Source organism: Rhyacophila brunnea, unplaced genomic scaffold, assembly GCF_057557595.1.
Source record: "Rhyacophila brunnea isolate RB1 unplaced genomic scaffold, BYU_Rbru_1.0 scaffold_12, whole genome shotgun sequence".
Lineage (NCBI taxonomy): Eukaryota > Metazoa > Arthropoda > Insecta > Trichoptera > Rhyacophilidae > Rhyacophila > Rhyacophila brunnea.
The window spans coordinates 37,460,681-38,037,396 of NW_028232774.1; the positions used below are offsets into that span (position 1 = coordinate 37,460,681).

Here is a 576,716-nt window from a genome sequence, read left to right on the forward strand (position 1 = left end):
GCGGATGATTACGTGATCCTAAAAGTGCCGCAAAAGTAACTATTTATGGGATTGACATATTTTACAATAATTGGGTGAACGATACAAATCTATAGCAATGCTTTGGCAAAATATAAAATAATAATATGTAGGTAATTATTCTCGCGAGCCCAATAATAAAATACTATCTTTTCGCAGCCTAACCTTTCACTTTTATTTGACAGTTGAAAACTAAACTGCGTTATCGGCGCGAGACATCAGTGCGCATGCTCACTTACTCAACTCGTATGGGGGACTATGGTCACGAGTGCCCTTTGGTATGGGCAATATTGTCGACACAGATTATGACTAATTCAGGTAGTGATAAGTTTCGACATGCCTTATTTCGATAACCTACGTCACTTTCGCGAATGACTACGATGTTTCACACGACTCGCAAGTTCTAACATAAGGCCCCAGTGAGCTGATTTTATAAATGGAAAATATTTTCGTCATTACTAAGTTTAAGTAGCTATTTCTATATATCGTCACCGTTTTAGCAAAACCATCTATGTGTCACTTTTATCAAAAATGACTTTTAAATACCAAGTCATTCCTTATTTTTTTCTCTATAGGCCAGTAAAATGATCTATGTGTTGGGTAAACTCGCTCCGAAGTTATTTCAAAAAATAAAAAACAGCTATGTGTAAGGTTCAAAAACCACGGTTCACAAAAACAACTATGTGTATATTATAGTAACATATAGATGGTATTTTGATATCGAGAGTGTAATGTTTTTTTACAGTTTGGCTACACATAGTTTGTTTCTATGTTATATGCTATGCATTATGGTCTTGCACGACGGTTTGAAAGATGCTTTCTCAAAAAGAGAGACAGGAAATATTCAATAATTTCTGGAAGATGCCTACATGGTCAATAGGGTATAGGCGAGAATTAATTTAAAAGTTGGATAAACAACTACAAACGTCTCGATGACAGTGGCCAATTGAAAGCAACAATGACAGGTAATAAGAATCTGACTGAAGATAAATAATTGGTAGTGCAACCAAAAATCAAAACGGAGAGATTTGTGGAAAAATGTTACATTATGGTTGGATCTAATTCCAAAGTTCCCAGCCATTATTGCAGAGAAAATACCTCCAGGGTGTATGTGGAATCGTGTTTCCGATCCAAAATACAAATGCATGATGAATATAAAAAATGGTCTCTGGAAAATGGTCATTCAGCAGCAGAATATACTCCAGTATATTTACCACCAAAAAATTAGTATCCACCAACCACGTAAATATCAGTGTGCCATCACTGCCATCTGCTGTAGTTATAAAATGAAGAATGTTTCAGAAATGGAATACAATAGCCACATTATTAAAAAAAAAAAAAGATGCAAGAAGACCAAAAATTAAATGAAGGAGAGTACCAGAAGTATTACTGGACGGTTAGTAATCACAATGGATCTCCAAAGTGTGCTGCTATGTCCAAAAAACAGGCACAAATGTATTATAAACAAAAGCTGCAACTACACAATTTCACCATATACATTCTTCATAATGTATCTTCTAATGAATTTGTCTCATCTCATCGAAAGCAGGACAATACAATGAAATAATTCTAAAATCGGATGGGTGTGGATATCGAAACCGAAATAAATTATTCGCTACTGCTCTAAGTTATATCTTTAGAGAGAAAAAACATCGAGATTCAACAGCTTTTTCTTGAAAGAGGCCACACCATGATGGAGGCCGATAGTGCACATGCCACCTTGGAAAAGTATTTTAAGCCTCCAATATATTCACCGTCTGATTATATAGCACGTATGCGGCTAGCAAGACCAAAACAACCTTATAAAATTAATGTCATTGATTTTTAATTTTTAAGAATTATGGATAAGATTAAATCTGGATTAAGTTTGATACCAGATGGAAATCTCCCACAGGAGACTACCTCAAAGGGCGGACCGAACCATCATATTTCCCAAAATACCACAGCCTACGTCCACTCTTCGCGGTGATCGCAACCCTCGGCCGAGCGGAACCCGTCTCCTTGAAATTCAAATTCGTCAAATTCCCGCCAAAACAGACGCGGTCTATCAAAAACGGCCGCTCGCGCCGCCACTAGTCAATCCGTCGGTAAAACAGGGAGCTTCCCGACCGACGGATAAAACAGGACGCCGCGAATCTGGCAGTTGGATCTGGATGGGCGCGAAAGCTCTCTCTTGCCTGATACGTCGACCAGCCAGCATCTCTCTTACATCAACCGCCGAACCAACAGCATCAACCGCAAAATCTCTTCTCGCCTTCGCTCGCCTCGGACGCGAAGCCAAGCCAGCATTCCGGACAGCCCGCCAAAAAGACCACATCTGACATCGGCAGCACGCCAAGCCGCAAGCCCCGACCCTACCTCCCATCGGACAGCGAGCATCGCCTCGGATGCGAAGCCCCAGCAGTCAAGCCCGCGACACCACGTTGCAGCCCGCCAATTACCAACCGACCGCCAACGACGACAATAACCTGTATCGTATCTGTAACGACTACCCTGCAATACGATGAAATAAACCAGCCTTGACTCAATACCCCGTGCGTTTCTGTCCCCCACCCCCGCTTTGACCTTGACGTTATCACGGCCTGCCATCTCCGCTTCAGAGCGCGCAGAAGGCCGGTGATAAGTTGATCGCCGTCAACGTGGGGCTTGTGGGCAGGATTGTGTCCACCGGAGCCAGCATCGACCCTGAGATACGCCAGCAGAGTGAGTACAACTGTGAACTTCCTCAAGCAGTGACATTTGCGAGTACTCACCCTACCGGGGGAGAAACACACGGCCGGTATTTACAATGTCAAATTGACCTTGTTTCGCGCGTGCAATCGCAACATCGAGACACGCGGCGATACGTTCCTCGCAGCGGAAATGACACGAGATCGCGCGGAACGTACTCCCGCAAGTTAATTCGATGTGGAAAGCATAGCCAGACACTGCTGGGGGGCCGCGCAAAAAACCGCGTGGTCCCGAAACCTGGAATTCAGCACACCAGTGGCGCCTGACAGAAGCAACAGCCGGATAGCAAATCAGCATGGACATCGGCTCCATCGCAAGACGTGACAGCAGCATCGTTATGTTCCTCCGACCAGCGGTATCATCCGTCGACCCTGGCCCACGGAGGAATACGTAAGATGTCATGGCCAACGGCGTCGCGACGCTACACGGAGATGCCCCGGCTACCGACGCCGACGCTCTTCGTGACCGACGTCACCCAGCACAGCGAGGTGCCAGCCAACGGCGCTCGTACCTCAAACCCAGGCGAAACATCTGCCACCAGCGCGGATGTCTCGCCTAGCATAACCACTAGCCTTATCAAGCCTAGCGAGTCTTAACGCACTGGAAGACGACACTCCTCGCAAAGACCCAAGGTCAAGCTTCAGTACCAAACCCCATAACCAGCCGCTTACCATTTGGCACCGGCATTATCACGGAGTGCCCCGGCGCGACGCCCGGCACCTTCGTGATATACCTTACGGCAGACCGAGGTTGGTCGCCTGGTCTCTGGTTGCCCAACCGGCGGTGACCAGCAGATACATCAGACACCGCCTCAATCGCCGACGGCCCAAGGCTACATCGGATCTGCAACCTGAGGGACCAAGAAGACTGAAGCGGAAGCCAAGATTCCAGGGACACAGCAAGACCCCCAGCATTAATCGACAAACATCCGACGCCAGCGACGATGTCACGCCCGCCTTAAAACTACGACACCTATGGCCAAACCGCTTCGACGCCTTGGACGTGCGAGAAGACGACGCTCAAGAACTCAAGGTCCCACTTCCAACACCAGACCCCATCACCAGACGTCTATTCTTGGAACCGGCGCTATCACGGAGTGTCCCTGACTGACATGTCTGACACCTCCGCGAAAACCTCACGAGGAAGCTGAGATTGGTGCCCTGGTCTCTAGTCACACAATGGCGGCGACTAGCAGGCGCAACAGGTCCCACCTCACTCTTCGACGGCCCAAGGATGCGATGAGCTGGTCGATTCGAGGGAACCACCATGTGGAAGTGGAAACCTCAGCAGTTTTGACACGAAAGAGCCTCAAGCACGCCAAGACCATCGGACGCGTCAAAGCCGCACAGAGGTGAACCGGCCCCCAAGGACAAGCGACGGTAGGCTGATGGAAAAGACGACGGTTCGGTCGTTTCCCGGAGAGGTCGTTTGATACCAGATGGAAATCTCCCACAGGAGACTACCTCAAAGGGCGGACCGAACCATCATATTTCCCAAAATACCACAGCCTACGTCCACTCTTCGCGGTGATCGCAACCCTCGGCCGAGCGGAACCCGTCTCCTTGAAATTCAAATTCGTCAAATTCCCGCCAAAACAGACGCGGTCTATCAAAAACGGCCGCTCGCGCCGCCACTAGTCAATCCGTCGGTAAAACAGGGAGCTTCCCGACCGACGGATAAAACAGGACGCCGCGAATCTGGCAGTTGGATCTGGATGGGCGCGAAAGCTCTCTCTTGCCTGATACGTCGACCAGCCAGCATCTCTCTTACATCAACCGCCGAACCAACAGCATCAACCGCAAAATCTCTTCTCGCCTTCGCTCGCCTCGGACGCGAAGCCAAGCCAGCATTCCGGACAGCCCGCCAAAAAGACCACATCTGACATCGGCAGCACGCCAAGCCGCAAGCCCCGACCCTACCTCCCATCGGACAGCGAGCATCGCCTCGGATGCGAAGCCCCAGCAGTCAAGCCCGCGACACCACGTTGCAGCCCGCCAATTACCAACCGACCGCCAACGACGACAATAACCTGTATCGTATCTGTAACGACTACCCTGCAATACGATGAAATAAACCAGCCATGACCAAATACCCCGTGCGTTTCTGTCCCCCACCCCCGCTTTGACCTTGACGTTATCACGGCCTGCCATCTCCGCTTCAGAGCGCGCAGAAGGCCGGTGATAAGTTCAATCAGACCAGGAAAACGAATCGGAGATCCTGTTGTATATGATATTAAAATGTTACAGTATCTACCAGATGGAACAATCTTTTACAAACTCAACTTTATCAGTGCAACCGTTTGACTGCCTTTGTAATATATATAATGAATCATTGCCAATATCGCAGTCGAAATACATACATCTTCAGGAATTAAAAAGTGTAATAGAGAAAGATCACCACTATTTCTACGATAACCTAACATTTAAACCTGCTAATAGAAAGTAAACGAACTTATAAATATAATACGAGTATCATCTCACTATTGCATTAATAATTAATAAAATGATATTGCAATTATTTATCACTAACGCACTATGTATATTTCAACTATTATTTATGTAACAGTTTTTCATGAGTTTATTATTATTCACATTTTGATGAATAAATTAAACTATGTGTATTTACAAAACGGTCAAAACAACTTATGTGACATCACAAACTGTATTTTTATTATTTTTGTATTAAAAATAAAAGATTTTTGTAAACAAAATAATAATCTTCGACCATTTTCTGATTATAATAAAGCATTTTTCATAATTTTAATGTTTAAATGTAACATTATTTTTTTATTCAGTTTTATCCTTCTCCTGCACAATTTGAGAAAGTGCACATAGATGGTTTTGCTAAAACGGTGACGATATACAAAATGATTCTCCTCGATTTGGCGCCCTTCGAGTAACTGCCGCCCCCAAGCGACGATCAATCTGCCTACCCCCACGGGACGTCACTGGATTTTCAACTGTCTGTTGAATGTTGAATAAGAAATCGAAAGTTTCAACATATTTTTTTTAAGTTGAACCAATTGTTGTTATCAAGGTGGCTTCAAGTGAAATAAACCAGTTTGACATGATGTTGATAGGTCGTCGCTGTAAGCTTGGTTTGTCGAATAGACCAAATGACAAATCTTCAGGAGACGAAAACAAATATCAATATCCTATATTTAAATACATGGAGGTATTTAAATTGTTGGTTTTACAGCATATGAATGCTGTTTTCATTACAAAGCAATTTAAAGAAAAGTATGGTTCTGGTCCATTTAGATACAAAAAATCATTTTGCATTGAAAGGTCGATTTCGACAAAAACGGATATTCGACAAACCAATCTATAACGACGAGTTGTTATCACCTTGGTTACTCTAGTACCTCAACTTTGTTCAATTCAACTTCGAAGTTGATCGATTTTGTTGAAATATGGTTCTGACTTATCAATCGACTTTCAACTGTCATTCAACATACAGTTGAACGACCAAAAACAACATGAGAACACAGCATTATACCCCGTTTACACGAGCATGGACTTACTGCTGACAGTACGTATTATCGCACGCGACAGCAGTGCGATATCTGTGTCTGTGCAGTAGAACAATAGTGGTGAACCTACCAGAAAAAAACAAGCTACACCGCGCAAAGACTCATTTTGACGTTTAATGATTTTCACAACCTGTCAAATAGCACTATACAACGATAACATCGCGTCTCGCTCACTCTTGTAGAATGAGATTGGCGAGACAGTCAGCACTTTTACGTGTAAACAGTTATTATCGCAATAGCTTAAAATACTCACTATTGGTGCAAATAAATCCATGCACGTGTATAGGCACTATCAAACATCATGAACTACCGGCAGTAAATTTAATTTGAATTCACATGAGTGACATATCTAATTATTGACCAAATCGATATGGTGCAAGTCTGCTATATTACACATTATTTCTTTCGAAATTATTAATGAAAAAACTCAATAGATGTCAGCAGAAAAATCACCAAGCAAGTTCGTCCAATAAATTTTATCTTTGACACTTACCAAATAACGAAAATAGAGGTAAAAACTTACTATCACCTGTAGATGACACTAGCGATCTATACGGTTATCACTTTCATGTCTAAATGACGTTCACAGGAAAAAGGTTAAGGGACAAAAAAATGTTTTAATATATTTGGAAAATTGTAAAGACTTTATTTACTCCCGAACCTCCTAATTATTATTAAGAGCCAGGCCACACCGGGCGATTCTGGTCTCGAGACCAGTCACCGAGACCAGATCGATGTATGCTTGCTTGCGCTACTACTGCGCGACCAGATGTGGCATGGTCCATATAACTGCATACATCGGTCTGGTCTCGGCGACCGGTCTCGAGACCAGAGTCTCCCGGTGTGGCCCGGCTCTAAGGGTGAATATTGACAGTTTCACAACTCAAATCTTCATTATTGTACCTAATTTCAATAGCCATATAAATTCGTAATGTGTTAAAAATACTTTTAATGTCCTTTGTTACCTACCTAACATTTTTTATTTTATCCATAAAAATAATAAATAATTTCAGTAAGTTTCAAAAAACTCTCCTCAAAAATTTCAAATGGAAGTTAGAATAGTTCTGTAATCAGCTGTCGAATTTTTCTAGATACCTTTCGATTCAATATATTATGTAAGTACCTACTTTTCTTTCGATACAATGCCAGTGTTGATATTTTGTCTCAATACAATACCAATACCAAATTTTAATACTTTGATATGACATCGCTATGCATGGCTGCATGCTGTTATATTATATATATGGCAGGTGTGTCAAAGATAACATTGTCAATATTATGTTACTATCGTTAAATCAATATGTATGTCAATAACCATTCCCTTTTATTTCTGATATTATTAACATAAATAAAACACTTTTATTATGACATTAATTAGTTTGTTTAAGAACTTACCGAAATTCTTTTTTTTTACAACAAACGTTATTACAACAAATACTTTATTAAATCTAGGATTTATGAATGTTATCTCAACTTAACTAATTATGAATCCTATGCGTAGTTGACAATAATTGGGAAAATAATAAACAACATGGCTGTGTCGATTTTGGCGAGTGACAATATATTTAATTTAATTTATGTACACTGGTAAATAAAAGTATGAAACACAACACATTAATAAATATAATTCAGATAGGCTATACCCCAATAGTACACTGCATTTTGAAGTGGGGTTTTAGGGATTTGAATGTGTGTCCTACGAAAATGAAACACATTATAAATGTGCAATAGTGTGTGTTGCGTCCTACAAATACACCAATATTGAATGAGCTTCAGTGCATAAACCGAGAGTAGTTGTCAGAACGAAGGAATGACGTATTCTTAACATATTCACTGCTGACCAGTTAATTACCACAACTCAGTCACTGCTAAAGACACGCCTGGCATCAAGCAATTAGCATGATAATTAAATGTGGTAATTAACTGGTCAGCAGTGAAAGTATATGTATCTAATGGCAACACGCCTGGCGTGTCTTTAGCAGTGAAGTCTTTAGCAGTTCGTTGTTTTTTGACCTTCTATGGTTACTTAACCCAATGTTTACGGGCCGCACAAAATTGTGTTTTTGCTAATTGCTTTTCAAATGCAAATTAACACGTTAATTACAAAATTAATTAAAAGGGCCCGTAAGCATTGGGTTAAAGCAATGTATTAAAGTCATTACTAATAAAAAGCGTGCGCAATAAAGATGCAGATAATCACGACTTCAACGTGTTTGAGTTTATCCCATATTCTTCCACACTCGAGATTGGTTGCCGGTTACTCCACACCCGTTAGGTATTTCACCTGATACCTACTCATGTTAAAATATTCTTTTAATTAATTGAACCTCAAAGAAGAGCAACATTTTTCTGTCGATACACCTATTCATTTTTTAGTGTTACAATAATCTTTTGACTAGAGAGAACTATTTCTTTCCATAAGGAAAATCTACCATTTGACAGTTGTCGATCTTTTGTTTATGAGAATGATACAATCTTTAATAGTATTTATAGATAATATCAATAACAACTCGAAAGATAAACATGAAATAAAACATAAAAAGATATTCAATGATACTGAGGAGTTCCGAACTGTTTTTAAAGGGAAGGAAAAAGTGTATTTTGGAGAAAGTGTACACAGAAAAATCTATTTCAAAAAATTAAAATTTATTTTAACAGAGTATGATAATAATTAATAAATAATATGTCTGGACCTACCAAAGATGTTGAAGAAAATCTTCTATATAAATCTAAACATATGAAGTGGAGCAAAAAAGGACCTCAGTGGGTCTGGTCTATTCTATACTTATCGACCGCTAAAGTGATAAATATTATCAAACTTATGAATCTTGATTATATGATTTCTCGATTCATAAAATTACAATATGTTGGTTGTAATTGTTCAATCAATGCTATATTTTAACAGCAGCAAGAGAGGTTCTGTTAAAATATACTTGATTTTATGAATCTTGATTATATGATTTCTTGATTCATAAAATCAAGTAAACACTATAGGTAACAGTGGCGAAGGCGCTCCATAGTAGGCGATTATTTGAAGCCCACCGGCCACCTTCTAAGAAAAATAGATGAAAATAAATAGAAAAAGTATTGAAATTTAAATAAATAAAATGTGCGGGAACCGATTGAATATATCGTCAGAATAATTAATTAATATTTAAAAAATAAAAATGAGAGCCAGCATCTATCGTCAGAATTTAGAATAAATAAAAAATAAGTGTCAAGTGCCTATAGCGAGCATTGAAAGAAATATCGATTATTTCGAGATGATTTTGCCGTGCATTTTGTATGAAATTTTTAACTCATAATTTCAAGATGTCTACAGTCGTGCATACAAATCGGTAAGTATAACCTTCGGTAAGTAAGCCTTCAAATTGCAGGTTCATTTTGAAGAGGGCGTCGCACTTCTAATATGACATTTATTTGCTAGTTTGCAGGGCGTATGAAAGGACAATCCGTCACGATGAATAGATAAGCAGCCAATAATAAAACACTTCGATATTCTTATTTTGTTGACAAATCCTGTAAAATTATTTGTAACTGCACACGAGTAAGAAAATAATAATATACCTAGTAATAATAAATATACAATTATTTTGATAGTGAAAAATGAATTATTATATTTTGTTGAGTAAGGCAAATGTATATTGATCAATGAAAGGACCTCGTGTGAAGCCATGTACTTCAGCCACTAGTGGATGTAGGCTGCGGATATCCGACAAAAATAGTGCACACTTTGTCAGTTATACTTATTTGTGCTCATTGACTTTATTGATTAGTTTTAAAATTCAATTAAACCCTGCTTAACCACCAAACTAATAGATAAAAAATATTCTTCAAACTATAAAATATCTAGAATTGTGTACCTACATACAGTCGAGCTAGGTTATTATGATCACGAATATAGCGAGATCTCAGATGTAACGAGGAAACATTCGTTAACATTTTAGTTTATGATGTTCTCCATACATTTATTCACTTTGGTAAATGTGTCGCCGAGGTGGACATGAGATTTTACAACTTTATTTTTAGACCAAACCAAACCTAACCTACCCCAACCTAATATTACCTCATATAGGTAATCTTAGTTTGTGATAATGGTGTATCAAAATGTAGGAAAATTTCAAATTTTCAATTAACGATTATTGGATCGAAAAGCCGATGCGCCGACAGAAAAAGAGGAGTCCAATCTCTTTGTATTTATTATAATTGTCTACATGGAATAAACTGTTTTCGTAAAAAAAATAAATACATAAAAGCTTCCACCTCTGCAGCACAAATACCTTCACTTTTATAATGAGCTCATTACCAGATATACGGAGCTAAAATAAAAATAAATAAAGCAATAAATTCCAACCGGACAGGATGCCGCCGGGTTCGGATTTAGTGTTCAATAATGAATGAATAGTGTTAAATAATTGTAGAATAATGACTTATTGATAATCTGAAACCTGATTCAACAACTTTGATAGGGAAACCACAGAATGTACCTACCATCTGGTCGAAGAAATGTTTCTTTAATATCTGTGCTGTCTATAGTATTTTTCAAGATATCCATACCATGTGGAACATTATGGACCCCACAATAAATTTATAGTTGTTCAATCAAATCATCCCCTATTATTTTTTTTACTATAGAGGTTTTATATTTGTGGTATTAGTCTTACCAGATACGGAAAATGTAAAAAAACTTTTTTTTCGGTAATAATTTCTAATTTTGACAAAAAACTTTGTTTTAAAAAGCATGATAAGTTATTAGACATCACACGGTGCCTGTTATAACCATAAATAAAATTAGATAGGTAGGTACCTACTGATACTGAAATTTAATAATAGTTGGCAGATTATAAAGAAAAGTAACGTACATATTATTTACTGATAAATAATATGTGTCAACCTTCAGCTCATACTAACAAAATAATAATTTAATAGATGTTTTATAAATTATTTTAATATTAATTAGCTAGGTAGGTACCTACTCTGTTGAAGAATGATTTGTAATTTTTTTGATAGAGATTTTACAATAATTAATAGATCTACTTATAGGTACATTTAATATGAAAATTTGAAAATTAAAATAAAATATAATATTTCATTAGGTCCGCCTGCTTTTTGTTCGGATTGTTACTTTTGACATAATTTATTAGGTAGGTAGGTACTAAATTATACCTACTGTGTAATATAGATCAACGATTAATACATTAAAATAGAACATAGCACTTCACTGTTGTATCAAACATTACATTATCGTACCTAGTCAAGATAAATACATATTACAGTGGATTTAATATGAACAAGAGGAATAATTTTATTTCTGTAATTGTATGCATTCTCTGTGAACATAATAATAATACCTTTGTTGTCTAAAGTGTAGATAATCTAGATAGTTAATATTTTTTGTTAACCACATTGATATGAAATAGGCATATTGTAGTAAAATAAGATTGTGGAGGGAAATATTCTAAGCCTGGCTACATTACACGCGCATACAGTGTAGCCAACTGTATGATTACTAAAGTATTTGTACTATAATTATTTCAAACCGCATACCTACTACTTTGATAGGAGGTACAGACCTTCTGAAGACTGATCTGAAGAATGGAATGGGGGCCATCGTCGAAAACTACCCAATCAAAACTCGCAACTGGACAGAATCCGACATTCGACTGACGTTTTCAAAATGGCGTCCGTATGGTAGTTCGTAGATCCATTTTGGACCATTCTTTAGATAAGTTTATAGGTAGGACTGTTAAGTAAATAATAGTACAGACCTACAAAATTATTTAATGAATGAATGGGTGAGCCACTGTCGAAAACTATCCAATCAAGTCAATTATCCATTTTTGACCGTTCTTTAGATAAGTTTGTAGGTCTGTACGGTAAAATTACGGTAATAATTTTGAAAATCGGAAAAGTAATATTATGATAAAAAAATAAGGTTTGCATGAGAAAAAACTTTGGATCCGAATCTCAAAGAAATATTACCTTTTTATTGGGAGCCTGTAAAATATAAATATAAAACTGATACCAGACTGTAAAAGTAATTTTCAATTAGCACAATATTAGAAAAAAAAACTCTCATAGGTACAGTCCTACAAACTTATCTAATAAACGGTCAAAAATGGAACTACGAACTACCTTTACTACCTATGGACGCCATTTTGAAAACGTCATCCGAATGTCAGATTCTGTCAAGTTACGAGTCTTGATTGGGTAGTTTTCGACAATGACTCCCCCATCCATTCTATAGATAAGTTTGTATGTACTTTTTTTGAGAGGATTTGTTTGATTGGCAGCTCAGAAGACTTAAAAAATAGCTCTCTAACAAAGAGATTAAAAACTTGATCTATATGAAAAAGGTTTATTACTACAAACGATTTTCATTCCATAATTTTGGTGCAAAGTACCATATTATACGTTAATAAGTAATTATAAGTATTAAGTAAGAGACGATAAATTTAAATGAAAAAAAAATCATGAAGTTCGATCGATTCTTTTTGTAATTTGTTGATTTGAATTCGGAATAAAATTCATTTTAAAAATGTCATATTTTTTTACTTTCACCTTTAAATTCGTGGCGAAAAATTTTCGATTTCCTCGATATTAAACAAAAGAGTTACGAACGCGTACTATAACTTTTGCCGAAGTACTATCTTCTCGAATCACGTACTATAATTGGGTGGTAAAAAGGTGGCAACACTGTAAATATAGAATGAAATAACAAGGAGAAAAAGACAGCAATAGTTTTAGTTTTCAAGCTGACAGTCGGTGCTTGATGGCCGCGTCGGTTGAAATCTCGCGACTCGAAACATCTTACGCCACTTCGGTTATTTGGAATGTCAAATGAAAAGACATTCTTCGACTGACAGCTTTCAATAATAACAGCCGTGTAATAATGCTACCCGTGAAGAGATCAAAGCACACACTCCTGCCATCATGACTACCCTCATCTACACATTATACGGTTTCGCCGTATTCTTCTTCACTACATGGGTCTGCCTGTGGATCATCCATCTGATAGCGATCTTCTACTCGCGATGGAAGCTGCACAGGAGTGTGGGATGCCTGTCGGCGGAGACGCCCCTTCCCGGGGTGTCTATACTGAAACCGCTCTTAGGAGAAGACCCGAACTTGTCTTCGAACCTGGAGACTTTCTTCACGATGAAATACCCGCTGTACGAGCTGTTATTCTGCGTCGAGGACGACAAGGACCCGGCTATAATAACAGTGAACAGTTTATTAAAGAAATATCCGGAGGTCAGTGCGAAATTGTTAATCGGCGGCTCTCGCGTAGGGGTGAACCCGAAAATCAACAACATGCAACCGGGATTCGCGGCCGCCGTCTACGAGTTGGTGTTGATCAGCGATTCCGGCATCAGAATGCGCGAAGACACTCTCCTAGACATGGTGGCGCATATGACGGAAGGCGTGGGTCTGGTGCATCAGATGCCTTTCACCTGCGACCGTCCCGGCTTCGCGGCGACCTTTGAAAAGGTGTACTTCGGCACGGTCCAAGCTCGGATGTACATGGCGGCCGATTTCCTGCGCATCAACTGTCATGTCGGCATGTCGTCGCTCGTGAACAGGGAGGCGCTGAAAGAGATCGGAGGCATGGCGGCGTTCGGGGACTATTTAGCGGAGGACTTTTTCTTAGCGAAAGCTTTGACCGACAGAGGATGGCGGTTGAGAGTTTCGTCGCAGCCCGCTTGGCAAAATGCCGGGCACTGTTCGGTGTCTTCGTTTAGGGCCCGGTTGTCACGTTGGGCCCAATTGAGAGTGGCAATGTTGCCTCTGATGATAATCTTAGAGCCGTTGAGTGAGTGTTTTGTTTTGGGAGTGGCCGCAGCGTGGGCTTGCCAGTTACTCCTCGGGTGGGAACCTCTGGCTGTGTATCTGTTGCATATATTAGCGTGGTTTCTTAGTGATTGGCTGTTGTTGTGCACCGCCCAGCAGGGCCCGCTGCCCTTCAGCAAGTTCCACTTTGCGGTGGCGTGGGTACTCCGGGAGGTGGCGGGGCCTTCGCTGTTTGTTCTGGCGCTGCTGAGGCCGCACGTGCGGTGGAGAGCACGCAACTACCGCCTCTCCTGGGGCGGCCTGGCTCACGAAATTAAGGCCAAAGCCAAATACTAACTTGACTCTCTCCCGTTCGTATTCGTTGCTACTTTCTAGATTTGTGAAAGTGAAACCTCATTAATAAAATACCTATATCCAAAAGAATCCCAACGTACAACTGTTAAAATCACCATAAATGCATAATAATAATCTTTAGTTTTAAGTAAGCGCCACGGAATCTGGTAAGTCTTAACTCCAATGCTGTCACAAAACTTACCGTATTTACATCTGAAGATAGACTCCAAAGATGTTGAAAGAAAAAACCTTCTTCTAGAGAGATAGGGCCTAAACATTTAAAATGAGACAAAAAAGGACCTTTAATTTTCATACAAACTTAGATACGGGAGAATAGATACCCTATATTGTTTGGCATACAAAAATGAAATTTTATAGGGTAACCATATAGCCACATAAGGTTCCATCCGAAAGAAGATTTAACGTCTTTGACTGTCAGATTTTATGTCGTTCATTTTTTACAGTTTTAATTAAGTACATCTTGTTTTATTTTAATACATTACATTTTACTTCAATGAAACCTAAAAGCAAACCGTGGAAGGCATCCAGAGTGAAGAATTGATATCAAGCTTGTTCAAAATCAGTACTTAGTGTTGAACAGATTATAGTCGTTTGTAGTGTGGTTTTGAAACAATCAATATTTTCAACAAAAATGAACTGTAGATTTTACACACGTCAAAGGAAAGATATTTCTTGCTGATTTAACATCTATTATTTCCAACTCATACATAATATTTTTTTTACCATGATAAAGTTTCTTACCATAAGTATGTTAGCTATTGTTAAAAAAGTGACAGATTAGTTACAGAATTCTGTCGAAAGAATACAGGGTTATGTAGGTATTTTATACATTTTTATTGTTTTAAGTAGATATTTTTAAACAACATCACATTCATTTTCAACGTGGTACGTGAGACATTTTGAAAATAATGTGGACGTATTTAAACCAATACAAAGAGTTGTCAACAAATCAATTGAAATTGAATATCAATCAGGCGCTAGTCACACAGTAGTTTTATAGGTATACAAACATATTATTGAGGTATTATTTATATGCACACTCAATATGATAGTGTGATTTTATTCTAATAGTTAGGTATATGCCTTTACAATTGATGTAAGTAAGTACCTATTTATTTTGAATGTTTTTCCTCCTTTAAACATAAAGAAATATCAATATTTTCCTTGGAATAAATAATAACAATACCTCATTTATAGCATGTTGAAAACAGATAGTATGAACATGGAATTTATAATTAATTACATATTATTCAACTTTGAAGTCTAAGCTTTATTTTTTTCTTCAATTCTATAATATACCCACTATCTATTGGCTTTATTATCAGTATTAACTTTTAATAAGGATAGGTATAAAACGGTCTGGTATTTTTGAAGTTCTATCAATGTTACTCTATTGCTCTAGTCAAGGCTCTAGTTGTTGTTATTGGTATGTTTTTTTATTGTTTGAAATACTCATTGAAATTGGAATTAAAGAGACTATAATTATTATTATATTTAATTTCTAAACTGTGAAAATACTTAATTACCACCAGATAATCTTATTTATTACACTCTGAGATTCTTTCTAAACGTTTTTCTTGCATACATATCATGTCTATTTATCATTAATATTGTGTAGTTGGTTGGATCAAAGTTCCAAAAACTGTGACACATCTGTTGTTCAGCATGTGACTGTATGACTTTATATATTTTGATGACAACACGTTTTGATTTTAAATTACTAATCATTTTCTTAAATTGACTTAAAAGGAAGTAAAACTTTCAGTAAAAAAAAAACACCTCATTGTGGTTCTTTTAATTCAAACTTTTATTAGAATGTTTATTATTTTAATTTATAGAAATACATACTTAATTCATATACAGACAAGATATTTGACGAATATAATATATCTAAGTAATTATACCTGTGTTGGATGCCGCATTCCAACGTATATCTTTGGTATCCTATATTTTCAGGTTCAATCATGATCTAAGACCTAAAATAAATATCTATACAAAGTATGTTTGTTTGATCCTTCCAATTTTGAATTTTTACCATAAATTAAGATAAAGCAGAAATATTTTGGATTTGATTTTAATTTGGTGTTCTTTGCTTCTGACTTTTACTGCTGTCAGAATTATTTTCATTTTGACATAGTGTATCAATAGGTATATTTACAATTATTTTGATAGTGAAAAAATAATTATTATATTTTGTTGAGCGAGGTAAATGTATATCGATCAATGAAACGGCCTCGTGTGAAGCCATGTGCTTCAGCTACTAGTGGATGTAGGCTATGGAGATATGACAAAAATAAAGCACACTTTGACAGTCATACTTATTTGTTTTCATTGACGGTATTAGTTAGTTTTTAAATTCAATTAAACCTTGCCTAAACCATCAAACTAATAAATAATAGATAAAAATATTCTTCCATCTATAAAATATCTAGAATTGTGTATATAAGTATTATATAATTTTAGATATTTTATCTATTAAGGTTTGATTAGGCGGAGTTTAATTGAATTTTAAAAACTAAACAACGCCATCTGCAATTTGTATTCCTAGTTCAATGAAAACAAATAAGTGACGTATGACTGACTGACACTAATAGCCGGTTTACACAGTACGTATATCACGGCCATAACAAGAAAATGCACATGTAAACACATTTTATCGTGCAAGTTGCAAGATTGCATGCATGGATCAAAAAGTTCAGCAGCTTCTGAATTTTCACGCAATAGTTGGAACTTGCATAACGATGGTGACGAACCTGTCGGAAATAATACGAACTACACCGCGCAAAGCATTTTTACGTTTACACCAATTTTCACAACCTGTCAAATAGCACTGTACAATGACCACATCGCGTCTCTTTTACGCTTGAAGAATGAGATTTATTGTGATAATTTAAAATACACACTACTTATTGGTGCCAGTAAATTCATGCACGTGTACAGGCGCTTTTATAAGTGTTTCACTATTTTTGTCAGATTTTGTTTTCGCCACCGGTAGGTATTATAATATACAAGTTGGATTTGCGTCGTAGAAGGTATTATCTTCAACATCTTTGGTTTGAATGTTTTAATTTTTGCTTTGTTTCAATGCTCGCGGACGAAATGTAGCGACACACCGCTGTATAGAAGTTTAATATTGCTCGACACGCCGTTGTTTAAAATTAATTAATGAGGTTTCACTTAGTTAAATGAAAATATATTAATTTAAAATATTGTGTACGTCAATTTTTTTTCTTTTTAATTTCGTATAGTTCCAATTATACAAATTGTATATTGTAAAAAGTGTATTTTATTGAAACGGGTGGAATGTTGGTGGTGAAGTAATTTAGGTAATAATATAATATATTGTTTTGGTCGACACAGGCCGGAGAAAATATATTATAAATAGTTATGTAAATTAGTTATTAATATTACGGATATATTTAACTATAATGATTATTGTGTGTGTCCTCGAATTTAATTTTATCAATTTTCAGATTTGTTAAAGTAGGCTTTTAAGGTTTTTACTTTTTATCTTGTTTAAATGTTCGCCATATGTTTTAAGTGAAATGCTTTTTTTTCACCTGCTATATTGTTGAAGTATGTACATACATAATCAGATTTTTAACTTCCGCAGTAGATAAAGATATTCACTGGAAGAATATTTTTTTTTTACTGGAACATTAATACCTTTCACTTCCAGAAACATAGTAATGTAAAAAAGAATGCAATAAATCTTGCATAATATTAATTAATAAGATCTTTGAGCGATTATTGTCATGTCCTGCCACTGTTTTACAGTGCGGTGTCGTGAATTATAAGTTAATCAATCTCTCATAGTGTTTTGCATTTTGCGAGCATTAAACACAATATTGCCATCAGGGGAGGCTCCCCGCACATTAGGATGGCTAAACAATTTTGACAGGCAGTGTCACACGTTGCGTTAACGTCACAATATGCACCGTACCCGTGCGTTCCTCCATCACCGGATTAACGTGTGTGTAATTATGTGGCCAGATTTCCTCATGTCAAAATTGTTCTTGAATATTAAACCTGCGACTTCCCACGATTTGTTGTTGCGTCTGCCCGTCACAATATGCGCCTGCACTAAGCGATCGGCTTGCTTTAGCATGGGGAATCGTGCAATGAAGTCCTCTATTTCAAGCCATTTTTAGTTTTTAAATAGATTATTAAGTAATGCTAGAAAATAATGCTCCAGTAAGCTTTAAACTATTAGAAAGGTTTTATTCTTTTGCTAAATAAAGTGTTCTAAATATATTTTTTGAGATTAAAAATTTGATTATTTACAATTTTTTTTTTTAATAATTTCCGTGTACATCCGAGACAATATCGCAGTGTGAATAATAAATATACAAGAATATCATAATATAATATTCCTTTAAATTATTGAACATTTCCCAACGTCCACATACGTAGATAGTTAATTATTTTTTTTATGCGGTATAGAGTGATGTAATTTTTTTTTCATTGATGCGCTCGATTTTTTAAAAGCCTTATCTTCTACAAATATAAATGAATTAGTAATAAATATTTAATATTTTGTAATTGTTGATGCTTGCAAACCTGAACTTTGTTTTTTTAAACACTCAACTGGAGCTAGTTCCAATCACCTTTTGTTCTTAATGTAGTCAATGCTGTTTTGAATAATATATATACTTATATATAAATATTTTTAAAGTAATTAAAAATTCTCAACATTGGGGTAAATACGTGATAAATTTTTTTATGTAGATAATTATTTGACGGCTACTCATACAGGAATTAAAAAAATTGCTCTACTTACATGATTATTTATAATTCCAATAAATTATAAAAAAAAATTGCTAGAATGCTCTCAACAAACATTCACATGTGTTTATTTTAAACTGCATAATTAAATTTTTGTATATTGTGTTTTGATGATCAAGCGTGTACTTGCATCATCTATCTATTATATAGTACCGTACATATTCGAATAATTGTTATTTTCTATACAAAAATATTTCTATGAAAGTGAAAAAAATTGTTTTCACAGTAAGTAGTTTGGTTTTAACATTTTTTTCTTATGATGAGCCACATCTGTTCACAGCAAGCGGCAATATCAATAAATTACCTCTGCAGCGTGTTATTTTTTTATTCGCTCTATTATTGTGATGTGTAAGAATTACCGGTCAGCAGTGCAACACGACAATTTCAAACTGTTGGTATTAAAAATCAGGCCTTTATGCCGCCATTTATGTTCCGTTTCTGCCTTTAGTCTTAAGGATAATGTTACGAATAAGGCATCGATATGCAGCTAATTTTTTTAGGAAACGCACTGAAGTTTGTACCTAAGCATCTTGATCAGTATTGCGCTCTCAAAATCATGTCTACTTTTACTTTTTTGGTTGGTATTTTCATAAATTTTGACAGTAATTTTCTTAAGACACTCAAGTTTTTTTCATAATTGGTCAGTTTAATGAATTGGCTTCTTATAATCAGTAGTCGGCAGTCAATCTCTGAAATTTAAAAGGGTTCAAATGATTACTGATTTAATGAGAAATTTTCCATTAAAATAATGAGACAAAAAAACAGTATGTTTATTATGGGTAAGTAATTTAAAATACTGTCTGTTTATTTTTAAATACTTACCAAAATTGTATTAAAACACCTATCAAATTAGTAAAAGCCATGTTTTTCTTCATGTCATGGTATTGGCCACACTCTTTTAACGTGTGCAATCGTCATAATGTACGAAGCTGTAAGCTTTGTTTCGCTAAAATATTGATGAAAAGATGTCAATTTATATTTCCATTTCTATGTAATTAAAAATCTGTTGTTTGCATAGAAAAAGAAAACCCAGTGGTGAAGCATAATATTTATTATCTTTATTATATTTGAGATGAATGTGTTTAAAGAACGTCATGTGTCTCATACTTTTTATCGAAGAGAATTGAATTTATCATGACTTTAACGATGCATAATACCGATATATTGTATTAATTACTCTTGCAAATACGGCACTGATTTTTTTATATTCCTTGCCCGACAGATTTCTAATAATAAGTAATTTTCATAATGATTTAAAAAAAATAGTTTTTTCTCTTACATTAATTCAATGAAGGAATTCATAAAGGGGGTCCAAATTCCTAAGTCATGTTACCGATTATAAACATACTTACCGATTGTTAATTTTACTGCAAAACGACTATTTTTAAATAAACGTACAGGAATATTATACAATATGCTTAGCTTTTATGAAATCTCATTATAATAGTGATACAGTCCAATAATTATTATATTTCTGAAAAAAAAAACATTATTTCATTACCTACTTCAATTATTGTGATTTTAAAAAGTAAATTATGTTTAATACTTACCACTTTTGCATAATATTTAATTACTTTTCAATGACAGGTCAAAAAATACATAATAAAATATTTAATTCTTTTGAAACAACAGTTCTGTATGTGATCAATAATTATTATAATTAATTAATGTTTTCATACTTCTTTCACCTAAATTTTATGTAATTATATGGTCTGTGGGTGGTTCAAAATTGTACCCCGTTTACACGTGTATTGATTTACTGCTGACAATATGTATTATCATGGCCATAACAAAAAAATGCATGAGTAAACACGTATTATCATGCAAATTGCAAGATTGCATTCATGGCTCAAAAAAGTTCAGAAGCTTTTAAATTTTCACACGACAATTGGACTGTGGGATATCTGCGCCTGCGCAGTTGACGATAGTGACGAAACCTACTTTTAAAAAAAACGAACTACACCGCGCAGAGATTCATTTCGAGGATAACCAATTTTCACGTCTTGACAAATAGTACCATGCAGTGACAACATCGCGTCTTGGTTACTCTTGTAGAATGAGATTGCCGAGACAGTTATTATCGCGATAATTTAAAATACACACTTGGTGCAAGTAAATACATGCACGTGTACAAGTGCAATTAGTCGTTAATATTCTCATTGCTACAAGATGTCATTGTATTAAAATTGTATTAATCTGTAATATCGCAGAAGGAATGTTATATTTTAAAGTAATTCATTTCCTTGTCAGCAAAAAAAAAAAAATGTTGCCACTCAATATCACAGCCAAAAACATAACAATGACTATTGAATTATTGTATTAGTATATATTTTTATTTTTTATAAAACTACAACGAATATTGTTTAATTTTCATTGTATTTAAATATTGCTGAATAGTATTATTAAATGAAAGAATCATTTTGCTGATGTATTTTTTTTTGTATTGTTTCTGTGACATCTTGTTTTAATGAAAATGCTAACACTAAGCAATGAGTATTGTATAGTTATTTTATTTTATTTAAATTCAATCAATATTAAAGATATTTATAACTTTTAAAATGGGCCACAGTGTTTTATTTGTTAATATATTTTAAAGTATGAAACTATAATAAGTTGGTTAGGTGCCTGCAAACTAAAGGTGAATGACTTTGTCCTGACGGTTATGAAAATAAATAAATACATCTTTATCTTTGGTTAATAATGAAAGTATTTAATTTTATTTACTGTCAATAATACATACAAATACTGACACTTTGTTTGCAGGTAACTTTTTTTTTACCTACATTTAAAAAAGAAATGTGATGAAAATGATAAGAATCCTATTAAGCGAATAGCATTATAATAATTATTATCTACCATAATATAAAATACTCAATATAATATTTTTTATTTGTTTAAAAATAATTCTTAAATTCATACAATATATTTAATAACTTGTGTATTACATTATTAAAATTATTTTTTGTTTGTATAAACGCTTATCTATGGAAAGGATTTGTTTCTCGAGTGGTTTGAACCGGCTGACATTATGTGTCAATATTTAATTGCTACTTATCTACTACCATTTTTTAAATCCATATTTACAACTCAATTTCTAATATAATTGAGTTAGTTTTCTGAATTTTTCCTATTTTTTTTATACTACTCGTGGTTCTGGCATAATATAGCGTTGTTACAGTGTATCGACAGTCTTTTATGTACACAGCTTTCAATAAACTAACTTCTATAAAACTTAATTGATTTATTGGACTTCCTGTGGGTCTATTCCATACACAAAGCGGCTATCCATGCTAGTTTATCATATTTATTTTGAAATTACCTAACATGAATAATGAATAATAATTCAAAATACTAATAAATTAGATTTGGCGCTTTCCATTATTGAATTTATAGATATAGTGCTTATTTAAAATATTCTGCGGAATGATGAAAGCCGTCTAAACTGTCAAAACTGTCTATCTCGCTTTAAAAGTTATCACAGCCAAGAGAGGGGCTATTAAAACATAACACTTTTTGACAGTTTAGACGGTTAACTCATAACAATTGAATACGTGTATTAATTAAGGCGCTAAGTACCAAGAAAATAAAAACTGACATTTGTATAGAAAAATGTCTACATACCAACGCCAATAATGTCATCTATGGTCTAAGTGCCTCAAGCAAGTCAAAAAAATACAGCAAAATATTTAAATCTGGCGACGTTGTAAGTCAGTTGGCGTGTTTTATTTATAATGGTGTAAGTACCACTGCAGTGGTCAACGGCATTCAATATAAAATGGCTGACAACAGTGTGTTGATACTCGCGAGTTCTTAATTCCTAAAATTATGGAAGCTGCCGGGATTGCTTCACACTGTAAAAACACATTTTTCAAAAGGTCTGTTTCATGCAATTTTACTGCACTGACTCAGTATTTTGTAACCACAGGCAATACTGCTTTTTGGTACTTAGAGCCTTAATTAATACATGTATTCAATTAACTGCCTCAATACATAAATAAATAAACTACCCTCGATTGCCACCGATGACAGCCTTGTGTATAGACTAGCCCCACTGATATTAAAACTTTTGTTAATATTGATTACCTAGATCAGTACCTAATTAAATCCCCTCCTTACACATTATATTCATAGGTTATGGTTTGATTTAATTCTGTTCTGTCTGTTTTATAAACCCATTTGTTTGCGATTAGTCAAATATTAGTTACTTTACAGTGGCTAAGGTTAGAGTAGACTGTGGAATCCAACAAAAATAATGCACATTCATTTATTTTTATTGAACTAAAAATACAAATTACAGATAATGTTAGTTTTTAAAGGTCAATTAAACCCTGCCTAAACGACTTCATAATAGATTAAAAATCTATAAAACATCTAAAATTTTGTATGATGTAATACCATAATTTTAGATATTGTATAGGCTTAAGCGTTGGCCGTGTGTCCCAGGTTCGAATCCTGGGTCTGGCAAGTAGGTACACATTGTTTTTCAATTTGTATATGAGCCAGAGTATGGACCTAATAGGTTGAGCAATTTCATTATGAATTATTTTGGTATAGTTTAATTAGTTTAAAGTATTATGACCCTTTTTAACAGTCCCAGTGAAATCTCTTATATTATGTTATTTAATATTTTGTATTTTGTGTCTTACTAATATTGTTAAAAACAACATCTTGTAAATAGGAATTAGTATATTGTTTTGTTACTATCATTACACAACTTTGAATTATATTATAGAAATAAAAACAATATATTTTAATTATAAAGAAGCTTAGTTGTAATTAATTACACATAGACTTTAACTTTCTTTTGAGCTGCGATTAATGTTTGTTTTCAAAAATGAATAATTAATCACAAGAGTTGCTACAAAAAAAGGAATAATTAACATATACATAGCTTCTTTATGTTAAATTTATAGTCTTGTTTGTAAAATTTTGTCCTGCTTACAAATTATAAAATCTAAAAATAGTAAATTTATACCTGGGTGTTGACATTAAGTCATGGTAAAGGTGCAAAAATAACTGCCGGACTCCTTGGCAGATTTTATTTTTAAATTCATTCAGTATAACATGAATACGTGTATTAATTAAGGCGCTAAGTACCAAAATAATAAAAACTGACATTTTTATAGAAAAATGTTCTACATACCAACACCAATAACTTCAACTATGGTCTAAGTGCCTCAAGCAAGTCAAAAAAATACAGCAAAATATTTAAACCTGTCGACGTTGTAAGTCCGTTGGCGTGTTTTATTTATAATGGTGTAAATAGCACTGCAGTGGTCAACGGCATTAAATATAAAATGGCTGACGATGGTGTGTTGACACTTGTGAGTTCTTAATACCTAAAATTATAGCAGCTGCCGTGATTGCTTCACACTCTAAAACCACATTTTTCAAAAGGTCTGCTTCATGAAATATTACTGCAATGACTCGGTATTTTGTATCTACAGGCAATACTACTTTTTGGTACTTAGAGCCTTAATTAATACACGTATTCACATGTTGTTGCAAACGCATGGCAGATGGTTTTGGTCTACGCTAGGCACTGTACAAATATTCTGTTATCTCTTTAAACAGTACTCTGCTCTACATTTTTGTGTAATCTAGTAAACAAAGAATTACTATATTCTATATTTGGAAACAGATATATTATCGAACAGGCCAGGTGAATAAAAACTAGTATTTACTCTCACTTTCATTCATTCATTTTTTTCAATTAAATACTTACAAATATTAGTTTACTTAAAAAATACTAGTTGAAGTAAATAATATAGCTTTCTATTCACTAAGCCTATTATTTATTATAATATAACAGTCTAGTGAATAGAAATATATAATATATTTGCTTCGAATATATATATTTTTTAAATCTTTGTAAAAAAACGTTATTAAGTATCTACTTGTTTTTTTTTATTCACATGGCCTAATTAAATATGTTGTGAACTATTAATTTTCATTCCAGTTTTACATTTAAAACATATATAGTTAATTATGCAGAGATAAACAACCATTCCCTGTGTATGTCGGAGAAATAATACTAGATAGTACTAAGCTTGTACAGTTTATCTTATCATAATACATTTGAATTTTTACTTGACCCCTGTATAATGTCTAGACTCTAGACCCGTTCGTGAATTTTTTATAATAAGTATAATAGCCATTTTCAATTGTACAAAAATATAACTCGGTAGTTCTGGAGCTATTAGAAAAGAAAGGCAATAATGTTACTATTGATCCACCAGTATAAGTTGTCTGCCAAGTGAGGGCGCCACATGCTAACATTTGACATACAATGTAATACTTTTTACAACGTTTTTCTTAGGTCGTATTCTTATTTGTCCGATGGTTGTTTGTCCGGTACAAATCTTGCAATCGATTTTTAACTAACTTCCCGACTAGCTAGACATTTGAAACTTTTGGAATATATCAGAACACGATGCCAATCACTTTTAGCCATCTTTAAGTAGAATTGAATTCATTTTTAGTTAATTCTGTTCAGTATGAAAAGTTATTTCGATACGATTATTGGTTGCTATTAAATAATATATACGTGTGTTACTATGGAAATCAATATGAAATGACATTTATTTTCATTATTCAGTATTTCTATCAAGTACAATTTTTTTTGATCGTTTAAGTTAGTCAAGTCAAGTTTATATGATTCAACAGAAAATTTAAAAACGTTGTATATAAAAAGTTCTTTTTATCATGTAATTATTATACTGTGATGAGCTTAGTTCTAAATTCGAACACCGGACAATTTATGATGATCTATACATGGTACTTTGTTGTCTTTTTTTCTAATAGCTTTATTTATATCTACTGAATTCATCATCATAATATTATACATTTTTTTTTAGTTAAATGAATAATAGTTAAATGAGTAATAAAAGAATATTTGCTGCAACTATTGTTCAAGAAATAATAAATTTGCTATGGACAATTTTTTATTATTTTCGTTAAGAGACAGCTGGTCTGAACTAGGTACAATATAGTTAAGGTTCAAAAAAGGGTCGTCAAAATGTATCAAATCATCAAGTAAGTGAATAAAAAAAAGAGATAGAATGGCTCTTTTACGAATGAACAAAATAATAAAAAATACTTTAAATATTATTATTATCTTCATTTGATAAGCTGAATAATGAGGTACTATTTTAAAAAATTGTATGAATAACCAGTCATGTTGGGATGAATTATTATTTTAATTTGATCACAATGCAATCTGACCACAGAACTGATGTCATCCTTCATTGTAAAAATAACAACAAAAATACATCAATTTGCATGTTACTTATGATATGGAAATAAAAAAAAAACATAGAACATAAATTACCAGTTTTTTTGTTTTATTTATATGTTTATTCCTCCAATTTTAGTGGATTCACATTTCAAAACGATTTAAGTAATAATTTTTGAAACCTGCCATGTCCGTTTTTCAAATGTTTCGTACCTGTTTAAGGTTTATTGGCAGTTTTATTAAAAATTGACTGCTTAATCGGCAAACCAGCCATCTGCACTTTTGACTAAAATTGAAATTTTGTTATATACGAGAGTGGGTCAATAAGTCCTTAGAAAAGCCGACAGGTGGCGCGACTAGTACTGCAAGCGGTTTGTTTTCATGCAGCGGCACTACCGATTCAGTATGCTGCGAAGTTTCAATCAGATTGGTCGGGTTGTTGTGTGTTTCTCGTACATTTAAAAAAAAATTTGCTTGTGGAAAATGGAAAAATGGAAAATGGAGAAAATTGAGTTTAGAGTTGTTATTAAACATTTTAATATAAAAGGGTTAACAGCAAAGGAAATAAAAAATGAGTTGGATTTAGTTCACGGCATATCTGCTCCTTCACTTGCAACTATTTATAACTGGTTAAATGAATTTAAACGTGGTCGTACATCAACAAAGGATGAACCACGCTCAGGACGTCCTGTAGAGGTGACTACACCAGAAATGATCAATAAAATCCACGATATGGTGTTAAGTGACCGAAGATTAAAGTTGAGTGAGATAATTGAGGTTACAGGGATCTCAAAAGGTAGCGTCATTTCTATTTTACATGACAAATTGGGCATGAAAAATATTTCTGCAAGATGGGTGCCGCGTTTGCTCACAGTCGACAATAAACGCAGTAGGGTGGTGGCCTCTAAAGCCCTGTTGTCGCTCATGAAACGCAATCCGGATGAATTTTTTCGTCGCTTTGTGACTGTAGATGAAACATGGATACACCACTATACTCCCGAGACGAAAGAACAGTCAAAGCAGTGGATTGCGAAGGCAAACCATGTCCAAAGAAGGCGAAAACCGTAAAATCAGCTGGTAAGGTTATGGCTACTGTATTTTGGGATGCACGTGAAATTATTTTCGTTGACTATTTGGAAAAAGGAAAAACAATAACAGGGGATTATTATGCATCTTTATTGGACCAGCTAAAAAACAAAATTGAAGAAAAACGGCCTCATTTAAACAGGAAAAAAATCCTCTTTCATCAGGACAATGCCCGTGTTCACACATGTTTACGATCAATGGCTAAAATTGAAGAATTGAAGTTCGAATTGGTCGACCACCCACCGTATTCGCCAGATTTAGCCCCCAGTGACTTTTTCCTTTTCCCAAACTTAAAAAAATGGCTAAGTGGACAACGTTTTTTTTCAAATGAAGAAGTCATCGATCGGACAAATGCTTATTTTGAGGACCTTCCGAAAACTTATTTTTCTGACGGTTTAAAAAAAATTGAGAAACGTCTAACCAAGTGTATTGAGCTCCAAGGAAATTATGTTGAGAAATAAAAAAAAAATACAAAAATAAAACCTGTTTTAATGCTTTTTTCTAAGGAATTATTGACCCACCCTCGTACCTAGCATGTTTTCTATGCTGACACAACATTTCAAACTCCTAAACCTATGAATAAATGCGTTATCGTTCTTCACACAAAACACCCAACTGCAGGTGCCAAATTTCCAATATTTTAAATGGAACAACTCCGCTTTTTTATATAAAATTTCTTTATAATATAAAAGTGAAGCTAAAATAGTGTATTAATTCATAGTGCAGCTCAGTTGTAAAACAAATAATTTTCCAAGTGTATTTTTTTGGAATTGTAAAATTCCACTCGATAGTTAAATTCATGGCCCCCACAAGGGGGGTCTGGCAGGGCTCTAGCCTGGGGCCCGGGCTTAAGGAGGGCCCGGCGTAGCGGATCGACCAGTCAAGTGAGATTGCACTAATAGTAAAAAATGTCACTGCAAGCATACTAACATTTAAAAATATGTACTAGTGTGATGCAATTTTTGATTGTTGTTTGTCGATATTCGACAAGTTCACAATTCAAGTGCGTGTATAAAAAATACAAAAAATCGCAATAAAATAATCTAAGTTTTACCTTGAACACTATTTGTATTACACAACTGTATATATAAATATATATCGTCACACCGACTTTAACCTTAGCGATAGGTAGGTGGCCCGCCGAAGATTCTAGCCTGGGGGCCCGCTTCAAGATGTGGGGGCCATGGTTAAATTATTATGTTTTTTATCTTGAATAATCTGCCCAAATGGAGTTGGTTGGTTTACAGTTAAGTAGTCGAAATGTAAACAGCATGGACATTTAGTTGTAATACCTAAAACTGCTTTGCTGAACTAAAAGCGATCATCAAAGGCACTCAAACCGAGTGAGTCAACAACTACGCCAACCTTGGCAAAAATGTCAATTATTGATGGTATGTATGCTAAGATTGCTCGCAGAACCAAACTAGCATGGAGTGCATTTGGGCGCCTGAATAGTACGAGGGTGGGTCAATAATTCCTTAGAAAAAAGCATTAAAACAGTTTTTATTTTTGTATTTTTTTTTATTTCTCAACATAATCTCCTTGGAGCTCAATACACTTGGTTAGACGTTTCTCAATTTTTTTTAAACCGTCAGAAAAATAAGTTTTCGGAAGGTCCTCAAAATAAGCATTTGTCCGATCGATGACTTCTTCATTTGAAAAAAAAACGTTGTCCACTTAGCCATTTTTTTTTGTTTGGGAAAAGGAAAAAGTCACTGGGGGCTAAATCTGGCGAATACGGTGGGTGGTCGACCAATCCGAACTTCAATTCTTCATTTTTAGCCATTGATCGTAAACATGTGTGAACACGGGCATTGTCCTGATGAAAGAGGATTTTTTTCCTGTTTAAATGAGGCCGTTTTTCTTCAATTTTGTTTTTTAGCTGGTCCAATAAAGATGCATAATAATCCCCTGTTATTGTTTTTCCTTTTTCCAAATAGTCAACGAAAATAATTTCACGTGCATCCCAAAATACAGTAGCCATAACCTTACCAGCTGATTTCACGGTTTTCGCCTTCTTTGGACATGGTTTGCCTTCGCAATCCACTGCTTTGACTGTTCTTTCGTCTCGGGTGTATAGTGGTGTATCCATGTTTCATCTACAGTCACAAAGCGACGAAAAAATTCATCCGGATTGCGTTGCATGAGCGACAACAGGGCTTTAGAGGCCACCACCCTATTGCGTTTATTGTCGACTGTGAGCAAACGCGGCACCCATCTTGCAGAATTTTTTTTCATGCCCAATTTGTCATGTAAAATAGAAATGACGCTACCTTTTGAGATCCCTGTAACCTCAATTATCTCACTCAACTTTAATCTTCGGTCACTTAACACCATATCGTGGATTTTATTGATCATTTCTGGTGTAGTCACCTCTACAGGACGTCCTGAGCGTGGTTCATCCTTTGTTGATGTACGACCACGTTTAAATTCATTTAACCAGTTATAAATAGTTGCAAGTGAAGGAGCAGATATGCCGTGAACTAAATCCAACTCATTTTTTTATTTCCTTTGCTGTTAACCCTTTTATATTAAAATGTTTAATAACAGCTCTAAACTCAATTTTCTCCATTTTTCCATTTTCCACAAGTAAATTTTTTTTTAAATGTACGAGAAACACACAACAACCCGACCAATCTGATTGAAACTTCGCAGCATACTGAATCGGTAGTGCCGCTGCATGAAAACAAACCGCTTACAGTACTAGTCGCGCCACCTGTCGGCTTTTCTAAGGACTTATTGACCCACCCTCGTATCTTCAAAGGTGACCTTCCATTGTGTCTTGGGCTTAAAGTGTTCAACCAATGTGTGTTACCAATGCTCACATGCATAATATATTATATTATGTCAATTATACAGACTTCCCCTTAAGTTACAGAAGATCTGTGGAACAGCAGCTGATACGCAATATCCGCGGAAGGATCAATAACATGGAAATTATACCAAACATAATCTTTTCGCACAGATACTAACAAGCCATAGGGCACCGAGAGCCTATGTAAACAGATTCAAGTTTAGGGATGATGATTGCTGCCCATGTGACGGCTACACGTCTCAAATAGTGTGGCATGTCATTAACGAATGCCCAATATTAGAAAAGCAGCGATGGTCTCTCAGAGCTCCGTGAACATAATCACGAAGCATAAATCACAAAACCTCACGAAATATTCAACAGCACAAGAACAACACTACACGAAAAAATATCTAATTCTGGACATTTAAAAAAAAATGGTAATAACTAATAACTACAGACTTAACCTCTCAAGAAATGCAAAATATATGTACCTACCTAACCAACTCTATGTCACAGAGGTGGCGAACCTATGGCACGCGAATGTTTTCTTTTGAAGTGAAAAAATATGCCTATAAGAATAATAAAATGACAGATCGCATAGTATTGAAAATAGCAGGTAAATACTCTTCTAGAATAAGCATTACGTTTAATGTAAGTAAATATATAATTGCCTAGGTCGGTCCTTAGGTTTTATGCGTCAACTATAATATTATCGCACTAACCTCATCAGGCGGTGGGAGAAGCCGCGCCGCGAACCTCTGATTTTGATCGATTTACAATGCTTGAGACCACTGTAGCGAGAGAACGCCTCATCTGATCGAAGCAATTCTGGTGTAATTTTATGCGTAAAGAACCAAACTAAGTAATATAGCAACAAACAATTTCATTTCTACCCACAAAAATAGCTGTACCAAATATGAAACAAAACTTGGTGGAGCTTGTAGTAGTAATTTTCTGGCAGACAGTTTCAAAATTGGTGGACCGAAATGTATCGCGTAATTAAAAAAGTATTGAAGCTATTATGACATTGTATGCTATGTTCTATGAGTGATGTCTATAACATCATCATTTTTAATAGAATTCTTAAAAACAATTTGTTTCTCCATGGAAAACTGCTCGGCACGTCAGATAGTCGAAAAATAATATTTGGGAAATTTTGGCAGGTGTATGTAAAAAGGATCGCCAACCCTGTAATAGCAGAACCACCTTGTACGGAAATGATAGGGCATGGTTTGTAATAAATTAATTTAAAAAAAAGTTTGTTGAAGTTATACTAGAGCTAGACTAAACTGCCGGTTTTGATGCTGGATAAGTAGATCACATCCTATTTGAAGTTGGACATGCTTGCTATAAAATCAGTAAACTTTCTTTTCAGAGCCATTTCGACCTACTGATTTAATTAATTTATAATATTAACTTCTTTTTATAGGTGTATGTATGGCAAACGTATGATGAAATCAATATTTTTAATCTGTCATTTCGTCTCGTTTCTAAAATTAGTGTCGCTAAGTAAGTGACCGTAAATAATATGAAACCTTATAAAGTTTTGGTTGGGCAGGTATCATATTATTTTCAAGTAGGCGCTCTTAGGTTCTTCGTAGAAAAGGCCCGTCTTAAGGGCCCACGTGCGCCATGTAGGTCAAAATGGAGTTTTTATGGTATTTTCAGAGCATAACCCTAGACATTCCTTAATCGTTGTAGATAATCGATTTATATAATTTTGAAGCCTTATTAATTATTATCCTTTATATTTATGACTGCATAAAGTATTTTTATTACATAAAATAGTATTCTTACCTCTCGATCTAATGTTGTAGAATATATTAATATTTCAGTACATCCATGTGCGGTGGTGTTAAGATTTTTTAAATTTATTAGTTTTTAAACGCATTTAAAAAACCATTAGTAAAATTAATGTTAACATTATATGGTGATATATTTACGATAAAAAATTATATTTATAATCTCTGTGAACCCAAATTTGACAAGAATTAGGCATTTTATTATTCAAAAAATGGGCACGATTAACACATTTGAAGATAATTCTAATGAAACCGATTATAAGCTATGTCTTTGACCATTTAAATGTGATGAACATCCTACGAATAATGATTGCTTTATAATAATTATTGACCTAAGAATAAGGAAGTATTTTTTTGAAATACGCCATTTATATTGGCATTTCCCAGCGGTTAAGCTACAACATACGGCCGTAGGCATAAATTGACAAACGATACCTAAATGAAGTAGGGAGTAAGATCATGTTAATGCGCGTGTTTTAACATGTACCGTTAAAAAAAACGATTTTCTTTTCGGTTAGAAACTTTAGAAGTAAACTTTTTAGAAGGTACCTACTCTAGGTTGAATCAATGTTATTTTACTACTAATATTAATCGCAATTCAATCGATAAAATGATAGTTGAATCATATAAACTGTTTATTGTTCACACATATAAGATAACGTACTAGGTATTAGAAAAAAAAGTTTTTGTTATCTCATGGCCAGCTGTGTAATTTTCTGTTGCGCCAATGGCGTGCAGAGTTCTGTGCATACATTGCGTAGGGTCAATGGTACGTCGTCAATTAATACAAGCTTTCTTTCATGGGACCAGAAATGCAAAAAAAAGTCTCGTGCAAATAAACATTTGCATACTTAGTAATTTGTCATTGGGTACTGTAAATACTTCATAAATATATATTTTCCAAGAATTTGACTGCGCGTTATAAATTAATGTTTTGTGTTGTCAGCTGCTTTGGAAGTAATGTATAGTGAAGTGATTGTCTACTGCGCTACTGATTCTCATTGATAATATCATTTATGACTGTTTGGTTGTCATTATTCTTGGTACCGGTTCCTATCTTCACCGGGCGCCGTATTATATATCAGATAGTTCTTCCTATTATTTGCTGAATGTAGACCAGTGGTTCTCACGTGAAATTCAACTGTGACCGCAGAATTGACATTGACAGTTCTATGGAAACGTCTGATGGCCGCACCAAATTTCACTTTTGTTTTGATTGAAAGAAGTATTTAAGTACTAAAAAAATAGATCAATTTATTTATAGACAAGTCCATTTATTTTAATAATACATATTTTGAACATTTTAGTAGGTACATAGTATCTATTAATTTAAAAATAATGCAAATGGAAATTCCTCAATACTCATTTTTTCCAATGTGAGCCGCATAAGTTTACATCTGTCAACTGGCTTCGATATTTGTTTTATATTGAAGTGCATTACGCTCATATTCACAGTATACAGTAGTAGGAAAAATCGACAATATAAATAAAGCAATTATTGCCAATTCTTTGAATTGACTTGATTCTTGGTCAACGTATAACTTCGACCAAAATTTTTCATCCGTGGTATTATTAAAAGGGTTTTTACTCTCATTTTTACTCATTTCTAATAACGCATATTTAACGTTAGCCCAGTTAATTAAGAGCATACTTCAGCGAAACGGCAAATAATTTTCAACTATAGGTGCGACGAAATTTCGGACACGCTGGCAATCGGACAGCGAAAGTCGAGCTGTGAACACGTCTATTTGTTTTGTGATGGCAACGGGGGAATTAATTCTTAAATCGTGTAAAGATGACTAAAAAACGTTACCCATTTACTTGAAAAAGAAAACATGTCAATGAATATAGTATTATTATTATTATTACAACAATTTGTCATATATATTATATATATATTATAAAATATATGACAAATTAAGTTTTGTTCTGCACGCGTCGTTTGCACAATTTTTCGCGTCGCGTAGTCACGATCGTTTTAGATCATGCCCCAGCTGAAGTATAGCCTTAAATTAAATACTAAAAATTATATTGGTTGCCGCAGCAAAATCCTCCGGTGGCTGGTGATGTAGACTGTAGAGCAGGGGTTCACAAACTTCAATAATTAAAAAATATCCGTGACACCACGAATAAATATAAAAAATTGAGTTGTGTCTGAAATGTCCGTACTTTCATCCAGTGCAATTGAATATCTTCAGAAATATCTTCAATGCGGCGGGTCACGGTCATGTTAGACATAGACCAGGCTCCCACAGACTTTTCGTATACATACTATGCGGAATGCATTCTGACAATTGATATAGGCTCTAGGGGTCACAAAGATATATAATATCGATGTTGCCAGGAAATATTAGTGGGTTATTTTTTATTGACGTAACAAGTAAGTTCTTCAATAAAAGTACGACCGAAGCACAGATCGATTGGAAATGAGATAATTTTTACCATGCCATCTGCACAGTTGTAGGACGGTTCGTCACCTTTGGAAAAATTAAAATAGTCGGTAGTACAATGTGTTGAAAATTATCGATTCATGGGGTCATTCTTGGATTCGATTGCCTAATCTAGTATAGTATGTGTATATAATCACTCAATTTGTTTTTTTATACCACATCTATAAATATGACATTAGTTTTAGTAAAATGGTTAACCCAGAAATTAGCTCAATAAAAAAATTCACCACTAATATTTCCTTGCAACATCGATATTATATTATATCTTTGTGACCCCAAGAATCTATATCAATATTGTCAGAATGCGTTCCGCATATTATGTATACGAAAAGTTTATGGGAGCCTGGTCTAACAAGTTTATTTCATTGAAAGCAGACTTATTAACAGGAGAAACCAAATCCACTACTTTCATTAACAGTTCCTTAAAAAAATCGCGCGCGGTAAAAGGTTTACTAGCTTTAGCAATTTCATAAGCAACCACATAATAATCTAGCTGAAACTGATACTTCATTTTGGTGAAATTTTTTTTGAACACTGATTTTTTTTGAGCATTTAATGATTTTTCTAAGACTCAAATTGTTTTTCTCGGTTGTTTCCAATTATTAAACTATTATAACTGACGTGGTTTGTATCACAGTGTCTAATCCTCAGTACACGATGACTAATAAAATAAGTCGATAGGTCCCCAACAAATTTGCAACCAATTTGAGGCTAAAAATGAAAGGGGATGGCATTCTAATAGGGTTTCCATGGAAATAAGCCGAACCGAATGGTTTATGACGGTCTCACCTTACGCCGAAACGGTTTATTGCCGTAATAAAACTTGTCGAGTGTTCACCCACTTAGCTTCGGATTTGTATATACGGGCGCCGCCGTGTTCCATTATGCTCTATTCAAATAACGGTGTTTGTACATGCGCGCTTATTTGAAACAAGTATTCCTTATATTAAAACAGAAAAATATTTTTTCTCTATGGTCAGTTTTTGATGTCTATGGGCACTTAACTGTCAAATAAATGACAATTTCTCACATTTTGCCGCTAGATATCCCTAGTGGTCCATATATTTTGAACTCGCTATTACATTTTATTTACTTTCATATTATTTATTTTATTTTTCGATTAATACTACATTATGGCCGGATAATCCGAATGCCGAATAAACGTTATTGAATAAATAATCATTACAATATAAACAAATGAAAGTAAATGGTTATCGTGATAGTATACCTACCTACCATATAATTATTATGCATAAATCGATTCCAGCATAATCATGTGAATTGAGTTGTTCAAAATATTATATTACTTGTATTTATTTGATTTCATGAATCTGCGTCTGATGTGTATTTACTAACGAGACTCTTAAATTTGAAAGCGTCGCCTCTTTTACGAAATTTGCGGCATTGTAGATTAGCTTTATCTACGAAAGCAAAGTTTACTACCTATAAATAAAGCATTCATGATTGAATAAAATAAGCACCAATTATAGAATCAATTGTAAAATAGATAGTACCATTAGACAATAATCAAAATAATACACTGAATCATAATGAAATACGGAAGAAAACAAGAACCTATGACATTTATCAACAAACGCGGGCTGTCAGTTGCGATCTGTCAAAAATGGACTCTGCCGAATTTAGCAATCGGTTTCGCTAAACTTATGGTAGAGGGGCATTAGGTGTTCGGGTTCGGCGAGATGCTTATGTACTAAATTTGGATGAACGCAATTATACGGGCGTATTATATATCTGGCGTAAAATCGCATTCGAAAATTTTGGATGAACACCCTATGTCTGCTTAAGGGGGGCTCTTTACCTAGGGGCGTCTTTACGTAACATCGGCCGTGTCCGGAAAATTGTACATAATATGCAGTTCGCCGTATCACAAATCAACCCCTTGTCTATAAATCATATATTATTGAATTTCAAAGTTGATACTATTAATAGTATGTCATCAGGTTAAAAGTATGCCATAGAGATAATTTTCGTTTATTAGCAGACCGTTGGAGCGGAGCTCGGAGCAGTGGAGCAATGGAGTTTTACCCGGACCAACGAAAATTTGTAGTGCTCTACTGATCCGAATGTTTTTTTTTAATATTAAATTTTCGTCATAAAATCCAATGAAAATAATATATTATATAATTTGACACTTTGCAACACTGAAATTATTTGAAATACCGCAGCAATGGTGAGTGATAAATAAGCTCACTTTTTTGACAGAGGAGGCGGTAATGAAAGGCGATTTACTGTCGTAAATTCTGTTGTTGTTAAAAAAAGGCGAATAATAAACCTTATTTCAAAACTGCTTATTTTTTAACATTTTTATAGATAACATAATATAATATATTACAACTTTGACTTTTTACCCGGAGCGGAGCAGCTCAAAAAAGGTTCCGCTCCAAGCCTCTGTTTATTAGTATATACGTTAACAATCATTTCCTGGTACCTATGTACTGAGAAAAACAGTGAGTCGGGGAAAATGTTCAGTTCAAGAGCACTTAAGTATAAGCTGGACACATTTCTCCTTGGATGACATCATAAATAACACTCATAACAGTCATAATAGTAATAATTGGCTTTTTTGTGTGGTTATTAGATATTTTAATGAATAACAATAAAACAATCAGAGTCATTCGCGCTCCAGGTTGTAAGTTTTCTCTGTCAACAGTCACGTGAAAATCGTCTCGGAGCAAAAGCACGGAGCAGTGTAGCAATGGAGTTTTACCCGGAGCACCGATAATTTGTAGTGCCCCACTGCCTCGGGTGTTTTTTTATTATTATTAAATTTTAGTCCTAAAATCCAATGAAAATATTATATTTGACACTTAGCAACACTGAAATTATTTGAATTAATTCTAAATGACAAGAGGCAGCTAATGAAAAACGTTTTTCTGTCGGAAATTTTGTTTTATTTTAAAACAACTTATTTTTTAAATATTTTAACATTTTATGCATATAATACCCATTATAACTTTCTATCCGGAGTAGAAAAGACCCTGGAGAGGAGCTGGAGCAAGCATTAGATCCTGGAGCGGAGCAACTCAAAAAGGGTCCGCTCCATAGAGGTATTAAATAAAAAGAGGGGCAAGGAATCGGCTTTCTCATACAACTGAATGAAGCCGTACGATAGCGATAAGCAGGGATAGCTACGCGATGAAAAAAAATCAGGGCATCATGGAGGATTTACTTTGGTCATTATAACGTACCCATATAATATAATGTTAACGTGGAAATTTTACCGCAAATTGATTACCAGCTTCCCTCACCATACTTTTCCCCCATACTTGCCTGCTTCACCATACTTTCATATATAGCCTGCCGCCCCTAGGTCCGCTCCAACCCTCCGGTTTTATCAATGACAGGTGACAACACTAGCACAACATTGGGTTGTAATACCGATGATGGTATTGACATTATTTACATATTTTCACTCGGTAACGTAATACAGAGTGGAAAAAAAACTTTGCACGTTGCAGATTTTATCTTACCATGACTTCAATCACTTCTTATGTAGGTATTACCTACTTGTCAACAAACTCAAGGCCACTTTTGTATATCTACTTAACTACTTTACTGTTAGAAACAATAATTATAACTTTATAACAACACAATCACATATGCAACAAAGTTTCTCGATTATACAACACACTTTTTAATAATAATTTTATAATTATACTTTTGTGTCATTAAAATACTGTTGCGTGGATTTCTCGATTACGCAGGTAATTACAATTTTATAATTTCATTTTAAAGAAAATACATATGCCTCAAGTCAAGAAATATTGTACTTAATTATGTCGTGGTTTTTGCTATTTTTTTAAAATCGTTTTCTTGACGTTTTTGTTAACTTTTAGTTTTAGCTACCTAATACATACTATTATATATATGATGTAGATCAGTGTTATTCAACCTTTTAACACCCGCGGCCCGGTGAACATATGAGAAATAATAACCATTATAGATAGAATTTTATTTATTAAATCTTATGTTTTAAAATTACAACTTTTGGTTAGTGCCACATCTACTGCTCCTTTTTTGTAAGCAAATTTGATATACGTGGTTGCAGAATTGTTTCTAAGAGACGAAGCGCTGCATTAACATCCATTCGATTTCTCTGTTTGGGTTTTATTACTGACATACCTAGATGAAAAAATCTTTTCACATAAATAGGAAGTCGAAAAAATTACAAATAATCTGATCTTTATAATTCAGATATGGGTGTTCTTTATCAAGGGATATCCAAAATTGAGACAATGATTGCATTTTATGTCTGGACACCAGAGTGACATCAGAAGATGGCTCGATCAGCTTTTCTTTCTCACGAGGATCAAGTGCGCATGATTTAATATCTTACAAAAAGCGATTATTAATCCAGAGGTAAGGGGTCCGCCTTTACGTACCTATATCTTAATTTTCAGAGAAATATTTATTAAAGTTTTCAGCTAACGATTTTAAATATTTGTAAGTATATAATGTTGAATATGACTTTCTGGTTAATATCAGCAGCATTCAAAAATTCTCCCAGAATTTCATCTAGTGCGAATTCCCCGAATCGTGTCGCGATATAGTTGGTTGATAGCATAGAGATATTAAATAAAAAGAGGGGCAAGGAATCGGCGTTCTCATACATCTGATTGAAGCAGGCCATCAATAGCCGACAACTTACGAGAAATAGCGACGCGATAATAAAAATGCAGGGTATCACGAAGAATTTACTTTTGTCATTATAACATACCCATATAATATAATGTTAACGTGGAAATTTTGCCATTATTACCAGCCTGTCTCACCACACCTTTTCACAAGGCTCGAAATGGACCGGAGCGCTCCGGAGCACCGTTCCGGCTCGTGGAATCGGTAAAATTATCGCCCTTTCTCGTGGAAAAAATAATTTCTGTCTGAGGTGGATAGGCCATAGTATAACAACAACACCTATTTAATTACTTTTATAAAATACACGTAAAATTTGATAATATAATATATTTGTAAATATCTTCAGAAAATAGTCGAGCGCTCCGGTTCGTAAAATTTTCCATTTCGAGCGCTGCCTTTTCACCATACTTGCATGCTTCACCATACTTTCATATAACCTGCCGCCCCTAGATTGATAGCATGGTGAAAGCTTTTGCGGACCGGTAATAAATTCTTGCGGACCGGCACCGGTCCGTGAATCACCGGTTGAAGAACACTGATGTAGATAATTGTCATTATCATTAAATGTTCAAATAGGTACATGCATGATAGCAAAAATAATAACATTATATCACAACAGTGATTATTTATAATATATAATCATATTTTGTTACATTCTAAAATCTTATAAATTACTCGTTGACTAAAAAAATAAGGGAACTCAGAAACAATGGGAACTGAAATACCTTACGGGTGTGGAGTAACAGGCAACCGATCTCGACTGTGGAAGAATATTGGATACACTTAAGACGATACGTCAGTGAAACGGCAAATAATTTTCAACTATAGACGCGACGAAATTTTGGACTCGCTGGCATACGGAGAGAGAACGTCGAGCTGGGGACACGTCAAATTGTTTCGTGATGGCGACGGGGGTATTAATCTTAAATCGTGTAAAGATGACTAAAAACGTTACCCATTTACTTGAAAAAGAAAACATGTCAATGAATATATTATTATTGTTACTAATAGAACAATAAACAGAACATTAATGGACGCATGTTGGATTTATATGACAAATTATATTTCTTTCGGTACGCGTCATTTGCACAATCCGCGCATCGCCTAGCCACGATCTTTTTAGACCATGCCTCAACTGAGGTATAGCCTTAAACACCAGCGTTGCCAATTTAGCGTTTTTATTGTCAGATCTGGCCTTTTTCGATATGCATCTACCTTCCAAAAAATGCTTCTAGCTTGTGGCGTTTTTACAAGCATTTTTTGATGCCTACAACAGCATTAAATGTGCTATAAATAAGCTAGATTTTTAGTTTATTTATTCATATATTTAATGAAGGTAGATCGGTAATCGCAATAAAAAAATAGGAACATTTTTTGCGTTTTAGTGATACAATGGTATCAAATATTATAATTTAATGTGTGCTTAGGCATGAGGCAATCGATTGACGACTATCGGGGATTCCAATCACTGGTATTACCTACCTAATTATTACTTATCGTAGGTTGTTAGATTAATTAATTATTTTTTGTCAATTTTGAAATGAATTTCTGGGAAAATGTGATGTGATTTTAACACGTAGGTATATTGCCACAAAAGTGCCACAGCTGGTCTGGGTGGCAACATTTAAGTACCACGGTACTGTTCGGTTATGAGGAATACAGCGGAAAACACATTTTTAAAATACCCGATATACTGGATTGTTTGTTAGGTTAACCTAACCAAACCTAACCTAACCCAACATATCCTAACCTAAACTAACCCAAACTAACAGATAATCCAGTAGATCGGGTATTTTAAAAATGTGTTTTCCGCTGTATTCCTCATAACCTAACAGTACCAGACCACTGCTTTAAAGCTTATACTTGATTATCTAGATTGGATTATTAATAGAAAAAAATAGTAAGTATGTGAATAGCTCAATTTCAGTAAACGTATATTAAAATGCCCATTATTAATTCTTAATAAAGTTTTTAAATGAGTAACTTCTAGATAATCCCAAACATAGAAAGATAAGAAATAACATTATTGATAGTATCTTCAATAATTAACACTCGTAATTCAGGTTTAACTATATATAAGCTATTTATTATCATATAAATTACATGACAGTTTGATTTTTTTAATAACGTATTTGATTGATAAACTAAAAATAACCACTTAATTCAATGATAATTGATAACACAGTGAACAACTTGATAATATTATGTATTTATGACTTCTGGTAAAAATATGTACTAATACAAGTCATATCTAATGTATTGAGCATACCATAGTACCTATAGTCCAAGGCCAGAGCGCACCGGAGCGCAGTTCCGGTTCGTTAAATCCCCAAGTTTATCCCTCCGTCTCGTGGACAAAATAATTTGATCGTCTTATTTTTTTGGCCATATAACACAACATCAAACATATTTTTATATAATATACATAAAATTAGATAAATATATGTCGATGTGAGGGTCGATGGTGTTTGTAGATGAAAGACGATCGTGGTTGTGATGATGGAGCAGTGAGAGTTTATTTATAGTTACATAAGTAAAAGGGTACAATCGGTACAATCATATAAATAAACCGACAGTACATAGACTGAAATAGTAACGAGCCAGGTACTTCGATTCGAGTGACCTTTTCGATGAAATATTATTCGATATTTATACACTCAAAATAATATCTAAACATTATAATTCAGTAAATAGCCATTATTAATCAAGGCAGCTACTTACTGTCATTTGTGTCAATAGACATGCGAATAGCTGACTATTAATTGTATAAAATATAGATATCGCGGAAATAACAAAAAAATAATATTTACCTACTGATTTTACTATAATTCGACACTACGGAAATGGGTAAAGAATTGAAAATTGAGGTACAATATTTAATTTCGCTGATCAATAAACTGCTGACAGTTTCCATTGAGTTGTGAAAATGTAAAAAAAACGTACATATTCAATTGAAATATAATAATATGCTTTTATTATGATTTTGAAGGTGATTAACAGTTTACGTAAAAGTCGTTTACAAATAATAATTAACCACAAGGAAGCCCGATAATTTCAGTTAATCTATCTCTACCCGTAATGTACCTATATGCAGCCGTGATTTGTGCATGACCGCCTTCCATGATACACGTGTCAGAATAAAAAGATTTTAGTGTCATACTTCATTGTCTCGAAACGAATCTGCACGGGACTGATGTAGCAAAAATGCACCTTGGTGCTTAATACTTTGGACGCTGAAGACGCACATGCGCGTAATGACCAGGCGGCCGATCGATGTAATTAACGTGCATTTTAAAGGTGCTAATTAAAAATCATTATATAGTCAGCAGCGAATGAGTTAAAGAAAGAGTTTAGAAAATAAAAAAATAATCTTGACTTGCTCAGCCGTCATTTATCTTTAGTGACGTAAAGTGTCCTCTGTACTTTGAAAACGTGTGTGCGCGCGCACACCTACCAAAATATGTCCGCACACATGTTTTCATCCCCCGCACAGCACTCACACAAAAATATTGTAAAAGAAAGTTCAACAAGGGATCACCATATCCGTCCCGTTCTATTGCATGGCAAAGTATACGAAAAAAAGATACGTATTTTAGTGTTTAGCAATGACCGCCTATGTGCGGGGTCATCTTCATTTCCTTTGACATGTTTCAACTTGCAAGTACAGTCTCATAGTAGTCCTTATTGTGAAACATCACAGTTCTTACAATATTTTTTAAACGGTAAAAGTGTTCGTGCCAAAAAGCAGTGTTTTTTACATAGCATGTTTATAATACTTATAATACAAAACTAATAATCAATTTTTGTAATAAATAACTACAGGTGTGTTTAATGTACGTAACAAACAATAATTCAAGTGAACAATACAATTGCTTGCACAGTTACATAATATATAGTACAATTATTATACTTATTAATTATTATAGAAAACTTGTCCGCTAAAGATGTCAAAAAGGAGTGGATGTGATATTTCAAATTCGATCATTAAGAAGAAATCCTGCGATACACTTAAATTGGAATGGCTCTCTGTCAAGATATTCAAAATCATGTATACAGAATATATTCCCGAGTATTATGAGTTCGAACTTTGACTTAAATTTTAAACTTTGTCATTAAAAGAGAAATTGTATGTGTATGTTTGTGGGGGGGGGGGGGGGTTCGGGATTATTTGCCTCTTCTGTCAAAAAAGTGAGGTTATTTATCACTCGGTAGTGTCGCCATATTTTAAATAATTCCAGAGCGCAGTGGAGCACTACAAATTTTCGGTGCTCCGGCTCTGTTCCTGCTCCGGGTAAAATCCCATTGCTCCAGTGCTCCGTGCTCCTGCTCCGAGCTCTGGTCCAACGCTCTGCTTCAAAGTGAGGCATAATTCCCTGCATGGGTGGGAAAATGAGTATTCCGTTCGCTACATTTCAAAATCAGCCAAGTCCACCTTAAGGTATTTTTGATTTTTTTGTGAATTGCTGAAGAACTACTGCTTTCTAACATTTCTGCATTATCAAAATATGGAATTTATTAATTTTAAATATTCTATACTCGAAATAATATAAACTTTCACCCTTGTGACTGTTTATTTGAGAAAACAAAAAGCTGTTTTTCTCCTATTCATCTATTATGGACATGGCTGATTTTGAAATCTAGCGACACTCAGCTTTATGATGGACGATGGTGAATGATAAGTGCTTTTGTTTAATTTGTAACGCAAATATAACACAATGACAATGTGAGAGTGTCCTAGATCACTGCCAGTTTTGATACTGGATAGTACGTAGATCACAGCCTACTTGAAGTTGGAAATACATGTAATAAGTAATGCATTTTACTTGTAGATTTAAGGTAAGGATTATTACGAGTCTAGCATATTTTATTTACGATTACATTATTTATGTACTATTGTCATTAAATATGTCATTACTTATATCATTAAATAATAATACTCATGTGAATTAAATGTTATTACTTATTACACTTATTACGTTTAGTTAAAATTAGAGCCCGGCTTTTATGGTATGAATCAAGGTTTTAATAATAGGTTCTTAATTTGATTCCTATTTCGATACTTTGGCGGTATCATGATGTTTCCAAAATATCCACGCATTAAAAGGTTGTGCGCTCATGTTTTAGACTGCTTTAGATTGTCTACCAATGTCTTTACTATGTTAACCCATTCTACTTATCTACCTAACCTCAAAAAATCAACGTATATAATAATATTGTGTGCAAAAATCACTATTTTTTTTAAGAATATCTGCAGAATATTGATGTTTGGATAACTTTTATAATAAATAGGCTTTTACAATTCTGAGTAACCAGGAAAATACGTGGGTAGTGGGCAGGACTCGAAATGGAACGGAACGCACCGGAGTGCCGTTCCGGCTCGTGAAATTTGTAAAGTTATCGCTCCGTCTCGTGGAAAAAATATGTTGACCGTCTGAGCTAGATAAGCCATAGAATAGAAAATCTAACACACTTATTTTCATAAAATACACATACGATTTGATGACTATGTAAATATCTTCAGAAAATTTGTCGAGTGCTCCGGTTCGTAAACTTTTCCATTTCGAGCGCTGGTAGTGGGTTGTCTTCTGGTTGAGGTTGTAACAAGTTTTAAATATGGAGTGTGGAGAAATATGGAATATATTTTAACACTAGTTAAAAAATATGTTAGTAGAAACTCAGCACCTTTTGTGTTTCATGCAATTTATGGTTTAAAACGGTTCATGGCGACTGGCTTTTACAATAATTCTATCATATTAATCTGTTCTGTGTATGTCACATTATTTAAATGCGTATATCTAATTTTTCTATACACAATGCTGCTATCGGCGGTTATCGAGGATAGTTTATCATATTTATGTATTGAGGCGGTTAATTGTTACAATAAATTAACCATCTGAGATGTGAGAGTGTTTCCCAAACTTGTTATACCCGCATACCGGTGAAAAAAGAAGAAAATGTATAGCGGACCGCTAACAAATAAATAGAAAATATTATTTATAATATTGTATACCTATTTTATTTATTTGTTTTAAATATAAAAATATTACATGGAATTTCTATTGTTAATTGAAATAATCAGAATCAATATTTTTTTAAAATAGCGCAATATCTGCTGCTTGATCTTTGCTGGAATAGTTGATAGCCGTGGCTTTAGTATTGTTTCAGACAGATGAAACATTGCACTGACATCCATTCAATTGAGGGCTCTGGAAACAAAAACGGCAGTGTCCAATTTCGCGATATGTTGGTGAGTCATTAAAAATGTCTCACGTCTTACTTCTTCTTATTGTGCCATCCCCTAGCGGAGGTCGGCCACCATCAAGGCGATCTTATCTTTGTCGTCTGCTACCCGGAACAGTTCAATGGAGCTGTACTCGTACCAATCACGAAGGTTCTTAAGCCACGAAATGCGTCGCCGTCCTCTGCTACGCTTCCCATTGATCTTTCCTTGAATGACAAGTTGGGGAATGCTGAATTTTTGTCCTCTCATAATGAGGCTGAGGTACTGTAGTTTCCTGGTTTTGATACTGCGTAGAACTTCTCGGTCCTTCTCCATTCGATTGAGAATTTTAACATTTTGTCACCCGGTTAGTCCAAGGAATTTTGAGGATGCGTCTATACAGCCACATCTCGAAAGCTTCAAGTCTCCGTGACATCTCTTGGTTTAGCGTCCATACTTCCATACCATAGAAAAGAATTGAGAGAACAATATAACAAAGTATCATACGCAGTCTCAGTCTCTCTCTCTCTCTCACGTCTTACACATATAAAAAATTAAGTGGGTTAATCATAAAACGCAACGTTTTGACGTATAGACAATGCATTAGACATCTAATTCATCTCGCGCGGCACGAACACGACGTGCGTCTTAGCCCTTAGATAACCATCTTCGATCCTAATAGGATCATATGGCCCCGATAGAGTAGAGGTTGTAGGTATTAACGGTCCACATGCTCAGCGTACGTCCAAATGGAGCTTTTATGCTATTTTCAAAGCATGATCGTGGACATTCCTTAAACGTTGTAGATAATCTATTTACATAATTTTGAAGCTTTATTATCCTTTATATTTATTTTAAACATTTGATGACTGCATAAAGTATTTTTATTACATAAAATAGTATTCTTTTAAACCTCTCACTCTAATGTTTTAGAATATTGTCTAGAATATTGTGCCCCTTGGGTAACATTGGATGAGGGCATTTGTCCAGCGAACGGCATTTGTCCAAACGAATGGGTTAGGAAGTAGACAGGAGTACGCGATGTAATAGACGTTGCCAAACAGCTGAAATGGAGATGGGCGGGGCACATTGCTCGCCGAAAGGACGGCCGCTGGACAAATTAATAAATGTGTATCTGAAAACAATAAAAAGATTTTTTTTTAAAAGTAAAAGATAAACTTAGTACAATTGTAAAAAAATGTGAATTTGTTGTAGGGTCCCATCTTATTATTACATTATATTTTATGGTTATATTTATTATTAAAATTTAGTTTATTAAGTTTTCAATTTTTTAACGTTTAGCTTCTTGACTAAGTAATTCTATTATATTATTCTAATTTATATTTATTTTAGGTATGGTCCCAAAAAGTTCAATGTGGACTATTGATGGCGGATATTAACAGTCTACCCAGTGACGTCCCGTGGGGTAGGCAGATTGAGCGTCGCTTAGGGGCGGCAGTCACTCGAAGGGCGGCAAATCGTGGAGAATCATTTGGTATAATATATAGAAATAGGCACCTAAACTTAGCAATAACGAAAATATCTTTCCACTAAAAAAATCAGCTCAGTGGTTGGCAACAAAATGTATTAATTAACATACAAGGTTTAACAGTAAAGTTGCCAGGTGTATCTTTTAAGGACCTCAGACTCTGGTGATTTGTGTAAGTGTCTAACTTAGTTCTATTATATTTATGCGCTTTTTATCTAAATTTAATTTTGTATGTTTTAGTTGTATTATTTTGTTAGTAATGTATACATACAACACATTTTTTAGTTATTGGAGTCATGGTAAAAAAATACTGCATAAAAATGGGGCGGAATTTTGGCGCTGCCTAGGGGCGGCACTTTGTCTAGGGACGTCACTGAGTCTACCTCCACCCTTCGCTACTGCAGTGAGTCCTAACAAAGATCGAAAAACAATATGTATATTGCCCAAATAATTTCATAGTAGGTATTTAGAGATGTTGTTGGTTTCTGACGGTGTATTTTCATTTTTTATGGTCGGAATAACAAACCAATCAGTTCTATTTGTGGCAACACTTCTAGGTATCGTGATTAGAAAATTCTCATACACATTTAGATATTTAATACAAGTCAAGATAACCTTTAAGTAAACGCTCACTATCGAGTTTTCTCACTGATATGTAGCTATATAGTATAATATACATAATAGTTATAACATGACGGTGGCAAAAATGTCATTTAATTAGTGAACCGGACCGGATTCCAGTGGCGTGTTATGACATATGACACGCTATCATGATGTGAACGGATCGCAAGAGATGAATTAAAAAAATTATCAAGTTTGTATAGAGTGTTATATTACTTGTTTTATTTATTTTTAATGACTTGTCTGTGGTTTTGAAGCTACGGATGCGTTGTAATTAAATCATGATGATATTCAGGGTCGATTCAAGGGTTAGTTGGGCCCAAACAGGTCACGTGCGTGACAATAAAAATAACACAAAAAGATCGAACAAAATTTTTCCGCCAAAACACACACAAAAAAAAAAATTTAAATAATAAAATGTAAGTATCACTTTTCAACACTTTTACCCGGTTACATGTAAATTTTATGTAAAAAATTTCACTCTGGCACAGTTCGCCATGAGCTTTTTTATCCGAAAGAGAAAATCGTATACTATACAGTCTCTAATTTTATTAGATTCAATATGAACATTAATTCAATTTTTATAGCTGATTTTGGCAAAATGCATGAATTCAAGAATGAAAACCTAACATAATCTAACCTAACAAATAATCCAGTATATCGGCTATTTTCAAAATTTGTTTGCTGCTAGCTTCCTGTAAAGTGTAAACCGACAAAACTTAAAAATTAAGACATGAATTTTATGTCTGTACTATACGACCCAAGGACGGTCTTTAATATACGGGCATATATTTCCGATACAATATTTCACGGTTAAGTGTGATACGGCGAACTGCTTACGTATAAGTTTCCGGATACGCCTTTACCCACTGTGGCCCATGAAAAATTAGAAAATGTATAAATTGGCTTTTCTTTCAAATAGGTTGTGCTTGTGCACCACTGATCTAGATTATTTTTATCATTAAAATATATCTAGTTTGATAAATTCTTTAGAACAATTTTTGGAAAATTTATAGTTTTGTTTCTAATTATAAAAAAATGTAAAATTTTCTAGACAATATAAATGAATATGACTTAATATTATATATTACAACGTCTTTCTTAGCCCGTATACTTATTTGTCTTTTTTGGTGGTTTGGTGGTTCATTGTCCGGTACAAATCTTGCAATCGATTTTTAACTAATTTTCCGACTAGCTAGACATTTGAAACTTCTAGAATATATCAGAACACGATGCCAATGCATTTTTTAAATACTTTTTGCCATCTTTAAGTAGAATTGAATTCATTTTCAGTTAATTCTGTTTTGTATGATAAGTTATTTCGACACCATTATTGGGGTCTGGGGTCCTAGCATCTAAATTATTAATATATACGTGCGTTACTATGGAAATCAATATGACATGTCAAGTACAATTTTTTTTGATTGTTTAAGCTAGTCGAGTCAAGTTTATATGGTTCAACAGAAAATTTAAAAACGTTGTATTATAAAAACTTCTTTTTATCTTGTAATTATATTAGGTTAGGTTAGTTTAGCGTAGGTTAGGTTAGGTTTTCATTCTTGAAATCATGAGTTTTGCCAAAATCGGCTATGAAAATTGGCGCGGTTCCCGCCTGGATTCCTGTAAACCGATTTGTACCTAAAACACTTACAAACTACAGAAATACAAGGGAAAGACAGTTGAAAATAGGTAAAGTATGTAATTAAATTAGAAATACAGAACAACGCGTAATTTTTTCATATTTATACTATAGGTATACTATACGGTCATCTCTTTCCGATAAGAGAGCTCACAGTGAACTGTGATACGGTGAAATGTAATTCGTACAATTTACATATAACCATATATAGGTAATAGCCTGCCTCCACCCATCGCCACTGATGCATCGTAACTATAATAATAATTATTATATAGGTAATAGTGTTTATCATATTGTTAAGGCTATACTTCAGCTGAGGCATGGTCTAAAAAGATGTGATTAGGTGATGCGCGAATTGTGCAAATGACGCGAGCCGAACGAAATATAATTTGTCATAAAAATTCAACATGCGTCCTTTTAATGTTATGTTTATTATTATATTCTTAATAATAATAGTATATTCATTGACTTGTTTTCTTTTTCAAGTAAGTACATGCGGAACGTTTTTTAGTTATCTTTATACGATTTAAGAATATATTCCTACGACGACATCACAAAACAAATTGATGTGCGATCAGGTCGACTATCGCTCTCCGACTGGCAACGCGGCCGAAATTACGTCCCACATACTGTTGAAAATTATTTGCCGTTTCACTTATGTACGCTCTTAATATAAACGATGCTCATTATACGTTTAAATTTACGTGGAAACATGACTACAGAGGACCTAGATTCGATTCCCAGCGGGACTGAACCTGGTGCGTTATCAAAATGTTAATATTTAATAAACTTCTAGAACAAACTGTGTCAGATAATATTTATTATTACAAACACCACGGCCGTTCGGAGAAAGTTCGTATGACGTATACATTATTTTATTCTGTTTGTTTGTTGAGGCATAGTATTCACGTGTGTTTTGTGGTTTAGGTCATGTCATATGGTATGTGTTAATGACCTAAACTAGATCTAACTATATTGTTTTTACGTTTATACCTAATGTAAAAGCTAGTTAAAAAAACAGCAGGTATCTTTATATTAGAAGGAATGATGCAATTAGACCTGTTTAGCATATTTAGGCATATTATAATATTTACCGCAACGAGAAGTACAATATCTTAAAATGTGATTAATAAGTAATATAATATAGGGTAAGTATCTTCAAAAGCGACCTCCTATTTGTGGCGAAGGGTGGAGATAGGCTGTTAAGATCCGCTATGAATAGTGCACACTAAACTTTGTCAGACTTAAGTATTTATTTTCATTGAAATAAGACTACAATTTACAGATGGTGTTGGTTAGTTTTTAACATTCAATTAAACCCTGCGAAAATTAAACCATATGTAATAGATAATAGTATATCTATAAAATATCTATAATATTATGCCATTAAATCATAGATAATTTTGGATATTTTATAGATAGAATAATATTTTTTTTATCTATTATAGTTTGGTTTAGGCAGGGCTTGATGAATTAAAAAAAATCAACTAAGTACATGTGTAATATGACTAATATGTATTTCTAATTCAACGAATACAAATAAGTATGAACGAAAAAGTATGCACATTTTTGTCGGATTGCCCAAAATATACCAAGATTATTATGGTTTGGTTTAGGCAAAGTTTAATCGATTTTTAACTGTAACTACAACTGTTAAATATAAACATTAATTTTACCGCGTACACCATTTTGAAAACGCTACTGTAGAGCGCCACACTGCCTTTATCAATAGGTAGAGGGGCCCGTCAAAAATCCTAGCCTGGGGGCCCGCTTCAGGATGTGGGGGCCATGGATGTACTGTATAATATGACAGGGGTTTAGCTAAATTCATATAATATTAATACTATCGACCGAAGGTACGTGATGGAATTTGAATTTAAATTCAAATGGATTTAAGTTTTGTACTATTCCATTTGAAGAGTTTTTTGCAACACGGAAAACCACATACTTTATCACAAATAACGTTTTTACACCTATTGAATGTATTATTATTGATTATTATCTAATGATCTATTATTAGGGTTTTGGCGATTTATTCATATATTGATTGTATTATTGGTGATAAGGTAAGGGTTTTTGACAAACAATTCAACTATTCATAATTAAAATTTGTTTGTTATATTTTTTATTGTGATCCTTTTTTAATAGGTAGGCGATAAATTGTTTACCTACTTTATTATAAGAATGTGTTAAATTAGTTAGAATTAAATGTATTCGTTGTCAGTGTGTATTTACCATTGGTGAGTGCGCATAGTGCCTGAAGATACCGAAGGGCGAAACCCCGGTCGCAAAAAACGACTCAAATGGGATAGTATAAAACTTAAATCCATTAGAATTTAAATTCAAATAGATGTGATGCATACAGATTTTCTGATATATGATAAAGCTTTCGGAGTCATCACCTCATTATCGAATGGTTTTTAGCCAATTAGATATTATAAATTGTGTTTGCCCAAACTGAAGGTGGGAAATTTACGATTTCCATTTATAAGAACGTCTTCATGAGCGCAGTGAAAAATCAAACTTCATTGCGTCCCCTTAGAACAGAACTAGCCTAACTGATTTTTTGTAAAAATAGTTTTATTGAACTAAAAAAATCCTTTTTTGATTCTCTATATGGAGTCAGAACAAGCGTATCTGAATTATGAACATAAAAAAGTTATCAGCTTAGATCATTCCAAGGTTAACTTCAATCTTAAAAAAATTTTGGAACATAATTAACCTATCTGACATTATCTGACGAAATATGTAACAGAATAATATTATACTTTTAATTTTTTTTTCCACATAAACAATGCTTTTAACTACAGTTACTTACAGTTTTCCATTTAATAACAAAAAAAGTTTAAAAGTGCTCTCCTGTAAAATGTCAAAAAATCAGTTAGGCTTGTTCTGTTCTAAGGGGACGATTGGTTTTACATGACATCGATATTCTACACAATATAAGGGAATGGGGCAACTGGACTCCGGACAATTGGATGCTGCGCTGTCGTAGACACGTATACAGAACGTAGACGAGGTATTTTAATTTAATCAGTTTCTATCTACTACTTAGTAGTTTTAATTCATTTTACTCTTAACATAATGTATTCTTTATTGCGGATTGAGAATTACCATGCCTAAGGCTTTATATAAAATAAAAAAAAACTCTTTTTTCGTTGGAACTTAAATATATGCACGGTTAAATCATTATTTACGTCTGCATATTTACATTCTCACCAACTATTAAATCATAATATAATCATTTAAATATAAATAATAATATTAAATATTTTTTTTCAGTACCTATAAGTACCTAACGTCTATTTATTTTAGAATTCCATGGCTTCCAGTTGTCCCGGCGCCAAATCATCCTAGACCCCAATATAACCCTTAACAATTTATTGCTCGTTGTAAGATACATACGATATTTTAATAGTTTGTTGAATAGAAAGATATTATACTATTACCAATAAGAATTAAGCATAGATAATAATAATATAATGCATGTTATCTACTTGTCTTGCCTGCCTACACACTTTTGGCGTAGGTATTCCGTTCACAGTGCAAGGTCGACGTGGTCACTTCAGTAGAATGCCGTTCTAGCGACATTTTTAATATTATGTAGGTATTAATTTAAATGCAATATATACTGATTGTGACATCATTTTTACTAACCATGTCCAAGGAAGCGTAAACTTGTTTAGTGGGAAGATGCACACAGAACAAATGAATATTATAATTATTAGTTTGAATGTTTGTTTATGCCGAAATAGTGCCACATACTAATACTTGTACTAATAATATTAAGTAAATAAATAGTAATAATAATACATTTCATAGATTATTGTTCAATATATTGATTGGAGTTTTTCAACCATTTAACACCCGCGGCCTGGTGAACATAGGATACATATTTCGCGGACCGGTATTAACCAGAAACAATAACCATTATAGATAGAATTTTATTTATTAAATCTTATGTTTTAAAATTACAGCTTTTAGTTAGTGCCACATCTGCTGCTGCTTCTTTGTAAGCAACTGTAGCTGCAGAAAAATAAGCGATAAAATAGCTATTATATCAAATTACTCTGCAGTAATATATTCCCAGCGAATCCATTTCCAGTAAATAACTTAGCTAGACCAGCAAGTCGATTGGCGAAATTAGAGATGGTATATTTTTATATCATATCACAGCACATTATACCATTACGGTGTATTAGCCGAATAATCAGTTTTCATAGTATCATATTTTCTTACAACTGTAATAATAACAAATAATATTTCATTTCGCTACTCAATTTAAAATGCTGATTCTATAATAAGTCTAATATGATTATGTACCAGAATTTTATGTTAATTTGTTACTTTTTATTGTATAAATAACGAAGAATAATTTATCTAGATGTCACTCGAATCCAAGTACCTAGCTCGTAACTATCATGTATAATATACTATTGTACCGATACGCTGCTAATAAATCTCACCCTGCTACATCGTAGACTTCATTATCATCATCCTCTACCTACACATCGAACACCACACTAGTGACCCAACACAACTATTGATATACGTGGTTGCAGAATTGTTTCTGACAGACAAAACACTGCATAATATCCGTATATATAAACCTATAGCAGTTGTCAGAACGAAGGAATAACGTATTATTGACGCGTGTTTAAGTTTATCCCATATTCTTCTACACTCGAGATCGGTTGCCAGTTACTCCACACCCGTTGGGTATTTCAGTTGCTATTAATTCTGTGTTCCCTGGTTGCGAATCAATTGAAAGGGGTTAGTAGAAATGGGTTTGAGTCAATGATGTTCGTAGGTAGACTGAGAATGCTTGAATAAAATATTTTTTAGTCTCAAATTGTATGAAAAATATTATTGTACCTACTTAGTACCCACCTACCTGTTTTATTATTTATATTTTGCTAATATAAACAGACGAATGGTACAAAATTCTCTAAAAAAATTATACACAAACCATTTACTGAGGATTAATGCCATTAAACATACTTTTAAACAGCGGTGTTTTAAGTATGTAGAGGTCTGAGGCTCTAATAGGTTTAGAGCTCTTATCAAAAAAATGCCGTGTGATAAACCTTTTACAGTATCTGTAAAATTTGATTTTTGATTACTATTTTGTAAATTAAGATGTCTTCCAACAAAGCGGTCTGGTTCATGAAAAATCGCTATTACCCTTAAAAGTTATCATATTTGTAGTTGTTCCTTCATTTGCCCTTTATAATGTACCGCTCCCAAGTAACGCATGACCTACATATCTCTACAGGACTTCACTGATCTGAGTGTTAAACATTGAAATATTGTTTTTTTATTAAATCTATTCTATCTACGCTCATAGAACATAGAACAAATAATAAATAAGTTATAATGGTTTGAAAAAAGGTTTAAATGAAAGTCTACTACGTAAACGCCAGTTAAATTAATATATAACATAAGTTGTCGTTTTGATACAAGATGTCAATGAAAATGTACGTTTGTTTGCAGAGAAGGAAAGTGTATTTTTTTTTAATTCCTATGAATAATATTTCACCCATTTCTACAAAAAATCCTCCTGTAGGTACACGTATTACAAAATAATATAATTCTTAATTAGATTGGTAGCATCAATTATTAAACTATTCTGTTTTTGAAAATGTGGCGATGACGTATTCCGCTGTTGGATCGTGTGCTGGTTGAAATAATTACAATACCTCGCCAATATCTATTTACGTTTACAACTATGCACCGAAGTAAAAGTATTATGCGCATACCTACTACCTAGCAGTATTTTTTTATCGCCCCCGGTCATGAACGCCACTGGATTAAAATAGAATTCGACAAGAATATAAAAAAAAATATGACGTCATCAACGACAAATTAATGATTAGACTTCCGTTATAGTTGAATGATAGTATAGTCATATAATAAATATAATACTATCACAAATATGCGACAGTCTCTTGATTTAATAATTAATGTAAGCATACAAGGTACCTACGCAAGTTGAATTCAACATTTTTTATAGCGCCTGTAAAACAATGGCAACCACATAGCCACAAAACGTCAGTTTAGGTACCTACTCTCAAACGTAATGCCAAGATCGTTTACAAATGATATTTTTAATATCTCTGTTCAATATTCACAGGAATCGGGACTCGGCGGCGTGCCTTGTTCAGGATACTAGGTAGAACGGGTTCCATTACTCGAGAGTTCTAGCGGAGAACGGTATTTATTTTAAGATCAATGATACAAACAAACAGTTATTCAATATATATGGAGGGCATATAATGCGGAGAGCCCTATATCATTGGCAAGGCGGAATAACAATTGGTGGCCAGAAAATAAACAACTTAGGATTCGCAGATGATACCACACTAATCGCTGCTAATGAAAGAGAAGTCACAGAGCTGTTACACCGGGTAGAGGAAGAGAGTCGCAAATACGGCCTCCTTATTAATAGGAATAGGACCAAGTTAATGGTGGTTGATCGGGCCAACCTTCTACCAACACCAAGTACACTCCAAAACCTCGAAACAGTCGACGAGTTTGTATATCTGGGATCGACCATCAGTGGAAAGGGCGGATGCGAAGCGGAAATAAGAAGGCGCACACAGATTGCAAAAAATGCGATGACACGCCTTACCACTATATGGAAGGATCGGGGAATTTAGATTGCCACAAAAATGATATTTGTCTCGACAATATGTCTGAGAAGAATTCTGCAGTTTTTTTGACATATTGTCAGGCGCGGACCGGACAACCTGGAGAGACTGGTAGTTTTAGGTAGCCTCCAGGGAAGGCGAAGCAGAGGAAGAGCGTCTGCGCGATGGAGCGACCAAGTGAAAGAGCTGACTGGGGCACCATCCAATCTGCCCTGAGAGAAGCGTAAGATCGAGAAGGATGGAAAGTCTTGGTCGCTCAAAGGATGGCGAAATTTAAATGTGGTCACGATCTACAGCCATGAGTGCACGACCAAGAAGAAGAAGATACAAATAACGTAGGTAGGTACAGAGTTATATACCAATATTGAATGAGAGTCAGTGCATAAGCCGAGAGCAATTGGCAGAACGAAGGACAAGCTTAGAATGACGTATTCTTGACATGTGTTATCCAAGTTTATCCAATATTCTTCCACACTCGAGGTAGGTTGCCTGTTACTTCACACCCGATAGGTATTTAAGTTCCCATAATTTTTGAGTTCTCTGGTATTAGAGGACCACTGGCTACCCGAAACTATATAGTCACGTTATATTCATATATTGTAATGAGTCTCAACGGGTGCTTACGTACAAAACATTAAAATTCATACTTATTAGAAATTTGCAAATCAGTTAATTCATATGGCTGTCAAAATGGTTATGGATTGTTTTTGCAGGGTGCCCAAAATATAGGTATCACTATAAATATTGGACTGCTACTTAACACTGTCTAGCCGAAATCCTATCTCGAGTACTTAGATAACGCATTAGCAAAATCTTATCAGTTATCAGTAATTTCATTATCATAGGTCAGTGGTGATGAACAAATAATAAATAAAATAATAATTACAAGATAAAAAGAACTTTTTATATACTTACGTTTTTTAAATTTTCTGTTGAATCATATAATAAACTTGACTTGACTAGCTTAACCGATCAAAAAGATTTGTACTTGATAGAAATAATATTGAAATGTGATTTTGACATGTCATATTGATTTCCATAGTAACGCACGTATATATTAATAATTTAGTTGCTAGGACCCCAGCCCCTAGCAACCAATAATGGTGTCGAAATAGCTTTTCATACAAAACAGAATTAACTGCAAATGAATTCAATGCTACTTAAAGATGGCTAAAAGTATTGAAAAATGCATTGGCATCGTGTTCTGATATATTTTAAAAGTTTTAAATGTCTAGCTAATCGGGAAATTAGTTAAAAATCGATTGTAAGATTTGTACCGGACAAATAAGAATACGGCCTAAGAAAAACGTTGTAAAATAGCAAGCAAATACTCTTAAAGAATAAGCATTATACTTATACGTTTAATGTAAATATATAATTGCATAGGTCGGTCCTTAGGCCTTATGCGTCACAATATATAAGATTATCGCACTAACCTCATCAGGCGGCAGGGGTGCCCCGCTGCGAACCTCTGATTTTGATCGATTAACAATACTTGAGACCACTGTAGCGAGAGAATGTCTCGTCTGATCGGAGAAATTCTGGTGTCAATTTGTGCGTAACACTAATTAATACAATAATAAACAATTTCATTTATATCCACAAAAATGGCTGCACCAAATAAGAAGCAAAAACTTGGTGAAGCTAGTAGTCGTAATTCCGGCAGACAGTTTCAAAATAGGTGGACCGAAATGTACGGCGTAATTGAAAAAAGTGATAAAGTTATATGTGTGCTATGTTCTGTGAGTGGTATCTAGAACATAAACATTTTTTCATAGAATTTTTAAAAACTATTTTTCCTCATAACTACTCAGCCCGTCAGAGAGTCAAAAAATAATATTTGGGAAATTTTGGCATGCGTACGTAAAAAGGTTCGCCAGCACTGTCATTGGTTATCTCGTAGTAAAAAAAACCATGACCTATAAAATAACAATCTCACAATATTTTGGTATTTACTGTAAATAAACAACGAAAAATAGACATAATGATTATCGCAAACACCATCCGTTATTACAGAATTATAATTGTCTGACAGATATTACGATGTCGCTGTAATAATCTATTACTAAATTGTAAATTTTAAATCAACTAATGAGTGCCGGATGCCGGCCATTGTCTAGTTTTGGCAAATAAAATAATACTCCTCTCCTTATGATAATAGGTATCTTTCTCATTATTTTTTGTTTACAATCTTTGGACATACAAGCGTGACCATAATACATTCTGTTTTGGAAGGGACACTTAGACCCGCCGCACACTACGGCGGTTAGACGCAACCACAAATCGAAGGATGTGGCAGTCTACGTGAACATTTCAGGGAAGGGTCAGTAGATGAGTCTTATATTCTGAGACGATCCTAATTTCAACCACATAGTTACCTAAGGTGATTAAGTGAAGTAAGTAAGACTCCTTTAGCATAGTGGTCTATGTGCGTGGGCGCGATACGCGAGAGATGCAGGTTCGATTCCTGCAGTGTCTTACTTTTTTCAAAAAGATTTTTTATTGGTTTTAATATATACGTATTATGTAGTAGGTACTGATATTATTGGCCCAATGGGAGGAGATACAATATGTCCGTCTAGTCGGCATTGAAGTTAATGACCCCACCAAACCACACCCGCCCCGCACAACACCCGGTCTTAATCGGGCGTGTCGCGGGACCCTACGTTTGGTGTGAAGCATAATTTTTTTAATGACTAGGAATGTCGCAGGAGAAGCTATCCAAAATTGACGTTGCCATGCACTTATGCACCAATGTGCTTTAACTGCATTTATATGACTTTAAGTAAAGAGTACCCATGGGAGAGATGAGCAGAGAATGAGTCTAGCCAGCAGTCAATTTGTAATATATTCCTACATACTATACGACATATTATGTCGTTGGCAAATTATGTTATTTTTGTAGAATGTCTTTAAATAATCGCCTAGTATGGAGTGTTAGAGCTTGTCCAGATGACGCGTGTCTCGCTGCGATACGCCGTGAGTGCATGTGGACAGCTCAATGAGATCATCTTTACCTAAACCGCGCGCGAGAAGTGACACGCGGCGATTACAATATGGACGGCTCAATGAAGTCACATGTACCTGTAATGCGCGCGAGTTTTAACGCGCGATTTAAATCGCGCCATCTGGACAAGGCCTTAGTGGCTTAGTCACTTAGAGTGGTATTTGTCATTTATTATATATTAATATGTCATATATTAATGATTTATGAGTGATGTGACCTTATATTATAGATAAATATAGATAGAGCTATTGCGAGTGTTTGTCCTTCAAAACATGACGAATTTTTTCATGCGCTTGCCTCGCCCCCTTCACGCTTCCTCCGTGACCCTTTCCTGGGTTATTCGAAAATATGTGTGACAGTGTGCGTGTCGTAGTGCTGCCAGATATCGAATATTTATTCCAATGTTACAATTTCACAAGCGATGTTTTTATAAATTATATTATGGCAACACTGGCGTGTTGGCTATGCACTTGGTAAAACATTACTCACTAAATCGGCTCATGCGGAGGGCTTGCTCGTATTCTTGTTTGTCTTGTGGTTGTTTGTCCAGTACAAATCTTGCAATCGATTTTTAACTAACTTCCCGACGAGCTGGACATTTGAAACTTTTAGAATATATCAGATCACGATGCCAATGCATTCTTTTAAACCATCTTTAAGCAGAATTGAATTCATTTTCAGTTAATTCTGTTTTGTATAGAAAGTTATTTCAGAAAAATCCGTAAAAAGTAAAAGACTATTATGGTTGCTAAGGGGGCGGTCATAGCAACTAAATAATTATTAATATATACGAGCGTTACTATGGAAATCAAAATGAAATGTCAAAATGATATTTCAGTATTCTATAAGTATTTGTTTGTTCGTTTGTTTTTATCAAGTATAAGTTTGAGCATATTGCGCATAATAATTCAACAGAAAATTTAAAAACGTTATATATAAAAAGTTCTCTTTATCTTGTAATTATTATTATTTATTTTCGCCTACCTACCAGAGTTGCCAGATAATTATTTTACCAAATCGGGATGTTTAGGAGTAAAAAATGGGACATCCTAAAAAATGCATAATTCAATATTTATCACGTTTATTTCTATAATATCAATCAAAAATGACACAACATAACCTACAAAACCCTTTAAAAATCAAAATAATATTGGCTGAAGATTTTTCTTTTTGATGCTTAAAACTCATTTAATGCTGACAACGCGACTAGCGCGTTTTGCGTTACCTGGCCATTATATATAATTAACAGGTCAGCAGTGAGTGTGTATTAGTAAAATTGAGCACATTATCATGTTGAATTGAACAAGTAGTTCCAATTTTTTCAACTCAAAAGTACACCTGTTTCTTGCATCTCACCATTTTAAATTCATCTGAGAAAATACCCGTTCGGTATAGAAATTAGATGTTGGTATGCTTAAAATAAACGATATTAGCTTGAATAATTGAGTACGTGGATACATCAAAAGTATACCAGCGATATTATACACTTCTTTCTATTCTTAAGGTGAAGCCTTTACTGAGCCGTTTTTAAAGAGGCACCTAGCGGAAAAATACGAAGCTTGCAATTTGAGTTTTTTTTTTTAATTTACAATTTAAACTGTATTAATTCATAAATATGTATGTGAAAATATTAAAAAGAAAAATATTTTTTATTTTAAGTCAAATATAAACTTACAATTGTAAAAAATGTAATAAAATGTGAATTTGTTGAATCGGACCGCATCTTATTATTACATATATTTTATGGTCATATTTATTATTAAAATTTAGTTTATTAAGTTTTCTAAGCATCGCTTACGAGATTTTTGACTAATTCATAGTTTTAATATTTTTTATATCTATTTTAAAAACATCGATTTTTATACAAAATATAAATGTGTATATCCTTTTTATTTATATTTGATTCATGCAAGCTTCGTATTTTTCCGCTAGGTGCCTCTTTAAAAAAGGCTCAGTAAAGACTTCACCTTAATGTCCTGCGGTTGATCATATGAATTCTTAACTATTTATTATCCATCAAAAAATGATAAACAATTAATGGATTTAAGGTGAAAATGATTTTAGTGTTTATACACACCAGCCTTAAAACAACAAAAAAATAAAAATTTAATACTTAATTTCAAATATATGATATTGCTGAAAGAATTTTATTGATGAGTATCGGATATTTAAACAACACATTACAATTTCCAGTCACAGTTGACTTATTTTATTGTAATTTTTCAATTTATTTGGTTGGTGGTATTCACAAGACAATCTTCAACTCTATGACTGGAAGGACGGTCAACATGGTGATGTTATTGTATATTAAATAACACTATTTGAATTAAAAAAAATAGGTATATAATGTTTTGAATTACATACTGTTTGCCACTGGTAAAAAAATGTAATGCCAAAATATATTTTTAGTGTAGGTATTAACCATACCTACTTATTAACTGTATCAACTTATTACTATATTAACCATACCTACTTAAAATTTGCGTTCAATATAATATTGTCTATTAAATTAATTGTTGTTTAATTTAATAAAACTCATTTTTTTATAAGTAACATAAATTTATATATTGTGCATTATTTATTATTTTTATTTTTATTTAATTTTGACTCATATTTTGGTTGTATTCGTTTTTGTATCCGATCTTACTTCAATTGATATATTGTTTTATTTTATTATTTCTTATATATTTTTTATTGTAAATTTTGACTAATCATAAATGTTTGTTGATATTAATGTTATTGTTAGTGTTGATTGTTTCATATTTTGTGTTTTTTTAATATTTAAAAATAATTTGTGTAGTGCCCCTGATGTAGCATGAAATATTAATGTCCAACCTCATTAATTTTAAATTAATTTGTTATTGGGAAGGTATTATTGGACGGATAATCTGTGTACCTATTGTTATATTATTTCTGTCGCTGGATTTTTTTTTGATAAATATTGTTTTAAAAAAATGTATTCAGTTGAAAATGTCCCTCTGAGGCGGACGAAACCGGTCCTAATTTATTGATTAAAAGTGGAATAAGTACTATAAAAAAATGCGTTTATTAAATTAAACAACAATACAATGCAGTTCCACCATGAATTGAAACTTAACAAAATAAAAGAAATTAAATTAATTGAAAGAGATTAAGCTTTCGACACCACACGTTTTGGTCACAGGAAAATATGGTCACACGCAAAATAAAACTAATTAGTCCCTCCAGTTTTCATAATACAGACAAAAAACCTACAGGTACTTATTTTGGTCCATTGTTCAAGCGTTCGGCTATAAGTTCCGCAAGGTTGCATCATCGAAATTATAAAATGCTATTACATTATATTACTAGTATTATGACAGAAATAACGACATGCATTTACCTGGACGGTGATAATCGAGACAGCACCTCCTGTATCGTATTGAGCAACACTCTTGTCAATTAAAAATTCTATCGGGTGGCACATTGGACCTGTCATGGACAAACGATACAATGTTATGGTTAAAAAACGATATCATATTCGATAATTTCATAGTAAAAACACAATAATATGTAGAATATTTCAATCTCACCAATGCATATTATATTCCACCTACGTGAGGATGAGATAGGTGGACGTTGTTGTATAAATTCTTAAAATAGGGTCCACTTAGCTCATTCGGTGTGCTACCATGCTTTATAATTTATAACTTATATTTTTTATATTCTTTTTTCTAACTTTTGTACCTTTTACTTTACTTTTCATACTGTTTTTGTGATAGGTACTGCATATTATATTTATTTGTTCTTTACACTGTTTCTTTGTTTTTAAATGTGATGTTGTGAACGTCTTAAATTTATAATTTGTAATGTTCACAATATGTAAAAAAATAAATAAATTTAAATTTGAATTACTTAACATAATATTTTGCATACCTACATAAGTAAATTTGATTTACATATAAAGGAACGTAAGTATCCATGCACTCGGCCACTGGGCCGCCCCTGGAGGAGATGGGTAGACAGCATCATGAAGGACGCAAGCACTGAGGAATTTTCCGAAAAGAATTTTCCATGTTAATCTAGAGAATTAGAGAAATTGTTACTAGGCAAAAATAACAAAGGCAAGTTGAATCGGATAAAGAAAGTTGCCTGAAAACAAATAAATACAGATATTTCTCGAGAATTTTTGAAATTATCGAGAAATTGATAATGCAATCTCGAATTCTCGAGAAAAAAATCACGAATTTGATAAAAATGTCGACAAATCATAAGCTCTAATGCTAGCTAATATAAATTTATTGAAAGTTTCAGTACCTACCGATTTAATATACTCGTATATACAAGATGAATGCAGCAAAAATCACCTGGGAAGATCTCTATCTAGCCTCCTTTCTTCATCTTTTTAATGTTTAATGTTGTTCAGAGTTGGACCATAAATCAAAAGATTGACGCAAGATTTAAGTCTGTTGAGACGTGATGCTGGATGCGCATTTTATGGTTTCCATGGATGGCATACAATATAAAATGTATCCCAATTGTGCAATATTGAATGTTCAAAAGACAAGACAGCGCGTCGCGGACGATACAAATAATGGCCTTTATAGTAATAATAAATTACGACCGTAACACTACGTGCACATGACAACCACTTGTCGGTGTGACGTTTTCAGTAGTTGATGCTTCTCACCACACAAATAGTTAGGTATAGGTGTAGGCTCAAAGTAAAATAAAGTAAAAAAAAGTAAAATAAAAATACGAAATTATGGGTACGGCTTAGATGGGGTATGGGCAATGTGCCGGGGAATGTGTGGGGGTCCGCGTAGCAAGTGGGGTAAAAGCGGAAATTAATATATTATGATATAAGTGTGTAAAACAATAAAAAAAATATGATATTACGGATTTATTCTCGAAATGGACCAACCCATTTCGTTTTTCATCCCATCTTTATTTTGTGTGATAAAAGCAAACGGGCGTCTCTCCGAAATATGTTTCTTTGGTATTCAACAGTACTTTCGCCACATATATAATATAATATATTTTATTAAAAGTTGATTTATTTAATTTCTATTTTGATGGGGCTCGAAATCAGTCAGTACACGGGGCTTCTGCGTACCTCGAACCGCCACTGTACCAAGCCAAGTATAATTGAAAACAATTTTCCAGTTTCTTAAGACATTGAGTTATCCCAACACTGCGTTTTCCTCAATTAAAATATTTCTAAACCAGAGCTTTCAATCAGGTAATGAGTAAATATTTACTCTATTCTGACATTCGCGCAATTATTTCGCGGAAAACGAGGAATTTGAATGCATATTACTTTTTGGAAAACCTTTGTTAGGTTAACCCAGTGCAGTGGTGGCGAACCTATGGCACGCGTTTGAAGATAAAAAATACCTATAATAATAATACATGACATATCGCATTGTATAAAAAATAGCAGGCAAATACCATTCAAGATTAAGCATTTCGTTTAATTTAAATATATAATTTCATAGGTCGCTCCTTAGATTTTATGCGTCACATATAATATTATCGCACTACCCTCATCAGGCGGCGGGGAATGCCGATTGATTTACAATGCTTGAAACCACTGCAGCGAGAGAATGCCTCATCTGGTCGGAGCAATTCTGGTGTCAATTTGTGCGTAAATAACCAACAAACAGCTTCATTTATACCCACAAAAAATAGCTGCACCAAATAAGAAACAAAAACTTGGTGAAGCTATAGATCTACCATCATAAATTGGCATTTCAGTGAGGGCGCTAGTATGACATTGAGAATTTTACCATAACTAACAAAAAAATGGTAATTTATAATTTTTTATTGGTAGTAGATTTCTGTACAAATATTATGCAATCCATAATTCGAGAAACATGTTGTAAAATTAAATGGCATTTATAACAAATTTATCCTCGATAGACAATTTTAGTTTCAAATTCGACCGGCTGCCAACTTACGATGGTAGATCTTTAGTAGTAGTAATTCTGGCAGACAGTTTCAAAATTGGTGTACCGAAATGTATGGCGTAATTGAAAAAAGTGATAAAGTTATGTGTGCTATGTTCTGTGAGTGGTATCATCGTTTTTTCAATAGAATTTTTAAAAACTATTTTCACTCATAACTACTCGGCACGTCAGACAATTGAAAAATAATGTTTGGAAAATTTTGGCACGGGTTCGTAAAAAGATGTTGCATTTTTTTATGTTTTTATAATATCATTCTATTTGACTGTGTCCATTCACTGAAGCCTTGATTCAGTCTATTTGACAAGTGTCTGCAATCTTGTCAACTCGAGACAACTGGTTGCCTAGCAAGTTGCCTACACTCTAGAGCAGCGGTTCTCAAACTTTTTAAAATTTCCTGCGTGGCGGTCTCTTTAAAAATTGTTCAATGGCTCGCGGACCCCTTTAATAAAAAAATGAAAAATTTAAAAAGAATTGGGGGCACCAAATACTTTGCACAAGGGTGCCACATACCTACGGCGCGGCACTGCTAGGCTGTTATGAACATTTTTTTTACAAACAATTATGTATTCAGAAAATATTACATGCTATGTAGTCATTAAATTTAAATAACAATTTTAATGGGATGGATGCATCTGCTTTGCCTGAACCAGTTCCTCTATGTTTGGCGTTCTTTTGGCCAGTGCAACTTTCATGTCATTTGTCGCGTATAATCTATTTCGACATTTTGTCTGATGGTAAGTAGTGTAGAAAAAGACGTCTCACACTCATAGGTGGTTGCGAATGGAATACGCACTCTTGGAGCCATCTTTCCAACATCAGGATATAACTGTGCCATTTCACTACAATACGTTTTACGGAAAACATGTTTTACACCGCCACCATTTATCAAATCAATAAATTGTTCCTGAATAATCCTGTGATAAATCCAAATCCAAAACCCAAGAAATGGTACACGCTATGATTATAAAAATATAAATAGTATATACATGCGTTCGTTTTTCGCGGTCCTAACGAAACCGCTTCGTGGTCTCCTAGGAAAGCGCGGACCCCAGTTTGAGAACCGCTGCTCTAGAGTAACCAAACTGATAACAACTCGCATCGGCACGTCAAACCTTTCTTGACACCATCTTGATTACGAGTCGGTTCAACTGAAGTCGATACATTTCAATTTCGTATTCAACATTCAACCGCCAGTTGAATGATCAATATTTCCATGTGAGAATGCGAAATCACAGTGGTGAAAAAAAAATTAAGATTGTTTGTCAGTTTTGTAGTCTTTCCGCGTATACCCAAATGCACTTTACCATGCCACTTCACGTTGCTATTAATTTTTGAATTTCTCTCAAATTAACGGTTAAATTTTACATGCTTTCGTTGGTATGTACATTAGTTGAACACAATAAACTATAGGCATAATATCCTATTTATTAATATTCCATTATCAGCATGGGGCCCAATTCTTGCGCGCACTCAGAATGCCGATAAATTCGCTTCTGTTCGGAAACGTAAGCCCGCGTTCAGACGGGACACACAAGTGTCGCTTGTATATAATATAGGAACCCTTTGTATTATGTTTATGAACGCCCATGAAATTTAATGTTTATGAACGCCACTAATGAGTCAACGAGAACATAAAACTGGCTGCGGTAATAAAAACAAGCGTATCGGCGGCTTGAGAATGTAGCGGCCGACGGAAAAGTGTACCGGACACGCGTTGACTCATTAGCTTTGGGCGTTCAGAAACATAATACAAAGGTCCCTTTATTCGAATACAAAGGGCTCCTATGTTATAACGAGCGCGACACCGGTGTCGCGCTTGTATATACTAAGGAGGCCTTTGTATTCAAACAAAGAGCCTTTATATTATGTTTATGAACGCCTATGAGATTTAATGTTTATGAACGCCGCTAATGAGTCAACGAGAACATAAAACTGGCTGCGATAATAAAAACAAGTGTATCGGTGGCTTGAGAATGTAGCGGCCGACGGAAAAGTGTACCGGACACGCGTTGACTCATTAGCTCTGGGCGTTCAGAAACATAATACAAAGGTCCCTTTATTCGAATACAAAGGGCTCCTATGTTATAACGAGCGCGACACCGGTGTCGCGCTTGTATATACTAAGGAGGCCTTTGTATTCAAACGAAGAGCCTTTATATTATGTTTATGAACGCCCATGAGATTTAATGTTTATGAACGCCGCTAATCAGTCAACGAGAACATAAAACTGGCTGCGGTAATAAAAACAAGTGTATCGGCGGCTTGAGAATGTAGCGGCCAACGGAAAAGTGTACCGTACACGCGTTGACTCATTAGCTCTGGGCGTTCAGAAACATAATACAAAGATCCCTTTATTCGAATACAAAGGGCTCCTATGTTATAACGAGCGCGACACTGGTGTCCCGTCTGAAACGGGCCTAACTCACAGTAAACACGAGGAATTGCATTAAAAAAATAACTCAGTCATCTTGGGAAGCACAGGCATACACCATGCGTATGTCTGCTTTAAGTCAATGGTTTCTATGTCTCAGAATATACGGTTACAGTGGCTAAAAGCAAGTAAATGTTGCAATAAATTATCAATTAGAGAGTATAACCAACAGGATGTCTGCGGTTAACGCCAGTAGATAAAATCTACCCACACAATAGTATCAATACCTTCAATCTACAAAGATAAGTACTAGTGGCTGAGAAAGAAAGGAGCAGGAAAAAATCTCAGATATCTATGAACATTAAACAGAAATCTAAAAGATCGAGTTTATGCAGAGTTTTCTAAAGATGACAATAGAAACAGACTGTTTACCAAAAGAACGTCGCATTAAAAATATAATGTGACCAGAGAGATTGAAGTCCAATTTCTTTGAATGAGACCTTTGATAGAGCCAACAGAATCAACAACTACTTACAGAGTATGGACTGCCTGATATTTGAAAGGCCTTGAATAGACTAGAACATGGCCCCCACATCCTGAAGCGGGCCCTCAAGATAGGATCTTGGGCGGGCCTCCTACCTATCTTTAATGTTAAAGGTAGTGTGACGCACTACATTAACGTTTTTCAAATTGTGTTTCAGATCAAATTAAGGGTATTTAGTGTATCATTCAAAATTGAATTACGATACATAGCTTGTTCACTGCCAAATGAAACACGTTATATGGGTGGCTAGTAATGCGGTATCTGCGTAAAGCGCGGTGGTACACGCGCCATCTGGACAAGGCGTTAGTGTAAGTCCTGAGTGGCAGCGTTGAGACTCAAACTCAAACGTATAACCGTGTGTGAAAAATTTCGTAGACAATGTCTTTTTTTGGTTATACATTTATACGTTTGAGTTGCGCACAACGCTCAACGCTGCGCCGAACGCTTGCACTGAGGCCTCACACATAGTCTTCCGACGCGACATCGCCGCTCCAAATTTGTCAACGATGGGTGATTGAATCATCTTTCGATTTTCGACTCTATTGACCAAAAAAAAAAAATACCAGAATAACCTAGACCCAAATATTGATTTTCACGTGTATTCAGATTTTTTACGTAACAATATGGACGTGCTAAAATAAGATGCAGACTTATCAAAGAGATTTTTTAAAGTGTTTTTATTAAAAAAAATATATTATCGTGTTTAGCGCTTGTTTGTACGTGGGAGATATTTATTTTATCGATACGATATCAAAGCAGTCGGGATGCATGAGTAAACTGCACGGCGGCCGTTCGCATTCCATTTATATGAATTTAAATGAAAATTATTATCTTGTTAGTAGTGTTCACTTTCCATTTTTAGACATACTGCCTAAATTGTTTTGAGTATCACTCGAACAGGAGCGGCGCTAAGTATTTTATGGCCCATACGCCTATAATGATATACTATTAATAAGTGGCGAAGGGTGGATATAGACTGTTAATATCTGATATAAATAGTGCACGCTAAACTTTATCAGTCATAGGTATTTGTTTTTATTGAACTAAGACTACAATTTACAGATGGTGTTGGTTAGTTTTTAAAAATCAATTAAACCCTGCCTAAGCCAAACGCCAGCGCTCGAAATGGACCGGAACGCACCGGAGCGGTGCTTCTGTTCATGAAATCACCTAGTTCATCGCTCCGTCTCGTGGAAAAATTAAATATTGCGTTCATGTTCGTGAATTATGAAAAAGTAATAAAATTAATTTACGTTATGTATACTTTTATACTTTTTTTAAAAATTTTTATACGAAACTTGTCGGAACTTAGTAAAAACATAATATTTATGACGTGACGTAAGCCTTGATATTCGTCTGAGACGACTACAATATAATACCTTAATAACTCATTTAGTGCTTACACCGCGACTTGCGCGTTTGGAGTCGTTGGCCATTAGATATAATTAACGTGTTATTTAAATGTGGTAATTAAAAGGTTAGCAGTGATTGTATGCCACAATTTTAAAGACATTTACTCAACTTAACTGTCTGAACTTAGCGGGTATGTTCCTATATTTCTATATAATACACATTAATATTAAATAAATATGTAAATATTTTCGGAAAATTATCGAGCGCTCCGGTTCGTAAAACCTTCCATTTCGAACGCTGGCCAAACCGTAATAGTTTTATTTGTTACGGACGTTATGGACGATCCGACCAAATAGTGCACACTTCTATATTCATACTTATTTGTTTTCGTTGAATTAACAATACATATTAAACATCGTGTTGGTTATTTTTTTTAATTTATGCCCTGCCTTACCAAACCATAATAGATCAAAAATATTATTCTATCTATAATATATCCTAAATTATGTATGATTTAATGGTATAATTTTAGATATTTTCTAGATAAATTGATCATTTTTTGACTATTGCCTATTGAGGGTTGGTTTTCGCAGGGCTTAATTGAATTTTAAAAACTAACCAACATCATCTGTAAATAAATTGTAGTATTAGATCAATGAAAACAAATACGTATGACTGATATATAGATTTTCGTTTTTACGAGAAATGGATGGTAGTCACTTGCTCAACCTATTACTCCATGACTCCAAACACAAATTGAAAAAACAATATGTGTACTTGTCAGATCCAGGATTGGAACCTGGGACCCGCCGACATTATAAGCCGACGTTTAAGTTGCTCGGCTTTTTTTTAGAATTAATAATAACCATGTCCTTGCTTTTTTGTACAAGGTGGTTGTGAGTAATTTAGAACAATCACAAACACCCAGGCTTTGAGAAAAACACATAAATATTGTGTCCTCACCGGGAATCGAACCCGGAACTCTCGGGCGGAAGGCCAGCGCCTTACCCGCTGCACCACGAGAGCCGTGGGCATTGATAATTTTATTTGTTCAATTAAGTACATACTTAGGTAAATACTTATAAAAAAAACATTAAATAAAAATATGTGTATTTTTATTTTTATACCCTAAGCACAAATTATTTTTCAAGTGTGCCGTGAGCACCAAAAGGTTGAGAAACACTGAATGGAGAATAACAAAATAATTATTGTGTTTGATTATTTTCGTTTGAATACGCCACTGTTTGAAGTATTGTTCAAACGTGAGGCTAAATTCTTGAATCTAATTTGAGTCTCAAGATAGAAACCGGAAATGACAATATGGCTTAACACTCTGCAGATAGAACACGATGTGTTTCCCCAAAGCCTATAATTTATTAATTTTATTATAAAAAAAACTTTCAGAATATTATAATAAACCATTGAATGATTAGAAAATTTGAATTCAATTAAATATTCATACTTGTAAATTAGTAAATGGCATTGTTTGATGCTTTCACGGTTGTTTTTTATCGCAGTAGATTTTTGGGTTTTTACCGTGTGTTCTTCTTCCTTCTTTACTCGACGTTTCGGGCTCGTTGCAGAGGCCATTATCATTTACACGATGTCAGCAATTGCCGAGCACTCGATGGATACAGGACACAAATTTGACTTTGAAAACAAAATATTGGGTCGGAATAAAGCATATTTCGCAGGATTGGTAAAGGAGGCCATTGAATTCCATAGAAACCCTGAAAATATTAATAGGGATGATGGATTACGGTTAAAAACGTCATGGCTTCCGCCACTATCAGCAAAATCCAATATTCGAGCCGGTATCTCTGGTCGTAACACATTACTCTTAGCAAAGTTTGCTCTTAGCTAATCGGATTCCTTTTGACATTCATAGAGCAACGTTTACATTCATATACCTACACTACATTTTCATCATAAAACATATCACCTCTTGATAATGGCCTCTGCAACGAGCCCGAAACGTTGAGTAAAGAATGAAGAAGGACACACGGTGGAAACCCAAAAATCTACTACGATAGTAAATGGCACTCGCAATGGATGGGTCTAGGGTCGCCGGTGTGAATATCGCGTATGGTAAATTACCATGTTAATCCGTTTTATTTAAATTTATAACCATCCTACGTCTATGTAAAACACCATCCTACGTCTCCACGGGTTGGGAGCCTGTGTTATAATACAATGAATGAATTATACTGCTTTTTATAGTAATTCTATTTGTTAGTAACTAACTACCTAACTAAAACCACAATAAGACAAAACAAAATGTAGTTACCTAATAAATCTGTGTTTACACAATATAGTAAACACTGTCTGGTAAGTGTCTTAAAATAATTAATTTGAAATGCAAATATTCTAAATTCCGTTTTACCTCAATTTGTTTTATCTTGCTGTGGTTTTAGTTGCAATTTTAAAGATATTAAGTGTATGTTTATGTTTTTCTTGCTATATATACTAAAGCAGCCAACAAAATTCCTCGACGATAAAACAGCATTCTCTGTTTTGCCAGTGGTGCTACATTTAATTTTGTCTGGGGTCCCTATTATTATTTTTAATACTATTCGATAAACGCTACACTTCAGTCAATAAGTCGCAATATTTTGAGGTTATATTCGTGAAAAAACAAGGAAAAGAAGCAATCGTGTATTTTCATTATACGCGAATAAAATTTACAATACAAATGTATTTATTTATTTGCATAGAAACCATAGAAACGATACCACATATAATATAATTTATTCAATGAAGTACCTATCGCTCAAGTATCTCAATTGGAACATTGGTAAAGCACATTAGCCGGAATCCGATGGATACTCGGATCGATGGGTTCTTGCCCTGCTGGCTAGATACAAATCTTAAAAATATATGTTTCTATAATGTTTGAGACTTTCACAGTTGTTTTTTTATCGTAATAGATTTTTGGGTGTCCACCGTGTGTACTTCCTCCTTCTTTCCTCGACGTTTCGGGCTCGTTGCAGAGGCCATTATCAAGAGACGTTTGCATACATATACCTACACTATACTTCATCATAAAACATATCATCTCTTGATAATGGCCTCTGCAACGAGCCCGAAACGTCGAGGAAAGAAAGAGGAAGTACACACGGTGGAAACCCAAAAATCTATTACGATAAAAAAAAACAACTGTGAAAGTCTCAAACATTATAGAAACATATATATTTGGAAGATTTGTATCTAGCCAGCTGGGCAAGAACCCATCGATCCGAGTATCCATCGGATTCCGGCTAATGTTTCTGATGTTTTCGAAATTATGGATGTTACATCTATTGTAGGTATTATTGGTGTACGCATAAAACGTCATGTGTGTATGGATATATACAAAAGCTAAAGTGTCCTACTTAGGGAATCCAATTCCGAGACAAAATTCTGATCCCGGGATTTCGGGATTACAATTTGACAATCCCGGGATCCCGGGACCAGTCCCGGGATTGGCATTTTTTCCATTGTTAATATAAAATTTTTATATTTACACATAACATTGATAAAATCGGTCAAAAATAAATCTAGGATAATTTATAATATTTAAGACATTTATTGTTAATATTGTATATCTACGTTCAATCTTGAAAATACATAAGTTTAATGGAGTAAATAATATTAAATATATATTATATATATATATATATAAATAATAATGTGAATTTAATACGAGATGGCTGTTTCTGATAGTAAAGACTTAATGAATGGATTAGCGAGATTTAAAATAGTAAAGCAAATAATCATGGTGTACTTATGGCCTTTCTGCTTCATAAATCTAATTAGTCAGCCAAATATGAAACTGCCGTAAAACGTATGAGATCATGGTGGAATTACTTCGTTAAAAGTGTGTTTTTTGCCAATCTTTCTCTCATTGAATCGGCAATTTACACATGGGTATAAATCAAACTTCATTCAAACTCAGTTTATTTTTAATGTGGTTATTTTTTATTAAAAGGATTTTTTCTGTTATATTTTCGCTTTTATTTTATGTTCCATAAAAATTGATAAAAAAATCAATCCCGAAATCCCGGGATTATGTTTATCAATCCCGGGATTCATAGGTATCGAAAATAGCTCCCGGGATCCCGGGATTGGAATCCCTAGCCCTACTGCATTCGGAACATTACATTGCTATAATCTACGTTCTACATAATATGGATACATATTATATTATATTGTCATGTATGAAACCAATAATTAATGAGTAAAATCTTTTTAATTGAACATACTATTTAAATTAGTTTACAATAAACCTACTATCATTAATTTACCCGAGACAATTAAATCAATTTGACAATACAATTGATTAGATAGGTATGTACTATCAAACATTTTATTTATTTTAAATTTTTTTAAATTTAGAATATCCACCATTTTGTTATAAACCGCATGGTCCCACGTAACATGATTTGAGAAACGCTACTTCAAACTGATAAGAAAACCGACAGATAACGATAGGGAAATCTGGTTTTATATTATTTTTTGTGGCTACTGTAATTTTATTAATAAGTGCGAGTTGGGTCAAACTTCTGAAAGCTGAAATTCCGAATGCCAAAATCCCGAAAGCCGGAATTCCGAAAAATAAAATGTGATTTATCCTCTTCTAATACAGAAAATGCATTTAAGTACACAAGCAACCAGACTCGTCTAACAGTCACTAAAGATGCCGGAAGGTGAAACTCGGCTCGTCAAAACAAAATCATGCGAAGTAGTAAAAGACTCTCATCAATAAGTATTTAAATTCAAATTCAAACAAGTCAATATTATTAATTTTGGTACAGTTCGGTTATGAGGAATACAGCGGAAAACACATTTTGAAAATACCCGATATACCTACTGGATTATTTGTTAGTTTGGGTTAGTTTAGGTTGGGTTAGGTTAGGTTAGGTTAGGTTAACCTAACAAATAATCCAGTATATCGGCTATTTTCAAATTGTGTTTTCCGCTGTATTCCTCATAACCGAACTGTACCTTAATTTTATATACCTCTATGCATGCTGTTTCGTTGTATTTAATCTATGTTTGTGTAACAACTATAGATTTGGCGTTATTTAGTTTATAAAGCTCAAATTACATCGGCAGATTCCCAGGCCGACCGTCTGCCACGATCACCCCAGATCGTGAAAAGTCATTTTTGAGGCATTCCATGGAGTAGTGTCCTAATTGGCATGAATCCTATTTTTTTGGCTACGATTCACTCGAAGATTACCTGGAACATACGAAAATATCCACATTAACCTTGAGTTTCCAAGAATGACACTGTGTTTGACGTTTGACATAACAACACAAATTTGACGTTTACGTAATGAAGGTTGACTTCATCATTCATCATTTTAACATACAGTAAGTGATATGTTTTACCAGTGGCGAAGGGTGGAGGTAGGCTGTTAAGATCCAACATAAATAGTGCATATTAAACTTTGTCAGTCGTACGTATTTGTTTTTATTGAACTAAAACTACAATAATTTACAGAGATGGAGTTGGTTAATTTAAAAAAAATCAATTATACCCTGTCCAACCAAACCATAAAAGTTTTGGTATGCTTTGGGCGATCCGAAAAAATTGTGCACACTTTTTCATTTATACTAACTTATTTGTTTTCGTTGAATTAAGAATACATCATGTTGTTTGTCAGTTTTTTTTAATTCAATAAGCCATGCTTAAACCATGCCATAATATATTTACCTAAATATTATTCTATCTATAAAATATCCAAAAATATGTATGATTTAATTGCATAATTCTAGATATTTTATACTTAGATAGACTAGTATTTTTTGACTATTATCTATAATGGCTTAATTTTTGCATGGTTTAATTGAATTTAAAAACACCAGCTGTAAATAAAATTGTAGTCCTTAGTTCAATGAAAACAAATATTATGTACAATCGACAAAGCTTAGTATACACAATTTATATCGGAGCTTAACAGCCTACCTCCACCCTTCGCCAATGTAGTAATATGTACAAACAAAAATAATATCCTAGTAAATACAATCAGCATCTCGTTAGTTGTCAATGTCATTAGTTTTCATTGTTTAGTGTTGCCACCAAGATATTTTTACCATAGATATTTTTTGCTTTACTTACGTTCACACTTTCGCAACTGAGCGTTTGGACCAATCAAATCAAGCATCAACAAGATCGAGTTAGTAACTGAATCGTACTGTGTAATTACTATTTAAAGTCGACGATTGCTCACGACTAGGGATTCCAATCCCGGGATCCCGAGCTATTTTCGATACCGATAAATCCCGGGATTGATTAACATAATCCCGAAACTTTCGGGATTGATTTTTTTCATCAACTTTTATGGAAAATAAAATAAAAACGAAAATATAACAGAAAAAATACTTTTAATAACAAATAACTACATTAGAAATAAACTGAGTTTGAATGAAGTTTGATTTATACCCATGTGTAAGTTGCCGATTCATTTTATTTTTTCACATTAATTAATAAAAATGAGAAAGATTGGAAAAAATAATGCTTCGCACTTTTAACAAAGTAATTCCACCATGATCTCATACGTTTTACGGCACTTTCATATTTGGCTGACTAATTAGGTTTATAAAGCGAAAGGCCATAAGTACACCATGGTTTGCTTTACTATTTAAAATCTCGCTAACCCATTAATTAAGTCTTTACTATCAGAAACAGCAATCTCATATTAAATTCACATTATTATTTATATTACAATATTATTTACTCCATTAAACTTATGTATTTCCAAGATTGAACGTATACAATATTAACAATAAATGTCTTAAATGTTATAAATTATACTAGATTTATTTTTGACTGATTTTATCAACGTTATTTGTAAATATGAAAATTTTATATTAACAATGGAAAAAAATGCCAATCCTGGGATTGTCAAATTGTAGTCCCGAAATCCCGGGATCAGAATTTCGGCTCGGGATTGGATTCCCTACTCACGACGTTGAATCTGGTTGGGTCTGCGGGACTGACTGTAATAGACCAACGCGCTGTAAAAGCCCTGTGAAGTGTAAGGGCACGAATCCTGATGTTAATTATCTATTCACTTATTGTAGCATTTAAAAAAATCTGATGATTCACACGAGGAGTGGGCACTGTCTACCAAGAATGGGTGCACTATCAAGTTCTGTCATACGCGTACATGTTTTATTTGTTATTATCATAGGTACAACACAGATTAAAACAGATTACACTAAATAATTATGTTGAAGGTTCAAACGGTATTTTTTAAAACCCATTTTTGGGAGAGTTCAAAAATTCTTCGTATTATTATGATGATATTGTATTCAGTGATTGCAAACTTTGTATTAGTTAAGTTTTTAGTATTATACTTATTAACAAATCGTGGCGGATATATTTATTTAATAAATACGATTGCAACCTGATACAATTACTTAAATAATTATTATGAAAGTAAATGCTCGACAGCTAAAATCGAGCTATCTTCATCATTGTCAGCCGGGGTCGATCCACTACTGGATGAAGGTCTACACTAGCTCCCTCCACTCTTCGCCGTCCCTAGTGCTTTGCTGCCACACACATCCACCGAAATTTAAAAGGTGATGGATTTTAGGGCATCTTTGTGGGCTTTACGCCTTATGCCCAACATGAAGATCATAGCTTAAGCGTCGATGACATTGAGCTACTTTACAAGCTTCACTTGACTTTGGATATTCCTAGGTTGTGGGACTCCCTGCATTACGCGCTGATCCTCTTCATCTCTGGGTCTTATTAATCTGTAGTATAGGTTTGGCAGAATTTACGTGTGCGATTTTAATCCGGATCTTGAGGAGATCCGGGTGAGGTTTTTTTGTCCTCTACAGATACAAGTGACTGCTATTCGGTGAGTTTAACAGCGGGCAAGTCAGCTAGTGCGATTATGATGATGATACACAAAACTTTCCACTCGCGCAGAAGCTAACAAGCTAGCGAGTTGAAACCGTCATTTTTGGTACTATTTGACAGGACGTATTGAGTAGTTCGTTTTTTACCGGCAGGTTCGCCACTGTCGCTCTACTGCGCAGACACAGATCGCCCAAACGCCAGTGTGTCGCGTGTAAAGTAGCCCGGCTTTCAACTTTTATCGGTAGATTGTTTACAATCTGCTTGTTACCTAGTTCGATGATGACACTGGGCGAGTTTACAAACACTCAAGCAGATTGTAAATTCGCTGGCTTGTAGCTTGTAAAGTAGCTCAATGTCATCGACGCATTTGTATTTTACTTCATTGTTATATTTTCAGGTGAGAAACATTTCAAATGCGGTCTGTGCAGTCGATGTTTTAGTGGACCACTGTATAACGGCATTTGTCCAGCGGTTGTCCACTCTCTGAGCGACATGTCCAGCCCATTGCGATTGCATCTGCTTAGCAACCGCATCACTTCGCGCACTCTTGTCTGCTTCCGTATCCATTGGTTTCTTTTGTAATCTTTACGCGTTATGCCCAATATGAACCTTTCCATACCACGTTGTGGTAGTCGTAATTTTTTGATTTCTCTTACATTAAGGCTCGTTTCACACAAGACTCCTGTGTGGCGCCGCATTTAGATTCTGAATTTACACATAACTGAATGGGCGCGTTCAGACGGGGACACACGAGTGTCGCCTTCATTTATAATGTAAATCCGGAATCTCGCCACGTCGGTGGCGCCACACAGGTGTCCCGTGTGAAACGGGTCTAAGAGGGCTCGTACATCAGAACAGGCCGCATGCGTCTTACGACGAATTCGTCGATGTGACGTCATCGTAAACCAAGAAACAAACGTTATCAAATGGAGCTTCGCAGATTGGCCGGTGCAACTGCGACGCGAGACGATCCGCAGATGCAACATGTCGCATTTGTTACAGCCTGCATGTTGGATCTAAAAAAAGTCGACTCCGCGCAAGCGCACAATTGGCGGATCGGTCATTTCTCTCCAGACTGTCGCCGAGTTTGCACAATGCGTTGTCTAGCTAGAGTATAATTTTGACGTTTCGGGGTACGCACGAATGCGGCAGCGGCGAACGTTGAATGTCGATGCCGCTAGGCAGATGTGCGAGGTTGTAGCAAGCAACATTCGTCGGCGGTCTCATAAAATTTGCTTTATGGCCGTCAGGCACACAAGGCGAGTTGTGATGTGCGAGCCGGCTAAGAGTCCATGTATCACGTGTACACGTGAGCGTTGATAGCACACATTGATTGACACAATAGGAGGTCACGTTTAAAGATACTAATCAAAGGCCCAAATTCACATGCCAGTTTGGTTGTGCCAGCGATCTCGTCATACATACTACCGTCAATTTACAAGCATATGATATTATGTTAATTAATATAAAAATATTATTTGTACTAAATCGTAAAATTGTATCTTTTATTCAACTGAAAACTATCTTAAGAGCGTACATAAGTGAAACGGCAAATAATTTTCAACACTATGTCGTAGAACGAAATTTCGGCCGCGTTGCCATTTGGAGAGAGTTAGTCGACCTGTTCGCGTGTCAATTTCTTTTGTACTGGAATCGGATGAATATATTCTTAAATCGTGTAAAGATGACTTAAAAACGTTCCGCATGTATTTGAAAACGAAAAAATGTCAATGAATATACTATTATTATTACGAATATAATAATAAACATAACATAAAAAGGGCGCATGTTGAATTTTTATGACAAATTATATTTCGTTCGGTTCGCGTAACTTGCACCCGCGACCCGCAATCCGCGCATCGCCTAGTCACGATCTTTTTAGACCATGCCTTAAAGATGGATTCATGTATACTTTCATAATATTTTGCTTTATCCTGATCAGGTGACAAAGCTGATTGATCAAGTCTTCACTATACCTTGTGAGAGACAAAAAACTGCGATGCGCGGATAGTCTTCCCGGCCAAAAGGATACAATTCATATGATCAGACCCATACGAAGCGTGTCCGGAAACTTGTACGTATGCAGTTCGCCATATCACAGTTCACCGTGAAATGTTGTATCGGAAATATACGGCCGTATATTAAACACCGTCCAACCTCGTTGGGTCGTGTAGTACTGACTAATTTGTCATATTATATTCATGTCTGAAAAAAACACGGTTCTTGTCGGTTTACACTTTACAGGAAGCCAGCAGCAAACAAATTTTGAGAATAACCGATATACTGGATTATTTGTTTGGGTAGGTTAGGTTAGGTTTTCATTCCTGAGTTCATGAATTATACCAAAATCAGCTATGAAAATTGAATTAATGTTCATATTGAATCAAATAAAATTGGAGACCGTATAATATACGGCAGTGGCGAAGGGTGGAAGTAGGCTGTTAAGATCCGCCATATATAATGTACACTAAACTTTGTCAGTCATATGTGGATATTATTTTCATTGACCTAAGACTACAATTTACAAATGGTGTTGGTTAATTTTTTTCAATTAAACCCTGCGAAACCAAGTCATAATAGATAATAGTCAAAAAATACTCTATCTAAAATTATGCCATTAAACCATACATAATTTTGGATATTTTATAGATAGAAAAATAACGTAGATAGAATAATATATTTTATCTATTATAGTTTGGTTTAGGCAGGGCTTAATAAAAAAATTAACCAACAATATGTGCAATATGTATTCTTAATCCAACGAAAACAATATGAATGTAAAATTGTGCACAATTTTGTCGTATCATCCAAAGTAAATACCAAAACTATTATGGTTTGGATTAGACAGGGCTTAATTGGTATTTAAAAACTAACCAACATCATTTGTAAATTGTAGCCTTAGTTCAATAAAAACAAATGCGTTTGACTAACAAAGTTTGATCTTAACAGCCTACCTCAACCCTTCGTTACTGGTATACGGTCATCTCTTCCCGATAAGAAAGGTCACAGCGAACTGTGCCACGGTGAAATGTTTTACGTCCAATTTACATGTAACCCACATGAAGTGGATGGGTTACGAAGTCCCCGTTGTAGTTCAGAGGCTGCGTTCACTAGTGAAATACCTAAGTCAATTGGAATTGGTCGGCCTACGAGCCCTAGCTTGAATTCTACCACTCTAAATAATCTAACTTCAAAACAATATTATCAGTTACAATGTGTGTTTTTCACTGATAATGTTTCCATGTATCCATGTTTGCACTCTAAACACTTAAAACTAATCTAAGCACACTTACCACGGCATATTACTATTTGCTAAAGTTATTATCGGGTCGCAATGCAAAGAGACCATCATTCATTTGGTGTTGTCGTTGGTGATTTTCTTACCTTAAAAGTTAAAAGCAATACTCACGTGTAAAAGTAAATTATCTTTGTTGACTCCTAAAATGTATTTGTTGTGTCACAATTAGGGATTCCAATCCCGGGATCCCGAGCTATTTTCGATACCAATGAATCCCGGGATTGATAAACATAATCCCAAAACTTTCGAGATCGATTTTTTTTATCAATTTTTATAAAAAATAAAATAAAAACGAAAATATAACAGAAAAAATACTTTTAATAACAAATAACTACATCAGAAATAAACTGAGTTTGAATGAAGTTTAATTTATGTCCGTGTGTAAGTTGCCGATTCATTTTATTTTTTCACATAAATTAATAAAAATGAGAAAGATTGGAAAAAAAACAATGCTTCGCACTATTGAAAAAGTAATTCCACCATGATCTCGTACGTTTTACGGCACTTTCATATTTGCCTGAGTAATTAGATTTATGAAGCGGAAAGGCCAAAGTACACCATGATTTGCTTTACTATCAGTACTCATATTAAATTCACATTATTATTTATATTTCAATATTATTTACTCCATTAAACTTATGTATTTTCAAGATTGAACTATACAATATTAACAATAAATGTTTTAAATATTATAAATTATACTAGATTTATTTTTGACCGACTTTATCAATGTTATTTGTAAATATAAAAATGTTATATTAACAATGGAAAAAAATGCCAATCCTGGGATTGTCAAATTGTAATCCCGAAATCCCGGGATCAGAATTTTGGCTCGGGATTGGATTCCCTAGTCACAATCTTTGATAAGTTAGATTTACGAGAGTCGGGCACTTTAGTATAAGTCTTAAATATTATTTTAAGTTAACCTGTTTGATAGCACGGCTAATCATCATCTTTAACCGAGGTGGATCCACTTCTAGATGTTTGGTTACTTAGGAGTTATATTGTCAAATTAAATATTGAAAAATTGTCAAATTGAACGATTAAAAAAATAATGATTTGAAAAATCATAGAATCGTCTTGGCTGCATCAATTTATTTATTAATAACTCATTTAGTGCTAACACCGCGACTGGCGCGTTTGGAGCAGTTGGCCATTAGATGTAATTAACGTGTTATTTAAATGTGGTAATTAAAAGGTCAGCAGTGATTGTGTTAATTAGTACGCGGACGATTTGTCGCAATGGTCTCGAAACCCGGACTAAGGCCTTGTCTAGATGGCGCGATTTGACTCGCGCGTAAAAACTCGCGCGCATTCCAGGTACACGTGAACGCATTGAGCCATCCACATGCAGTTGCGACCTATCACCTCTCGCACACGGCCGAGGTACAGGTGACTTTGTTGAGCCGTATACATGCACTCGCGGCGTATCGAGGCGAGGCACGCGTCATCTGGACAAGTTCTAAATATAACACACGTCGCATTTTTAGAATCAATCAGACTAATTCTGTAGTAAGATGGCAAAACATGATATGTACGTTTTTTTGTGCAAATTGAGCTAGACTCGAGTCAGTGAGATCTATACGACATCAAAGCAATTATTGTTATGTTAAATAAAAATCAAAGGCGATTACGTATTTATTACATATCTATAAGGAAGGAAATAATCATAATGAATTTTAATTAAACACAAATTTTATTTTACTGATTCCACTTCTTATTAAATATCAACTCAGTTGAAAATGTCCTTCTGACGCTGACGAAGCTGGTTCAGTTATTTAATAACAATTGACAGTTAAAAGGAAATTATCATGTTCGCTTTGAAGCTTCCATATCATGTTTTCATAATATGTATATAGGTTATATTAACAGATTTTTTTTTTATAAAGAATGGTATTTACAATCCACCTTATCGTCCTAATCTATTAGGTGCTGGCATTGGATTAAATACACATCGAAAAAGCAACATGCATTATTGTCCTCGGCTTCTTAGACGGCCTTTTTGTCAACTAGGCTAATGTGGGTGTTGGTGGATAAGTAGGTACTTATTATAAGTATACTATAATTTTGTTATTAAGTACGTAAATTTTTGAATTATTACTGATTGCTCCCGAAACTCTTTATTTTTATGACAGTTATTATTATAACATAGTTACCTATCTACTTACCTACATTATTCGCATTATGAAATTAACCAGAGACAAAAATAACAATAAACAGATAAATTTAATAGACAAATAAGAAAAACCACGTATAAAGTCCAAGGCGCTATGGCGCAAGTCATAAGGCGTAACAATGTTTTCTATTTTGACGAGATTATCGTGAAACTCGATATCTGGCTAAGTTTTATTTGACAACAGTACATAGTTAGTTTGCTGTTTTTTTTTTTTTACTTCTTATGCAATTTTAACTACAATAGGTATTGCAAAGTATTTAAACAGAAAATCAAAGTAGGTATTACATATTATAATTTATTGTATGTAATATATTTTACGTAGAATTCGTCTATGAAATCGGTCACATAATATGGCAGTGGTTTTAAAACCTTTTCATCTCGCGTCGACCTTTGTGTCTAATGATTTGTTCAGAGCATCTTAAAAATACAAATAGTGGAGGATGAGTCTGATGTTTAACCGTGTCCGGAAAAATTTGTACGTATGCAGTTCGGCGTATCACACTTTACCGTGAAATGTTAAATCGGAAATATATGGTTGTATGTTGAAGACCGTCCAACCTCTTTGGGTCGTATAGTACTGGGATAAAATTCATGTCGAAATAAAACACGGTTCTTGTCGGTTTACAGGAAGCCAGCGTCAAACAGATTTTGAAAATAGCCTATATGCTTGATTATTTGTTAGGTTAGGTTAGGTTAGGTTTTCATTCTTGAATTTTGCCAAAATCAGAGATGAACGTATAGTTTACGGTCATCTCTTTCTGATAAGAAAGCTCACGGCGAACTGTGCTACGATGAAATGTAATACGTACAATTTACATGCAACCGTGTTTTATACACAGTTTCTCAAATCTTGGAAACAACTTAGATACCGAAGTGATATACCTACCCAAGCAAAATGACTGAAAATGCTGCCCCACATTCTTTATGTAAATAGTCTTAATTTGTATGTAAATTCATTACGTACATAATACTACTGCATTATTGTGGTATTTTCAATGTACATATTATGCAAAGTGTGTTCAAATGTGGTGTTCGGGCCGAATGGTTCGTATTTCTGAGACAGAGTACAAGAAGAACCCGTCAATCATCCAGGGACTACAGATAAAGTAACGGCTCTCGACAATATGTTTGAGGTGTATTCTGCAGTTGAACATATTTTTCGGCGCGGACCGGATATCCTGGAGAGACTGGTGGCTTTGGGTAGCCTCCAGGGAAGGCGAAGCAGAGGAAAAGCATCGGCGCGTTGGAGCTGGAGTGGCTGACTAGGGGCAGCCTTCACTCTGCCCTGAGAAAAGTAGAGGATCGAGAGGGGTGGAAAGTCTTGGTCGCTCGATAGATGACAGAATTTCAAGGTGGTCACGATCCTCAACCATGGGGGAATGACCAAGAAGAAGAAACACATACCTACATAGATCATTAGCTCTGCAGGCAAAAATTTGACTCCGTACAATCCACTCTCAAAAGTTAACTAAAAAAATATATTAACGGCCCACATGCCCAACGTGGGTCAAAATGGAGATTTTATGGTATTTTCAAAGCATTAGCATGAACATTCCTTAAACGTTGTAGATAATCTATTTATATAATTTTGAAGCCTTATTATCCTTTATATTTATTTTAAACATTTTTGATGACCGCATAAAGTATTTTTATTACATAAAATAGTATTCTTTTAAACCTCTCGATCTAATGTTTTAGAATATAGTAATTTTTCAGTATATCCATGTGCGGTGGTGCCGTACCGGTGCGGTTTTTAGATTTATTAATTTTATAACGCATTTATAAAACCATTAGTAAAATTTAATTTGACATTATTATAGTGAAATATTTACGATAAAAAATTATATTTATAATCCCTGTGATCCCAAATTTGACAAGAATTAGGCATTTTATTATTCAAAAAATGGGCACGATTAACATATTTGAAGATAATTCTAACAATATTGATTATAAGCTATGTCTGAACATTCAAATGTGATAAAACATCCTACGAATAATGATTGTTTTATAATAATTATTGACCTAATAATAAGGTAGTATTTTTCTAAAATACGCCATTTCTATTGGCAGTTTCCAGTGGTTAGGTTACAACATACTTCCGTAGCCATAGATCGCGCATCATATTATGGAATTATTTAAATTTTAAAACATATTGAGGCGCCCCTGGTGTTGGTCTTGGCGCACAGTTTGAGTACTACTGCTATGTGTGTAGGATAGCCAGGCGGAAATGCATTGTATTATACTTTTTTTTTTAAATTTAATAACACGCAAATTCTTATAATACTTATTCCACTTTTATTGAATGCTATCCCATAGGTACCTACTCTTAACAGTCATGTAAATTCAGTCAAAGCACATTTGATTGGATGGCGAACTTGGTCTTGGGTAGCTGCTCCTGAGGCATTCCTAGTCATAAAAAAATGATGTTTCACAAACAAACGTCGTTTCCCGTGATACGCCTGATTAAGACCAGGTGTCGTGCTGGGCGGGCGTGATTTGGTGGGGCCATTAACTTCAATGATGGTTGCATAGTGCAAATAATATAAAATCAAAAATATTTTTTTTTCCTTCTTTATTAAAAAATCATATTATTAAAAAATATCAATAGATTCTGAAGTTTCCGCAACATTCAAAGTTGACGATTAGGATTAGGTCAATAGACTTAGATAGATTGCGATAGACACACACGTCCATACTTTAAAGAATTCTCATTGTTCTCATTCTCATTTACATGTTTTAAACATAAATTGTTACCAATGGTTACGTAAATGTGGGATTTTTTTTCTTTTATTTTGTTAACTGTCAATTCATGGTGGAACTGCATTGTATTGTTGTTTTTAATTTAATAAAACGCAATTTTTTTTGTAGTACTTATTCCACTTTTAATCAATAGATTAGGACCGGTTTCGTCCCCCTCAGAGGGACATATTCAACTACTTTCATCTGTGGCGGACGAAACCGGTCCTAATCTATTGATTAAAAGTGGAATAAGTACTACAAAAAAATTGCGTTTTATTAAAAAAAAATTTCCGACCATGTCCGATCTTGATAGGATCATATGGGCCTCCACAGAGTGGAGGTTTTGTATTGACAGATTTTGTTTTTTACGAGAAATGGATGTCAGCCACTTGCTCAACCTATTAGGTCCATACCCTGACACACAAATTGAAAAACAATATGTGTACTTGCCAGACCCAGGATTAGAACCTGGGACCCACGGCTTTACAGTCCAACGTTTATGCCGCGCGGCCACCGTGGGCGTTTATTAATTTAAATGTGGGATATTTAAGGGGCCTGACCACCTTTTTGGGACAGTTGGATAAATTTAGAAAAAAAACTGCACAACCTGGTTAACGTAGATAATATGGGGTGCCATGGGGTGTTATAAAATTAGTATAAATTTTTAACAGTTAACTATTTTGCAGCTAACAATTTAAAATAACTAAGCTTAATAACTAACTATTGACTGCATCAAAGCTCGTTTTGATATAAAAATATTAAAAAAAAATCAAGTTAGGTATACACATTTAAAAAAAAAAAAAACGATATTCTTGTAATTACATTTTAAAAGTCGTTTTGTCAATTCTAAAGGAATTGTAGTAAACACAGCTTTACTTAGCTTAGCATACTTTAATTGTATGTTTTGTTGTCAAAACAAAACAACGTAGCGGAAACGATCGTCAGCATTTCCTCAATCATAATCTAGATTCTAGAATCAGGATCAATAAGGTTTATTATAATTTGTTAATTGTGACAATGTCACTTGTAATGTATGAACTGCATTTGTATAAATAGCAAGGACAATCCAAAAATCCTCACTCTACTCGAGTCCGTCACTCGGCTCACTACTTACATCGAGTCCGGTCACTCGACACAGTCAACCGTCATTCCACTCGGGTCCAGTCTATCGGTACATCTTCAGTCAATTCAATAATATAGTCAAACTCATCAGTACATCATTACTCTGTCATCGTTATCATTGTATTTATTTATACTTGTATCGATAAATAAACTCTCTCCTCGAAACTTCAAGCAACTACGATCTTATCTCTCTACACACCTCATCATAACCAACGACTTATTAAACTACGTTAAAAAATATTCATAAAATATGTACTACCTTCCAAAAAATAATTTTATATATTCAACTAAAATAATATAACGTTATTAGATGCGTATTGATTATTTCAAATGAAAATTATTGCTAAAATATATTACGCATTCAATTGCGGTTTTTTGCTAAAAACATTACGATCACCCTTAAGGTACTTGGTATGTAAAATTTGTTTAAAATAATTTCTTTGGTTAAATCCGCTCTTGTGTGAAAATAATTTTAACCAATTCAAAGATCTTTATGAAGCTAAAATTCGTTTCTAAAATGTTATGTTTGTATGCATATGAAATGAGATTGATCAATATTAAAGTCGAAATAATTATCTCATGGACTAGAATGTAAGAATCCAATTTTAGACACAAGTGATATGACCTCAGAAGCAAGAAAAAAGAATTTTTATGGTGATGGACGGTGATAAAACTGAACAAGTTTATGTATAAACTTAGGGCCATCTCCATCCAAATTCTTGTTTATTGAACTCCCCACCATATGCCTTTGCACTACGTGTTTTTGATTATATCATTTTACTATAGTGTGGATATACCATCAATTTATGAGGATTAGTAGTTAGTCATTGAATATCATTGAAATATTCATTGAAAAATTTGTGAAGTTGTGGGATTGGAATTCGCGAGGGGTAAATACGGTGCCACCGGCTAACTAAGGCTCGTCCAGATGGCGTGATTTAACTCGCGCGCACTTCAGGTACACGCAACCTCATTGAGCCGTCCATATGCAGTCGCCGCGCGCCTCTGCTCGCGCGCAGTCGATGCATTTATAGGTGACTTTATTGGACTGTTCGAGCGGCGGCGTATCGGGGCGAGATACGCGCCTTATGGACAAGGCCAAAACCACATCATCTTCAACCTGGTCGCCGCACAGGAGGCCAATTTTCTTACATAAAAAATGCGGCATCTTATTATGGACGTGGGGATCTCTTTACCTAGTTTTTGTATAGTCGTATCGTTTTAAATTAGTTTTTGTATACTAAATATTTATTAACTGGAATCATTATTTTTGTTTGTTCACCGTGCTCCTCTCTCCCACGGGAGTATTCTTATTAGAAAGTCTCTGTAAAATCAGCACACCTGAGTGTGTGGTGACCACAGTTTTAGCTATCTGCTATTGAGACATTCCCTTGCCTAAAAACTGCTGATGCTACACATTCTTACAAATTCCATAAACGGCCTCGTGATACGTTCAGTTAGGGCTATACCTCAGTTGAGGTATGGTCTAAAAAGATCGTGGCTAGGCGATGCGCGGATTGCGGGTCGCGGGTGCAAATGACGCATGCCGAACGAAATATAATTTGTCATATATATCCAACATGCGTCCATTGAATATTCTGTTCATTGTTCTAAAATTTAAAATTTCTTTCTTAACTTTCTTTTTTAAGCACTACGGTGCATGGTTGCAGCATCAGTCCCGTGCGGCTCCGTCTCGGGACGGAATGAGCACTTAAAATCACTTCTTTCAGACACGTTTAAAGCGTCATAGAAAGCGGCCGAAAACGTATTTTATTTAAGGCTATACCTCAGTTGAGGCATGGTCTAAGAAGATCGTGGCTAGGCGATGCGTGGATTTCGGGTCGCGGGTGCAAATGACGCATACTGAACGAAATATAATTTGTCATATAAATCCAACATGCGTCCATTTAATGTTCTATTAGTAACAATAATAATATATTCATCGACATGTTTTCTTTTTCAAGTAAATGGGTAACGCTTTAGTCATCTTTACACGATTTAAGAATTAATACCCCCGTCGCCATCACGAAACAAATTGACACCTCGACGTTCACTCTCCGAATGCCAGCGAGTCCAAAATTTCGTCGCGCCTATAGTTGAAAACTATTTGCCGTTTCACTGATGTATCGTCTTAAGCGATAGTGCCCATAGAACGCGTCGAGCGGGCAAAGTCGGTGAATGAAGCGTTTATTCATAACCATAATCACACGTCTCTTGCCGCGCATTACCCTTCACCTATGTAATAAGCGGCCCAAGCAGCACAAAATAATTATTATTACAGCGTCTCTCATAACAAAGCAATAAAAATATTATATTATTTCGGGGCTTGTAATTAATATTTACGACGACATTATTCAACCAGCGAAATATAGGACATGCAGTAAAATTAAACAATCAGTTTTCTGTTATTAAATAATGACTTCTCGCCCGTCGATCGACGACGCCGTCCAGAGCGTGATTTTGCTCGCTGTGTTCAATGAATAGACTCCATTGTATTTTCTTTCATTCGTATCGCCGAGAAGCGGTGATTCGCGAAAAAACGATGATTCATGCGGCGGGCGCGTATAATGCGTCGTCAAATCCAGTGGGCGCTGGCGTATTTGATTACGTTGTATTTTCGTTGATTTACGCGCCACTTGTGAAATTTTGCGCGAGAGCCACACTTGCTGCGTTAAGTGGGTTTTACGCCTAAGACCGAGTATTGTGCGGGGGGGTTGGTTTGGAAGGTCTATATTTGTATTGTATTCACTTGTTTCTAGAGTAAAGTGCTGACCCCCGTTTCACACGCAGCGAATATTATCGCACGACTTTAAATCACGTGATAATATTCACTGCATGTGTAACAGGGGTGAGGGAGATATATTATTTTATTTCCGAATTGTAATGATTTCAAAAATATATTATACCATGGTCTAAATAAAAAGACCCGTATAATTTTGATTCTGTTTAGCTAATGAAATAGATTATAAATATAAATTATAGTCCCCTACTGAAATTCCAGAGCCACTTGAAAAACATATTCTTGTCTACGGGCGTATATGGCTTTCATCAAAATACCGAACAGTTTTGTCTATGCATCGACAGCGTATGAGGTCATATTATTAAACTCTTATAGAAACGTTAGGGGTGAACATTTTGACATGCTATAAATGATAACTAATTCTGAACGTTATCGCCATTTCTAAAAAAAACATACGAAGCCGACAATTATTTTCTTTGTTGCTTTAAATATAAAAGAATAAAAAACCAAATTTCAATTGTTTATATAGCAGAACAATTATTTTCCAACGAATTGATTATTATCAGCAATATTATTTACATTTATTTACATTTGATAACATAAAACACAATGATTTAATGTCATAATCTGTGTAAATAGCTAAACGTTACTTATAAAAAGCTTTTTGTTTAATAAAAAGTTAAAACAATTATCGAGAACCCTTTAGAGATATTTTTCAAGTGACATAATATTATGTCCAAAACAAGTAAGAATTTATTATATATTATTTATCTATTTTTCTTTTAGTTTAATAACATCATATAAATAAACTTACATTATTTATTATAATAGTATGTATTAATATTATATTCGACTGACAGTAAATAAAGCTAAATATATTATTGATAAGTTTATAAGAATATAAATATATATCTTCCGTATTTATACATATATGTATAAAGGAAATTCAATTTTCTATACCATGTCGACTACTTCCTTACTTAAACTGGCATTATAGATCATTTATGTCTATAGCCAACTGCCAAATGTCCTCCATATGTGTATATATAATATGTGTCGCCACGTATTATTACGTATTTTTGACTTTTTTGTGAATTGATGAAGAACTACTGCTTTCTGACATTTCTGCATTATCAAAATGTAGAATTTATTAATTTTAAATATTCCATACTTGAAATAATATTAACTTTCACCCTTGTGACTGCGTATTTGAGAAAACGAAAAGCTGTTTTTCTCCTATTCATCTATTATGGACTTGGCTGATTTTGAAATCTAGCGACACAATATATATACATCAGTGGCAATGGGTGACTTTTGGAAAGAGGTAGGTTGTGGAGATCACATACTTATGGGAAGTAGGAAGATAATAATATGGTCAATGATACACTAAATCGACGAAATTTTAATAGCTTACTGACGGTATAAAATTGAGCGATGAGTTTAAATTATGTATTTTCCTAAGCATTCATACACAAAAATCGACAAAAATCATTAGATAAAAATTAAAACTAACAGCATCGATAGGGCGTACCGTACGTGGCCATGTTTGAAAGCTTTCGACTTCAAGCCGATCTGTCACTCGAATCGTCGAGTCATGTCGGGCAATGCAATTGTTCTTAGACGATTTGAAAACACATGAGAAAAAAATTCTACTAGAAAAAAAATCGACTCGATCTCGCATCCTTTGGATTCCGGCCAATGTGCTTTACCTATTGAGCTAACCTTATGACCCATTTGCATCCTAATTACGACGAAATTAAATAATAGTATGTACAGGTAGAGTTGGGTATTTCCCGAGAAAGTCTCAATCTCGAGATTCGGGATTTCCCGAAATTATGAAATTTTGAATTCTCGAGATAGAAAAGAATTCTCGAGAATTCTCGAGATATAAGGAGATTTAAAAAAAACCTGTAAAAATCATAAAATCGGTGTAAAAACAGACGAATTCCAAAAAAATATGATTTTTTTTATTTATGTAGGAAGACAAATAAAATAGAAGTAGGAAAACAAAAATAATTCAAAACATTACTTATTAAATTAGAATTTCAAAAAACACAGACTGTCAATCGCTGCGTCTGACAATGCGTACCCTTTTGAGACACAAAATTCCCTGATGTTGCAAAAATTGCGCTCATTTTGAGTCGACGTTGGCTTAATTATTGTGTTAATTGCCCCGATCAGTCTTTGAACGTTTTGTATTATTATTATTATTATTATTATTATAGAAAATCGTTTTTTTCAATTAATATTTAAAAATAAAGAAATCCCGAATCCCGAGAAAAGATTCTCGAGATCCGGGATTTCCCGAAATGTTAAAAATTTCAATTCTCGAGAGTTCCCGAAACCCAACTCTATGAACAGGTGAGGCTCTTATCAAATTGCGTTAATATTGGCTATTTGTACTTTGAATCAAGGTACTTATAAAATGTACTTACCTTGATTCAAAGCTGAAGTCAGGATCTCTCTGAGTTTAGTCTCAACGTATTTGCGGTTGCTAATAGTTTAATATTTATATTTATATTAATACTTATATATATATTTTTTTTATTTAACGAATAATTCATAAGATTTGAATATGAACACCTCAAAATCATACAGTTATGTACCTACTTACTAGAAAACAGTATTTGAAAAAAATACAACGCCAGGCGAGATACGAACCATTGGATTTTATATTATTCGTTGAATAAAAAAAAATACTTTAATACATTGTTCTGTTAAGCTCACGACTCGAGTAAACGATTCAAATTGTAATTTCACGATTGAATTAAGTCTGCAAGTTTGCTTGTATAATTGTTAGTATATGTACACAGAAAACTTAACAATAATTTACGGCCAGAGAACTCAGAAATAATGGGAACTGAAATACCTAACGGGTAAGCGAGTAGCAGGTTACCGATCTCGAGTAAGAAAGAATCCGGGAAAAAGTTAAACATGTGTCAAGAATACGTCGAATACTAACAACTACTGTTCTCTGTTTATGCATTGACGCTCATTTAATATTGGTGTAAGTATTACACACACTATTGCACGTGCATAATGCGTGTGTTAAATGAATGTGGTATTTTTTCCCTGGTTGTTCTGTTTTGTCCGGTTAGGTACCGTATTGAATATAACCTATCGGAATTCTATTTATTATCTGTGTTTACGGCACGGCTATAGTTTTAAAATGTAAAAAAAGAAAATTGAAAAATATTGTTGTTGAAATAATTTGTGGCACACGAATGAAAAACAATTTGCCATTAATGGCAAAGTGTGGTCCGGTCAGTCAGCCCTGCCGGGAAATATTCCGGCGGGAATTCCCAGGATTTATTGTGCGTTCGAGTGCCATGATCGGTGATTGATAGTTTCCTCTTCGCATCTATGGAGTCATTCCATTTCTTTTCCATCTCAATATAAAATGCTTATTGTATTAGACCCGAATCGTATCATCGCTAAGTATTACATTCATAATCTACTTAGTCCACATTGACCGGGAATGGGATCGTTTGTATTGTTACATAACTCGTTTATTGATTGTTACAGAGTACAGCGCATCTATTCTATACACAATACTGCTTTCGGCCGCTATCTAGGGTAGGAAAGTATACAAGTATTAGCACTTATTGTAACAATTACAATAAGTGCTATGTTTTAACAGCACCTTTCTTGGCTGTGATAAATTTTAAAGTAAGTGAGACAGTTTTGACTGTTCAGACGGCTAATTTATTGTAATTGGTACAAAAATTGTTAATATTTCGATACATTCCTACCCTATTTAGCTGCAGTAAAGGACGAAAGAAGTCTTTTGGATAGAATAGATTCGCAGATGTTGGTTTTAAAATACATACATAATATAATATCATAGAAATACTATAATATACAAAGCAGAAGCGAAGTGTAGAGGTAGGCTGTTAAGATCCGCCATAAATAGTGCACATTAAACTTTGTTAGTCATACGTATTTGTTTTTACTGAACTAAGATTACAATTTACAGATGGTGTTGGTTAGTTTTCAACCTTTCTACTGTCGGTAGGTGTATGTATGGCGGTACCTTGCACGCCGCGAATTTTATTGCAAAAAAAAAAAAAAAATAATTCAAATCAAATCAAAAATTTCAAGTGGTAAAAAAGAATTCTGTTTCAATTATGAGTATGTGACGATATTCCCAATATATGTCGTTGTGTGTTCAACATAAAAAATTAAAAAAAAAAAGTTAAAATAATTGATTTACATTAGTAAAATCCCATTTAAAGCAGGACGTCCAAAGACGTCATTTTTGTATGAGCGGTGTTCCGTTCACGGAAAAGATCGCGTCTTAAGACGTCATTGGCAACCAACCGGTTAACCGGTCAATTAAACCCTGTGTGTAAATTAAACTGTCGCGATAATAACAACTGTTAACTCATAATACTGCAGAATGTCTTGCCAATCTCATTATTCAAGCGTAATCGAGACGCATTGTTGTCATTGTTTGGTGCTAATTTGTTTTTCCCACCACCACCCGTCACGTATATACAGCCGTGGATAGTTTGATAAGTTTAAAATTTATTGGTAAACGTCAAAAATGGTCAGCGCGGTGCGGTGTACTTGGTTTTATTCCTGGCAGGTTCGCCATTATCGGTCTGCGCATATGTCATTCAAGCATGACCCCACATCTTGAAGCGGGCCCCCATGTCGGGGTCTTTGGCGGCCCCCCTACCTTTCGCTAGGGTTAGAGGCAGTGGGACTTTTTACAGAATCGTTTTCTAAATGTTGTTTCAGATAAACTTAAAGGTATTCCGTGTATTTTTAGCGATTTTTTTATATTGTTGAATAAATCCATTTGAATCATGGAGTTGTCGAATATCGACACACAATAATCAAAAAATGCTTCATACAACTAGATATTTGAAAATTTTAAAACTCTTACAAATAAAATAGCGCCGCGGGCGACTTTTTTCTGCATTAGGGCAAATTTGTGTTGTGTGTTTATCTCAATTATTAGGTCAACCCACCACGCCGGGCCCTTAGGCTAGAGCCCTGTCAGCCCCCCCTTTGTGGGGGCTATGCATTCAAGTTCCAACTATCGCGTGAAAATTCAGAAGCTTCTGAATTTTCTTGATCTATGCATGCAGTACGTGTTTACACATGTTTTTCTTAGGTCGTATTCTTATTTGTCCGGTACAAATCTTGCAATCGATTTTTAACTAACTTTCCGACTAGCTACACATTTGAAACTTTTAGAATATATCAGAACACGGTGCCAATGCATTCTTTTAATACTTTTAGCCACCTTTAAGTAGAATTGAATTCATTTTTAATTAATTCTGTTTTGTATGAACAGTTATTTCGATACCATTATTGGTTGCTAGGGGGTCATAGAAACTAAATTATTAAATAATATATACGTGCATTACTATGGAAATCAATATGAAATGACATTTCATTATTCAGTATTTCTATCAAGTACAATTTTTTTTTGATCGTTTAAGCTAGTCAAGTCAAGTTTATATGATTCAACAGAAAATTTAAAAACGTTGTATGTAAAAAGTTCTTTTTATCTTGTAATTATTTTTGTTATGGCTACGATAATACGTACTGTCAGCAGTAAATCCATGCACGTGTAAACGAGGTGTGATGTGCGTTTGATAACTATCTGAACAGTCTATAATTGAATCATTTAGATCGCGATCCTTAGCCATGTAGTCACGATGAAGACGAAACACACAACAGGAAGGTAGGTAGTCTAAAAAAACTATGTAAAAAATAAATTCGTATTAAGGATGTATTTAATATATATTTATATCGTATGTTAAGTATTATATACGGGTGTCAATTCATTTTAATATAAAACTCTCCCTCGGCTAATTTAATGGATACTTTATTGCTTATTGGCTTGTTCAGCAGTTACACGTATACGCTCATAATAATATAAAAATGAAAATAGGGGTTGATCATTTTATAATAAATTACTGATATCACCGATATAGTTGATTATATCATAACATAAAATAATTATTTATAAGCTTCTTATTGTATACAGTGACGTCTCGTGAAGGTAGGCAGGTCATACGTTGCATAAGGACGGCGAACGAAGGAATGGATTCTAATATGATAACTTTTGAGAGCAGCAACGGTTTTCTATGAATTAGAAGTGGACGATGCGGTCCATTTATCAGTAGCGAAGGGTGTAGATAGGCTGTTAAGATCCGCCATAAATAGTGCACATTAAACTTTGTTAGTTATACGTACACATTTGTTTTTATTGAACCAAGACTACAATTTACAGATGGTGTTGGTCAGTTTTTAAAAATAAATTATACCCTACCTAAACCAAACCATACATAGTCTTGGTATATTTTGGGCGATACGACAAAATTGTGCACATTTTTCCATTCATACTTATTTGTTTTCGTTGGATTAAGAATACATAGTACACATTATTGTTCGTTCATTTTTTAAATTCATTAAGCCCTGCCTAAATCATACTATAATAGATAAAAAATATTATTCTATCTATAAAATATTCAAAGTTATGTATGATTTAATAATTGCATAATTTTAGATATTTTATAGATAGATGAGTATTTTTTGACTATTATCTATTATGGCTTGGTTTTCGCAGCGTTTAACTGAATTTTGAAAACTAACCAACACCATCTGTAAAGTATAGTCTTATTTCAATGGAAACAAATACGTATGGCTGATAAAATTAAAGTGTGCACTATGTATGGCGGGTCCAGCCTACCTCCACCCTTCGCCACTTCCCTACATTAGTAAGCATCGACATCTTAGTTTAAAAAATTATTGAAGCATATAAAATTCTGAAATGCCGGTTTAGTGCACTGGAAAACTTTTTAGAAGGTTGCCTCCAAGCCTGCCAGCACAACAGACCCCAATGGACCTAAAGCCACCACTGTTTGAGAGTACATTTAGTGGAAATTCTGTAATTTTTAGTAGATAGTTTGTATTTATAAATTTGTGTAATATGTAATTTTTTTTGGTATATTTTGTCTGTGTGAGATAACCGAAAATAAATAATTAAAAAGGTAAGTAGGTAGGGTTGGTGTCTACAATTTGAAACAAAAAATGAAAAGGGATGTCATTCCAAGTCTGCATAAGGGCGGCACTGATTGTGTAGCATCCCAATTACTACAATTATATCAATTAATTACAATTTATGGCCCTGTTCTGGTAACACAGCATTAATGTTTAATGTGAACTGGGAACTGAAATACCTAACAGGCGTGGAGTAACATGCAACCTATCTCGACTAAGGAAGAATGTGGAATAAACTAAAACACGTGTCAAGAAAACGTAATTCTAAACTTGCCCTTCGTTCTGCCAACTGCTCTCGGTTTATGCACTGATGCTCATTAAATATTGGTGTACTTGAAAGTTGCAACACACACTGTTGCACGTCCATAATGTGTGTTTTATTTTCGTAGGACACTCACACATTCAAAACCTGCGTCAAAATGTAGTGTATTGGGGTATACTGGTATACCCTGGTATAACCCACTGACTTTCTCTTGGGTATGCTTACATACTGTAGTTTAAATGCTGGAAGATATCAATATTTGGCCATGTATTTTTTTCGACTTATACGTGGTGTAAATGAGAACTCTGCCATTGTGTCACTGATAAATATATTAGAAATCGGGGGAGAAATAACCTGCCATTGGTGATGCCAATTGGGAGGGAAATAACTTTGTTCAACCAAATCGCTTCGGGTGTTGATATAGTTCACCTACGTGGGGATGAGTATTTATAGGTGGGCGTTGTTTTACAAATTCTTAAATTAGGGCCCACTTAGCTCATTCGGTGTGCTTCCACGATTTATATTTTTTATATTTTTATAATTTTTGTACCTTTTTTATTACTACCTATATTTGTTTCTTCTTTACACTGTTTAATACTATTTCTTTGTTTTTAAATGTCATGTTGTGAACGTCTTAGATTAATAATTTGTAAAGTTTACCGTATGTAAAAAAAAAATACATTTGAATAGCATATCTGAATTCTATTTATTAATCTGTTCTGTGGATCTGTTTATTAACTTTTCTTTTAAATCCATAACCAGTTTTAATAAGTAAATTAAACGTTTAAAAATGCGTAAAAAGATATAGAATATAAATGCCAATCCATATTTGAATAATTTCAAATAATATGTTTCATAAAATGAAAATTGTTGAAATAAATATACGAATCTAGTTATATAATAGTGCAAAATAATAGTATATGTCGTATAATATATGTAAATTTTTTCAAGTATGGAAAACCAAGCAGTTGGCTCGGCGTTAGATAAAATCCAATCTGGTATATCTGGGTATTCAAAGAAAACCCTTTTTATCATAAAGAACGAGTTCACAACCGGCGGCCCGCGGACTCGGGTTAAACTATTGTTATGAATATTAATATTTTATATTATGCAAAAATATTATATTATGACTATTTTAATAAACAAACCGGAAAAATGGTGGTTGGCCGGGCCAACCTTCTACCAACACCAAGTACACTCCAAAACCTCGAAACAGTCGACGAGTTTGTATATCTTGGATCGACCATCAGTGGAAAGGACGGATTGCAAAAAATGCGATGACACGCCTTACCACTATATGTAAGGATCGGGGAATTTCGATTAACACATAAATGATGCAAACATTAGGGTTCTCGATATTTCTATACGGAGTCGAGTCGTGGACCCTGAAGGCAATTGATGCCTTTGAGATGTGGTGTTGGCGCCGAATGCTTCGCATTTCTTGGACGGAGCACAGGACGAACCAGTCAATCATCCAGAGACTGAATATAACGGAACAGCTCTCGACGATAATATGTCTGAGAAGAATTCTGCAGTTTTTTGGACATATTGTCAGGCGCGGACCGGATAACCTGGAGAGACTGATAGTTTTGGGTAGCCTCCAGGGAAGGCGAAGCAGAGGAAGAGCGTCCACGCGATGGAGCGACCAAGTGAAAGAGCTGACTGGGGGCAACATCCATTCTGCCCTGAGAGAAGCGGAAGATCGAGAAGGATGAAAAGTCTTGGTCGCTCAAAGGATGGCGAAATTTAAATGTGGTCACGATCCTCAGCCATGAGTGCACGACCAAAAAGAAGTAGAATAAACAAATCTAAAGATGTCGTCGTCATTTTATTTAAAAAAAAAATGTGTTAAAATTACATAAAATACACCATTAATTCATCTATAACATCTTTTAAAAGGTGTGTATGTATTGTCGCAATCGAAATATAATCAATCAAGAAAATACTTAAATGATTAGTATTGACAGTTAAAAAAATCTGGTGACATAACTATTCCTGTACTTTTAACACTCAATAACTATTATATATTAGTGTAATATTAAATACACTATAGTGTAAATATTAAATATTAGTGTAAGATTTTCGTTTTTATAAGTGAGCCTGCAAGCCTGTCAGTTCCTCGGTACTCCACTACTTAAATCTTCAATTGATGTATAATATACATATTGACCACTTCCTGATGAGGTTTCTTATTAAAGTTTCTGGTACTGTTTGGTTAAAGCGGATACAGCGGAAAACGCATTTTGAAAATAGCTGATAAACTGGATTATTTGTTAGTTTGGGTTAGTTTGGGTTAGGTTAGGTTGGGTTAGGTTAGGTTAGGTTTGGTTAGGTTTGGTTAGGTTAACCTAACAAATAATCCAGTTTATCGGCTATTTTCAAAATGCGTTTTCCGCTGTATCCGCTTTAACCGAACAGTACCAAGTTTTTTTATGTTCTAAATCCAAACTCACAATTAAATAATGACAAGATAAAAAGAACTTTTTATATACAACGTTTTTAAATTTTCTGTTCAATTATTATGCTCAAACTTGTACTTGATACGAAGTAAATAAAAAACAAACAAATTTAATACAGAATACTGAAATGCCATTTTGATTTCCATAGTAACGCACGTATATATTAATAATTAAGTTGCTAGGACCACCCAATTAGAAACCAATAATAGTGGATTGGATTATGGATTTCTTCCCAAATAACTTTTCATACAAAACAGAATTAACTGTTAATGAATTCAATTCTGCTTAAGGATGGCTAAAAGTATAAAAGAATGCATTGGCATCGTGTTATGATATATTCTAAAAGTTTCAAATGTGTAGCTAGTCGGAAAGTTAGTAAAAAATCGATTGCAAAATTTGTACCGGATAAACAACCACCGGACAAATAAGAATACGAGCTAATAAAAACGTTGTAAAAAAAAACCAATACACAAGTGTGATTCCAATCCACAACTGCTTTAGATGCGTATATTCGGTTAGCATGGATTAAGTTATCTAGATTTATACAAATTCAGTTGAATAACATTATAAAACTCAACAAATTAAACTTCTGTAAAAATAAAATTACTACGAACATAATTATATTAATTTATAAATAACACCTCAATGCAAAAACAGAGTTAGTGCTAGTAACGCTAACGGTGTCCATGGTTATAACTTATAACCCCCATAACTGTGTGGAATACAAAAAAAATATTACCCTATTTGTTATTATGGTATGTGTGCTTGTGATAATCTCTCTTTTCTTCTGTACATATAAAATCACATATTTAAAATAGAAGCTTACATTGCAACGAATAGAATCAGTTTAGAGAGACATTAATTCAGATAGATTTACTAAAATGGATAATATTCGCATTTGGTTGTAATTGAAAAAAACTAGGTAAGTACCTAATAAGCTAAGTAATTTTTATTATGATGGGTTTTCTATGTCAAGACAACAACTTATAGTTAAGGTGAAGCCTTTACTGAGCCGTTTTTTAAGAGGCACCTAGCGGAAAAATACGAAGCTTGCAATTTAAGATTTTTTTTTGGTAATTTACAATTTAAACTATATCAATTAATAAATATGTATCTGAAAACATTAAAAAGAAAAATATTTTTTATTTTAAGTCAAAGATAAACTTACAATTGTAAAAAATGTAATAAAATGTGAATTTGTTGAATCGGACTGCACCCTATTATTACATATATTTTATGGTCATATTTATTATTAAAATTTAGTTTATTAAGTTTTCTAAGCATCACATAAAAGATTTTTGACTAATTCATGGTTTTAATATTTTTTATATCTATTTTAAAAAACATCGATTTTTTTACAAAATTTAATGTGTATAACTTGAAATCATTTTTATTTATATCAAATCAAGCTTCAATATTGGGACCATACATAAATAAAATTTGATATAAATAAAAATGGCAAGCTTTGTATTTTTCCGCTAGGTTCTCTGCTGGCGTGCCTCTCCCCCTTAATATTGAATACTGAATGATGTACAATATAATATATTCGTTTGTATCAAGGACTATCAGTGTTTAAAAAAAAAAAAGTAGTAATAGTTTTTTTTCCTTTTCGTTAATATTTTGGTAGACAACGATTGGCAACCCCTGCGGTCTACGAAAAATAGTGACAGTATGTCCAGTAATCTTATTTATAGGCCCACCATTTTTCGGGTGAATAGCTTCATCTGATGTTTTTCATATTATTACGCATATTTTCATATACCTACGTATTTTAAAGTATAATAATATATTTTTATATAATGTGTCTATACCGATATACATTATTACCATTATTACATAACATTAAGTTAGACTTTAGAGTGTAGATCACAGGTTCTCAAACTTATTTCGACCACCGCCCACTTTGAGATTTAAAAAAAATCAAGTGCCCCCCATATTTTTAATTCATATTTTTACATTACCACCTGTTGCGTATCTTAATTTTTTTAACATGCATTATTATATGGATAGGATAGATAGGGTGAGATCAAAGAATGTTTCATTGAGAAGAAATAAAACTCATACTTAGTCATATTTAGAAGTATTTTTATTAACATTAAAAAAAGGCCTTGAATTTAAAACTTATCTAATGTGAAGTATGAAATTGATGCATTTCGACGAGTTTGTTAATATCAGGCTGGAATTCAATTAAAAACAGCCGTAAGTCGCCTCGTTCAGTAACTAGCAGCCGATTTCTCTTTTTAGTTTCAACGTTGCTTCAGCACTAAATCCACGTTCACACAAATACGGCGATGGGTATGCTATCAGAAATCGTTGAACAACCGACCATAACCCAGGGTATAGTTGAGAGATTTACTTCTGCAGCCAAAATTCTGGGTAGCCATTCTTGAATTTAATTTTTAATTCTTCGTTTGTTGTCAGTTCTATAAGTTCTTCTATTCCAGGATTTTTATAGATAGAAATTGTCTGCCGTCGCCCCTCTAGATTTTCTTAACGCCCCCTAATTTGTTTTGAGCCTTCTACTGTCCCTCTGAAAGCCTTTAGCGCCCACAAAGGGGCGTTATCGCTCAGTTTGAGAAAGACTGGTGTAGATGTATAAACCAAGTGCTTTTTTTGTTTTTCTAATTGAGTATGAATAGAAATTTATATACTTACGATAATCAGTGTAATTTGAGATTATTCCATTGCAGCTTTTGATAGAGTAGGTAATAACTTAAAATCATCAGCGTTTAACACTTAGTTATTGCTCTTGTATGGCAATATTTCTAATTTAGAATATTTAAGAAATTAGAACACGAAATTTAATTTTAAATCATTTATATTTTTTTTATTTTATTGGAACGTTTTTTTTATTTGTGTATCTCAAATATAATATTATGTGAACATAAAAATTGTCTCATTTCTAAATTGTTTTGGCGGCAATGTCTGGACGGTTTTGGTTCGGGCGGCTTTGTCGGGACCCCAGTGTGAATAGGTTTCGTGAAACAACTTTTTCTAAAACCTTCATTATTTATAGTAATTTATATAAAAGAGAGATCCAGAAACTTAGAGTAGCACAACGTGGTATGGAGAGGTGCATGCTGGGCATAACGCGAACGGACAACAAGTGGAATGAGTGGATGAGGAAGCGGACAAGGGTTTGCGATGTAATAGAGTTTATTAAAAGCCTTAAATGGAGATGGGCTGTACACGTAGCTCGAAGAAGAGACAATCGTTGGACAAATCTAGTCATCCAGTGGTATCCAAGAAGTACACAACGTCCGCGAGGTAGACCTAGAGGCCATTGGATCGATGAAATGATAAAGTTCTGCGGAAGTTCGTGGCAACGCAATGCACAGGACCGAGAGAAGTGGAAGCAGCTTGAAGAGGCCTTCATCCAGCAGTGGATAGATTCAGGCTGATGATGATGAATACCTATATTGCAATATTTTTCTAGACATTTTTATATCAAAACTACTTACCTAAACAAGATAATATTTTTCTTGCATTATTATCGGAAATATAGTCATAATCATTCGAAATTGCCTTAGCCTGTAAATTAGCCTGTCCAGTAATAACGAATTAACAGATGAAGTTATAACAAAAAAATATTGACCTTCGTTTAATATTATTGCTTTGTACCATATCTCCCATGAACACCAACAGAATTGTATTGTTTTAAAAAACCTTTTTTTATCAATTATTTCAATAATTGAAGTAGGTAGTTCCGGAATAACTTCATGAGAACAATAGAGATTTCTATCATTTTACTGCACAAGGGCTCCCATTTAAAATGTTTTATACCTACTTACTTAATTATTTGACAGTAATTAAAAACTAACTTTAATTACATTATTTTTATGTTTTTTTTTTTTTTTTATTGTGACACCGGAAGTCACTAAGACCAGGCCTGTGGCTAACAATGGTAACCATAATTAGAGTTGGGTTTCGGGAATTCCTATCCCTTGAGAATTTGAGATTTTTTTGAATTTCCATCTTGAGAATTGAAATTTTTAACATTTCGGGAAATCCCGGATCTCGAGAATCATTTCTCGGGATTCGGAATTTCTTTATTATCAAATATTAATTGAAAAACGATTTTCTATATGAAAAAAAATGGACAGAAAACACAAAACGTTCAAAGATTGATCGGGGCATTTAACACAATTAAGCCAACGTCGACTCAAAATGAGCGCAGTTTAAACATCAGCGAATTTTGTGTCTCAAAAGCGTACGCGATTGTCAGACGCAGCGATTGACACTCTGTGTTTTTTGAAATTCTATTGTAATAAGTAATGTTTTTAATTATTTTCTTTTCCTACTTCTATTTTGTTTGTCTTCTTATATAAATAAGAAAATCGTATTTTTTTGGAATTTATCTGTTTTTACACCGATTTTATGATTTTTACAGGTTTTTTTTTAAAGTTTCCCGAAATTTCAAGAATTCTCGAGAATTCTTTTCTGGAAATCCCCAATCTCGAGAATTCAAAATTTTATCATTTCGGGAAATCCGAATCTCGAGATTGAGATTTTCTCGGGAAATACCCAACTCTAACCATAATACAACAGTATTATTTATCAGGATCTCTCTAATCCAGAGACCCGCAACCCGTCGCCGCGCCTTTGCTAGTGTTGCCAATTCTCGTCAACAACATTATTATTCCTGACAAGACAAGAAAAGAATAATGCTAGATTTCTTTTATATCAGGGGTAAGCAACCTGGTCCCTAACGCACACTCGTGGGCGTTCCAGTTTTCATAGTGGGCGGTAGGGTAATACTTCCGAAAGAGGAGACCTTCGTTTGTTCCTCACAAAAATTGAGGCAGATATCCAGTATTTAGTTTCGCACCATCAGCCTCAGGGATCTCATTAATTATTATTTAATTAATTAAATGTAATTTCATCATACTTCATGCTTCTATGTATGCAACGTATAAATAAAAAGAATGATTTTACTACAGTAAGTTGTTTTATACAGATTTATTCTGCCAAACTTAGCGAAAGTCTGACATAAAGTATTTGGTAGGTGTAAAGTTACTTCCCAACTTTATAAATCACCATTACTGTGGAACCAGTGGGCGATTAGAACATTTTACAACTAACAGAGAGAGAAAAGTGGGCTTTAGGTATAAAAAGACTGATCATATTAAATTCTGTACATTTTAATAAAAAGCCGTATTTTACAACGTTTTTCTTAGCTCGTATTCTTATTTGTCCGGTGGTTATTTGTCCGGTACAAATCTTGCAATCGATTTTAACTAACTTCCCGACTAGCTAGACATTTGAAACTTTTAGAATATATCAGAACACGATGCCAATGCATTTTTAATACTTTTAGCCATCTTTAAGTAGAATTGAATTCATTTTCAGTTAATTCTGTTTTGTATGAAAAGTTATTTCAGAAGAAATCCGTAATCCAATCCACTATTATTGGTTGCTAGGGGTCTGGGGTACTAGCGACTAAATTATTAATATATGCGTGCGTTACAATGGAAATCAAAGTGACATTTCAGTATTATTTCTATCAAGTACATTTTTTTTGATCGTTTAAGCTAGCAAGTCAAGTTTATATGATTCAACAGAAAATTTAAAAACGTTGTAAGTACATAAAAAGTTCTTTTTATCTTGTAAATATTTTATATTCTTCTTATAAATATTATTATACTGATAGGTAGTCGCCTGCGGTGCAATTTTGTTGGGTAATTATACCTATGTATTTGGAAATTGTGCTTTATCGATATTATATAATATTTTTGTCCTGACAATATTTAAATGTTGATTTGTATCCCTCATATTCAAATTCAAACTTATTTATTTTACATGTAGTGAACGTGCCAAATTATAAATTCAAACCGGTCACGACATGACGTAAAAAAATAAGTGTTAACAATATTGAAATAAAAACATTAATATGAGTAAATAATAAAAATAAATGGAAGCACACCGGGTGAAATCGGTTGATGGACCCTATCTTAAATATTAAAAAAACAACGTCCATCTAAACTCACCTCACGTAAGTGAAATATGTCAATATCCGAAGCGATTTGATTGGACATAGTTATTGCCATCTTAATATTTAGTACTAGGTTAGTTCTGCACCTTGGGAGCACAAACAATGGAAGCTCCCGATTTCTAAGATAATTATTATTAGATACACACCCATTCTACCACTACCACTACCACACATACTAACAAGAACGGCAGAGTTTCCATGGAAAAGGTTGCCGATTATAATATAATCATTATTGATGTAAGTTATTCGGTTACTGAAAACAGTACGCAGTCAGTTATCTATATAAAACTCCCGTTGACATCAATGGATTACTAGTAAATAGAATGACGTACATAGGGATTGCAATACCGGTATTTCAAAACCGGTATTCCAGTATTTATCAATACCGAAATACCGGTTTTAAAAATCCAAAATACCGGAATTTTTGGTATTAAGAAAGCACACTCGTTTACGTTTTGAAAAATGAATTATAAGTTATGTGCTGCTTAACGTTAAAAAATAATAAAACGGATTTTATCAAATATATTTATATACTTAAGTAATTGTCGCGATGAATTACCATAATACTATTTAAAAATAGAAAACATCCGTGACAAAAATGTTCAATTATTCTATAATAATTATTACAAGCGTTGAATTTAAGAAGCTTTTCCTGCAGCCAAACTTATTTGCACTTGATGGATGAGCTTTAGTTAAAATGATCAATATATTATTTGCAAAAAATCACTAGTTCTACAATTATGATCAATACATATTTTTAAATGTCAAAATAATAAATGTATGTAGGTTTTTGGTATAAATAATATTTGAAAAAGATTTTAATAGCTATATTTATTGATACGCACTTACTTCTGGTTTTTTAATGTTTAAGAAATGCCGGTATTCAATAAGGAATACCGAAAAACCGGTATTGACATTTTCATTCGGTATTGCAATCCCTAGACGTACATCCTCTGATAATATTATATTTTTAAAATTTAATTCCAGAATGATTACATACTATGTGTTATGGTTTACATTTTTATTAATATATTGATACATATCTATGTATAGCCAGTCTGATAACAGATGTACTAATTTTGGTATTTTAAATTTTATACGGCAACATTTTTATAGTTTTTTTTCAAATTATTACTTACATTCTGTATAGCTGATAGGTCATTAGAGTTTAAAATATTGGCGCGTGTAGATTTGATGGACTCAGTAAAACAACATTATAAATGTGTCTATAACTGATTTGCGATTTTTTTTTATCATACATGGGTATTTTTTTTATAAAAGAATACAAATTAACATACTAACTTAACACAAACATACTTAAATAATATGTAGACAGATTAATATAGTATTTTTTGTTAAATCACCTACCTACCTCTATTAATAATACGAGAGCTTAGTGTTAAACAACACTATCTACAAAAGTGCAACTTTACAGGAGAGCCAAAAATCGTTATTTTAGATTCTTGTAACTCAACAAGGGAAATGTTTATTTAAAACCTAATGTTAATATTTTAAAATTTATTGTGTATTGTACATTTATCTTGCTTATGATGATGTTAAAATTGATAGGGATAGTTTTTAAAAAATATGAAAACAAGGGTAACTTATGTAGTTAGCGTTAAACTTTACTGACAATTTAATATGAAATTAGAAAAGATTGACATAACGTTGTTTGACTATCATGTAGCCGTAAATGTAAAATAACGTTATCTTAAAAAAAAAAAAAAAAAACACTTTTTGTAGATAACGTTGTCTGACTTTAAGCACTCGAATATTGAAAATATTTTTGCTCTCCTCGTCATATTTCAGTTCCAACAACTCTTTTTGATAAATTATATCGTCCTCATCCAAATGTATGGTGAAAGGATTTATTATCCAATTATATGTCTTCAAATTTAAAATGTCTTTGAATCTTATTTTCATATCAATTTTAAATTCGCTGATATGGCAACTAAATCTTTCGATTTCTTCTGGTGTTATTTATTTTCTTTTATAGATAATAATTCGGGAAAATGATAAAATTCTCTCTTCAGAAGGTTACGATATAGAAGATCAAGTTTTTGGATAAATAAAGACATAGTATTTTTACAACTAATAAGTGTTTTAGTGGCACCTTGAAGCTGCAGGTTAATTTCATTAAATCGTTTGAAAATATCTGCCAAATAAAAAGTATCATGCTTAACTATTTTCAATTGTTGGTAGATATCTACCTCGTGATTTTTCTCTAAAAACTGCATGATACTGACATATTATATGTAGTATTATATGACTCATATAATGCTACAAAGTGAGACAGGCATGCACCTTTAGAGAGACAACGAACTCCTGTGTGTAAAAGTAGCCTGATAAATTGCTCATCATTGTCCTCGCACAAAACAGCTGCACATCTGTGACCATTATCTTACCACTAAGTAATCATTTCAGCCTGCGTTCGGTTCCCTGGACGAAATTCTAAAAAATTGCAATTAGGCACGTATTACTTTCTAAATGCAGCATTGAAAAAAATTAATCCGATCACAATGTGTTTATTTCATGGGTGAAGCTATGCCGAAAAACAAAAATTGTGAAGCAAAATTTTGGGGTAAAAGCAAAAATCACCCACCGCCCACTAGTGAGCGGTACGAACCGTGCTAAAGTCTAAAGAAGCGTTTTCTTAATGTTATTTCAGGTAAAATTAAGGTTATTCGGTGTACTTTTAGCGATTATTATGTATTGTTGAATAAATTCACTTGATTTTTGTCAAATACCAACATACAATAATTAAAAATTGTATTACAGAACGAGATATTTTAAAATGTTAATACTCTTCAAGTAAAGTAGCGCCACAGGCGACTTTTTTCCCACTAGAGCAAATTTGTGATGAATGTTTATTTCAATTATCAAGTCGACCCGTCACGCCGGGCTCCTTAAGATCCCGGGCTTCCAAGCTAGAGCCCTGTCAGCCCCCCTTTGTAGGGGCCATGACAATAACACTGTAGGATTGAAAGACTTTTGGACGAGACCAAGGTTTATACGACTAGGGAAACTATTGTATTATATAGAAAAAAAATGTGTAGGTACGTCATATGTCTCGTTGGGAAATTCAGGAGTGTTAATCTGTCGGGATTTTCAGATGAGGTTCGTTTTTCGTGGTTGTATTTTAGAAAAAATGTTTCACGATGTTTGATAATATGTTTGAAATCGAAAAAGTTTGTTGTTGTGTAATTGGGAGATTTTGGTGTCTACTGATGTATGCATATTTAAAAATGGATACAGCCATTATTCCGTAACGAAAACAACACTGACCAATTAAAATAACTTTAGGTCAACGCCGGTATTCAGTAATTGACCTATGTCCACATCAGTGATGTTCCCAGTCTATATCCACACCTTATAGCACTTTATTCACTTAACAAGTTATGAAATTTAATATCATCATCCAGATAATAATATCTTGTCGCACGGTTTAGAGCAGTAGCGTCCCATGTCAACATTCTGCCCTTAGAATGTTGATAAATCGATTGATTTTAATTTTTGTTTGGCATTATTGTAGATTTCCAACTTTACAGGAGAGCGATTTAAAAAAAGAATTTTGTAGTTTCGTCCAAAGATTTGAATAAAAGTTTCTTCTGGCCCACTCATTAAATTTACTACTAGTCAAAATTACAGGTGAGAACTCATACATAAAATACCAATGAGTTCTCAAAGCTCTGTCAGCTGGAATGAAGCTTTTAAAAAAATATTCTTTTAACCATGGACTACTCAGTTTCAAAAGTTTTTTAAAATATATTTTGTCGTGAAAATAAAATTAAGGTACCTAGGTTATGACAGTTTATTTCCACAGCAATGTTGCTGGCCACAGGCTATTAATTCTGGTATAAGATTAAAAAGGAAAGAAATAACATATTTTTGGAAAATTATTTTGCCGACAATGGCAGCGTTTCCAGTGAACTTGGAGTCGCATGCAGGTCAAGACTGCACTCTGTGAGGACCACGTGTAGTTTATTTAACGCGTGCGTATTGCCTGTGCTCCTGTATGACTGTGAGACTAACTAAACTTATAGGTGTCGGCTTTTGAGCTTTGAAAATCGAAGCCGAATCTTAGGGATACATTGGTGCAACCGCGTTATATACATTAGAGTTCGTGAGCGGAAACGGTGGCTCTCGGTGATTGAGGTGAAGAGACGCCTCACGTGGCTGGGACATGTGTTCCGGATGCTGCCAGAGAATGCGACACTCCGTACCATTGTGACACAATCTCGAGGGTTCTGTCGCCATGGCCGGCCTTCCATCACTCTGCAGCGGTACTAGAAAAGCGATCTACGCGCTGCAGGTCTCGCATGGTGGCGGGCGCGAGATTTGGTAATGGACTGGGGGAAGTGGCGCGACCTTGTACTTACCCTATGTCCCAATACTGAAGCGGGACAGCGTGAAGTAAGTAAGTAAATACTAAAAAGTACTTTCGTATAATAAACACAAATCAATACTTATATGCTTAGTTTTAATCATAATTTACAGAAACAATTTATAAATTAACATAATATAATAATATTATTTTATGATGTAGGTCAGATATTTTATAACAATAAATAAGGTGAATTTCTAAAACAACATTAATTATAATTTATTTCGCAGAAATAACTTTTTATATAGGTACAACGTTTTTAAATTTTCTGTTGAATCATATAAATTTGACTTAAACGCTTAAACGATCAAACGATAGAAATACTGAATAATGAAATGTCATTTCATATTGATTTCCATAGTAACGCACGTATATATTAATAATTTAGTTGCTTTGACCCCCTAGCAACCAATAATGGTATCGAAATAACTTTTCATACAGAACCGAATTAACTGAAAATAAATTAAATTCTATTTAAAGTAGCTAACCACCGGACAAATAAGAATACGAGCTAAGAAAAACGTTGTAAAATATGATAAACTACCGTTAATAGCCGCCGATAGCCGTCTTATGTATAGAATAGAGTAATAGACCTACTATTTGTATAGATTCATATCTATGTATTTATCCTATATATTGTACAGCCCGAAGATGCCGAAAATCAAAATCTTGGTCACAGTAATCAATCTTTATGGAAGTGTATAAATGCAGAAGAAATATATATATATATATATATATAACAACATATTAATTGAATACTTGTTTTTTTATATTTGTGTATATATGTAATTAATACACGTTCTGATTTTAGTTATGTCTAATTAGCTTCAATACTGCAATAGACGTAGGTACGTATCTAAAAATCGTATTGTGGATTCATATTTTTAAATATAGAATTTTTGTTTTTTTTTATAAAACCTTATCTGGCATATTTTTGTATGACTTTTGACAACACTGATAGGGGATACCCCAAGAGGATGTATGTGAATGGCATTCTGCGATTTGCCACATATGCGTGTGTGGAATTCGGCAGTTTGGTAGACTAATTGTTATTTTCGACTAGTTATCTCTGTTTCCCGGGTCATATCACATACATACCTACATTTCATTTTCGCGCGAAATTGTCACGCAAGTTTAAAGGAAAGTAGAATATTTCGTCACCGTTTTAGCAAAACCATCTATGTGTCACTTTTATCAAAAATGACTTTTAAATACCAAGTCATTCCTTATTTTTTTCTCTATAGGCTAGTAAAATGATCTATGTGTTGGGTAAACTCGCTCCGAAGTTATTTCAAAAAATAAAAAAACAGCTATGTGTAAGGTTCAAAAACCACGGTTCACAAAAACAACTATGTGTATATTATAGTAACATATAGATGGTATTTTGATATCGAGAGTGTAATGTTTTTTTACAGTTTGGCTACACATAGTTTGTTTCTATGTTATATGCTATGCATTATGGTCTTGCACGACGGTTTGAAAGATGCTTTCTCAAAAAGAAAGACAGGAAATATTCAATAATTTCTGGAAGATGCCTACATGGTCAATAGGGTATAGGCGAGAATTAGTTTAAAAGTTGGATAAACAACTACAAACGTCTCGATGACAGTGGCCAATTGAAAGCAACAATGACAGGTAATAAGAATCTGACTGAAGATAAATAATTGGTAGTGCAACCAAAAATCAAAACGGAGAGATTTGTGGAAAAATGTTACATTATGGTTGGATCTAATTCCAAAGTTCCCAGCCAGTATTGCAGAGAAAATACCTCCAGGGTGTATGTGGAATCGTGTTTCCGATCCAAAATACAAATGCATGATGAATATAAAAAATGGTCTCTGGAAAATGGTCATAAAGCAGCAGAATATACTCCAGTATATTTACCACCAAAAAATCAGTATCCACCAACCACGTAAAGATCAGTGTGCCATCACTGCCATCTGCTGTAGTTATAAAATGAAGAATGTTTCAGAAATGAAATACAATAGCCACATTATTAAAAAAAAAAAAAATGCTAGAAGACCAAAAATGAAATGAAGGAGAGTACCAGAAGTATTACTGGACGGTTAGTAATCACAATGGATCTCCAAAGTGTGCTGCTATGTCCAAAACACAGGCACAAATGTATTATAAACAAAAGCTGCAAATACACAATTTCACCATATACATTCTTCATAATGTATCTTCTAATGAATTTGTCTCATCTCATCGAAAGCAGGACAATACAATGAAATAATTCTAATATCGGATGGGTGTGGATATCAAAACCGAAATAAATTATTCGCTACTGCTCTAAGTTATATCTTTAGAGAGAAAAAACATCGAGATTCAACAGCTTTTTCTGGAAAAAGGCCACACCATGATAGAGGCCGATAGTGCACATGCCACCTAAGAAAAGTATTTTAAGCCTCCAATATATTCACCATCTGATTATATAGCACGTATGCAGCTAGCAAGACCAAAACAACCTTATAAAATTAATGTCATTGATTTTAAATTTTTAAGAATTATGGATAAGATTAAATCTGGATTAAGTTCAATCAGACCAGGAAAACGAATCGGAGATCCTGTTGTATATGATATTAAAATGTTACAGTATCTACCAGATGGAACAATCTTTTACAAACTCAACTTTATCAGTGCAACCGTTTGACTGCCTTTGTAATATATATAATGAATCATTGCCAACATCGCAGTCGAAATACATACATCTTCAGGAATTAAAAAGTGTAATAGAGAAAGATCACCACTATTTCTACGATAACCTAACATTTAAACCTGCTAATAGAAAGTAAACGAACTTATAAATATAATATCATCTCACTATTGCATTAATAATTAATAAAATGATATTGCAATTTATCACTAACGCACTATGTATATTTCAACTATTATTTATGTAACAGTTTTTCATGAATTTATTATTATTCACATTTTGATGAATAAATTAAACTATGTGTATTTACAAAACGGTCAAAACAACTTATGTGACATAACAAACTGTATTTTTATTATTTTTGTATTAAAAATAAAAGATTTTTGTAAATAAAATAATAATCTTAGACCATTTTCTGATTATAATAAAGCATTCTTCATAATTTTAATGTTTAAATGTAACATTATTTTTTTATTCAGTTTTATCCTTCTCCTGCACAATTTGAGAAAGTGCACATAGATGGTTTTGCTAAAACGGTGACGATTTTAACATGTATATGTTTTACCGCTCGCCGTGACATTGACATTAAAATAAAATTCTGTGCACAAAATTCAAATGTAACGCAGAATGTTACTAGAGGAGCGGCTGACGGTTATCGTCCGATCACCGAAGTTAAGCGACATTTCCCGCGGATTGTACTTGGATGGGTGACCGCTTTTGTAATATGCAAAATAAGATTTTGACATTTTAATAATATGTTGATATAATTCATCAAGACCTGCTTAGACTAAGCAATAATTGACGATAAAAATATTCTTCTATCTATAAAATATCTAAAATTATGTATGGTTTATTTATGACATAATTTTAGATATTTATGACATAAAAATAACGCGCTCGGGTGGGTTCGAACCTCCAACCCTTCGGTTAGCAGCTGAATGCCCTGCCTTTACACCATAAATATTAACTGCGAACGTTCGAATTTTTTCGAGAGCCGTTTAGGAGAAACAATCGCTCTCAGACATATACATGCTCCAATGTACTTCCGTGTAGCGGAGGTACTCAGCATTATGTTACTGATGCATTTATATAATTTACAGTTAATTTCTTTGATTCAAGCATTTTGAATCTATTATGTAGGAAGTTACTGTCTCAATTAATTGTATGCCCCTTCGGTTGCCGTCTGGTAATGTTTAATAACTGGATACCCTCGCTGAACGCCACTGGTTAAAAGATGTTGGCAGTGTTACCACATAATTATAGTCATCTCTATAATAATAAGTAATGTCAGTTTTATAGTAGGTAGTCAAAGCCAACGCAAAGGAAAATTTGCTTAAGCCGGTGCATTTTGTAAGAACTCAGTAGGTAGTAGTCAGGGAACACAAAATTAATGAGAACTGGCCTTCTTACTGGGTGTGGTATAACAAGCTATGGATGTTGAGTGTGGAAAAATAAGGGATAAACTTAAACACGTGTTTAAGAATATGTTATTTTCAATAGTTACGTCTCTCTGATAATAATATGTATTAAAGTTTGTCACGTAAATGTAACGTGCATTTAATATTGAGGGCAGTCGGCACGCTTTGTTATACTACGGGCGGCGGTAGCGAAGGGTGGAGGTATACTTTTAAGATCTGCCATAAATGGTGCAAATTAAACTTTGTTAGTCATATGAATTTGTTTTTATTGAACTAAGACTGCAATTTACATATGGTGTTGGTTAGTTTTTAAAATTCAATTAAACCCTGCCTAACCGAGCCATAATACTTTCGGTATATTTTGTACGATACGACAAAATTGTGCCCACTTTTTCATTCATACTTATTTGTTTTCGTTGGATTAAGAATACAAAATAACATTTTTAAATTCATTAACCCCTGCCTAAACCAAACTATTATAGATAAAAAATATTATTTTATTTATTAAATATCCTAAGTTATTTATGATTTAATTGCATAATTTTAGATATTTTATAGATGGGTATTTTTTGACTATTGCATATGACTGACAAAATTTAGTGTGCACTATTTATGGCGGATCTCAACAGTCTACCTCCAGCCTTCTCCACTTAGTCGACATGACCGGCATAAAGTACCCACCCTGATTTAAAATCATGTGATCGCTTTTACATTTATATTTATCAATCTATTCTATACTAATAGTTTAGACCAGTGTTTCTCAACATTTTTATACCTACGGACTACTGAATACAAGAGAAACGTTTTGCGAACCGCTAACACAGAAATACAAAATATTATTTATATAGTAACGTACAATGTCGTTCGATCACGGTTGATTTCGTCACGTAAAACCATTTATCTCTTTTATGAACAAAAACACAATGCATTTAACACAACATTTTTGGCAGGAGCACGGGTTTTGAAGATTTTTTTTGGAATTTTTAGCGCAGGCAATTGGACGCAAAAAATTTGCGGACCACCAGAAAATGTTTGCGGCCACCGGTTGAGAAATTTTCCACCTCGACATCTCGTGTCCCTGTCAACATTTGACCATTTGAGCTAAGTGCTAGATATGTATATAATAAAAAAATCCAACGAACTAATTTTTATATTTGTAGGTATTTACTTAGTTTTTGAGAAAATCTCCGAGCGCTGTCTAAAATAAATAATAAGATAGATAGATACCTAACAAATTTGCGTGTCCGGAAATTTGTACATATTCAGTTCGCCGTATCACACTTCACCGTGAAATATTGTATCGGAAATATATGGTCGTATATTAAAGACCGTTCAACTTCTTTGGATCGTGTTGTACTGAGATAAAATTCAAATGCCTTTCGACAAGGCATGCTTACTTTTCACTCTCTTGAATCTCGTCGGTCTCTTCTTCTCTTGAAACACTTTTGCTTGTTAGCGCGAGGGATGGTTTCCAATCCTGGTGTCCTAATAAATTTGAATTAACATGCGCCTGCCAATTACCTACGTGGTCGCAGCCATGATTTATTCTGGATTGGAACCGTTTCCTCGTGTCAAGCCTATCAGGCACCATTAGCGAGGGGTGCAAGATTAGTAAAGACATAGACATTTTCAGTGATGTACTTTGCATTTTGTTTTTGAAACTTTATTTTTCTGTGTTAAATTGTACTTACCTAAGTATGATTTGATTTAATTTGTTTTTCTGTTATTATTATTATTATTATTATATTCTATATTGTATTATTTGTTATAATGTCAATCTCATGTTGTGTACGTTTTGAATTTCGATTTGTTATGTCCACAATGTTTTGTATTCTTAAGGTGACGCATCAGTGAAACGCCAAATAATTGTCAACTGTACGCGCGACGAAATTTTGTACTTGCTTCGCATTCATTGAGAGAACGTGGAGTCAGACACACGTCACTTTGCTGCGTGATGGCGACGAGCCAATTAATTCTAAAATCGTGTAAAGATGACTAAAAACTTTACCCATTTACTTTAAAAAGAAAACATGTCAATGAATATATTATTATTGTTACTAATAAAATAATAAACAGAACATAAAATAAACGTATGTTGGATTTATATGAGAAATAATATTTCGTTTGACAGGCGTCATTTTCACCCGCGACCCGCAATCCGCACATCGCCTAGCAACGATCTTTTTAGACCGTGCCTCAACTAATGCATGGCCTTAAATAAATAAATAAATATCTAAATAAAACACGGTTCTTGTCGGCTTACAGGAAGCCAGCGACAAACAAATTTTGAGAATAGCCGATACACTGGATTATTTGTTAGGTTAAGTTAGGTTACGTTAGGATCTAATAAAACTGGAACATTATTGTCTGAAATGCTCCACGATCGATGCCTATTTTTTTCATCCCGGTGCTATATGACCATAATATTATATTATACGGTCATCTCTTTCCAATAAGAAAGCTCACGGCGAACTGTGCTACGGTGAAATGTAATACGTACAATTTACATGTAACCACAAATATGTAACTAAAAATGAATGAGGGTGAATGATTGGTAAAATAAATTGGTTCCTAACCCAATTCCAATTCCCAATAGGTACTCATTTATCCTCATATTCTCATATAATCATAGCTGGTATTTATCCTTTCTATTTTGCATGACAATGCTTTCGTAATGGTAAATATGTAACAATATCATTGCTGTGTTCGGAAAATCCAGAGTTATGTCGGTTAGTTACATATTATGTCGTTGGTATGCGTAATACATTACAAATAATTTATGTCTACAGCATGACATAAAATGTGATAACTTTAAAATGGCGTCACCATGATAAGTCATGATTGTAACTGCAGGATGAAGGCTTCCGATAGATTTTTGGGATTCTTTGACATCAACCGGCATTTAACATTATAACACATAAGGCAAAATAATGGTTACAATCATGTAAATTGTAAGTACGTAAAACATTTCACTGTGGCACAGTTCGCCGTGAGCTTTCTTATCGAAAAGAGGTGACCGTATACTATACAGTATACGGTCTCCAATTTTATTAGATTCAATATGAACATTAATTCAATTTTTATAGCTGATTTTGGCAAAATTCATGAATTCAAGAATGAAAACCTAACCTAAGAAATAATCCAGTAGGTATATCTGTTATTTTCAAAATTTGTTTGCTGCTGGCTTCCTGTAAACTGTAAAGTGTAAACCGACAAGAACCGTGTTTTATTTAGACATGAATTTTATATGTCAGTACTATACGACCCAAAGAGGTTGGACGGTCTTTAATATACGGTCATATATTTCCGATACAACATTTATTTTCACGATGTCATATGGCGAACTGCATACGTTCAAATTTCCGGACACGCTACAATGTTGAATAATACATGTATTACGTACTACCGACATCTATGTACTATAACACATACCGTCACGCCAACGGACATGTTTGTTATAATATTATTTGTAATTTTATCCGATAACCAAACCTAAAGTCTTGTTTAGTATTTATAAATTATTAAAAACTATTATACTGGATGGAAAAAAATCTGAATATTCTGCCTAAATCTTCGTAGCTATATTTAAATTATATTAAACAATATATAATATTATGAATCGTAGAAAATACTATGTAAAGTATTATCAATAAAATTTTATACAAAAATAATAAAATTGTATTAATGTATAGGATTCAAACCGTTTTAAAAAGAGCTATAGGCTTCCAACTACAGATGGTATCATTGAAATTGGAAATTTACAAATAAATAATTTATTATTATAATAATATTACCTAACAAATATTTTTGATTTTACCACACAAATAAAACTATCGAAATAAAAGCATTTAGGTATCTACTATAATTTTTCTGATACTATAATAATAATTATTATATTATTGGATTCATATTGTAACATATTCATGTCTACGTGATGACTGATGAATATTGTTAAAAAATGGAGACGGCCATTTTGCGAAAAATATAAATTTCTCGCGTGTCAAAAAGTATAAATCTCCAGGAATATTCAATAAACAAATAAAAAGTCCCCGAAAAAAATGATACTCCACACTTGCAAGTACTTCTATCAATTTAAATCGAGTTTGGATAGTTCACATCGTATGAGTTTACTCGCTTTAATTGAAACGATATCCCACAAGACCACGCGTCGCTACTTCCGATGAAATATGAGATATTATCACACTTGCTTGTTTGTCAGTACATTTGCACGTGTTTTCCATCTGTGGCGGAATAAAAAAAATCATCATCATCATATGCGCTACGATTCAATTTGGGCCTTGGCCACCTGCAAGAAACGTCTTCACTCTCCTCTGTTTGGAGCAAGTTTTCTTCACCGCTTAGCCTCAGAGATACTGCGTCCCTTTCTACATCCTTCAACCATCTCTCGATTCCTTATACACACACAAATGACTATAGATACATACACAAAAAATAGCAATTTTAGCAACACGCGCTCGCAGGTTATCGACACTTAGTTAAGCAACAAACTAAGTTTTGGCGGCGACACCATAGCGAATCATCTCACAGATCTGTAAACCTTTTATCTTACTCTATCGCGTGTCGCAGAGATTATAAGGGTGCCGAATACTTTCTCACTCGCACTTATGCATCGTTTTTGTTCAGGCCTTGCTCGATTCTGTGTTTCCTCTTCTGCTCTGTTTAAGAGGAGCTTCTTTGGTGGTTGGGATTTTCATCCTTGAGACATGGCCTGCCTGAGAGATAAACAACCACACGTTACACCAAAATTATTATATTAATAGTTTTGAGTGATTATTTGATAACGCATTTGCACTTATTATAGTTTCTAAAAAGTTTTCGCCACGCAGTTGCATTTTCATCGCGACACACTGATTGGGAAATACTGGCTTAGACTAGGATTCATATACATTTTTAAATATAATAAAGTAAATTCACTACAGAGCGTTCTTTAGTGCTGTAATTTTGAAAGATTTTTTTAAAAGTTGAATAATAAATAAGTTTTACCTACGTATTCATGAGTAGTAGGGATTGCAATACCGAATGAATATATCAGTACCAGTATTTTGGTATTTCTTATTGAATACCGGCATTCGTCAAAACATATAGAAAAAAAGAAGTATCTTTTAATAAATATAACTATTAAAGTCTATTTTAAACACTATTGTATGGCAACCTAAAGTACCTACCTACCTACATTTATTATGTCGACCTTTATAAATATGTATAGACTATAGATCATAATATTTTAATACTGATAATTTTTACATAAATACTATAAGTCCAGGTACAGGAAAATATCTACGAAATTCAATGTTTGTTGGATGCACGAGTACTACCAACGTTGGATCAATAAATAGGTAGTAAAGTTATAGTATAACTGGAATGAATGTTTTCCGACAATGAATATTTGAGTGGTTTTGGTTTAAAATTATAAACTTCTGTTGGTTTTAGTCAATATATTTGCGTTTTGACAGCGTAAAACTTATTCAGTATATTTAATCTATACTATAATTTGAAGAATATACTCGTATTTGGATGTGGCTACCGTCGCGTCGGTTTTTCTTTATACAAATCCACACGCGCAGTTGGATTTCGACAAAATTTGGAGGGTAGACGGAAGCCGACGATCCGGAGTGCGTGGTCGGGGTCTCGAATTTCCCGGAGACAGTTTTACGGTTTTTGCGGAAAAAGGCCGCCGCGTACAGGGCCCTGAAACGCGGAAGTTATTGCTGAAACCCCCATATTTATTGTAGTAAATTTCGCTAGAATGTGTATATTTAAAAAATATTGACGTTTATTTCAGCTCGATCGGAGGTCAAATGGCAAAGTTAGATGCAAATAATTGTGTTATTAGAATCGCTAATCGGGAGCCAACCGAACCGGCGCGGCGCAGGCGACGCAGTGCTGCCAAATTTGCTAATGAATCCAATTCAAAAAGGCTCAGCGAGATTCACCCATGGTGCAATTTTTAGCTCTGAAAGATTGCATATAGATAATCTGATGATTTTGCATAAACATTTCCATCGTATTTCCGTGTTTTTTTTAAATTCAATACTTTGCACTCTACGAATTAAATTTAGAATTTTTAATTTACAAATATTTGTAGAGGTTTTATATTTTAACTCTACAAATGTCAAGTTTTTGTCTATGGTCATTGATCGACCATAGACAATAATAATGAAATGAGTCAACATCCGTCTTCCAACAGTGCAGTCAATCATGCGAGCAACTCCGCATGAAGTTTCGATACCATATTCAAAATCATAAATGTAACTTTCAGTAACAAAGTATAAAAACAATGTGACAGTCTTATTTTAGTGCCGTGCAGCGCTCGAAATGGAAAATTTTACGAACCGGAGCGCTCGATGATTTTACGAAAATATTAACATAGTTATCTAAATTTATGAGTATTTTATAAAAATAAGTGTTAGGTTTTTTTTGTTTTATGGCCGATCTAGCTCGGACGGTCAAATTATTTTCCCACGAGATTTTATTAATCGGAACGGCGATCCGGTGCGTTCCGACCCATTTCGAGCCCTGGTGCCGTGTAAATCTTAAATGTTTTTATGACAATATAAAACAATCCATATCAATTCTGTGTCTCATTTCAATTGCGCCCCCGAACATTATATATTATTACACACACGAACCTTCAACATGCAAATAATAGATGTTGGATCTTACAACCTACAACTCCAGATCCAATGTCTATATATTAAACCATTCCACTCCCGGGCAACAGCGGGTGATGCTGCTAGTATACAATACGTAATGAAAAATAATATTTAATTCATTTTTGAAAAACATAAACGTGTATGATTTCTTAATACCGAAAATACCGGTATTTTGGATTTTTGAAACCGGTATTTCGGTATTGATAAGTAATTTAATACCGGTATTACAATCCCTAATGACTAGGTATATCGCAGCTAGGCGTACCAATGTCATAGATTACTAAGTACCCAAGTGTCCCCTTTTATGAAGTGCATAGAAAGTTATTGTACTACCAATGAAAGCTTGAGTGAGATTTTAATATGCGGTTTGGATTGAAAGTACTTATTGTATACATATTCTGTCCATAAGAAAAGTGTACGTGAATCAAAAGTTTCTCGGAGCAGAATAAGTAATGACATACAATAAAAACATAATTAGCAGGAAAGTTGATAATTTTACATTAAATTTGATACATTTTAATGTAGGTGACCGAAATTTAAGTAAAACACAAAGAGTACCTGTAAGTTTAGTGAAATATTCCACTTGCGTGAGCAAGTTTAGTTAGACGTAGTTTTATAAATTCTTAAGATATGGTTTGTTCACAGCATAATATTTTGTAGTTTTTATGCGTGTCCGGAAACTTGTACGTATGCAGTTCGCCGTATCACCCTTTACCGTGAAATGTTCTATCGAAAATATTTGGCCATATATTAAAGACTGTACAACCTCTTTCGGTCGTATAGTACTGAAATAAAATTCATGTCTAAATAAAACACGGTTCTTGTCGGTTTATACTTTACAGGAAGCGAGCAGCAAACAAATTTTGAAAATAGCCGATATACTGGATTATTTGTTAGGTTAGGTAAGGTTTTCATTATTGAATTCATGAATTTTGTCAAAATCATCTATGGAAATTGAAATAATGTTCATATTGAATCTAATAAAATTGGAGACCGTATAAAATCCGGTCATCTCTTTCCGATAAGAAAGCTCACGGCGAACTGTGCCACGGTGAAATGTTTGAAGTACAACTTATGTGTAACCGTTTTTATGATGTTGTGTAATATATTTTTCTTGTGACTTTTTGAGTTAACTTGCATTCAGACAACTTAGAGTTGCATGGAGGCTAACATTGTAGTCTGCAAATAATAGTAAAATCGATGTCACTAATTTTAGATATGAGTCGCCTGGAGTCATAACTCACATTTTGCAATTTTGTCAATTTTACAACGTTTTTCTTAGGTCGTATTCTTATTTGCCGGTGGTTGTTTGTCCGGTACAAATCTTGCAATCGATTTTTAACTAACTTCCCGACTAGCTATACATTTGAAACTTTTAGAATATATCAGAACACGATGCCAATGCATCCATCTTCAAGTAGAATTGAATTCATTTTTAGTTAATTCTTGATACCATTATTGGTTGCTAGGGGGTCCTAGCAACTAAATTATTAAATAATATATACGTGCGTTAGTATGAAGATCAATATGAAATGACATTTCATTATTCAGTATTTCTATCAGGTAGGTACAATTTTTTTTGATCGTTTAAACTAGTGAAGTCAAGTTTATATGATTCAACAGAAAATTTAAAAACGTTGTATATAAAAAGTTCTTTTTATCTTGTAATTATTTTTGAGTTAAATATAACAAGTGATTCTAAAGGCATTACGTAATATATAATATATATAAAAAAATAGTTGACTAATCAAAAATCACTTTAAACAGTTTAATTAAACTTTAAACCATGTGAAAATCGTTGACAAAGTTGACTGTTGGTGTCATAACTCACATTTTTCAATTAATAATGTGACTTCTGCCATCAAAGTCTTTCTAACCACCCAGGGAGCTCGATTTCTCATATTGTGTTGTGTGCTGGAGCTTTAGGAGTATTGTATATATTTAAAAAAAATGTAAATCGACTCACTCAGTCATTAATATTCAAGAGAGTTCAATACTTTTCTTCTAATTACAAAAAAGAGTGCTCTGGTGTTTTCTGCGATTATTTCAAAACTCGATTTTTGGAATATGTGAGTTATGACTCTATGTAACTCATACGCACTGGTGCGACCACGTTACAAACACTGAGTTTGTGAACTGACACGTCGATCCTTGGTGATTGGTATGATCACGGAGAGGTGGTGCATGTAACTCAGTGGCGAAGGGTGACTTTTGGAAAGAGGCAGGCTGTGGAGATCCGAGAAAAAGAGCATACTTATCAAGTATACTTACGGGAAATAAGAAGATAATACGATTACACTCGCGTTTGAACTGACAATAATGACTGCATGATAACATGATATAAATTGTTGTTTTTATTTAATAAAACGCAATTTTTTATAGTACTTATTCCACTTTTAATTAGTATATTTGGACCGGTTTCGTCCGCCTCAGTGGGACATTTTCAACTGAATACATTTTTTTTTTAAAACAATATTTATCAAACAAAATTCAACGCGATAGAAATAATATAACAATAGGTACATAATAATTATCCGTCCAATAATACTAGTAGAAGGTATTATTGGACGGATAATTATTATGTACCTATTGTTATATTATTTCTATCGCGTTGAATTTTGTTTGATAAATATTGTTTTAAAAAAAAATGTATTCAGTTGAAAATGTCCCACTGAGGCGGACGAAACCGGTCCAAATATACTAATTAAAAGTGGAATAAGTACTATAAAAAATTGCGTTTTATTAAATAAAAACAACAATACAATGCAGTTCCACCATGAATTGACAGTTAACAAAATAAAAGAAATTAATGATATAAATTATTTTTGTCTATGACTGAACTAAGTAACTTAAATAATAATCACGAGACACAATTATTTTTAATTTTTAAAAACAATTTATAAATATATCTGATTGAACCCAATAGAAATATTTTTTTTAAATCATCTTATTTATTTATTATTTGCTTAAGGGCGGACGTGTTCAGCGTGGGTCAAAATGAAGCTTTTATTCTATTTTCAAAGCATGATCCTGGTCATTCCTTAAACGCTATTATCTTTTATATCTTTTATATTTATTTTAAACATTTGATGACTGCATAAGTATTTTTATTACATAAAATATTATTCTTTTAAACCTCTCGCTCTAATGTTTTAGAATATAGTCATATTTCAGTACATAAATGTGTAGTGGTGTTAAGATTTTTTATATTTATTAATTTTTAAACGCATTTATAAAAAAAACCATCAGTATAATTTATGTCGACATTATTATAGTGAAATATTTACGATAAAAAATTATATTGATAATCTCTGTGATCCCAAATTTGACAAGAATTAGGCATTTTATTATTCAAAAAATGGGCAAGATTAACACATTTGAAGATAATTCTAAAGATACTGATTATAAGCAATCTTGCCTATTTTTTGAATAATAAAATGCTTTTATCTTCTTCTTAAAAACGTTGTATATAAAAAATTCTTTTCATCTTGTAATTATTTGATTCTAAACTTAACTTAACTAAACGGTATTCTAAATTACACATTTCTTTATTTATTTTAATTTTAATTAAATATTTGAATTGATTTTTTTTAAATAATCGCCTAGTATGGAGCCTTTGGCACTGACGTAACTGGAACATGCAGGCGCGCACAGAAAGGAGAGGGGGGAGGCTACAGAAGCGATATAACTAAATGCTCATGACAAGATGTGGGACGTGGCGATTGAGCGAGAGAAATGACGTGAACTTGTGCTTACCTTATGCCAGGGGTCGGCAAACCGCGGCTCACGAGCCACATGCGGCTCTTTGCCAAATTCCCTATTCACATTTTTTACAAAAATGTATGATTGTTGTCGTTTTAAATCCGCCCATTGCAAAAGTCGACAAATTAAATTGTTCTCCACTCTACACGAGCACTTTTGAAATATTTTTTTTATGGATTTAACAAGCAAAAAGCTATGTAGCTCCAAATTTGTAGGTCTTGCCACCAAAATTGAGGATTTGGAGAGAGAAAAATGTAATTTAATTTCACAACACAACGGAGCGCTCTAAAAGATCTACATAATAAGGTAGATACTACGATGAACAATATAAATAGCATTTAGAGAAGCCAAATAACCGATGAGAATTTGGAGTCACGCCTAAAATTGAAAACTACAATTTACATACCAAACATACAGATACTCTCCAAAGAAATGCAAGGAAGGTCATTGTTCACAATAGTTTTAAGGAATGCGTGAAAATTTTATGTAACTCATTTTCTGTAAAAATTATATTTATAATATCAACAATAAAAAAACTTATATTTGCGTTAGTTTTATTCGCAAAATATTCTTCACTTGATAATTAATAAACAATAACATTCACTGAAATAAATCATATTTATAAAAATATATGTATGGCTCTCGAAAAAAAAATTTACCGTTGTGATACTCATAATTGGCTCTTTTGGTCCAAGAGTTTGCCGACTCCTGCCCTATGCTCCCATGCTGGAGCCTGATAAAGTAAAGTAAATAAGAAAATAGTGTAACAGATACGGTTAGTGATTGTACGTATCCGCAAATCCTTCGTCGATAATTATAGGAATTCTAATTATACTGCGGACATTTTAGTATTATCCAATTATTTCGAAATTCAATGCAATGTTTTACGACTATGTTTTATGGAAGGAAACAATGGGAGTCGTAAAAATGTTGTTTGGACTCCATTAATGGCCTGGAAAGTTGGATCGCAGACTCTCAATAGAGATGCAGTTTTCACTTGTGACATTAATGATGCGGCTTGGCCTTATCTTCAGCGCGCTCACCAAGTGATAATAAACCTTCTTACAGTAAAATCATAGTAGCGCTTAATTTGAGAACAATGTTGGTCTAATTAACCTCAATAAATCGCAGTAAAATATAATAATTCCACACACTTGAGAATTACAATAGTTACCGATAGTCCTAAATTAATCATCATCAGCCGGAGTCCATCCACTGCTAAATAAAGGCATCCCGTAGCAGTGGCGAAGAGTGAAGGTAGGTTATTAAGATTCGACCTAAATACTCCACACTACATTTTGTCAGTCATACGTATATGTTTTCATTTAAATAAGGCTACAATTTACAGATAGTAATAGTTAGTTTTTAAAATTAAATTAAACCTGTGAAAACCAAGCCATAATAGATAGTAGTCAAAAAATACTCGTCAATCTATAAAATATCTAAAATTGTGCAATTAAATCATGCATAACTTTGAATATTTTATAGATAGAATACTACGAGTATTTTTATCTATTATAGTTTGGTTTAGGCAGGGTTTAATGAATTTAAAAAAAATTAACCAACACTATGTGTAATATTATGTATTCTTAATCCAACGAAAAGTATGAATGAAAAAAATGTACACAGTTTTGTCATATTGCCCAAAATTATTATCGTTTGGTTTAGGCAGGGATTAATTGATTTTTAAAAACTAACCAAAAACATTTGTAAATTCGAGAGCTTAATGTCAAACAACACTATCTACAAAAGTGCAACTTTACAGGAGAGCCAAAAATCGTTATTTTAGATTCTTGTAACTCAACAAGGGAAATGGGAAAACAAGGGAAAACCTAATGTTGATATTTTATAATTTATTATGTATTGTACATTAAATTTATCTTGCTTATGATGATGTTAAAATTTATAGGAATAGTTTTTAAAGATATGAAAATAAGGGTAACTTATGTAGTTAATGTTAAACTTTACTGACGATTTAAGAAGAAATTAGAAAAGATTGACATAACGTTGTTTGACTTTCATGTAGCCGGAAATGTAAAATAACATTATCTCAAAAAAAAAAAAACACTTTTTTGTAGATAACGTTGTCTGACTTTAAACACACAAATTGTAGTCATCGTTAAATAAAAAAAAGTATGACTAACAAAGTTTAATATGCAATATTTATGATGTATCTTAACAGCCTACCTCTACCCTTCGCTACTGACTCATAGCTCATTTAACTTATCTCGATCCCTAGTTATTCACTGACACGTTGTCATAGCACGGTTTAACCAGGGTGCTATAATTATTATCCAAAATAAGTGATAACCGATTTTATCTTATGAAAATACTTTATTGGATTCAATTAATTGACAATTGTAAAATCAGGTATTTAACATAACTTATCGGCATGACGTCTACTACAAAAGTCTCCCTACATTGGCTACATGCTCAATATATTGGTCGAATACTCCAAAGGGATTTATTATACTTGCGATATCTTCCCCCAGGCAGGGGCCACAGTGAAAATACCTAAATCCCTTATTAAAATAATCCCTAAAAAATAAAAAAAACTAAAATAAAACTAAAATAAAAAAATCCCTTAAAAACATTATAAATCATGGATTTTATGATGTGAACATTACAATTCATGATACTACGTTCTACACAACATTTTAATTCTAGAGAGATTTCTTATTTGTTGCTTTAAAAACATTCCTTATACAAAAAGGCAAACAATACATCATAATAATAATTATGAAAATATAGCTAGTTCTTAAATTCACACAATAAATTTTAACTTATTCTATTAATACATATTCTAAGGGTATCTCTTATTTAGTTAAGTATATAAAATTATTACTTAAAATACAATTTAACAATAGATCCACCGAACTTCATGGTTTCGACAAACCAGAGGGTTTTAGGGCGTTTATGCATTATGCATAGCGTCGTGGGTCCCAGGTTCGAATCCTGGGTCTGGCAAGTACACATATCGTTTTTCAATTTGTGCATGAGTCAGAGTATGGACCCAATAGGTTGAGCAAGTGGCTGACATCCATTTCTCGCAAAAATAAAATCTGTTAATACAAACATCCACTCTGTGGAGGCCCATATCGTCCTATTAGGATCGGACATGACCGAAAGAAAAGAATGCATTATTATCATTATTATTAACACTAACTACAACAGGCCATGCGCCCTAATGACATTAGTATAGAGAAAACTGGAGTAATACAGTAATATAAGTGAACCAATGGCATAAACACTCAGGTTTCGAGAAAATCACCTAAATGTGTCGTGATCTCACTGGGATCGAACCCGGAGCCCTCGGGTGAGAAACCGATGCATTAACAACGCGATTGACCTTATATTATTATTTTTATTTATTTAATAACGACTGTTGTTTTACATAGTTGCCGGCAGATAAGGTACGTGTCCATCTGATTCATCAGCACGCATTTTAACTGAGATTAGAATGGCAGATATTTAATGGAAATGCATCTCTTTATCGAGTTGACTAACGGTTAAATTTAAAATTAATGCATTTTAATTCAACACATATTCCTTATGAATTCATATTTTTATTATATAGTTATTGAGTTTAACCAATGACATTATGGACGAAGCATCTGGAAAAAAAAATGACACTCACTTTTTTGTCGGGTCTAATAATAATCTGTTTTAACTCCATTACAATAAAGGTGATATTGCTTTAAATTCCCGATGCTTTTTGTCGGGTCTGCCGAATGGCTCGGTTCGAACGGGTTCGCTCAAATTAACATTGACACTAGAAACACTGATCTAACGCCATTACAATAAAGGTGATATTGCTATAAATGCCCGATGCGTGATATCGCATAATGGAAATTGCGTGACGTCTACCTATACATGTGCGAATGTCGTTATAGGCGAATTTACTTGCTAGCTACTGTATTGAGTGCGTTGTCCATTAATGTCATTGAGATTAACAATAAAAATTACTTGGTAATAATTAATAACACGTAAAGGCACATTTTATATTGTATGAAGCAGTGGCGATGGGTGGAGGTAGGCTACTATGATCCTTCATAAATAGTGCTACTCTCAAACGGTGGTGGTTTTAGGTACGTGGAGGTGTGTGATGTTGACAGGTTTGGAGGCACCCTATGAGATACACCGCCATAATAACATGTATTACAATGCAACAATATTAATGTTATCATAATTATTAATTGAAATTTCGAATTTTTTTTAAATGATTGTCTATATTTTTCTACTCTCTGTCGAGACCGCATTGTCTGCTTCATGGAAAACTGGCACTGTTCTCTTCTTGTAATATTTGTATTTATTTCTTCTTGTATGTGCCATCCATGCCCCCCACATCCTGAAGCGGGAGCTCAGGCTAGGTTCTTTGGCGGGCCCCCAACATATGCTAAAGTTAAAGGTAGTGTGACGCACTTGATACATTATCATTATCCAAATCGTATTTTAGGTCAAATTAAGGGTACCTATTCAGTGTATTGCTGGCGATTTGTTGTATTATTAATACATCTGCTTTAAGACGGTACTTCAGTGAAACGGCAAATAATTTTCAATTATAGGTGCGATGAAATTTTGGATTCGCTGGCAATCGGGGATCGAACGTCGAGCTGTGAACACGTCAATTTGTATCGGTATTAATTCTTAAAACGTGTAAAGATTACTAAAAAACGTTACCCATTTACTTGAAAAAGAAAACATGTCAATGAATATATTATTATTGTTACTAATAGAACAATAAACAGAACATTAAATGGACGCATGTTGGATTTATATGACAAATTATATTTCGGTCGGCACGCGTCATTTGCACAATCTACGCATCGCCTAGCCACGATCTTTTTAGACCATGCCTCAACTGAGGTATAGCCTTAACAATCATGGAGTTGTCGAGTATCGACAAAAATTACATTGCACAATCAAATAACATCAACAAAAAATGTTAATGGACATGAAAGAAAATAGCGCCGCACCACAGGCGAGTTTTTTTTTTACTATGAAAGCAAATTTGTGATGTGTTTATCTCAATTATCTGGTCAACCCGCCACGCCGGACCCTCCATAGCCCGGGACTCCAGGATAGAGCCCTGTCAGCTCCCCCCCCCTCTTGTGGGGGCCATGGTGCCACCCTTATGCTACGCATAAGCTGTTTACTCCGATGTGACGTCACTGCTTGGATATAATATACATTATAATGAAATAAAATCTTAGACAGAGAAATTTGCATGTGCGGCTTCTGTGTTATTGATTGTCAGCATTTCTTTTAAGCACGTCCAAGCACGTGCGAGCGCGTAACTGCACGTGCCGACACGCGCCGGAACGTGTTCAATTGACTGGCGCTCGGCATTGAAAGAATAAAAATACATACGTACGGAGGTACTGTTTAAATAATATAATTAACCTAATGAGTATGTGTGTGCAATGCGAAATTGTGTACCTACTGCAACTATCATAAGAAGACGTTAAGTAAGGGATGTAGATTAATATAATATTATTATGAGGTTTACTTTACTAGGAACATTCTTCGCCAATAATTCTTCGGGACAGTTCTTCGCGGCAATAACTCTTCGCAACATATTTTGATAAAATATATTTTTGATAAATGAGTACATTTAATCTATATAATATCTTTACATAAAAGTTTATAAAAAAAGTTCTGCGGTATATTATATAAAATGACAATATAATTATCTAATGATAAAACAAAGTCCACATGAATTTATTAAACATAATATTTTGTATCCAATATAGGTAGTAATCGAGTAATATTTCAAATGTTATTAACCTTTCCGTTTCGATGTTAATAAATTCCATTCGTTCCGGTGATGTCACATTGGGTTTCCGTATTAGATTTACAATATTATAGTAGGTAACTTAAGGGAAATACCCTTAGACTATAAATACATCTAGACGATACCCATTCCATTGCTAAATGAAGCTGCGTGCCGTGTGTTTGGTTTGTGGGCGAGCGAACGCATTCGTATACAAATGTTTGAGACCATAGACCATTTCGCTAGTGCTCGCCCAAAGTGCTCGCACTAGATGCTCAGAATTAAAATATAATTTTCTATGCCCAGAATGGCAGAGTTCTTATTTATACCTCGTATAAGTTGAAAAAAATACGTAGCTAAATAAAGATTTCTTCTAAATTGCAGACTGAAGTATATAAGCATGCCTAAGCGAAAGTCAGTTGGATAAAGCCACGGATAGTATCCATACAACCTCAAGTAAAGGAGTCTCAAGAATTTCTTCTAAACCCTGACCCACTCTCAAGTCCGCTTTGAACTAAAGATCTATGTGTTTTGTTCATAATGAAATGTGACGCTCTGTTTGCAATGTGTATTTATAATAATTTGACAGGTAAATGATCGATTTTTCAAAATAATAACATTTTAATAAGGTGTAATGTTGATGATTATAGGAAAAGGTGAAATATGAAGATGACGAAGTGCATAGTAACTCAAATATTGGGTAACCTAATTTGACCTTACAGTAACGGGGGTGTTAAGACGCCATTATCTGACTGTTGGATAGAATCTGGATTGAATACAAAACGAGATTATGCAATTTTTAATCGCTGAGCCCCTTTCAACAAAAGCATAATTTATTTACTTATTTAAAACAGACACATTGTGCACATAACAAATTATTAATTCAAGACGTTCACAACATGACATTTAGAATAAAAAGGTACAGGTTAATCAACTTAGTAAATAAAAAAAAACAAAGCAAAAAATAATTTCATAGGAAAAGAAATAAAATTAAAAAAAAAAACAAAAATAATTCACGAAAAATAAAAATAGAACAATAAAATAGAATTTAAAAAACGAAATATTCGAATAATGCATCGCTAAAATGTCTACATAGATCTAGGGAGTGCGTTGACCAGCCGCAGAGCCCTCGCTATTAGTGCCTGGTGTTATATTATTGTAGTTATACCAATACAGTTACATAGTAAAACAGAATGAAGCTGTATTTATGTAACAAATTTTAAATATAGTTTATAATGAAGGAATGGAATGTACGTCAAATAGCTCTGGATAAAAGTAAAATCCGTGATAATTAGGCAATCTAATCCCGAGCCAAAATTCTGATCCCGGGATTTCGGGATTACTATTTGACAATCCCGGGATTAGAATTTTTTTCCATTGTTAATATAAAATTTTTATATTTACAAATCACATTGATAAAATCGGTCAAAAATATATCTAGTATAATTTATACTATTTAAGACATTTATTGTAAATATTGTATACGTTCAATCTTGGAAATACATAAATTTTAATGTAGTAAATAATATTGTAATATAAATAATAATGTGAATTTAATATGAGACTGTTGTTTCTGATAGTAAAGACTTAATGAATGGGTTAGCGAGATTTAAAATAGTAAAGCAAATCATGGTGTACTTATGGCCTTTCCGCTTCATAAATCTAATTAGTCAGCCAAATATGAAACTGCTGTAAAACGTAATTGAGGCGCCGAGCGCCAAAGGAGCTCAAGCGCCATTTAAAAAAGTGCTACAAAATGGCCGACAAGTTTTCAGTGATTTTATTTTTTTAATTTTAAACTTGAATGTTGACATGGACAATTATTTTCTAAACAAGGCAAATTAAAAAAATCAAAGTATTATTTTCAATAATATTTAATGAAAAAAATCTATTGGATTCAAAAAAAATGGTGTTTGAGTCCCTTTGGCATATAGAAAAATGAAAAAAGGTGGCACTTGATACTTTTTTTTGTTGCATAAGCTTCTATGGCATTAACATTTACAAAGTCAAATAATGGCATAAATTTAAAAAAATTAATCATTTAAAAAAAATATAATGTAAGGGTTTGGATAGCAATAAAAAAACATTTTGGTATAAACAAATTTTATTATGCCAAAACTGAAAAAATGGTCAAATTTGTTATGATTGTTACATGAGTTTGTTTGGCATAAAATTTGCCTTATAAACATATAACACGTTTTTGCCATTACAGCAATGATTTTAAAGCCTTTGGATTGTTTTTTTAATAATAACCGTCTATATACCCAATATTATTAATAGTACTAAATCGTTACTCCAAACTGGCCAAAATAACAAAATCATTATTCAAATTTAACAGCAACATCATTATTTGTCAAGGATTCGGGTGATATTTTGAATACTTTTTTTAGTGTATATCGATCGTAATTAGATATAAAATAAGATGAAATTAGAAATAAGAGTTATTTTCCTTCATGGAAGTATAAGTTTTGTGGAAATAATTACTAAAATGACGTTAATAACCATACGTCAAAAGTAATCTAAAATATTTTAAACAACAGCGTATGTGAAAGAAAAACGAATACAACATGTTAAACTTACTGTGATTTTCCTCGTTTACAGGTTTAACACATATCGAAACTATTTTTCTAATCCTTCTTGAGCTCATTTTTAGTTTTTTTCTGTGTTGAGAACGTATATTCAATTAGACAAATCTGACAGCTGTTTTGGTCTCGCGCTCTCCATAGAATATTGGCGGATAAGCTTCTGTGGCGTGCCGACATAACGACCAAAACAATTATGCCACAGAAAATAAATCTCTATTGTAAAATATCTATAATTATTTCAGCGATAAGACTTTGTGGCATGATACATATCGATTTATAGAAAAAACCTACATTCAAATGTCAAAAATCGTAAAGTTGGCGCTTCAGCTCCTTTGGCACTCGGCGCCTCGTATGAGATCATGGAATTACTTTGTTAATAGTGAGAAGCATTATTTTTCCCCAATGTTTCTTATTATTATTAATTTATGTGAAAAAATAAAATGAATCGGCAACTTACACATGGGTATAAATCAAACTCAGTTTATTTCTAATGTAGTTATTTGTTATTAAAAGTATTTTTTCTGTTATATTTTCATATTTATTTTATTTTCCATAAAAATTTATAAAAAAATCAATCCCGAAAGTTTCGGGATTATGTTTATCAATTCCGGGATTCATAGGTATCGAAAATAGCTCGGGATCCCGGGATTGGAATCCCTAGTGATGATGTCAATAAAAATTAAATTATTAAAAAAAAATTGGTATAGTACTATGCATACAAAATTTCATTTGCTATTAGGAGTTATCTGTCATTTGATCAAAGTACAATGTGACATACATATTTTGTAGTATAGTAATTAAATATATTGACTATGGCATACTCAAGTGAAATATTAGAAAAAATGTTTTTATTGATGTGTTGCCGAGAACGTTTCATATATTGTACAAAAACAAACGATATTAACTGCATTGCAGATCGGAAACGACAGTAATTATGTCTATGTTAGGAGTAAATGTGCATGTTTACCGGTAATTTTGCTAATTACCGGGTCAAAACGGTAAAAGTAAATAGGGCATCTTGTCGCATTAACCGGTAATTTTACACGCTTTATTCATCGCAGGTGATTAAAAATATATTATTATTATACAACCAACGATAATTTTAATAAACTATTTCTTTTATTCGACGAATAAGATACGAGATTTCAGAATGTAACATTCTATATACTGAATATACACAATTTGAAACCATCCCATGCATATTTTTTTCCCCTACCATGGACATGTCCGATCCTCATAGGATCATATGGGCCTCCACAGAGTAGAGGATTGTATTAACAGATTTTGTTTTTTACGAGAAATGGATGTCAGCCACTTGCTCAACCTATTAGGTCCATACCCTGACTCACACACAAATTGAAAAACAATATGTGTACTTGCCAGACCCAGGATTTGAGCCTGGGACCCACGGCGTCATAATCCAACGCTTAAGCCGCGCGGCCACCGTGGGTGTTATTGGTATATACACACTAGAAAAGAAATGTATAATGAAAATATGGAGATAAAACTATATATGATTTAATGGCATAATTTTAAATATTTTATAGATAGACAACTATTTGTTGACTAGTATCTAATAATAGCTTGGTTTGCACAGGGTTTAATTAATTTTAAAAATAATTAACCAATACTATCTGCACAGTATAATTATTGTGGTTTTAGTTCAATGAAAACAAATATTTATGACTGACAAAGTTTAATGTGTACTATTTATGCCGGATCTTCACACCCTACCTCCAACCTTCGCCAGTGCTACATAGGTACATACATCTTTAATAGGTAAAGGTAAAATATGGTAGAGATGCTGATGTTTATAAATACTGAGTAATTTAACTACTAGGACTTTTTTCTTCGAATGATCTTTCAATAAATTTATATTATTATGAAGTGTTATTAGATGTGTATGTGCTCCACTGGTAATTCCACCTAATCCATTATTAGTTTAGTGCCCTTTTTATACTTAGCAATTTCTTAAGTTTTATCCCGTAAGAAGTAAAACCAAATACTTACAATATTATTGCTCACTTTTTTGTTAAAAAAAATATTTATCCATTATTGTATAAGCTACTCTTTAGTAGATTAACATAAATAATTACAAGATAAAAAGATCTTTTTATATACAACATTTTTAAATTTTCTGTTGAATCATATAAACTTGACTTGACTAGCTTAAACGATCAAAAAAATTTGTATTTGATAGAAATAATACTGAAATGTCATTTTGACACTCATATTGATTTCCATAGTAACGCACGTATATATTAATAATTTAGTTGCTACTGTTGCTAGGATCCCAGACAGAATAATAGTGGATTGAATTACGGATTTCTTCCGAAATAACTTTTAATACAAAACTGAATTAACTGCAAATGAATTCAATTCTACTTAAAGATGGCTAAAAGTATTAAAAATGCATTGGCATCGTGTTCTGATATACAGGCGGACCTCGACTTACGAACGTTCGACTTTCGCACAATTCGCTATTTCGCACATTTCAAAAAAATCGTTTTTTTAAAACGTCGCGCTGGCCGTGGGGTTAAGATATCCCCTTCTCGCTCGCTCACAAGCAAGTGCATTTCTTGCGTCAGTTGCATCCTGCTCGCACCCGTCACTTTGCTTGTGAGCTAGCTAGGATAGCTGATATAGTCTTGCGCAGGAGCGCGTGCGGGCGTGTCATGTTGTGCGTTTTGCTAATTTTCTTCATTTGAAATATTTCACCCTAAAAATTTATAAACATGAGTGAGAAACGGTAAAACTGCAGTGTACGAACAAAAAGAAATCAAGGACTTATAAACTTCACATGACGTTCTAATTGCGGTGAATCTTTTGCTTCAATCGGACGTTCGTATGATACAAACAGGTCTGCTACGATATGTTCAATTTTGAAAAATAAAATTAAGGAATACGTTCAAAATTGTGGAAATACATTATCTTTAAAGGTTGTTTCCAAAAGACACGGCAAAGTTATGGATGAAATGGAAAAATATTTTGTCATCATGGATCGACGACCAACATCAAAAAGATGTCCCTCTGAATATTTCAATTATTCAAGCGAAGGCTCTTAGTTTGTACAAAGATTGGAAGGCTAGAAAAAGAATATTCTAACACGATTTTTCAAGCAAGTAACGGTTGGTTTATATTAAATTCACTGGAGAATCGGTTGATGCGGATAAATATGCTGCAAAAGAATTTATTTCCTCATTATCCAAAATTATTGAAGATGGAGAATATTCCTCTAGCCAAATATTTAATGTAGATGACACAGGTTTATTTTGGAAAAAATGCCTAGTCGTACATTCTTATCTAAGGAAGAATCACTTGCCCCTGGGCATAAACCTTCTAAAAACCGATTGACATTGCTTCTTGGTGGAAACTTGGCTGGTGATTTAAAATTGATGCCAATGTTAATTTACCAACCAGAAAATCCCAGAGCATTGAAAAAGAAGGCTAAAGAATTGCTTCCAGTAATCAAATAAAAAAGCCTGGGTTTACTGCGTTAATATTAAAAGATTGGTTCACTTTACATTTCGTGCCAGCAGTTAAGCAATATTGTAGATTTACTATTTAAAATATTTTATTTAAAATAAGAAAAAGAAGAGTGGCAAACAGTTAACTCTTGATAACTTTTTAAGGGAAACACCCGCAAACCCCACTTAAACATGTCTCTTAAACATCTTATATTTACTTGATAAATATATATTTCAAAATACACAGTTTAATTTTTTTTACTACCCTCTACTTTCGAACATTCAACATTCGCACACCTATTCAGGAACCAATTATGTGCGAAAGTCGAGGTCCTCCTGTATTCTAAAAGTTTTAAATGTCTAGCTAGTTGGGAAGTTAGTTAAAAATCGATTGCAAGATTTGTACCGGACAAATAAGAATATGACCTAAGAAGAACGTTGTAAAAATTAGGCATATGAAAGTCTATTACAATATAATAATGATGTCAACTATTTCATTTCTTGTATATATATTTTTTTTAATATTCAGAGGGGGGGGGCGCAATTATTTTGGGTTGGTTCCCGGGTGACGACTGTCAATATCAATAGTAACGAACAGCTTTGTTTAAATATCAAATGAACAAAAAAGAAAAATAAAGTCAAGAACAACTTTACTGTTCCCGTTTCTGGTTTGCGAATTCGTTTGCCTACAATTATACCCCGTTTACACGTGGATTGATCTGCTGTTGACAATAAGTATCTATTATCGCGGCCATAAAAAAAAATGTATGGGTAAACATGTAGGTATTATCCTGCAGTTGTGAGCTTGCATGCATGAATCAAAAAAGTTTGGAAGCTTGAATTTTCATCTGACAGTAGGATTTCTTCGATCTGCGCCTTCGAAGTAGAACGATAGTGGCGAACCTACCGGCAAAAAATCGAACTACGAACAAATTTTCAGGTTGACCGATTTTCACTTCCTGTCAAATAGTACGAAATAGTACCGTAAAATGACAACATCGCGTCTCGCTCACTCTTAAATATTGAGATTGGAGAGACAGTCAGCACTTTTACGTGAACACAGTTATTGTAATATTTTAAAATACTCACAATTGCTGCCAGTAAATCCATGCACGTGTACAAGCGCTATTAGGGTCGAGAATACCGGATTCAAAACGAGATCTATACCACCTGGAAAATACGACTGCTGTCCGAAAAAAATGTCTTTAGGAACATACGGTTGTTTTTTCTCCTAGCTGACGGTGTTTAATAATTGAAGACCTGAGAGTGAAAACAGGATAAAAACCAAAAAGTCTAAAAACGGTTTTTCGGCGATTTCATATTAAAAAAAAAAATACTAATCGATAAGTTTGAGAACGAGATATACGATGCCGAGATGTTGATCCCCAAAATGAATGAAAAATATTGTTGATACTCTCACATATTTTGTAACATTTTTACTTATAAGTAATAAAAAAATATTTATGAAAATAAATAAGCCAAAAAACGGAATTAATATTCATTTACTTAGTATTTAAAAATAAAATAATATTGAAAACAGGGTAAAAACCAAACACAATTTAATTGATAAAAACATATGTATCTGCAAATTTTGATTATAACATGTTCAAAACCAATTTAGCTATCATGTTACATTCACTTTTTGAATGATAGGATCACACATATTTTTTAAATCAGTTTATAGGCTCTCCTGTAAAATTCACTATTTTGTCTTTGTCCAGTTTTCATTCTCAGGTCTTCAATTATATTAGCCACTGATTTGGTTCTGTTTTGATAATCCAAGTGTTGCCGTAAACTGACAGTGGGTGAAGGATGAAAGTCGATTCTTAGAAACGATCGTAGCTTACAGAGCGATTGCGTTGACTTTAACCCTTTAATTAACCAAAACATAAATACTTTTTTGTAAAAAAGAGTAAGTACATAATATTAAAATTATACGTCAACGCTTTTTATAAAGCATTGGCGAAAAGGCACTTTTGGAAGTTATGCTTAGATTATACTTATAGGACTATAGAAGATAATAATAGTATCATATTACTAAAGATGAATAGTTGCACACTGATGTCAACGCAGAATAATTTGGTCGAATAAAGAACATAAATAACGTCAGTGAGTATTTAAAAATTAATTAAACCATGAACCATAAGAGTTAAAATTTCAATTTAATTTTTTAAATTTCAGTAAATACCACGACTTACGCGAACTTGGAGTTACGTGGTTCTTGATTTTTTTGTGGTGAAAAAAGATATAAATGTTCTGTAAACATCTATCCAATATAAATGATGTGTTCGTGCAGATTTCCACACCTGAAAAGTATTGGTAGCTATCAAATTAAATGTAATTTGGACAGTTTACGTCGTATAAATTCACACGCTTTAACCAAAACAATATTCCACGACACTTCTACTAAATAAACACTAAAAAAACACCCAAATATGGTTACACATGTTGGTTTGTCAATAATTTGTACACGAATTTCATACTCAGTGAAATATTACTATTTGTATCAAAATATTGTAAATTTTCTTGCAAAAATGTTCGTATAATACGTTACTAACTAACCTAAGTCCCTAAATCATATTGTTATGAAGGAATTGCAACTTAAAAAGCCTCTAAAATCAGGCATAATGCTAATTTATTTGTACTTTAGGTATATATCGGATGGCCTTGAATTTATTTTTATAGCATACACATATATATATATATATATATATATATATATATATATATATATATAGACAATCCGTTTAAATCAGGGAACTCAGAAATAATGGGAACTGAAATACAAAACGGGTAAGGCGACAGCAGGTAACCGACTCGAGTGAGGAAGAATCCGTGTTAAACTTACACACCTGTCAAGAATACGTTTTACGTCAAATACTGAAAACTGCTCACGGTTTATGCATTTACACTCATTTAATATTGGTGTATTACACACACTATTGCACGTGCATAATGCGTGCTTCATTTTCATAGGACACTCACACATTCAAAACCCTGCATCAAAATGCGGCGTATTGAATATAGCCTATCGGTATTCTATTTATTATCTGTTCTGTGGTTTAAATACATAAAACTATCGACTTACCAACTTTTGGCAGCAACTTCACGATAGTATTTTAGTGTGCACTATGTATAATAAATATTCCGTCTGAGCCAGGAAGCTGACGGCTGAATCGATCAAGCTAATATAAAATAGAGAATTTTGATCATCAATTAACGTTAACCATGGTTTAATTGTACCTACTATCCCAAAAGGGTTAATATTGAACAAAACCGACCAAGTACATACAAATCCACTTCATACTTGCGTCCATCTCATACATTATCACGACAATGTGGGTACTTAGATACATCTATCTTGTAGAGAAATTTCCATTTTTTATTACGTTTCGTTCGCTAACCAGTTGTTGTCTACGGTACCATCATACCTCCATTATTCAATTCTTTCATGTCCAGTTGAAGATATGTCTTTGTGGACAGCGGTTGACATTAAGTTGTCGCGTGGTTCGATGCGGGGGTAAAAAGTGTACCTACCTACATACATGATTTATCTCGGAGGCAGTGATTGACAACTGTTGGTATGCGGGCGATTGGGATGACGAAAAACGTCGAACCATTTTGATAAAAACTTGGATATTATTTGTAATAAATTAGATAAATCAACAATATTATCTGAAAAAATATAATATAACCAATAGAATTAGAGAATTAGAAGACACAACAGGAATCGAACCTGCGTCTCTCAGAATTCACGCCTACGCGCATTGACCACACTGCTATAGGTATCTTATCTAATTGCTTCAAATTTTAACTAATGGCTCTTACAATAATATACTCTCTGAAGTGCTTTTTAAATTGAGTTAGTATTGGCAATCGGCTTTTGTATTTTAAATCAAAGTAGGTATTAATTACCTCTATAATTACTAACCATCGTCACGGTTCACTCCAAGATTTTTGTTGTAACGTACTTGAACTTGCTAGTAATTGAATTAATTAAAGTGTGTCACTCGTGTATTGCTGAGTGGTATGATTGCTACAATCGTATTCGTTCCTTCATTTGCCGCCCCTAAGCAACGTATGGCAAGTAATCTCGGCTCCTCGAAAATCAAATATGTATTTATTGATTCTTGAATCTCAAGAGTCAAAGAATATCGATAAATCAGAAGGCGTATCATCATTAAAATATTATGTAACAATTATATAATTTGAAAATTATTATTATACTAAGAATTGAAAAAAGATGGTTAATTAAAATATTATTAGCAAGTTCAAGTAAGTTACAACAAAAATCTTGTAGTGATCCGTGACGTCGGTTAGTAATTAAGGTAGGTAATTAATACCTACTTAAAGAACTAAAGCCGATCGCCAATAGTCACTTAATTTAGAAAGCGCTTCAGAGAGTATTGTAAGGACCATAGTTAAAATTCGTCGCAATTAGATAAGATCCCTATAGCATTGTGGTCGATGCTCGTGGGCGCGAATTCCAAGAGACGCAGGTTCGATTCCTGCTGGGTGTCGTATTTTTTCAAAATTTTTTTTTTTTATTGGTTATATTATTATATTTCTCAGAAGTGTTTTCAAATTATGTATGTTCAATAAAAAGAATGTTGCATTCTTAAAAAAAAATAGTTAATTAAATGTCGTCACTGTTCTTGCAGAAGACACTAATTCGAAAAAATGACATATTGAGTTAGTTATACCAAAATGTTCCTTATTTCAAACTTTACCGTCTGGAAACCTTCTTAATAAATAAACAGTCTTTATTTTAAAGTCATCCTTATAAACTCACATGATAGACGATTTCAGACATTTTAACAACTTCAAAGTCAAATTACTCAAAACTAGTATTCTCCAGTTAGTGTGTTCTGCCAGAACAGAGACGATGTTATGTGTTTACGTAAGAAAAATGCAAAGGTGTCGTATCTCTGATATTAAGCCGTAAGTACTTATAATGTTTTTAATTATTTAATCAGTAGCATTGCTGCTGCATTTTTGCCATTGCAAACATCAAGTGTCAAAGACATCTTGTACGACATTTTACTGCAATCAACGCGCCTTACTATTTATTAATTGTGTCATTATATTATTTTTATAATACATCATCAGCTACATAGCTGCTGGAATACCACGCAACCTTATTGGGTTAATGGAGCTACTATTTACTACCATCGCAATGTTTTATAGTGCGTATATCCGACGCCGGTGAAATGTTATACCATAACTAATTAATTCGAGATGTAGAGATCATTAGATAAGGTTGCGAGTTTGATGGATATCGAACAGGCAAAACGGAGTAAACCTCAAATTTTCTGAAAATTACTTGTTTTGATTAAATACAATATTCTAATGGATTCAAGCTGTGTACTATTCCATTTAAGTCGTTGTTTGCGACCCGATTTTCGCCTTTCGGCATCTTCAGGCGCCGTGTACACTCAGCAAAGGAAAACAAACACTGACAACGAACACTCTTAACCTTAGCTTATATAATAAATCAATACAATAAAGTAGGTAAAAACTCCATTACCAACCTGTCAAGTCAAAGGTCATAAAAACAAATTATGAATAGTTGAAGTGTTAGTAAAAAACCTAATTAGTAAAAACCCTATCTTATTAACACAATGCTTACGGGCCCTTTTAATTAATTTTGTAATTAACGTGTTAATTTGCATTTGAAAAGTAATTAGCAAAAACACAATTTTGTGCGGCCCGTAAGCATACTCGATAGCATATTATAATAAATCGTCAAAACCCAGCTCCAGCGCCCCCTATGGGGTGGTATCGCTCACTTTGGGAAACTCTCATCTATATGGTTAATATAATTATATTATTTATTCATATAAATTTACTTAGTGTAAGTATTAGTATTGATGTAAGTTCCATCGATCATATAATTAGAATACTACATCATTAAATCTTGTATTTTTTTCGACCATGTCCGATCCTCATAGTATCATATGGGCCCCACAGAGTGGAGGTTTGTATTAACAGATTTTATTTTTACGAGAAATTGATGTCAGCCACTTGCTCAACCTATTAGGTCCATACTCTGACTCATACACAAATTGAAAAACAATATGTGTACTTGCCAGACCCAGGATTCGATCCTGGGACCCTCGACACTATAGACCGGCGCTTAAGCCACGCGGCTATCGTGGGTGTTCTTGTATAATGTTCATTTATTAAAAAAAGTATTACAAAATCTGCGCTATAAAATATCCGTTAAGCCGGTTTAATTACAAGTAGAATTTGACTAAAACATAATAAAAACATATTTTTTTAGTGCACGAAAATGGCATTGTATCTTTATATACAACTACACCTGAGCTCTTCGAGTTTCGACGGAGTTCGTTCAAAACGAGGACCTCGCGTTTCGAGACAATGTCAAGGGCTGGACTTGTTACAGCGCTGCTGCAGCGGGATGTTCGTCCAAGCACCAATTTGAGAGGTCAAGTGGGCGAGACAGAAGGACCGAGTCTCGTTCTCGAAATGTTCTGAAATTTTTGTTTAAAAAGTAGGTGCCTAGTTAGTTAATAATACAACACATATTACACTGTAGATGTGTTACTTATATACTTTTAAAAAACTTTATAAACTAAAAAAAATCCCGTGGGGGATTTGAACTTACAAGTCACAACTTACATTTTTCAATATCCGGGTGAGTGGTCTTATCAACTAAGATATTGATCTGTCATGATTCATGCGAATTATTGCTAATAACTGTCGCTAACAAAGAATTTGAACTCTAAATAGAAGAAGTATGTACGCATTTTGTATTAAGAATTTTTAGGACAGTTCGATTTTTTAATACAATGATTTCATATAGTATAGTTGTATTGGCAACAAGTTCATTATTTTTTGTTTTCTATTGGCAGCTCCGAAAAAGATAATTAAAATGGCGGCTCGAATTCTGAATTTAAAACTATGTACACATTTACGTGATTATAATATTATCTTATATTGTATTACTTTTAGCTACATACATACAATTGACGACGAAGTATCTTTCCACAGCTGATGTTTATAGCTAAATTTTATATTTAAATATCTGCTTTGATATGACAACTAATTTTATGAATTTATATAGATATATGCTAATTTTAGCAATATCTGTATTTAGAAAAATGTACTTATGTAACTAATTCAGTGAACCTGAAATTATATTTGAATGTCAAAGTAGAAATGTGAAGTAATGAATCTGCAATGCGAAGTCACTTATGGCTAACTTTATCAATTTTTTTGCTTTATACATTTAGGCTCAAACTAAGAAGATTTTTTTCAACATAATTTTCATTACTTATCTATTTTTTTTTTGAATTATTAATAACCATGTCCTTGCTTTTTCGTACAAGGTGGCTGTTAATAATTTTGAACAATCACAAACACCCAGGCTTTGAGAAAAACACATAAATATTGTGTACGTTACTTATAGTCATAATATTTGCAATCCAAATATTTTTTAATTCTAATGGATTCAAGCTCTGTACTATTCCATTTAAGTCGTTTTTTGCGAGCTGGAGTTGCGTTGCGTTGTCAGTGTGTGTTTATCTTTGGTGAGTGTACACGGCGCCTGAAGATGCCAAAAGGCGAAACCCGGGTCGCAAAAAACGACTTAAATGGAATAGTACAGCGCTTGAATCCATTAGAATTTAAATTCAAATTCCATCAAGTATCTTCATTCGATAGTATTAATATTTCAAATATTGTTAATTTAATCTGGACAATTATAATCGAAATTCTCTTATTATTTTCGTTAAATTCGTTGGCTTAGCTTAGCGATTGACGGTACATACCTTGGTACGGTATAGCGTGCTATGCATTTCAATGAAATTTACATGTGTTTTAAATGAGACAATTTATTTTCACCCAACTTAATCTATTGGGTCGAATGCTTATTTTTTTACTAAGTTACCTTACTATAGTATTACTGGTTATAAAACAACAAAATTAATACAAAATACATAATATAACATGTTAACATCAAATACATATTATAATTTATACTTGCAGGCTACATTCTCTAAGAAGCACTTAGAAATCTTCGCAGGTGTGCGCACAACAACTGACAAAAGTTTCATCGCAATCGGATTAATGTTATAGGAATGCATACGAATAGAAGACGAAGATTGTTTTCTAATTCAGAAACCTTCGCGAGTGTGGGCATAATAACTGACGAAAGTTTCATTGCAATCGAATGAATGGTATAGGAACCATACGAATAAAAGAAGATAGAACGAAGAAGAAAAAGAAGAATATGGTTGTACTAATTCAAAAACCTTCGCGGGCGTGGGCATAATAATTATTGACGAAAGTTTCATTGCAATCGGATGAATGGTATAGAAACTAAATGAATAAATGAAGATAGAATGAAGAAGAAGGAAAAGAAGATAGTTGTACTAATTCAGAAACCTTTGCGGGTGTTACCACAACAATTGACGAAGGTTTTATCAGTCAAAGATAAACTTACAATTGTAAAAAAATGTGAATTTGTTACATATTTAATTCCCCAGTTGCGTTATTATTACATTATATTTTATTGTCATATTTAATATGTAAATACTGAGTACCTCTGCTATATGGAAGTACATATATGTGTCTTCAATAACTCTTTGACATATACATGTTCCAATGTACTTCCGTGTAGCGGAGGTACTCAGCATCAGGCTACTGATGCATTTATTTATCTCTAAGGTTTTTTCTAAATGTTTGAATATTTTTGTTGATGTGAATTTTGATTAACGCGATGTGCGATTTACTCATTTAGTGCTGACACCGCGACTGGCGCGTTTGCGTTACCTGGCCATTAGATATAATTAACATAATATTTAAATGAGGTGATTAAAAATTAATTATTAATTAGTGATTGTGTAAATTATCACCATAGGAAAAGTTCGTGTTCGGAAAATTGTACGTGTGCAGTTCGCCGTAACACACTTCACTGTGAAATGTTGCATCGGAAATATATGGTGGTGTATTAAAGATCATCCAACCTCTTTCGGTTGTAAGGTACTGAGATAAAATTCATGTCTAGATAAAACACGGTTCTTATCAGTGTACACTTTACAGGAAGCCAGCGGCAAACAATTTTTGAAAATAGCCGATATACTTGAATATCTGATAGGTTAGGTTGGGTCAAATTAGGTTAAGTAAAATTTGTATATTATTGTCTGCAATGCTCCACGAACAACGGATAATTTTTTCATCTCGGTGCAATAGAGATGACCGTATAGTATGCGGTCAACTCTTTCCGATAAGAAAGCTCACGGCGAACTGTGCTATGCTGAAATGCAATACGTACAACTTACATGTAACCTGAAAAGTTGTAGTGAGAATTTAATGTCAGTGGTATTATCGGAAAGCGTAAATGAAGTTAGTATAAAATTAGCAAAATACATCATAAACAAAGAATCCAAGTTAGGTTTGACGTAAGTTTAACTATATGGTATGATCAATGATCGTTAAAAGTATTCACATATAATATGGCAATTTTATGCCCTATACCCAGTTATAGACAGTTTATTGACGACAGTCATTATTGTCGGAATTTAGTACCGTTTAATTTATGACTAAGGATTCCAATCCCGGGATCCCGAACTAATTTCGATACCTATGAATCCCGGGATTGGTAAACATAATCTCGAAACTTTTGAGATTGATTTTTTTATTAATTTTTATGGAAAATAAAATATGACATACAAAATACGTTTAATAACAAATAACTACATTAGAAATAAACTGAGTTTGAATGAAGTTTGATTTATTACCCATGTGTAAGTTACCAATTCATTTTATTTTTTCACATAAATTAATAAAAATGAGAAAGATTGGAAAAAAAAACAATGCTCGCACTTTTAACAAAGTAATTCCACCAAGATCTCATACGTTTTACGGCAGTTTCATATGTGGCTGACTAATTAGATTTATGAAGAGGAAAGGCCATCACCATGATTTGCTTTACTTTTTAAAATCTCGCTAACCCATTCATTAAGTCTTTACTATCATAAACAGCAATCTCATATCGTCTCTGTTCTGGCAGAACACACTAACTGGAGAATACTAGTTTTGAGTAATTTGAATTTGAAGTTGTTAAAATGTTTGAAATGGTCTATCATGTGAGTTTATTAAGTAATCGTAAAAAGGATGACTTTAAAATAAAGACTGTTTATTTATTAAGAAGGTTTCCAGACGGTAAAGTTTGAAATAAGGAACATTTTGGTATAACTAACTCAATATATAATTTTTTCGAATTAGTGTTTTCTGCCAGAACAGTGACGATATAATATATGTAAACAATAAACTCAATATTGCTTTTACGAAATTTCATAAATGAAAATCTTTTCGATTTGTAAATAGTTTAACATACATTAAAAATTCCACATAATATGTACGATGAAGGTAACTTGAGAATTTGAGAAATAGAATAAATAAATCAAGAAACATTTAGTTAGGCGTTTCAGCCATTTACACCTAAGCTGTCTTCTTTTTATAGAAAGTAAACCATTGCGCACTACCAGAAAATGCTATTCTGGAGATTACTTAAGGCATAATATTCAACGGCCCACATGCTCGTCGTAGGTCAAAATTGAGTTTTTATTGTATTTTCAAACCATGAACCTTGAGACTCCTTAAGCGTTGTAGATAATCTATTTATATAATTTTGAAGCCTTATTATCTTTTATAGTTATTTTAAACATTTGATGACTGCATAAAGTATTTTTGTTACATAAAATAGTAGTCTTTTAAACCTCTCGCTCTAATGTTTTAGAATATAGTCATATTTCATGTAAATACTCCCTACTTCAATTATAGTTTGTCAATTTATGGCTACGGCCGTATGTTGTAGCTTAACCATTGAGGAATGACAAAAGAAATGGCGTATTTCAAAAAAACACTACCTTATTCTTAGGTCAATAATTATTATAAAGCAATCATTATTCATAAGATGTTTATTACACTTGAATGGTCAAAGACATAGCTTATAATAAGTATCTTTAGGATCATCTTCAAATGTGTTAATCTTGCCGATTTTTTAAATAATAAAATGCCTAATTCTTGTAAAATTTGGGATCACAGAGATTATCAATATAATTTTTTATCGTGAATATTTTACAAAAATTATCTCGTCATAAATTATACGAATGGTTTTATAAATGCGTTTAAAAATTAATACATGTAAAAATTTTAACACCACTACACAGTTATGTACCGAAATATGACTATATTCTAAAACATTAGAGCGAGAGGTTTAAAAGAATACTATTTTATGTAACAAAAATACTTTATGCAGTCATTAAATGTTTAAAATAAATATGAGGGATAATAAGGCTTCAAAATTATATAAATAGATTATCTACAACGTTTAAGGAGTGTACAGGATCATGATTTGAAAATACAATAAAAACTCAATTTTGACCTACGACGAGCATGTCCCCCCTTTATTTGTTATCTTTTCATAAATAAATAAAACTGTTTTACTTTCACGTTATTATTTATATTGCAATAGGTATTATTTACATCATTAAACCTATGTATTTCTAAGATTGAACGTATACAATATTAACAATAAAGATGTCTTAAATAGTATAAATTATACTAGATTTATTTTGACCGATTTTATCAATGTTATTTGTATATATAAAATTTTTATATTAACTATGGAAAAAATCCCAATCCCGGGACCAGTCCCGGGATACCGGAATTGTCAAATTGTAATCCCGAAATCCCGCGATCAAATTTTTGGCTCGGGATTGGATTCCCTATTTATGACAAGTTATCGTATTAAATAATAGATAGGTATATTATTTAATTTCCGGAAGCCGGTCATGTGAAACAAATTGTTTTAAGTTAAGTATTATACGAGGGTGGGTCAATAATTCCTTAGAAAAAAGCATTAAAACAGTTTTTATTTTTGTATTTTTTTTTTATTTCTCAAAATAATCTCCTTGGAGCTCAATACACTTGGTTAGACGTTTCTCAATATTTTTTAAACCGTCAGAAAAATAAGTTTTCGGAAGGTCCTCAAAATAAGCATTTGTCCGATCGATGACTTCTTCATTTGAAAAAAAACGTTGTCCACTTAGCCATTTTTTTAAGTTTGGGAAAAGGAAAAAGTCACTGGGGGCTAAATCTGGCGAATACGGTGGGTGGTCGACCAATTCGAACTTCAATTCTTCAATTTTAGCCATTGATCGTAAACATGTGTGAACACGGGCATTGTCCTGATGAAAGAGGATTTTTTTTCCTGTTTAAATGAGGCCGTTTTTCTTCAATTTTGTTTTTTAGCTGGTCCAATAAAGATGCATAATAATCCCCTGTTATTGTTTTTCCTTTTTCCAAATAGTCAACGAAAATAATTTCACGTGCATCCCAAAATACAGTAGACATAACCTTACCAGCTGATTTTACGGTTTTCGCCTTCTTTGGACATGGTTTGCCTTCGCAATCCACTGCTTTGACTGTTCTTTCGTCTCGGGAGTATAGTGGTGTATCCATGTTTCATCTACAGTCACAAAGCGACGAAAAAAATTATCCGGATTGCGTTGCATGAGCGACAACAGGGCTTTAGAGGCCACCACCCTATTGCGTTTATTGTCGACTGTGAGCAAACGCGGCACCCATCTTGCAGAAATATTTTTCATGCCCAATTTGTCATGTAAAATAGAAATGACGCTACCTTTTGAGATCCCTGTAACCTCAATTATCTCACTCAACTTTAATCTTCGGTCACTTAACACCATATCGTGGATTTTATTGATCATTTCTGGTGTAGTCACCTCTACAGGACGTCCTGAGCGTGGTTCATCCTTTGTTGATGTACGACCACGTTTAAATTCATTTAACCAGTTATAAATAGTTGCAAGTGAAGGAGCAGATATGCCGTGAACTAAATCCAACTCATTTTTTATTTCCTTTGCTGTTAACCCTTTTATATTAAAATGTTTAATAACAGCTCTAAACTCAATTTTCTCCATTTTCCATTTTTCCATTTTCCACAAGCAAATTTTTTTTTTAAATGTACGAGAAACACACAACAACCCGACCAATCTGATTGAAACTTCGCAGCACACTGAATCGGTAGTGCCGCTGCATGAAAACAAACCGCTTACAGTACTAGTCGCGCCACCTGTCGGCTTTTCTAAGGACTTATTGACCCACCCTCGTATTATAATGTTAGAAAATGATTCTGTTTGGTGTTGCAACATCCTGATGTATTATAAGTATGAATACTAACGTATACCTACATATTTAGTACTAATAAAGAAAATGGTCATCATCATAAACTGGGGTAGATTCACTACCGGATGAAGTCCTTTTCTAGCTTCCTTCACTATTGAACATATTATATAATTTTAAAATCACTTCTGAGAAAATATATTATAACCAATAGAAAAAAAAATGGTTACATAGTGGTTTTTTAATTTTGTGTAGTATTAATTAATGTCTGTTTAGACTAATGTGAGGTTACTGCCAAAAGTTGGTAAGTCTGGAAATCATATTATAGAGTAATTACAATTTGAAGTTTGACATGCCCTCTAAAATCAGGTATAATTTTAATTTCTTTGTGCTTTATGTTCATGTTCTATATATCGGATAACCTTGATTATATAATCCGTTGTTAACTCTAAATACCTAAATTAGTGACTTACCAACTTTTGGCAGCAATCCTGAAAGAATTTCTTTTAGCTTAAAATGTCCCTCAGAGGCGGACGAAACTGGTCCAGGTTTATTTAATAAAAGTGGAATCAATGCGATAAAATTTGCATTATATTTAAACTAATAAATAAATGCATTTACAATATGAATGTATAATTAAAAACAATACAAGATTTTTTAAAATCTACAATATACTTCTCTTATTTTATTATTTGTGTCTGAAAACATAAAATGGTGCTGAACATATTATATTTTCTCACATAATTAGTAGTTTTCTATCCTATTAAAATAGTTAATTTGTTACTTACTGGACAAATATCTATATTCGCAGTAAAGTAGTGACAAGACTCCATAGCTCGGGGTTCACAATATATTGTTTTTCAATCTCGTGTTTCGAAACAAAGCAAAGATTTAATTTGTCGAGCGTATGTCTAGAAACCATTCTTCGTAAAATAAAATCTGTTTATATACCCTCTGTGCGAGCATAGGTCAGCGGTGGTGAACCTATGGTACTCGCGGAAATTCTACTGGTACGTGATAGAATTGTAGAATTTTAAAGAGACCCGATGGCACCAAAACCGACACGGAATTTGTACCAATATTTTTTTTTTTGAAAAAAAGGTGATTAAGAGAAAGGTGAAAAAGATTATTTTTTGAAGGAAAGTTGCTAAAAATAGTTCTCGTCTTGATTTTTGAATGCAAATCGACCGTGTTTAGGAAAAAGAGCGTAACCCACACAGATAAAATTTTACAGGAGCGGCAAAAAACGTTTTTTGAATGATTTTGGTTCAATATTAATATAAAAAATACGCACAGACATTGGGTGCATGATGATTGATAATTTGGTGTAATATCTTTTTGATCTACTAATAATTAAAGAAGTTATTACAGAAAATCATTAAAATTGCGGGTAAATGCTTTTTCCCTTAAATTAAAACTTAATAAAGCTCAATTAAAACCTGAATTTAGATAATAAATCGGCATTTGTGGCTTAATTCCTTTTTACAGAACGTGTATTTGGTTGTATACATTGTTAATATTAAATAAAAGCACTTTTCGAAAAATCGAAGGTTACGCCATTTTTTCTAAACACAGTCGAAATTTTGTTAAGTAGTAAGACGGACAAAAATTGAGAAGCTTTAAAAATCCCTTAAAGACCCGGGTTTCGATTATCAGCATCTTCAGGCACTATACGCACTCAGTAATGGCAAATGTACACTGTCAACGAATACAGTTGACCATCGCTTATAAAATACATCAATACAATAAAATTATGTAAAATCCTTATTATCTACTATGTAATGGAACAAGTATAGGCTTTTTAATATCAATCTTTTCAGAAATATTTATATTTTTTTTAGTCTTGTATATACGTGGTGAGCTTTGAATGAATTTTTTTGAATACATTTCTATTCTTATATGATGCAAAATTATATAGATGCTCCCGGCCCCTTACAAGGGACACAGAAAGATAGTGGTTGTTGGATCTGGAGGCCTGCACGCCGCTGGTCGCGCCCTAGTTTTTGGATATAGCGTCGATACGAATCTTCAGAGATTTCCACCGTGCCACCATCCCAAACCGCCAATAGCTGCAGCTCCTCGCGATGGTATAAATATAAGTGCATCACCCGCGAAGCGTCAGTACGGGCTGATTAGCCGTTCGGTTAGCAACCAATCTCTCCTCCAAACCGGTCACGAAAAAACAACAAAAATAAATAAACTAATATATCGTATAACACGAAAATTAAAAGAATCTATCTTCTCGGTCTCGTTTGTATCAGGGCGCCAGAAGCTGTGCTGGATAAACGACGTACCTCAGCGGGCACGGTGTAAATGACCTGAACGCAGCTAACTGGTCAACCTGTGAAAATAAATCGGAAACAAATGATATAAACGAATTGACATTCATTGCATATTATTTTACCTTCTCGTTTTATGCTACCCTGATACTTTTCTGCTGTGTTTCTGGGAAATAGTCTATGAGGAAAATTAAAAAATATATACCCGGTCAGTTTATTATTTCCTGATACACGTGTGTATAACGATTTTTTTGGATTGAACTATTTTTTTAGTTTTGTTTTTTTATTGTTACGAAGAGCAGCCTGTGGTTTGAATCCAGCCTAAGAATTCACAGAAGATTATCAAGTAAGTTTTTATTATTTTTATAAAAAGCGATAAACAATTAATTTTAAATGTTAAAACACTGATATTGAAATAGTATAAATGCGCATAAATGGAAGACAGAATAAAGCTTTCTCTATCAAAAGTAATTGTATTTGAAGAAAATTAAAGATTTATTTTTTGAGATATTCATTACATATTTCACAATATTTTAGAAATTGCAAAGATTTTCATATACTAAAAATAAATTATGAATACAAACCGTTTTGAGTGAACCATTAAATAATATTATAAATTTCCAAGGGGCAAAAAGTTGGTACCTACATATTAATTTAATAAAAGTTTTAAATGAAGTACCATTGCGCTGTGTTAGCTTGTAAAATACTAAAACTTTAAAGCTCATTATAATATAACGTTTGCCAAAAAGTCGTTTGATAATATCATTATCTACAAATACACAATACAAAGACAATTTTTTTACTTAGAGTATTTAAAAGTTTTTTTCTTACCTTACAAGCACCAACATAATAGAGATAATATTGTTATACTGTTTTATGAGGCTACGACTTTAGCCATTCGCCCAAACCATTGAATCATTGCACTGAATTAAACATATTGATATATTGAAAAAATATAAAATAAATTTTTCTCTAAAATTATTACATTTTTATTATCTATCGATAATAAAATAATCCATATTTATTGGTAATTTTTCCACTTAAGATTAAAAATTATACACAAAAATAAAATAAAACCATATAAAGTTACCTATTTATATAGAAAAAATAGGTAGGTATATAATAATATCTAGATTTTGTAAGTACTATAATGTTATTTTAAATTTAGTGATAGCATAGTGGCAGAGAGCTTGTGTCTCAAGCTGTATGTCCGGGTTTGATCTCCGCGTTTATCAAAACATACACGTTATTTTTCAACGTGTTTTTGTTCATAAAATGACTAATAAAATAATAATTAATATCAATTAGGTACATGTTTATTATGATAAAATCCAGTTTGCGAATGCAAATAATATGCTCCGGTTAGGGTCGAAAACGGTAAATAACCTTGTTTAAACGTTTAAATATTATGGTCCGAGCTTTGCACTATTAAATTGAATTTTAAGTAATATAATATATAACACACTTTTAACAGATTTTTTTTCTTTTGGTCTCGTATCCATTTTCGGAAGTTGGTAATGATTTTTACCATCTTTTCCATGAAATTGGGTAAATTTTGGTAATACGATTTTGTGGTTTGAATCAGTTACCTATAATATGCAGGTACTTATCTCGATTATTAGTCGACGTCGGGATATCTATAAATTTTAGTTTTAAAGTAGGTTCTTGCACTTGCTAATATTTTTTTAAAATTCAAAATTGTATTGTATCTGAGGTGTTTTCAAATTAAGTACGTATATTCAATAAAGAATGTTATTTTCTTAAATCTTGTGAATTATTCTTTGAATGAAAAAATACTGTTTTTTTACAGCATAATAATTTGACGAGTTCATTTATCTACGCAAAATCATGTGAAAATTTACTCACATTTTTCTAGCTACCTCAGATGAGTTTATTATCCGCAGACATATTAACAACAACCTTAGAGGGTAATTATACGTTTTTAAAGAATTTCAAATTATGTATATTGTTCAGTATATGTTAATCTGGAAAACTAAGACTATACTAGATGCCCGAAACAACTCCCTATTGGAGCAGCAAATAATGTAGTGTGGTGTGAGATTTGCTATATGCTAGTGAAAAATTAAATTGGTTTTGTGGTAACTAGAATAATAATAATATATGCTTAGGTATATATTAAAAAAATATATTTATAAATTCGTTAATAACGTTTAGCTTGCCCACTTCATACGAAATTTTGTTAAATAGTAATTCTTAGATAGCCAAAAAAAAACTGAATACAATTTTAAGTCATTAAAAAAATCTAAATGCATTAAAAAAATCTCAGCCCATTCATGTTGGTCCGATATATTTTAAAATGTATAGAAATCAATAACGTATTTAAAAAAATGACACATTTTGACATTAAAAAATAAATTGTCATATACAAGTATTTTGTATGCAAGTGACAATATATGAAAAGGTCCAGTGGTTTCCAAACTTTGTGTTACTACGCCTCCATTTAAAAAAATCCAAGATTAGCGACCCCCACTCCCTTTATTCCATTAAATAATACAGACACATTTATTTATACGTCTACAAATGTACTAATACAAAAAATTAAAAAAAAACTTAATTAAGAAAATAAACAAGGTTTTACTATATATCCATTTTTACATTTATTTGTTTTTCATGCGATTGATGTGCTTATTTATTAGCACAAAGTGCTCTTTTTCTACTAAATGGGCCTGCATTGATTTATTCACCCAATTTTAACCAAAGAGACAATTTTAGCAATAAAGTTATCGTTCCTAAACAAATTTGTCTCTTCAATATGATTTGACTATATTATATAATTTTTTCATGAGTTAGCTAGCGCACTTCACAATAGTACCTATATAGAAGTGAGGTATAATAAAATTATATCTTCAGACAGGTTTGCAAACAACCTTTTATAGGACTGTTTTTTACTTGTGCACTTGCAAACTGCAAACCTGTGGGTACATTTGTGTCAAACTTTTCGCGTCTTCCAGTTTGGAAATCGTTAATATAGGATGTTCGTTTGTTTTTTTTTCTTGTATAAAATTAATGGATATTAGAATAATGCGTTTTGAATTTGGAATGATTAGATATAATTATAATATACCGGGAAATATCCATGATGGTTATCGAAAAGTCTAGTAGTCTTAACCTAGATATTATATGTCTAGTTTTTGATAGTTAAGTGGTTAACTATGTAAAAATGCAGTAGAGTAATAAGATTGTCTGTGAACCCGTATCGTTGGAATATTAAATTTTAAAATCTCGTGACAGTTTCTGTGATTGATTTTAAGATTACGGCCGGAGAGTGCAACCGCCGTATTCAGTTGAGAGACATTTCGAAATCTGATTAACATTCCTCACGTATTATTATTAGTTTGAACTTGATTTCATTAAACTACTTTCGACCTTCAAAAGACGCCATGAAAATTCCTTTATAGATATTAATAATGAGTACTGCAGAATGAAATGCGATTATGATTTGATCTCAATACTCGATACTTTTTTTTATTTTTTAAATAATTTAATTATCTAGAAAGGCAGTTTGGCTATATTTTTCGCTTTGGAAAGTATTATTTATTTGTGTATTTATTTAGAAAAGAGCATTACAGCATTACAGCGATTGGCCAATGCGCCATAATATATAATTAATATAAAATTATAAAAATGACTTCATTACAAAATACTACAAGAAAATAGAAAATACAGTATATGCTTATGTAGATATTGGAGTAAAATGATAAAAACAATTATAAATTTAACACATCCACAAACATGATATAATAAATAAAAAAACAAATCAACCTTAATGGTGCCATCAAATCAGTTAATCGCACGATACACAGCATCATGAAACATCACATCTATTCTGCGACGAGATATCATGAAGACCTTAGTATAATACTATAAGGAAAGAAAAGGAGAGCAGTGGAGTAGGAACAAGACCCTACTAAATTAGGCCGCGGTACGAAACTGTGAATTTCGATCGTAATACTAGTTATTGCTTAGACTTTATATTTATAAAAAAACTTTTATATAAAATCCGTTAATTAATAATAACTGATGCCCACAATGGCTGACTGACTTACGCGTTGGCTTATAATATCGTGGGTGCCAGATTTGAATCCGGGATCTGGCAAATACACTTTTTTTCAGTTTGTGTTTGGAGTAGGAGTATGGATGGAGGATCAACAGGTTGAACAAGTGGCTAACATCCATTTATCGTAAAAAAATCAGTTAATATAAGCCTCCATTATGCGGAGATCCATATGATCTTATTATAATCGGAATAAATAATATGAACGAAATATGCTTTCAAAAATTTTCACTCACTGAGAACAGATTACCGTATTGCATTCGAAGCTAAGCAATACCTAGCACTACCATCAAAACTCGCAATTTAATGCTGCGGTCTGATTATAGACAGTTAATAAAAATAAGATTTTCTTTGCTAGTGGTTCAATATCATTTCAAAAATTCGTCAAACGATTACTTTCTGACTCTTTCTACAAGGCATGATCACTTTTCGCTCCCTTAAATCTTTTAAATCACTTCTGCCCTTGAGATTTTTTCGCCAGCTATCAATCACGAGAGATGGTTTCCAATCCTGGCAATATAAAAAAATACATTAATTATATGCACCTATTAATTACATACGTGGTCGCAGACAACCTATTCTGGGTGAGAACTGTTTACTCGTGTTAAGCCTATCAGGGACCATTAGCGAGGGGTGCAAGACTAATCAATGCGCTCCCCAAAAGACAGACATTTTCAGTGATGTGCTATGTATTTTGTTTTTGAAACTTTATTTTACTCTATAAAATTGTTTATGTTTTATTTTAATTTTTTCTCCTTCTCTCTTGTGAGGGTGATGTTTTTGTTTTGATGTAAATCTCATGTTTTGAATTTTGATTTTTATGTTCACAATGTTTTGTTTTCTTAAGTAAACATATAAATATCCAAGGCATTGGTTGTCTGATACGATCGATCCAGGATTGGTAGACTTACTACGATTTAGTCGCCAAACTTTAAAAAAGAAATAAGTTTGTTGAATATGATAGTAATATCAGTAAATTTATCAAAGTCTGTATGAAATTATTGCAATATTGACATATTTTAACATTTCAAAATCTGACCGACAATACCGCACAATAAAAATGTGTTTCCTTTTTTTAAATTTCGAATTAAAAAATCAACGGTTAATATTATTGTCTCCTGTAAAAAGTCGTTTTTAGATTTATGAGGCCAAGACAGACCGAGGAAGGATGTGATTACAAGCAGTCAATATTACAATACAATTTAAATGATAATAACTCCACTTAATATTAAGAATAGCATTGGATGTTATATCGTACAATGGCGAGAAAGTGTCAAGAGTTTTTACACGGAATACTTCAGTGGACGCATTGAAGAAAAAATGCACTCAATAAAATGTGACCATTTGCAAATAAATAAAATCGATTATACTACTCCCGATAAAAAACCTCTGATGGAAAATTCTAATTATACATACAATGCAGTCTAAAAAGCAGCACTTTTAACGATTTACGGTACGCACCCAAGATTTAAAAAAATATAGTTAAGAACTTACTTTATTCTCAAGTTCGATTATGAATCATCTTCCTTCTTTCTTTTTAAATAACAGTATAATTATATTAATACTATCGACCGAGGTACTTGATGGATTTAAGTTTTGTATTATTCCATTTGAGTAATTTTTTGCAACCCGGGTTTCCCCTTTCAGCATCTTCAGGCAATATGTGCACTCACCTAAACGTCGCTATAGATTGGTTTGTTGAATATCCGTTTTTGTCGAAATCGATCTTTTAATGCATAATGATTTTTTGTATCTAAATGGACCAGAACCATCATTTTCTTTAAATTACATTGTAATGAATACATCATTCATATGCTGTAAAAACAATAATTTAAATACTTCCATGTATTTAAATATATGATAATGCAATTTATTTTTCGTCTCCTGAACATTTGACATTTGGTCTATTCGACAAACCAATCCTACAGCGAAAAAAAGGTAAATACACACTGACAACGAATCCAATTAATTCTAACTTATTACAATATAAATTATTACAATAAAGTAGCTAAAAACTAATTATGAATAGTTTAAGTGTTTGTAAAAAAAACCCTATCACTAATAATACAATCAATAGGCGTCTACATTGTCAAAACCCTAATAATAGACTATTAATTAATTTCATAAAACGCAATTTTTTTTACTGCTTATTCCATTTTTATTATTTAATAAATCTGGGCCGGTTTAGTCCGCCTCTGCCACATCTGGAATAAGTACTAAAAAAAATTGTGTTTTATTAAATTAATCAAAAATACAATGCATTTCCACCATTACTATTGACAGTTATCACAATAAAAGAAACTAATAATAGATCATCAAATAATAATCAATAATATTACTATATACAAGATGTGTAAAATCGTCAATACTGGGAAAACACTGATAGCGTATTGGGAATGTAATGGAGTTAACTAATGAGATAATATCAATAATATCAGTCTTTAAAAAGTTATATTAGATAAACAAATATTCTTACACGCTACTTTTTTTTTTAATATAACAAATCAACAAAGTATAATTACTACATTTTCATCTATAATAAATATCTACTTTGAATTAAACATAAGAATTCAACTAAATTAATAAGGTAAATACTAGTCACCCGATACTGTTCCATATAAAAGAAAATATGGCGTGGAAAAAACTATTTGTATAGTGAAAATAAAATATGTTTAATATTAATTTTAATTTTAATAAATTTTAACAAACAAAAAACTAAACCAATATTCATAAACCATATTCAATAAACAATTCACAAGATTTGAGAATGTAACATTATTTTATTCAACATTCATAAATTGAAAACACCTCATATATAATATATATATATATACACCTACTAGAAAATAATTACAAGATAATAAGAACTTTTTATATAATATAACGTTTTCAAATTCTGTTGAACCATATAAACTTGACTTGACTAGCTTAAACGACCAAAAAAATTGTACTTGATATGTCATATTGATTTCCATAGTAACGCACGTATATATTAATAATTTAGTTGCTATTACCTTAGGCTAACAACCGATAATGGTGTTGAAATAACTTTTCATACAAAACAGAATTAACTGAAAATGAATTCAATTCTACTGAAAGTTGGCTGAAAATATTAAAAAATGCATTGGCATCGTGTTCTGATATATCATAAAAGTTTCAAATGTCTAGCTAGTCGGGAAGTTGGTTAAAAATCGATTGCAAGATTTGTACCGGACAAAGAACTACCGGAAAAATAAGAATAGGTACGAGCTAAGAAAAACGTTGTAAAATACGTCCGATGGGATATGAACTCATATCCACTGGATTCGCGCCAATGAATTGAGCGAATTTATGTCCTAATTACGGTATCATATTAAAAAAAAAGTACTGACAATTTTAGTATAAGTTTTAAAATTATGTATGTTCAATAAAAGAATGCAAGTAGGTACGTTATAACTAAAATTTGGAGAGATTCTGATGCTGATTTGTAGTTAAATGTACTGTATTGGGATATAGCCTATCGGAATTATATTTATTAATTTGTTCTGTGTATATATCTGAGGTATTTTCGAATTATGTATGTTAAATAACAAAATACTTCATTATTCACTAACATAATTAAACTTTACCTAGTTATTTTTAAATAATATCATGTTTTTCCATTAAGAAATAACAGTAAAAAAAATATATCGAGAGAAACTATATTTATACCATCGAAAATACAGATATGGCAAATGTACTCTGTGTGTTTCTAGGTAACGAATAATTATTTGATTTAAGCTATCATTAAATCTGTCTTCTGAAATAACGTAAATCGATATATTTTATGACCTAACATTGATTAAGAATACAGTTAATCTGCTCAAACATTTTGTCTGAAAAATGATAGATTATTGTATAGCGAATCCAATGTGCAGTCATAAAGTTTTAATACCACAGTAGTTAAACTAACCAAGTAATAAAGGTAGAGTGCCCAATTATTAGGTACGCTTTGTATTGAATTTATCTTGAATCGATGGATTCAGGGCTCGGAATGTGCAATTATATAGATCGATTAACATTTATCTTTTCCGGGAAATTTAACAGTACCCTACTGAACCGGAGTAGCTTGGACTAAAAACAATATGAAGAAGTGGGGATACTCCGATGATGACCGATGGCTGCGGAATATGCGAGGAACTGCACTGTCGATGTTTAAAGCCAATGACGTGGCTATCGATTGTGAGTTTAATTTAACGAATTTGGTCTGCTTTATAAGATCTTTATATGAACGATATAGAATTCTTTTTTTATTAATTACTATTTAATATTGTCCTTATGAGCAGTTAATATTCTTCACCAGCTATTCCTGGGGTAAACTGAACAGATTGCTGAAACTAATGAAAACCCCATCGTATTCTTCGTTTAATTTGTTCTATATGACGGTGTTATTCATCTTTAAGTCATCCTCTCTCTAAATCCCATGGCCAAAGAATTTAAGAGTTTGTTACATAAAGCTTATCGAAAACTAATCTGACACCATATTTCATGAGCATTATTTTTGAACCACTGATTTTAAAGTGGACGTTTCCGCTGCATAGATACAGAAAGACCCATATCTGTATGTACGAGATGGGTTTATAGTCAACATTATGTCTTTCTATATGAAATTAATTTATATTAAAATCTGCCTTCTATATTTTTTCTTTCTGACGATTAAACCTGTGTCTCGGCATATTCCAGCATCTACCTCCATACATATTTGTCCAAAGCCGTCCCGTCAAAGTCCTTTCCTCCAGTTTAGGGTGTTCAAGATATTTAAATCTAACTTGATACTCTGTCTCCATCCCGTATGAGGTTAACAAGGTTTTTGTGTGCCTTTCGGCTACCTAAATATCAGTTTTTTTGCCATGCATGACTCGTCCAGTATGTGTACATGGCCCAGTCATCTTTAGTGTACGATATGTGTAGTCTCGTATAAAGCGTTCATCTTGTTAATGTATCTCCGTCGCACTTACTATGTGTTATTGATGGGTCCGAAGAAATCCGCTCAAATGAGCACTATTTTCATGTTTTTTGTCATGCACCAGGTTTTCGATCCACACACGATAACTGATCTTGTTAGTGTCTTGCTTTAATTTTAATTTCTAGTCTACTATCACAGACAATGAAGAATCTCAAGTATCTACACAAAATGGTTGATCCTCTCAAAAGCACCGTAGTGAACCCTGACAGTATCACAAGGTCTGTCCAGCTTTTTTAATACAACCGTATATTTGGTTTTCTCCGTTTTACGCATTTTAAGGGCGGACGCGCTCAGTGTGGGTCAAAATGGAGTTTTTTTTCTATTTTTCAAAGAATGATCATGGACATACCTTAAACGTTGTAGATAATCTATTTATATAATTTTGAAGCCTTATTATCCCATATATTTATTTTAAACATTTAATGACTGCAAAAAGTATTTTTATTATTTAAAATAGTATTCTTTTAAACCTCTCGCTCTAATGTTTTAGAATATAGTCATATTTCAGTACATAAATGTGCAGTGGTGTTAAGATTTTTTACATTTATTAATTTTTAAACGCATTTATAAAACCATCAGTATAATTTATATCGACATTATTATAGTGAAATATTTACGATAAAAAGTTATATTGATAATCTCTGTGATCCCAAATTTGACAAGAATTAGGCATTTTATTATTCAAAAAATGGGCAAGATTTACACATTTGAAGATAATTCTAAATATATTAATTATAAGCTATGTCTTTGACCATTCAAGTGTGATAAACATCCTATATATAATGATTGCTTTATAATAATTATTGACCTAAGAATAAGGTAGTGTTTTTTTGAAATACGCCATTTCTTTTGGCATTCCCCAGTGGTTAAGCTACAACATACGGCCGTAGCCATAAATTGACAAACTATAATTATTGATTTAGGGAGTAAAATGATGTTAACGCGCGTGTTTGAACATATACCTAACCGATTTTTTTTAAACGGTCCCCCCTTAATATATTTTATACGTGTCTCGTTCTCTACTCCACATTTACATAATTTCTCCCATGCATTACAAATGGACACATTGATAAATCAAGACAATTAATAAGGTAATTTATTCAATATCTTCCAATTTATTTTCGTGCAATTGCCATTTTTAAGAAAAAAATTCGATATTTTACAATGATAATAGTCTAATACTATTATTTATCATCGTCAAGTATATTAAGGTAACTTATTTTACTTTGTATAATATAACAGCTATGTCATAAAGTGATTCATTTTCTATTATTAAATCCAAGAAGCATAAAGCGGGAATAAAATAATATGGAAAATTTAATGCATTTCATAATTCAAATTTATGATCTCTTTTGAAGTGAAAATTATTGAGAAGACTATAGTCAGATAGTCAGAGTAGAATATTATACTACTCAAATACAATTGATATCTTAAGGCATATAGCCATTTTCTGCAAATAATATATTTCTGGACTCAGAGGAAAAGTGTCGTATTTCCAGATACTAATATGTTTAATATAACATTATTAATATACCTTCTCGCTAAAAAATACAGTCATTCGCGCATTTTTAAAGAGTTCAACTTTCCGACTTATGGGTAGGTACATGGTGAAAAAGAGACTTCTGCCATCTGTGGTAATATTGATCTAAGTGTTACTAAAAATTATTCTCATATTTCTTATGAATCGGGAGCACCAGTTGTTGTTTTTTCTCCTAAAGTGTAGAACTAACCTGCCATTGGTAATGTCAATTAGGAGGGTAATAACTGTTCAATCAAATCGCTTTGGATATTGATATATTTCACTTAAGTGAGGGTGAGTTTAGGTATATGTAAGTTTTTTTAAGATAGTCAACCAAGTTCACCCGGTGTGCTTGTTAAATTATTTTTACTTCTCATGTTATTGTCTGTTTTTTTATTTATTTAAATATTGTTATCGCTTATTTTTTATGTCATGCCGTGAACGCCTTTAATTTTGTTATTTGTCATAATGTCAAATAAATACATTTGAATTTTAACATGACTAGATATTGAAATATTCCACTCGAGTGAGATGAGTTTATGTGGAGGTTAATAAATTATTCTAGAGACACGGTACACTTAGTACTTATTTGTACTTACTTCTCACGATTTTTTACGTAAAACATTTTTAAAAATCACAAAAACAAACAATGTAGTTTTGTACTTATTTTCGTTATTTTTCATTCCATGTTGTGAACGTATTGAATTTATAATTAATAATGTTTGCACCATGTAAATAGATAAAATTTAACATACATAATTTTGAAAAACACTTTCTGAGAAAATATATTATAACCAATAGAAAAAATCTTTTTGAAAAAAGTAAGCCACCCCGGCAGGGAATCGAACCATGCATCTCCTGGGTTTACGCCCCGTCCGTCGCATTTACGTCTATGCTACGCAGTGACATACTAATTGCGACAAATTTTAACTATTGGCCTTTTTTAATACTTACTCATCAGCGTTCAAGCAATTATTCGTTGAATAAAAGAAATAGTTAATTATTAATTATTAGCAAGTTCAAGTAAGTTACATCATAAAAAAAATTGGTAAAAAAAATATGAAAATAACTATTAATTTAATAATAAATATTATAAAATTATGTATGTACAATAATCAGAATGGTACATTCTTAAATATTGTGAATTATTCGTTGAATAAAAGAAATAGTTAATTACAAATAAAATTTAATTTTAATATTTGTATTTACTATGGACATGGCAATCAGTAGAATACCTTTGTTCAGACCTGGGGAAAAAGACTATAAATCAATATAATCAGATACGACGCTTTACTTCTGGGTTCCTGGTTTAGCATACCATCTTACTCAAATAATGAATCTTTTTTCACTTGTATGTACACTTAGATTTCGATAAAATCTGGAATAATAATGCAATATCCCAAATTTTCCGGGAATGGGACGACTGGCCTCCGGACAATTGGACGCCGCACTGTCGTAGACACGTATACAGAACGTAGACGAGGTATTTTAATCAGTTTCTATCTACTACTCAGTAGTTTGAATTCATTTTACTCTTAAAATAATGTATTCTTTATTGCGGATTGAGAATTACCATGCCTAAGGCTTTATACAAAAGAAAAAACTCTTTTTTCGTTGGAACTTAAACATGTGCTCGATTAAATCATTGTTTACGTCTGCATATTTACATTCTCACCAACTATTAAATCGTAATATAATCATTTAAATATAAATAATAATATTGAATATTTATTTTTATTTTTTAAGTACCTAACGTCTATTTATTTTCGAATTCCGTGGCGTCCAGTTGTCCGGTGCCAAATCGTCCTAGAGCCAATTTTCCAGTAACAAGTTTTTATGAAATGGAATTAAAAGTGTAAATTTGTTGCTTGTCTTATAGTTTATTTTGAACAAATAGGCAGAAGTTTTGTTACATTCATTAATACATGTATTCATGGGAAAAAAGTAGATAATATATATTTAAAATTTAACTGGCACCTCTTATAGAATATTCATACTGTAAATCCAATCCACGGTCTTAAACTATTTATTTATATAACAATGTTCATCGGAAAGTTGAGATAAATAAATGCACTGCAAAAAAAATCATAAATGATCTTATTAATGTAGATGTTATCCTGTTTAATAGTCATCTGTTTCGACTGTTTTAATTCGGTTGATAACTGGTATACAAAAATAAAATATTAAAATATATAAATAAAAAAATATATGAGGACTACGCCACTGTTGTGAACGAGAAAGTAAACTTATTACCACGTTTTTCTTAGCTTGTATTCTTGTTTGTCCGGTACAGATTTTTTCTTGTGCAGTACAAATTTTTTAACTAACTTCCCGATATATTTATCTATCAGAACACGACGTCAATGCATTTTTTGAATACTTTTGGCCATCTTTAAGCAGAATTGAATTAATTTTCAGTTAATCGTTAAAAGTAATATTTACTACTCACAATTATTGGTTGCTAAGGGGGTCCTAGCAACTAAATTATTAATATATACGTGCGTTATTATGGAAATCAATATGAAATGTCAAAATGACATTTCTGTATTCTATAATATTTATTCAGTATTTCTATCAAGTACAATAAAAAGTTTTTATTAATACATCGAATTGTCAAGTTTATATGATTCAACAGAAAATTTAAAAACGTGGTATATAAAAAGATCTTTTTATCTTGTAATTATTTTAACATTTAATATCTCCTATATATTATTATCCTAAGAGATTTTGGAAAACGCACTAATGGCTCATTTAAGCGACATTTTATTGTTATTTTTACATCTTCACTTCGAAATGTGCGCTACCGATTCATCTACCGTTTGAATTGACCACATTTCAGAAATTTTCAATGATTTTACAGGTACGTGACGTTTATATCCGATATTTTCTTACATACCGTATACGATTCGCCATATTTCATTTAACGTACAGCAGAATGACGTCTTCGTCGCTTAAGACCTTCTAATCCTTTATTTGACAAACGGATTCGATTATTTTTATTCAAATATCGTAATGTAGGCATTGGCGCACTTTTTTCCGGTGAAAAAAATATAATCTTCTTACAATTCACTACGTAAATAAAAATCTGACAGGCGCGTCCTCCACTGTCCGCAATATCATAGATAACGTGATATTCCAAATTTGATTTTTTTAAATACTTCTTTGTGGCTGTTCACACACTATTTTTTTTATTGAATAATTACCTAGGCTACTAATTTCCATAGATCAGATAGTCATATTAAACTAACAAAGTTGCCATTGCAAACAATGAAAGAAATTAATACGAATTGTTATAGTCATCAAAATGTGTGATATTGTATAATATCTACCTATTTTTATCGTCCCTATCATCATCAATCTTGACCTATCCACTGCTGGATGAAGGCCTCCTCAGCCTTATTCTACTCCTTACTTACACATAAATTGTTATATTTATCAAAATCAGTGATATTATATTAGTATCTACCTATCTATATATAATGCCATTATTATGACGAGCCCCAATAAATCCACTGCTGGATGAAGGCCTCTCTACGTTGATTGTATTCTTGACAGTATTGAATTTCTATATTTATTAAAAATGCTAATGTTATTTATCTACATATTCATATCGTCATCATCATCATCAATCCACTGCTGGATGAAGGGTTCCGCAACGTGATCCTACTACTATCGGTTGAACGAATTTATGATAGTATACCTATTTCTATCCATCTTATCATCATCGACTTGAACCAATCCACTGCTGGATAATGGCCTCCCTAGCCCGAATCTACTCCTTTCTGTCATATGAATTGCTGTATTTATCAACATCGGTGATACTATATTTATCTACATATTCATATTGTCGTCATCATTATCATTAACCAGGATCAATCTTCTGCTTAATAAAGACCTCCATATACTGATTCTACTCCTTTTTGTCATATGAATTTCTGTTTTTATCAAAATCGGTTATATTATATTTATCTACATATTCATATCGTCATCATCATCATCACATCGACCTGAACCAATACACGGCTTAATAAAGACCTCCCTAGCCTGATTTTACTCCGTTATGTCATATGAATTCCTGTATTTATACAAATCGGTGATATTATATATTTTATCTGCATATTCATATCATTATCATCATCATCATCATCAACCAGGATTAATCCACTGCTTAATAAAGACCTCCCTAGCCTGATTCTACTCCTTTCTGTCATATGAATTTCTGTATTTATCAAAATCGGTGATATTATATTTATCTACATATTCATATCGTCATTATCATCATCATCATCATCGACCTGAACCAATCCACTGCTTATTAAAGACCTCCTTAGCCTGATTCTACTCCTTTCTGTCATATGAATTGCTGTATTTATCAAAATCGGTGATATTATATTTATCTACATATTCATATCGTCATCATCATCATCATCATCATCATCATCATCGACCTGAACCAATCCACTGCTGAATAAAGACCTCACTAGCCTGATTCTACTCCTTTTTGTCATATGAATTTCTGTATTTATCAAAATCGGTGATATTATATTTATTTACATATTCATATCGTCATCATCATCATCATCGACCTGAACCAATCCACTGCTTAATAAAGACCTCCTTAGCCTGATTCTTCTCCTTTCTGTGATATGAATTTCTGTATTTATCAAAATCGGTGATATTACATTTATCTACATATTCATATCGTCATCATCATCAACCAGGATCAATCCACTGCTGGATGAAAGGTTCCGCAACCTGATTCTACTACTATATTATACCTATTTCTATCGTCTTTATCATCATTGACTTGAACCCATCTTCTGCTGGATAATGGCCTCCCAAGCCTGATTCTACTCCTTTCTGTCATTTGAATTGCTGTATTTATCAAAATCGGTGATATTATATTATATCTATTTATATTTTCATTATCATTATGAGCCTGAATCAATCAATCGGCCTAGCAGCCTGAAATGGTGTCAGACGATATTGAGAAGGCCAGACTCCAGAATAGACTACGCACATGACTCCAAATTTGTATTGGCAGTGACGACATGCAGATCGTAAAACTGACAAATCAGCTAAATTTTCAATTATCTGACGTGAATGAAAATCCATCCCGAAGGGAAAACTATGGCGCCGTCTATACACGCTTTACAATTTTTATATTAAAATCCAACACCAAGTCACTATGACGAAAAGCTGTCTGCAAGACCTAGCGAGACAGACTGGCGAGAGCCAGCTGGCTCAGCTAGTACAATATAATTTACTTAATCTATCATGATTGTTCAAGATTGGAGAGTTTCCAAATCTCTAACATCAGTTATGGTCAACGGTTCTATAGATCGTGTCAGGAAGCTTGTACGTATGCAGTTCGCCATATCACACTTCACCGTAAAATATTGTATAGGAAATATTTATGACCGTATATTAAAGACCGTTCAACTTCTTTGGATCGTATAGTACTGACATAAAATTCATGTCTAAATAAAACACGGTTTTTGTCGGCTTACAAGAAGCTAGCAGCAAACAAAATTTGAAAATAGCCGATATACTGGATTATTTGTTAGGTTAGGTTTTTATTCTTGAATTCATGAATCAGCTTTGAAAATTGAATTAGTGTTCACATTGAATCTAATAAAATTGGAGACCGTATATTATACGGTCATCTCTTTCCGTTAAAAAAGCTCACGGCGAACAGCTGTACCACGGTGAAATGCTTTACGTATAATTTACATGTAACCGTTAATAATGAAGAAATATGTGAGTGTTCGCAGAAGAGTAGATAAAAGACAATTGATTTAGCAGCCTTCGTAAATGGTTCATTGTCCACGGATTTGATAATCCCATATGACTTGTCTATGTTAAGGCGATGTAGGTACTGTTAAGATTCAAATATATTATGATCACGTTATGTGCTATCACGTGCTACCACAGTAAGCTGCCGCTACAGAAAGAGACTGTGTAATGTCGTTTTTCTTGGTATTTAAAATGTTATCAGACTGATGCTCCCATCCCGTAGTAGGCGAAAATTGAATAAGTGTTCATATTGAATCTAATAAAATTGGAGATCGTTAAGTATACGGTCACTTCTTTCCGATAAGAAAGTTCATGGCGAACTGTGCTACGGTGAAATATTATACGTACAATTTATAAGTAATCTCTAAAGATCGGTTAATAAACTAAAATTGAGATCGCAAGGAGCGCATTTCTCAAAGTGAGACGCCTCCTTAGCAATCGAGATCTTAACCTAGGTCTGAGACTGCGTATGGTACGTTGTTATGTGCTCTCAATTCTTTTCTATGGTAAGACGCATCCTCAAAATTCCTTGGACTGACCGGGTGACAAATGTTGAAGTTCTCAATCGAATGGGGAAGGACCGAGAAGTTCTACATAGTATCAAAACCAGGAAACTACAGTACCTCGGCCACATTATGAGAGGACAAAAATACACCATTCCCCAACTTGTCATTCAAGGAAAGATCAATGGGAAGCGTAGCAGAGGACGGCGCCGCATTTCGTGGCTCAAGAACCTCCGTGATTGGTACGAGTGCAGCTCCACTGAACTGTTCCGGGTAGCAGACGACAAAGATAAGATCGCCTTGATGGTGGCCGACCTCCGCTAGGGGATGGCACAATAAGAAGAAGAAAGATCGGTTGGTCCATAGGCCGAAACAGCTAACTTTTAAAACCATTATAAAAGAATTTTGAAAAACAATTCACCTCTGGTTTAGTTTCATTGCAATGTCTGTCAGTAATAAACGTCATGACAGTTGAGTGATATTTTCAAAAATCCATTAAATGCAGCCTGTAATAATTTTAATGAACGTAATATTTTTATTGCTAAGCTTCGCGTGTACATAAACGTGTTACCCGGCCAAATCGTTAACCCCATAAGCTCGTTTTCAACTCTATACAAATTGACTTAGGTTACATACTATTAATTTTCTTCACTGAACTCAATAAATATGTTTTAATTATGAATTTAGACTTGTAAATTCAAATATTAGTCGCTGGAAATACTACTATGCATGTTTACTTGGGTAACCAGACAAAGTAGAACCCTTTACTTGAGTGGTTAACAACACAACACATGTAGTTTTATGATAATGTTAGTTTCAGTGAAAATCAAACGCATGAAAAAAAGTGCCATGCTGTGATTTCTGCTGTGGAGATGGTTTTCCTCACATTTTCTATATTCTATCAACTTAAGATTTTCTAACTAACTAACTAACTAATTCAATCTGACTGAATCAGGGGGCTGACAGGGCTGTAGCCTAGGGGCCCGGGCTCAGGGGGGCCCAGCGTGGCGAGTCGACCAGATAAATGAGATAAACACACATATTAAATTTGCTCTAATGGTAAAAAAGTCGCCTGCGGAACTATTTTACCTCGTTAAAAATTCACTAAAAATACAATGAATTTTATTTGACTTCAACCACCATTTTAAAAACACCACTGTAGTGCGACAGACTGCCTTTAACCTAAGCGATGGGTAGGGGGGCCGCCAAAAATCCTGGCCTGAGGGCCCGCTTCAGGATGTGGGGCCCATGATTGTAATATACTGTGATGTTTTAGCTGTGATAACTTTGCAATATTTTCTGAAGATTCCAAAATCTTCCAAAAAAACTTCCTAAATTTGTATCTATCAGTTTGTGGGCAGTATAATAATTATGACGTGAAGTTTTATTTATAAATATTTCCTGTAACAGTCGAAGGTCACATATTATTTTGGAGAGGAAAGGGTTTAGGGCTGTGCTCTCTTTGTTTCTGGTTTAATCGTCAAACGCGAACCGGATTTTCCGGTCTGAACGAAATTTATCGGTTCCACCGTGACGCAGCGGGAGATAAAATCCGCTTTTCTGCCATTTTATCGGTCGTTTCCATAAACTCATACACATATCGATTCATATACCATTATTAATTCATATCACTCGATAACCGTGATAGATGTTATTTATATATCCACCATTTCCGCTGCATTTTTTTTATAAATTTAATGCGACCAACTGCAATATACATACTTATATAGTATGGTCATGTTCATAGCCCCCACAAGGGGGGGGAGAGGGCTGACAGGGCTCTAGCCTGGGGGCCCGGGCTCAGTAGGGGCCCGGCAAGGCGAGTTGACCAGATAAGTGAGATAAACACACATAACAAATATTCTTTAATAGTAAAAAAAAATGCCTGCGGTACTATTTTCCTTCAGTAATATTTTTATTTAAAATTATGTGGTAGTGCGATACAATTTTTAATTGTGTATCAATACTCGACAACTAAATAATTCAAATGGATGTATTAAAACATACAAAAAATCACTAAATTACACATTAATTTTACCGTGTTCACCATTTGGAAAACGCTGTCTTTATCCTTAGCGATAGGTAGGGGGGCCCGCTTCAGGATGTAGGGGCCATGGTCATGTTACAGTATTACAATACTCACAACTATCTCTAATGATATCAGATATATCTATCGCGTCGATTGCACCGTAGGCCCAAATGTAAAAAGCGTGTAAATTTTTAGTTATGCTATAATATGATTACACTGAGATTTTGAAGAACAAGTAATAACCACTCCTATTTTTATTTCGTTAACTTTAAAATTAACCACAAGGTATCTTGCGTGACCTTATAGTCGAAGGAGTGAGAGAAAGAGAAGTTACGAATCATCGCGCTTTTTGTCATACATCAGTGGACCACAGATTCACTCACCTGAAAAAAATGTACCACGCGTAAAAAAATCAATTCAGATGAATACTGAACCTACCATAAGTATCTACCGGTGAAATACAAAACTTGAAAAAAAATATTGTTATAAATAATAAATACGTTGGTTTTTAAATGAAAAATATTTTTTTATTAAAGTCATAGATAAACTTACAATTTTAACAAAAAGTTAGAAAATGTCATTTCAAGGATTCTATCTTTTTTTTTTTTGACCATGTTCGATCCTAATAGGATCATAATTGTAGGCAAAACATTTCACCATGGCACAGTTTGCTGTGAGCTTTCTTATCGGAATAAGATGACCATAATATATACTATACGGTCTCCAATTATATTAGATTCAATATGAACTTTAATTCAATTTTCATAGCTGATTTTAGCAAAATTCTTGAATTCAAGAATGAAAACATAACCTAACCTAACCTAAAAAATAATGCAGTATATCGACTATTTTCAAGATTTGTTTGCTGCTGGCTTCCTGTAAAATGTAAACCGTGTTTTATTGACGGTTGGATGATCTTTATTATACGGCCATATATTTCCGATACAACATTTCACGGTTAAGTGTGATACGGCGAACTGCATACGTATAAGTTTCCGGACACGCTCCACAGACTGAAGGTTTGTGATTTTTGTTTTTACGAGAAATGAATGTTAGCCATTAACCTATTAGGTCCATACGCTGACTCCAAACACAAATTGAAAAACAATATGTGTATATTCCAGACCCAGGATTCGAACCTACTTGCTATTATTTTATGATCATGTTTATTATTAAAATTTAATTTGTTAAATTTTCTCTAATATTTATAAAAGATTTTCAAGTTATTTATAGTTTTTATAAAGAAAAATGAAAATTTGTATAACTGGAATTCTCATTTAAATTACAATCACTCACACTTCACCATGTTGGATCCTAAGATGATGAAATTATGGGCCTTCACAGAGTGGAGGTTGTATTAACAGATTTTTGTTACGAGAAATGGATGTTAGCCACTAGCTCAACCTATAAGGTCCATACTCTGACTCTTACACAAATTGAAAAACAATATGTGTACTTTTGACAGACGCAGGATTCGAACCTGAGACCCACGACATTATAGACCGATGCTAGTCGCTACTCAAATTACAAGGTTTGTATTTTCCGTTAAGTGCCTCTAAAAGTAACAAAAATACGAAATTTTCTATCATCGTTTTACGATATCGTCATAATATGAATAAAACTATAAATATAACATTTCACAGTGATATATTATACTTATTATTATTAAGTACTATATTATTAACTTTACTGAGTAGAATTAATTCATGTTACTGCCGTGGTTTAGACTACAATTTCTTTATACTAATGCTTAATATAGGCAATAAGCTTGTGAAATTAACCATATAAATATCAATCCGAGTGAGCTTAGACAAATAATCACGGAGAGATAGCGAGGATTGCAGTGCAGGCGTGAGCTGATGATCTCGATAAGAAGGGGTGCAGTGTTAATCGGAATTTTAGATATACCACGAACTACTGCGAAGAACAGCGATAAATCGACCAGGGTCAGTTCAAGGTTAACTTATACTTATAATATATTTTCTTATAAGTGTTTTCAAAATTATGTATGTTCAATAATTGAATCAGTTTTGTAACCAATATATTAATCGAAATTGAACAGGAATATAGTTTTAAACCCTATTATTGACCAAAAAAAGTTTCCAGTGCGTTATTTCGATGTTTACAAAATAACAGAGCAAAGAAAGTTTGAGAATGGGTCTATTGTTTGGACCCGCATCAGTTGAAGTACGCTGGTGGAGACGGCTTAAAAGTCGTTATAACTAAATATTTGGCGAGAGCCAGGCGACGGTTAGTAATTAAGGTAATTAATGATTCCTTGATTTAAAACACAAAAAGTGATGGCCAAAAATAATTACAAGATAAAAAGAACTTTTAATATATAACTTTTTTAAATTTTCTGTTGAATTATTATGCTTAATATGCTCAAACTTGTACTTGATATGTAGTAAATAAAAAACAAACAAATAATATAGAATACTGAAATATCATTTTGACATTTCATTTTAATTTCATAGTAACGCACGTATATCGTCGGTGTTTTGTAAAAAGGGCGAATTAACCAAAATGCTACTTTACAGGAGGAGGATTTTTAACTTTTGACATTTATTTGTTTTTTACCTGTAGATGATTATAAATATCTAACAAGTTTATAATAAAGCTTAGAAAGAATAGTCATTATAATAGGTATTATTATATAATATTTTGCCTAATATGTCACATTTGCTTTTTATTTTGTAATTTTAATTAATTTAATTTTAGTCGATTATCGTTTGTAAGTACTTTCCTGTAGAGATAAAAATTCGCCGTTTTTACACAACAAAGCTAGTGGGGTACATATTGTATTTTCATTAAAATCTCGATTTCGCCAAAATGGTTGATTCGCCCTTTTTACAAAACACCGACGATATATTAATAATTTAGTTGCTAGCACCACCCCCTTAGCAACCAATAATAGTCTTTTACTTTTTACGAATTTTTCTGAAATAACTTTCCATACAAAACAGAATTAACTGAAAATGAATTCAATTCTGCTTAAAGATGGCTAAAAGTATTAAAAGAATGCATTGGCATTGTGTTATGATATATTCTAAAAGTATCAAATATCTAGCTAGTCGGGAAGTTAGTTAAAATCAATTGCAAGAATTGTACAATAATAATAATAGATTGTACTGGACAAACAAGAATACGAGCTAGTAAAAACGTTGTAATAATAACAAAATTTGATAAGCATTTCATGTAGACCTACTAGTATAATATAGATATACTAGTAGAAATATCTCGAGAATTCTATAAAAAATACATATTGTTGAATTCGAAAGTTATAGAATCACGAGAAATGAAAATAAGTCTAGATATCTCAAGCTCTAGCTAGACTACCTACATCAAGTTAAATCCCACTAAATTTTATAAATAATGTTCATATAATATATTTTGAGGCACAAATGATCCCCAATACTCTCCTGTGCAGAGCAGTATGCGTTATAAGACAGTGGTCGAAGTGGAAGATCGTGTAGGAGCAATGCGGAGATGGCGTCGCAATTCGAAACGACCTTCCCCGACTAATAAATATTGCCCGTAACAGAAATACCTCGCCTAAGTCGTTGACTTAACCGGGGTACAATCATTGGATTAGCAAAACATGATTATGTTAGTTAGCTAGGTACGTTAACATCATCATAATCAACTAACGTCTATCCACACTTGGGTGAAGGATTCCTCTACTGTTCTAGGTCTTTAGCTTTTATGCTGAGCTTAAATATATAGCTGTCGAACAAGCGAATTATATTATACTTATACTACGAAATAGAGTAATTTAATAGGTTACGTGTAAATTGTACGTAAAACATTTCACTGTAGCACAGTTCGTGTGCTTTCTTATCGGAAAGAGATGACAATATTATTAGATTAAATAGTGTATATGCGTCAGATGATGTATTTTACCATTTATTGAATGGTAACATGTAAGTTGTACGTATGCAGTTCATCGTGGGTCACTTATTCGTGCGGCGCAGTACGTGAAACATGATTTCGTATAACATTTTATCAAATGACGAGTTCTTCGTTGAACATTTCACCGTGGAATACATTTGTACGTATCTTACAAAATGTAAGATACGTAAGACATATGTAAGTATACATATGTAAGAATGCGGTAGTTTGCAAATAGTACTGTTCCAATTTGATTAACCCTAACCTAACCTAACCTAGTAAAGACATCTCCACATGTTGTAGGATACGTACAAATATACTCCACGGTGAAATGTTCAACGAAGAACTCGTCATTTGATTAAATGTTACACGAACTCATGTTTCACGTACTAAGGCGCACGAATAAGTGTCCTGCGGTGAACTGTTTACGTAAAAATTTCCGGATACGTTATTGAATGGGGGAAATGGCCTTGTATTTATATCGTAGCAAATATAGAAAGAAAAATGTTTAGATATATATGTATTGAAAGTTATTTCTCTAAAATTATGAGACAATTGCAGACTCCAATGTAAAGGTTACTGAATATATTATATCACTAAATAATGTAAAATAACAATTAAAATAAGTTTATTATAATGCATGCGTTGATACGTCAATAAAAAATAAAAAGTGCTATATAACGAAGGTACTAAAATATGGTTTACTTTAAAAACGGCGATGTTTATAATAATACTCCTTTATTGTATTTTATAGCAGGCGTAACTTCGAAAAGAGATCCATAGATGGCACTGCCGATTGACTGGACATCGCAAACCTTATGTAGAGGAATTAAAATTTAACTCCATGTTACTCACAGCCAGGCAGTTTAGTCTGATTAGCTCTGATCTTTTTGATCACACAGGATCTTGATACTAAGCACCTTACACTATCGAGATTCGTTTCTGGTGATAAGTGTGGTATCTAATTTTCAAATGTGATACCTATCTGACCTGAACTAATCCTTTGGCAAGTTCATCTGGTTATTTGGTCGAGCGAGTCATCTGATCTTGTTAATCTATCTTCGTGTACCGTTTGATGTATTTTCTGTTATTGTTGATTAATCTTTGTGAACTCAAAATAAATACTAAAACCGTTTCTATTTTATAACTAAAACATACTATAACTGGCGACCAACGTGGGCCCAAAGTGTTTCTAAGATAAAAATAAATTTTTATATATAACGTTTTTAAATTTTCTGTTGAATTATTATATTTAATATGCTCAAACTTGTATTTGATATGAAGTAAATAAAAAACAAACAAACAAACAAATAGGTATAAAATACTGAAATGACATTTTGATTTCCATAGTAATGCACGTATGTATTAATAATTTAGTTGCTAGTACCACCCACTTAGCAACCAATAATAGTGGATTGGATTACAGATTTCTTCCGAAATAACTTTTCATACAAAACAGAATTAACTAAAAATTAATTCAATTCTACTTGAAGATGGCTTAAAGTATTAAAAGAATGCATAGGCATTGTGTTCTGATATATAGCTTATTCTTATCTATTATCTTAGCTATTATTATCCTAGCTAGCTAGTCGGAAAGTTAGTTAAAAATCGATTGCAAGATTTGTACCGGACAAACAACCACCGGAACAATAAGAATACGAGCTAATAAAAACGTTGTAATATATATTAAATAAGAACCATCCCATAATTTTAATATTTTATGTGATCATGAAATGTTGATTTTTGTGATTATAAAATATAGAAAAACGAACCATGTACAATTTTTCTCTAAAGTTTAGTTCAGGGTTAGTTTTCAAAGACGCCCAAGATTCTTTAATTTTGACCTTATACGGCACGTGGACTCTTAATCGACAAGTAGAGCATATTTTTAAACCATGAAGCCGTCCACGCACTGCTTCCCTGAATTACACCACTACTGTTAGTGACCTCTGTTTGAAGAACAATAGAACTTGGATTTTGTTGCAATGATTTCAAATCTGAATCACACCGAGTGGGCGGGTGAAGCGGACGAGCAAGTGCAACTGGGAGGGCGGTGCATGCACTTTGCAAATAACTGCACTTATCCTGCACTCGTGCACTAATAAGGCAATGCGCGCTTATGGCTGGGTTATGCACTTATTTGGGAGGAATTCGATATGGGTTTAGCAGGGTATAATTTCTTGTTTGTAATAAAGAATGTGTATATTATAGGTGTTAAGTTAAAAGGGTGTAATTTAGATTGTTTAGAATGTAGAATAGGTTAAAAAATTGGAGAGCAATAGACATATAAGGCCATCTATAGTCCGAAACCGTATGCGGTTTAGAACCGTGTGCCATACTAAACTTATGATTTCTGTTCATGAAAATATATTTTCACTAAGTTTCTAAGTGTATGATATAAACATAAACTAATACGATCAGATGTTTATAATATACTTTGTGAAAGTGTATTACCGTAAACAGAAATCATAAATTTGGTATGGCATACGGTACAAAACCAAATGCGGTTTAAGTCTATGGATGGCCTGTTAAATTCAAATTCAAATTTCTCTAGTGTAATGTTAGTATTTTGTCACTCCTGTCCACTTGGTTTAGCACTATCAATAATAGTATCGAATTTAGAAAGGAAAAAGAGCGGAACCCTCAGTTTTTTCGAAATAGATTTTATTGCATAATAATGACTAAATACACGTTGTGTCTAAAGGATGTAAGCTGAAAATGCCGATTTATTATCTAAATTTAGCTAAAAATTAAAAAAATGAACGAAGTGACTTGGGAAAAACGACTTCTGTTGGTTTTTTTAATTAACTCATTTAGTGCTGACAACGCGACTGGCGCGTTTTCATTACCTGACCATTAGATATAATCAACATGATATTTAAATGTGGTAATTAAATATTAATTAACAGGTCAGCGGTGATTCTGTTTATCAGATTTGGCATTTAAAAACAAAATTATTAATTATCATGCACTTCAAGGTTATATCTATTTTGTATTTTAACTTTGACCGAAAACCATAACAAACACGTTTTTGTGTCTCCTGTAAAATTGGATTTGTGTGGATTACGCCATTTTTCCTTTCCACGGTCGATGTGGTAAGAGGCATGAGAAAAGGTAGGTACTTGGAAATGGACATGAAAATAATATAATATAAAATATAATATATTAAAAAACAAACAGTCATTAATATCTATATCAAATAAACATGTATCAATTTAAAGAAAAAACAGAATTAATAATATATAGTATTTATTCAACTTACATCGGTTTCATCCACTTCAATTAGGGATTGCAATTCCGACTGAAAATACCATGTGATTATTTTTTTCGAATTCCACTAAAACTGAATAATTCGCGTAGTAAACAACAATTTTAATATGAGTGAAAATAATTTATAATAATAATTTCTATTCTGTACAGGCCCATTTTATGGTCTAATTAAAAAAAAGAGATAATTTTTTACCATATATTATGAAGTGTATACTTAGATTAAAACAACCAACCAAATAAATATCTTGTCTGTGTCATTTTATTTCACCTTTTCGAATTAAATCACTTAGATTTCATAATTTATTCTTTATTGCATTTCTCAGTTCTTCTTATTTAACTCTCACATCTATACGTCCGATCAATATATGAACCCTGTGTATTTGCATGACAATCAAACGCTGTAGCAACGTGGCCACGAATCCCGATAATCCCCGTAAAATTATTATGCAGCCGCAATGCAGATCGGCGAATGTGCAAAGAAGTGAGCGCCTGCGATGTCGCGGTGCTGGGTTCGATTCCGGAGGCGGGGACCGGTTTAGAGGTCCCCCCCCTCCCTCCTGGTGACCTCCCGCCGTCCTCCGCGCCCTCTGGCAGGAGCGCCCTGCCAAGGCAGCGTCCTGAAAGTTTGGATTGTGTATCATTGCAATAGTTGCTTTAAAATAATACAATGTATTATTATTATTGTTATGTGTTGCAATCAGGAATGCATGGAAATCCTGCGCGTAGCCGGGGAACATAATATACAGCTAGATTTCAACACTTACTTATAATAAACTATTTTTTTTATTCTACGAATAAGACACAAGGTTTCAGAATGTAACATTCTACATACTGAAGTTAGATGTTTTCAAATTATGTATATACGTACTTATAACTTGAATATTTTAAAATTTCAAACGCCCAATGCCTAATATCTCATAGTTTTTTTCTCTACATCTACACCTACATAGTGATAATCATATAATATAATATATATTTATATATGATATATCAGGGTTTACCAAACTTTTTCTGCAATGGAACATTTCGCAAATCCGGAAATTTTAACGGAACACTTAGTTTATTTTGTAGGTTATTTATTAGCGCAGCTAACCGTTCTGCCAATTTTGGCAACTGTCGTTAAACTGACAAAAATTGTCAGCCGGTCAGTTAAAAACAATATACCCCATCTTTTTCATGCGCACGGTGTGAAAAAAGATGGTCCTCCGTCTGTACCTAGATCATGGTCCCCACATCCCGAAGCGGGCCCCCTACTTATCGCTAAGGTTAAAGGCAATGTGACGATCTACAGTTGCACAATCTAAACGGTGTTCGAGGTGAAATTAAGGGTATTTTTAGCGATTTTTTGTATTTTTAATACACTCACTTTTATGTTGATATGCACAATTACATCGACAATAAACAAAAATTGTAAGTATGGCAAAACTACCTATTATTAAATGTTAGCACGTCTGAAGTGACAGCGACATTTTTTACTATTAGTGCATATTTGTGATGTGTATTTATCTCACTTGGCTGGTCGATCTCTCACGCCCCTCCCCCCGTAAGCCCAGGCCCCAAGCTGGAGGCCTGTCAGCCCCCCTTGTGGGAGCTATGACCTATCTAGATACTTGATGTCATAAACATCAGTGGAGATTGATCATCACTCGTCTTTCAATATGAAGTAGATTCTTTAATTATTTTAGTTTTACTTATTTTACTTCTACTTAGTAGAAGATCATTAAATGTGTTGCAGTATATAAAACCTTTCCAAATGGTCGCGGAACATCTATTCAGGTTTAGTGGAACACTGGTGTTCCGCGGAACATAGTTTGGGAAACCCTCTGATTTATAATGATAATCATATAATAAATAATAATAGTGATTGATAATAATTGTTAAAGGGTTGTACCCTGCGAGAACAAAATTAATCGCAACTGACTTATCCTACCTGGTGTGGTATAACAAGTTCCTAACAAGATTGTCTCAAGTATGGAGAAATGTGGGATAAACTTCAACACGTGTTAAAGACTATTATGTATTTTTAAATAGTTATGTTTGAATCATAATATGCATTAAAGTTTGTCACGTAAATGAATAGCGCATTTTTTTAGGACAGTGTTTGAGTTATCCCATCTACATCCGTTATGTATATGCAGCCACCTTACATGACGATATAAACGTATCAAAATGAAAAAAATTTAGTGCCACACTTCCCTGTCCTGAATGAAGCTGCACTGGACTGATGTAGCAACCATGCACTTTAATAAAAAAGAATCATGATACTCTACTGTCATTTTTCTTTAGTGAGTTGAAGTGTCCTTTGTAACCGTGTGTTAAAACTCTGCTAAAGCAATATAGCGAACCCTGCTTCTTTTTTTTCACACTGATCTATTCTGTAGTTGCACTGGTTCACAAAAAAATATATCAGATTATAATTCCTGGTTTTATAACCGTTCATTTGTTTATTTTATGATTGCGGCTGTTATCTAGAAACATACCTATGTCATTCATTAATTTGTCGGTTGTCTTATAAATTAGAATGTTTTTCAAGTATAACGTTAATAGGACTTATTGAAAACAATGGAATGTTGACCAAACATAATATTAGATATAATATTTTTGAAAAAAATAAGACACCCCACCTCGCAGGAATCAAACCTGCATCTTTCGGGTTTCGCGCCCATGCACATAGACCACTATGCTAAAGGAGCCATACTTCATTGCGACAAATTTTAGCTAATGGCTCTTAAAACTCTCTGAAGCGCTTTCCAAATCGAGCTACTATTGGCGATCAGCTTTCGTATTTTAAATCAATTTCTTTAATTACTAACCGACGTCACGGATCATTCCAAGATTTTTCGTTGTAACTTACTTGAGCTTGCTAATAATTTTTAATTAACTATTTTCTTTATTCAACGAATAATACACAAGATTTAAGAATGTAACATTCTAATTATTGAACAGAAGTGTTTTCAAAATTATGGATGTTCAATAATTAGAATGTTACATTCTTAAATCTTGTGAATTATTTGTTGAATAAAAAAAATAGTTAATTAAAATAATATTATTTATTTGCAGTGTTATTCCTTAGAAAGTTGACGCAGTACTGTTATAATTTGGTTACACAATAGTTGTCCCTTTTTCATCGGATCGGTCTGAAACCTACACTAATAAATTCATCATGGGCGGTTTCCATAAAAGAACCTGTAAAAAATGAGCGACGCAATCTAGTTTTTAAGATAATGGAACTAAAGTATTGCATTGTGTTTTTTTGCATACATATCGAAGGGTGGGTAGAAGCTCTGAGATAAATAAATAATTATTTTAAAATCCTAGGCTTCTCCAAGAACTTGTTCCATATCTGTCTATCTGGATACCATATAGCCATCGTAGTCTGGGCTTTCACGTCGACCCACAACCGTCCGGTCTAATATCCGGGATACCCATCAGCTGTTGGGCACCTGAATCTATCATTATACCTACTCAATAAAAATCACAACTCTTGCAGAGCATGTTCTGAAACCGGGTATATAGTAATCAACCATCAGTTAAAAGTTGAATTGTAAATATTATAATGGAGTTCCGCTAAGTAAACGGCAGTTCAGTAAGTACAATTATTAATTAATAAGATATCACGTTTGAGATAGCGCCCAAGCGATGCTCTCGGTAAAAAAATGTAATGCTCACAATAGTGCTCTATAAAAATTTAATTTGGCTCACATAGCAAGCAGACAATGCATTTAATTAAAATTTATTGGTTGTGAATCTAATGACCCAGGGTTCGAATCTCAGCTTTGTATTTTTTTTTGATAATTATTTTTTTAGTCTGTCTATGACTTCAATTTTCTAGTACAGCACGAGATATTCCATTGTAGAGTTCTTTGACTTCGAATGTTATAATATATAATTTATCATCGTAGCAATCGTTGGCGGCTCTCCTGGTGCAGTGCGTAAGGCGCTGGCCTTCAATAATAGCCCGTTACTACTGCTAGATGAATACATCCGTCTATATGCATTTGATATCAGCCGAGTTTCCTTCTGGCAGTGGCCAGGGGTGGAGGTAGGCTGTTAAGATTCGAGATACAAGTGTACACTATATGTACTTTGTCAGTCATACTTATTTGTTTTCATTGAACTAAGAATACAATTTGCAGATCATGGTAGTTAGTTTTTAAAATTCTGTTAAACTCTGTCTAAACAAAACCATACTAGTTTAGGTATGATATGGGCGATCCGACAAAAATAAAGCATAGTTTTTCAGTCAAACTTATTTGTTTTCATTGAATTAAGAATACATATTACATTTGGTGTTTTTAAAATTCATTAAACCTCGCCAAACTATAATCGATAAAAAATATTCTTATATCTACAAAATATCTAAAATGATGTATGATTTAATGGCATAATTCTAAATATTCAATGGATAAATGAATGTTTTTTTCCGAATCCTAGGTCTGACAAGTACACGTTATATTGTTTTTCAATTTGTGTATGAGTCAGAGAATGGACCTAATAGGTTGAGCAAGTGGCTGACATCCATTTCTCGTAAAAACAATATTTGCCAATACAAACCTCCACTCTGTGGAGGCCCATAATATGATCCTATTAGGATCGGACATGGTCGAAAAAAATAATATTTGGATCCTAATAGCCTACATCTATCTTTCGCTTATGCCTTCTGGGTGAGACTGTAATACGGTTTAATTCTTGTGAAGAAAATGGGGAAAACATGTTAAAGAATATGTGATTTTGAATAGTTACGTCTGTACGTACATGCATTAAAGTTTGTCATGTAAACGAAAAGCTCATTCAATATAGGTAACATTTGAAGAAACCTGGCGCAATTTGTGTTCATTGAGTTTTAAGACCTGCCAGTTCTAATGTAATAAACCGTATCTGGCTTCAAAGTATCGGTCCACTGCGACAGGATTAAACATATATATATTAATAATCTGTTATGTGGTATCAACAGTATGTTACTAATGACAGCTAGTGACGGAATTTCAGAACAGGCAATTAAATACAGTTTACCTGTGTTTATATCTAAAAGTTAAGTTAAGTGTTTTTATCTAAAACCAAGTAGATAAAAAATATATTAAAATATCGAAAAATGAACGCCCATTTTAGTTTTGTTTTTATGATTATTTTTATCATTAAATTGCAATTTTCGATAGAAGATATTTGAAACGTCTATGGGAGAATTTAAAAAAAATAATAGTTTTAATATATTTTTATTTTATATAAAAAAACATCGCCATTTCTGTAAAAAAAACGTTCAACTTGAAATTATTTGTTTTTTATTGTATTTTATTACGGCCATTTAACAAGGCGATTCACAGAATTTTTTCTTTATAAAAATATATATTATGTAATATACATATTTTAACACTATAACGGGCTACGAACATCGTTGCAGTAGCGAAGGGTTGATGTAGGCTGTTAAGATCCGCCATAAATAATGCGCTTTAAACTTTGTTAGTCATACGTATTTGTTTTTATTAAACTAAAACTGAAATTTACAGATGGTATTGGTTAGTTTTTAAAAACCAATTGAACCCTGTAAAAACCAAACCATAATAGTTTTTGTATACTTTGGGCGATACGAAAAAAATGTGCAGACTTTCTCATTCATACTTATTTGTTTTCGTTGGATTAAGAATAATATTACACATATTGTTGGTTCATTCATTTAAATTCATTAAGCCCTGTCTAAACCAAACTATAATAGATTCAAAATATTATTATATCTATAAAATATCCAAAGTTGTGTATGGTTTAATAACATAATTTTGGATATTTTGTGGATAAACGAATAGAACGATATTTTGACAATTATTTACTTAGCTTGGATTAGAGGTTCTAAACTTCGTCGTCTTAGTCCAATGAAAACAAATACGTTTGACTGACAAACTTTAGTATGCACTATTTATATCGGATCAACTCAACCTTTTGCCACGGTTACATGTAAGTTTTACGTATGCAGATCATGGTGGGACACTTATTCGTGCGCCGCAGTACGTGAAACATGAGTTCGTATAACATTTTATCAAATGACGAGTTCTTCGTTGAACATTTCACCGTGGAATACATTTGTACGTATCTTACAAAATGCGGCGATAGTTAGCAAATAGTACTGTTCCAATTAGATTAACCCTAACCCAAATTAACCTAGTAAAGACATCTCATAAAATTCGCCACATGTTGCAGCATACGTACAAATATACTCCACGGTGAAATTTTCAACGAAGAACTCGTCATTTGATTAAATGTTACACGAACTCATGTTTCACGTCCTGCGGTGAACTGTTTAGGTACAAATTTCCGGATACGCTTCGCCACTAGTATGTATGAATGTGTAGTATTGTTTTTTTTAATATTTCAGTTAACTCGATAATCGGTTCACCTTTCCTAAATAAAATATATTATATTAAAAACATACCAACATGTAAAAAACCACAAGGTAAGAACTCGTCCAATCATGATTGAGTAGGTTAACTATATTATATTGATGAATACAATTCCAAATTTCCCATATTAAATGACAAAAGACTTTCAAAATTCGATAACCCGACAACTGACTGTCTCCGGTGACTACTCTCTATTGTCAATTTTATTATATTCCATTTTACACCGTATTACACGGTGGAGTGAATCGTGCGTAGTCTGATCTCGATATCAGCGATTGTGTTACTAATTGACGGACGACGATGTGTAAGCAAGACGCAAAAATGAAGTCGCAGTGAATGGAGATTGTTTTCATACCATTGTTGCGCGGACGAATCAATTTTTGTTGAAAACAGGCTTGAAACACGATCTTTCAAACAGTCGGGAGATGTATGTTTAATTTTACTTCGGCTACTTTCGCGAAACATTCGCAAATTAAACGTTTATTTTTATAAACTATAAAATAATTACAGTCATTTTCTTTTTATCATGAATAAAGCAATTATCTATTATCAAACAATATTATTGTATTCGACCATGGCTTTTAGGTTTTTAAAATTCATTAAACCACGTCAAACTATAATCGATAAAAAATATTCTTATATCTACAAAATATCTAAAATGATGTATGATTTAACGGCATAATTCTAAATATTTAATGGATAAATGATTATTTTTTGTCTATTATCTACTATGGCTTGGATTAGGCAGGGTTATACATTCGACTTACAAAGTTTAGCGTGCACTATTTACTTGGTATGCACACACCCACGATGGCCGCGGCTTAAGCGTTGGCCTATTGCGTCGTGGGTCTCAGGTCCGAATCCTGGGTCTGGTAAGTACACATATTGTTTTTCAATTTGTGTGTGAGTCAGGGTATGGACCTAATAGGTTGAGCAAGTGGCTGACATCCATTTCTCGTAAAAACAAAAAAATCTGTTAACACAAACCTCTACCCTGTGGAGGCCCTTATGATCCTATTAGGATCGGACATGGTCGAAAAAAAAATTCTTTCAATAATCTTACTGTAATAAATCTTTTAATCTACTTATACAATATTTTAATTACCATATTCATCCATTTTCGTTCCTAAAAAAGCATCGCTGAAAAAAACAATAGTTTTACATACATTTTTTTTAATCTATGACCCACGTAGGAACTGCAACACAGGTATTTCAAAACCGGTATCCCAGTATTTTTAGATACCGAAATACCGGTTTTAAAAATCAGACAATACCGATATATTGACAGTGGAAACAAAATGTATTAATTAACATAAAAAGAGAACTGGCGTGTTACGCGATGTTTGGTTTACTTCTGTGACTCTTCGTCATCTAAAGTGACCAGCAATGGCACATACTATATAAAATTAATATTTTAAAAAGATTTTTAACATTCATTATATTTATTGGTAGATACTTCTGTGTTTCCAATTAGTTTATGAATACCGGTATTCAATAGGAAAAACCAAAATACCGGTATTACAATCCCTAGACCCACGGCTATAGAGATGGGTGCTCTACTAAATGTGTTACCCAGGGTGTAGTTTTAACATTAATTAGCTATTATGTCAACCGTTCTACAACAATCCTAATCCTCCGTAATGACAATGTTTGGACCTAGAGAATTAAAATATTAATAACTATGAGCGTTTGTCATGAAAACTACGCGATTGATAAACAGCGCCATGTATTGTGAGCATTTTAAAGTGGTTTCAGTATAATTATATAGTATCTAAATGCATTTCCACGATTATATTAACTCATTAGTGGCACAGGTGACACTTGATATTAATTTTATTATGTCAGCTAGATCATTCAAATGACGAACAATTAAATCAGTGTACTTATTTCAACTGACGAACGTTTATAAACCAAATTATTATTTTAAAATAAGAATTAGGCAAAGTAAACTGTACTACAATAATTGCTTGTTTTGCAATTGGGTCTGGCACTAAAGAGAATAATATAAACAACAATGGATATATTTTAAAACCGGGAAAATGTATGTAGGTATATTGTTAGGTTACATGTAAATTGTACGTAAAACATTTCATCGTAGCAAAGTTCCCTTGAGCTTTTTATCGAAAAGAGATGATCGTATACTATACGGTCTCCAATTTTATTAGATTCAATATAAACATTAATTTAATTTTCGTAGCCGATTTTGGCAAAATTTATGAGTTCAAGAATGAAAACCTAACGTAACCTAACAAATAATCCGTATATCGGTTATTTTCAAAATTTATTTTCCGATGGCTTCCTGTAAACCGACAAGAGCCGTGTTTTATTTATACATGAATACATGAATTATATCTCAGTACTATATGACCCAAAGAGGTTGGACAGTCTCTAATATACGACCATATATTTCCGATACAATATTTCATGGTGAAGTGTGATACGGTGAACTGCATACGTACAAATTTCCGGACACGATGTTGTTAACCATCAATGATTGATTTAAAATTGTCGATTGCATACATTGTGTTATGCCATATTAACATACCCATCACTATAAACTATTTCTTTACCAGTAGTTTTCAAACTATGATACGTATAGTAACGGGAATATCAATAATAAATTTAAAGTGGTACTCGTAAAATTATATTGCTTATAGATTTTATTGACACAAGAAAAATATCTCTTGCATCGGAATTTCGAACTTAAATTTTCAATTCAAGCATATCAGAAGACATAAGCAAGCTGTCAAATCTAATGCTGTGAAGAAAATTTTCGATTGCCAGCTTAGAAGACAACAAAATAAATCTCCCACCATTGATAGTGAAAGGGAAATTTTCGGTTGGAAGATTAGGATAAAGCTTTTTTTTTGTCAAAAGTAGTAAACATAAGAAATACATAATAAGTTAATTTCGTCGTGATAATAAATTGGTACAACATTACGATCAATACCGTAGTATGTTTTAAAAATGGAATGGATGCTTTATTTAAATATTATTTTATTTTACCACGTTTTTATTAGCTTATTTTCTTGTTATTCCAGTACTAATTTTCTCTTGTGTGTCCAGTACATTTTTTTTGGTTTGTCCAAGATTTGTATTGCACGATTGAAGATTTTTAACTAACTTCCCGACTAGTTAGAATACGTCGACAATGCATTCTTTTAATACTTTTACATATTTTTAAGCAGAATTGAATTCATTTTCAGTTAACTCTGTTTTGTATGGAAAGTTATTATTGTTGGTTGCTAAGGGGGTCCTAGCAACTAAATTATTAATATATACGTGCGTTACTATGGAAATCAATATGAAATGTCAAAATGACATTACAGTATTCTATATTCATTCAGTATTTCTATCAAGTACAATAAAAAGTTTTTATTAATACATAGAATTGTCAAGTTTATATGATTCAACAGAAAATTTTAAAACGTGGTATATAAAAAGTTCATTTTATCTTGTAATTATTAATATTACAGTAGACAATGCGAATGGAAATCGTTGTCGATTTGAATATTGAGACAAAGAGTTGGTTTCTTTCTAGCATCGTTTCCAGTCACGCATCCGTACTGCATCCAAATGCAATTATCGCCAAACTATGTGCGCGAAATCTTTCGCGAGGTTCGTGCTTGTATAACGGGCTTCCGTGACTCCGTGAGAAACAGTCAAGCTGTTTTAATCTCAAAAACGTTTGCCTACCAAATGGAGATATTTTTAAGTTGTAATCAAATATACACAATTATCAATATGGATAAAAATATCTTCTTTTCGTCGTGCAAATATTTATTTGAAAGATGATTTGGCTCTAAGCTAGCCTTTTCCAAGGATTGACACCACTTTTCTAAGTTGCTGATTCCTCTTCTTTCCAAATATTAGTGGCGAAGAGTGGAGGTAGACGCCCACGGTGGCCGCGCGGCTTAAGCGTTGGACTATCACGCCGTGGGTCCCAGGTTTGAATCCTGGGTCTGGCAAGTACACATATTGTTTTTCAATTTGTGTGCGAGTCAGGGTATGGACCTAATAGGTTGAGCAAGTGGCTGACATCTATTTCTCGTAAAAAAAAAAACAAAACCTGTTAATACAAACTTCTACTCTGTAGAGGCCCATATGATCGTATTAGGATCGGACATGGTCGAGAGTGGAGGCAGACTATTAAGATTCGACATAAATGGTGCACACTAAAACTTTGACATTGAAGTTAATGGCCCCACCACACCACAACCACCCCGCACCACACCCGGTCTTAATCAGGCTACGTTTGGTGTGAAGCATCATTTTTTTATGACTGGGAATATCTCAGGAGCACTTACCAAAGACTGAGGTCGCCATGCACTCAAATATGCTTTGACTGAATTTACATGACTTTAAGTTTATGTATCCATGGGAGAGATGAGCACGTAGAGACAATATTAAAAATTGTAGTAAGTAACAAATTAAAGCTAATACAAAACTGCCGAAGATTCTAAGTGAAGAGATCTTCACGTTGGCAGTATGACGCCGCAAATTTTTTAAATGCAATAAAATTGGCCTTTGCGAGCCTATAACTTTGAAATACTACAATGTGTTGATGGTGTTTGTTAGTTTTTAAAATTCAATTAAACCCTGCCTAATCCAAGCCATAGTAGATAAGAGTCAAAAAATATTCGTTTTTTTATAAAATATTTTAAATTATGCCATTAAACTATATATAATATTATATATTTCATAGATAGAAGAATATTTTTTATTGGTTATGGTTTGGTTAGGCAGGACTTAATGAATTAAAAAAAAAACTAATCAATACCTGTAATATGTATTCTTAATCCAACGAAAATAAATACGTATGAATGAAAAAGTGTGCACAATTTTGTCATATCGCCCAAAATATACCAAAACTATATGGTTTGGTTTAGGCTGGTTTTAATTGATTTTTAAAAATAAACCAATACCATCTGTAAAATTGTAGTCTTGGTTAAATAAAAACAAATACGTATGACTAACAAAGTTTATTGAATATTATTTATGGCGGATCTTAACAGAAAATGATCCAACAATATAATATGTAATATGTATTTTTAATCCAACGAAAACAAATACGCATGAATGAAAAAGTGTGCAAAATTTTGTCGTATTGCCTAAAATATACCAAAACTATTATGGTTTGGTTTGGGCAGGTTTTAATTGATTTAAAAAAAATAACCAATACCATCTCTAAATTGTAGTCCTTGGTTCAATAAAAACAAATACGTATGACTAACAAAGTTTAATGTACACTATTTATGGCGGATCTTACCAGCCTACCTCCACCCTTAGCAACTGAGTCGGTGCGATAAATATGTTTGACATATTTTTTAGATCCACTAATTAATTCGTTTTCTTTTCATACTTAGAGGAGTAAGGATGATAATTTTATATTGAAAAACGTGTCATTGGCGTATTATAAATTAGAGAGCTTTTTCCATAAACTTTCACAATAACTTCCGTAAATTCTCTTCTCGTTGTATGCCCATACCATTTCATGCATCAATAAGTATTTAATGTACATTCGTACATGTGGAATTTTAATGTGAATTTGAATACACATATTAATGTTTTTACATAGAACTTGCAACTTACGATCGAAATGACCTGAATTCAATACATATTATCCGATCATTTATTGCTATCATTACGTTTATTTTAGATTTCCTGTTACTGTGAATCTAAAAACATCTTTTCTAAGTATCAAATGTCTTTATATCTAGAGAGATCTTTATTTAGCTACGTATTTTTTTTGACTTATACGAAGAATAAATGAGACCAATTCTCTAAAACTCGATGCATGGCAGAGTTTTGTCACGAATGTCATCTGTAAGGGACCATGGCATTACGTTTGAGAGTAAAATGACATTTATTAGCCACATAGTGACCATTTGTAAAAATATTTAATGATTTATTGATTTGATATTAATTATTGATATCATTACAGCATTGATTGATTGTAATGAAATAAATGGGATTTTAATAAATTATTTTTATAGTATTTTTCATAAAAGACAATAATTCTAGTTACTACTAAATATTATAATATCATTGTAATTGTTAAAAACAAAGCCGATGATTTAGTACTTAATCCACATAATGTATTAATGATCATTGCCATGGCCCCAACAAGGAGCGGGCTGATAGGGCTCTAGCCTGAGGGCCCGGCAAGGCGAATCGACCAGATAAGTGAAATAAACACGTCAAAAATTTGCTTTAATAGTAAAAAAAGTCGCCTGCGGCGCTATTTTCCTTCCGATGATATTGCTATTTAAATTAGTGTGATTGTACGATACAATTTTTAATTGTATATTAATACCTGACAACTGCATAATTCAAACGGATGTATTAAAACATACAAAAAAACACAAAATATACACCGCGTACACCATTTGGAAAACACTACTGTAGAGCGTCACACTGCCTTTATCCTTCGCGATAGGTAGGGGGGCCGCCAAAGATCCTAGCCTGGGGGCCCGCTTCAGGATGTGGGGCCATGATCATTGCAGCAGAAGAAACTGATCGTAGTTGATACTATAATATTATGAAGCGAATTTTAAGTCCATAATTGAACATTTGAATAGATTAGAAGCAAAAAAAGGTTTTCCTTTGTTTTTAAAATGCATATTAGCCACTCTTTATAATCTACAAATAAAGACAAATAAACATTTTTATTTTTAATTTAAACAGCGAATTAAGTTTCTCGGTATATTCTATTAATACACGATAATAAAACTTATAACATATCTAAAATTACCCCAAAACCACCTTAAGAGCGTACTTCAGTGAAACGGCAAAAAAATTTTAACAGAAGGTGCGACGAAATTTCTCAGAATTGACAGTCGAGGTGTTTGCACGTCGATTTGTTTTGTCCTGGCGTCGGATAAAAATATTCTTAAATCGTGTAAAGATGACTAAAAAAACTTCACGTATGTAAGTAAAAAAGGAAACATGTCAATGAATATACCATTACTATTACTAATATTACAATAAACATAACATTAAATGGACGCATGTTGGATTTTTATGACAAATTATATTTCGTTCGGCACGCGTCATTTGCACAATCTGCGCATCGCCTAGCCACGATCTTTTAAACCATGCCTTAACTAAAGTATAGACTTAAAGCAATAGTGGGGTAAGTATAAAATACTAGTTTCAAGATTAGTGAACTTTAAGTGTTTGTTTCATACAAATTAAACCGTTAAATTTAATATGTTTATATAATTTTTTTCTACAGTTTATAATAGATAATGGTAAGATTTTTTGTATAACATCATTAACAGTATGTTATTTTAGTTATCCCAATATTGATTTGAAATTACAGAACATTATTTGGTACTGTTCGGTTATCAGGAATACAGCGGAAAACACATTTTGAAAATAGCCGATAAACTGGATTATTTGTTAGGCCTAACCAAACCTAACCTAAAATAACCCAAACTAACAAATAATCCAGTATATCGGGTATTTTCAAAATGTATTTTCCGCTGTATTCCTAATAATCGAACAGTACCGAACATTTTTCAATAAATGCAATATTGGTATTTTTCTTTAAATGTGGTATTACAATTTTAGAGTTTTAAATTTCAAACTTTAGAAAATCTCAGTGATTCATTGTTTAAGTATAGCTTTTACTAATCGATTGGCATACATATCTCAAAATCGACTTTTTCACTTGATCTCACTGTTGCTTTCGGGTAATGATATTAGAATGTAATATAGGTGATGCTTTTTTGCTTTTAATTTACTCATTTGTTGTAAACGATGTTTATATGTTTTAAGTGTTTATAGTTAATTAACATTAGTTCCCTTTTCCATTGTATTGTATAATCAAAATATAAAACTATCTCTATTTTTATTAGAGATAAGCCCTTTATTATAATGACAATCAGAATAATAACTGGAGCAAATACGTTAAGACTAAAATCTGAAGATATTCCTGACGCAGGCTAGTAATCAAGATACATAAGTAGCTATTATTCACACCCCGATTCAAACTACTATAGTCACTCGCCAATATTAGCAAAATCTGTAAATCGCTTCATTTGTATGACTATTAGTTTTTTTTAAGCCATGCACTTGCTTTTTCGTACAAAGTGGTTGTTATTAATTTTGAACAATCATAAATACCCAGGTTTTGAGAAAAACACATAAATATATATTGTGTCTTCACCGGCATCGATTCCAGAGCTCTCGGATGAAAGGCCAGCACCTTACGCACTGCACCACGAGAGCCGCGTTATGACTATTAGTTGATTTCATCGTATACAATGAAAATTTGAAACTAACAGCCTCATGTGTGATATTATAATATTATCTGTACATACCTTGTTATCATATTACTATAGTTTGGTTTATTTTATTATATAGAGTTCAGTGACAATCGTTTGACATGGTTATAAAAATTCCATAAAGAATACGGCACAAAGAAAAAGAAGAAAACATTTGACAAAATGTCATTATGGTTTTGCCAAAATGTTATATAGAGCCGGAGTGGTTATTGTTATTATCCGAATAATAATAAAAAAAATATTATCATTGTTACTGCAGACAGACGAGCTGCTAACTCGTACAGAATCCCACACAATAAGACACATTAAAAACAACCCATTTATAAACCGTTTTAAAGTAAAACGGTGTAAGTTTCATGGCCTATTGTTACGGGAACAATTTTCATATAAAATTCGTATGATACGTTGCCGAATAACATTTCACTTGAACGTACTCGGGAAACAGAATGGTTTACGGTAAATATTTTTGAGAAGGCAACACCAAAAGAAAACAATGACTGCGATGTCAGTAACTCTTTTGAGACTGGCCGAGTTTAAACTGGTGTGATATTATAATATGATCGCTGTAGGTATTATCATTTTTTTGAACAACGTACCTACGCATTTCATTTGTTTATAGGTACCATTTTTTTCGATTGTGACACAATTTCATAAATAAACTAACATAACTAAGGGAATCGCATTCTAAAAATTGAGTTCATGTCATTTTGATATCGAATAGAACGTTTTAATAGTTTAAATTTTCAAACTATTCAGCAGAAAACATCAAAATTAAGTCTATACTTCAGTTGAGGCATGGTCTAAAAAGATCGTGGCTAGGCGATTGTGCAAATGATGCGTGCCGTACGAAATATAATTTGTCATAAAAATCCAACATGCGTCCATTTAATGTTATGTTTATTGTTATATTACTAATAATAATAGTATATTCATTGACATGTTTACTTTTTAAAGTACATACGTAAAGTTTTTTAGTCATCTTTACACGATTTAAGAATATTTTCATCCGACGCCATGAAAAAATAAATCAACGTGCGGACACCTCGACTATCCGTCTCCGATTGGTGACTAGTGAGAAATTTCGTCGCACCTACTGTTGAAAATTATTTGCCGTTTCACTGAAGTACGCTCTTAAGTACACAGCTGTAGCGTGCAGTGCTTTTTGCTTGCGAATAGTCTTAGAAAATGCATATATATATATATTAAGTCTAGGCGCGTAACCATTAGTTGGCCATTATATATAATTAGAATTAGTGACGTCCCGTGGGGGTAGGCAGATTGAGTGTCGCTTGGGGGCGGCAGTTACTCGAAGGGCGGCAAATCGAAAAGAAATATCTACCTAAACTTAGTAATAACGAAAATATCTTTCCATTAAAAATTCAGCCTACTGGTTGGAAACACAATGTATTAATTAACATAAAAGGTTTAACAGGACTGTAATTTTTTTGTTGGGTTTGCGATGTCTAGTTTACTTCCGTTTCCCTTCGGCGTCCTTGGTGACCATAAACGACACGAGCAGATTTTCGAATAATTACAGTCTATATTTTCAATTTTGTTAGTAACGTATCCATACAACACATTTCTTAGATATTGGAGTCATGAAAGGATGATAAAAATACTGGACAAGAATGAGGCGGCATTCTGTCTAGGGACGTCACTGATTAGCATGATATTTAAATGTGGTAATTAATTAGTAATTATCTTGTCAGCAGTGAATGTGATATTATTAACTAATTTTCAAATTACGTATATTGGTAGATCCGTACACCACGGGAGCGTAAAATGAAATGATAAATTTGTGGGCCTTTGTTAATTCACAGTATTAATACGTGGACAAGAAACTCTTGTTCGGCAATACTTTTTTGTAAAATTATAGTCAAATTAATATGACCACTATAAAGAATATACAATATATCTAAAAGAGTTATTTTACCACTGCAGTTTTAATGTAACTACATTTTTTATGTAGGTTAAAAACAATGGTGCGACGAAACATATTTTTTATTACTCCAAATTATACGTGATTTATGTGATATACTGCCAAACGTCTGCTGCGAAGAAAATCTTTTATATTAAAATGAATTTTCTCATCAAAATTACGAGTGTTGATTTATTGTTGTTATAACAGATGGTATACAACACAAATAATAGTGAATATGTATGCCATGTATTATTACGAGGAAATTTTTATACTAATTTTATTTCATTTATACTATAATTTTCTCATCGTTACTACGTTTATCAGCTGAGCTTAATCTGTGATGGAAAATCTTGATACAATGCATTTTCTTATTAACAATTAATTGCTGGTATTAGCTGCGATCCCATTTCATATATATATAGGCCGGGTCTATTTTACAACGTTTTTATTAGGTCGTATTCTTGTTTGTCCGGTGGTTGTTTGTCCAGTACAAATCTTGGAATCGACTTTTAACTAACTTCCCGACTAGCTAGACATTTGAAACTTTTAGCATACATCAGAACACGATGCCAATGCATTCTTTTAATACCATCTTTAGACAGCATTGAATTCATTTTCAGTTAATTCTGTTTTGTACGGAAAATTATTTCAGAAAAATCCGTAAAAAGTAAAAGACTATTATTGGTTGCTAAGCGGGGGGTCTTAGCAACTAAATTATTAATATATATGTACGTTACTATGGAAATCAAAATTAAATTTCAATATGACATTTCAGTATTCAATATCAATTGTTTGTTTGTTTTTTTATTTACTTCATATCAAGTACAAGTTTGAGCATATTGAGCATAACAATTCAACAGAAAATTTAAAAACGTTGTATATAAAAAGTTCTTTTTATCTCGTAATTATTTAAATACGAAATATACACAATTTAAACGACGTTCGTTCGTTTTAAGCGTATATAAGTTTTGATCAAATTGAGATGCATGTCACGTCACTGTCATTCTGTCTTTGCGACAAATTTAGTCTATGGTTTTGTCATTTTGCAGAATATTTTGAACGTTAACCACCTCTCTAAATTTAATTATAGAGAGTGCCAACTCTAATGTATTAGTATTTTGAATTATTATTAATTATTCATGCCAATTTCAATTAACTTTAACAGTTTCTACGTGTGCGTACGATAAAATTACTTGCGATATTATATCCATGGATAATATTTTGAACAGAACCCAACCTGCAGACCATAGATAATAGAGAGTATTATTACAGAAAATACATAATACCAACCACTAAAAACAAAACTCGTGATATTGACATGATTCGAAAAGGTGTAGATATGTGTAATATGATAAAAATGTTCAAAACGTCATGCAGGTGTCGATGCAGTTACGTTCATTTGTCAATATCAGTACACATTTTAAATATTGTTAAAATATGGTTTGATATTAATAAAAATAGTATTTAGATATAAGGTTTGTCTTGACAATGTCCGTTTAAGCAGACTACATCCGTTCTGGTCACCAGTAAAGTACTGTAAATTAAAAACATATTTATGTTTATTGACACGTACTAACAACACAGTAGTTTGAATAATCTTTGGAACACTTTTGAATTTGGGTTCTTTAAGTAATCCCCTGCTGATGAAAGACTTACTATCGAGCTGATTTGATTAATATCGATATTTTTATCCCATAATCAAAGTAATCCAGCTACCTGTGTTGGAACAATTATTATCTTACCATACCATTTTGGAGTGGATTTCCACTCGCCATCGACTTTCAAATGTGGGTTTGTGGAACAGCCGAACGAGTGTTGTAGGTCGGTACCATAAACTCGAAGACTGATGCAGCCTGCAGGTAAGGCCAGTACCTATTTAACGACGGTACTAAACTTGAACGGTACGAGTACCTATGATACCTGCAGGTTACAGATCAGCCTGACAACTGCGATGCTGCTTCATTGATAATTTCTTCTCACTTGACTTTGACTCGGTACTATTCAGAACGCATTTTAACTGGAATATTTTTTTATTGATTAACACAAGATTTAACGTGCTAATAAAAAAACGTTAAACGGTCTGATGTTAAAGGGTCAGTGGTTATATTTATCATTACAATGCTGTTTATTAAATTTGTTTTAATGTACCTATAGAATATTTTTTGATTTGAAATATAACGCAGATTTATAGGTTAAATTTAATTATTAAAAAAAACATTTAACCTTCTAAAAAATAAAAATATCACACTATGATTTCATTATTTACTTAGTCAAATACTATCACAACTTGAAATTAGTTAAATTTATAGTAGTAATGTGCGTGATGGTTATCTCAAAATATCCCAACAGTTTAATTAACAGTCAGTCAAATCTAATGTGATTTTATTGAAATAAACACTATTTATCAATAGATTATTACAATGTATATTTGTTTAATATTATATATATAATATATTTGTAACGTATGAGAGAAATGCTATTATGTAAACATCTAGGAGAGGACAAGACAGGGAGAAGACGTATTAAAAGAGGTAAGGTGAGAGAAAACATTCGCGTAAAATATAAATTCTAAATTTGAAAAATAAACTGACACGCAAATAAAGCAATCGTTTATTTCATCGGATCATGAATGAAAAGAGATGATAGGTTGCTTTCATAATTGTCATATTGCTACATTTTCTAGTTTTATTATATTAACCTACGCCTGGAAACCACTGAGTCTACAAGATTCTAATGAACTAGGTATGTAGCAACGACATGAAAGCACGGAAGACAATGGGATCATTTTATAGACACTTTCACCCAGCAATGGATTGATTTAGCAGGATGATGATATTATGTTGGTCAAACCACCCGCAGTGTTCCAGTCGATAATATTAGCCTCTACAACTCCTGGGTTTGAATGCTGTCATCTGGTCACGATTAATTTCACATGTTGTTTCAGTGTCATATTTAAATTACATTTCACCCTCTCTTACGTTTAAAATGAAGGTTGAGCAAATAGCTTATAACTATTTCGCTAAAAAAGTTGTTTGATTATTTCCACAAGTGGTAAAATGTCAACTCAGTAAATGTAATTTACATAAGTTTACATAAAAATCCATCATATATTATATAGAATATTAATGATCATTATGACATATAAAAAACTGATTTTTTCGCATAGCAAGTTATGCTCATTGAGTAATAATTACTATATCAACGCATCTATTCTATACACAAGGCTGCTATCGGCCACTATTGGCGGCTATCGAGGGTAGTTTTTCATATTTAAATATTGAGGTATTATTTGCTGTTACAATAAGTTAGCCGTCTAAAATGTCAAAACTGTCTATCTCGCTCTAAAATTTAACACAGCCAAGAGAGGTGCTGTTAAAACACAGCACTTATCGTAACAATTATAATACCTCAATACATACATATTATAAACTACTCTCGACAGCCGCCGATAGCAGCCTTGTGTATAGAATAAATGCTCAGAGGTTTTACTTGAGCATTCTCAAGGCCCGTAACTTTTGGTGCCAGCACCCCAATAGGTTGTGAAAGAGCATTACAAATTCATTTATCAAGATTCGAGATTCAACTTTACTGAATATTTCTCGTTCAAAACCTTTAATTACATAGAACGCTTTAACTCGTTTAGTACTGACACCGCGACTGGCGCGTTTGCATTATTTGACCATTAGATATAATTAGCATGCTATTTAAATGTGGTAATTAATTAGTCATTATATGGTCAGCAGTAGTGAAAGTGATTTTTACCATCCAAATCCTATGTTCATATTGTGCGACGTGTTGGACATTTTTGTTACAAAGGTATAACATTTTTTCATTCAATATGTAATTGAAAATTACTTTGATCAAGGAGTACTTACCTAATTCTTTTAAGCTTCAAGGTGGCTGGTCATTGAATGCCTATTCTCAAATGCGGTTGCACTATGCGCATTTTATTTGTTTTAGGATGCACTCAATGCGACATTGACAGACAGCTGTTGCTTTCACCATTCATCTGAGATGCATACTAATCTCGCTTTACCTGCATAAGTGGAACACCAAAGTGTTTAAGTATTTAAATGTTTACCTACTTACTCGGATTAAAATAGTAAGTATTACATTTTTACCACAGAGGATAAAAACATCACTGTTAACCGATCGTATATTTACTCACATAAGAGCCATGGATATATTCACAAATTGAGTGAATTAAAATTTATCATACTTAAGTATATTATAATATACATAGTATGTAATTTAAATTGTCTAATCCATTGAAAAGTAGATTTTAAATTACGTAATTCAAAAGTTAAAACAAATGAATATGTCAGTGGAAAATTGTCGCTGTTGAAAGTCAGTAGGCTGCGATTGATAACAAAAAGAAAATCTTAATGTAAATTTACATTATGTATAACAATTACATTATGTATAACAATTACATAATGTATAACAATTATATTATGTATAACAAAAATATCATGTTATGAACGCCTAGAATTTTGATTTGTTATATCCATATTTTTTTTGTTTTCTTAAATAAATAAATATTAATACTATCGAACGAAGATACTTGATGGAATTTGAATTTAATTTCTAGTAGATTTAAGTTTTGTGCTATTCCATTTAAGTCATATTTCCGACTCGGGTTTCGCCTTTCGACACCTTCAGGCACTGTGTACACTTACCAAAAGGCAAATATATACTGACAACGAATACAATTAGCTCTAAGCGATGGCGCACACAGAACGCGTCGAGCGGGCGAAGTCTGCGTATGCAGTGTTTATTCATAACCATAATCACACGTCTCGTGCCGCGCATTACCCTTCACCTATGTAATAAGCTGCCCAACTGCACAAAACAGTTATTTTTAAAGCGTCTCTCATAACAAAGCAATAAAAATATTATATTATTTCGGGGCTTGTAATAAATATTTACCACGGCATTATTCAACCAGCGATAAACTTGACACGCAATAAAATTAAACAATGATTCTCTGTTATTAAATAATTGCTTTTCGCCCGTCGATCGACGAGGCCTCAAGCAGCGTAATTTTGGTAGCCGTGTTGAATGAATGGACTCCATTGTATTTTCTTTCATTCGTATCGCCGAGAAGCGGTGATTCGCGAAAAAACGATGATTCATGCGGCGGGCGCCTATAATGCGTCGTGAAATCCAGTGGGCGCTGGCGTATTTGATTACGTTGTATTTTCGTTGATTTACGCGCCACTTGTAGAAATTTTGCGCGAGCGCCGCACTCGCTGCGTCAATGGGCTTTATGCCTAACTTTTATAACAAATCAATACAATAAAGCGGTAAAACTTTATCACATACCTATTAAGACAATAAAAAAATATATAACAAACAAATTATGAATAGTTGAAGTGTTTGTAAAAAAACCCCCTATCTTATCTATAATAATACACTTGATAAGCATATTATTATAAATCATCTAAACCTAATAATAGATCATTAGTAATTATAAACAATAAAAATACTACACTCAAGAGGTGTGAGATCGTCCATTCTGGGAACAATGGTAACGTATTAAATAATATTCTTACCTACTTTTTTTAAAAATTTTTAGAATATTATTTTTTAAATATAAAAAAGATGCCGAAAGGCAAAACCCGTGTCGCAAAAAATGACTCATATGGAATAGTACAAAAATGAAATCCATTAGAAATAAATAAATATTAAGCTATTATACCTATGCAGTTCGGCTCGTGCCAACATCCACACGTTGTATATCGAACAGGGTTAACCAGAGCCAATAATAAAGTTCTATCAAATAGCAGTGGTGGATTTAAATCAAACCGTTACCTATCTAATTGATTTGAAAAAAAAAACGTATCAGTATAATTCTTCATCCTATATACGAGTAAGTAGGTGTTACTATCGGTAGTTTATAGTAAGACAATATCGCAGACATATTATTATTATATCAGCATGACGTCTTCCGGCGCAGTTAGCGTTTTTTTTTTGTTTTGTAGTTAAGTGCTCCATGAATCTTTTTTCCATTTGTTTACGGATTATTTCGTGAAATGAACAAGTTCATGATGCGAAATACCTGTCCAAATTAAATAATATTACTTACTTGCAGATATAGATAAATAGAAAATGAATACAAATGAACGTGGGATAGGACTCGGAATTAACCGTTTGTTCGCATAACAGACTATACTAAGTTATGGTGCCGCTAGTGATATTTTAAACCCTCTGATTCTCAATGTGTTAATATTTAATAATGTTTAATAGTAAACTTCCAAAAGCTGTTAATTAATACTTAATACTATTAATACGTCTTGATGAAAAGTTGAGATCCGTTTCTACCTGACAAGTTACATTTTTAGGAGCGTACATTAGTGAAACGGCAAATAATTTTCAACTGTATGTAGAGCAGTGTTGCCATCTTTTTCTATACTGATTATAGTACAAAGGCGTAAAAGTTGTAGTATTTCTGAAAAATATATAGTACGGGAACATTTTTCGTCTTGAATCTTATATAGTATTTTGGTATATTTGGTGTAAAATTATAGTATTTTACATTTTTCGGGGAATTCAAATTATAGTATTGTACTATAATTATAGTACGGTTGGCATCACTGAGTAAAACGAAATTACGGCCGCGTTGTCATTCTGAGAGCGATAGTCGAGGCGTCTGCACGTCGATTCGTTTTTTCATGGCGTCGGATGAAAATATTCGGTACTGTTCGGTTATCAGGAATACAGCGAAAAACACAATGAAAATACCCGATATACTGGACTATTTGTTAGTTTGGGTTGGTTAGGTTAGGTTAGGTTGGGTTAGGTTAGGTTAGGTTAGATTAGGTTTGGTTAGGTTAACCTAACAAATAATCCAGTTTATCGGCTATTTTCAAAATGTATTTTCCGCTGTATTCCTGATAACCGAACAGTACCAAATATTCTTAAATCGTATAAAGATGACTAAAAAACTTTACGTCTGTACTTAAAAAAGAAAACATGTCAATGAATATACTATTAATATTACGAATATAATAATAAACATAACATAAAAAGGACGTATGTTGAACTTTTATGACAAACTATATTTCGTTCGGCTTCCGTCATTTGCAACCGCGACCCGCATTCCGCGCATCGCCTAGTCACGATCTTTTTAGACCATGCATGAGCTGAGGTATAGCCTTAAGTATTTTTCTTAGTAAAATAGTTATGAAACGTATAAAATTAAAAAAGCGGAAAATCGAGAAAGATGGAAAGTCTTGGTCGCTCAAAGGATGGCGAAATTCAAATGTGGTCACGATCCTCAGCCATGAGTGCACGACCAAGAAGATGAGAAAATTAAATACTACATAATAAGTCAGTGGCGATGGTGGAAGTAGGCTGTTAAGATCCGACATAAATAGTGCACACTACCCTTTGTCAGTTAAACGTAATTGTTTTTATTGAAATTTAATAATACCACAATATATAGATAGTGTTTTTTAGTTTTTAAAATTCAGTTCAACCTTACCTAATCCAAGCCATAGTAGATCATAGTAAAACATATTCGTTTATCTATAAAATTATGCCATTAAAACATACATAACTTCAGATATTTTATAAATAAAGGAATGTGTTTATTGATTATGGTTTGGTTTAGGCAGGGCTTAGTAAATTAAAAAAAACTAACCAGCACCGTCTGTAATATGCATTCTTATCTCAACGAAAACAAATAAGTAAAACTGAAAAAAGTGTGTACTATTCTTGACGGATCATTCATAGCATACCTAAACTACTTTGGTTTGTTTTAGGCAGGGTTTAATTGAATTTTAAAAACTAATCCACACCATCTGCAAATTATATTCTTAGTTTAATGAAAATAAATAAGAGTGACTGATTTTGAGTGAACGTTTCTTCTTCTTATTGTGCCATCGTCGTCTGCTACCCGGAACAGTTCAGTGGAGCTGCACTCGTACCAATCACGGAGGTTCTTAAGCCACGAAATGCGGCGCCGTCCTCTGCTACGCTTCCCATTGATCTTTCCTTGAATGACAAGTTGGGGAATGCTGTATTTTTGTCCTCTCATAGTGTGGCCGAGGTACTGTAGTTTCCTTGTTTTGATACTACGTATAACTTCTCGGTCATTCCCCATTCGATTGAGAACTTCAACATTTGTCACCCGGTCCAATCCAAGGAATTTTGAGGATGCGCCTATACAGCCACATCTCGAAAGCTTCAAGTCTCCGTGACATCTCTTGGTTTAGCGTCCATACTTCCATACCATAGATAATTTTTGGTGTACACTATTTATGTTGAATCTTAACAGCCTACCTCCACCCTTCGCCACTGTGATAAGGGTAGTTATTATAAATTTAAGTTTAAAAAAAAAATAATATCGGTTACTCTGGTAAGAATTCGTTTTAATGACTTATATTCGACTGACTATTACGTAACCGGTTACTCAATAGTTGAGAACCACTTCTTGTTCCAGTCCATTGAGTATTCCGAGTATTAAATCGTAACCTGCCACTGTCTTCATATTATTATTATTCAAATGGCTCGCGAACTCTGCGTTTGCCATTTCTTCGTTTACTTTGCGATGTTTTTTTTTCTTTTACTGTATTATGCATTTTAATAGAATAACCGCTACGAAGTTTCGATTTCCGGCTAAGTCCAACTGCTTTAAAATGGGATTTGGATAATTGGAATGTTTGATGTAAAGATAATAGGCAGTTCTGAGAATTGCAAATATTATATATTATTACAAGAAATGAAAATGTAAATATTATTTAATTCTACAGGTTTTTTTAAAAAAGGGGTTTTTGTCGATATGGATTTTAAAAACTAACCAACACCATCTGCAAATTATAGTCTTAGTTCAATGAAAACAAATACGTATGACTGACATGGTTTAGTGTGCACTATTTGGGCTATAGTGGCGAAGGGTGGAGGTAGGCTGTCAAGATACGCTATAAACTGTGCACACTAAACCATGTCAGTCATACGTATTTGTTTTCATTGAACTAAGACTATAATTTACAGATGGTCTTGGTTAGTTTTTAAAATCCGATTGAATTCTGCGAACACCAACCATAATTAGATAATAGTCAAAAAAATACTCGTCTATCTATAAAATGTCTAAAATTATGTTATTATGTTATATGTTAAATTATATCATTTTAGATATTTTATAAATATATATAATAATATCTTTATCTATAATAGTTTGGTTTAGGTAGGGCTTAATGAATTAAAATAAATAAACAACAACATATTGTGTTATATGTATTTCTAATTCAACGAAAACAAATAAGTATGAATGAAAAAGTGTGAAAAATTTTGTCGGATCGCCTGGACTATAATTAAAATAGGGAGAAAAATTATGATAACGCGCGTGTTTGAACATGTACCTAACCCGAATTTTTTTTTTTTTTTAAACGGTACATGTTCAAACACGCGCGTCAATATCATTTTACTCCCTACTTCAATTATAGTTTGTCAATTTACGGCTACGGCAGTATGTTGTAGCTTAACCACTGGGGAATGACAAAAGAAATGGCGTATTTCAAAAAAAACACTACCTTATTCTTAGGTCAATAATTATTATAAAGCAATCATTATTTATAAAATGTTTATCACACTTGAATGATCAAAGAGATAGTTTATAATAAGTATCTTTAGAATCATCTTCAAATGTGTTAATCTTGCCGATTTTTTGAATAATAAAATGCCTAATTCTTAATAATAAATCGCCCTATATTAATATATTACATTATACTATTTGTTTTGATTTATAATATTGCGCATTAAAGCATACACACGCATACACAGTATGGTTGCTAGCCACTTGCTCAGCCTAAATTAGGTCCATACGCTGACTCGAAACAGAAATTAAAAAACAGTATGTGTATTTGCAGATCTAGGATTTGAACCTGGGATTACCATTCGGTCATCGCAGCTTAATAATAAAATTAAATGTAAATAATTACAAAATAAAAATAACTATTTATATACCACGTTTTTAAATTTTCTGTTGAATCATATAAACTTGACAATTTTATTATATGTATTAATAAATACTTTTTTTTTGTACTTGATAGAAATACTTAATAAATATTGAATATTGAAATGTCATTTTGACATTTCATATTGATTTCCATAGTAATGCACGTATATACTAATAATTTAGTTGCTAGGACCCCAGACCCTTAGCAACCAATAATGGTGTCGAAATAACTCTTCGTACAAAACAGAATTAACTGAAAATGAATTCAATTCTGCTTAAAGATGGCTAAAAGTATAAAAAGAATGCATTGTAATCGTGTTCTGATATATTCTAAAAGTTTCAAATGTCTATCAGTCGGGAAGTTAGTTAAAAATCGATTGCAAGATTTGTATTGGACAAACAAGAAAACAATTGTACTGGACAAACAAGAATACGTGTTAAAATAAGACGTAAAAATATAGACGTTTCCATCTGCCTTTGGTAAATAACATTGTCTATTGAAGTAAATTTTCTGTGAAATCCACCATATTCATAGATAGAAGAAGGTTTTATTTGATATCTCTGGTTCAAATACCGCCCGTAAAATAAAATAACCTGTTACCTGTAGGTTGGTAGTCGACATCCGCTGAGTAATGTCTTCATTCAAACGCCTGTCAGACATTCGCGGAGTTTCTTCTGTAGGCAAATCGCAGTATGTAAAGTCAACAGTGCCGGAAGTGAGAACGAGTCTCGTGTCTCTCTGACCTATTTTGCATGTGACGCTTAGATACTTAGCATATCTTTATATACACCAGAGGTTGGAAACTTGGCGTTTAAAAGAAATATCTGTCGCGCCTTCTTTGGGAATAGAATATAATTATCAGCAAAAATTCACACCAAAAGAATTTGACCAACTGCTGCTCATCTAAAGACAATGTTTTAGAAGTTTCATAAAAATCTTATGACTGAATATCATGAACATGGCCCCCACATCCTGAAGCGGGTCCCTAGGCTAGGATCTTTGATCCCCCCTATCTATTGCTAATCTTAAAGGCAGTGACGCAAAATTAAGGATATTCAGTGTATTTTTAGCATTTTTTTGTATTTTTTAATGGCTTCAAATGTTTCCGTATAGCCAGGTAGATAAATGTTAATTTTTATGTCTACTTATTGGCAAAATTCTCTTCAAAAACCTTCTAATGATACTCAGTCCAGTAATGCATCAATAGATCACTCCAATATTATTTTTTTTGTGAAACCAGCTATAAATTTCGTCAAGAAAAACTATCAGATTTGTCAATTAAATCAAGGAATCTACTAACAATAATTACATATTGCTAGAAAAAAATACCAGATGGCAGTGCCACATGTCAACATTATTAGATTTAGCGTGGTTCTGTAACATTAATTATTTCGATTTAAATCACATTTAGACTTAATTACATAACTGCCATTCCTTTCCGTTAATGTATCACAAATTAATTGTAGTGACGTTTTATACTTTCTACATACTGCACTGTAAGTGTCTGTCAAAATATTATGAGAGTATTATATCCCGTTTTATTTAAATTTCACGACCCTTTTTTTGTGTCAGTTTAGTTTTCAAATTTAGAATTTGCGTTTATGTGTATCGTTTCCTTTACCTCTATCCATTCAATGTTTTATTTCATTCTCACTTTCTTCTACACATATGCTTTCTCTCATGCTTACATATAGATTAAGACAAATATATATATATAAGATAATGTCGTCAGAAATAATCAAAATTATGGTGTTTTTTAATTAAAATGTTTATGATTCACAAGATAATCTTTAGTCCGTCAATCGTTTAGTCCAAAAGTTTTATATATATATTTCAGTATATTTCTTAGAAAATTTTCACTGTGCCCTTTTTGGCAATAAGGTTGACGACATCTGCTCTATGCTGTCCCGTTAGTGTTGGTAATAATAACTTCACATCGTAAATTTAGATGAAAGACTCCATATTTTAAAATATTTTCAACTTGAGAATTTATGCGTCTTAGTACAAAAGCAACGTCTTTAGTATATGCAAATAAACAAATGAATGTCATTGTTTTGTTTCACTATACGTGTAACACGTATACAGTGACAAACGATATAATATTATCGCTTTTTATGGCATTCAAAGATATTATTTTTCTTGTCGCTACAATCCTATGTGGGCCCTGGACTCCACTAGCGTCTGCCGAAAGCTGTTTCCTTCCGATCTTTAAATCAAACATGACGTTACCCCTTCATTTTATACAAGTTCGTCAACCAAGTCTCAACAGGTCTCAGAAAACAAAAAGAGTTATAAATTTTAATACCTCTCCGTCTTAATTAAGCCATTCTGTATACGACTTTATTAATATTTCCCTTAATTTAATTATAGTTATCGTTCACGGAAAATTTATCGATATTGATAACTGAGCATAGGTGAAAAACTAAGTTATATATTAAGTTCAAGTATTTTTTATACTTTCCAAAGAAAAAAAATAGTTTTTTTCACGGTTGATGCATTACTTAGATATGGACTATAGCGTCGTGGGTCCCAGGTTCGAATCCTGGGTCTGGCAAGTACACATATTGTTTTTCAATTTGTGTATGTGTCAGAGTATGGAACAAATATGTTGAGAAAGTAGCTGACATCCATTTCTCGTAAAAACAAAATCTGTTAATACAAAACTCCACGTTGTGGACGCCCATATGATCTTATTAGGATCGGACAGGGTCGAAAAAAACATCATAAATCTACCGGTACAACATACAATTAATTAAATTGGTAATAAACTTAGATAAATATACTTAGAATTCTGAAGAGGAGAATCCAATTGATATTATCAAATATTATTTGTGGTAAAAATGGTTATTACACAATCATTGTTTTGTAATGCCATTTTTTTCAACCATGTCTGATCTTAATAAGATCACATGGGCCTCCACAGATTGGATTAGCGAAGGTTTGTATTAACAGATTTTGATTTTCCGAGAAATGGATGTCAGCCACTTGCTCAACCCATACACAAATTGAAAAACAATATGTGTACCTGTCAGACCCAGGATTCGAGCCTGGGACCCACGACGCTATAGGCCAACACTTAAGCTACGCGGCCATCGTGGGCCATAGTGATTATTAATTTTACAATATAATAACGCAGTGACCATTTTTTTAAATATGAATCTGTCCTCGCGTGCAATTTTATCATTTACACTAGATTCTAGACTAGAATTTGGTGCATAGGAACATTGAAATGATGTATGTACTCATCACTGATATAATAAAGTTGAACAATTTATTTATTTTGTCGAAAAATGTAACATTGAAATATTATAGTTATTAATTGTGTAAAAAGTACAGTTGAAGGCGTCTTTTGATGTATTTGTGATCCCGTGAATCGGACTTCGGTCGACAGGCCGTAATCTCGATTACATGCCTCTCTGCAACAAAGGAACTTACTTATTTTCCCGTTCAAACAAAATCGAGTCAAAAACCCAACAGACGAAGATGCGAACCAGCCACTTTCAACACGAAACAATAAATATGATATAAGTACATATTATTACTTTTTATTTAAACGAATAAAGGTAAAATTTGAGAACACCAACTTTACTTATGAGTAAATCGCTATTCAAAAGTAATGCTGTTTTTAAGTAGGTTCTTGGAAACCAATTTCTAAAACCAGTATATATATTGTACATTATTTATTATTTTAATTTTTATTTAATTTTGACTCATATTTTGGTTGTATTTGTTTTTTATTCGATCTCACTTCAATTGATAATATTGTTTTATTTTATTTTTTATAAAATTTTTATTGTAAATTTTGACTAATCATAATTATTTGTTGATATTAATGGTATTGTAAGTGTAGATTGTTTCATATTTTGTGGTTTGCTAATATTTTAAATAATTTGTTTAATGCCCCTAACGTAGTATGAAATATTAATGTTAGTTTTAAATTAGTCTGTTATTGGGAAGGTATTATTGGACGGATAATTATTATGTACCTATTGTTATATTATTTCTATCGCTTTGAATTTTGTTTGATAAATATTGTTTTAAAAAAAATGTAGTCAGTTGAAAATGTCCCACTGAGGCGGACGAAACCGGTCCTAATATATTAATTAAAGTGGAATAAGTACTATAAAAAAATTTGCGTTTTATTAAATAAAAACAACAATACAATGCAGTTCCACCATGAATTGAGAGTTAACAAAATAAAATAAATTAATATCAGTTGAACTAAAGCAAGACGATTCCTTATTGCCTATACTTTTTAAAACTTGCTCTAGAGAAAACTGTCTCAAAGTAAAAAACGAAGCCACCTTTAATGGATCCCGCTAAGTATTAGTCTATGTGTTACGCCGAATGTGCGAAATTGACTATTACATGAAATGGGCAAAATTTTTCTAAAATCATGAAAAATGCAAGCCCGTTACCTTATTCATGGATTAGGCAAAATATCTGCCGTGAATTCGGCAGTAATTTTTCTGTCTAGTTTATGCATTGGGCAAATTAGATAGTAGCGCTACGGTGGTGTTTTTTGCAACTAAACCAAATGTGTCAAATTCTCATGCATTGGTCAAAATAGGTGGTCGCGCTCCGGTGGTGTTTTTTGCAACTAATCAAACTAACCAAATGTGTCAAATGTCATTGATTATATAAAAATATACCAATCAATAACTACAATGACGATCATATCCATTTACTATGCCCAAAAAAATCTAGAACTAAAATATGATAATGGAAGAATTTTATTAAAAGGTATTTTCGCAATTTGATTCGTGCTTGGGTATCAATCGTGCAATGGTCGATTGTTTGTTTGTGATAGTATGATTTGATAGTTTGTTGACACTTCTTGTTAGCTAACCTCAAATGGACATTCAGTTGAATTCAGAATAACAAAACCTAACCTAACCTAACCTAATAATAATACTATTATATTATGTCCAATTATAACTTCCGTATTAAATTTAATTTTTTTACTGTCATGTTGACAGTTTAAGAATTCCATACCCTGGAAAATTCACGCACTTGGCAGATAATTTACCTGATTCATGAATAAGGCAACGGGCTTGACAATTGCATGAATTAGCCAAAATTTTGCCCGTTTCATGTAATAGTCAATTTCGCACATTCGGCATAACATAATATGCAACTATCTGGCGGTCAATTTTTGACTGGCCACGGTGGATTTGCTGCCAAGCTTTTTGAGCTTGGACTTGTCACCCGACCGACATGTCCATATGGCTGAGTACTACAGGATGCAAACCACATCCCCTGAGATTGTCTGAGAAAGTGCTCCGAAAGGGAAAAGATGCTCAAGTCAGTTCAACCAGCCAACGAGGTTTGAAAACTGTGACCCAGCACTTTTTTATTTATCACTATTTTCACTATTCATCTCACCTTGCGATACTATTAATTTATTTACCATACAGTATTTACCACAACATAACTGGCTTGGTTAGTATTTAAATAATATGCGTCTTGCGATATTACGAGTGCCTATTACGTCTTGATTGATTTGAGAAGATTTTTTTCTTTGATACTTTGAACATGCCTGGCTGAAAGGAAGATGTTCGATTGTTGTATAGATAGCATTATTTATTTATCGAATCGTCTCAGATCTCATCGCTCGGCTCGATCTAATTCAACTTTTTCCCGTTAGGGGCGGTCGTATCTAATTCTCCATAGACGCTTTTTTAATGCTTTTTTTCTCTCACTTTACTGGGTCACACAGACAGACAGAGGGACACTCAGGGGTACATAAACTATTACTGTCACTGAAATATCTGGACCCTGCATGAAACTAGGGAATTGAACTTTGGGAGAATTGGCGATAATACATACGATTTGACAAATAATTGAGGTTTTACGGAAGATAAAAAACTGCTTTATGAAGATTTATTAATCTCTGAATATAATAATTTATTTAAATTACATGTTGTACAGGGCTCGTCATTATCGAGTATTTGTAATAGCTCCGATGTTATTTGAAGGTTTTACTGTATATTATATTTCATTGAGAGTTTTGTGGATTCGGGGTAAAAGTGATCAAGTCAGTTTGGCTGCAGCTGAGATAATCGGTATTGAAATAAATCACAATTTTCAAAATACTCTAATTATTTATATATAATTATGTTTTCGATAATGTGTTGTATTCAATGTTTTGAATAAGCAATTTTATTTTACTTACCGTTGAAAATGATTTTTTCAACTTAAGTTATTTCTACACATTAAAAATCGATTTATTTTGCTTACACGTGACAAAATAAATATGATACACAAAAAATAGCATAATTCTTTACACACGTTGTCATTTAAATCTTAATTTCGTAAAAATGCGACTTAAGAACTTTTAACCTGCAACCACAGAATTATTAAACAATAGTAATAAAAAAATAAAACAAAATAAGTGACAAAAGATATCAAATTAAATGATATAAGTACATATCTATTCTTTAGTAATCCAATAAACTAATAATCATAAAACTATTGATATACTAGGTTTCAACAAGTTTATAAAATACTTCCTTTACTCCCCTGGATACCTGAAGAGTACCTAAAACAGCAACCGCTTATCTCTTTGGATTACTATGCGTATTCCCTGTTTTAGATACTCAGTTGAATGGCATTCACCTATTTTACTGTCAAATTAACATATTACGAGTTAAATCAGAGGTTAAGATTTTTTTTAATCTTGAGGGATTTACTAAACTATGCCATGTTTTTTTATAAAGTAACATCTGAGGTTTTGTCAGCTTAATGTCAATAACTAATAACCAGTTGTTAAAATGTGGAGCGTGAGCTATGAACCAAAGATTTAGAAGAAAACCTTCTCCATATAGATTATAGATGATATCTAAACATATTATGAAAATTAAACCAAAGAAAATATTACTGAGGTTGTTTTGAAATCCAGATTTTATTTGAAGTTAACTTAATACTATTATCACCCGCATATGTATAAAGACCGTAAGTGTTTCAATACAATTTTAAATTCACTCATTTGGTCAGTTCCATAAATTATATTATGCATATTAAATTTACATTTTTTTTTTGCCAAAATAAACTCTAAAACTTATTGGTATAAACTGATGGTTTTGTTTTTATTAATGTGAATTAAGCTTGACTTGTACCGGAATCAAAACGTTCACATAATAATTCAAATTTATGTGCCATTTTTAGGTCTATTTGTAAACGACTTATTGTATCACTTATTTATCGTGCATAAATATATTGGCATCCAAATACTCCAAACAAAATAGTCATAATTATGAACACTCACGTTTATAAATTTCTGAGAGCAACGTTCACATTCATGCACGTACCGTATTATATCTTAAGAGTGGTACTTTGCAGTGACTTCAAGAAAGAAAGAGTTAAGTACTTCTACACAGTGATAGATAAAAAACAAAATGAAATACTAAATAACCGCGAAAATCTCAATCAATATTTATTTTGTTTTTTTAGATTAATTTATTTAAATAAATCTAGCATAAATAACTACGTACTTTACATGTTATTAATAAATTTAAGCCCGGTCGCACATACAAAATCGTCTCGACTGCGACATGGTCACAAATCAAATCGACCAGCAATGTCTGATCAATGGTAACTCTCTTCCGCACACACAGCCAAGACCATGCCGGGACATACGTTAAAGTTCCCACCACCACCCGTCATATATGCACAGGCGTGGATATGCACGGCCGCTTTCCATGACGCTTTAAACGTATCTGAAAGAAGTGATTTTAAGTGCTCATTCCATCACGCGACTGAGCCGCATGGGACTAATGCTGCAACCATGCACCGTAGTGCTTAAAGAAGAATGTTAAGAAAGAATCCCGTGATGTCACGCGACTAGCCGAAACAAATGATTTACATACAATGAAAAACATTCTATTTACCGCGTAGAGTTAATTTTTTTACAAGCAGATGTTTTTTTCTTCAAAAAATTCCGCACCGCCGTTATGTGCAGCAGTAGATTAAATTACATACTCGTATTATGTATGTTTTATGAATGACAAAAAAATCACATTCGACGTGTTGCAGTCAAAACGAATTTTTATGTGCGACTGGAATAAGTTGACACCTACCAGTGGCGTGCGGTCACATTTGATACCGGGGATCATCTTTATTATAAATGATTATATTTGTCAAAACAACACGTGCATTCTTATTTATTATATTATGAGAATATCATATTTTCTTTACGTAGACGTAGATAGGTATTAGTCTATTACAAAAAAACTATTTCTCAATCAATAATATATTTCGAATTTGTATAAAATTATACTACATAACATCACATTAACCAATTAAGCTACGGGCCTCCTACTTAATTACGATAATTTAAACTAGTAGGTCTTACATGAAATGCTTATCAAATTGCGTTGTTATACATAATATTAGAATAGCGGATGATGAAATCACGCTATCCAGTTGCTAGCCACGCGCATATAACTTTTAATATAATATTTATTTAATAAAGTCACACATATTTTTTATATATATATTTATGGTTATAATATGTAACCCTTTTGTCACGCCAGACATTCCAATTTTGAAATACAGTATGAATGATAGAAGGTTTTCAAAACAAAATGAATGCAGATTTACACCAGCATACGGAGTGAGCAAGCTAAATTTTATTAACTGATTTACAAGACAGTTAATAATAGTGATACTTATCGCGGGTTCATTATTTATAATCTATCATACTGGCAGGTAATATTTTTCTCGTTCCCGCCAATATACTTTCTAGCACGGCGGTATTCATGATACTCTGTCATGTTATGTTTCATGATGCTGTGTATCGTGCGATTATTGAATTTGATAGCACCCAGCGGCGCGTTTCTTTGACGCAGATGGTGCATTTGATTCGTCAGAAGATTTAAAAGAGGGCCTCGAAACATAATTAAATTGTACCAGATTCTTAAAAAAATGTGTATAAAACAATACTCAAAGCACGAGAAAATTCCCGCAACTGAAATAAAGAAAACCTATTACATGGCCATTCAAATAATATATAGGTACAATTATTGTATACAAAAAAGAAACCATTATAGTATAATTATATTATTTACTCTGACATTAGGGAATTGATACATTGCTATTTTTACTAGATACGTTGGTAGTTAGAATTTTTTTATGTTTTTTATTTTAATTTAATCATTATATTGGGCCTCAAAATCAATCAGTACCTCGGGACTCTAAGTCTCTAAACCCGCCACTGCTCATAAAGGTTGATTTTTTTTAAAATATAATGTTTGTGAACAAGTTGAATAGTTTAAATTTATGTCTTTTTTTGGTTATTATAAGTAATTGAGTCTTTTTTATTCATTTCATGACTATTTATAATTTTGTATTACACTTTATTACGTATTATGGTGCATTGGACAATAATTTTAATGCTGTAATACTCTTTGTCTAATAAATAGATACATTCCTCATAGGATCACATGGGCCTCCACAGAGTAGAGGATTGTATTAACAGATTTTGTTTTTTATGAGAAATTGCCACTTGCTCAACCTATTAGGTCCATACCCTGACTGACACACAGATTAAAAAACAATATGTCTACTTGCCAGACCCAGGATTTGAACCTGGGAAAAACGCTTAAGCCGCGCGGCCACCATGGCACCGGAATATTCCACTTTTATATAATATTAAATTCACTACCAATTAGAAAGTCTCACACCACATATTATTTGCTCCTAATAATTACTCCTTTTAATATTTATTAAAATTGAAAACTTTATAGTTGGTAACATCTGGATGGCTTTTAAGTCATCAACACACTAATTGCGAACAGTGACAGAATAACTTTTTTTCTACCACACACGCATCACAAAAATAATCAGTGCTGTTTTATTTAATTAAAATCTCTTCTTGCGGAGTCATCGGTTATTAATAATTAGATTTTTTACACTACTAAGGTGTAAGTACTTATTAAATTTTAATCTAGATTCATTAAATCAATAAGAGAGTCCATCTAACCATTAGTTGGGAAAAAAATACTTTCTAAGAAGTGGTCGGTTTATGTTTTGATCGAAATTTAAAACTAGTTATAGTACATGGTCTGTTTTGAGCTAGAAACGTTTGTTAGGGATTATCTGTTTATTAATACATTTTCCCTACATAACTCAAATGGATTAAGGTCAATGATATTACATTTTTTTTAAATACAGATTACCATTTTATGAAAGTGTACATAGATAATTAGTAATTCATATTTATTTATTGTACACATTGAATATGGCAACAAGTAATATTTAAATAAAAAACAGGACAATAATATTTCAAATAAAGTTAGCACATGTAAGTACACCGAACGAACTAAGTATCAGTGGCGAAGGGTGGAGGTAGGCTGTAAAGATCTGACATAAATAGTGCACATTAAACTTTGTCAGTCATTCGTATTTGTTTTTATTGAACTAAGATTACACTTTACACAGGGTATTAGGCCACGATGGCGGCGTGGCTTAAGCGCCGCTCAATAGTGTCGAGGGTCCCAGGTTCGAATCCTGGGTCTGGCAAGTACACATATTGTTTTTCAATTTGTGTACGAGTCAGAGTATGGACCTAATAGGTTGAGTAAGTGGCTGACATCCATTTATCGTACAAACAAAATCTGTCAATACAAATCTCCACTCTGTGGACGCCCATATGATCCTATTAGGATCGGCCATGGACGAAAGAAATTAGTTAGTTTTTAAAAATCTATAATTAAACCTTGCCTAAACCAAACCCAAATAGTTTTGGTATGTTATGGGCGATTCGACAAAATAGTGCGTACCTTTTCATTCATACTTATTTGTTTCTAAATTCAATAAGCCCTGCCTAAACTAAACCATAGTAGATAACAAATATTATACTATCTATAAAATATCTAAAATTATGTATGGTTTAATGGTATAATTTTAGATATTTTATAGATGGACGATTATTTTTTTGACTATTATCTATTCGCAGTGTTACTAATTAACACCATCTGTAAATTGTTGACTTAGTTCAATGAAAACCAATACGTATGACAAAGTTTATTGTGGACTATTTATGTCGGATCTTAATAGTTTACCTCTATCCTTCGCCACTGCGAAGTAGACACGATTTTTAAGGGTTATAAAACAACGTCCACTTAATTGCACCTTCACTCAAATAGAACATATCAATATCCGAAACGATTTGATTGAACACAGCTATGGCCCTCCCAATTATTGGCATTACCAAAACCATGTTATTTCTGTCCTTTGGAAAATATAGTAATGGATGCCCTCAATTCCTAAGATATTATCAAGGATGCACAGGTAAATACAACAAATAATGACAGAGTTTCAATTTACACCTTTGTCCCTTAAAAGAACTAGCAATGGACGCTCCATATCTCTAGAATAGTTATCAGGGACGCACATGTTAATAATACTAAGAATAGCAGTTTCCATTTACACATGTGTAGCTAAATAATATAGATGTCTTCTAAAGTCAATATCTACGGGTAGTTTCCATACAGCCTAAAGTAAAGGAGTCTCAAAAATTCTTCTGAACCCTTGAAGGCATCATCAATTTCTCTGCCGATTCATGTATCAGCAATAAACAGTTTAGAACAACCTCAAAAACAAAATAAAATAATACCTTTTTAACAACCTTATTTTCCTGGTAGATGATCTACATAAGGAAAATGGTCAACAAAAATATTCCAGTCGAAAACAAAACCTGTTCAAACGGATAAGTATTTCACATAGTTAGGTTAATGTTGATGTGTCAATATTTATGAAAAAAATTAATGGCATTGAATTAAATTTATTATATTATATCATCTCATATTTTTTTGTATTCCACAAACAATAATTTTGGTGAATAATTTCTTGCCGACTTTCATTTTGTATTTATATATGATTAAGGGTCAAATTTGCGTGATTTTTCAGAAGATACTTATGAGGTTATAACAATAGCATGATATAAAAGATATTTTATAGTCTAACTAAAGGTATCTTTAAAAAATATTTATAATGCGGTCACTTTGGCTAGAGACAGTTGGAGAGAGTAATTGGGGGAAGCCAGGACTTGTTCTAATGATGACAATGCATTCAGTTTATTTAATAAATAATGCTGCAGGCACAACATTTCGTATCATTAATGGCTAATCCTATTCCGCTTAATCATTGAAATTCAATCACACGTACATCTTGTTTTCTATTTTCTATGACATAGAAATGTGTCAAATCGATTTCGATCACTTTTTAAATTTAAATGTTTGTTTTAGAGAAATCATTTCTCTTTTCAATGATACTCTTTTTTGCAGCTAAATAAATTATCTCATTTGTTTTAATTCAATTTAATATGGTTGGAATTCAGTGGTTGCAAAATATTTCATTTTAGTTTAATGATATTATAATAAAATCTATTTGTGTACATATTGTATTAGTGATGAACTGAGATGTAGCCTCAAATAAAAATAATTACAAGATAAAAAGAACTTTTTATATAAGTTTTTAAATTTTCTGTTGAATTATTATGCTCAATATGCTCAAACCTATACTTGATATGAAGTAAATAAAAAACAAACAAACAAACAACTATAGAATACTGAAATGTCATTTTGACATTTCATTTTGATTTCCATAGTAACGCACGTTTATATTAATAATTTAGTAGCTAGGACCACCCCCTTAGCAATCAATAATAGTTTTATTTACTTTTTACGGATTTTTCTGAAATAAATTTACATACAAAACAGAATAAACTGAAAATGAATTCAATTCTGCTTAAAGATGGCTAAAAGTATTAAAAGAATGCATTGGCATCGTGTTCTGATATATTCTAAAAGTTTCAAATATCTAGCTAGTCGGGAAGCTAGTTAAAAATCGATTGGAAGATTTGTACTGGACAAACAACCACCGGACAAACAAGAATACGAGCTAATAAAAACGTTGTAAAAATGAGCACGTAAGTGGTCGATGCTACGAAGAAAATAAAGACAATCTAATACCGAGCAGCATTTTTCTATATAAATAATAAATAATTATCAAAAAATATGTTAATAATATTTAATGTAATCTAATAATTGTAGTATCTAAAAAAATAAAAGTAAGTAAATTACCATATTCTTTACAAATCGGATCACTTAGGTCTTATTTGGAGGTTATATTATAGACTCTTTATGAAAACTAGTATTGGCTTTTTGCCACAAAAGAAGATAATATACATAAGGGGATGATGATAAGGACGACGGTAGGTGAGATTATAATGACAAGATTCAGACAGGATACGTGTGACAATGAAATTTACCCTGTTTATTTCTTAATTTATTTTATAGTGTTAACTGTCAATTCGTGGTGGAACTGCATTGTATTATTTGAATAATTATTTGGTTAATTATATTAACTTAATTATTTAGCGAGGGGTGCAAGATTACTGATTAGTAAATGCGGTCCCTATAGCTATACATAGACATTTTCAATGATGTACTTTGCATTTTGTTTTGTATAAAATTGTAAGTATATTGTTCTATATTCTCTTCCTCTCTCTTGTGAAGGTAATATTTGACTTATAATGTAAATCTCATGTTGTATACGTCTTGAATTAAGATTTGTTATGTCCACAATGTTTTGTATTCTTAAATAAATACATAAATACAAAACAATTTTATAGTACTTTATTAATTAATTATTAATTTCTCCCACATAAAAATGTATGATATTAAAAAGTTACACCTGAATACTATGCGACTCAAATTTCGCAGATAAGAAAATTATACAGTATTATAGTAAACCGTGGATACGAACCCGTAGTCCCTAGCTGTGTATTTATGCATAGATGGCCGCTTTACCAACTAAACTGACATGGGTTCCTGACTGACTTTTTTATAGGATTCTATAACTATCAATAATATAATTGTTTTTTTCCCGCTATAACCGTAGTCTATAGACTACATTGTTTCAAAGTTACTTCCTAGGTAAAGTGGTTATGTAACAGCGGTATAGTGGAAAATTGAGGTGCTGGTAGAGGAATGAGGGCCTATATGCAACCGTTGTCGAATGACACCCGATTAACAATTTATCACGAATGGGTAAAGCGGTAAGATGGCAGTGAAGGAATGGTAAGTTGAGGAGCAGGTATAGAGACGCATACCTATATCGAACCGTTGTCCATCGCGCAGATTCATTTGAGCTCTCAGTCGAGTGTGATACTGACATACGTGTCTAAAGTGACCTACTGGATATTCATAGATGTGTAATTCAGTGAAATGGTAAAGGCGTACGCGCCTAGATTCAATGGTTATTTATCACATTCATTTGAAAAAAAATCAAATCGAATCAATTTATTTAATTATATTATTATCATCATCATCAGTCGGGGTCAATCCACTGCTGGATGAAGGCCTCCCCAAGCTTTTTCCAACTCTCTCGGTTCTGTGTCATTCGCTGCCATGTATTTCCGCTGAACTTTACCAGTTCATCAATCCAGCGGCTTTTAGGGCGACCCTGTGGCCGTTTCGTGCCCTTTGGATACCACTGGATGACGGCATTTGTCCAGCGGCCGTCCTTTCGGCGAGCAATGTGCCCCGTCTATCTCCATTTCAGCTGTTTGGCAACGTCTATTGCATCGCGTACTCCTGTCTGCTTTCTAACCTAATCGTTTCTCTTACGGTCCTTTCACGTGATGCCCAACATAACCTTTCCATGCCTCACTGTGCGACTCTTAGCCTTTGGACATCTCTCGTGTTGAGATATATTATTATAACTGTCTTATATATATAGCTATCGCTAGTTTTAAATGCAATCATGTCATATTATAATAACAAAACATTCAAATATTCAAAACCTGTTCGATAAAAATAATTAAAATCAGTATTTTAGTAGTACTATTCAAACTGTATAATAAATACTAGAATTTTTATCACCGGAAGTGTTAATTTACGACATCTATATATAATATAATATTATCCTACATACTATTGTCATTTTGTCGTTAAAATTTCCAGATGAATAAAAACTTAACATATTAAAGACCGATAAAAGAAAAATAATTATAACCCGTTTTTTCGGGCGGTATAAATTTCAATTTGTCTGACTCACGCGGGTCTCATGCCAAAAAAAAAACGTTACGGCAAATTTAATAATCGTATAAATTCTTTGGAATGGTATTATAATGAATCAATAAATACGGTTAGGTACAGTTACAAACTGAGGTCCGAATATAATATTGCCAGTCAGGGCTGTCAATTGTTTATGTCAAATGATTCCAGTAGTTTTTTTTTCAAGAGGACAGATAGATGGGCCAGAACCAATGACATTATTAATGGACGACGCACTCAATACAGTAGCTAGCAAGTAAATTCGCGCATTCGCATGTATAGGTAGACGTCACGCAATTTCCATTATGCGATATCACGCATCGGGAATTTATAGCAATATGACCTTTATTGTAATGGCGTTAGAGCAGTGTTTCTAATGTCAACGTTCATTTGAGCGAACCCGTTCGACCCGAACCATTCGGCAGACCCAACAAAAAGCATCAGGAATTTATAGCAATATCACCTTTATTGTAATGGCGTTAGAACAGATTATGCCATTCGGCAGACCCGACAATAAAGTGAGTGTCGTTTTCTTTTCCAGATGATTCGTCCATATTAATGGCCAGAACATAAAATGGTAGGATTCTCTCATAATAAGAACATAGCCACATCCACAGATATTGACAACACAAACACGCCCTCCAAACTAAACCCGCCCCGCACTACACTCAGTCTTAATTGAGCGTATCACGAGGCACTACGTTTGATTGTAGCATCTGTACAGTTGTTTACGCCTGGTAATGTGTCAAGAGTAGTTACCCGAGACTGAAGTCACCACGCTCTCGTGTGAGCTTTGACTGAGTTTACAGAAAGACATAATTTAATAAAAAAAACCATGGGCGAGAAAGGCACGGAGACTTAACAGAAATAAATGAATTAATGATGTATATATAAAAAAAAAAACAAAGCTAAATCAATACGGACAAACAAAACTATGCGAAGAGATATTCACGTCTACAATAAGACGCCGCAAATTTTTAAATGCAATGTTATTGGCCTTTGTGGCGATCAGGTCGGATGGCTCGATAGGTCCAACAGCTGGTTGGACCGACTTAAGCATTTCTGCCCTCTCGGAGTACATTCTCGGATATTCCCAGAGGATGTGGTTTGCAACCTGTAGTTCGCTACCACATGGACACGTTGGCCTGGTAACAAGTCCAAGCTCGTGGAGCTCGGCAGCGAATCCACAGAAGATGACATCATCGAAAGATGTTGACAGGTGACACTGCGACCTGATATTTTTCTGGTAATAATATAAATTCGTTCGTGACGTTTCATTCATAGACATCAATACCATTGTAATACAAAGCATTATATCTTGAGAAAAGCCTCTGTAATGAGTCCGAAACGTCGAGAAAACAAAGAAAAAAATTTGCTAATACAACCTCCACTTCTTAGAATCAGATATTATAAAAAAAAATATGCTGACACCCAATTTTACTCGTAATTCTGTAGTCTTAATGAACATATTGTCAATTGTGTGGTTGACATATTTGATATTTAAAGGTAGAGATTTTTTATTTAAGATGAATATGACAAAGTATTTATTTAATTTAGTTGCCGATTACCTTGATTTTTATCAAATATATTTGCATTAAACTATATTCATTGTACTATAAAAAAGTGGCACATTCGCTCAAAAACTGTGGTTCAAAATATATTCTCAACGAAAAACTAAATAAATTCACATCGGGATGATGGCCAACCCTAATTCTACCACTTCGAAAAACCTGTCCCACCATATCATATGCAGGTCTTTCGTTTATTGGCGCGGCACTCGATGTGTTAAGCGATCTGCAACCATGTTAATGTGTCAACTGTATTCTCAGCTGTAACTGTACTTTCATAATCTTGGAAAATGTACAATAGCGCTGTATGACCCCTCATGCAAATTTGCGAAGAAAGTTCCACACTTACGGCTTTAGCTGTTGCTATAAGAAGTTGTTTTCTTTATTGAATGAATAGAAATATTGAAAACATATTATTTATTTTGTTAAAATTTTTTAGTGTTTATTTAACATGAATATGTCAATTTGAAGTGGAATGGCGATAAATATTACTGAAGTTAAATATATATACGTATACATCAACGTCAATATGGCGTATGAATGATTTTATAGATAATTAGTTTTATAAATGTACAGATTTGTTATTAAAGAATTCAGGGTTAATAAATATTTAGAATATATTTATAAAAGTCCATAGATAAATTATAAATTACGTTTATCTCAAAGACTTATTTATTAATTAATTAATTTATTTATTTATTAAAAAAAGACACATTTTTTAAATATAAATAACTATGTCCTTACTTTTTTGTATAAGGTTGTTGGGAGAGTTAGTTGTATTGATGTGTAGTTAAATATGTTCCTCCATTTATACCTCTAATTTTCTTTATAGTCAGAATTAAATATTTTGTGTAGTGGTCTTGTGTTGTTTCATTGTTTAGTATTTATTTTCGTAAGGTTTTTGGAGGTAAATTTCATGGTTATGCTACATAGAGTCGCGATAGAGCATTGCTCCCTTTCTAGTATAGGGCAGTCGTTGATGACATGCCAAACAGTTTGAGATGTGTAGCCGTCACATGGACAACAGTCATCGTCCCTCAATTTAAATCTTTTAAGATGGGCTCGCACTGCTCCGTGGCCTGTTAGTATCTGTGTGAGTTCGTGTGATATTTTTGATAGCAGAGTTTATGTTTGGAATAAATTTCTGCATTTCACGTTTCACACGACATTTAGAATAAAAAAGTACAGGTAAATCAACTTAGTAAAGAAAAAAAACAAAGCAAAAAATAATGTCATAGGAAAAGAAATAAAATAAAAAACAACAATAATTCAAAAAAAAAAAAAAAAATAGAATTTTAAAAACAAAATACATAATGGATCGCTAAAAATGTCACATCTCTTGGGAGTGCATTGACCAGCCGATCAGCACTCGCTATTGGTGCCTGGTGAGCCACTTATTTTTGAATATACGATATACTGAAACTTAGGTACAGATAAAAAATAGTAAGTCCGCGGTTATGTTAATGTAGGTAGATATGACAAATTATTTTACGTCGAATTTAATATTAAAAATATATTATCACAACAATATATTTGCATAATATTTCTTAAGATGTGAAGCCAATAATATAACTCAACAACGAACTAAAGATACCATTTGTGTAGTGAAAACGTGAAATGGCGCCATTACTCGAGTATATGCATGATGTTTGCTATTCGGGGTTTTTTTACCGTCTCCCATAGATCATTACTTAGAGTAAGTCATCTACACCTTTCCCTTAGCTGACACGCTTGTTGGCTTTAGTCCATTCGGTTTTGTCACATTTTTCTTAAATATTCTAGAAATTACTACAAGTACATTTTTGTATAGTAGCTTAGATGTTTACACATAAAAATATATACAATTTTACATTTATTTGAAATTTAAATTAAATATATGATAGGTAGTTAATAATATTAATTTTATATTAGAGACAAGGTTGTATCAAACCTATCAAACGACTATTTAATTCCCACTTTACCAGTTTGTGTTTCAGAGCAAAAAACATTTGTCTCTGAAATGTCTCCTTTAGAATTTAGTATTTACTGTCAATTAGTAGATTTTTCTTTTTACCAGTTCCTAAATAACGTGGAAGCCATAAAGAGGTGTAATGAAAAAAAGGCTTTTGTAGCGGCGTGACTAGATGGCACTGCCCATTGACTGAATGCCACAAGTGCTATGTAGACGGATTAGGATTTAACTATATGTTAACTCCGTAATTTTTATCTCTCACAGTTTTACAGTCAATCAGCTTCGCTCTGAACAATTTAATCATACAGGTTCTCTACTTTAAAACTAAGCACCTTATACTATCGAGATTCATTTTTAGTGATAAGTAGTGTGGTTTCTGGTTGTCAAATTTGATACCTACCTGAACTAATTCTTTGGCAAGTTCATCTAGTTATTTGGTCGAGCGAGTCATCTTATCTTGTTAATCTGTTTTCGTGTACAGTTTGAAGTATTCTCTGTTATTGTTGATTAATCTCTGTGAACTCTGAATAAATACTAAAACCGAAAGTGATTCTATTTTTAAATAAAAAAATACTTTACTTCATATTTCGGTAAATCCCGCATCTCATGTTTTTGAAAGCCAATCAAGTTTGGTAATATTTCTTTTTTCATTGACCTTACAATCCTCCATCTATATTTCTTGCCTTTCTAAGGGGCACAGTTTTTTTTTCAAGAAATGGATGTTAGCCACTTGCTTAACCTACTAGATCCAACAAATCGGATCAAATACACACTAAAACACGACATCCAAGCTTTTTTATAGCTACTTTTTTATAACTATATCGACTATAGAAAGAACTAGGGCGTAACCCTCACTTGTTTAAAAATATGTTTTATATCATAATAACGTTGTACATCGGCTAAATACACGCTGTGTCTAAAGGATGTAAGCTGCAAATGGCGATTTATTATCTAAATTTAGCTAGCAATTAAAAAAAGAAGGGTGTAAGTAACGTGGGATAAACGACTTAACTATCATTTTCGTTGTTTTTTTATAAATATATATAATATAATATATATAAAAACAAATTATTAATTATCATGCACTTTAACGCATTCGCTGCTGAGTAGATAATAAGTTTTTAATTAGCACCTTTAAAATGCACGTTAATTACATCGATCGGCCGCCTGGTCATGAAGCGCATGTGCGTCTTCAGCGTCCAAAGTATTAAGGTTATGTCTATTTTGTATTTTTACTTTGACTGAAAACCATAACAAAAACGTTTTTGTACCTCCTGTAAAATTTGATTCCTGTGGATTACGCCTTTTTTAATTTCCACAGTCGATATGCAAAGAATAAGGACTATAATTGTACATATTTCATAAAGACACTATTATAATACTAAAATAATTAGGTATTTTTTTCTTCAAATAGTAATAACAGATTATTTTAGAACAAAGTTTTATATAAAATCTATTGAAAATCGTTAAGTAGAATTTACAATTCCATATTTAAGTTTGAAGTTAATTTAACTTACCTATTTATCACTTAAATAATTTATAATTATGAAAGCTCACTCGAACAGACCGCGAAAACTTACGATCTCGTCGGAGCTTTTCTCGTCCTAAATAACAATCTCGGCTTCCACGGTATCAAGGCCACGTGATCAATGCGCTACGTTGTTGGCCTTGTGAGTCATTAACATTATGCTTCGCTAACCGCCGTATCGTACTTGGCTTAATGGCTAGTGCAACCGCATTCGTAATCATAGAGATTAAGGTTCATTTCACCACGATACCTTCCTTTCACAGAGACTGCATTTATCTATAGATGCAGCAGTGGCGTAAGCAATATTATGCGATTGCGGGGAATCTTGTTAATTTATAAAATTTATAGAAAATACCTTATAGACGTAATTCGCTCGTTTTTTCGCTGTTTCAATAAAGCGTATATCGTCCATGCGTGATTGAAATGAAATGGTACATATAAGTTATTTTGGTACAGTTCGGTTATGAGGAATACAGCGGAAAACACATTGTGAAAATACCCGATATACTGGATTATTTGTTAGTTTGGGTTAGTTTAGTTTAGGTTGGGTTAGGTTAGGTTAGGTTAGGTTAGGTTTGGTTAGGTTAGGTTAGGTTTGGTTAGGTTAACATAACAAATAATCCAGTATATCGGGTATTATCAAAATGTGTTTTCCGCTGTATTCCTCATAACCGAACTGTAGTTATTTTTTATTCCTTAAAAATGTAATGATAGTCCCTTTAATATAATTTTATAATTAAAAATTGATTGCACATGTAACTTTTATAAATATACGGCAAGCTGTCTAAGCTATTTTTAGATTTGTCCTGAAATTATCATAGAAATTAATGAGAAATACAATGTGTATTAATGTTGTAAATGAAACATGAAACATTAGTTATATTTATGGCATCGAATTGCATTGATTTATTACGAACGAATCATTTTTTATTACAAACAAACAGTTACATATTATATTAAATTGAGAAGTATATTATAGAGAAACAATAATAATAATGTCAGAGTAAAACAAAATAAGTGGCAGAATTACTAAAATGAAACGATATAAGTATATATAAACCAATAAACTAATAATTATACAATTGATATAATTAGTATCCCAAGTGTATAAAATACCTCATCCAGTCTCTTGGATTCTTCAAGAGTAACTAAAACAGCGACTGCATTACCTCTTTGGATTTCTATGCTTATCCGCTGTCTTAGATACTCAGTTGAATGGCACTCACCTGTTTTATTAGTCAAGCGATGACTAATCTCAGGCACCGTCTTCAAAGCAGAGTTTCTCCATAGTCGAAACGTCTTTAAACTCATGGGTCAGACGAATTTGACTAATCTCGATTTTATGCAGATTAATAATATTACAAGTATTGCAATTCATTTAAATTATATATATATCATTATTCGTCCGGCGTTCGAACTAAGCTATTCGCTGTATAAAGAGTATTGAATGATATGTTAAATGTTAGCATGTGGCGCCCTCAATCAACTGACAACTTACACTGGTAGATCTGTAGTACATACTTCAATAAAAATGGTTTTTTATTTCATTATTTATACATAATATATTGTATAATATTATATACAATTTATAATACAAATGATTGAGTAATACTTAATAATAATGAATAATAAACAAATATAATTTAAATTATATTTTACGTAGATAATAATTATTTTTCTTTATGTTCTGTTCCTGATGTGTATAATATAAATAACGGATATAACGCAAAAATCTTAACGGATATACGAGAAACAACAATCAATTCTTTATGGTTGATTTAAATAAATAGTTTTTTTTTATTTAATTAAATTTAATGATAATATATTGTTATTTTTATTATGATAGAATTCTTGATAAAATTACCATATAAAAAATAACAATAAAAAACTCATAAATCAGTAATAAAGTAATTTAAAAACGTTCGAATTACGAATTTGCAAACCTCGTAAATACAAAGAATCTTTGCCAATTTCTATAGAGAGTTCATTTTAATTTATTTTATTAATATTTACAATTAAACCTAGCCAGGTTTACTTAGTCCTGATAAAGGGTATTTTTGGATTTACAAGATTTATAAGATAATAATAATAATAAGGTTTTTATATAGTTTCATAATAATATGGTTTGGTTTAAGTGACTTTGAAATTACCCAAATGCAAAACTTAGGTTGCTAAATCTAATAAATCACCGCTCGAAACGGATCGGAACGCACCGGAGCAAAGCTCCTGTTTATGAAAGCCTCCAGATTATCGCTGCGTCTCATGGAAAATTAAATATTGCATTCTAGTTCGTGAATAAATTGTTAAAAAGTAATAAAATTAATTTACTTTATATGTATTATAGATATATATTACATGTTTATACGAAACGAAAATATTTATAACGTGACGTAAACCTCGATTTTTGTCTGCAGTGCCGACAACATTATACCTTAAAATCGTATGCCACAAGTATAAAGACAATTACATAATTTAACCATCTGAACTTGGCAGGTATATATCCATAGAATACATATAACTAATATGTAATATTTTCGGAAAATTATCCACGCTCCTGTTCGTAAAATCTTCCATTTAAAACACTGCAATTGGGTAGTTCACAATAATTACGGATCAAGTCCATCAAAATGGATCCTGAGATATTTGTAACTAAATTTAAAACTACTTTTACTCCGTAAAACTCAGGAATCTTTTCACTGTATATATAAATAAACCAATTGATATACTTATAAAACTATTGATATACTAGGTCTCCCGAAATATTATATAAAATACCTCATCCCTCTCCTGTATACCTGAAGAGTATCTAAAACAGCGACTGCATTACCTCTTTGGATTTATATGCTTATTCGCTGTTTTAGATACTCAGTTGAATGGCACTCACCTGTTTTATCAGTCAAGCGATGACATCTTCAAAGTAGAGTGGATCAACTCCATCAAAATGGAACCTGAGATATTTGGACCTAAAGTTAAAACTCCTTTTGTAAAATTCAGGAATGTTTTCACTTTATATACTTACCATATTTTGAAAGTACATGGATCAATTTAAATAGATAGTCGAAAAATAAAATATATTCAGGCTTTACTAATATTAGAAAATGAATGTTAGCAAATACCTCTTTATACTGCTGAAGGAACTGTCGAAATGGACATGATTCACATTCAATTTGATGTCTTATCAATACTAGTATTGCCATTTATGCGGAAAATTGTAGAGACGACTGTGGTAATCGGTTTTATCTAGCCAATGAAACACGAATTTTATAAAAATTGGACTTGATCCATAATTATTGTGAACCACCCAATTAATACTTATAGATAGTACTTACAAATCGTTCTTCACCTAGAATTAAATAAATAAATTCAATTCAAGTACAATCAGCCAATATTCTAAACACTTTAAACTAGTTTTGAAGTAGATACATACTTACCAAGACCACTCTAATATTGTTTGCAATATTTATCATGTATTCTTTTTAACTTGGTATTTCCACGTAACTATGCATGCACGCCACTGCGCCATTGCCACGTGGGAAGTGTGCTATGGCTTTCTATTTCCCTCAAAGGGCTCACGACAGCGACGAATCGTGACTCGGACGGGCAGAAGGCAGGGAGACAAGCGAGTTATCCGGGTTACTGGGTCCGCACGGATACGAGCGTCTCGGATAATGGACGTCTCGCGTGAGAATCGAATACTTTAGCAGATTTGGCCCAAGTGACTTCTAGCGGTTTGACCTATGTATTAGTAGTACCTTAGATACGATTAAGATTTTAGATGATTTTATCTAGTTACATCTGACTTAGTTTAATTGTATAGTTTGAAACGTGGAAAAAAACATGAAGCCAACAGAATGCTGTATTTTGAAAACGTTACAAGTCACTATTGTATTTTAATCAAAATAGTGAAAACCTGCTTATAAAAATAAATAGTGATAAGTTTTATGTAAAATATATTATTTTATAGTAAGTGATCTGTTGTTTTCAAAAAACTACACAAAAAATACATTACATATCTGTATTTTAGGTAAATGAAGATTTTTGCAACTTATGTCACTCTTTTTTAAAATGTGACATGTAACGTTTTCGAAATACAGCATTCAATAAACTAAATTTGACAAAAACGAGCAAGGGAAGTAGGTATCTATTAAATTTCTCAAATTTGAACATATGTAGATAATTTAAAACACCAGATACCTATATTATACCATTTAGAAAAAATCTTTGAAAGAAATACGACGCCCAAACCTGCATTCATTGGATTCATGCTTTATCATTTGAGCCACGTTCGTATTATATAATTACGACGAAATTAACTACGTGGAGGCCGCTATGATCTTCTTAGGATGTAACATGGTAAAATATCAAAATTACATCTTGGAGCACTCACCATAACTTGTTGCCAAAATTAAACGCTTCTAGTTGGTAGGTATATTATATCAGAAGTGTTTTCAAATTATATGTTTCAATAAAGAATGTTACGTTCGCAAAACTTATGAATTATTTGTTGAATAAAACAATGATTTATTATTACATTAAGTCTCATATTTTTAATTGGTATGTTTTTGTGATGTTCCAAAATGATATGTTTCCAATGAAGAATGCTACCAGGGAACAGACAAATAATAGGAAGTACGTTACCTTCTGGGTATTATTGTAAGAAAATACTATTCTTATGGGCCCACATGCTCAGCGTAGGTCAAAATAGAGCTTTTATGGTATTTTCAAAGAATAACCCTGGACATTCCTTAAACGTTGTAGATAATATATTTATATAATTATGAAGCCTTATTATCCTTTATATTTATTTAAAAAATTTGATGAATGCCTAAAGTATTTTTATTACATAAACTAGTATTCTTTTAAACCTCTCGTTCTAACGTTTTATAATATAGTCATATTTCAGTACATCCATGTGCAGTGGTGTTATAAAGCAAATATTATTCGTAGGATGTTTATCACATTTGAATGTTCAAAGACATCGCTTATAATAAGTATCTTCAAATGTGTTAATCGTGCCCATTTTTTACTAATAAAATGCCTAATTCTTGTCAAATTTGGGATCAAAAAGATTATAAAATGTAATTCTTTATCGTAAATATGTCACTATATAATGTTAACATTAATTTTACTAATACTATAACTTTTCATTAATTTTATTAAAATTAATAAATCTAGAAAATCTTAACACCACTCCACATGGATGTACTGAAATATGACTATATTCTAAAACATTAGAGCGAGAGGTTTAAAAAAATACTATTTTATGTAATAAAAATACTTAATGCAGTCATTAAATGTTTAAAATAAATATAAAGAGGATAATAAGGCTTCAAAATTATATAAATAAATTATCTACAACGTTTAAGGAATGTCCAGGGCTACGCTGTGAAAATACCATAAAAGCTCCATTTTGACCAACGCTGAGCATGTGGGCCGTTCAGTGTGAAGAAATGTGAATTAAACATAGACAAGTGTTAAAGAAAATGATATTTAATATTAACGTCTGTCATTGATGTTTGTCACGTAAAGACAATTCGTATTCAATTTTGGTTAATACTTGGTTCCATTCCGGGGACTCTTGTGCTTAATCATTCCCCATCATTAAGTCATAAACTAAAACTGTCACTTTCACATTTCTGTCTTAATAATCTGTCATGTGAATTCTTCATTCTTAAATCGTGTATATTAAATGAATAAAAAATAATTTAATTGATTCAATAAAAAGAAAATAAATAATTAAATTGTGAATTGGTTTCATATCTTGCACTTCCATCTTGCCTCATTTTTCACCATTTTTTGTTAATTGAAAAATTACTTACAAATCACTTTTGCCATGAGCAATAATCTGACTTTTACATACCTACTCTAATGCAAAGCTTCTCAATCAGTGTGCCTCAAGATATTATTGATGTCAGTCAAATTGAAACATCTTGTGAATGATGCACAATTGCTTGCATTTGGCGGGTTGGCAATAATTATTATTATTATAACAATTATTTCCTTACTAAGAATTACAAGCAGTCCTTCCAAACATCGACCCAAACAGAAAAAAAGCATTTTTGAATTATTTTACTCTTTGATTGTAAAATAAATTAATACTATTGAGTAATACATATTACTTTTTCTTATTACTTCAATTTTAACTGGATCATATTATGGGCCTCCGCAGAGAAGAGAGTTTTTTTTACGAGAAATGGATGTTAGCCACTTGCTTATCTCATTTAGTGCTGACACCGCGATTGGCGCATTTGCGTTAACTGGCCATTAGATATAATTAACATGATATTTAAATGTGGTAATTAAAAATTAATTAACAGGTCAGCACTGATTGTGTTAACCTATTAGGTCCATACTCCGACTACAAACACAAATTGAAAAATAATATGTGTATTTGTCAGACTTAGGATTAAACTGACGCTTAAGCCGCTCGGCCATCGTTCATATTAGTGTTACGGAAAATAATACTGAAACGTAGATGAGTTCCAATCGCATGATTTTTGTTAACTCTTGAATGAAATAAATTATTTGTTATATTTTGTATTAAGTTATCCCTATTCATTTTCGTGTCAATAGTCAATACAATGAATAATTAACAAGATTTAAGAATGTACCATTCTAATTATTGAGCATACATAATTCTGAAAACACTCTCAAATTATAGCCAATAGAATTTTTTTTCGAAAAAAGTAAGACACTTGGGAGGAATCGAATCAGCGTCTCTTGGGTTTCGCGCCCTGTGCATTACCACTATGCTACGATTGCCATACTTGATTGCGCTAAACTTTAACTATTGGCTTTTAATACCTGCTCATAAGCGCTCTCCAAATTTAGATACGGTAGGCGATCGATTTTTATATTCTAAATTAAAGTATTTATTACTTTAATAAATTTAGGTTGGAAACACTGTTATAATAACATAATAATAGCACTGCGCCTTATGAAGAATAAGTTCATATTATAGGCGTATGTATCATTTCAAACTTCGGTACGTTAATAAGAAAATTGACCATTAAATTAACTTTCCCGTAAATTCATATCAAACCTGGTACAAATTTAATGTCCATATTGCGTGTGGAAGAGCCAGGTATCTACTACTTACCTTGTTAATCAATTTAGACAAAAACCACTTGAAAGTAAAATCTTCTCAAAAAAACTTCTTGTGAATAAGTGGTTTGCGAGAAAATGCTCCAATCTTTTTTTCTAGATAAATAGCGTTCACACAAAATTACTTAGTAATATTCTAGTGTCAAATTTTTTCGTTCTAATATATCTCGAATCATATTTTTTTTTTATGAAGAGGTATTTTAATGAGACTTTGTTTTTAGCAATCATCTCAACACCTTTCTATAACGAACAGATTAGCAGAAAAGTATGAATAGAACTGACATATTCATGTTTAAATTTATACAATTTTATATATTATAAATATACACAATATATAATTTCGAGGGTATACTGACAGAGCGCATTATTTCAGTTTTTGATGTTTTTCTGTTTTAAATGCCAAAATGTATACAACTTTACGCTCTACGTCCTGGTAAAACGCACAAAGGCATAGGATATAATGGTGAGAAAATAGAAACATTATTAAATCATATTGTTATTTTTTTATTCTGATATAAAGCATGATAACCTAATGCGTTCTGCGTATTCAAAATACAGGACTTGTAACATGTCGTATATTGTGTTTGCCATAAAGGTTAGTCTTTATAATGTAGAAAAAATGCTTTTAAATCATAAAAAAATCTACGTGGGAGAACGCTTTGAAAAAAAAAGTAAAGTCCTTTTTGCGATTATCTCAGAACTTGTTTTAATGAGTTAATGCTTTCTGTCAGTATACCCTCAATTTATTGTACTTTAGAGCTGAAAGTCTGGAAGTCACATATTCAATATTTTGCAGGAAAGCAGTTTTAACACAGTTAATATAATCTAGTTAAAATACTCATTCGCGTTCGGTCTAAAACTCCGTAAGTTGGACTTCCGCACTTTTGTAACTAATCTTTTTGCTATAGCTTTAAGCAAAAATGACTTAAATCAGACATTCACTCTATTAGCTCTATAGTAAAATAATTGGACTACCGTTGTTTTAGAAGTCAGTACTTTGAAAACCATGTGCCAAAATTTTCAGCATTAAGAGCACGTAGAACACACATTTAAATCTGCATACTTAGCCAAAAATGATAAAATGTGACTTTAGTACTTTTAGCTCTAAGGTACAGTAAAATATCGCGGGGTTACTGCCAAAAGTTTGTATGTCTCAAAAACTTGTTATGGATTTATGGCTATTTTAAAGTTTGACATATTATTCTATATAATCAGCCTTAGCCTAAACCTAATTGAATTCGTATCCGGAAATTTGTACGTAAACAGTTCACCGCAGGACACTTATTCGTGCGTCGCAGTACATGAAACATGAGTTCGTGTAACATTTAATCAATGACGAGTTCTTCGTTGAATAATTCACCGTAGAGTATATTTGTACGTATGCTACAGTATGTGGCGAATTTTACGAGATGTCTTTACTAGGTTAGGTTAGGTTAGGGTTATTTTAATTGGAACAGTACTATTTGCAGACTATCGCCGCATTTTGTAAGATACGTACAAATGTATTTCACGGTGAAATGTTCAACGAAGAACTCATCATTTGATAAAATGTTATACGAACTCATGTTTCACGTACTGCGGCGCACAAATAAGTGTCCCACGATGAACTGCATACGTACAACTTACATATTGTAACCAATTAAATGAGGTCTGTTTTTTTTTTTTTTTTTAAATAATTTTGAGTATATTCTATTATTTGAGTATGCTAAATAATCCACATTATCTAAGAATTATGGAGAAAAGGTTATTTATTAAGAAACAGTCATACTTACTTACCAATCTTTGACAGACAAGGTTTTACATTTTTGTTGTACATTCCTATTGATATGAATGATGGAAATCATGGAATGTCTTATTGCTGCAGTCCCATTGTCAATGTATTTTTAGAATAATCTTTCTAATGATCAATGTCTTTATATTTGATTGTATATAGTAGTGATAACAGAAATAGTTTCGCATTCGTTGCGAACGGTCTTGTATATGGTTGTTGATTTTCGTTGCTATGGTTTTCTACTCTTATGTTTTCCGCCTGTCGCCGCCTGTGTTGCCATTTCTGCTACCACATATTTATTTCACTAAAAGTTAAATCAGCCATGTTATAATGATTCGATTTATCCACTACAAAGGAACTAGTAATTTGTGTCTTTGAGAGATTCATTAAATTAAATATTAAGATAAGTATTAAAATTCTAATTCTAATGGATTTAAGTTTTGTACTATTCTATTTGAGTTGTTTTTTGTGACCCGGGTTTCGCCTTTCGGCATCTTCAGACACTATGTACACTCTCCAAAAGGCAAATAAACACTGACAACGAATACAATATACTTATATTACAAATCAATATAATGAAGTAGGTACAAACTTTATCACCTACCTATTAAGTCAAGTACCACAATAAAAAAATATATCACAAACAAATTACGAATAGTTGAACGACGCAAATGGAATAGTACAAAACTTAAATCCATTAGAATTTAAATTCAAATTCCATCAGATACCTTCGGTCGATAGTATTAATATTAAGATTACAATTTATTCAAATAGTATGTATTACATGAAAATCCTTTGTAAGTATAGTTACTAGTATAACTTTTGGCCCAACATTATTTGCATTAAAATGCTATATTTTGAATACTATACCATAATTAGCCTTTCACACCTTTTGCTATACTTACAGACATTGGCTAAAGGTTCAACAACTGAACCTAAAGATATTGATATGTGAGTTGCTTAGAGTCAAAACGAAATTTGATATACTCGCAAAAAACCACCAGAGCACTGTTTTTTTGTAAAAGTGTTTAACTCCCTTGAATATTAATGAGTGAGTGAGTCGATTTACATATTTAAAAAATATGTATAACTATAAAATACTTCAAAGTCACAGCATACTGTGAGAAATAGAGCTCTCTGATTGGTTAGAAGGGCCTTTATGACAGAACTCACATTATTCATTGAGAAATGTTGAGCTATGATACCAACGGTCAACTTTGTCAATTTTCACATAGTTTAAAGTGACTTTTGATACCGAACTATTTTTATTTATATATACTAATGCCTTTTTGGCACATGTAACTAAAAATGAAAAAAATGCAAAATGTGAATTATGACTCTAGGCGATGCATGTATCAACTTACAAGCTTTTCCCTGACCACATATTGAAACATCAGCTATTATAAACTTTTATCAATAATAGCATTAACTTGAAAAAGTAACCTCTCGTGGTCGGATCAGATCCAATTTTTTTCAGACATAGATATTTTACCTGAATACACATAATTGGTTATTAACTCAAAATATCTAAAATGTTTTACCAATTTTGTCACCAACCCCACAATCAGTGACGTCCCTAGACAATATGCCGCCATTGGGCAGCGCCAAAATGCCGCCCCATTTTTTATCATCCGTGCGCGTGTCATTTCTGGTCACCAATGACATCAAAGGGCAACGGAAGTAGACTAGACATCGCGAACCCGATAAAATAATTACAGTACTGTTAAATCTTTTATGTTAATTAATACATTTTGTTTCCAACCGGTGAGCTGATTTTTTTGATAGAAATACTTACCTGTATATAATATAATTATAATACTCGTATTCTCCTCGATTTGCCACTCTTCGAGTAACTGCCGCCCCCAAGCGAAGCTCAATCTGCCTACCCCCACGGGACGTCATTGCCCACAATATACAGGTTCATAAGATTCTTCAAAAAATATTCTTCTTTTTGGGTTACATCTGTTATCGGACGATATTTTATTCTACCAGGGTCTCACTTAAATTGAATTACCCAAGCGAAATAGCATTGCGTAGAGAAGAGATGCTATTTGCTTGGTTAATCGTCGCGAAATTATAAATACAGGTTATGGTGAAGATATTTTTATTGCTAATTTTTAATGCTACTGCCCATCCAAACGAGTTTTCATCCTTGTTTGTGTATTGAGCTCAATTGAAATATAGTAATTATCGCCTCAACTAAGTACATGGTTGCCTATTTACATTTCCTTTTTCTAGCGTGTATTTAAAACTGCTTTTTACCGGATGTAGCAAAAACAATTAACTCATTATAAGCTGTTATTGGCTCTGTTTTATTTAACGGAGAAATTGTCGGCGACTCTCTCTACCAACAGGCATCCGCAAATCATAAGTGTCGTTCTCTATTTGTCTTTTGTGTTCACTATATGGTCATTAAATACAATTAATTATTTATATAATAACAGCGGTTGATCTCAGAGTAAATGAGGTGTTAATTAAGATAAACCTTTGACCGGTATTTTAATCTGAATGTCTTTATAATTACCTTATAATATAATATTATTTGTCTTGAATAATCTGTAATGCATGATTGAAATGCACGTTAATGAAAATTATAAATTTGAAAAATCAACTGACGCGAAAATAAAAGAACAGTTCATTTTTATCGGGTCGTGAAAGGTAACAAACGACAGGATACTCTCATAATAGTTTGACAGATGCTTAAATTGAAACGATATTACTATTAATTTGTGATAATTCTGTTGCAGAATATTGACAGGTGGCACTGCTATCCGGTAATTTTTCTAGTTAAACCAATATCATAGTAATATATTCTATAATATATCGATATATTATTGGTAGTCAGTTAGTTAGTTGCAGTCCTCGTGGTCCACATTTGGCGCTACACATTCGAATAAATTGAAGATGCTGTGTATCGGGTGGTTGACCCATTGGTGCACTCTTTGTTTACTTATTAGAATTAAAATTCAAATTTTATCAATTAATTACCCTCGGTCAATAGAATTAATATTATAATATTTTTTTGTATACATTTTATATTAACCAGCGAGTCTATTCTATACACAAAACGGCTATCGGCGGCTATTGACGGTAATTTTGTCATATTTATGTATTGTGGTATTATAATTGTTACAATAAGTTAGCCGTCTAAACTGTCTATCTCGCTATAAAAGTTAACACAGCCAAAAGAGGGCCTGTTAAAATAAAGCACTTTCTGACAGTTCAGAAGGTTAACTTATTGTAACAATTAACCTCTCAATACATACATTTATGATAAACTACTGTCTATAGCCGCCTTGTGTATAGTGTGTCTTTAATTACCGTTATTCATTTTTGATCTTTTATTTACCACCCTATACTTTTATAATATATATTATTTTGTATATGTACCTGCCCCTATTGTTAACGAATAAAAAATATTAATTTGTATTTTTTTCTTTTGTTTCAGGCTGTGAGAATTGAACTAGGAATCTGAAAATTTATGTGAAAAGTTTTAATTTTGTGCTCAAAGTGATTGTGAAAAATAAATTTAATAACTGTTTCTGAAAAGGAAAAACATATTATATAGAAAATGTTGAAGATGAAAGGAGACGTCATGCTGCTGTTTACGGCAACTGTTTTTCTGTGCACATTATCGGGTAAGTTATATTAAATATGAATTGTTAATTTATTGTATTATTTGTAGACATTGAAATTTGACTCTTTATCACAATGATTATATTGTGTGAAATATAACATTATCATTTTAATTATATTTTGTATTTGGTATTTGTTTTGATATCAAAAGTATTATGACTCTTTTAATACCACTTTTTTCTCTTATTTCGAGCTTTGGCCTCGTCTAGTCAGTGATACGAGCTTTCAATGCGCGCAAAATTCATTCATAATATTTACATTCATAATTACAATCACGTTTATTGTATTTATACTTGAAACCAATCATTAAGTTATCATTGACAAAATTATCAGATACGGTCAATGTCCTGCTAGAATAATGACTCATTTTTGGTCCTTAGCTTTTCTTTTAATATTAAATTAGAAATCATTTACCGATAGGCCGATGAAATTTTATTACCTGCCATATTATAGTCCAGTGGCTATTTAAACGTAAAACTGACGTTGCAGTGTTTTTCTAATGTTTGTCGATATTCTTAAAATAACTCTCATCTGCTTGCTAATTCGTTATTTTTATTGTCTGTCCGCATGACATCCATTATGCACCTTCTTGTCATATTGGGTTACTCTTAGATCAGGGGAGGGCAAACTGCGGCCCGCCGGGTATGTTTTTGCGGCCCGCCATCATTAATTGTACTTCTGATAACGAATAACTTTTTTATATATTTTTAAAAAATATTGATAATAGATTAAAATTTGTTTAGCAATAGTAACCGATCAATTTTAAATAGATATTGATAATACACCGCCAGAGCTACAACTTGAGATAATTGATCTGCAGTGTGACACTGATTTAAGAGAATTGCATCGTCGTGAAGAAATCTCCAAATTTTACAATACCCTTAATTCAGACAAATTCGACCAACTTAAAGATTATGCAAGAAAAATGTTCGTTATTTTTGGATCAACCTATGTAATTATGTGAACAAAAATTTTCGATCATGAACCTCAATAAAAATTCTTTACGATCAAATATCTCCAATGCCCATTTACAAGCAGTTTTGAGAATATCAACTACAAAATTAACACCTGAATTTAAAAGAATGTACAATAGTTTCTTTCTTCTCATTATTTTTTTTGTAATGTTTATTTTTCGTGATAATAAATAGTGTATATCTAAAAATGGTATTTTACTTGCGGCCCGCGGCTCATTTTGAATTCTTGAATTTGGCCCTCCATCCAAAAAGTTTGCCCCCCCCCTGTCTTAGATGAAGGACGATTATATTGAATATATTTTTATGGTTTCAATCATTACTATTATCAAGATATATCAACGTGTATAACATAACATAATTTTATTAATTAAGAAAATAAAGTAAGCCTTCATTTGAATATATTATATTTAGCATGTATACGTATTTAATTGATATAAAAATCAGATTAATAAAATGCTTTTTTTTTAAATGAATCTTAAACTATACATCTTTCAATATATTGGCAATTCCTTTATATTCTTTATCAATTGTAGAAATACTATAATATATGAGTAAAGTTATGAAATTACTAAAAGGTGAATCTGACTGATTTTGAGATCACCACGATAAAAAATACAATCAACAACAGAAATCACAACTTTAATCACAACAATTATTATTGAATATAACAGTAATACATTAAGATATTGGTGGTTTACTTTTTTGTGTTCAGGTAAGTACTTGTGCGTGTTTGAGTGGCTATATTATGTGCCCGTTTGATGATAGTTGAAGGAACTTCATTATACAATGTCATATACTCAATTTTTGAGAAATACGCATATTATTTTGAAAACTTTTAGTATAATTTAGCAATTTATTGATTAGTTTGAACTATTTTGAGGCCCATTTTAATTTTTCTGTAGAATCAATTACGTCAAAGAAAATTGCCCCTAATTTTATATTAGGTTATATTCTTTTTATCACTACAACAGGCCTAGACGCCCAAAGATAGTAAGTACTGTATTTAATAACAGAAGTAAAACAATCATAGATACCCAGGATTTGAGAAAATCACATACATATATTGTGTCTTCACCAGGAATCCAACCCGGAGCACCCGGATGAAAGCCCAGCGAGAAATAAAATAATATTTATTTATAATAAAAATAATTATTAGAGAATTTGCTACATGTTATGTGTTATTTGTTTATAAATCGTCATTTCAAATGTAAGTTTGAATAGTTCTGCATTCAGCTGTCGAAATTTTAAACGATATTAATTATTAATGTAGACATTAAATAATTTCGAAGAAATTTATGACTTCACAAAAAATAAAACTATGATACTAATCATTTAGCAGTTGAGTGAGTAATATTTGAATTTGTCCAGTTATTTTATCAGTTCTCTGTGATAGCTATAACTGATTATAACATCGTTAGGCTAAAATGATTGAAGAAAACCTGTCACATATTTTAGTGTAGCACTTAAAAATTATTATCTTTTGAATGTTGTCTAATAAGTGCACTGATAGCTGTTATTTTAATAGGTAAATACTTAAATAGTTTCGCCACCATCCTTTGAATATGCTGTCTATTTTAAAAGTCAATATAGAAAACTCAACTAGTTATTATATAGATGTATATATTAAATTTTATACATTTAAGCTTATCGTCGACTATGAATGTTCGAGACAATCTTTAGTCAGACTTGTTTTTGTCGTAAAAAAAATTGAGCTAAGTCAAATCTCCATTTGTTTTCATGGTTTCCGGACTGGATATAATACAGACTGTCTACCTACAGTATTGACCTACTATTTTCGACATGCGACAAATATTTTACAATTTGACTAGCTAAGTACGGAAAAATTAGATTTTAACTATTTTTGGGCATGTTTAAATACCTATAAAGCGTTAGATTACATTAAATTTGTGAATAAATCATATTATTAACCTTACTTGCAAGTAGCGTTCAATTACATTAAATTTGTGAATACATCATATTATTAAAATACTCACCTGCAAGTCGTATATATGTAATGGTATTATTGTAATTCAACAGAAGAACTTAGGTTTCCTCAGAGTTTTTGAAACACTATTTCTCTATTGACCTATGATAAATTTCCATTATTTTTTTTGTCGAACATAAATCAAAAAATCGCGTATAAAACAAACTTGCGTATGGAATGCGCATTCTAAACTTTATTGACTTAATTTAAAATTTGTTATTAATAGTGATAAGTATATGATAATAATATTCCATTTATAGTAAGTAATATTATACGTGGACACACCCACAGTGATGGCCTCGAAGGTTAAACGTCGGCCTATAGCGTCGTGGGTCCCAGGTTCAAATCCTGGGTCTGGCAAGTACACATATTATTTTTCAATTTATGTATGAGTCAGAATATATGCCTAATAGATTAAGCAAGTGGCTGACATCCATTTCTTGTATGAACAAAATCTGTTAACACAAGCCTCCACCCTGTGGAGGCCCATATGATCTTATTAGGATCGGACATGGTAGAAAAAAATGTTATATTAAATCAAAAATAATAAAAAAAATCACTACCAAATCTCACACCACAATACATTTGCTCCCATAGGGAGCAGTACCTGATAGATAGTATTTATATATATATAGTTATTTCTATATAGTTAATAATTCCTTTAACAAAAATCATTCAACGCAAAACAATTAGTTATGTAGGTACTTTATATAAAATAAGTACACACTTGCTAAATTAATTAATAATAATATGTAGATGTGTACATGTTTCCGTTTAATTAAAATACACCGTTTTTATGTAGTGTGTACCTACTCATAGAGATGTATTTCAACAAAAATGAGAAGTAGGCAAATATGTTGAAATCCTCCTTCTACCTACAGAGATGGAACCTAAATGTATGAAATTTAAACTATGGTTTATTAAGTTAGCAATAATTTACTTTGCAGGTTATTCGCCAATTTTCAGGGTGTATAAAAAGACAATCCATCCCAATGAATAGATGAATAGCCAGTACTATTATTTAGTTGAAAAATTCTGTAAAAGATGACGTGTAAAATCATTTATAATTGCATTTATAAACCACCTAAAAAAACTGCCACCATATTAGGTGAATAAAACATCGGAATGTAAACTGAGCGATGTTATTATTTGTGGTGTTTACCAACTTAAACATGCTTCGTGTATTTGCTAAATAATTTCAAATGTCAATAACAGAAATAACTTGTAAGGGGTTTTCTATTGATAGTTAAAATTATTTGTAAAAGTATATATCAAATTAAAAATTGAAATAAATATAAGCCATTTTTTAAATAGGTATATAATTCCGAGCGTCAAACTTACAAAACAAACCGTTATAAAGCTTTAACCGACAAGCTTATCACAAAATACATTAGTAATAAATAACATATTGTTATTTTTCGTGCTATACATTTTATAATTTACGATAGTGGTGTTCTCGGTACTGGCTCACCAGAACCGGTTGATATAACAGAAAATTAGATCGACAGTTACTAACGTGGTAAAAGAAGGGTCATGCTTTATGGCATCTTACTTGTTTAACAAAGCCTAAATATTATAAGAATTACATTCGGTGTGCATGATCATGCTATGTTTTCTACCAATTTGTTATCACTAGATGGCTAAAATTGTCCAGAAGTTGTCTCTTCTTCAAGAAATGTGCAAGAAATTTGTGGATTTATATTTTACAAAAGATTCCTTATAAAACGCACATATTGCTAAATACATACCTACACATACATTTAATATTATGTTATGTTTAGGTAAAATATACTTCACTACAGTTGATACCATATAGCTCCGTTCATTTATATATGTTACGCCGAATGTGCGAAATTGACTACTACATGAAATGGGCTAAATTTTGCCTAAGTCATGTAATAGTCAAGCCCGTTGCCTTATTCATGAATAAGGTAAATTATCTGCCAAGTGCGTGAATTCGTCAGGGTATGGAATTCTTAAACTGTCAACATGACAGTAGAAAAAGTAAACTTAATACGGATGGTTTTATTAGGTATAATTGGACATAATATAATATTATTATTATTAGGTTAGGTTAGGTTAGGTTTTGTTATTCTGAATTTAACTTAATGTCCATTTTGAGGTTAGCTAACAAGTGTCAACAAACTATCAAATCATACTATCACAAACAAACAATCGACCATTGCACGATTGGTCGAATCAAATCGCGAAAATACCTTATATATTTTATCTAGATTTTTTCTGGGCATAGTAAATGGATATGAACGTCATTGTAGTTCTTGATTGGTATATTTGGTACATTTGTATACATGTATTCCGGATGCCGCCAAAGAGTGCGGCACTTCATACCCTTGTGGCACAGCCTCAAGGGTTCCGTCGCCGTGGCCGGCCCTCCCTCACCCTGCAGCGATGCTACAAAAGCGACCTACGTGCTGCAGGTCTGACATGGCGGGAGGCACAGGAGTTGGCGATGGACCGAGGGAAGTGGCGCCAACTTGTGCTTGCCCTATGCCCCAATGTTGGGACGTGACAGGGTGAAAGAAGAAGATATTTGGTACTGTTCAGTTATACAGTTATGACATTTGACACATTTGGTTAGGTTAGGTTAGGTTAGGTAACACCACCGTAGCGCTACTATCTAATTTGCCCAATGCATGAACTAGGCAGAAAAATTACTGCCTAGATATTTTGCCTAATTCATGAATAAGGTAACGGGCTTGCATTTTTCATGATTTCGGCAAAATTTTGCCCATTTCATGTAATAGTCAATTTCGCACATTCGGCGTAACATATATACTACATATTTCTTGATACGGCGAAGCAGTTGCTACAAAAATCGAATGACAGCACTCACGAATTATACCATAGAAGATAGCGTAACTTTTTTTATACTCATTACGATTGGGCGTCGACCCATGTCTCTAAACTAGTGACTAGTTACTAGTTGGCGACTAATAGTTCGTTAGCAACTAACTAGTTGGCATCTAGATAACGAACTACTAATTGCGTACCATCTAAAACAATAACAATTGCCAGATTACTTACTAAAATGCCTCAGGGCACAAATTTAAATGGACTAAAGTCGTGACTGTTCTGCCTTACTTATTTTGAGACGAAATTGCTTTGATATATTATATACGAGAATTTTATTGAACTATAGCATTATAATAAGAATGCGTAAATGCATGTTATTATGATATGATTTATTTTAATGATGAGAAAATGTATTTTATTAATTCTACAGTTTTCAGCTGGGGTAATTGGTAAAGACGAAAATGAGTATTGAAATTTTATAGTTTCTCACGATAGCGCCAAAGTCTCGATACAATTGTCTCAAGAGTATTTTCAACGATATTCTTCTTCTTATTGTGCCATCCGCTAGCGGAGGTCGGCCACCATCAAGGCGATCGTAGATTTATCATCTGCTACCCGGAACAGTTCAGTCGACCTGCACTCGTACCAATCACGGAGATTTTTAAGCCACGAAATGCAGCGCCGTCCTGTGCTACGCTTACCATTGATATTTTCTTGAATGACAAGTTGGAGAATGCTTTACTTCTGTCCTCTCATAATGTGGCCGAGGTACTGTAGTACGATATTAAATGGATGAAAAAATTCTAACGTAAATATTTTATAGGGTAGGAGGTTTCGTATACCCTGCACCCTTAAGAAATGTTTGATCTATATTTGCACAATATTTTTATTATACTTCTTGAAAATCAGATTTAATTACATGAGTGCTGTGGGTGGGTGAGGTTTACTTGCAAACAAGAACTTCTTGTCTAAGTTTTAATATTGTAAATCCCTCTAATGCAGCTAATCACACTTTCACGTTTTCAAATGAGCCCCCAAATTTATCATTTCAACGTACGGATCGTACGTACAGTACGGATCTGTCAATTTACATAATTTGAAGCTTTTTATAATGAAAATATGTCTAAAACGACCAGTGGGTCTATTCTATGCTTATCGACCGCTAAAGTGATAAAGTGAAAAATATTATCAAACTTAGGGTAGGTTTGTATCAAAATATTAGCACTTATTGTAACAATTACACGAAGCCGGTTTTTATTGTTGCAATAAGTGCTATATTTTAACAGCACCTATCTTGCTGCTGTTAAAATATCGCACTTATTGCAACAATAAAAACCGGCTTCGTGTAATTGTTACAATAAGTGCTAATATTTTGATACAAACCTACCCTAAGTTTGATACTATTTATCAATTTAGTGTTCGAAAAGTATAGAATAGACCCACAGGAGTGATATTTAAATTATTATTAGTAAGTACTTTTAGCTTATTCCGAAGAATAAAAGTGGTAGCACCTAAAAGAGGAGCCGATACATTATTTAAACACGCCTCTAGCACGCGTTGCCGCCATGACAGGTACGTCACTAGAAGTCTTCTACATGCGATTACAGCGACTTCCTGTTATCGCTAATTTATTGTTGTTGGACAATATAAGCTGACACGTTACTGCCCAGCCATCGCAGGCGCTAATAAGATTGTCCAACAACTAAATCGATTGGTGTCTTTTAAAATATAAATTCCTATTTTGCCATTACTTAATTAGATCTCAGTTATTATCTTTATTGGCCATTAGCAATATTCTACATACATGTCGTTTCCTTTTTACACAGTGCCCGAAGTATTATAATTTCCTGCCTTTTATACTGATAATTAGAATGTCTTCCTGTTGACATGTGTATTTTTGTTGAAGATTTTTTTTACTGTTTATTACTATACCGCACTACTTATAATCTGAATCTATGTAATAGAAGTACCAATACCCACATGTATCAATTACAATGTCGATATCAGGATTATTTGTTAATAACGTCCCACGATTTTATATGTTGTGAGCCCTCATCATATTCGTTAAAAATGATCGATTTGAATATTATAATCTCCTCACGGAATTTGTTATTCAAGTCTTATTTATATTTTGTTGATCCTCTTCGTTACATAATATAAAGGTTCAACTACATTATTATTCACGTCGCGTACTGTCACAGCGACAAATTTAGTTTATGATTTCGTCATTCTTCAGAATATTTTGAACGTTCACTACCTCTATAAATTCAACGATGAAGAGTGCCAACTCTAATGTGTATTTTGAATTATTATTCATGCTAATTTCAATTAATTTTGACAGTTAATACGTATGCCTACGTTACAATTGCTTGCGAAATTGCATCCATAGATAATATTTTGAACAGAACTCAACCTGCAGACCATAGATAATAGACAAAATTCTTATAGAAAATACAAAGTGCCAACCACTAAAAACAAAAAACACGCGATTTGAACGTGAGTCAAAAATGTGTAGGCATGTAGAAAATGATAAAAGACCGTTTATTGAGTCATGCGGGTGTCGATGCAGCGCGGTACGCATGAGGTTACCACATTGTTATTTTGATGATTTCGCCCGTTTCTGCTTACTGACAATACTCGTTTAAATTTTCAAAATTTGCTTCGGCATAGGAGCATCAGTCTGACTAATTAACATTTTAAATTCCAAGAAAAACGACATTACACATTTTTCCCGTAGCGGCAGCTTAATGTGACAGCACGTGACAGCACATAACGTGATCATAAAATATTTTAACCTTAATTGTCATTATGTCAGACCTGCTACCTTCCATTTGGATATGACGTCATAGTATATGCATGAAACAACAAAAATGTTATTTTGTTAATCTTTGGGTTTGCGGCTTGACTCACCGTTGATGTCTTTTTGACTACGTATTCTCGCTACGTTGTCGTAGCGGTTTTATAAATCATTTTGCAAAGGATTCGGTATTAACGCTTCATTCACTTTGTAATCATTTCTTATTATTAAGTTTAAAAACATAATAATATATAACATACATTTAAGGTGCCTATTTACTAATGATCGGTTATGGCGGTTAGATGGAAATTTGGCACAAAACAACAGTGCTCTTTATTAAACTAGGTATCTGTACTGTTTTGTGTGAACATTATTTATTGTGTAAATATAAAATACTATAAGTACATTTTTTTGACCATGTCCATTTATATTATTGATTGCTCAACCTATTAGGTCTGTAGCAATCATACCACTCAGCATTAAATGAGTGACACATATTAATATGTATGTTTTGTTGTCAAAACAAAACAATAAAGCGATAATAATCTCCAGCATTTCCTCAATCATAACTAGATCAGTAGGGTCTGTTATGATTAATATAATAATATGTACTCCATTAGTATAAATTGGAAAGACAATGCATGAATCCTCATTCACTCATCGAGTCCGTCACGTGTCCTTCACTCGACATAGTCAACCGTTATTCCACTCGAATCAAGTCTCTCAATTCATTAATATAACCAACTTTTTGATCATATCGATCCCACCAGTATATCATTCTTTACCCGCGATTATAATCTCACGCTGTTATCTGTATTGTATTAGTATTATTGTAGTATTTGTATTCTTGTATCGATCAATAAACTCCCCTCTCCAAAAATACACGCAACAACGACCTTCTATCTCATCAATTTTCATCTACCGCCAAAGTGGTAACCCCGACGTGATACACCGACTCCAAATACATATTGAAAAACAATATGTTTATTTTTCAGATAAGCGTAACCGTATATAACCATATTATATTATAATAATGTGACTAATTCTATTTTTTATCTTATATTAAAAAATACTATGTTTATTACTTCTATGCGGTTGTTTTACGAGGAATTGTTAGCCATACTTATATATCTAAATATACATTGTTACATTGGAAAAAAAGTCATTTGCTTGACGCTGGATTCAAATCCAGTAGTTTTTAGTATAGTTTAGAGCTGAACATTAGTAATTGCTAATTAGTATTCGTTGTGAATATTAATATTTTTAAGTTTTGGCAAAATGTGTTAAGATTTAAAATATTGTAACAATACAATATTTTTAATAAACAATAACAATACTATAAATATGACAAAAAAAATAATATTAATCGTGGTTTTCCTTCCGGCTGTGTCTCTATTTTTGTGTATAATTTATTTGATGTATGAATTATGTTGATATCAAAAAAATAATAATTAATTGAAGCAGTTCGCCATGGGTGAAGTGAAACAAAGTAATCGAATAAACAAATGAAATTTATAACATCCTATCAAAATAATGGATGTCATTCGACTATTGATTATTAATTGACTCTTTTGAATTCAGAGCTGGTAATTTATTAATCTCACAGGCGTAAAAACTAGTTTTTGCCTTTAACTGGCAACTATTAAAAATTATATCTGTAAGTTTATTTAGTAAATAAATATTCAACTATTAAGCTGTTTTATAAGATTAAACGACAATTAAAAAATAAGTGTAGATATTTCTGAGAAAATGCATAACCAATGGAAAAAATTCTTTTTGAAAAAAAATACGATACCCAGCAGGAATTGAACCAGCGTCTCTTAGGATTCGCGCCCACGCACGTCAACCATAATGCTATTGGCATCCTATCTAATTGCGAAAATTTTTAACTAATGGCTCTTACAATACTCTGAAGCGCTTTAACCTAATAGTAACTCAAATAGGTGCACATTAACTTGTTTGTTATTACACGGCAAATAACATGGTGTTATATTATATCCATGGCCCTCACAACGGGTGGACTGACAGGGCTCTAGCCTGGGGGCCCTGGCTTAAGAGGGGCCCGGCGTAGTAGGTCAACCAGTCGAGTGAAATAAACACAGATTAAAAATTTACTCAAATAGTAAAAAAGTCGCTCAAAGTATTTCAGTTAAAGAGTATTAACATAACATATATTATATAGTTGTGTGATGCAATTTGATATGATATTATGCTGATTGATATAATTAAATGATAATTCACGAATAGAATTTTAATTTATAATTATGGTTAGTGTGTTGCTTCCTGTCTAATAAAAGTGGCTATATTTTATCCAATATGGCGAAGGGTCACAAAATTGTCACGATCGGTGCTCCATAATAAATACAATAATTCTAATGAATTTATTTAAAAATACAAAAATGGTTAAAAATACACGGAATACTCTTAATTTTACCGTGGAATACCATTTTGAGAACACTACTGTAGAACATCACACTACCTTTAACCTTAGTGATTGTAGGGGGGTCCGCCAAATATCCTGGTCCTGGGGCCCGCTTTAGGATGTGGGACCATGATTATATTATATCGTTAAGGCTTAACATGAATCTTTCCACTTAATAATTAAGCAAGTATCCTCGCTGACTGAGTATCCTTATAACTTCTACACAGGAACGAGATCTCTAGACAACAGCTGTCAATTTTTTTATTTCCGCTTCGCCACTGTCTATGCCCCAAACATGACCATATAAATGACGTGACAGTTGTAGAGTTGGGTAAAACCTCTACCCCGTCCCAGCATCCAAGTTATTCCGTCAAATTTACAGTCCACTGAACAGCGCATATTAAATGCGTCGTTAAAAAATCTGTAACTTATTTATCTGTGATTAGGAAATCGTTTTTATGCACTATCTTAGAGAGGAATTATAAGTACATTTTCTTAAAGTACGCATGGCGAATGTGTAAATCTATTTTTTTTGTCCAGTACGTAGCTAATCGTTTAGTTAAATTTCATTAAAAAAACACATAAGTAAAAACGTGTTAGATACGCCTGGTTGCTTTTGTTAATTTTCCTTTGATAACATCATTAACAAAGATAAATACATAGCACGCCTAATAATTTAATAATATTTAATTAGTAACCACGTTAATATATTATTATTTTTTTTTGTATTTCAAACATACACATTATATGCCTCCATAATATGACGTAAATATCAGATATATTATATTTTCAATTATATTTTATTAACGATGTTTTAATGACATTATAATTGCGATCTTGTTATTTTTGCTAAGTAAATAAACTCACAACTAACACGAGTTAATTGTACATAATTGTTTAATTCGAAGTATTTTAAAAGCAAAAACAACAACATATGAGTTGTTCTTAAATTGATTCATCTCTATCCATGATCACTTTATCAACAGTAAATTGTTGAAAAAAAATGTTCTTTTTCTTCGTCGGGATCTCATGACTGAGGCTGGTGACCTAGATGATTATGCCGTCGGCTAATCTTCTCTACGATTTGGCGCCACAACTCTTGGTATCCAGATACTAATATCAGAAAGAAAACTGTGGCACTTTGGCATTTTGTCGGTATATTATGTGAAGGCAGCTCCTTTTCATAACCTCCAATCTTACCTGACTTAAGGGGAAACGTGCGCCGTGTAGGTCAAAATAGAGATTTTATGGTATTTTCAAAGTGTGATCCTGGACATTCCTTAAACGTTCTAGATAATCTATTTATATAATTTTGAAGCCATATTATCCTTTATATTTATTTTAAACATTTGATTTTTCGTTTAAAAAAAAAATCTTTTTCGGTTAGGTACATGTTCAAACACGCGCGTTAACATGATCTTACTCCCTACTCTAGTTATAGTTTGTCAATTTATGGCTACAGACGTATGTTGTAGCTTAACCACTGGGAAATGCGCCACATTTCAAAAGCATCTACCTCACCTGAATTTTTATATAATATACATATATGGGTAGTTCACAATAATTATGGATCAAGTCCATCAAAATGGATCCTGAGATATTCGGACACAAAGTTAAAACTCCTTTTGTAAAATTCAGGAATGTTTTCACTGCATATGCTTACCATGTTTTGATAGTAGATAGATCGATTTAAATAAATAGTCGATTATGTATGTTCAGGCTTTATTATTATTAGCAAATTAATGTTAGCAAATACCTCTGTATATTGCTGAAGGAACTGTCAAAATGGACATGATTCACACTCAATTTGATATCTTACCAAAACTAGTATTGTCATTTATGCGGAAAATTGTAGAGTTACGATTGTGATATTAACACACAATATATAAATCTGTTATCTATCTTATCTAGCCACTGAATCTATTTTTATGAAAATTGGACTTGATCCATAATTATTATGAGCCACCCATATATTACTAGGATTTATAAAATAGCTTCAGTTTACAAAAGCTATATTATACATTCAGATTCTTCCTATTTGAGCATTTTGCAACGTTTTTCTTAGTTAGTATTCTTATTTGTCCGGTACAACTCTTGCAATCGATTTTTAACTAACTTCCCGACTAGCTAGACATTTAAAACTTTTAGAATATATCAAAACACGATGCCAATGCATTTTATTTATACTATTAGCCATCTCTAAGTAGAATTGAATTCATTTTCAGTTAATTCAGTTTTGTATGAAAAGTTATTTCGACACCATTATTGGTTGTTAGGGGTCTGGGGTTCTAGCAACTAAATTATTAATATATACGTGCGTTACTATGGACATCAATATGACATGTCAAATACAATTTTTTTTGATCGTTTAAGCTAGTCAAGCCAAGTTTATATAATTCAACAGAAAATTTAAAAACGTTGTATATAAAAAGTTCTTTTTATCTTGTAATTATTTATTAGTGAGAAGAATGCAATTGATAAAAAATCGTAAAAAGTTATTTTTATCTAGTATTAAAAAAATGCATTGGCATCGTGTTCTGATATATTCTAAAAGTTACAAATGTCTAGCTAGTCGGGAAGTTAGTTAAAAATCAATTGCAAGATTTCTACCGGACAAAGAACCACCGGAAAAATAAGAATACGAGATAAGAAAAACGTTGTAAAATAGACTGAATTCTAGATGTAAGTCCGACAAATATTTTTTTTAATATTTGAGTGGTTCACAAACATAGTGAACCAAGACCATTCAGGTTATTTTTTTATTAAATTAGGTTCAAACATAATATTTGAGTATTTATAATTCTGTAAGGGTATTCAAGACGTTCACAACATGACATTTAGAATAATAATAAGTAAATTAACTAGAGAAAAAACAAGGTAGAGAAAAAAAAAACAAAGCAAAAAATATTTTTATAGATGTAATATTAGATAAATTTTCCCCTTTTTAAATCTTCTGGCAAACCGATTACCTTATGTGCATTAAAAAAAATTGCACTCACGAGAAAAATCGTCTTGGAGGGTGCTTGGATGCGTCCACTAGTATACTCATTAATATCAGAACTTCACATAACAAGAAGAATTCTAGCGCACTGTCTTATTTTTGCAGTAAGTAAGTAATACGTATAAATTGCATTTCTTAAATAAAACGGTGAAATTCAAAAGAACTGTTTGTTTAATATAAACGTCACGCTTCCGGACTTGAACCTGACTTGTGAGTCACCGAACCGTCTATTTTATTAGCTATGCGATTTGAATACGTCTGTGTAGTAATATTCGCTGCGAACGACAGCAAATTAACAGTAATTCCTGTGATTAGGGGCGTTGCCTATTTTGATTGCTAGTTTCGGAAGCAACACCTCGTAGAGATTTGATAATGAGTTAGGCATTTAATTTATTACACCTGTAAGGTGCTTGCACTTTAATACAAGCTAGTACAACATTTAATACGTGTACCGAATTATTTTATTTACGATTCTCGTTGGAAAGACATTGTATTAAATAAAACAAAACACAACATACTTTTAATTAACTGTTGTTCACAAGATTATTAATAATTTACAAGATTTGAACACACATAGTTTTGAAAACACTTCTGAGAAAATATTTATTATAACCAATAGAAAAAAGTAAGACACCCCGCAGGAATCGAACCTGCATCTCTCGGGTGTTTTATTTATAAAAAAAAAATATTAGCAAGTTTAAGTAAGTTACAACAAAAAGTCTTGGAGTCCGTGACGTCTGTTAGCAATTAAAGTAATTTCTGTTATTTTGTTAACTGTCAATTCGTGGTGGAACTGCATTGTATTGTTGTTTTAATTTAATAAAACGCATTTTTTTGTAGTACCTATTCCACTTTTAATCAATAAATTAAATTAAATCAGTTGAAAATGTCCTTCTGAGGTGGACAAAAACGGTCCTAATTTATTGATTAAAAGTGGACTAAGTACGATAAAAAATTACGTTTTATTAAATTAAAACAACAATTAAAGTAATACCTACTTTGATTTAAAATACAAAAACTGATTATAATAGGAGCTCAATTTGGAAATCGCTTCAGAGAGTATTAAAAGCTATTGGTTATAATTTATTATGAATTCTTTAGCATAGTGGTATATGTGCATGGGCGCGATACCCGAGAGATGCAGGTTCGAATCCTTTTTCTTAGAGTTACTTTTTTCAAAAATATTTTTTCTTTTGGTTATAATATGTTTTCTCAGTAGTGTTTTCAAAATTATATATTATACACAATATATTATTATTGTAGTACGTATTCCATCTAATTCAATAACAATTAAAACAAGGTTCACCCGCTTCAGTGGGACATTTTCAACTAATACAAAATATACAACATTGCAGCTATTTATACTAACAATTTTTTTATCTTTGAAATTGTGTTATAAATACTGTATAATATTGTGTTTTATGTTATTAAATGTTTCTACTTAGGTACTGATGTATTAAATGAACGAATTTTAATAATAAGTCATTATTATTATTATTGTGCCTAAATTGTACCTTCAAAAGTGACCTCCAATTGTGTCTTAAGCGCAAAGTTTTCAAACAATGTGTCAATAAATCAAATAACTACAAGATACAAAGAACTTTTTATATAAAACGTTTTAAAATTTTCTGTTGAATCATATAAACTTGACTTGACTAGCTTAAACGATCAAAAAAATTTGTACTTGATAGAAATATTGAATAAACATAGAATACTGAAATGTCATTTTGACATTTCATATTGATTTCCATAGTAACGCACGTATATATTAATAACTTAGTTGCTAAGACCCCTAGCAACCAATAATAGTGTTTTACTTTTTACGGATTTCTTCCGAAATAACTTTTCATACAAAACAGAATTAACTGAAAATGAATTCAATTCTTCTTAAAGATGGCTAAAAGTATTAAAAGAATGCATTGGAATCGTGTTCTGATATATTATAAAAGTTTCAAATGTCTAGCTAGTCGGAAAGTTAGTTAAAAATCGATTGCAACATTTTTACTGGATAAACAACCACCGGGCAAACAAGAATACGAGCTAAGAAAACGTGGTAAACTATGGGCAGCGTTGTGTGACAAGGAAATGTGCACATTAGGCATAACGCGGAAAGACCACAATACAAACCAATAGATAAGGAGCAAACAAGGTGATGTAATAGTAATAGTAGAAACCTTCACAATAATACAAATGTTTTAAGTAAGTAAGTACATTCCACGTATACAACAGAACAAATAATTGTATTATAAAAACAACAAGCCTAACAGGCCTTTTTGTGTACTTATGTAACAATTCATTTTGGCGCGTTGGATTCGTCCTGTGGTTCCGAGGACTGACCATCCAACTCTTGTGATAACATAATTTTCTAGATTGAGTTCGAATTATTATCTATTACTTTTTTTTAAAAATATCCAAGTATCTATTTTAGTACCTGTTGTCCTTTTTCGTATAATATCTATTATAAAAAGGTAAAATATAATAATTTTGTTCTGTAAATTATTGAATACGAACAAAATTCTAATTTAATTACTGTAAATATAACTGTTCTAGGACTTGTTTTCAGTTATCTAACACAGCCTTCAAAAAACACCCTTCGCCAATGCATATAATATATAATTCGTAAGAACGATTTCAATAAACGTACATACATCTGACAATATTAATGAAGATGAAATATCGCTATTAAACTAATAGTTAAAATGAATATATTAAACCCATTCCATTAATTTATAATACCAATTCTCTTATAATAAAAAAAAATAACAGCTAATCCACCTGTCAGATAAAAAATAAAGAAGATCATTAGTAATATAATTTGAAAAATGCCTCGTGCTATATCATAATAACTAATTTCATTGTAATAAAAAAGGTGGACTGATTTTTCGAAGCAATGAAGTGAGATTGGATTATAGAGTATTTACTAGTGCAGAAATGAGGTCAGTGAATTAGAATTTACTTTGCCTTTCTGAATAGTGCTCATTGCTTTGTTTTTAAATAACATTCTGTTGTTTTTCTTATAAATCTTTTTTTGGATTAAGTACAATAGTATTGTCTTCATTAACGTTTATTGAAATACGTTTTCTTGCATCTGGTCTAATTAAAACCATTTTACAGTCGTGTAAATAATAAAACTAAAAAATCGACTCTCTAAAATATTTTTTTGAGAATGTTTTCGCAATTCTTTGGATATACAGGTGGAAAAGAAGACAATAATTTTAAATGTTATTAGTCAGAGGAAACGTTGAGAGTTCACGTGAAAGAAGGGGATCGCCTATTTAATGGTCTAACTATTTTTCTATAATCTAAGGGTCTAACTAAATGATGGATTCTATGAGCCTTTCCAGTAGTGAAGGGTGGAAGTAAGCTATTGAGATTCGGCATAAATAGTGCACACTACATTTTGTCAGTCATACTTATTTATTTTCGATGAAATATGAATACATATTACAGGTGGTATTGATTAGTTTATTAAATTTCATTAAGCCCCAAAATCGATTCCAAATATTATTCTATTTACGAAATATCTAAAACTAGGTATATTTTATAGATAAACAATTTGACTATTATCTATTATGGCTTAGTTTACGCAGGGTTTAATAGAAATATTAAAACCAATTAACACTATCTGCAAGTTGTAGTCTTAGTTCATTGAAAACAAATACGTATGGCTGAAAAAGTTCAGAATGCAGAGAATGCAAAGTTCAAATGTTGCACCTTAACAGCCCATTTCTACCATTCACCACTGGTAGAATGATGAAGAGATTGCTGGAAAAATATGACTAGACATTTCGAAAGAGTTGTGGTTCTTGGCAGTCAGAAATAATAAATGAAATAATAGAATTTATAATTTAATTAACACTAAATAATATTAATAATTTATTTATAAACGCGTTTAAATCGAATATGAATATTTAGGTTTGAAATTTATATGTTTCACAACTAATTTAAAGACGTGCTACCTATATTGTTATCATAAATTTAATGATCTTAAAAAAATCAAAACATCAAAATAAATCATCAAATAAAATTTCAATATTTATATATGTTCTTATTTGATTATTGTGAATTTATTATTGATTGTTCGATATTTATTCTGAGATGATATGTAGATACGAGGGGTGTATTTTCAAAGCGAACTTATTTTTTTAATTTTTTTATTTTATTTTATATTTTAATTTATTTTTTAAATTTTTGGCAAACGTCAGAAAGCTTTTAACGGTCTTGATGTTTCATAATATGTATTTAGTATTGAAATAAGTTTTAATCAACACCGAGTTAGATTGAATGCTATTTGGTTCTTCTATTTATACAAAAAAATATTTGTTCAAAATTGTATTCTTAAAATTGTGCACAATTTTTCATTCGTACTTATTTGTTTTCGTTGGATTTAGTATACATATTACACATATTGTTGGTTCATTTTTTTTAAATTCATTAAGCCCTGCCTAAACCAAACTATAATAATGTATAGAAAGTATTATTCTATCTATAAAATATTCAAAGTTATGTATGATTTAACTGCATCATTTTAGATATTTTATAGATAAACGAGTATTTTTTGACTATTGTTTATTATGGCTTGATTTTGCGGGGTTTGATTGAATTTTAAAAACTAACCAACATCATCTGTAAATTGTAGTCTTATTTCAATGAAAAAAAATACGCATGACTGACAAAGTTTAGCATGCACTATTTATGGCGTATCTTAATAGCCTACCCCCACTCTGTGCCCACGGTGGCCGCGCGGCTTAAGCGTTGGACTATCACGCCGTGGGTTCCAGGTTCGAATCCTGAGTCTGGCAAGTACACATATTGTTTCTCAATTTGTGTGTGAGTCAGGGTATGGACCTAATAGGTTGAGCGAGTGGCTGACATCCATATCTTGTCAAAAAAAAACAAAATCTGTTAATACAAACCTCTACTCTGTAGAGGCCCATATGATTCTATCAGGATCGGACATGGTCGGAACTCTGTGCCACTGCTACCAAGTTTAAAGTTAAGGAAACGTTAATAATTAGTTATCATATAATTCCCTCTAGTTTTAGTCCAAATGCCTCGGTTAATCTTACATAGATATATCACAATATAACATTGGCTATCATAATAAATCATCTGTAAATCAAATCGAGCAGCTGTCGCAACAAGTAATGAAAATCAATTAATTGCCCATTACGTTTCCGATCACCATTTTTTGATTCGATTATTATTTATCGATTGGTGGGGTGTTCAGTAGCGGCACTAGATGGTAACATGCTGTACGCCGAATTTAGCACCGCTTTTATCGCGATATCGATCTGGAACAGCGCTTTTTCATTCGGTTGCGATTAATTACGTTATTTTTTGCCAAGTGCCGCCATCTGATATCGGGTCTCTGATGCTTTAACGCATTGAGAATCTGTATAATTTGCAATTACCTAGTTGATCATTGAATCGAATTAAATTATTTGGAAGCATTTTAAATTTCGAACGAGAAACACCCCAGCGCATCTATTCTATACACAAGGCTTATGTATTGGTTACATGTAAGTTTTACGTGTGCAATTCATCGTAGGACACTTATTCGTGCGCCGCAGTATGTGAAACAAGAGTTGGTGTTCGTTTATCAAATGACGAGTTCTTCGTTGAAAATTTCACCATGGAATACATTTGTACGTATCTTAGAAAACGCGGCGATAGTTTGCAAATAGTACTATTATAATTAGATTAGCCCTAACCTTACCTAGTAAAGACATCTCACGAAATTCGCCACATGTTGTAGCATACGTACAAATATACTTAACGAAAAACTCATGTTACACGAACTCATGTTTCACGTACTGCGGCGCACGAATAAGTGTCCTGCAGTGAACTGTTTACGTACAAATTTCCGGATACGTTATTTATTATGGTGGCGCTTTTAGCAAGTGGACTGTAATTTTTGAAGGTGATGCTGGATGGTGGATTCCGGGTATAGGGGGGGGGGGATGATGTACACACGAATACCAGGCACCTTAGATGTCGTCGCTCTAGGATTAGTTTGTCCAAAGCGACAATATGTGAAATGTTCAGGAGACGAAAAACAAAGTTCATTTAAATGCAGGAAGATCATTCATATTACAGAAGTAGTCAGTAAAGCTAGACAACACTAATATTAGAAAAGGATATAAGGATCCATTGACCAATCACACAGTAGAGGGGGTGGTAACCGTATAATAATTCTTGACGCCGATTGGTCCCGCACATTGGACAAACTAATACCGATTGATTGTTTGGTACCATGGTTTCTTGGATATTTTTTGAAAAAATATCTCTGTTACTAATGAAAAATATAATATTTTTTTTTAATGATTTCGATGCGTTTTCACACAAGAAAATGAACTGCATTAAAAAGTAAATTTTGCCAAAAATTGAGCTTCACCAAACTAATCCTAGAGCGACGATGTGGTGATGACTGGCGCGCACTGTAGCTAGTTCGGTGTTCACGCACTCACACTGGTAAACTGACGGTGCACTTTTGATGGATAATATATTATGAATGATGATGATGTGTCGTATGAATGATGAAGACGCGTCAAACTGTATCAGGTTTAGTGTTATTGGCGGCTATCGAGGGTAATTTATCATATCTATGTATTGAGGTATTATAGTTGTTACAATAAGTTAATTGTCTAAGCTGTCAAAACTTACTATCTCGCTGTAAAAATTAACACATCCAAGAGAGGTAGGTGCTGTTAAAATAGGTTACAATGTGTAAATTGTACGTAAAACATTTCACCGTGGCACAGTTCGCCGTGAGCTTTTTTATCGGAAAGAGATGACCGTATAATATACGGTCTCCAATTTTATTAGATTCGATATGAAGATTAATTCAATTTTCATAGCTAATTTTGGCAAAATTTATGAATTCAAGAATGAAAAACTAACCTAACCAAATGTCATCTCCCGTCATTTACGAAAGTGGTGAGATGCTGTCATTTTGTTTTTTTGTATGGTTTTTCGTCTGGATTCGGGATTTGGAGGTGGACAAATAACACACCGGAATTGTGGTGGAAACGACGAGATTTATTGACGTTAATATATACTGATGGTTACATTTTTATATTTTCTTTTATGCATAGCGCGAGTAAACAATGTTTACTCTTGGCAGTCTGCCGCGTTCTGTCCGCCATTTTATGTTTCGCTTTCAACGGAAAGCGCTTTCAAAAACGGCGACAATGGCGACGTTGCAGATATTTTTAAATGGCCGCAATTTACAGCATTGCCGGCTTTATTATTATTTATTTTCGTAATCAACCCTTACTATTTGTAGGCTTGATGCCGATTTGGGCTTCTCCAGATTCACAGAGACATCCCCAAATGGGGACCATTTGGGAGTGTAACACTAACCTAACAAATAATGAAGTATACCGGCTATTTTCCAAATTTGTTTGCTGCTGGCTTCTTGTAAAGTGTAAACCGACAAGAACCGTGTTTTATTTAGACGTGAATTTTATGTCAGTACTATACGACCAAAAGAGGTTGGACGGTCTTTAATGTACGGCCATATATTTCCGATACAGCATTTTACGGTGAAGTGTTATACGACGAACTGCAGATGTATAAGTTTCCGGAAACGGTAAAAACATAGTACTTTTTGATAGTTCAGACGGTTAACTTATTTTAACTATTAACCAACTCAATACATAAATAAGATAAACTATCATTGATAGCAGGCTTGTCTATAGAATAAATGCGCAGATAGCGTATTTAGAATTTCAACCCAAAATGTTGAGAAAATAAGAAGAAAAAACAACTGTAAAAATCTAAAAATTAAAATACAATAACAAACAATTACCTACTGTGAAAGTTTCAAATTAGTCATAACTTTTCTCAGAAATTTAACATTCTATATAAAAAAAAATGTAGCCTGCGCCGTAATATTGTCGACATTTAATTGACATAACAAAAATAATATATTCGCCCAATGTACCATGATTAGGATTTCTTATGTTTATTGTAAGGGGTGGGGGGGGTTCGATTATCAACATTATAGCCCTCAGTATCTACCAAAATAATTAGACATCACTGATTCACTTGGTAGATAGGACCGTTATGTCGAAAAAAATATCGGTATAACAATATGATGCTTGTACGCGAGGAATTTATTTATGGCAACAACCCAAAATATCAATAAAAATCGCAAAAGAAAGTATTGATACTTTTTTGACGGTCCTAATGGTAGATAATTTAATAAAAATTATATTTATGTGTGCATTTTTAAAATTATATTTGGAAATAAATGGCTACCCCTTGATTTTTTCGAATTTTTTTAAAATTCGAACATGAAAATTAGATTAAGAATTTCTGTCAACTATCATTACAATATATTATTGCCAGTATATTTAATTAGGTTTTATTTAGATAGCTTCACTATTTTATATCATTATTTATCGCCTTTTTAACCGAAATTAACAAATTATTTTAATGCTGCAAGTGTTAAGGCTCCACGGTGCAGTGGCAAAAACTCAAAAGATCAACCTTTTGTAAAGTGCGGCCTAAAAAACGTGCCTTGGAGCAGTACAAGCGTTGGGAACAGTACCGGCCAAAAAGACAGGCTTAATATTGGTACGATTTTTTATTCGTTTTATTAATTCACTTTCAACTGAGTTCAGATTGGACCGTTTGAAAATATTCAACGCAGGGTTCGCGCCAAAAAGAATTTAGACAAGATAATTTACGACTGTTTCAAATAGTATTTTTTATTAATCATAAAACACGTATAAATACATAACATTTTTAATATAATATTTAGTGGTAAGATAAGGAAAATATAAAATTTATTAATTTATTTAAATTTAAGTAAATAATGTAATTAATGACAGCACACACACACATATCGCATTTAGTCGCCTGAATAGTATCTTTAAAAGTTAATGTAACCTAACCTAACCTTCACTCACGCATGCATGTTAAACATAGACTCGTAATGTTAGAGATATCGAGAAGTTGCGTAATGTGAGATAGAAAGGAAAATACGTAAAGCTCACGAAAGAAACCAATGGATAAGGAAGCAGACGTACGCGATGTGATAGAGGTCGCTAATCAGATCAAACAGAAATGAGCTGGACACATCGATCGGCGAGTGTACAACCGCTGGAAAGATACCGTCATAGAGTAGTATCCAATGGTTCTAAATGCTGACAGGGAAACCCTAAAACCGGCTGGATATACGAACTCATAAAATTCGTGACAGTAAATAACTAGAGACCGAAAAGAGTGGAGGGAGCTAGGATAAGCCTTCGTCAATTAGTGGATGGACTCCGTTTGATAATGATGATGATGAAATGAATAATGTTGATAATTTTCATACACATTTTATTTTTACAATGTTATGGATGATACGTTAGGTATCTATGCATTCTAATTTACAGATTTAGACGTTGACCCTATGGACACACACTAATTTTTCTTTGAATTTAGAAGCTTTTACAAGTGTTTATGTACTATGAAAGCTTTTGATTACATGTATCATAAAATTTAACATGTTTGTGACATCTTGACGATCCCTGCATTAAACGGTTTCAGTTCGCCATTTAAATTTTTATTACAGCTGCCGCAGATGCCATTTTTTTCTCCTTCGATCAGTTTAGTTTTTTCATTACGTGTGAATTTCTGTAATTAATTCGGCGCCGTGCTCTTAATGCAAAGATAAAATCGAATACTCGATAACGATTTGAATTTATTTACCTCCATTGATTTCTGTAAGCCTGGTATGTTAGCAGCTACGCTTATATTATGTGCATACTATATTAATTGTTCTTAGGGTGAAGCCTTTACTGAGCCGTTTTTTAAGAGGCGCCTAGCGGAAAAATACGAAGCTTGCAATTTTAGATTTTTTTTTGATAATTTACAATTTTAACTGTATTAATTAATAAATATGTATCTGAAAACATTAAAAAGAAAAACATTTTTTATTTTAAGTAAAAGATAAACTTACAATTGTAAAAAATGTAATAAAATGTGAATTTGTTGAATCGGATCGTATCTTATTATTACATATATTTTATAGTCATATTTATTATTAAAATTTAGTTTATTAAGCTTTCTAAGCATCGCCTAAGAGATTCTTTTGACTAATTCATAGTTTTAATATTTTTTTATATCTATTTTAAAAAACATCGATTTTTATAAAAAAATATAAATGTGTATAACTTGAATCCTTTTTATTTTGTAAAATTTTTTAAATTTGTTTTTTTAATAATAAAGAATGTAACATCCTTTAACCTTATGTATATTCAGTATTGAATAAAAAAGACTACTATATTCCCTGTAAAGTGTCAGAAGTTGGGGAAACGGCCGCAAAATAACGTTAAAAAACGAAAAAGAAAAGCACAAAACTTAAATCAATTATCACAGAAGCTTTTGTTTTTATTTTTATTAAACATTATATTATAATATAAATATAATCGAATATTGTATATAAATTTCTCCTCAGATAGAAAAAAGCTTTTCAATAACCAGGTAATAAAATTTAAAAAATATGCTTATATTTCAGACTTGTGGGGATTTAATTACTAATATGTATTATGATGTAGACTCATATATATTATAAAATGTTAACCCATTAAGATTTCAATTAATAATTACCGGTACTAAATCCAATCATTTGACTTCAGTATACAGTTAAGTTGAAGTGATTAAATACCCGAGCATATTTATAATCCCAGGAGCCGTTTCCAATGAAAGGGTCAAAAGTTCATATCCCACCAACATGAATAAATCACGAGCTCGAGAATATCTGACCAATTAAGATATAATGTTCGATACTCTGAAAAAAGGAAAAAAAACATTTTATACATCTGTAGTTACAATCGACGTGTCTATTTTATTGGTGGTGTTTGGACTTAAACTTTTCACTTGGTGTAAGAAAGAGTATTTATTATATACTTACGGCTTCCGTTGTTGCAGCTAATTTGTTAGAAACAAAAAATGTTGAATAATGAACACTTTGAATGATTTGGATTGATGTATTTTTTTATTTTTTGTTTGGAGTTAAAGTTAGCTTAAAAAATTAAAGCTTTTATTGAATCATATTAATTAATATATACGTACATACAATGCAAATTATTTAGTCGTAGAATTAATATAGTACCACCTTATTAGTTTTATATAATTTTATAATCGAAGAGCTGAAAAGAAAGTCGAAAGGGTCGAAGTGCCAAAATATTCTATAACAAGTATTTACTTGAATAAAATCTGTATGCCAAGCTTAATAATATTCTGAAGGGTCTAAGTTCTTAATTCTACCATTTTTGTCACACAAACACATTGAAATATGGCTGGGGTATATGTACCCCTACATACCTCTCTTCATAGAACGTTTCAATATTGTCCATGTTTAAATATTTTATTCTTCTTTTATTTATTTTATCTTTATAATTATGTAAGTTTTCATATTATATGCATGGTTTTATTCTTTTTTTTTGTTATATCTCAGTTTCACATTTTTATCACTTAGACCCGATAGACTTTCAACCCTTCAATTGAATATAATATAAATTTATGTGATACCGTATAATAATATGCGAATTAAAACTGAGTTTTTCCGTGTAGAGGTATTATTATTTTTTTAAAACCACATCCCGAGTGGATAGTGCTCGCTTCAAACAAACTCCTAAGTAGTCCTCGACCTTTTCTTCCCGTTCTCCAGAAATTGATTACGAACCATATAACAGATTAATACATAGAATTTCGATAGGCCATACCCCAAATATACTACATTTTGATTCAGGGTTTTGAATGTGTGAGTATCCTACGAAAATTAACCACACACTATAGACGCGCAATAGTGTAAAAAAATGGTATGAACCGAGAGCGGTTGTCAAAACGAAGAACAAGTGTATTCTTAATACGTGTTTAAGTTTATCCCATATTCTTCCACACTCGAGCTCGGTTGCCTGTTACTCCACACCCGTTAGGTATTTCAGTTTTCATTATTTCTGAGTTCCCTGCTACGAACATTAGCAAGTCTTTTTGAATATCATAAGCCACCGAAGTCGTGGTTTTACTGCAACTCCATATTTCTTATAATGTATTGAATTCATCCATGCTTCATCAGTCCAAAGACGTTAGGCTTTCCAATGAGTTTATAAAGCTCATGATTAAAGCAATATCGCTGTAATGTGCATTCCTCTCAAACCGATCCAAAGATTTTGTCAAAATATTTTTAGTTTGATTTTTTTGTAACTTCTGAGATTCATGTCAATCTCTCTGAATTTTAATATAAAACTTTTGTGAGGCGTTCTAGGTTTTACAGTTATTTTTTGTAAACTTACGCATAGATATAAAATATATTTTTCCGACCATGTACGATCCTAATAAGATCATATTGGCTTCCACAGAGTGAAGGTTTGTACTAACAGATTATGTTTTTACGAGAAATGGATGTCAACCACTTGTTCAACCTAATAGGTCCACACTCTGACTCAAATACAAATTTAAAAAATAAAATGTGCATTTGCCAGACACAGGATTCGAACCCGGGACCCACGACGCTATATGCCAACGCTTAAGCCGCGCTTACCAAGTGCAAAATGTTATTTTTATTAAAAAGTACAACTCAAAAATAATGTCATTATAATACTTTATATAATACATATTTTTTACTAGCTGTATCAGTCATAATTTCATTAGAAAAATTCTTTACGCATTTCATTAAGCTGTAGCGGTGCCCAGATGTCTGTCGTCCAGTTATCATCATCAGGGGCGCGACAACCCGGTGTGGGTCTTGGCCTCCTCCAACAGCTCCTTCCACCTGTCCCTATCCAGTGTGGCCGCTTTCCAATTTGGTACCCCTAGAACAGGTAGTCATTGGCAGCTCCATCCAACCAGCGAATCTTTGGCTTGCCTCTTCTTCTACACCCGATTGGATTGCCGGTTCATTGTCATTCATATGGTGCACATGACCTAGCCATCGCAGTCTCCCAATCTTAATTGATTGAACTGCGCTGCAATCTTCGTATAGCCCGTAGAGTTCAACATTATATCTTCTCCTCTAATTGGTGCCGTCCCTGATCGGTCCATATATACAGCGGAGAATTTTTCTTGGAAAAATGTTCAGGGCTCGTTCATTTCGCAGAGTTAATGTCCAGGTTTCCGATGCGTAGATGAGAATTGGCTTTACAAGTGTCTTGTAAAGAATGCTTTTAGTTCGGCGAGATAGTATGCGGGACGTAAAATGTCTTAAAGCCTCAATTACATTGAGCTTCTTTACGAGCTGTTTATTGGCAAATTTACAATCTGCCTGTAAAGTCGCCCAGTGTAATCATCGAATAAGCTAGTAAGCAGGTTGTAAACACTCTACCGAGAAAAATTGAAAGCCGGTCAACTTTACATGCCACACGCCGGCGTGTGGGTCTACTGCGTCTGCGCATTAGAGCGCAGTACCAACCTCCCGGTAAAAAAAAGAACTACGTTCTGTCAAAATAGTCACTGGTTTGTGGCTTCTCAGCGAATGGAAAGTTTTGTGTGTAATCATCAAATCGCAGTAGCTGAATCGCCCGCTTTTAAATTCGCCAATAAACAGTTCGTAAAGAAGCTCAATGTAATTGAGGCTTAACAGGCCAAAGTATCACTTATTCGCAGACATGATTCTCTTGTTGATTTTTTCTGGAATGTCGAGTTACAAGAGAACCAATGTATATGTAAGTATTTATATAGGTAAACTGTCGACCGTATCAAACTTGTATGCACCGATATCTAGCTTTGGTGCATCTTCTCGTGGTGTGACATAGACAGGCATGTATTTAGTTTTTGCCTCGTTTATTTGTAAGCCCCTGTCGTCCAGTTGGCGTCTTTTTAATCAGAGGCACTGAATTATCCTATTCCATTTATAAAGATATATCATATAATACATATACTGAGTGTTAATGTTGAAGTAAAACGTTGGTCTTGCATGCTCTACAATGGTACGATATATGAACAATAAGTGTTCAAATTATACGTCAGTAATTATAAAGTTTCCGGATCTAGTGAAGAAGGCTGAATGCCAGTGATAAAAATAGTTCAACCAAGATGATAGTCTTCGCTTTTACTTTGAAGATAATTATCGTTAGGCGCGTAGTATCTGTTGTAAAATGGATTTATATATTAGATAGTATTGATCTACGTTTTTCTGATTGCATTACTTGTTTATTCTCCCAATTAACTAGAACTAATCTACCTTTGATGGCAATTTGGAAAGCTAAATTGCTTCAGATATCGATATATTATACCATCTATCTGAGCATGAATTATATAAGGAGAAGTAATAGGTATTAAAAACAATAATTAGTAACAACCTTATAGGAAATGCTATTAAAAACATATTACTAAAAATACTGTGTACACGATACAACCAAACAAAGTAAATATAAAATATTTTATTTCGTAACTATATAGGTACTACTAGCATTAACCTGTAGTTATTATATAAATTAGTAAAATAGGTTAATTTGGACTCTTAGATAAAATTAGTCTTATACAAATTTTGAAGGCAGTTCTATTTTCAAATCAAACGATTCTACGCGTGGTTGCATTGGTAACAAGTTAATTATTTTTCTTCTTCTATTGGCAGCCCCGAAAATAAATAATGGTTTACGTTCTGTTGTCTAAATTCTGTTGCTTTGTTTACATAACCTATGTATGCATTGCTCGGTATTTTATGTGATTATTTATTTTAAAAATAGTGATTAAGGTATTGTCTTAGCTTACCTATATAAAATTAAACTAAGCGTTTCTTTCCACAGTTATTTATAGCTCATTTGTGTATTATAAAATTGCTTTGATATGACAATATTTAATATGCGTGAATTTTAATTATACACTGTTCTATTCAATTATATTTAAATCCCAATTTAAGGTTTATTTTGACAATATCTGCATATATAATTATCATTATCAGCAGCCTGATTCCACTTGCCTCGGTCCTGTGCGTTGCGTTGCCACGTACTTCCACAGAACTTAATCATTTCATCGAACCTGTAGACTCTAGGTCTACCTTGCGGTTGTACCTCTTGGGTACCACTGGATGACTAGATTTTTCCAGCGATTGTCCCTTCTTCGAGTTATGTGTCCAGTTCATTTCCAGCCCATTCCAGCATATATAATAATGTACGTAAATAACTCATTGAGTGAATTTGAAATTAGAGTGAAATGTCATAGTTAAAGTGTGAAGTTCTCTTTAAATGAACCTGAAATTCAACAGTTGTAGCTAGTTAACTTAATTAGCCGATCAGTGGTCAGTTTTATTGCTTCAATTTTATCCATTCAGGCTCAATCTCTGAATAATACGATTTTTTAAAACTTCTTTGGTCTCAACTCACATGGTATTTTATATACTTACTTCTAATTTGTATAATTATTTTATTAATCTAAATTAATATTTTAAACGTCCACAATATGTTTATTTTTTTATATTAAATATGTATTTGTCATCTACAACATTAATTGGATAAAAAAATATGTATATTAAAATGAATAAACTTACGATAACTATCGATTTTATTGTTATGGCGAAAGTAAATTACTCAAAACACTATCCGGATGAGTAAACAAAATAAGACAATTTGTCTCACCTGACTGTTGACCTGCTGGCCTTGATTAGTTTTAACACCTGTCCGTGATGAATTATTTCAGGTAATATATAATGTTATTACGTACAAGTTTATAAATTACTTTAATAATTAAGTGGAAGTAGCGTGAACTTCTTTATACGGTCCTTAGATAATTAACTATGAAAGTAAGCAGATGGTATTTTAATTAGTAATAATTTGAATCACAATAGTAGTGACGTTCTGACACAAAATGCCACCCTTAAGCTGATTTAGAATGCCATCCCCTTACATTTTTAGTTTAAAATTATCTGCAAATTCGTTAGATACCTACTTACGTATAGTATTAATTATTTTTTGCTTAAATAAGAAGAATTTTAAATTGCTATAGATACCTACATATAGACCATCTACTGAGAATGGAATAATGACTCAATAATGATCTATGTGACATTTTGGCAGTTTTGAACTAAATATACAACAATGATCTACATCAAATTGCATCTGTTTTGGCCTATTTATTTTTTTGATCTAGCAACATTAAGTCAATTGTTTTTGATCTGTTATGTTGGCTTCCTCACAATAATGATAGATGCATCTGTCAAAATGGAGGATGACACGAGAGTTTTTGTTAACTTGCGGATGCAAAAAGACTTCACAGAGAAAAATTCACATGGAAAATTGGAAGAGGAATAAAAATATGTGATGATGTGCAATTCAGGAGAGGACTTTTAATTATTAACAGTTTCTTCTCAACGAAATAGTTTTATTTGATTATCTCAAAATGCCCAAAATGTAACATAATTATATTAATTTAATATTATTGAGGAGAAGGCTTCAATTAGAGCTTTTCCATGAAACCTACTCTAAAAAACAGTGTTGGTTTTAGGTTCATGGTATGTCGCCATAAAAATAACTGAATTTTTAGTTTTAAGACTTGTTAAATTAATACATTGGACTGTTTTCAATTAATTAGAGATACGTTCTTTTAGCAATATTGTGAATATCTGCTGAAAACTATTTATTATTATATATTAACATAAATTCTAAATGCTTTAAGTTTTGTACTATTCAACTAAAGTCATTTTTTAACGACAAATTAATACCATATAGCAACATTATTATGGTTTTGTTTAGACAGAGTTTAATTGATTTTTAAAAAAACTTACCAATACTATCAACAATTTGTATTATTAGTTTAATAAAAACAAATACGTATGACCGAGAAAGTTTTGTGTGCACTATTTATATCGAATCTTAACAGCTTACCTCCACCCTTCGCGACTGGTGCACGAAGATGCAGAAAGGTAACATCTGTATTGCAAAAAAATGACTGTAGTGAAATAGTACAAAACTTAAATGAATTAGAATTATTGTTAATATTTAATAACCATTTTTTTTTAGAAGGTAGGGTTGAAGGCTATTCTTCTTCAGCTGGGGCACGGTCTAAAACGATCGTGACTACGCGACGCGAAGATTGTGCAAATGACGCATGCAGGAAAAAACATAATTTGTCATAAAAAGTCAACATGCGTCCATTTAATGTTATGTTTCTTGTTCTATTACTAATAAACTAAACTAACTTTTTAAAGTAAATGGGTAACGTTTTTTAGTCATCTTTACATGATTTAAGAATTAATTCTCCAGTTGCCATCACAAAACAAATTGACGTGTTCACAGCTCGACATTCGCTCTCCGATTTCCAGCCAGTCCAAAATTTTGTCGTACCTATAGTTGAAAAGTATTTGCCGTTTCACTGAAGTACTGTCTTAAAATATATTCGACTGTATATGGATTTTTTGTCACTGTTGTATTTAGTACATATTTGTGTGACTCATAAAATGGTGAAAGCTTAAGATAAATAAAATGATTGAAGACGTTTCTTGGTAGCGACAAAAGCTCGCGTTAAGCTTTTATTATTATCATTAATACTGATGAAACCATGCGATAATTAAGTTTTGTAATGATAATACTACGGGAAGGTTTAAGTGATTAGTGCAAATCGCTTCGATAATCAATCTGGAAGATTAATGATACGTGGTAATGAATTCCGACAGATAATACAGGAAGTGGATGAAAGCTCAATAGCTGATGAGTGAGAAATATTAAATTATTATTTCATGAAGGAAGTCATAGTTCTTCTCACGATACGAAATACCTATTATAGGTAGGTGAATTTTTGTAATTACATATTTAATATATAAAATAAAACTATCATAATTTGTAGGTAACTAATTCTATTACAAAAATTTCACTCTATCACACACCAGTATGTAGCAGGGGGAAGCATAAGGTCATGTAACTTTCCTTGGTCCATCGTCACGTCTCGCGCTACCCGCCACGTGAAATCAATAACGCGTAAATCGATTTATAGCATCACTGCAGGGTGAGAGAGGGTAGGCCATGGCGACGGTATCGAGATACATAAATCACGGGATTCTTGGATTGCAATCTTAAGCCAAGAAGATTGTTGAGTGCATTTGATTAATATAGTTAAATCACATTACAAAGGCGACTTTGAGACTTGGAAGGCGCGATTCACTGATTGATTTTGATGCCCCCTATGATAAATAAAATAAAAACTATACTTACCTAAATTCAAATTACGAACGCACATAGTAAAAATAGCAATGCATCTTTCCTTTAGTGACAGGGTGACACAATATAATAATATTAGTGGTTTATTTTTTGTGTACAATAACGTATTTTTAAGCAGGGATTTTGTTCAATTTAATTTATTTTCTAAACATATTGCAGACATTATAAATTATAAGTTTAAGACGTTCACAACATAACATGTAACATTATTATAAAGAAGAAAAAAAAGTAATAAAAGCGATAAAAATGAAAATATAAAAAGCGAACATAAACATAGGAAAACAGTGAAAATACAATTATTATACATCTATAGAAGTTCTAAAAAGTACACCGAGTTTGCTAAGGAGAATCTATTCTAAAAAATTATATAATAGCATCCACCTAAACTCACCCTCACTCAAGTAGAATATATCAATACTGGTTTTGGAAATTTGGTTAGCAAACATAGTTATGGCCCTCCCAATTGGCATTACCATTGGCAGGTTGGTTTTGTACCTTGGGAGAATAAACAACTGATGCTCTCTATTTCTAAAATAGTTATCATGGACACAGGCAGGTTAACACTGTTATGCTTTGATTATTATTTTATACACAATTTTTATAATGCATCTTTTGGTATAATTTAATAATGTGTTACTGGTTTGAACCGTTTCAAGGCCTCTTTTTAAATCATCTGACAAATCGGTCCTGTCATTTGCGTCAAGTGCGAACGGCGATCCACAGTTGTTTTGGTGGTTTGGTGAACATGCATTGTAGCAAACACATGCGAATCGCCCATATTATGATACTTAATTGTACTGTCGAACAAGAACCTCTTGTTTGCGTGGTAAAACTGTTAATTAACAATTGCATTTCCGTTTTAAAATGAGGAACGCCCCCAAATTTATCATTTCAATTTACGCTTCCGGTATACGGATCTGACAATTTACGTAATTTGAAGCTTTTTATAATAAAAATATATCTAAAATGGTCAGGACTAATATTAGAATTATTATTAGTAAACTTTTGGCATCTTGCGAAGAAAAAAAGTAGTTGCATCTAAAAGGAGAGCCGATACATTACTAGAAATATTCTACATGCGATTACAGTGACTTCCTGTTATAGCCGATTTATTGTTATCGGACAATAAAATGATTTACTCATACCTTCGATGAGATTACTATTTCAATGAATACTATGTTTCACATTATTCGTTATTTTTAGAATATCTGAATTGGTAACTATTTTTGATTTTAAATATTTACAAATATGCTCAATTTTATCGGCATTAAAACATCGTTTTGTTTCTTTTTGATTAAATAATTAATTACTCATAAAATACAACAATGTTAAAAGTTTTTACGGCCGCTAAACGTTCGGAACGGTATCTATCTGTATTTGTTTATATTTAAAAAAAAAAAATGAAACGGTATTTTTTATCAATGGATGTCTCTATAAAATGTTGCCAGTTAATTAAGTTTTAGTGTAGCATAATTGAAATGGAATTCACAACTTTATTACTGGCAATTAATTAGTTGTTGTCCGTCCCACATCGAGTTTGTAACACGCTCTTAGAAATAAAATGGGGTTACCATATTTTCTGTCACACGGGATTCAATTATTTTATTTAGGGAGTTGGAGAAATAGCAGTGTCAAAGACAGTATGTATACTAGATAAATATTTAAAATCTACATTAAAAAAGACATTTCAAAGGTAAATATTATCAACTGAACCATCTGTCTTGAAGTGTTGAACTTAAGATTCATATATACATACATAGATATACTGTATTTAAGTATATATAATATTATACTAGCAAATGCAAACAAAGTCAGTTTAATCAGTTTGGACTCGCGTGAAGTTAGCTGCATAAAAGCAAAATAAAACCTCTTAACTGCATACCGATTTATATCAATGGGTCGATATATAGACAGCCCTTATTGCCTTACGCGATATGTCAAAACCGTTCTAATTTTTTTTAAAACGATGTACGCGTAAAATGTATGCAAAAAGTTATACTTGTAAGACATTTGGGTAGTTTTAACGCCCACTATGGTCGAGCGGATTAAGCGTCGACTTGTAATGTCGTGGGTCTCAGGTTCGAACCCTGGGTCTGGCTATTACACATGTTGTTTTTCAATTTGTATTTGGAGTCAGAGTATGGACCTAATAGGTTGAGCAAGTGGCTAACATGAATTTCTCGTAATAAATAAAAATAACCTCCACTCTGTGGAGGCCCATTACTTTTAACAGATTTTTGTTTTCACGAGAAATGAGTTTTAGCTACATACTCAACTGAGGTTCAAACACATATTACAAAAACAACAACCCGGTATTTGGACCGGGACTCACGGCATTATAAGCTGACACGTTACCGCTCCGTTAACGTGGGCGTTTTATAAAATACCACAATGAAAAATATTCATAAGCATAAAATATGTGGAATAGTAATAAACAAATAATTTGAAAATGAAACCTTGTTTACAGACTGTTAAAAACAGATAAAAAAACGTCTTTCGTTATATGTTTGAGGCGCATTCTACAGTTTTTTTGAGTTATTGTGGTCCGGATAACCTGGAGAGATTGCTGGCTTTGGGTAGCTTCCAGAGAAGGCGAAGCAGAGGAAGATCGTTGGCGCGCTGGTGCTACCAGCCTTCACTCTACCCTGAGAAAATCAGAGAATCGAGACGGGTGGAAAGTATTAAGATAGTCAAAAGATGACAGAATTTCAAAGTGGTTACAATCTTTGGCCATGCGAGAACGACTAAGAAGAGAAAACGTCTGTAGAATTTACAATCGCAACTTTAAACTCGATTTATTTACTCAATATGGACACAAATGCACTTGTATCAGCAGTAGGATAATAATTAATAATTACAAGATAAAAAGAACTTTTTATATACCACGTTTTGAAATTTTCTGTTGAATCATATAAACTTGACAATTCTACCTATTAATAATTACTTTTTATTGTACTTGATAGAAATACTGAATAAATATCATAGAATACTGAAATGTCATTTTGACATTTTATATCGATTGCCATAGTAACGCACGTATATATTAATAATTTAGTTGCTAGGACCCCCTTGGCAACCAATAATAGTGTTTTACGTTTTAGGTTTTTTTCCGAAATAACTTTACATACAAAACAGAATTAACTGAATTCAATTCTGCTTAAAGATGGCTAAAAGTATTAAAAAATGCATTGTCGTCGTGTTCTGATATACTAAAAGTTTCAAATATCTAGAGTCGGGAAGTTACTTAAAAATCGATTGCAAGATTTGGACAAACAAGAAAAAAATTGTACTGGACAAACAAGAATACGAGCTAATAAAAACGTGGTAAAAATGGTCACCCTAATATGACACTTACGACAAGGAAGTGGGCTCAACGCATTAATTGCCATAGATGTGCGCATAATCAACTCCGTTGGCCACTTTAATTGCCATTAATGCCATCGTGGCAAGTTTATGGCCCGCCCGCCCGATTAGCACCTTGCCACTGCGTTTAACAACACGGAGATTTGTTGTTTTTTTCGTCATTATAAATTTTATCGATGATTCGTTTGTTGTATTAGTTGATTAAGCCTTTGAAACATCCGTTACAATTTTTCGCTGGTGGTCTTGTGGGATAAACTTCCTTCTCAAACAACGTTGGTTAAGTTTATTATATATTTTAAAAGGAAATCACAAAAGGATTAATTATTATCTTTAGTAATGAATTTGTCGAAATATCTTCTTTTTCAACCATATCCTTTTAGCTGTAGTACCTAGATTCTTATACTAACAAATTTATGTTCGAAAATACAATTAATTTTCACTAAGAATTGACAGGTAAAACCACAAAAGAAAAAAATATATTATACTCTGATTTGGTCATTATTGTGAAAATAAAATTTAAACTTTACTTGAACATATATAATTTTGAAAAACACTTTCTGAGAGAATATATTTTAATATAACCAATAGAAAAAATCTTTTTTGGAAAAAAGTAAGCCAACCCAACGGAGAATCGAACCCGGTATCTCCCAGGTTTACGCCCTATCCGTTGCATTAGCACTATGCTACGAGGTAACATACTAATTGCGACAAATTTTAACTATTGGTCAATTTTAATACCTACTCATCAGTGCTCTTCCAAATCTATGGACACCATACGGCGCCTTCAAGAATCCCTGTCAAGAAGCCAGTCTTCTTGCTTCGTTCCAGGTCAAACCAGCATCGCGTAGCTCCACCGAATACAATCTATAGATATTATTTAGCGGCTTTCCAGGACACCGGCATCCGGTCGGCTTGAAAAACAGGCAAGCCAGGTTGAGGTTCTCTTCTGGCATCCGTACCACGTGGCCGAGCCAGGTCCAACGTCGCCTCTTCAATCTTAGCGTAATGAGAGGCTGCTTAGTGCGTTCTCTTATCTCCTCGTTGCCCCTAAAGTCATACCACCGCACACCCAGTATCCGTCGCAAACATGTGTTTTCGAAGCTCAGTATACGGTTGCTCTGAGTCTTCATAAGGTGCCATGATTCGCTACCGTAAAGCAGCACCATCAGAATACAAGCGTCGAATAGGCGGCATTTGGTTTTGACTGAGTATAATCGTGAGTCCCAGACACTCCACATCGAGTTGAATATAATATAAATTTAATATATTATGCTAATATATAAATCAATGATTCTGAAAAGATTTATCTCGTTAATTGATAATATAGCAATCGCTGATGATGATGTTATTAAACCATCATGAGTTATAGGTATCAACAATATTACCTGTCCGTTTCACATCACAATATTTTAATATTTATGTTTCAAAAGATGATTCTTGTATTTCGATTATCCACGGCTGATTAAACATTGTAAAAAGTCGATTAGCTATCGAAACGCAACCAGAGATTGGATCTCTGAATTATGAGTTACAGAGAGGCATTTTTAAATCTAGACCATATTGTATAACAAAAAAAAACATAGACACTGTAAGGAAACCTGATAACTGTCTGTTTCTCGTGTTTTTTTTTAAGGATTATGTATTTGTATGTTAAAGTTATTATGTATTGGATAATATTTTATTATTTGATGAAAATTAACCATTGAAAATATGATAATAAGGTCTAACCAATCATTAGTTTAGTTCTAGTCAATATCGTTAAAATTATACAACAAACTCCAGGTGCGGTCAAAGATAAAGAATTTGGGATGTATTTTGAAGCTATCTTTTATTACCTCAGAATAAAATTGAAGTCAACTGTAACCTATAATAAAAAGTTTTTAATATCAAATGGGCCTCCACAGAGTGAAGTTTTATATTAACAGATTTTTGTTTTTACGATAAATGGATATCAGTCACTTACCATACTCTGAATCCAAATACAAATTAAAAAAAAAACAATATGTAATTTGCCAGATACATGATTTGAATCCAGGATCCACGACATAAGCTGACACTTAAACCCATGGCCCCCACATCCTGAAGTGGGCCCCCAGTCTAGGATCTTTGGCGGGCCCCCCTACCTATCTCTAAGGATAAAGGCAGTGTGACACTCTACAGTACCTAGCGTTTTCCAAATGGTGTACGCAGTACTACAGTACCTAGTGTTTTTTTGTATATTTTAATACTTTCATCCATTTTAATTATTATGGAGTTGTCGAGTATCCATACACAATTAAACATTGTACAGAAACTGTGTAAAAATATTGTTGAAGGATAATAGCGCCTTTTTAGCCGACTTTTTTACTATTCGAGCAAATTTATGATAAATGTGTTTATCTCACTTATTTGGTAAACTCGCCACGCCGGGCCCCACCTGAGCCTGGGCCCCCAGGCTAAAGCCCTCTCAGCCCCCCCCCCTTGTCGGTGCCATGCTTAAACCACTCGGTCATAGTTTACCGAATTTATCGAGTATCTTTTACAATATAATGGATTATAATTTAAATAAATAAATAACAAACATTCTGAAAATATAATAATTTGAAAAAAAGTAAAAACTACGGACATCTATTAGTACACACAATATAGCTTGGCACTGTCTTCGTGAACACGAATATCAGTGTTCGACACGTAAAAAATTGGATACTGTATCATTTTAAAGCACTGATAGTTTTTTTTTAATAATATTTATAATATAGGTGCTCTCACTGTGAACGAGAGATACAACATTCGTTTTAGCAAGTGACATACTATACAAATTTGACTATAATGTACCAAAATACGGCTTAATTTGCAAGTTAAAAACATCGTTGTATATAATAATTACTCTATTATGAATTAATATATTTGAACAAGAATAGAGAAGGCGTCATAGTGACATATGGATATTTTCTAAAAAGAATGCAGATCGCTCATATTTATCTTCTAAAGATACCGATAAAATGTTATTTCTCAACTTTTGGTTATACTTAACTTGTTTTGAATACCTTCATAATAGTACTGCCAAAAGTTGGTAAGTCGATAATTTAGGTATTTAGAGTTAACAACGGATTATTTGTCTATATATAAGTATATATGTTAGAAAAAATTTCAAGGTCATCCGATATAATATAGAAAATGCACATAAAGCATAAATAAATTAGCATTATGTCTGATTTGTGAGGGCATGTCAAACTTCAAATTGCAATTAGTCCAAAACATGATTTCCAGACTTACTTACTTTTGTATAATATCATTTTCTCGTTTCTTATCTGATTTTTCATTCACTTATATATGATTAACTACATTATTTAAAATTGATATTGCTATAAATATAGTCTAAATGCATTTAATGAATATTTATTTCGATCGATGAAGAACGAAAGCAGTGGCCATATACTAATATTATATTGACGGCCTCCAGAAAAACCAAAAAACGAGATTTTAGAGGGTATGTCAAACTTCAAATAATTGCAATTAGTCCAAAACGTGATATCCTGACTTACCAACTTTAGGCAGTACCCCACGAAATGCTGATTTTAAATTTGTTTACCTTTTTATCTATCTGATTTTAGATACAGTAGATACATTTGTATAACACCATAATACAACGCACATATTGCCGACGCCCTTAATCCAGCTCTGTCGATGTCTTCTGTCCGGTCGACCGCTGTTTTATTTATTATACTCATGATGATATTTCTTCACTGCAGTCGTAAAATTTAAGTCATATGAAGACCAATGTTTGTTGATTGGGCAGAACAGTCGAAGACAACAATATGTATGCATTTATTTTTACAGGTAAAAAAGACGACGCATAATTTTGGTCCATTACAACATGTTAAGACAGTTTTACTAATTACGTACCTATATATTATATTATAATAGTAAAGCGTCAATTACATCGAGCTGCTTTACGAGCTGTTTGTTGGCGAATTTAAAAGCGGGCGATTCAGATACTGCGATTTGATGATTACACACAAAACTTTCCATTCGCTGAGAAGCCATAAGCCAGCGACTATTTTGACAGAACGTAGTTCGTTTTTTTACCGGGAGGTTGCTACTGCGCTCTACTGCGCAGACGCAGTAGGCCCACACGCCGGCGTGTAGCGTGTAAAGTTGGCCGGCTTTCAACTTTTCTCGGTAGAGTGTTTACAATCTGCTTGTTAGCTTGTTCGATGATTACACTGGGCGACTTTACAGGCAGATTATAAATTCGCCAACAAACAGCTCGTAAAGAAGCTCAATGTTGCTTTAGACTCGATATTAGTCCAATGAGCGAAATCCATAGCAGACCCTACACAGTATTACTATATAGCAGTGGCGAAGGGTGAAAGTAGGCTGTTAAGATCCGCCATAAATAGTGCAAATTAGACTTTGTCTGTCATATGTATTTGTTTTCATTAAAATAATACTACAATTTACAGAGCGTGTTGGTTAGTTTTTAAAATTCAATTAATCCCTGCGAATACTAAATCATCATAGAAAATAGTCAAGAAATACTTGTAACTCTATAAAATATCTAAAATTATGCAATTAAATTATACATAACATTGGATAATTTATAGATAGAATAATAATTTTTATCTATTATAGTTTGGTTAGGCAGGACATAATGAATTTAAAAAGTATGCAAAATTTTGTCGTATTGCCCAAAATATACCAAAAACTATTACGGTTTGGCTTAGGCAGGGTTTAATTGATTTTTAAAAACTAACCAACATACCCCGTAAATTGTACTCTTAGGTCAATAAAAACAAATACATATGACTAATAAAGTGTAATGTGCACTATTTATGGCAAATCTTAACAGCCTACCTCCACCCTTCGCTACTTCTATATAGTATTATACTATAAATATTACTATATAGTTAGTATTACTGACAGTATTCATAACAATGGCATCCATATTTTATCGATCTTACACGATAAGTGTTACTATCAGTATCTACTGATACTTATATTTGAAAAATATCAATTTTACCTTGTTTTTACTAAATATAAATTATGAGATTATAACTGTATACCTACATGTTTTAAAGCAAGAGTGGGCAAAATCTTTATTATTGATAAGCGTAAACATATATAATGTAACTGAAAGTATTCCTTGAATAGAATACAAATAATACAATGCTTGCCTTCTTACTCCAATATACTTGTTGGTAATTGTGGATTGTTTTGAGGATCGTAAATAAGCAACGTAGTTTTAATATACGATTATCTTTATTTAAATTAATCTGCATGAATATTATTAAGAAAGATCACATTTTATATGCGCGTGTGCTCTAAATAACCGATGACAACTATCACGCCACACACAGGTGCGGCATAAGAGGGGAAAGAAGAATCTGTCTCCCTCTTACAAACAATAGTCGATATCTAGTTTCGGCGGAGCGAGCGCTAGATGTCGACACGTACTTCTTTATTCTATTATATTTTTCTATTAGACGGTTATATCTCAACAATACTATAAGCAAGGTATTTGTTTTAAAAATAATGCAATATACATACTTGCCTACTTAGAATTTTTAATAACACTACCATACAATGTGTAATTCAGACCATTTGTGCAGAAATTTTGCTTAGAAAATAGGATGACCAATAAACTAATAGTTAAATAATTACAAGATAAAAAGAACTTTTTATATACCATGTTTTTAAATTTTCTGTTAGATCATAATATAAACTTGACAATTCTATGTATTAATAATTTATGACAAATACGGCAATTGTCAAAAAATCATTTTTTTTTGCTATTTTGCAACAAACAAAGAAATATACAATACTGAAATGTCATTTTGATTTCCATAGTAACGCACGTATATATTAATAATTTAGTTGCTACGATCACCCCCTTAGCAATCAATAATAGTTGATTGGATTACGGATTTCTTCCGAAATAACTTTTCATACAAAACAGAATGAACTGAAAATGAATTCAATTCTACTTAAAGATGGCTAAAAGTATTTAAAGAATGCATTCGCATCATGTTCTGATACATTCTAAAAGTTTCAAATGTCTAGCTAACCGGGAATTTAGTTAAAGATCGATTGCAAGATTTGTAATGGATAAACAACCACCGGACAAACAAGAATACAAGCTAAGAAAAACGTGGTAAAATACCTATCGGCTAAATTATATATAGCCTTGAACAATTTGATATAATAACTATAAATTTTTTAAAACTTATATTTTTCTAATATTCTAATAAATGTGTTAAAACATCGCCCCATCCAAATCCTCATAATAATTAATGTTGTTTATTAGTTCACGGATACAGATTATTGATTCTGCCTGCACATAATTTGTGTAACAGCAGGCAGGTACTTGGTGTAGGTACGCGAGCAGTTTTTACAGCGTAGATGCGCATGCATTTTTGTGCAGTGGTAGTGAATGCGGGGTGCAATGACACTGCGCTCATTAACTTGTTGGGCCAACGGTATACAAAATCATTACTGCGTAATCAACAATATAAAGAATACGTACGTTATTAAAAACAATGACAATGATTATTATTGTGACGATTCTTTGGTAATTTTTAGATGACGTTATTTTCAGTTTATGTCACATTTTTCATCATTCAGCGACACGCATGGTCTGTGTTAGTGGTATTCTTGGATTAGTATCTTGAGGGAACTCTTTTCAGACATTCAACCTGAGCAAATACCTTAAGTTTTTTTTACAAATTGTCACCTTATTTGCGGGCAGTGGCGAATTTAAGAACGTGGAGACCGATACAAAGAGAAGAAGAAAGAGGAGAAGGCTCCTAGGTTAAAATATAAAATAAAAATCGTAAATTATAAATAAAAAATAATTATTATCGAAGATATCATTAATGACACATAATAATATCAGTTCTATATTTATGTATAAGCTATGTTTGAGTAGTTTATGTCATAAGCCCTTATGATGCAAGTATCGGGGATTTTGTTATGCTTTGATTAATATTTTATTTAATTATTTATTTATTTATTTAAGACAACAAAACATTGTGGACAAAACAAATTTAAATTAGAGACGTAAACAACATGAGATTTACGTTGTAACAAATATTACCCTCACAAGAGAGAACAAGGAGAATATATAAAATAATTATAATAAGTACAATTTTATACAGAAAAATAAAATTTTGAAAACAAAAAACATCCAACTTTTACAGAAAATTAAATGTAAAATACAAAGCACGTCACCGAAATTGTCTACGTCTTCGTTGAGCGCATTGATTAGTCTTGCACCCCTCCTCGACTTTGATATCAAATGTTTAGCAAACTGAGAATCTGTTTTACCGTTCCTGAAAAACCGGAGGTGTTCTTCGAAACGAGTTTTTATTGGCCTGCCAGATTGACCAATGTAGCAAAGACTACATGTGCTACATGTGGCTAAACATTTGATATCAAATTCGCATAAAATCAGTAATAATATAACACCAGAATGTTTGCATATATGTAATAAAGGTCTAAAATTAAATTTACTCGAACAGTTGGAAATTAATCGCGAATTATCCAAAAGTAATCACATAATTAATGAAAATTTGATAATGTATTCGTCGCCACTATTAAATATAATTTAAACACACGATTAAGACAATTATACTAATAATATTTTAATTGATTAATAATGTCAATAAATAACCAAAGTACTGAAACACTGTAATTTTGATGAATTTTGTTAATTTTGATATCCATAAAAAAAAACCCACTTAGGGTTTTCAAAGTATTAATAATATTACAATTAATAATAAGTGTACGAATTCATAAAATTGCTGGAACGAATAAGAAAATGTATTCTGTCTCTATTTATACACGTATAGTATTTAAGCAAAGGCAAACGGTCTATCTGAATAGTCTTGATAATGGTGTTACAACGGAAATAGCTATCGACAAACCTTTTAAAAACCTGTAGAATTTAATATTAAATATATTTTCATTTCTTGTAAAATGGAATTCTACCAAGTAAATGCTAACTCAATTAACTAATATTTTAGATTTTTAAAACCGGCATTTCGGTATCAATGAGTAGCAAGTTCCCGGTTTTCAGAATACCCGTATTGCAAACTCTAATCTGCATGCATGTGTTGTAAAACATACTATTCATTTATCAAGATTAATTAATCAATGTTAATTTAAATCAAAACAAAACTACATATTAATAATATAATAATTATAATTCTAAAGATTTACATTATGATTGTATTAATACACCAAAACATGCCATGTTAGCATGCTACTTAAATCATACATCTAGAAATAATACTCTACTTATATTAAAACATACTTCTCAGTGTAACAACAATCTTTCTTATACAAATTATCTCAAATGTGGATGAATTCTCATCTTTTATTTTAACTGATGCGTAAATAAATGCACGCCTGGTGAATCCGTTTTAAGTTACATGATTTAATTAATCACACCCTATATACCAAATTCTTTGAACAAGCACGACATTTGAACCGGCAGCTGTGCTCACATACTGGAAAATTTATTGATGCTCGTCTTCCTGGTCACGAAGTAATGTTATCTTCTTCTTCCTAATTTTATAATTTTTAATTTTGATCACTGAGCTTGAAGAGGAATAAACTTAACTCACTTACTCATACTTTCATGCCTAGACAATTCTATACATAAATAAACAAATACTGTTAAAAACTATTTAAACATTGTATATTTAAATGTATTTTTGTAATATATTTTTTTATGTCCGGACGAAGATAAAGAACATGTGTAAAATTACAGATATATAAGCAATTAAAAATAAGCAGTATTTATTGATCGTATCGACAGTTGTTGTCATAAATTATTTTTAAATTTATTAATAATGACCTAACCTAACCATAGCAAAAAGATAGTCATATTTCTTATAGTGTGCTATGTGACTGCAGCCTTAGGAGAATATATATATTTAAATAAGTACACGATTAAAAGAACTTTTTATATACCACGTTTTTAAATTTTCTGTTGAATCATATAAACTTGACAATTCTAAATTGTATTAATAATTTAGGACAAATAAGGCAATTGTCAACAAATCATTGTTTTGCTATTTTGCAACAAACAAACAAATATAGAATACTGAAATGTCATTTTGATTTCCATAGTAACGCACGTTTATATTAATAATTTAGTTTCTAGGACCACCCCCTTAGCAACCAATAATAGTGGATTGGATTACGAATTTCTTCCGAAATAACTTTTCATACATAACAGAATTAACTGAAAATGAATTAAGATGGCTAAAAGTATTAAAAGAATGCATTGGCATCGTGTTCTGATATATTCTAAAAGTTTCAAATGTCTAGCTAGTCGGGAAGTTAGTTAAAAATCGATTGCAAGATTTTTACTGGATAAACAGCCACCGGACAAATAAGAATACGAGCTAAGAAAAACGTGGTAGAAAATGTAAATCGACTCACTCACTCATTAATATTCAAGGGAATTCAATATGTCTCTTCTAATAAAAAAACAGTACTCGGGTGTTTTTTTGCAATTATCTCGACTTTGATTTTTGGAATACGTGAGTTATGATTCTAGGTAACTCAATTATTAAACACTAATGCTCGATAGTGTATATACGCGTGCATGGATTAATTTTATTGTACCAATAGTGTGTAAATTGAACTACGGCGATAATAACTGTTTATACGCAAAAGTGTTAACTGTCTCGCCAATCTCATTCTTCAAGCGTAAGAGAGACGCGTTGTTGAAATCGTATGGTGCTATTTGACTGGTTGTGAAAATTGGTAAACGTAGTTCATATTTTTTCCGGCAGGTTCGCCACTAACGTTTTACTGTTCATGCGCATACATTATGCAAGTTGCGTGATTATTTATTATACGTGAAATTCGTGCAGTCTATATTTGCATTTTATTGTTATGATTGCGACATATGTACTGCCACCAGTAAATCCATGCACGTGTGGATGGATAAACAGGTGGCGCCCCTGCCGTTGTCAAATGATAACGTTTTGTAATTATACATTAAACTATTAAGTATATTGAGTACCAATTATCTACGCAAACACCAACAGAAAATAAAAAAAATAAAAAACCAGAACTCTATTCTATACACCAAAACTACTATAGACCGCTATCTGCAGCTATCGAGGGTAGTCTACTGTCTACCTCGTTCTAAAATTTAACACAGCCAAGAGAGATGCTGTTAAAACATATTACTTATTGTAACAATTACAACTAACTTATTGTAATTGTTACAATAAGTGCTAATACTTCGATACTAAATATGAAAAGCTACCCTTGATAGCGGCCTATAGCAGTCTTGTGTATAGAATAAATGCGCTGGACGAATTTAGGGATAGTGTAGAGTTGGGTTTAAAGATATAATACGTCAAAAACTGGAGGAAGGTCACTTTGGATAGACCTGGATAGAATCAAATACTAGAAAAGGCGGCTTATTGTAATTGTAACAGTAAGTGCTATTTTTTTCCAACCATGTCCGATCCTAATATGATCGTATGGGCCTCCACAGAGTAGAGGTTTGTATTAACAGATTTTGTTTTTTACGAGAAATGGATGTCAGCCACTTGCTTAACTTATTAGGTCCATACCCTGACTCACGAACCTGGGACCCACGGCGTGATAGTCCAACGCCGCATATAAAAAATGAAAAACTACCCTCGACCGATAGCGGCCTAAATAGCAGTCTTGTGTATAGAATAGATGCGCAGGTTACACATTTAATATATCATAATATTATTATATTACTTTTTGGCCTTCAGATTCGAAAGGATTAAATTCATCGTGTGCTTTTAACCTCGCAAATATTGTTAACTTTGTATTGTTACAGAGACCCTTTCGTGAGATATCATATAGACCTGTTGATTCTGATTGATGACGCGTTAAGATTTATTCAAACATAACTAGTTTCCAATCTTGAAATTGATTAAATCCTTCGAGTCGCTTTTTATTTGCAACAAGTGAATTTTATCTGCCGCTGCATTGTTATTAATTGTTGCAATCGCCGGCTGCATCTCAAAGGAGCATGACGAGTCAAATCGGGCACAATAAATCGCTGCGTTTCGCATTCATGATCGCAAAAAGAAGAAGAAATGCAGCATGACGGGTTATTACAGTCAGAGAAAGAGACGCAGAGTTATAATTTCTTAAGGCCACATTAGCCAGAATCACCAAATATCGGAACACTTTGAGCTCGACCTGCATAAACCAAGTGCATTAATACATAACAGATTACGTGTCCGGAAACTTGTACGTATGCAGTTCACCGTATCACACTTCACCGTGAAATTTTGTATCGGAAGTATATGGCCGTATATTAAAGACCATCCAACCTCTTTGGGTCGTACAGTACTGACATAAAATTCAGGTCTAAATAAAAGACGGTTCTTGTCGGTTTACACTTTACAGGAAGCCAGCAGCAAATACATTTTGAAAATAGCCGATATACTGGATTATTTGTTAGGTTAGGTTAGGTTAACTTTTCATACTTGAGTTCGTGAATTTTGCCAAAACCATCTATGAAAATTGAATTAATTGTTCATATTGAATCCAATAAAGTTGGAGTTGGTATACGGTTATCTCGTTCCGATAAGAAAGCTCACGGCGAACTGTGCCACGGTGAAATGTTTTACCTACAATTTACATGTAACTAACAGATTAATAAGATATAAATGCGAAAGCCATCGCCATGGGCCAAGGTTTTGAAGCAGGCTGCATTATGATGGCCAGACCGTAAAACTTAAGTAAAACAAAGTGCGCTGGCTGCCCTCAAATATAAAATGCTCGTTATGTTTACGCCATAAACTTTATTACTTATTATTATGATACATACGTAACTATCGAAAGTAATATATTTTTTAGCACGTGTTAAAGTTTATCCCATATTTTTCCACACTTCAGATCCATAGCCCGTTATAATACCACACCCGGTAGGGTAAGACAGTTTCTATTAACTATAATATATTACTTGGTCTCAACAATAGCGGAGTCGCTTACGACGACCCTTATCTTCTTCATTTGCACCACATAATAACTGCGAAAATCAGTCGCCGTAGACCAAGTATATGAAGCCAATTTTGGTTTTATATCATAATGACGATCAGACAATAAAACGCACGAAATACAAAGCCCGCTAAGCTACCTCAAATATTCCCAATATTGAATGCGCGTTTCGTTTACGTGAAAAACTTTAATGTATATAATTATAATTATATTTAATTAATAATTATTAATTTAATTAATAATTATTATAATTATTGAGCCAATGAGAAGTCGAGTGAGCCAACCGACATTTTTGAAAAAAAATGAGTTAGGTGCGTTATGGTCTACATGTCATAAACTATAATAAAAATGAAGTGAGCTAAGTAAATATAAACTAAAGTAGTGTTTCATTGTTAAAATAAAAATATTCATTGAGCTATCGTATTATATTGTCAAATGGTGAAGTGAGCCAAGTCATTAGCTCACTTCACCGTTGTCACCAACTGGTTAACGTGTTGTTATCCTATAGAAGTGAACAAGGCATGCGGAACATGTTGCTATGGTAACATGGTTGTTAGCTGTGTTCACTTCTATGCATTCATGCAAGTTTCCCACGTAATGGTGAACATGACTAACTTATTTAAAAGTGAGCCAAGTACTTATTAGCATGTTGAGGGGAACACGACTAACATAGGCTAAAGTGAGCCAAGTGACATTAATACGTAAAGGTGAAGTAAATTTACCCCTTTTATTATCTTATTACAATCAATATTATTCATAAATACTTTTTTTCTATTTGTTTATGTAATAAACTTATATTTAATATAAAAAAAATGAATACAGCTCCATACAAAAAATATGTAAAAAGTTCATTAAATTATAAAACCTTCAATAAGAAAGTTTCATTTTTTGTCACTTGGCCTACTTCACTTCTTGAGGGCTCAATTTAGAAAATAAAATGTTCTTTAATCCCATATTTTTTCACACTCGATAATTGTATATTCTTACAGCCACACTCAGAAAGTAACTCTCATCCCCAATTTGTGATTCCTGACTTTTACACTGTCCATTAAATGCCTTACGTTGAAAAAAACAGATGCATCATGACCTGCGTGACGTGTTATTACGTCAAGGGAACGAGATTGATCATATCAGCAGTAATTTTGAGAGGTCTCGCGAAGGGCGGTCCTTAAGGCCTTAAGGATTTTCGACTTCTGATAACAAACAATGCAAAAGGCCGCGGGTTGAAGGACCCCTTTTGGTCGTGTCTTAAAAAAGTGGACCTAGTTCTTAAACTTTTCATGAATAAATAAAAATTCCGTATGTAATAAAATTGATATTACCCATTTATATATATATATATATATATGGATAATATACGTGGTATTAGAAAATTAACAAAAACACTTTGGTGGCGCTTTTAGCAGTGGACTGTATAATTTGAAGGTGATGGTAGATAATAGATTGCGGATCTAGGAGGGGGGGGGGGGTTACACAGTATGCCAGATACTGACCTTTGATGTTGATAGGGTTGGCGCGTACTGGAACTGGTTCGGTGTTCACGCACTCACGCACTGGTAAACGGACGATACACTCTTGGATGAATGATATATTATGAAGTTGATGAATGATGATGATAAGTTGTATGATTGACGGATGCGACGTTCACTCAAACCGTAACAGACTTACAACTTGCTCACGTCCACTTTCCGGATAGCTGACTCTTGAAGCAGTATATGTATAATAATTGAATTTAATCAATAAACTGTGATTTAGCGATAACAGGCCAACACGCACCAGATGTTTTGAAATAACTGAATGTTCTTCGCAATTACGATCGATTCATGACCCGTAATTGCTCATCGTCTGGTCTTGCGACAACAATAAAAAAGGGGATTTGAGTAGGTGAGGACTAAAGATGACTGCAACCACAATTTGGCTTAATTACACTTCATTCAATATTATGTCATTTACTATATTTATTTTTTGTTCTAAATATTTCCATAATTTTGTTTTTACTCCAAGACCGAATTCGTCCTTAAAATAAGACATTAAATACAAATGAAAATATGTGGATATAGTATAGTACCTACTGATTTCGCAATAAGATAATATTATTTATTTTTAGGCTTTATTCATGTTATATTAGTAAACTTAACACTCACCTCACAATTAGTGGGCATCGGGTTAAAATGCATCAAATTTGCATTTTTTTATTAAATGTGTATTTAGTACCAGCTACCTAATGAACGCGTATTGCATATGCGATTTTAGAACAAACATTCATTGTAAAGATGAGGCAAATGACTTTGAAGAAATTCTGTTCTAGAAGATGGAGCTTAAAAATATACATGAACGTAAAGCTATAAAAGAATTACCAAGACTAAACATACTAACTATACTATACATTTGAAATTATATTATCTTCTCATGCATTTCATCAGTAGGTACCTACCTTAGATTCAAACAGATAGTTACTAAATAAAATTATGCAAATATTGACAAAATAAGCTATGCCACTTATAGTGACATCTATCGACACAAAATATAACTAAAGCTCTTAGTCGATATCAAACCTTTCAATCAAGCAGTTAATGAATAATCTCTTAATTGAATAATCGTTTTTTGCATATTATGTTTATCCGCAATAGATATAAAACTACCAAAACAATAAAGCCATACTGTTATATAATACGAGGGTGGGTCAATAAGTCCTTAGAAAAGCCGACAGGTGGCGCGACTAGTACTGTAAGCGGTTTGTTTTCATGCAGCGGCACTACCGATTCAGTATGCTGCGAAGTTTCAATCATATTGGTCGGGTTGTTGTGTGTTTCTCGTACATTTAAAAAAAAATTGCTTGTGGAAAATGGAAAAATGGAAAATGGAGAAAATTGAGTTTAGAGCTGTTATTAAACATTTTAATATAAAAGGGTTAACAGCAAAGGAAATAAAAAAATTAGTTGGATTTAGTTCACGGCATATCTGCTCCTTCACTTGCAACTATTTATAACTGGTTAAATGAATTTAAACGTGGTCGTACATCAACAAAAGATGAACCACGCTCAGGACGTCCTGTAGAGGTGACTACACCAGAAATGATCAATAAAATCCACGATATGGTGTTAAGTGACCGAAGATTAAAATTGAGTGAGATAATTGAGGTTACAGGGATCTCAAAAGGTAGCGTCATTTCTATTTTACATGACAAATTGGGCATGAAAAAAATTTCTGCAAGATGGGTGCCGCGTTTGCTCACAGTCGACAATAAACGCAATAGGGTGGTGGCCTCTAAAGCCCTGTTGTCGCTCATGCAACGCAATCCGGATGATTTTTTTCGTCGCTTTGTGACTGTAGATGAAACATGGATACACCACTATACTCCCGAGACGAAAGAACAGTCAAAGCAGTGGATTGCGAAAGGCGAACCATGTCCAAAGAAGGCGAAAACCGTAAAATCAGCTGGTAAGGTTATGGCTACTGTATTTTGGGATGCACGTGGAATTATTTTCGTTGACTATTTGGAAAAAGGAAAAACAATAACAGGGGATTATTATGCATCTTTATTGGACCAGCTAAAAAACAAAATTGAAGAAAAATGGCCTCATTTAAACAGGAAAAAAATCCTCTTTCATCAGGACAATGCCCGTGTTCACACATGTTTACGATCAATGGCTAAAATTGAAGAATTGAAGTTCGAATTGGTCGACCACCCACCGTATTCGCCAGATTTAGCCCCCAGTGACTTTTTCATTTTCCCAAACTTAAAAAAATGGCTAAGTGGACAACGTTTTTTTTCAAATGAAGAAGTCATCGATCGGACAAATGCTTATTTTGAGGACCTTCCGAAAACTTATTTTTCTGACGGTTTAAAAAAAATTGAGAAACGTCTAACCAAGTGTATTGAGCTCCAAGGAGATTATGTTGAGAAATAAAAAAAAATACAAAAATAAAAACTGTTTTAATGCTTTTTTCTAAGGAATTATTGACCCACCCTCGTATTAAAATAGACATGAAATAATAAACAACCATGAAAACGGTTCTGTGTTTATTAATCAGTTTTATTATGTGTCCATATCAAAAAATTAAACTAAGTAATTGGACGGAACACCAAATCAAAATATATTTTAAATATCGAACAACTAGAAATTGTGATCCCCACGGAGAGTGATGAACAACTATAATATTATAGTTGCATTTGATACAAATAGATTTAAATAATATGTAATATACAATGTATAACATACTGCTATAAATTCTGTGAAAAAACAGAATGCATCGAATTTGACATATTAATGTATAGGCAGCAAAATACATAATTTTCCAATAAACACCGACAACATCAGCCTTACTGTAAGAAATGTTTAACATAATAATAATATATAACATTATATTTCAAAGTAACTGCCAAAAATGCAAAATATATATATTTCTATGGCTACCAACTTAACTACACTAATAACTATGAAATAATTATTGTTTTTCTTTTCTTTACTAAGTTGATTTACCTGTACTTTTTATTCTAAATCGTCACTGTAGGATTGGTTTGACGAATATACCAAATGTCAAATGTTCAGGAGACCAAAAACAAATTTATTCATTATCCTATATTTAAATACATGGAGGTATTTAAATTGTTGTTTTTACAGCATATGAATGCTCAAAATGCTGTATTCATTACAATGCAATTTAAAGAAAAAGATGGTTCTGGTCCATTTAGATACAAAAAATCATTCTGCATTAAAAGGTCGATTTCGACGAAAATGGATATTAGACAAACCAATCCTATAGCGACGAAATGTCATGCTGTGAACGTCTTGAATTAACAATTTTTTTATGTACTTAATGTGTCTTTTTTGAATAAATAAATAAATGAGCAATTAAAAATAATTCTGAATACTGTATGAAATAAGCAAAGTTTGGAAACCTTTCTCCGATGCCGGTAAAATTTCTCAACAAAATATTTATAACATTATGCAAAGCGGCCCTTCGTCATTAATTTGGTAAAGATGCAAGAGGAAAAAGTACGTAATAATATCTCGGGTCTCATATATTGAGAGATTATGTACATGCGACCACTTTAAAAGTTTTTTGGCGTGTGGTTTTTCGCTTGGTCGGTTCTCTTCATAACATTAACCATAGCCACACCGCATTAACTTTTAAACAACAACCCAAATAAAGATTAATACGTATAATATTATAATATTTTCATCTACTTCCAATACCGCTACAGCCCAAATCGAGTCTCGATCTACTCAATTAATCTCTTCCTCCATTCATCTTAACTTCTAACAGTTTCTAGCCAGCGATGTTTCCATAATATCATTCTGGGTCACCTCACCATTTAAAGATTACGAGTAGCGTAACGTAGCATGGAAAGATGCATGTTGGGCATAACGCACAAATATCATAAAATAAACCAATGTATAAGGAAGCAGACAAGAGTTAAGTACACTATGTGATATAGATCGTTAAGTAGGTGAAATAGCAATTGGCTGGACATGTCGCTCGGCGGGTGCACCACCGTTGGACCAATGCCGTCATACAGTAGTACCCAAGGGGACTACCTAAAACCCACTGGATAGACAAACTCGTACATTTTGGTGGGTGTACAAGGCAGAAAAGAACTAGGTACTGAGAAAAGTGGAGAGAGCTATGGGGAGGCCTTCGTCCAATAGTGGATCGACCCCGGCTGATGATGATGATTCTGGTCCTAAATTGGGAAAAAATGTGAGTTTGCTTAGCCTTGGATTCAAACCCGATACCCATGACTCAATAAGCTTAATAACTACAATATATTACATAATAATTAAATACATTTATTGGACTACAACACCTGATGGGTTACGGGCTCCTTCAAAAATTGTTCCCAATCCTGGACGATTCAATGCCGACACTCTTCAGTTGATTTGGTCGAGAATTCATATTCATTCTATTACCCTGAAGAGATGCATACATAGCCCGCCTTTTTGGTAACTCCAGCGCAGTCTCGGAATTTTCTTATGCCACGTGATCCTTTAACCCTCATACAATATGTACACCTCAATATATCTAGACCTCCAAATTATGACATCTTGAACAACTCCAAAGATTCTCTTAAAATCTCCCATTTCAAAAATACGTTAATGTAATATGATGTACGAGTATATTTAAATTAAAACTTTCAATACACTAATCTTCTTGTCCTCATTATCATGTTCCATCTTTCCTCCTCTGATTTTAGTCTTATGACAAATCTTAATATTATTTTTGCATCTACGGCCTTTCACCCTCTCTAGAAACGATTTATATCCTGGAAATAATTAAATCACTTTGTGTAAATTATTTAAAATTGAAAGCTTCTTAGGGTGTCCGAAATGCACAAAATGACAAGTTGCGTTAAATCGAAAAACCATCAAAATCAACATACACTACATCAGTGGCTTCCAAACTTTATGTTACTACGCCTCCCTTTAAAAAAAATCTAATCTTGGCGCCTCCCCCCCTTTATTGCATTAAATAATACAGACACCTTTTAAATAGTCAGCAATGTAGTCATACAAAAATGGAAAAAAAAAATATAAAAATAAACAAGGTTTTACTACTTACATTATTTTCATTTTTAAATTAATTTGTTTTTCATGCGATGAATCACACACAACAGCAGAATCAATTTCAATAGTAGTCAATCCTAATTCATCATCGTTCATTGACAAATTGATTCTATCATGGGCCCCACATCCTGAAGCGGGCCCCCAGGCCAGGATGTTTGGCGGGTCCACCTACCTATCGCTGAGGTTAAGGGCAGTGTGGTGCTCTAAAGCAGTGCTCCGCAACCTTTTCCCACCCACGGCACACCAAAGGTCATCCCAGAATTCCGCGGCACACCACACGTAAAACAATTTATACACCAAAACATGGACACCACATCCTGAAGGGGGACCCCAGGCCAAGATTTTTGGCATGCCCCCTACCTATAGCTAAGGTTGAAGTCGGGTAAGGAATAATTATTTGTCGAGTATTGACATAATAATAATAAATTGTCTCCTACAATAAGATGTTTTAAAATATGAATATTAGCGTAGTAAAATAGTTCCGCAGGCGACTTGACTGAACTGCGATAGTTTTGCCGGAAATCCGAGGATATTTTTTATTGACCGAAATCCAGAAAATAACCAATGGAACATCGGCGAAGTTCAGTTTTAGCGTCCCGTCATTTACCAATTCAACAAATTCTTCTCGAATTTATAGGAAAAGCGCTTCTATAGAATTTTCGGCATTGATTGCTTGTTTTCAATGGTGGTCTGGTACTTCCTTTGGAACATTTGTAGAGATCTTTGTCTTAACTCCTTCTGCCAAAGTTCGGATTTATTTTTGAATTCTGCTAGTATATCAGAGCACGTCAATATATTTTCATTCTGACCTTGCATTGTTTTATTAAGTTCATGCAGGTGCTCAAATATATTACCAGACATGTACGCAAATTTGGCTATTGAATCGCGGCACACCGGTTACGGAGCACTGCTCTAAAGTAGTGTTTCCTAAATTATACACGGGAGTTATCATTTAAGTACCTATAGCAATCATCATATAGGTACCATATAAAATTACAACGCACAACTATATATTTCAATTTTTAATAGTCCTGAAAGAAATCAGCGCAGGCGACTTTTTTTTTTTTAACTATTAGAGTAAATTTGTGATGTCTGTTATGCCCAAGGCTCTTTATAAACTATGCATTTGCAAACCTGTGGCTACATTTGTGTTAAACTTTTCGCGCCTCCCAGTTTGGAAATCGCTGCATTACATATAATAATTACTAGTTAATCAAAGTTTTTTGATTTTTGTTTCCTGAAAACTTCGTCGTGAATAACATGTCACATGTCACAAGTTCTTTTTGCATGTTCTTATATGCACTATGTTTGCCTACACGTTTTGGTTGCATAATATAACGGTTTATGATATAAATACATTTCCAACCCCTACGGTGACATACCAAATAATTTTAGAACGTAACTCCCCTGACGCCCTTTTAACCTAGCATCCTCTATATTTATTGAACTAATGTTTATGAAGAAGGACTTGATAAACAAAACAATTCATTGATTTCGATGAACATTGATTTGGGTGAACAAAAAATTGTATAAATAAAATTTAAACAGCATTATAATCAATCAGTAAAATCGTATTTCTTTGACGCAAAATTAAAAACATATCATTCATTTATTACATTATATGATCAAAATTCACAGAAGGATCATTTTAATTTAAAACTTGGGTATTATTATATATCATTGTATTTTTTTTATCTTCCTAAGAATTTTAAGTCATGCTTCGTTTTTTTTTTGTTATTTACATTTAACTGATGTCGATATGCAATAAAAAAAAAAGTGTGTGAAAATTGTTTTTCAATTCTGGAGTTATGATGATTTATATAAAGTGTTACAGTTCAAGGGTTTTGGAGGAATGTGCAGGGTGACACAAAAGTTGCCATAACTCACTTTCACAATATGATTTAATATGTTTCCTTAAGCATATATTATTGTACTTGAAAAGTCACTATATTTTTAAATTCTGATGAATTTAAGTTTTGTACTATTCCATTTGAATAGTTTTTGACGACCCAGGTTTCGCCTTTTGGCATATTCAGGCACTCTGTACACTTACCAAAATACAAATATACACTGACCACAAATAGTACAAACTCTAACTTAATTAACCAATCAATAAAATAAAGTATGTCAAAACTCCATTACTTACATATCAAGTCAAGGGCCACAATAAAAAATAACAAACAAATTATGAATAGTTGAAGTGTTAGTAAAAAACACCTATCTTAATAATAATAATACACTCAATAAGCATATTATAATAATCGTCAAAATCTAATAATAAATCATTAGTACTTATAAACAATAAAACTACTACACTCAAGAGGTGTAAAATCGTCCATTCTAGGAACAATGGTAACGTTCTGGAAATTAATGGAGTTAACTAATGAAATACTATATCTATGATATCAGTCTTTAAAAGATATTAGTTAAACAATTAATATTCAATAATATTGTTACATGATACCTACTTTTTTATTTTTATAATATTATTTTTTAATTATAACAAATCGACAAATAAACTCACCTAATATATATATATATGTATATAGACACACTATATACACACACTTCCTTGTCACACAACGCTGCCCATATTTTACCACGTTTTTCTTAGCTCGTATTCTTATTTGTCCGGTGGTTGTTTATCCAGTACAAATCTTGCAATCGATTTTTAGCTAACTTCCCAACTAGCTAGACATTTGAAACTTTTAGAATATATCAGAATACGATGCCAATGCATTATTTTAATATTTTTAGCCATCTTTAGATCTTTTCTAGTTCTTATTCATCTAGAATTAAATTCATTTTCAGTTAATTCTGTTTTGTATGAAAAGTTATTTCGGAAGAAATCCGTAATCCAATCCCCTATTCTTGGTTGCTAAGGGGGTGGTCCTAGCATTGACATTGACAGCAAGACATTTCAGTATTCTATATTTGTTTGTTTTTGTATTTGTTGTTTGTTAGTTTGTTGCAAAATAGCTTCTGTTAATAGTTAATAAAATAAGTTCTTTTTATCTTGTAATTATTATTTGTATATTACATATCGTGTGTTACATGACGTTCTCAATGAGTTAAAATGATCTCCAGAAAGATCTTGGAGACATTTAAACTCTACATGAAAGTATGCAGTCTCTGGATTCTCACGATCCAGAGAACACTCTGAGGTCATTGCAACATGATATAGAGACGGCAGCAAGTCTTCCGGCATTAAAAACAATAATGCAATAATATAAAAACATATACGTTTAAAACTAATATAAAATTATAAAATATTTTTGGCATATAAAAGAGATTTTTAGATGAATGCAAAAAATCTCTGACCCTTTTCCGTATATTTGGAAAAATAACCTCAGTTATTAGTCTTATACAATGACATTATTAATAGACAACACGCGCAATACAGTAGATAGCAAGTAAATTCGCGCATAGCGACATTCGCACATGTATAGGTAGACGTCACGAGATCACGCATCGGGAATTTATAGCAATATCACCTTTATTGTAATGGCGTTACAACAGTGTTTCTAGTGTCAATCTTCATTTGAGCGTACCCGTTCGAACCGAACCATTCGGCAGACCCGACAAAAAGCATCAGGAATTTATAGCAATATCACCTTTATTGTAATGGCGTCAGAACAGATTATGCCATTCGGCAGACCCGACAAAAAAGTGAGTGTCATTTTTGTTCCAGATGCTTCGTCCATATTAATGTCATTGGTCTTATAGGAATTGCATCTTTAGCGCAGTTATTGTAGTTTTTTTTAATCATTTTCAAAAGACACTCGTTTTATTCAAGACCATCAAAAAAACCGAGCGAATAGCATGATATAGAAAAAGAAATGGGATGGTTTCCAACAAAATGGAAAGATACACAATTATATAGCGTATCCAAATTGTTAAAATTTAAAACAAAATAATTAATATTATATTCGAGCTACGTTTCAGTCATTACGTGAAATTTATGGTAAAAATAATCGAACTACAGAGTTTACTATGTTTAATTTAAGTCAAATGGTAATTTAAAGCAAATTCTCCGTGATGGCCCTGCTTTTTTTTTATCGCGTCGCTATTTCTCGTAAGTTGTCGGCTATTATTGGCCTGCTTCATTCAGTTGTATGAGAAAGCCGATTCCTTGCCCCTCTTTTTATTTAATACCTCTATGGTGCAGACTGTCTCACCAATCTCATTCTTCAAGCGTAAGCGAGACGCGTTGTTGGCAATATATGGTACCTACTATTTGATTGCTTATTTATTTATTTATTTATTTAATAAAAGACACATTGAGCACATAACAAAATATTAATTGAAGACGTTGACAACATGGTATTTAAAATATAACATAGGTACAGGTAAACCAACTTAGTAAAGAAAAAAACAAAGCAAAAAATAATTTCACAGCAAAAGAAATAAAATTAAAAAAAAAACAAATTAAACAGTAAAAAAGAATTTTAAAAACAAAATACATAATGCATCGCTAAAAATGTTGACATCTCTAGGGAGTGCATACCAGCCCACACTATTGGTGCCTGGTGAGCTTGAAAATGAGGAACAGCTTTCACCCAAAATTGGTGAATAATTGAAAAAAATGATTACATTTGAACGCATATAAAATAAAGTTAACATAAGAACTTAAACCAAATGATCATCTGGTGCTTCAAAATTTTGCTGGTTGGGATTTATAGCTACTTGAAACAGACCCATTATTTTATGAAAAAATCTTCAGCGATGAAGCTCATTTTTGGTTAAATGGCTTCGTAAATAAGCACAAATATCGCATTTGAAGTATCTTTACATCCACAAAAATTAACAGTTTGGTGTGATTTATGGCCTGGAGGTGTGATTGAACCTTATTTCTTTGAAAACTAAAGTGGCAATGCAGTTACTGCCAATTTAGAACGCTACAGAAATATGATTAGTATACTTCTTTTGGGGCGTTTCGTAGAGAGTGATATTGAGAGCTGCGTGCGCACACCGTTACGAAAGTGCCCGACAGTATGAAGTTAGCTGCGAATCAGTCAGTTGTATACAAACGCAAGTTGATAGTAAAATTGTTCCGTTGTCTAGGCAACAAATTTATTATTGTCGGCTATTTGAAATTCCTTACGTAAACAAACGATTAAACGTCAGAGTGTCAGTTGTTACTTTAAAAACAAAAACAACGAGAAATGATTATATAATTTAGTTATATAAGTTAAAGTGTATACAAATAAACTAACGGCAATCCAATAAGCGACCCTTTTTTGAGTGTGTAATTTAACAAGATAATTAAGAGCTAGTCGAAAAATCTAGGTTATCACTTTTGTTTTGTTACGCCAAAGAAGTATAACTTCTAACGCGCGTACACCGATTTTTTTCTGGCATGAATTAGATTACTTTGATCTGGATGATATGTGGTTCTAACAAGATAGTGCAACATGCCATACAGTTCGTGACACAATCAACTTATTGAGAAAAGAGTTAAATACATATATATAGGTATTATATATCTCTTATTTAATATACAATTCTTTACATTGCTACTGATAAAAATACAGCAAAGAACGATTTGTAAAACGTAAAAATAAAATGAAACTTATCAATGTGTTTTTTCATTGCAACTTGCATGAATAATGTTAAGAGTGGGTGTACAAATTCTCGAGTCATTCTGTAATAATTCTATTTGGCAGGCATCTAAAGGAGAGCAACAAACTCGAAAAATCGAAATAATATGACTGTCCTTTGCGGTTGACCGATCAGTTTGCTTGCCTCTTTGCTAACCTGCCCATACAAATAGTATACTGACAGTAATGAAAATCGATTATAATTATATACGATTTTACAAATCATTGATAATTATTGTAGATATCATGCAGTGGCCTTGTCAATCATACGTATTTGTTTTCATTGAACTAAGACTACAAATTGATGTTAGTTTTTTTTTAAATTTAATTAAACCCTACGTAAACTAAGCCATGATAGATAATAGTAAAAAAATATTGTTCTATCTATAAAATATTTAAAATTATTCAATTAAATCATACATAATTTTGGATTTTATAGATAGAAGAATATTTTTATCGATGTGGTTTGGTGAGGCAGGGCAAAAACAAATAAGTATGATTAAAAAAGTGTACAATATTTTTATCGGGTCGCTCATAACATATAATATAATCTATTATGGTTTTACTTAGGCTAAGTTTAAAATTAAAAAAAACTAACCAGCACCATCTGCAAACTGTATTATTAGTTTAATGAAAACAAATAAGTACATATTTTATGACTGACAAAGTTTAGTGTGTACTATTCATATCAAATCTTAACAGCATACCTCTCGCTACTGATGGTACATAATATAATATGACTTCTTAGGTATTTGTAAACATTAGTATCTCTGCCGTATCTTACTTTTACATAATTATAATATTATGTACCTATTTAAATATTTTTGCTATAAAATAGGAATATTTTAAAGAGATTTTATATCTATATTAAATTTATTGGTAGATAATTCTATTTTTATCCATATATTTCACAGATACCGGTATTTTCTTTTGTGATACGCTTGATTGAAACCGGGTGTAGTGCGGAGCAAATGTGGTTTGGTGAAGCCATTATCTTCAATGATCAATTTATATTGATATTAAGTTTTCATAGTTTTACCATGGCACGTCAACTAAAAAATATTTTATTAATTTATACAAAAAAGTAACTTAATTTATGTCACCGTGCTATTGAATCTTTTAGACATGCGAGATAAATCAAACATTGTATGCCTCAGATGGTTACACAAACTAATGAGTCGCACATGCCTTGCGTGTTGTAGAATGCCAAGAGGAGTGGTTGCCATTCCGTTCATTAAATCGTCTCATCTCGGGGGCGGTCCGAACTTGAAAACATCCCCTGTATACGCGCCTAAGTCTTAATATATCACACGTATAGAATGAAAGTGAAAATATAACGTAAGAAAAAAAATCGAACACTGTATTTGCCTGAAGCGTCGTCAATTTGAAATATTTAAATAAAATCATATATTTTATACTTAAATATAAACTTATTTATAATTTACTAACTTATAAAGACCGGTAGAGACAAAGAGGTTAAGAGTATTGGCAACAATTTGAAATCATTTAATTTGCATTCACGAGGTAGTTAGTGGCGCTTCTGTGAAAGTCTTGGCAATAAAACCATGTTCTGCTTAGGCGTGTCTGAAATAAATTTTATTTGTCGTTTATAAAAAGGTTATCACTTAAAACTAAGGACTACAGAAAAAGAAAATTCATACAGAGAATAGAATTAATTTAATCACTAGACTTGGTAAACTGTTTTAAGCTTGTCTTTCAATTATTATAAAACATCCATCTGCATATATGAAGGCTTTTGCTCACATCTTTGATAAAATCATCTGTTAAAATTTTGTGTTCATTTATATTATCATCTGACGTACTTCCCAGGGTATTTTCGGATGTTACTGTTTTAACAATTATTTGTAATTTTTCAGTTAGAATCCGGCTTAAAAGTGGGTCGATTGTTTGAGCCCTGCATCAGTTGAAATACGACCTAATGATGGAGCGAGTTTAAACAAATTTTTGAAACTCCTTTACTCGAGTTTGTATAGATAATATCCTTGACTTTATCTTACTTTACTTACATACTATTGTTTAAATGATAGGATATATTTATATTTGGTCACGTATTCTTTTAGGTGTAAATGAGAACTCTTCCATTCTTAATAGTATTGACCTGTCCCCCTTTGATAACTATTTTTAAAAATCAGCAACATGAGTTGTTTGTTCACTCAAGGTACATAACTAACATGCTACTGGAGATGCAAATTGGGGGAGGGGGGGATAACTCTGTTCAACGAAATCGTTTTGGATTTGGATATATTCCACCTACATGAGGATGAGTACAGGTGGGCGTGAATTTGAATTTGAAATACTCCGCAAAAAAATCTTTAATATTCTAAGCTCTAAACAAAGACAATATCTCATTCAATCAAGAATTATTACAAACTATAATTAGTCGACAAAAGAGACACGGGGGTCCCAAAAAAACTTATTAAACAACATTAAATTGTCAATTTTGTTTCAAGAAACTACTTGGAACTATTAGAAAAAAAACGAACAGTAGAACCCTTATTTTTAGCCATTTTTTCTAATTTGTCGCTTTCTCTTTGAAATAATAAAAAAAAATATTTTCCCCATTGTATTTAGATAGATATTTATCGATTAAAATATGTTTATAGCTTTAATTTGATATTCAATTTATATGCCTCTGTTAATAAACTACATATTTTATTTATTAAACGAATAATTCACAAGTTTTAAAATTGCCAAACCTTTTATTGAACATAGATGAGTTGAAAACACCCCATAAAATTACCTATTAGAAAAAATCTTTCAAAAATTTTACACCTTTAAATCTTGTGAATTATTCGTTGAATTAAATAAAATAGTTTATTAAATCATTAGAAAGTGCAAGTATGTTATTACTAAGATTTGGAAAGATGAAGATTTGAGAGACAGACGTCCTCATGAAATCAGAATAGGTTATTATTATTAGTACCTTGATTCAAACTACAAAAGCTGGTAGTCAATATTAGCGAAATTTGAGAATAGCTTCAGTTGCTTGACTTGTTTATTTATTTCGTCGAAATTAAGTAGGGTGCAGTAAAGTATATTGGCTGAAATCCAATTGGTCTTGTCCGGCATCATATATTTTTTTATAGCTTCATGTAAATTGTACGTAATACATTTCACCGTGGCACAGGTCGCCGTGAGATTTCTACCAGAAAGAGATAACCATATACTATACGGTATCCAATTTTATTAGATTCAATATGAAAATTAATTCAAATTTCATGGCTGATTTTGACAAAATTCATGAATTCAAGAATTAAAACCTAACCTAAGCTAACAAATAATCCAGTATATCGCCTATTTTCAAAAATTGTTTGCTTCTGGCTTCCTGTAAAATGTAAACCGACAAGAACCGTGTTTTATTTAGACATGAATTTTATATCAGTAATATATGACCCAGAGGTTTGACCCATTCGCTGCGGACCTTTTAATTAATGTTTAATTACCACATTTATTAATATGCTAATTATATCTAATGGGCAACTCAACAGTTGCGTTGGACGCAGCAAATGGGTTAATATACTACCATAGTATATTTCTGATACAACATTTCACGGTAAAGTTATGATACGGCGAACTGCATACGTACAAGTATCCAGACACGATTTTATATTCAAGATTTTTGTATGTTTATGATATTTTTTCAAATTATGTCATTTCAAATCATAAATCAAATTATTTTATTCTATCATAAATATTTTTTTGCATTTAATGTTATAAAATATAAATTTTGTCACATCAGTGGTTTTAACAGGTCAACGACGATACTATGCAGTGCATTTGCTAAGAACTTCACAACGCTCGATTAACATTGGTCTCTGCCGCGTCCTTGAGGGTCATTGTACTTTAAAATGCAGCGTCATATATTATACTCAATATATAAGTAGGTGTGTACCTAGTTCGAGAGGTACGTGAATGTTTCATACGTGCCTCTATTCGTAATGCTATATATCGTTCCCACAGAGACAAATTATCGTAAGTAACTCTAGACATAAATTATCGGACAGTATTGTATACGTCAATATTGACTCGCGTGTTGCAAGTTAACCAACACTCGAAATGAAAAAAATTACGAACCGGAGCGATCGACAATTTCCCGAAAATATTAACATAGTATACTTATGTAATTTTATAAATATAATAATATAAAAATGAGTGAGTTAAATTTTTTCATTATAATATACCTACCTAGCTTGGTTACATGTAAATTGTAGGTAAAACATTTCACCGTGGCACAGTTCACCGTGAGCTTTCTTATCCGAAAGAGATGACCATATACTATGCGGTCTCCAATTTTATTAGATTCAATATGAACATTAATTCAATTGTCATAGCTGATTTTGGCGAAATTCATGAATTTTTTTAATGAAAACCTAACCTAACCTAACAAATAATCCAGTATATCGGCTATTTTCAAAATTTAAAATTTATTTGCTGCTGGCTTCCTGTAAACTGACAAGAATCGTGTTTTGTTTACACATGGATTTTATGTCACTACTATACGACCCAAAGAGATTGGACGGTCTTTAATATACGACCATAATATATTTCCGATACCACATTTCACGGTGAAGTGTGAAACGGTGAACTGCATACGTACAAGTTTCCGGACACGACCTAGCTCAGATAGTAAATAGAATTTCAGTACCTATTTAAATTTGTAGCATGTAAATTTTGTTGGCACCGCTGGTAAAAGATGAGGTTTGCGATACGTTATAAATATTATTTTTTTTTGTCTAGAGTCCAACAAGTTTCATATTAAATTTTAAAAATATATAAATTGAATATGTAATTACTAAATTGTATTGCTATTTATTAAATTTAAAGATTAAGTAAAACCATAATTTATTCACAAACCGGGATGCAATATTTATTTTTTCGATAATCACAAGATTTTTTACGAACCGTAGTAGCTGTTTTCCGGTACGTTCCGGTCCGTTTCGAGCCTTGAAGTTAACCAACAAATTGGCAAACCCTATCTGTATATAGTATATTCGGAATTTTTTTTATTGATCTTCGCAATTAAAATAAATATTTTCTATGTGTTTTATGATGGAAAATGCCTGTTTGAAAAAAAAACTTTTTCAATTTTCCGATAGATCGTCGATGAAAAATCATGTGCTATTTTTTATATTAAATATAAATATTTTTTTTCTCTAATAATTTTAACACATAGCTATGTATTGGATACGAAATATTATTTAAATCGATTCGAGTTTTGTTATTATGACTGCACTAAAGGTTTATTTGATATAAATAAAAGGAATGTCAAGTTATACACATTTTTTAAATTAAAATAAATCTTTAAAATTATGAATTATTAAAAAAGTCTTCCTAGTAGACTCTTGAGTCAAGAGCGTTCGAAAGTACTTATGAAACTACAATATGAACTTTTTCAAGGTACGCATATTATATAATAGATTAAAAAAATATAAACTATATATATTTAACAATCCTTTAAATGTTTATAGATACATTTTGATTACTTATTTAAAATGAAAAGTATTAAATTGGAGTTTTTAGTAGAAGCATTACTATCACTCTTAAGTATTTGAAAATAGTATTTGTTTGAAACTTATAAGTAAACAAATTGGCGAACATTAAAATTCTATTGACGTTCAAGCAATTCACACTGCCTGTCTATTGATTTATCATCACTGCATTCCGATTTCCCCAAACGAGTGTATTTAGTCTCCGATTTAACATTTTGGTTTCGTTTCCATGAGTTTTGAATAAACTCTCTCCGTTTATAGAAGTGGGCAACACTGTACAACCAGAATACAAGATTATGTGAAACAATACAATTTAAAAAGTAGCCTCGAAGAAATGTTCTAAATTTAAACAAATTTCTCGTCCAGAACAAAAGAATATAATCGAAAACCATAAACAAATATGATTCTGTTCCACTGTTTAAAAAAATGTTTTTGCAAAGCTTCTTTAAAAACAATATAGATAATTAATTTTTAATAATAATGTAAAAATCATGATAATAAAGATTGCCAGAAATATTATATTCAATGAGTTATCTTCCATTCCCTTAATATCAGTACTATTAATAAAATTGGACTGTATAAATTATTGTTTGTTTGGTTATAACTAAAAAACTACTGGATCAATATTAATAATACTTGAACAGCTTATAGATTATAATATTGTTGTTATAAATTTTATCGTTTTTAGGTGATCCAAGCACTAAATCCTCATACAAATATCTTAAAAAAACTAACCTTTTTTGTTATGTAATGATGTTATCAATATGAAACATTCACCGATAGATTCTTTACTGTCGGTTCTTAGATAGAAATGCAAAAAGTGGGCGTCGTTGATTTACTTTTTGAGATACGGGAAACACAGAATTAATGGGAACTGAAATACCTTACGGGTGTGGAGTAACAAGCAATCAATCTCTAGTGTGGAAGAATATGGGATAAACTTAAAGACGTGTAAAAAATAGGTCATTCTAAACTTGTCTTTCGTTCTAACAACTAGTCTCAGTTTATGCGTTGACGCTCAGTCAATAGTGGTGTGTTTGAAGGTTACAACACACACTATTGCACGTCTATAATGTGTGTTTCATTTCCGTAGGATACTCAACATTCAAAAACTTTCTATGATGTTATTTTCTGGGGTATAGATTTCTGAACTATATTTATTAATCTGTTCTGTATACCCGTCATTATTTAAATAACCAAACTTACTGGAAAATAATATTACAAAATAAGTTTTGACTGGACTGCTGCGCCGGTTTTCTTGATACTACCAAAATAAATAAAACAAATGACCGACGAAATGATTTAATTGTAAAAAAAACCACGTTTTATTCTTCCAATGAAAATGTTGATTTAAAGTTATGATGTATATTATAACTACCATTTTAGAGAAACACCTCCCAATTTTAGAATGTCTACAAATAATATTTCATCAGAAAAATGTCATCATGTCATGGACCAATAGGTACCCCGAAGATGGGTGAACATAATATTATTATGTAATTGATGTCAATATGAACGACCACGAATTAAGTTTTCTGCAGTGATTTTGGTAATAATAAATTCAGGGAGGATGTTGAACAATTTAACTCTTACATAATTTTATCAGACAACTGTGTCAATTAATTCACCACGTGACATTCAACTAGGACACGTGTCACTGTCAAGGTCATTCGGTACTACGTGATGACAGAGATATTATGTTACTTTACACGATATAGCATGAATTGTACTCATTCAATTTTAAATTGATACTGTATTGCTCCGAAACAGCTGCCATAATTTAAAAAAAATATACGTCATGATTTGGAATAGAAAATGAATTTTACGGAATGAGACTTAAACCAGCAAGCGGTGAGTTTTTTTCCAAGTAAGCTACCGATACAATTCCCAATCATGTCACAAATTCTTCATTACTGTGTTTTTGACGTTTACTTTAAATTCTGTTCATATCGGTGACCATCATTTGCATTATTAAATCTTGTGTATTAAGAAAATAATTAATTAAAAAATATCAGAAACTTCTAGTGCTTACATTAAAACTAAAATTTGGATAGATCCTGATATTATTTATTAATCAATGACAGTATTGTTAATATGTAAATTGATTACGGGACCCTGTAATAGAGCCTTAAATGATTTATTTTTAAATGAATCGTATTCTTTGTATTATATTTATTCAATTGACATTTTTTTGTTTTTCATAATATTCCAAATTTAAAATTCCTTGAAACATTTAATATTTCGGAATTTTTATCACGGTTCTTTTTTTGATTGGCTCTCAATTATATGTGCAAATTGGTCACCACACAAATAGGTTCGTTTACAGATGATTAATGTTGGCCACTTATTGCTAATCATAACATCCAATGCATGCTACGCACATACGTGTACATTGAAAAATGACGAATGAATTTGCCAAATCTGTGATTTGAACCTGAGACTCATGAATCTCGTCAATCGCGGACGCTTCCGAGATTACAATCACCATCGTCAATGAGATTGCTCTTGAAGCGGTTGCCTTGTATTACACAGAGACACGTGCATCAGAACACTGTATACTTTATAATGGTCTTATTATGCTAAACCTAATGCAGCGTTGATTTAAATCCACTGCACATTGCACGGAAGGAAATGCATCCTACATATGTCAGTCTTCGTTGACCTATATATTTAGTTTAACTGAACACTATCAAACACGTCTAGACATTCACATGGGTGCTTAAATTATGATATAACAGGAAACTGATTATTACATGGTTTGGTTTACCAATCTTATATTAACTTAACTTGTACTAAACAATAATATCCGTTACATATTCGTTTAAATACCCTTTTCATTAATTTACACTCTTGGTGTGTTAGTGAGACATAGTATACAAACCCTGATGTTATAACCATCATCATCATTACCAGAATAGAAGCACGGGGTGAGTTCTGACTTCATCCGACAACTTTTTCCCACCTATCTTTATGAAGAGTGATTGCTTTCTAGTTCGGAGTTCCTCGAGTATACCACAGTCAACAAATTGTTGGTATGGCTCTTCTTCTGCACCATATTAAATTTCTCGACAAGCATGCTGGTGCATTATCCTCCATATACTAAACGTGACTTAACGAATATGCGGATACTTATGCGGATACACAGGGCGCTTAACGTCAGTGGACAGCAGAGCCAGTCCAAAAACAAAAAAAAATCTTTCCTAACTTTCTTCTTTAAGCACTACGGTGCATGGTTGCAGCATCAGTCCCGTGCGACTCCGTCTTGGGACGGAACGAGCACTTAAAATCACTTCTTTCAGATACGTTTAAAGCGTCATGGAAGATGGCCGTGCATATCCACGGCTGTACATATATGACGGGTGGTGGTGGGAACTTTAACGTAGTACGTACGTAACGTAGAGCTTAGTATTGTATCATCTCAACCATGTTTTGCGTTATATGAACAGTTGGAGGCTGCAACATATAATACAGAGTCATCAAATATGAAATCTTGACAAATACAGAGTGGGTTGTAAATGCCATACCCATATTATATCATATTATTATTATGTCAATATATCGACTATGTATGATGCTGAACAAAGGTAAATTTCTATCTACGACGATGACATATCATTTCTTTTTAATCATGATTGAACTTATTGGGTCATTGTTATTAATATTAATTATGAATTTAAGCATCAAAACTGTTCACTAAATGATTTTTAGTCCCAAAGTTGTGATCATGTCTCGAAAAAGACGATATAAGTAATATATAATAATATGTAGTGTAACCTCCTCTGTACGGTTACCTCCCACGAAGCATGATTTAAATTTGAGAAGTTGGTATATTTAAATGATAATAAAAAAGTAATTGACATCCCACACGATGCACTTTTCACACAGACAGTTTAATGCACGGAAAATTGGTATATGAAGTAATGCCTGTTTTTATTGCCCCCGAAAACAATGCGAGGGCTTAGTGTCAAACAACACTATCTACAAAAGTGAAACTTTACAGGAGAGCCAAAAATCGTTATTTTAGATTCTTGTAACTCAACATGGGAAATGTTTATTTAAAACCTAATGTTAATATTTTATAATTTATTGTGTATTGTACATTTATCTTGCTTATAACGATGTTAAAATTTATAGGGATAGTTTTAAAAAAATATAAAAACAAGGGTAACTTATGTAATAAGCGTTAAACTTTACTGACGATTTAATAAGAAATTAGAAAAGATTGACATAACGTTGTTTGACTATCATGTAGCCGTAAATGTAAAATAATGTTATCTCAAAAAAAGAAAAAACACTTTTTTGTAGATAACGTTGTCTGACTTTAAGCACTCGAATTGCAGTATTAATTAACATATCACATTATTATTTTGTCAAACATATGTTATTGTTATTATCGTCTATCTGAGGGTCAGATAAAGTAAGATTTTTGATCGTTTTCTTTGGTAATTTTACTTTTTTGACTGTCTGTACGGACATTTTGTGAAACTTTATCTATGTAATATAAATTTAAAAAAAATAAACCTTCGTAAAATATTCTAATAATTAAATTAATATTAGTTGATATCTCTTATTGATACAGTGGCGAAGGGTGAAGGTGGGCTGTTAAGATCCGCCATCGACATTGCACAGTAAACTATGTCAGTCATACGTATTTGTTTTCATTTCGATTCAATTAAACGTTGCAAAAACCAAGCCATAATAGATAATAGTCAAAAAATACTCATATATCTATAAAATATCTAAAATTATGTAATTTAATCATACATAGCTTTGGATATTTTATAGATAGAATAATATTTTTTATCTATTATATTTTGGCTTAGACAGGGTTTACTGAATTGTTTAAAAAATGAACCGAAAATATGTGTAATATTATGCATTCTTAATACAACGAAAACAAATAAGTAATATAAATAAAAAACGTGTGCACAATTTTGTCGTATCGCCAAAAATATACCAAAACCATTATGGTTTGGTTAGGCAGGGTTTAATTGATTTTTAAAAACTAACCAACACCATTTGTCAATAATTGTAGTCTTAGTTCAATAAAAACAAATACGTATGACTAACAAAATTTAATAACCACTGTTTATGGAGGATATTAACAGCCTACCTCAACCCTTCACTACTGCATATCATAATATGTCAAACACGAGTTACTGTAGTTGTCATCTATCCGAGGCTCAGATAAAGAAAGATTTTTGATCGTTTTCATTGTTAATTTTACTTTTTTGATTGATTGTGAAACTCCATATAATAATATGTAATATGAATTTGAAAAAAATAAACTATTGTGTTTTGACAAATTAATATTTTAATAATTAAATTAATATTAGTTGAGATCTCTTATTGATATGCTGGTGTCAGTACCTATCTAGGTATATTGTTTCACTTATTGAGTTTAAATTTAAATTACAGGTCGATTATAAATTTTACGTGCAAGTACGACATTATCAAGTTTCCGCTGTAGATAGATACATGAATAAATAAGCTAGTCTTTTATCTATGTCAAAGTATTAACTCAGAAGAGATGTGCATACGAAACGTTTGTATAATATATAACTGCTTGGGTATATTATGTCTACTATCGTCATTCGTCTCCGATGTAGAGCGTCCCCAATAGGCAGGAATCGAAGTGGAAGTGTGCCATCGCATCGTTTGACCGGTCTGTCTGTCACTTTATCTACTGCCTACCTGTATAATAAATACGTCTATGTACTCTTATATATTTTACATTCTGACTTTAGCACACATCTGTTGACAGTGGCGTGACGGTGATTTTTTACCACGTTTTTCTTAGCTCGTATTCTTGTTTGTCCGGTGGTTGTTTATCCAGTACAAATCTTGAAATCGATTTTTAACTAAATTCCCGACTAACTAGACATTTAAAACTTTTAGGATATATCAGAACACGGTACCAATGCATTCTTTTATAACTTTTAGCCATCTTTAAGTATAATTGAATTCATTTTCAGTTAATTCTGTTTTGTATGAAAAGTTATTTCGGAAGAAATCCGTAATCCAATCCACTATTATTGGTTGCTAAGGAGGTAGTCCCAGCAACTAAATTATTAATATATACGTGCGTTACTATGGAAATAAAAATGATATTTCAGTATTCTATATTTGTTTGTTTGTTTGTTGCAAAATAGCAAAAAAATGATTTGTTGACAATTGTCTTGTTTGTCCTAAATTATTAATACATAGAATTGTCAAGTTATGATTCAACAGATAATTTAAAAACGTGGTATATAAAAAGTTATTTTTATCTTGTAATTTTTGTTTATTAGAACCGAAAGAATGTTGTCAAATCACGTGTTATAAAAGTATTGAAATTCGTTTCGACTGAAACACATCGAAATTTTCGGTGTGATTATGTTGTTATTCAACAAAATACATGTAACTTAAGATATGATACTTATATATATATATATTATGTGTAATTGATGAATGAACGTCAATAATAATTGCTGAATCGTCATTCGTCAATGACGTTTTAATTTTTAACAGGAGACCTTTTGACGTTTGGACTAGTCGCGTCTAGGGAATCGGGATCCCGGGATCCCGAGCTATTTTTGATACCTATGAATCCCGGGATTGATAAACATAATCCCGGGATTTCGGGATTGATTTTTTTATCAATTTTTATGGAAAATATAACAGAAAAAATACTTTTAATACAAAATAACTACATTACAAATAAACTGAGTTTGAATGAAGTTTGATGTGTAGGTTGCCGATTCATTTTATTTTTTCACATAGATTATTAAAAATAAGAAAGATTTGTAAAAAAACAATGCTTCGCACTTTTAACAAAGTAATTCCACCATGATATCATACGTTTTACGGCAGTTTCATATTTGGCTGACTAATTAGATTTATGAAGCGGAAAAGCCATAAGTACGCCATGATTATTTGCTTTACTATTTGAAATCTCGCTGATCTATTCATTATGTCTTTACTATCAGAAAAAGCAATCTCATATTAAATTCACATTATTATTTATATTACAATATTATTTACTCCATTAAACTTGTGTATTTCCAAGATTTAACGTATACAATATTAACAATAAATGTCTTAAATAGTATAAATTATACTAGATTTATTTTTGACCGATTTTATCAATGTTATTTGTAAATATAAAAATTTTATATTAACAATGGAAAAAAATCCCAATCCCGGGATTGTCAAATTGTAATCCCGAAATCCCGGGATCATAATTTTGGCTCGGGATTGTATTCCCTAGTCGCGTCTGTATGCGCGAGTGTAAATGCAATATTGTTCCAAATTTTGATTTGCGATTATGTTAGTGTCGAGTTGAATATTATTGTGCATTGACTCTAAGCAAAGAATGTGTAGAAATTATAATATACACAGTTTTTTTTTTAAATATGAATAAGTAGTTGTTTATTCGTCTGACCTAACCTAATGAGTATTAGCACTGGATCAAACACACGAAACATACATAAAAAATATTTTACCAATGAGAGATTTGAGTTATTGTTCAAATTGTATACTAAGGATGCACTTACTTGTGTCGACAGACGTTTCTATCGAATATAGATAGATTGCCCTAATAGTATCTGAATAGAAATGATCTTGGTAAATTAGGCTTCATACATATATAATTACCATGTTTTTATTAGCTCGTATTCTTGTTTATCCCGTACAGATTTTTTCTTGTTTGTCCAAGATTTTTAACTAACTTCCCGACTAGTTAGACATTTGAAACTTTTAAAATATATCAGAGCACGACGGGAATGATTTTTTTATTACTTCTGGCTATCTTTAAGCAGAATTGAATTCATTTTCAGTTAATTCTATTTTGTATGTTTCGGAAAAAAATTGTTAAAAGTAATATTTACTACTCACTATTATTGGTTGCTATGTGGGTCCTAGCAACTAAATTATTAAAATATACGTGCGTTACTATGGAAATCAATATGAAATGTCAAAATGACATTTTAGTATTCTATATGTATAAATAACAGAAAATTTAAAAACGTGGTTGGTATATAAAAAAATATTTTTATCTTGCGATTATTTTTAAATTAATGCATGAATGAAAAATCGCAAAAATCAAAAGTTAATAATTTATTGTTAGTTAAATTATCTTTAAAATAGGCAAAATTTGCCAATTTTCCCAGCCCACGAAAAGTTCAAGTCCTGCCACTGTCACCTCAGGTGACCGGTCCATCGAACTGCCACTCCGCGCACTCTTCAATGGAAGCCTAGCACACATCTGTCACCATGGTACATAATATCCATTATCATTCTCCAGCGCTGACTTTAGAATAGACAGGGGTAGTAGATGGCACCATGTCTTACTAAATTGCCGTCGAGTTACTATTTGTCAAGCTGCTTGTCTATGTCAGGGAATTTCAAGTAATGAAAGAAATAATTGAATTGTATAATATAATATAATAAAATTCAATTAGAATGAATATGTACCTAACCTAACCTAACCTAACTTAACCTAGCCTAATCTAACAAATAATTCAATATATCGACTATTTACAAAATTTGTTTGCCGCTGGTTTAATGTAAACCGACAAGAACCGTGTTTCATTTTAGACATGAAATTTATCTCAGTAGGTAGGTACTATACAATCCAAAGAGGTGGGACGGTCTTTAAACACATTCACTGCGTCCAACGCAACTGGTGCATTACCTATCAGGTGGTAATTATATATAATCAGCATGTTATTTAAATGTGGTAATTAAATATTACTTAAAAGGTCTGCAGTGAATGGGTTAATGTACGACCATATAATTTGCGATACAAAATTTTACGGTGAAGTGTGATACGGCGAACTGCATACGTACAATTTTTAGGGCACGGTTGTTAGTACATGTGAGGATTTTTCACCAATATTTGTGAATGAAAAAATAAATAAGTACTTGAAAATGTTTTCTGACGAACGAAACTGGTAAGGAGTAAGTAATACAGGTTGTGTAAATGGTACACTGTAGTTACCAGAAATATATTTATAATAACTGTCATAATGTGGGCTTATTATTTCTTAATATTAGGTATACTATAATATTAGGAAAAATATGACATGTATTTAAAGAAAAGGCATTTAAAATGCCAGTCCCTACTTAAGTCATTTGAAGATCTCTGTGAGATTGCTTCTGAAGATAATATAATGGTGATATAAAAACTCAATACTGAGGTGGTCTTGGGGGCATTGCTCCTCCTGGTTTTATATCAGGGCTGTCACAAATATGTAAGTGTATAAATTTAATTATATTCATAATTAAATCTCTAACTATTTTTTTTCTCCTGTGTGTCAAAATTGATGTTTGGAGTCTGAAGTCTGTTTGAAAGGACACACTGCCCTCGTTGGGTCTAGGTCCACCACCCGTTAAGATTCTTTTGGATGAGGAGCACACAATCAATAATATAATTGAGTCGCCTAGAATCATAACTCACATAATCCAAAAATCGAGTTTTGAGATAATCGCAAAAAACCACCAGAGCACTATTTTTAGTAATTACAAGAAAAGTATTGAACACACTTGAATATTACTGAGTGAGTAAGTCGATTGACACTATTTTTGTATATATATAATACTCCTAAGGTTATGGGAAGCATTCAAAAATTTTATAATGTGAGTTTTGACACCAACTTTGTGAATATGTGAGTTATGACCCCAAGGTGTAGGAATAATGTGAGTTTTGATTCCAAGCTACATAAATTTTCATACATGAAGATTGCAGATGCATCATACTTTTTATACAAATTTGGTAGGAATGATTGGATTTTTGAATAAAACTAATTATTGTAGGACATTCTGTCATGTTTTATTTTGTTCTTACATAATTATTAGCAGTAAAAATTATAAATTTTATTCTAAATAATATTATATCTTCATCTGTGACTCCAGACACGAAATTTTATTGATATCACATTTTTTATGATCAAATTCTTTCATTCTTCTGATTGACAACGATTTGCAAAGATTAGCTCCTTTCTGATGTGTACATAAGGGATATGATAAGCAGTCCACTTGCCTTGTATCTGAAACCAAAATAAAACAAACCAACTTAATAAACCCTTGGAAGTATTTTCTCTTTATTGTGGAACAAAAGGAATACGTAGATACCTACTAATATATAATTAGCTCTTGGAAAAAATAAGTCTCACTCATTGTAAAGGTTATTTTGATGTCAATGGAATCTTTTATAGGTATTAATGGTTATAATCTCTATATATATAAAAATCTCGTGTCACGATGTTTGTGGTCGCACTACTCCGAAATGGCTCAACCGATTTTTATGATTTTTTTTATGTATATTTGTTAGGTATGAGAATAGGTCAACAAGTATATTTCATACCGCTAGGTGATTAGGGTATCTCTATCCAGAAAAATTTTTCTTTTATTTTTTTGACATTTTTTTTTTGTATTTTTTTTATTATTTGGCATCAAAAAATACCTATAACCCCAAATTTTCACCCTCCTACCCCCACCCTCCCATTTTTTTACTTGCGATTTTATTATTTTTGTATGAACAAATTTAACCGTCGTTCGTATTTCAAACAGAACAAAATTGTTTATGTTGTTGAATGACAGATGGCGCTACGTCCGAGAAGAATTCAAGAAAAGCGTCGCGTCATTTTGACATTTCATTCGGCATATCACAACGCCGTGCGTGAAAAAATTTCTACGATTTATTTTAATTTATCTATTTTTGTGTGCGTGTATTACAGTGCACAATGCCAGCAAGACGCAAGTGGGCCATTTGGGCCGTCGAACGAATAAAGCCACAAACATGCGAAATAGTAGAGCAGAAAGAACAGACGAACAAATCCAACAAGATAACAAATACGTGCATGTGAGCATGTCGCAATTGCGTGCATCTCAATCACAAGAGGCACGAGCTGAACGAAATCAACAACGACAATTGGAACGGAGCCAAGCGCGCCGGTTCGTAGTCAACACACCCAGAGCAAATGATTGACAACGCCAACAAGTACATAGAGCATTTACATCCGCTTCATTTCTTCGTCTCGCATTCGAGTACGAGCCAGATATTGAATATTCCGCTCATCCGAAAGTGCTGATTGGTGCTATGGACAAAGAATGTCTCCATTGTCATGCGCTCAAATTCAAACATGAGTCAGCCGGGATGTGTTGCACATCAGGAAAAGTGCAACTACCAGAAATTGAGATACCACCAGAACCATTGAACGGCTTGCTCATCGACACGGTTCCAGATTCAAACCTGTTCCTGAAGTCCATTCGCACATTCAATTCATGTTCCCAAATGACTTCGTTCGGAGCAACAGAAATAGTTCATAATACTCCGGCAAATTGTCAACAATTCCATTCTACGTTCAAAATCAAAGGCCAGGTATACCACAAAGTAGGCTCATTGCTGCCAATGCCAAACGAACCACATATTTTTTTACAAATCTACTTCATGGGCGGTGAGACAATCAATCGTGTGGATGCACGTTGCGGCTACAATAACCTCCATTCGCCAAATGCCAGGCGTATCGTCGGCGAACTGGACGCCCTATTGAATGAGCACAATGAATTATTGAAATTCTTCAAAGCACACATGCATGAATTGCAAAGTGACAATCACGCTATTGTCATCAATCCTGATAAAACATCAGCTGGAGAGCACGTGCGTCGATTCAATGCACCTGTTTTTTACGACGTTGCTGGAATCATGGTTGGCGACCGCACATCGACGCGAGAATTCGTGATTCTAAGAAGAAACAATAATCTGGAGTTCATCGCTGACACACACCGTTCATATGACGCTCTCCAATATCGGCTAATTTTCTGGTAGGGACAAGACGGATATTGCATAAACATTAAACAACGAGATCCTGTCACAGGTAATTCATTAATTATGAACGTCATTACTCATTTTGAATTGAGAAAATGAATGCTTGGTGTTTTTTTGTTTTTATCGGCGGTCATCGTCTACAGCGCTCCATTCCTCTTTCTGTCATAGATCCCATCCCCACACACTTACGATACATTCGTTATTTTTTATTTAACAACCAAAATATTCACTAGAAATAATTTATATGGCAGAACAACGTTTGCCGGGTCAGCTAGTATTAATATATCATTAAAGCATTTAGCTGAATTTATTTGACAGTGTCATTGTGCAAAGTAATAAAATAACTAATAATACATTACAACTTATTTTAACATAATATTATAACATCGTTCAAATGTGTATACTAGTTGAATACAATTTTTACAAACTCATGTGACTCTTGTCATGTCAAACAATAGAGCCTATAGATCCAGAGTAAATTGGCTGGCAACAGCCAATGACAAATTCTTAAAAAGGCTTAATTAAGTTACTGAGACTGCTAAGAATAATTATTAAACTTTATATTTTATACAGAAGGTATAAGTGATGACAAAACACAAGTTATTATCAATGGAAATTCAATATCACATTTTGGTACTGACCTGTCAATCTTGCCATTATTTTTCTTCCAGTTTCACTTTTCAGGATACCTTCCTCTCTTCCTTATGACTCCATCTGTTAATGGGGATACACTTATATCCATATTGAATAATTCTATATTACGAGATTTTTAGTCAACTTTTTACAAATAACGCCGAAATTATCAAACACAATGACTACACAAGTGAACAGCAACTTTTTTTTGAGATGCGAAATCTGCCATGACACTTTGAGGAATAGAGCTCTCTGATTGGTTAGAAAGGCCTTGGAGTCAAAACTCACATTATTCTTTGAATTATGTGAGTTTTGACTCCAACAGTGAACTTTGTCAACGATTTTCACATAGTTTAAAGTCACTTTTGATACCCAACTATTTTCTGTATATAGATTAATGCATTTAGAATCACTTGGCATATTTAACTCAAGAACAACAAAAATGCAAAATGTGAGTTATGATTCTAAGCGACTCAATTAACTATGTATGTGTGACGAACACATTCGACAGACATGACCTTTTTATTTTTCTCTCCTCTAGAGTAGATCAGTACTATCTTACTGTCCATAGTGTCCATAGTAAATTTCAGATAGAATATCAGAAGGATCTGAATCAAATTTAAGTTTCTTCATTAAAACAATAAATAATAACAATGTTATATTGCTATCTGTTAATACTGACACAAACGAATACGTTTATGATTAAAATCGATAATGTATTTTGTTGGTGTTTGTTACACACACGAAACCATTGATATACTCTAATATCAATGCACGAAACAAATAAAAAAATAGCTTCTGCACATGCGCCCTTTCGACATTTTACTATTCTACCTAAGTCACATGACGAGTGAAACTTGGTACACGCGACAAGCAGATGTTTTTTCTACCAAAAATGTCGAGCAGACGTTATTTGCGACAGTAAATTGTGTTACATTTATTGTATATTGTGAATGACAAGGAAATCACATCGACAACTTTGACGTGTTTCAGTCGAGACAAGTTTCTATGCGCGACCTGGGCTAAATAATTGCGGCACATTGATCACAGATTAATAAATATAATTCTGATAGGCTATACCCCAATATACTACATTTTGACGCAGGGTTTCAAATGTGTGTGTCCTAATTAAATAAATCACACATTATAGACGTGAAATATTGTATGTTGCAATTTTCAAATACACCAATATTGAATGAGCGCAACTGAATAAACTAAAAGCACTTGTCAGAGCGAAGGACAAGCATATTCTGGAAACGTGTTTAAGTTTATCTTATATTATTCCACACACGAGATCGGTTGCCTGTTACTCCACACTCGTATTTCAGTTCGCATTAATTCTGAGTTCCCTGACGGTGGTTTAAAAGTTAAAACTTACAAAATCACACACAGTAATGAAAAAAAAAATCAATGCGATGTTTGCTCATTTAAATGCTTGCATCTCTGTTATTTAAAAAAACACATGCTTACATACAAACAAAGAAAATAGTTAAGGGTTCTTTGCTTATGTATGTTTTAGTAGGTAACTCTTGGTTATATTCTTAAGTTCAAACGAAAGTAAAAAAATGGGTCTTTTAATTAGATACCTATAGAATAAAAAAGATAATCTAACAATGCTTTCTGTATAAATCAATCACGTCTAAATCCAGATATAAGTATCAGGCCTGCCAATCAATAAATAATAATACTAATTGATTATTATTTTGGTCGGCGTGGTAGCCCTGCCCACCTGTCGCTCGCGTGATGGATGTTATCCGAAGCCTCCGCTGACAGTAGTCCAGTACTGCCAACTGCCAGCACACTTGCGCCACTATTACTACATTTTTTTTTCCATTTTTTTTCACGCAGGCATGCCAACCGCTAATAAAACTGAAGCGCGTTATTAGGAGCTGCATGCCGAAGTCAAAGCGAATTAAATATTGGAGAATGGTTTGTTTTTTCTTTCATTCGTCTGACACCATCAATTTTGAAGATGTGTTGATTTGGTGTACCTAATTTGATAATGCACATTAGGTGGCACTTCGCAAAAAAAAAACTTACAATCCGAATGGGAATGGGTAGTGTAATATTCAATACAATAAGTAATATCTAGAATAATAATTCCCAATTGTAATCGGTCAGAACAGAACCAATTGTCCATTCAACGTTTGCATTCTGGCTGAGTAGCTTTAAGTCGTCAAGTGGGTAAAGTATTATAGTTTGTTTTTTTTTCTTTCGACCATGTCTGATCCTTATATGATCATTTGGGCCTCCACAAGGTGGAGATTTGTATTAACAGATTTTGTTTTTACGAGAAATGGATGTCAGCCACTTGTTCAACCTATTAGGTCTATACTCCGACTCATACATAAATTAAAAAACAATATGTATACTTGCCAGACCCGGGATTCGAACCTGGGACCCACGACGCTATAGTCTTACGATTAAATTTTAAATCACCATCTCCAAATTTTATAATTAGTTCAATATTCGCCGTGTCGGGTCTTCGATAGCTACAATGTGCCGCTTCAGAAGTTAGCGGAGGCAACACCGTTTTCTTCGGATTATTGGATTTCGTCGAAATTGAAGTTTACTGGGTAATTTTTTTTTTTATTAACTGTCAATTTATGGTGAACCGCATTGTATTGTTGTTTAATTTAATAAAACGCATTCTTTTTGTTGTACTTATTCCACTTTTAATCAATAAATTAGGACCGGTTTCATCCGCCTCAGAGGGACATTTTCAACTGAATATATTTTTTTTTAAAACAATATTTATCAAACTAAATCCAAAGCGACAGAAATAATATAACAATAGGTACATACATTATCCGTCCAATAATACCTTCTAAATAACAAATTAATTTAAAATTAATGAGGTTGGACATTAATATTTCATACTACATCAGGGGCACCAAACAAATTATTTTAAATTATTCACATAACATAAAATATGAAACAATCAACACTTACAATAACATTAATATCAACAATTTTTTTTTTAAATTTATTTATTAAGGAAACAAACAGTTACATATTGATTACAAAAATTTAAAATATAATAATGAAAAGTTATTGCAACCAGCAAAGTTTCCATATATACATTATAATATAGTTAAGCCTAACAAGATAGAGATTAAGAATTACATAAATATAAAGAAATTACACAAGAAAATTACATGAGAAAAATGAGGAAAAATAATGAATAATTAAATTATATACAAAAATGTAACATTAAAAAAAATATATATATAAATAAAATTTTGGAGATGACGCGTTTAAATGAAACAGGTCATCTCATATCAACAAATATTTAATTATGATAAGTCAAAATTTACAATAAAAAATAAAATAAACAATATTATCAATTGAAGTAAGATCGAATACAAAAACAAATACAACCAAAATATAAGTCAGAATTAAATAAAAATTAAAATAATAAGTAATGCACAATATATTAAGTTATGTTATAACAATCCCAAATATTACTGTTATAATAAAATGTTATTATAAATACAATACTGGATAAGTCTTGCATGAAAATACGAACAGCCTACCCAAACCCCTCTCCACTGATATATTAGTACCGACATTTTTTTTTCCATTTCCTGACAGTTCTTGAGACCTATGTTGACGCAGTCGACTAAAATCAGTCCCACAATCGACAGGTTGATCGCAATCGACTCATTGGACATGTATGAATGACCTAGACTAGACTCTATAGTAATTGTGTACTTCCTACTTGCGATTAATACTGGATATGCAATAGTATGTCTTGGTATATACGATTAGATAAGGGTGCCTACGAACAGTGCAGCCTTTTGTCAAATTTAAGATGAAGATACGATTAAGTTGAACTTGGGTCAACCTTAAAAGAATCACTACTTGGTCTGTTTTTTCTTCAGATCAACCAGATCCCGTTAGTTAAGTACTATCCACAAATTGTATTATAGGAGTATATTTAAGTTAGTTATAAGTTGTTGGTAAGAACTATGTAGACAACAGAAAAACAAGTGAATGATAAAGATTCTTGAAGACTCTGAGTGGTATTCTAATAAGCAAACATATCAAAAGAAAATTTGAATTACAAAAATCCATGTTCTATATTTGAATATGCAAAATAATAATTAACAATAATTATTGTCATCATAAAAATTGAAATATTAAACGAGTAATATTACATAGGTATACCAACCTATATTTTTTGCAATAAAGGCCTCATTAGATTATTAAATAAATTTTATGGAATTCGATTCAAACGACTTATTATTCTGTATTGTTATTTTCCTTGAATTAAGTTAATTGTCGTTATGGTGGTCAAAATGGTGACAGAAAAACTAAACATCAAAACTTGGCTGCAATTAAAATTGTCTTATAATTAATATGATTAAGTATTACATGTCCAAAATGGACTCAACCTGACATGCAACATAATATAAAATAGATACAATATATTCCATTACTTGATTAAAATGAGTAATGAATTTTGAAAATTTTGAACAAGTATTTGATATAGAAGAACTTAATAACATTTAATCCAGTAAAAAAAATCAACTTCAAAATCGGTGTTAGTTACAAAAGTAACTTTCCTACACCAAAAACATAATATCGTCTCTGTTCTGGCAGAACACACTAACTGGAGAATACTAGTTTTGAGTAATTTGACTTTGAAGTTGTTAAAATGTTTGAAATGGTCTATCATGTGAGTTTATTAAGTAACCTTAAAAAGATGACTTTAAAATAAAGACTGTTTATTTATTAGGAAGGTTTCCAGACGGTAAAGTTTGAAATAAGGAACATTTTGGTATAATTAACTCAATATGTCATTTTTTCGAATTAGTGTCTTCTGCCAGAACAGTAACGATATTATGTATCATCATATGGTGTTGATGATACGTTTGCCAAAAATTTGTTGAAGTGGAATAATTTCACTTTGAAAATACACCCCTCAATATATTATTATCGTTTTCACGATGGCCGAGTATTGAAATTGTAAATTACCAAAAAAATGTCTCAAATTGCAAGCTTCGTATTTTTCCGCTAGGTGCCTTTGGTAGGTATAAGCCTCCCCCTTAATGTGCCTAAAATCAAGAATTTACTGAATTGATTTTCTGGTTAGGCTAGGTTAGGTACCTACTGCCAGTTGAACTAATCATATTATTTTGTTATTATCGTAGGAGTTTATTTAATACTAATACGTGAATCAGTATATTATTATGTGTGACAGGTCGGGAACATGGCGAAAGTGAATTTTGGTCGAATTTAAATAATGATAATAAAATGGGATGCGCATAATTAATGCTCGCCCTGGGCTTCAAAAAAACATGACGCTATAATTAAGTGTGGTCAGAACTAAGCCAAACAAAATAACATATAATTTGTACTTGAAAAAAAAACAAGTAACACCGTTTTCACACTGCTCCCGTACTGAATATATTTTTATTTTAATAACAGCGAAATGATACAGCGCCAAAAAATACAGCAAGTTTTTTTGACAGCGTTCGATTTTCAAATTTCTTTTGCAGAATTCAGCGCCTGGGGTCAGCTAGTGATAAAGAGTCAAATAATTATTATGAAAATTGGATCAAACTCAATTTTATTCAATTTAAACACCTACTTAATATCTACCTATATATTATTTGACTGTCATTTTTAATGGCATCAAAACACTGAATGCAACCAATTATTTGTGTTAAATATTCCCAGTATCAATACTGGGTACATTCTTTTTATGAAAGTTTTATTATTAAACTAGTCAATTAAATTAAAATAAAACACATGTAGTATGTAATTAATCCAAATAGTCACAACCAGACTGGTCCGTATTTATAATATACTTTCTATCAGTGACGAAGGGTGGAGGTAGGCAGTTAAGATCCGACATAAATATTGCACACTAAACTTTGTCAGTCATAATATGTATCTGCTTTCATTACAATTTAGAGACGGTGTTGGTTAGTTTTTAAAATTCGATTAAACCCTGCCTTAACCAAATCATACAAGTTTAGGCATGCTATGGACGATCCGACAAAAAAGTGAGCACTTTTTAAGTCAAACTTATCAGTACCTTATCTTACCTTAGTTTTTTTTCATTAGGTCCTGCCTAAACCATACCATAACAGATAAAAAATATTCTTCTATCTGTCAAATATCTAAAAATATGTAGATATGATTTAATGGTATAATTTTAGATATTTCATGAAATGACAAATGACTATTATTTATTATGGCTTGGTTTACGCTGGGTTTAATAAAGTTGCAATTTAAAAACTAACCAACACTATGCACTTTGTAGTTTTAGTTCAATGAAAACAAATACGTTTGACTAACAAAGATTAGTGTGCACTGTTTATGTCGGATCTTAACAGCCTACCTCCACCCTTCGTCACTGATGTCCATAGTCAATATAGTAACTAATGAAGTGACTGTGGTGGAATATTGAGCGTCCAAGACGTGCAACACAAGATCAAAACTCACATATTGGTTTTAATGTGCGTTTAGTTAAAATTAAAATTCCAATATGTTGAGCGAATTGAGTCGAGTGAAATTATTTTTTGCTTTTTTTCTTTCTTTACTAAGTTGGTTTACCTGTACCTTTTATTCTAAATATCATGTTGTGAACGTCTTGAATTAATAATTTGTTATGTGTTCAATATGTCTTTTTTAAATAAATAAATAAATAACCAATCAAATAGTAGGTACCATACAATGACAACTCAACGCGTCTCACGCTTGAAGAATGAGATTGATGAAATAGTCAGCACTTTTGCGTGTATCTAGTTATTATCGCAATAGTTTAATTTACACACTATTGGTGCCAGTAAATTCATGAACGTGTAAAGGCACTATAACTTTATGTAAATTTCATAAAAACTGCATCATCAGAACTTATGCTTTCATAAAAATTGGATAAATAATAATTATGAGGGAAAATGAAAAAAAAATACTGTTAAATAATAATCAGAACAGAGTTGTCAAGTCTGTTCAGTTTGGACTGAATCCAGACGAATGGGAAACCTGCTTAAAAATAATAATTATTACAGAAATGTGGAATCTTTTAAATATTTCCGATAGTTAGCTTCGCCGGTTTGGAATTTAGACCAACTATTTTGCAAATGCCGCAGGGCCTGCAAACTTATTGTGGTGGCAGTATTGTAGTCACCTATTCGAATTGTCAAAGAGTAATTTTATACAGTACGTGCCTTAATTATACAGTTTAGCAAAAAAAATGTCTTCAATATATTTTAATATAAATAGCAATCAGTAAGTCGCCATTGTGAAAGAGCCTTTGTTGAGAATTTTCTTTTGATCCAAATAAATAAATAATATTGGACTGACGTGGGCCACTTTTGATTTTGATGTCTTAATGTGTCAAAAGGTTGCGAAGTTTGAAAACTAGCTAACACATTAAATACAGTTAATATTATTTTTCTTCTGATGGTGGGTGCCATGGGCTCTACATCCTGAACCGGGACCCCAATTTACTCAATCCTACGACTGACGCATTATTGTCTATGCTCATTTATATAGCACATACAATCATAAGAACAGGAAATGACAGTCAATAAATCAGTTTGGTTTTTCAACAACGTAGTCAATATAAATGCGCGCAAGTTCACTTAACATTAAACCTAAATTCAAATAATAATGTAAACCTTCCAACCCAACATAAAACTTTTTGTGATAGTTCTTTATTAGTGCCATGTTTATTCAAACTTTATATTATCTACAATATAAAACCAATAAAATACCACCACTGTGTAATATTCCTCACTACCCAAAATTACCATATTACGCAAACTCAACGCAAACTCAACGCAACCTTATAAATAAGATAATCTTAACATCGGGATTACATTAGCATCTTCTATAACCCCCCGATAATATTATAGCTAAGGTTAAGGGCAGTGTGCTGTTCTACAGTAGTGTTTTCCATATGTTATTCCGTCAAGCCCTGGGATTTCGAGGTAAAATTAAGGACATCCTGTGTATTTTTAACAATTTTTATATTTTTAAATAAATCCACTTGAATTATTAAGTTTTCCGTACTCAGCGCCATATTATAAAGCTCTGATTTAACCCTTCTGTGGTAACCGAGTAACATGCTACCCTTCGCCATATTGGATAAATAACAATTTTTATTAGTAAGGAAATACACTATAAAGTAATTATAAAATAATATTCTACACGTAAATTATCATAATTTAATTATATCAGTCATCATATAACATCAAATTGTATCGAATAGATACATATTTTTTAATGTTAATATTATTTAAGTTGAATAGCTCCATAGGCGACTTTAAATTATGGTGTGTGTTTATCTCACTTAATTGGATGTACCACCACACTGGGCCCTCAGACTAGAGCCCTGTCACTCCCGCCTCCATGGAGCCATAGTGGGTACCACAACATATCTTGAGCACTATGGTCACAAGTCATGATGGGTTGGAAGATAATGATCTCAGCACTCTTCTCATAGTTTAAGATGACAATTTACTTTTGATATTAATTATATCACTAAATAAGCAAATATGCATTAAAATCATTTTTATTGTAGAACATAATATACGTATATATTCTTTTTACAACTACAAAATGACATGAGATCTAATGACAGTAGTGTAGGCGGTAACATAGTTGAAAAAATTACAAACACCCAGGCTTTGAGAAAATCACGCAAATATATTGTGGTCACCGGGTCGAACCCGGAGCCCCCGGGTGAAAGGGCCCAGCGCCTTGATATGCAATGGACTGCGAGGGCCGCGATGATCAATTTGACGAATCATTCATACTCATTTGAAGCAAAGACAGTAAATGTTTATACTATTTTATAACATTTAGATATCATATTTATTTCTTTAAAATTCATCTAAAATGTATCGTTTAAATACTAAGTGTTGTTTGAAACTAAACAACTTGTTTATAAGTAGGTATACATAGGATAATAAAAATAAAATTTAAATAGGTAGGTAATAAAAAAGCTCTATAAAAAGCTATGTACGTAAATCATGTGTAGTGATTCTGTTCATAGAGACTGCTCAATGAAACGGAAAAAAACTGTACATACGTATAAGTTTTTATTAACATCATTATTATTTTAATATGATAATATTTTTTATCATTTTTTACATGCATAAATTTATCAATGAAATAATTTCGCCCATTTTTTTTACGATTTGAGCTTTTGCAATTTAATAAAGACGGTATCTTTTTATATTGTGTATTATTTATTTAAAAGCGCCGCCACGTTTACAAAAAAGCTAATGTATTTAAAACTATTAAATTAGAAATAATCAGATATTAATAATGAAATACAATGTGGAAAATCAACTCAATTTTCTGATTTAATTGCACACGAAAAATCAATTGGAAACATGTGTTGCGACCATTAAAAGAAATAATTACAAGATAAAAAGAACTTTTTATATACAACGTTTTTAAATTTTCTGTTGAATCATATAAACTTGACTTGACTAGCTTAAACGATCAAAAAAAATTGTACTTGATAGAAATAATACTGAAATGTCATATTGATTTCCATAGTAACGCACGTATATATTAATAATTTAGTTACTAGGACCCCAGACCTCTAGCAACCAATAATGGTGTCGAAATAACTTATCATACAAAACAGAATTAACTGAAAAAGAATTCAATTCTACTTGAATATGGCTAAAAGTATTACAAAAATGCATTGGCATCGTGTTCTGATATATTCTAAAAGTTTCAAATGTCTAATCGGGAAGTTAGTTAAAAATCGATTGCAAGATTTGTACCAGACAAATAAGAATACGAGCTAAGAAAAACGTTGTAAAATGTATATAAACCAATATAATATAATGGATATTATGTATAAGACTTACTTTTAGGCACGCAGACATAGGGAAGGTTTTCGATTCCGGTATATAGGTGAATTACTTATTCTTCCATGACAAACGCTCATGACCATGATGATTTGGTTGTCTAACAGCCTTTGCAATGAGTTGACCTCACTTCAATGGGCATTCTACGACACGCAAGGCCTGTGGTCACTGGAAGTTCCGTATCACTCTAATAAATGTCTAATATCACGTAATAATTGGTGCAATCTTCTGGGGCATCTAATGTTTGCTTTATTATTATGATGCGGCATGACTAAAAAAAAGAACAGTGCGGACGACACAAATGGACACTGACGATCGTAATAAGTATTATAACCACTTGTGTATGTGATAGCTCGTAATAACTTGTAGGTAAGCACCCTTTGTTATACCTGCAGGCCAAATTTGTATCACTAGACTCAAATTGCTGAGTATCTGGGTATAGGAAATATATCAGGAAAAGTCTGCTGGCAGTGTTAACACGCGATAATTTTTGTTATTTCGATAAAGCTAGTGTATTTTACGAAAGTTTCATTGGTATTGTGTTAATATATTTTTTTTATTTCGAAAAATTACGAAACTTTAATACAAAACAGTGAATGTGTTAAGAAGCTTGTGAACGAAATGTATATATGTGATAAAGTAATTAATTGAAACACGCAAGAGTGATGAAGCGTGGGTGTTCTAGTTTTGCGGCCGCGCAACAAAGACGCAAACCCGCATGAAAATTTGGCATCCGTCAGAAAGAGACAGTTTATTGTTACCCGTGCATACCTTCAGCAGAAACAGAGAGTGCGCGTGTGCTGAGCTGTGCTGTGCACATATAATATAATAACATATTATATAATGTTATTTATGACATGATAAATGAGGAATTTTGCGTGCTTACATGCCACAAAACAGATAAGTTCTGAGTTCCATGTTACATGCATATAAATTTTAAAACAATAAATCTTTTTTTTTCAGGTGTACTGAGTGCACGGGATGCGAGCTGCCCACGGATCTGCCCTGCGGCACTTCAAACAGACCCTGTCTGTGGATCGGATGGACTTATCTACCCATCATTGTGTGATATGAGGAAAAAGACGTGCGGGAAAGGTAAACTAATTCTTCAAAAATAATATGTTTTCTTCTTCTTCTTCTATCGTCATGATTTAAAAAATATTATAGAACATATTTCACAATAACATTATGTGGCTTAAAATCATATAATACTAACTAGAGATTGCAATACCGGTATTTCAAAACCGGTATTTCAGTATTTATCAATACCGAAATACCGGTTTTAAAAATCCAAAATTTTTGGTATTAAGAAATCACACTCGTTTACGTTTTTGACGACGAATTTAATGTTATTTCTTCATTAGTTTGTACTGTATTTCCTATTCAATTGAGTGTATAAGTTATGTGCTGATAAAATTCAAAATATTGACTGAATGAAATAATAAAACACAATTCATTTAATATACCCTTTTATAAAATTGTCTCGATAAATTAACATACTGATATTATCTCGAAATAAAAAAACATCCCTGACAAATGTTTAATTATTTTATAATATCTAACATTATTGTTATATCGTCGGTGTTTTGTAAAAAGGGCGAATTAACCAAAATGCTACTTTACAGGAGGAGGGTTTTTAACTTTTGACATTTATTTGTTTTTTACCTGTAGATGATTATAAATATTTAACAAGTTTATAATAAAGCTTAGAAAAAATACTGTCTTTATAATAGGTATTATTATATAATATTTTAAAAGGCCTAATATGTCACATTTGCTTTTTATTTCGTAATTTTAATTAATTTAATTTTAGTCGATTATCGTTTTTAAGTACTTTCCTGTGAAGATAAAAATTCGCCGTTTTTACACAACAAAGCTAGTGGGGTACATATTGTATTTTCATCAAAATCTTGATTTCGCCAAAATGGTTGATTCGCCCTTTTTACAAAACACCGACGATATGTTGAATTGAAGAAGCTTTTCCTGCGGCTGTGCTTATTTACACTTAATGAACTAGCCTTTTTGAGGGCTTTAGTTGAAATTATCATTATATTCTATTTGTTAAAATCACCAATAATTCTACAATATTGTGATTAATGCTCATTTTTTCACCATAATAAATGTAGGTAGATAGATTTTTTCTATAAAATTATGTTTTTAAAAAGATTATAATAGCTATATTTACCGATAAGTACTTATATTTTAACGAATACCGGTATTAATACCGGTATTGATATTATCATTCGGTATTGCAATCCCTAATACTAACCACATCGCCTGTGAATATCGTAAAATGTGTACTGAAAGGAAATAGTTATCAAGTCAATTCAATCATGTTTAACACAAAAGCCAATTTCTTTGTTTTCAAAATTTATCAAGGATCTCATCACTTAGTTAGCTAAATGACTTTTCTTTCTCTTATCAGATCTTCTCTACGAGTGGCTTAAAAATAAATTCATTAGGCACATTTGAGCAACCGAAGTTTTGGGAAGCTTCTTTTATTTGGCACTTTTGGCTACACCCGATTAAAAATGGGTTTGCTATCAGACGATTTCATTGGTAGAATATTTAAAACTTATATACACACTATGGGCATCTTAAAGATGTCGTACAGCACCAGGGAGAATGAAGTAACTATCTATAGCTAAGGGGTTCATCCATATATGACATCGAGTCATAAGGACGATGGAAGGCTCTGATATAATCTGTTGATTTGTGATGAAGCTGTAAGGGGGATTGTAGAAAATGTATTTTTTTAAGAACGAAATATTCGGTGATAACATTATACTGAAATCTATCATTTTTAACCCACGTGAGTTAAAAAATGTCATGCTAATTTAGATAGATAAATGGCATAGGATGTCATGTTAAAATTTCGGGTTAAAATCCAGAGTCTGGCAACATAATTCACGTGTTGTTTTTTAGTGTGTATTTGGATCCAGAGTATGGACTTAATCGATTGAACAAGTGGCAAATATCCGTTTCTCGTATAAACAAAACTATGTTAATATAATCTTCACTCTATGGGGACCCATAATAATATATTCTTAGGATGGTAAAAAAATCGGAAGGGCAAAAGATTTTGTGACAAAGTGTGACGATTTTAGATGTCTTCATATCAGATATAACCAACATTGTGTGAAGTTATTTCTTGACAATCAATTAAGATATTATAATACCAAAGAGATTTCACAAAGCCAAGAGTTATATATAGTAGTCGAACAATTCCTTGAAATTGCGCCGATTGGGATGTATTCTACTACGCACGAATTAAATAGGGTAAATTTAATTATCCTGTTGGGTCACTACTGTGGTGTTCGATGTGTGGGTTGAGGTCGTTGAGGATGATGATGAATAAGTCGTAAATGGCGTATGCAGGAGCTAGTTTTATTGGCAGCGTAATTGTCGGTACAATAGATGTTACAGCAGTTCAGATTACAACGACAGTACATGATAGGTACGGAGCCGAGGTCCGCACCTTGGTACAATCAGATGTTGAGCGAAACGATATCGAGACTGCGATGGTAACAGACTAGAAACGTATCTTCGAGTGACATTTTGATAAATTATTCTTCGTTATTTATACAGTCAAAAGTAATACATAAACTTTATATTCTAGTACATAATTATCATGAAGGAGTCAGCAGATTAAATTCGAGTAGTTTATTTATTATTACAGTCGTGATGTAATATGATACTATGGAAATAGATATTTGAATACATTTCCATTGCGATAGTGTATTTCATATCGCTATTCGATCCGCTGATACAGATAAAGTTGTTTTCTAGAATATGATTCGCTGGGAATGGTTGAATAATTTGATACATTAAAATATATATATGAGCACTAATACACTGACAACTACAATCCTATATTGCACTAACATGGAGCCTATTGCATCGTTTTCTCCCGCTCGGCGTCACTCTAACTACGTCATATTTTCTGTCAAAACTATTGAAATTAACACGTATTTGGTATGTTTACAGTAAAGTATGCCTTTTTGTTATCAGGAATAAAGCTGGCAGCGGACCCTGGCCTCTGCGTGCGAGCGCAGGGATCAAAGTGTGAGCATAGATGCTCAGCAGAGCGAGATCCTGTCTGCGGCACGGATGGCAGGACATACCTCAATCGCTGCATGCTTCAGGTCGAAGTTTGCAGGTAAACATAATATTATAATTACCATAATATAATATACAGACTTTTTTAATATCTGGGTAAGGTTATTTTATGTACGCGCGTTATAAGTTATACTTCTTTGGCGTTACAAAACAAAAAATTCTGATAAACTAGATTCTTTAACTAGCTGTTAATTATATTGTTAAATTACACACTCAAGAAAAAGGACCGCTTATTGGAACGCCGTTGGTTTATTTCCATACACTTTAACTTATATTACTAAATTATATAATGGTTTCTCGTTATTTTTATTTCTAAAGTACCAACTGTCACTGTGACGTTTAATAGTTTGACAACGTAAGGAATTGCAAATGGCCGACAATAATAAATTCGCTGCCTAGGTAACGGAACAATTATTCTAAACTATAATAATATTATACTGTATTGATACTGATACTGATACGATTGCAGTATCATACTGTGGCGTAAGGGTAGTGCGTTCGGCTGATAATCGAATAATCGGTGGTTCGAATCCAATCGAGTGCGTTTTTTTCGTGTGAAAAAAATTATTATGTGTTACATATTGTTACACGCCAAAAATACACTCTGATCTGATTTCCCGAACGCGCCAAAAGAAGTATAACTTCAAAATTCGCTTCCTTGCAATCACAGTAGACATTTTATCGATATTTTTCTGTTTCACACTCATGTGGGTCTATTCTATACACAAGGCGGTTATCGGTGGCTATTGACGGTAGTTTATCATATTTGTTATCATTGTTACAATAAGTTAACCGTCTAAAATTTAAACTGTCAAAAGGTGTTATATTTTAACAGTCCCTGTCTTATCTGTGTTCATTTTTAAAGTGAGATAGGCAGCTTAGACTGCTAACTTATTTTAACAATTGTGTCGCTAGATTTCAAAATCAGCCAAGTCCACCTTTAGGTATTTTTGACTTTTTTGTGAATTGCTGAAGAACTACTGCTTTTTAACATTTATGCATTATCGAAATGTGGAACTTATTAATTTTAAATATTCTATAATTGAAAAAATATAAACTTTCACCCTTAGTGACTGTGTACTTGAGAAAACAAAATGCTGTTTTTCTCCTATTCATCTATTATGGACTTGGCTGATTTTGAAATCCAGTGACACAATTATACTTACCTCAATACATAAATATAATAAACTACTATGCTTTTTATTAGGTTTTTCCAAGAACTATTGAGCCACTCTTCGGAAAAATAGCTCTTTTGCGATAGTTTTATTTTTCCGAAGAAATGCTTAATAATTACTGTCAGATTATAAAATATATCTACGAGTAATCTATCTGTAAAAGAAATAAATACTTACAAATAATGTAATGATTATTTTAAAGGGTTGGAGTAGGCCTTTCCCATGTGGGCGCATGTAACAACATCTCGGCCCATCGCGAGAACTGCCCTGTTGACTGCGGCCAGGCCCCCCTAGATGGACCAATTTGCGGAAGCGATGGAAACGTCTACAAGAATACATGTCAGATGAAGTTGCTTACATGCGGGTAAATTAATTTATATTTTAATTTAAAATGTGCTTATCTTGTTTTATTACAGGAATTAAATTTATGTATATCGGATAATGGCAAAACTAATTTGAGGAAGACACTGCAGTGCAGGAAGGTGGGGTATCTATTTATATAGATACTACCTGTATCCCTTGCTTAAAATAAATCGCAAATCGCGATCGGCGATATTCTGAGGAGGTTTTGGAATAAAACTAAATAACAATACATCATTTGAAAACACGGCAGAGAAATATATATCCATTAGAAAATAACTTTTGAAAAAAATACGACACCCAACAGGATTCGCACCCTTGTGCTCTTGACTACTAAACTATGAGTGTTTTTTATAATTGTGGCAAAGTGGACTGTTGATGGATGTCGTATTTCTTTCAAAAAGTTGTTTTCTAGTCACTATATAACATTTCTCTGACGTGTCTTAAAATTATATATGTTCAATATAGAATGCTACATTCTTAAATCTTGTGAATTGATAGCGACAAGCAAAAAGGAGGCAACTAACGTTTTGGGTATTTTGAGTTATGAATGGGAACTTGTTAAAAAAATCCAAATTTCAATTTGCCAAAAGATCCAAGTTAAATTCGGTCTAGTTCCGTTAACGGCCTACGTGCGCCGTAGGTCAAAATGGAGCTTTTAAGGTATTTTTAAATCATAAGCCTGGACATTCCTTAAACGTTGTAGATAATCTATTTATGTCATTTAGAAGCCTTATTATCCTTTATATTTATTTTAAACATTTGATGACTGCATAAAGTATTTTTATTACATAAAATAGTATTATTTTAAGCCTCTCGATCTAATGTTTTAGAATATAGTCATATTTCAGTACATCCATGTGTGTTTTTAAGCGCATTTATAAAACCATTAGTAAAATTTATGTCGACATTATTATAGTGAAATATTTACAATAAAAAAATATATTGATAATCTCTGTGATCCCAAATTTGACAAGAATTGTGCATTTTATTATTCAAAAAATGGGCACGATTAACACATTTCAAGATAATTCTAAAGATACTGATTATAAGCTATGTCTTGGACCATTCAAATGTTGAATTCAACTTTGTTGGTCATCTGGTCATACGTATTTGTTTTTATTGAACTAAGACTACAATTATTTACAGATGGTGTTGGTTAGTTTTTAAAAATCAATTAAACCTTGCCTAAACCAAACTATAATAGATTTGGTATATTTTGGCCGATATGACAAAATTATGCACACTTTTTCATTCATACTATTATCTGTTTTCATTGAATTAGAAATACATATTATTACACATGTTGTTGGTTATTTTTTTAATTCATTAAGCCCTGCCTAAATCAAACTATAATAGATAAAAATATTATTCTATCAAAAAAAAACAAAACTTATGTATGATGTAATGGCGTAATTTTAGATATTTTATGGATAGATGAGAGTTTTTTGACTATTATCTATTATGGTTGGGTGTCTATTATGGCAGTGTTTAATTAAATTTTAAAAACTAACCAACACCATCCTGTAAATTTTAGTCTTAGTTTAATGAAAACAAATACGTATGACTGACAAAGTTTAATCTGCACTATTTATGGCGGATATTAATAGCCTACCTCCACCCTTCGCTACTTGTAGGTACCTATACTTATTGATTTATTTCAAAGAACTTCTCCTCCTCGAAGAAGTCCTCGACATTTTTTTGTTTTCATTTAGCACTATTCAGTATAACATGTATTTACCATAAGGCATACAGATAGAAATTTGAAAGCAGATCTAAAAATAGCGTAAGGTTATACAAAAATCATTGCCGCCCTTCAAGTAACTGCCACCTCTATGCGAAGCTTAATACAAATACCCCCACGGGACGTTACTGATCCTGAATACTTCGTAAAACTGTACAAAATACTATTGTTTTTGTCATAAATAATTGAACAAATGAGTTTGTTGAATTTTCCAGACAAGGAGTTGTGAGGACGAACAAGAAGTATTGCCAGACAACCAGACACTGCAGAGAATCCTGCTGGAGGGTAGCCAGGCCAACATGCGGATCAGATGGTCAACTCTACTCCAACGCATGTAGTATGAAGGCGAAAAATTGCGGGTAAATCAACTATTCATTTATAATCAAATTTATAAAATCAGAAGGTGTCATTCAATAAATTATTAGTGAAACAATAGTTAACTATATACCTATAATCATGGCCCCCACAAGGGGGGGGGGGCTGACAGGGCTCTAGCCGAAGGGCCCGGGCTCAGGGGGGTCCGGCGTGGCGAGTCAATCAGATATCGCGGCGAAAATATGAACTCTGCCATTCTTGGGGGTGTTGGCTTGTGTGTCTCTGATAATTACCTTAGGAATCGAGGACATCCGTTGTTTGTAGAACTAACCTGCCATTAGTAATGCCAATTGGGAGGGCAATAACCATGTTTAATAAAATCGCTTCGGATATTGATATATTCCACTTACGTGAGGGTGAATCTAGGTGGACGTTGTTTTTTAAATTCTTAAAATAGGGTCTGCTTAACTCATCCGGTGTACTTCCTTGTACCTATATACTTAATATTTTTTGTATTTACACATTTATACTGTACATAAAACTGTTTTAATAATATTTCTTTGTTTCTAAATGTCACGTTGTGAACGTCTTAAACTTATAATTTGTAATGTCCACAATATGTAAAATAAATAAATAAATTGAAATTGAATTGAATTGAAAATGTGAGATAAACACACATTTCAAATTTGCTCTAATAGTAAAAAAAGTTGCCTGCGGCGCTACTTATTTCACGAAGGGATTATTAACATTTAAAAAATGAAGTTGTAAGATAAAATCTTTGATTGTTTTGTGTTAATACTCGACAACTCCATAATTCAAGTAGATGTATTAAAACTACAAAAAATCAGTAAAAATAAACAATTTTGAAGATGTTTCTGTTGTGCGTCACACATGCCATTTAACTTAGAGATAGGTAGGGGGGCCCGCCAAAGATCCTGGCCGGGGGGCCCGCTTTTGGATGTGGGGGCCATGCCTATAATACTCGTAGATACTCAGTCTAAATAATTAAGATTTTTATCGTTGAATATTTTGTTCATTTGGCGAATTAAATTATAACATAATACGTAGTATCAATCGGTCCGACCGTTAATTGGACCGGTCGGCTATTGCGACTTGGTATTTACGAGGGAAAATTTTCTCAACAAAAAACCACACTTTCTCAAAAACTCAGCCTTTAAAATGTTTGCGGCATTTTACGGCGAGCGAGAAGGTCTTTTCTTATCGAGAATTGACAGTAATACATTATATCGAAGTACGAACCAAAGAACCACGCACACTCTAGTGCACGCCAACCAAGGTCTTGGGAAGTTGCTCCTGGGATACTTTCGGTACAACTTTGAAGGGCACCTAACGTTCGTTACGCCACGCTATATGCCTGCATAACAGGTATGGAGACGTGGCTGGTGGTGGAGGGAAAAGCAAGTATCAATTTCCCTTAGCCAAAGTACTATGTACATAATTGTCACTGTTCTGGCAGAAGACCCTAATTCGAAAAAATGACATATTGAGTTAGTTATACCAAAATGTTCCTTATTTCAAACTTGACCGTCTGGAAACCTTCTTAATAAATAAACAGTCTTTATTTTAAAGTCATCCTTTTTACGATCACCTAATAAACTCACATGATAGACCATTTCAAACATTTTAACAACTTCAAAGTCAAATTACTCAAAACTAGTATTCTCCAGTTAGTGTGTTCTGCCAGAACAGAGACGAATTGTGTTTTATTTCAATTAATATAATGTATTTACAACAAGAATTGACAGTTAACACTATACAAAAAAAAAACTTATGTATTGGCTACCAGGCCATATGACGAAACTGTAAAATATGCGATAGTGCTAGTAATAGATATGGTAAATTGTTTGTAGAAAATGATGTGATAATAAATGGTAATAATTTGAAGGAGATATGCAATCGAAAATTTTTATTTTTTGCAAAAAAGTTACCGCATTGCACTAAATTTATTATTTTTTTAAAGGAGACACTCTAATCCTGTTATATAATTATGTAGTGAAATATAGTTGTCAATAAATAATTATTTTTGTTCTGGTATGTAATAGTTAATATTCATATTCGTCAATACCATGGTGATCACGGGTATTGTTTTAAGTGCTTGACACACAGCTAAAATACAAAATTAAATATAATATGTAAATATTAAATATCAACTGTTCGTTTACCAATTCAGAAAGCACGTGTTCGAAGTTCCGATGGCCTTCTGCGTGTCTCAAGAGCGTACCTCAGGGTCGGTCGTGGCTCCATGCCCTTCCTCGTGCGCTGGAGCGAGGGACAAACCAGTTTGCGGCTCTGATGAAAACGTCTACAGGAACGAGTGCGAAATGCAAATGCTTAATTGCGGGTAACAAATAATATTTAATTAATAATGTTATATTTCGTATACTGTATTCTGATATTTTGTGACGTTAAAACTGTGATTGTATAATATTAACAGATATTTATGTAATTTTTATGGTTTCATCAGCTATGGAATACGATATCTGAGTAGAGTGTTACCAATTATTGTCACTGACAAAATTACATTAGGTAATATGCTATGAAGATAAGCTAGCTGTGTGAAAAAATGAATAATTTATAAAAATCAAAAAATATATATTTACCTATATCTAAATATTATACTTGGGGGTAGGCAGTCATGCGTCATATCATCATCATCAGCCTGAATCTATCCACTGCTGGATGAAGGCCTCTCCAAGCTGATTCCACTTCTCTCGGTCATATGCGTTGCATTGCCACGTACTTCCGCAGAATTTTATCATTTCATCAATCCAGCGGCCTCTAGGTCTAACGTGCGGACTTTTTGTACCTCTTGGATACCACTGGATGACTAAATTTGTCCAACGATTGTCCCTTCTTCGAGCTATGTATCCAGCCCATTTCCATTGGCAAACTCTATTACATCGCAAACTCTTGTCTATTTCCTTATCCACTCATTCCTATTTTTGTCCTTTCTAGCATGCACCTCTTCATACCACGCTGTGCTACTCTAAGTTTCTCGATCACTCTTTTACTTAGGGTCCATGTTTCACACGCATATCTGATTACGGGAAGCACACACTGGTTGAACACTTTGCGCTTTAGGCACAGTGGGAGGTCACTTTTAAAGACATTAGGCAGGTGGCCAGAAGCACTCCAGCCTAGCTTTACTCTGCGAACAATTTCATCAAATATACATCCATCTATAAACACTTGTTGTCCCATATGTTGTCATAATATATGGACGGCATTATTATAAAGGGCATCGAGCAAAGAAACAAATACACACAATTGAGAGCGGGAGAAAGTGGCGGTTTTCAATGAAGCAAACGATATAACTGTCACTTCAATAAAGTAACGACATCTTAGTTTAAAAAACAATCAAAGCATAAAAATTCCTAACAACATTACTATTATAATATTTTAAGAACCATTATAATACATACTGTAATTAAGGTTTTCCGCACAAACACTTTTTTATAAGGGTGCCTCCAAACCCGTCATCGCCACAGACATTCACGTACTTAAAATCATCTTTGTATGCATGTCCGGAAACCTACGGACCGAAGTCCTACACCGTGAAATGTTGTTTCGGAAATATATGGCCGAATATTAAAGACTGTCCAACCTCTTTGGCTCGTATAGTACTGACATAAAATTCATGTCTAAATAAAACACTGTTCTTGTTGGTTTACACTTTAGAGGAAGCCAGCAGGAAAGAATTTTTTGAAAATAGCCGATATATACTGGATTATTTGTTAGGTTAGGTTAGGTTTTCATTCCTGAAATTCATGAATTTTGCCAAAATCAGCTATGAAAATTGAATTTGTTCATATTGAATCTAATAAAGTTGGAGACTGTGTAGTATACGGTCATCTCTTTCGGATAAGAAAGCTCACAGCAAACTGTGGCACGGTGAAATGTTTACATACAATTTACATGTAACCCACTGTATGAGGGTAGTTTTCGTGTTAATGATTTAATTCTCAGGATATAGTGTATATTATATTTGTAAATTTAAAAATTTTTGGTGTATGTTTATAAAGAAAAAAAATACATAGAATTCGAAACTAAAACTGAAAAGGTACAACATTCTAAGTCTGCTTAAGGGCAGAATTTTACTTAGGGACGTCACTGTATATTCGTTAAGTAACTAAAAATGTATACAATATGAAATTTCTATTCAGTATAAGGTAGTTATAAAAATATTATTTATCTATCTTCCACTGGGGTTGCGTCTGTGATAGAGAAAGTTCATAATAAAGATGATAAAATAATTTTACAATGCTCTTCAACAAAAGAATATTATGATATATTTCGTCACTCCAGTACTAACGTAACATAAAAATGGTGATATTAATTATTAGTTTTTAGTTAGTTATGTAATCGGAATTCAAGCGATACTACTAATAAAATATAGCGATGTAGGGAAGATAAGACAAAACTGATGAAAACTAACAATAGTAATTAATATTTCATTTACGGTAAGATAGAAACAGTGTTGCCATATTTTTATATGCTGATTATAGTACAAAGGCGTAAAAATTATAGTATTTCTGAAAAATATATAGTACAGAAACATTTTTCGTCTTGATTCCTTTAAAATTATAGTATTTTGGTATATATGGCGTAAAATTATAGTATTTTCCATTTTTCGCGAAATCTAAATTATAGTATTTTACTATAATTATAGTACGGTTGGCATCACTGGATAGAAACAGCATGACTAATAATATTATTATTATCTAAATTACAATAATTATTCATCTAGCGACAAAATTTAATAACTTTGGCGATTTGTGTTCATTTAACTTTGCTTCATTTTACATAGATGGCAGTATTTCACTTTTACTTAACATTATCGAATATTCAAACCTTTTACCTCTACGCCGTAGCACCTGAAACGTACAAGGAATTCTATTTGTTTGATTATAATTTGAAACGGTTGATAATTATTTTTTTTAGATAATATGGTAACTATTCAGAGATTCTCAGTATTGTAATGATATTATATTATAGTATATCACAATTTAATTTATGTTTCATAGAGTGAGCAGTCGAAAGCGAGTGACAAAAGTTGAAATGGAGAAGTGCCGGGCAAAACTCAGCAAGTGCTTGAAGGTGAAATGTGGTGCCAGCTTGGAGCCAGTCTGCGGGACTGATGCTGCGACATACCAGAACCTTTGCCACCTGAAAGTAGCTACTTGCTTGTAAGTATTTTCAAAAACATTTTCCATATTTTTTTCTAGTGGGTAGGTATATGCATAAGATGTTTTCTAAATATGCATGTTCAATATATAAAATGTTAAATTCTAAAATCTTGTGAATTATTTGTTGAATAAAAGAAATAGTTTATTAAATTATTAGCAAGTGCAAGCAGGTTATAAAAACTAAATATTTGGGGTAATCCGTGTCGTCGGTTAGCAATTAAAGCATGATAGCCAACATTAGATAAGAATTTTATGTAAAAACTACTAGGTGAAGTATTATTAATTAAGTAGGATGCCCGTAGCATAATTTTATTGGAAAAGTATTTTTCGTATTTTTCTTCTAAAAAAGGATTTTTTCTAGTGAATATATGCATGAGATATTTTCAAATTATATATATATAAACTAACTATTAAGTAATATTATATAGTAATAGGAGGACACCGTACTAACGCACATTAAATTAATGTTAAGATGTTTTTCTTATTGTAAGTATATTTTTCATTTTTTAATGCTTTTAGATACCTACGTAGTGATTATTTCAAACACTTTCTAATGTAAATTATCTTTGATTGCATGCTCTGTATTTTATTTCTGGATCTCCTCAGTAGATTTGCATTAAACCAACACTTCGCCTTAAGGATAATTATTACAAGATAAAAAGAACTTTTTATATACAACGTTTTCAAATTTTCTGTTGAATCATATAAACTTGACTTGACTTGACTAGCTTAAACGATCAAAAAAATTTGTATTTGATAGAAATAATACTGAAATGTCATTTTGACACTCATATTGATCTCCATAGTAACGCACGTAGGTATATATTAATAATTTAGTTGTTAGGACCCTAGCAACCAATAATAGTGGATTGGATTACGGATTTCTTCCGAAATAACTTTTCATACAAAACAGAATTAACTGAAAATAAATTCAATTCTACTTAAATATGGCTAAACGTTTTAAAAAAATACATTCTAAACTCTTCTGTTCTGATATATTCTAAAAGTTACAAATGTCTAGCTAGTCGGGAAGTTAGTTAAAAATTGATTGCAAGATTTGTACTGGATAAACAACCACCGGACAAATAAGAATACGACCTAATAAAAACGTTGTAAAATTGTAAGCATTCTACTATATGATAGTAATGCCACTTTATGAAAACATCTAATAAGATTTAGATTGCGAATTGGATAGTGGGTAGTGGTTTAATAAATTTATTCGAAGATTTCAAAGAGACATTTGAATTATTCATAATTTAAAAAAACACTTTATAATTTAAAAAATATTGTTTCTAAATAAAAAAAATTGTAAGATTGAAAATGGTTTTCATTTATTTCAAAACGAGCTTGAGTATTTTGATAAAACTGTACGTACTTAGTGTTTATTATATTTATTTAGTTATATTTAGATTTTAACCGACTTAAATAAATTTATTTTAAATTCCATCGTATACCTAGTATATCATCACGATTCGTATTTCCTGCAAGAGCTAGAGGTGTTCTCCATCATTTTCAATGTTGTATATTGAATATTATGTTTGTTTTACAGGAAAGGCGTACAGCTTGCCCATGTTGGAAATTGCACGGAGCTCATGAGACCAGATTCTTGCCCAACTTCATGCGAAAACGAAATTTCTTCTACACCAGTTTGCGGGTCGGATGGAAACGTTTATAAGTAAGAAATAAAGAATTTGTATATTATTTTATATATATTATTTATTCTACTGTTAGTGCGGTTTTCTATTGAAGGTTGACCACCATCTTGCAGTACACCTCCCTAATCTAGGCTAGTCGTATGAGATTCCCAATTCCTTTGACAGTAGAATTCATCCGTAAGTTACGTTATAGAGTTTTAGGTAGTTGTGACGACCCCCCCCTACCCTCTTCATCCATTGTCTCATTTAAGGGATCTAGTTTCAAGAACCAATACATATGGTGTTCGTACAGGTGATAGATAATACGGTTACATGTAAGTTGTACGTATGCAGTTCATCGTGGGACACTTATTGGTGCGCTGCAGTACGTGAAACATCAGTTCGTATAACATTTTATCAAATGACGAGTTCTTCGTTGAACATTTCACCGTGGAATACATTTGTAGGTATCTTACAAAATGTGGAGATAGTTTGCAAATAGTACTGTTCCAATTAGATTAACTCTAACCTAACCTAATCTAACTTAGTAAAGACATCTCATAAAATTCGCCACATGTTGTAGCATACGTACAAATATACTCCACGGTGAAATGTTCAACGAAGAACTCGTCATTTGATTAAATGTTACACGAACACTTAACGAAGATAATACAGGATTTACTGCCAAAAGTTGGTAAGTCTCGAAATCATGTTATGGAATAATTGCAATTTAGAGTTTGACATGCCCTCTAAAATCAGTCATAATGCTATTTTTTGTGCTATATGTACATGTTCTATATATCGGATGACCTTGATTTTTTTCTAGCATACATATTTATTAATAGACACATAATCCGTCGTTAACTCTAAATACCTAAATTATCGACTTACCAGCTTTTATAGAACTTTTTAGAATATGTCATATTTTATGTGTAATGTAATATTGTATAAAATATGTAATAATATAAAACTAACAGAAACCAATTATTAAAAGCGATATAAATAAACGTGGATACTTCCGATATTATTTTTTAAATATTTATTGTAAAAAGGGGTCTATCAGATAATATAAATAGGGATATTTTTCTAATTTTTAAATAAAATACGGCAAAAAAAGATACTAGCGTTAAAACTAACCGGTTACAAATAACGCATAAAAAGCTACAATTAATTACAACGCCTCATTTCATCGTGATCTATTTCAATCTTATGTCTAAATTAAATAGACCTTTTTAACTCTTCCCTCTTTAAAATCCTTCGAGGACAATGATAGATTTTATTATAATTTGGGATTGGTTGTTGAATTTATTTATGAAATATAATTAAACTTTTATCAATGCTATAGGTCCGATTGCGAGATGCGAGTCGCGACTTGTGGACAGCGAGTTGTAGAGGCAAGCGCCATTCACTGCCGAGCTACTGCCAGGTGTAATGCTCCATGCCCTAGCGAAGGTCCAGTTGTATGCGGATCAGACATCAGGTTCTACAGGAACGACTGCGAGATGAAAAGGGACAATTGCGGGTAAGATTGATCATAACAGCACACAGTTATATATTATATTAATTTATCCAACCAATAAATATTTGAAAAATGAGTTGGTATAGTACAGATTATTTCATATTGTTTTGAAAATACGTCATAATTTTGAAAAACACTTTCTGAGAAAATATATTATAACCAATAGAAAAAATCTTTTTGAAAAAAGTAAGCCACCCCGGCAGAGAATCGAACCCTGCATCTCCCGGGTTTACGTCCCATCCGCGCATTACCTCTATGCTACGCAGTGACATACTTTTTTGAAAAAGATTTTTTCTATTGGTTATAATATATTTTTTCAGAAAGTGTTTTTCAAAATGATGTATATTTAATAATTAGAATGGTACATTCTTAAATCTTGTGAATTATTCGTTGAATAAAAGAAATAGTTAATCATATTGTTTTCTTTGACAATGGCAGAACCTATACTATTATTATCATCTAAGATTTGTGAAATTACAAAAAATATATCAAGATGTCGGATGGTATTTTAATCAATCGATAGCGGTATGTTAGATTCTTCATCCCCTAATAAAAGTCGGCCACCCCATCATAAGGGCGATCTTTTCTGTATCATCGGATACCGGAAACAGTTCAGTGGAACTGAACTCATACTTCAAGGAGGTTATTTACCATTGATCTTTCCTTGGATGGCACTTCAGGAAATGCTGTACTTTTGCCCTTTCATTATATGGTTGAGATACTGTAGTTTTCTGCATTTTTACTACACAAAATTTCTTTGTTCATTATCATTAGTTTGAATTTGGTAAAGGCTACCAAATCATTCTTAAATAGAAATAAATTGTTTTGCATCAATATTTATAGAAAAAAATGAACCAATTTTATAAAAAAAAATTTAACTGATTTATAGCATTCAATATCTAATTATCTACTATTATTTGACTAGCAAATATTACCACGTAGCGGTACCATATACTAATCTCTTGAATCTCTTGACACTCTAATCACTCGATATGCTACCACACTGTAAGCACCAGTCAAACTATTATAAGGGTATCATTTTTTTCTTTCACGACCCTATTAAAATAAATGATCCCTTCGATTTTTCAAATTTATTTTGTTAAATATTACTTCTATTCCCCCTGCTCTCTCTTACACATTTCCATATGTTTTCTCTCATGCGTTACAAATAATTCAAGACAAATATTATATAAGATAGTAAATTGAGAACATCAGTTGTTGTTTGCTCTTCTAAGGTTTAAAATTAATCAGCTATTAGTAATGCCAATTGTGAGGGCAAGAACCGTTTTCAACCAAATTGTTTCTGATATTGGTGAATATCAGTTGCGCTACTTGGGTGCTGCTTTATAAATTATTAAGATTTGGTTCATTTGATTTTGTATGCAATTGCTTAATAAACATTACGTATAAATTAATTATAAGTGTATAAATTATACTTTGTAATGTTCACTTAAAAAAAAATATGGGTGGGCACTAAAAAAAATGATCAATAATAATTATTAATATGACAATGTTGTTAAATTTATAGCCGACATGTGTTCGTGGTACCCTTGGCGCGATGCTTGGCTCGTTTCCAGTTCAGCGGCTGCGCCAGAATCTGCCCTGCTGAATATGACCCCGTCTGCGGAACAGACGACAAGACCTACTCCAACAGATGTTTCTTGGAAATGGAAAACTGCCGCTCTAGGTAAAACATAGGATAACTTTACCAAATAAAAGATGAGGAGAAATAAAAATAGAGCCTACATAACCTAAAAATGAAATAGTTTTAGGTGTTTTAATCTGAATTTATGTTTTTCAGAAATCACTTTGATTGGGTATATCAACTGTACTATGTTATATTGTTTATGGAAGGACATTGTATTATTTATAACATAATTATACTTAATATATAATTTAACGAAACATCAGGAACGGTTTAATTTGCTCAAATAAACAAGTTTATTTTTTTTACGAAATCATGCATAATCTTTAATAAACTATGCGGAATAAAAGATTCCTATATAATAGGTATATCCTGTGAATTGTATTTTATTTTAAATTGGTAATTTTGTTAATTCTGGAATCGTTAATCTACTCGTATATACTTTATGAGCAAATATATTTATTTCGTGTGTTATATTTTTAGGAGCCTGGTGCAATGGAAGCATCTCGGAAGCTGCGACCAACCTTTGGCCGAAGAACCCAAAAATTATCTTTACTGAAACGGACTGATGTCGTAGAAGTTTAAAACGTAAAAAAATAAAAAATACTCAAGTGGTTTTAAAATACAGAAATGGCGGTAATACGTATTCGAGTTTTGATCTTGATTCTAATGGATTTTGCAGTGTTACTAATGAGATGAATAATTATTATCATTGTAATATTTCACAACAATAATTTTCTTAATAGGAGATATTTAAAAATATAATTTATTCTCTATCTGTGCATTCATAAAAAAGGTTTTATTAAAAGTGAGTGGATCGCCATCTGTGCTATAAATGCTTTTTGTAGATTTTTATCAAAACAAACGATTTTTAATTTACTTTAAAATATGGAAAATATCGTTAGAAATAATATGAAACATACAAATAGTATATTTTCATATACTAATATGTTTTTTTAGAATTTTATCAATAAGGTTTTATATTTTTTTACTGTTTGCCATATTATAAGTCCCTAAAAATTAATGCAAAAATATGTATTCCTTTTTTTATATTTGCACTAGAATAATTAAATTATACAATTCATTTTATGAATTTCATATCACAACAATGAAAATGAATCTACTAGAAGCAAACCCAACAAAGTCCAAAAGCATCAAATGTTGATTTTCTTTTCCGTTGTTAATTTTTGGTGTGAATAATAATAGTTAATGTTTTGGGAGGAAAGATAACTTTATTTAGATGAAAAATTATCTTTGTTACAATTAATTTTACATAGTCCTGAAGTGTTTCTAAAATATATAGATTGGAGGAAAAGATGAAATCTGTGAGTAATGTTTTATAATTTCATGGATAAGTACTTAATCGTTAATAAATTCCCACATTAAAATGGATTTTGTAATTTAAAAAAAAAAATAATCAAAAATGTGTTGTCTTTGCTTTTAATAGGTTCAAATTACATATAAATTTTAATAGCGTAGGCCACAATCAAAATGTTATTCAATTGCATTTTTTCAAATACGCGGTTAGGTATGACTATATCATACTTATTATTTTTGTGTAATCGATTTAATATTTTGATATAAAAAATGACATAATTACTATGCGCTAATTTTTTTAATGTCAGTGAATGCATTTAAAACTATTTTTTTTAAGAAATGTGATTTTACTTAAAAAATGTGTTATTTTAGGTAAATTATTTATTCATCCAATTACGCTAGGGATTTTATTTATTTTCATAGCTTATTAATAAGTATTTTATAATTAATCTAAATGTGCCGTGATACGCGTAAGTTGCCAACTATTTCATTCAATGCTTTTGGCTTAATCCTTTAAATGAAACTCAATTTTCAAAAGGTACAAAGATGTTAAAAATATTTGATAACAGATTTTAAAAAATATTACTTAATATTATTTATTAATGAAAATTAAATACACGTAAAGAAATGGGCACTAACGAGTGGTGAACTGTATCAGTTTTATAACAATAAATATCGCCACCTAATTATCTTGAAATAAGTAAAAAAAAACCTCCCTTCCAATACATTATGACATATTTTGTTTGATTTCAAAATTAAGTATCTTTTCAATAATTTGAATTATCGACAATGCTAAGCCAAAGGAGCGTCAACGATCAAGTGTAACTTTACTTTTTTTATTGGTTTTATCATAATATATTATTGTAATCAACTAACTACCATGCAAAAATTGTTGTAACTTGGCAACAGAATAACTCTTGGGATACTGAAAATGAAATTCTAAATAATATAACCATATAGATAACTATTTTCGATATAAAATCACTTACGTCCTACTAGCACCTATAAAAATAATAACATTAGCCTCGCATAATTACTGCGCACTAAAAGAATTTTTGTCTGCGCATATTCATGGTAAAATAGCTTCACCTTAATAAATTACACATCGTATGTCGGAATGCATATAATGTTAGGAAGCTACGCACAAAAAGCCACTGTGACTAGCAATGTACTAAAATCTTACATATTCTGTCACTTTTTAACAAGGTCTACGAAAAATATTTTTAGCATCGATTATAAACGAAAATATGAAAAACTAGCAGTTTTAAATAATGTTTTATTATTATCAATACGGTTGAATTTTTCTCTCTCTAAATCTGTCATGTTAATATTCAGACAGAAATTCATCGCCATGTTAATTAAAAATACACAAATGAAAATAAATCAGATATCATACTTTATCACAGTGCATGAATTTTGAATTTGGAATCTCGCTAGTTTTGGAACTGTCATCATATTTTGATTTTTTTTAAATGTTATTTCACTTTAGCATAACTTGACACTCTATACATCTCAGACTTAGAAAAATGCGGTGGCGATATGTAGATTTTCATAATAAAAAATAGAGATGATTCACGTTAATTAATTAAATTGTTAAATAAATAATTAATAATTAATAATTTTGTTAAATCGTTACGATGATATTTATGCATATGTAAAAATCTATATAAAGATTGCTTCCATGATTAGTCTAGTTGTGAACAATGTTCTTTCAATTGACACTTAATTAGTTATTTAGATTATAGTATTATATACTTATACATATATACTACGTATTATACATAATTTTAAGTTCAACATTAATCATAGTTAGAAAATTAGGTATACGAAATTAATAAAAAAAAAATATCAGTCGATTCGAACATATTGTAATGAAAAAAATCGCTATAAATTGTTGTAAATAATTATTCTGTTAAGAAGTGTATTTAAATAAATATATTCTTTTCAATTATTTTGTTTTTTATTTGTACATAGTAATAATACAATAAAAATGCAATTGTTTATAAAATTTTACCACTTCACAAACACAACTTAACTGACTCAACGCTCAATATTTCATAAAACCACTCGTCGCTACTTCCAATGAAATAGTAAACAAAAAATCCCCAAATATGACTAGACTTATACATGCGGGTCTATTCTATACAAAAGGCTGCTTTCGTCTACTAAAACCGCTAACTAAGGTATGTTTGTATCAAATTATTAACACGTATTGTAACAATTATAATTAGCCGGTATTAATTGTTGCAATAAATGATATATTTTAACGGCATGCCCCCTGCTTGTGCTAAAATTTAGAGCATGAGCGATAGAGAGAGACAGTTTCGACTGATTAACTGATTACAATACAATTACAATTATAATATTTCAATATAAATTATCACGTTAGCACGTTAGCGGTCGATAGTCGCCTTTTGTATAGAATAGACCCGGTGGTACTATTTACGGTGTTTGCATAAATAAAGTGTTGTTGTACAAATGATTGTGAACAACTGTTTTAGTACAACTTTTAAACAATGTGAATATTTTGTTTACTATTATTAGGTATCTAAATAATACACAAGATGGCCGAGCGCTTACTGAATCGTTGAAGATTCCGGGTTTGAATCCAGGGTCTAACAAAATTCACATATTGTTTATTAATGTGTGTTTGGGACCAGAGTATGGGCTTGATAGATTGAGAAAAAGGTGGCTAACATGCATTTCTCATTAAAAAAACAAAAGTCTGTTAATAAAACCAACACACTGTTGAGGTCCACATTGTGATTTTCTTAGAATCGAACATGCAGAGGCGGCTCTACCTTAAGGGTTCATAGGGACCATCCCCACATCGTTATCATGTGGAGATTGCGTAAAAAACATCCGATATTTTTATCATTGTCATAATATACCTACTTAATTAAATGAATTATTTAATTTATTTCATCTATCTATCTTAACCCGTCGCCATTTTAGAGAGATATTTATTATTATACAAGTAAATAAAGCAATAATTGTAAATTATGTAATAACATAACAATGATTACGCGGCATTAATAACTTATTAAATTAAATACGCCCTATTTCATGGTGACACCTATGTACCTACAAAATTAAGAAAGCTATGGCGTCTATTTTTCGCTGATCGGGGTCACTCAGTCCCATCGCGTTGCTGCGGTACAAATCTCGTTCTACAAAGTATGTGAATGCATTAGCGTTATTATAGCATACTAGGGACCATATAGAATGACCACATAGGTGAGTAAATACGCTCGTTGTATGTTGTTGTTAAAAACTAATGATGGTAAATCTATAATAATAATTATTATTAATTAAGTTTATATTTTAAGCACAATATTTAGATGTGATTAAGTAACGACTCAGATAATCATATTATTTATTCTGAAAAATTACTCATTTCCTCATTAATATAATCATATTATTCTAAGTAGCTTCGTACATAATTTACCTATAATAATATGATAATGTAGATAGGTACATACTTGTACATATATTTGATAATTAATGACTAACACCACCTAGAAAGTCGTCGGGCCGCCACTGCGAACATGGTAAAAAAATACACATATTTTCAAAAATATATTTGCACCAAAGATGCACCAAATAGGTTTGATAAAATATATAAAACGATTTGTAAAAATGATATTACAAAATATGAAAACAGTCACAATATATTAAACATAAATATTTTTTGAAAAAAAGTAAGACACCCCCCTCAGGAATCGTGCCTGCATCTCTCGGGTTTCGCGCCCACGCTCATAGACCACTATGCTAATTGTTTTCATAAATTATGTATGTTCAATAATTAGAATGTTACATTCTTAAATCTTCTGAATTATTCGTTGAATAAAAAAGTAAATAATTAAAAGTCACCTATTATGTTGAATATACATACATAATTTGAAAACACCTCAGGTTTATTATTTATTACCTACTAGATTTTTTTTTAATACGACACCTGACGGGACTTGAACCTGTAACCACTGGATTGACACCCATATGCTTAAGCCAATTAAGCTACGGGCATTCTACTTAATTATGACGAATTTAACTAGTAGTTCGTTGATAAAAGACATGGTTTGGTAAGTGACATAATAATATCTTCACTGTTCTGGCAGAAGACACTAATTCGAAAAAATGACATATCGAGTTAGTTATACCAAAATGTTTCTTATTTCAAACTTTACCGTCTGGAAACCTTCTTAATAAATAAACAGTCTTTATTTTAAAGTCATTCTTTTTACGATTACTTAATGAACTCACATGATAGACCATTTCAAACATTTTAACAACTTCAAAGTCAAATTACTCAAAACTAGTATTCTCCAGTTAGTGTGTTCTGCCAGAACAGAGACGATATTATGTATCAAAAATATTTTTTAACGTGCATGCCGAATAGTTTACCAGGGTGGGTGGGGTAAGAATATAAATCGAAAGTTTGTCGACCGAAATAATTGTGGTCGAAAAATAAATTGTGGTGTGACCCAAAATACAATATTTATAAAAAAAATACTCAGTTATTCTAACTAAGGCATTTATTTTACAGGCAATACTTGGTGCCACTTACTAAATGCTATATTATTATGCCAATATTACCTGAAAAAGTTAAAACAGCTATAACAACTGTCATTTAGTAGGTACTAGCGTATTCCGTTAGGGTTAGTGTATTATTTTGTAAACACGCTATCTTTTGTCATGGTGTGCGTGTATTCAGAATTTACTGCAATATAGCGAAACTAATAAAATGTATTGATTTTATATACCGCTATTTCAAATTGGTTAGATGTCTGGCTTAAAATTTATGATTTGGCAAAAAAATGGCATTATTTGAACCTTTATAATGATTTTTTAGATCACACTATGTATTTTGAAATTCGAACGGTAATTAATTAATTCCCACCAACTACACACATCTGCGCAGTTATTTTAACATATCACTTAACATTGAAAAAGAGCTACATGTGATAAATATATCACATTTTTATCACTTTACGTATTCATGCGGTTAATTTAATTATGTAAATAAGTTAACCATCTGAACTGACAAAACGTGCTATCTATCATTTAACAGCCCCTCTCTTGGTTGCGTTAATTTTTAGAGTGAGATGGAGTACGACAATTGAAGCGCCAAGTTTTAAAAACCCCTAAAACGATTTTACGTAGTTCTGAGAAAAATGAGAAAAACGATTTTAGGTAGTTTTGAGAAAAATGAGAAAAAAATCTGTAAACTTTATGTATTTATTTTTTAATTCGTTACATTCTAAAGAGTATTTTGGTTTTTCATTTTATCGGTATTTGAAAAGCACATCCAACCATTTTAGCGAGTTTTTAAATTTATACTGATTTTTGATTGATACGTATTGACGAATTTTGACGTTTTTTTAAGTTCAATCTTTCGCCATCATATACGTCACAAAAATATCCATCTAACTACATATCTAACCCAAACATTTTCAAAAACCGTTTTAGGGGATTTTGAAACTAGTCGCTTCAATTTTACAATGAGATCTGTTTTGCAAATATAATTACGTCACGGCCGCCGTACTCATTTAGTGCTAACACCGCGACTGGCGCGTTTGGAATCGTTGGCCATTAGATATTATTAACGTGTTATTTAAATATGGAAATTAAAAGGTTAGCAGTGATTGTGTTTTAATTAACTATAGTTCCCCGTGAGCTGTCAAACATCGAGTGGCTAGTAGCAGCTAGTAGTAACATAGTATTTATTTATTTAACCGTATATTAATCTAATGAACTATTTTTTTTATTCAACAAATAATTTATAAGATTTAATAATGGCACATTATTTTATTGAACATACATAACTCGAAAACACATCAGAAAATATTATAAAACCACTAGAAAATTTCTTTTTGAAAAAATACGATGTCCAACATGATATGAATCAATGCCTCTGGGATTCGCACCCATGTGTTTTACCTACTAACTAAAACTTCACAGGATGTACGAGTATGTTGAGTGAGAATGTTACTTTTTTATATCGTGTTAATTATTCATTGAATAAAAATAATAGTTTATTAAAATTATTAGCAAGTGCAAGTACATTATAACTAAACTTTTCGAGATTCATGATACCAGTAAGTAATTAAACTAATATTTTATACTTTTATTTAAAATATAAAAACAGACTATCAAAAAATTAACGAAATTTAGAAAGCGCTTCAGAGGGTATTGAAAAAGTCACTAAGTAATTAATTTTTTTTTATTGTGTTAACTGTCAATTCATGGCGAAAATGCATTGTATTATTAAATTAAATTATTAATCATTTTTTTCGCAATTAGATAGGATACACTAAGCTTAGTGTGTTGGTTGGGTACCTACATGAGCGCGTATCCCAAGGGCATCGTATTTTTTCAAAAAGAGTTTTTCTAGTGGTTATATTATATTATTTTCTATTGTATTTTCAAATTATGTATGTATATGAATCGTTCACTTCCACATTTTTCATCAGCGCAATTTTCTATAAGGTATAAAATACAAATTGAGGGCGTATCAGCTGATTAATGATTGATTCGCGAAACAAAAGTTCTCTACCGGATTTAATTTTTTTTGCAGGTACACGTGTCGACTACTTGTAGCTGGAGAACACGTAATGGTATTTTACTAGCAAATCGGTAAGCTGTCTTAGTTTAAATAAATATTATACTAGACTTAGGATTGCCATAAATTTTAAAAATTTTAAGTTAAGGCGATACTGAAAATAATTTTCAACTATAGGCGCGACGAAATTTTGGACTCGCTGGCAGTCTGAGAGCGAACGTCGAGGTGCGAATACGTCAATTTGTTTCGTGATGGCGACGGGGGTATTAATTCTTAAATCGTGTAAAGATGACTAAAAACGTTACCCATTTACTTTAAAAAGAAAACATGTCAAAGAATATATTATTATTGTTACTAATAAAACATACGTTAAAGTGCCCACCACCACCCGTCATATATGCACAGCCATGGATATGCACAGCCGCTTTCTATGACGCTTTAAACGTGTCTGAAAGAAGTAATTTTAAGTGCTCATTCCATCCCGAGACGGAGCCGCACGGGACTGATGCTGCAATCATGCACCGTAGAGCTTAAAGAAGAAAGTTAAACAAATATTTTTTTTTGTTTTTTTTGACTGGCTCTGCTGTCCGCTGACGTTAAGCGCTTTGTGTACCCGCATACTGAGTATCACGAATTGAAATGGATGAGTCTACAGAAGAGTCGGGACTATCCCGCTTCCCTTACGAGGCTGCAAATTTCTCAAATGCTGCAAAGTTAGCTTCGGTTGCTATAAAATCTCCATGACCAATTGGGCCCGTGTGAGGATGGACCCTGGCAAACAGCTCCGCTCGTTCGAGTTCCATAAGCGGGCAATCCCAGAGGATGTGTTCAACATCTTGGTGGTCATGCCCGCAGGTATAACCCGGTCTATATACTATCAAGCCAAACTCGTGGAGTCTGGCTGCGAAGTTGCGATGGCCGGTGAGAAACTGGCTAATCCAGTGCGAAGGTTGGAGTCTTCTAGTTTGGTTCCTGCAGAATACGTCTGGAAAAAAACGGTAAGTATGCCGCCCCTCGGGGGAGGCGGTCCACCTCGCCTGCCATGCCGCAAATGCGGACTTGTACACAATGTCACTTACAGTCTTCCTGTAAGGAACGTCCTCGGATCTCTGCGGTGGTGTCAGATGGACACCGTCGAGTGTTGTGCTGATCCCCCTCAATAAACAGAACATTAAATGGACACATGTTGGATTTATATGACAAATTATATTTCGTTCGGCATGCGTGATTTGCACCCGCGACCCGCAATCCGCGCATCACCTAGCCACGAACTTTTTAGACCATGCCTCAACTGATGTATAGCCTTAAGTTACGTTATACTTTGTTGTAAAACCCTTGGGAGAACAAACATCTGTTGATATTATAGATATTTATCAGGGACATACATGCTAACATATATTATACACTAGAAAGAATGGGAGAATTATCATTAGTAGACATCTTGGATTCATCGGAAAATATGTAGCTATGTAAAGACCTTTTGTATTATTCAATGTACAGTGTGTGTGCACACAAGAAAAAGATTGTACATACTGCGTTGTGCCTTTGTAATACGGTGTTATCGGTTGAAAAGTTTTTCATTTTCAGTTAGCTTTCAGATCGCCTACATAACACACGTGTTAAGAATATATATATATACTCGTATATATGAAATTGATGTTAGCGGTTTAACCGTACAGTATATTATAAATGAATTACGCTACAATGTATTTTATGGATTATATTATAACAATGACTTATAATAATAGAATTCTTTTAAAGACAGTGACAGTGATATGTGAATTTATACGTTTTTGATGTTGGATATTCTACAATCAGATTACAATTGTTTAATTACAGTTATCTGTATGTTTTAAATTGTTTATTAATATTTATTTTAATTTATAAAAAATGTGGATTATCATTAATAAAATAAATAAATGGACATTTTTCAATGATTGCTTATTCAGTGCTTTATGAAACGGTCGAGATAAAAATAGTAATGTGTTTGATTTATATGACTATTTGAAAAAATTAACAACAGTGGAAAATATAATCGAATTTTGGTAAGACATAAATCAAATACTTAAATAATCTCTTGGATGCTGTGTATATTTCGAGTGCTTAAAGTCAAACAACGTTATCTACAAAAAGTGTTTTTTTTTATTATTAGATAACGTTATTTTACATTTCCGGCTACATGATAGTCAAACAACGTTATGTCAATATTTTCCAATTTCTTCTTAAATCGTTAGTAAAGTTTAATGTTAACTACATAAGTTACCCTTGTTTTCATATTTTTTTAAAACTATTCCTATAAATTTTAACATCATCATAAGCAAAATAAATGTACGATACACAATAAATTATAAAATATAAACATTAGGTTTTAAATAAACCTTTCCCTTGTTGAGTTACAAGAATCTATAATAAAGATTTTTGGCTCTCCTGTAAAGTTGCAATATGATAGATAGTGTTGTTTGACATTAAGCCCTCGATTTTTTAATAGACTAATTAGCTCAGTTTAGAGGTTTCGTGTAAATTGTTCATACGCATTATATTTCCATATATCAAGAAGTGGCTAAATAGGATTGAAATAAAAAAGTATGCGTTGTTCGTGAAGCATTGCAGACAGTAATTTTCGAATTTTATTAGATTCAATAAGAACATTTAGTTGATATTGATTGGTATCAAATAATATCTTATAATGAGGCTGACGTCATTATAAGATATTTGATAGATACGAATTGATAAAAGCGCCTGCCAGAAGTTATATTTATAATTTACCTTTGTATTTCGGTGGCTGTTATTACGTATTGTTAAGTATTTTGTTTAGACATCAATTTTATCTCAATAATATACGGCTATTTACATCCGATAGGCCAATTAGATTTCATGAGCCTACTTTTATTTTCCGGTCTATTGAATATGAGCCTTTTAGTTAATCTTCAACTACCCTGGCTGATTGACTCATTCATTACGTTCACGAGGAGACAATAAATAGATTACAAATGAGTGTGAAACAATATTATTGTATGATTTGAGCTTCTACCTTTCCTCTACATTACTATTTATTTTAAGGTTTAATATGCAAAGAAAACAGTTTTTCACATGCAACATTAATGTAAGACATGCAGGCAATTAAATATCGGAAGACAACAATTTAATAGTTTCTACAGATTAATTTTGCATTATAATTTCACTCGAAAGTGGAACATATCGTCTCTGTTCTGGCAGAACACACTTACCGGAGAATACTAGTTTTGAGTAATTTGACTTTGAAGTTGTTAAAATGTTTAAAATGGTCTATCATGTGAGTTTATTAAGTAATCGTAAAATGGATGACTTTAAAATAAAGACTGTTTATTTATTAAGAAGGTTTCCAAATGGTAAAGTTTGAAATAAGGAACATTTTGGTACAACTAACTCATTTTTTCGAATTAGTGTCTTCTGCCAGAACAGTGACGATATATAGATATCGCTGCCTGAAAGCAACAGTGAAATAAATCAAAATATTTACAAGATAAAAAGAACATTTTATTTACCACGTTTTTAAATTTTCTGTTGAATTATTATGCTCAACATGCTCAACATGCTCAAACTTGTACCTACTTGATATGAAGTAAATAAAAACAAACAAACAAACAAATATAGAATACTGAAATGTCATTTTGATTTCCATAGTAACGCACGTATATATTAATAATTTAGTTGCTAGGGCCTACTTAGCAACCAATAATAGTCTTTTACTTTTTACGGATTTTTCTGAAATAACTTTCCATACAAAACAAAATTAACTGAAAATGAATTCAATTCTGTTTAAAGATGGCTAAAAGTATTAAAAGAATGCATTGGCATCGTGTTCTGATATATTCTAAAAGTTTCAAATGTCTAGCTAGTCGGGAAGTTGGTTAAAAATCGATTGCAAGATTTGTACTGGATAAACAACCACCGGACAAACAAGAATACGAGCTAAGAAAAATATGGTAAAATAAAATGATTTTGAGATAAATATGCCAATCGATTGCTGAAAGCTATACCCACATAAAGAGTCAATGAGATTTATTTTGTTAATTTTATTACCCATTCAATCTTGCGTTTATTATTATTAAAATTGTCCTGTAACTTCAAAACAACAGTGGGATAACTTAGATACCCTACTATTGATAATGGTATTAAAAAAACTCTTACCATTATCATTTGTTCATTATTAGCCGCAGAAAAAAAACAAAATAAATAATTAGTTAACTATTTCATTTATATTACACAAACATTTAAGTTCAGTTATCTAGATATTATAATTTTTGACTTATCTCACTGTTGCTTTCTGGTAGCGAATTATCTACGGAGTGAAATTAAATAATATATCAACATACTTGTTAAGATTAACGATCGTTAGCCATTTACCCAATTTGTTTTGTCGTTGCATCTTATCAAACACACACTGAAATAGAACAACATAATAATATATTTTTCCCACCCGCACGTATCAAACCTGTGACCCACGGCTTCAGTGACTCTACCGATTACGCCACAGTGAGCTCTGACTTGCAGATACTTTGATCATTATACTTAGATTTATATGTTATACATTTTTAGCTTCAATTATGTGATAACTATAATATTTAAGGTTCATCTCTCAAAGTACTTACCATATTTAAGGTCCCCCTTTTATAATCATCAAACAAACTACGACTCAATCAGTAGCATTAAATGTTGTTTTAATTGTAACAGAATGAAGAAAACAGAAAATTTTACATATGGACTATCAATCATGACATTTTATGTCAGTTTGCCTACGTTCACATGTGAATTCGTAATCATAATATATAATTAACTATTTCTTTTATTCAACGAATAATTCACAAGATTTAAGAAAATATCATTCTGATTATTGAACATATATTATTTTGAAAAAACCACTTTCTGATAGAGTATATAATAACCAATAGAAAAATCTTTTTTGAAAAAAGTAAGTCACCCCGACGGGGAATCGAACCCTGTATCTCCCGAGTATACGCCTCATCCGTCGCATTAAGCCATTATGCTACGGCGTGACATACTAATAGCGACAAATTTTAACTATTGGTCAATTTCTATACCTACCCATCAGCGTTCCTTCCAAATCAGCTACTTTGGCAATCGATTTTTGTTTCTTAAATCAAAGTAGGTATATTACTATTACTTTTGATTACTAACCGACGTCGTGGAATTTCTCCAATATATACTATTATTTTTATTAATTTCACTAGTCTCTGTTTCCTGTCAAATATTACACCTTTTCTAATTTAATAAAGTCAATTTTTTATTTTCCATTTTTTTGCGAAAACGGTAGTTATTATAAATAAAAAGACAGTATAAAGAGATTCGTAAGCGAAAACACAGCATAGTGGCTTTTGCTTATACCATTAATCAAACGATTTATCCACACTATTAAAAAAAAATCTCATTATCTCTTAATGTGACTATGGAAATTAACAGCATTTTTGCTCATGGGGGTAGATATGAGCACATGCAATATGCGTGCGTTGAACAAATGACATTTGGTCCTCACAGAATACACCAATTACTTCCATTTGTTGGCGGAATGCAGGCCCGCCACACTCATGCGGATTCCAGATTCACTGAAAAAACCGCCATTATCTCGGCTCTTGACCTTTTACAATCGATGTCTAGGGATACATTGGTTCGACCGCGTTACAAACAGTCGAGCTCATTAGCGGACGCTGTAGCCCTCGGTATTGAAATAATTACGAAGAGACGCTTAAGTGGCTGGGACATGACGTAATAGTTAGTATATAAAGGAAACTATGGTTAATTTTATACTAAAACTGTCAGTAAAGTTGAACGCACTTAATGATTTTTGGTTGACGAAATAAATCTATTGTCGATTTCCTGAGTGTCATAACATGTAAATATATTTTACACAAAATAAATAAATGTAATCATGAAATTCCATCCGACGAACACTGATTGAAAACTAATTTTGTATTACAGTCAGTATTTTTTCTGCGACACATGAGTTGGGAACCAGTTCTATAGGGGAAGGTTTTTTGCAACGTCTTTCAATAAGCCATTTATAAATTGACGAAAGAAGAAAATAATATTTTACATCAAAATGTTTTCTATTTTAACAAAGGTCACGACATAGGCATGTTGGAAAAACTCATGCGGAAAATAACATTGTTCTATTAATATTTTCATACACAATTGATAAAATGTATGAATATTCATTTATCCTACTTTACATATAATCAAGGACAGCTTACTAACTATTAAATAGTTTCACTTTGTTCATTTATTATCAGCCCCTCGTATAAACATTTTCGAATGTATATTATTACTAAAATTTAATATTTTAATACTCGAAATGAATTTTAAATTTAATAAAACTTTCAAACCATAGCATTAACATTTTTTTCGTATTTAATTGTGACTAAGAATGTAATACAAGTGTCAATACTTTTCTTTCGATAATATACCGGAATCGATATTTCGATACCTACGATATTATTTTTCTGAATAATTTTATCTAAATATGTCGTCCGACCTGGTTGCCACAAAGGCTAGTTTTATTGCATTTAAAAAAGCGGTGTCTTATTGCGGACATGAAGATTTCTTCAAATATAATGTTTTGAATTAGCTTTGTTTTGAACTTATATGTTTAAAATTTTTTTGTTGTTAGTTTTTTTTAATATTATATTTATAATTAAATTCATTGTCTTTTATGCTAGTTTTCCATGCTTTTCTCTTCCAAGCACTTTTTACAACGTTTTTCTTAGGTCGTGAATTTGTCCGGTGGTTGTTTGTCTTGTACAAATCTTGCAATCGATTTTTAACTAACTTCCCGACTAACTAGACACTTGAAACTTTTAGAATATATCAGAACACAATGCCAATGCATTTTTTTAATACTTTTAACCATCTTCAAGTAGAATTGAATTAATTTTCAGTTAATTCTGTTTTGTATGAAAAGTTATTTCGATACCATTATTGGTTTCTAGGGGGTCCTAGCAACTAAATTAATAAATAATATATACGTACGTTACTATGGAAATCAATATGAAATGACATTTCATTATTCAGTATTTCTATCAAGTACATTTTTTTTGATCATTTAAGCTAGTCAAGTCAAGTTTATATGATTCAACAGAAAATTTAAAAACGTTGTATATAAAAAGTTCTTTTTATCTTGAAATTATTATTAACTTAAGTCAACTCAGTAAACTCGGTCAATCTAACTGGAGAGCGTGGCGACCTCCTAATGCTTCATATCCAAATGTAGGGCCTCGTGATACGCTAAATTAAGACCGAGTGTGGTGCGGGGCGGGTTCGTTTAGAGGGGTTTTTGTTTGTATTTGTTAGTTATTCGTGCTCTTTTATCCTATTGGAAAATTTTATCAGTCAAAACACACCTCAGTACGTAGCAACCTCAGTCTTGGGTAACTGCTTCTGAACAATTCCCTGAATCGAAGACTGCTGTTGATTTACATCTAATGTAGGTCCTCGTAATATGCTCTATAAAGACCAAGACGTACTTACGATTCGATATATCTCAATATCAATATAATTCACTGAAACTTTATATTATGTATAAGTATAATTATTTTTACAATGATATCATTTTACATTAATCAGTTATACCATATGCAATTACTAGCGTTTCCAGTAAATATATTATATCCTGCTGGAGTCACCATATTTTCGTAAATAATGAATGCCTCTATATTATATCGTCATCATCGTCATCAGGGGCGCGACAACCCGGTGTGGGTCCTGGCTTCCTCCAACAGCTCCCTTCACCTGTCCCTATCCAGTGTGGCCGCTTTCCAATTCGGTACCCCAATAATACGGCAGTCACTGGTAGCTCCATCCAACCAGCGAATCTTTGGCCTGCCTCTTTTTCTACGCCCTATTGAATTGCTGGACATCACTCTCTTTGCCGGTTCATTGTCATTCATACGGTGCACATGTCCTAGCCATCGTAGTCTCCCAATCTTAATTGATTGAACTGCGCTGGAATCTTTGTACAGCCCGTAGAGCTCACCATTATATCTTCTCCTCCAATTGGTGCCATCCCTGATCGGTCCATATATACGGCGGAGAATTTTTCTTTCAAATATGTTCAGGGCTCGTTCATTTCGCAGAGTTAATGTCCAGGTCTCTATATTATTATATAGCTACTTTTATCTATGGTACAACATCGTAATGCTTCAAATACACTCTATGACGATCGGTCATATATATGTCGAAAAACCCGTTTCTTATGTTGGCGGCCTGTGTCACAGGGTGTCACAGAGTGTAAATACGATGTCATAGCTGTCATACAATATGTATGTATAAATGTCGGAATGGCATAGATTTGATCATAGACACTAAAACGCTCTTAGCATATATGTGCCCGATCGTCATATAGTCTATTTGAACCTTTATACCTACAACACCGAGCACTATAATAACAATATTACAGGTGGGTGTATTATTAATTACATATTTTTCATAATTATACGTTTGCCATTTATCAAAATAAATTTAATCCGTTTGTATTGACATATTTTGTGGTCAACATATTATCACAGCAGTGACTCTTAGCTATGTATTTTCTACTCATTTCATAGCATTGAATCACGAAAACCTTAAGTTTTCTGCCAGCGCGTGCACCCTCGGATCCAATATGGCGGTTAAAATATGCTAAGATGGCGTGTCGGCATTGAATATAACAGTATTTGCGATTTAAATTGGAGCTGAATGTCTACTGCAGCCAAAATATTATAATATTATTTGGTGCAATGTTATGAACTTGAGAGATATGAGGTCGTAAACAATTAAGTATTACTCATTTCGGTAAATACTGAAATAAGGTCGGTTGTACATTTAATATTTTCTTGTGGTGGCTACATACTGTCATGATACAATGATATGCAAGAAGCTGCCGAGTGTCGAAACCTGCGTCATGAATGACAATATTATATTTTTTATATAATATTTTATTTGGTTTGAATTATCCGTATACTAAAAACATGTTAAAATGTATTAAAGTGCGAAACATAATTTATGGTACATGTCGCGTACTATCACGTGACGTCACAGTAAGCTGCCGCTACGGAAAAACGGTGTGTAATGTCGTTTTTCTTTGTGTTTAAAATGCTATCAAGCTGATGCTCCCGTCCCGTAGCACATTTTAAACCTTTAAACGAACATCGCCAGTTAGCAAAATCTGCTGAAATCACCAGAACAACATTGAGGTCACCTCACGTTGTACTGCACTGCATCGACACCTGCATTACTCAATGAACGTTTTTTTATCATTTTCTACATGCCCACACATTTTTGAATCATCTCAAAATCGCGTGTTTTTTTTATTTTTAGCGGTTGGCACTATGTATTTTACACAAGAATGTTGTCTATTATCTATGGTCTGTGGGTTGGGTTCTGTTCAAAATAGAAACCATAGACTAAACTGCGTAATAGTGCGCGACATGGATCTCAATATAATCACAACTTAAGAGAGACCACGGGGGTACAATCATAGATAACAGACGTATATATATAGATTCGTAAGTTCCATAGAAGAAAATGCCCCCTATAATTGGCAGCATCTATTGGCGTGACTAGAAGTTTCGACTATGACAGAACCATAGATCTGAACCCAAAAAAGTATTAAATACTTTTAATAATACTTAAAATAATTTAATACAATTTCATTTATATTATTGTAGATTTTATAATTATATAAACGAAATTGTGACAACAATGAATAAAAGTCGATATTTCAATTCAGATAGGTACATTTTATTGCAATGATAACCATATTGACAAATTATGAATAATAACATAAATTTATGAGCACATAATTATGTATGGAACTGCTGTATGGAACATTAATCCCCTGGGTACAGTCATGGTACAGTCCTACAAACTTATCTAAATAACGGTCAAAAATGGAACTACAAACTATCATATGGACGCTATTTTTGAAAACGTCATTCGAATGTCAGATTCTGTCCAGTTGCGAGTCTTGATTGGGTAGTTTTCGACAGTGGCTCCCCCATCCCAGTCTTCAGACAAGTTTGTAGGTCTGTACGATATATTAATCATAGACGTATAAATGAAAATTCTAAATTTGAAAAATCGGAGGAATCGTTTATTTTAATCGTTGTGAAAGAAAACAAATGATAGTAGTCTCATAATAGTTTGACAGATGCCTTTAGTGCGGTAATAGCATACCGAGTGTTTAGAGTAGTGATAAATTAGTGTTATCGAAGAGATTTAAGGGTAATTATAATAGGGATAGGATGCTGTAACCTACTGTAACCTTAGGCAACATACAGAATGAACCAAAAAATATGGATGAAGAAGAACCACCAGGTAAACATCGCCGTTTGACAAATGAACGATGGCGTACTCGAAAAAGTCACGAGCTCTACAAAGGCTGAAGCAGCGGCCCACAGACAAATAACAGACAAGTGACAAGACAAAAAGACAATGAGAAGTTTTTACGAGGATAACAAAGGAATTTGATTTGACGTAACCCATTTTCAGTTTTGATTTACCTACATCTTAGTGATATAAAACCATGTTGGCTGATATTTGCTACAATATTACTGGGTCAACACCTCATTGGACACATACCGCTATAATAATACAACCAATAAATGGCCTCAATAGCCTTATGAAATGTCAAAAATTATATTAGCTTGTTTTTGAACGTGTTCCGAAGAAATTTCTTCGACATCTTTATTTTAATGTATATTATTATTCTCCTTTTGCCAGTTTCTCAAACGATTATTTTCCGACTAACTTTCGTCAGGGCATGCTCGTCTTTACTCTCTTGAAGCCCGTAGGTCACTTCTGTTCATAAAGTATTTTTCTTTGCTCTCACATGGTATAGTTTCCAATCCCGATATTATGGAAAATTTGATTTTTTATGCACCCGTCAATTACATGCGTGGTCGCAGCCATGACCTATTTTGTGTGAAGGCTGTTTCCTCATGTCAGGCTCACCAGGCACCAATAGCGAGCTGTGCGTCTGGTCAATGCAATCCCTAGAGATGTAGACATTTTTAGCGATGCGTTATGTATTTTGTTTTTTAAATTCTATTTTATTGTTTAGTTTGTATTTTTCTTGAGTAATCGTTGTTTATTACTACGTTTTTATTAACTCATATTCTTGTTTGTCCAGTACAAATTTTTTCTTGTTCGTTCAAGATTTGTATTGGACGATTGAAGATTTTTAACTAACTTCCCGACTAGCTAAACATTTAAAATTTTTAGAATATATCAGAACACAATTACAATGCATTCTTTTAATACTTTTAGCCATCTTTAAGCAGAATTGAATTCATTTTCAGTTAATTCAGTTTTGTATGGAAAATAATTTCGGAAAAAAATCGTAAAAAGTAAAACAATATTATTGGTTGCTAAGAGGGTCCTAGCAATTAAATTATTAATATATAGTGCGTTATTATGGAAATCAATATCAAATGTCAAAATAGCATTTCAGTATTCTAAATTTATTCAGTATTTCTATCAAGTACAAAAAAAAGTATTTATTAATACATAGAATTGTCAAGTTTGTATGATTCAACAGAAAATTTAAAAACGTGGTTTATAAAAAGTTCTTTTTATTTTGCAATTATTTTCAATTTTATTTCTTTCGCTATAAAATTATTTTTTGCTTTTTTTTAGTAAGTTAATTTACCTGTAGGTACTTTTTACTCTAAATGTCACGTTGTGAACGTCTTGAATTAATAATTTGTTATGTGCTCAATGGGGCTTTTTTTTAATAAATACATAAATAAGTACGACGTGTGAAATAAATTAAATATAAGAATTTAGTTAATCACCTTTAACAATACTTACCTATATATTATGGAGAAATATTTTTTAGATAGTAAAAAGATTTTTTAATAACTTATGAGCGAAAGTGTAATTTTTAAATTCTTTATAAAAAAAACCAGCGGTGTACGATAATCTCTTCCAATCCGTTTCAAGCCCTGGACTACTGACATCAATGACATTAATATGGACGAAGCATCTAGAAAACATCTAGTGACACTCACTTTTTTGTCGGGTCTGCCGAATGGCATAATCTGTTCTAACGCCATTACAATAAAGGTGATATTGCTATAAATTCCCGATGCGTGATATCGCACAATGGAAATTGCGTGACGTCTACCTATACATGTTCGAATGTAGCTATGCGCGAATTTACTTGCTAGCTACTGTATTGAGTACGTTGTCCATTAATAATGTCATTGTCTGACATAATAAGTTCTATTTACAATAAAAATAACCCATAAATCGAACAGCAAAGAATTTCTAAAGCCTTATCAAGATTAGTGTAATGATTAATATAACATAAATCACTAATGTGTACTACATAATAATTCATTCATGAAACATTTTTAGAAATAAGTTGCGTGTACAAAATGCGTTCAATATATAAAACAAAGTCATTACAAGAGTGTACAATTTAAGTGGAGGCATCCGATCGGACCATTACGGCGTCCCCTAGCTCCGTGCCATTTAGCACACTGAGCTAAGTCAACTCACTAACTACTGGCTGAGTTAATCGAGGAAAACTTCGCTGACTACGTTAATGATTAACTTTGCATGTTTCGCGTGACTAAGGTTAACTTATTTGCTTAACCGTTTCATGGGAAAGTACAGATGTATCATTTACTTAAAAATAGTATTATGTTGATTTCAAACATAAGACAACTGCATATTAGACAGATATAACATACAATAGATAATAGATAGACATGAAGTAGTATAAAGGCATTCTGTTATACTATTAAGATGTTCTAAATTTATTCTTCTTTTGATATTGTCTTTTAATTTAAAGGTTGACAACTAATTTGCAGTACACTTACCTGTCCTGGGATAGTCGTATCAGATTCCCAACGCCATGGCCAATTAGTAGTGGCGACTTTTGAAAAGAGGTAGGCTGTGGAGATCAGGAAAGAAGAGCACACCTTGTCAGATATAATTACGGGAAAAAAGAAGATAATGAGATATTACTACTGATGAATAGGTACACACTAATGACAACGATACACTAATTCGATAAAATTTCAATAGCTCACTAACAATATAAATTTAAGCGATTTTTATTTGTATATAAATATGTGATTGAATGCCATAGAAATTATTCTTTTTAAATTATCTTAATATGTTGGACATAGCTGCAGTCATAGACAATAATATTATGCGCAAAGGTTTTAGGCATCGCCTTTTGAGCCTATCGTACTGCATATATTTTGGTAGACAGGGCTGACGTCACGTGACCTTACGGTCATACAAAATAAATCTGAATTCCTAACATATGCTTTGCTTAAATTTCAACGACACATAATAAACACCAAGGTACTGTAACAGGCGATAGAAAAATAACAAATTTTAACAAATTCCAGAAGGTGCCACTGACTTCCACATTTATTCTGCCTTCTAAATTTAGCTTCTTGTCGTGTCAACTGCGGACATCCAAATTTTTTAAGGTACATTCCCTATATCCAGACACTCCGCACTTTGGGTCAAGCTATAATAACTTGGCTTGTCAGTATAACTAAAAGTGTTCATCTACGAGTTATTGAGAGCTGTCGTGTCTACAAATGATTATCGAATGCGCGTGGTTTAAGGGTCATAATTATTGGGATCGTTAATGTCCGTTTGTGTCATTTGCACTACCCTGTCTTTTAAACATGTGGGATCGAAATATTAAAGCAAACATGTCCCAAATGGTTGCACCAACTTATGAATGCCACGAGTTTTCTACAGGCCTTGCGTGTTTGTTGGCTGCCAAGAGGAGCCAATCGGTTGAGAAGGATGGTCGACAGCCAAATCATCAGGCCCACGGTCCTCACTCATGAGGTCTTGCGGAAGAAGAAAAAAAGTAATATTTCATTTACCTAAATAATTTGTATATTTTCCGTTTCTGGGGGTGGGGTCCGGACCCGAAAATACCCCACTTGTGGGCTAAAAAGATGTGCCCGATCATCTGGAATGACTAGAGACATCACCAGTATGAACATAAGAGGCTCACTTAAAGAAGAAGAACCAATACTTGCAATAGTTCCAATTAAAGTCTCGAAGAAGAAAAATAAATGTGACTTCATCAAAATAGTTTGAAGATCTCGTGGACCAATAAAAATAACAGGTACAGTACCTGTTTTTTTTTTACATCTATAATGAAAACGTGTAGACGGAAGGTTAACTAAGAAACAAATTAAAAATATCTACGTTGAAATACATACGCGTAAAAGCGTGACTAAGCTGGGTTATGAATATTAAATTTAAACTTTATTTACTCACAGTAACCCATTGCAACTAATGTTTAACCTACGTTGTAAATGATTATTATATTATTAGGTCAGTGACAAATTGTTACCCTGTTAATAATTTTGGACACGCTTTGGACAAGTGACTTAGGTTAGTTCGCCAGTATGCTTATATTAATATTTATTTAGGTTTGTAAAAATGAAAATGTCAATTAGGACGTAATCCTTGATATGAGAAGGCTACTTTAATGAAACAGTTAAACTAACATTATGTTTTTCCAATTATGTACGAGGGTGGGTCAATAATTCCTTAGAAAAAAGCATTAAAACAGTTTTTATTTTTGTATTTTTTTTTTATTTCTCAACATAATCTCCTTGGAGCTCAATACACTTGGTTAGACGTTTCTCAATTTTTTTTAAACCGTCAGAAAAATAAGTTTTCGGAAGGTCCTCAAAATAAGCATTTGTCCGATCGATGACTTCTTCATTTGAAAAAAAACGTTGTCCACTTAGCCATTTTTTTAAGTTTGGGAAAAGGAAAAAGTCACTGGGGGCTAAATCTGGCGAATACGGTGGGTGGTCGACCAATTCGAACTTCAATTCTTCAATTTTAGCCATTGATCGTAAACATGTGTGAACACGGGCATTGTCCTGATGAAAGAGGATTTTTTTTCCTGTTTAAATGAGGCCGTTTTTCTTCAATTTTGTTTTTTAGCTGGTCCAATAAAGATGCATAATAATCCCCTGTTATTGTTTTTCCTTTTTCCAAATAGTCAACGAAAATAATTTCACGTGCATCCCAAAATACAGTAGCCATAACCTTACCAGCTGATTTTACGGTTTTCGCCTTCTTTGGACATGGTTTGCCTTCGCAATCCACTGCTTTGACTGTTTTTTCGTCTCGGGAGTATAGTGGTGTATCCATGTTTCATCTACAATCACAAAGCGACGAAAAAATTCATCCGGATTGCGTTGCATGAGCGACAACAGGGCTTTAGAGGCCACCACCCTATTGCGTTTATTGTCGACTGTGAGCAAACGCGGCACCCATCTTGCAGAAATATTTTTCATGCCCAATTTGTCATGTAAAATAGAAATGACGCTACCTTTTGAGATCCCTGTAACCTCAATTATCTCACTCAACTTTAATCTTCGGTCACTTAACACCATATCGTGGATTTTATTGATCATTTCTAGTGTAGTCACCTCTACAGGACGTCCTGAGCGTGGTTCATCCTTTGTTGATGTACGACCACGTTTAAATTCATTTAACCAGTTATAAATAGTTGCAAGTGAAGGAACAGATATGCCGTGAACTAAATCCAACTCATTTTTTATTTCCTTTGCTGTTAACCCTTTTATATTAAAATGTTTAATAACAGCTCTAAACTCAATTTTCTCCATTTTCCATTTTTCCATTTTCTACAAGCAAATTTTTTTTTTAAATTTACGAAAAACACACAACAACCCGACCGATCTGATTGAAACTTCGCAGCATACTGAATCGGTAGTGCCGCTGCATGAAAACAAACCGCTTACAGTACAATTCGCGCCATTTGTCGGCTTTTCTAAGGACTTATTGACCCACCCTCGTAATTCGATAAACGCTCAATATGTGCATATTGTAATATCTATCTAATTTATAAAAATCAATATTTATTTGTTTGTTCGTATTTTATGCGCTGCCATGCCGTTCATCCGATTGCGATAAAACTTTGTCAACTTATTACGCGAAGGTTATAGGCTATATCTTATATATAAAAATGAATGTCTGTCTCACTGTCCTGTATGCATTCCTATACCATTCATCGTGAGTTGTTGTACTCACGCCCGCAAAGGTTTCTGAATTGGTATAACCATTTTCTTCTTCTTTTTCTTCTATTCGTATACGTTCTTATACCATTCATCGTGAGTTGTTGTACTCACGCCCGCAAAGGTTTTGGAATTGGTACAACCATTTTCTTCTTCTTTTTCTTCTATTCTATATTCTTCTATTCGTATACGTTCTTATACCATTCATCCGATTGCAATGAAACTTTGGTGAGTTGTTATGCGCACGCCCGCGATGGTTTCTGAATTAGAAAAACTACCTTCTTCTTCTATTCATATGCGTTCATATAGCATTCATCCGATTGCAATGAAAATTTTGTCAGTTGTTGTGCGCACACCCGCGAAGGTTTCTAAATTAGTATTAGATAAAATACAAAGTTTGTTGTTTGTTTGTTCCATCCAATGATTTTTTTTACTACTTATTAATAACGTTTGCATATTTTGGAATCGATTTTAATTAAGTGTTCTTTTGTTTGACCTCCTATAAGAATTAGTTTCATATTGATATATTGTATTACACAGATATTTTGATATTAAAAAGATAATTACTTATTATTATTTTTTAAATATCTCCTATATATTATTATCCTAAGAGATTTTGGAAAATGCACTAACAGCTCATTTAAGCGACATTTTATTGTTATTTTTACATATTCACTTCAAAATGTGCGCTACCGATTCATCTACCGATTGAATTGAACACATTTCAGAAATTTTCCATGATTTTACATGTACATGACGTTTATATCCGATATTTTCTTACACACCGTATACGACCGCCATATTTACTGTCCACGCCTAACAAAATGACGTCTTCGTCGCTTAAGACCTTCTAATCCTTTATTTGACAAACGAAATTGATTATTTTTATTCAAATATCGTAATGTAGGCATTGGCGCACTTTTTTCTGGTGAAAAAACCATAATCTTGGTACAATTCACTACGTATAATATCTTCTGACAGCGGCGTCCGCTACTGTCCCGCCATTTCATAGATAACGTGATATTAAAATTATATATCATTATATATTAAATACTTCTTTGTGGCTGTTCACTCACCCTTTTTTTATTGAATAATTACCTAGGCTACTAATTTCCATAGATCAGAATATAGTCATATTAAACTAACAAAGTTGCCATTGCAAACAATGAAAGAAATTAATACGAATTGTTATAGTCATCAAAATGTGTGATGTTGTATAATATCTACCTATTTTTATCGTCTCTATCATCATCAATCACGACCTATCCACTGCTGGATGAAGGCCTCCTCAGCCTTATTCTACTCCTTACTTACACATGAATTGTTATATTTATCAAAATCAGTGATATTATATTATTATCTACCTATCTATATATAATGCCATTATTATCACGAGCCTCAATAAATCCACTGCTGGATGAAGGCCTCTCTACGTTGATTGTATTCTTGACAGTATTGAATTTCTATATTTATTAAAAATGCTAATGTTATTTATCTACATATTCATATTGTCATCATCATCATCAATCCACTGCTGGATGAAGGGTTCCGCAACGTGATTCTACTACTATTGGTCGAACGAATTTGTGATATTATACCTATTTCTATCATCCTTATCATTATCGACCTGAACCAATCCGCTGCTGGACAAAGACCTCTCTAACCTGATTCTATTTCTTTCTGCCATTTGAATTGCTGTATTTATCAAAATCTGTGATATTATATTTATTTACATATTTATATAGTCATCATCATCAACCAGGATCAATCCACTGCTGGATGAAGGGTTTCACAACCTGATTCTAGTACTAGTGGTTAAACAAATTTGTGATATTATGCTTATTTCTATTATCCTCGTCATCATCGACCTGAACAATTCCACTGCTGGATAAAGGCCTCCCTAGCTTAATTCTATTTCTTTCTGTCATTTGAATTGCTGTATTTATCAAAATCTGTGATAGTATATTTATTTACATATTCATGTAGTCATCATCATCAACCAGGATCAATCCACTGCTGGATGAAGGGTTCCACAGCCTGATTCTACTACTAGCGGTTAAACAAATTTGTGATATTATATCTATTTCTATCATTCTCATCATCATCGACCTGAACCAATCCACTGCTGGATAAAGGCCTACCTAGCCTGATTCTACTCCTTTCTGTCATTTGAATTGCTGTATTTATCAAAATCGTTGATATTATATTTATCTACATATATTCATATCGTCATCATCATCATCATCAACCAGGATCAATCCACTGCTGGATGAAGGGTTCCGCAATCTGATTCTTGACAGTATTGAATTTCTATATTTATTAAAAATGCTAATGTTATGTATCTACATATTCATATCGTCATCATAATTATCATCAACCAGGATCAATCCACTGCTGGATGAAGGGTTCCGCAACCTGATTCTACTACTAGTGGTTAAACGATTGTTATATTTATCAAAATTGTTGATATTATATTTACCCATTCATAATATCGTTTTTATCATCATCAACCAGGATCAATCCACTGTTGTGTGAAGGTTATTCCAACCTAATTATACTCTACTTGGTCATATAAATTGCTATATTTTTTTTAATTTGTGATTTTATATACCTACCTATTTATAATACCCAAACCATACCCAAAATAAATTTTGTTTCGATATGAATGTCCCGCACCCGAAGACTATGTTATTTAAGGTTAAATTTTAATTCAAAATTTGATTTTTAAAATATTATTCAACGACTGCAAGCATTTATTATTTATTTACTGCTAACCTTTTATTATCTAAATGGGTCCCGTGGCAGATTAATATTCATGTTATATTGGATCGCCATTTATAATAATCACATACATTGCTTTATATTCGAATTTATGATATGTATAATTATTTATCATATTTAAATGCACGTGTTTTAACGAAACATTTATATACCTAACTACACATATTTTATTGTATTGAAATGTCAGTGGTCGCAATCGGCGATTGCAAGCTGTTCTACTTGGCCTATCAGCCTGAGGTGGTGTCGGACGATATTGTGAAGGCCAGACTCCAGAATAGACTACGCCTATGACCCCAAATTTATATTGACAATGACGACTTGAAAATCGTAAAACTGACAAATCAGCAAAATGTCAAACTGTCTTGAGGTGAATGTAAATCAATTCCGAAGGTAAAACTCTATGCATACTTCACAATTATATTAAAATCCAACACCGCCAAGCCGTCTACAAGACCTAGCGAGACAGACTGGCGACCGCCAGCTGGCTTAGCTAGTCTAAGATAAATGTATCCACGAAGCGACCCTATGCGAAGCCGGGTACTTCAGCTTGTACTTTATATTTTATAATTTATAAAAAGCACCATTTACTATGGAAATGATATTATCTTAGGGTATTCCCCTATTTATTAATTGAAAGCCTTCATTTGTATGTAATGCGACGGCAAATAAACTTATCGGAAATCAATAACTTTGTTTATTAGTACGACTGAAAGAGTGATACTCTAATTAAAAGAAAATTGTATGGAATGTGCTATTAAGGGATGCTTATCGTATTTTTATTTGTACAACTTCAGTAGCGGTGTCATGACTGTAGTAAAATGTAGACTGTAGTATCTGTAGTAACTAAACAGATATTGTGTCAATAGATTGGACTAGGGATTCCAACCCCGGGATCCCGAGCTATTTTCGATACCTATGGATCCCGGGAATGATAAAGATAATCCCGAAACTTTAGGGATTGATTTTTTTATCAATTTTTATTGAAAATAAAATAAAAACGAAAATATAACACAAAAATACTTTTAATAACATTAGAAATAAACTGAGTTTTAATGAAGTTTGATTTATTCCCATGTGTAAGTTGCCGATTCATTTTATTTTTTCACAAAAATTAATAAAAATGAGAAAGATTGGAAAAAACAATGCTTAGCACTATTAACAAAGTAATTCCACCATTATCTCATACGTTTTACGGCAGTTTCATATTTGGCTGACTAATTAGATTTGTGAAGCGCAAAGGTCATAAGTGCACCATGATTTCCTTTACTATTTTAAATCTCGCTAACCCATTCATTAAGTCTTTACCATATTATGAAACGGCAATCTCATATTAAATTCACATTATTATTAATATTACAATATTATTTACTCCATTAAACTTATGTATTTCCAAGATTGAACGTAGATATACAATATTATCAATAAATGTCTTAAATAGTATAAACTATACTAGATTTATTTTTGACCGATTTATCAATGTTATTTGAAAATAAAAAAAATTTATATTAAAAATTGAAAAAAATGCCAATCCCGGGACCAGGTCAAATTGTAATCCCGGATCAGACTTTTGGCTCGGGATTGGATTCCCTAGATTAGACTGTTTTTAAGGCTTAATTTCGCTGTTAATTACTTTTAAAAAAGATGTTGGTTCATTTACTTGTCGACTCATCATATTAATATCTTACACATAACAGATTAATAAATAGAAATGTAAACGCCATCGCCATGGATCAAGGCATTGAAGCAGGGTAAGTAAAACAAAACGTTCCAACTGCCTTCAATATTGAATGGATGTTACATTTACTTGAAAAAAATAATAGGTTGAGCAAGTGGCTGAAACCTATTTCTCGTAAAAACAAAATCTGTTAATACAAACCTCCACTCTGTGGAGGCCCATATGATCTTATTAAGATCGGACATGTTCGGGACAAACTTTTATATATATTATTATCATAGAGATGTAACTATTGAAAATAACATATTATTTATATATATTATATTTATTATTTATCATATCCGATCCTAATAAGATCATAATAATGGGCGTTCGCAGAGTGGAGGTTTGTATTAACAGATTTTTGTATTTACAAGAAATGGATGCTAGCCACTTGCTGAACTTATTAGGTCCAATCTCTGACTCATACATAAATTGAAAAACAATATGTGTATTTTTCAGACCCAGGATTCAAGCCTACGACCCACGATATTATAAGCCCACGCCTAAGCCGCTCGGCCATCATGACCGACAACTCGTGTTTCATATAGTTAAAACTAATTGTGTGTTCTATGGTAATGCCAAATGGGCGGGAATTCAGAAAAAATCGCTTAGGATATTGATATGTTTCAATGGTTGTAAAACAAAATTATTTTTGTTGTAAAACCATTATACCTAATGAATTTTTACCACGTAATATTTTACTTTCATGTGGTGATGTTTTTGTATTAATTCTTAAAATATGCCGTACTTAACTCATTCAGTGTTAGATATAGGTTCCAAGTATTTTACCATGTTTTTATTAGCTCGTATTCTTGTTTGTCCTGTACAGATTTTTTCTTGTTTGTCCAAGATTTTTAACTAACTTCCCGAATAGATAGACATTTAAAACTTTTATAATAAGATCAAAACACGTCGGGAATGCATTTTTTAATAACTTTGGCCATCTTTAAGCAGAATTGAATTCATTTTCAGTTATTTCTGTTTTGTATGTTTTCGAAAAAATTCGTGTCCAGTGTCTCTATAATAGTTTATTGATTGCTAAGTGGGTCCTGGCAACTAAATTATTAATGTATACGTGCGTTACTGTGGAAATCAATATGAAATGTTAAAATGACATTTCAGCATTCTATATTTATTAATACATAGAATTGTCAAGTTTATAAGATTCAACAGAAAATTTTAAAACGTGGTAGGTATATAAAAAGTTATTTTTATATTGTAATTATTTCATATTTTTTTATTTACTCTGATTACGCGGAGCAGAGTCCCATTAGTAAAATATAATCAAACATATTGAGGTATTTTTGTTATTTTCGTCCATATATTTTTAAATTTTTTACCGCTACTTAATAAACGAAATTAATTAAATAAATATGTCGGAAAAAATTTATAAACTTTTAAAATCCAAAACATAAAAATGTTATTTTATAGAACGCCACTGATACAATTTACGTAATTATTGGAAATTATAGGTTTCACATAGCACACATTAGACATTTATAATATAATCGATATTAATTAGTTTCTATGACACGAAGTTATTTTTCAGGTATATGAGATGTCTCGCAATATGAAATATTATTGCACCGACGGGTGGTTTCATAAGGGTAGGTTTATAAAAGTAGTGAGTTATATGTTTATGTCGCTTTAGAAATTGAGTCAGTATAATACTAATGGTTCTTCATTTAAATATTTTAGTTCAATTCAAGGCTGTTACATAAAAAAAAACATTTCAATAGAAAACATAATCGTGAAAAGGACAGTCTTTGACAAAAATATACATGGTAAATAGATTTTAATAGAGTTTTTTTTGTAAATCGTGGAAAATATTTACTTTTGAATTGTCATACATCGTTAAGAAAGTAAACGTTATCGGACAAGAAATAAGTGCGAGGATCAGACCAATAAAACAAACCTTATCTTAAAATAAAATAAAACGTTTTGTATTGACTCTTTGTTTACCCAAAGATATAACTTTAAGTGTCTCTTACCCACACTAATCGCTGCTGATGAAAGTGAACTCACAGAGCTGCTACACCAGGTAGAAGAAGAGAGTCGCAAATACGACCTCCTTATTAATAGGAATAAGACCAAGTTATTGGTTGTCGATCGGGATAACCTTCTACCAACACCAAGTACACTCCAAAACCTATAAACGGGCGACGAGTTTGTATATCTGGGATCGACCATCAGTGGAAAGGGCGGATGTGAAGCGGAAATAAGAAGTCGCACACAGATTGAAAAAAATGCGATGACACCTTTTACCACTATATGGAAGGATCGGGGAATTTAGATTACCATAAAAATGATGCTTGTGCAAGCATTAGTGTTCTCGATATTTTTATACGGAGTCGAGTCGTGGACCCTGAAAACAAGGGAACGGAAGGCAATTGATGCCTTTGAGATGTGGTATTGGCGCCGAATACTTCGTTTTTCTTGGACAGAGCACAGGCCCAGTCAATCATCCAGAGACTGCAAATAAAGTAACAGCTTTCGACAATATGTCCGAGACGAATTCTGCAGTTTTTCGGACATATTGTCAGGCGCGGACCGGACAACCTGGAGAGACTGGTGGTTTTAGGTGGTCTCCAAGGAAAGCGAAGCAGAGGAAGAGCGTCTGCGCGTTGGAGCGACCAAGTGAAAGAGCTGAGTGGGGGCACCATCCATCCAAGAGAGAAGTGAAAGATTGAGAAGAATGGAAAGTCTTGGTCGCTCAGAAAGGAAAGATTACTTTTTTGGCTGTACTCAATTTTATTGTGTGTTCAACTTTTTACGCTGAAGCACATTGAGTGATGAGAAATATTCTATTGGAACTCACTTCGCCACTTCTCAAAAATATTTTCAGTAATAAATATATAAATAATTACAAGTAAAAAAGAACTTTTTATCTACAACGTTTTAAAATTTTCTGTTGAATTATTATGCTCACTATTCTCAAACTTGTACTTGATATGAAGTAAAGAAAAAACAAAGAAACAAACAAATATAGAAATACCAAATACTGAAATGTCATTTTGATTTCCATAGTAACGTACGTACATATTAATAATTTAGTTGCTAGGACCTACTTAGCAACCAATAATAGTCTTTTACTTTTTACGAATTTTTCTGAAATAACTTTCCATACAAAACAGAATTAAGTGTAAATGAATTCAATTCTGCTTAAAGATGGCTAAAAATATTAAAAGAATGCATTGGCATCGTGTTCTGATATATTCTAAAAGTTTCAAATGTGTAGCTAGTCGGGAAGTTAGTTAAAAATCGATTGCAACATTTTTTACTGGACAAACAACCACCGGACAAACAAGAATACGAGCTAATAAAAACGTTGTAATAACATATTTCCACCCAAAAACTTCTGTCCAGAATCATTTTTAGAGCTTTTTTAAGCTTAAAAAAACCATTCACCCTGTTTTGCAAAAAGATTTTTTTTTCAAGAAAATAATTTAATTTTCTTGTTATTTGCTTTCATAAAATCATTTCCCCCATATATGGAAGACATTTCCTCTCTTTCGATATATATTTAGACGGCGATAGTAAAATACAAAATAAAATAAATAAGTAAAACGTTTTGTTCAAAAAGAAAAAGTCATTAGAAAAGATAATTACATAAATAGTAATATGAAAGGTCACAGTGAAATCAGCAAGGTATTATTCTAGGTTACATGTAATTTGTACGTATGCAGTTCATCGTGGGACACTTATTCGTGCGCCGCAGTACGTGAAACATGAGTTCGTATAACATTTAATCAAATGACGAGTTCTTCGTTGAACAATTATTTACCGTGGAATACATTTGTACGTATCTTACAAAATGCGGCAATAGTTTGCAAATGGTACTGTTCCAATTAGATTAACCCTAACCTAACCTTACCTAGTAAAGACATCTCATAAAATTCACCACATGCTACAACATGTTGTATCATACGTACAAATATACTCCAACGGTGAAAAGTTCTACGAAGAACTCGTCATTTGATTAAATGTTACACGAAATCATGTTTCACGTACTGCAGCGCACGAATATGTGTCCTGCGGTGAACTGTTTACGTACAAATTTCCAAATACGATTAATCCACGCAATCGCCTGTGGTTTGGCATGGTGCATGGTTAAAACTGTGTAAAAGTGACTCCACGGTGTGATCCGTTGTCTGAATCTCACCACACTCACTAGGTTTTTCACAATAAAATCAATCGGTATATCTAAGATACCATGGTTAGATACTGGATTGTCCTCTTAAATAGAGGACGTATATTACATATTTTTAGCTGTCCATGTCGAAGGACTCGTGACAATAGTAGTGTGTCGCGTGACTGACTCGATGAGTGAGCGAGGATTCATGGATTGTCCTTCATATTTATACAAATGCTGGACATACCTATATTATAAGATAATATTATATTGTCGCAATTAACAAATCAAAACAGGCCCTATTGATCTAGTTATGATTGAGGAAATGCTGACGTTAATTATTGCTCTATTGTTTTGTTTTGACAACAAAATATACATATTAATGTGTATAACTCATGTAATGCTGAGCTGTATGATTGCTACATATTTTATGTTACGGTCATGGCATGCTAAATTTGAAATGAGAAAAGACGAAAACTGAATTATAATGATATAAATATTTTTATTATAAAGTATACAGGTTGTTCAGGCTTAACCCACAAAGATTAGCCAAATTTAGACAGTTGTACGGCACCTGGCCCCTTATGATATAAATTACTTCGTAATTCCATTACAGGTCGGATATTTTCAATGTCAGAATTTTATATTAAGGCGATACCTCTACTTACCAGAGGCACCTAGCGTAAAAATACGAAGCTTATAATTTGAGACATTTTTTTGATAATTTACAATTTAAACTGTAATTAATAAATATGTATCTTAAAACATTAAAAAGAAAAATATTTTTAATTTTAAGTCAAAGATAAACTTTTAAGTTATACATATTTATATTTTTATAAAAATCAATGTTTTTTTAAAGTACCTAAATATTAAAACTATGAATTAGTCAAAATTCTCTACGACAAAACATAGAAAACTTTATAAATTAAATTTTAATAATAAATATGTCCGTAATTTATGTAAGTAATAAGAAGGTCTTTTGATAAATTCACATTTTATAAAATATTTTTCTTTTTAATGTTTTCAGACACATATTTATTTTATTAATTAACACAGTTTAAATTGTAAATTATCAAAGAATGTCTCAAATTGCAAGCTTCGTATTTTTCAGCTCGGTGCCTCTGGCAGGCAGAGGTATCGCCTTAAGACGGATCCCGTAATTGTGGATTCCGGGATTTGAAACCTTCATTGGACAAAATTTCCGATGATTACGATTAATATAACTCTATAAGTAAATATTAAAATTATAATGATGCTTTTTAACATCCCTGTTGTTTAAAAACCCATGCGCCGTAAAAGCATTTCATTGAAAATAGATTGAATGGGATTCTTATCACAGCTGATAATCAATACGAAATGGATTTTTTCAATTAATAATAAATTGAATAGAAGGGACATTATCGCATACAAATATCTTCAGTTCTGATTCTCACATGTAAACGTCTGGTAAATAAGTTATTACTGACCATCATTATTAGCTCCTCCATTCCAAAAAAATAATGGAGGCCACTGTTGATATTTTGATGGACTAATACAAAATTTAACTTACTATTAGTGGAGACCCAATTTATCATAAATACCTACATAACCTTCCTAGAAAAAAAAAATGTTGCCTACAGTAAATTAAAAAAATAATACTAATAATTGAATCGCTCATATTCAAATGAGTGCTAATGTTTTGTATGAATTCTCAAAAATATAATATAAATAATAAGCTCGCAAAAAACAAGAAAATGAAAAGTTTATGAATTTATTAAAATTCAAAATTAAATTTAAATTGAAGTATTGAACATTACATTGTTCACTTTCACCATATGACATCGAATCAAATTTTATTTATTTTAAACATAGTTGATATTACAAATTATTAATTTAAGACGTTCACAACGTGACATTGAAAAACAAACAAAGAAGTAAAATTATTAAAACACTATAAAGTTAAACAGTAGAAAGTTTAAATACAAAAATTATAATTTAGATACAAGGAAGTACACCGAATGACCTAACTACACCCTATTTTAATAATTTATAAAACAATGCCCACCACAGAACAGATTAATAAATATAATTCAGGCAATAACCCCCAATATAATAAATTTTGACGCAGGGTTTTGAATGTGTGAGTGTCCTATGAAAATGAACCACATATTATAGACGTGCAATAGCGTGTATTGCGACCTTCAAATACACCAATATTGAATGATCGTCAGTGTGTAAACCAAGAGCAGTTGTTATAATGAATATTAGCGTATTTTTGACACGTGTTTAAGTTTATCCCATATTCTTCACACTCGAGATCATCTGCCTGTTACTCCATACCCGTTAGGTATTTCAGTTCCCAATATTTATCCCTGAAACTTTTCGATATTATGCACTTGTGACTGGATAATGAATTCAGATGTGTTTCTTAATAAGTTACTTATGTAAATCAATATTAAATTCAATTCAAACTTGTATTTGCATTGATTAAACATTATTTTTTACTATAATCCAATAACATAATAATCTTATTCTTTCATTCCAGTCCCTCCGATGCGCTGTAAAAAGTCCCAATCGGTCCACTCTGAGGACGACAGCCCAACATCTCCAAAGCCCCAATCCAAGATGGGCGCTGGAGCCGTCACAGGGATGATTACCAGAGGCCAGTACTCGGCGATAGGCGAACATGCCAGGCGCCTAACGCCCCCCGCCCTGCAGTGCGCGCTGCTCTGCGGGGGCGCTAATTGTCGGTACGAGCGCCCCCAGCGGTGGCCACCCGATCAGTTGGCTCTCCAAGGAGTCTACTCTCATTGGATCACTGAAGATATTCTAGCGATGGCTAGACCCAGTACAGCGTCGATAGCTACGTGGAATATTATACAACAGTTTCACAGGTAGTTGGCATATTTTTCCTAATTTATCCGTTGTTTCAGTTTTTCGAAGCTTTTCGACATCTGCGTAAATATCATAGTATCTCCGGGTGTTACAAATCTTGAACATGGATATTTCTGCGATGATTTAGTGATAACGATTTATCTATAATCTAGAACAGCGTTTTCCAAACTGGAGGCCCGCCTCCCTGAGGAGGCGCGAAGTGTTGCGAAGGGAGACGCGAAAAGTTTCTCACAATTAATGTAGCCACAGGTTTGCAGTTTGCAAATGCTTATTTTATAAAACGGCCGCTAGATATAAACTAAATAAAACAGTCCTATAAAAGGTTGTTTGCAAACCTGTCTGAAAATATGGAGACTAATTTTATAATACCTCACTTCTATAGTATATTGTGAAACACGCTGGCTATCTCGTGAAAATATGAAATAAAGGGTCAAATCATAATGTTGAAATTTGAGACAAATTTGTTTAGGAACGATAATTTTGTTGTTAAACTTGTCTTTTTGGTTGACATAAAAAATGGGTGAATAAATCAATGCAAGGACCACTAATGCATTCACCGATTTAAAAAAACGAAGTGAAGGCATTCATAAAATATTTGAGCTTTGGAAATCAAAATTACAAAAAAAAATAAGTTCGCCATGTTTCCACTTTTAAATGATTTGTGCGCCAGATAGATTAAAGCAAACAAAAATCTATTTACTGACTTCCTTGGTTAGTTTGTTAATGGACTTTGCACGTTATTTTATTATTTGTAAAAAAAGTCGCCTGCGGCACCACTTTGTTTCGAGGCTATTAAATATTTTTAATATGTGGTTAAGCGTTGCAATTTGATGTGATACCTATATGATGATTAATATAAAACTTAAATGGTAATTTTTGGTATATGATGATATTTAAAAAGGTGTCTGTATTATTTAATGAAATAAAGGGGGGAGGCGCCAAGATTAGATTTTTTTTTAAAGGAAGGCGTAGTAACATAAAGTTTGGAAACCACTGATATATAATCTAGATTCTAGGCCTAGGTATAAGTTAATCATTCAAAGTGGCACCACGAGTGGGAAGTGGGTTACCTTCTGGATATGGTTGTAGGAAAGTACAATCCTCGACTGTGTCAAGGAATATTATGTTATTTTCAAGGAATACCATTTAAAGCACGTTGACACGGTCCAAGTACGATCCAAGTACACTTTGACCGAGTCCCATCCAAGCGACAGCTTCATACTAATTATTCCTATCCAAGCTACTCGGACTGCGTCCTACTCATCCGATGAGTGCGCTTGGATGGCACTCGGTTCAAGTGTACTTGGATCGTACTTGGACCGTGTCAACGCGGCTTTAGGGAATACTATTGTAGAACATCACACTGACCTTAACATTATCGATAAATAGGAGAGTACGCCAAACATCATGGCATCGGGGGCCGTTTCAGGGTGTGGGGATCATGATATGGGCACCACTATTTGGATCATGAGATGAACACAGTATTATAGTGGTAGTAGTAATATAGTCTATTGAGTATTAAAATTTCATCAAGATTGATTCGTTAGTAATTTTTAAGTTATACCCTAACGAAAACGGAAACACACTGACAGTCTAATGTTTTAAGTACCATCTATTCAAGTGATATTTGTTAGTTTTTAAGATGTAATCATTTATAAACATACAATATGTAATATTGAAACAGAGTTGGTGAAGTTTCAGTATTAGTTATTAAATTATTGATCCGGTAAAACGATAGGAAAAGCATGTTGAAAATTCAAAGCAGCTCCGTAAGACAGAAAAGTTGTGCGTGAGCCCAGCCAATTTAGCATGGGGTTACTCGTATATTATGTAGGTCAACTTTGCATGTTTGCCGAAGCCAAATTTTTGAATGGTTTTGTTATTATTATTATTTCTCATAATTTGAACACGAGATATATCACAGTGATGGCAAACTTTGGTAGCTCACAGTAGTCTGGTAGCCCGCGAAATTATTTTAGATGCTTGACAGTAACTCAATAAAACTACTAAAAGGTAAAAAAACGTACCTGCATTCTTAAATTGAGCATAGCCATAAATTTACATGTAAACGTGATCTTACTCCCTACTTCATTTATCGTTTGTCAATTTATGGCTACGGCCGCATGTTGTAGCTTAACCACTGGGAAATGCCAATAGAAATGGCGTATTTCAAAAAAATACTACCTTATTCTTGGGTCAATAATTATTATAAAACAATTATTATTCGTAGAATGTTTTATCACATAGCTTATAATCAGTATCTTTAGAATTAATTATCTTCAAATGTGTTAATCGTGCCCATTTTTTGAATAATAAAATGCATAATTCTTGTCAAATTAGGGATCACAGAGATTATAAAATATAATTTGTATCGTAAATATTTCACTATATAATGTTAACATTAATTTTGGTGGTTGGTTTTCTAAATACGTTTAAAAATTAATAAATCTAAAAAATCTTAACACCACTGCACATGGATATATCTACTGAAATATGAGTATATTCTAAAACATTAGATCGAGAGGTTTAAAAGAATACTGTTTTATTTAAGAAAAATACTTTATGCAGTCATCAAATATTTAAAATAAATATAAAGGATAGTAAGGCTTCAAAATTATGTAAATAGATTATCTACAACATTTAAGGAATGTTCAGGCTAATGCTTTGAAATTACCATAAAATCTCCATTTTGACTTTCGTTGCGCATGTGGGCCGTTAAGAAGGTAGGCTTTAAATTAAATAATATGCGCCACTGTAGTCTAGGATAGCATTGAGCAACGAAAATGTTGAACATAACTGATATGACATTATATCCACTCTGGTTATGAAGCGATAAAGTTTACTCATGAGTATCAAAAGAATAAACAAAGGAAAACTTTTTTTTTGTAAAGTATCTACTTAGTTTGTTTGCGTAATAAAAGTTTTCATGTTGGAAAAATGACTTTTCTTTATATTTAGTTATGATTTTTTCTTGGCCAGAAAATACAATATGAGGTCACAGCATACTGACCTGCAGAAAGTATATTCTTTTACTGCTATTTATTTTGAAGTATATAATATTATACAGTTTTCTGTGTTTTTTTATCAAGCATCTGTACAAACTCATCAAATTACTCCTAACATAATTTCTTCAAAGTTTGTTTAAAAATAAAATTAGTAAAAAGGAGGTATTTTTTTTTGATTATGTCCATCTCTATAGAAGAAAGTTTTCTTCACCATATTTAGGTTGGCGGAAAACAGTTTTTCTCTCACAAAAAAAAATCTACCTCAACGAAACTTAAGACTATTTTTGATCAAATTATTTACAAAAAACTTTATTTTACCGTTCAAACAGATTTCATATAAGTATATTGAAATATACCTATAATTATTATCTTCATTCGAAACGGCAGATCCATAACAATAACGTAACATTAATGAATCCAGCAGATACAGATTTAAGTCTTGTCGGGTGTCGTATTTTACAAAAAAATTCTTAGCTCGTATTCTTATTTGTCCAGTGGTTCTTTGTCCGGTACAAATCTTGCAATCGATATTTAACTAACTTCCCGACTAGCTAGACATTTAAAACTTTTAGAATATATCAGAACACGATGCCAATGCATTTTTTAAATACTTTTATACATCTTTAAGTAGAATTGAATTCATTTTCAGTTAATTCTGTTTTGCATGAATAGTTATTTAGAAGTTATTACGATTTGGTTGGCAGGGGGTCTGGGGTCCTAGCAACTAAATTATTAATATATACGTGCGTTACTATGGAAATTAAAATGACATTTTAGTATTCTATATTTGTTTGTTGTTGCAAAATAGCAAAAAAATGATTTGTTGACAATTGTCTTATTTGTTCTAAATTAAATACATAGAATTGTCAAGTTTATATGATTCAACAGAAAATTTTAAAACGTGGTATATAAAAAGTTCTTTTTATCTTGTAATTATTATCCAATAAAATAGTCTTTACCACAATCATCTTCTAAATAAGGATTAAGAAAATTAATAACAACCAATCCTCGTAATAAATATTAGAGTTTTTAAATTGTATATCCACTTGCTACGTTAGGGGTGGAAAAACTGACAGAAGGATGACATTGTAAATAATATAGTTTATACTGTATCCACCAGTGGCGAAGGGTGACTTTTGGAAGGAGGTAGGCTGTGGAGACAGCACACTTGTCAGATGTACTTACGGGAGAATAAGAAGAGAATCCGATATTACTACTGATAAATATGACACAAAAATTAAGTAATGAGTTTAAATTATGTATTTTTCTAAACATTATATATATACTCGTATATTATATATATTATTGTCATTTTTGAAAAATCCGTTGTTGTGTATCTGCTCCATAACAATTTGTAATTTAACCCGTAAAACTAGACATTTTAAAATATTTCTATATTTAAAACACAGACTTAGGTGCAATATCAGATCTCAATTGACATAACTGACTGATAAATTGTCTTAGTCTATGACGAACTAACTGATAAATAAAAATCACGGGATAAATTATTTAATATTTTTAATAACAATCAATATTTATATGTGATTTATTCCCATAGAATTCACCGTGGGTCTCCTTAGGTTCGAATCCTGGGTCTGGCAAGTACACATATTGTTTTTCAATGTGTGTGTGAGTCAGGGTATGGTCCTAATAAGTTGAGCAAGTGGCTGACATCCATTTCTCGTAAAAAACAAAATCTGTTAACACAAACCTCTACTCTGTGGAGGCCCATATGATCCTATTAGGATCGGACATGGTCGAAAAAAAGAATATTTTGAATTAATGTGCACTTAGTGAAGCGGTTGGACTTTACTTATGCGCGTGGTGCAAGGCGTTGTGTGTATTTTCTGTTTGAACACGTAACGAAAAAGAGATTGCAAGAGTTAGAATTCCCTAAAAGTCAATAAATAAAAAAAATCTTAAAATTAAAATTGTCTTCCTTTCATATTAAGTTTCAAAGGTCTACGCAACTTCCGGGCGCACTGGTTAAAAAGTCAAACCATACATATGTAGGCTTCGTGTGAATAGCTTACCGATTTGTATGGACGACTGTAGACATCTTGAAATGTTGAGTAAAAAAAAATCATACCAAATGCACGGCAAAATCATCTCGAAATAATCTATATTTCAATGCTCGCTAGAGGCGCTGCTTTGACACTTATTTTTTATTTATTCTAAATTCTGACGATAGATGGTTGGCGCTCATTTTTATTTTTTAATTATTAATTAATTATTCTGACAATAAATTCAATTGGTTCACGTACATTTTTCATTTATTTAAATTTAAATACTTTCTATCTGTTTTACAACGTTTTTATTATGTCGTATTCTTGTTTGTCCGGTGGTTTTTTTATCCAGTACAAATCTTGCAATCGATTTTTAACTAACTTCCCGACTGGCTAGACATTTGAAACTTTTAGAATATATCAGAACATGATGCCAATGCATTTTTTTAAATACTTTTAGCCATCTTTAAGTAGAATTGAATTAATATTAGGGGTCTGGGGTCCTAGCAACTAAATTATTAATATATACGTGCGTTACTATGGAAATCAATATGACATGTCAAGTACAAATTTTTTTGATCGTTTAAGCTAGTCAAGTCAAGTTTATATGGTTCAACAGAATTTAAAAACGTTGTATATAAAAAAAGTTCTTTTTATCTTGTAATTATTTCTTAGAAGGTAGGCTTCAAATAAGCGCTTACTATGGAGCTTTCGCCACTGGTATCCACTCAGTATCGAATGTACATAACAGACCTTATTAATGCATGCTTACAAAAATCAATTTCCATTACAATATTAATGAGACAAGCCGTGTTGGCGATCTATTTCGAGATATGACACTAATTATCACGTTCGTATTGTTTGTACTGGAGTAAAATACGCCCCTTTATTAGTTGATGTTTTTTTTATTCTTTCAAGTTCATGTCAAGAGACATTTTAATGATAATTTATCATTGTTTACTTGCCTTCATGTTATGTGACACAAATTAAAAATTAACAACACATGCTTGTAATGTCAAGGGCAATGGTATTACTTTGTTTATTTTTTTTAATAACTTCAATGTCAAAACGCGACAACTCGAAATGAATACGGTATAACTCATTATTTATTATGAGTATATTGAAATATAATAATACGATGTTTGAGACTTTCACGGTTGTTTGTCATAATATGGCTTGTCACCCCGTGTTTTTTCACCCTCTTTCCTCAGTATTTAAGGCTTGTTGCAAAGGGCATTCTCAAGAGATAATATTGTATACTATTCCATCATTCAGATATACTTTTTCACTTGGTAGTGCCGAAAACTCCGTACTAGGCGATCATTAATTAAAGCCTACCTTAATTTTAAATTTCATATTGATATATTTAAATTATAGTCTATAAAAATAATGTAATTTATAAACGACATCTGTCGTATATGTAGTAATGTATCATAAACATATGCAGATTACATAACCATTTGTAAAAGGTTTAAATAATATTCGCCACAGCGTGCCATTTTGTTTTTAATGTATTTATCAGATTATTCGCTGAGGAATGCTGATGTTTTTTTGTATGGACTTTATGTCACGTTACTTCAGTTATTACTACATATATAATAGGTAGGGTCTGATGGGTTAACCTAAAACCTTTGCCCATAATATTATTGTCTATGACTGCAGCTTTGTCCAAAATGATTGGATTATTTAAAAAATATTTTCTATGGCAGTCACATAATATTATTATACGTAAATGTAGTTTGTATTTTTAAATAAAAATTAATTTTATATAATGATTTTTGATGTGTATAAATGTTTAGGAAATACACAATTTACGCTCATCGCTCAATTTTATCTCGTCAGTGAGCTATTGAAATTTCATCGAATTAGTGTGTCGTTGTCATTAGCGTGTACCTATTCATCAGTAGTGATATCGTATTATCTCCTTATTTCCCGTATGTATACCTAACAAGTGTGCTCTTTTTATCTGATTTCTACTAAATGGCTAAGGCGTTGGGGATCTGATATGACTGCCCCAGGATAGGGAAGTGTACTATTCCATTGAAAGGATTCAAGTACTGAGTCCTGATAATATTCCATTGTGATTTTCCTAGAGATTATTGTATTGCCGATGTCAGATAGTATAGATCTGTTACTGAAATAATTTTTAATTGAGTGAGTACGAACCACCAGATCAGGTTCAGCGATAGCGTGCTCGGAAAATTTACGAAAATTAGGCTGATGCAGTAGCTTACAGACAAACAATGAGTCTGAAACACTAGTGCAAAGACAGTAAGACAAAACATATATAAGTGAACGTGTGAGAGACAGGGAGACATGCTTTGAGTTACCCGATCTCCACCCACTATTTTTGCACGGCCGCCTTCCATGACGCTATAAACGTGTCAGTATAAAAAGATTTTAGCGGCACACTTCTTTGTACCTATGAAATTATTAAAATTGTGAAATTATTAAAATTAAAAAAAACTATGTCCTTTTGAAATAAAGCTGCATGGGACGTAGCAACCATGCACCTTGGTGGTTAAAGAAAAAGTTTTAGAAAATAAAAAAGAATCTTGACTTGCTCAGTCATCTATCTTTTTGACATAAAGTGCCCTCTGTACCCAGGTACTGAAACTCTGCCAAAAGGTATGAGATGTATATGAAGGTTGGCAGGTGATACTGCCACCTGGTAATATTTTCTAGTCAAATAATATTTACGTAATAACATATGCATTCACAGGGGTAGTCAACCTGGTCCCTACCGCCCACTAGTGGGTGTTACAGCGGGCGGTAGGGGTTTTAAAAACATTTTCATAATGTTTTCATAAAATTCCTTGTGGAATCAGGTTTTAGTGCTGTTAATCATATTATGACCAAAGAAAGAAACCGCCTGTATATTTCCGAAAGAGGAGACCTTTGTTTGTTCCTCATACAAATTGAGCGAGATATCCAGTATTTAGTTTCTTAGTATCAGCTTCAGGGAACTCATTAATAATTTAATTGCTTAAATATAATTTCATCAGACTTCATATAAAAATTAACTGCATTAATTTGTTTTATAAATATTTATTCTGCTAAACTTAGCGTTAGTCTGACATAAAGTATTTGGTTAGTAATTATCATTATATATTTTAACTTGCTGTAACTGTGTAACAAAAGTTTATAAAGTAAACCTACTTTATAAATATAAATTACCATTACTGTGGAACCGGTTGGCGGTTAGAAAATTTTACTACTAACAGAGATACAAACGTGGGCGGTAGGTATAGAAAGGTTTACTACCACTGCATTAGATACTAGATAAACGACCTCAATCGATTGACCCACATTTTATTCCTGTTCCATAATAGGGGCATGTTTCCATATATATATTATAATAATATATAGACGTACAATAAAAAAGATAAAATATTTTATTAGGTCAAATATATTGAATGCTTCGCAATGTAATGTATTGATCAAACAAATTGTAACAAAAATGTCAAAATACCGGATGCGCTTTTTCTTTTGTCGCATTTCGCCAACTTACTATTGTGAAACATTATTCTTTCTTTAGAATGAAGCAAAAAAAAAGCAGAAAGACATTTGCAATCAATGTTTTGCAAAGGTAAGAGACCTGATTAGGTTTTTTAATCATTATAATGGAGTTGTACACGTCAATATATTGTATTATTAATACCTCATTAATCATTTTGTTATTCTATATTGTGTCCTTCTGGGAAACTGATAATCCCCTCCAACTCATTCCCGTACTTAGCTATGCCCTTTTTACAATTCTTTCACATTACACACAGCCAAGGCCGACTATATTTAGGCTACTAAACAAAACTATGAAATTACGAATGTAGTTATTGCTTAGTATTCGAATGCAATATGGTAAATTGGAAGGGGGTTTAAATAAATAAATAATATGTAGCAGTACATATTATTATTATGAACAATTATTGTCATTCAAAAATATAAAATTAAAATTCTAATTTGAAGCGACATTCGACGTGTAAACATTAACATCATAAAAGGTATATTACAGATAAGTAAATAGGTCCACAAAATGATCAAGTAGGCCGTTTTTTGAGAATCTTTAAAACAACGTTCACGTAAAAGCTCATTTCAATATCAGAAGCGATTTGGTTGAACACAGTTACTGTCGTCCTAGTTGCTGTGACTGATTTTGGATTAATTTTGCACCTTGGGAGAACAAAAAAATTGATGCTTCCGTTTTCTAAGAGCCTGAAACACACATACGAATACTATCATGAATGGCAGTGTTTTCATTTACACTGTCATACGCCGTGTCCAAAAACTTACACGTATGCAGGTCACCGTATCACATTTCATCGTGAAATGTTGTATCGGAAATATATTGTCGATATTATAAACCGTCCAACCTCTTTGAGTCGTATTGTACTGATATAAAATTAGTGTCTAAATAAACCATAGTTATTGTCAGTTTACATTTTACAGGAAGCCTGGAGCAAACAAATTTTGAAAATAGCCGATATTATAGTGGATTATTTGTTAGGTTAGGTTAGGTTTTCATTCTTGAATTCATGAATTTTACCAAAATCAGCTAAGAAAATTGAATTAATGTTCATATTGAATCTAATAAAATTGGAGACCGTATAGTATATTACGGTTATCTCTTTCCGATTAGAAAGCTCACGGCAAACTGTGCCACGGCGAAATGTTTTAGGTACCATTTACATGTAACCGTGATACGTCATAAATTATATATTACATTCTTCTAGCGTTTAGGCTACAGTGTGTAAACTTACTTAAGATAAAGACAGTAAGATGAAACCACAGATAGTATCCGTAGAGCCTAAAGTAAAAGAGTCTCAAAAAAGTCTTTTATACCGGAAATCTTCATGATTCTAATAATAAGTATAATAATATCCTGATTATTTCTAGCTGGGGTATCAGGAGCGTGATAAATCTTCAAGCGGCAGGAGAGCATGCGAGGTGTGGTCCTCCGTTGGAGTCAAGTGGCTTCACCTACGATCCAAGCGTCTTCATGAATAATAATAGTAAGACATTTTATTGTGTTAGGTAACTGTTAATTCATGGTGGAACTGCATTGTATTATTGATTAATTTAATAAAACGCAACATTTTTAGTACTTATTTTACTTTTAATAAATAAATCTGGACCGGTTTCGTCCACCTCAGTGGGACATTTTCAACTGAATAATATTTATAAAATAAATTCAAAAGGCGACACAAATAAATAACCATTACGTTGCATTATCCGTCCAATAATACTGTGTCAATAACAATTAAATTTAAATTCATGAAATAAACAATATTACCACTCGATGGACCAACGAATATAAACGAAAATATGAGTCAAAATTAAATAACAAATAAAATAAAATAATAAATAATGTACATTCTATAAAGTTATGTTAAATAAATAAGACAATCCCAAACATTATACAGGATACAATAAAGGAGATGACACGAAATTCAACTGATCATTTAACAGATTAGAATTAGGCAAATATTTATACCTATTAATCTCTAGGATTTTCTGTTTACCCAATTTTTTAGATTTCTCATTCAAATGTAGGATTTAAATTTTTTTAGTGATAAAGAGTGATTATTTAAACATAAATGATTTCCAAAAGAAGAAGACTTATTACCATTTTTGGCACAGGCTAAATGCTCTTTGATTCTAAAGTCAAAAGCTCATCTTGTTTGTCCAACATATTTGGCATCACAAGAATCACAATTTAATAGATAAATACCACTATTTCTAAGTTTATCTAATATATTATCTTTATTATTCACCAGTATTTGTGTGTTGTAAATTAATCAATAATATAGTAAGACAATTATTATAGAATAATCTAGGGTGAAGAGCCTATATCGGATATCGAACATGTTCTAATGACGAACAGTGTCTTTTGAAAGAAGGTAGAGTGTGGATAACGGAATAAAATATGCCAGGTCACCTATATTTATGGAATTTGAATTTTGTTGCTACTTTATTATTTTACTAATACAATTTACCGACCGTAACAAAAAAAATCTCAAATTTTAGCAATGTGGCGATGTGTGCGATGTGGCGATGTGTGCGATGTGGCGCCCTCACCCAGCAGACGAATTATACTGTCTTGTGAATCTATACATTCTGGTACCTTCAAACTACACTAAACACCAGTAGCGAAGGGTGGAGGTAGGCTGTTAAGATTCGCCATAAATAGTGCACATTAAACTTTGTTAGTCATATGTATTTGTTTTTATTAACCTAATACTACAATTTACGGGGTATGTTGGTTAGTTTTTAAAAATCAATTAAACCCTTCCTAAGTCAAACCATAATAGTTTTGGTATATTTTGGGCGACACGACAAAATTGTGCACACTTTTTCATTCATACTTATTTGTTTTCATTGGATTAAGAATACATATTACACATATTGTTGATTCATTTTTTTTAAATTTATTATGCCCTGCTTAACTAAACTATAATAGATAAAAATTGTTGTATCTAATGTTATGTATGATTTAATTGCAAAATTTTAGATATTTTATAGAGAAACGAGTATTTTGTGACTATTTTTTATGATGACTTAGTATTCGCAGGGTTTAATTGAATTTTACAAACTAACCAACACACTCTGTAAATTGTAGTCTTATTTTTATGAAAACAAATACATATGACAGACAAAGTCTAATGTGCACTATTTATGGCGGATCTTAACAGCCTACCTCCACCCTTCACTACTGCTAAACACTCATACCGTACAATGAATAATATTTTTTTCGACCATGTCCGATCCTAGTAATCATACAACTCAACATTACAAGACGTGTGACACACTTCGATATTCATGTTTTGTTTGCAAAACAAATCGAAGTGGGGGAAGGCGATCGTCAGCAGTTTCTTAATTGCTGATTGATTGATTTATTTAATTGCGACGTGACTTTATGCATGAATATATTGATTTTATGCGTATCAATAGCGAGGACGATCCATAACTCGTCACTCTTCTCGAGTCCGGTCACTCGATATAGTATTTACATTGTATTAACAGAATGTTGTTTGTAATGGATGTCAGCCACTTGCTCAACCTATTAGGTCCATACTCTGACTCATACACAAAATGAAAAACAATATATGTACTTGCCAGACCCAGGATTCGAACCTGGGACCCACGACAATATAGGCTGACGCTTAAGCCGCGCGGCCATCGTGTGTGAATATGTATGGACTTATACTATGATGATAAATCAAGATTATGGTCAGAGCAGCTGCATGGAGTACAGCCGGATGTGTGCGAAAAAACTGACACGCTATGTGAGAAATAGTATACTTAAAACAAAACTTTAAAAAGGTAAAATCCCAGGTGTCTATATTAATATTAAGAGTCTCTGATTATTTTTCAGTATACTATTACAACTTTGCATGGCGAGACTATGGCTGCGCTGGTCTCCGATCGTTACTTGATGCTGTAAAGGTTCTGTCATTTGCTGTCGGAGAAGGAAGAGTTGCAGTACATTGCCATGCAGGTAAATAAATTTCAATTACAGTCTTTGCCTGAAAGTTGATCGTTCTGTCAATATACCAATGACTTTTACATTCAGCCAATCATTTAGAACCTAAAAAATCTTCTTTTTATCGTGCCATCCAAGGTGATCTTTGTTATGTCATCATATAGGTCATCATATTGTTGGAACTGCGGTCGTACTAATTACAGAGTAACGTCGTCTTCCGCTATGTTTATCTTTGATCGTTCTGTTATGTCCCTCAGGGAGGAAGGCAAAGGAAATAGGTAGCTTGGGTTGACAGGAACCTGATGTGATTTGCTGGTGTTATCCTTCCTTCGTCTCCTTACCAAAGACTATACTTCTGTGAAACTCCTGAGTAGTATTCACAGCTGTTACATTTAAAGACAGTCAAGGTAGCAGTCAGGTGATTTACCTTCAAGGATGTATTTAGACTAGATGGCGAGAATATGATCGGGAAACAATAAGCTTTCGCGAAAGTTAAAACATTAAAGTTTATTCAACGGAAATGCAAGTACATATACAACGGACAAGATATACGCGTTACAAAGAATTACAAATAATAGACGAAGGGCGCGAGGTGCGTGTCTCTTTTTATACATTTTTGGTGATATCATTTTAATTAGTTTGTTGACGTCTTATGTGTGATATTCGGCGTAGCTTCATAGTCCAATGACCGTCTGATGCCGTAAACTTGTGTTTATCAAGTTAGAATATTCTTTACATACTGTATCATAGTATAGGTAAATCATTCTACAGTGGCACCGTAGACGATTCGCGCGTGCATTGAATTGCTTGCGACAATGCCTGTTTCAATGCTAGCAAACAATACCACTACAACTGCAAGTCACATTTGCCGTACCCATGGTGACACTGTAAAAGAATTTACCTATACATGGCTATTGTTTATTAACCCTTATAAACTTGCAAAGTTTGGTAGGTATAACCTACTCTGAAACTTGGGATATTGTATAGCAATTCCTTGGAATGCTGCACTTTTGTTCTCTCATAATGTTCCTCTCCATAATGTTACAACAAACTTATCTAATTATCTGTAGAACGGACAAAAATGGAATTACAAAGACGCCATATTGAAAACATCATTCCACTATCAGGTTCTGTTTAGTTGGGAGTTTTGATTGGGTAATTTTTGACTGTGGCTCCCCTATCAATTACAATACAATGCAGAACTTTCAGAAAGTTCTTTCCGATACGTTTGAGAATATCACCAAAATGGTCACCCAGTCAGTTCAAGGAATTTTGAGGATGTGTCTTTACCATTCAATATAACGAGTTGGGTCTTTCATGACACAAAAAAAATGATGAGTATATTAGCGCCTGTACACATGGATGTCTTTACGGGCATCAATAATTGTGTGTAAATTCAACAAACGCGATAATAACTGTCTACATGTAAGTGCTGACTGTCTCGCCAATCTCATTCTTCAAGCGTAAGCGAGATGCGTTGTTATCATTTTATGGCACTATTTGACTGGTTCTGAAAAATGGTAAACGTTAAAATGCTTTTCGCGGTGCTGTTCGTGTTTATTTCTGACTGTTTTGCCACTATCGTTCTACCTACTGCACAGGCGCAAATATCGCACAAATTCCAACACTGTCATATGAAATTTAAGACGGTTCTTCAGTGAAACGGCAAATAATTTTCAACTATAGGTGCGACGCAATTTTGGACTCGCTGGCAATCGGAGAGTAAACGTCGAGCTGTGAACACATCAATTTGTTTAGTGATGGCGATGGGTGTATTAATTCTTAAATCGTGTAAAGATGACTAAAAAACGTTATCCATTTACTTGAAAAAGAAAACATGTCAACGAATATATTATTATTGTTACTAATAGAACAATAAACAGAACATTAAATGGATGCATGTTGGATTTATTTGAAAAATTATATTTCGTTCTTCACGCTTCATTTGCACAATCCGCGCATCGCCTAGCCACGATCTTTTTAGACCATGCCTCAACTAAGGTATAGCCTTAAGAAGCTTCTGAACTTTTTTGATCAGTACATGCAATCTTGCAACTGCAGTTTCTTGTTACGGCCGCTATAATACTTACTGTCAGCAGTAAATTTTATAAACAGGGTATATAGCTTGATTCTGTTTTATGTACAACATCTACCTACATACTGATGCATTTATTACTTCCATTACAGGACTTGGAAGAACCGGGGTACTAGTCGCTTGTTATCTCGTGAGAGAACGCCGTCTCCGAGCTGATGATGCAATAGCACTCGTCAGAGAACGACGCGCTCGAGCTGTGCAGACCAAGATGCAAGTAGAGGCAGTTCACCATTTTGAGAGATACCTGCTACCGCAAACAGTACTTTTTAGTATTAAGTGAGTAGTATAATAACGTATATTTTTTTACCAAGTATAGTACATCCATAATGGCCGAGCGGCTTACGCGTCGGGATATAATGTCGTAGGTCCTAGGTTCAAATCCTTGGTCTGGCAAATACACATATTATTTGTTAATGTGTGTTTGGAGTCAGAGTATGAATCATATAGGTTGAGCAAGTGACTAATATCCATTTCTCGAAAAACAAAAATCTGTTAATATAACGTACATACTGTGTCGAGTGACCGGACTCGAGAGGAGTGACGATTTATGAATCGTCCTCGCTATTTATACTACCCATGAAATCAATATATTACAAGAGTCATTGTCGCAATTAAATTCATCATAGTATACACTGTTGATCTATGTTATGATTGAGGAAACTGCTGACAATCGCTTCTCACCACTCCGATTTGTTTCGCAAACAAAACATGAATATCGAAGTGTGTCACACTTGTAATGTTGAGTGGTATGATTACCACAGAACCAAACTATTAAACTCCTTGTTTTAAACTGGTTCACAAACGTGTTATACAACATCAATCGATTTCGCTATATACCTGCATACTATGCATGTAAAATTATAAAACATGAATCCTTAATATAATTGAAAACTAAAAATTAGGAATAACGCAACGTGGCATGAAAAGGTGCATGTTGGCCATAACACCACAAACAAATCAATTAACAAGGAAGCAGACAAGAGTGCGCAATATGATAGGGGTCGCTAAGCAGACGACTTGGCAAAGGGTTGGATATGTCGCTTCTCTAGTAGGGAATCGCTGGATAATGCCATCATACAGTGGCATTAAACGTTCACAATGACCCCCATTAGATAGATGAACTCATAAAGCTCAGTGGGTTTACGTGGCAGCGAATAACTAGGGACATATGAGTTGCCTAGAGTCACAACTCACATTAAATCTAACACCAGAGCACTGTCTTTTTGTGATTAGAAGAAAAGTATTGAACTCTCTTGAATAATGAGCGAGTGAGTCGATTTACATTATTTAAAAAAAAATATATTTGTAATACTCCTAACGCTGCAGATACACAGCACACTATGAGAAATAGAGCTCCCTGATTAGTTAGAAAGGCCTTGGTGATAGAACTCACACTATTTTATGAAAAACGTGAATTATGACACCAACAGTCAACTTTGTCAACGATTTTCACATGGTTTAAAGTGACTTTTAATAGCCAACTATTTTTATCTATATAGATTAATGCATTTAAAATCACTTGTTATGGTAAATCTTTCTACGGTGGCACCATGGGTATGGAAAAAGCGACTTTCAATTGTAGTGGTATTGTTTGTTAGCATTAAATCAGGCATTGCAGCAAACAATTCCAATACATACGTGAAACGCCTAGGGTGCCACTGTAGAATGATTTACCTATATATTTAACCCAAAAATGACAAAATTGCAAAATGTGAGTTATGACTCTAGGCGACTATTATAGTGGAATGAATTGGGGGAAGGCTTCATCCAGCAGTTGATTGACTCCGTCTGATAATAATGATGATGGCATTTTATAATAATCCACCCAACAGTTGAAACCCAACCTTTATAATAATATCATATCATGAAAAAATATTGTTAATGATTTTAGAGAGCCTCCCAAGGAGCGAAATAAACAACACGAGTTTGGACTTCTTCAGCATCTTCATCGACAGAAAGCAACTCTTCACGGCCAAGAAGAAAGGACGTTTAGATTTCTTCCAAAGGTGAACATGATTTAAAATTATACTTACATTTATGTCCACTTCATTATGTCATGTCTAATTATTAATTTAGTATTAGCTGATTATAAAATTATTATTCTTTGTTATATTTATTTATCAGATTTTTTAATTTATTTATTTTTAACGTAGAGTACATTCAATTCAAATTTTCTGCTGTCAACTTTTTAACTTTTGAGTTATTTCATTTTAATTAACCGTTTAATTTAGGAACAGATTTTAACTCACTTTTGTGTGTCCTACGCAAAGTATGCAATCAAATTGACATATTTTGGCTCGCATTTCATTGATAGGGAGCATAATAACTTAATTATTATTATGTCAATGCTTGGCAGAGTATAGTGTTAGGTACATGGCCCCACATCCTAAAGCAGGCTCCCAGGCCAGGATTTTTAGCGGGCTCATTACCTGTAGCGAAGGTTAAAGGCATTGTAACGCTCAGCTATGGAAACGTATTCCAAATGGTGTTTGTATTTTTTAATAATGTTATTATACATAAATAATTGTTGTTGAATATAGACACAAAATAATCAAAAATTACATTCAACATCTGTCAATTCATCACGCCGGGTCCCCTTCATGCCTGTCTCTCCCCCCTTTGTGGGGGCAATGGATAAGTGTGCCGTTTTGGTAAAACATTGATAAACAGTGGTACAGTTAGTTAGAGTGGATGATTAACAACCACCCCATATGCCGTATCATACTATCGCCGAGACCTTCCTTGATACTATTCTACTACACTCCGCCTCGCTCAAGTGGTTTTGGCGAGAGTGTGATACGTCATAATATGCTCTGTCTGGACCAAATTTTGTAAAAATATAATGTTGTCAAGGCCTGAACAAAACCGATACACAAGTGCGAGTGAGAAAGCATTTGGCACTCTTATATCTCCGCAATATGCGTTAGAGTAAGATAGAATATCTACGGCTAAATTAAATATTTTTATAAACGTCGCCGATAAAAATATTGATTTGGATGACTACAATCATTTAAAAACTGTGAGCACGTGTTTATTATATAATTTTTTTTTTGCTAATTTAGAAGTAAATATGGTTAACTATGTTATGTTTAAATTTGGTAGCCGTACTGAGAAGCAACAGGATGGTATAATGTTTCATAGTTTAGTTAATAATAATATTATTTAGGTTCTACTGTGCGTTATATGCAAGAAACACGGCTTTAGTTTGCCGAACAATACCAACTCTCTTTATATTATTACTCTGAGATTTTTTTTCTTTTTTCCCCAGATAATATACTATTTATGTGAGAGGCTTCTACGGTCGTGTTCTTGCGAAGGTTCCAGTTATAGTGGAGCTGCTAGTGGAAACAATATAGGAATATTTACTTCATCATTCCTCTCGGTTATGGGAAGACAGGTGAAGCTTCCTGGTGATGGAAATGCGAAGGGACAGTACTGTGCCACTTGCAAAGCCCTAGACCAGGCAGATGAAGATGAAGAAAATGGAAATAAAGATGGTAATTTCTTTAAGATCATAATATTAATTCGATTATAAAATTATGATTCACGCGAAAATCTATTGAAGGATGTCTATATTATATTTATGAATTTGGAGACCAGCTTAGGATTCAGTCAGTCAGGAACCCTCAAATAGAAAAAAAAATATTGACATTTAAAAAAAAAGTTAAAAATAACAGACGATACTGAAACGTAAATTCATAATATTTTTTTTAAGTGAGGGTATAATATTCCTATATAGGCACCCACGTTGGCCGCGCGGCTTAAGTATCGGCATATAATGTCGTGGGTCCTAGGTTCGAATCCTGGGTCTGACAAGTACACATATTGTTTTTCAATTTGTGTATGAGTCAGAGTATGGACCTAATAGGTTGAGCAAGTGGCTGACATCCATTTCTTTTAAAAATAAAATCTGTTAATACACACCCCCACTCTGTGGAGGCCTATATGATCCTATCAGGATCGGACATGGTCGAAAGAAAGATTTTATGTAATAAAAATACTTTATGCAGTCATCAAGTGTTTAAAATAAATATAAAGGATAATAACGCTTCAAAATTATATAAATAGATTATCTACAACGTTTAAGGAGTGTCCAGGTTTATGCTCTGAAAATACCATAAAAGCTCCATTTAGACCTACGCTGAGCAAGTGGGCCCTTAAATACGACATAATGAAAGTATATTATTTTAAAATTCTTCAGAAACAAACCTTTATGTAGGATCTTCCTAAAAGTCATGTTTTTAAATATTTTCTAAATTATGTATTGAATACATAATTTGAAAACATCCCATGCATATCATCATCATCATCAGCCTGAATCTATCCACTGCTGGATGAAGGCCTCTCCAAGCTGATTCCACTTCTCTCGGTCAAGTGCGTTGCGTTGCCACGTACCTCCGCAGAACTTTATCATTTCATCGATCCAGCAGCCTCTAGGTCTACCTTGCAGACGTTTTGTACCTCTTGGATACCACTGGATGACTAAATTTATCCAGCGATTATCTACATATACTCGTGAATATACACACTAGAAAAAAATATTTTGTAGACAAAATACGACACCCGATTGGGCTTGAACCTATATCGGCTGGATTCGAGCCAGTATGCTGGGTCTAGGACGATTTGGCACCGGACAACTGAACGCCACGGAATTCGAAAATAAATATACGTTAGGTAATTATAGGTACTTTAAAAAAAATATTCAATATTATTATTTATACTTCAATGATTATATTATGATTTAATAGTTGGTAAGAATGTAAATATGCAGTCGTAAACAATGATTTAATCGTGCATATGTTTAACTTCCAACGAAAAAAGAGTTTTTTATTTAATATAAAACCTTAGGCATGGTAATTCTCAATCCGCAAGTAGTAGATAGAAACTGATTAAAATACCTCGTCTACACGTGTCTACGACAGTGCGGCGTCCAATTGTCCGGAGGCCAGTCATCCCATTCCCAGTATGCTTTATCAATTAAACTATGAGCATCTTACTAAATTATGATGATTGAAACTAGTAGTTGTTACGTCATGAAATGCCTATTTTCAAATTATGTGTTTCAATATATTATAGAATGTTACATTCTCAAATCTTGTGTTTTATTTGTTGAATCAAACAAATAGTTAATTAAGTATGTACATAATAAGCAAAGTAAAAAATGCTTCATTCTTTTATAATTCAACAGCCTTATATCCATTAGAACAACACGAGTTGTTATCTGGAAATGTCTGGGGCAATAAAGCTATCATATATAAGCCTTTTCATGTATGTATTTAAATTGTTGAATGAATAAAAATATTTACAGAATGACTATGTTTTCTAAATATATATTTGTATTAACTTATATTTTTGTGGCTTATTGTCGCGGCGCATTACTCCTGCGCGAACTCGAGAGTATCGGTAAATTCAACCCTGCTGAGTGTGGACGAAAAAAGTGAAAGGAGCTTGGCTAGACATTCATCTAACAGAGAGTTGACTTTGGCTGATGATGATTAAAGTACTTTTTTCTTTGAAGAAAACGTGTTCGACTCCATCCAAGGGACGTCTTGGGCCCCGCTTCCCCCGCCTCCGTCATTAGCAGGGAGCTTTGATGACAGCAAAGAAGGAAGCAGAGAAGGCAGTAGACCGGGTAGTCCAGATAAGAAAGACGCGAACATAGCTACCGCAGAGCAAGTCGCAGAGGTAAACAATACACGCCAATAAAAGAAAAGATTCGATTGGCAATAAACAGTACCTATGTTCAGTAAAAATAAAACTATGATTTGGTTGGTCGATGGTGTGCGTACAGATGTCCGAGCCCTACTAACGGTACTAATTATGTGGCAGCCGATGTGCCCGTAGCGCTGACAACGGTATATACGTATTCGTACGCATACAATCCACGAACCGAAAATTTTTTTTTTACTGTATCTACCTATCTTAATTTGTCATTCCTCACAATAGGGGTTGGAATCTGACCCCATTAGATGTAATAATTGTAATACTGGTATTCTGAAAACCGAAATCCCGGTATATATTCATAGACATTTACAAATCATAAATTCAAGACGTTCACAATATGAGTTGGGGGAGGGAATAAAGAAATATATAACAGTATTAATAAACTTTATACAAAAAACAAAGTAAGTAATTAAAAGAATTTCCTTGGAAGCACACCGAATCAGCTAAGTATACCCTATTTAAAAAAAATATATATATATATATATATGTCCTCAGCTCACGCAAGTGGAATATATCAACGTCCAAAGCGATTTTTTTTTAAAGAAAACAAAACATTGTAGACATACCAAATTCAGGACGTTTACAATATGAGATTTACATTATCTAACAAGAGAGAAGAAGAATAAATAAAAAAACACACTAAAATAAAGTTTCAAAAACAAACCTCATTGAAAATGTCTATATCTTGTACCCCTCGCTAATGGTGCCTGATAGACTTGACTCCATGAAACAGTTCTAATAAAGGAAATGTAATGGCTGCGACCACGTAGGTTATTGACATGCGCATATAAATTTAAATTCTTTAGGACAGCAGGATTGAAAACCATCCCTCGTGATGGCACAATTATTGGTATTAACAATGTGCTTGGGAGAAAAAACCATTGATGCTCCCGATTTCTAATATAGTTAGTTATCAGACACATAGTTTAATACATGGAATAGTTGTCGTTTATACTTCGTATAAGTCGGAAAAATATGTGGCTAAATATTGATAAATCTTCTTGCATTTATACTAAAGTACACAAGTATACCTAAGAGGTTAGGGGCATGTATACAACATTATAATCCATAATTGACTGCAAATCACACTCGTAAGCCATATTTAAAAAAAAACTGTTAAAACATATTTCATCAATTAGTGTACCTACTTACTGCTTCTCAAATTATTGCGTTGTACTATAATATTATGACTTTAAATAGATATTATAGAAAATAAATATTTATATTAATAACATTTATAGGCTCTTCTTTTGGATTATGCACAACTTCCTGAAGATTGGCAGAGATATCTAAGACAATTCCAGGCAGACTTGAATAGTCATTCATCAGCTTTTGAGAGAATTAATACAGAGGTAAAATAATTTATAATGCATTTTATTATTTTGATAATAATTATTGTATTCACAGAATTCAGTGGTGAAGGATGTAGATATGCTGCGGATATCCAACTAAAATACTGCACACTTTGTCAGCAAACTCGTTAGTTTTTATTGAACTAATAAAACAAATTGAAGATGATATTGGTTAATTTCTAAAATTCAATTAAATCCTGCATAGACCAAATCATAATAGTAGATGTAGGCTGTGAAGATCCGACAAAAATAATACACTGTCAGTCATACTTGTTTATTTTCATTGAACTAAAAATATAAATTGCAGATGGTTTTTAAAATTCGATGAAGCCTTGCCTAACCACACCCTAATAGATAAAATATTATTACTATATTATATATTTAATGGCATTATATTTTGTATCGAATATCTATTATGGGTTGCTTTAGGTAACGTTTAATTAAATTTAAAAAAAACTAACCAATACCATATACAATGTGTACCTATTTTTAGTTGAATAAAAACAAATAGGCCATCAATGTCAACTGGACAGGAGCCGAGTGCCCAGGAAAGCGGCAAGTCACGAAAATACCTCAATATCTCCTGATATCTTTTTTCTTGCGTTTTTCTTCGTTGAGTTACCTTGTGCCCTTTTTATAATTTTTGGGTATGCTAAAATTTGATTGATCAGGATTATTATCAATAATTATTAAACTTTGCTTAGATATATAAACAATACATTTAAAACTTTATTAAGTATGACCTATTAAATTTAAGAATTCCTATTATAAGATCATCCAAAGCCGGTTCTGGCCTGATCTCCAAAGGGGGATCAATTTTAATATATTATTATGTCAACAATTATTATAAATTTCATTTAGCATAATATATCCTCACCGGTTAGCCCATGTTTCACGAAAAAAAATAGTAGTTGACATCCATCGACATTGTTTGAAGGTCAGAATAGACTTCCCATTTAATTACGACTGTCAGTCGTGTTTGGAATGCGGTGTAAATGAAGACTATTTTTTATTTTCCTCCATTTGATCGGCGCCATCTCTTGTAATTTCTGCATCTCTGTATTTCTTGTCAGTTGGTTTTCACGACAATTATTTAGTGAGTGTTTTTTTTTTTTTTTTACTCAAGTACTATTTTGACAATAGTATTAGTTTTTTGGTTTCTCTTATATTTGAAGATGAAGCAATGTAACTCGATTTTATTGCTTTGTAATATCACTACGAAATATTGATTTAAATTTATCAAATTTTATGCACATGAATGGTTTAAGTATACGATGTCATATCGTAAAATATGTTGAGTATTTTATTTCAGGAAGACCTCCGGATTATTGCTGCCTTGGTCTTGGAATGGCTTGAAGGTCTAAAGATGGCAGTCTTGGACGCAGAGGATTTAGCTACTATTGTGATTTGGGGTGACAGACCTCAGGAATGTCTTCTGCGGTTAGAATTAGTGAGTAACCATATAGTTTATAATTTACTATAATTCATCAAAACTGAGATCAGAAAAATCAATATGTTGATAAAATGTCAAGTTTTCACTAATCTGTCTCACTACGAACTGTTCAAAAATCTATACTGCACCATTATAATTATCTTAAATTTATATTCAGGAAGACGCCATTCTTGTAGAATATCTCGTCAGCGTCATATCACGCCTGGACACACTGCCTTGCGCAACCCGTTGTGCCCTAGTCCGCCGTCTGTCAGCCGCCTTAGCCCAACGCCCCGTCAGAGTCCGAGGAGTACCGCTCCCATCAAAGACCAACAACCGTCCACTCCGTTCAGGAACAGCCGCTAGACTCTCCGGATTCCTCGCAAGACTTTCCACAATCCTCATGTCAAGAGAAGCGTCATGTATCAAATGTGACCAAAGAGATGTACTTCCAGCAATAATGCCTGCGAAAAAATCTCCAAAAAAGATTAAACATAATTATACGCCTAAAAAGCAGAATATTCTTCAAAACGCCATCGCAGCTGGACAAAACGATACAGCACTCTGACGTTACGCCAACCGTATAATGTTGCAATCAAAAATCCTTAAGTTTGACGCGGAAAACGGATTTGAGGTTCCTCTGCAGTGTACCGATGATAAAAACTGTGCTATGCTAAAGTTGGATACTTTTAATGACAAGTTTCGAGGGAAGCTGGTTGTTGTAACAAATGAAGGTCTTCCAAGGCGTGTTCTAAGACCTTGTCTAGTAAGACGGTTAAAGGAGAAGAAATTAAAGTGTCTGAGATTTGGTAAAGATGTAGACACTATCAAGGATTCTCATAAGTGTTTCTTTAAAAGTAAAAAGTCGTGCTTTTGAATAATAATAAATTTAATACTGACTATTTGCTTCGATTGGAGTTATTTAGACCATTTGAATAATGTGTTCAAACATGATCTCTCATTGTGCCTAAAACTCAAAGTGTTCAACCAGTACAGACTTCTCGTGATCACAAATTAATATAATCGATGGATGGACTCTCAGTAAACTAGTGTAGTGTAGCACATTGTAAAAGTTATAAATAAAGATGCACTATAAACGGAATAATTGAATAAGGGAAAAAAGATACCTTAGCGATGTAATGACGTTTATCTATATAATAAAATATTCGTTTGTTTATTCCTTCCAATTTTAAATGTTCACCACAGATTTGTAGAATGTTTTGTTTTAAATTATTTAGTGTTCCTTTGTTTGATTTTTACTGCTGTCATAATTATTCTCATTTTGACATATAATTATAGCATTCATAGATTAAACAGTTATTTTTATAATAAAAAAAATAATTATTATTGAGTTATCAATGAAGCAATATGCAAGTGAAAAGCGAGGGAAAAGCAAAAGTGTTAACTACGAAAAGCAAACGACGATCAAACAGTATCATTAAAAATAAGGAGAAGTTTATCTCTCCTTTCTGGCAACATTAATATTGTTAGATCTCTCCATGATCTCTCTACTCTCGACCATGTCCGATCCTAATAGGATCATATGGGTCTCCACAGAGTGGAGGTTTGTATTAACAGATTTTGTTTTTACGAGAGATTACTATAATCTGCCACCCATCCCTAGTTATGATCATACTGAATAAAAATTAAAACACTTTAAATCTTTTGTCAATTATTTGTTATCAAAAAATATTGTATTAATGGGAATCCTTATACCAGCAGAGGCACCTAGACTTTGAGACATTTTTTGATAATTTACAATTTCAACTGTATTAATTATTAATAAATATGTAGGTACCTGAAAATATTAAAAAGAAAAATATTTTTTTTTAATTCAAAGATAAACTTACAAATATTGTAATTATGTCCACATTTATTATTACATTATATTTTATGGTCATATTTATTATTAAAATTTAGTTTATTAAGTTTTCAATTTTCACCGTGGACAAATTCATCGTTTTAATATTTTTTATATTTATTTTAAAAAACATTGATTTTTATTGCTTAAATAGTTTTATTAAAATATTAGCAAGTCTAAGTTAAAAAAATAAATAATGGAGTAATCTGCGACGTCGGTTAGTAATTAAGGAATTAATCGATACCTACCTTAATTTAATATAGTAAAACCGATAGCCAACCTTATAGCGCAATTCGTATGGTGGAAGACGTGGGACGTGGCGATGTGCCAAGGAAAATGGACGATGATATAGTCAAGTAAGTATGTAAGTATCCTACTCAAAGCCTTCTACAGTCAGGTCACTATAAGCCATATTTCGGTTTCGTGACACGGCCTTAATACAGCGGGTCTTGTATTATAATATACTTATAATTTATAATGTGAATACTATAATAATTGTGACACGAAAAATGTTGGGAAACACCGAAATAGACAAGATCAAGATTAATTCAAGTGAATATTTTTTTACAAGTCATTGAAGTATCTTTTAGTTTGTTGACAGTGTTGCCAGACTGTATTATAATCGCTTTTAATAATTAATAACTCATTGTAAACCCGCCCGAACTGTTTTTATCGTAATAGTTAACCCTATAGTTCAATGCCATTAGCAATGACAAAAAAGTTAAGACAACTAATTATTTTAATTAGAGACACGCTTACTAAGTCGCTCATATTCAGATTATGAAATCCAACATTCCGTGAGTATTTAATTCTCAAATTAAAATAAGCTTGCAACAAACAGAGACATAATATTATAAAGTATAAAAATGCATTTTTAAAAACCTCAAAAACACACATACTATAATATAAATTTCAACAAACATATTTCACTAACCTTCCCGAGGGTTTTCAAAGTTTTTTAGTTTCATTAAAAATAGTGCTACAGTATTTCGTCAAACGTATATTGTATCTAAGGGTCTTGAATAATAAATAATTTAATTAAAAAAATAGAATTATTATTCAAATATTTCTTCGGTATAATGATATGAACATAACTTAAACCAATACAAAGATACCAATATAATATAATATCTATATTATTATAATCTATACAGATAATAAAATTGGAGTGTCTGTCTATTGGTTTGTTTGGTTGTAACTCAAAAACTACTTGACCGATATTGATGAAGCTTTTACAGCTTGTAGACAATTGTTAATAGTTCTTTGGTGCATTTATTAGATTTTTGCCTCTCGATTCTACATATTTAAAATTAAAAAAACAACGCACTTTCAACAAATATGAAGCACGGCTTCGGTTGCGAAACGCGCACCTAGAAATCGAATACATTATAATATGTACAATTGGGGTCGGATAGGGGCAGGTGATGTGGGTTGATTGAAGAAAGCGGTAGCGTAGATAGATATAGAGTTTTATTGTCTTGATGAAGAGTTACAATTATAGGAGTAGAGATAACAGTATAAGGCGATCGCGGTGAGCTATTCTCAGACCAAGCCGTAATCCGGTGGTACTACCGAATTATTAATAAGACGGAGAGCGAGTGACAAGTGACTGTTTCCCTTATCGTCGTTTGCTATATACCTACACATGAATATTCAACATATTATAAGAGTCATTGTTAATCTAGGTTATGATTGAGAAATCTGCTGACAATTGCCCATCGCAACTTTGATTTGTTTTGATAACAAAATTTCAACACCGAAGTGTGTCACATGTTATGACTGCTACATACATTATTATTTGCAATAATATGAGGTCAAGGAACGCGTGCCTAGAAATCGAATAAGTTATAATACGAAATTTTATTATTATCTTCATTGTAGGTATACTTAAAAATTTCCTTTCAATATACACGTGCACGAATTCGTGGGCGATGGCAGGTATACGTGACATTTCTTAAAATACAAAATGGTAAATTGCCAATTTCGCTACTTGTTGAATTTATAGTTAATGGAACAAGTTAAGATATTATGAAATAATGGTAAAAAGAGAGGGGCTAAAAATATTATTGAATTTCTGAAGGAACGGGTCTTTTTACAAACTATATATATTATGAATATTTATGCATTATATTTTGATTATAAACGATTTGTTTTATTACAAAAAAAGAAGATATTAACAAATGATTGTTTTAAATAAATTCGACCCTGTCTACAGATAAAGTATACCATACATTTTAATATAAGGCTTATGGATATCTATTTACATTGCCAAAGACAGGATATTAAAATAATAGCCCATGAATAACAATAAATTACATAATAAATAATCAAAGGTCGAATATTTTGGGAAGCAATTTTAAACTATATTTTTTTTACGATATAAGTAAGTAGTTAAGTCTTTTATTGCTCAGCCTAACGCGGAATAACCGTGATATCTAGTAACATACAAAACACACAAATAAATCAAGAAATTAACACGATTTAAAATAGCTTAGTCAATAAAATGTTATCACGGTAATAAATCCGTGGGAAGGCGTGTGGTTTAATTTTATTACATTACTTATTTACAAATAATAAAATAAAACCGATAAGCATTATCAGTCTGGTGTCTTTTCTATTTGATTTCGTGATCAAAGCTGTTGGAAACCCTGTTTTTTAATGTTCGGGTTTAGTTCAACTGGTAAAATTTAATCTGATTCGGTTCTTTCAAATCGAAAACGAGAGCTAATATACAATACCAACCTATCCACGAATTTATTGATATTATAATATGATAGAAATTGTTTTTTTTATTGATGTTAAGACTTCGTCTTCTTCTTCTTCTTCCACGGCGCTACATCCTGGGGTGGAATTTGGCCTCCTCCAAAACCGGTCTCTCGTCACACTTCTTCAGTTACCGGGTCTTCCTATATGAAGCCAGTCCACTTCTACGGCATCAGCCCATCACCTTCTTGGACGGCTTCTAGGTCTCTTCCATTGGGGTAGCCACTTCGTCATGATTCTTGGCGCTCTAACTTCAGGCATTCTCTCCACATGTCCCGCCCAGTCTTTGGGACTTACAGTATCTTATGATTGTTTGCTGTTCAATCAGCTCTTCCAACTCGTGGTTCATTTTTATTCTGTAGTTCCCATTTTCCAACGTGGGTCCAAAGATTTTGCGGAGTATTTTGCGCTCGAAGACAGCTAATTTGTTTTCCTCGTTTTGAGTTAAGCACCAAGTCTCACAGCCATAAGTGACCACTGGCCTTATAATTGTTTTATAAATTAGAAGTTTACTTCTTCGGCCAAGAATTTTCGACCCCACCAGTCGCTTGCAGGCATGCCAGCACTTATTCCCGGAGATAAGGCGGATTTTTATCTCCTCTGCTGTCTTATTTTGGGTATTTAGGCTGGATCCGAGATACGTGAACTTGTCCACTCCTTCATATGCATGTTGTCCTATGTCTATATTCTGCAGCGGTACCTGATCGCGTGTGCTGACTATATACTTAGTTTTTGACTGGTTTATTTGCAGCCCAGCGTTTTCTGCTTTTATTTTCATAGTGCCACCATGGTCGATCATCCTCTGTTTGGATCTGCTTGTAATTACTATAACGTCAGCATAAGCGCACATATGCGTTGTACTGTTATCTACCCATCCTCTTATATTGGTTTCACGAGCTATCGATTCCACCACAAGGTTAAATACCACAGTTTTACATATATTTAAACATTTTTTAAACATTTAACTATTTTACCATAGTAACATATTTTTAAAAGGTGTATTTATTATTTATATTTAGTATTAATTAGATGTTAAAACTAGGGATTGAAATACCGAAAAAATATATTCCTAATACAGGTATTCATCAAAACATATTATAGAAAAAAAAGGAAGTACCTACTTAATAGTTTGTTGCTTGCTTCCTGTAAAGTGCAAACCGACAAGAACCGTGTTTTATTTGGACATCCATTTTATGTCAGTACTATACCACGCACTATATTGGAGACACTGTCATGGAATGGTTCGGGGTTACAACCGGAGTCAGACAGGGTTGTGTCCTTGCACTGTTTCTCTTCATCATTCTCTTTGACTTCATTCTACGGAAGTCAATACCACCCGACCGAGGCATACCTGTTACCCCCACGGTAAACCTATGCGACCTGGAATACGCCGATGACGCTGTCCTATTCGACAACTCAATCGAGGGCATTCAAGAGACAATCGACAGGTTCCATAACAACTCCTCTCGCGTTGGTTTGAAAATCAACGCGAAGAAAACCAACGTCTTGTGTAATAGAACCTGTCCTGATCCAGATTTGCCTCTGATTAGCGACGGAAAAAACATCGAGAGCGTCGACAGCTTCAAGTACCTGGGGGTACACATCACGGGAGATGGCATTTTGCAGAAAGAGCTCGCTATCCGAATGGGAATGGCTGGAGCAACATTCAACTCGATGCGGAATGTCTGGGACTCACGATTGTACTCGGTCAAAACCAAGTGCCGCCTATTCGACGCTTGCATTTTGACGGTGCTGCTTTACGGTAGCGAATCATGGCACCTTACGAAGGCTCAGAGCAACCGTATACTGAGCTTCGAAAACAGATGTTTGCGACGAATACTGGGTCTGCGGTGGTATGACTTTAGGAGCAAGGAGGAGATAAGAGAACGCACCAAGCAGCCTCGCATCACGCTGAAAGTGAAGAGGCGACGTTGGACCTGGCTCGGCCACGTGCTGCGGATGCCAGAAAAGAACTTCAACTTGGCTTGCCTGTTCTTCAAGCCGACCGGATTCCGGCGCCTAGAAGGCCGCTAAATACAATCTACAGAGTGTATACGGTGGAGCTACGGGATGCTGGTTTGACCTGGAATGAAGCAAGAAGACTGGCGAGCGACAGGGATTCTTGGAGGCGCCGCGTGGTGTCCATATGCTCCAGTTAAGGGGCGGATATGGCAAAAGAAGAAAGACTATACCACCCGAAGAGGTTGGACGGTCTTTAATATACAGCCATATATTTCCGTTACAACATTTCACGGTGAAGTGTAATACGGTGAACTGCATACGTACAAGTTTCCGGACACGAACGACACGAACTGGAGTAAAATTATACATCCAAAAGTTTGTTAAAATATAATATTACCAAAGCACGCGTCTTTTCAGCGTTTGATAGCAGCTCGAAGTAACTACTATTGACTTATTGGTTAATTTTAAAACCTCCATATTAGAAATATGATCAGCTCAGGCAATCTTAATTGTATGTAGGTACATTTAGATAGAGCCACGTCTTGAAAGGCTTCAGCCTTCGTAGATAGTGGCGGTTTTGTAAGTATGTGGGTCATGCGCTGACATTTTTGAGGGACCCCTTGTTAAAATTTGCATATATGCGATAAACCGACATTGCGTGCTATGTATACAGCAATAGTTATGTTTTAATAGACATTAGTATCACAGTCGAAAGCAACAAGATTTTGTAGCTGGATTTAGTTTATTGCGTTATGACAGACCATAAAACACAAGAAACAAAAAGCAAACCCAGTATCCTCAAATGTTACAAATAGTTAATACGTGTTCCATTCACGTGACTAACTTTCATCCATATTATGACACAAACGTAACTCTTGCAAATGACATGTTCTTTGAAACGACGTGTTTAAGTTTGTTCCATATTTCTCCACACTCGAGAAAAAATATTTTTTGCTTTTCTTCCCGGATCTCCCCCCCCCCCCAGAAAAGGAAAAAATACAAATTATTTAGGTAAATGGCAAACTAGTTGTTCTTATTTTTCGTCAGGACCTCATAACTGAGGATCGTAATCAAAATGATTTAACTGTGAAACAGCCTTCTAAGCGGGTTGGCCCTCTCGTTATTTACGACACGTAAAGCCTGTTGTCACTTGAAAATCCGTGGCACTCATAAATTGGTGAAACTATCTCGGGGATCCAATGTTTGATTTAATATCCCCGTGAGGCATTATGTATCTCTGAGTTGCTGATGTAGCCCCCGATATTATATGATTGATAATGTTTTGGAAGGTTGCGTTGTGTTAGTGTGATATGGTGGTTCGGGACACAGTTGAAATAATACACAGTGGGTATTTTCTTGGGTTTTATATTGTAGTTATACAAAGATTAACACAGCACCAATGACTGTCACATTGATTTTTGTTTGTTACGAAAGGTTTACATTATGATTTGAATTTGATTAAATATTGCACGGAGTTACAGCAAACAATCATAAGATACTGTAAGTCCCAAAGACTACGATGGGCGGGACATATGGAGAGAATGCCTGAAGTTAGAGCGCCAAGGATCATAACGAAGTGGCTACCGCAACGGAAGAGACCCAGAGGCCGTCCAAGAAGGAGATGGGCTGACGCCGTAGAAGTGGACTGGCTTCATATGGGAAGACCCGGTAACTGGAGAAGTGTGGCGAGAGACCGGAGTGGGTGGAGAGCGGTTGTGGAGGAGGCCAAATCCCACCCCGGGATGTAGCGCCGTGGAAGAGATTACACGGAGTTGCGCGTGTATATAGACTACATAGTAGGAAGATGATATTATAAAAGCAACTAATTTTGGGACAGTCGAAATGCGACCGTTTTCTGTTTGCGTAGTTGGCTATCATCTATCAATGACCATAGCCAACATGACAGTTTGTAGGTTTGTATACGAATACAAAGCCTCTACAGCACATCTAAAAGGTATATATCGCTAAATTCAAAGCGTGGTGTCTGGATATGACGAATGTACCCGAATGACGAGAATCTATAAGTAGTAGGCGGGGTAAGCGTGGAAATCAGTGGCACGTGCTAGATGTTATTAACCTCGCTTTTAACATCAATAAAAAATTATGATGAATATTTTTTTTTTAAAATCAAACCATTTCAAAACCATTTTTCTGTGTGCGCGCCTGAGTTCCCTAATTGGTATATCATGTCAAGCACTCTACGATCATTCTAAGTATATTATAAAATGAATATGTGTTGCAACATAATAAAATCATATTGCTACAATGATTGTTGGAGTGTTGTTTTAGGATTTTTAAAATACTTAGCTATGTACACTGCACAGTTAGTAGATGTTGTTATCCGGCAATGTGATCAAGACGAGAATCATAATTAATTAAGTCAACTGTGTGATCAGTCCGACGGCACGCGCAGTGTTGTCAGCCGTACAATGCTTATAGTGCATGTACTATAATTTTGCTTCGCGTACTATCTATCAAAAATAAATTTAAATAAAAATAATTACAAGATTAAAATAACTTTTTATATACCTACAACGTTTTTAAATTTTCTGTTGAATCATGTAAACTTGAATTGACTGACTTAAATGATTAAAAAAAATTGTACTTGATAGAAATACAGAATAAATATACTGAAATATCATTTTGACACTTCATATTGATTTTCATAGTGACGCACGTATATATTAATATTAATAATTTAGTTGCTAGGACCCACTTAGCAACCTATAATAGTTTTACTTTTTACGGATTTCTTCCGAAATAACTTTTCATACAAAACAGAATTAACTGAAAATGAAATCAATTCTACTTAAAAATGGCTAAAAGTATTAAAAAATGCATTAGCATCGTGTTCTGATATATTATAAAAGTTTCAAATGTCTAGCTAGTCGGGAAGTTAGTTAAAAATCGATTGCAAGATTTGTACCGGACAAATAAGAATACAAGCTGAGAAAAACGTTGTAATATGTAGGAAATATCAGAAATGACAATGACGTAATCATTTTTGCATGGTATTAGCCGGGCGATTTAAGGGATGCTATTTTTTTTTTAAATATAATAAGTATATTTACCATATATTATACTCTTATAGTTACAGTAATGTATTGTTGTAAATGTATGATTTTTATTATATAATAAATGGTTCGTAAATGTTGATGTATCCTTCTCCAGTCATTGGGCTGCCAGATACTATAATATTTTAATATTTAATTTTCTCGTAGTTTTCCCTATGTACAATTTTGTACAATTATTGCACTGATATCTATAAATACCAGAATTATTTTTAAATTCTATAAGGTCTTTTTTATTAACCAATAATCTACAAATTGAGTTTATATAATAAGCGAGTATTAATTGATTTCGTTGTCCGTGTGTCATTGACCATCGGTGAGTGCGTATTGTGCATGAAGATGTCGAAAGGTGAGATTAGGGTCCCTAAAAAACGACTCAAATAGAATAGTACATAACTTAAGTACGATGGAATTTAAATTCAAATTCCATCAATTACTCTTGATTGATAGTAGTAATATCCAAAAACTTCTATAAATATCATAAAAGTTTCTTTTTGTACCTGTTATTTGCATTTTAACATGAGTCAGCAGAGCGTCAGAAAGATTTTGTTTGCCCAGTACGCCAAAGAGCTTTGTTGAATGAGAAAGAAATCCAACACATATTTTCTTTTTAAACGGATGTACACCCGATCCTCTTTTTGCACGGCTTTTTTTGCACGGTTTCGAAATAACACGGTTTAAAAAAAGTACCGATTATTTTTTATTATCTTTTATTTACACTGATTTTTTTGCTTTAACATGGTTTAAAAAATCTAAAATTAATAAAAATACTTATGTATGTACCTACATAGTTATCAAAAAATTGCACGCCATTTGTTGTCATCCGATGCCACCCAGATATACATACGTATATACATGGCGACACTAGTTAGTCACTTCGGGTTCGATACGAGAGACGCGCCGTGTGCTTCAGCGTCAGCATCATTAAATATTTCCAGTGATGAGAGTGATTTTTCGCCAGAGAAAAACAGCAGTAAACGGGCACGTTTATTATCAAATAACGAGACTGAATGAATATATTTCTCTATGCCAAATTTATTTTAAATCAAAAACTATGTATTTTTATATAGATATACATATTTTAATGTATAAATAATAAATAAATTCGATTTATTTAAAACTTAAAACTAAAAGAATAAAAATATGTATGTATGTACATATTATATCAAAAAATTGCGTTGCAATGGACCGCACGCCACTGGTGCATACTATGTTGTCACCGGATGCCGCCTAGACATACATACGTACATACATGGCGCTACTAGTCAGTCACTCCTGGTTCGATACGAGAGACGCGCCGCGTTCTTCGGCGTCAGCGTCATTAAATATTTCCAGCGATGAGTGATTTTTTGCCAGTAAAATACAGCAGTAAACGGGCACGTTCATTGTCACGTAGCGACACTGAATGAATATATTTCTCTATGCTAAATTTAATTTAAATCGAAGATTATGTATTTTTATGTATAAATAAAAAATAAATTCGATTTATTTTTGAGTTCAAGACTTTCGTATTTTGAGTTGATTTTAAGTAATGGAACCTATCTACAATTTTTGTATGGGCACCTTATCTTTTTTTCCACGGTTTTGTTTTGCACAGCGATCTTTGAAACGTATCCCCTGTGCAAAAAGAGGATCGGGTGTACTATAATTTTGATTTAAATGAAGACAACACTATGCGCCCATCATGATTTAGTAAGATTTAGTTTAACTAGAATAATACACGTACATATTACAACCTATAAGAATACCAATATGGTATCACATCTTAGATCTTAACCTTTTATACTAGTACATATTTTTAATTATTTAAATACCAAAAATGAATTGTATTCCATTAAATTCCTTTAATATAGATCAGTAAAAAAACATTTAAGTAATAAAAAAAGTATGTTTAAACACAGTGATATTAACGACACAGAGTTTAATATTACTGTAATTTATGTGAAAAATAATAAAAATTAATGATAATATTATCACAGTATATGTTTTACTAGCTACTGTAAATAACTCTTTCAGTGAAGAATGTCCTTGGAAGACGCACAGTGCAACAGTGCCACAAAAGAAAATGTTATTCTTAAAAAAAATAACAATGAAACTGTTATTAAACAATACATAGCATCTATTATATGTAAGTATATTATTTTAAAATTTATGTCTATATGTAATATTTGTCTTTTACTTGTGAAACTGGGTTAGAATCAAATGGAATTTTCACCACAGTGGTGAATTCTATCTTAAGGGATGTAGTGCTGTGTGGTGGTCGTATATAATATCGTCTCTGTTCCGGCAGAACACACTAACTGGAGAATACTAGTTTTGAGTAATTTGACTTTGAAGTTGTTAAAATGTTTGAAATAGTCTATCATGTGAGTTTATTAAGTAATCGTAAAAAGGATGACTATAATTATTACTGTTTATTTATTAAGAAGGTTTCCAGACGGTAAAGTTTGAAATAAGGAACATTTTGGTATGACTAACTCAATATGTCATTTTTTCGAATTAGTGTCTTCTGCCAGAACAGTGACGATATATTGTATGGCTGTTTTATATATTATTATCATCTGAAGGTCTAGAGGATATCAATATTTGGCCACGTATTTTTTTCGACTTATACGTGGTGTAAATGAGAACTCTGTCATTTTTGGTGGTATTGACTTGTGTGTCCCTGATAACTGTCTTATAAATCTGGAGCATCAGTTGTTTGTTCTCCCGAGGAGCAGAACTAACCTACGATTGGTAATGCCAATTGGGAGGGCAATAACTCTGTTTAACCAAATCGCTTCGAATGTTGATATAGTCTACCTATGTGATGATGAGTATAGGTGGACGTTGTTTTATAAATTCCTAAAATAGGGTCCACTCAGCTCAATCGGTGTACTTCCTTGTATTATAATACTTATGTTTTTGTGATACTGCATAATAATATTTATTTCTTCTTAACACTGTTTCTTTGTTTTTAAATGTCATGTTGTGAACGACTTAAATTTATAATTTGTAATGATAATATTGAAATTCAACTTTGAATTTTTATAATAAAAAATTGTTTGAAAATGAAACGTAATTTTACATGTCTGAAAATATCAAACGCTATTATAAAATAAAAGTGCTATTATAAAATGATGTTTTGGAATAAAAATTATTCTTATCACTAATTTTTTAGTATTTTTAAAAGAGAAAAAATGCACGTTCACATAATAATAAATAAAACTGTTATAAAAGTATAAATCAAGGCAATTACGGAACGTAAAATGTTGCAATTTCTCCAAAATCATGATTTGATTACATACTTCTTTGAATAATTATTTACCAATAATTATATTTGACAATAATCAGCTAAATTCAATGAAAATTGAAAATATAATGCGTGTGTTGACACAATAAAATTTTTAAAATGTGCTAAATCCCGGACATCTGAAATACGTTCCAAATATGGTTTTATTATCAAGTTTAGCATGACAATACTGTTTTATTGTATTAATATATTTTATGTGGTCATTAAAATATTTATTTCTAAGATGAGAAAAAACTAAATATCACTATATGACACGTTTTCCCCATTAAATGTACAGATTATCCAGGCGCTAGCAAAAAGTCGACCTTCACACAGCATTTCGGTCCTGAAACGCATGATTGTTTTTGTTTCCATTCAGCTACGTATCAATATACGGAAGTGAGGAATGAAAATCTGTTTCTGCTCAATTTTAATAATTAAAGGTTTACTTCTAATAAGAAAAATTGAATTGGTTCAGCTACGCGTATTAAAAAAATGGTTCTTGTCGGTTTAAGTGAAGCCAGCGGCAAACAAAATTTGAAAATAACCGATAGGTATACTGGATTATTTATTAGGTTCGGTTAGGTTAGGTCTTCATTCTTAAATTCATGAATTTTGCCAAAATCGGCTATAAAAATTAGCGCTGTTTCTGCCTGGCTTCCAGTAAACCGACTTGTAAAAAATCTAATATACTTACCTTCTTGTATCTACCTAGTTAGAGTATATAGTTGTATGTGATTTATGGATATTTTATTTTGATTTCAAAACTCAGAAACTATGTCTAGGTATTTTGTATTTTTCCCAATATTTTTACCATATGAATTATATATATTAAACTAGATGCGTATAAAATGTAAATCATTACATACGTTGAACATTATATACATACTATATTATACTAACTATTTTTCTTTAAATATCTGTTTCGATTATGACTGTACTTCAACCAAAAATAAAAAGAAGGAAGTCACATATTCAATATTTTGCAGGAGACCAGTTTTAACATAGTAAATTATTATAATCTAATTAAAATCCTCACTTTTTTTGCTATAGCTTAAAGAAAAAAAATACTTAAATTGAACATCCACTCTTTCAACTCTAAAGTATAATAATTGGACTACCGTTATTTTAGAAGTAATTATTTTGAAGATCATGTGACATTGGACTCCCAAATGAGAACGTGAATACACATTTAAATCTAGATACTTAACTTAAAAATGTGACTTCCGCACTTTTAGCTCCAAGGTACAGTATAATAATAATTATATAACAATTACAAGATAAGAACTTTTTATATACAACGTTTTTAAAGTTTCTGTTGAATCATATAAACTTGACTTGACTAGCTTAAACGATCAAAAAAATTTGTACTTGATAGAAATAATACTGAAATGTCATTTTGACATTCATATTGATTTCCATAGTAACGCACGTATATATTAATAATTTAGTTGCTAGGACCCAATAGCAACCAATAATAGTGGATTGGATTACGGATTTCTTCCAAAATAACTTTTCATACAAAACAGAGTTAACTGAAAACGAATTCAATTCTACTTAATGATGGCTAAAAGTATTAAAAAATGCATTGGCATCGTGTTCTGATATATTATAAAAGGTTCAAATGTTTAGCTAGTCGGGAAGTTAGTTAAAAATCGATTGAAAGATTTGTACCGGATAAACAACCAACGGACAAAAAAATACGACCTAATAAAACGTTGTAATAAAATAAAAAATAATGTAAGCTTTAGAATCTCAAAGTCGTCGATGACGGTTACAATTTCGAAATATTGATCTTCTCAGGTACCTAAAAATTCCTGTTCTATTTTCAGCTGTGAATCTGATATGTACGTACGTCATGGAAAGAGGTCAAAGTCAGTCAAGACTTTATAATATAATATATATACTGGGTGGAAAAAGCGTAACCCTAACCGATATTAATCTGACTTCTAGGTAGTATCCTAGCTTATATGGATGGTGCCGCAATAGCCTGGACCTCTAGCGCACTACCACAATTGGAGACCGGGGATGAAGGCGGATGGGTTGGAGGCGCATTTTGCTTAGGAGCTCTCGTCTCATCTCCGTTCTTCGGAATAATTGCTGATTCCAGAGGCCGTAAGGCTGCAGGATGCACTGTAGCATTATGCTTTTTGGTGAGTCAAATATTAAGTTATTAAATTAAAAAAGAATGTTCCAAACTAGGGATTGCAATACATGTAGGTATTTTAAAACCGGTATTTCAGTATTTTTCGATATCGAAATACCAGTTTTGAAAATCAGACAATACCGATATATTCGTTGTCTAGGACAATTTGGCGCCGGGACAACTGGACGCCATGCAATTCGAAAATAAATAGACGTTAGGTACGTATACTTAGATAATTTAAAAAAATATATTTAATATTAATATTTATATATAGATTATAATATTATGATTTAATTGTTGGAGAGAATTTGAATATGCACACTTAAATAATGATTTAATCGTGCATATGTTTAAGTTCCAACGAAAAAAAAGTTTTTCTACTTTTATATAAAGCCTTAGGCATGGTAATTCTCAATCCGCAATAAAAAAAAACATTATGTTAGAAGTAAAATGAATTAAAACTACTAAGTAGTAGATAGAAACTGATTAAAATTCCTCGTTTACGTTCTGTATACGTGTCTACGACAGTGCGGCGTCAAATTGTCCTGGCGTCCAGTTGTCTCATTGCCTATATTTGGTACCTATTGAAAGTGGAAACAAAATGTATTAACAAACATAAAAGGTTTAATAGGACTATAGAATTTTGTCGGATTACGCGATGTCTAGTTTCTTTCTATTTTTTCCATTGTGTGTGTGGATCATCAACGCATCTGAGCAGTGGCGTAACTAGGGTCGGTGTCATGCGGTTCGGTAAATTTACACCCCCCCCCCCCCCCCCCACAAACACACACATACCATTTTTCATTAGGTTACAAAAATATGACTTAAAATGTTATGAATAAAATGTCATTTGCGTGCTCGCTTTAGTCGCACTTGAAAGAGAAATCGCATACGCGCTCACCTTACAGGAAACACTGCTTATAATATAAATTTATTGAAAGATCATTCGTAGACGAAGGTGCCAATCATTCAACTAAGTGCCTACCTACTAAGTATTTGTAAACTTTAACATCTCTGCCATATCGTCGCTATAGGATTGGTATGTCGAATATCCTTTTTTATCGAAATCGACCTTTTAATGCAGAATATTTTTTTGTATCTAAATGGACCAGAACCATCCTTTTCTTTAAATTACTTTGTAATGGTAATGAATACATCATTCGTAGGCTGTAAAAATAACAATTTAAATATCTCAATGTATTTAAAAATAGGATTATGAAATTTGTTTTTCGTCTCCCGAACATTTGGTCTATTCGACAAAGCAATCCTACAGCGACGATATCTCACTTTTACCTATTTTTTCTATGAAATATTAATATTTTAAAGAGATTTTTATATCTATAGTTATTGGTAGATACTTCTATTTTTTTCTATATTTCATTAATACCGGTATTCAATAGGAGATACCGAAATACCGGTATTGATATTTTCATTCGGTATTGCAATCCTTATTCCAAACCGATTAATAAAATTATACACGAGATTTGAGAATTCTTGAAGATTCTATTATTGAAACTACAGCATTATGAAAAACTTGAAAAGCTGTTGATGCATCCATGATTGTTAATCTATCTTCCCTGTATGAGTAATAAAAAGTCATTTTTTTTTGTTTTTTCATTATTTTAGATAAACTGGATATTAATACTGTCAAGCAGAGAGATCGGTTTCGTGTTAACGGCTCGGGTGTTTGCAGGCGCAGGGGCTTCTGGAGCAATCACAGTTCCATATTTGTACAATACTGAAGTCGCCACACCCAGATTACGAGCAGTATTAGGTAAGCAGATTTTGTAAAACATGTACGTGTAAACAAGCCGGCTCTCACATCAAAACTCGTCTCGTGTGCCGAACGAACCTTTCGAAAACTGAGATCCAGTGTTGCTTGTGAAGACCGCGCACATCTGCCTAGCGACAGTCGCGCGTAGCCTTCGAAACGTATAGATATTTGAATGCGGTGATCGCGAGCCGGTATAGGAATGACCAATTTGTAGGTGTTCGTACGTGACTTTGACTCTTCGACTCAGAGCCCGAGAAGGATGCAACTTGTCGATTTGCAACAACAGATGTTTTTTTCAAGCGAAACAGTCGCATTCGACTAATCTGCGGAGCTCCGCTTGGCAACGTGTGTTTTGTTGTTTGTGTTGAATAACGATGACGTCACATAGACGTATTCTATACGTTTTAAGCGTGACGAGTTTTGATGTGAGAGCCGGCTAAAGCTGTCCGCCGACATAACCACAAGACGTTGTGTCTTCTCCCTCTATACCCCGCGCAGATGTCCTCCACCAGCTGGCTTTTAGCCGGCTCGCACATGTAACTAAATAGTTGCTAGTTACATTTAGTTTGAAAAAAACAGCTGATGTTACATGCAACAATTTTCCCGTACACTCCCGAGATTTTTCACTTCGTCATTCATTTTGGCTTCCCGTGTGACGTCACTGTCCCGGCACCCATTTGCGTACGGAAGAAAGTTGTATGTTGCGCCCAATTTTTATTTATGACTATATTCCCTGTCGATACTATGTTTAATATGCGACTGGGCTTATATTTTTTATGTCAGAAACGTAGAGGCGAGCGGTAGGTCTTGTGGTTTGTCTCGGCGGGCAGTTTAAGGCGATACCTCTACCTACCAGAGGCACCTAGCGGAAAAATACTTATTATTAAAAAATATGTATCTGAAAACATTAAATAGAAACATATTTAGATAATTAAAAAAAACACAAGTTAAGTCTTTTTCCCACTTTATTTCCTTATTCTTTTAATTACAAGATAAATTTAGATAATAATTCGGCATCTACAGCTTACATCCTTTTGACAATGTTATATTATGTGATTGTTCAAAATTACTAACCTTGTACGAAAAATCAATGACATGGTTATTAATAATTTAAAAAATAATTATCCAATAAACCTATTTTTTTTAATCTGAGGGTTAAGTCCTTTTGCCTTTCCACAGTCGAATATAATGATATATTTTCTTAATATTATAAATAATTAATCTATTTTACATTAAATCAAAATGAAACTTTTCAGGAGGGATGTTGGCGCTATTCTACGCGTTAGGTATCCTAATCGCCTATGCCCTGGGCCCGTCTCTGTCATATGATGCAGTCGCTTGGATTTATGTTGGGTTATGTTTGTTATTTTTCCCACTCTGGTGGACCATGCCAGAGTCACCAGCCCAACTCATTCTGAAAGATAAACCAAAGGTACCAACGTTTCCATAAATTAAGCTCCACGATAAAATAGTTAGTAGCATAGATGATATGCATAGTTATAATGGAACAACTTAACCTTGAAATTTTTAACAATAGTTAAATTGGGTAAATTTAACTATTGTAATCGTCATTATATCTGCTCTTAGATTAAGCATATTCCATCGTTTTCTGTCGCTCGGTGTCGCTCTAACTTCGTCATATTCTGTTTAAACTATCGCACTTCAAACATAATACCTCGTTTACACGTGCATGGATTTACTGTTGACTGTAAGTGTTATCGCGGGCACAACAAGAAAATGTATGGGTAAACATATTGTATTATCCTGCAGTTACAAGCTTGCATGCATGAATCAAAAAAGAAAAGCTTCTGAATTTTCATGTGAAGGATTTTTTCGATCTGCATCTGCGCAGTAGATCAATAGTGACGAACCTGCCGGCAAAAAAACGAACTATGAACGAATTTTTAGGTTGACCGATTTTCACTGCCAGCCAAATAGTACAAAATAGCACCATTAAATGATAACATCGCGTCTCGCTCACTCTTAAAGAATGAGATTGGTGAGACAGTCAGCACTTTTACGTATAAATAAACAGTTACGTATAAATAAATACTCACTATTCTTGCCAGTAAATCCATGCACGTGTATAGGCGCTATTATATATGTGATTTATTTATAGCATAGCTTCCGTCTCTAAAACCGCAGGTGTTTCCAACTATCGTAAATAAGTTAGACAGTAGAAAGAAAATGCGACATTTTCCTAAAATTGAAAAAACATGTCTAGAAACCTAATTCTTAATAATAATTTACAATGTTTTAACGAGAAAAAAAATTATAATAATTATTATAAGTCGAAAAAAAATGTCGCTGTCTACAATACGGCCATTTTATTATAATAATATGTTAAAAAGACTTAGTAGCTTTGACATGACTCTGATGTGCTTTTTCATATAAAAGTATATATTTTGTTGCGCCGAATGTGTGAAATTGCGTATTACATAAAATCAGCAAAATTTTGCTTATTTCATGAAAAATTGCAAGCCAGTTGCCTTATTCATGAATCAGGCAAAATATCTGCCGAGTGCGTGAATTCGGCAGTAATTTTTCTGCCTATTTCATGCATTGGGAAAATTAGATAGAAGCGCTACGATGGTGTTTTTTGCAACTAAACCAAATGTGTCAAATGCTCATGCATTGGTAAAAATAGATGGTCGCGCTCCGGTGGTGTATTTTGCAACTAATCAAACTAACCAAATGTGTCAAACGTCATTGATTATATAAAAATATACCAATCAATAACTACAATGACGTTCATATCCATTTACTATGCGCAAAAAATATCTAGAACTATAATAATATGATAACGGAAGAATTTTATTAAAAGGTATTTTCGCGATTTGATTCGTGCTTGGGTCTCAGGCAATGGTCGATGGTTTGTTTGTGATCGTTTGTTGACACTTGTTAGTTAACCTCAAAATGGACATTCAGTTGAATTTAGAATTACAAAACCTAACCTAACCTAATAATAATAATATTATTTTATGTCCCATTATAACTAATAAAATCATCCGTATTAAATTTACTTTTTCTACTGTCATGTTGACAGTTTAAGAATTCCATACCCTGGCGAATTCACGCACTCGGCAGGTAATTTACCTAATTCATGAATAAGGCAACGGGCTTGACTATTACATGAATAAGGCGAAATTTTGCACATTTCACGTAATAGTCAATTTCGCACATTCGGCGTAACATATAATAATATATAACATAGAGTTTCCATAATTAATATTATCGAAAAAATAACTTTATAACTTCATTGTGTCTTCAGTGGAGAATATATCAGTATACAAATTCATATCCTGTTATCGACTATAATACTTAAGCAACAGTGATAACATAATAATCATTATAAGTGTCTGTCAAATATGATGAGAATAAACTGTCTTTGTTTAATATTAAGGAAGCATTGAAGGTTTTGACTTGGTTGCGAGGATCTTCGCAGGTAGCTGAGGAAGCACTGGAACACTTGATTCTCCAGCAAGCTGGATCAGTCAAAACTGCGTCTCTCCGTTCTTTTTGTAAGTTTTTTTTAGCTGAGGTTACTTGTTGAAAAGTTAATCTTCATAAACTAGTATTTCGAAATATTTATGTATGTAATGCCGACGGTCATACAGGGTTATAAAATTATTACTATAAAATAATATACCTACTGAACTTTTCTCTCATTAAGTTGATTATATCACGACCTATAGACGTACAGTTTTCTTAGAACCACATATCGTCCAGATCAAAATCATCTAATTTATGCAATCATGTTCCTGTAGCGTTCTCCATTGACGGTAACAGCATTGTCATTTTTGTTTTTAAAAAAATACGGTCCAATTACACCTCTAGACTATAACCTACAACAAACTGTTAATTTTTGTGGATTTAAAGGTGTTTCAAGAATAGCATTTGGGTTTACATTACTTCAAATGCGACAATTGAGCGTAGTTATACGCAAAGCAGCCATTCCACACCAACCTCAATCAGAGATGCACTTTTAAATAAAGTGTGTTTCTTTAAATCCACAAAGCCTTTGGATGTATACCTACTGTTAGCCAACTCTTTATTTTTGTAAGAAAAATCTTTATTTTTGTAACTATTTTCTTTAATTTACTAAGTTAACGTTTTAAGTTAAGGTTTTAAGTTACTTAAATATTATGGGAATTTCAAAGTTCTGAAAATAATTCGAAATACTTGTAAATTATAAATTAATATTTAGCTGCCTGGCACTAGTTTTATATGAAAAATCTATATATTAAATTATATATATAATAAAATGAAAAATTTTATTGAGAAAATAGTGTTTATTAATTGAATGTAGAAAAACACACCTTACACAATTATGATTTTAATAATTAGGTACATAATATTATCATATGGTTGCTTTATGCAGATCCAAAATGGCATATTTTTTAAAACGAATTTATATGACAGCAGCTTGGTTGCTTTATGCAGATCAAAAAAGTCATATTCTGTAATTTGTAAAATCTTTAAAACGCATTTATATGAATTTTTTGTATGACAGCAGCTTGGCTGATTTGTACAGAACGTAAAACAAACGTATGAGATTATAGATATCACAATAACTCTTTTTTTTCAAAATTTTGGCTTGGCTGCTTTGTGTATAACTACGTTCAATTGTGCTTATTTACAAACTCATTTAACCAAAAATGAGCTTCATCGATGAAGATGATTTTTTCATGAAATATTGGGCTTGTTTCAAGTAGCTCTAAAACCCAATCAGCAAAATTTCGACACATCAAATAATCATTCAGTTTATGATCTTGCGATCTTAACTATATTTTGCAAATCTTTATTGGGTACCTATATTCAATATAGTGTCATAAGATTGTCTAAGTTCTTGAAAACGATGTGTAATTTATCATTCTGGATTTTTATCCACAATTAAGTGGAATTTCCACAGTATTAATATCGACTGACGAATGTTTCTAGCGATAAAACTTTGTAAATAACTACTAATATTTTTAATAATAGACACATAATACTTAGAAAGCAACAAAATCGTAGAGGTAACAGATTTTCTAGCTAAAGTCTTCATACGAGGGATGTCCATAAGTTAAAATACCTCAGCAAAAAAACGGTGTCTGTTTTTTTCTAACAATTTAAATATACTCCACTGATCCTGAATCGACGTCAATCTTTAAAAAAATCATTAATTGTTACCGCCTCTTTGACTACCTTAACTCAAAATATTGACAGATTTTACTGATATTTTGATATAGGTACATAATTTGGAATACCTCAGAAATATAACTATTTCAAAAAAAACTTAAAAGAAAATATGGTGCCCAATAAAGGTTCAAATAGACTATATGACGATCGGGGACATATATGCTAAGAGCGTTTTAGTGTTTATGATCAAATCTATGCCATTCCGACATTTATACATACATATTGTATGACAGCTATGACATCGTATTTACACTCTGTGACACCCTGTGACACAGGACGCTAACATAAGAAACGGGGTTTTCGACATATATATGACCGATCGTCATAGAGTGTATTTGAAGCATAAGACTCGAACCTGTGTCCGTCGGATATTGACAAATATACTAGTTCTATCGGGTACCATATTTTTCTAGATCTATCTAATATATATATATATATTTCTGAGGGCTTTCTAGATTAAAATAATAATAATAAAAAAACGTTTTAAGAATTATATTTTGATATATAAATAATATGTAGGTATATATTATTAAAATAGAATCAAATTATATTCCTATTCCTCTTCTATCTCAGTCAAAGACCGAGCAGCAATGAAGGCGTTCTGGATATGCGCAGTGATGGCGTCAGTCCAGTCGTTTTGCGGGCTCCTCGCAGTCCACGCATACGCGGAGACCATCTTCAGCCGTGCCGGTGGAGTATTTTCTCCATTGGCCGGCACCATGATTTACGGAAGTCTAATGGTTATAGGCGCACTGGTTCCACAAGCTTTTGGGGACAGAGCACCACGGAAGGTATTCAAAAGTATTTATCTTCATTTAGATAAGCGCGAAATGGAAGGTATTTCAGTGGGTGCGACAAAGAATGAAAGTATCTAACATACATAAATCCAAAGCTTGTACAATTTCTGTGTTCAGTCAGAGTATGGACTTAATAGGTCGAGCATTGAACCATATGATCTTATTAACATCGGACATCGTCAAGAAAAACAAACTTTAGGCCGGGAATATACGGGCATATTCGTGTTGCTGCTGCCGGCAGTGGCAACTCGGAGATCCCCAATTTTTCATACAAAACTCATAACACATGCACACACAGCAACTCACTGTTGCCGACCTCGGCAGCTGCAGTCGACGCGATGCCCGGAACCGCCGAGTTGCGGCAGTTAATTTGTCGCCGCGTCAAAAATACACTCGGCCCGGTGTAGCAACTCAGCCCCTCCCACCTCTCTCACCACCTGGCGCCTAGTCATGCGCACCGTCATTCCAGTCCAAGTTTTTGCCAAATATGGACGACAATAATTTTTACACGGACGCTTTTATAAGTGACATAAAAAACTATGAGTGCATTTGGAATCTAAAATGTGAATCATATAGTGAAAGTAGTAGTTCGTAAACTCCAGCTCCCGCTGACACATTTGCTGCCAAGTACGGCAGCATAAGTTGTTGTAGTCGGCTGCTCGTTTGCTGCCAGCAGGAGCAACACGAAGTTGCCCGTATATTCCCGGCCTTACTTGAACCTCGTCATAATATATAATTATAATTATCAGGCGGTATAACCGAGCGGTAACGTGTGGACTTAGTAGGTTAAGCAAGTGGCTAACATCCATTTCTAGTAAAAACGAAAAGTCTGTTAATACAACTTATATATAATATGTATAAAAAAAATATGTCTAAAACGATCAGGAATGATGCTAGAATTATTATTAGTAAACTTTTGGTTTATTGCAAAGAAGAAGAGGAGCCGCATCTAAAATAAAAGCCGATAAAGTATTTAAATATGCTTCTGGCACGCGTTGCCGCCATGACAGAACCATCACTAGAAGTTTTCTCCATGCGACTACAGCGAATTCCTGTTACCGCCGATTTTTTGTTGTCGGACAATCCCAATACTACTTATTTGTAAAATAGTATCTTAAAACGTTACGCGATGTTTATAATATATTTAATTATTTTACCATTATTTTTGTATTCAGGTTCTGCTAGCATCCTCGACTTTAGTCATGGCTTTGGCAATGGGAGCAATGGGTGCTCAGCTGGTCTTCCCTTCTGAAACTTCACCGGTTCCACCGATAGCCCTTGGAGTGAGCGTCTTCTGTTTCAGCATAGGACTTGGCTCGATTCTTTTCGTCATCATGTCAGAAATATTTACAGACGAGGTATTAATCTTATCTAATATGCTTTGCTGACTTTACTGGCCTTAGCAATTGAAGCCTCCCCCTCATGGTCTATTTTACATTTGGGCATTTTGAGATAATCAAATAAAACTATTTTGTTGAGAAGAACTTATTTATAATTAAAAGGCTTTTCCTGAATTCCTTAATCACTTATTTTTATTCCACTACCAATTTTCCATGTGAATTTTCTCTGTAAAGTCTTTTTGCATGCGTAGGGTTAACAAAAACTCTCCTGTCATCCTCCATTTTGACAGATACATAGATCATTATTGTAGGCAGGCCAATATAACGGATCAAAAGAAATGACTTAATGTTGCTAGATCAAAAAAACAAAATATGCCAAAACAGAGGCAATGCGTATTTAGTTAAAAACTGCCAGAATGTAACATAGATAATTATTGAGGGGAGGCTTCGATTGTTAAACTTTTGCTTTTTTTAATAAATTGTTTACTCTTTAGAACAGAGGCGTCGGTTCAGCACTATTGGTGATGATAATCTGGACCACAGACTTCATTCTTCTGCTATTCTTCGCAAAAGCCGTTGAGGTAAGACTTTTGTTTATTACATAAATAAAAAATTTATGGGCCTGAACTATTTGACACCACATATAAATATTTTACACAGAACTAGGTAGGTACTATCTTACTATACCAGTGGCGAAGGCTCCATACCAGTCGATGATTTAAAGACTACCTTCTAAGCAAAATATAGATCTTCAAGTAGTTTATTATTTTAAATTAACATAAATAAAGAAATTTGTAAGAAATTGAGTCATCTATCGTCAGAATTTATAACATCGTTTAGTTTAATTAAGTTTAGTATAAAAAATAAGTGACTAGCGTCATCCGTTCTCAAGTAAACTAGCGAATTAATGGAGAAATAATCCCATGTCTATTTTATATGGCCCGTTAATTACCTGACGTCAGACATATCTGGAAATTTGTATGGAGTTTATTATAAACGATAGGCAAACAGCCTAAATTCTGTATCGATGTGTTTATTGTCGATGACTGCCGCTTTAAGGGTCCACATGCACTCCGTAGGTCAAAATGAAGATTTTATGCTATTTTCAGTGCATAAGCCTCGACATTCATTAAACGTTGTAGATAATCTATTTATATATTATTTTTGAAGCCTTATTATCCTTTATATATTTTATTTTAAATATTTGACGACTGCATAAAGTATTTTTATTACATAAAATAGTACTCTTTTAAACCTATCGATCTAATGTTTTAGAATATAGTCATATTTCAGTACACCCATGTCCAGTAGTGTTAAAAAATTTTAGATTTAATAATTTTTGAACACATTTATAAAACCATTAGTAAAATTGTTTACTTTTCAAATAATATAAATATTTACGATAAAAAAAAATATATATAATCTTTGTGATCCCGAATTTGACAAGAATTAGGCATTTTATTTTTCAAAAAATGGGCACGATTAACACATTTGAAGGTAAATTCTAAAGGTACTGATTATAAGCTATGTTTTTGACCATTCAAATGTCATAAAAACATCCTACGAATAATGATTGTTTTATGATAATTATTGACCTAAGCATAAGGTACTCGTAGTATTTTTTTGAAATACGCCATTTCTATTGGCATTTCCCAGTGGTTAAGCTACAACATACTGCCGTAGCCATAAATTGACAAACGATAACTGGAGTAGGGAGTAAAATCATGTTAACGCGTGTGTTTAAACATGTACCGAACCAAAAAAAACCATAGAAACTTGTCTAGATGAATCTGTTTGTATTACAATAATCACTTGAAGTTTGATAAATATGTTTTGATTTATATTTGACATTGGATTTTTAAAATTGTATCGATAATATAATGCATGACAGAGCTCTTTCTTAATTCACAGGCATTCGGAGATCACATCGTCTTCTTCTTCTTTGCCGCTGTATGTTTGTTTGGGTCTGTTTTCTGCATGATCTTCTTACCGGAAACGAGGGGCCGCTCGCCACAGGAAGTTGTAGCCATCTTGTTGGGAAAGAAGGAAGTCAACAAAATGGACGATATTTTTACATTAGAGTCTTCTGCAGTAGCTAATCCGTGATATTAAAAGAAATCTAGTTATTGAATTCATCTGTAGGTTCTTTCAATAAACAAAATAATATAACTCTATCGCTTAATTTTTTTCATTAAAAATTGTTGTTTATTTCCTCCTCTTCCATTTTCCCTTAATATAATATAACTTGTATAATAAGCAAAAACGGATTGGCAACCCGAGATTGGTTCGGAAAATTTTCTAATTAATTAGAAAAAATCGGCTCAATCGCCCTATTAATCAAATTGTATACGCCTCCTTAGCAGTCAAGACCTTAACCTAGGTCTGAGACTGCGTATGGTACGTTGTTATGTTCTCTCAATTCTTTTCTATGGTATGGAAGTATGGACGCTAAACCAAGAGATGTCACGGAGACTTGAAGCTTTCAAGATGTGGCTGTAAAGACGCATCCTCAAAATTCCTTTTACTGACCGGGTGACAAATGTTGAAGTTCTCAATCGAATGGGGAAGGACTGGAAAGTTCTGCGTAGTATCAAAACCAGGAAACTACAGTACCTCGGCCACATTATGAGAGGACAAAAGTACAGCATTCCCTAACTTATCATTCAAGGAAAGATCAATGGTAAGCGTATAATAGGACGGCGCCGCATTTCGTGGCTTAAGAACCTCTGTGATTCGTACGAGTGCAGCTCCACCGAACTGTTCCGAGTAGCAGACGACAAATCTAATATCGCCTTGATGGTGGCCGACCGCCGCTAGGGAATGGCACAATAAGAAGATTATACTTATACGTCTTACTTAATTTTATAAAATTAAGTCAAAGCATTCACATTCTTCTGAGTAAATCCTATTATCGATTATGGAACGGCTCAGCGCATCTATTCTATACACAAGACTGCTTTCGGCCCACTACAGCAGCTATCTAGGGTAGGAAAGTATCTAAGTAAACTAAGTTAGCCGTCTAAACAGTCAAAACTGACTATCTCGCTCTGAAATTTAGCATAGCCAAGAGAGCTGCTGTTAAAACATAGCGCTTACAACTAACTTATTGTAATTGTTACATTGAGCGCTAATACTTCGATACTTTCCTATCCTAGATAGCTGTTGTAGCGGCCGAAAGCAGTCTTGTGTATAGAATAGATGCGCAGAAGCCACCAACATGTAATAAACACAACACTACGAGAAGAATGCGTCAAAATTATTGATTATATTAAAGTAATTGTTGCCAGAGATATATTTGAAATCTATACAATGTTCACGATTTTCAAAAAAATGCACTTGGGATCGGAACATTTCACGGTGTCCTACCGGAGCAATCCGCCATTGACCAAAACTAGAAAATCAAGAAGAAGTATAGAGGTAGTTATTATTTTTTTATTTGGCTTGAGTGAACAATGACCAAAAATATTAATTCAAATTCTAATTGAAACCTCGAAAATTTTATGGGATTCTAAAGAGTTATAATCAAGGGTTCTGACCACAGTTACAGTTCCAAAATAATCAAGGGCTTGTCAAAGTTCGAGGGTTCTGTTTTGGTACTATTTCTACCAGTTAAAATAATATTCTGTATTTTTTATGCTTGGGTGTGTCAAATACAATATTGCAATACCTCTATTAGTTTTGGGCAATTTTTAACATAAAATATTATTTAAAAAAAGAGCTTTTTTTTCAAAGTATTTATTCTACAGTAATAATTATTTAATAAACTATTTTTTGTATTCAACGAATAAGACACGAGATTTGAGAATGTAACATTCTATAAATAATTGAATATAGGTACATAATTTGAAAACATCTCATCTACGTTATCTTAGTTAGGTAATTAAGACGATTTTAACTAGTAGTTGTTACATAAAATGCTTATAGAATTTCGTTATAATGATACCTACCTTAATTTACTATACTAAAACCGATAGCCAACATTTCATATAACAACTACTAGTTAATATCGTTCTAATTAACTAAGATGCCCGTAGCTTAATTAGTAAACCATACTGACGCGAATCCAGCAGATAAAGTTCAAGTCCCGTCAAGTGTCGTATTTTTTTCTACAAAATGATTTTTTTTAGTGTGTATAATGAGCGCTCTGGAAACAAAAACGGCAATCTTCATTTTCGTAATATTTTGGCGAGTCATTAAAAATGTCTTACATCTTTCTCATACCTGCTAAGGTATAATTTTTGAAAAAAGTATTTTAAAACGTTGTTGTATACTAATAATAATATGATATAATACTTTTTTTAGAAATTATACCTATAAGAATGATGTAAGCCATTTTTAACGACTCGCCAACATATTGCGAGAATGGAGACTGCCGTTTTTGTTTCCAGAGCCCTCATATGCATGAGATTTTTTCAAATTATGTATAAAATAATTATAATTATTTTAACACTTTTTGTAAATAACAAAATCCTTACGGTAGATATTCTTATTAGCTGATAATATGACATTGATTAAGACCCGAATGATAATTAATTAGGTTGTTAAGTTATTTGAGTGATGCGTTTGATAGCACATGCAGTAATGCCAACCGTACTATAATCATAGCACGTGTGCTATAATTTTTGTTTGCGCGCTATGTACATATTTTTTATTCACTTTGGATCTCATAACTTAGGATCCTGATCTGGCTGTCACCACATTTGGCATTCACATGGTTTGTGTGTAGAGGTTTTGTATATAGCTCTACACTGTCACGTTGTTGTCTATGGTCCAGATATGGACCATGGACAATAACGAAAACGGATATGCAACAGTGTTGTCTTTCGGCCTTCTTACAATGTAGTCGACACGCTCCACAGTTATATGTCTCACACCGTAGCTAAATTCCAAATTAATGTAAACCCCTCTAACTAAAACCAATGTGACTGTCATTTCTTTGTGCCGTGTTTATTCTAAATTTATGACTACAATATAAAACCAAGAAAATACCAACTCCGTGTATTATTCATCACTGCCCAAACTTACCATGTCACATAATCATTAAGCAACCTTCGTCGATTAAACATAACATCGGGGGTAAGAACAACACAACGTTCATCCCCTCGATATGTGTCAGTGGAAAATGAAGCATTCTTAATTTCTATCCTCTATTTGAAAAGAGTTTTTTCTCAATCTGATCAAATATAACGAGATTTTCCAGGTTTTTATCCTCAAGATAAATTTTCAATCAATTGGAAGGTTCAGCACAGAGCAGAGTCAGTCGTGAATATGGGTTACGCTGCTGACTTTTACGCATCTACAATATTCTGCCTATAGCACCATTTATTTACTTACGTAAAAGATAAATAATCTTTGAAACCTACGACTAGTTACTAAATACTAATTGAGAGAAACCTGAGACCTTGGGATAGTTGACCAAAACAAGCTGGCGTTGGAGATCTAAGAAGTATACACCAAAAAACCATCAGAAAAATAGAACGGTACTCCAAGAGTTATTTTTTTACATCCAGTGCTCGAAATATCCCAGAACCTACCGGAACGCAGCTCCGGTTAGTGAAATTCTGACTTCCGCTCCGTCTCGTAGACAAATTAAAAATGGCGCTCGGGTTCGGGAATTATGAAAATTATTATCTACGTTAATTATATATTTTTTAATGAAGTTTAATAAGAAACTTGATTAATGTACACATCTTCTTGAAATCCAATTTCTACAAACAAATTTTGTTTTATTACAAAGTTTTTAGTCAATCTTAAATATATAACATAAATTCTGATTAATGATAGTTTTTTTTATCATTCCATAGGATTGGATTTAACCTACCTGGAATCGCCTTCTGACATTTTCAATGTCTATGGATATTATATGATATTGATAATTAAAAAAATAAATTATAAATTATTTATAAAGGAAATCCAATAAAACCATTTTTGACCAAATAACAGATACCAAGACAGATACCAAATGACGCTGAAAAACGTTTCCTGCTTAGATATTTAGTGGTAGTTAGGGATTTCAATACCGAATGAAAATATCAATACCGGTATTTCCTATTGAATACCGATATTAATACCGGTATACCGGTGTTCGTGAAATAAATTGAAACAACAGTATTTACTAATATGTCTATTATAAAAATATCTTTAAAATATCAATATTTTATAACAAAAATATCTAAATAGGTACACCCTAATACACTTTAAATAAAAAGAATTTCAAGTTATTCAAATTTATATTTTTATAAAAATCGATGTTTTTTAAAATTAATATAAAAAATATTAGAACTATAAATTAGTCAAAAATCTCTTTGGCAATGCTTAGAATACTTAAAAAACTCATAAAATATATGTCATAATAGGATGGGGACGTAAAAGAAATTCCCATTTTATAACATTTTTCTTAAATTGTAGGTTTATCTTTGACTTAAAATAAACAAAAAACTTTTTACTGTTTCCAGTTACATATTTATTCATTAATACTGTTAAAATTGTAAATCATCAAAAAAATGTCTCAAATTGCAAAAGTTTCATATTTCTCCGCTAGGTGTCTCTGGTAGAAAGGCTGAGTAAAGACATCACCTTAAGTACTACCTATAATTTTCCAATTCGTGTTAATTTATACACACATAATATTATACATTTAATATCCAGATAAGTAATTAAAAAAAATAGCACCTAATAATAATAGATTGATAAGACTATTGACACGAATCACGAAAAAGAAACAATCCATTTTACTTTGATTAATGTGCACTATGATTACGATAACAACATAGATTGATTTGAGAATTAATTAGTAAGATTTAGGTTAATCATTATTGCAGTCGTTTATAGAACTCTCTCAAAAATATTTTTGTCTTGCAAATCTCAATCAACTTATTGTATTTTTTGTATTAAATATTTGTGTTTATATCAATATGTTATGTTGAAAGTATATAAAATTATATTTACAGTGACAATAAAAAACTACAAAATAAAGTTTAATATTACCGTTGTTTATGGGAGAAAATATAACAGCTAATAATAATATCATTAGGTAGATAAATTTAATATCTAGTCAATAATTCTTAAAATCAAAATGTCTTTAGTGGGCACACAATTCAACAGTGATACAAAAATAATTGTTAATAAAAACGAGAATGAAACTGTTATAAAACAATACATAGCAGCTATTATATGTAAGTATATTGTATTATGTTTATATATATTATATCACTCCATATCAGTCTCGAACAGAATCAGAACTTAGGCATTAAAATCTTATGATTCTAACATGTCGCTACATTAAGAGCATACTTCAGTGAAACGGCAAATAATTTTCAACTATAGGTGCGATGAAATTTCGGACGCACTGCCAGTCGGAGAGCGAAAGTCGAGCTGTGAACACGTAAATTTGTTTTGCGATGGCGTCGGGGGAATTAATTCTTAAATCGTGTAAAGATTCACTAATAAATGTTACCCATTTACTTGAAAAAGAAAACATGTCAATTAATATATTATTATTATTACTAATAGAACAAAAAATTTAATATAACATTAAATGGACGCATGTTGAATTTTTATGACAAATTATGTTTTGTTCTGCACGCGTCGTTTGCACAATATTCGCATCGCATAGTCACGATCGTTTTAGACCGTGCCACAGCTGTTTCAGATGGGTGTCGCGCTCGATATAATATATGAGGTCTTTGTATTCGAATAAAGGGGCCTTTGTATTATGTTTATGAACACTCAGAGCTAATGAGTCAACGCAAAATTTCGAGTTATAAATTAGAACATTAAACTGGCTGCGGTAATTAAAACAAGTGTATCGGCGGCTTGAGAATGTAGCGGCCGACGGAAAAGTGTACCGGACACGCTTTGACTCATTAGCTCTGGGGCGTTTATAAACATAATACAAAGCCCTCTTTATTCGAATACAAAGGCTTCCTATATTATATCGAGCGCGACACCGGTGTCCCGTCTGAAACGGGCCTTAATGTAACAGTAGGACGTTCGTCAAAAATCGATATAAATGAATGCCATTTCAAGCAACAAATTTTTAATTTTGTATATTTTTCTAAAATAATGAATAAAATGTTTTTATATAGGTACTGTTTAAATAACATTAATTTCCCCACTCAAATGAAATAATCTGCTTTGCTTCAATGCAACACTAAATCAAAAAAATTTTACAACGTTTTTTACAGCATTTTTCTTAGGTCGTATTATTATTTGTCCGGTACAAATCTTGCAGTCGATTTTCAACTAACTTCCCGACTAGCTAGAGATTTGAAATTTTTAGAATATATCAGGACACGATGCCAATGCATTTTATTAATACTTTTAGCTATCTTTAAGTAGAATTGATTTCATTTTCAGTTAATTCTGTTTTGTATGAAAAGTTATTTCGAAAGAAATCCGTAAAAAGTAAAACTATTATTGGTTGCTAAGTGGGTCCTAGCATCTAAATTATTAATATTAATATATACGTGCGTTGCTATGGAAATCAATAGGACATTTCAGTATTATTTTTATCAAGTACAAATTTTTTTGATCTTTTAAGCTAGTCAAGTCAAGTTTATACTATGATTCAACAGAAAATTTTAAAACGTTGTATGTAAAAAGTTCTTTTTATCTGTAATCTGTAATTATTTCTTAATAACACTTTTTCTGAATATTTTTTAAAAATAAGTAGATATTATTATTTTCATTACATCTTCCATAAAGTGTATTTTTTCCTAAAACAATACAATATATATATTGTATTGTTTTAGGAAAAAATACACTTTATGGAAGATGTAATATATATATAAGTAGGTTCTTTCACTGAATACAATAAAGCATATTATTAAATTTAAGATTATGCGAAACACAAAACAGCCATTATACCCAAAATAAGATTTTCAGATTGTCCTACTACGTATGAACATGACGTCGGAGAAGTTGAGATTATATTGAGATGTATGTCACGTAGTCACGGTATCACGACGACAAATTTAGTCTATGGTTTCGTCATTTTGCAGAATATTTTGAACGAACACAATCTCTGTAAATTCAATGATGGAGTAACCTAGTAACGAGTCTCTGTAAATTCAATAATATTTTGAACAGAACCCAACCCGCAGACCAAAGATAATAGACAACATTCTTATAGAAAATACATAGTGCCAGCCTCTAAAAACAAATCACACGAGATTTTGACATGATTCGAAAATGTGTAGGCATTAGAAAATGATAAAAAACGTTCATTGAGTCATGCAGGTATCGATGCAGTGTATTGCAACGTGAGGTGACCTCATAGTTGCTCTGGTGATTTCACCAGATTTTGCTAAATGACAATGCTCGTTTAAAGGTTCCTAATGTGCTACGGGACGGGAACATCAGTTTGATAACAATTAAACACCAATAAAAATGACATTACAGACTTTTGTTCTGTAGCGGCAGTTTACTGTGACGTCACGTGATAGTACGCGACGTGCACCATAATATATTTTACGCAGGTCGTGGGTAGTGGTCGTGCTCAAACGGGTGGAGATAGGGTAATACTAACGACTATGTATCTGTCTTTCAGGTAGTATGTTAGCTTTAATGGATGGCGTGACAACAGCCTGGACATCTAGTGCTCTACCGCAATTAGAGATTGGAGATTCTGTCGGATGGGTTGGTGGGGCATTTTGCTTAGGAGCTCTGTTCTCGTCTCCGTTCTTCGGAATAATAGCTGATGCTAAAGGCCGTAAGACTACAGGATGTGCTGTAGCATTCTGCTTTTTGGTGAGTCAAATAGTTAATGAAATTTGTATTAGGTACATAATTACAAAGAATTCCGACTATCGATAGAATACCATTTTATGATTTTTGAATGCAGTTCTATTTTAGAATCGAGCGATTATAATAAATGTGTGATTGTTTTTGTAACCAAATTCAATAGTTTTCTTCTTTTATTTACAATTCTCGAAATAAAATAGTAGCTCTTGTGTTAGTTTCAATTATGTCGCTTTAAGCGAAAACCACACTGGGGTGCATGTCGCCTACTGCGCGGCGAAAATTTAGTCTATGGTTTCGTCATTTTGCAGAATATTTTGAACGTGCACCATTTCGTAAATTCACTGAAGAATGACACTGATGAAGAGTGCCTACTATAATGTGAATTATTATTAATTATTCATGCTGATTTCAATTAATTTTAACAGTTTCTACGTGTGCGTACGTTAAAATTACGTTTAAATGACATCCATAAATAATATTTTTAATAGAACCCAACTTGCAGCACATATATAATAGACAACATTCTCATAGAAAATACATAGTGCCAACCGCTAAAAACAAAAAAAAAATGATTTTGACATGACATTCGAAAAGTCCAATCTTATGGAATATGATAAAAACGTTGAAAACGTCATGCAGGTACCGATGTAGTGCAGTTCAACGTGAAGTGCCCTCATTGTTTTTTTTAGTGATTACGGCAGATTTTGCCAACTGATAATGTTCGTTTAAAAGTTCAAAATGTGCTACGGGATGGTAGCATCAGTCTGATGACATTTTAAACACCAATAACAACGACATTACACACTTTTTTCCCGTAGCGCCAGCCCGTGACAGTAGGCGACAAGCACCGTGACATGCACCTCAATTTGGGTCGCGCTTTATTTACATAACCTACGTACGCATTCTCGATGTTTTACGAGATTATTTATCTTAAAAATAATGATTAATGTATCTAGTGGTTTTGGCTGCTTATATACAATTAATTATCTGTAAATCTGGTTTGATACGGCAACATGTGAGATGTGTGCAATATCAAATTGAAGTCTAACAATATAATTAATTATACACTGTTCATTCATGATGTATTTAAGTTAGTAATGGTTATTTGGCAATAACTACGCATAACTATAATCAAGTATGTAATTAACTGATTGAGTGAATCTTAAACATGGTTGGAATGTCATAGTAGAATACAAGTGTGAAGTTCTATTCAAATGAACCTGCAATGCAATGTCATATTTATGTAACTAACTTAATCAGTAGAGCACATATCTTTTTTTGCTCCAATTTTATACATTTAAGCTTAATCTCCATACAAATATCTTTGATTATTTATCTATTTTACTTTGAGACGAGTAATATTATTATTATCAATCGTCAGACATGACGTCTTCTTTAGGTAGTGACTTCGTTTTCCTAGAAAATCCTCCTGTAGTACCTGTACATTATTTAATGACTTTCACAATGTTTCCAACAAAATCAACCAAACAATTGCAATATCAAGAGATTTACGTTTTTGTGGGTTAACAGTTTTCATCTCTTAGCCATCCACGTTTTGTTTTTAAGCGAAGCTCGATGAGTACCCACATTACAGATTGACGTATCATCTTATGCTAGTCGCTCAAACATACGAGATTCTCTCTTTCGTTTTATCTTCCAATACTTTTTCTGATTCTTAGATAACACTTGTAGGCAACACATAGCCGCCTCTCACATCAAAACTCGTTTGCCTACAACATATCGAATAGATCGATCTGACGTCATCGTTATTTACAAAACACACGTTGCCAAATTGAGCTCTGCAGATTGGTCAGATGCGACTGTTTCGTTTGAAAAAAACATCTGCTGTTGCAATCGACAAGTTGCATGCTTCTCGAGCTCCGAGTCGAGCACAGGTCGCATACAAACACCTACGAATTGGTAATTTCTATACCGGCTCGCCGATCGCCGCATTCAAATATCTATACTTTTCGAAGGCTACGCCCGACTGTCGCTAGGTAGATATGCGCGGTCTTCACAAGCAACACTGGATCGCCGTTCTCGGAAGGTTTGATTTATGGCTGTGCGGCACACAAAGTAACTTTAGATGTGAGAGCCGACCTATTATTTCAGGAATGGGACAACTGGACGCAAGGACAATTGGACGCCGCACTGTTGTAGACACGTAAACAGACGTAGACGAGGAATTTTAATCAGTTTATATCTACTACTTAGTAGTTTTAATTCATTTTACTCTTAACATAATGTTTTTTCTTATTGCGGATTGCCATGTCTTTATATAAAAATAAAAAACTCTTTTTTCGTTGGAATTTAAACATATGCACGATTAAATCATTATTTACGAGTGCATATTTAAATTCTCACCAACTATTAAATCATAATATAATAATTTAAATATAAATAATGATATTTAATATTTTTACGGTACCAACAAGTACCTAACGTCTATTTATATTCAAATTACGTGGCGTCCAGTTGTCCCGGCGCCAAATCGTCCTAGACCCATTATTCTTACCTGCGTATATTGCTGCATATATATTTCCCTGTGAAAGTTATAAGAAATCATGTTTTTTTATCATCATTTTAGATTCACTGGATTTTAATACTGTCCAGCAGAGACATTAGTGTCTTGTTAACAGGCCGAGTGTTCGCAGGTGCAGGGACCTCTGGGGCTACATCAGTTACATATATTTACAACACTGAAGTCGCCACACCCAGATTGCGAGCAGTACTTGGTAAATTGACAAATTGATTAAAAGAAACATAATTTGAAGATATGTAAGATGTAACAATAAGATGCATAAGTATATAGGTAATAGCAGTCATGCCTAATTTTTGTCAAATTTGGGATCACAGTATTAAACAGCGCTCGAAATAGAAAAGTTAACGATCCGGAGCGCTCAACTATTTTCTGAAGATATTAATATAGGTACTCGTTGTTTTAAAATTAGATGAGAATTTTACAAAAATAAATGTGTTAGATTTTTTTATTAAATGACCTATCTAGTTCACACGGTCAAATTATTTTTTCCACAAGACGTAGCGATAATTTTACCGATTTCATGAACCGGAACGGCGCTCCGGTGCGTTCCGATCCATTTTCAGCCCTGGTATTAAATATAATTTTTTATCGTTAATATGTCACAATATAATGTTAACATTAATTTTACTAATTGTTTTATAAATGCGTTTAAAAATTAATAAATCTAAAAAATATTAACACCACTGCACATGGATGTACCGAAATATGTCTATATTCTAAAACATTAGAGCGAGAGGTTTAAAAGAATACTATTTTATGTAATAAAAATACTTTATGCAGTCAGCAAATGCTTAAAATAAATATAAAGGATAATAAGGCTTTAAAAATAATATATAAATAGATTATCTACAACGTTTAATGAATGCCCAGGATCATGCTTTGAAAATGCAATAAAAGCTCCATTTTGACCTACGCTGAGCATGTCCCCCCTTAATGCATGTGTTGACACAATAATATTTTTCAAATTCAAATTTAAATTTTATTTTTTATTTTTTTACATACAGTGAACATTACAAATTATTAATTCAAGAAGTTCACAACATGACATTTAGAAACAATGAAATATTATTTAAACAGTATTAGGTATATAAAAGTTAATATGTACTACCTTAGAGCTGAAAGTCTGGAAGTCACATATTCAATATTTTGCAGGAGAGCAGTTTTAACGTAGTTAATCTAATCTAGTTAAAATACTCACTCGCGTTCGGACTAAAACTCCGTATGCTGGACTTCCGCACTTTTGCAATTTATTAATCGTTTGATTTACGATTTTATAGACGAATATTTTTGGACTAGGTATTTTCTATTATGGCTTGGTTTTCGCAGAGATTGATGGAATTTTAAAAATTGACCAAGAAAATCTGTAAATAATTGCACTTAGTCGAATCTTAACAGCCTACCTCAACCCTTCGCCACCGCCACAGAATGGAAGTTGTATTAACAGATTTTTCTATTTTTATGTCAAAATTCTGGGTCCACATACACGTTGAAAAACAACATGCAATTTTTCGCAGACACGAGATTTGAACCCGGAACTCACTACATTATAGGCCGATATCTTACCCCTCGGCCATCGTGGGATAATTATTAAAATTAGAGTAGGCATAAATATATAAATACATAGGCAAGGTAAATTACCATATTCGATCCTAAATGGAGCATATGCGTCTCCACAAAGTAGAGGTTGTGTTATCAGACTTTTTACGTTAGCCATTTGTAACGTGGGTACTTTTTTAAGTAAATTTTAAGTAATTTTATGGATAATAAAAGAAATTTTATTTTTTTAGGAGCGATGTCACTGCTTTTCTATGCACTCGGCGTTCTACTCGCCTATGGCCTAGGCCCATCTCTATCATATGACTCTGTCGCTGGGATTTACACTGGAATCTGTTTGATATTTTTCCCGCTGTGGTGGAAAATGCCAGAATCACCACCTCAACTCATTCTAAAAGATAAACAGAAGGTACCAAAATTACAAAATTCAAATTTTATTTATTTTTAAATATTATGTATAATGAACATTACAAAGTATTAATTCAAGACGTTCACAACATGACATATAGAAACAAAGAAATATTATTTAAACAGTATAATATAATAGTTATTATAATATATTTTTCTATTGGTAATAATATATTTTCTCAGAAGTGTTTTTCAAAATTATCTATGTTCAATAATTAGAATGGTACATTCTTAAATCTTGTGAATTATTCGTTGAATAAAAGAAATAGTTAATTATAAATTATTAGCAAGTTCAAGTAAGTTACATCATAAAAAATATTGGAGAAATCCACGATGTCGGTTAGTAATTGAAGTAATAGGTATCTACTTTAATTTAATAAACAAAAACCGACTGCCAAAGTAGCTTGATTTGGAAGAGCGCTGATGAGTAGGTTTTAAAAAGGCCAATAGTTAAAATTTGTCGCAATTGGTATGTCACCTTGTAGCATATAGGTAATGCACGGACGGGGCGTAAACCCAGGAGATGTAGGGTTCGATTCCTTCGATTCAGAATGTTTTAATTTTTCCAAAAAGATTTTTTCTATTGGTTTTAATATATTTTCTCAGAAGTGTTTTTCAAAATTATGTACGTTCAATAAGTGTAAATTTTAATATATAAGTTAGATACACGGAAGTAGATACACCGAATGAACTAAGCAGACCCTAGTTTAAGAATTTATAAAACAATGCCTACCAATACTCATCCCCACGCAGGTGGAATATGTCAATATCCGAAGTGAGTTGATTGAACAGAGTTATTGCCCTCCCAATTGGCATTACCAATGGCAGGTTAGCTCTGCACCTTAGGAGAACAAACAACTGATGTTCTTGATTCCTAAGATAGTTAACAAGGAAACACAGGTCAATACTACCAAGAATGGCAGAGTTCTCATTTTCACCGCGTATAAGTCGGAAAAAATACGTGGCCAAATATAAATATCGTCTAGAGTTTAAGCTATAGTATGTAAGCATACCTAAAGGGAACCCAGTTGGATAAAGTCACGAATAGCATCCATACAACCTCAAGTAAAGGAGTCTCAAAATTTTTTTTTGAACTCGCCCTACCATAAGGTCGTATTTCAACTGATGCGGGGCCCAAACAATTGATCCACTCTCAAGTCGGCTTATAACTAAAGAGTTATAGAGAATTTTTAACACCGTAACATCTGAATTATTACGATAATTAATGCCCCACTGTGAAGTAGCCGTCAGTGCAGATTCGAATTCCATGTCTCGCAAAAATCACATGTTATTTTACAGAAGACCCAATGGGTTGAGCGATTCACTGACAACCATTCCTCGTAAATAAAAAAAATAGTGTTAACTTATCCACAACTCTGTGGAGACCCATTTGTAGTATCCAATTCTAAATAATTCGCATGAATCATATACGGACCGATAGCTTAGAGGGCAAAGCACTCACCTGAAAAATGAAAGACTTTCGAGTAAGAGTTCGAAACCCATTCGATCCAACTTTTTTTCTAGAATATTTTCTAATATGTATGTTTCTAAGATTTTTCAAATATATGTCATTTCGATAATTGACATCACATTTACATGACTTCTATCATGTAATATAAGTAGCCGTAACGAAATAACGAATTGTAAAATAACATTCAAGTTAATGGCCCCACCAAACCACACCCGGTCTTAATGGGGCGTATCACGGGACCCTACGTTTGGTGTAAAGCATATTTTTTTATGGCCGGGAATTCTCAGGAGCAGTTACCAAATAATGAGGTCGCCATGCACTTGAATGTGCTTTGACTGAATTTACATGACTTTAAGATAACTAGAGTACCCATGGGAGAGAGGAGCACGTGTAGAAGCAAAATTTAGAATTGTAGTAAGTAACAAAACCTAATATAAAACTGCCGAATAATCTGAGTGAAGAGATCTTCGCATAGGCAATATGACAAATTTTCTAAATGCAATAAAATTGGTCTTTGTGACGACCAAGTCGGATGGTCCGATGGGTCCAACAGCTGGTTGAACTGACTTGAGCAGCCATTTCCTTTTCGTACACATTTTATGTAAGCTAACAGTTTGAATGTAAACTAGGTATGCCATCATTTATTTTTAAGGAAGCATTCAAGGCTTTGACCTGGCTGCGAGGATCTCCACAGGTGGCGGAAGTCGCCCTGGAAACTTTGATACAGCAGCAAGCTGGTGTGGTCAAATCTGCGACGCTCGTTTCTTTCTGTAAGTTTTTTAATACATTCAAAGTTAGACCCGTTTCACATGGGACACCTGTGAGATTCCGCATTTACATATATAAATGAACGCGACACTCATGTTTAAGCTTAGCTTTAATTTTGTTATTAGTTTTTTCGACCCTGGCTTGTTCTTTTTGCAGGATGTGCTTGTATTCATCAGGGTCATTCAAATTTCCTAGCTTATGAGCAAAGAAACGCTGATCTTTTTGTTGTTAGAATAACCCTATGTTCATTTTATATAATGTCTTAATTAAAACGTCTCACCCTAAGGTACCATTCACTATAGTTTATATATTAATAAAAGTAGAAAACGTCTGCAAATGATGCAAAAATTGGTTTCAAGTATAATTTGGAAGTGGAGGCATGGCACTAGTGAGATGGCACGGTCGGAAGTTTTTGAAGTTATACTTTTTTTGGTGCGTTTGGGAAATCAGATCAGAGTGTATTTTTGGCGTGTGACATGTAACACATAATTTATTTTTTCACACGAAAAAAAACGCACTTGATTGGATTCGGACCACCGATTGTTCGGTTATCAGCCGAACGCACTACCTTTACGCCACAGTATGATACCGCAATCGTGACGATTATACAGTATAATATTATAGTTTAGATTTGTTCCGTTGCCTAGACAGCGAATTTATTATTGTCGGCCATTTGCAATTCCTTATGTAAACAAACGATTGAACTTCAGAGTGACAGTACTTTAAAAATAAAAACAACGAGAAACCATTATATAATTTATTAATATAAGTTAAACTGTATAGAAATAAACCAACGGCGTTCCAATAAGCGGTCTTTTTTCTTGAGTGTGTAATTTAACAAGATAATTAAGAGCTAGTCAAAGAATCTTGTTTATCACAAGTTTTGTTTTTGTTTTGTTACGCCAAAGTAGTATAACTTCTAACGCGCGTACATAAGTACACATACCGATTTTTTTTTTTTAAATCTTTCAAGTCTATTTCTTGGCATTAATGATGGTATCACTTTGAATTTGAACATGTTTGTGAAATACCACTAGGAAGACTCTGTTTCAGACTCAATTTAGAACAAACCATTCCCTGAGAACCAGGGTGGTCAGAAACGTCTGTTTTCATAGTTTTCATTTTATCTATGGTTTGCATATAGATGAAATATGGTTGTTGAATTTTAAATTATACTCCAGAGAGAAACTTCTTCTCGACTGTACCTTAGGATTTTTTGTTTTACACGAAGATTGTTTGAGATACGAGTAGATAGTAAAATAGAGAGTAAAAATAGATTTTCATACACGAGTTTGTGATTTTTGTCAATATCTCAGTAACTATGAATAAATATCACATAATATGTGTTAGACGCCTTAATAGCTCACCAAAATGGCTACAAAATAAGTAGTTTGAAGTTATGAGGTTTTCATATATTAACGACGACATGTTAGTTGACCAGTGGCAAAAGGTGAAGGTGGGCTGTTAATATCCGACATAAATAGTGCACATTAAACTTTTTTATACCCTCGATGGACGCGTGGCTTAAGCGCCGGCTTATAGCGTCAACGGTAACAGGCTCAAATCCTGGGTCTGGCAAGTACACATATTATTGTTTTTCAATTTGTGTATGAGTCAGAATATGGACCTAATAGGTTGAGCAAGTGGCTGACATCCATTTCTCGTACAAATTAAATCTGTTAATACTTTGGACGCTGAAGACGCACCTGGCGCGTAATTACCAGGCGGCCGATCGATGTAATTAACGTGCATTTTAAAAGTAGTAAATAAAAAATCATTATCTAGTCAGCAGCTAATGAGTTAATACAAACCTAGATTCTGTGGAATATGATCCATATGATCCTATTAGGATCGGACATGGTCAAAGAAGAAGAATAAACTTTGTCAGTCATTCGTATTTGTTTTTATTGATTTTACACTAAAATTTATAGATGGTGTTGGTTAATTTTTAAACTTCAATTAAATCTTGCCTAACCTAAACCATAGTAGATAAAAATATTATTATATCTATAAAAAATAAAAAAATATTCATGTTTTAATGGCATAAATTTATACATTTTATAGACATACAATTAATTTTTCACTAGTATCGCTTGGCTTATGGCTTGGTTTTCGCAGTGTTAAATTGATTTTTTTTTAAAACTAACCAAAACCATCTGTAAATTGTAGACTTAGTTCAATGAAAACAAATACAAATGACTGGCAAAGTTTATTGTGGACTATTGGTGTCGGATCTTAACAGCCTACCTCCACCCTTCGCCCCTGTTGACTTATATTAGGATTAATTCACTCGAATTATAGATGGATCGGTAGCGCAAAGGATAAAAGCACTAGCCATACAGTGTAAGATTTGATTTCGAATTCCAATTGGTTAAACTAGGATTTATTCGAATACATGTTTCTGAGATTTTTCATATTATCATTTATCTATCTGATATAATTGTCATTAATGTAATACCATAATATAAACGATAGGCATACCTACTTATTTTTCTTCAGTCAAAGACCGAGCAGCAATGAAGGCACTTTGGATATGCGCAGTGATGGTAACCGTTCAGTCATTTAGTGGAATCCTGGCAGTCAGCGTTCATGCGTCGACCATTTTCAGCCAAGCCGGTGGAGCGGTTTCTCCATTGGAAGGCACAATGATATATGGAACTCTCATGGCCATCGGTCCACTAGTCATTCAACTATTTGGAGATAGAGCACCACGAAAGGTACTTAAAAATATTTTTTTTTATTTAGACTGGGGCAGGGGGGGAATATCGCAGGTATTTCAGAGGGTACTATAGAGAAAGGAAAGTATGTCATACACAAAGGTCCGAAGAAGTTTTAAAGATATTGAAGAAAGTGTTCTTATTCAATTTAATTTATTTTTTGAACATATCGTGGAAAATACGAATTATAAGTTTAAGACGTTCACAACATGACATAAAACATTATTATAAAGAAGGCAAAAAATTTAATAAAAGCGATAAAAATGAAAATATAAAAAGAGAACATAATAATATAAACATACAAAAGCAGTGAAAATACAATTATACATCTATAGGACTTCAAAGAAGTACAGCGAGTTTGCTAAAGAGACGCTATTTCAATAATTTATAAAATAGCGTCCACCTAAACTCACCTTCAGGCAAGTGGAACATATCAACACCCGAAGCAATTTGGTTGAACAGAGTTATTGCTCTCCCAATTGGCATTACCAGTGGCAGGTTGGTTTTACACCTTGCGAGAATAAACAACTGATGCTCTCCATGTCTAAGATAGTTATCAGGGACACACAGGCTAACACTGCCCAGAATGGCAGAGTTCTCATTTATACCTCGTATAAGTCGAAAAAATACGTAGCTAAATAAAGATATCTTGTAAATTGCAGACTGCAGTATGTAAGCATACCTAAGAGAAAGTCAGTTGGATAAAGCCACGGATAGTATCCATACAACCTCAAGTAAAGGACCCCCAAGAATTTATTCTGAACCCTCTCGCTTAATACAGTGATTTTTATAATATACTAGCTGAAGTACCCGGCTTCGCACAGGGTCGCTTCGTGGTTATATTTATCTTAGATATTTGAAAAATAATAAGAGGTTATTATTTTTTTAATATTAAAATATCTGTGTAATACAATATGGCAATATGAAAATAATTCTAATAGGAGTAAAGGTCAAACATAAGAACACTAAATTAAAATCGAATCCAAAATATGAAAACGTTATTAATGTTATTAATATGTAGTAAAAAAAAACAAAATTGGATGGAAAAAACAAACAACAAACTTTGTATTTTATATAATAATAATTTAGAAACCTTCGCAGGTGTGCGCACAACAACTGACAAAAGTTTCATCGCAATCGGATGAATGGTATAGGAGCGCATACGAATAGTAGAAGAAGATGATTTTCTAAATCAGAAATCTTTGTGGGCATGCGCATGACAACTCACCAAAGTTTCATTGCAATCGGATTAATGGTATAGGAACGCATACGAATAGAAGAAGAAGAAGATGGTTGTACTAATTCAAAAACCTTCGCGGGCGTGCGCACAACAACTGGTCAAAATTTCATCACAATCGGATGAATGGCATAAGAACGCATACAAATAGAAGAAGAAAAAGATGATTGTACTAATTGAGAAACCTTTGCGGGCAAGGGCACAACACTTGATCAAAATGTCATTGCAATCGGATGAATGGTATAGGAACGCATAAGAATATAAGTAGAAGATGATTTTCTAATTCAGAAATCTTTGTGGGCATGCGCACGACAACTCACCAAAGTTTCATTGCAATCGGATGAATGGTGTAGGTACGAATTCGAATAGAAGAAGAAGATGATGGTTTTACTAATTCAGAAACCTTTGCAGGCGTGCGCACGACAACTCACCAAAGTTTCATTGCAATCGGATGAATGGTATAGGAACGCATAGGAATAGAAGAAGATGGTTGTACTAATTCAGAAACCTTCGCGGGCTTGCGCACAACAACTGGTCAAATTTTCATCGCAATTGGATGAATGGTATAAGAACGCATACGAATAGAAGAAGATAGAATGAAGAAGAAGAAGAAGATGATGGTTTTACTAATTCAGAAACCTTTGCAGGCGTGCGCACGACAACTCACCAAAGTTTCATTGCAATCGAATGAATGGTATAGGAACGCATACGAATAGAAGAAGATGGTTGTACTAATTCAGAAACCTTCGCGGGCTTGCGCACAACAACTGGTCAAATTTTCATCGCAATTGGATGAATGGTATAAGAACGCATACGAATAGAAGAAGATATAATGAAGAAGAAGAAGAAGATGATGATTTTTCTAATTTAGAAACCTTCATGGATGTGCATACAACCACTTACTAAATTTTCATTGCAATCGGATGAATGGTATAGGAACCAAGGAAGAAGAAGAAGATACTTGTACTAATTCAAAAACCATTGCGGGTGTTACCACAATAACTGACGAAGGTTTCATCGCAATCGGATGAATGGTATAGGGACCATACGAATAAAAGAAAATAGAATGAAGAAGAAGAAGAAGAAGAAGATGGTTGTACTATTTTAGAAACCTTTGCGGGTGTTAACACAATAACTGACGAAGGTTTCATCGCAATCGGATGAACGGTATAGGAACCATACGAATAAAAGAAGATAGAATGAAGAAGAAGAAGAAGGTGATGATTTTTCTAATTCAGAAACCTTCATGGGTGTGCATACAACCACTTAACAAAATTTCATTGCAATCGGATGAATGGTATAGGAACGCATACGGGACAGACACACAGACAGACAGACATACAGACAGACAGACATTCATTTTTATATATTAGTATAGCCTATACTCTTCCCGCAAGTGCAAGCAATAAGTTTACAAAGTTTTATCGCAATCGGATGAACGGTATGGCTGCGCATTAAATACGAACAAACAAACACACAAACACACAAATATTAATTTTTATATATTAGATAGACAAAATATAAGGTTTTATATGGAAGAAGATTCAACTGAATATATATCGTTAGGTACCTAGTTGCAATGACGTCCATAGACAAAATGCCGCCCCTAGGCAGCGCCAAAATGCCGCCGCATTTTTTTATACTTACTGTATTTTTTATCATTCTTTCATGATTCAAATAATATCTAAGAAATGTGTTATATGGATACATAACTAACAAAATATTATATACCACTAAAACATACAAATTTAAATTGAGATAGAAAAAGGGAGTAAACATGATATAATTAAGTTAGACATTTACCCAGCCTGAGGTCTTATTTGGTTGCTATTTTTGACACATTTGGTTTGTACCATTTAGCAATATACAGATTTATTATTTTCACACCATTTTTACCATGCAATTATTGTACAACGTGTAAATAAAATAATTTTCCTTGGTATCTATTTAAATACTTTTAATCGTAAATACACTTTTATTTAATAGTCCCAACACTCAACCATTAAAATAAAAAAGTTTCCTGGACTTTTTTGTTGGAAAGTCAGTAACAATGTCATCAAATCGTCACCGTTCATGCAAAAGTCACCAACCCTGAAAATGGCAGTTTTGAGTTGAGTATGTCACCAGAAGCGTAAAATTATGTTCTTTATGATGCAAAACTCACCACGGTACATAAGTTAGTAAAATTTTGCTTAAATCCGAATTATTTGTTTTTCACTAAATGACTTTCGATAAAATCTTAACAAGCAAAAGTCATTATAGGTGAAAAGACATTATTGACTACATAAAAAAAAATCCTACGTTATAAATATACAAGCAAAAGTCACTATACTATGGATGGTGAGCTTTAATGATCCTTCTTTTGGCTAACATTGTTCAGATTATTAACAAGCAAAAGTCGCCAAACCATAATTGAGCTACCTTGCATCCTTCAAAACCTTCAAGATGTTTTAATTAGCATCAAAAAGTAAAATTACCATAAATAAATTATTAAGAAGACATGAGAAAATAATTTAATTTAGATAAAACTTTAAAAACATTAAAATCTGATTTTTCCTGCATTTTCAAACTTTCAAATTGCGATATCTCAAAACTATGTTTTTAGGGTTGGTGACTTTTGCCTGAACGGTGACGAAATAATGTAATTTAAATTCCTCTCTGCTTCAATAGACAATATTATCAGTAAGCTGATTTTTCAATGGATTTTTGTTTCCATTATTACTTAGTTTAGGTAGCTATTTCTATATATTATATCTAATGATTCTCCTCGATTTGCCGCCCTTCGAGTAACTGCCGCCCCTAAGCGACGCTCAATCTGCCTACCCCCACGGGACGTGGCTGCCTAGTTGGCATGAGGATAAGCTTTAATTCGTTTCTTTTAATCGCGGGAAGAAATTAATGTTAGGTAGTTTGTTTTGAAAAATTGTGAATATGATCTTGTTGGGGCATTGAGGGTACAAAGATTCACCCATTTTCTGGTTTACTTGACTGACACATTTGTGAATGATCTGAATATTTCAAGATAAATGAATAAACATATTGTGGAGAGCTATCAAAACCTTGATATTCTACAGTAGTCTACAGTTCTCTAAAGTAACCTTTTTAGATACGAAGGAATAAAGAGGAAGCCTCTCAAATCTTCCTTCAAACAATGAGATGGCTTGAGATGAATGGATGATGTTGGCTTTAAAAAAATCAATTCAATGTCATATTGTAGGTACGCTGAGGACCCGAAATAAAATATCATGAATTGTTATTTAAACAAATTGCTAAAAATGTCACATGCGAACATAATATTATTATACCTACTATGGAGTATTGAAACATCTATTAGCGGCTCTCGTGGTGCAGTGCGTAAGGCGCTGACCTTTCATCCGAGAGCTCCGTGTTCAATTCCGGCGAGAACACAATATATTTAAGTGTTTTTCTCAAAGCCTATATGTTTGCGATTATCGTAGTATATTCTTGGGTTTTCACCGTGTCTCCTTCTTCCTTCTTTACTCGACGTTTCGGGCTCGTTGCAGAGGCCATTATCAAGAGATATGTTTTATGATGAAATGTAGTGTAGGTATGTGAATGTAAACGTTGCTCTTAGAATGTCAAAAGGAATCCGATTATCTAAGAGCAAACGTTGCTCAGAGTAATCTGTCAATCATTACGACCGGGGATACCGGCTCGAATATTAGATTTTGCTGATAGTGCCGGAAGCCATGACGTTTTTAACCGTAATTCATCATCCCTATTAATATTATCAGGGTTTCTGTGGATTTCAATGGCCTCCTTTACCAATCGTGCGAAATATCCTTTATTCCGATCCAATATCTTGGTCCAAGATTCTATTACTACATATTATACTACTGTTAAACTACTCTACTGTCATTGAGCCCCTAGGCCTGTTGTAAGATTAAACAGAATATATTTATCCAGTTTTCGTCGATCGATTTCGAGTACATACACAAAACGTTCGTCGGCATCGTATTTTTATGTTGTAAAAAATATTGTACGTCCAATAGGATATTGTATCATTCAAGTACATAATATGCCCATTTCTCATTGATCTCACATCTAAATATTAAAATCATCAATCAATCAATATCTTTGGAATATCTAAACCAGGCATGCTAAACCCGCGGCCCAAATGAAGACTTTTTGCGGCCCAATTGAAGTTTTCAGCTTTCTATATTTTGCATTTTGGTATATTTTATACAATACAAAAATATCTCGTAAATTTACCACATTTATATTATATTTTGTGAAATTAGAACTTTCTTGTTGTGCTGCGTGCTAGTACCTGTTTTTATGCTTTTGATGGCTTCACACACTCCGCACTTTAGTGACCGTAAAGATTTTTTTAAATATTCTAATGAAGTCACAAAATTAATTAAAGAATTCGACACCAGACTCGCATTAATGCAAAAGTATGAAGAAATGTTCAAAATATTCTTAACTCCATTTAACAGAATAGGAGTGAGGACCTGATCGGCGGATCGCCTTCTCGGAGAGAAAAGGCGATTTGACGGCGAGTCGCAGTGAAAGCCTCAGTAAAATCACAAAAAACACATATATCTACTTTGAATATTATTTTAAGATATATTTTTCTAAGGATGGGATGGGGTTCTCCGAAAAAACTTATACACCCGATCCTCTTTTTTCACGGGGGATACGTTCCAAAGATTACCATGCAAAACAAAACCGTGTAAAAAAAGACAAGGTGCCCATACAAAAATGGTAGATAGGTTCGATTACTTAAAATCAACTCAAAATACAAAATTCTTGAACTCAAAAATAAATCGAATTTATTTTTTATTTATACATAAAAATACATAGTCTTCGATTTAAATTAAATTTAGCATAGAGAAATATACATTCATTCAGTGTCGCTACGTGACAATGAACCTGCCCGTTTACTGCTTTTTTTCGCTGGCAAAAAATCACTCATCGCTAGAAATATTTAATGACGCTAACGCCGAAGCACGCGACGCGTCTCTCGTATCGAACCAGAAGTGACTGACTAGTAGCGCCATGTATGTACGTATGTATGTCTAGGCGGCATTCGGTAACAACATAGTATGCACCAGTGGCGTGCGGTCCATTGCAACGCAATTTTTTGATATAATATGTACACCATGTTGAAGCAAAAAAATCGGTGTAAATAAAAAAATAATCGGTACTTTTTGAAACCGCGCAAAAAATAGAAGTGCAAAAAGACGATCGGATGTAATTCTAAGAGTTCCGTGAGTCGACAAAGTTTGAAGACCACTGATTTATAATAATATATAAACAATATGAATCGTCATATCACAATTAAATCCTGGGATTAGCAATAATCACATTGAATACAATTTAAATATCAATCAAAGGATTACTTTATGATCAGATAAATCGGATATGGTATAGGTATACATTCTTATCAAGGTGAGTCGAAAGATCAAATTTAATGACCCACTATTGTTTTACGTGTGAAATAGAAACATGTATTCTAGTCAGGTATGAAATATGACCAACAGCCAAGAGGCTCCTTAGTCTACGACAATATTATATCAGACGTAACAAAATGGTTTACAAAAAACTGACATGGTGCTGCCAAATGAACAATTTCTGATATCGTATGTGGTGAAATGTTGTATCGGAAATATATGACCATATATTATTAAAGACCGTCCAACCTCTTTGGATCGTATAGTACAAACAAATTTTGAAAATAGCCGATATACTGGATTATTTTTTAGTTTAGGTTAAGTTTATTTTGGTTAGGTTAGGTCAAGTAAGGTTTTCATTCTTGAATTCATGAATTTTGCCAACATCAACTATGAAAATTGAATTAATGTTCATATTAAATCTAATATAATTGGAGACCGTATATTATACGGTCATCTCTTTCCGATAAGAAAGCTCACGGCAAACTGTGCCACGGTGAAATGTTTTACGTACAATTTACATGTAACCAAAATATTCGCCATAGCATAGACGGATTGAAGGACGAAACTGGTCTAGGATTTATATTATTACATTGTGGAATTAAGTATAAAATTAATAATGTATGTAACTTCTTTTAATTAAGTGTGAAAATAATTAATAATATTAATTTAATATTCAGGTTCTGCTAGGGTCTTCAACTTTAGTCATGGCTTTGGCAATGGGAGCAATGGGTGCTCAGCTGGTCTTCCCTTCTGAAACTTCACCGGTTCCACCGATAGCCCTTGGAGTGAGCATCTTCTGTTTCACCATAGGACTCGGCTCAATTCTTCTCATCATCGTGGCAGAAATATTTACGGACGAGGTGTTAATAACATTTAATACAGTGTTCTTCAACCGGTGGTCCGCGGACCAGCGCCGGTCCGCAGGAATATATTCCCGATCCGCAAAAGCTTTCACCATGCTATTAACCAACTATATCAATACACGATTCGGGGAATTCGCACTAGATTAAATGCTAGGAGAATTTTTGAATGCTGCTGATATTAACCAGAAAGTTATATTCAACATCATAAGCCAACATTTAAAAGCGTTAGCTGAAAATTTTAATAAACATTTCTCTGAAATTTAAGATCTGCGTAAAAGCGAACCTCTTACCTCTGTATTAACAATCCCTTTTTGGTAGATATTAAATCATCCCCACTTGAGAAATAAAAGCTGATCGAGCTATATTCTGATGTCACTCTGGTATCCAGACATAAAATGCAATCATTGTCTCAATTTTGGATATCTCTTGATAAAGAATATCCATCTCTGAATAATAAAGATCAGATTATTGGTAATTTTTTCGGCTTCATATTTATGTGAAAAGACTTTTTCATCTATGTCAGCAATAAAAACCAAACAGAAAAATCAAATGGATGTCAATGCAGCGCTTTATCTCTCAGAAACAATGCTGCAACCACGTATATCAAAAGTTATAATTTAAAACATAAGATTTAATAAATAAAATTTTATCTATAATGGTTATTATTTCTGGCTAATACCGGTCCGCGAAATATTTCTCCCATGTCCACCGGGCCGCGGGTGTTAAAAGGTTGAAGAACACTGATCTAATATACAAATTATTATTAAACTTTTCCGTTTTTAACAAATTGATAATTATTGTTTAGAACCGAAGCATTGGCACAGTACTGTTAATGATGGTTATCTGGATCTCAAACTTCATTCTTTTACTATTCTTTGGAAAAGCTGTTGAGGTAAGATAATACATATTTTCATTTACATAATAGTGCATCAATTCTATTCACAAGGCTGCTATCGGCGGCTATGGAGAGTAGTTTGTGTGTTATAAATATCACAATAAGTTAGCCGTCTAAACAATCAAAACTGTCTATCTTGCTCTAAATGTTAACACAGCCAAGAGAGGTGCTGTTAAAACATAGCACTTTTTGACAGTTCAGACGCTTAACTTATTGTAATAATCAACCGCCTTAATACATAAATATAATAAACCACCCTCGATAGTCGCTGATAGCAGCCTTGTATATAGAATAGATGCGCAGAAAAAATATGTTTTTTGAAGTGATTTGAAGTCTGCAGTCGGATGTTCGACCAATGAGCTGTATTCACATGACATGGTCGATTGAATGTAAATTTACGTATTACATTTCTCCGTATTATCGTTCACCGTAAGCTGTCGTACCTGAAAGAGATGGCATATTGTTTAGTATTAAATATCTGCTATTAACGCAGTAATTATTATCAGATATTCGATAGGTACGACATGAAACTTACTCTTCTTGCCAGCGCTCGAAATGGAAAATTTTACGAACTGAAGCACTCAATAATTTTCCGAAAATATTAACAGTTACTCATATAATTTTATATACCAAGGTATATTTTATAAAAATAAGGGTTTTAGATTTTTTGTTATATGGCCTATTTAACTCAGATGGTCAACTTATTTTATCCACGAGACGGAGCGATAATTTTGGGAATTTCATGAATCGGAACGGCGTTCTGGTACATTTCGAGCCCTGCTTCTTGCTAATCTACTTTTGAATCATTCCGAATTTTAAATAAATATTTCCGATATAATTATATTTTTAATTTACTTACCTAACTATTTTATCCTGTCTTTCACTTATATTCCTATGGTTTTTTCCTCAAATTTACTACAAAATTAAATCTGGTTGCTGGTCAAGTCTCAATGAGTTGAGAATATTTGAAAATACGTAATTTTGAATAAAAATATACTTACATTAGAAGATGGTTCTTAAAGATTGTATAAAGATTAATACTATTATTACTACAGACTTCTTAATTAATTCACAGGAATTCGGAGATCACATTGTCTTCTTCTTCTTTGCCGCTGTATGTTTGTTTGGGTCCATATTTTGCATGCTCTTCTTACCGGAAACGAGGGGCCGCTCTCCGCAGGAAGTCATCGCCATCTTGTTGGGAGAGAAGGAAGTCAACAAAAAGAACGATATTTTCACAATACAGCGACATTCTTCTATAGCAGCTCACATTAGATGTTAAAAAAAATGATCATTTTATTCTTTAGATGTATCCAATAAATAAAATAATATAGAATATTTGTTTAATCATTTTTATTCAAAATATTTATCCTTTCCCGCTCAAGGTAGAGTGCAGTTCTTCAGGGTGATATAGATTATAGATAATCGTGTCCGAAAAAAATATAGGTACGTATGCAGTTCACTGAATTACAGTGTTTTCCGCAAGCTGTAAAGAGAACACTTAAAATACAAAACAAATACCGCCGAATTACATGGGACAGACAGAAGAAAATAGCGTGGGCGTACAGGCAAAAGTCACTAACTCCAGTTTTGACAAAATTGAGATTTATAGGAAAAGTAATGCTGCTTGACTGACATATTAAGTCACGATTTAAGATTATTGAATATAAAAAAAAATAAAACTAATGAAGAACTCAAAAAATAAAGATTTTTCAACCATTTTAAGAAAAACAAAAACACAAAACATTGATTATCTCAGAACTGTGTATTTGGAGTTAGTGACTTCTGCGTGTACGACCACGATAGGTAGGTAAGTATATTATAATTATTATTAATTATATCGAATTCCAAATAATTCACAAGTAGGTTGCTCGTAACGTTTGCGAACCATTAAATGAAAAATATACGTTTGACATTGAAAAAAGTGTAAATTACTTCACACTGTTCACGGGGTGATTATTTAATTATTCTACCAAGAAATATTAGAAATAAATAGAACACGGTTGCAGAGCCTACCTATCGTCGCTATAGTACTTGTTTTCCGAATATCCATTTTTGTCAAAATCGACATTTTAATGCAGTTATATTTCTTTTGTCTAACTACACCGAAATCACTTATAAAAATTGTATATTTTCATGTAGAAACAGAGATATTTTTTTAAAAACTCCGAATACGCCATGTTTCGCAACGATTGCCTTGTGCTTATTTTCCGAATGTCAAATAGAATAGCTCGGTCTCACTCTCGCATATCGCTTTCATATAGCGCTGTCTACTTCTAATGTCGCTCACTTCATATGTGACTGATGTCTGTTTTTCGTCTTTCAAAGCGCGCGATTTTGACTACTATTGTGTTATTGTAAGTTTCTATCGTTTAAATAGTGAATTTATCAAATTTAAAGTTATCAATCTTGTCTGGTACATCACCAGTTCGCTCTGAACTTACAGCAGAGTTATGGAAGTAAGTATTTTAACCTAAATTACTGTATTTTGTACTGAGAAACAGAGATAATATCCCAACTGTCATACGAATTGTACAGTGTGACTCGGTAACTACTATCTTAAAAAATAATTATTATTAATGTCCATAATCAAAACTTTTTCTGTTTTTAATTTACTTTTTATCTATTCATGCTAAAATGTACGCGAATATTTAATCTCATTTATTAATAAGATGTATGTTTATACCTATTTTTTTTTGTGGATTTCCATTGAATAGTACATTTGATTGTATTTAGATTAATTCTGGTTTCGTGAGTGAATATTTTATATAATAATATTATACTCAGGATAGAATATTCGCAATCAATGGTTATTAAATAACACAAATGCCCCTATTTTTTGTTCCATGCCAATAAAACATAATACGAGTACCTAATATGCAATATATGGTGTGTAATAAGTTTAATTGTATCAAGTTCGATTAAAATCCATAATGAAGCATTATTTGTGACCAATAAAAATATCATTGCCACCGTTTTAATATATAAATTAGGAAAATTTTACTACCTACATTATTATTACGTAAATCTATGGATACAGATTTTTTATAACTATAATTAGGTATATAATTTTATGTTGATTCCCAATTTTGTAAACAGAAAATGGTGAATGGCATATTTTATAATAACCTATGAAATTAGGTAAAAACGATCATTGATATAACTTGATCACATATTTACAAAAATCATGTACCTATCAGTAAATTTATTAAAAATTACGTAAATAAATATTAAGTTTTTAAGTTTGTACTTTTTGACCACAGGGTATACCGTGGTCCATGCAACGATACGCTACGGTCTTACATTCCGAATGTCCTTGTTTTGTTCCGAATATCCACTTTTCGGAGCCAGCGCTGAGAATGATCCGTATATCCACATTGCTTACTTGTAAATAAAACGTATTTTCTCTTAGTTTAATGAATTATACTAATATATTATTCATCAAATCTCTTCTTGGATAATGTGACAATCATAAAAAGGAGACAGAGTGCTTGATATATAAACTGATATTTAAATATAAGACAGGGAACTTTGTTTTTCGTTTCCTGAACAATCGACATTTGGTCTATTCGGAAAACAAGTACTATAGCGACGCTATCTTGAATGATCAACTCAGCTTTTCTAGTAGCCCATTGCTATATCCTATATGATGGTATTGATATACAATATTTTTTTTAATGGTTGGCGCTTATTTCAATTTTAAAACGCATTTTAACCGATATAAAATCAATTTTGACAAACTATTCATAATCAGATCAACTGGTAAATACATTACAAGTGATATATTTATGTTTTAGTGAATTTAAGTGCATTTCACGGTTTCTACCACTCTGATCGGTTTATCTGTGTATATATTAAAGCATTTGTGTCAAACTATTCTCAATCAAATTGACTATATACACATTGATACCGCCTAAACCATGGCATCCTCAGAGGATCCAAGGCCACGAGGCCTGAATCATCATTGGGCTGATACATGCAAACATGAACAGATCGACTGCGAGGCAAATTTCTAGCCCGTAAGCAAATAGTAATTATTAATATCATTTTTTTTAATATTATTACCTACATTTAATCCAATTTTGACCAATATTGGAAGCAAAGTTCCCAGCCATACAATGTACCTAGCACCTAGAATATCTGATTTGAGATTACTTTGAAAAAATATGTATTTGTACCTAGTTCAAATATTTCAAAATATGTAGCTAACAAGCAAAGAAATGCAGAATGTAGTAATAATTCCAAGAAATTCACAGCCCCTTTCCAAAGCATGTACCTAGAAAAGGTCTGAAATATGAGACCTGAGGTACCTACTTACAAGCCAGGTACATATGCCAGAGGCTGTTTTTGTCATTTTTCAGAGATAGAATAATTGTGAATTGTTTGTTGGGTATTATTACTACCTACTCTGCCCTACCAGCCCCTATTAGGGTCATTCGGTTTTTGGTCTCTCAGGACGCCGGCCGCGCTCGCCGGCGTCCGCCGCCATTTTAAATTTATTTATTTTTTTAAAAATATTTTTGTTAAATATTTGTACGCTGTACTTTACTGTATTTATATTCCGAACAATAAACGTCCTGTTTTCGCCTGTACTTCCGCGTTGTCAATCAACATAAACATGTCCCCGAAAGAAGAAGCAGACGATACCACCGTGACTGACATTACATCATCATCAGGGGGGTCCAGAGCACTCATCCATCACCCCCCCCCCCCCTTTCGGAGGTGACAACATATTATAAGTGTTTGGCAAAGTTTACCCCTCTGAATGACAAAATGAAAATACCAATACCGGTATTTCGGTATTTCCTCTTGAATACCGGTATTAATACCCGTATTCGTAAAATAACTGGAAAAAACAGAAGTATCTACCAATATAATATAATATGTAAATTTTTTTTAAAATATATGTATATATTTTATAAGATGTGTACGTAAACGGAAGTAAACCAGACATCGCGTAACCTAACAAAAAAATTACAGTACTATTAAGCCTTTTATGTTAATAATTAATACATTTTATTATCGAATATATTTGGTATTGTCAGATTTTTAAAACAGGTATTTCGGTATCGAAAAATACTGGGATAACGGTTTTGAAATACCGGTATTGCAATCCTTAGTGCCGGAACCCCCATCTCTCGGAGGATTTCTCACATAATATTATCATCGCACACAGTAAAATGTATTTTACTGTGTGCGAAGGACACAAAATACCGCTAGTGCATTAACTGCATGCATTTTTACCACGTTTTTCTTAGCTCGTATTCTTGTTTGTCCGGTGGTTGTTTATCCAGTATAAATCTTGCATGAATAAAATTTCAGTAATAGGATACTGGAATTTTAGTTTTAACTTAAAATTTTAAATTTGCTTGTTTGTTGCAAAATAGCACAAAAATGATTTGTTGACAATTGCCTTATCTGTCCTAAATTATTAATATATAGAATTGTCAAGTTTATATCGACGGCCCCAGGAAAAACCATGATAATTCTAAAATCATAAATGTTCAGGAGAGCGAAAAAACTAAAATATTTACGCTATTAAATTCATCATATAAAATGAGTAAGTTTTTTCTTATCTTATTTAAGTAAATCAGATAGACCATTTTATGGTCTATATTCCTATCAAAATTTAATGGTGATTAATTAATTAACAGCTGAGATAATGTCCAAAAATCGTTTTTATTTGGAATAATATTACGCACTTTATATTTCGACTCGATTCAACATGCTTTTGCGCGGACGAAATAGATTACTGACTCCGCATAACACATTCATATTCTGAGATCGAAACCTTATTTTACGTCGCATTTTTCTTACTCTATACGATTTTATTAATTACAACTATAGTTATAACGCTCTTTTACGGAAAAATTTACATTGCGCAATATTTAACTCAAAATAGTACAGCGTGTCTATAAAATCTTAACAAGGGATATAGGGACATATTGATATATAAATATTGTTATACGGAGTTTTTATAATTTAAATGTATTTAAGTATGACTTTTTATGTTTTTTTGCAAATTATTATTGATATTTTTATAAATAATCAGAATATGTAAATTACGAAATAATAAACATTCAGGAAAAATGTTTATAATGGAATAATAAAGAAGTTATGAAGAAATTAGTACATAACACTACTTACTACACCATCAATAAAATATCTATTTTTTATACCTACTTCGTAACAAATTTTTCATTAAAAATATAGAATAGATAGAAAAAAACAATATAATGTTAATGGTCATGTATATCGCTAGAACAATTTGAATTTAATTAATATTCAGTACAATTATCGAAACCAGAGAGATAATATATTTCATTAAATAAATCATTGTAAGTTCGTTAATAGTTTACATAAAGGATATACTGAGTGAATTAAATTAGTAAATATCACTTTAGAACACACATTATTATTATTGTTCAATACAAAAATATTAAATAACTAGTGGAATATAATATTATACCTAACAATTTGGCACAAATGTACCTACCAAAGCATCGAAATGTTGGAAAAAATATATTTAAGTAGGTTTATTAGTTTCAAAAATTTGAATACTAATAAACCTTAGGAAAGTGTTATTTATAACCTAATAATTATTATTTAAAGACAGCTGAATTCACTTTTGTTATCAAATGAGATCGCATTATTAAAATGTTCAGCAGAAGTTAAATTCATATAAAATTTATACTAGGCTTGTATTACATACACATTCTATAATCAAGATTAGGTAATTACCTATCTAAAATAACATTGATACAACATTATGTAGTTCTTATGTAACAAGAGTGATAAGTGATAACCTTTTCAGTACCGTAAAACCCCCTAACTTCGCAAAGTGTCCCTAACTTCACCTAAATCAATTAAACACTAAAAACTCATGTTTTTACTATTGCACTACTTTAAGTCACTGAGGTGATTTTAAAGATAATATTCGTCCTGTCACCACACAATTTTCAAACCGCCATTATTTTCGCCGTGTTTGTGTTAGTACCGTTTTTTCGAGTCCGGTTTGAAGAGATTTTTTCGGAATACCTCTGAACTTTTGCTGATTTCTACGAATCTTGTAGAGGTAGGTTCTTCATATTTTTAATATAATATAGTGATATAGTCTGCTTGCCAAATGTAACGTGCGATTTCCGATATTTATAATAAAACATCAATTATTTGAGTATGCAATGTCAGGCTATGTTTTTTGAACTACTTGTTCCTACACTTCCCCTGGCTTTAGGGTTGTCACAAAAAAACGATTTTCTTGAAATAAATGTGTTTTTTTTATTTTTATTGTTTTTAGACTAAAAACTATTCATCACTTTGAATCACCAGTTAACAATTTTTCTCATATTTCCTTTATTAAAAATTTACTATGTAAATCAACACATAAAAATGATACTATAATGCTTTGGGTTTTGGCAGCCCTAGCGTAAATTGGTAGGTTGTATGAAACAGTCATTGAAGTGATTCCTATCTTCGCCAACGTAGATATTTCTTTAAAATATGTCAAATTGTCTCTAGCATAAGACCTGAATTTGCTTAAGGCTATTTTTTAATAGATTTCGTGAGTATCCATAGACAATATTTTTTTATTGTACCTACTAAAACACATTAGGCGAAGTTATGGAATCGTGCCGTAACTTCGTCTATATAAAAAATAGTGATTTATTGTATTATTTAGTATGAAAAGGGTATTACTTCAATATAAATAAAATTAAACACTATCATTGTGCATTACATAAGATCTATAAGACTTCATATTGGTGGATATTTTGGTGGCAAAACGAATTTCTGTTAAAAAACCGGGCGAAGTTAGGGGGTTTTACGGTACCTACCTTCTATTCTCTTTTTTCAATTCAATTTTTGCAACATAATATCTTTCTGTAGGTAATTGATCTTGTAAAATTGTAATTATAAGCTTATAAATATTTATCCAGTGATCATATTAACTATCGTTGTGTTTTTCTAATGTTTATTGTTGATATGAGTTTAATTACCGATTAGTAAACATAGATGGATTATATTTAATTGTCAACATAAATCATGAAACATCAGTATAAGTACGTCTTAATTGAACTCAGTTATGTTAATTAATACGAGGTGTCATGATTGCATTAATATAATTGGAAAGTTAAAATAAGTATGTACCTCCCCAACATTGTAATATTTAGTTTAAAATTTAAATAATCGTGGTACGAATCTGCATTTTTCTAAACGGTTGGCTTTCAAGTAGTATTTTCTTTAAATGATTTCTTTATCTAATCCAATCGATTACGTAGAGTTTTTTTTATTTATCAACAAAACATCGCTTAATATCCGATGTCATTCATATCACTTTATTTAACTTATTTTGATCGATCTAAAAATTATATAACTCCGACCGATTTAACTTAGATAAAATAATAATTACTATTTTTGCTAGTTTTCATATTTTAAAACAATCATATTCAATAAATTAATACGAGGTATGTAAATATGAGAGTTGGTACTAGATTTTTCAAAACCAATTGATATTTTGTTATATATTTTACCTACCGGGGATACCACATGTTAATCCCATCTCATACATATTATTTACCTAGATTCTAGACAACAATAAATGATTCATAAACTGACTATTATAATACACGTTTTTCGGTAAAATTCTATTGAAAATAATAGATAAAATAAGTTTTCAAAAAACCCGGTTAATCTTTTCTTTTAGGTGACCGACATGTAATAATAATTTATAATCCACAGAGCTCGTTTTCGAGAAATATTCAATGTACAAAGTAAAAATAATAAATACCCTTTTATATTATTGCAAACATAAAATTAACACGTCGGACGTATTTAAGTTTTACAATGAGCTTAAGTTGGTCCCAATGTGTACAAATCAATTAGTAAGCCTTTCGGAAATTCTCACCATTTGTAATAATAAAAATGATTTTTTTCACTTTCTTAAGTCATAAATATTATTCCGTAATTAGTAAGAATTTTACTAAAAGAATAATAAAATAAACTCTCTTGTATTTGCTAGCTAGATAAGTCCTTTCTTTTAAATAATAAAATATTTTGTAATTTAAACATGAAAATACTGCATGGTTGTTATTATCTATCTACAAGACTAATTTAATAAAAATGTGTCATGCTGTACCGAAAATAAAATAATGTTTTGAAGTTAAAACATAAGATTTTAGGTATAAACATCGGCCTATAGCATCGTGGGTTCCGAGTTCGAATCATGGGTTTTAAAAATAGATACATATTGTTTTTCAATTTGTGCTTGGAGTATGTACCTCAGTGGCGAAGGGTGGAGGTAGGCTGTTATAATCTGACATAAATAGTGCACATTAAACTTTATTAGTCATGCGTATTTGTTTTTATTAAACTGAGACTACAATGTACAGATGGTATTAATTAGTTTTTAAAAATCAATTCAATCCTGTCTAAACCAAATCACAATAGTTTTTGTATATTTTGGGCGATCTGACAAAATTGTGCACAATGTTTCATTCATACTTATTTGTTTTCGTTGAATTAGAAATACATATTACACATATTGTTATTGAATATTTTTAGATTCATTAAGCCCTGCCTAAATCAAACTATAATAGATAATAAATATTATTCTATCTATAAAATATCCAAAATTATGTATGATTTAATGACATAATTTTAGATATTTTATAGATATACAAATATTTTTTGACTATTATCTATTATGGTTTGGTTTCGCAGGGTTTAATTGAATTTTAAAAACTAACCAACAGCATTTGTAAAGTGTAGTCTTAGTTAAATGGAAATAAATATATATGACTGACAAAGTTTAGTGTGCACTATTTATGGCCGATCTTAATAGTCTACCTCCACCCTTCGCCACTAATATACCTAATAGGTTTAGCAAGTGGCTGACATCCATTTCTCGAAAGAACAAAACCTGTTTATATAAACCTCCAATCTGCGGGGGATATTTTAAGTGGGTACGTTTTTAATTGCAAAAAAAAATGTTTTCTAGTGATAGGTAATAATATTTAATTAAAATATGTCGTTTTCTGCTGGGTATTTATTTAAATTAAGTTTATTTATAATTTACATACTTTTTTTACTCATCTAAATAATTTAAACAGTGCATTATTATAATGATATATCCATATCGTTTTCTATTGGCTATTTGTTTAATATCAAATAATATAACAATTTCAAACTTAAACATTACCTACAACATTGTTTTTTGGGTATCTAAGTAGAAGAGTAATTAACCGAAAATAGTCGAAAAAAGCTTGTGGAGGTCTTTATTTTGCGGTGGATTGAAATTGGCTGATGAATCAAAATTAATATTTAAACATTATTACTGTGTCCTAGTATAGTAAAAGTACCTACCTATATTAGTACAAAATAATTCTTTTCTATTTTGTTTGTTTTATATTCAATAATATAATATTTTGATAATAAAACACTAGTACTAGTGACTAGTGAGTAGCTTTTTAACTAAAACTGCATTTACCTACTGCAAATTCCAATATTTTCCGAAGATAAACCAATATATTTTTCAAAACTAATGTGATACGTCAATATAAACCATGCCGTATATTAGGATCTCCGTTAAAGACTGTTATAGCAAGTATAACAACCTTCTTACTCGTAAAATAAAACGCAGTACACTTTTTTTATTGATATATGACTATACTCCTCGGATATTTATGTGAACACAAATTTGGTCGATGCGATATGTAGATATAGAGCACCATTGTCGAAAACCTAACTTTGTCAATTTTTATGCTAGAGACCTGAAATTTTTACAGGACATGCACAAAAAATATGATATTATAAAAAGCTAATAAAACTTAAAACGCTATTTTCAGACTTATCATGGTTTTTCTAGGGCACGTCGATATGATTCAACAGAAAATTAAAAACGTGGTATATAAAAAGTTCTTTTTATCTTGTAATTATTTTGTAAGTAAGTATAATAATAATTAATGTTTATATTAAATACTATAATTTTCCAATTCATGTTAATTTTTGTAGAAAATATTATACGGTACAGTTCGGTTATGAGAAATACAGCGGAAAACACATTTTGAAAATACCCGATATACTGGATTATTTGTTAGTTTGGGTTAGTTTAGGTTAGGTTAGGTTAAACTAACAAATAATCCAGTATATCGGCTATTTTCAAAATGTGTTGGCCGCTGTATTCCTCATAACCGAACTGTACCTATTATACTTGTAAAAGTAAAGTTATTAAAAAAAATAGTAGGACCTTATAATAATTATAGATTGCTAAGACTATTGACACGAAACACGAAAAAGAAACAATCCATATACGTTAATTAAATTGTACTATAATTAAGATTATAAAGATAACAACATACCTACCTAGAATCTTTATGATTTGAGAATTACTTAGTAATATTTGGTTTAATCAGTATAGCAGTCGTTTATAGAACTCTAACAAAAAATATTTTTAACTTGCAAACCTCAATCAACGTATTGTATTTGGTATTAACTATTTGTGTTTATATTTAAAGTATAAGTATATTAATAGTGACAATAAAAAGAACGAAATAAGGTTTAATATTACCGTTGTTTATAGGAGAAAATATAATAGCTAATAATAATATCATTAGTTAAATTTAATATCTAGTCAATAACTCTTACCAAAATGTCCTTAGTGGACGCACAATTCAACAGTGACACAAAAGTAATTGTTAATAATAAAAGCAAGAATGAAACTGTTATAAAACAATACATAGCAGCTATTATATGTAAGTATATTATAGTAAAATTTAAATATATCGATCCCGTGTAGCAAAGTGCAGCCCTTATGCAGACTTAAAACTCCACCTCCTTTCATTATTAGCCACAAATTGTATACGAAATTGTTAGAAAAATAAATATCACTTACTGAGGATTAGAGAATTTTTATTATTTTTTTTTCTCAAATAGCGGTGGTTTTGGGTACAGGGTACTGGCGAAGAGTGGAGGTAGGCTATTAAGATCAGACATAATTAGTGCACACTAAACTTTCAAAAATGTCATTCAAATATATTTGTTTTCGTTGAACTAAGACTACAATATGTAGATTGTGTTTGTTAGTTTTTAAAATTTAATTGGACCTTGCATCATTGGCGAATGGTGTAGGTAGGCTGTTAAGATCTAACATAAATAGTACACGATAAACTTTGTCAGTCATACGTATTTGTTTTCAGTGAACCAAGATTAAAGTATGCATGGTGTGGGGGTGTTGGTTAGTTTTTAAAAATCAATTAAACTCTGCAATGTCATAATAGATGATAGTAGAAAAAATATTCGTCTATCTATAAAATATCTAAAATTATGCAATTAAATCATACATGACTTTGAATATTTTATAGAAATAATAATATTTTTTATTTACTAAAGTTTGGTTAAGGCAGGGCTTAATGAATTTTTAAAAAATAAATCAAGAATATGTGTAATAATATGTATTAATTGTTAATACAAAGAAAACAAATAAGTAGGAATGAAAAATTGTGCACAACAAGCCATAATAGATAATAGTAAAAAAAAATCTAAAATGATGCCATTAAACCATACATAATTTTAGATATTTTATAGAGAGAATAATATTTTTTATCGATTGTAATTTATGAATTTTAAAAAACTAACCGACACCATCTGCAATGTGTATTTTTAAATCAACGAAAACAAATAACTATAGGTAACTGAAAAGGTGGTGTGCAATATTTTTGTCGGATCGTCCATAGCATACCTACCTAAACTATTATGGGTTGGTTAGGCACGGTTTAATTGAATTTTAAAAACTAACCGGCACCATTGTATTGCAAATTGCATGCAAATTATATGCAAATTGTATTCTTACTGGCGTATGCATATAACAGCAAACTGCATTCAATCTATTTAATGCAAATTTGCAAGCATAAACCTAAATAGAGTCCGTTGAATAGTAACGTCACGTCGCTGATGTAAAACGAGTCATGCCGTGACTAATGTTACCAACTTTTAAATTGTAAATCCCTGATAATTAATTTAAAATTTTGAAATTATGAATCGGTGTAAAAATGTGCAAATGGTACCATATAAATTTAATAATTGTAAATGAATAATGATCATGAACTTTAAATAATTTATTTGTTATAATATTATATTTATTTTACACTTTTTAATGCACAAAAGGATACAGTATACCCTGTAAATATTTCCATAATATGGCAATACAGTTTCGCGGGCTCATTGACAATAATGACATTTCCATCGATCCTCAATATCTGTATACATTTTTACAATTTTAGCATTTTTACCATCATGAATCCATCTATAGCCCAACGACAACGGGCAGTTAACTTCAATCAAGACGAACTAAACCTACTAAACACTTGTTGTAATGAACTCATTTTAGATGTATATTAAAGTGACACTGACAGATCGCGCAGATCGCCGCCATTTTAAGTTTGGCGCGCATTCCTGTACGCATCTTCGTGACGTATGCATTTTTTATAGTTTTCTTATTCGGTCAATAAACCACTAACTGCGTTGAGTGGGGTTCGAGACTGTATGAATACGGCTGTTAGTTAAATGAAAACAAATAAGCATTACTGACAAAGTTTAGTGTGCACTATTTATGTCGAATCTTAAAGGCCGACCTCCACCCCTCACCACTGATTCCTTGGAGGGCTAGAGCGCTTACTATTATGGAAGCCTTCTTATGATTTTTTAAACTAAGAGTCCGGTATTTGAAGTGACCTCATCTTCGCTTCATGGAAAACAGCCACTGCTTTGAAAAGTTGTAATGACCATGTTCGTTCCTTCGCTACATATCTGGACATGGTACTGAGGCATTAAAATCTTTTCATTCTGACATCTTTGAACAAAATGTAACTATGAAACGTCGTTTGCAAACAGGTGAGATAAGTTAATACTAAAGAATATCTATCTAAATTCTAGGTAGTATGCTATCTTTAATGGACGGCATGACAACAGCCTGGACATCTAGTGCTCTACCGCAATTAGAGACTGGAGATTCTGGCGGATGGATTGGTGGGGCATTCTGCTTAGGAGCTCTGTTCTCGTCTCCGTTCTTCGGAATAATAGCTGATGCTAGAGGCCGTAAGGCTACAGGATGCGCTGTGGCATTGTGCTTTTTGGTGAGTCAAATAGTTAATAAAATTTGTATTAGGTACATAATTACAAAGAATTCCGACAAAAAAGTCTTATATCTATTCCATTTTAGAAATTTTGAATGCAGTTCTATTTTCGAATCGAGCGATTATAAATGTGTGATTGTTTTTTTAACAAAATTCAATAGTTTTCTTATTCTATTGGCAATCCTCGAATGAAAAAAAAAATAGTGGCTCTTGTGATAGTTTCAATTATGTTACTTTATCTACATAACCTACGTACCGCATTCTCTGTGTTTTACGTGATTATTTATCTTAATAATTTATTGTTTTGGCTGCTTGTGGGTTAACAGTTTTCATCTCTTAGCTATCCACGTCTTGCCTTGAAGCGAAGCACGATGAGTACATCACAGAATGTATCATCCGATGTTAGTCGCATCAAACATATGAGATTTCCTCTTTCGTTTTATCTTCCAATACCTTTTCTCATTCTTAGATATACGTCGATGTGACTTCATTGTTACTCACAAAAGACACGTTGCCAAATGAAGCTCTGCATATTGGTCCGAATGCGACTGTTTCATTAGAAAAAAACATCTGCTGTTGCAATCGACAAGTTGCATGCTTCTCGGGCTCCGAGTCGAAGACGACAGGTCGCATACAAATATAAACGAATTGGTCATTCCTATACCGGCTCGCCGATCGCCGCATTCAAATATTTGAAGGCTAAACGCGACTGTCGCTAGGTAGATGTGCGCGGTCTTCACAAGCAACACAGGATCGCCGTTCTCGGAAGGTTTGATTTATGGCTGTTCGGCACATGATGCGAGTTTAAATGTAAGAGCTGACATATTCTTACCTGCGTATATTGTGCCACATATATCGATACCTCAGTTCAATAGGGGAATTCAAATTTAATGGTTTTGAGCTAATAATGCCATTCGATGCAGAAAGGTCTTCTATTTATAATTCATTAAAAAAATGAGTCAAATCGTTTTTAAATGTCTCATAAAATCGAATAACGCTTTCTGAGATTATCAGTAATTCTGTTTTATACTGAAATTTATTGGTTAATTCCTTATTAAACTGTACAATTCCATTGTGTATTGCTGAATTACACTAAACTAAATATAAAAAACATTCACTTTTTTCAAAATCGAGGCTTTAAAATTAAAATGAGAATTTCTGCAAAAAAATTCAAACGCCATTATCTTGGAACAAGGTTTTTTGAGTTGTTCCCCTATTGAACTGAGGTATCGATATATTTCCCTGTGAAAGTTATAAAAAGTCATGTTTTTATCATCTTTTTAGATTCACTGGATTTTGATACTGTCCAGCAGAGACATTAGTGTCTTGTTAACAGGTCGAGTGTTCGCAGGTGCAGGAACTTCTGGGGCCATATCAGTTACATATATTTACAACACTGAAGTCGCCACACCCAGATTGCATGCAGTACTCGGTAAATTGACAAATTAATTAAAAAAACATCATTTTTAAGACAATAATAATAATGTAAGATGTAACAATAAGCTGAATAAGCACCTGGGTTAAACTGTCAGATTTTATTTACTAACATAAACAAAATATAATGTCAATTAATATGAGATGGCATATCGATAGAGATTACAGATATTGGAATTCTCAACGTATACTCAGTTTAGGGTCTAGGACGATTCGGCGCCGGGATAACTGGGCGCCACGAAATCGAATGAAATTCGAAAAAAATAGATTCATAAATTATAGGTACCTACTTACTTTAAAAATATATATTTAATATTATTGTTAGATATTTAAAGTATATCTCTTCTTGGTCGTGCACTCATGGCTGAGGATCGTGACCACATTTAATTTTCGCCATCCTTTGAGCGACCAAGACTTTCCATCCTTCTCGATCGTCCGCTTCTCTCAGGGCAGAATGGATGGTGCTCTTTTACTTGGTCACTCGATCGCGCAGACGCTCTTCTTCTGCTTTGCCTTTCCTGGAGGCTACCCAAAACTACCAGTCTCTCCAGGTTGTCTGGTCCGCGCCTGACAATATGTCCAAAAAACTGCAGAATTCTTCTCAGACATATCGTCGAGAGCCGTTGCTTTATCTTCAGTCTCTGGATGATTGACTGGTTCGTCTTGTGCTCCGTCCAAGAAATGCGAAGCATTCGGCGCCAACACCACATCTCAAAGGCATCAATTGCCTTCCGTTCTCTTGCCTTCAAGATCCACGACTCGACTCCGTATAGAAATATCGAGAACACCAATGTTCAAGTAATGCAAAAGTATATATTACATTATTATTTAATAGTTGATGAGAATTTAAATACGCATACGTAAATAATGATTTAATTGTGCAAATGTTTAAGTTACAACGAGAAGAGAGTTTTTTTATTTTTATATAAAACCTCAGGCATGATAATTCTCAATCCATAATAATAAAAAAACATTATGTTAAGAGCAAAATGAATTAATACTACTAAGTAGTAGATAGAAACTAATTAAAATTCCTCGTCTACTTTTTGTATAATCGTAACAAACGTCTTTTCGATAGTGTGGCGCCCAATTGTCCCGGCGCCCAGTTATACCATTCTCCTCAGTTTGTACCTTTGGTGGAGTAGTGTCATCTCTGAAATAATAATTACTACAGTTGGCAGACATCATGCGTCGTTTCTTTCAATATATTATGTTTGATCGAAAGCATTTATTATTATGTACAGTGGGGTGAATTATTACAAATTTTAATATACCACTTAATGCATGTCAACTTGGAATTTATTGATCATTGACATTTACCTTTTTACAATGAACAGAAGCACTTTTATTTGAGTAAGTAATAATCAAAAAGGCTTCGATTATTTTTTTTAAATGCACAATAATCACTTTTTGAAATGTTCAAATTAGATCAAATAACTTTAATATGTTTAATTTAAACAGTAGCCAAAGTAGCTCAGTACACTTTTTAATATAATTTAAACGTTTGCCTACGATGGCTGAGCGGCTAACGCATCAGTTTATAAAGTCGTGGGTCCCAGGTTTGAATCCTGAGTCTGGCAAATACACATATTGTTTTTCAATGTGTGTTTGGAATCGGAGTATGGACCTAATCACAAGAGATATAAACATGGATATAACATGGAACTAACAAAACTTTGGTGTTTAAAAAATGGCGGCAAATTATGTTTGGCCTGGTCAAACCTTTTTGAGGTTGGGAGCTAGTTTTTATCTTGATTTTACTAATTGTAATAATAATCTTATAAGAACTTTTGCTACTGTTTTTTTATTTCTACAAAGTTAAAATTATTTATCTTAAAAAGTGAGATATCGTTAAATATCTTCAAAAACAAAAAAAAATCACATTTTCGTATGTTTATAGCAAGAAAGGTAGGGTAAAAAAATCTTCATGCAGTTTTTCATCAAATCTGATTAATTTGGCCATTGTTAGGAAAATGAAATTTAAATTTTACTTAAATAACATATAAATCTAGGCTATAATTACGGGTGGGTCAATAATTCCTTAGAAAAAAGCATTAAAACAGGTTTTATTTTTGTATTTTTTTTTTATTTCTCAACATAATTTCCTTGGAGCTCAATACACTTGGTTAGACGTTTCTCAATTTTTTTTAAACCGTCAGAAAAATAAGTTTTCGGAAGGTCCTCAAAATAAGCATTTGTCCGATCGATGACTTCTTCATTTGAAAAAAAACGTTGTCCACTTAGCCATTTTTTTAAGTTTGGGAAAAGGAAAAAGTCACTGGGGGCTAAATCTGGCGAATACGGTGGGTGGTCGACCAATTCGAACTTCAATTCTTCAATTTTAGCCATTGATCGTAAACATGTGTGAACACGGGCATTGTCCTGATGAAAGAGGATTTTTTTCCTGTTTAAATGAGGCCGTTTTTCTTCAATTTTGTTTTTTAGCTGGTCCAATAAAGATGCATAATAATCCCCTGTTATTGTTTTTCCTTTTTCCAAATAGTCAACGAAAATAATTTCACGTGCATCCCAAAATACAGTAGCCATAACCTTACCAGCTGATTTTACGGTTTTCGCCTTCTTTGGACATGGTTTGCCTTCGCAATCCACTGCTTTGACTGTTCTTTTGTCTCGGGAGTATAGTGGTGTATCCATGTTTCATCTACAGTCACAAAACGACGAAAAAATTCATCCGGATTGCGTTGCATGAGCGACAACAGGGCTTTAGAGGCCACCACCCTACTGCGTTTATTGTCGACTGTGAGCAAACGCGGCACCCATCTTGCAGAAATATTTTTCATGCCCAATTTGTCATGTAAAATAGAAATGACGCTACCTTTTGAGATCCCTGTAACCTCAATTATCTCACTCAACTTTAATCTTAGGTCACTTAACACCATATCGTGGATTTTATTGATCATTTCTGGTGTAGTCACCTCTACAGGACGTCCTGAGCGTGGTTCATTCTTTGTTGATGTACGACCACGTTTAAATTCATTTAACCAGTTATAAATAGTTGCAAGTGAAGGAGCAGATATGCCGTGAACTAAATCCAACTCATTTTTTATTTCCTTTGCTGTTAACCCTTTTATATTAAAATGTTTAATAACAACTCTAAACTCAATTTTCTCCATTTTCCATTTTTCCATTTTCCACAAGCAAATTTTTTTTTAAATGTACGAGAAACACACAACAACCCGACCAATCTGATTGAAACTTCGCAGCATACTGAATCGGTAGTGCCGCTGCATGAAAACAAACCGCTTGCAGTACTAGTCGCGCCACCTGTCGGCTTTTCTAAGGACTTATTGACCCACCCTCGTATTATTTAAAATAAAAATGGAAAATCGTGCTTTTTCTAATTGGGAACAATTAAATAATGTTCAATTAAATGAAATAATATTGTAGAAATTTTACTGTACTTAGGTATTTAATGTATTTTATTATAACGATTTTCTTAGCTCGTATTCTTATTTGTCCGGTACAAATCTTACAATCGATTTTTAACTAAATTCCCCAACTAGCTAGACATTTGTATCAGAAAGTAATATATCAGAACACAATTCCAATGCGTTTTTTAATACTTTTAGCCATCTTTAAGTAGAATTGAATTCATTTTCAGTTAATTCTGTTTTTTATGAAAAGTTATTTCGACACCATTATTGGTTGCTAGGGGTCTGCGGTCCTAGCAACAAAATTATTAATATATACGTGCGTTACTATGGAAATCAATATGAGATGTCAAGTACAATTTTTTTTGATCGTTTAATCTAGTCAAGTCAAGTTGATATGGTTCAACAGAATTTAAAAACGTTGTACTTATACAAAAAGTTCGTTTTATCTTGTAATTATTTGGTTTTAAAGTTATCTAATATTTTCAAATACAAAATTAATACAGTTCCCATTAACTTCTGACTAACATGGTTTTATCATTTTATAGAATCATATTCAATAGCTATCTCAAAAACAGTGAAAATCAAGTTATCTAGTTGTAGTATTGAGGTGACGAAATATATTTATTATCATGTATAATTAGTGAAATATTTGACATTGTGTACATATTATTATGTATCATTGGTAATTTTTAAATAATTCGGCTAATGTAATAATAACTTAACACACACGGTGGCCGCGCGGCTTAAGCGTTCGAATCCTGGGTCTGGCAAGTACACATATTGTTTTTCAATTTGTGTGTGTCAGGGTATGGATCTAATAGGTTGATCAAGTGGCTGACATCCATTTCTCGTAAAAAACAAAATCTGTTATTACAAACCTCTACTCTGTGGAGGCCCATATGATCTTATTAGGATCGGATATGGTCGAAAGAAGAGTAATTACTTAGTGCAAAATGCAAACAGTCATCAAAGGTGATCATCCGTGAAAATATTATGTTTTCGATATTTTGATAATATAAATTTCATATGAGAAAGTGAGGATTTAAATAATTTTGGACTTCTAAAATATGATAAAATTATGTACCAAAACCGATAGCCAACCTTATAATGAAATTCGATAAGCATTCCATGTAACAACTACTAGTTAAAATCGTCGTAATTTAGCTAAGGTGCCTGTAGTTTAATGGTGAAATATACTGGCGCGAATCCATCAGATATACGTTCAAGTCCCGTCGGGCGTCGTATTTTTTTCTACATAAACAATTCGTCAGCTGAATGCAGAACTATTATAACTAAAATTTTAAATTTTTGAGGAGAGTTTTTTGAAACAACTTACCTTAATTATTTATGATCTTTATGGACAAATGGATGCATCATATTTTAGTAGGATTATTGATGAAAAAATGGTGCATACACTTGTCCATATAAATAATAAATAACTGAAGTAGGCTGTTTCAAAAAACTCTTCTGCAAAATATTTCAAATGTGAGTAAGAATAGTTCTGCATTCAGCTGACAAATTTTTCTAGTGTGTGTATGCATGAGATGTTTTCAAATTAGGTATATTCAGTATATAGAATGTTACATTCTGAAATCTTGTGTCTTATTCGTTGAATAAAAAAAAATAGTTTATTAAAAAAAAAAGATTTCAATTGTGTCAACGAAACGTTATTTTGCAATTCAATCAATTGTAATCCGAAATTCACCACATCCATTGGAAAACGACGGTTTTTTGTTGTTATTTTCATTAATATTTAAGGCTAAACCTCAGCTGAGACATGGTCTAAAAAGATCGTGACTAGGCAATGCGCGGATTGTGCAAATGACGCGAGCAAAACGAGATATAATTTGTCATAAAAATTCAACATACGTCATTTTAATGTTATGTTTATTATTATATTCGTAGTAATAATAGTATATTCATTGACATGTTTTCTTTTTCAAGTACATGCGGAACGTTTTTTAGTCATCTTAACACGATTTAAGAATATATTCCTCCGACACCATCACAAAACAAATTGACGTGCTTACAGGTCGACTACTGCTCTCCGACTGGCAACGCGGCCGAAATTACGTCCCACTGTTCAAAATTATTTGCCGTTTCACTTATGTACGCTCTTAAAGGTAATGAACGATAAGTAATGTAATGAAAATTTTATGACGCTCATTAAAATCAGTAAAACTCTTGTTAAGTAATCCAATATTTCGTGTAATATGATAATATAATCTTTGTAATCATAGTGTTTTGTGTACAAAACAAGTCCGTAAAACAGAATAAAACGTATTTCTGAAATCAGTCGTTTAAATATATGTAGTTTATTACTGGAACAAGTGTTGTGGATTAGCAAATTTAAATCATTATTATTTTCAAAATTGACAATCGTTATAATTGGGATCGACCGGTTGGGAACTCGCATAAAAACTTGCGCGCATTCTGGGTACATGTGACCTCGTTGAGCCGTCCACATGCACTCGCCGCGATACATCACGACTAGGGATTCCAATCCCGGGATCCCGAGCTATTTTCGATACCTATGAATCCCGGGATTGATAAACATAATCCCGGGATTTCGGGATTGATTTTTTTATCAATTTTTATGGAAAATAAAATAAAAGCGAAAATAAAACAACTACAAAAAAAACAAAACAATAAAAAAACAACAGAAAAAATACTTTTAATAAAAAATAACTACATTAGAAATAAACTGAGTTTGAATGAAGTTTGATTTAAACCCATGTGTAGGTTGCCGATTCATTTTATTTTTTCACATGCATTATTAAAAATGAGAAAGATTGGGAAAAAACAATGCTTCAGCACTTTTAACAAAGTAATTCTACCATGATATCATACGTTTTCCGGCAGTTTCATATTTGGCTGACTAATTAGATTTATGATGCGGAAAGGCCATAAGTACGCCATGATTATTTGCTTTACTATTTGAAATCTCGCTAATCCATTCATTATGTCTTTACTATCAGAAACAGCAATCTCATATTAAATTCACATTATTATTTATATTACAATATTATTTACTCCATTAAACTTGTGTATTTCCAAGATTGAACGTATACAATATTCACAATAAATGTCTTAAATAGTATAAATTATACTAGATTTATTTTTAACCGATTTTATCAATGTTATTATTAAAATTTTTATATTAACAATGGAAAAAAATGCCAATCCCGGGATCAGAATTTTGGCTTGGGATTGGATTCCCTAATCACGACCCAGTGACGTCTTTAGACAAAATGCCGCCCCATTTTTTTTATGTATATTATTTTATATCATCCTTTCACGACTCTAATATCTTAGAAATGAGTTGTATATATATGTTACACCGAATGTGCGAAATTGACTATTACATGAAATCGGCAAAATTTTGGCTAATTCATGTAATAGTCAAGCCTGTTGCCTTATTCATGAATTAGGTAATTTTTCTGCTGAGTACATGAATTCGCCACGGTATGGAATTCTTGAACTGTTAACATGACAGAAGAAAAAGTAAATTTAATACGGATAGTTTTATTAGTTATAATTGGACATAATATAATATTATTATTATTAGGTTAGGTTAGGTTAGGTTAGGTTTTGTTTTGTAATTCTGAATTAAATTATTCAACTGAATGTCCATTTTGAGGTTAGCTATCAAGTGTCAACAAACTAACACAAACATTCAATCGACCATTGCACAATTGATACCCAAGCACGAATCAAATCGCGAAAATACTTTTCAATAAAATTCTTCCGTTATCATATTATAGTTCTAGAATTTTTTTGCGCATAGTAAATGGATATGAACATCATTCAAATCAATGACATTTGACACATTTGTTTAGGTTGCAAAAAACACCATGGAGCGCGATCATCTATTTTGACCATAGATAATATAAATGTACATTTTGACCAATCCATGAGCATTTGATACATTTAGTTTAGTTGCAAAAAATACCACCGTAGCGCTACTATCTAATTTGTCCAAGACATGAAGTAGGCAGAAAAATTACTGCCGATTTCACGCACTCTCCAGATATTTTGTCTAATTCATGAATAAGGCAACGGGCTTGCATTTTTCATGATTTAGGCAAAATTTTGCCCATTTCATGTAATATTCAATTTCGCACATTCGGCGGAACATATACATTACTAACAAAATACATAAGTATCACTAAAACATACACAATTAAATTTAGATATTAAAAGCGAATATATAATATAATATAATTAAGTTAGACACTCTATGTGTGAAGAGTATGAAGTCCTATTTGGTTGATATTTCTGACACATTTGGTTTGTACGATTTAACAATACACAGATTTATTATTTACCACAATTTTTACTATGCCATTTTACAACTTACATGTGAACAAAATAATTTTCCTTAGTATTTACATAATATTTAATATACTTACTCAATCAATTATATCCATATTCTCGGTCAAAATACACGTTGAAAAACAACATGTGATTTTTTGCAGACACGAGATTTAAACCCGGTACTCACGACATTTTAGGCCGTAATCTTACCGTTCAGCCATCGTGAATGTCTATAATTATGATTAAATTTAGGATTGGCATAAATAAATAAGTAGGCAAAGTAAATTACCATGTTTGATCCTAAACGGAGCACACGAGCCTCCACAAAGTAGGGGATGTATTATCCGACCTTTGATGAGAAAAATAAATCGTCGGTATCAGCCAGGGTCAATTCACTGCCGGATGAAGGCCTCCCCAAGCTTCTTCCAACTCTCATTTTTTTTCCGCCGAACTTTATCAGTTCGTCAATCCAGCGGTTTTTAGGGCGACCCTGTGGCCTTTTCGTGCCCCTTTTGTACCACTGGATGACGGCATTTGTCCAGCGGCCGTCCTTTCGGCGAGCAATGTGCCCCACCCATCTCCATTTCAGCTGTTTGGCAACGTTTATTACATCGCATACTCCTGTCTGCTTCCTAACCCATTCATTTCTTGTTGTTTATTCTCCCAAGGTGCAGAACCAACCTGCCACTGGTAATGCCAATTGGGAGGGCGATAACTATGTTCAACGAAATTGCTTCGGGTGTTGATATATTCCACCTACGTGAGGATGAGTATAGGTAGACGTTGTTTTATAAATTCTTAAAATAGGGTCTGCTTAACTCATCCGGTGTGATTCCTTGTACCTATCTAATTAATATTTTGTTCTTTTTTTATGTAACACTTACTGTTTTAAGTATACTTCTTTGTTTCTATATGTCATGTTGTGAACGTCTTAAACTTTTAATAAATTGAAATTGAAATTTCTCTTACGGTCTTTTCGCGTGATGCCCAACATACATCTTTCCATGCCTCGCTGTGCGACTCTTAGCCTTTGGACATGTATTCGGTATCATGTAAAAATAGTGAATTAACCAAAATTCTATTTGACAGGACGAGGATATTACCTGTGGATGATTATAAATATCTAACAAGTTTTTAATAAAGCTTAGATAGAATACTGTCTTAATGACAGGCTTTATATTATATTTTAAAAGGCATAATATGTTACATTCACTTTTTATTCGTAACACTAAGTGGATATTCGTCTTAACGATTATCGTTTATAAGTACTTTCCTGTGGAGATACAAATTTACCGTTTTTACACAACAAAGCTAGTGAAGATTTTTTCATTAACATCCTGATTTCTCCAAAGTAGTTGATTTGCCCTTTTTAAAAAACACCGACGATATGTTAGCCATTCGCAACGTGGGTACTTTTTTAGTAAATTTTAAGTAATGTTGTGGATAATAAAAAAAAATTCAAAATTTTTCAGGAGGGATGTCACCGCTTTTCTACGCATTCGGCTTCCTGATCGCCTATGGCCTGGGTCCATCTCTATCATATGACTCTGTCGCTGGGGTTTACACTGGAATCTGTTTATTATTCTTCCCGTTGTGGTGGAAAATGCCAGAATCACCAGCTCAACTCATTCTAAAGGATAAACAGAAGGTACCAAAATTACGATAACTCATGCCCCAATGTGGATTAACTCGAATTCCATGTCTGGCAAAACAAACATGTTATTTTTTAACTCTGTACCCTGTCCCATTTGCACTACCCATGGGAAAAAAATTTAGTTGGTTTCTAATAAACTATTTCTTTTATTCAATGAATAATTTACAAGTTTTTGAGAATGTAACATTCCATTATATTATACATACCTTCATACACCTCAGATATACCCACTAGAAAAATTCATACTTATTTGAAAAAAAATACGAAACTTGACGGGATTTGAACCCGTATAACCATTGGTGTCGCGCCAATCTGTGCATTTACAAATTATGCTACGAGCCTCTTATATAATTACGACAATTTTAAACTAGTAGGTCATCCATGAAATGGGCCCAATAGCTGGTTACACCGACTTTAGCAGCTCTTCCCTTTCCGTACATATTTAATGTAAAATAACCGTTTGAATGTAAACTAGATCATCATTTATTTTTAAGGAAGCACTTAAGGCTTTGACCTGGCTGCGAGGATCTCCACGGGTAGCGGAAGACGCCCTGGAAACTTTGATACAGCAGCAAGCTGGTGCGGTCAAAACTGCGACCCTCGCTTCTTTCTGTAAGTTTTCAAATAATTTAAAGGTTAATCTTCGAAAGCTTTTATTCAAACATAAAATTGTCAGTGACGTCTCTAGCAAAAGTGCCTGCATTTATTAGGCAGACTTCGAAAGTGACGGCCTATTTGTTTTGGATCTCAAAAAAATAGTTCACATAATTTAAATAATAATTATTTGCAAGTAAAAAGACCCAGTCAATATTTTTTTTATTATAAACCTAATAATATGATTAAAGCGAAAAGTGTTCAATCAGTGTGTGCTTCCCGTGATCACATATGCATGTGAAACATGGACCCTAAGTAAAAGAGAGATCCAGAAACTTAGAGTAGCACAACGTGGTATGGAGAGGTGCATGCTGGGCATAACGCGAAAGGACAAAAAAAGGAATGAGTGGGTAAGGAAGCAGACAAGAGTATGCGATGTAATAGAGTTTATTAAAAGCCTTAAATGGAGATCGGCTGGACACATAGCTCGAAGAAAAGACAATTGTTGGACAAATCTAGTCATCCAGTGGTATCCAAAAAGTACAAAACGTCCGCAAGGTAGACCTAGAGGCCGCTGGATCGATGAAATGATAAAGTTCTGCGGAAGTACGTGGCAACGCAATGCACAGGACCGAGAGAAGTGGAAGCAGCTTGAAGAGGCCTTCATCCAGCAGTGGATAGATTCAGGCTGATGATGATGATGAATATTATAATATTACATTAATGAAAATACATACTTAATAAATCTCAGAAACATTTAATTTTCGAATAAATCCTAGTTTCACCAATCGGAATTCGACAGTATCTTTGATTTTAGTGAAATGAGACACCATTGATTTAGAGATTATGTCCAAATAATCCAGTAATTTTACATTACTATAAGAAAAAAAGTAAAACTTGGGTTCTCATTTTACTAAAATCAAAAACACTATTTTTTTTAACGTACCTACATAATTTTAAAAACACTTCTGAGAAAATACATTATGACCAACAGAAAAAAACTTTTTGAAAAAAGTAAGACACCCCGCAGGAATCGAACCTGCACCTCTCGGGTTTCGTGCCCACGCACATATACCACTATGCTAAAGGTACCATACTTAATTGTGACAAATTTTAACTAATGGCTCTTATAGTACTCTTTGAAACGCTTTCTAAATTGAGCTACTATTGGCTATCGGCTCTATGTATTTTAAATCGAAGTTGGTATTACTTTAGTTACTAACCAACGTCACGCATCACTCCAAGATATTTTAGTGTTTTAGCTTCCTTGAACTTGCTAATAATTTTTAATTAATTACTTTTTTATTCAACTAATAATTCACATGATTTAAGAATATAACATTCTAATTATTGAATATACATAATTTTGAAAACACTTCTGAGAAAATACATTATAATCAATAGAAAAAATCTTTTTGAAAAAAGTAAGACCCCGCAGGAATCGAACCTGCATCTCTCTTTTTTACTTTAGCGGGTTAGTTTCATCATTTGCGCTACCAATCCATCTATGATTTGAGTGAATTAATCCTAACATATTAATAAGTCGACCAATATAATTCAAATAAAATGACAACCAGCTTATATTATCAAGGTAATTAATGTTACTTACTTGAAGCTCACGATGGCCAAACGGCTAACGCATCCGGTTGCAGGTGTCAGATTAAATCTTGGTACTGGCAAATACCTGCACATATTATTTTTCAATGTGTATTGGGAGTCAAAGTATGGATGTAATATGTTAAGTATGTGGCTTACATCAATTTGTCATAAAAAACGAAAAAAATCTGTCAATACTCAATGATTTAGAATCGAACGTGGTAAAAAAAGAATGATTACAGTTGGTGTCAGCTGTAGAAGTTTTAGCAAACTCTACAAACTGTCACACTATTGTCTATGCTCATGTATGGTGCATAGACAATAGTAAAACGGATACGTCCAATCTGACAGTTCTCATGTAACTGCTTTCCGGTAGACTGGGGTGCAAGGGCGCTCGAGTCTCTGCTAAAATATCAAGTTAAAAGGTTTCGATTAAAACTCACTTCGATGTATTTCGATACCAATGTAATATAGAGTGTAACCAAACTTATAATGTGCAATGAAATACAAGTCTTAACAAAACGCCAACAAGTAGTGTTTCATTTTTAATGTCTACCGAAACAATATGTCTCACACGCGCGCAAGTGCAACCCTCTGATTAAACAATAAAGGATGTATCCGTAACACACCAAGTAACACCGGAACATTCTTTACAGTCTATGAACGATATACCCATTTATTCTTTTTCAGTCAAAGACCGAGCGGCAATGAAGGCTCTTTGGATATGCGCAGTGATGGTAACAGTTCAGTCGTTTTGCGGAATCCTGGCAGTACACGCATATGCTGAGACCATTTTCAGCCAAGCCGGTGGAGCGGTTTCTCCATTGGAAGGCACAATGATCTATGGAACTCTCATGGCCGTCGGTGCCCTAGTCCCTCAACTATTTGGAGATAGAGCACCACGGAAGGTATTTCAACATATTTTTTTATTATTTAGATCTAGGGGTAAATCGTAGGTATTTCAGACGAAGCGTTAAAGAAAGGAAACTTAGTAATACACAAAGGTCCGTTAGTTTTAAAGATATTGAAACAATTCTTCTTATATCGAGACGGAGCTTAAGCATAATAGCAAAAAAAGACCAAAATGGTACTTGGAAACTTAATACAATGAGTTTTATAGAGATCCTGTCCTGATCCAGATTGCCCTCTGATTAGCGATGGACAAAACATCGAGAGCGTCGACAGCTTCAAGTACCTGTGGGTACACATCACGGAATATGGCATTTTGCAGAAAGAGCTCGCTATCCGAATGGGAATGGCTGGAGCAACATTCAACTCGATGCAAAATGTCTGGGACTCACGATTGTACTCGGTCAAAACCAAATGCGCCTATTCGACGCTTGCATTCTGACGGTACTGCTTTACGGTAGCGTGTATCATGGCACCTTACGAAGCCTCAGAGCAACCGTATACTGAGCTTCGAAAACAGATGTTTGCGATGAATACTGGGTATGCGGAGGTATGACTTTAGGAGCAACGAGGAGATAAGAGAACGCACCAAGCAGCCTCTCATCACGCTGAAAGTGAAGAGGCGGCGTTGGACCTGGCTCGGCCACGTGCTGCGGGTGGCAGAAGAAAACTTTAACCTGACTTGCCTGTTCTTCAAGCCAACCGGATTCCGGTGACTTGGAAGGCCGCTAAATACAATCTACAGAGTGTATACGGCGGAGCTACGGGATACTGGTTTGAAAGAACGAAGCAAGAAGACTGGCGAGCGACAGGGATTCTTGGAGGCGCCGCGTGGTGTCCATATGCTCCAGTTAAGGGGCGGATATGGCCAAAGAAGCAAGAAGAAGTATAGAAGGCTCTTTCTGCAGTGGCGGCTCGACGACTTTCTAGGCGGTGGGGTTTAGTCATTAATTATTAAATATACACACCTACTTACTTTCTCATATTATACATTATATTGTATCAAGCCACTCATAATAATAATATGATTATCTGAGTCAATACTCAATCACACCTTAAAGATATTACCTAATTTAATTAATAATAAAATTTAGTACAGACTTACCGTTATCGTTTTTGATGAATAACATACAGCGAGCTTATTTTACTCACCTAGGGGGTATTTGAATCGCTCCACAGTATGCGTACCAACGCTAATGCCGTCGCATCCTTTGTGGAACGAGATTTGTGCGGCGGCTACATATATGGATATGGATGTGGGGATGATCCCTACGAACCCATGTCTATCTGGAAGAAAATTCAATTGAATAAATTGTGTTAGATACCTAGTTGTCACGAGTATAAGCTTTAAGTCGTTTCTTTTAATTGCGGGAAGAAATTAATGTTTGTTTTGGGTTTTGGCATTGGGGGTACAAAGATTCACCCACTTTCTGGCTTAGGTACTTGGCTGACATTTTTTATGAATGATCTGAATCTTTCAATAAAAATGAATAAACATATTGTAGACAGCTAACAAAAACGTGAACTCATTCAAAGAATGTAAATTCTATACAGGCGAATAATTAAAGAGGCAGATATATTGATGATGTTGGATGCAATAATAAAAATCAATTATAAATATTGTGAGAATCATTTAATGCATATTTACGCATAAGATCCGAAATAAAATGACATGACTCCTTATTTAATCAAAATATTGAAAATGTCACATTCATATTGTACTGTGGACTATTGTAAGTTGTAATATCTATCACTTTAAAATAAAACTAACGATCTCAGTCGATAATTAAGTACACATCACTCAAACTTCGATATCAAACCTTTCAATCAAGTTGTTCACAAAATAATGTCTCATTTAAATAATCGCTCTTCGACATTAAACTATCAACATAATAAAGATGTGCGGATCATGGTGTGGTGGATAAAGAGGTCGAGATTTGGTGGTTGCTCCGATGGATGAAGGAGTGAGTTATTTGCAGTGTAAACAGTCAGTATAAGAGTATGTTACAAGAGCGTTTGTTATGTCATTCATTGACCGCTACAAAGCCATACTATCATGTTTATTAAAATAGATATAAAACGATAAATAACCATTAAAAACAGTTATGTGTAAGTAATCAAATATGTATCCTTATAAAAACAACAGATCGAAAAACAACATTTTTGAAAGAAAAATTCTCCGCCGTATATATGGACCGATCAGGGACGGGACCAATTGAAGGAGAAGATAATTATAATGCTGGGCTCTGCGTGCTATACGAAGATTGCAGCGCAGTTCAATCAATTAAGATTAGGGGACTGTGATGGCTAGGTCATGTGCACCGTATGAATGACAATGAACCGGCAAAGAGAGTGATATCCGGCAATCCAATGGGGCGTAGAAGAAGAGGCAGGCAAAAGATTCGCTGGTTGCATGGAGCTGTCAGTGACTGCCGTGTTCTAGGGGCACCGAATTAGAAAGTGGCCACACTAGATAGGGATAGGTGGAGGGAGCTGTTGTAGGAGGCCAAGACCCACACCGGGTTGTCGCGCCCCTGATGATGATGATAAAAACAACTACGTATAAATGTTGCCCTCTTAAATGAATAAATAATAATTATTGTTGTAATTATTACATGACTCAACACAATTTGAAAATAACATATGAGTCTGCTCCAGTGTACTTTTTGTTCGATACTATACTGTGGACATAATATAACTAATACAACTATCTACCCAATTCATTTTACAACGTTTTTCTTAGGTCGTATTCTTATTTTTCCGGTGGTTGTTTATCCGGTACAAATCTTGCAATCAATTTTTAACTAACTTCCAGGGCCTGAAATGGACCGGAGCGCACTGGAGCGCCGTTCCGGTTCGTGACATCGATAAAATTATCGCTCCGTCTCGTGGAAAAAATATTTTGACCGTCTGAGCTAGATAGGCCATGTAATAGAAAATGTAACACATTTATTTTTATGAAGTACACATAAAATTTGATAACTATGTAAATATCTTCAGAAAATTGTCGAGCGCTCCGGTTCGTGAACTTTTCCATTTCGAGCGCTGCTAACTTCGCGACTAGCTAGACATTTGAAACTTTTAGAATACATCAGAACACAATGCCAATGCATTTTTTTAAATACTTTTAGCCATCTTTAAGTAGAATTGAATTAATTTTTAGCTAATTCTGTTTTGTATGATAAGTTATTTCGATACCATTATTGTTTGCCAGGGGGTCCTAGCAACTAATTTATTAATAATATATACGTGCGTTACTATGGAAATAAATATGGAATGACATTTCATTATTCAGTATTTCTATGAAGTACAATTTTTTTGGTCGTTTAAGTTAGTCGAGTCAAGTTTGCAAAATTTTAAAATGTTGTATACAAAAAGTTCTTTTTATCTTGTAATTATTAATAATATTATTGTGTATATTTTATAATAATGTAATTGTCGTTCCAATTTCAATTTATAATAATATACAAACATCAGCCGTAATCTCACAATTAAATCCTGTGATTAGCAATAATCACGTTGATTAAAATTTAATTATCAATCTAAGGATTACCTTATGATCAGATAAATCGGATATAGTATATACATTCTAATCAAGGTGAGTCGAATGTTCAAATTAAATGACCCACTAATAATATTCTAGTCAGGCATGAAACATGACCAACAACCAAGAGGTCCACGACAATAATATGAGACGTAACAAAATGGCTTACAAACAGACACGGTGCTGCTAAATGAACGGTTTTTGAAGGTAAAATATTCCGTGTCCGGAAACTTGTACGTATGCAGTTCGTCGTATCACATTTTACCGTGAAATGTTGTATCGACAATATATGGTCGTATTATTAAAGGCCACTGAAGTTAAATTCCCTCCACCAAACCCGCCCCGTACCACCCTCCGTCTTAATCGAGAGTATCACGGGACCCGTCAATTGGTGATGTGAAGCCTGGGAGTATCCTGGGAGAAATTGCCCAAGACTTAGGTTGCTACGCTCAAAGTGAGCTCTGACTGAGTTTACTCTAATGCAAAGTGCCAGGGAGAGAAAAAGCACATGGAAATTACTAAAAAGAAAGTGAAGCTACTTGTTTATTAAATCAAAGAACGAAGCTAATCATACATGCAGCAATATTTATGTGAAGAGATCTTCACGCCCGTAGTAAGACGCCGCAAATTTTTTGAAAGCAAGATAATTGGCCTTAGTAGCAACCAGGTTGGATGGGCCGATGGGTCCAACAGCTGGTTGGACCGACCTGAGCATTTCCTCTCCCTCTTTAGGTCGTATAGTACTGAAACAAAATGTATGTCTAAATAAAAATGGTTCTTGTCGGTTTACACTTTACAGGACGCCAGCAGCAAACAAATTTTGAAAATAGCCGATACACTGGATTATTAAATTTGTGAGGTTTTAGGTTAGGTTTCATTCTTGAATTCATGAATTTTTCCAAGATCAGCTATGAAAATTGAATTATTAATGTTTATATTGAATCTAATAAAATTGGAGTCTGTATATTATACGGGCATCTCTTTCCAAAGCTCACGGCGAACTGTACCGCGGTGAAATGTTTTACGTACAATTAATATGTAACCAAAATATTCGCCGTAGCATAGATGGATTGAATGACGAAACTGGTGTCGGATTTATATTATTACATTGTGAAATTAAGTACAAATAATTTTATTTATGAAACCTTTTCTAATTACATATTGTCATTGCATCAATAAAATTAACTGTGAAAATAATTAATAATATTAATTTAATATTCAGGTCTTGCTAGGGTCTTCAACTTTAGTCATGGCTTTGGCAATGGGAGCAATGGGTGCACAGCTGGTCTTCCCTTCTGAAACATCACCAGTTCCGCCGATAGCTCTTGGAATGAGCGTCTTCTGTTTCACCATAGGACTCGGCTCAATTCTTTTCGTCATCATGGCAGAAATATTTACAGACGAGGTATTAATAGAGTATATGCTTCATAACTTTGCACTCCAGCTCCAGGATGAAAATGATTTAATATATTCTAAAAATATTTTTTTTACATAAATATTATTATAGTCTATTTATTTATTAGATAATTACTACATATTATTATATTGATAAAGGTAAAAAATATCAATTTTATGCGAGGTAATCAGACAAAGAGGCGTATCAGTATAGTAAAGAGTGCAAAAAAGCGCAAAGTTATAAAACGTATACTCTACCATCTCATTTTTTTTTATGACTAGGGATTCCAATCCCGGGATCCCGAACTATTTTCGATACCTATGAATCCCGGGATTGATAAACATAATCCCGAAACTTTCGGGATTGATTTTTTTTATCAATTTTTATAAAAAAATAAAATAAAAACGAAAATATAACAGAAAAATTACGTTTAATAACAAATAACTACATTAGAAATAAACTGAGTTTGAATGAAGTTTGATTTATACCCGTGTGTAAGTTGTCGATTCATTTTATTTTTTCACATAAATTAATAAAATTGAGAAAGATTGGAAAAAACAATGCTTCGCACTATTGACAAAGTAATTCCACAATAATTTCATACGTCTTACGGCACTTTCATATTTGGCTGACTAATCAGATTTATGAAGCGAAAAGGCCATAAGTACCTACACCGTGATTTGCTTTACTATCAGAAACAGCAATCTCATAATAAATTCACATTATTATTTATATTACAATATTACTTACTCCATTAAAGTTATGTATTTTCAAGATTGAACGTATACAATATTAACAATAAATGTCTTAAATAGTATAAGTTATATTAGATTTATTTTTGACCGATTTTATCAATGTTATTTGTAAATATAAAATTTTTATATTAGCAATGGAAAAAAATGCCAATCCCGGGATTGTCAAATTGTAATCCCGAAATTCCGGGTTCAGAATTTTGGTTCGGGATTGGATTCCCTACTTATGACTATACAAATTACTAAACTTTCCCTTTTTTAACAAATTGATGATTATTTAGAACCGGAGCGTTGGTGCAGTACTTTTAATGATGATTATCTGGATCACAAACTTCATTCTTTTACTATTCTTCGGAAAAGCTGTTGAGGTAAGAAATTATATATTGTCATATACCTATAGCGCATTTATTCTATACACAAGGCTGCTATCAGCGGCTATTGAGGCTAGTTTATCAGTGACATGTAAGTTGTACGTATTACATTTCACCGTAGAACAGTTCGCCGGGAGCTTCTATAGCACCGAGATGAAAAAATTACGCGTTGTTCGTGGAGCATTGTAGACAATAATGTTCCAATTTTACCTAACCTAACCTAACAAATAATCCAGTATATAGGCTATTTTCAAAATTTGTTTACCGCTGGCTTCTTGTAAACCGACACCAACCGTGTTACACAACCAAAGAGGTTGGACGGTCTCTAATAAACTACCATATTATATTTCCGATACATCATTTCACGGTAAAGTGTGATACGCCGAACTGCATACGTATACGTAGTTACCATATGTATGTATTTAGGTATTATAATTGTCACTTTAAGCTAGCTATCTAAACTGTCAAAACTGTCTATGTTGCTCTAAAAGTTAACACAGCCAAGAGAGGTGCTGTTAAAATATAGCACTTTTGACAGACGGTTAACTTATTCTAACAATTAACCGCCTTAGTAAATAAATATGATAAACTACTGTCAATAGCAGCCTTGTGTATAGCATAGATGCGCAGAAGTAATATATTTTTTGAAGTGACATTTTATCTGTGTTTGGGTGTTCGTCCAATGAGGTGTATTTACATGGTCGATTGTTTGTAAATTGGTTACATGTAAGTTGTACGTATGCAGTTCATCGTGGGACACTTATTCGTGCGCCGCAGTACGTGGAACATGAGTTCGTATAACATTTTATCAAATGACGAGTTCTTCGTTGAACATTTCACCGTGGAATACATTTGTAAGTATCTTACAAAATACGGCGATAGTTTGCAAATAGTACTGTTCCAAATAGATTAACCCTAACCTAACCTAACCTAGTAAAGACATCTCATAAAATTTGCCACATGCTCTAGCATACGTACAAATATACTCCACGGTGAAATATTCAACGAAAAACTCGTAATTTGATTAAATGTTACACGAACTCATATTTCACGTACTGCGGCGCACGAATAAGTGTCCTGCGGTGAACTGTTTACGTACAAATTTCCGGATACGATGTAAATTTACGTATTACATTTCTCCGTATCACCGTTCAGAATAAGCTGTCGTACCTGAAAGAGATTGCCTATTGTTTTGTATCAAATATCTGATAATGACACTGTAATTATTATCAGCTATTTGATAGGTATGTCATGATAATTACTCTCTTCTTGATAATTTACTTTTGAATCCGAATTTCCAATGTTTAATAAATATATCTGATATAATTATATTTTTACTTTACTTACTTAGTTAACTATGTATTTTATTTATGTTAACTATGTCTTCCACTTGTATTCCTGTGGTTTTACCTCAAAATTACTACAAAATTAAATCAGAATATCGGTCTTGTTTTCTATTTAAATCTCGCTAAGTTGGAAATATTTAAAAATACTTACGTCATTTTCGAAAAAAAAAATCTACTTATACCTCGTTTACACGTGCATGGATCTACTGCTGATAGTACATATTATCGCGGCCATAACAAGAAAATGCACATGTATACAATATGTATTATCCTGCAAGTTGCAAGATTGCATGTATGATTCAAAAAAGTTCGGAAGCTTCTGAATTTTCACTCTACAGTTGGGATTTGTTCGATATTTGCGCCTGCGCAGTAGAACGATAGTGGCGAACTTGCTGGAAAAAAAATAATTACACCGGGCTCATTTCGATGCTAACCTATTTTTACGACTGTCAAATAGTACCATAAAATGACAACATCGCGTCTCGCTTACTCTTGAAATAATTACAAGATAAAAATAACTTTTTATGTACAACGTTTTTAAATTTTCTGTTGAACCATAATATAAACTTGACTAGACTAGTTTAAACAATCAAAAAAATTTGTGCTTGACATATCATATTGATTTCCATAGTAACGCACGTATATATTAATAATTAAGTTGCTAGGACCCCAGAGCCTTAACAACCAATAATGGTGTCGAAAAAAAATTTCATACAAAACAGAATTAACTGAAAATGAATTCAATTCTACTTAAAGATGGCTAAATGTATTGTCATCGTGTTCTGATATATTCTAAAAGTTTCAAATATCTAGCTAGTCGGGAAGTTAGTTAAAAATCGATTGCAAGATTTGTACCGGACAAATAAGAATACGAGCTAAGAAAAATATTGTAAAATGAGATTGGCGAGACAATCAGCACTTTTACGTGTAAACAGTTATTATCGCGATAGTTTAAAATACAAATTATCGGAACAAGTAGGTAAATCCATGCACGTCTAGAGTCTTGCATGAGAGACATGCATGTATATTATATTAGAAGATGGTTCTTAAAGATTGTATCAATAATTTTATAACTACAGGGTTCTTTATTAATTCACAGGAATTCGGAGATCACACTGTCTTCTTCTTCTTTGCCGCTGTATGTTTGTTTGGGTCAATTTTCTGCATGCTCTTCTTACCGGAAACGAGGGGCCGCTCTCCGCAGGAAGTCGTCGCCATCTTGTTGGGAGAGAAGGAAGTCAACAAAAAGGACGATATTTTCACAATACAGCGACATTCTTGTATCGCAGATAATCCGCGATATTAAAAAATGACCATTTATTTTTTAGATGCTTCCAATAAATAAATAATAATACAGTATCTTTGACTAATAATTTTATTTTAAATATTAATTATTGTTCCTCCCTTCCCACTTAAAGCAGAGTGAAGTTCTAATAAGTTTTGGGGCATTTTTACCAACATAATAAAAAGCATGCAATTTCTTTAAATATGCCGATCAATACAAGGTCATATATATCTAATACCTATAAAGATAGAATAGAAAAAAAATCATGTTTTAAATTCAAAGAATCTACATCTTCACTGTCTACAGTTAATAATAATATAAAAAGCCTTTTTATTTCTTACAAACAAAAGTAAATGACTATATTTAATGAATATATATATTATAACCTATGAATATATCTATTATGTATATATATATCTATCTATGGTTGTATTATCTACTTATTTTCTAGTTTATATAATATTAATTATTACTATTTTTTATTTTTGTATTTAATACTATTAGATAATGTTTATAAATTCAACAATGGTATGTAATTAGTTTGTTTGGTTTGTAAGAACCCCTCTTCGGGTGAAGGTCTCCTACAAAGTGTTAATCTCTGGCCTCTCTGGTTTCTTTCTCCATACCCGTTTGACTTCGTAGCTAAGTATTCGTCTTGTGTGGGTTGGCCTATTTTTGCATTTAGGTCGCCCATTATTATAAAAGTTTTATGTGCTTGGTTAATAGCTTTGTTTACATTTGTATAAAAAGTATCATTTTCTTCTTCTTTCGCTATTTCTGTGGGTGCGTATACTTGTATGAGAGATAATCCGTTTGTCACATAGGACTTACACCTGGAAAGTATAGCGTCGGATTCTTAATACATAAAAAAAACTCAAGAGAGCAACATAGAAAACTTTATAGGTATAACAGATAGAGTAGCACTATTGAATTTAAAAAAATACAAAGAAACAGTTAATATTATGAGTATATTATTAACAGCGCTCGAAATGAACTGGAGCGCACCGGAACGCAGCTCCGGTTCGTGAAATCGTCGAAATTATCGCTCTGTTTCGTTGAAAAATATAATATTGCGTCCCGGTTCGTGGATTATTAAAAATTAATTAAATTCACTTCGAGTGCTATATTGTAATACTATACAGATATCAAAAAACTTTATGTTTTTATTGTTCGCTAATGACTTGACACTCTTAAGGGAAGTTGTCACTTTCTGCGGTTTTCGTGAACTTCAACTTGATAATAGATAATCGTGTCCGGAAAATTGTACGTAGGTATGCAGTTCTATACTCACTTTTTCTAATGTATGCCAAAAAAGTACGATTGTCTAATTATTAGAAGATATCTATCTATCTATATTTGGGTAGGTACGTAATTTTTCGACATACGTGAAAATATATTTCCAAAAATAGAAATCACAGGTTTAGTTGGCACACGGTTAAAAACCACATATTGTGGTTTTAGTCCATGGATGGACCGTAAACGAGAACTACTAAGAGCGCGATGTAGAACCATACTTAGGCACCGTGCCTAAGTATGGTTCTAAGGCACGTAAGTCCCAAGTAAAAATCATAGTTTTCACGTATCTCGTTTCTAATTTTAAAACCATCGACTTAAAGAGATTTTTTTTCCGACCATGTCCGATCCTAATAGGATCATATGGGCCTCCACAGAGTAGAGGTTTGTATTGACAGATTTTGTTTTTTACGAGAAATGGATGTCAGCCACTTGCTCAACCTATTAGGTCCATACCCTGACTCACACACAAAGGTATAAAAAGGTTGACTACCCCTGCGTTAAACCTTTAAATTTTCAAAAATCGTTTAGTCACCTAGAACTACATATACATCTTAGTTCGAAAACATTTTATATAAATAAGTAGTTTTATATATTTATTTATTCATTAATAATTGACTACATAATTTATGTGGTACAGTTCGGTTATGAGGAATACAGCGGAAAACACATTTTGAAAATACCCGATGTACTGGATTATTTGTTAGTTTGGGTTAGTTTAGGTTAGGTTAGGTTGGGTTAGGTTAGGTTTGGTTAGGTTAACCTAACAAATAATCCAGTTTATCGGCTCTTTTCAAAATTTGTTTTCCGCTGTATTCCTGATAACCGAACAGTACCTTCCATGTTCTCTACCTTACGTTTATACGGTCATTATAAATGCTTATGTTTGTGGCGGATTGGATAAAATTGCTGTAATGGCATATTAATGTTTTCTGTTTTATAAATAAACAAATGAATTATTCTATTTATACAAAAGGTTATCAATAATTTTACATGCACTTGTTACTATCAACGCTCGAGTTGTCAATAGTGCAATACAAGTAGCTTTGTATCGTGGGCGTACAGGCAGAAGTCACTAACTCCAAATACACAGTTCTGAGATAATCAATGTTTTGTGTTTTTGGTGTTCTTAAAATGGTTGTAAAATCTTTATTTTTGTAGTTATTCATTACTTTTATTTTTTTATATGTTCAATAATCTTAAATCGTGACTTCTGCTAGTCAAGCAGCATTCCTTTTTCTATATAATGACATTAAAATCTCAATTGCATCCAAACTGGAGTTAGTGACTTCTGTCTGTACGCCCACGGTATGTACTTGATAATATAATCTAATACAGAGACGGCATGGAGTCTTTGGTTTTGTATAAAGTAATTTTGTCCAAGCGGCACAATTTGGAAAATACAATGAATTGTGCAGGGAATGGGACAACTGGACGGCAGGACAATTATTGGACGCCGCACTGTCGTAGACACGTAAACAGAACGTAGACGATGCATTTTAATCAGTATTTTATCTACTACTTAGTGGTTTTAATTAATTTTACTCTTAACATAATGTTTTTTTTATTGCGGATTGTGAATTACCATGCCTAAGGCTTTATATAAAAATAAAAAAAACTCTTTTTTCGTTGGAACTTAAACATATGCACGATTAAATTATTATTTACGTGTGCATATTTAAATTCTCGCCAACTATTAAATCATAATATAGTATTTTTTTTTAATACGTATAAGTACCTACCTAACGTCTATTTATTTTCGAATTGCGTGGCATCCGTTGTCCGGCGCCAAATCGTCCTAGACCAATGGTGCACTTAGGCCATCCGCTCACGTGAATACTCAAAAAAGACATGACTGAAACTCCAGTATCTAGCTAATGTATTTCAATGGCGACTCACTGACGGCGAGACCGGAATCTCTCAGTTTCAAAACATCCGCAACCGAACCCGAAGAGACGCGACATGCAAGTCTTTAAGTTTCCAGTCACCCATAAAATAGTGGTAACTATATCAGTAGATTCGATGAAAAAACATATTTTCTTCACAAAATTGGTAGGTAGCACTGAACTGAACTAAAAAGCAATAACAAGTCAAAACGTCAAAAGTAAAAGATGGGCGAACCGATTTTTAATTTAAAATATGCGGCAGATATTGAGAAATACTCCTGTCTGTATTTATTACAGGCTGCCAGAATATTCGCGTAATGATATTAGGTACGGAAAAAGTTTAGAATGAAGTAGAAAAGACAATGGGTTCGACAGTTTGAGGCTATGAGATTATTAGCTTTCAGTAGCGCCGTGTGCGAGGCATCAGTCACTGGCCAGTTTATAAGTTCCATCAAAAAGTGTTTTTTTTTAATAATCTATGCTTAATAAATCCCCGGTTCCCAATATTGTTTTCAGATCCTTTTATATTGTTTGCAGGGAACTCAGAAATAATGGGAACTGAAAGACCTAACGGGCAAGGAGTAGCAGGTAACCGATCTTGAGTAAGGAAGAACACGGGGTAAACATAAACACGTGTCAAGAATACGTAATACGTCGAATACTGACAACTGCTGTCGGTTTATGCATTGACGCTCATTTAATATTGGTGTATTACACACACTATTGCACATGCATAATGCGTGTTTCACTTTCGTATAACACTCACACATTCAAACCCTGCATCAAAATGTAGTGTATTATATAATATATTATCTGTTCTGTGATTTTTTGTTTACTTTGTGACGTCACGTTTTCTCTGACCTCCCCTCTCCACTTTGTCACAAGTCATCACATTATATCAGACCCCCCTCCATCCTTATAGTGTGTGACGTCATATCATCATCATCATCAGCCGGGGTCAATCCACTGCTGGATGAAGGCCTCCCCAAGCTTTCTCCAACTCTCTCGGTCCTGTGACGTTCGCTGCCACGTATTTCCGCCGAACTTTACCAGTTCGTCAATCCAGCGGCTTTTAGGACGACCCTGTGGCCGTTTCGTGCCCCTTGGGTACCACTGGATGACGGCATTTGTCCAGCGGCCGTCCTTTCGGCGAGCAATGTGCCCCGCCCATCTCCATTTCAGCTGTTTGGCAATGTCTATTACATCGCGTACTCTTGTCTGCTTCCTAACCCATTCGTTTATCTTACGGTCCTTTCGCGTGATGCCCAACATACACCTCTCCATGCCTCGCTGTGTGACTCTTCGCCTTTGGAAATCTCTCGTGTTGAGGGTCTACGTCTCGAAGCCATACGTGAGCACGGGTAGCACACATTGGTTGAACACCCTACGCTTAAGAGATAATGGTAGGTCACTCTTGAAGATACTATTCAGACGTCCGAAAGCACTCCATCCCAGCTTTGTTCTTCGAGCAATTTCATCGTGCATGCTTCCGTCTATGGACACCTGCTGTCCGAGATAGGCGTAGCTGCTGACTTGCTCGAGTTGGGTGCCATAAATACAGATAATCGCTGGGTCCGAAAAACAGTTCCTCATCACTTTTGTCTTTGAGACATTTATCTTTAGACCGACCGTTTGACTGACATCCGCGAGTTCTTGCATTCTACCTTGGAGGTCTTTCGGGTCTTGTGAGAGTATAACAATATCATCTGCAAAGCGCAGGTGACTGAGGTGTTCCCCATTCATATAATGGTAATTAAATAGTAATGATATTGAGCTGCTTCAAAATTTACCAATCAGCGCTTAAATTCCGGAATGGTGGGAATTTTTTTTTTAAATATTTTACCTATATATTATATTACCGTGTGACTCGATTGATTTTTAGTTTGGACGTGTATTTTATGGTAACGAATTCTAATTTAAAGTTAAATTTGATATTTTCAAAGTGACACCATAAAATGTACTACTCTCATACAGTGGTAGTCTCCGTAACGTAACCTTGCCATTTGGAATAGATTTTTTTTAAATAAAAACTTGAATAAACCAATCGAGTGCCCGGCTTTTACTAATTCATTTTTTTACGGTTGCGTATACACACAAATCCTTGTCACTGTGTACAATGGCAAAGTTACGTGCAGGATAGTCTACACAAGGGGTACTAAACGACGACAGGGACACTCTAAACCAGTGGTTCCCACAGTGGTTCCTACAGACCCCCAGGGGTCCTTGTGATTGCTGAGGGGGTCTGTGGCAAATTAAAAATAATTTGGGTGTGCGTGGACAACACCAGGGGGTCCTCGAAAGGTTTAATATAAAAAAAACTATTTGTGACATACGAAGCGTCTAGTTTCAAAAACCCCTAAAACGACTTTTGACAGTTCTGAGAAAAAGTCATATCTATTCAATGCGTAAACTTTAGGTATTTATTATTTGATTTATACACTATAAAGAGTATAATATTTAGTATCCTTTACTCACTTTTTGCATATTTTACTGAGAGAATATATTAAAAATCAAATGATTTTCATTTTAGGGGACTTTGGAACTCAACTACCGTTTTAGGGGCTTTTGAAATTAACATGTATGATTTTAGACGGTTATGAAACTTACATTATAGCAATCGCGCATGAGGAAATTGCAAAAGGTGTCCTGTGGTTATATTTCTTTGAGAAAAAATAAATACGTTTTGTACAAATTAAAAAAATATTTATTCGAAGTAACTAAAATTAGCAATATATATTATGTTAACGATATAGAATTTACTATTGTATACATACATAATATATAATTAAAAATATTGTAAATAATAATGAAATAGAACAGTAGTCTATACTTATATATAAAAATGAATGTTTATTTGTTTGTTTGTCCCGCATGCATTCCTATAACATTCATCCGATTGGGATGAAACTTTGGTGAGTTGTTATGTGCACACCCGATAAGGTTTCTGAATTGAACAGAATTGAATAGAAGATAGAATAGAAGAAGAAGAAGAAGAAGATGGTTGTACTAATTCAGAAACCTTCGCGGGCGTGCGCACAACAGCTCACCAAAGTTTCATCGCAATCGGAAGAATGATATAGGAACTCATACGAATAGAATAAGATAGAATAAAAGAAGAAGAAGATGGTTGTACGAGGGTAGTCCCAGAAGTACCCGACCTAACAAAGAAAACACAAAAAATTTTGGAAAAAATATTTTTATTTCTCTACGTAGTTTCCTTTTAGGTCGATACACTTTTCCCAGCGATGTTCAATAGCTTTGATACCCTATTTATATTGAGAATCATCGAGCTCCTCAAAATAGCCATCAACCGATGACTCCACCTCTTCATTGTTGGCAAATCTTTTACCACCGAGCCATTTTTTCAAGTTTGGAAACAGAAAATAATCCGAGGGGGTTAAATCTGGCGAATAGGGTGCGTGAGGAAGCAATTCAAACTTTAACTCATTGATTTTGGCCATCGCGATAACGGATGTGTGAACTGATGAATTGTCCTGATGAAACGAAACTTTTTTTTTCGCCAAATGCGGTTGTTTTTTCTTGATCTCATCACTCAAACGCTGCAATAAGTTTGCATAATACACACCGTTGATTGATTTTCCTTTCTGAAGATAATCAATGAAAATTACCCCACGCGCATCCCAAAAAACTGACGCCATGACCTTGCCTGCAGATGGAACTGTCTTCGCCTTCTTTGGAACCGATTCTCCCCTTTCAGTCGATTGTTTTGACTGTTTTTTCATCTCAGGTGTAAAATGATGGACCCATGTTTCATCCATGGTTATGAATAGATGCAAAAACTCCACTTTATTGCTGTAAAACTTCGTCAAACACTCGATTGAAACATCCTCACGATGCTGTTTTTGTAATCGCGGCACCCACCTTGCGCACAGTTTTCTCATGTCCAAATTTACAGTCAATATGTGATGTACAGCATTTTTTTAAATGTCTACCATGTCTACTAGCTCGCGCAATTTCAGTCAACGTTCATCCAATACTAGTGTGTGGATTTTCGTCACCCTTTTCTGGCGTGGTCACCTCATTTGGTCGACCACTGCGATGTTCGTCTTGGCAACTCATATAGCCTCGTTTAAACTCAGCCACCCAATATGTTGCTGTTGTAAACAAAGGAACAGACACTCCCAGAGTAGAATATAGCGCCACATTGATATTGGTTGGACTGAAGCCTTTCAAATGAAAGTATTGTATCACATTACTATGACCAATTTTGTCCATGTTTACAAATTAACTGAGAGCGTTCATTGTTGATGGCTGACAAATAATTCCTGAACAACGTAGCGTCGTCAAACTTCAAACTTAGGCTTCATAAGGTTGGTACTTTCTATCATGGTCATTATTTTAAAACAACAACTGCTATCTATATGTCAGCTCGGGTACTTTTGGGACTACCCGGTACTAATTCAGAAACCTTCGCGGGTGTGAGCACAGCAACGGACGAAAGTTTCATCGCAATCGGATTAATGATATAGGAATGCATACAAATAGAAGAAGATGGAATAGAAGAAGAAGAAGAAGATGGTTGAACTAATTCAAAAATCTTTGCGGGTGTGCGCACAACAACTGACGAAAGTTTCATCGCAATCAGATGCATGGTATAGGAACCATACGAATAAAATAAAATAGAATGAAGAAGAAGATGATAATTTTTCTAATTAAGAAACCTTAGCAAGTGTGCACACAATAACTCACAAAAGTTTTATCGTAATCGGATGAATGATATAGGTATAGTGTACATATAATTATTTATAATCTAGTTTGTGGCCGTCTCTACTTTATATGTTGTTATTATGCATTTTTAAATATTTGTATAGAAAATGATAAGTTGGTAAAACCGGTCGTGATAATTAATAAAATATGTGAAAAAAGCATTAAGTCAATAGGGACATATTTACGTTTTCAATGCTAAACTGTGATTATTTTAAATCAAGTAATTTTATAATTGACAACATGGACAGTATGACGAGGCACCACTGTATTATTGGACAAATAACACGCTGAAATTGTCAATATTCACTTACCGTTTTTGGCGTTCGATATTAACTTCCCATGTTTCTTTTCTTTGTAAACGCTTTCTTGACTCATTGGGCTTACATTTCGGCACATTAATTAGTTCAGCATCTATTATAAATATTGAAAAATACTATTAACATACAGAGCGATCAACACGAAGTCACTTTAATTTTGTTCAGGCAGACATATTGAAATCCGTATCACATGACCATCAGAGCAGCCGTTGATTGGCTTATTCATTTTAGCGGGATTTTAAATTCATACGCCAACTGTTTTAGGGGGTTTTGAAATTAAGCCTAATTTTTGATAATAAATATTGACGGTTTTAGGCCTTTTTTGAAACTATAACTTTGGCCAACATATAATGGACAAAAAACATAATATCTCTGAATATATATTATTATCTAACTCAAAATTTTATGAAAACCGTTTTAGGGGCTTTTAAAACTAGGCGCTTCATATTTTCATTATTATGAAAGTTAAAATAAATAGCAGTTTGTTGGTTGTCTAAAAGTGCATGTTTGGATTGATTTTATGTACTCTTTTATCCAGTGTTGGAATTCCTGGAAAGTAAATACAATGATATGCGGCTCAATTTAATTAATTCAAAAAATGACATACCTAGCTTATTTTATTTTTTCGACCATGTCCAATCCTGATAGGATCATATTGGCCTCTACAGAGTGGAGGTTTGTATTGACAGATTTTGTTTTTTACGAGAAATGGATGTCAGCCACTTGCTCAACCTATTAGGTCCATACCCTGACACACACAAATTGAAAAACAATATGTGTACTTGCCAGACCCAGGATTCGAACCTGGGACCCACGGCTTTATAGTCCAACGCTTATGCCGCGCGGCCACCGTGGGCGTATCTTATACTGAACTTGTACTTATTTGCCAAATTTAACGAAATCCTGAGATACTTGGACCTAGAGTTAAAAACTCCTTTTTTTAAATTATACTTACCATATTTGCAAGTATCAATTTAAATAAATAGTCGAAACATAAAGACGTATATTCAGGCTTTATTAATATTAGCAAATTAATTTTAGCAAATACCTCTTTATACTGCTTAACCCTTAACTGCATGATTTTTTTTTTTTGAAAATTTTTATTTTTTCTTGGTACTCGTATCAAAATGCTTTGTGAATGAAGGAAAAATAATAAAAAAAATATTTTTCGAAAATTTCATTAAATTTTGTATGCTATTGCGTGGTGTCGCAGATTTACGACATTTGGAAATCTTACATTTCAGTATGTCAAAATACAAAACCAAATGAAAACAATTATAAAAAACTAATGTACACACCTTATTTGATGTGTAGATATTTTTATTCAACCAATTTCAATCTTCTGTATATTTTTTTTAATTTATTTACAAATGCGGATTTTTGCGTACATACGAATTCGTCAACTGTCAAAGCAGAAATGCAGAGACTATAATGCAGAAATGCTTTATTTCTTGAAATGTCGAAACAAAATCGGTAAAGTAGGATGTTTATGGTAAAACAGTTTTCTAGGCATCGAAAAAAGATATTATTTGATAATTTACACAGATGGCATTGGCTATATCGAAATAGTTTCAAATGTCGCAAATTTGCGACACTATGCAGTAAAGGGTTAAGGAACTATCAAAATGGACATGATTCACATTCAATTTGATGTCTTATCAATACTAGTGTAGGGTGAATACCCTACCATCCAGCATGACTTGGCAGGAAGCCATTAATTTATAACTACAATGTATCTTGCAACATAATATTGTTAAAATTGCAAAACAAGCGATTTATGTGAGTCAATCAAATTTCAACAGAAAGGTCATTTAACAAAATTATATAATAATTCAATTAATCAATAATATCCAAAATTAATAAATAATGCTATGTAAGTTTACCATGATATGCACAAAAGTTTTTTGTATGAAAATCAATCTTACACAATTATTAAAACTGCATAATTGTTCAAATCAAAATCAATTGTTTATATTATATTATATGAATCATGCATTGCACAATAAACCTCATAAGCATGATTATCAAAAATATTCAAGTAGTTGATAGCAGCATTTTCTATTGTATCGAATCAATATAAAACACTCAGTAGAAGAAAGCAACATCGTCATTCAGTTATCGAAGATTGAACCGTAAGGTTATCGTTAAGCTTCGCCCGATCAACTCGTAATCCATCAGAACGCATTCTCGTAATAATTAAATTGATATTTATTTGGAAGGAGATTATAAAACCAGGGTTCATTTCATTCACGCACCAAATTCTGAGTTACTCATTTGGGAGTCAAACCAACCTACCCTCCGGTCCCCTATTCCATCTCCTAACCAAACTAGTATTGCCATTTATGAGAAAAATTGTAGAGCTACGATTGTGATATTAACACACAATATAGAAATCTGTTTTATCTAACCACTGAAAATCGAATTTTATGAAAATTGGACTTGATCCATAATTATTATTGTGAGCCACCCATAGCATAATATTAAATTTATCACATTTTTTATTGATTTTGGAGATAAGTAATATGTTGGAATAGTCCTGCAGGTGATAATTCTTCGTTTTGTAATCCAGTGACATACTGAATTTTATAATCACAGGTACGTGATATAAAAAAATGTCTTTTTTTACACATTTGACGACGTTTCGGGTCGACTGCCCCAATCGCCTGTCCCTTATTTCGCCACTGTGTGTGACTTTAATAAATCTATAGGACATAAAGTAAAATATTATTTATACTTAGCTATCACCACATATCATAATAAATAAAATTATCAACATTAATTTATTATAATCGTAAATTCGATAACTCACAATATGGCGCCGATTTCCTTGGAATATTGACGTGTCGCGAGTTTGAAATGTATTTTAATAGTAATTATCGTGTGTAAATAATATTATAGGCACTGATTGATTCTGATAATTATATTTAAGTATTTTATTAACAATTGTGCCAGTGTGTAGTGGCCAAAATTACAAGAATGGCGAACAGGACATTATATTATTATTATGACCAACAATGCAGAAATGCAAATAAGAATATACCGACCTTTCTAATATTGTGTGGTAAGAAAACACGTGTGTTCTCTAGTATTACCCATTAACTGCGTCCAACGCAACTGGTGCGTTGCCCATCAGGTAGCCATTACATGTTATTTAAATGTGGTAATTAAAAGGTCCGCAGCGAATGTTACTACTGATTGGGGTGGTAGAACCAGTGCTCGAAATGGAAAAATTTACGAAACGGAACGCTTGATAAGTTTACGAAAATATTAATATAGTTACCTATCCAATTTTTTGTGTGTTTTATGAATATTAGTGTGTTAATTTTTTTGTTATATAATTTTCAATAGCGTATAATCTCGGAAACCGTTCGGAATTCGACAAATATTTTTTTTTTAATATTTTTTTCTACATGCACCGTTTCCGAGATATAAGCGAAAAACCAAAAAATGGGACCCTTAAGACGCTGGACGCCTTAATCTCACCCCCTAGGGGCGGGAAGACAGGGGGATTAGTATGTTTACTTATTTAATACCTCTATGATGTTTTCCTACTAACTACTCCTAACAAAGTAATGAAGTTAAAAATTATCGCATATTGGAATATACATGGATGCACTCTACAATATATTCTAAATGACTGGACTAAAAGTGTTTCAAGAGCAGAAGAGACCTACGAGATTCAAGAGGGTGAAAAGTAAGCATGCCTTGTAGAAAGGCAGTCGGAAAATAATCATTTGACGAATTATTATCGAAAGAAATGTAGTATAATATAATAATATGTCAAACTTTATCAACATTGGTCTGACTGACAAAAATACGGACGTATTCTTTGTATAATTTTACACAATATGTATTGATCTATAAATTACAAAACGCGACAAAACCCTACGAAAGAAAATATTTGAAGTCTAGATTTATTACAAAAAGCGCCAAGTCCGCGTTTCATATTATTTAAAGCTTGGTTGATTTTGCACGTGTTTAAGTCAACCAATAAGGGAACGTTTAATATTGTAAATGGCATCTCCCATGCTGTAGCATCCGGTAAACTCATGACAGTGCAACGGAAATATGTGCCTTATGCGGAATAAATTAAAAAGTGATGTACAAGTAGCGCTACGTCCAATTTTATTTTGTCAATATTTATTACATTTAAGAGTTTATCGACTGAAACAAATTGCCATTTGGTTCTAATTCCGACATAGAATACAACGGAAAAAAATAATCTCACGTTAAAACAGATAATTGAAGCTTGAAACATTAACACGTTGTTTCCCCCAAATATCGAATTGTGGACTTGTCACTTTTTGTAATTAGACGCTTCATATTACCATTAGAGATTTCGACAGGTATTTTATCATAGGTGAATATTTGTCATATGTGTGGAATATTAAAAAATTGTTTTGTTTAATTTCAGTTTTGGTGTTTCAAACGACAGCGGGGGGCCCTATTTCTATGGATGCTGCAACCTCAAATGACTGCAGGTGAGATATGACACAATTAATTAAAAATTATATTATATTAATTATTGTAACACAGATGATTTCAAAGTGTGTACGGTAGAGTACCTAATCGAATATTTTAATACTTATAATAATATTATTATGTAGTTAATATTGCCTGGAATTACTAGTTAATCCAATGCGCCGATACTTAGTCCTATCACAATATTTTTTTCAGCCTCTTATGTAAAGAAATAATCATATTAAGAGTATATCGGTACCAATATGTCAGAAGGGCCCACTGTCATTTTCATGAATGTAAGATAAGATTACAATTTACTCTAGTAAACAAAATAATTGAGTGATATAGGTACATAAAATTTCAGTATTGTTTAACCTGTTGGGGTGTTTAACTTAGTTTAGTTAGGAAAAAATAATTATATTCGGTTTAACCGAGATATTTGACAATATAATGCAAATGGGCCCTTATTGCACTTTGCCAGTATCTGTCTGATTTTGTCTTGTTCAGATTGGTAGTAAAAAGATTATGTTTTCCCATTATTATGAGATTGGATATTTAAATAGATATTTTTTAGGTTTTAGAATATATCTATACCAGTGGTTCTCATATGCGGCCATAGTAGCGGCTTAAGCCCATCAGAGGATTTTGTGGTCTTCATTCGTTATTGCTTAACTTCTAATACAATGCGGTAACCTGTTCGCAGTAAATGATGATTTTTAGATTCCACGTTTCGTTCATATTACGTAGTAAACGTATAACAATAATATTTTCAATATAAAATCATTATTTTATGCTAAGAGTTTCCATTTTGCATTCGAAGTATAGCCAATAATTAGGGCTACGATCGAAATTCAAGTTCCGTGCTACAGCCTGACCTTATTTGTGCCATGCCCCACTTCTATGCTTCAAAAATCTCCCACCCCTATCAAAATTTTATTTTATAGTTACTTAACAACAGAATAATGAACGTATTGTTGATCTTTTTCAAAATTCTCCTTCATATTCCTGCCATTTTTTGCTGCCGTCTTTTTCTCGGAAAGTCAGTGTTGCAAAATCATAAAAATTATTTCGAAAATGCGTTTCTCAACAAAAAAAATATGTAACAAATATTAACGATTTGTACATTGCCCCCCGGTGGGGCGTACGCCCCCACGTTGGGAATCATTAGGCTTAAAGCTTAAACTTATGGTTAATTATAATGTTGACTGTAAAACTAACTAGCTACGATCCTTATGCATGGATAATATTTACCAAAACAGTAAATAACATTTAAATATCACTTTGCGAGATTAAAATTGTTGGCATTTTTAAAGATACGATTTTCCTTAAATTATTAAAATATGTTAATGCAAATTAAAGAGTTTAACCAATAAGTTGTAATAATATTTCACATTTCAGTGTTACCGACGACAGCAAGTCCGGGTGTCAATCCAGTAAACTTCAGCATTTTGGCAATAATCTAGAGTAGTGAGTACTACTTATGCCTTTTTTGAAAGTCAACAAGCAGGACCAATCAGCAGTATTTTTTAATATAAGATAAAAAAATAGCTGATAGTCCCAATATCAGGCGAACATAGAAAGAATAATATTGTATTAAAACATTTTAAAATTTAAATTATCAATAAATTGTCTCAAATTCACCTAAAATATAATTATCCACATTCGAAATAAGTCGGAATTACATTTTATTATAAAAATATCCATAAAATAATATCTATAATATTATGAATAATAATATATGACAAACATCGTCAAGGCGCGTACTGACTGAGCGAGCAGCCTCGGGCATTTGCTTCGCAAAAATCGCTGCGCGAGACAGCTCGCAACAAAATTAACCTCACGCGAGGAAGCCGCGCGCTGCACCTTTGAGCATCAATAAACCGATAACGATTGGATCGATCGTGACAATGCTCGGGCGAGGCAGCGCGTGTGTTTTTTTAAAAAAGATTGGACCCCTGAAGGTTCGAATCGAATCGAAGACGTGCGAGTCGGCTAATAGCGCCTGTACACACGCATCAATTTACTGGCACCAACGGTGTATAAATTAAACTATCGCGATAGTAACTGTTTACACGTAAAAGTGTTGATCCAATCTCATTCTTCAAGCGTAATTGAGACGCGTTCTTGTCGTTGTGTGGTGATATTTTACAGGTTCGGACAGTTCGTGAAAATCGGTAAACGTAAAAGTACTCTGCGCGGTGTAATTCGTTTTTTATCGGTCAGGTTTGCCACTATCGTTCTGCTTCACAGGTTCCAACTGTTGCGAGAAAATTCAGAAGCTGCTGAACTTTTTTGATGCATACGTGCAATCTTGCAACTTGTAACATGTACGATAATACGTTTTTACACGTGCATTTTCTTGCCACAATAATACGAAGGTACTGTCAGCGGTAAATCCATGCACGTGCGAATGGTGTATTAAGTTATAATATTGTACGTCACTTTAATCTCCACATTTACATTTATTTAGTCAACCAGACTAATGAAAAAAAAATGTCATGTGAAGTGGTCTGTAATACATTTACAATCTTATTTATCATCAAAAAACGGATGAAACCGGAGCTGAATAGTAGGTACACTTAGAATCATTAAATTGATAGCTAGATTAGTGGTTTCCAAGCTTTATGTTACTACTCCTCCTTTAAAAAAATCTAATCTTGGCACCTCCCCTTTTTATTAAATAATACAGACACATTTTTAAATACTTAGTCAAAAATGTACTAAAATAAAAATGAAAAAACTTAATTATATAAGCATGGTTTTACTACTTAGGTACTTAGGTATATTACATTAATTTGTTTTTTCATGCGATGGATGTGCTTGTTTATTAATACAAAGTGCTCTTTCTCTACTAAACGGAATCGATATTTTAATTTCATTGCAGCTAATGCAGAAAATCCCGTTTCGCATAAATACGATGGTACGAATGGTAGCAGTACTTTACTTACAACTTACATTGCTTTTCTTGACAAAGTATTAGGTATATTATTCTTCAATTTTTTTTTATTAAGCTCCGAAGTCTCAAATGCGTCTTATTTAGCTTTACTTTTTAACATACAATATTAATACATATTATTACAATAATTACCCATACAGTTATTACAATACAAATTTACAGGAGTCCAACCAAAATTGACCTAGGGTTTTTATTTCAATGAATTATCGCATGGCATCAATTTTTCCTTTTCAATAGTAGTCGATTCAAATTCAACATCGTTCATGAATTCTATCATGGGCACCACATCCTGAAGCGGGCCCCCAGGCCAGGATTTTTGGCGGGCCCACCTACCTATCGCTGAAGTTAAGGGCAGTGTGGAGCTCTAAAATAGTGTTTCCTAAAGTATACACGGGAGTTATCATTTTAGTATATCAATCAACATATAGGTATCACATCAAATTGCAACGCACAATCACAATATGTTTAAAATATTTAATTGAAACAAAATACTTAACTTTTTTTTACTATTAGAGTAAATATGTGATGTGTGTTAATCTCACTTAGCTGGTCGACCCGCCACGCCGGGCACTCCTATGCCCGGGACCCCAGGTTTGAGCCCTGTCAGCCCCCCTTGTGGGGGCCATGGATTCTATATCCACGCGAACTTTGTAAAATCGAGATATTATAAATAAATAATCTGAAAAGTGTATTAGCTAACTATCCAAGTGCTCAGTAAATAGATTTTCGTTTGCTTCAATATAATATTATCTGGCGCAGAAATCATTTAAAAATGGAAACATGACGAACTTACTTTTTTGTAATTTTGATTTCCAAAACTCCATTTTTTTATGAATGCCTTCACTTTGTCTTTTTAAATCAGTGAATATATTAGTGGTCCTTGCATTGATTTATTCACTCAATTTTTTTATTTCAACCAAGTAGACAAGTTTAACAACAAAATTATCGTTCCTAAACAAATTTGCCTCAAATTTCAATATTATGATTTGACCCTTTTATATCATTTTTCACGAGAAGTGAGTTATTATAAAATTAGTCTCCATACCTTCAGGCAGGTTTGCAAACAAGATTTTATGGGACTGTTTTTTATGTAACTAGCGGCCGTTTTATAAACTACGCATTTGCAAACTGCAAACATGTGGCTACATTTGTGTTAAACTTTTCGCGCCTCCCTTTGCAACACTCCGTGCCTCCCGGTTTGGAAATCGCTGAGCTAGATCAATGGACTTTGGATCAGTAACTATTCTAAGTTGTCGAATAACATGTTAGTTTATTATTTTCAGCCCATTGGATGTGTTAAGTGAAAGCATATCAGCAAATGCAAGTAGATGGCCATACATACGAAAGAGTCGACAGGCTTCTAGTCAATGTCCGTAAGTATTGTTTCTCCTTATAATTTTAATTTCGCATTCATACATCTTTCAATATAGTGCCTGTTTACGTGCATGAAATTACTGTCGGCAATCGTGCTTATTTTAAACTATCATAACAATAACTGTTTACATGTAAAAGTGCTGACTATCTCTCCAATTTCATTATTCAAGAGTAAGCGAGACGCGAGGTTTTCATTTTACACTACTATCTGATAGGTCGTATTGAAAATTGGTTAAGCTCAAAATGAGTAGTTCGTTTTTTTATCGGCATGTTCGCCCCCTATCGCTCTACTGCGCAGGCGTAGATCGAAAATAATCTTACTTGCGCGCAGTAAATCATCAAAATTTGGAATCTTCCAATCTTGTTTGATTTATGCACGCAATCTTGCCAACTGCAGGAAAATACATGTTTTCCGATACATTTTCTTACTGTGCACAGTACATCTATGCACGTCAGTGTTGCCATCTTTTTATATACTGATTATATTACAAAGGCGTAAAAATATAGTATTTCGGAAAAATATATAGTACAGGAACATTTTTCATCTTGAATCCTTTAAAATTATAGTATTTTGGTATATTTGGCGTAAAATTATAGTATTTTACATTTTTCGCGGAATCAAAATTATGGTATTGTATTATAATTATAGTACGGTTGGCATCACTGATGCACGTGTAAACGGGGAATAACACTTCATCAACAAAAGAACATTAAAGCGTCAATCTGAGGCGAAAGATCTTGGGATAATTTTTGATTCATCAATATCTTTTCACTCGCATATAATAACTTTTACAGCTCTACGTGCGAGTACGCTTCTAGGATTCATCATGCGACAATCTAAACCATTCAAGAATACTACGTCTCATTAGTGCGTAGCATTCTTGAATATGAGTCGATTATTTGATGTCCTTATGAGGTTTCCTATAAGCTTATTTTAGAACGCGTTCAGAAGAAATTTCTTCGATATCTTTATTTTATGATATATACCTAATTCGTCAAATGATTATTTTCCGACTGCCTTTCTACAAGGCATGCTTACTTTTCACTCTCTTGAATCTCGTAGATCTTTTCTGCTCTTGGAACACTTTTAGTCCAGACAATGAATATATTGTAGAGTGCATGGAATATGCGAGAATTTTTGACTTCAGGACTTTTTTAGGAGTAGTTAGTAGGAAAACATCATAGAGGTATTGAATAAGTAAACATACTAAAAGTCCCCGCCCCTGGGAGGTGAGCTTAAGGCGTCCAGCGTCTAAGGGTCCCATTTTTCTCGTAGGTCTCTTGTGCTCTTGAAACACTTTTGCCTGTTATCATGAGGGATGGTTTCCAATCCTGGTGTCCTAATGAATTTTAATTTACATGCGCCTGTCAATTACCTACGTGGTCGGAACTTTTTCCTCGTGTCAAGCGTATCAGGCACCATTAGCAAGGAGCGCAAGACGCAAACATTTTCGGTGACGTGTTTTGTATTCGAAATTTTATTTCTCTGTATAAAATTGTATGTTTTTTGCTTTCAAAAATTTATTTTTCTGTATAAAATTGCACTAAAGTATGTTTTTTTTTATTATTATTACTATTGTATATATATTATTCTCTTTTTCTCTCTTGTGAGGGCAATATTCGTTATAATTTAAATCTCATATTGTACACATCTTGTATTTAGATTAATTTGTCATGACCACACCACAATGTTTTGTTTTCTTAAATAAATAAATTATCTCTTGAGAATGGCCTCTGCACAAGCCCGATACGTCGAGGAAAGAAGAAGGAAGAACGCGCGGTGAAAACCTAAAAATCTATTACATAAACAAACAATCGTGAAAGTCTCAAATCAGGGAACTCAGAAATTATGGAAACTGAAATACATAACGGGTAAGGCGATAGCAGGTAACCGACTAGAGTAAGGAAGGATCCGGGTTAAACTTACACACGTGTTAATAATACGTTTTACGTCGAATACTGAAAACTGCTCTCGATTTATGCATTTACGCTCATTTAATGTTGGTGTATTACACACACCATTGCACGTGTATAATGCGTGCTTCATTTTCATAGGACACTCACACATTCAAAATCCTGCTTCACCATGCGGCGTATTGAATATGGCCTATCGGTATTCTATTTATTATCTGTTCTGTGTCTCAAATATTATATTCCTATAATCGTTTATTCTTTTGTTTTAGGAATGATAAATTTCCATGCAGAGATGGAACCTGCATTTATTTGGATAAGCTATGTGACGGTATTCTCAGTTGCTCTGACGGTTCAGATGAGTCATTTTCTGTTTGCAGAAAAGCTCCGTAAGTACCTAAACCTTTTTGTTTATTACACCCCTAGTACCTACCTACAAACAGTGACGTCCCGTGGGCGTATTTCAAATTAATGAATAAATACTATCACAACAATTATTGAAAATAGTGGCGGTCTTCCATTAAGCGGGTGATGGGATCGCTTCATTAGAAAGTAGGGGTGAGTTGAAAATACTGTCACCAGTTTGTGTACTCAAGTCTCGGCATGCAACTACCCATACCCAGTACGTGTGGCCCAATAAACATGTTCCAAGAAACTTGTTAGAATGCATGCGATGAAATCGTCGCCACTCGCCTTTCAATACTATTAACATTAAATGCGCGCGAACGAGATAGCATAATTCACGTATGTCGAACTGTGATACACTTAACTTGGCGTCATTGCTCTCTCTCTTTCTCCCCTGTTGTACAGTTGGTATCGTGAAGGATAGAAGTGGTGACAAGTTTGTTTTATACTAATAATATGGAGTTAGTTTTAGTTCTAGTTGAGTATGAGTAGTATTTACGCGTCTACCTGGTTTCGTCACGTCGCGTTTGTCGATTTTTTAGTATTATAATAATTGGAACTTAGCGTGATTGTGTAAATGGATAATAATTCTATAAAAAATTTGTGTAAAGTAGTTTCTAAAAAGCACTGATACAGATTTGTAAGCCAAACGCTCTTGGTATATAATATCCCAAATACTAGTTAGTATTTTGGAACAAGTTTCGTTACTAAGTATTTTTTTATACTGGTAGTAAGTATATGTAGTCTTCAACATCGACCAGTTTTCCCACCTCTATTAGAAAGTACTGACACCTTGCTTTGAATAAATCGCAATGGAGGCTTCAAACTTGCCAGTGCCTCAGAGCTCCACGTATCTAAAACCATCACTTATCGAGAGTAAATTTCGGTGAAACGCCCCATTCCTCAGTAGATGATAATTATGTACCTACGATATTTTGTCACCTTAAAATTTTGCATACAATTCTAAATCTTCCTAAAGGCGGCACTTTACCTAGAGATGGCACTGCCTACAAATAGGGATTGCAATACCGAATGAATATATCAATACCGGTATTTCTGTATTTCTTATTGAATACCGGTATTCGTCAAAACATATTATAGAAAAAAAGAAGTACCTGTCAATAAAATATAACTAGTATAATATATTTAAAACACTATGGTATAGCAACCTAAAGTACCTACCTACATTTATTATGTTAACCTTTATAAATATGTACCTATAGATCATAATATTTTAGAACTGCTAATTTTTACAAATGAAAATAAAATAAAATAAAAGATGTTGGACGATCTTTAATATACGACCATTTATTTCCGATATAACATTTCATGGTTGAAGTGTAATACGGCGAACTGCATATGTACAAATTTCCGGACACGGTTGGAGGGGGCATGCGGTATGCGGTCGAAAAGCAGGTACCCAACGCATAACGCAACAAATTATTTACGTGAGACGTATTAGGTATTAAGCATCTGGACCTTAATATTTTAAGCAAAATCAGTACCAAATCTTTTCTTTGCTTCCAGCTGTAATCCTCCCTTTTTCCGGTGTGCTTATGGCGGATGCATAGCTAAACATTTAAAGTGTAACGGAAAGAAAGACTGCATTGACAACTCAGATGAACTCCATAAAGACTGCAGAAGCCAGAGACCCAAATGTGAAGAGTGAGACATTACACTATATTTGATCTATATTATTTTAAACAAAATGATAACAATATAAATTATATACGTTCATTGATATTAGTTGGTTGAGCTTTTGTGGACTGTAATTTTGTTAAAGGATAAATTTCGGATCTGGGGGAGGGGCGATGTACACAAGAATATCAGGCACTGACCTTAGGTATTGTGATGGCTGGCGTGCACTTGTACTGGTCCAGGGTCATGCACTCACGCACTAGTATATAAATTGTTATGGAATGTCACCCTCACTATTACACTTGGATTTTAATCTCAATGATGATGAAGTTTGTATGAATGATGATCAGACACCCTGTGCCGGTGACACGGCTAGAATCGATGTCTTGATTGTATCGTATTGAGTTCTTGCTTAACGATCGCCACACTGTAGCAAGTTGACTCTTTCGTTGCTTTCGAATAACTGCCGGTTATCAAATCTAGGGATTGCAATACTGAATGAATATATCGATACCGGTATTTCGGTATTTCTTATTGAACACCGGTATTGATACCGGTATTCGTCAAAACATATTTAAAAAAATAAAAGAAGTACCTACCTATCAATAAAAATAGCTATTAAAATCTATTGAAAACACTTTTTTATAGCACCCTAAAGAACCTACCTACATTATATTATGTTGACTTTTATAAATATATTGTATAAATCATAATATTTTAAAACTGCTAATTTTTACAAATACCATCCAAGTCTAAGGCATAATGCCCACCAAAAAAGCGTTCGGTGCGCTCACTACTGATTAGGCCCCCTCCCACCCGCGCATTACCCTTCACCTATGTAATGAGGGGCTCAAGAAGCACAAAATAATTATTATTATCAGCGTCCGTCATAACAAAGCAATAAAAATATTATTAAATTTCTCGGGGCTTGTAATTAATATTGGACACGCAATAACTAAACAAAGAGTTCACTGTTCTTAAATAATGGCTTCTCGCCTGTCTATCGACGACGCTTCGAGGAGCGTGATTTTGCTTACCGTGTTCAATGAATAGACTACGTTGTATTTTCGTTAATTCGTATCGCTGAGAAGCCAAAAACGGTGACTCATGGGGCAGGCGGGCACAAAGCGTCGTCAAATCCAGTGTGCGCTGGCGTATTTGATTACGTAGTATTTTCGATGATTCACATAGCGCCCCGTAAGCCTGCTTTAGTGGACTTTATGCCTAAGAAGTCCGGGTACGGGAAATTTCTCTCAAATTCAACTTTTTTTGGATTGGATCAATAGTTATAGAATAATTGAAAATATTTGCCACGAATGTTTTCTTTCTCGAAATATGTTAATTCATCATAATAATAATATAATAAATAAATTTGAGGGATTTTGTTTTATTGTTATTTAATATTTGTTAGTTTCACTCGATATATTTCCGTTTTGGTAGCATTGATCTTATATACTAAATTTAATGTAAGTACCTACAATAAGTAACGAAAAAAATAACATTAAATTCATTTTCAAAAAACATCAACATGTATGCTTTCTTAAGGCTATACTTCAGTTGAGGCACGGTCTAAAAAGATCGTGGCTAAGCGATGTGCGGATTGCGGGTCTCGGGTGCAAATGACGCATGCCAAACGAAATATAATTTGTCATATAAATCCAACATGCATCCATTTAATGTTCTGTTTATTGTTCTATTAGTAACAATAATAATATATTCATTGACATGTTTTCTTTTTCAAGTAAATGGGTAACGTTTTTAGTCATCTTTACACGATTTAAGAATTAATACCCCCGTCGCCATCACGTAACAAATTGACGTGTTCCCAACTCGACGTTATCTCTCCGAATGCCAGAAAACCAAATTTCGTCGCGCTTATAGTTGAAAACTATTTGCCGTTTCACTGATGTATCGTCTTAATACCAAAAATACCGGTATTTTGGATTTTTGAAACCGGTATTTCGGTATCGATAAATAATTGAATAGCGGTTTTGAAATACCGGTATTGCAATCCCTAACCAAATAATGATCGTAGGATCCCCTGTGATTGTTACGCCTGGATGATAATGATAATTAATGATGGAATTGGGATTATAATCGGCCCAACCATTAGTCAATAACTATTTAGGATGTAATACCGTTATCATGACTATAAAAATAAACGAGATGTCTATACTTCAGTTACGAAACACTTTGTTTGTGAGTGCCTGGATTCTCTCTTTCATACACATAATATGTAATATACCTAATAATAATGCAATATTGAAATCATAATATTAACTTTACTTAAACTATTGTATTCTTCTTTGAACATAAATTCTGCGCTCCACAGTTAGCCCGGTCGCACATACCAATTCGTCTCGACTGCACAGCGTAGAATTTGTCGATGTGAAAACAAATAAGTATTAATGAAAAAGTGTGCACAATTTTGTCGTATCACCTAAAATATACCGAAAGTATTATGGTTCGATTTAGGCAAGGTTGAAATGATTTTTAAAAACTAACCGATACAATGGCAGTATTATTTAAATGAAAACAAATATGTATGACTGAAAAAGTTGAGTGTGCACTATTTATGGCTGACCTTAACAGCCTACCTCCACCCTTCACCACTGATGGCACCTAATAATAAAGTAATATTATGGTAATGTTTTTTTGTTCACAGTCCATTTCAGTGGCGCTGTGGCACAAATACTGAGCAGTGCATAGACTGGGAGTTGGCTTGTGATGGTCGTAAAGATTGTACAGATGGAGAAGACGAAACCATAGAAGCGTGCTCATCGATTAAGTGTGGACCTAAATACTTCCAATGCGCATATGGAGCCTGTATGGAAAAACACGTGAAATGCAATAATGTAAGTAGGTACTGTGACACCCCCGTATGGTCCCCATTTGGGGATGTCTTTGTGTATCTTGAGAGGCCCGAATCGGTATCGAAGCCAACAAATAGTAACGGCTGGTTGCGAAAATAATTAAATAATGTTTAATATCTGTCTAATAAATATCTGACCGGCAACATTGTCAAAAAAAATACGTATGGCAACGCCGCATTTTTTGCACGGCCGAGAGTGACAGTTTGTTTTGGCGGCAGAAAGCTTCTTTGACAGCACGCAAAAACACTGTTCGCTCGCGCTCGCATATTTCGTCATCCAAAAAAAATAAATTATAAAAATGTAACGATTATAATATTAACGTAAATAAACACGTCGTCTTCCATCATAATTCCGGTGTGTTAATTATCCACCTTCATCCCGAACCCAGACGGGAAAAAAACCATAACAAAACACAAAGTGACAGTTGAAAGTCACATCTAAAATGGAGGGAAGTGATAGTACTTATATCACGGGGCTCCAATGAGTCATTGCGGGGCCCCAAACTTTTTCGAGACCGCGACTAGGATTTTCAATATCAAATGAAAATACCAATACCGGTATTTCCCATTGAATACCGGTATTTGTGAGATATATTATGGAAAAAACATAAGAATCTACAAATAAATGAAGCGCCTAGTTTCAAAAGCCCCTAAAACGATTTCAGGTAGTTCTGAGAAAAATGATTTTAGGTAGTATTGAGAAAAATGAGAAAAAATCATATCTATTAAATCTGTGAACTGTATGTATTTATTTTTTAATTCGTTACATTCTAAGGAGTATTTTGGCTATCCATTTTAGGGGTATTTGAAAAGCATACTCAACCATTTTAGCGGGTTTGAAAATTCACCATAATTTTTGATCATACGTATTGATGGTTTTTGATGTTTTTTTAAGTTCAATCTTTGGCCATCATATAGGTAACCAAAATATCCATCTAAATGCATATCTAACTCAAAAATTTTCAAAAACCGTTTTAGGGGCTTTTGAAACTAGGCGCTTCAAATATTGATTTAAAATATTTAAATTGGTACATAATTTAATATTATGTAGGGTTACCATAATTATGAAACTCTAAGCCGGGACAGAAACGGGAGATAGGGCAAAAAAACAAATTTAACCACCAAAAATTATTTTAATATTAAATTTATGTACAAAAGAAGAATGCAGAAGGTCTGCTGCAGCACGAATTTAAATCATTTTATTTATTTATTGTACCTGTCGTACTTCTCGCTGGAATGAACTTTTTTCGGACCCTTCCCCGCCGACTCATCACATATTATGCTACTAGGGTCAATCATCACAATAATTAAAATTTGTATTGAATATCATTCATACGCAAAACAGCCGGGACGTCGGGACCAATATGTGAAACCGGGACCTATGGTAAGCCTAATAATATGTAAACCTTTAAAAATAGGTAAATGTTAAATATGGAAGAGATGCTGATGTTTTTCCTGTTAAACTTTTTAAGATAATTGATACATTTTGTTTCCACTTTCAATAAAGAATAATATATCGGTAGGTATTGTCTAATTTTTAAAATCGGTATTTTGGTATCGAAAAATATTAGGATACCGGTATTGCAAGCCCTACCTGCGACCCACTCGTGATATTAACATAAAAAAGGCCCTTTTAATACTTTTTTTATAAAAGACGGAAACCTTCATCGGAATTCTTTGATTTTCGGTAAGTGGGAATACGTGTATTGATTTCTAAAATTAAATTACAATGTTAGCGATATGCTATAAAATAATATCCATCCTCATTGAGGGTTGCGACAAATGAGGTGAAAACCGGTAAATTAGAGATGTACTAGCATACTTTTAAATAATATTATTTTATTTATTTATTTAAGAATACAAAACATTGTGGACATAAAAAATCTAAATTCAAGACGTACACAACATGAGATTGACATTATAACAAATATTACCCTCACAAGAGAGAAGAAGAGAATATAGAATATAATAATAATAATAACAGAAAAACAAATTAAATCAAAACATACTTAATACTTTGGACGCGGAAGACGCACACGGTGCGTAATGACCAGGCGGCCGATCGATGTAATTAACGTGCATTTTAAAGGGGGCAATTAAAATCTCATTATCTCTTCAGCAGCGAAAGCGTTAAGTACAATTTAATACAAAAAAATAAAATTTTGAAAACAACATACAATTTCACACAGAAAAATAAAGTTTCAAAAACAAAATGCATCAAAAGTACCTACATCACTGAAAATGTCTATGTCTTTAGGTAGCGCAATTACTAATCTTTCACCCCTCGCTAAAGCCTCAATTACATTGAGCTTCTTTACGAGCTGTTTGTTGGCGAATTTAAAAGCGGGCGATACAGCTACTGCGATTTGAAGATTACACACAAAACTTTCCATTCGCTGAGAAGCCACAAGCCACCGACTATTTTGACAGAACGTAGTTCGTTTTTATACCGGGATGTTGCTACTGCGCTCTACTGCGCAGACGCAGTAGGCCCACACGCCGGCGTGTAGCGTGTAAAGTTGACCCGCTTTCAACTTTTCTCGGTAGAGTGTTTACAACCTGCTTGTTAGCTTATTCGATGATTACACTGGGCGACTTTACAGGCAGAATATAAATTCGCCAACAAACAGCTCGTAAAGAAGCTCAATGTAATTGACGATTAATGGTGCCTGATATGGAGTCATATTCTTAATATTGTGTCGATTTGTCTAATGCATCTACCGGCAGTTCCAAAAATGTTAAAGAAACTAAGAATATCAAGGTTATGTCATTTGCAACAATAATTGACTACAAAAACTACAAAGTTAAAAAAATATATATGTTGGTTGAGCCAAATTGTGGTCGCATTCATCCTTAGTCCTACTCCTACTCAAATTTCCTTATTTAGTATTGTCACAAGACGAGACGATGAGCAATTACGGGTCAAAGAAGACCGTAATTATTGCGAATAACATTCAGTTACTCCAAAACCGCCGAGCGCGTAAGGCTTGCTAAAGCTGTCGAGCTATAATATAGCAACCTTGCATGATTTATATAAAAATATATATTTTACGTACTTTATTGTAAACGAAAAATATAAAAGTAAGCAACGTATGCAATGATGTATCAGTGGTGAAGAGTGGAGGCAGGCTATTAAGATTTGCCATATAAATAGTGCATATTGAACTTTGTTAGTCATACATATTTGTTTTTATTGAACCAATGCTGCAATTTACAGATGGTAATTGTTAGTTTTTAAAAATCAATTAAACCCTGCCTAAACCAAACCATAGTAGTTTGGTATATTTTGGGCGAAATTACGACAAAATTGTGAAATTTTTTTCATTCACACATATTACACATATTGTTGGTTCATTTTTTTAAAATTCATTAAGCCCTGCCTAAACCAAACTATATGTTTCTATCTATATTCAAAGTTATGTAAGTATATGATTCAATTGTATAATATTTGATATTTTATAGATAGACGAGTATTTTTTGACTATTATCTATTATGGCTTAGTTTCCACAGTCTTTAATTGAATTTTAAAAACTAACCAACACCATCTGTAAATTGTAGTCTTATTTCAATGAAAACAAATACGTTTGACTGACAAAGTTTAGTGTGCAGTATTTATGGTGGATCTTAATAGCCTACCTCCAACCTTCGCCAGTATGATGTATGGACTTTTACATTTTAGAGTTTGTATGAAAATTAGTACAGTATTCCCATTTTGCCTCATTGCAATAACTTTAGGCTCTGTCTCTATATAATAAAAAAAATTTCAACACGTTTGTTTTGTCCATTTGTATAGGTAACTGAATGCGCTGATGGCTCAGACGAAGATCCATATTTGTGCGAAACTGTCCACACGGTCGCCACCACCTTTACAGAATCTTCTCTACGGTCTGCAGCAACTGAGTACGAACCTTTTATTTACTTTAACTTATAGATAAAAATACAGTGGATCACAATTTTCAATTTATACATAATATGTATATTATAGTCCTTTAGTAGAGTGTATGGAATATGCGAAAATTTTTGACTTCGGGACTTTGTTAGGAGTAGTTAGTAGCAACGTTCCCTCTAATTTTTTTATTGTGTGCGCGGATCAATGACATTAATATGGACGAATCATCTGGAAAAGAAAATGACACTCACTTTATTGTCGGGTCTGCCGAATGGCATAATCTGTTCTAACGCCATTACAATAAAGGTGATTATTGCTATAAATTCCTGATGCTTTTTGTTGGGTCTGCCGAATGGTTCGGTTCGAACGGGTTCGCTCAAATGAACATTGACATTAAAAACACTGCTCTAACGCCATTACAATAAAGGTCATATTGCTACAAATTGCCGATGCGTGATATCGCATAATTGAATTGCGTGACGTCTACCTATACATGCGAATGCGCGAATTTACTTGCTAGCTACTGTATTGAGTGCGTCGTCCATTAATAATGTCATTGGCGCGGATGATCAACGCATCTGAGCAGTGGCGTAACTAGGGTTGGTATCACCCGTCAGTGATGGGCCGTCACTCGGTGCGGTAAATTTATACCCCCCCCCCCCCCCCCCTCCCCAAACACAGACTTACAATTTTTCATTAAAGCATATATACACCTTACAGGGAACATTGGTTAGTAGGTAAACATACTAAAAATCCCGCCCCTGGGAGGTGAGCTAAAGGCGGGAGGGGGGTCAAAAGGTCCCATTTTTAGGTTTTTCGCTTATATCTCGGAAACGGTGCATGTATAGAAAAATGTTTCAAATAAAAATGAAAGCTCATTAAATTTCTTATAATATGTAATAATAATACACTCGATAAGCAATCTACGAAGAATTCAATTTAAAAGGTCTAAAAAAAAAACTGATTTCTTGAGTATTACTTAGTGTTTTACTCACAAATTGACGCCAGAAATTGTTCCGATCAAATAAGGCTTTCTCTCACTTAAGTGGGCTTAATCATTGTAAATCGATCAACATCAGAGTCATGGGGTCAGTGCGATAATATTATCTGGACCTACATAATATATTATTTAAAATAAACTTAATGCTCATTCTTCAAGAATATCTGCCTGCTATTGAGTCAGAGTATGGATAATGTGACCAGACGTCCCGTTTTCACCGGGACAGTCCAGTTTTCAGGCGGCGTGTCTCGGAGTCCCCGAAAAAAGCTTCAGGACGCCAAAATTTCCCGTTTTCAAAAAGAAAGAAACTTGTGACCAAGATACAGAAATATTTGATGAGTATTCACTTATTTCTAACAACATTACACCGCAAAAAGTGTCTGAATGGAACACTGGGAATGTTTCAACCGAAAGTCGTTGGGTGGAATTGTTCAAACACTTTCGCGCCAATAAATTGAATCACAAGAATTTTCATATAATTATTGAATATATTTTTAATGCACCAGTAGAAAGGGTCTTCTCTCTTATGAATGTCTGAATGGAACACTGGGAATGTTTCAACCGAAAGTCGTTGGGTGGAATTGTTCAAACACTTTCGCGCCAATAAATTGAATCACAAGAATTTTCATATAATTATTGAATATATTTTTAATGCACCAGTAGAAAGGGTCTTCTCTCTTATGAATGTCTGAATGGAACACTGGGAATGTTTCAACCGAAAGTCGTTGGGTGGAATTGTTCAAACACTTTCGCGCCAATAAATTGAATCACAAGAATTTTCATATAATTATTGAATATATTTTTAATGCACCAGTAGAAAGGGTCTTCTCTCTTATGAATAAGTAGTGGACGAGTGAAAAAACACAGCTGAAAGTAGATGTCCTTAAAGCAATGTTAATTATAAAAGTAAATTCGAAAAAATCCTGCCAAGAATTTCATACACCAGATTTACTTAAAAGGCTATACTCAGTTGAGGCACGGTCTAAAAAGATCGTAGCTAGGCGATGCGTGGATAGCGGGTTGCGGATGCAAATGACGCATGCCAAACGAAATATAATTTGCATTAAATCCAACATGCGTCCATTTAATGTTGTTCTATCAGTAACAATAATAATATTATATTCATTGACATGTTTTCTTTTTAAAGTAAATGGGTAACGTTTTTAGTCATCTTTACACGATTTAAGAATTAATACCCCCGTCGCTATCACGAAACAAATTAACGTGTTCCCAGCTCGACGTTCTCTCTCCGAATGGCAGCGAGTCCAAAAATTTCGTCGCGCCTATAGTTGGAAATTATTTGCCGTTTCACTGATGTATCGCCTTAAGAAAATTTGTTCTTCGGAAAAATATAACACCAGATAAATTTTCATGTAGGTACCTATTCATATTATACCTGTATGTACTTTTCATTAATAAATAAAATAATATTATTATGTAATATGAAAAAATATGTGGTAACTCATCATGCGTTTTATGCCCCTTCAAATAAATAAATAAAATAGATAACCTAATATGACATGAAAAAAACATTACTATCTTGTCAATCGTATTGTATGAAAGTATGAGGCGCCGTAAACAGATAAGTACCTACCATTTTTAGGTGTCCCGGTTTGGGGCAAAAAATAAATGGTCACGTAAAGTATGGACCTAATAGTGAAAAAAGTGGCTGACATCCATTTATCGTAAAAACAAAATCTGTTAATAGAAACCTCCACTGTGTGGAGGCCCATATTATGATCTTATTAGGATCGGACATGGTTTAAAAAATATTTATAGACAATGCGTTCTGTCATTTATGTATGAATTGCGTCGTTTCAGTTTGCGCATCGATTGGTAAATATATTATTGAAAACCGAAGAAAATGCGCATGCCTATGTTGTCATTATTTTTCAATATTATATAATCTTACTAACTTTTTTGTCTCGCGTGCCATAGGTCCCATTTTTGTGACAATAATTTTCCACGGGAAAGACAAAAACACGTTTGATGCACGTACATTGGGTCTATTCTATACTCATCGACCGCTAAAGTGATAGATATTATCAAACTTAGGGTAGGTTTGTATCAAAATATTAGCACTTATTGTAACAATTACAATCAGTTGGTTGTAATTGTTGCAATAAATGCTATATTTTAACAGCAGCAAGAGAGGTGCTGTTAAAATGTAGCGCTTATTGCAACAATTACAGCCAACGTATTGTAATTGTTACAATAAGTGCTAATACTTTAATACAAACCTACCCTAAGTTTGATAATGTGTATCACTTTATCACTTTAGCGGTCGATAGGTACAGAATAGACCCACATGTCTCACTAATAATTATTAATTGAAATGTTTATTTTTAGTCATAAGTCACACTGTGTGATACCTCAGCCTACCCGATATACTAATTATTCACTGATGGGCGATAGCACGGTATATGCTGGAGACAATGTTCCATTATGGTCTTTTCTGAAGGTGGAGTGTGCTCCTGGTACGGCTCATAAATCTCATGCAATCACGTGTGGTGACAAGGGCGAATGGAGTGACAAGATACCTGTTTGCGAACGTGAGTATCCGAAACATAATTACAATGTCTGACCGCTATGCTGTAGCACGGGACATTGAAGTTACTCGAAAAATTAAGGTCATATGACATCATTGTGACGCATTTGTCGACCCTGCCGGAGTGAGCGCTCGTCCAGCGTACGGGCGTTCGGCGGAGCGTTGAGTGACGCGCGCAACTCAAACGTATAACCAGGGACGGCTCTTGTATAGGAGCAAATGTGCACTGATCTCCCAAATTATTATGTAATTAATATGTGCGTATTCAAATACCTACATTTATTCTAATACTTAATTAATGTAAACTATCTTTAATTTGTCGCCCGTCCGCTACGCGCATACACGTACGTGTATTTCTGGCGTATTTCAACAGGCCGCTGAGCTGGATGCCTGCATACATGTACGTCTTTCATAGTATTTGTTGAATGTTCGAAAGAGGATCTGTGCTGCCCGACCGTAGACGATTTTTTTTGCATGTTGCTGATATGTACCTCACTGAACGTACAATTCTTACCTTGCTTTGTGCAATGTTCTCCCTCCTAGTGCTTCAAGTATAACTAACAGATGTCGCGATTTACTGGCGCGTTTATAATAATATTATTGTACGTACGTATGAAGTAGGTAAAAGGTTCCCGCGCAGTATTTAAAAATACTAGGTATATTATTATTTCATACGTTATGGGGTAAATGCTCCGTTGTGTGATGCGCCATGTTAATATTGAATCAATCAAAATATCGATTAGAGTAATATTGTGATCATTATGTTAGGTACAGCCATCTCACTATACGAATACGATTTTATAATTATTTTCCATTTCAAAATTAAACAATTATTTTAAACTAAATAATTTTAATATAAATCTACAGCAAATTAAGTCAGTAACATAATACATAAAATATACCTACTTATACTTACTATTATTTTTGACGTTGAATGTCTTTCAAATCAGTCCCATTTGGAGTGCAATTCTGGAGTTGAGGTGTACAAAAGTAGCAAATTTTTAACACAAGTGATATCCCGTTAGAAAATTAATGATCCATGCCTAGTATTTATAAAAATGATACAGCGCGTATATGAGAATAATGTGGGATGACAAATGAGGATTTTGCGGCTTTTCTCAATGACACATGTCTAAAATACTTACATCAGTTACGATTTATGGAAGTTACGAGTGACAAACGTGGTAACTATGTCGGCATATATGAAGTGTAATTAGGTACAATAAAAATGGAAAAAAGTGTGTAGGTACCTATTGCCTTTTGCATCATACTTATCATACCAGAGGCTTGAAATTTGTAACTTTAGCAACAAAAAAATGCTGTCCGTGAATGTAAGCGTCATTTAGCATACGCCTACCTCCTCCACGAAGGCTATTACAGATTTTTTTTCAATACCATGAAAAGAAAAATGCATGTCTTTATTTGCACTCCCTAATTTTATTATCACCGGCCACCACTGCGTATAACCGTGTGTGAAAATGTTCATAGACAATGTCTTTTTTTTTGGTTGTACGTTTATACGATTATACGTTTGAGTTTCGCGCTCCGCTTAACGCTCCGCCGAACGCGCCTACGATGGACGGGGCATGAGTCATATAATCTTTGAGAAATTTACACTACTCAAATGGTATCGTTAACAAATTTCCCCATACACAAATAAGTGTGTGGGTCTCAAAGTAATGATGTGGGCTAATAATCTATGGTGGGCATGCGCATTATGTGCCTCGCGTCGATACGCGTATTGCGCATACGCCACAGTGAGATCATTATTTTGCGAGTGACTTCAATGTCTCGAATTACAGCATAGCAGTGTAGAAGTCACAATAGGGAAGGTATTAATTAAAATATCAAAGATAGTAAAGTTGACTAAGATAAATTTTCAATAAATATTTTACAGCACATATTTTATGATCATTCTTTTGTAAAACATCCACTCCTGGATGAAGGTCTCCCCTAGCTTTCTCCGCTATTCTCGAGCCGTAGTAACTTGCTGCCACGTACATCCACCAAACTTGATGATGTCGTCTATCCAGCGGGTTTTAGGGCGTCCATGTGGGCATTTAATGCCGATTATATACCACTGTATGACGGCATTTACCACTCGCCGAGAGTTTCCCATTGCTAATTTTAGCGACCTATATAACACCGTGTACTCTGCTTCCATATCCATTGGTTTTTTTTGTAATAATTACGCGTTATGTCCAACATGCACCTTCCCATGCCACATTGCGCTACTCGTAATTTTTAGATTTCTCTTACAATTATTGACGTGGGCCTTTATACTCTTCATCTCATGTTTTTTATCTCTATAATAAGTTGGCAATTCTAGATGCAGACCAGTAAGTTTTGTGTGGCTGCTAATTTTTCGGACCGTCCTCATCGGTTCCGGAAGGAGTGTACCTGCGAGAGAAAACACAGAATGGAATTGATTTGAATAGACTCACTGTCAGTGACGTAGATATAATCAGAATTATATATACGCACCACCCGAGTACAAAAACCCGAAAGCAGGATGCTCTCTGTAAAAAAAAAATACTATTTTAGTAAAAACGTTTACTGAATTTTCAAAATGTTACCTGACAACACTGCAAAACACTATTTTAAAATAAACTAATCTGATAGGAGGCTATGTCGTTGTATTAATTGTTCTAACAAATCTTATATGAGAGGCATATTTTATGAAATCGTAGGGTTGCTGCCAAATGTTGGCAAGTCAATAATTTAAGTATTTAGAGCTAACAACGGATTATGTGTCTATATATAAATATGTATGCTAGAAAAAAAGGTCATCCGATATATTATTATAACATACACATAAAGAAAAAAGAAATTAGCATCATGCATGATTTTAGAGGGCATGTCAAATTTCAAATTGCAATTTTTACTCCATAACATGATTTAGAGACTTACCAACCTTTGGCAGTAATCGTGGGGTTGCTGCCAAAAGTTGGTAAGTCGATAATTTAGGTATTTAGAGTTATATGTGTGTCTATTATATATACATTTTTTTCTAGTATTTAAAATGTTTATATATTATATAAATATGTATACTAGAATTAAATGCAAGGTCATCCGATGTATACAAAATGCACATAAAACACAAGAAATCAGTATTATGCCTGATTATAGAAGGCATGTCAAACTTTAAATTGAAATTACATGAATTCGAGACTTACCAACTTTCGGCAGTAACCCCACGAATGTATAAAATATTTTACAAAATATATAATTTTTTGTCAAAGATATTTGATCTAATACCGGCGTATGCAATGAAAATAGTCACATTCATTCCTCACTATGGCATCTGGATCCTTATGCTATAAAAAAGGCGACTATCGACCGCTAACGTGCTAACGTGATAATGTGTTAGTATTTATTTCATACATTTTGTATTGAAATATTGTAAATTGTAACAATCAGTTAGCCGTCTAATCAGTCAACACTGTGTCTCTCTTGCTCCCGCTCTAAATTTTAAACAGCCAAGGGGCATGCCGTTAAAATATAGCATTTATTGTAACAACTAATAACAACTTATTGTAATTGTTACAATACGTGCTTATAATTCGATACAAAGATACCTTAATTAGCGGTTTTAGCGGACGAAAGCAGCCTTTTGTATAGAATAGACACGCTGGCCTTGGAATGAAAAACTTTATTGTGTTCCAATTCGTACTTCTTGAAGAGAAGTAATTTAATTTCTCATTGTGATTGCTTCAGCTAGATTATTTAAAACAGGTGTTCACAAATTGTGTCCCGCGGGCCAATTATGTCCTGCGTGAATTTTTGATGTGTTCCGCAAGATTTATGTTAAATCTGTATTATTTTTCATATCGAATATTAAAAATTACATATATAATAATACATTACATACTGAATGGTCAATACCAGACATTTTGATATTTTTGTATGCGAATGTTGCGAAGTGAGTGGGGTTTGGCTCATGCACAGTCACAGGCACGCCGCTGCTATAGTTGTGTTAACTCATAACTCAAATTTTACCGGTTCTGTTGAAACATATAACCCAGGGAACTCAGAAATAATGGGAACTGAAATACCTAACGGGTAAGGCGATAGCAGGTAAGCGACTCGACTAAGAATCCGGGTTAAACTTACACACGTGTCAAGAATACATTATACGTCTGACACCCCTGTGCGGCTTCAATTGGAAGTTATTAAAATTAACATCGGTAATCAACAACGAAAGTTCACGGAAAGAATGTAATCTATAATAATCATTAAATTATTAGTTAGTTGCAAAGTATATCAAAATCAAATGTAAATAAAAACAATACCTCCCACGGTGGCAACATAATAAAACAATTCACTTGTAAAGTTTTTTTTGTGCCCACAGAAATGAAGGTAAACCGGCAATGTTTAATCGGCTTAAATTTTTTTTTTCTGCAGCCCTTGGTTACACCTGGCATTTCTTTTCGCCCCAGGTATATGTTGAACTTTGGACCTAATCGCTACCCCAGGTATATTGCTTTCAAAATAACCTGCTTTCTCTTGCCTTAATAACGACCCAAGGTTTACTAAGTATGGTTCAAAATTTTGTAAAAATTAAAGATTACATTTCCGCGCCGTCGAAATGTTATACCTACCTAACTTACCCTTTCGCGTTACGGTATTGTTTTAAAAAAAAAATATTTCTTTAGGCGTCCTTTAGATACGTACCTCTTAGGTTTTGTTTTGTTTTGAATTACGACTTTAAACATTAATCCTACGTGACCAGCCTCTATCTCGCTTATCTGGTAATTTGTACATTTTTTTTGTTAATTAATAAAAGTACAGAGCACTTTTACTTGACCGAGCGGCGATAGACGGACATTTGGCTTAGCGGACTATAAGAAACATGAATGTTGCATCCATAGCTTTGCTCGTACTTAACCCTAAAGTGGAGGTATCACGTCGAATACTAAAAACTGCTCTCGTTTATATGCATTTACGCTCATTTAATGTCGGTGTATTTATATTACACACACTATTGCACGTGCATAATGCTTGCTTCATTTTCGTAGGACACTCCTGCATCAACATGCGGCGTATTGAATATATCCTATCGGTATTCTATTTATTATCTGTTCTATGATATAGCCCCAAATCAAGGAGTGTGAAGCCGAAGTAAAATATATAAGTTTACATATTATTTAAATAATATTTTTTATTTGTTTGCCTTATGTTTTTTAAAAACAGAAAATATTTACAAAAGAAGGCGCGGCCCGCTAACTATTTTTGATTTCAAAATTTTCCCTTTGACAAAAAAGTTTGTGAACCCCTGATTTAAAGGGATTGGACTTTTTTATTTGATTACGCAGTGTGTAAGATTACTAAGGACCTCTAGCAATATAGTCGTAATACAAAGGATCCAATTTTACTGAAAATATAAGACACATTTAAATTAATATATGTAAATCAGCACACTACTTAATCCATATTGATAATGTAAGAAATATATAACCAATAAAAAAAATTGAAAAATCTATTGGTTATAATATATTTCTAAGTATTTTCAAATTATGCATGTTCAATAAAATGAATGTTATATTTTTCGAGTGAATTATTCGTTGAATAAAAAAATAGTTAACTACATATTTATAGTAAAGATATTATTAATAAATATTAGTAAAGATATTTTTGTTAAAAAAAACTTATAAAATATTGTAAGTACAATATTTGTATGGTTCTTTTATCATCAAAAAGATTATTTAATAATTCACAGTTTCAATGTATTTTTTTTAATAATTTTAAAAGTGGTATTACTACACCATTGATACGGCTTACAATGTTTCTTTCAAAAATATTCAAGGCTTTTTCATTTACCCAGTTAATATCCAGGTTTTCGAGATAAGCATAGGTTTTACAGTAAGTATAATAATTGTGTCCAACGTTAGTTTTAGATTATTGCGACCCCCCAGAGTCGCTGACGGTGAAATTTAAATGCTTCATTAGGACGTCGGCAGGTCCAGTTGAAAACGAGTGTGACAGAAAATTACCCTCTGGATCAACGGTTTCCTTCAGTTGCCAGGAAGGACATAAATACGAAAATCCCAGGCCCATGAGACGTCTTAATTGCAAGAATGGCTTTTGGGACAATACCATGCCGGAGTGCAATCCAGGTACGTATCCGGATATTTTTACGAATGCAATTAACCGTTGTAGTATGTCAACTTCATATTATAAACACTTACATATTACTACTTACTTATATAAGTAGAAAGGAACCAACTAATATTTTTAGGTATTTTGAGTTATGAGTGGGAACCTGTTCAAAAAAATCCAAATTTCAATTTGCCAAAAAAATCCAAGTTCAATTCAGTCTAGCTTCCATTTTATTTACATTATTTTCTTTTTGCTTAACGGACAAATGAGGCGTCTAATTCCAAAAAGCGATAAGTACACATTTGGTCAAAATTGAGAAAAAAAATACGCACGTATTGTTTGTATAATTTACACCATATGTATTGATCTATAAATTCCATAACGCAACCTAACCCTACGAAAAAAAATATTTTAAGTCTCGATTTATTACAAAAAGTCAACTAATAAGGGAACGTTCAATATTGAAAAGGGCGTCTCCCATGCTGTAGCATCTGTTAAACTCATGACAGTGCCACCGAAATATGTGCCTTATGCGGAGTGAATTAAAAAGTGAGGTACAAATAGCGCTGCATACAATTTTATTTTGCCTATATTTAATACATTTAAGAGTTAATAGGCTGAAACAAATTGCCATTTGGTTCTAATTTCGACATAGAATACAACGTAAAAATTGAAGTTTGAAACATAAAAACGTTGTTTCCCGAAAATATTGAATTGTGGACTTGTCGCTTTTTGTAATTAGACGCCTCAAATGTTCTAAAACTCAAATTTTCTGTTATGAAAAAAAAACCAACTGCTAAGAGCGAAGCCACACTGGCGCTGCGTCGCGAGACCGCTGTACTCCGACTCGGGACTATTTCGGGAAACAACGTTTTTATGTTTCAAATTTCAATTTTTTGTTTTAACGTGAGATTATCAATTAAAATCAAAAGATTACAATCCAGACGTTTAGTTTGATAAGAAAAGTAGACTCAAAAAATATAATAAAAAGAGGCATGCAACAGTGGGGCGATAAAGCAAACCTTTATCAAATGCATTTCTAGACATTCATTATGCTGCTTATTATTACTTGGTGTTGTTAAGCATAGTGAATCAAAGACAGAGTCGCAAAACTACGGGGCTATAACCATGACTTGAAACTTGTACGTATGCAGTTCGCCGTATCGCACTTCATCGTGAAATGTTGTATCGGAAATATATGAACGTATATTAAAGACCGTCCAACCTCTTTAGGTCGTATAGTACTGACATGAAATTCATGTCTAAATAAAACACGGTTCTTGTCGGTTTACACTTTGCAGGAAGCCAGCGGCAAACAAATTTTGAAAATACCCGATATTCTGGATTATTTATTAGATTAGATTAGGTTTTTATTCTTGAATTCATGAATTTTGCCAAAATCAGCTATGGAAATTGAATTAGGGTTAATATTGAATCTAATAAAATCGGAGACCGTTAAGTATACGGTCATCTCTTTCCGATAAGAAAGCTCACGGCGAACTTGGACACGGTGAAATGTTTTACATACAATTTACATGTAACCGGCTATTAATAACACCGTAGCATGCGTCACCGCAAGATGTTGTATCAGATAAATAAGACCATAAATAGTATTGAAATCAAATTCATATCTAAATAAAACCCACCTGAATACAACAGAAAGACATAAGAAAAAAGGTTGGTATGTAATTCAGCTATTGGGCACATCAAATTGTCCGACCTGGTCACCAATTTTGTAAAATACCTACTGCGAGAGTGAAGATATCTTTCCTTAGATTATTCGGCAGTTTTTCTCTCCCATCTGCACACTCCTTGTGGGTACGGATGACCTCTGTAACTGTAACAGCTTCTAAACATTCCTAGCCGTAAATAACTGCAGATGTATCACATTCCTTTCCTTGGGCCCTTCTGACACCCCTGTTACTTTACTATTACTGATTGTAATATGACATACAAAGCTCTATACGACGTGGTCCACGACAGCCTACCTGACATCTACAATTCACCTTTATACAATTAGAACGTTTGCATGCATACACTGAATAGTAGACTTCAATATGCTAATTGTATGTGTAATTTTACACATAAGTCAATACAGTCGAACTTGGTTATTAAGAAGAAGATGGGACCAACTGAATTTGCTCGTTATAAGCGGTTATATCAGAGAATAGGGATTTTTAAATGAGCGGTTACATAATAAAAAAGGTTGAAAATAAAAAATCTGAAAACCATTCTAAAAATCCCCGAAGCAAGCAAACTACAAAAGAAGTTACCTACGGCCTTCACAAACCTTGGATTTTTCAACCATTTGCTTGGATACTTTTTCATTATTGTCGGCAAAAACAACAATTAGGTAGGTACTTAGACACTTAACTAGTGTCATAAACGTAATCCGTCCCCGGCGGCATGCTGTCCAATCGGATTTTATTGCTTAGGGTCGAAATGTTTTTAACGATCGACACACTAACAGTATTTTAGCTCGGTATATCCGATAAGTTGCTCGTTATAACAGTGAATAAATGTATGGAGAAAATCATAAACCAAAATGTCAGCGAATGTTTCCTCATTACATCAGAGATCTCGCTATGTCCGAGATCGTAATAACCGAGTTCCACTGTATATACGTTACAAATATGATTGTCGGTAAGTATTTTTTTTAAAAATCCGATTATTCGAAATGAATAATCACCTTTGATACAATTTTGATTTGTCCAAATCTATATTTACTACTAGATTTATGTTAACAATGCATCTTTATCCAACATCTGTCAGTGTCATCACTGTTTCAATTTTGTAAGTAGGGAACCCACTCGTTATGCCTTAAATGCTATGCGCCTGAAAATCGGTTATACGGTGGCGGCTCGTCGATTATGCACTGCGTAACTGCAGCACCCTTAAGCAAATTGAGAAAAATGTAATATCATAATATACATAAAAAAATTATGTATATTAAGTATATGAAAATATCAATATTATTTAAGCGTGTTCAGCTCGCCCGCGTACCCATACATCCAATAATTATTATACAACAAATATAATGTTTGATTTTAATAATTTTGATGTTATTTTAATAATTTTGACCCGCAGATATTATATCCACGAGCCGCCACTGACTTATGATATAACGCATGAGTCCACTTATTTCCATAAGTAAGGACCTAGTTAGTTAGCACATGTGATTTTATAAGCGCACGGGTAACACCAACTGTATATCGCTTTTTGAAATAACTTATCGGTGGGTACATTTATTAATATAAGTATATTTTCGGATAATATTATTTTTTGTTCTTTTCATTTATTTTGTAATTAGTACTCTGGGTAGCTGCTTATTGAAAATAAATTAATATCTTCTGTTTCACCCTCCAGATTGCGGGATAACAAGATCAAGGTTGGGAATAATTGCTCTAATCTATTTAATGTAGGGTACATACCTATATATTGACAATTGATATAAAAACATATATATGTATTACGTGCTTCAGATTGCGGGACAATAACACCACAAGGGAAACCAAACGTAATTGGGGGACAAAATGTTACCACCAGAGGAGAGTTCCCTTGGCATGTTGCGGTATACACTCGAAAGAATCGAGAAGACTTTCCGCCTAAATATGTGTGCGGGGGAAGCATCATAAGCAGAAACCTTGTCATCAGTGGTATGTTGAAAACATATACAAAAGATATATACCTAATAAGTATCACTTTCTAAGCATTATTTTAATTTAATAAGGTACCTACTAATACCAAATAAACCCCTCCCGAAAGAATGTCTAAAATTCCGCATCAAAAATCTAGTGTAAAATAGAAACAACCCCATCCATTAAAAATTGACCAGCCCTGACTTACAAATAAATACTTTGCAAACAAACGCGCTTTTTCAGTGCCCTTTCAAACCGAAATCATGGGTACCTGCCATCTCCGAGGTAGCAAATAACATTCAACATTGAACGCCCAAGACATACCCAAGCCAAATTTACCGTTAAAGTTGCTGAGACGCTAACAGTTTGTCAGCCGGTTCGCACATCACAACTCGCTTCGTGTGCCTGACCGCCATAAATCAAAACTTCCGAGAACGGGCGGCCGGTGTTGGATGATACAACCTCGCACATCTGCCTAGCGACATCGACATTTGCCGCATCGCGGCTGCTCCTAACGCGGCGACAGTCTGGAGAGAAATGGCCGATTGTGCGGCTGTGCGCATCCGCGGAGTCGATATTAGCCGATATCGACATGCAGGTTCTGACCAACGCAACTCGACGCATGCGGCAGCGTCGCAGCGTCGCAGTTGCATCGGCCAATCTCCGAAGCTCCATTTGATAACGTTTGTTTCTTGGTTTACGATGACGTCACATCGACGAATTCGTCGTAAGACGCATGCGGTGAGTTCTGATGTGCGAGTCCTCCCTCTGCGCCTCGCCCGCATTTGCCTTCCCCACGATCGTGGATGCGTTTAAAAAAAATATTAGGAAATTAGTACCAAAATGACCAGCAAATCGAGATAAACAGCACCTACCTAGCGACTGACGCCTGGGACAATAGGTTTTACTAATCTTAAATTACCGCGCGCATTTCGCCTCGCAGTGCAAATAAAACCTTCTACATACATTATCGTGTGATCGTGTGTGCTAAGCAAGATCGAAATATATAAAAAGTGACCCGTGTAACCTAATACAAAATGAGTACCGTAAGATACCTAAAATTAACCAACCATCAAAGTGCCAGTGCCGTGCAAAAGTGAAAACTCCCGTCGAATTGTTTTAAAATAATGTAATAAAATCAATGCTTGTCCAATTGTAGTAAAATATGACTGCGTGGAGTAAACAATTTAAAAGTTCTGCATTATTAATTTTATACTTTTGCCAATATCAACAACATCAGTTGAACATGTACCTAACCGATTTTTTTAACGGTATATGTTCAAACACGCGCGTTACCATGATCTTACTCCCTACTTCATTTATCGCTTGTCAATTTATGGCTACGGCCGTATGTTGTAGCTTAACCACTGAGAATTTCCAATAGAAATAGCGTATTTCAAAAAAATTCTACCTTATTCTTAGGTCAATAATTATTATAAAGCAAACATTATTCGTAAAATGTTTATCACATTTGAATGGTCAAAAACATAGCTTATAATCAATATCTTTAGAATTATCTTCAAATGTGTAAATCTTCCCCATTTTTTGAATAATAAAATGCCTGTCAAATTTGGGATCACAAAGATTATAAAATATAATTTTTTATCGTAAATATGTCACAATTATAATGTTAACATTAATTTTACTAATGGTTTTGTAAATGCGTTTAAAAATTAATAAATCTAAAAAATATTAACACCACTGCACATGGATGTACCGAAATATGACTATATTCTAAAACATTAGACCGAGAGGTGTAAAAGAATACTATTTCATGTAATAAAAATACTTTATGCAGTCATCAAATGTTGAAAATAAATATATAGGATAATAAGGCTTCAAAATAATATAAATAGATTATCTACAACGTTTAAGGAATGTCCAGGATCATACTATGAAAATAGCATAAAAGCTCCACTTTTCACCCACGCTGAGAATGTGGGCCGTTTATGATTTTTTTGTTTTTAAATATCGTCGAAAGTGTTATTTTGTATTTAAATTCTTATTATGGTATTTATTATTATTTTGTATTACACCTAGACATACCTTATTAATATTATGTTTGTAAAATACATCGTGAGTTATGTTTACATTGTCGTATTTATCATTTTTATAGCAATAATAGGCACCTATAAGGTAATTTTTTTTTTTTTAGAATTATTAATAACCATATCCTTGCTTTTTCGTACAAGGTGGTTGTTAGTAATTTTGAACAATCACAAACACCCAGGCTTTGAGAAAAACACATAAATGTTTTTGTCATGACCGGGAATTGAACCCAGAACTCCCGGGTGAAAGGCCACCGCCTTACCCACTACACCACGAGAGCCGCCCCTATAAGGTAAATTAGCTACCTTCTTTAAAACCAAGTCGTTTTTATCAATGCTATTATAACGGTTACTAATAAAATATGATAATGTCATTACTAGCCTTAGGATTCTTAGGTATTAAAATATTTTTTTTGAGTGGCCTCACAACAAAGTATCAAAAATATCTATCTGTTTCGGACAATTTTGAAACATTTAACCGCTATTTGTTAGCATCTATTCTTACATATTTTTGGATAATTACATATTCAAGGTTTAAGCACATATTTTCACATAAATACGAAATTTCAATTTCAAAACACAAAAGTGTAAATTTTTGACTCGGCTTCTCCGCGCTTATGTGTTTGGAAGTGAGATGGAATAAGGAACAGGCAGGGTAGGTTGGTTTGACTCCCAAATGAATAACTCAGAATTTGGTGCGTCAATGAAATGAACTCTGGTTTTATTATCTCCTTCCAAATAAATATTGATTGAATTATTACAGGCAAGTTTACAGATTATAATTTAGATGAGTGAAATCACGAGTATGCGTTCGGTGAATTGCAAGATCGGCCGGGCGAAGCTGAACGATAACCTTACGGTTAAATCTTTGATAACTGAATGATTCTGTCGATTTCTTCTACTGAGCGTTTTATAATCATTCGATACAATAGAAGATGCTGCTATCAACTACTTGAATATTTTGATAATCATGCTTTATTGTGTAATGCATGATTCGTTTCGTAAAGTATAAACAATTGATTTTAAAACAATTATGCAGTTTTAATAATTGGACAAGGTTGATTTTGATGATAGGAAGTCACTGTGAGGGAACAATGGTGGTTGCTTGTCCAGCAGGATTGCCTTCGGCCTCCTATAAACGTAGTCTGTGTCGCTTCCATTTTCGATCAGCAAATTTTTAATAGTCGCGTTGGGATGGTTTATCATGGACTTGTAGAATTTCTTCGACAGTTTCATGATATGGTCGTGGATGGTTTATATTTTAAGGTCTTTGTAGAGTGTAGTATTGCGTACTAACCACGGTGCGTTTGTGATTTGTCTCAATGACTTGTTTTGTATGGTCTGAAAGACTTTAGTGTGCCTAGGGTTTGCGTATGCCCATATGGGGCTTGCGTAGGTGATTAATGGCCTGGTGATTGCTGTGTAGAGCAGAAGTTTTGCTCGAGTAGACAATTTACTCCTGGGACCCATTATGGGTCGAAGTCTTGAATGGACTATTGCAGCTTGGCGTTTTTTCTCTAGAATATGTTTGTTAAACGTGAGTTTCCTGTCTATCGTTAGACCTAAGTACTTAACCGACTTATCCTATGGGATTTTGTGGTTATGCATTTTGAGATTTTCCATTTTAGAGACATACCTATTCGGATGCTTGGCAAAGTGAATGGCCGTGCTCTTGGATGGATTAATCTGAATACGCCATTTGTCGCACCAGTTGGAGATCTGGTTGCCGCTTTCTGGACTTGTTTGATCTATTTATTGAGATTGAGCGATTTGCCAAGGATAGCTGTGACATCTGCGTATTGTGCTACGATGGTCGAGCTACCGTAACTGTCGATGGGGATCGATATGTCTTTTGTGTACAGGTCGTACAGGGTGGGACCTAACACGGATCCTTGTGGGACTCCGGCTGTGGGTGTTTTAGTGGTGGATCTAATTCCGTTGATTTTTACATTAAAGCTTCTATTCCGAAGAAAGGAGCTTATCATGTTGATCATGGCTATGTCGAGTCCTGATTCATCGAGTTTAACTATGAGACCTTTGATCCAAACCTTATCAAAGGCTTTTGCTATGTCTAAGAAAAGTCCTGTTGTGAAGACTTTGTAATTGAACGCTTTGGTTATGTATTCAATAACCCTAAGTAGCTGATGGTTGGTCGAGTGTCCTGCTCTGAATCCGTGTTGGATTTCTGGGATGAGGTCTGCTTCATCGATCATGATTTGAAGTCTGCGTTTTATGACTTGTTCAAAGATTTTACTTAAGGTAGGTAGGAGGCTAATTGGTATATGGTTTTCTGGTCAAGTCAGGTCTTTGCCGGGTTTTGGAATGAGGACTATATCCGCTACTTTCCAGGCTGCTGGAAAATAGCGGTTAAGCCACTTAATGAGGCAACCGATTTCCATGACCGTGGCCTTCGTTAGAGGATTTGGAGGAGGATCTGACCTCTTATTGTAGATATCTCTGGCTTTTCTAGTGATTTGTCTAACATGATTAACTATGTTCGAATTGTTCCTGTCTATTATGTTTGGAGAGAATTGTTCTGCTAGGCTAATTGCAAAAGCTTCGGATGAATATACTGGACCGTTAGGTCCCTGGATATGAGTTATCTTTTGTTTATTATGTCTTAGAATTTTAGTTATGGACCAGTATGGTGGGCTGCCCTTAATTAGATTGCTAACTTTTTGGCACCAGCTGGCGTCATCAAGTTCTGCGAGTTATTTTCTGTCATATGGGTATCAAACTGTTGTATATGGCTTTGGATGTGTGGAGTTTTAGCTCCTGCCACTTCTTGTGTGCTAATTTTTTTTCTCTGATTTTATCTTTGAGGCGCTGTGGTATGTCTGGGGGGAAAATTTGAAGCATTATTTTATTAGTAATAAAGCGTTTTCTGTTTGTGAATAAATAATAAATAAAACTGTTAAAATATATATTGGGATTTATTGTAATACTTACTTACTAAAATTTTTAGTACCTCATTATGAAATTTTAATAACATATTTTCCAATTATAACTACATATTTTAGGTACCTATTATTCATTCTTTAGCACCTAAAAATCTTAAGCCTAGTCATTACCATAGGGTATTTTCTTGTTTACATGTTAACTTGAGCTGTCGTGTGAGCATAGACAAAAATATAATACAAACTCTTCTTCTTCTTTCTTTTTCTTCTTTGGCCATATCCGCCCCTTAACTGGAGCATATGGACACCACGCGGCGCCTCCAAGAATCCCTGTTGCTCGCCAGTCTTCTTGCTTCGTTCCAGGTCAAACGCTGGTTTGACCTGGAACGCTGATCCCGTAGCTCCGCCGTATACACTCTGTAGATTGTATTTAGCGGCCTTCCAGGTCGCCGGAATCTGGTCGGCTTGAAGAACAGGCAAGCCAGGTTAAAGTTATCTTCTGGCATCCGCAGCACGTGGCCGAGCCAGGTTCAACGTCGCCTCTTCACTTTCAGCGTGATGAGAGACTGCTTGGTGCGTTCTCTTATTTTCTCGTTGCTTCTAAAGTCATACCACTGCACACCCAGTATTCGTCGCAAACATCTGTTTTCGAAGCTCAGTATACGGTTGCTCTGAACCTTCGTAAGGTGCCATGATTCGCTACCGTAAAGCAGCACCGTCAGAATGCAAGCGTCGAATAGGCGGCATTTGGTTTTGACCGAGTACAATCGTGAGTCCCAGACATTCCGCATCGAGTTGAATGTTGCTCCAGCCATTCCCATTCGGATAGCGAGCTCTTTCTGCAAAATGCAATTTCCCGTGATGTGTACCCCCAGGTACTTGAAGCTGTCGATGCTTTCGATGTTTTGTCCATCGCTAATCAGAGGGAAACCTGGATCAGGACAGGACGTTGGTTTTCTTCGCGTTGATTTTCAAACCAGCGCGAGAGGATTGTTATGCAACCTGTCGATTGTCTCTTGAATGCCCTCGATTGAGTTGTCGAATAGGACGCCATCATAAATGTCCGCCCAATATTTTCATTGCATTATTGGACACCGTTCGAAGCACTATACTTACTTACTTTTTAAGCAATTTCATGCGTTTTCAAGCAGATTTTCATATTTTATGATACTGATTCGTTCAAAAATTGCCCTTCTCAATGAATGAACTCATAAAGTTCGGTGGATGTACGTGACAGCGAAAAACTAAGGCGCGAGAATATCCGAGGAAGCTAAGAGAGACCTTCATCCAGCAGAGGATCGACCCTGCCTGATAATGATACCTATAGTGTCTTCAACACTCGTATAATTTTATAGATGTGACAATAAAAAAAATTGATGGCGTCTATTGACACATAATATATTACAATCTTCTGCGCAGGTCCACGCTTCAGTTGTTTAGCTATAACGCATTGTCGGGATCAGTGGCGGCTCTAGCATATTTTAGTAAGTGGGGTCAGATGGCGTGAAATATCATATGAAATACATATTATATGTATACCTAATTAATGTCAATCAAAACGTATATTCTATTTTTATTAATATTTTGAATTCTAACATTAATTGTGTGTACTTAAGTGATTTATTTTGTATAGTAGCTGTTGCTTTAGATTCTATAAATAATTCAAAGAAAACATACCTTTTGTAGCTATTACTTCATCTTCATATGCCTCCTGTGTCCGAAAGAGTCTTATAATTAAATTCTACTCTTCTATTTTTTAGTTTGGCGAACCGGTCAATCACTTTGTTGTTGAAATCAGGAACGGACTTGATGAATTCGTCTACTATTGATAACATGGAAAGCGCATTCAGCCGTTCCTCACCGATTGTATTTCTTGAAGATGTTTTTATACGTTTCAGCGTCGAAAAACACCTTTCTGATTCTGAAGTCGTCATTGGTATCGTGATAATAATTTCTAAAAGTTTGGTGACTTCAGTAAATATCTCTTTTACATTATTCTCGTCCAATGACGCTAAGAGACAAGCGGCGGATTTTACATCACTAGTGAGTTCGTCATGTCCATACAGAATTTGTAATTCTGTTCTTAATTTATTTTTAAGTAGAAATGGATAATATTTAACCGCTATATCAAAATCTTTATCGGGAAATTTTTTTGAAAAATCTTTGAAAAATCTCACATCCACCAATCTTGCAGCGGTAAGATGGTCAATATTTGAAAATCTATCGCTGATATGCACAACAATGACATCGCATCCTTCTTTCATCACGCGCTTCAAATCACTAGCGGAAAAATTTCTTTTACATGTTAAATCAGCGTAGAGGTCTCCCAATTCATCCGTTTTCTCTCTTATTTTTAATATGGCTGCTTTAAAGTGTGTTATAGCTAAGTTTGCTGAAATATTATCTATGGAAACTTTTTGAAGTTTTTGAAATAAAATGTCAACTTCCGGCATAACTTGCGCGAAAAATGAAAGAAGGCAGCAGAATAACCTATCGTATAAAAGATTTAAGAGTCCACATGCTTCACTTAAAGTTACTGCATCCCACCCTGGATCTTCTTGAAATTTAAAAAAACACTCCCGCATCTCATTCAAATTTTCATAAACAGTGTTTATCATACGCCCAGAAAAATTCCACCTTGTTGCGCTAGGTCTTGGCATCCTCTGGTTCACAACATTGTCTAATAAACAGGTGCGTTTCGTGGACACTGAGAAAAATGATGAGAACCCAGAAATATTACCGAAGAATATTTTTAGTTCCTTGTGTGTTTTCGAACACAGTTGCTGCATTACAAGGTTCAATTGATGAGCGTAACAATGCACAAAATGTGCGTATGGGAAATCAACCTTAATCTGTGCCTGCACACCATTTAAATTTCCTTTCATTACTGCCGCCCCATCATAAGTTTGAGCTATCAATTTCTCGCGATTGATTCCACATTCACTCAGTACTAACTTTATTTCTGCTGTCAGGCCACTGGCCGATTTATCCACTAGTTTAGAATACTGCACAAATCGTTCAGTAACAGTCCCAAGTTTAGTAATATACCTTAATATTATAACCAACTGTGCTTTACAAGAAACATCGGTTGTTTCATCCGCTTGGATTGAAACAAAATTCGTGGTAGATATCTCCTCTTTGAGGAGTTCTCTATATAAATCGTACATGCAGTCTAAAAGCTCATTTTGAATTGTTTTTGAAGTCCCTTTAAATGACGGCGAATTTTCGTAATAGTTTTTTAATATTAGATCATCTTCACATAGTAACTGGAACACTGAGCGAAACACTCCCGGCTTCAAGGATTCGGAAGTCTCATCGCGGCCACGGATTCCAATTTCGCACGAACCACAAAGTCTTAACACAGAAATTATTTTTGAAAGTACATATCTATTTTTGTCAACTTCTTGATTATGGCGTTGAATATTACGCCTATATACACTGTCTAATTTTTCAACAATGTTTGATTTACCAAAAAGTTTTAATGTCACAGCATTTTTCATGTGAGACGACGAAGTTTCGTGTGAAGTTAGCCTCTCTGATAAATGTTTTAAATCTGAATAACCAGATTGAGCCCAAACAGTTTCACCACCAAAAATTAAACAAGGAAAACAAAATAGTCTTTTTAAGGATACACTTGCAGTCAACCACGTTTTTTTAGTAAACCATTCCGATTTAAATGTCAATTTTTTTTTTGGTTTCACTAGTTCATACACAATAACTAAATCACTAGGTTGATGAGGCCCTAATCGTTTCACTTCTAGTTTATCTTCAAATGTCAATGTACTGAACTTATATTTCAATAAATAATCCACCTCATTCATCATAGTACCTACTTAATATTATTTATCAAAATTATTTTAGTAACGTGAGATGAAAACTATCTACAAATTTCAAAAATCAAATCTTAATCAAACTTCACAATACTAATAGGGAGTATGTATTAACAAATATAATTTAAAACATATTTAAATATATGGATGACCGTTAATCACTGACGTCTGACTGGCAAACTAAAACAACTTGTGACATATGTTGTATTATTATAATAATAATAATATGTACGTCAACTTTTACCTAGGTACTAACATTTTTTATGTAGGAGTGGGTATTTCTAGTGGCGACCCTTAGCCAGCACCAATACATGTACAGCGAAACGTGCATATGACGTGCTTAATGCTCTACACAGTCTCATAATTGCATTGCTTGCATAAATATTTGTTTTGATTTGACGGGGTCAATTCCAGACGGTCCCGGCTGCAAGGGAACTCGAAAAGTTCTCAGAACTGTGACCCGACATTATCGTTGTACGTACCTGCTACGTAGGTAGACTGAAGCATTAACAGGGTTGCGCCACGAAACAAGAATTAGGGATGGGTAAACGGTGCAAATAAAATATATACTTAATTAATTTATACAAAATCAATGTATTATGGTAGGAACGTATAACATGACTATCAATTGAATATTGATTATAGAATGATGATGAGGGGACCGGGGTCTGTCCCCTAGGTACCCAAAGGAAGAGCCGCCCCTGGTCGGGATACATTGCTGTTTTATTTCAGAGGTATTGTGACGTTGGATATTCTTTAGATTGATGATAGTGAATTAGGGCATTTATGTATGGAATATACATACCTACCGCAGAGTAGCTACGTTCGGTGTTACTACTAATAAAATAAATAAACAGTATTTGTTAGTTCTATTAATTAAATTTATACAGATACAAATATTAGATATTATACATTTATAGTATTTATACAAATAATTTGCCATAGAAACCGGAAGTTACTTATCGATAAGTTTCATTTATGGGTTTATAAGGCAATATTCAGTGCACTGCACAAAGAGATGCGAAATAGTAAAATGTATGCTTTTTATTTGACTACACATTAATTTGTTTTACCCTCTCATCGAAAAACTGGCCAAGAAGAATAGATAAATAAAAATATCAGTTTGATACGTCTGGTTAGGGATTGCAATACCGAATGAATGTGTCAATACCGGTATTCGTCAAAATATATAATAGAAAAAATAAGTACCTATCAATCAATAGAACTATTAAAATGTATTGTAAACACCACCTATTAATTATTGTATAGCAACCTAAAGTACCTACCTTCATTCATTATGGTAACCTTTATATATAGGTATATAAGGATCATATTATTTTTGAACTGCTAATTTTTACAAATACTATAAGTCCGGGTATAGTAAAATCTCTCTGAAATTCAACGTTTGTAGTATGTACTATCAATCAGTGGCGGCCGGTGGTCTTCAAAATAGCATTTTCTGGTAGTGCGCAATGGTTAACCTTTTATAAAGAGAAGATCTTCTTCTTTCACCCTGTCACAACCCATCATTGGAGCATAGGGCAAGCACAAGTTTGCGCCACTTCCCTCGGTCCATCGCCAACTCTTGCGCCTCCCGCCATGTCAGACCTGCAGCACGTAGGTCGCTTTTGTGGCACCGCTGCAGAGTGAGGGAGGGCTGGCCATGGCAACGGAACCCTTGAGGCTGTGCCATAAGGGTACGAAGTGTCACACTCTTTGGCGGCATCAGGAACACGTATCCTAGCCACGCAGAGGTCGTAAGGCGTTTCTTCATGATTACTTTAATCATCGAAGGCCATAAGCTTAAGATACTCGTAATATCTTAGTGTAAAATGACTGAAACGTCGAACTTCCCAGAAGGTAAATTAAATATGTCTTTGTTTATTTATTCTATTTCTTAAAAAAGTTTTTGAACACGTAGAATGATTAAATATCAATAAAGAAATATAAATGTCACCGTTTATGGCTTTACGCTCCGAACAATGCGTCAGCCAAACGCCTGGGTAATTCACTTTGTTAAAAGTGCAAAGCAGTATGTTTATTTTTTTAAATCTCACATTATTATTAATTTATGTGAAATTATAAAATGAACTAACATTACGTGGGTAATATTTATATTGTAGATCAACGTTCATTCGACCTCAGTTTTATTTCTGATCTGATCTTTAAAGGTTGTTTCTAAAGGACACGGCATAGTTATGGATGAAATGGAAAAATATTTGTCATCATGGATCGACGACCAACATCAAAAAGATGTCCCTCGGAATATTTCAATTATTCAAGCGAAGGCTCTTAGTTTGTACAAAGATTGGAAGGCTGGAAAAATAAGATTCTAACACGATTTTTCAAGCAAGTAACAGTTGGTTTATATTAAATTCACTGGAAAATTGGCTGATGCGGATAAAGATGCTGCAAAAGAATTAATTTCCTCATTATCCAAAATTATTGAAGATGGAGAATATTCCTCTAGCCAAATATTTAATGTAGATGACACAGGTTTATTTTGGAAAAAAATGCCTAGTCGTATATTCTTATCTAAGGAAGAATCAGTTGCCCCAGGGCATAAACCTTCTAAAAACCGATTGAAATTGCTTCTTGGTGGAAACTTGGCTGGTGATTTAAAATTGATGCCAATGTTAATTTATCAACCAGAAAATCCCAGAGTATTGAAAGGGAAGGATAAAGAATTGCTTACAGTCTTCTTCTTCTTCTTTCACCCTGTCACGTCCCAACATTGGGGCATAGGGCAAGCACAAGTTGGCGCCACTTCCCTCGGTCCATCGCCAACTCCTGTGCCTCCCGCCATGTCAGACCTGCAGCACGTAGGTCGCTTTTTTAGCATCGCTGCAGGGTGAGGGAGGGCCGGCCATGGCGACGGAACCCTTGAGGCTGTGTCACAAGGGTACGAAGTGCCGCACTCTTTGGCGGCATCCGGAATACATGTCCCAGCCACGTAATTCGTCTCTTTGTGATAACTTCAATCACCAAAGGCTGTTATGTCTGCTCACGAACTCGGATGTTTGTAACGCGGTCGTACCAATGTACCCCTAAGATTCTGCGGAGACATCGATTCTCAAAGCTCGAAAGCCGAGACTCTTGAAGCTTAGTAAGATGCCATGTCTCACAGCCATACAGGAGCACAGGTAGCACGCACGCGTTAAACAAACGACATTTGGTCCTCACAGAATACAGCCTTGACCTCCATGCGACTCCAAGTTGGTTGAACGCAGAGCCCGCCACACCCATGTGGATTCCAAGCTCACTAAAAATACCACCATCATCGGCAACCGTGGCACCCAAGTATTTGAATCTGGACACCAGCTCGACGGGCAGACCAAAAACCCGCAGAGGAGTGTCAGCGTCGATGCAAGCAGCACTGCACATGGATTTGGTCTTAGCGGCATTCAGATGAAGACCCACACGCATCGAGTTCGCGGCTAGCCTGTTCACGGTCACCTCCAACCTTTCGATCGTCGAGTCAAACACGACTGCGTCATCTGCATACTCCAAGTCGCACAGTCTTTCTTCGCATAGATCGCTTGTGTCATCTTGATGTAGGCGTATCCCACTGTCGGGGCAAACCGTCTTACGCATTATGAAATGGTCACACAAGGACGGCAATACAGCGCTCAGTCCGCAGAGCAGAAATTCTGCATGGATGCCATCATCTCCAGGAGCTTTCCTGAGCTTCAGTCTTTTGACAGCCTCTTTAACTTCAGCAGTTGTTGGAGGATCTTTGCAGAATCCCGATGCAGTAGTAATTCCGAGGGCGGTGATCTCCGACGGAATATCGAAGGGATGCAATGGAGGTGGGCGATTCAGGACATCACTGAAATGTTGGCGCCATAGCTCCTGGACCTTTGCAGGTTCAGTGACTGTCACTCCGTCAGAGTTGCGTAATGCAGTGACCACCGGACGTTTCCTACCGCAAAATCGACGATAAAAATTCGGTGAAAAGTACGACTACACCCACCACCATGGGCTGACAGGGCTACAGCCTGGGGGCCCGGGCTTAAGAGGGCCCGGCGTGGCTGCTCGTCTAATTGTGAGATAAACACACACTAGAAATTTGTTATATTATAAAAAAAATCGCATGTGGTGCTATACTATTTCATCAAAATTAACATAAAAATATGAAGTATGATGAAAATATGATATACGTAACTACATGATAATAATTCACGTGTATCATTTTATATTACAATTATTTTTAGTGTTTCTAGAAAAATAAAAATGGTTATTTATCCAATATCGAAGGGTCGAATGCTACTTGGCTACCACATGAAGGGGTCGCGACCAGTGGTTCATAGTATGATAACGATCGATAATATTATATGAGGTCCGACAAATCAAGAATTCAAGGGAATTATTTAACAATATAGATAAATCCACGGAATACCATTTGGGAACACTACTGTAGAACATCACATTCCTCTTAACCCTGGTGATAGGTAAGGGGGCCCGCCAAACATTCATGATGTGGGCATGCCCACCACAGTCGGTGGTGGTGTAAATTTAAAAAAAAAAACATTTTTATCGGTGGAATTCAGCAAAAATATTGTGGCTCTAGACCAGTGGTTCTAACCGGTGCACCGCTGGCTTGTTGCAAGTGCACAGCGAAAATAATGATAAAAACCGAAAAAGTCCTTCGTGAAATTATGAAAGCCGATGAAAGATCGAATGTGATTTCGATGTTTCCCAATGGATCGCACGCGTCTATCGTTGGCCTCACAGGTTTTCGTTTCATAAATGAAAACAAAATGGTGGATCAATATCTATGCTGTAAAGAACTCACCGAGCGTACGACATGAGAAGATGTTTTTAATTATTTTTCTTCATATTTAGAACAATCTAAAATATCATGGAGGAATTTGTATGGATGGTGCTCCGTCAATGTTAGGCTCATTTAAAGGATTTGTTACCCTCACAAAGACAAGAAACCCTAACATTATATCTACGCACTGTTTTATTTACACAGAGAATCTATAGTTTCGAAAACATTACCGCAGTGCTAAAACCTGTACTAGACCAATATGGTAAATTTCATAAAATCCAGACCTCTAAAAACAGGCATTTTAAAAAAAACTTTGCATTTCTATGGAAGCTCAGTACGAATATTTGCTTTTTCACACTGAAGTGAGGTGGTTACAGTGGCGCAGCCAGGGAAGGGGGGGGGGGGACAAGGGGCCTTGACACCCCCAAACATGAAAATTATCAGAATGAAATTGAAACCATTGAAATTGAAAGCCAATAAACCTTTGGGCTTACACAAATAAAAACACTGGCAAAAAAAGATTTGTAATTCTCCAGCACCCTTTTTAGAACGATTTTTTAGATTTTAATTTCTAACACAAAAATTTCGAAACACTAATTTCAGGTGTTTTTAGAAACCCAATCCCTAATGCGACTGTCAAAAAATTCTCGGTGTCCACCCGAATTCCAGAGTGGTGTAGGTCATGGCTGGGGAGGGCTGACAGGGCTCTAGCCTGGAGGCCCGGGCTGTGCGGGGCCCGGCATGTCGGGTTGACGAGATAAGTGAGATAAACACACATCATAAATTAGCTTTAATAGTAAAAAAAGTCGCCTGCGGCGCTATTATACTTCATGGCCATGAACATTTTCAATTACTTATATAATTGTGCAATATATTTCTTGATTATTATGTGTCGATACTCGACAGCTCCATTATTAAAGTGGATGTATTGAAAATCGCCAATAATTCACTGTATAAGTACCCTTAATTTGAACTAAAACACAATTTGAAAAACGTTAATGTAGTGTTTCACACTGCCTTTAATCTAAGCGGTAGGTAGGGGGACCGCCAAATATCCTAGCCTGAGGGCCCGTTTCAGGACGTGGGGACCATGGTGTAGGTACACCGAGTGCAATAGACAACGAGAAATTAGGCTGTGAAGAAGAAAAATTGCCTATGGGACTAATTTACAATCGCCTCCTTGGCCCCCCCCCAATATTAAATCCTGGGTGCGCCACTGTGTCTCGCAATTCTTTCAGGAGCTTCCTCTTCTCAATCATCTCCCATGTATGAGGTGACATCCAGTCCGGCCTGTGCGTATGCCGCTCTCCTAAGGCAGTAGTTGCAGAGCTCATTATAGCATCCCGGAATAATATCCATTTTCCTTCCAAGGGATCCGAGTCGATAGAAGCCGTGAGAGCTTGAGCATCATATAAGCGCTTCTGCAGCTCCAGCTCATAGGTTGCACGCACACGGGTACTTTTCAGTTTTTCCACATCGAGTCTGACCGTCCTTTTGGGTTTTGGGACTCGTTTGAGGTCTATTCGGGATTTCCCGACCAAGAGTTCGTAATCACTGTGGATGTCTGCACCTCTATATGTCCTAACGTCTAGCAGTTCATGCCGGTATTTCGCTTTGACCAAAATGTGGTCGATCTGGTTTCTTGTATTACCGTCTGGTGATGTCCATGTATATTTGTGGATGGTCTTATGTGGGAAAAGACTACCACCAATCACAAGACCATTCATTGAGGCAAAATCTACCAGACGGGAACCATTATCATTCATTTGGCCAAGGCCATGTTTTCCCAGCACAAAGGGTCCACGCGAGGGGTCAAATCCTACTTTGGCATTTAGATCACCAAGGATAACTGCATGATCACAGCTGGGGATATTTCCAGCGGCTTTCGCCAGACTTTCGTAGAATGTATCCTTATCTGCATCGCTAGCAGTCTCTGTGGGAGCATAGCACTGCAGAAAAGTGATGGAGCCCGACTTGGTCTTGAAAGTAGCACGGAATAGACGTTCGGAGATAGGTTCCCAGCTGGTGAGGCACTTGCAAGCTTCCTTGGACATCAGCAATCCGACTCCACTACGTCGCAATGTGGCGTGTCCGGAGTACAGTAGACATAACCCACGAATAAACTTCTCGCCAATGCCAGTAAGTCGACACTCACTGATCCCGAGAACATCTAACTTGTATTGAGAAAGTATTTCTGTTAGATGCTCGGCCTTTCCAGGGACATTTAGAGTACGGATATTGTAGGTTCCAAAACAAAATCGTTTACCGAATTCGGGCGAGGTCGTCAAGATGAAAACGGGGGTCCGAGGCTTCCCTGTGCTTGGATTAATCTGTTGTTTTAGGGTGTGCAGGTGATCATCCCACAGCACCCGAGTTCACTGGTGGGGCTACCACCTTAGAGCCCGTGAATATGCCCTGGTTTTCTGTAGAGGTTTTTCTTCCCGTAGCCAAAATGTACCAGTTTTTAGGCGCTGGTGATTCGCCTTGCACCCTCTTCTATCTGCTACAGCATGCTGCATTGCCTAGGGACCCCCACGGAGAGGTTAGAGGTAGGATTTGTTGGCAGAGCTATCATGGATAGTCGACATACTCAGCATTTCAAATGGAAGCACACCTGATCTGGCATCAAGGCATACCCCACTGAAGTCATACCAACCTTTGGCCCCTACAGTAATCAAATAAAAAAGCCTGGGTTTACTGCGTTAATATTAAAAGATTGGTTCACTTTACATTTCGTGCCAGCAGTTAAGCAATATTGTAAAGTTAATGATTTACCATTTAAAATAAGAAAAAGAAGAGTGGCAAAGAGTTAACTCTTGATAACTTTTTAAGGGAAACACCCGCAAACCCCACTTAAACATGTCTTTTAAACATCTTATATTTACTTGATAAATAAATATTTCAAAATACACACAATTTAATTTTTTTTACTTCCCTCTACTTTCGAACATTCAACATTCGCACACCTTTTCAGGAAGCAATTATGTGCAAAAGTCGAGGTCCTCCTGTATTTATATGGCATTAAAAGTGTGTTTCTCTTATATTATCGTTCTTATTTTATATTCAGCTACGACCTACTGCTCATGTAGTGCTGTTGTGTTTTTTTTATTATTATATTGAATGTATTTGAGTGGTTTATAAATAAATGCGGCGATTCATATTTTCGTAAAATGTTGGCGATTCAATAAATCTTAAATGTAGAAATGTTAAAAATTAACTCGTCAACATTGTTATAAAACAGAAACTGGCGTTTTTGTTTCTAGAGTCCTAATTTTGTGCGCCAATCATAAAGTGTGTAAAAAATGCTATACAAAACGCTACTACAGGAACATTGGACCACGGTTTAAGAAGTAAACAATGACCTCATTGTAATCCTGTGCAAACTGAAAATCTATTTGGATCGTAATCGCTTTGCGCCCATGAACGGAGTATTGTTCATAATACTGCTACATGTCCTATTTCGCGAAGTGAGTGATACACATATGAATAACAATGAAAAGTTGAGCGATGTCTTCAAAAATGCAGGCGGTGCGTAGCACTTTCATGTTATTAGAGGAGCCGCCGCTGCTATCAATATTGGATCTATAGTTATAGAATAATTGGAAATATTTTCCCCGAATGTTTTCTGTTTAGAAATATGTTAATTCATCGCGATAATTCCATGGGGGATTTTGTTTTATGTTATTTAACTTTTGTTAGTTTCAGTCAATACATTTGTGTTTTGGTTAATTAACTTATACCTATTGTCATCAAATATATCCTCCCGCCAAATTATGCCCCAAATCACGCATCAAAACTCCATATCAAGTCAGTACTCTAACCACAAATCCAAAAAAATATCGAAATAATATAATAGTTTAGCTTCCCTGACTTACACAAAAATATTACAAATAACATTTCGTAAGTGGTCTTTGCAAAAAAAACACGCCCCAGGTACAGAGTCCTACGGGCAACCCAAAAGGCAACCGAGGTACTTAACGGGATTTTGTGAAAACCGACCCTAAGACCTCTCTGCCCCTCGTCCCGACATCTCATACCGCCATCAGATTTTGTTTAGATAATCGTTGGCCAGTAGAGAGACTCAAAAATCTCTCGAGTAACCCACACCCCTGCCCCTCTCTTCAGAAGACTAGATCCCGCCAAATGTAAACATGCCATTTCAAATTTAGTTAGTTAAAGCCTACCTACGATGGAGGTATAACACAAAAAAAGGCCGCGTCAGCGAGCAGCGCGGGTCACGAGTAAATTTACGTAATCATTCGTGCCTTTATCAACTTGCGCCGTTATCAATAAATATTGTAATAAATAACAGGTGCCTGTGAAATTTAGTCAATAGTGAATACCACAAGATATATAATTAAAATGTGCCCAAATAAATCAATTCGCCCCAGTGCCGGCGCCGAATAAATTAATAGTGATACGACGATGGACCCGTAATAATAATGTGCCTAATCTAAGATCTCCGTTGTAACCTATATAGTAAAATTAGCTATGTTTGCCAATGCGTTAGTCTAAATAAATTGCAATTCTGTGCAGAATTATAAATAAAACATGTGTTTTATCAATATGAAATGCGTCCCATGATGTCCACACCCCCAACCTGAAGTAATGCTGGATGGAGGATTCTACCAGCCTAGATGTGTGTCCTTCTTCCCGGTATTACTATGTACATTCAATTTAATATACAATATAAGTAAGTAATGAAAAAAATGACATATGAAATAATATATGGTGTATGCTTTCTTAATACCCAAAATACCGGTATTTCGGTAACGATTAATAATTGAATAACGGTTTGAAATACCGGTATTGCAATCCCTACGTCTGGTATAAAGTGTACCCCACTTTTGGAAATACGGTACAAATTGTAATATTATATCATTGACGGATAAGGGAGCATATTGATTGATACTGAGCATAATAAATTTTATGTGCTAATGTGTTTCAGCTGCTCATTGCTTTTACAACAAGACAACAAAAAAATCTAGTGACCCCAAGTTTTACACCATTGCAGTTGGGAAGATGTTTAGTGAATACAACCATACAGAAGAAATCACAAACACAGAAATCCAAAAATCCGAGGTACACCAGTCTAAGTATAATGTGTTTATTTATTTATTTTCTTTTAACACTACAACAGACCATCTCGGTACCGATTACAGCTGTAAAACAATTGAAAAGGTACCTAAGAAACATACCTTTAAAAAAATACTTGAAATACGAAAATTGAGTGATGTTTTATTATTTTTATTTATAGCTGTAAAACAATTGAAAAGGTACCTAAGAAACATACCTTTAAAAAAATACTTGAAATACGAAAATTGAGTGATGTTTTATTTTATAAACTTCTGAGGAGTGTAGTGCATTTGAATGGCATTAGCACAGCCGCCACTGCTTTTTGATGTCTCTGTGGTAAAACACGCTTCCTCCGTCGGTGAGCACATTCATGGTGGTGACTTCTACTACTCGTTAATCATTTGTGTTAGGGGCATATCGTCGTATCATCGCCGAACGTCAGTCCGTTCCTACCCTTCCATTAGGTATTATAATAATCCCCAATTACAATCACGCTGTCTTTTCGAGATATGGTGGACACCATGGCCCCCACAAGGGGGGCTGACATGGCTCTATCCTGGGGCTTGAGCTTAGGAAGGGCCCGTCGTGGTGGGTCAATCACTTAAATGAGATAAACACACACCACAAATTCGATCTAATAGTTTAAGAAAAAAGTCGCACCAGTATCACCATAGACAATATACGTACAAATTTCATAAGTAGAAAGTAGACCGGAAATGGTTCGAGTTCAGTGTATCATTGAAAATCAAACCGTTCTCGGACTATCAGAAATGTTTTTACATGAAAGTCAAACCAATTCGGACGATCTATAGACTAATGACGATCTTTCAAAGTGATAATAAGCATTATTCGGCGTTTATATAACGTGAGATGTTCATATTAATATTTTAGGCATTTACACCACACGAATTCACTTGAATTATGTATAGCATTATAGATTAATAATCAATACCTATTATTCATAACTAACCATACGTGAACAAGAAGCCGCTTTTGGTCTTATTATCCCAAAATCCAGCCATATTTTCTATGCAAAGAGTTCGAATTAATATCATTACCTACCTACAATTATTACATGTCAGACCAAGATTTTATTTTCATTTTATTTAGGTATATGTTGTAACTACAAAACTACACTAATTAACTAAACTACAAACTGTGTTAAATCAACCCGGAATGATCAGGTTTTATATTAAATTCAATTTAATAATAATTTATGTTCGATTGTCGTCTAAGTCACAGTATCATACTGTCGACATGAATACAAACAAGTGGGCAACTATGAAAATCTTTAGGCAAAAGTAATTTTTAAAAACTTTTGTCATACCTTTAAATCTTAATAAACGAACTAAATGGCTATCCATTCAAGAAGTATTATTTATATTTTGTACATTTAAAATAAATGAATACGACAGTTTGTTAAATTTGTGTTATAAGTTAGAATTAAGGCTAGAATTTCATAACAAGTTGACGTTTCAATAAATGTGTTTCTGTTTTAGAGTTTTATGTTATTGAAATAATTTTAAGTACTGGCAACACTGATTAGTCGTCAGAAAAGCGTTTCCGTGGAAATTTACCAAACGGTCCCAAATCCAACGAACCCATTTCTTTTGTTTGATTCCGGTTGAATGATACAGACCCTTTGCTTTCACAAAAGGGGGTCGCATTCAGTGCTTCATAATATGATAATATGAGTGCTGATTATTTAAGTGGATTTATTTAAAAAACATAAAAATACCCTTTATTTTACATGGAACCCTGGAGTTCCTGTTGTAGAACATTACGCTGTCCTTAACTTTAGCGATAGATTGGGGGGGTACCAAGCATCGTGGCCTAGGGGCCCGCTTCAGGACGTGGAGGCCGTGGTGGAGACTGTCAAGTGAAGGGTGTGGTAGAAGGCATCGTTGTCGGAGAACAAATGTGAAAATGGCGCGTAAACCGTTGCTCGACTGCGCATTCAATTTGCTGCGCTAAAAGGTGTAACTTTCAAACAAAAATAAAACTGTCTCAGTTTTGGTCAATTAACCACGATTACAATAGTATATTATGGGTTCTCACGTCTAGCCGATGTATTAGTACAAATATTTTTAAACCATTGTGATCAATTCATTCCCATTTTTTAATATTTCAGGTGAAGGATATCAAAATTCCCGATACTTATGACGGCGAGACATACAGTTTAGACCACGACTGGGCGATAATGATTCTGGAGAGCCCGTTAAACTTTTCCCATTTAATTTTACCTGTTTGTTTAGATCTAAAAGATTCTGGCGCTGAAGATATACGTATGACTCCTGGAGGACAAGCTAAGGTATGGTGAATGACTAATCGTTTTCTGCGTGTGTGTTAATACATTTTATTCACTCTTTAGATAATAATTCACTTAAATTAAATTTAAAAAAAATCAATATAGGTACCTATGCGTTATATATTTACATTCCTATTGATTTTTTTGTAAATTCGCGGACAGAACCAAAAACGTTTTTAATTTTTTTTTAGTAATAATATGTACTTACACAAAATATTTATTTTACATTATTTAAGTAAAGAAAGTTATCTAATTTATTTTTTCGTGATTCAAGACTTCCTACACACTCTGCAGTCAAATCATTACCACGACAATTTCTTACATTCGATCTGACATAAATATTGAACAAAATTCTGAAAACACTCGTGAGAAAATAATATAGTCAATAAAAAAAATGTTTTTTGAAAAAAGTAAGCCACCCCGGCAGGAATCGAACCTGCGTCTCTTAAGTATCGCGCCCTGTGCATTACCACTATGCTACGACTGCCATGCTAAACTGAGACAAACTTCAACTATTTGCCTTTTCAATACCTGCTCATAAGCGCTCTCCAAATTGAGTTATATATTCCTTTATTCTCGTACTTTAATTACTGACCGACGAAACGGATCTCTCCAATATTTTCTGTTTTAACTTACTTCAACTTGCTAATAATTTTAATTAACCATCTATCTTTCCTTATTCAATTATTAATGTAGGTTCCAAAGACAGCAATAATTATTATTCTCGTTATTTAAGCCGAAGAGAAAGGATGAAGGAGAAATTCGATGCGCGAAGTTTTCATCAGCGGTGGCGTTGTGATTTATGTGATTGAGTTGGAAATACTGTCACCAGTTTGTGTACTCAAGTTTCGGATGATACTACCCATACTCAATATGTGTGGCCCAATAAACTTATTCCAAAAAACTTGTGATGATATCATCGCGAGTCGCTATTCTGTGCACTCGCCAGTTGGTAGACTTTCAACACGATTGACATTAAACGCGCACGAACGAGATAGCACTTGAATATAGGTATATTTTAATTTATTAGTCTATTGCGTTCAAATGTATGAATAATAGGTCATACATTTTGTGTCGCAGCACAGTGGTGAGATGACGCACAGGCTTAGGCTTGTTATATGACCGCTCAAACATGTTAAAAAATACCACATTTATTCATTTTTGTTAACAAGAATATTGTAACCTAACAGAAAAACAACTCATAAATTTAAAATGTGTTTAAAATTTTATAATAAATGGGACTATTCGACAAGCGGAGATCAGCGTATTTTTATCAATTCTATTGAAGCCGATTCACAGTCTGAGTTCCTGATCCGATACGTATTTCAAATACTAATTAATATGGAGTTGGTTTTAGTTTCAGTTGAGTATAAAACTTTTGTCGCATACGCACGCCAAACGCTCCATATAGTATTTCAAATACTAGTAAGTACTTTGGAACAAGTTTATAAACTAAGTATTTTTTTTATACTGGTAGTAAGTATACTTAGTCTTAAAAATCGACCAGTTTTCCTATCTCTAGTGTGAACGTAACAGCAGCCCAATTTTTGAACGAAGCACTACAAAACCCGCTGCGCGGCTACATCGACTAAAGCATGAAGATATCTTAGCATTACGTTTGACAGTAAGCTGACGTTTAGTGGTCATATAGATACCATTTGTAAAAAGGCGCTAAAGATGTTGGGCTTTGTCTTGCGTACTTCCCGGGTCTTTTCGGATGTTTCGGTACTAAAAATTCACTATAACTCCTTAATTAGAAGCAGATTTGAGAGTGGGTCTATGGTTTGGGCCCGGCATCAGTTGAAGTACGGCCTTATGGTGGAGAGAGTGTAAAAGAAATTTTTGAGACCCCTTTACTTTCAGCTGTATGGATATCCGTGGCTCTATCCAACTGACTTTCTCTTGGGTATGCTTACAAACTGTAGCTTAAAATTTAGAAGGGATCTTTATTTAGCTACATATTTTTTCAGACTTATACGCGGCGTAAATGTGAACTCTGCCATTCTTGGTGGTGTTGGCTTGTGTGTCTCTGATAATTACCTTAGGAATCGAGGCATCCGCTGTTTGTTCTCCCAAGGTACAGAACTAACTTGCCATTAGTAATGCCAATTGGGAGGGTAATAACCATGTTTAATGAAATGGCTTCGGATATTGATATATTCCACTTACATGAGAGTGAATTTAGGTGGGGTTGTTTTATAAGTTTTTAAGATAGTGTCTATCAAAGTTCACTCTGTGTGCTTCCATCTACTTTTATTTTTGTTATTTTATTTTATTTCTTTTCTTATTTCATTACTTATTGTATTAATAACTCACATTTCTCTGTATTTTTATTTTAAAAATTTTAACACTTATTTTATGTCATGTCATGAACGCTTTAAATTTATAATTTGTTATGTTCATTATATGTAAAATAAATAAATTTGAAATTCAATTAAATTTAAACCAGTAAATATGACTAAAGTATGTGAAATTTTTGTTTTATAGGAAATATTGTGCATATACAGCCTTAAATGCCATCGAGCCATGAATAACAATTAACCATAAGTGCGAGGGAGCAAGCATTCGGCACGCTTGTACCACTCTATGCGTTAGAGCAGGGGGGGGGGCAAACTGCGGCTCTCCATCATTAATAAAATTGTACTTCTGATTACGAATAACTTTTTAATATATATTTTTTTTAAATATTGACAAAAGATTAGAATTTGTTTAGCAATAGTACGCGATCCATTTTCAATAGATATTGATAGTGTACCGACAGAGGTACAACTTGAGATTATTGATCTGCAGTGTGACACTGATTTAAGAGAATTGCATTGTCGTGAAGAAATCTCCAAATTTTACAATGCCCTTAATTCAGACAAATTCGACCAACTTAAAGATTATGCAAGAAAAACGTTCGTTATTTTTGGATCAACCTATATATGTGAACAAACATTTTCGATCATGAACCTCAATAAAAATTCTTTACGATCAAATATCTCCGATGCCCATTTACAAGCAGTTTTGAGAATATAAACTACAAAATTAACACCTGAATTTAAACAACAGTTTAATTTTTCTCATTATTTTTTTTGTAATTTATATTTTTCGTGATAATAAATAGTGTATATCTAAAAATGGTAACTTGCGGCCCGCCGCTCATTTTGAATTCTTGAATTTGGCCCTCCATCCAAAAAGTTTGCCCCCCCCCCTGCGTTAGAGTAACATAACATTTTTACGGAAGAAACGATATATCAACACGGAATTTTTTTTTTGGTAATAACTTCATATATAATCAGTACTTATCCGTTAGCGTTGCGTTATTAAACGATTGATTGTTAAAACACATAACTAAGTAATCCTTAGAAGCTAGTTACATCTCCAATATTACAATATTAAATACAAGAATGTGAACGGAATTTACGATGTATTTTACAACAAAACATGTGTGATTATGTACCTATTACAAAATCACAATAAATACTTAAATGAGAATTTAAACACAATAATTATAAGATAAAAATAACTTTTTATATACCACGTCTTTGAATTTTCTGCTGAATTATTATGCTCAATATGCTCAGACTTGTACTTGATATGAATTAAATAAAAAAACAAACAAATATAGAATACTGAAATGTCATTTTGACATTTCATTTTGATTTCCACAGTAACGCACGTATATAACACAATGCTTACGGGCCCTTTTAATTAATTTTGTAATTAACGTGTTAATTTGCATTTGAAAAGTAATTAGAAAAAACACAATTTTGTGCGGCCCGTAAGCATTGGGTTAATAATTTAGTTGCTATGACCACCCCCTTAGCAACCAATAATAGTCTTTTACTTTTTACGGATTTTTCTGAAATAACTTTCCATACAAAACAGAATTAACTGAAAATGAATTCAATTCTGCTTAAAGATGGGTAAACGTATTAAAAGAATGCATTGGCATCGTGTTCTGATATATTCTAAAAGTTTCAAATGTCTAGATAGTCGGGAAGTTAGTTAAAAATCGATTGCAAGATTTGTACTGGACAAACAACCACCGGACAAACAAGAATATGAGCTAATGAAAACGTTGTAAAATAACACTTTCAACGGTAATAGTTATTTAAAAGACAACAGATAAACAGCCTTCTACAATATTACGTACGACATTAAACATCTGACGTTACTATATGTCAAAGATTGTGCGCGCTTCTATCGTCAAAGCATTCGTGCTTAAATTCAAGTTGAGAAAATATATAGGTCATTTCTCGTACTTTAACTGAAGTCGGTTTGTCCAACTTTCATCACCGCCGACGGTGCCATAGTTTTCCCTTCGGGATGGATTTTCATTCCCTCAGACAGTTTGACATATCTTTTTCTTTCTTTCTTAACTTTCTTCTTTAAGCACTACGGTGCATGGTTGTAGCATCAGTCCCGCGCGGCTCCGTTTCGGGACGGAATGAGCACTTAACACAATCACTGTTGACCTGTTAATTAATATTTAATTATCACATTTAAATATCATGTTAATTATATCTCATGGCCAGGTAATGCAAACGCGCCAGTCGCGTTGTTAGCACTAAATGAGTTAAAACTCCTATTAGACACGTTTATAGCGTCATGGAAGGCGGCCGTGCATATCCACGGCTGTGCATACATGACGAGTGGTGGTGGGAAAACAAAGTAGTGTGACATTTTCACTGATATTTTAATAGAATATATGTGTATGTATATAAAAGTTTCGTTTAATCACGTGCAATCAATCAAATATAATGCAATATAAGTATGTGATTATGATAAATAGCGATCCAATATAACGTGAATATTAATCTCCCACGGGACCCATTTAGATGATAGAAGAAGGTTAGCAGTGAAAAATGAATAGGTAAATATAATATCAGCAATTTTGAGGTGTGCTTCATTCAAAAATCGACCAACAGGGCGCGTAGATCATTCAATGGTGATTTGGCATTTTTATCTCAAAATTAATAGGTTTTTTTATAAATTAATTAAGTATATCCCTTGTGGGGGCCATGAGTCAACTTATTTCATTAGTGAAATATGCCAATTATAGAAGGTACTGTAAATGAAGATTAACGTAAAATACTTCAAAGACCTGTTTAAAAATAAACTTTATTTTCTTCACTTGAAGAGTTGGGTTCATAACTCCTTTTGTGTGTGAAGAAGTTTTGACAAAATCATATGATTGATAATATTATCTTGCTAAAGACCTGAAGGTTTCAGATGGCTTAAGGTAGACCTTATTCGTTTAGTGACATTCTGCTCATGAAATGCAATTTAAGAGCTTCAAGACTTTCGTGACGTTTTATTGTCATCACTGCATGTTTTTCATATTTTCGACATTTTGTGGGAATGTACTCCATATTCTCCTTTTATTTATAACATATTTAATAAAATAATATGTAGATTCTGATTCTAAATAATTTATAATTCTGAAAATCTAAGGTGATTACAATCAGGTAGAAAATTCCACGTTTTGATAAAAAGAAGCAGAAGCAAATAAGTCATTGAATTTAAAATGTGACTCCTTTATTCACATGTGAAAGTAAATTTTGTGAATAATAGTAAATTATTCGTGAAATATTTTTTTTTTCACATTTTTGTCAATAAATTATTAATATTAAATTATAGGTAGCAGGATTTGGTCTGGTGCAAGCAAGCATAAATAAAGAATCGGATATATTAAAGACAGCTGTAATGCCAATCATCAGTAGAAAAGAGTGCTTAAAAAATTCTCCTGAAGCATACGCCAGATATATTACGGCAAACAAATTTTGCGCAGGATACCTCAATGGTAAGTACATATTCCTCGATTACCTTATTTCGCCAACTGCAACCTCGGTAAAGTGGAGTATTTGGAAAAGGAATAAAAAAAATTAAACGGTCAATTACCATGTTTTCCCCTTCATATAAGATAATCATGGAGTGAGGGTTATATCATCTTCGTCGTGTCGGGTTTTCAATAGCTACAATGTGTCGCTCCAGAAGTTGGCGAAGGCAACACCGTTTTGCTCAGCTTGTAGGATCTTGTCGAAATTGCAGCTTACTGGGCAAGCCTTCCATGAAAAAAGGTGCTCCATTCTTTGCATTTCACCGCACTCGCAGGTTTTGAAATCGAAAAACCCCCAATTAACCATGTCGTCTCGAGTGCGCCCAACCATGGTTCTCAGTCTATTTAGGGCTTTCCATGTATGGTACCCGAGACTGGCTCCGGGTACGAGATTCTCTGCTGGCTTTACCCAATTTTCGAGACCCTCAGTGGCTAGCTTCACCTCCCATGCAGATTTTCTATCTTCTTCGGGTGGGACGGTTATCGTCATAAAGCTTCTTTTGGATTTTAGCCTTATTTTGGACATTTGATACCCATGCATGACGTGTCGCGGGTCCCTCTCTTGGGCTGCATTTTCACGTCGGATTGGGGGGGGGGGCGATTCCTGAGAGCACGTTTACTTTGGTGACAGGAGATTCGGGATTTCCAGAAAAGAATTCTCGAAAATTCTCGAGAAATCGGGATATTTAAAAAAAACTGTAAAAATCCTAAAATCGGTGTAAAAACAGTAAATTTCCCAAAACATGTGTTTTTTTTTTATTTACGTAAGAAGACAAACAAAATAAAAGTAGGAAAACAAAAATAATTCAAAACATTACTTAAAATAAAATTTCAAAAATTACAATCTGTGACTGTCAATTGCGTACGCTTTTGAGACACAAAATTCCCTGATGTTGCAAAAATTGCGCTCATTTTGAGTAGAGGTTGGCTTAATTGTGTGAAATGCCCCGATCAGTCTTTGAATTTTGTGTTTTCTGTCCACTTTTTCCATATAGAAAATCGTTTTTTCAATTAGTATTTGATAATAAAGAAATCCCGAATCCCGAGAAAAGATTCTCGAGATCCGGGATTTCCCAAAATGTTAAAAAAAAATAATTCTCGAGATTCGGGATGGAAAATCTCGAAAATTTCTTGAGAATTCCCGTCGGGAAATTCCCGAAACCCACCTCTACCCGTATGTGTGTCCCCAATAGAGTGAGGGTTTTATTAACTGACTAATATAATTATTAGTAATGACTGTTTACCTTTCGTCCAATTCACTATGAACTTGTCGGATCAAAGAGCGTCTTTTAGGACATCTCTTACAGTATTTTTTCCACAATCTAATCTGATATCGAACGGCAGACATGATCAACCTATTTCCACTACATCCGACTTCGGAAAACCAGTAATCAAATATAGTCTAATTAGTTTTGTCATTTTTTGTGCTGATTATATGATTGGCTGGACATGGTGGCTTCGCTAGCAGGCTCTATGAGATTGGCCTTGTTACCCGTTCAACATGCCCACGTGGCTGAGAAATACAGGTTGCAGTACATTTCTATAAACGAATTATTGATCAAATCGTCACCTCAATAACTACAACTAGATAACTCTGATTTTTTCATTGTTGGGAAAATGAAATTTACAGTTGACTTGATTAACATAAGTCTAGGCTATAATTATTATTTAAAATAAAAATTGTGCTTGTCTAATTGGTAATAATTAAATAATGTTAAATTGTATGAAAAAATATTGTAAGTATATTATTTTATTTATTTTATGCAGTTATGGTTTTAAAGTTATCTAATACAAACATAACATGAATACAGTTCCCATTAACTTCTGACTTACCTAGTTTTATCATTTTGTAGAGAAGGAAATGTAGAATCATATGCAATAGCTAACTCAAAAACAGTCAAAATCGAGTTATCTAGTTGTAGTATTGAGGTGACGAAATGTATTGTGTTATTAAATATTGAATAATCATAAATATTTGTTTGATGGTACATTAAAATATGTTATTGTAAGTGTTTATTGCTTCATAATTTGTTTTATGTTTAATTTAGAATATTTGGTTGAGTCTCAATTTCATTTTATACTTATGTTAATTTTAATTTATTTATTATTGACAAAATATTATTGGATGAATAATTCAATATATTGGTAGATTATTTTGTGTCACCTTTTGAATTTGTTTTGATAAATGCCTGTTGTGTAAAGATTATTTAGTTGAACATGTCCCTCTGAGGCGGACGAAACTGATCCAGATTTATTTATTGAAAATGGAAAAAGTACTATGAAAAAATTGCGTTTTATTAAATTAAATTATTAATAAATGCAGTGGTGAAGGGTAGAGGTAGGCTGTTAATATCCGCCATAAATAGTGCACACAAAACTATGGCAGTCATACGTATTTGTTTTCATTGAAATAAGACTACAAATTTAGAGATGGTGATGGTAAGTTTTTAAAATTCATCTAAACCCTGCGAAACCAAGCCATAAAAGATAATAGTCATAAAATACTCGTATACCTCTAAAATATCTAAAATTATGCAAATAAATCATACATAACTTTGAATATTTTATAGATAGAATAATATATTTTATGTATTATAGTTTGGTTTAGAAAGGGCGTAATGAATTTAAAAAAAGAACCAAGAATATTGTGTAATATCGACTACCTCATGGAATAACACACTAACTCTAAATTATCAACTTTTCAGGAGAGCAAAAAAAAACATTCAAAAAAATGTGTAGCATAAGCCGTTTATTGTGTGCAAATATTATTTAAATAATAATTTATATCTTTAAATAGCGAATCATTTAAGCAGACAATCAACTTTTGCATGTCATTAATTTAGAAAATAATACCCTAAATGTGTTTTTCCACGGTAAGTTTGACAACTAAAATATTACATCTAGATTTGGTGTGATTTTTTCCGTTTATATTTTTTAGAGGGTGTGTATATCTATACTTGGTGTGTTTTTCCACGTTATTATTATTTTTTTCATAAAAAAAAGTACCACGTAACTTGGGGTGATGTTTTTTTCCATGCCTATTCTGAACGATAATCTTAAATATCTCGACTTAGAGTGATTTTTGTTTTGAATTTTACGAGGAATGACATACTATGTGCTCTTAGTTTTTTTTCTCTCGATAATATACGATTAAACCTAAAATATTTTTAGATATTCTGATGGAATATGAGGAGGTTTCTTAATTTAACAATATTTTATCGCAATAAACTGTATTTTAACCATTCAGTCAGTTTCAGGTAATTGTTTTTCAGAACATACTATTATAGTAAGATAATTGCAAAAGGTACTAAATGAATATTTCACTCAACATAATAATGATTAATAGTATATATTAAAGAAAATGATAGGATAGTTAGTTACCTATATATTTTACGTAAATTACGTTTGCATTGCAGCATTGTCAAGTAAATAGGTACCTACATGGAACGTTATGTAAATAAATCTTCTTTTATATTAAGTGTGGGAAAACTATCAACTAACATACAACTGTATTCTTAAAATTAGATTTAAAATACGTAAAAATATTACTTATAAGACTTATACTTCTATGCAGCTACTTATTTCTATCGCACCCAATGACATTATTAATGGACGACGCACTCAATACAATAGCTAGCAAGTAAATTCGCGCATTCGCATGTATAGGTAGACGTCACGCAATTTACATTATACGATATCACGCATCGTGAAGCAATATGACCTTTATTGTAATGGCGTTAGAGCAGTGTTTCTAATGTCAATGTTCATTTGAGCAAACCCGTTCGAACCGAACCATTCGGCAGACCCAACAAAAAGCATCAGGATTTTATAGCAATATCACCTTTATTGTAATGGCGTTAGAACAGATTATGCCATTCGGCAGACCCGACAATAAAGTGAGTGTCATTTTCTTTTCCAGATGATTTGTCCATATTAATGTCATTGGTCGCACCTCGCTTAGCTGTTTGTAGATGCTAAAGATAACAATAGTCATCCTTGCTAACAATATCATAAACAGTGAGATTGTAGATGGCATATTTTCTCTTATAATGAAAGACTCATACTTCATTTTACGGAAATATATTATTAATATGTTCAATTACACTATTTTTGTTGCTTCATTGAGTAGATGAGGACAGTTGTTGTGCCTGCCTCGACTATCCAATAGCAATTTTGACTCTTCATTTTTTTTAAAAGCACTCACCACCCACATATTTGAAATTGAAAGCGATTGTAAAAACATAGTTTTTCACACTTTTATTATTTCGTCATTGCATTGCAAATTATAAATAAGTGCCTTTGGACGTCTTGAAGCTGGTAGTTTTTGGGTTTTCTTTTGCACTGACTTGCCATATCGTAATCGTCTCTCCGTTGTCTCTCATGATAGCCAATCATCCAAAAATGAATCAAACCTAACTTGACGTTCGGATTCACTCATTTTTGAGGCACATTTGAATAGACAAGATTTTTTACATGGTGCTACCATGGTATTCAAATATTCTTCACCCGAATTGAATACTTTTTTGGCTCTCTTCCTTTTCCACAAGTCTGAAAAATTACAGCTCTCTTCTTTTTCTCGATTCAGGTATATCAATGGTGGAAATACTCTGTACATATGCACTAGGTAAGGACAATGTAATATGTGGTGATGTGATGTCTACAAGTGCATTTGTGTCTAAAGGTGGCAAAGTACTCAGACAGAGTTTAATATTATTATGCTCTGAAGTAGACCCATATATTTCATTCTGTGTAAGACCTGCTGGAATTTTTGTAATTTATTCGATCCAATCATTCCCAAATCCCCTCCAAATGTTTGTGTCATATTTGGCACACTGGAAGAACAGCTAAAGCCCAATAATTTAGGATCACTAGAAGTATTATTGGAATTTGATATGTATTCGGAGTTTTCAGATGGGTTAAAATCAATCTGGTTATCATCGTGGACTATGCAATTTTCATCCAGACATGCAATGATTCTTTTTGACTTTTTTGACTACCGTATTTATCATAAAAGTATAGTTAAAAGTATTGTCAATACATATGCAAAAATAGGCAAGTATTACCTTACCTACTTATCACAAGTCGTCATGGAATCAATACAAGAAGAAGAATTAATGAAGGTTGTAAATTAGAAACCAATGGTGCAAATATGCATTTATACGATGCTTACTAATGATAGGAAGACATTATAGTTTATATTACGACACACAGAATATTATAAACATTGAAAATTCTGTAGGAGCCAATAGTACTGACAGAATATTTACGGTTGAATTATTTATAATTATAGCCTAAAAATGTGTTGTCTGAAGTAGGAGATTATTAAAGCTACATTTTATTTACCTTTATTGTTTCCATCCTTTATTGTATTAGTCTCTTGAGCTAATTGTAATATTCGCCGAGATATAGTTGGAGACATATTAACTAAATGGAATAGTGCATAACTTAAATTAAAATTCCATCAAGTACCTACTATCAGTCGATAGTATTAATAATAATATTAAAATTAGTCTCTTGTTCACAATAACAAAAATAATACAACTTTACTGTCACAAAATCAATCTGCGATAATGAAAGTAGGTGCGATTCATTACAAAGGATAATGATTTTTCAATACAGTGTTGTTATATGTTGGTAAAGGCGAGATTTGCAGGTGAAAGTTGAATTAGTGTCATATTCTACGGTGAAATCATAGTTAAATGATACACTAAAATGATTTGTGTAGGGAGCGTGCATATTTTTTCCGAGTAATATCATACCAACTCGGCATAGTGTCATATTCAGTGTCACATAAAAATTAATAACAATAACTTGCGATACCAACTACAGGTGGATTATCATTCCACGTTATTTAAGATTTGACAACAAATGTTATATAATCATAACTCTACTTACGAGTATTATTTTAAACAGTATTTTGGGTGTTTTTCGAGAAAAAAATCCAAAAAAAAATTGGCTGGTGTGGTATTTTTTTATATGCAACAATAACTCAAAAAACATAAAACACACTATTTTGAATTGGTGTGTTATTCCATGAGGTAGTCGATATGTATTTTTAATCCAACGAAAACAAATTAGTATGAATGAAAAAGTGTGCACAATTTTGTCGTATCGCTCAAAGTATACCAAAGCTATTAAGCAGGGCTTAATTGATTTTTTAATAATTTGCCAACACCATCTGTAAATTGTTGTCTTATTTCAATTACAATAAATACGAGTGACGGACAAAGTTTAACGTGAACTATTTATGGCATATCTTAACAGCCTACCTCCACCCTTCGCTACTGATAAATCGAGTGCTTAAAGTCAGACAACGTTATCTACAAAAAAGTGTTTTTTTTTTTTTTTTGAGAAAACGTTATTTACATTTACGGCTACATGATAGTCAAACAACGTTATGTCAATTTTTTCTAATTTCTTATTAAATCGTCAGTAAAGTTTAACGCTAACTCCATAAGTTACCCTTGTTTTCATATTTTTTAAAAACTATCCCTATAAATTTTAACATCATCATAAGCAAGATAAATGTACAATACACAATAAATTATAAAATATTAACATTAGGTTTTAAATAAACATTTCCCTTGTTGAGTTACAAGAATCTAAAATAACGATTTTTTGCTCTCCTGTAAAGTTGCACTTTTGTAGATAGTGTTGTTTGACACTCAGCCCTCGAAATAGACCCAGTAAGTGAAGACATGTGCTGGACATGTCGGTCGGTGGACAATCGCAAAACCCGGGTCGTAAAAAACGACTCAAATGGAATAGTATAAAAGTTAAATCAATCTAGAAATATATTATACATACATATATGACGAAATCGCAGAACGGATACACAGCGTCGCTGTAGGATTGGTTTCCCGAGTAGACCAAATGTTCAGGAGACGAAAAACAAATTTCATAATCCTATATTGAAATACATGGAGATAAATAAATTGTTATTTTTACAGCATATGAATGATGTATTCATTACCATTACAAAGTAATTTAAAGAAAGGGATGGTTCTAGCCCAATTAGATACAAAAAAAAACATTCTGCATTAAGAGGTCGATTTCGACAAAAACAGATATTCGGCAAACCAATCATATAGCGACGACAGGTGTCGACAAATCTATTAACGTATTGTACGACAACATGTTCTTGGCTAAGTAAAGGAAGGCGCTGTTGTCGACTAACTGGGAGGAGCTTATTTGTTTATATCGACTGTAGAATAGAAAAAGGGCGTAACCCTCAGTTTTTTTCAAAATAGGTTTTATTGCATAATAACGTTGTACACGACTAAATACATGTTGTGTCTAAAGGATTTAAGCTGCAAATGCCGATTTATTATTTAAATTTAGCTAACATAAAAAAAGAAGGAACTGTTGTGGGAAAAACGACTTAACCATCATTTTTATTGGCTTTTTTAAAAATTAACTCTATAATTAATATCAGATAAGAGATATAAAAACCAAATTATCAAATATCGTACAATTCAAGGTTATGACTTATTTTGTATTTTAACTTTGACTGAAAACCATAACAAAAACGTGTTTTGTAAAAATTTGATTTGTGTGGATTACGCCCTTTTTCCTTTCCACAATCGATATAATGGAAGTGCATTTAAAAATGGGAGGAGCATGTTAGTTCACAGTAGCAGGTAGCTGTTCTCTCTACACCAGCAAAAGTTCTGGAGATTATCATGCACAGCATGATTTCTCCAAAAATTGAGTCATTTATAATGAATGAACAGCATGGATTTAGGCAGGCCGATCAACGGAAACCAACCTGATGGTATTCACTGATTATGTGTTGTCAGTACTAGATAGAGGCAGCCAGGTTGACTGTTCTTACAATGATTTCTCGAAGGCATTTAACAGAGTCGATCACGATATTCTAATGGAAAAATTCCAACTAATTGGATTGTCTGATCGATTTCTCAGGTTATTCGGGAGTTATTGTAAGAATCGTCAACAATACGTATCGTACAGCCTTTATCAGTTACAGACATTTGAAACATTTTCTGGTGTGCCTCAGGGCTCAAACTTGGGGCCATTGCTGTTCACGATTTTTATAAATGACAGCATTGGTAATTAAAAATGCTATGTTTTTGTTGTTTGCTGACGACTTGAAACTCTTCATATAAGTTGTCACCTTGGACGACTGTCGTCAACTCCAACTTGATATAGATAATATATTAGATTGGGGCAGGCGTAACAAACTGGTCTTCGATATTGATAAATGCAATGTTTTATCGTTTACTAAAGCCTCACGAGTATTGTTTTTCCAGTATTCGATGCATGGCAGAGTTCTCTCGTGAATATCATCTGTAAGAGATCTTGGAATAACGTTTGACAGTAAACTGACGTTTAGTGGTCATATAGATACCATTTGTAAAAAGGCGCTAATGATGTTGGACTTTGTCTTAGGTACTTCCCGGGTCTTTTCGGATGTTACGGCACTAAAAATTCTCTATTACTCCTTAGTTAGAAGCAAACTTGAGAGTGGGTCTATCGTTTGGGCCCCGCATCAGTTGAAGTACGGCCTTATGGTGGAGAGAGTCCAAAAGAATTTTTTAAGACTCCTTTACTTTCGGCTGTATGGATATTATCCGTGACTCTATCCGACCGATTTTCTCTTAGGGATGCTTACATACTGTAGCTTAAAATTTAGAAGGATTTTATTTAGCTACATATTTTTTCAGACTTATACGCGGCGTAAATGTGAACTCTGCCATTCTTGGTGGTGTTGGCTTGGGAAGGCCATTTGACAATGACTATTATCCCAGTCCAGTCGATTTTCAGACTGTACTAAGGGTTACCTGAGATTTTGTGATCTGATAATTACCTTAGGAATCGAGGGCATCCGTTGTTTGTTCTCCCACGGTGCAGAACTAACCTGCCATTAGTAATGCCAATTGGGAGGGCAGTAACCATGTTTAATGAAATCGCTTCGGATATTGATATATTCCACTTACGTGAGGGTGAATTTAGGTGGACGTTGTTTTATAAGTTTTTAAGATATGGTCTATCAAAGTTCACTCTGTGTGCTTCTATCTACTTTTATTTTGTTATTTATGTTATTTCTTTTCTTATTTTATTTCTTATTTTATTACTTATTGTATTATTAACTCACACTTCTCTTTATTTTTTTTATTTTTAAAAATTATTAACACTTATTTTATGTCATGTCGTGAACGCTTTGAATTTATAATTTGTTATGTTCATTACATGTAAAATCAATAAATTTTATTTGAATTCGATTTAATTCACAGTTTTAACACGTAGCCAAGAAGATATTGCCATAGTGTAGGTAACTTTTGTTGGATCATCGTTATTTTATTTTCAGGTACTGGCGTTTGCTCTGGTGACAGTGGAGGAGGACTGGTGGTAAGTACCGTAACGAACTATGTAAAGAGATGGTACCTCGTAGGCATCGTCAGTGTATCACCTGAGGGCAGAACTGGCGATTTTTGCAGTATTGGAACCTACTCTACCTACACAAGAGTAATCAAATATAGAAATGAAATAGAAGATATATTATATCCTATCCATCAATAAAGGGATCGTTTCAATGAAGTTGTTTTAATATAAAACGTAAAAAAACTAATGGTGTCGCCTTTTGCAGTGGACTGTATAATTTTAAGGATGATGTGGATTCCGGATCAAGGGGTGGGGGCGATTTAACAGGATGCTAGACACTGACCTTTTATGGTGTTGATGATGGCTCCGTGGTCTGGTTGTACTATCACTAGCGCGGTATTGTTTGTTTGGGTTACCCGCTGCGCGGCACTTGATGGTACACTGTTTATGGATGATAATGAGGTTAATAAATGATGATGATTGATTATATAAAATGATGAGAGCCGGTAAGGGTATCGCTTGAACGACGGTCACACTATATCAAGCTGACCCAGCCGGGGTCCACGAACTACTTCTGAACCAGTCTGTATAATAACGCTGTGCGGCAACACGCACCAGTGCTATTCTTGAGCTGACCCACGCGCGTCGGCGGTTTTGAATTAACTGAATGTTGTTCGCAATTACAGTATTCTTATAACCCGTAATTGCTCATTGTCTGGTCTTGTGACAATACTAAATAAGGGGATTTGAAAGGGGGAACTAAGGATGAATGCGACCTCAATTGAGGACCTTGTAAGAAGAACCACCTAACCCTCAAAAGTTTGTTCTGAGATATCCAGTGTTAAACATTTCGAAACATTTTCTTTCTATTATAGGATATGTTTACATATGTATGCTTTTGATATAATATTTTATAATATATATATATAATAATAATATAGCTTTGTAAAAGACCCAAGGTCTTAAGTTGTTATGCCACACAGCAGGGTACAAATTATAGAAATGAGTTTTTTTTTAAATAATGGAACAATTGATAAATAGTGGAACAGAATGGTAAATTATGTATAGGAAATGGTAATAAATTTAACTAAAAAGTATTTTAAAGAATAATTATATACAATCGAAATTAAAAAATAACATAAATTACAGGGTTAACCCTTTCAATACCGGCAAAAAAAAAAATAGAAAACCCTCCCACACCGGCATGATTTCAGAAAAATCTTTCATTTCATAGTGTTGTACTAAAATGCTTACAAAAGATATATTTATGGGGACATTGGAATAAAACTCAGATTTTCTTACAATGCAATCAATATTTATATATTGTGTGGTATTTTTGCCAGCAAGATCCTTTGTGAAGAGGCACATAGCACTCTTGACAAAGGTATCTGGTCTCTCCTCGCCTCTTATACGCAGCACATACTTGCAGCATACAGCACATACACAGACTCGCGATGGATACTGTTTTTTTTCAATCGGTGGATGCAACCTTCAGAGTATGTCTGGATATTATTCCAGACAATCTATTATTGCCGGTGAATTCATTTAATTCGGGATTCGGAGAATCCGAACTGTCACTCTCGCCAACTGTCTCCAACCCTCGCCAATTGTCTAAAACTATCTTCAACTGTCTTCAACTGTCTTCAGCTGTCTTCAACTGTCTCCAACTCTCGTCAACTGTCTCCAACTGTCCCCAACTCTCGCCAACTGTCTCCAAATGTTTCCAACTGTCTTCAAGTGTCTCCAACTCTCGACAACTGTCTCTAACTGTCTGCAACTATCTCCAACTCTCGCCAACTGTCTCCAACTGTCCGCAACTCTAGCCAACTGTCTCCAACTCTCGCCAACTGCCTCTAACTGTCTGCAACTATCTCCAACTCTCGCCAACTGTCTCCAACTGTCCGCAACTCTAGCCAACTGTCTCCAACTCTCGCCAACTATATCTAACTGTCTGCAACTATCTCCAACTCTCGCCAACTCTCTCCAACTGTCCGCAACTCTATCCAACTGTCCCCAACTCTTTCCAACTGTCTCCAAATGTTTCCAACTATCTGCAACTGTCTCAAACTGTCTAAAAATGTCTCCAACTGTCTCCAACTCTCGTCAACTGTCTTCAACTATCCCTAACTCTCGCCAACTGTCTCCAATTGTCTCTAACTGTCTCCAACTGTCTCCAACTGTCGCCAACTGTCTCCAACTGTCTGCAACTATCTTCAACTCTCGCCAACTGTCTCCAATATCTCCGATTCTCCGAATTCTTTAAAAAACATAGCATATTATTGCTAGAAATGATCTGGAAAAACAATAAACTCTTAGATACTTATAAGTATTAGAAATAGAATGTAATAAACATAAACGTCAAAACTGTATACACATGTTGAGGTTAGAAATATGACAGATGAAAAAAACTAGAAAATGAACGTTCCAGGTAGTATTTAATTCTTACAAAAACATAGGAAATTATTTCTAGAAATGATTTAAACATATAAGCTTACCTTTTTGTTATCCTTCTTTTTGAATAGTGACAAATTCTGTTGCGAAAGGCATAAAATATTTTAGCTGTCACTTGAATGAACACGTAAGCACGAATGGTGAAATCGCGACATCACCCGAAAAAAACGATGTTTTGTAAACAATATTTTCCAGTCGATACTAGTAGTATCTACTAACAAATGATGCAGAAGTGTGGATTGAACCTTTGCTTACTTGACTGCATCAAAATTTTTTCGAAAAAGTCAATAGATGGCTGAAAATATTAAATTAATTGCGGCCCGGAAAAAAACCGGAAATTTCCGGGTCCGGTACTAAACGGAATAAACATTAATCACGGAAATTTCCGGGTCCGGTATGATAAGGGTTAAAAACTATTTATACGTTTTCGAGAACACAAAAAGTTGTACACATAGGAATGTTGTCTATTTTCCCGGATGTTGTAGTATTACATTTATTTATTATTTCTATTGTATCAATAAGTGCCAAAAGAGCAGTATTTTGGGCATTTTTTATTACCAATGCTCCAAAGATTATCAAAAAACTCTTTTTGAAATATACATCCAATTTTATCCGAGCACTGTTTTGGACAGCACTTTTTGACACAAACAAAAGATTTTTCTATTAACTTTTTTCCCAGTACTTGCTTTAATGTTACACCAGAATTTCTTTTTTACTTAGCTACTTCCTTCTTCTAATTTTCTTTACATACTTTACGTTTCACTCCAAGATTTCACTGTCAGATGCATCCGAGATTGTTTCATTTTGTGTACGAGTGTCACTCGCTTGATGATCATTATGTGGATAATCAATCATAATTACACGTCTTGCTATCTTTTACTACTTCTTAATATAATATGATGTCTGTTTATGGTTAAAAAACGAAAATATATGTTAAAAGAACAATTACAACCAAAGTATCTGACAGATAAAAGTGTGGTTATGATACCACCTAAATGGCCGTAAAATCTTAGATGGAAGAACAACTTATGAGGTGTCCCAACTTCAATCAACATATAGCTCTATTGACCAAATACAGAAATATTTTTTGAGAGCTTAATAGCCAGGTTATAAACCTTGCTAAATACAACAAGGACCAAAAATCCACTTAAGGTGATTTAGGTGGTTCTTCTTACAAGGTATTTATTCAATTTGGCCCAACGAACTAATTAAAAAAAACTGACAAATCCCGATTACTTACGTTATTATAGTTCAATAACCGAATAAGATTAATTTTTATTTCTTGTAAAAATCTATGTATTTTTTTATATTTTAAAACTATCATTAATAAGGTATATAACAAACTCTACGTGAATCTCAAAAAACTTTAAACGATGTCATATTGATTTAAAAAAAAACATAAATAACATGGAACATTACAAACACTTTTGCAATCGGACTGTAATTTTTAGCATATGTTTTTAATCGTTAATACCTACCTACTTTATCATTGAAATAAATAATATTTAAATTTTTATAAATTTCATTTAAAATATTGATAGGTATGTTTAATATTTATTTTAATAATACAATATATACATATACAAAAGAAAACAGCATAATATTGACCAAACGAATCATGGTTTGTTTGTTGATTCTATGGTCGCACGAGTAAGGGTAAAAAAACTTGTTGTTGAGATCACCAAACTTGGCATACCTACATTATGTCCACACCCATCATCGACGGTTAGGAAGAGGAACTACCTGAAATTCAACTCCCTATAAAAGAGCGCCCGTATTTCTCAAATTACCCCCCAAAAAATTCAAATTATTTTAATATATTTTGTAAGCAGGGTATCCAATGAATTCAATACAACACTCTAAAATGTCCATAGCTCGAGCTATCCAAGATGGCGACCAAAGTGGCTAAGTGGAGTGGTGGTTTCCAAATTATAGGCTGTCACATTAAACCATCACCTGGAAAGACAGATTCGGAAGATCGTGGAATTAATTCTCTATAATTAGGACAAAAGGAAAGAGCACCACGTATATTATCTATGAGTACCAGTTGTGTCTCTCTCTCTCTCTCTCTCTCTCTCTACCCGCGGTCTGGGTTGACATCCGATTTCACTCTGTATCAGAGGCCTTCTACTGACGTATTTTATGACAATCATGTAATATAATTTATATACGATGGGTAATTAATACAAAAACCTATCTACAAAAAGTCTCAGATCGGTTATTCTTTTTAATTTATCTTACTAATCTAACCACCCTCGTATACACAAACTACAAAATTATATAAGCTACAAAGCATTTGATTTTTCATGATTTAAAAAACTAAGAATGATAGAAAGATGAAATTTTCAACTTCTTAAAGTATAATCATTTTTCATATAAATATATTTTTAAAAAATGTAATTTTGATCTATATAATTATATTAAAAAAATACTTTTTTTTTTTAAATCGACCCACTAACGTTTTTGTGTTACCAATAAATTTCCAAATTATCTTTGCAATTTGTTATTTACCTAATACAAAAACGTATCAACAAATTGGCAAGTTTTAATCAGTGGACAAAATAAGTTTTTTTCAAGATTAGACTTTTTAGCAAAACTAGTATGGATAATAAAGTTTTTTTTCCATCGGAATGATTTTTTCTCTTTCAACAGTGAAAAGTTTTTAGAGATTCCTTGTACCTGATGTTCATTATTCATAAAAAATGGGATATTATCATATGTTTTTGAGTTAACAAATATTACCTTTTTTATTTTTATGTAGTATTTCTTGTGAAAATCATTGTAAAATTACTTCAAAATGAAAAAGAAACAGTTTGACAGTTGAAAACAAGGTGAAACATGTGTGTTTTCAGACTGTCTGAAAAAAAAATATAAACACAAAAACGTATAAGCTGATATTATGTTTTTGCTTTATTTTTTTTCGTTTAAATTATGAGATACGTTTTCAATTATTTCCTTACACATAGTATAGATAGAAATACGTCTTTTGTGTTACAGATACGTATAACCGATTATAGTGAACAATTCTGCATACTCGACTAAAAACCGCATTTTTGTAGATACGTTTTTGTGTTAATCACACATCGCAATATAAGATATGGCTCCCAGTGAGAAAATGGGTGGCCATTTTTATAGAAACACTTCAACACAAATTGAAATAACTGTTTTAATTGAAATAGCATTACTATACAGTTTTAAAAAAAAATAGGTTTTCACATAAACCATCATATTCGGAAATTCTTCTTCCATGAAATAAAAGCAAACTAGTTCAATGGAAACATTCTGTGACGTTGGCATATATATTGTAATATGCTCCCTCAGTGAACATCCCTTTCGCAGGTTGTTTAGTGAAAGAACACCTTCCTCGTCAACTCGCTGTACCTACTTGGAGTTGGCAGAAAGCATTAGTTGAGTCTTTGTTTGATGATAATGCTGAAATTTCTAATGTGTATATTTATTTTTTTCTTACGAGATAAGGAGTATTGAAAAAGGGCCATACATATTTAAAGAAAAGATACATTGTTAATGGTTGTTATTTATTTATTTCTTCTTCGGCCATATCCGTTTATTATTCGTTTTGTGAGTTTGGTTTTATATTATCATTACAATGCTTGCAAACTATTGTTGCGTACACCTTGCCACTGTCTAAAATATTGCAAAAATCAGACAGTGACGTTTTAACTGCCCTAACTTTTGTTGATGATGTTGTGAGTAGGGATTCCAATCCCGGGATCCCGAGCTATTTCCGATACCTATGAATCCCGGGATTCATAAACATAATCCCGAAACTTTCGGGATTGATTTTTTATCAATTTTTATGGAAAATAAAATAAAAACGAAAATATAACAGAAAAAATACTTTTAATAACAAATCACTACATTAGAAATAAACTGAGTTTGAATGAAGTTTGATTTATACCCATGTGTAAGTTGCCGATTCATTTTATTTTTTCACATAAATTAATAAAAATGAGAAAGATTGGAAAAAAACAACGCTTCGCACTATTAACAAAGTAATTCCACCATGATCTCATACGTTTTACGGCAGTTTCATATTTGGCTGACTAATTAGATTTTTGAAGCGGAAAGGCCATTACTACACCATGATTATTTTCTTTACTACTTTAAATCACGCTTATCCATTCATTAAGTCTTTACTATCAGAAACAGCAATCTCATATTAAATTCACATTATTATTTATATTACAATATTATTTACTCCATTAAACTTATGTATTTCCAAGATTGAACGTAGATATACAATATTATCAATAAATGTCTTAAATGGTATAAATTATACTAGATTTATTTTTGACCGATTTTATCAATGTTATTTGTAAATATAAAAAAATTATATTGACAATGGAAAAAATGCCAAATGTCAAATTGTAATCCCGAAATTCCGGGATCAGAATTTTGGCTCGGGATTGGATTCCCTATTTGTGAGTGAATTAAATAACGTTCGCAAAACAACAGAATCTTCATTTAAAGTTATTTATAACGAAGTGTGTGGAAAAGCCAATAACTTTAATGTTGAAATAAAAAAAACCGCGAACTACATCAAAACAAATACTGAGATGGTTACAGCTGATTCAGTAGAAGAGTATTTCAGAAGAACTATCTTTGTTCCATTTATTGACCAAATTTTATATTAAATCAGCTCAATGAACGTTTCATACGACATCACGAAGTACTGAAGCAGGTTTTAACTCTCCTTCCAAACGGAAAAGATACTCCAACAGAAAGTGCTTTGGAAGAACTGTGCATGAACTGTGCGAATTTTATGACTGTGATATTATGCCTTCTACAAAATGTTGCAATTTTTGAACGTCTAATTGAAATTATGGTATAAAAAGTTCGATAAATCAAATGCAGTCACTCTATTCAGGAACACTGTTGATGCCATTTTAAAATGCGACAAAACTTATTTACCCCAACATCTTTAATTTATTTTTAATTAATTAAATTATTTAAACTATTTTATTATTTTAATTAAAATTAATTTATTTAAAATATTTGGAATACTTGCCGTCACAACATGCGTCAGTGAATTTCAACCTTACGCCTTTTAAAAACATACCTAAGGTCTACCATGACGCAGTCAAGATTAAATGGAATGGCATTACAGGCCATCCATGGACTGAAACCGTATGCGGTTTCGAACCGTGTGCAATACTAAGCTTATCTTTTCTGTTCATGGAAATAAATTTTCACAAAGTATATTATAAGCATCTGATCGTATCCGTTCATACCATACACTAACACTTATAAATTTGGTGAAAATATATTTTCATGAAAAAAAATCATAAGTTTAGTATGGCACACGGATCCAAACCACATACGGTTTCAGTCTATGGATGGCTTCTTACTTTATATACACAGAGAGATTAAAGTAACAACGGTCGAAGTAATTCAAGAGCTTTGTAAAAAGAAAAGAATACTCTTTTGAAAAGATTTTGTTATGTAAATAAAATTATCAAATCCTACTAAATGTTTGGTTTTCATTTGCATGAAAAATATATTTTACCTTCCTACTTTTGGCTCCCCCCAATATTAAATCCCGGGTGCGCCACTGGATAGAGGAGTGCCCAAACTAAAAGGCCCCATACACGGATCCACATTGTTTTTAAATTTGTTTTCTATTGATAGTACCTAATATTTAATTAAAATATGTCGTTTTCTACTGAGTATTTATTTAAATTATGTTTATTTATAATCACAAACTAGTTTTTACTTATATGTAACTAATTGAAACAGTGAATTATTATAATATATACCTACATATCGTTTTCTATTGGATATTTATTGATATATGTATAGACGCTTTTTCTAGGGCCCGTCGAAATGTAAATATATTAATAATTATTGTCTCACATTTATTACGAAAAATCACTTCAAATAAGGTGCAAACAAAACATCTTTTTATATACTCTATCTAGTGTTTTAAATAATTCAATAAATTCTAACAAAAAGTCTTTGGACCACGACGCCATTTTGGTTAACACACACATAAACATACGATTGATAGTATCACGCACCGGCACAAGTCCCACACGGATGCTGTTCAAGCACCGACTGAAGGGATTGGCCACACACGATCCGGTCAGGCGGATCTAATTGAATCCCTTCAGTCGCTCCGGCCGCCGGACGCGCATAGAACTCGAGGCCAAAATACCCACACATGTACGGATTTCCATCCGGTCAGTCGAAACTGAAGGTAAAACTGATCATGTATGGGGCCCTTAATTCCATTCCTCTTTCGGGCATATACCTAAATTGCTACATTCATCACTGTTTTGATATCGTATGGGTACCTACATATCCATTTCATTATTATCATCATCAATTTGGCTCAATCCACTTCTGGATAAAGGTTTCCCTGGCTGATTCTATTCCTCGCAGACATGTGTATTACTGTATTTATAAAAAAATCGTGATATTATATTCATATCCATTTCATTATTGCCATGCCATGATCTATTAGGTACTTATTTAATTTAATAAGACGTCATTTTTTAGTACTTTTTCCACTTTTAATTAATAAGTCTGGACCAGTTTCGTGCGCCACAGAGGGATTATTAATTAAATGTATTCATCATAAATATTTCTTTGATATTGAAATGTTATTGTAAGTACTTATTGCTTCATATTTTGTTTTATGTTAATAATTTAAAATATTTTGTATAGTTCTGAGGTAAGGAATGGTGTGAGATGGGGTAGGTAGGTTGCAATGAGTAGAAGGATTTGTGCGTGATAAAGTGGTCCCAGTTTATTTCCCTTAACCATCAAAAAGATACAATCGTTAATAAACACTAGTACAATAAGATTAATGAATTTTACAATTAATAATAAAATTATGTGGGTGTGTTGCGAGAAACGTTACCAATCGTGATATCGTAGATGCGACTGTAGGTTAGAACGGCTTTAGTACTTTTGATAATTTGATCATTCGCACCCTTGATTTTTATAGTGAATTGAGACAAAGGAAACACCAAGTTGGCTTTAGACGAATGACCGATGAGTGCATGGCATTGTAAACAATTTCTTAGAATTATGTCTCTGTTTGCATTTTAATATTTTGATAATCACGATTCTTTCGTAAATTATAAACAATTGATTTTAATTTGAACAATTATGCAGTTTCGATAATTGAATAAGATTGATTTTCATACAAAAAACTGTTGTGCATATCATAGCAAACTTACATACCTAGCATTATTTCTTAATTTGTGATATTATTGACTCATTAAATTATTATATTATTCTGCTGAATTAGCTTTCTATTGAAATTTGATTGACTCACATAAATCGCTCGTTTTGTAATTTTAACAATATTATGTTGCAAGATACATTGTATTTTAAAATTAATGGTTTCCTACCAAGTTATGCTGGATGGTAGGATTTTAAAACAAACTTAAGATGCTAACTTAAAAGTACACTCTGCCTGGAGATCCGTGAAGCACCCACAGTTCCTTAGTGATGTAGTATGAAATCATAATATCCAATTTCATTAATGTTAATTTAATTGTTATTGACAAAGTATTATTGCCGGATAATTCAATGTACCTTTTGGTAAATGATTGTGTCGCCTTTTGAATTTGTTTTAATAAAATGCCTGTTTTGTAAATTCACTTAAAAATGTCCCTCTGAGGCGGACAAAACCTGTCCAGATTTATTTATTAAAAGTGGAAAAAGCACTAAAAAATTGTATTTTATTAAATTAAATCAATAATACAAAGCATTTCCACCATGATTTGAAAGTTAACACAATAAAATATAGATATAGATCTATTGCTAGATGAAGGCCTTTCCAAACTGATATTCTTCTGAGTTCTATGAATTACGTTGCTATTCATATTTTTACAACGTTTTTATTAGTTCGTATTCTTATTTTTCCGGTGGTTGATGGTCCGGTGGTTGTTTGTCCGGTACAAATCTTGCAATCGATTTTTAATTAACTTCCCGACTTGCTAGACATTTGAAACTTTTAGAATATATCAGAACACGATGCCAATGCATTTTTAATACTTATAGCCATCTTTAAGTAGAATTGAATTCATTTTCAGTTAATTCTGTTTTTTATGAAAAGTTATTTCGACACCATTATTGGTTGCTAGGAAATTATTAATATACACGTGCATTACTATGGAAATCAATATGAGTGTCAAAATGACATTCCGGTATTATTTCTATCAAATACAATTTTTTTTGAACGTTTAAGCTAGTCAAGTCAAGTTTATATAATTCAACAGAAAATTTAAAAACGTTGTAAGTATATAAAAAGTTCTTTTTATCTTGTGATTATTAATATTAAATTCGGCGTTTAAAAATCGAATACAAAATATACTTACAAACTTTATTTTGATCTGCCGTAAACATTCAAAATTGGGGTTGGCTGGAATGGTAATTTGTAAAGTAAGTAAAAAATAAATAAATATGTAGGTAGGTGTCAATAATTGCGGCCAAGTAGGAAAATGAAATCAAACGAACATATTTTGACTTGTGTATTATATTCATTATTACACGGATTTATTGTATTAATTTTATTACCATTTTTGTGCATTTCTTTTCGAAAACAAAAACTCATGTATCACTTTATGTATTCAGGCAGTTAATAAAATTATTAAAATAAGTTAACCGTCTGAACTGTCAAAAAATTTTATCTTTTAACAGACCCTCAGTTTTGGCTGTGTTAACGTTTAGAGCGAGATAGAGTACGTCAACTACATATCTGTATACCAGAGGTATATTACGGTATGTTACAGGAGAGACGAATTTGT

The 576,716-nt window shown here is 33.2% G+C and overlaps 6 protein-coding genes across 13 annotated transcripts; all 6 read left to right on the forward strand.

Annotated features, from left to right (window-relative positions):
* The first annotated feature begins 13,016 nt into the window (after positions 1–13,016).
* GlcT (ceramide glucosyltransferase) lies at positions 13,017–16,185 on the forward strand. The gene has a single exon (XM_085961245.1). The coding sequence runs from the start codon at positions 13,214–13,216 to the stop codon at positions 14,405–14,407; it is 1,194 nt and encodes a 397-aa protein (XP_085817371.1). The 5' UTR covers positions 13,017–13,213; the 3' UTR covers positions 14,408–16,185.
* A 134,546-nt stretch (positions 16,186–150,731) lies between these two features.
* On the forward strand, positions 150,732–342,001 carry LOC147078136 (serine protease inhibitor dipetalogastin). The gene is made up of 12 exons (XM_085961248.1): positions 150,732–151,236; positions 235,953–236,142; positions 324,562–324,693; positions 327,610–327,757; positions 329,095–329,256; positions 331,212–331,355; positions 333,503–333,673; positions 336,357–336,518; positions 338,068–338,193; positions 339,498–339,674; positions 341,200–341,358; positions 341,800–342,001. Exons 2-12 carry the CDS (start codon positions 236,076–236,078, stop codon positions 341,873–341,875), a joined length of 1,524 nt encoding a protein of 507 aa, XP_085817374.1. The 5' UTR covers positions 150,732–151,236; positions 235,953–236,075; the 3' UTR covers positions 341,876–342,001.
* Positions 342,002–351,166: 9,165 nt separating this feature from the next.
* LOC147078137 (uncharacterized) lies at positions 351,167–401,059 on the forward strand. The gene is made up of 11 exons (XM_085940178.1): positions 351,167–351,240; positions 376,423–376,771; positions 386,677–386,792; positions 389,156–389,278; positions 391,451–391,634; positions 393,250–393,364; positions 394,627–394,855; positions 396,877–397,043; positions 398,324–398,434; positions 399,747–399,884; positions 400,045–401,059. The coding sequence occupies exons 2-11, from the start codon at positions 376,431–376,433 to the stop codon at positions 400,432–400,434; spliced, it is 1,914 nt and encodes a 637-aa protein (XP_085796304.1). The 5' UTR covers positions 351,167–351,240; positions 376,423–376,430; the 3' UTR covers positions 400,435–401,059.
* A 7,713-nt stretch (positions 401,060–408,772) lies between these two features.
* LOC147078138 (solute carrier family 2, facilitated glucose transporter member 6-like) lies at positions 408,773–426,225 on the forward strand. Of its 8 annotated transcripts, none has more exons than XM_085940208.1 (10): positions 408,773–408,896; positions 411,540–411,651; positions 414,748–414,947; positions 416,567–416,714; positions 417,971–418,146; positions 420,118–420,235; positions 422,469–422,686; positions 423,868–424,050; positions 424,527–424,613; positions 425,944–426,225. In XM_085940208.1, the coding sequence occupies exons 2-10, from the start codon at positions 411,546–411,548 to the stop codon at positions 426,136–426,138; spliced, it is 1,431 nt and encodes a 476-aa protein (XP_085796334.1). In that variant the 5' UTR covers positions 408,773–408,896; positions 411,540–411,545; the 3' UTR covers positions 426,139–426,225. The 8 variants fall into 8 exon arrangements, with proteins under 8 accessions (XP_085796334.1, XP_085796330.1, XP_085796329.1 ...); XM_085940204.1 differs by having other exon boundaries at positions 408,792–408,896; positions 411,503–411,651; XM_085940203.1 differs by having other exon boundaries at positions 408,814–408,896; positions 411,377–411,651.
* A 38,627-nt stretch (positions 426,226–464,852) lies between these two features.
* LOC147078139 (trehalose transporter 1-like protein) lies at positions 464,853–488,450 on the forward strand. The gene is made up of 9 exons (XM_085940212.1): positions 464,853–465,014; positions 465,578–465,777; positions 467,062–467,209; positions 476,396–476,571; positions 477,072–477,189; positions 479,458–479,675; positions 484,443–484,625; positions 485,650–485,736; positions 488,185–488,450. Exons 1-9 carry the CDS (start codon positions 464,876–464,878, stop codon positions 488,389–488,391), a joined length of 1,476 nt encoding a protein of 491 aa, XP_085796338.1. The 5' UTR covers positions 464,853–464,875; the 3' UTR covers positions 488,392–488,450.
* A 10,929-nt stretch (positions 488,451–499,379) lies between these two features.
* On the forward strand, positions 499,380–565,695 carry LOC147078140 (modular serine protease-like). Its single transcript, XM_085940213.1, has 14 exons — positions 499,380–499,655; positions 501,009–501,075; positions 502,454–502,522; positions 505,295–505,384; positions 507,569–507,685; positions 512,005–512,194; positions 516,006–516,112; positions 519,451–519,653; positions 525,541–525,765; positions 529,231–529,404; positions 547,884–548,017; positions 550,143–550,322; positions 555,945–556,107; positions 565,472–565,695. The coding sequence occupies exons 1-14, from the start codon at positions 499,571–499,573 to the stop codon at positions 565,681–565,683; spliced, it is 2,016 nt and encodes a 671-aa protein (XP_085796339.1). The 5' UTR covers positions 499,380–499,570; the 3' UTR covers positions 565,684–565,695.
* The last annotated feature ends 11,021 nt before the right edge of the window (positions 565,696–576,716 follow it).

Bases quoted from the DNA above. Each gene is read 5' to 3' on its own strand.
- GlcT (XM_085961245.1), top strand. From the start codon at position 13,214: ATGACTACCCTCATCTACACATTATACGGTTTCGCCGTATTCTTCTTC.
- LOC147078138 (XM_085940208.1), top strand. From the start codon at position 411,546: ATGTCCTTGGAAGACGCACAGTGCAACAGTGCCACAAAAGAAAATGTT. The intron at 418,147-420,117 runs GTACCAACGTTT...TTTAATATTAAG, and splicing joins TTCTGAAAGATAAACCAAAG to GAAGCATTGAAGGTTTTGAC. The intron at 424,051-424,526 runs GTATTAATCTTA...TTTACTCTTTAG, and splicing joins CAGAAATATTTACAGACGAG to AACAGAGGCGTCGGTTCAGC.
- LOC147078136 (XM_085961248.1), top strand. From the start codon at position 236,076: ATGTTGAAGATGAAAGGAGACGTCATGCTGCTGTTTACGGCAACTGTT. The intron at 327,758-329,094 runs GTAAACATAATA...ATTATTTTAAAG, and splicing joins CTTCAGGTCGAAGTTTGCAG to GGTTGGAGTAGGCCTTTCCC. The intron at 339,675-341,199 runs GTAAGATTGATC...TTAAATTTATAG, and splicing joins ATGAAAAGGGACAATTGCGG to CCGACATGTGTTCGTGGTAC.
- LOC147078137 (XM_085940178.1), top strand. From the start codon at position 376,431: ATGCGCTGTAAAAAGTCCCAATCGGTCCACTCTGAGGACGACAGCCCA. The intron at 386,793-389,155 runs GTAAGACATTTT...ATTATTTTTCAG, and splicing joins CGTCTTCATGAATAATAATA to TATACTATTACAACTTTGCA. The intron at 398,435-399,746 runs GTAAAATAATTT...ATTTTATTTCAG, and splicing joins TTGAGAGAATTAATACAGAG to GAAGACCTCCGGATTATTGC.
- LOC147078139 (XM_085940212.1), top strand. From the start codon at position 464,876: ATGACATTTCCATCGATCCTCAATATCTGTATACATTTTTACAATTTT. The intron at 465,778-467,061 runs GTGAGTCAAATA...TCATCTTTTTAG, and splicing joins CTGTGGCATTGTGCTTTTTG to ATTCACTGGATTTTGATACT. The intron at 477,190-479,457 runs GTAAGTTTTCAA...ATTCTTTTTCAG, and splicing joins TGCGACCCTCGCTTCTTTCT to TCAAAGACCGAGCGGCAATG.
- LOC147078140 (XM_085940213.1), top strand. From the start codon at position 499,571: ATGGCGAACAGGACATTATATTATTATTATGACCAACAATGCAGAAAT. The intron at 501,076-502,453 runs GTGAGATATGAC...TTCACATTTCAG, and splicing joins GCAACCTCAAATGACTGCAG to TGTTACCGACGACAGCAAGT. The intron at 512,195-516,005 runs GTAAGTAGGTAC...CCATTTGTATAG, and splicing joins AACACGTGAAATGCAATAAT to GTAACTGAATGCGCTGATGG.